Here is a 576716-nt window from a genome sequence, read left to right on the forward strand (position 1 = left end):
TTTTGATCTTTTTACCCTGGAGGAATTCTTGAAATAATTTTCAAGTCTCAGGGTACCCCTACATAAATATTCTTATACCTGCAAATCATAGGATGTTAATGTGATTGGTAAGTTATAGATATAATAATGTATTAACAATTGTCAATAGTTGTGGATAACTTATTATTAGTCTAATCTTTTTGTGATTCTTTCTCCCCACAAAAGACAACAACTCTAACATAAGCTGGTCATGTAGGCAGGGAAAATTTAGCTTTCCTTTTTATCTTTATTTCCTACTTGATTTTTAAAATCATATCCAGGGTGTTAGTCCCAGTCCTCCAAGACACTAAGACAGGGTTAAACATGCAAGGATTTTACTAGGGGAACACCTTTGAGAGAAAAAGATTGGGAAGACTGGGAGGACCGTCAGACCACGAAGCACGGATGACCTTGTGTGAAGGAGAAAGGAAGGAAGGTGACATGCGAGTGTCCTAGATTGCTGTAAAGCGTGAGGAAGGATCAGCGAGGCTGTCATGGAGACTTCGAGCTCAAGTCAGCCATCAGGAGAGTCTAAGGACGTCCAGGAACGGGCCTGCCTCATATTCCTGCCGCACTCAGTCACCGGCTGGGAGTGGTTCTTAGGAGGTGTGGCCTCAGCACCAGCATGGGGATGGAGTTCGGAGCCCAGTATCCTGAGCCAGTTACATCCCCATAGCTGCGTCTGCAAGCCACATTCTCGGGGCCACCACCCCTAAGGCCTAAATGTTTATCATAAAGTTCTACTCTACAAGTAGCTGATAAGGTAAGCTGTAATATTTTCCCTATTGAAAACTAAAATGATTTTTTACCCAATTTCCTGAAAAAAGAAGTTAGGTTTACCTGTTTTGAAATTAATATCTTACTTTCCTTTTTGTAAGTATAAAAACAACCTAAGGCAAACATAATAATTTTCTGTTAAATAGGTGGCTTAAGTCCCCCCCCAAAAAAAAGTAATTTATTTTTACTGAAGACAGGCTTGGCTGATTTAATTTATATAAAAGTTACAAATTGATTTAGTAAATAATTATTTACAACATAAAAACTATTGACATTGCAGTTAGTACAGCTACTAAACCATAATAGAGTACATAATAGTACAGCTACTAAGCCAGTGGAATATGAATAAAAATAAATCTTAAGATATAGTTTTTTTTTTAAGATTTTATTTATTGTTTATTTAGAGAGAGAGCATGAGCAAGGGGAGGAGCAAAGGGAGAGAGAGAGAGAGAGAATCTCAAGCACACTCTGCACTGAGCGTGGAGACCTACTTGGGGCTTGATCTCACAACCCTGAGATCCAAGGAGTTGGATGCTAACCGACTGAGCCTCCTAGGCACACTTATCTTAAGATAGTTTTATACAAAGCTATGAAAAAATAATTTTCTTCCTGAGTAACATATTTAGAATCAAATATAGGCCTAGTATTTATGAAATTATTATATGTTAGCTTTTAAAAATCTCTTTTACATACCCACTTATGCATAAAAACTTATTTTTGAAACTAGAAATAAAGAATAAAATAACATAAAACTTGTGCTTGTTTTGCTATTGCACAATTACCCAGTTCTGGACCAAACTTGAGATAAGCATGCAAGAATTTCATTTTCAGTGAAAATGAGATGGTTTTCATTCTTGCTCATGATTCTTAAACAAGTCAAAGCTTGCTCACATATGTAATGAGTAGAAGAAAACTTTAGTGAAATGTTTGCTGCTTTCCTGTGAATGACAAGGTACTCTTCCTTCACAGAAATCCAGAGCTTGTCCAGAGACAGATCAGTAAACCTCATCTTGACTGCATGATCAGACTGCAGCTCACGAAGTCTTTGCTGTTCTTCCAAGTAAGATGCTCAGGCTAAGCAGAAGTTTCAGAGAAAGGGTCTCTCAACCTTGTATTGAAAGAAAGAGGCACTACTGTTCCATTTCATTCTGTGGTTCTTCTAGGTGGTTTTCAATAAAGCTTCAATCTTGCTACCTTCCTCACTCTTAAATTGGGCAAATATCAGGATTTCTTGCTGCAATATAATTTTTCTAAAGGTCCAGATTGTTGTAAATTGAAGAATCTTGTAACTTGAAGTCAAACTACTTTCTCCAGGGTCTTGTGAATACTTGTTGAACTGGTTCATGTGATGAAAAAATGCCCCAGTAGCTAATTGCTGCAGGCTTCCTCTTCAAAACATACGATAAAATGTGGCTTATACCACTTCTTGAAAATCTTCCTGTTATTCACTTTCTAGCTTAAAACATACTATTGCAACTCTTTGTCAGCTAAGCCACAGGATTTCTATGTGTAACAGGGGGAAAAGTATGTGGTCTTCATCCAGATGATAACACAATTTTAAAACATTCTGGAATGAACTGGTCTTTACTTAATGAAGTTAACGATTTTGTAGCGTCATTCAGAACTTTTGTCATTAGTACCTCTTCTGAATAAAGCAGTATGTTATAGTAGCTTTAGATCAAAGAAGCTGAACGAAGTCAAGCACAAGAGACATGGAGAAGATTATATCAAAGCACATTACAATCAAACTTCTCCAAACCAGTGATAAAGAATTCCTAGCAACCAGAAAAAAAGTTTCATTACATACAGAGGAACAAAGGAAAGGATGACATTGGGTTTTTCATCAGAAACAATGCAAGTGAGAAGAGAGTAGAACAAAATCTTTAAAGTAGTGAAAGGAAAAACTGTCAACCCAGAATACTATGCTCCCGAAATATCTTTCAACAATGAAGACAAAACACTTTTCAGACGTGTAAAAGCCAACCGATTTCAACAGCAACAAGCTCAAGTTATAAGAAATGGTACAGAAAGTTTTTCAGTCATAAGGAAAATGATACTGGATAGAAATACGATCTACAGAAAGAAATCAGCATTAGAAATAGTAACACCATGGTTATCATAAACATATGATTTTTTCTCTTTAAGTTTCTTACTATTAAAATCTATAATTAAACAAAACTAATAATACTGTAGCATGTGGTTTATAACATATAAGAAAGTAAAATGTATTATAACACCAAGTACAAAAATAAGGAGAGGAAAAATGGAAGTAAACTATTGAAATGTTATTGTATACGTCAAGTGGTATGATATCATTTGAAGATAGACTGTGGTAAGTTAAAAATACATACTATGCACTCTAAAGTGACAACTAAACTAAGAAGCAAAGAGTTAGAGCTAATAAGCAAACAATGAGCTAAAACAGAATCAGAAAACATCTAATTAATCAAAACAAATCCAGAAAAGCAAAAAAAGTAAGCAAAATGCAAAAGACAAATAGAAAACAAATAGTAAGATTATATATATAAACCCAACCATATTAATAAATACATTCAATGGAAATTATCTAAGTATACCGATTAAAAAACAGAGATGGTAAAACTGGCTTAAAAAACAGGATCCGATCAGAAAAATCGAAGATGGCAGAGGAGTAGGGGACCCCTTTTTCAGCTGGTTCCCTGTGTCGAGCTGGATAGGTACCAGACCAGGCTGATTCTGTGGATCTGGAATCTCTACAAATGAATATCTCCAGCGCTGAGTATTGAGGTACGAAGCGGGGAGCCGTGAAACTGCGTACAGATATTGGAAGATAAACGGAAGGGGGAGGGAGCCGCCGCGTTCGGGCGCCAGGAAGCGGCAGCCACCTGCACGGGAGAGCGGGCGGACTCACGGGCCGGCACCCGCAAGAGAGCAGACTGAGACCGTGAGCCGGGGCGCGCCACCAGGCATCTCGCGGAACACGGGAATCCCGGTGTGCTCACTGGATCCAGACTGAGACCGGGAGCTCCGGGGCGCGCGCGGGGCGCGGCTGGCGGGCCACCTGCACGGGGGAGCGGGCGGACTTGCGGTCAGCACCCGTGAAACAGCAGACTGAGACCCTGAACCGGGTGCGCGCACCACCAGGCATCTCGCGGAACACCGGAATCCCGGTGCGCTCACTGGATCCAGACTGAGACCGGGAGATCCGGGAGCGCGCGCGGGGCGGCTGGCGGCTGGCGGTGTTAGAAACACAAAGGACAGAGACGCACCGGCCCTGGAAGTGAGGGCTGGGACCCCGGGTGTGGGGCGCACATCCCGGGACGCTGCAGGGTTGAGCAGCACCAACAGAAACAGAGTTAAAGTGGCCAGAACACCAGTGGAGAACGGTCGGCAATCCCTCTGTTCTGAGACAGAGGCTGAAATTCGGCCGCTGCTGCTCTGACTCTCAGAAGAGGCACAGCAAAACACCAGGGAAAGCCGCCAGAGAACAAAAGCCTGGAAATACCAGCTCACAGCGTGCCCATCCCCATCCCCCCTTGCAGGGGACACGGAGACTCTACCCAAACAGGGTTGCCTGAGTATTGGTGCAGCAGGCCCCTCCCCCAGAAGGCAGGCGGAAAAATCAAGAAGCCCACATCCCAGGGCGCCTTGGTGGCGCAGTCATTAAGCGTCTGTCTTCGGCTCAGGGCGTGATCCCGGCGTTCCGGAAAGGAGTCCCTCATTGGGCTCCTCCGCTGGGAGCCTGCTTCTTACTCTCCCACTCACCTGCTTGTGTTCCATCTCTCGCTGGTTGTCTCTCTGCCACATAAATAAATAAAATCTTTAAAGAAGAAGCCCACACCCCCTAAGATCCCTATAAAACAAGGGCGCACGGCCTGGGTCCTGGTCAATAATTTGAGCTCTGGACAACCCAGCAACCTCTCCTCATTAGAATGACGAGAAGAGAAATCCCCCTCAGCAAAGAAAAGACAATGAGTCTGTGGCCTCTGCCACAGAACTAGTGGATATGGATGTAACCAAATTATCAGAAATGGAATTCAGAGTAACAATGGACAAGATGATGTGTAGACTTGAAAAAAGTATTAACGAAAATGTTAATGAGAATATAGAATCTCTAAGGGTGGAAATGAGAGCGAATCAGGCAGAAATTAAAAATTCTATGAGCCAAATGCAGTCAAAACGAGATGCTCTGACGGCCAGGGTCACTGAGGCAGAGGAACATATTAGCAAATTGGAGGATGGGGTAGTAGAAGAAAAAACGAAAATAGAAGCTGGACTTAAAAAAATCCAACCCCATGAATGTAGGTTACGGGAGATTACTGACTCAAATGATCCACTGTCAGAATAATCGGCATCCCCGAGGGGGTGGAGAAAAACAGAGGACTAGAAGAGATATTTGAACAAATTGTAGCTGAAAACTTCCCTAATCTAGCGAGGGAAACAAACATTCGTGTCCAAGAGGCAGAGAGGACCCCTCCCAAGCTCAACCATGACAAACCTACGCCACGTCACGTCATAGTGCATTTAGCAAATATTAGATCCAAGGATACAGTATTGAAAGCGGCCAGGACAAAGAAATTTCTCACGTACCAAGGCAAAGGTATCAGAATTACGTCAGACCTGTCTACACAGACCTGGAATGAGAGAAAGGGTTGGGGGGGGGCATTTTTAAAGCTCTTTCAGAGAAAAACATGCAGCCAAGGATCCTTTATCCAGCAAGGCTGTCATTCAGAATTGATGGAGAAATAAAGACATTCCAGAATCGCCAGTCATTAACCAATTTCGTAACCATGAAACCAGCCCTTCAGGAGATATTAAGGGGGGGTTCTATAAAGGTAAAAAGGCCCCAAGAGTGATACAGAACAGAAAGTCACAACCGATACAAAGACTTTACTGGCAACATGGCATCATTAAAATCATATCTCTCAATAATCACTCTCAATGCAATGGCTTGAATGCTCCCATAAGACGCCACAGGGTTGCAGATTGGATAAAAAGAAATGACCCATCCATTTGCTGTCTACAAAAGACTCATTTTGAACCCAAAGATACATTCAGACTGACAGTAAAGGGATGGAGTACCATCTTTCACGCCAATGGACCTCAAAAGAAAGCTGGGGTAGCAATTCTCATATCAGATAGATTGGATTTTAAACTAAAGACTATAGTTAGAGACACAGAAGGGCACTATATTATTCTTAAAGGATGTATCCAACAAGTGGATATGACAATTATAAATATATATGCCCCCAACAGGGGAGCAGCAAGATACACAAGCCAACTCTTTTTTTTTTTTTTTACACAAGCCAACTCTTAACCAGAATAAAGAGACATATAGATAAAAATACATTAATAGGAGGGGACCTCAACACCCCACTATCAAAAATAGACAGAACACCCTGGCAAAAACTAAGCAAAGAATCAAAGGCTTTAAATGCCATACTCGACGAGTTGGACCTCATAGATATATATAGAACACTACACCTCAGAACCAAAAAATACTCATTCTATTCTAAAACCCACGGAACATTCTTAAGAATAGACCATGTTCTGGGACACAAAACAGGTCTCAACCGATACCAAAAGATTGAAATTATCCCCTACATATTCTCAGACCACAATGCTCTGAAATTGGAACTCAACCACAAGAAAAAATTTGGAAGAAACTCAAACACTTGGAGACTAAGAACCATCCTGCTCAGGAATGACTCGATAAAGCAGGAAATCAAAAATCAATTTAAACAATTTATGGAGACCAACAAGAATGAAAACACAACAGTCCAAAACCTATGGGATACTGCAAAGGCAGTCCAAAGGGGGAAATACATAGCCATCCAAACCTCACTCAAAAGAATAGAAAAATCTAAAATGCAGTTTTTATATTCTCACCTCAAGAAGCTGGAACAGCAACAGAGGGACAGGCCTAATCCACTCACGAGGAAGCAGTTGACCAAGATTAGAGCAGAAATCAATGAATTAGAAACCAGAAGTACAGTAGAGCAGATCAACAGGACTAGAAGCTGGTTCTTTGAGAGTATCAATAAAATTGACAGACCACTGGCAAGACTTACCCAAAAGAAAAGAGAAAGGACCCAAATCAATAAAATTATGAATGAAAAAGGAGAGGTCATGACCAACACCAAGGAAATTGGAAGGATTATTAGAAACTTTTATCAACATCTATATGCCAATAAATTAAGCAATCTGGAAGAGATGGAGGCCTTCCTGGAAACCTATAAACTACCAAGACTGAAACAGGAAGAAATTGATTTCTTAAACAGGCCAATTAATTATGAAGAGATTGAAACAGTGATAAACAACCTTCCAAAAAACAAAACACCAGGACCGGATGGTTTTCCCGGGGAATTCTACCAAACATTCAAAGAAGAAATAATGCCTATTCTCCTAAAGCTATTTCAAAAAATAGAAACAGAAGGAAAGCTACCAAACTCATTCTATGAGGCCAATATTACCTTGATCCCCAAACCAGGCAAAGACCCCATCAAAAAGGAGAATTACAGGCCAATTTCCCTAATGAATATGGATGCTAAAATCCTCACCAAGATCCTGGCTAATAGAATCCAACAGCACATTAAAAGGATTATCCATCATGACCAAGTGGGATTCATACCTGGGATGCAAGCGTGGTTCAACATTCGCAAATCGATCAGCACGATACATCATATCAACAAGAAAAGTCTCAGGAACCATATGATCCTCTCAATTGAATCAGAAAAAGCATTTGACAAAATACAGCATCCTTTCCTGATTAAAACCCTTCAGAGTGTAGGAATAGAGGGTACATTTCTCAATCTCATAAAAGCCATCTATGAAAAGCCTACAGAAAATTTTATTCTCAATGGGGAAAAGCTAGAAGCCTTCCCCTTAAGATCAGGAACACGACAAGGATGCCCACTCTCACCACTATTATTCAACATAGTACTAGAAGTCCTTGCAACAGCAATCAGACAACAAAAAGGGATAAAAGGTATCTAAATCGGCAAGGAAGAAGTCAAAATATCTCTCTTTGCAGATGACATGATACTCTATATGGAAAACCCAAAAGAATCCACTCCCAAACTATTAGAAGTTATAGAGCAGTTCAGTAATGTGGCGGGATACAAAATCAATGCTCAGAAATCAGTTGCATTTCTATACACGAATAATGAGACTGAAGAAAGAGAAATTAGGGAATCCATCCCATTTACAATAGCACCAAAAACCATACGTTACCTTGGAATTAACTTAACCAGAGACGTAAAGGACCTATATTCTAGAAACTATAAATCACTCTTGAAAGACATTGAGGAAGACATAAAAAGATGGAAAAATATTCCATGCTCATGGATCGGAAGAATTAACATAGCTAAAATGTCCATGCTACCCAGAGCAATCTGCACTTTCAATGTTATCCCGATCAAAATACCGAGGACATTTTTCAAAGAACTGGAACAAATAGTCCTTAAATTTGTATGGAACCAGAAAAGGCCCCCAATCGCCAAGGAACTGTTGAAAAGGAAAAACAAAGCTGGGGGCATCACAATGCCAGATTTCGAGCTGTACTACAAAGCTGTGATCACAAAGACAGCATGGTACTGGCATAAAAACAGACACACAGACCAATGGAACAGAATAGAGAACCCAGAAATGGACCCTCGGCTCTTTGGGCAACTAATCTTTGATAAAGCAGGAAAAAATATACAGTGGAAAAAAGACAGTCTCTTCAATAAATGGTGCTGGGAAAATTGGACAGCTACTTGCAAAAGAATGAAACTTGACCACTATCTCACACCATACCCCAAAATAAACTCCAAATGGATGAAAGACCTCGATGTGAGACAGGAATCCATCAAAATCCTAGAGGAGAACATAGGCAGCAACCTCTACGACATCGGCCAAAGCAACCTTTTTCATGACACATCTCCAAAGGCAAGAGAAACAAAAGATAAAATGAACTTATGGGACCTTATCAAGATAAAAAGCTTCTGCACAGACAAAGAAACAGTCAAAAAAACTAAGAGGCAGCCCACGGAATGGGAGAATATATTTGCAAATGACACTACAGATAAAAGACTGGTATCCAAGATCTACAAAGAACTTCTCAAACTCAATACACGAGAAACAAATAAACAAATCAAAAAATGGGCAGAAGATATGAACAGACACTTTTCCAATGAAGACATACAAATGGTTAACAGACACATGAAAAAATGTTCAAAATCATTAGCCATCAGGGAAATTCAAATCAAAACCACACTAAAATACCACCTTACGCCAGTTAGAATGGCAAAAATAGACAAGGCAAGAAACAACAATTGCTGGAGAGGATGTGGAGAAAGGGGATCCCTCCTACATTGTTGGTGGGAATGCAAGTTGGTACAGTCACTCTGGAAAACAGTGTGGAGGTCCCTTAAAAAGTTAAAAATTGAGCTCCCTATGACCCAGCCATTGCACTACTGGGTGTTTACCCCAAAGATACAGACGTAGTGAAGAGAAGGGCCATATGCACCCCAATGTTCATAGCAGCATTGTCCCCAGTAGCTAAATCGTGGAAGGAGCCGAGATGCCCTTCAACAGATGACTGGATTAAGAAGTTGTGGTCCATATATACAATGGAATTTTATTCAGCTATCAGAAAGAACGAATTCTCAACATTTGCTGCAACATGGACAGCACTGGAGGAGATAATGCTAAGTGAAATAAGTCAAGCAGAGAAAGACAAATATCATATGATTTCTCTCATCTATGGAACATAAGAAATAGGATGATCGGTAGGGGAAGAAAGGGATAAAGAAAGGGGGGGTAATCAGAAGGGGGAATGAAACATGAGAGACTATGGACTATGAGAAACAAACTAAGGGCCTCAGAGGGGAGGGAGGTGGGGGAATGGGATAGACCGGTGATGGGAGGTAAGGAGGGCACGTATTGCATGGTGCACTGGGTGTTATACGCAACTAATGAATCATCGAACTTTACATCGGAAACCGGGGATGTGCTGTATGGTGACTAACATAATATAATAAAAAATCATTAAAAAAAAAAAAGAATCAGAAAAATCAAGTCACTTTTTAAGGTGATATATATATATATATATATATCATGTGATATATATATATATATATATATATATATATATATATATATATATATATATAAACAGGATCCAATTATATGCCGTATACAAAAGGCCTACTTCAAATATAAAGATAAAAACAGCTCCAAAGTAAAAGTATGGAAAAAATATACTATGTTAGGGGTGCCTGAGCGGCTCAGTTGGTTAAGCAGTTGACTCTTGATTTTGGTTGGGGTCATGATCTCAGGCTCCTGGGATCAAGCAACGTGTTGAGCTCCACACTCAACCGGTAGTCTGCCTGAGGATTGTCTCTCCCTCTCCCTCTGCCCCTCCCATGACTCACACACATATTCTCTCTCTCTCTAAAATAAATAAATAAATCTTTAAAAAATGTACTATGCTAACAGTAATCAAAAGAAAGTTGGTGTAGCTATATTAATAACGGAGAAAACAAATTTAACAACTGAGAATATTACCAGGGATAGAATAAGGTAATTTCCTATGGATAATGGGGTCAATTTATCAAGATAAGATAATAATCCTAAACACTTATGTACCTAATAACGGACTTTCAATATACACGAAGCAAAGAAAAAATGGGTAGAAGTGAATAACTAAATTGACAAATCCAGAATTATTATTGGAGATTTCAATATGTCTATCTGAATTATTCACAGAATAAGTAGACAGAAAATCAGTAAAGATACAGAAAATGTAAACAGTACTTTCAAACAACTTAATTGACATTTATAAAACACTCACCCAACAGCAGAATATATCTGTCCAAGTACACACTGAACATTTGCCATAGACCATATTCTGGGCCAGAAAACAAGTCTCAATAAGGTTAAGATGATTTGACTAACATAATATAATAAAAAATCATTTAAAAAAAAGATGATTTGATTCATACAAATTAAGTTCTTTGAACAAAATAGAGTTATATTAGAAATCAATAACAGAAAGATCTCTGCAAAATCCCCAACTCTCTGAAAACTAGAACACTTTTAAGTAACTCATGAATCAAAGAAAAGTCAAAATTGAAATAAGGAAGTTTTAAAATGGAATGAAAATTGAAAACACCAAAATTTCTGGAATGCCACTAAAGCAGTGGCTAGGGGGAAATTTGCAGCCTGTATTAGGCAAAAAGTTCTCAAATCAATAACCTCAGCCTCCACATTAAGGAAATAGAAAAAGAAGAGTAAATTAAACCCCAAGTAAGCAGCAGGAAAAAAAATAATAAAGTGGAAATCAGTGATGTAGAAAATAGAAAAACAGTACAAAAAATCAATAAAACTAAAAGCCAGCTCTTTTAAAAGATTGAGAAAATTGACAGACCTCTAGCCAGACTAATAGGGACAAAAAACAAAGCAGGCACAAATTGTCAATATTAGGTACAGGAGGAATACATCTTTAGAGATTTTACAGATATTAAAAGGAAAATATGAGAACATTATTGACTTTATGCCAATAAATTCAACACAGATAAAATTTCTTGCAAGACACTAATTGACAAAGCTCACTCAAAAAGAAATAGATAAGGTGAATAGCCATATATCTATTTTAAAATTAAATTTCTAGTTAAAAACTTTCCTACAAAGAAAACCCCAGACCCACTGGTAGTGGGTAGTGAATTCTACCAAATGTTTAAGGAAGAAATAATACCAAGTCTACAGAAACTGTTCCAGAAAACTAAAAAGTCAAAACTATTTTCCATTTCATTCTATGAGGTCAGCATTAACCTCATATCAAACTGGACAAAGACATTTAAGACAAAAGAAAAGTACAGGTTAAGATCCCTCTTTAAAAGATGAAAAAATTCCAAACAAAATTTTAGCAAATTGAACACAACAGTATATAAAAGGGTAATATACCATGACTAAATGGAATTTATTTCAAGAGTGCAACATTGTTTTAATATTTGAAATCCTTCAATATAAATCGCCATATAAACAAACTAGAAAAGAAAAACCACACAATAATCTCAACAGGCTCAGTAAAACCATTTGACAAAACCTAACCTTCATTCCTGATGAAAAAAAAAATTCTCAGCAAACTAGAAAAGGGGAATTCCTCAGCTTGATAAAGGGCATCTATAAAATCTTACAGCTAATATCATACCTTCATAGTAAAAGAATTCTTTTCAAATAAGCTCAGATGTAAGACAAGAATGTTGGCTCTTACTGCTTCTATTCAACATGGTACTGAAGGTTTAGCCAGTGCCATCAGTCAAGGAAAAGAAATAAAAGGCATCCAGATTGTAAAGGAAGAAGTAAAACTGTCTTTATTCACAAATGACATGATTGTTTATGTGAAAAATCCAATGGAACTTACAAAAAGCTACTAGTACTAATACATGAGTTTAGCAAGGTTGTAGGACACAAGATCAATATACAAAATCAATTGTATTTCTTTTTTTTTTTTAAAGATTTTATTTATTTATTCGATAGAGAGAGAGACAGCCAGCGAGAGAGGGAACACAAGCAGGGGGAGTGGGAGAGGAAGAAGCAGGCTCATAGTGGAGGAGCCTGATGTGGGGCTTGATCCCACAATGCCAGGATCACGCCCTGAGCCGAAGGCAGACGCTTAACTGCTGTGCCACCCAGGCGCCCCCAATTGTATTTCTATATACTAGTAATGAACAATTGGAAATTGAAATTAAAAATCAATACATTTACAACAGCATAAAAATATGAAATACTTAAGGATAAATCTGACAAAAGATGTGAAAGACCTAGACACTGAAAAAGAACAAAACATTGCAGAATGAAATTAAAGAGGACCTAAATTAATGGAGAGATACACCATGCTCGAAGGCCAGAGGACTCAGTATTGTTAAGATGTCAATTCTCCCCCAGGTGGTTTATAGATTTGATGCAATCAGAATGAAAATCTTCCCCTCCTTGTGTTTTTAGAAGTTGGCAAACTGGGGGTGCCTGAGTGGCTCAGTTGTTAAGCGTCTGCCTTCAGCTCAGGGCATGACCCCAGGGTCCTGGGATCAAGCCCCACATCAGGCTCCCTGCTCTGCTGGGAGCCTACTTCTTCCTCTCCCACTCCCCCTGCTTGTGTTCCCTCTCTCGTTGGCTGTCTCTCTCTGTCAAATAAATAAATAAAATATTAAAAAAAAAAAGTTGGCAAACTGATTGTAAAATTCCTATGAAAATACAAAGGACCTACGATAGCCAAATCAACTTTGAAAAATAACAAATTTAGGGAACTAGCACCATCTGATTTCAAGATTGATTACAAAGCTACTATAATGGTGTCAAGATAGACAGATTGATGGAACAGAATAAATAATTAAGCTCCAAAATCTCCAACTGAATGGTTGGGTCTATATCCAGTCCCCCTAAATTTGGGTAGCCATATGACTGCTTCAACCTATAGAATGAGGAGGAATAACACTGTGTGACTTCTGCAGGTTGGTCAGAAAAGATCAAGAAGCAGCCACCTTGTTCTCTTGGGTTGCTTGCCATGGGATCCAGAAGAAGCAAACCACCATGTAAGTTGGACTACATGAAACTGCTGTATTCTGAAGGCCACATGTAAACAATCCAGTTTCTTATCCCTCTGAGCATGCAGCCAACAGCCAGCACTGACTGCCAGCCAAGTGAATGAGCCATCTTAGACGATAGCCCTGGGGAGTCTGGTTATAACAACAATCTCAACTGACATCTGACTGCAAATGTGTGAGACACCCCATTTGAGAACTGCCCAGCCGAACCTCTTGAATTCTTGACCCACAAAAGTATTAAGCAAAATAACAACATGGACAGCACTGGAGGAGATAATGCTAAGTGAAATAAGTCAAGCAGAGAAAGACAACTATCATATGATTTCTCTCATCTATGGAACATAAGAACTAGGAAGATCGGTAGGGGAAGAAAGGGATAAAGAAAGGGGGGGGTAATCAGAAGGGGGAATGAAACATGAGAGACTATGGACTATGAGAAACAAACTGAGGACTTCAGAGGGGAGGGGGGTGGGGGAATGGGATAGACCAGTGATGGGTAGTAAGGAGGGCACGTATTGCATGGTGCACTGGGTGTTATACACAACTAATGAATCATCGAGCCTTACATCGGAAACCGGGGATGTACTGTATGGTGACTAACATAATATAATAAAAAATCATTAAAAAAAAAAGTATTAAGCAAAATAAAATAATTATTTTAAGCCACAAAACTTTAGGGTGACTTATTATGAAGCAACAGGAACAGAAACAGGGAGCTTTCTGTGATATAGCCATCAATTACCCTCTCCATACCGAAGTTCTCCTAGGAATAAATCTGTTCACTTAGACAATGCTTCCTCGCAGCTTTTCAGGGTTTTACTGTTAAATATAAATAGCTATCCAAAGATAATAAAACAATGAAACGAGAAAAACAAACCAGAAAAGAGGATCCCCAAAACTCAGAGAAAATGTACAAGAATAGGAAGAAACCTAATTTATAAAAAATCATACTTTCAGAGAAATGAGAATGTAATCTGCACATTGGGGAAAAAAGTAAGAACAGGGTTCTATGAAAAAGTAGCAGGTTACTATAACAAATTATCACAGACTTAGCAGCTTAAAACAACACAAATATCTTACAGTTATTGTAGAAATCCAAAATCAATTAGACTGGGCAAAAGTCAAGATGACTGCAGGACTGGTTTCTTCTGGAGGCTGTGCAGGGAGACTCCATGTCCTTGTCTTTTTCACCTTCTAGAGGCCACTTGCATTTTTTGGCTCATGGGTGCTGAAGTCAAACGTCACTCAGTTGGCTGGCAGAGGATGTTGGCTGTTTGCTAGGTGCTCAGATGGGCTATAACTGGACTTCCTTGCCTCACTCCAACCTCTAGCTATCATTATACTTCTATCGTTATACTTCTTACTACTGACTCCGATCCTCCTGCCTCCTTTATAGAAAGATCCTTGTGATTACATCTTTGGGCCCACCCAGATAACCCAGGGAAGTTTTCCCATCTCAAGAAGGCTTAACTTGATCACATATGCAAAATACCTTTTATCATGTAAGGTAACATATTCATAAATTCTGGGAATTAGAATGTGGACATCTTTGGATGTGGAGACAATATTGGAATCTGCCTAAAACTGTTGAAAATAATTGTTAAACTTGGGGATAAAGGCTCAGGACTAGGAAAAGGAGGGGATTGCTGTTATAAATCTTATAGTACTATTTGATTTTAAAACTATGCCTACGTTTTACTTTGCATAAATATATGTTAATTAATCTGCATGAATACAATTTAATTTTAAAACATTAATGTATTTAATTAACATGTAATATATCTAATGTAACATTAGATGTATATATACCAAAATGTTAACTATGATTTTCTTTAAGAAGCTGTGATATATATTTTGGGATGCCTGGGTAGCTTAGTCTGTTAAGCTCCGACTCTTAATTTCAGCTCAGGTCATGATCTCAGGCTTGTGAAATTGGGCTTATGATACTCTCTCTCCCTCCCCATCTGCCCCCCACACTCACTGCTCACACATATGCATGCTCTCTCTCTCTCTCTAAAAGAAAAAAGGAAAAAAAAGAGCTGTGATATATATTTTTCTTAATTTTTACCTTCATTATTATCCAATATTCATAATAAGCACACAAGCATTTTTAATGGGAAAAACTATTTTTAAAATCTAGAATTTTTAACTTTTCAAAATTAATCCAGTTCATAACATGAATGAATGACCATGTGTTCATATCTGTCATAAAAAGTGCTTTAAAAGCTGAGGTAGCCACATACTACTAGAATATATTTTTTATGTTTCCTGAGAAAAGATTTAAAAATTATCATTTAGTTTACCCAGCCATGGATATGACTGATATTATCAGTTAGCAATAACTTGATATAAGACATAATTATTTAGAAGTTAGAGTTTTAAAGATTTATAAAGAAGAGACTTATTTCAAATAAAAAGTAATTTATTTTCCTACAAAGTAAACAAAATGAACAAAAAACCCTCCCACGTGTCCTTTTATCTCTTATAATAAGGATATATTTAAACAATAACATGGATAAAAAAGGCTGTTGCAGGGTGAAGAAATGATCTTATTTATTTCAGTTCATTTGCCACAAAAACTTACTTTGTTGTTTTGTCGTTGTTGTTCCAATCAAGAGCTCAAAGATTCAGGGTTTTGTTTTGTTTTGTTTTGTTTAGAAATCTATTTTGGATCTGCAGTTTGCCAGTGTTATTCAGTAATGGCTTTTATGCATTTTATTCTGGGTCACAAAAAGAAACTGCAAAGCTAGTCAGAATGGACTGAATGCCGATGTGCAGAGCACAATTCAATAGCACTTCTCCTGACTCAAAATGGATAAAATATTTTCATGAGGAAGGTGGTCTCCACTGGTCTCAGGCCTATACATCAACTTCATTTTCACACGGGGGCTTGCACAATATTGACAACAAACTGCTTTTCTTAAGAGGAAAAATGTAATGTGGGAAACGCTTTATGCTTGGGTTTGAGCAAAGCAAAAGTGGAGTATATTGTAATGGATTTCTTTGTCAATACTTTAACATCAATATTTACTAGATGTTCACTCTATATAGAGTAAGAGTCTAGTCATAAAATAAAAATAAATATATAATAAAAATGAGAGAACTAAATTTTAGGTGCTACCATGTAAATGTGAAAAATATGCTAAGCATTAGTTAACTCTTTATTAGAAGGTACAATTTTAGTTTTATAATTTTGGGTGAGTTACAGTTTTTATTAGGTTCAAGATACAAACACTAAAATTGATCAACTCTCAATATGGTCAGAGTTTGCTAATAAATTGTTTCTGTAAGGGAGATCTTTAGCTTTATTGATAAAATAGGTCCTTTCTTATCATGTGCATTACTTAATATTTCTGAAAAGAAGAAATATAATATTTATAATTGAATTATAATTGAATTTTTATAATTGAATTTTTATGTACTCTCACTTTTTTAGAGGCAGCTTTCTATAGTGGCCTTGAATAGGAATAAATTGACATATAGTACAGATCTATTAAATTAGAGAATAATAATAATTTCATATTAAAAATTGAATTCAAGTTTGTTCAGTTTTTTTACTCCAGTTAAAACAAATATTTTTCTTAAATATTTAATGGAATATTTGTAGGACAATATTTGTGCACAGTTGTCACTTCAAATGGATTATCACATCAATATGTCACCTGGAGAACATTTTGCTGAAAAGTTACTGTTAAACAAAAAAGCAGAGTAACTATCTTTAGACTTTCAAGTCAGCAAGTAATGATGAAAGGCACTTCTGCCATTATGGTTTTTTTTTTAAGATTTTATTTAAATTCAAGTTAGTTAACATATGGTGTATTATTAGTTTCAGAGGGAGAGTTCAGTTGCATATAACGGTTGTATTTAACACCCAGTGCTCATTACATCATGTGCCCTCCTTAATTCCCCTCACCTTTTTACCCCATTCCCCCACCCACTTCCCCTCCAGCAACCCTCTGTTCCCTATTGTTAACAGTCTCTTATGGTTTGCCTCCCTCTCTGTTTTTATCTTATTTTCTTTTTCCTTCCCTTCCCCTGTTCATCTGTTTTGTTTCTTAAATTCTGCCATTATATTTATGAGTGATCAAACTGAAATCCAGAGTGATTCCAGGAGTCCCTCGAGGTCATATAGCTGGCTGGGGGTTAAAGCAAGTCCACAGCGTAGGTCTCCTACATTCCGGGCCAGCTGTTTGTCTCACAGCATTCTTTGTGATCATCAGTGTGGGAAGACCAGGTGCTATTGGCATTTTGAGCATCCTGATTTTTCATTCTGCAGGACTCTCCCTCTCTTTGCAAGACATTTAGCATTCCTGTTCCAAGCCCATTAAATGCTGGTAACACCTGCACATTCCTTTTCTCCTCCAGATTTATTGAGATATGATTGACAAATAACATTGGGCAAATTTAAGGTATCTGCACATTCTTGAATGCCTTCTAGGAACACAGTACTGCCCTGGTTAAGAAACACCACATATTTCACAAATGATGAAGAACAAGAGTCCCAGATGCCTCATAACATTTTTCCTGCATTCATTCCTGAATTCCCTAAGTATGCATGGCTATTCTCTGAAAACAGGTGGAAAACCTTCCTTCTAGTCTTTATATTCCCTTTGCCAATATGTGTTCAGAAATGAAAAATGTGAAGCTGTCACCAGAAATAAGACCTTTTGTTCCCCTTTATTTTCATGCTACTTGTGAATTTTTATACCTATTGTGGACTTGTTGAGGAACACACACAAATATGACATTATAAAACACCTGTTAATACAAGTACTCATAATACTTCTGATAGACATCTTAAGTCGAAGAGTTAGAAAGTTCATGTGTATGTATACGTGAAAATTTGAAGGATTAGACATAATCATCCTTAGTCAAAGGAGGAGCTAAGTCAAATAATAAAATATTCCTTGATAGTCACACAAGGGAAATATAAAGTCATAATTCCAATTTGACTATACAACATGTGAGAATTTACTGTGTGTGTGTGTGTGTATAGTGTGCATTTAACCAATCACACTATTTACTATGTGCCAGGCATGCTAAGCACGTTACATATATTAAATCACGTAATCCTCATACCAGTCTTATGAGGTAGGTCCTGTTACTATCCTCATCATATAGATGAGGAAACAGAAATGGAGAGAAAGACCACATACCTAGCATATGGCAGAGCAAGAATTCTAACCCAGGCAGTCAGAATCCAGTCAGCCCACCTCACAATTCTGCGTCTCTACAGCACTAGGATTATATGGGGACAGAACGTTGTGAAAACTAATTTTAGGATTCTGGCCAAGCAGGAGAAAACCCAAAGTGGCCACTTGCCAATCAGATGTTGTTTTACTACATCTGAAGCAACAAGGCTTCTAGACATCTTTTTGTAGGAATTTCATTAAAATCTGATTTTCCCAGGCCCTGGTTTTGTAACCTCAAATATCCCAGGGGAAAAAATAGATTAACCAAGAGAACTCTATATTTGCCTTCTCATTTGTATTAATATAAGATAGTTTCACATATGTGAATTTTTATTTTAGTGGGTAAGCTTGAATAATAAATAATAGCAGGGATAGAATTATTTTTTCCTTGAATTACAAACCTGTCCCATATTTTAGGAAACCCTGTTTAGATGTTCCATATCCTCTTTCTACCAACTAATGGTTTGAGCAGTTTCCATTAGGAGTAAAGGATGGTGATGGAGAAAACCTTGAGCACAACTCTATTTCCAAACAGAGAGAGTTTTCTTTCAGATTGAGATTTTATACATCTAACTAAAATTAGTTCTTCCTCCTGGAAGCCAGAATATTATCCTTGCAACACTGCAAATAATAATAACTTTATATTCATTTACATACATATGGTTCCTCTCTAATTATAATCTATCAAAAATATTTTATTGTGAGTGTATGATTGGGTTTCCATTGTGGGTAATATAAAAAAGCATTGATCTTACATTTCCAACTCCTAAAACAGTGCCTGGGATGTAGAAGGTACTTAATAATTGCTAAATAAATAAAAAGAGAGTGGCAAAGGGAAGGGAGAAATTGGCCATTTTGTCTTGATCAAAATACACAAACAAGTAAAATATGCTTGTATACTTTTATCATGGTTATCTTTTAAACTAGTTCATATGAAATTATAATTCTGGTCGGTGACATTAGACTTTAAACACCTATTTTGTATTTTATGGGATAGGAATGAGTATGAAAATATAGTAAAAATCTATAAGAATTGATGAATACTGAAAGCTGTTTCTATTGAGTAACATTTTACTTTCATCAATATTATTATATTTTAACATTAAAGAAATGCTATTTTCTTCTAAAATTTCAGGGTCAATATACACTGACATGTCAAAGTGAGAACCTAATCCTTGATGCTCATTGATTTTAACTGATTGACAATATATAAGCCATTGTAGATTGAAGCCAAATATACATTAACAATGACCCTTACTTTAGAAATCTTATGCTATGCATGAGTAAAATATTAACTGAAAATAGATCTCAAAATGAATGAAAGTACCGAATTTTACCTCTTTCAGTATTTTTTCTAGAGCCAACTTTGGCAGTATTTGCCCAAACCAACTGTTTTTTGTTTTTTTGGGTTTTTTTTTGCCACCGAGCATCCATTCCTCCTACTAAAATATGGGGTAATGGTGCTTCCAGTTTTATTCAAAAACCACTCTTTTCCCATTCTCAGCAATGCTGCTTAGAAGGGAAGATTCCCTGCCCTAACCCTGAGAGCTGTGGACCCTGATTCAGTTAAACTGGGCAGTCAGACCCATCCCACTGTCCACAGCTTTGGCCTAGAGGCAGACATTAGTTATCAGAGCCAAGAAGGGATGAGGAGACATTTGCTGGAGGTGGATCTGATGGTATGAGAAGAACATGGGTCTTGGGGCTCAACAATACTCTTATATGATGAGAGGAGCCAGCCTGGGGTTGAGGTTGCCTAACAGGGAATGCTGACCCCAAAGATGGACCCTAAGAACATAGCTAGGTCCCTAATGAAGCCACACCTAAAGCCAAGTTTCCCTCTGCACTGTGGAGTCTAGTGCCCAATGATCTTTCACATTCCTCCTTTTAAACCAGTATAGGTTGGATTATAATACTTGCATTACAATAAGTCAAAATGAATACAACATCCCAATGTCAGGCTACTTTTCAAACAGAAGCATAATGTGGAGAAAATGCAATGGTTTTTCTAAAGTACTTTGTAAAATAAGATGAGAGAACAATCACTAGAACTGAGAAATACTGCTTCTAATTACATAATTATGCTATTATTTTTTATTTGTAATAAAATATGCTTTGACTTGCCGTTTTTGCAAAGAGCTAAAATGAACATACCTGTTACATTTGCCTGAAAGTCATGTCGTTGCCTTTTTAATATTACCTGACTTTGAACTACATTCAAAGAAGTTGGATAGAATAGATGTTTAATCCTTAGTACTACAAAATCAAGAAGATGAATTATGTTTCTATAGATCTATGAACTCCAATAGTGGGCTCCATGTCCTTCCCCTTGTCCTAGGCCTGGATCTCTGAGAGGATTTAACTATGTAAAAAAAGGAAAAGTAATTCAAGCTGACAACTGAATGTCCTATTTTATACTTTTTATTTTTAAGAGGCAGTGATGTTTCAAGGTTTCCAGAATGGAGCTTGTCAATTTTGGTTAGGTTTAAATCCAGTTCCTCTAGAGGATTAGGTTAGTGCTAAACTTTTAAGTGTAATTAATGATTTACGGTGAAAAGGTTAAATCTTAATATAATGTTAATTTTCAAGTTGGTTGATACAGGATATGCTTCACAGAGTTCCCATTTCTCTCCCCCATTGTGTTTTTCTCCATTGCCACAAAGTCTATCAGAGGGACCAGGGGATCCCTCACTGTAGTCATATGGGTTTTCCCTCCCTCCTTTCCTCCTTTGCTTTGCCTTTGGTTCTTATTCCTATTCTTTTTCCCCTCTCCCTCATCTTCCCACACTCCCTCCCTTTCTGCCATTTCCCATTTTCCATCAGTCAAAGAGAAGGAGGTAGAATTGGTATCTGGGATTAATGACACACACTGATGACAGAAGGGAGTCCTCTTTCTGCATCACCATTGCGGTTTCGTCATCACTGGAAGGTACTAGAAATAGTCTATACTCATTTTTCTTATTTTTTCATCACTCGTTATCTTCTATTTAATGTTTTAAAATTGTAAAATATCACACATATACAGAAAAGCACAGAAAACATAAGCACAGTTTATTTACTGCCATTACCTCTTCAGCCAACTGTTCCTCAATTCTGCCCTCATCCCTCAAATGGCCTTGCTCCGACAAGGGTCACAGACACTCAGTTATAATTACTATATTGATAGCTATAGTTTATTTTCAAACTTCTATTGAATTCCTTTTCGAGTCCGCTTGCCTTTTATTTTTTTAAGTCTCCTATTCCTTGCTCATAGTTAGAAGTCTTGCTATACAAACTAAACTTTGCTATGTTTACCTTTTAGACCTAACCATTCCAGTAGATAGAGTCTAAGTGGGTTTTGGTACCGTTCTCAGTTGTTTCTGCTGACTTGTACACCTGGTGCCTTGTGAGCTCTTGCTCTCTGTGAGCTGTTGGTCTTTGGAAATTTATCCATGGAAATTTTTGGAGGCTTGTGTTGAGGTTGTATTCCCTCACAGAAGATTTGTATTACTCCTACCAATGCCCTGCAAACACGGCCACCTTAAATTAAACCCTCAGTTTGATTGTCTGGGGACCACACAGATGGAGTAAATTCATGTTGCAAACCTATGAAGTCAGGCTTGTGTTTACAAATTCTCAGGAAAAATGTTTCTATTTCTCCTACCCAATGCCAACGTCAAGACAGAAAAGTTTTCTTACTGCCCCTCCTTGTAAGGTTATTTCCAATTCCCTTTAACTGAAGATGTAGTCTTCTGTGGTCCCAAATTTGTGGAAGATTTTCTCCTCTCTGACTTTCATTCAACAATTCTTTACTGTAATTATTTGAATAAATTATGTTCTCCCACTCGTACTGTAAAATGCTTGAGAATCAGAACTGTTATCTTCATCATGTATGCAGTGCTCAATATAATACTGATTCATTTTGTCAACCAATATTTATTGACATTTGTGCCAGGACTATTCAGGGACTGGAAATACAAAAATTGCCAAGATACTTAAGGTCCCTACTGTCCTGGATCTTAAATTTGTTAGGGTACATTGTTCAAAAAAGTATTAGTGAAACAAATGAATGATACAATGATGAGTAGCAAGAGGAAAGAAGAAAAGACAACTGCCAGCCACAAAAGATGGTAAGAGCTTATTTACAGAAATAGCGGCAAAAAGAACCAAAAGACTGAAAATTAGCTGCTTAAGGAGGGCATTTTAGAACCAAATCTAGGTTCAAAGTGTCAAATAGGGCCCAAGATGAGAATAAATTAGCTTAACTGGAGTGTAGAAGTCTAGAAATAGGAAGTTAAACAATCCCCCAACAATACTTGCAATGTTCTGGAATACCTTGCTTTTTATGACAGCTGTGCATACATATGTCATTTAAGAGCATTGGCAAATAAGATGATGACAGGAACTCTGAGGGGTACATTCTCCTTCTCCAACTTTTCCCTCAAAGGATGGGGACCTGCTCATTTCTCTCTGCATTTCAATCCCCTTCTTTTATTCGTTCTTCTTCAAACATTGACACTTTTGCTTTTCCACTTATGTATGCCTTCTCATTCTCCATCTTATTCCTCAAGGTTACCTTAAAATTGGTGGTAATTGTTCTAATGAGATGACTCTTGTTGGGCTGCTAGATAGCTTCAGGATAGGGGCTGGTTGCTTTGATCAGAAGCTTGGAACATTTGGCCCCACCCCAATTTCAGGGGAGGGGAGAAAGGCTAAAGACTGAGTTAATCATCAGTGGCCAATGATTCAGTCGATCATACCTACATGATTAAACCATCATAAGAATTTTTAAAGATGAGGGTTTCGAAAGCTCCCAAATTTGCAAACACATCTGTGGGCCAGGAGTTTGGTGCCAAACTCCATGGGGAAAGAGGTTCCTATGCTCAGGACTCTTCTGGACCTCACCCTATGTATCCCTACATCTGGCTGTGCATCCATATCTTTTCTAATAAACTGTAATAGTAATGGTATGGGTGAGGAAAACCCCAGCTTTGTAACCAAGCCGTACAGAAGTGGGGATCTGATACCTACGACTAGCATCAAAAGTGAGGACAGTCTTGTGGAACGGAGCCCTTAAGCCTGTAGAGTCTAACTCGGATAGTTAGTGTCAGAACTATAAAACACCCAATTAGTGTCAGGAGGGAAAAAAAAATCCTCAGCCTGCTACCAAACTTTACACTGTTAGTTCTAATTACACCTTTGATAAACATGTTGAAATCATATCAGTTTATTACTAGAATATGACCTGCATTGCTCACATTCATTCTCCCTATCCCACCATAAACACTAATTTTTTCAAGGTCAAGTTTATGTTCTACTTGTGATGAGAAGCCTTCCCAGATCCTCAACAAAATTTACCTCTCTCTCTCATACTTTTACTTCTTTTATTTTTTAAGGATTTTTTTTTTATTTGGGAGAGAGCGAGAGAGAGAGAAAGAGAGCATGAGTCGGGGCGGGGGGTGGGCAGAGGGAGAAGCAGGCTCCCCATTGAGCAGGGAGCCCGATGTGGGACTTGATCCCAGGACCCAGATATCAAGACCTGAAGGCAGACACTTAACCAACTGAGCCACCCAGGCACCCCTCATACTTATATTTCTTATAATGTATCTTTAATCATGGCACTTTCATACTCTGCTTTGTGTTACAGTAGGCAAGGAATGCACAATGAACAACAAGAATTATTATAGAGGGACATCCTACAAAATACCTAACCAGTCAGTACTCTTCAAAACTGTCAAGATCATCACACGCAGGTAAATTTTAAGAAACTGTTACAGCCAAGAGGAGCCTAAGGAGATATGAAAATTAAAAGTAATGTGGTTTCCTGGATAGGATCCCGGAACAGAAAAAGGACATTAGGTTAAAACTAAGGAAATCTTGGGGTGCCTGGCTAGCTCAGTCTGTAGAGCATGTGACTGTTGATCCTCACGGCCATGAGTTCAAGCCCCACATTGGGTGTAGAGCTTACTTAAAAAAAAAAAATGCTAAGGAAATCTGAATAAATTATTTTTGAAAAACCTATTATGTATGTTATATGGATAGAACAAGTAAACAAGGAAAACATGCTATTCTTCAACAGTTTAAAAACCTCTTACCAAGATTAATTCACATATGAATCATTAGAATGTATCATTAGTATGGCCAATAAAACCACTACTCAGCTACACTTTGATAGTTCTACAATTTATCCTATATATTTAAATAAAACAAAGCCACATATCTTTTAAAAACATTCTGTAATTGAAAGGAATACCCTTATTCCCTAAATTAGTGAAATGTGTGTGTGTGTGAGAGCAATTGATAGTATTATGAAATAAGATTTCTGAAACTAGATTTTCTTTTTAGTATCTAACTTTTGCATATTCATTTGTAATATATAAGTATGCTTTTATTTTTATTTTTTAAAGATTTTATTTATTGATTGCCAGAGAGAGAGCAAGCAGAAACAGAGGGAGCAGCAGGCAGAGGGAGAAGCAGGCTCTCCAATGAGCAAGGAGCCTGATGTAGGACTCAATCACAGGACTCTAGGATCATGACCTGAGCCGAAGGCAGACATTTAACTGACTGAGCTACCTAGGCGCCCTATAATTATGCTTTTATAAATATAAATTTACTAACTGGAAACTTTTTAGTACACTATTATTTTATTTTCAAAAGGAAGGCAAAATTAACACAAAAAGTTTTTATCATATTTCATGAAATCTAAACAATATTTTATGTATCATTAAAAAAGAAAAAAATGATGTCAACTATAATTGTAAGATGCTATTGATTGTAAGAAGTAACCCAATTTAGGGGGCACCTAGGTGGCAGAGGGGGTTAAACTTCCGACTCTTGGTTTCAGCTCAGGCCATGATCTCAGGGTTGTGAGATCGAGCTCCATGCTGGGCAAGGAGCCTACTTAAGCCTCTCTCTCCCTCTGCCCCTCCCCCCTCAAATAAATAAATAAATCTTTAAAAAAAGGAAGCATCCCAGTTTCATAAATAGTAAAAACGTGTGTCTTAGAATCAATGAAATACAGTTTTTTCTCATGGTAGAAATGAATTATATATGCTTATTTAACTGATATGAGCCTAATTTATAATACTAAATATTTGTACAGTACAGGAAAAATCCTTGCATTCTCTAGTGTTTATAGAAAAAAATAGATATTTTATGTGCTACAGGTGAAATATCTTATTAATCCACTGAGGAGACACAAACTCCCCCAAATGTTAAAGTCAATCAAAAAATGGTCCCAAAAAGCTGATTAACAGAAAACGGAAATACTATCCCTACTTATTGTCCCACAATTACAGTTATTTCAAAAATACAGCCATACTTTGTGAGTCAGCTTTGTGTTTGAGTACTTTGAAACAGCTCAAAGTATATTAGTTCACATTAGATCACATAGATTACTGAAGCTCCTATTGAATTAAACTTTGAAGCTAATTTTTTAAAGCCAAAATGGAATTAAATATAACATCTAGGTTCTCTATCATCTCAAATTAACACACTAAGTTTATGTGCATAACATTAGACATTTCTCATTAAGAAAAAGGTATCTTTAAAACTTCATGACAAAAAAAATTGCTTCGATAAATGAGAAAAACTATTTGCCTTAAGTTTACTTTATCTTTTTTTAGGCTCAAAGGTAATTATGTTTTCTTTGTAAATAAGCTCTGGAAGATCAACATACTCTGAAATGGAGGAAAGAAATAGGTATCATTTTTGTTAGTCTTAGAAGAAATTAGACGTGATTTGGTTAAGAGTTCAGCTGTTAAGATTTCCCATGAGAACAAAAGCACTTTTGTAGAGGTTACTTCATAGGTTAATGAGGCTACTGTACAGTCAGTTTTTCTCTTCTGACTTAAAAATAAAGTTAAGTGTTCCACAATCTCATGGATTTCTTTAATATCTGTGCAGTAACTCTAATATAGACTTCAGTGATTTAATTAGCTATAGTGGTAATAGCTGATAATCTCATTACAGGGTCACTCTGAAAATAAAAATCCCCATGAGATTTTTATTCTGTTCTATGTCCAAAGGTGTAGGGATATTCACATATCACACCTGAAGTTCCATAAAGGAACTATACTAAATATGTTCATATCCAACTTTATGTTGAGTACAAATGTGGAGTATAGCATTTCTTACACACTTCATTATGCATTTATAATACCTTTTATTTCTGGCTTTCCAGATTATAGTAAATAAGTACATTCTTGACATGAGTGTGAAAGCTAGGTTGAGGCTTAGGGCTTGGGATGACGTGAATGAGGAGAAACAGTGAGGAGCTGACAACAGTGATGGGCTCCAGCACCCCCTGAGTGATTTCTATGCAGGAAGTATGGTGGCCACCCTGGCGACATGTAGAGACATGGCAGGATCCACCCTCCATCCCCAGGCCTGAACTTTTGCTCAGAAGGGAATTGAAAAGATGCCCTCATGATGACTGCATCTGTCAGTTGCATGGAGCTTCACTCAAGGATTTTCTGAGCCTGAGGGATTTACAATGATAATCACCTGGGGAATAATACTGGTGGAAGGTTTCTCCGGAATTACACACACCCAACACATTTCTGGGTGCTAAAAGTGGTTTAAGAAAGGCTTTGGCTGAGTACCTCATAGATTCCTGCAGCCCAAGAGGGAACAGAGGACCACAGCTTCCCTCAAGGGCTGAGATTTCTGACCTTGCCTCAGACAGGAATGTTTAGTTGGGTCTCTGCCAGCTCCCTTTGGGGGCTCCCTGTGAAACAGGTGAAGTATTACATTTCACAGGATTGGTGTTGAGGATCACAAAAAGTATGTTGATTTGTAGAACACTCCGCATTGTGCCTGGCACATAGCAGGTATTCAGCCCATGAACTGGGGACACTCTTTGTCCTCCAGGAGAGACAGAACTTCAGTGAGACTTCCCACCTGTGTCAAGGAGGCAGGCACTGTGCTGGGATCCAGATGAAGTAGGACAGAGATTACAATCCAGGTCTTGGAGGCTCGTTGTCTAGAGGGAGCTCTTAGAGTTGGCCACTAGGCCACACTGTCTGGAGCTAAGAGGAGTACCTTCTACTCCCTTCTTGGTCACTGTGTGACTTTGGGCAGATCAACTCCTTTCTCTGGGTCATTGGTGGGGAAACCATCTAATTTCTCTTGCACACTGGGACACTTGAGAGTAAAAGGGGCACCATAACGCTTACCCTGGGAGAACTAGTGTAAAGTGGGACGTTGCAGGGCAAACCAGGCCCAGCGACCCCTGGACTCATCAGTTAGAGGGTGACAGTGCTGTTGGTGCTGGGGCTAGTACTGCTCGCACTGCTTCGTGACTGGGTCCAAATCTACCCTCGCTTCCCCCACTGAATTTGCACAGGCAGTTTGCATTTCTTCTTTTAGCACACAAGCTTATCTCACAAGTATGCCTTCAGCTGCTTGGAAGAACCCATTTCTCTTTGAGCCCTGTTATCTGAGACTGCAGCTGGAGCAGGCCTCACCTGTGTTTTTTGGTTTTTACTAATGGGTTCCTGTGATCGACAGCACACACTGTAGTCCTAGGAGCCTGGGGGGGCTCAGTACTGCCCTCTAAATCGTGCAGACACCCCAGCCAGCATTACCAGTGATGACGCAGTGCCTTAGACCTCACCAGGAGTGCCCAGGTCCCCTAGAGGTCTGTACAGTCACTATGAGAGAAGAGCTGTGACTCATTCTCTGGGCCAAGCCTGGAGACCAGGAGTTCACAATCAACAGCCATAGGGTTGCCTAATAGTTGGTGTTTGTAAAAGCTTGGAGTGTGCCTATATAACCTACCAAACTTACATTTGAAGAAACAGGTTGAGAGAGGTTCAGAAAGCTGCCAAGCTTATCTAAGGAGAAAGTAGAGAAGCTGGTGTTTACATTCCAGTTTGTTCACCTTCAACAACCCTGTTTGGTCAATGTTTCTCAGTGTGCCAGTGACATATGCAAGATGATTTTAGGTTACAGATGGTCAAGTTGTTAAAAATGATTGCTTTATATTCACTTTAATTTGAACTAGAAAAAGACCACAATTGGCACACAAGCCTTGTGACTTTGCAGATACCATTGCTTAGGATGTAGATGAAGTATGTATTTAAATAAGAAAAGGTGAGCTTTGCAAAAATATCAAGGTAAGAAGTGAACATAGCATTCCTGAAGAGCTCCATATCGGGAAGGTAAGTCCTAGCTTTGATTTATGTGGCTCTAGCCACATCACTGGAGGGACAGTGTCTCTGAGCTTGTGACTTAAGTAGCTGTGTACTGCTTCACGTCAGCTGTGCCATTTAGTCCACTATGATCCTCCCTAAATCCAGAAAATTCATGATGAAGTGACTGTACAGCTCAGCCTGAAGCTAGAGTGAGAACAAAAAGAATACCAGAATAAGAGTGCCATTATCATCCTGTAAGTCTGCCTAAATTGACCCTGGCTATTGATCTGGGCCCTGCCAACTCTTCTATATTGATTGAGGACCCAAAGTTTTCCAATCAACCCCTGTATTATTCTTTGAGATTGGATTATGAAACAGTAAATATTCCAAATGCTCCCCCCTCTTTTTTTTAAAGTATACTCTTAATTGACAAATTTTCTATTTGGTCCGAATTTGTAGTCTTTCAAATCCTCTAAAAAATACGCACTTGTATAAATGGTGACGAAGTCAGAATTTGTGATTATTTTCTTTAAAGTGCACAAAGTCAAATGAGAGCACATTAGTTCCATGCTTCTCCAACTAGAATACATTAAGGAGCATGTGGTTAACCAAGATAACACAATATATCTTCCCAGAAGATATAATTAATATATAACCTGAAAGAGGGAAAGGATTTTTGTATTACAATTAATTATGGAATTAGAATGCACACTTTATATTAGCATATATGATAAAACACAGGATTAAACCATTTTAATGTCATAACTGAAGGGAGTTTGAGAAGTTTCTGTTAGCAAAAAGCTCTGTGAAAAATGCAAAGTAATATTCAAATACGTCTTTACCATCATCAAGTTTCAGAATCCCTTAGTTTCCAAGAAGCAAAATAGCCTCAGGACTTAACCATGTACAGTCTTCATTTCCTCAGGTCTATCCAGTAATTGAAATTGTGTAAAATGAGGACGGTGTGCCAGTATACGAATTTTCCCAAAGAAAGTGGATTCTTAGTGGTTTTCTGAAATAGCCTTTCTTGAACCAAAGCCTCAGATCAAAAGGCAGAACCCTGTGCTCTAATGACAGCTTCATGAAGAATTGTAAGGGGCTCTAAAATCTCAAATCAATCACAACAAAACTCCGTATATATGGCAGCACTTAATTACTATAACCAGGGTTTTCTTTCCCATTTCTTTTGCTCTGAATTTTTCCACTGATCCTATGTTACCGTAATTTAATAAAATATTTCAAATGTCCTCCTTACTATCTTATCTACATGAAGGTATTTTATTACTTCAGTGAATTAGGCCAATACTAGTAACATAGATTCTCTTCTATGAACACCACCAACATCTGTTTATTTTTTTTAGCAGTCATGGAGCAAAGAAATTACAATTCCATTCCCATTTCTTTTATAATTCAACCTAAGATGTCTTCAATGTGCCTGCATACCTCACTGCCTAGCAGTAGATAGTCAGGAAATGACTTCTAAATTGGATTAAACTTTCAGTTTTCACTGAAATAAATTATTGTATTTCAACTAAAGCTAGTTACTTGTCTTTTATCTCACTTCCCTTTAAAGGGTTTTCCCAATGCAGCAACATCACAGTTGAGTCACACACCGGATCTGTTCAACATAACTTTTGAAACTCATAGTTTCAGCAACTCAGTAACAGGAGCTAACACTCAAAGAGGACTTATTCTGGGCAGGTCCTGTTCTAAGCCTGTATTACTTAAAACGCATATATTAAATCATTTGCTCCTCACAAAAACTCTCTAAAGCACGTATCCCTATATAATGTATGGGTTAAACAAGTTGCCCACGGACACACAGCAGCCCACACTCTTCTATAGTGCCTTTCTCATGTTAATGTCAGTCCACCATTCATGTGATGAATGGTTCCACAAATTACATGTATGCTTATGTTCTCAGTATCCTCACAAAAAAAATATGCTATAAAAATTAAATGATATACTTTGTAAGGTTTTAAGTGTTACCTAAATATCAAACAGCTTAAAAGAGAGAAAAACTATTGATATATCTATACTAATAAAGGATCTAAGTAAAATATAATAAAATTTAACTCTTACCTCTTCTAATTACAATGGTTTGGGAACTGAAACCTATTTTTCTGGAATAGGGATGACATTCTTTCCACAACTATGAAGGAACTCTCCCTACTGTCAGATGGAATAAAAGTGAAGTGCAAGCCCTTTCCCTGGAGACATTTTATGTTTCTTCTCCCTTCATTATAGTCAGAGATGGCCAAACTGAATTGCTCACTGTCCAAATACTGCTGGTATAGAATGCCATTTTTAGGCTTGAGACTATTTTCCTTCATTTCTCTGCTTTCACAGTGAAATACTTCAAGCATTATTTTGCTTAGTTCTAAAAACTCCAGCAGATGAAAACATCATAGAAAAGGAAACTTACCCCCAATATATTTCATTTGGAAACTGAAGTTCAGAGAAAGTAATAAAAATTCAATTTAAGTAAGATTTATTGATTGCCTAGAGTGTGCATGGTCGTCTATTAGACACAATGAAATTCAGGCACAAAAAAGACACAAGATCCCTGGCCTCAGGTATCTTATGATCTAACTAGTATAATACAGATTAGAAACAGTAAACAAACAAGTTACATGGCAATGCTCACTTACTAGAATCAACATTAAAGAGCAGGAATTTAAGTAATCCAAAATGGTGTCTAATCCTAAAATCATTTATAAAATGCATTTAGCCTTGAAATCCACAGCACTTCAAACAAGATAATGAAGTTCCACTGCAGATAAAGTCACAAAGATACAAATACACTTAAGAATATTATTAATGATTTTTGTTATTTTGGATTTTCTGTTTTCTTCTTATTATTGTTCGAAGCCTCCGTAATACCAGTTTATCAGACAGAAGCATGTCATCTTGTTGTTCTAGATAATCCAATAAATTCTCGGTCCATTCAAGTGCAGCTTTATGGCTAATATGCTTCTCTGGATTCAGATCTGCTTTTCTAGGCTTATTGGAATGCTTTTGTTCTGCAGGCTTGGCCTGGTCCTCAGCACCTTCACTGTCAGTTAGCACCTGACAGCTTGAGTCATTACTCCGAGAGTCAAACCACTGATCAATATTCTCAATGTCAACGTGTTCACAGTCTTCTGTATTCTGTAAAACCGTTGCTAAGTTAGCTGCTAAAATGGCTCCTTCATCAATGTTCATGCCCGCATTCTCTTCATTGCTAGGGAAAAGTTTTTTCCACGCTTTGGTTATGGTACTTGATTTTACCATGTTCCAAGCTCTTGATACTTCATATATTGCATCCAACACTGTCAAGTTCTTCCAAAACATTTTTGGGTCAACTCCCTCACCCATGTATTTCTGGAGAAGTCCTGCTCGGTAGTATCTTTTTACTGTGGCTAGAACTCCCTGACTCATAGGTTGAATTAGACTTGTGACATTTGGTGGCAAATATTTCACAATTATTCTGCCATCATCTGAACTCAATAATTCTTCATTTGGATGTGCTGGGGGAAAATCCAAAAGAAGCACTGCTTTTTCTAGAAGCCCCTGAGACTTCAAATGCTTCTGCACCTGTGGCACAAAGTATTTTTCAAACCACTGTCTGAAAACAGAATGTTCTATCCATGCACTTTTTTGACTGAAATAAGTGACAGGAAGGTTTGAAAGGTCAGCTCCTTTGAATGCACGGGGTTTTTTTGCTTTTCCCACAACACAAAGATTAAGTTTGTGTAAACCAGTGGCATTTGCACAACACATAATAATGATTCTCTCTCTGCTTGACCTATAACCAGAAGTATTTTGCTCAGTTTCAAGAGCTAATGTCCTTGATGGTAGACATTTCCAGAACAATCCAGTTTGATCAGCACCATAAATTTGCTCTGGTTGTAGATTCTCCCTCTCAACAAATTCCTGAAAGTTACCGCAAAATTCACTGGCAGCAGTTTCATCTCCTTTTAACTTTGTTCCTTTACCAGCAGCCTTTGGAATACCGTGACGTTGCTTAAACCGAGTTAGCCAGCCAGATGACGCATTAAAATCACCTTCCATCCCCAGAGCATCAAAAAAGAATTTGGCTTGTTTTGCACAAATTGTTCCAGATACTGGAATCCCATCTGTTTTCTGTTGGTTAAACCACTCTATCATAACCCTATCCAGTTCCTCATATGTTGATGACTTCATTGATTTACGTTTGGATACCCCACTTGTAGGATCTGAACTGTTCGCATAGTTTATTATCCTTTCTTTGTTCTTTTTAATATCACGAACTGTGGATTCACCAATTCCATACACCACAGAAAGCTTTTTGAAAGAGATGCCTTCCTCAAGTTTCTTAATAATGTCAAGCTTGTCCTTAATTGTCAACACCACACGCTTACGTTTCCCCAACATTTTACGTGTCTAATATTTTTAAGCAATTACTGGAACAAGATATTTAACAACTTAGATTTGGATACAATGACATTAGAAAATGGGGTTTTAAGATCCCTTCCCCGGCCCACCTGGACCTAGGTGGATGGTGTGCTGGCCAGTTTCCAAGCCAGGCCTATGTGACTCTCTTCACTTTGCTGTTTTAAAGCCAACAAAGTTCTTTCAACAAGGACTAGCTTTAATTAAACCTATCTTCTTTCTTCCTCCCCACTTAGTTTAAGGTCTTTTCCTGTACTGCACTCTCAAAGGAGATTGCAACTAATCCGGTACCAGCAAGGTCTCTAAAACAGTCCTATTGTGTATTCAATTCTTGCCATCATTACATGTGAGATTCTTTGCTAAAGGAACTAAGACTCCGGTGGGACAATTTTGGGAAATGTGCTAGGGAACAGTTTGAGAGAGGACTTGTAGACATGACATATAGGAAAAAAAATAACGGGAAAACTCATCCCTTGACCTTTGTCTTTGTCAGGCAGTCTATGGAATACTGCCTCTTCTAGGCAGGGCTGCTAGAGATTATTCAAGTGAGTGGATATGAAAATCATAGGCAAGCGAGGTAAAGCAAGCTGGACAGAAGTGAGCAGTGCAAATAAGGTGAAAATGGACAAGCAGAAAACTTTGTACTTTAACATGACACAAACTTATACCTAATGTATTTGGCAACTGGAAAGGCAAAAGGTGGACAAGAGGTGGTGTCACATGATTAAAGAAAGCATTAAAAACTTCACTGGTAGAAATCAGAACTCATGGTAGAGGGTATGAGGTGAAAGGCTCAGTGAAGATGTTAAAATAATCCTGGTGAAAGATGATCCTCGATGGGCCAACAGTAGTTCCTGTGGGGATCTGTATAAGCACTCGGTGCCTCCGAAACCTAAAGGAAAATACCAAAAATATATTTTTTCAATATCAGGGTCTGTGGCATTACTCATATCTATCCTGCAACTATATTGAGAAAATTAATGCCTCCTATCAGTGTGATGACAAAATCCGACAAATAATGCTTTTAGGCATTATCTGGAGTGACAGCGGGACCTGAATTGCCTACCTCCTGAAATTAAGAGGTCAGAGACAAGCCGTGTTAGCGAGGGCCTCTCCCCGCAGGGCGAGCTCCGGAGCGCGGGACGTCTTTGCTCACGCGGAGGGAGCCCGGATTCCTCCGTGGACGCCGGCGACCAGGATGTCACCGCCGCAGCGAGCGAGCAAGCGCTTGGCCCAAGGGACTCCAGTCAGCGGGCCGGGGGCATCGCTCTCCGCCAGACAGCGCGGCGGCCAGACTGCCCTGAAAGCAAATGGAGTCTCTAGAGGGAAGCTGACACCGATGGTGCAGCAGCGGCAGCGGCAGCGACGGCGAGGGGCGAGCGTCGCCGCCGGAGCCGGAAGGCGGGGGATTAGGGTGCACGCGCGCGCCCCCGCAGGAACGCTGTGTCGGCGAGGGGGCGGGGCCTGCGCGGGCGAGTGCGCGCGGCGCGGGGGCGGAGTCTTCAGTGAGAGGGCGGGAGGGGGCGGGGCCGCCGCTGCGGCGTCTCTAGGCGCCGCGTGGGTTTCGCTAATGTCCTGGCTGCTCCGGCCTGCCGACTATTTCGCCGACCAGCAGGGGGCGGTACAACTCCACCCTCTCTTGGCCCTTCTTTCAGTGGCTCGCTTCTGCGGGCGAGGCTTCCTCCACTCTCAGGTGAAATAAAAATCGCACCCTCTGAGGGCTCCGGAGAAACCTGCGCATCCTCAGGTGCCACGAGCGGGATGCGAATGGGGCTGGGCGAGCGCACGTGGAACGTGTTTACAAATAGCGGCCGCTGCACCCGCGCCTCCCAGCGCCCGCCAGCTAGGACTGGACCAGTCGGTGCGAGATCTTGAGCAAAGGTAGGAGCCAGTGGACGCGGCTGCTGGCCGAGGGCAGGAAGGCTGGCTCCCCTTGGGGACCGGGCTCAGGAGAGGAGCTGAGGCTTACACTCTGCACCACCAACCTGAGCAAGCCCGTGGTCCCTGAGGCTCAGCAGGGGTTGGTCAAACTGGGTATCGACTATTTCCACCCTGGTCGCGCTGCTCCAGGGTTTAAGTCACAGTCACTATAGAAGCGGACCCTGTGCGAAACCGACTGCACCTGGGAGACGCGTGAGTCTGTGGGAGGCTCCCTCATGAATTTCCTGCCACCCCTTTACTCCTTCTGCCTCTCGGTAATAATAAGGGAACTGCAGTTTGACAAAGCGTCCCTTGATTTATTTTAAGTGGAGATACCATTCGTTTCTATTTTGGCATTCTAAATGGACCCAACGCCAGCACCTACCTGTGCACTAATAACCTTTGCGACGCACCATGCCTTCTCCCCCTTCCCGGACTCGGTTCCTTGTGGGGCCCCCCCGGAGCCTTCCCAGGGGAAGGGAGTGGCTGCACCTTCCTCCTGCAGCACCTGTTTACCAAGGAAACGCATTTAGCCTTTTCTTTCTGTCCTGTGTGTGTGTGTGCGTGTAATACTTTGAAAAATGGAAAAGGCTGAAGTTTCTCCAATACCTGAGCATAAATGTCTAGCCATTTTCGTTAACATAAAATAGCACACTAATTCGTCATTTATTTGCAAAGGCCATATTGTTGCTAAAAACGTTTCAAAAGGGAGCTGACCTGAGCATTCATACTGCAGCAGAGATGTTCATTCTAAGCCTTCGAACTATCTGACTCCTCCGCCCAGACTGCTCAGTTGCCTTCCTGAAAATCTCAGCTGTGCTGTATCTGGCATGATGGAAAATCATTGATCTCCTAGTTATGCTGTGAAGTGGCTCTTGACAAATACCTGCTTTTCCTAAAGGTACATCTCCCCCTCCCCCAGCCTTCACCCCATCAACCAGGGAGTTTTGGCGTTTTGGGTTGACTATTTTAGGTAAAGTACAATTTTATGCTAGTTTTGTATCACTTTTAAAAGTTTGCCTTTTTCCCCCTCATAGTTGTAAGGAGCGTGAAAACAGTTGTCTGATACGTTATCCATTCCTCATACGGGAAGAGAGCTGACATTTTTTGAGTGCTAACCAACGGAGGTGGCATGTAAGCAGATGTTAGCAGCCTGGCTTTCCCCTTGCCCGGCAGCCTCCTGGCGTCACTGGGTTCTATTATAGATTTAAATAAAGTGAACCCTGACTCTTCTCTCCCACTGCCAATATCTCTGGGGTTTAATTTCCTTCCAGATACCACTTGGATCATGTTCCTGTTTCTGCTGATTCTCCAGCTTGCTTGTGCCTTTATCTCTTAGAGCTGTTCCCTTTTCATCACCTTGTGTAAGTTCAGATCTGGAACATGGCCCACACGCCTTGGTTTCCTCAAAACACCTCACACAAGGCAGTTGTATTTCATAGACTTTAATGAGATTTTACTCTAGACAGCTGTGTCTTTTCAGAAGCCAGTTTGCTCTTCTTCCTTGTTGTTGGGGGAGGGGGGTTGCTAGTTGTGGCAGATTTATATTAAAGTACAAGAGTGGGAAGCCTCGAGGACCTTAAAATAGAACGTGTGCTTTATGAGGAGCCAGGTTGGCCACAGGGAACTTCTTATTGTCTGCTCATGTCTTTGGGCCACAGCCTCATTCCGTCTTGCTATGCCATCCTCTCCTTTCTCCAACATTTTTCTATCTTGGGGCTCCCTCTCGCCTTGCCTCTGAGCTGTGTGTGAAATCTTAAGATTCTTATTCCTTTATTACACAGAGCAATTTTGTGTTCTTTGTTTTTTCTGTCCCTTAATTCACCGCAGTTTATTCTGTAATCAGAAGACCTTTCACTCCTCCACCAGTATTTCTTTCCTTCTAGGTTCATGTGATAGCTCTTAATCCTTATACTTGTACTATGAGTGAGGTCAGTGTTACCCCTGTTTTATGTACAATGGAACAAAACCTAACAAGTAGGTGACAGAATGGCGAGTTGAGCCAGATCTATTTGGTTTTAAAGGCAGCATGCTCTGCCACACCATCACAATTAAGGTATTTAACTCATAGACGCGAAAAGAGGAAGAAGTATATCGTGATTATTTATTTTTGCATAATTAAAGTTGCTATTTCTTAAAATGGAATTTTTTGACATTAACCTACCAAAAAGGCATTCTAGTTGTGAGGGTACCTTAAGTCTGCAACAGTGTTCATCAGCATCTGGCTCATTGGAAGGCGGGTTTTCTAAGCTACTCCAAATCACCTGAAAGTGAAGCTCCAGATTCCCTTTCCTGCTGAGATAATATCAGTGCAAATACATTTTGTGCCCTTATTTTCAGTAGTATGCTTTATGCTTGATGGTGTTATAATAGTAATAGTGTTATAATCTATAGGTAGAGTAAATACTTTTAAAGGAACTGCTTTCTTTTTGGGTTTCATTTACTTTATCAGTGACCCTCATTTATTTGGAGATTTTTAAATTACCCAAATTAGCTACTCCAATCAGCTTAAGGTGAGGACGTGATACTGTTATTCCATTTGCATTAAACTGATTTAATATCAAATAGTATTTCTCTCTTAATAATTGAAAAATACTGCCAATTGAAATAGTTTCACAAAAACCATATGCTATTCACCTACTCTAAGGGACATAAAATATTGAGGGGAATTTTCCGGCTGAAATATAATTTATTTTTCTTTTGGAGAGTGTGCAGGTGCACGTTTGTGTGTGTGTGTGTGTTAGGGCAAACAGGATGTAGAACAGTTTTTATCACTAAAATGAAAACTTGTTCTTTGAAGTCTCTTTTAGCTGTAAAGTTATTTTACTTTGTATTATAGACAAAAGTCTGAAGTATTCATTTTTAATATAAAAGTGCATTTTATATGGTTAAAAGTAGAAATACTTTTCCACTTGAAAATTTCTGGACCCAAGTGAAAGATCAGATTACTCGTTGGAAAATCCCTTATCTTTTTTTAAAAAGTTAACATGATATTGAAAGATAGCGATTTTCTTAATACTCTTGAGTCCTATAGATGGCCTGTAGGAGGCTTTTCTGAAAAACATGTGGATGTAAATTGAAGAAACCAGTGAATTGCTAATTGATGGTAGCAATGTGGGTTGGAAACTTGAGTGAAGTTTATATACCCCCTTTAACTTTCCAAACCTGCTTGGTTTCCAATTGTTCTCTAAAGGAGCCCTCCTCAGTCCCTTTAGATTGGTCAAATCCATTTTACTGAAAGCCGCTGTGGACCAGACCACTCCTGCTTGCTGGCCTCAGCACATGCAGCTTCATACTTGCTATTCTACAAGCCTAAACAGTCCTCTCCTTCCTGTTAATCAGTACATCCTTAAGTTTGTCTAAAAACCCGCTTTTCCCAGCGCACCTGGGTGGCTCAGTTGGTTGAGCATCTGCCTTCGGCTCAGGTCCTGATCTCAGGGTCCTGTGATCGAGCCCCACATCGAGCCCCACATCGAGCCCCAGCTCGGGGGAGTCTGCGTCTCCCCCCCCCCCCCCCCCGCTGTCTCTCTCAAATAAATAAAATCTTCAAAAAAATTTTTAAAAAATAAGCCTGCTTTTCTCAAGGTTGCCCCTCAGACCTGATGGGTCAGAATCACCTGGGGTCCAAAGTGTAGCTTCTGGGGTTTACTCCAAAGGATGAAGCCCAGGAATCTTTAATTTTCAGCAAGCATCCCAAGTGATTCTAACATGCTAAAGTTTGAACACCTTTTTTCTGACAACCATTTTGAATATGAGGTTCTTCCATCATAATATATTCTTTTAGAAGGGAGTTTTTCTTCCTCCCCCCTCCTTTCTTCTTAAACTATAGACCATCTTTGAAGGAAAATAGGAAATAGAGAAAAGCATAAAGGAAAACAAGCATACCAGCATTCAGAGATAATAACTCTAAACATTTTGGGGTGTAGCCATTGTCTTTCTTGTGTCATTGTAATTATCTCATATAGTGTGTGTATATATTTTTTAATGAGAACATGAAGTCTGAATGTACATAAAATTTTATACATACCGTTAATGGCATATTATATTTTATGATATTGCTTCTCATCAGCCAAATGTTACCAGGAATACACCTGTTGCCAAAATTGGGCTTACTGCTGCAGCAAGGGAGACCCATCCAGACCTTGGAAAACCAAGGAGTGTCTCAAAGAGAGGCAGTCAGGGGGAGCTTCTTACAGGATTTAGGTAAGGTGATTTTAGGGAGGTTTGAAGAAAGTAAGGAATCTATTCTGGATTGGGAGCTCTCAGAAAGCAGAAGCAGTTTGACTCTTGGGCATCTCCCATGATCATGCTTCTCAGACAGCTTCAATCAATTTTCGAAGTTTTCATCACCCAGAAATAAATCTCATACCATTAGCAGTCACTTCCCATTCCTCCCAACCCTCTCTGTTGCTCCCCGGCCCTTGACAACCACTTGTCTCTCTAGATTGGCCTATTCTAGACATTTCATATAAATGGAATCATATAATATGTGTACTTTGTGGCTGGATTCTTTCACTTAACATTAAGTTTGCAAGGTTCATGTTATAGCATGTATCAGTATGTCATTTTATGTACATTATCAACATTTTCTTTTATTGCTGAATAATATTTCATTGTATGGATATATGACATTTTTTTAATCTGTTCTTCAGTTGATGAACATTTAAGTTTCCATTGTGAGGCTCCTATGAATAACATTGCTATGAACATCTGTGCACAAGCTTTTGTACATATGGACATTTGGACATATGTTTTCATTTCTCCTAGGTATATATCTCAGATTGGGGTTGCTGGGTCATATGGTAGTTCTATGTTTAAATTTTTTTTTAAGATTTTTAAAAAATTTTTATTAGCATGAACAGAGGGGAGAGGGGGAAACAGGCCCCCCACTGAGCAGGGAGCCTGACATGGGGCTCAATCCCAGGACCCTGAGATCATGACCTGAGTCAAAGGCAGATGCTTGACTGAGCCACCCAGGTGCCCCTATGTTTAAACTCCTGAGGAACTATTTCTAATACAGATTACATCTTTACAGTGTATGAGTACCCTGTCTTCGTTCATTCATACTGCTAGAACAAAATACCACAGACTGGGTACCTTATAAACAACAGAAATTTATTTCTCACGGTTTTGGAGGCTAGGAAGTCCAGGATCAAGGTGCCAGCAGATTCAGTGTGATGGCTGTTTAGGATTCCCTGGTTCGTAGATGGTTCCTTCTTGCTGTGTCCCCACATTGGGGAAGAGGCAAGGGATCTCTGGGTTTCTTTTATAAGAACACTAATTCCATTCATGAGGGTTCCATCCCCATGACCAAAAAGGCCTTGTCTCCAAATGCCATCACATTGGGCATCAGGATTTCAACATATGCATTTTGGAGGGACATGAACATTCAGACCGTAGCAGGCTCCAATTTCTCCACATCCTCACCAACACTTGTTATTACCTGTCTTTTTGATTTATCATCATCCTAGTGTGTGTGAGGTGGTATTGCATTGTGGTTTTGTTTTGCATTTCTGTGATGGCTGACTCAAGCATCATTTTGTGCTTATTTATTATTTATGTATCTTTTTTGGAGAAATATTGATTCAGATCCTTAGCTCAGTTTTTATCTGGGTTATAATAGAGTCACAATGTTGAGTGTTAAATGATCCAATTTACTCTTCCTCCACTGGCTTTCTTAGAGGAGAGACATAATAAATAACCTTCTGAGGAGTATCTCATGTTTTTAGCCCAACTGACGAAAATACTGCTTGCGATGTACTGTCCCTGTACTTAAGGATTCATGTGATAAATTCTGAATATATTTAATGTCGGAAAAAAGGTGACTTCCAGATGAAATTTAGCTTTATCTGACACAAGAACTAGATATGTCCATTTTAGCACAGATTTGCACAAATCTGTGAGCTTAAGTTTGTGCTTCATTGCCATAGCTAATTCATTTTGATTTCCCAGTACTTACCTTTTTTCTTATTATGGGCTGTATTTTTAAAATTTTAATGTTTTAATGGTAACTCTGTTTTTATATTATAGTCATCTCAACCATTGTTGGAAGCATATAAACAATAAATTGAAGAGACCAGACAGGCAGTACATCTTAGTGATAAACTTTATGGGTTCCAGAAACAGTCTCTGGTTTGTACCTTCTGCCACCTACCAGCGATGGAATCTCCAATTGGTTTTATAAAATCTTTCACATTTGGAAAATGGGAATAAAAATCATACTAATTTTGGTCTTGTTAATAAGGATGAACTGAAATAGTATGTATAAATCACTTTGCAGAGTACCTAACACTCTGCACTAAGCACTAATACTAGCTATGATTTTATTATTTCCTATATCTTTTGACTAGAAGGAAATACCTGTCTTCTCTTAAACTAAGAAAGGAGGCTTTGAAAGGAGCTGTAGCTAGCTAAAAGACAGCTATAGTGGGAAAGGCCGGATTAATTCATACGCATATAGGGATATTGTGGAGTATTTATGAGAGTGGATTATATACCTATGGTTGTGCTTATTAAGGAATTCACAAAACTACCTCAGGGTTCTCGTCTCATTAATCCAAAACAGATGCACATTTTTTTTTCTTTGCTTTAATCCTATGTCCTAGCATATTATATATATTGTGGTTTTGGCAGATTTTTAGCCTGAATAACTTGAATATGTATATATACACACACATAAATACACCTATACACCCACACCCACCAACACCCACATATACATAGTTTTTCCCCCGCAACTCTTCTCTCTCTAAACTTAAGCTGGTAGTGTTCACAAATTTCTGTTTTTCCCTCTCCTTTATCTTCTATGTTGTGTTCTTTTCCTTTGGGGAGGTACTAGTGGAACTACCTAACGATTCGGAAAGTCCCTAACAACGTGTACTGAAATTGATGTACAATTACATGATTGCTTGTTGAGAAGAAACTTATGGGATTATTAAGCCAACATTTTGAAGCCGACGGGAATTTTAAAATTTCTCACTTCAATTGGCAGTTTGTTTCCAGTACTGTTAAAAAGAAATAGGCTGATTTATTTAACAATGATATCTGTTAACACAATAAAGGAGTTAATTTCGCACGAACTTCTTTGTTACTAAGTTGTTGGTCTTTTTTTAAACAATACGTGATTTTAGTTTATCATTGCTACGGTCCTAGAAGAGAAAGTTTTTAGGTGAGTTTTTAAAAATTTTTTTAGTATAGTTGACATATCATTTTACATTAGTTTCAGATGCATAGCATAGTGATTCAACATCTTTGTGTTATGCTCACTACAAGAGTAGTGCCCTCTGTCACCATACAACGATATTGTAATACCATTGATTGTATTCCCTGTGGTGTGCCTTTCATTCCAGTGACGTCATCAGTCCATCCTAAGCCCGTATCTCCCACTCCCCTTCATCCATTTTGCCCATTCCTTCATCCCCCTTCCATCTGGCAATCATTAGTTCTCTGTAATTATAGGTCTAATTCTGCTTTTTGTTTATTCATTTGATTCATTTTTGACATTCCACACATGAATTGAATCATTAGGGCATTTGTCTAAGTCTGACTTATGTCATTTAGCATAATACCCTTTAGGTCCATCCATATTATCACAAATGGCAAGATTTCATCCTTTTTATGGCTGCATAATATTCCTCTGTGTGTGTGTGTGTGTGTGTGTGTGTGTGTGTGTGTGTGTATGTGTATCATCTATGTTTATGAGGGATATTGGTCTGTAGTGTGTGTGTGTGTGTGTGTGTGTGATATTTGACTGGTTTTGGTATTGGTATTGCCGATTTCATATGATGTATTTGGAAGCTTTCCCTGCTCTTCTGTTTTTTCTTTATACTCTCTGGCAACATCCATACTGTTGCATATGGCAAGATTTCATTCTTTTTTATGGCTGAATAATAGTTTATTATATATATATATACACACACACACATATATATATATATATACATATATATATATATATATACACACACACACCACATTTTCTTTATCCATCTATCGATGGACACTTGAGATGCTTCCATAGTTTGGCTATTGTAAATAATGCTGCAATAAACATAGGGGTGCGTATGTGCCTTTGAATTGCTGTTTTTGTAAATACCCAGTAGTGTGATTACTGGATTGTAGGGTAGTTCTATTTTTAATTTTTTGAGGAACTTCCATATGGTTTTCAACAGTGTCTACACCGGCTTGCATTCACATCAGCATTGCCCACAATGGTTCCATTTTCTCCACATCCTCACCAACACTTGTTGTTTCCTGGGTTTTTGATTTTAGCCATTCTGAGAGGTGTGAGGTGATATCACATTGTGGTTTTGATTTGCATTTTCCTATGAGTGACGTTGAACATCTTTTCATGTGTCTGTTGGCCATCTGTATGTCTTTGGAGAAATGTCTGCTCATCTGCCCATTTTTTCATTGGATTATTTGGGGCTTTTGTGTGTTGAGTAGTATAAGTTCTTTATATATTTTGGATATTAACCCTTTATTGGATATGTCATTTGCAAATATCTTCTGCCATTCAGTAGGTTGTCTATTAGAATTGTTGGTTGTTTCCTTTGCTGTACAGAAGCTTTTTATTTCAATATAGTCCCAATAGTTATTTTTGCTTTTGTTTTCCTTGCCTCAGGAGACATATCTAGAAAAATGTTGCTATGGCTGACGTCAGAGAAATTACTGCCTTTACTGTCTTCTAGGATTTTTATGGTTTCAGGTCTCATGTTTAGGTCCTCAATTCCTTTTGAATTTATTTTTGTGTATGGTGTAAGAAAATGGTCCATTTCTTTCTTTTGCACATAGCTGTCCAGTTTTCCCAATGCTATTTGTTGAAGAGACTGTCTTTTTCCTATTCCATATTCTTGCTTCCTTTGCTGAAGATTAATTGACCATATAATTGTGGATTTATTTCCCCTTTCCTGTTCTGTTCCATTGATCTGTGTCTGTTTTTGTGCCAGTACCACACTGTTTTGATTATGACAGTTTTGTAATATAACTTGAAGTCTGGATTATGATTCCTTCAGGGTTTTTGTTTTGTTTTTTGTTTGTTTTTGTTTTTGAGATTGCTTTGGCTATTTGGAGTCTTTTGGTTTCATACGAATTTTAGGATTGTTTGTTTTAGGTCTGTGAAAAATATGTTGGCATTTTGATAAGCATTGCATTAAATCTGTAGATTGCTTTGGGTAGTATAGACATTTTAACAATAATTGTTTTTCCAACCCATGAGCGTGGAACATCTTTCCATTTCTTTTCGTTGTCTTGAATTTTTTTTTATCAATGTTTTATAGTTTTCTGACCACAGGTCTTTCATCTCTTTGGTTAAGTTTATTCCTAGATATTTTATTCTTTTTTGGTGTAGTTGTAACTGGGATTGTTTTCTTAATTTCACTTTCTGTTGCTTCATTATTAGTATATGGGAATGCAACAGATTTCTGTACATTAACTTTTATATCCTGCAACTTTACTGAATTTGTGTGTCAGCTAACAGTTTTTTGCTGTAGTCTTTGGGTTTTCTGTATATAGTATCATTTCATCTGCAAATAGTGAAAGTTGTACTTCTTCCTTCCATCCACAATTTGGATGCCTTTTCTTTTTGTTGTCTGATTGTTCTGGCTAGGACTTCCAGTACAATTTGAATAAAAGTGGTAATAATACACATCCTTGTCTTGTTCCTGACATTAGAAGAAAAACTCTCAGGTTTTCCCCATTGAGTATGATGTTAGCTGTGGGTTTTTCATATAAGGTCTTTATTATGTTGAAGTATGTTCCCTTTAAACCTACTTTGTTGAGGGTTTTGATTGGATATTGTACTTTGTCAGATGTTTTTGGGCATCTATTGAAACAATCATATGGTTTTTATCCTTTCTCTTGTGGATGTGGTGTATCATGTTGATTGATTTGTGAATGTTGAACCACCCTTGCATCCCAGGAACACATCACACTTGATAGTGGTGAATGATTTTTTTTTTTTTTTAGTGTATTTTTGGATTCAGTTTGCTAATATTTTGTGGAGGATTTTTGCATCTATTTTCATCAGAGTGGCCTATAATTTTCCTTTTTTTGTGGTGTCTTCATCTGGTTTTGGTATCAGGGCAACACTGACCTCATAGAATGAATTTGGAAGTTTTCCTTCCTCTTCCATTTTTTTGGACTAGTTTGAGAAGAATGGGTATTAACTCTTCTTTAAATGTTTCGTAGAATTTGCCTATGAAGCCATTGTGGTCCTAGGCTTTTGTTTGTTGGGAGTTTGATTACTGACTCAGTTTCTTTGCTAGTAATCAGTTCAAATTTTTATTTTTTCTTGCTTCAGTTTTGGTAGATTGTATGTTTCTAGGAATTTATCCATTTTTTTTCTAGGTTGTCCAATTTGTTGGCATATAATTTTTCATAATCCCTTATAATTGTTTATATTTCTGTGGTGTCCGTTCTTATTTTTCCTCTTTCATTTGTGATTTTATGAGTCCTCTCTCTGTCTTTCTCTCTCTCTGGATGTGTATGGTTAGAGTTTTACCAATTTGGTTGATCTTATCAAAGAACCAGTTCCTTATTTCATTGGTCTGTTCTATTGTTTTGGTTTTTGGGTTTTATTGCTTTGTTTTGTTTTTAGTTTCTCTGTCATTTATTTCTGCTGTAATCTTTATTATTCCTTCCCTCTGCTCTTTTTTGGGTTTTGCTTTTGTTCCTTTTCTAGCTCCTTTAGGTGGAAGGTTTGCTTGTTTACTTGAGACTTTTCTTGCTTGTTGAGGTAGGCCTGTATTGCTATAAACTTCCCTCTTAGGACAGCTTTTGCTGCAACCCAAAATTTTAAATCTTTTTAAATTCCTTGAGACTTGTTTTATGGCCCAATTTGTGATCTAGTCGGGAGAACGTTCTATGTGCACTTGAATGTGTATTCTGCTGTCTTAGGATGGAATATTCTGAATATATCATTGCTAAGTCCATCTGGTCCAGTGTGTCATTCAAAGCCATCGTTTCCTTGTTGATTTTCTGTTTAGATGGTCTGTCCATTGATGTAAGTGGGGTGATAAAGTCCCCTACTATTGTGTTACTATTGAATAGTTCCTTTATGTTTTTATTAACCATTTTATGTATTTGAGTGCTCCCTTGTTAGGTGCATAAATATTTACAATAGTTATCTTCTTGTTGGATTGTCCCCTTTACGATTATATAGTGTCCTTCTTTGTCTCTTGCGACAGTCTTTGTTTTAAAGTCTATTTTGTTTGATATAAGTATTGTTACCTTGCCTTTCTTTTGACATCCATTTGCATGATAAATATTTCTCCATCCCCTCACTTTCTATCTGCAGGTGTCTTTAGGTCTGAAATGAGTGTCTTGTAGGCAGCATATAAATGGGTCTTGCTTTTTTATCCATTCTATCACCCTGTGTCTTTTGATTGGAGCATTTAGTCCACTTACATTCAAGGTAATCATTAATAGATATGTATTTTTGCCATTTGTTACTTGTTTTGTGGTTATTTTTATAGTTTTTCCTCTGATCCTCTCTTCACTTACTCTCTTTCATAGTTTGTTGGCGTTCTTTAGAGACATATTTGATTCCTTTCTCTTTATTCTTTTCATATCTATTGCTGGTTTTTGACTTGTTACAGTTGGGTTTGTATAGAACATCTTCTGCGTATAGCAGTGTGTATTAAGTTAATTTTGAGCCTATTCTTTACTCCTCTCCACCCCACATTTTAGGTACATGGTGTAATATTTTACATCCATTTATTTTGTAAGTCCTTTGATTTTTACAGATATACCTATTTTTACAAAAGCTTTTGGGTTTCCCACTTTTCATACTCATGTCTTTCCACTCAGAGTCCTCCTTTCTTGGAAGGCTGGCTTAGTAGTCATGAGCTCCTTTAGCTTTCATTTGTCTGAGAAACTCTCTTTCTTTCCTTCAATTCTGAATATTAACATTGCTGGATAGCATATTCTTTGCTGCATATTTTTCCCTTTTGGCACTTTGAATGTATCATGCTTCTCTCTTCTGGCTTGCAAAGTTTCTGCTGAAACATCTGCTGATAGGTTCATGGGAGTTCCCTTGTATGTAATTATCTTCTTTCCTCTTGCTGCTTTTAAAATTATCTTTTTATCACTACTTTTTGCCATTTGAATTACTATGTGTCTTCGTGTGGACCTCCTAGGGTTGATTTTGTTGGGGACTGTTTGTGCATCCTGGATCTGTGTATCTGTTTCCTTCCCAGATTAGGAAAGTTTTCAGCTATTATTTCTTAAAATTTTTTGACCCCTTTTCCCTCTCTTATTCTTCTGGGATCCCTATAATGTGAATGTTATAACACTTGATGGAGCCACTGAGTTTTCTAAATCTATTTTCATTTTGTATAATTTTTTTTTTTTCTCTCACTTGCTCAACTTGATTACATTTCATTACTCTGTGCTCTAGGTCACTGATTCATTCTTTTGTTCCTCTAGCCTGCTCTTTATTTCATCTTGTGTATTTTTAATTTCATTTATTGTATTCTTCACCTCTGATTGGTTCTTTTGTATCTCTTTGTTAAGGGTCTCACTGATGTCCTCTACTCTTTTCTCAAGTCCAGTGGATGTCTTTATGATCATTACTTTAAATTCTCTATCTGACATATTATCTCCATTTTGTCTGGCTGTCTTGCTGTGGTTTTGTTCTGTTCTTTCATTTGGGACATATTCCTCTGCCTCCTCATTTTGTCTAATTCCATGTCTGTTTTTGTGTGTTAGGAAAGTCAGCTATGCTTCCTGTTCTTGAAAGTAATGGCTCAATGAAGAAGAGGTCCTATAGTGCCTTGCAGTGCAGTGTTCCCTGTTCCCCAGAACCTGGCATATCAGGGAGTGTCTGCTATGTGTGTCGCATGTACCCTGCTGTTGTGTCCTGGCTGCTTTTGCCTCCTGCAGTCTAGTCTTCTGCAGAGTCTCTCTTTAACTGTTGTGGCAGTGTTTGGTTCCTGGCCTGAGTGCACAGTTTTTAAAATGTGTGTGCCGGTCTGCTTGTGAAATGACACTTGCTGCCACCAGCTCCAGGGCTGGGTGTGGGGTGGGGGTGCAGGTGCAGTTTTAGCAAGGTGTGCCGTGGGCTTCTGTAGGGCCTGCTGCCACACCACCACCCCCTGGACCAGGGCCTCATAAAGCATGCTTATCAGGAGATGTGGTATTCGCAACATTCGCACTGGTCTTCTGCATTGGGGGGACTCATGGCAGTAGGGCTGAGGCAAGTGTGACTGGAAATGGCTGATCTACCAAAGTGTAGCAGGGCTCGATGTAAGTAAGTTAGGTAGTAAATGTCAGCATGCTGGTTCCCGCAGGTGGCTGCGTGTTTATGCTGAGGGGTAGAAGAGAGAATTGGTGCCTGCCAACTTCTTTGTTCTTGGAGGAGTCTTCCTGGGATCTCTGTCCCTTCAGAACACGCTCTGAGATGAGTAAATAGCTCTATCTCCCATATGCCCTGGGTGTTTTTCAAACTGCTGCTTCTATGCTGTATCACCAGAGGGCTCTTTGTGGTGCTGTCTCTTTAAGGGCAGGGACTCGGCTTCCTATTGCCCTCCCAGCTTTCCCAGAACCAAGCAGCTGATTTTTTAAATTCTAGGATTTAAGTCTTTCTCGCTGGTTGTAAGAACTCACGAAATTGGGTCTCTTTTAAAGCCAAATGTCTTGGGGATTCATCTTCCCTGTGCAGGCTCCCAGATCTGATAGCCTGTTTCTTGACCTTCTCCATGCCTGTGTACTCCCCCCACCCCCCCTCCAACAGCCCTGGTCCCTTTCACTTCCCGATGTGTCTCCACTCTTCGGACCCTCTTTGATGTGCCCTCTTCTCTGCCTTTAGTTGTGGAGTTTGTCGTGCCAGTCTTCAGGTCTTTTTCCGAGTTATTTATACTGATGTAAGTGTTATCTTTTTGTATTTGTGGGATGAGTTGAGCTTGGGGTCCTCTAACCCTGTCCTCTTCCCAGCCTCCCTAGTTTGAGGCTCTTTGATGTAAATGACTAGGAAATTGATTTATCTCAGGTTGTAGTAGTTAAGTGCTTGATCAGTAGGAGTTTTGCTATAGGCCAATGAAAAAGACATTGTTATATATAAAATAGAGATGTAGCATCAATTCATGTCTGTAAATAATAAACTATTACAGCTATAGTCATGTGAGATATTACTAAACAGTTAACTGCCACATGAATGCACAGCAATCCTATAGCAGCACCCCATCCATCTTTCCTAATAGTCCATGGCAGCCTAGCATATTATAACTCATATGAGTTTTAAGGCTTCCAGGAATATAAGTTATATCCATTAAAAATAATCCACTGGAGAGAAACATAGCCTGTGATAGTACATGGCGCATGGTATTATCTTAGTAAGTATCTGATTGTTAAATAAGTAAATAAGTGAAGTCTTGAGTTACTATTTTGTTTGTATGTATCTCTTACCAGCTGTGTGATTGGGCAAGTAGTTTGGTTTCTGAGTTTCCAATGTTTTTTTTTGTTGTAAAATGGGAATGTTGGCCTTTATATCCTAGCTTTTTTTTCATGTTGATTGAATGAGATAATATAGGTACATGTGTTTAATATTTTTAAAAAAATTCTCAAGGTACCTCTTTTGTTCAATATTTTTCTCAGTTGGAATATTAGTTTACTATTTATACGTTGTAATGGCAGTGGTGTTCATGTCATTGTGCTTAGCCTAGTCACAATTGGAAACCAGCTGCATTTCAAACAGGGATTTCCCTGTCTTAATTTAGTGCATTTGTGAAAATAGAGTCCTCAGCATAGGTTTGAAACTTAGCTTTTCCCAGTATTGTCTGTGTAAGTCTGAACCTCCTTTGAGCCTCAGTCTCATTTGACAAACATAAATAATATGTATGCTGTAGAATTGTCATAACTAAATGAATACATATGTGAAAGCCTTTGGTGATAAACAATTATTAGTAACTCCTTCCTATACCCCCTTTATGAGGTTAAACATCTTTTAATTTTAGTTCTGGGAATTGTTATTCAGTTAATAGAAATATTTTCTTGTTTTATATATATATATATATATAATGAATTATAATATAAATATGTATTACATATAGCAAAAGAGGTTTTGTTTTTTACTTTCTGGATTTAAAAAATATGTAAACTATATTATTTATTACAGTCTTTCAGTGGGTCAGGATCTATGCCAGCCATAAGTCATACATGATTATTTTAAGAGTGGATTTTTATTTAAAAAAAATCAAAAGTAATTGCCTCAAGAATTTCAGCTTAACCTTTATTCTGAGGCAGGATTTGAAAAATTTAGTGGGATCTTCTTAGTAAAAAAAAAAAATGTTGAAAATGAAGAACTCAAATATTTGGGCTACATACCTATCTTTCCATGAGCACTATACTCCTGCCTATTCCTTCTGTCTTAGAGATTTTATATTAATGTAATCATAGGTTATAATTCAAGCTTCTTATAGGAATAAAAATCTTTATGTCATTTTTCTTCCATTTTATTAAGATAAAATGGACATATAACATAAATTTTAGAGGTACAACATTTGATAATATATATATTGCTAAAGGATCAACCACAGTAAATTTAGTTAGCATCCATCATCTCAAATACAGTTTTTTTTCTTTAGTTGATAACTTTTAAGATCTACTCAGTAGCTTTCAAATATACAGTACTATATTAACTGTAGTCACTACGCTGAACATTACATTTGCAGGACTTATTCATTTTATAAATGGAAGTTTGTACCTTTTGGCTACTTTCACCTGTTTTTCCACACTATTATTTTTTACTCTTTTTCTTTTTCCAGATCTCAGATTTTTTTCTCTAAAATCCCTTACGAATCATGTCTGTGCTCACACATTTCAATTCTTTTACTGATGACACTCAGGGGATCCCCTATTTCTTGTCCTGACGTTTAAGTGAGTCCTAAAGTGCTTCCAGTAACAACCGAAGATTTATCACCACACATCTAATGCATTAATTGTACAAATATTTGTTGTGAGGCTTGGAAGGAAATACAATAAGATATTACTCTGTCCTCAAAAGATTTCAATCTAGAAAGATAGATGTGCAAACTCTAACAATGCCGTGTGTAAATATTTTACTAGTGGTTTAAACCTGGCATATCTGTGTACAGAGGAGCAGTGTTAGTCAGGAATGCTAGTGACATTGGTGCTGGGCATTGACGTGTATATGTATATGAGTCTCCCAAGTAAGAAAAGGGAAGTAAAGACCTTTCTGGCAAATACAAGATCATAAACAAAGGTTCTGAAGTGGGACAGTGTACACCTTATTTGAAGAACAATAATGTATTTGTTTCTTACTGGTGCTGTAACAAATTACCAGAAACTTAGTGACTTACAACAACACAACTTCATTTTCTTACTGTTCTGGAGGTCAGAAGTCTCCAATCAGTTTCACTGGGCTAAAATCAAGGTTCTTCTTGGTACTCTAGATGAGTTCTTATGTTTTCCAGCTTCTGGAGGCCATCTTCATTCCTTGGCTTATGGCCTCTTCCTCCTCTTCAAGCCAGCAGCTTTGGATCTTCAAATCTCTCTGACTACAATTGCCATTTGTATCATGGCAGCTCCTCTACCTCTGACCCTCTAAGGGCCCATATGAATAGATTGAGCCCGATAATCCAGGATAATCTTTCCATCTCAAAATCTGTAACTTAAGTACATCTGCAAAATCCCATTTTCCATGGAAGGTAGGAAGTGGACATCTTTGGAGGGGGCCATTACCCAGCCCACCACAGCAAGAAGGCTAGAATTATATATGGGGATGAAGCTAGTATGGAATTCGATTTTGAAAAACTCTGAAAGCCATGCTGAGGAGTTTGGAACGTAATCTATAAGCCAGCAGTTTTATTCTTTAAAAAAGTTAAAAATATGAAGGTAGATGCTCAATTCCATGTGTATACACTCAAAATTCAAATATAATTACATGGATGATCACAGATCCCTTGAAGCTAATATATGGAGCCTTTAGAACTAAAGAGAAAGAAAATAAGCAGGAAAGTAACACAATCAAATCTGTTTCAGAGTGTAGTTAGTAGTGTAGTTGCACCAAAGGAATGCTGATGAGGCCCAACATTGACAAATTCTTTAATTTTAAAAAAGGGTTGCAAGAACGGAGACGAAATTGAATTGAAAATTTTTTCAGAGATAGAATAAATAGGTTATGATGATTAAAGAAGCCAGGGAAGGCTGAAGCAGCCTTTGAGATGTTTATGAAAAGGCTCCTAATGTATACTTCCTACTGAAATTTCCTCCTACTGTGTGACTGATTTCTGGAGTCTGCCTGAAATCAAATGCAACTTTCTATTCAAACATGTTCTGTTGCCCTATTCTAATCAATTCCTTCTATTAGTAGGGTAACCATATAATACATAGTCTACACTGGGACAGTGATTTTTTTTTTAATAACCATTTTTTAAGATCTTCAAATAAAACTTATAAAACTTATTTATAAAATCCAAAATTTATATTTCTATAAATCTTACCTTATATAAGGTGGTCGTGGTCCAGAATATCTCCTGGTGGAGTATTTTGAGATGGTCATCATAGGCCTTCTCAGGTCCTCATCTCATAAACTGGCCCATAGGACTTTGCATTGGAGTTAGAGGTAGAGGAATGAAGCCTGGTTGCCAAGGTGAAAATGCACAGGATTGGCAGTGAAAAGATCCTTCCAATGAAGAGAGAGACTTTTTAGTGAAGGACTACAACCAAATGCCATCTTTTGGGAGCGATATTTGGAAAAGTCCCTAGTGATATCATGGACTTTGATTCGTGTTTTAGTGGCATTGTTCTTTTTTATAAAGTTAAAGATCAATTCATCTAGGTCTAAATATTTAAAATTTTCTTCTGCTAGTTCTTTTTCTTTAAAATGTATTTTACCCTCAAGTACAGAATTGGACCCATTTAGCTTTTTATCCATTCCCTCCCTTCTTGCCATTCTTGATCACTCTTCATGAAGACCGTTATCTCTTAAGGATGATTCTAGGCTATCTATCCTACTTTTCTCTAAGGTAGTTGAGATGTAAAATTCTTAAAATTTAAATAGTTTGGTAAATTGTACGCTTAGTGTTTTCTCCTTTATAGAGTTGATATTGAGTAAAAACTTCAGCCCCAGATGAGACAGCAGCACAAAATCTAAGGATCATTGACCATGCCTTCATCCCCCAAGGAAATCTGAAGTGATAAGGACTGTAATTTCATGTTTTCAGCTCCCACAATCTTGTATAGCTTTTTTAGGAGATGCTGAAGCTTGATGACGAGGCTGCCCAACATCTCTTCATGGCACCAGAGACCATCATTGAGCTGTCTCTGGTTGCCAGTGTCCCGCAGAATCACAGCAAATCATGTAAGACACCCACAGCTTCTCAAATTCAAACCTGCCTCCGCATATTTACCACTTACAACATTCCTCATTCCTTTTAGTAGATCCAGTTTTTCCATCTGGTATCACTTCCTTACACCCAAAGAGTGCCTTTTAGCATTTCTTATAGTGTGACTTTACTGATGACAAATTCACTCAGCTTTCATCTATCTGAAAATGTTTTTATTTCACCTTCATTTTTTGGAAGAATATTTTCTCTGGATATGTAATTTTAGTTTTGTAAGAGTTTCTCTGCCTCCCCACACCCCCTTCAAAACACTTTATACATATCAGTCCATTCTTTCCTGGTCTCCAGTATTTCCTAGAAGAAACAAGTTGTTACTCCTATTGTTCCATTAAAGGTAAGTATCTTTCTCTGGCTTACTTTTAAGGTTTTTTCCTTAACTCATTGTTAACACTGTTGAAAATATGTGTGATTTTCTTTATCCTTCTAGAGATTTGTAGAGCTGAAGGTTAATGTTTGTTATCAATTTTTAAAATTTCAGCTCTTAGTTTAAAAAAATTTTTAGTCCAATTCTTGCTCTAGTCTCCTTCTAGGACTCTAGTTAGACTATATGATATTACTCTCCACATGACTGACATTCTTTTCTTCTTTCTGTATTTTTTTAAGATTCCACATATAAAGATGGAAGTCTTCATTTCTCTCTTCTTAGGATCCTGGTAGAGAGGGTCCTTCTGATGCCCTGGTTGTACCCTTTGCTGTCACCTCCCTTAGCCTCAGCTTTTCCAAAAACACTTTCAAGAGTGAAAGGGGATGCTATTAATAATTGCATTGAATCAACAAGCATAAATTGGAACTTTGCCAGGCAGACTAAAGTTTAAGATACTCTACTTATTAGGCACTATTTCATTGTCCTGGAAAACAAACATTAAAATCATCCTTCATGCTTTTCTTGACTACATGACACCTCTTTTGCCTCTTCTATAAAGTCAGTTATCTGTCTTAAAAGTTCTTTCTACAAAGTTTGTGATTTATCTTTCAGCATCTAGATTCAAGATATTGTCCTTGCAGCTGGACAATTGTTAACAGGGTCCATTTATGTAAGAAGTTTCCTTTTTATTCTAGCACATTTTAGTCACACTTCAGATTAATCTGGCACTACTTTTGTCAAGCTATTTTCTATTTAAGAACCTACAGAAGTTCCTGATTGTTTGAGGTCTTGCATAGATTTCTTATTCTTCTGTTGAAAGTCCATTACTTTTCATGCTGATGTCTTTTTGCGTATCACACAGACCCACATTAGAATGCCCCCTCCTTCACCTGCCATCCTAATCAATGACTTCTGTAGAAGTCAGCTCAACACCTGCCTTCTTGCAGCTCCAGCTCCATTTACTTCCTTCCATCACATTTTTCCTGTCTTCAAATTCTCAAGTACTAAGGGCACACATTTCAAATTTGTTTCTACAATTTAGTGTGTTGTATTTACTAATTGAAGGATTAAGACCCAAGTGCCTTCAGGGGCCATGAGGTAATCATAAACTGTAAGCAGGCAGAGTGAGGAACAATGGGTATTAAAGTGTTTGTGTTGATTCCTAGTAATAGTAATTCCCACCTAGTACATGGTCGTTCAAATCACTAGGAAGGTGAAACAAAAGGGCCAAACAGAATACCTTCTCAAGATTTGCAAATTGTGTCCTAAAATTATCCCCCCCCCCCACTTCATAGCTCAGGTACTACACCATTCTTCATACCTTCTCTTAGCCATAATTAGTGGAATAGTAACAGGTGCACTTTGTACGTTAAATGCTTGTGAAATTTAGAAGTTAAATTATGGTTTAGCAAACTTAATGGGAAAATAAATTGTTTTCAAAAGAAAATGCTGCTCTTGTCTTGTTTCCCAGGACTCAGGAATGGACCTTTCCATTCCCATCAGCACTCTTGCCCACTTCTTACAGAACTGGATCTGATTCTCTCCTTTTGTGGACAAAGGCAAGGTGGACCTTCTTTGGCTTCCAGGAAAGGATAGGGAATGGTATGCAGAAGTCTAGCCTTAGCCAAGAGGCATGCCAAGAGTTAATTTAGGGCCAGAAGTAGGACTGGAAAAAGGAACATTAGGCAATCTAGTGAGGAAGTAATAGATGCAGGTCAAACAATGGGGCTTAAGTAATGACCCACGGAATTGGGATGTCTAAACTAGAGGCATGTCAAAGAATGACAAGACCTATGCTATGTACCTGACAAAAAGACAAAACTGAATTTATTGACTATCATCGTGGGGGAAAGCCCTCCTGGTCAGGCATGGTCTGAGCAGACTGATGATAATTATGTAGGGTTTTTGGAAAGTGGGGAATTAGGATTGATGGGTTTTCAGGAGCGTGAGTTTTCAGGAGTGATCATTGGAAGAAGATTTGTTAATCAAATGAAACAGTTATTGATTGGTTGACACTCAAAGTCATGCTTACTAGAGTAAGCCCTTTCTTGATTGGGCTGTTACTGATTGGTTGGCTTGCAAAACCCCTTGGTTTACTGAGGCAAGTTGCTGATTGATCAGGTTTAAAATAAATTATGTTGGCTATTTGTTTCCATGGCTACAGAACAATTGATCTTTTCCTGGGAGGATGGTAATTTTTTTTCCCCTCAAATAGGATGAGAATGCATCTAGATATCAGAAAAGAAATATAAGCATCAGATTATGAACTGGACCTCTTTCTGGAAAATCCTTCACAAAATAATTAGGAGAAGGTAAGAATAGGCCCAAGGCCAGGTAATGGGGCACTCGTAACAAAGTAGACTAATAAACCCAAGAAGGACCTACTTCCTGCTATTTTTCAAGGAACCAAGGCCCATAGAATAGTCTTTCTATGGATATATGAGGATTCTCATGCCCAATAATGTAACAGACTAGCCCAGAGCAAGGGTCAACAAATTTTTTCTGTAAAGGGTCAGATGGTAAATGTTTTAGGCCTTGTGGGGCATAGGTTCAGTCTGTGTTGTAGTTACTAACCTTGGCCACTGTAGTACCAAAGCAGCTATACCTATGTAAACAGATGGGTGCAACCAGAGTTGGTCTAGAGTAGCTGGATTGAACCTGTGGTGGCCACATGCGGCTCGCAGGCTACAGTTTGCTGACTCCTGACCCAGAACTAGTAATCTTGTTCTACACTGCTAGGGAATCAAAAACCACAATATCTGAACCTCTCTGGTCAAGAGAGAGTACATAAATAATAAATAGTTGATGACTAACTGACTTCCGATTCCCTGTCGGGGTGCCATTCTCGTCCAGGCTAGGATACTCCTTGAGAAATACCTGAGATAGAAGTAGAGCTGGAATATAGACAGATGGCGTTTAGAGGAAAACGCCTCAGATGTCCCATTTCCAGTGGGCATCAGGTAGTTGATGCTGTCAATGCCACCACACCCCATGATACTTGCTGGTCTCTGTTACGTGGCCAGCAGTACTGTTTCTGCTGACTACTGCTGTTCTTCTGACAACTGTTATTGTAACTCCAGCCGAAGAGATTTTTGTCTTTTGAAAACTGATAACTCTGCCAGTTAACGTCAGAGACCGTGACTTTGAAGCATTTTTAGATTTTTGGAGACTACAGAATAACCTGGCCTTTTTTAGCTTCCTTCATCCACCTTCCCCAGGTTAGAGGGTCATTTGAGTGACAGCATCCTAGGAGCCTGACCATCAGTTGTGAAGTCCCCTTGACTTCTTCCTCCAGGGAGCCCACGGATCTTGAAAATAGGACAACTTTTGTCCTGACCTGGTATTTCAGCATTTCTAGGAGTAGTCATGGAATTAGCTCACCAGAGCGAACTATTCTGAAAAGTACTTTTTACAATTCCTTTATTCTTTCTGGGGGGAAAAAAAGCACAGCTCATATTTTAGATCAGGAAATCTTTTGGCTGTGGCTTATGTATCTTAAGATTCTTTGTAAATCAATACTTAGGAATATATATATTTGCCAGCTCAGAGACTTTCTGGAGTTGGACTCTACTATCACTTGTATCTGTTGGGGGGGATATTCAAGACTCTAATTTCAGATACATTCCTTGGAGAAACATTGTTTGATGTGAAGAGTGTCTTTTAGTGCTCTTTGTTAAATGGCTTATTTCAGGTTTTTTGTTTTTGTTTTTTTCTTTTTTCTGTTTTTGCTGTGAAATGTAGTCATTAAATAAGGATAAAATTTTTTTGCCATGGTACTGATTTCACCTTATAATAGTATGTAAGTACTTGTGAAAATTAGGGTTAGATTTTTCGTCATTCTTACGTAGTATTATCTAAAATAGAAATAAGATGTTTATGTGTTAGAAATAACACAAGGTATAATATTTTGATATTCTAACTTGTTCTAACATTACTGACTGTTTTTGAAATCCATTATGAAAAATTGGGAAGGAGCAATAAAATTTTGAAAAAGATAATGAGAGAAGGCTATCTTTATGAGCTATATAAGTAAATTATAAAGATATAGTTATTCAAATATGGAAGTGGAATAAAACTAGATAGACTATGAAAGAAAGAAAAAAAAAACTAGATAGAGTATATTAGCCTGAAAAAGACTCTGGTTGTGCATGTGTGTGTATGTATATCTGAACTTAATATGTAGTATGGTTAGTATCATACATGGGAAATGAAATACTTGCCCAATAAATGGGGGCAGAGTCATTTGGTTAGTATATTAAAGACAACTTGTTTTATACACACACAGGACTTTCAAATACAATAGCATATTTGAGAGTTTTATTTCTTTCTCATGTAAGTTTAATTGATACAGTCTTGTTAATGTAGCCATACTCCACAAGATCATTCAGAGGTCTAGGTTCCTTCCATCTACTCACCCTTTCCTCCCCTGGGATTCTTTCTTCTCCATGGTGGAAGTGAGGTGCACCCGCATTCCAGCATGTGATGAAAAGGAAGGAGAGTAAATGTGGAGTAAGAGATTTCTTATGAAGCATGTGACACAGGAGTCGTACATATCCTATCTACTCACACTCTGTTAATGAGTACATGGTCATATGGCCCTATCTACTGGTATGAAAGGTTGGGAAAGGTAGTCTCTGAGTGGACAACTATGGGCTCAACCCCAACTAAGAGGGAGAAGAAGCTCGAATAGTATCAGAGAGATTGCATACTGGAGAGTTTACAGTGTGGGCCACAGTAGTTAAATGCCAGATAAAATTTGAATCAATTTAGATCCTTATTTTTCACTATATTTCAAAAAAATTTCCAAATAGATCTATAATCCAACCATATGATGAACACCCAAAATTATTACTTTATTACCATTTGCCACGTACTACTCTAAGTGCTTTTTATAGATCGTATCATTTAATCCATAAAATGAACTTATAAAAGAGACTTGGTGAGCTTCCATTTGATAAATGGACAAAGCAACAGATGGAACAAAATAGAAATAACTTATGAGGAATTTTCATATCTTTAATAATAAAAAGTAATACAAGTTTTAGAATGAGAAATCCTTTTCATTTATTAAATTAATAAATATTTTACGAAATAGTCAAACTTGGGTAGCATGAATTGTAGAATGTAAACTGTCAGCGTCCATGTACGTCAGGAGCCTTTAGCACGTGTTCGTATTCTCTGTGACTCAAACTTCACTTTCTGGACTAGAAAATCAGAATGAGGATAGAGCATTACTTATCACATACACACATAAAATCAGAGACCTTGTAAACGTCTAAAAATGGGAGAATGACTCTCGTACAGAATGTAATACTGTAAGTGATGAAAATTGTTTATAGTGCTTACAGTATGGGAGTATGCTTGTGATAGTGTTTCTGTGATACAATGTTAAGTGAAAAAGATCAGGACATAAAACTATCAGGAACTAGATTTAAATCATGTTTTTAAAAAAACATAAAACAGTGGAAATATGCTGAATGTTTCTAGGTGTTCTCTATTATTCTCGTTCACTACCTCATCCCGGTTTCTTTATTTGCACCTCTGCAATTACTAATTAAAAAGCCTTATTTATTTTCATTCCTCCCTCCTCCCATTGGATGATCTTTGAGAGAAGGTGCTAGGTCTTATCGTATTTTGTATAGCATAGTGCCTGACCCAGTGCAGGTAATATATGTTGATTGGATAATGTTGGGTGATGAGCCTCGAGGTGACCTAATCTTCAGGCTTTTATTTTTCACCAAGGACTGGCAATACTTATATAATCAGAAAAAGAAGACACATTTTTAATGTATTCAAAAAAGTTTGTTTTATAATTTTCTTTAGCAGTTAGCCTAGTTTTCTAATGGGTGAATGGAAAGCAGAAGTGATCAAATCTAAATTAGGTGGAAGTAGAAAAAATTTTATTTTTCAGCGGAGAGGATGTCCATTCCCCCACTACCATTCCATTGTATGGGATTGTGTTATTCTGCCTTGTAGAGGTAGTTCTTACAATGTTCTATACGCATGCATAGAAATAAAATGTACTTTGTCATGTTCTGTGGCTTGCTTATCACTATTTTCTATCCTGGCTTTGCAGCGGGTATTGTTGGTTGCCTAGAAATATATGAAGTACGCTAGATTTGAAGAAGTATTAAATGTAGACCTGATTTCAGCTTTCCCTTGGGAAAGCCACTCCATGCCCTTAAGATGTAACTTTATTATGTTTTGTTATTGAGGGCAATTTAAGTCTTTTAAAATTGGGAAAAGTGAAACTTCTGATGTAGTATTAGCCAGCATTCTCTTAAATGTGCCACTAAAAAAGATTTGAGAAAAAAGTGGTAATAAAAAAAATAGGACCCTTTCCTTCTGGCTTATTATTTTAGTTATCAGTTCAAATATTTGGAAATTGTCTGTCACATTTTCTAATGACACAGCGTATGAAGTAGGACATTATTGAAAGGCCAACTAGAGGCTAATTTTTCAGACTATAAATCACACATGTTGAATTGTGGAAGTCTAGAAACCTGTTGTTTTATGTTTATCACCGTTATATGTGAATAAGATAATTCAGAAGTAAATAGAAGTGGTAACAGCTACATAAAATAAGAGTATTTTCATTTAGAATAATTCTGATAGAATAAAAGTGGACGGAAGAAAATTTTGATAGAATTTCACTAGTGTCTAAGGGGCAATGGAAGTGAAAAGTGCCTCAGAAAAGTGAGGAATGTGCCTGCAGATTGAAACCTGAGGGGTAATACGTGAGGCTTTCTTAGGAGTAGCAACAAGGAAGCAAGTTTGCATTGTCGCGTTTTGCACTTAGTCCTTTCAATGAATGGCCAGGTGACCGGCGTTTTCTGAACAGAAAGCCTGTGTGTGGTATCTGGCAAGTCGGGTTTAAGAAAAGATGTCAGCAACTTAAGGCCATGTCACGTGACCGCCGCTACTTGCCAATGCTGGGCGCTCTGGATCAGATTTCAACTCCAGGCAGTCCTGCCAGCCATGTGGGTTCGGCCGAGGGAGAAGCAAAACCACACTTGCGAAAAATGTTAGGAGCTGCTCTTCGCTTGCTGGGAGGCCTCTGGATCAGGAGCTGTTTTTCAAATGAGAGCCTATCTGCTGAATGGAATTGTAGTATTTCGCTGTCATTCTGATGTTTTCATCTGGTCTTCCTCACTTCTGCCAGGCACTTCCTGCGAGAATGGGGGCAGGCGCGCTCGCCGTCTGTGTGAGTACAGGCCGCCCCGGCTTCGGCGGACACCGCGGGGCTGAGGAGAGGCCTGCGCCCTCCTGGGGCTGAGGAGATGTCTCCTTGATCCTGCCTTTACTTGCTGGGAGGTGGGGGAAGGTTCCTTACTCAAATTCCTGTCTATTCAGATGGACATGAAGCAGTGATTGGGGCAGCTTTCAGCATTTTTGTCTACTTGCCTTTCCAAAAAAGGTGAAGGTAGATGCCTGCCTGTGGGAGTGGATTCGTTTCAGTCAACGTGATTTAAAGTAGAGCATTCTCAAGCGTTTCAGACTTTGTTGTTCTGAATGAGTTAAACATGAATGCTTAATTGCAGTTCCTGGAAAAATCTAGTGGCTAGATTGAGAGAGAATTAAAATAACCATTAATTTGTTACTTCTGAGTATGTGTATGACCTTTTTCTATTCACATTTTTGTTTTCAGTTAGTAATGCTAGAATTTCTGTTTCAGCATGGTTGCTGAAAGTGACGGGGAAGGAGCTTGTTCGATAAATGTTTGTGAATCCTTAATGGACTGTAGAAATTTCTGGTTGTTCTAATGCAGTAGCATCAGTAAATAACACTGATGTAAAATCCATGGGAAAATGTGTATATTTCTAGGGCTGGATTAATGGATTTCGAAAGCAGGTCTGTTGGTGCTTATATATAACCTTTTGCAATAGCCAGGTATTGTCAATCACAGAATGCTGTGATTTAAATTTTTATTTCAATATATAGAAAATGAATATATATTTAGCATACTTATATTTCAAGCTGGTATTGTGTTCCAACGGAGCATTTTATTTTTCTCTAAATGGGCTAAGGGAGAAATATTTTATTCTTTATTATCAACTGAACTGCTCACTTTTGTATCATCACATTAGGTCAGATTCCGCCCCCCCCCACCTCGCCTTTTTCTTTTAAAGTTTCAGAAATGGCTGCAATTTGTTGTAGGTTTTGATGGCATCCTAAAATATATAGAAATATCTGGGCAGTTTTTTACACATATGACTCAAATGGTCACCAGATGGTATATCAGCCCCACAGATTGAATTTTCTTAGTAAAACTCGCTCATTTCTGTGCTTGGAACTGTTCGATATCTTGTGTGCCTGTCTCAGTGTCTCTTGTCCTTTTAGTCCTGAGGCTTGTAGCATCCAGGTATCCCGCTGGTTATTTTTCCAGCTTTATAAAATACTTCAGGACTGGAAGTGTGTAGTGTGTGAGGTAGCAGATCGACCTATTTGTTATGGGATTTGTAGTCCTCTCTGTCCGACTGGATTCTTTACTCTTTGCCCTTGGCCTGCATGCATTGACATCTACCTTGACTGAAATGCAGACTGACCCATGTGGGAAACTGTATTTTTCCTTAGTTTAATCCAAAGTGTACACAAAATTTCCTGCAAGGTTGACATAAAAATCATACCATTTAAAAGATTATTCACTGTAGTAGAAGAGCAGTTCTTGGTCATTCCTATTCTTTTTTTTTTAATAATATTTTATTATTATATTATGTTAGTCACCATACAGTACATCCCTGGTTTTTGATGTAAAGTTCGATGATTCATTACTTGTGTATAACACCCAGTGCACCGTGCAATATGTGCCCTCCTTACTACCCATCACCAGCCTATCCCATTCTCATTCCTATTCTTAAACTTCAGGTTAGCCTTTGTTCTCTACCCCAGTTCTACTTAGGAAATGTTTATGTTTTTAGGAGTTTTAGCGTAGTATTTCTGAAAAAACGTAGTTATTGGTAAACCAAATACTTTTTTAAATGTTTGTGGCAGAAAAGTGAGAGCTAATCACACATAAATATAAGCATACGGACTGGCATACTTGTTTTCAGTTGGGGACTTTTTTACTTAGACATGTTAGGAGCTTCTCAGGTATTCTGCTACTGAAGATAGTTGTTCTTTTTTTAAAATTTATTTAAATTCAATTAATTAACATATAGTATAGTATTCTTTTCAGAGGTAGAATTCAGTGATTCATCAGTTGCATATAACACCCAGCGTTCATTACATCGCATGCTCTCCTTAATGCCCATCACCCAGTTTCCTCATCTCCCCACCCACCTCCCCTCTAGCAACCCTCAGTTTGTTTCCTATAGTTACGAGTCTCTTATGTTTGTCTCCCTCTCTGATTTCGTCTTATTTTTCCTTCCCTTCCTCTATGATCCTCTGTGCTGTTCCTTATATTCCACGTATGAGTGAAATTATATAATTTTCTTTCTCTGCTGACTTATTTCGCTTAGCATAATATCCTCTAATTCTATCCACGTCATTGCAAATGGCAAGATTTATTTTTTTGATGGCTGAGTAATATTCCTCTGTGTGTGTGTGTGTGTGTGTGTGTATGTGTATATATATATGGATGTGGGACAGACTATTGCAAAGACAAATCCATTTCAGCGTCTATTGACTAACCACCTTTTTTTCCCTCATTCCTTTTATCTCTTCCATATTACTAGTGCTGCTGGAAAAACCATAATGGGCTCAAAATTTTATTTACGTTACTACTTATATTTACTAAGAAGTTGTGGCTTCTTCACTATTAACATCTATTTTTTCCTTGATAAACCACACCCAGGCAAATGAGAACCGTGCCTGCCAGTTAGTATTGTCTTAGGCTGTTCTAGTTTTAAATGTTCCTTTGGTGAGATGACTCAAGCTCTCTCAGGGGAAACCTGAGTCTTTCAGACCTCTTGCGCCTCCTGCTGTTCTGTCCAAAGTGGCATCTGGGTATTTCGAGGCAGGTGGGTTGAGAGTGGGAGCTGGCACATTCTAATGGCTGAAGAAAGAGGGGCCTAGAATACATGTCTGTTGATTCTTACACTCTGGATATTCTGTCTATGGTGCGTTCAGGTATCAAATCTTTGGTGAATTAGTGGACAAGTTCTACTGGTATCATCAGGGCCTTGCGGTCCACTGCTCCTGACAGCCCCAACTTTTGTTGGTGCAAGGAACAATTCCAAGGATATCCTGAGCCTTGTAGCCTTTGTCCCTAACTTGAGCCCCCTCCACTGCTGTAGCCTTGACACCCGGTACCCTCAGCTGCCTTACATCTGTCCCATCGTGCAGGCAGGAGCTGTGGGCTTGGTACAGAAAGGCTCACAAATCATATTAAGATACTCTGGTCACAGATTTATTGAATCAGTTTAAAACACAGCACAAAGCAAGCAGGGAAAGATCTGGTAGGTTTGCCTATGTAGAAGGGGTTTCAGGGTGATGAAAGGCCCACATTCTGAGTCCTGTGTTACATAATATTCATCTGTCCTGTCTTTCATCTTCTCTACCACATCAGCCTTTCCTGATCACGGTGGGTTTTACGAGGACCAGTGTTGAATGGGAGCAGGGGGCCTCAGCAGATGGAACGTGTCCAGAGCCAACACAGCTTGCTTTATCATCAGAGGCAAGTGTGCCTAGGTGTAGTTGTAACTTGCTAATACACTCTTGAGCAACTGTGGATGTTTATCTACATATCCCAGCCAGACAACACATGGGGCCAGTGGGGGTATAGTCAGTGGGTGACTCATTTAAGACATGAATATTTGGTGTCTCATCAGCATTGGGTGCCTAACTTGGTTCTTCCATCTCTGTTTAGTTATCTATGTCGACTATGTCTATCATGCTACCTCCTTACATATTGTTAATACTTAGACTTCTTCTCCTCGTTGTTAGTTTCTCTTTGTTCTCTATTTAGCCAAACTGAGTTTTCTTGCCTAATATTTATTTGTTGTGTTATTTAAGTTCAAGTTCCAAACCCATCATGGTTATCTTTGTTGTTTCTAGTTCGATGTTTGGTACCAAATTCATCCCACACAGACTACATTTAGGTTTCTTAAATGCCATGATGAGTTTCTTCATTTTTTTTTTTTTCACCTCCTGTGTTTTCTTATCTTTGTTTTGTTTTGTTTGTTTGTTTGGAGTTTTAGAAAGAATATGGGCTTTGTTTGGAGCCAGGCCGAGCTGAGCTTAAATCTTGATTATATTAATCCCGTTACTCTGACCTTAGACATTATCAAGCAGTATGCTTTCTCAATTTATTTTAAAGAGCTTTCACCATTTGTTCAGCCTCCCTGACATGTATTGATTTGTCTCACTAGTAGACAGCAAAGTTCGGACATAAGGTGTCATATCTTATTTGTATCTCTTACCTATTGTTCAGGCTGGTTAGTAGTTCAATAAATGGTAGATTTTGCTGTTTCACCTCTTTTCTGTGCTAATGCATGACTTCAGTGTGTTTTGTTTTGTTTTTTTAAAGATTTTATTTATTTGGCAGAGAGAGAGACTGTGCTTGTGAGCACAAGCAGGGAGAGGGGCAGAGCGAGGAGAGGCAGACTCCCCACTGAGCAAGGAGCCCAACAAGGGGTTCGATCCTAGGACCCTGGGATCATGACCTGAGCCGAAGGCAGACGCTTAACTGAGCCACCCAGGCGCCGCAAACATATTTTATTTTTAAATGGGTGTTTTGAAGACCCTCCAAAAGCTAAAGTCATGCCTGCAAAGGCATTCTGTCTTCGATGGTGCTTTTTGTGATAACGGCGCAATCTTCCATTTATAGGAATGAGCAGTATGATTGTAAGCATTTTGTCCTTTCGAGTCTCCAAATGAACAGCACATGAATTCTCTTACTATAAAGCTGCATGCAGTCAGTGCAAGTAACTCTGCACATCATTCCATCTCGGATGATGTGTAGGCTGGTCAGGGCATAGCTTTCCCTCAGGTGGGCATGTAATCTGCTTTAATCAGGGTAATGAACACCGAGTGTCCCAACAGGAAAATCCTGAATGATACCTCAGTAATTCAGGGAAACAGATCAGTTTGTAGATTACTCAAAGTCTGAGGCAGGTTGACAGAATCTCTCCTTTATCCGGTGACTCTAGTATCCAGACTGCCTCCATTCTGTGAGATATTTGCTATTTCCGAATGTGACCACATATCCCCTAGTTTCTGTCAGGGGAGAAAGGTGATGGAGGAGGCACCCATGCTTTTATCTGCCTCATTTTGGAAGTGATTCATTTCTATTCTCAAAGTTCATTGCTTTGAACTAGTCATATATGCCCGTGTAAGCAAAGGTGGCGTGGAAATGTAGAGAAGTATGTCATGCAATATTTATATACACTGTCTCTGGCCCATAACCTAAATTGCTTAAATCAAAGAGAAAGATGTATGCTCCATGATTGGTATAAAGCAGTCTGTCTCTGATTCTCCTACTGAATGTAAACAAGAAATGATACACCCCAGGTACTGCTGACAGATATCTAATCTATGGATCAAGAGGGAAGGCAGCCTTAGGATAACTTAATACATCCGTGAACGGCAGAACTGTGGTGACATTCATGAGGCATTGAATCTACCAGCTCAGAATCTTTCCTTCCCCCGAACTCCTTTGTATTAGTATAATGGGATCATAAATGTCCTTATTATTTTAGCCAGTTTGAACTAGAATTTCAATTACTTGCAGTCAAAACATCTTAACTGATACACTTCATGCAGTGGCTTGCTGTGTGGTGGTTTTAGGAAGCTTGTCATGAACTGGAATGAAGCAGGATTTGAAGGCAGGACCCATGGCTTTGAACCTTGGCTCAGCCACTTACTGGTTGTGTGACCCTGGGCAAGATCCTTAACCTCTCTCTTTCCTTACCTATTAAAGAGGGATAATAGCCTAAGGTGGATTGTTGTGAGAATCAAATAAAACAATAATATAAAAATACATTGAAAATTTCATAAAAACATTACCTTTGTTATGTGGCAGTCTATTTTATGTGTTGTCTTAATGTGGTTTCTGTAATACTGTCATTAAGGGTGGATTTTACTTCCTTTTTTTTTTTTTTTTTTTTTTATTATTTATTTGACAGAAAGAGAGAGAGCCCAAGCAGGCGGAGCAGGAGAAGGAGAAGCAGAGTCTCCGCTGAGCAGGGAGCCTGATGTGGGGCTTGATCCCAGGACCCTGGGATCATGACTTGAGCCAAAGGCATATGCTTAACCACCTGAGCCACCCAGGCACCCCTGGATTTTACTTCTTTAAAACAAAATGAAAGAATTCTGTGACCTGAAGGGACTGTTGATATTGGATTTAGACCACATTTTAAACAGGACTAAACTTTTAGTTTTGCTTTTTTTCTACAATAAACCAATGCGGTATTATAGGAAGACAAGATTAAGAATAAGCAAACAAAGGCATGTAAATGTTCTTTTGCAAACCCGAATTGTATTGTGAGAAGAATTCTCATCTCTGCCATACAGAGTTCAAAAATCAGACAAAAATTTGGGCAAGATTAGCGTCTGGTTATGGGTGAAGTCCTGGTATCTAGGTTGCTTATTTCAGGGTCAGTTTCTTTGAAGCACAATTGGCTGTGTGTATTGGTTTAATGTCCCTCTGCAGAAGACTGTAAGTAAGCTTTGGTGACAGTGGTGAAAAGTGCAAAGGAGCATGAAGTAGCATATAAATATAGTGAAAGAATGGGGTAATTGGATAAAGGAGACTTTGCTAAGATAATAAATTAGATTAATTCTGATCTAAATCTTGAAGTCGATTTGGGCAAATGAAATTCCAAAGATAAGAAGCTTGTGTCCAGTAGTTTCTGAAATAACAACTGTAAGAAAGCCTGCTTGAGTTTTTACCTGTAACTGTGGATTTCCACTGGTTTATAAAGAGGTACTATAGTAATAGCATAATTGAGTTTATTTAAGTTATATAACTAAATATTTATGAGTTTGTGTAACTAGCAGGTAGATTGGAGATTTTAAAAACCTTTATCATTCAAAATGCTTGGTTTGAGACACCTGGGTGGCTCAGTCGTTAAGTGTCTGCCCTCGTCTCAGGTCATGATCCCAGGGGCCCAGGATTGAGCCGAGCCCCATGTAGGGCTCTCTGCTCAGCGGGAAGCCTGCTTCTCCTTCTCCCACTCCCCCTGCTTGTGTTCCCTCTCTCGCTGTGTCTCTCTGTCAAATAATAAAATCTTTAAAAAACAAAAAAACCAAGAAAACAAAATTCTTGGTTTTTGGGGAAAGACTGTACAACTTCAAATTATTAACAGCTACTTTTTTTATTATTTTTTTAATAATAATTTTTTATTATGTTATGTTAGTCACCATACAGTACCTCCTTAGTTTTTGATGTAGTGTTCCATGATTCATTATTTGCGTATTAACAGCTACTTCTTTAAGACTGTTAAGGTTGGAGGGCCTATCATATCGGATATTAACAGAAATTAAAACCATTTACTAATAATGGCTAGCCACATGGAGAAAAATGATTGCTGAATTTCTTCTTTACTCTTTAAACTATAGATGGAACAACACTATAAATACCAAAGTGAAACCATAAAACAATAATTTGGGATCAAAGAATGTCTGTAAAGGAGAACCACGCAAGAAACCCTAATGAAAAAGATTGGTGAATTTTTCTGACAAATAACTAAAATGTCTGTACAATCCCAAATCACATAAACAAAATTCCAAGAGAAAACTAGTAAAGATATTTACAACACACATGACTGAAAAAATTACTCTTTTTGATATAGAAAAATTCATACAAATCAGTAAGAAAAAGAAAACTAGCCATTAGAAAATGAACCAAAGCTTACAAGCAGGAGGTTCACAAATAATGCAAGTACTAATAAACATAAGAAAATTGCTCAGTCTAATTCATAGTTAAATATGGGCAAACTTTAAAAGTTTTATATTATCCAGGGATGTCAGAAGAGATGGAAGCCGGTACTCTCACATGCTGTTGATGAAGCTGTGAACCAGTGGAGCTTCTTTGCAGGGCAACGTGGCAGTATGTGTCCGAATGTATAATTTGTATGCCTACTGATCTAGCGGTCTCACCTCTAGCAATTTATCTTGTAGGTACTTGCACAATTATGTAAAAATGCTGACAGCAATGTTCATTGCTGAAATACTTGTAATAGCAAGAACTTTAATAACTTAAACATTAGTAAATAAGATTGGTTAAATCAATTATAGAATCTCTAGATAATGTAATATTAAATAGCTGTATCTGCCAATATGGAAGGACCTCCAAAATTGATCAAGTAGCAAAATGTGCATGAATACGCAATAGTATAGTTGTATTTGCCTTTTTAAAAACATTATACATATATAGATATGCTTAGTTATGCACAGAAAATTTCAGCAAGGAAGCACAGTAATTGGAGCTGGGATAGGGAGACTTTTCAGTTTAAACTGTCATGTTTGAGCTTTGATGAAGTGCACATATTAAATTTAAATTACTAAAAATAAGGAATACTCAAAGAATGGACTGGTAGCTCTGTCTAGAAGAAGTAATGATTAGTTTATAATAATGAAGGCACTGATTATATTTGAGTGTCTATAATACTTTTACAAATACATTTTGAAATGTATAAATTACTTGAAATTGTCTAATATATAAAAGGAGATAGACTTTTCCTGCACATTTCCTAAGGCAGATTTAGAGCTGGGTAGAATGTAATGTGACAGTCTTACCAAGAAGAAAGAAGTGTCTAAAGATTCTAGTATCTAAAAATTGAGCTGGTTGTCTCATGAGGTGGTTGGCACTCCATCACGACAAGTAAGAAAGAGGCGGCTGAGTAATGGTGGGTGGACTTATCATAGGCAAGTCATGGAATTAGAGTTATAGGTGAGATGTCCTTGCAGTGTCCTAGATTCTCTGAATCGGTGTGTACTTCCCAAAATTTGTAGCTCTCAGTTGATTTGTTAGACTGTTGGAAATTTAGCAAACATAGGTCTTTTTACCCCCATACTTCCTTCAGTTATGGCTTCCTTTATGTGGAGGATTGGATGATTGTTCATCATCTAGTTTTAGAACATTCTGTCACCTCAGTAAGATCTCATGTGCCCATTTACGATTAGTTCCATTCCTACAATTTGTCTTTCTCCCACCCCCCAACCCTAAGACAACCACTAATTTACTATTTTCTAATGTTAACTGAATGTTTCTGTACATTTACTTTTCCTGGACATTTGATATCAATGGAATCGTACCGTATATGTTCTTCTGTAACTGGCTTATTTCACTTAGCCTAATATTCTTGAGGCATATCCATGTTGTAGCATGCATCAGTATTTCATTCCTTTTTAATTGCTAGTATTGCTTTTATTGCTGTATTCTATTATATATCACATTTTGTTTACTCATTTGTTGATAGATATTTGGGCTATTTCCTTTTTTTCTTTTTTTAAAATTTAAATTCAATTAGCAAACATGTCATTAGTTACATCATTAGTTTCAGATGTAGTGTTCAATAATTTATCAGTTGCATACAACACCCAGTGCTCATCACATCACGTGCCCTCCTTAATGCCCATCACCCAGTTACCCGATCCCCACACCCACCTCCCCTCCAGCAACCCTCAGTTTGTTTCCTACAGTTAAGAGTCTCTCATGGTTTTTCTCCCTCTCTGATGACATCCCATTCAGTTTTCCCTCCCTTCCCCTATGATCCTCTGTGCTGTTTCTTACATTCCACATATGAATGAAACCATATGATAATTGTCTTTGATTGACTTATTTTGCTCAGCATAATACCCTCCAGTTCCATCCACATCATTGTGAATGATAAGTATTCAGCCTTTCTGATGGCTGAGTAATGTTCCATTGTGTACGTATACCACATCTTCTTTATCCATTTATCTGTTGATGGACATCTTTCCATCAAACTCTTTCCACAGTTTGGCTATTGTGGACATTGCTGCTATGAACATTGGGGTGCAGGTGCCTCTTCGGATCACTACATTTGTATCTTTGGGGTTAGTAGTACGATTGCTGGGTCATAGGGTAGCTCTATTTTTAACTTCATACTGTTTTCCAGAGTGGCTGTCCCAGCTTGCATTCCCACCCACAGTGTAAGAGGGTTCCCCTTTCTCCACATCCTCACCAACACTTGTTGTTTCCTGTCTTGTTAATTTTGGCCATTCTGACTCGTGTGAGGTGATAGCTCATTGTGGTTTTGATTTGTATATCCCTGATGCCAAGTGATGTGGAGCATTTTTTCATGTGTCTGTTGGCCATTTGTATGTCTTCTTTGGAGAGATGTCTGTTCATGTCTTCTGCCCATTTCGTGACTGGATTATTTGTTCTGGGGGTATTGAGTTTGATAAATTCTTTATAGATCTTGGATACTAGCCCTTTATGTGATATGTCACATTTGGGCTATTTCCTACTATTATGAATAATGCTGCATTTGGATAGGTATGTATGAGTGGAATTGCTGGATCATATGCTAAATTTATGTTTAATGTTTTAAAAACTGCCAAATATTTGCCAAAATGAACCATTTTACATGCCCATCATCAATATGAGAATTCCGGTTTCTACACATCCTTGTTAGCATATGGTATTGTTACTCTTTTATTATTATAACCATTCTAGTGTATTTGTAGTGCTGTTACTTAATGACTTATAATGTTAGGCATTTTTCATAGACATGTTACCCATTTGTATATCTTCTTTGGTTAAATGTCCATGTCTTTTGCCTGTTTTGTTTTTTTTTTATTATTGGGTTGTTTTGGTTCTTATTGTGTTGTAAGAGTTCTTTTTATATATTATGGATACAGGTCCTTTCTCTGATGCTCAACCCACGGGGAGTGGGAGTTTTGTCCTGTCTTTCAGATCAGTTCAGCCAGAACCAAAGCTGCTGGTTTCTTTACTGTTGTGTCAACCCCACCAGGGGGGTAGGAGGGGTTCGGAGTAGGCCCAGGCAAGCGTGCCACAAGCTCCCATTACTCTTCACTAAACTTAGTCATTTTTTCATGAACAAGTGTCTCTCAATTTGTTTTTTGCCTTTGGTCAGTTTCTAGATCCCTGAAATGATTGTTTTTGCCTTTAGTCAGTTTCTAGATCCCTGAAATGATTGTTTTGGCAATTTTGTCTGGCTTTGTACTGTTTTGTTTGGGAGAGGATTTGTAGAACCCTGTACTCTGGAAGTCACTGGAAGTCAACAGTAGGTCTTGACTTCATTTTATATAGAAAATTTAACTTTTTATAATCTTTCATTTTTATTGCTATAATAGCGATACATGTTTGGGGTATAATTTTTAGGAAATAAGTATAAAGGAGAAAATAATAAGATTCCGTAACACAGAAATATGTACTATGTTTGCTTACATCCTGTAGTTTTTCTATGAGCTTATAAACTTATAAAAACTTACAAAAACAGATTGGACTTGACATTAGTTTTATAGTAGTCTTTCCCCCCCACATAGCAGTATATTGTGAATATCTAGAGGTCTCATTTGTATAAGATAGGAGTCTTGCTCACTGTTACTTGCCCCTCCCCTCTGTTTGGAGACCAGACTAATTGAGGACAGCCTGGGAAGAAGCCCCAGCTTTCCTAGGCATTGCCAAATTGCCCTCCAAGAAATTTTAATCCGTTTACATCCACTGCTTCTTACCAATATTTTCTCTTTTCAAAAAATTTTCCGTGAGTAGAAAGGATGACAAATGGCTTTACATTGTTTTTGCCTACCTTTGATTACTATGATCTTCACCACCTCCTGAGAAAATCTATTCTATCTTTAGAAGTGATTACCATTTCTTCTTCGTATGTCTTAAAATCTGTTTCCAGATAACTACCATTCACTCTCTGGTTTTGTCCTCTGAACCACATGGCTGCTCTTTTAAAATCTGGAAGTGTTTCAACCCCAAATCTTCCCATTTGAGTGTAATTATAGCAGGTTCTTCATTCCTTCCTCACATAACACAGTTTATTTTTTAAATTATTAATTTTTGAGTTGTTTTAATTTTTCAATTTTTCAATTTTAAAAATTTCTTTGCTTGGCAGTTCATCAGAGTCTGCCAGCCGTTTATTAATTGGTTAAAGTTTGTTCTCTGGTAGTTTTCTCAAGGAGGGTTCAAGTGTACAGTATTTTCTTAGCCTTTGTATATTCAAACTATAGCTTTTATAGATGAAGGACAGCTTGGCTGGCTATTAAACTTGGCTCATGAAGTCTTTCCTTAAATATTTTTTAAGTCTTATTCTGTTGTCTTCTGACATTAATTACTGCAATCTGTTAAGTTTAATGCTACTCATTTTCTTTCCTTATTATGACATGATTTTTGCCTGGCTGCCCAAAGGGCTCTTCTTTATTTTTGGTCTAGTAATTTCCCTAGAATAGATCTTCATGTGGGCTATTCTAAGGTGTGTCTTTTCAGTTTGTAGATTCAGGGCTTCTGTTGAAACCAAGTATTTGTGAATTACATCTTTAAAAATTCAACTCCGGGGGCGCCTGAGTGATTCAGTCATTAAGCGTCTGCCTTTGGCTCAGGGCGTGATCCCAGCGTTCTGGGATTGAACCCTGCATCAGGCTCCTCTGCTGGGAGTCTGCTTCTTCCTCTCCCACTCCCCCTGCTTGTGTTCACTCTCTCGCTGGCTGTCTCTCTCTCTGTCAGATAAATAAAATCTTAAAAAAAAAAAAAATTCAACTCCATTATTTGGTTTTCTTCTTCAGAGACTCTAATAACACATATACTGGAGCTCATTAAACTGATTTCTGTAGTTATCTCTTAAATCCTTGTCATTCTTTTTTTAATGTTTCATTATGTCTACTTTTCTCATTTATGTCCTCTATATCCCTTGCTGGGCTGTTAATGGCTTCTGTTCTCCATTGTGCTCTTGATAATTTAGTCTTCATTTCTGAAATGTTTTTGTCTTTTCCTTTTCTTCCCTTCATGATTTTGCCAGTGTCCATTCCACATTGTCTATGGACTGATTATCTCTTCCCTAAATTTTTGCATTTCAGCTTTGTGGTATCTTTTCATCGTAATCAATTCATTAACTTTTAATTGTGGTAAAATATACATAACATAAAACTTACCATTTTAACCATTTTTTGATATATGATTCAGTGGCATTGGTACATTCACAATGTTGTGTAACATTATCCACTATGTGTAATGATTATCCACTTCCAGAACTTTGCATCATCTCCACCATAAACTTTGTACCCATTAAATAACTACCCATTCCCTCCTCCGACCCCCGGCCCCTGGTAACCATTGTTCTATTTCCAGTCTCTAGGAATCTGCCTATCCTAGATATCTCCTAAGTAGAAACATGTAATTTTTGTCTTTTTGTGTCTGGTTTATTTCACTGTGATAGTGTTTTCAAGCTTCATCAATGTTATAGCGTGTGTCAGAATTTCATTCCTTTATAAAGCTGAATAATATTCCACTGTGTATATACATACCACATTTTGTTCATCTGTTGATCGACATTTGGGTTGTTTTTCCTTTTTGGCTGTTATGAATAATGCTGCTATGAACATAGGTTTCCAAGTATCTGTGTCTTTGGCTTTAAGGAATATACCCAGAAGTGAAATTGCTGGATCACATGGAAGTTTTATATTTAACTTTTTGAGGAACCACCTGTTTTTCATAGTGTACAATTGTTACATTGCCACCAACGATGAATGAAAGCTCCAGGTTTTCCACATCCTAGTCGGCACTTGTTTTCTGTTTGTTTTGTTTTTTGTTTTTGTTTTGTTTGTTTTTTAATAGCCATCTTAATGGATGTAAAGCAGTATCTCACTGTTTTGGTTTTGTTTTCGTTAAACTGCAGAATGATCCTGATGTAGTTTTATCTTTTTCTTTAATGTTGCATCCTTTTAAAAAGTTTTTATTTAAATTCCAGTTAACATAGTGTTATATTAGTTTCAGGTGTACAGTATAGCGATTCATCACTTCCATACAATACTCTGTACTCCTCACAAGTGCCCTCCTTAATCCCCATCACCTATTTAACCCCCACCCTGCACCCACCTCCCCTCCAGTAACAATCAGTTTGTTCTCTATAGTTAAGAATTTGTGTTTTGGTTTGCCTTTCTCTCTTTTTTTCCCTTTGCTCATTTGTTTTGTTTTTTTAAATTCCACGTATGAGTAAAATCATATGGTATTTGTCTTTCTCCATATGGCTTATTTCACTTAGCATAATACATTCTAGTTCTATCCATGTCATTGCAAATGTCAAGATTTCTTTCTTTTCTATGGTTGAATAATATTCCATTGTGTGTGTGTGTGTGTATACACACACACACAACCCATTTCTTTATCATTCATTAGTCGATGGACACTTGGAGAGTTTTCATAATTTGGCTATTGTGGATAAATGCTGCTATAAACATTGGGGTGCTTGTATCCCTTTGAATTAGTATTTTTGTATTTGAGTAAATACCTAGAGTGCAATTGCTGGATCATAGGATAATTCTATTTTCAACTTTTGTGAGGAACCTCCATACTGTTTTCCAGAGTGGCTGCCCCAGTTTGCATTCCCACCAAGAGTACTAGAGGGTTCCCCTTCTTCCATATCCTCACCAAAACCTGTTTCTCGTGTTGTTGATTTTAGCCATTCTGACAAGAGTGAGGGTGATATCTCATTGTAGTTTTGGTTTGTATTTCCCTGCTGATCAGTGATGTTGAGCATCTTTTCGTGTGTCTGTTGGCCATCGTATGTTTTCGTTGGAAAAATGCCTGTTCATGTCTTCTGCCCATTTTCAATTGAATTATTCATTTTTTTGGGTGTTGAGTTTGATAAGTTCTTTATAGACGTTGATACTAATTCTTTATCAGATATATCATTTGCAAATATCTTCTCCCATTCTGTAGGTTGCCTTTAAATTTTGTTGATCATTTCCTTCATGGTGTAAAAGCTTTTTATTTTGATGAAATCCCAATAGTTTATTTTTGCTTTTGTTTCTCTTGCCTCAGGAGACAGATCTAGAAAGACGTTGCTATGGCTGATGTCAAAGAGGTTACTGCTTGTGATCACTATGGTTTTGATTGACATTTCCTTAATAACTAGTGATATTGAGCATCTTTTCATGTGCTTATTGAACATTTGTATGTTGTCTTAAGAGAAATATCTATTAAACTTCTTTACCCATTTTTGAAGTGGGTTGTTTGTTTTTTTTGGTTGTTGAGTGGCAGAAATTATTCACATATTCTGGGTATTAATTCCTTATCACATAAAAGATTTGCAAATATTTTCTCCTATTGTGTGGGTTGTCTTTTCGCTCTGTTCATAGTGTCTTCTGATGCATAAAAGTTGTTAATTTTGATAAAATCAAATTTATTTTGTTATTGCCTGTCTTTTGGTGTCATTTCCTTATTCAGTTTTGTTAGTTCTGTTTGTTAGGTTACAGTTTCCATCTGCTTCTTGGTAAGGGTTTTGTGATGAGTTATTTTAGGAGAGTCATAATGCTTTTTTTAATTCTTTTTTAAAGAACTGTCTCCATATAGTTGCCGGTAATGTTCCTTTTTTCTTACTCATATTTCAGTGAGATGGATTTTTTGTGATATCAGTAGCAAGAGGTGCCAGTGGGGTATAGCGATGGGGGGCCAAAGGAGCTTTTCAAGTTACACAGTCCTGGGATTTGATTTATTGCTACCGAAAGGACTATTTTCTTAGGCATGGCCCCTGTTGGCCCATCTCTCCTTTGCCTCTCATAAGTGAACCTGAGTCAGAAGGGTTCTACGGTCTTTTCTTCATAAACTTGCTCTCCAAGGGAATGAAACCTATGGTGATATAAGTGGTGTATTTTTCTGGTGCTTCCTGATATCTGCCCCTTGTCCCTACTTTCTGCCCCTTCTTTCTTCTCTTCCTTTAAGCTATTAAGCCCCATTCAGCTCCCTCTCAAAGTGTACTCTATCTTTAAAGCAAAAATTGTAAGAGTTTAAAGACCTTTCACTGCTGCATCCCTACTGGCTCTCTCTAGACTCCTCACAGTGCTGTTGTGATGTCTGCTGTATGCTTCCTGTCCCATCTTCACCTGTAGCATCACTTACATACAAATTCGAGTTTACCTTTTTCTGTCTTGTTACTTTTCTTCATCCTCTTCTTAATCTGTGTGGTTTCAGGTGAAGTAATAAAATTCACAAGATTTTTCTGGGTTTATTTTTACTACTTTCTTGAACATTTCAATAATACTAGATAACGTAGGACTTGTCTACAATTTAGACTAAAAAGATTAAAAAGATATTAGTTGAACTTCCTTGTGAGATACAAGATGATCTAAGATGTTTTTAAGTATGTTTATTTGCATAGAGAAATCAGGTTTTTTAAAAAAAATTTTCTCTTGATTAAACGTAGCTTTTCTATAAATGTCTAAAGATTCTTAAATCTTAATTTTTCCCATCATAGACCTCCTTGGAGATTGATTTTTTTAATTGAGGTATAATTGAATTATAGGACATTATATCAGTTTCAGGTATACAGTGGAATGATTCAGTATTTGCATACTTTGCAAAGTGATCGCTGCAGTTAAGTCTACTTTACATTTGTCACCATACGTAAAAATCCTCTTCACAAAACAATTTTTATAATTTAGATACAGTCTCTTAGCAACTTTCAAATGTGCAGTGCAGTATTAATGGTAGCCACCATGCTGTACTTCACATCCCTGTGACTTAATTATTTTATAGCTGGATTTGTACTGTTTGATCTCTCTCCACCCATTTGGCCCACCTCTCCACCCCATATCTCTACCCCGCCTCTAGCAACCACCAGTCTGTTCTCTCTATGGGCTCAGTTGCTTGTTTGTTTAGATTCCATGTAAAAGTGAGATCACATGGTATTTGTCTTTTTCCTTCTGACTTATTTACCATAATGCCCTCAGGGTCCATCCCTGTTGTCAAAGATGGAAAGGTTTTGTTCATTCTTATGGCTAAATAATATTCCATTGTGTGTATGTGTGTGTGTAAATATATGTGTATACCTATATATCTATGTAGATACACATACATATGCATACACATACCACTTTTTTTTAATCCATTCATTCTTTGATGGACACTTAGATGGTCTCCATGTCTTGGCTATTGCAAATAATGCTTCAGTGAACATGGGGTGCACCTATCTTTTTGAATTAGTGTTTTTGTCTTCTTTAGATAAATACCCAGAAATGGAATTGCTGCATTATACGGTAGTTCTATTTTTAGTTTTGAGGAACCTCTGTACTGTTTTCCACAGTAGCTGCCGCCAATTTAAATCCCCCCTAAAAGCGTACAAGGCTTACCTTTTCACATCTTGCCAGTACTTGTTATCTCTATTTTATAATAGCCACTCTAACGGCTGTGAGGTGATATCTCGTTGTGGTTTTGATTTTTATTTCTCTCATTAGTGCTGTTGAGCATCTTTTCATATACCTGTTGGCTATTGGTTTGTCTTCTTTGGAAAAATGGCTATTCACATCTTCTGCCCATTTTTTTTAATCAGATATTTTTTTGGTTTTTTGTTTTTTGCTATTGAGTTATATGAACTCTTTATACATTTTGGATATTAACCTCTTTTCAAATATGATTTGCTAATATTTTCTCTCATTAATTAGGTTGCCTTTTTATTTTGTAAATGGTTTCCTTTGCTGTGCAGAAGCTTTTTTAGTTTGGTGTAGTCTCATTTATTTTTGCTTTTGTTGCCTTTGCTTTTGGTATCAAATTCAAAGAAATTATTTCTAAGAGTGACGTCGGGGAGTTTAGTGCCTATGTTTTCTCCTATGAGTTTTATGGTTTCAGGTTTTAATGTTCAAGCCTTTAATCCATTTTGAGTTAATTTTTATGCATTGTATAAAATAGTAGTCTAGTTTGATTCTTTTGCACGTGGCTGCCTAGTTTTTCCAACATCACTTATTGAAGAGACTGTCCATTCCCCTTGTATATTCCTGGCTCCTTTGTTGTAAATTAATTCACCAAATATGTGTGGATTTATTTCTGGGCTCTCTCTCTTCTGTTAGGTTAATCTATGTGTTTTTAATGTCAATACCACACTATTTTGATTACTATAGCTTTGGAAAATAGTTTGGAATTAGGGAGTGTGCTGCCTCCAGCTTTTTGTTCTTCCTCAAGATTGCTTTGGCTATTTGAGCCTTTTGTAGTTGCATACAGATTTTAGAATTATTTGTTCTCTTTCCATGAAAAATGTTACTGGAATTTTGATAGGGATTGCATTGAATCTGTAGATTGCTTTGGTAGTATGGATACTTTAACAATATTCTTCTGATACATGAGCATGGGATATCTTTCCATTCATTTGTGTCAACTTTATGCTTTCTAAAAATAGAATGTTTCGGGGGCGCCTGGGTGGCACAGCGGTTAAGCGTCTGCCTTCGGCTCAGGGCGTGATCCCAGCGTTATGGGATCGAGCCCCACATCAGGCTCCTCTGCTGTGAGCCTGCTTCTTCCTCTCCCACTCCCCCTGCTTGTGTTCCCTCTCTCACTGGCTGTCTCTATCTCTGTCAAATAAATAAAATCTTTAAAAAAAAAAATAAAAATAAAAATAAAAATAGAATGTTTCATGTACTTTGTTGGATTGATTACCCATGGATTCTAGCTTAAGAACCATTGTTCATATCTACAAAGCATGTAGATATTGATAGATGCTACAACATGTTTGCCTAAGGATAACTAATAAGATACTACTAAATTGCTTTGATTTTTTAAATTAATGCACTAGATTTGGAAAAAAATTGATTTATAGAGTGCTTATTTCCTTAACAATAAATGTTCAATAAATGTAAAAATTCTGACAGTGTTATTTGAAACTGGATTTTACCCCTTTCATGTAAAAGAAAAAAAAAAAGTCTATAGAAAAGTATTCTGAGTGAACTCTATGATGTCATCAGGGTACAAGTTTCCCACCCCCCACCTTTTTTTTTTTTTTTTCTGTTTTACCGTCCTAGAGTTTAGCTTCTAGTTTCTGGATTGCTACATAGTCGCAAGGTGATTACCAGACCTTATATCTGTGATCTCAGCAGGGAACATGGATATGGGGATCAAAATGGGTTATCCTCCTGTTTAATAAAAGGAGTTTTTTTCTGGTGGTCCTAACAATTTCCATTTATATCTCATTAGCCAAACTTAGGTATGTGGCCATCCATATCTACAAGGAAGGTGGTATATTTTAGCTGGGTAATGCTGCAAGGAAGGTGGTATATTTTAACTGGGCACTTTGTTCCTCATCCTGTCAAACAAAATCAGAGGTCTGTTAATGGGGAAGAAGAAAAAAGTGACCCATTAGTAAACAACTACAAACTCTGCCACAGTGTCTTTTCAAAGAATTGGTTACCCCAAAGAAATTCTTAACATTTTTCATCATTGACTCTCTTCTGGCTGTGTGATAGCTACTTCAACATGCATTACCTTATTGAACTTTCAGAACACTTTAAAGTAGGTGGTGTTACTGCATTTAATAGATGAGGACCCAATCTTGGTGTAGATGGAAAATTTTTATAAGATGAAGACCCAGTCTTGGTGTAGATGAATAATTTTGTAAGCTTAACAGGCTGAAAGTGATGATGATTCATTTGGCTGCAGTACTTGTCCTCCCTGTGACCCCTAAGTTGACTCAGCTGTTATGGCTGGACAGAGACCATGGGTTATTCTTATTGTTGCCTTTGCCCCTCTCCAGAGCTGCACATTTGACCAGAGGCTGGCATTCCTGTTGAGAATACACAAGTCAGTGACATACAGGTTTTCAAACCCAGGTACCCTAATTTCAGATGGAGTGCTTTTCCAATGATCCAACCCTATCCAAGTTAATATGATTGTCTAAGTCTCTGTGTAAGAATAATCCTAAATTGTTATCATTAATTTTTTAATTGGAATTTGAAGAGAATATGTTCCTTTCCCTCCTAATTGTGCTGTCAAAATGGTGTTACTTTTTGTTAGTAAGGAGTCTCTTTGAGAGGTCCCTAGTTTTTCCCAGTTTTTATTAATTAAAAAAATACCAAGCATTCATAAAAGTAAAACGGATAGTAAAATGAACATTTCATATATTTTCCCCTTAAATTCTAAAATTTACATTCTACCCTATTTGTGCCTATTCTGCCTTTCTCTGTGTGTATATACATAACATATACATATATACATATACATGAATACACTTTGTATTTGATTTTAAAGTATTTGAAGACTTGACACTATACCCCTACTTCAGCATGCACCTCATAAGAATAAGGAACACTCTACAGGTGAAATAAATTAGATCTTACACAATGTTGTTATACTTAAAAACATTTATAGAGAGTCTATCTAATATACAACACATACTTAGATTTCCCTAATTGCCTCAAAGAGACAAGGTTTTTTTTTAAACCAAGGACCAATCAAGATTCATATATTACATTTAAAGTTTGTGTATTTTAATTCCTTTTAAATCTAGAATCAGTCTTTCCTTCATGATTATTGATATTTTGAAGAGTTAAGGCCAGTTGTCTTCTTAGAATGTCCCTCATTTTGGATTTGTCTTGATTGACTGTTTTCTCATTGTCTCTTCCACTTATTCTTTTAGCTGTGTATTTCCTGTAGACTATAAGTGAGATTTAGAGGCTAGATTTGCATCAGTTTAAACATATGTGGGAAGAATACTTTGTAAATGAGGTATTCTGCATATTACATTGCATCAGGACCACATAATGTCAAGTCTTCTCATGATAAATGCTGATAAATTTGATTTTTCGAGTTAAGGTGAATATACCCAGATATCAATTGAAAGGGCAATTTTTTTTTCCCTTGCAAAAACTATGTGATTTTTTTAAAGATTTTATTTATTTATTTATTTGACAGAGAGGGAGACAGCCAGCGAGAGAGGGAACACAAGCAGGGGGAGTGGGAGAGGAAGAAGCAGGCTCCCAGTGGAGGAGCCCAATGCAGGGCTCGATTCCAGGACCCTGGGATCACGCCCTGAGTTGAGGGCAGAGGCTTAACGACTGAGCTACCCAGGCACCCCAAAACTATGTGATCTTTGATGCTGTGAAAATTCTGTTCTCCATCAACTTTTCACTTGACATTTTAGTGTCCATTGATAATCCTTGATTGGGTCATTTGTTAAATGATTTGCAGAAGTTGAAGATTTTTTGATTCTCCTGTTTTTCCTACATTTGGCTGCAGGATTTTCTGCATGGAGGACCTTTACTAAAAAACCCTTCTCTTCTAAATCTCATTTTTATTTACGCAGTATATTATAATTACTTACAGTTGTTGTTACTCCTGGTGCTCCACCTCGTCCAGATTTGGCCAGGAGGAGCCCGTTTAATCTGGCCCACAGGTCTTTTTGACACATCCTATTAGTCCTTGACCATTTCCTTGCTTTCTGGAACAAGAAGTCTCAGGTTTGTCTTGCGCTTTCCTTGCACTCCTTTCATTTGGTAGTGGAGTGTCGTTCTACTGTCCACATTCCTGGTTAGATATAGTCCGAGTCCCAATTCCAGAGAGTTTTAAGGCCCACAGTTCTGAATTTAACCAGCAATGTAATCTGATTGTTCTTCAGAGTACCTTAAAATCCTGGTACTTAAATTCTTGGAGGCTGGCCTTAAGGAAATACAAGCTATTGATTTCAGTAGTCTCAAATTGATTTTTGTATTAAACTCTGCAAACAAAGAGCTGCATGTAGTGTTGTCCTCCTTGGGCCCATATAGAACCACCAATATTAAAGTTCTGGTCCTGTGTCATGGTTAAGAGCTCAAGTGCTAGAGCCAGAGCCCCTGGGGGTTACATTCTCTAAAACTTACTAGTTGTGTAAACTTAGGCAAGTTCCTTTTTCTTTGTGCCCTAGTTTACTTGTGGGGTGGGAATAGTAAACATGCCTACTGATAAGGTTGTTTTAAAGTTTAGAGATGTTAATTTTAAAGTACATCCAACAGAGCTGGCACAAAATCAGCACCCAATAAATGTTGGCTATTAAAAAACTGAAGGCTTGTGAAACTCATCCTGTTTACAAGATTGATGAAAGTATTCTCTTTTCAGGTTTTAATATCAGAAATATTGATGTTTCTGAGCTTTTCTGACTTTATTTTAAGGTGACCAAGAAACTTGTAAATAATCCTATTTTCCTGTTTCACAAGAATAGGACTTTTCTCATTTCTAACAAGGGCAGTGGACTCCTAGCGTGTGCTTTTTATTCTCATCACGTCATTTGTGGAGGCGGAATGAAGCGTCGGCCCTCTGGACTCAGACAGCCTTAGTGTGACTCTTGGCTATAGTAAATCCTTGATGCGACCTAGAGCGCATTGCTTAGATCTTCTGTGCCTCTGTAAAATGGGGATCACAGAGGGCTCTTCCTTCCTAGAATTTATTTACTGGGGTTTAACAAGTGAAGCTGTCTAAAGTATCTGAAACCATGACAGACACAGTCAGCAAACTTCATGTAAGTTAGCGGTCATTATCCTTCTGATTTTCTCTAAAATCCTGGTTTTCTATATGTTCTGATGATTCTTTTATTTTTTCAAAGTACTTTTATCAGTTGGGTTTTTCTGTATGTGTGTCTGTCTGTCTCAGAACAGAAATGGATTCTAGCTACCGTAAGCCCAAAGAAACTTCAATAGCAAGTTACAGAGCGGATCACCACATGAGAAAAACAGCTGAAGCCCCAGTATCAGGGCAGCTCAAGGACCATAGTAGCTCCAGCAATGCAGATGGCAAGAGTTAATCTAGCGGTTAATTAACAGCTTTGAGAACACTGCAGCTGGAACCAATTAGCGCCAGCCTTTTTCTGTGCCTGTGACAATCCACTCATGTGTCAGTGGCCTGCAAGAGAGAAAGGTCTGATGGACCTGGTAGGGAGCCTGAGGCCAGTTCTTGCTAAAGACAGGGTAGTCCTTTTCAGTGGCAGTCCCTACAGAGTTATTCAGAAGGGTATAATCATTCCCCAAAAGACAGTTAGGATATGTTACTAGAAAAAAAAAGGGGGAGTGGAGACTAGGTGACCCCAAACCAGCAAATACTTGCTGTAGTCCCAGTGCATGCATTTTGTTGGCTATCTAAGCTACTTTTTGGTAAAAATAAATAAAGTCGTTAAGAAAAAACAAAGTCACCAGCTCTTAATTATAAAAATTAATATTGGTATAAAATCCAAGAAATATGGACTCTAGTTTCAGCCCTTTTTCACTGAGTGCACCATAAGTTTTGGGGGTCTGGTTTCTTTATTCCTAAGGTGATAGTATAAGCACTTAATTGACCCCTATTATTATAGCGGTAAAATCCCAAGGTTTTTGTCTTTTTAAATGTAGGAACCTATTTACTTTTACACATGTACACAAACACGTCACATATACTCCAGTTCTCAAACTCAAGTGATGAATGGGAATACACACAAAGCAAAGTTTAAACAGTTAAGTTTGACTCAGAATACCTCAATTAGTCTTTATTTGTAATTTATTTTAAATTAAGAAAGGTAGATACGTGTTTGAAAAGGTAAAATTCCATAGATATTGACATTTATAAAGAAGTAATGTGTATCATTGTCTTAAGAGTAGAAGATAATTTCAGTTTAAGTAGAATTAATCATCAATGGCTTTATTTCTACAGTTATTTTATTTTTTCCATGACTAGAAGACTATTGAATATTTATTACTTACCCGGAAGGAACATTATATTTGTAAGCTGGTATATAAATTTTTTTAAAAATTTAGGTATAAACCACTGAGTGGTAGAGTAATTTAGGTATAAACTACTGAAGTGGTATAGTAGTTTAGGCATAAACTACTGGTAATAATATCTCATTGCTTCCTGCTAGCTGATTTCTTCACCAACCAGTCTAGACTTTATTATAGTACGTATTTGTGGTCACTGGTGAATTGATTGCGATGACTTGGGAAATACAGTTGTTTTGTTTCGTTGTGTTTTTTTAAACATTTATTTTTAAAATGTTAACCTGAATTATATTACTAATTAAAAACAATAATCAGAGGTTCTTTTATTATGATTACATATAAAGTTTCTGTGTAGTGTGGCTCTATATTGAGTAAACAGGTAGTTTAATGTACAGTCACTTCAGCGTCTGCAAGATCCACTGTCTGGCTCTTCCTTGAAAACTTTCTAATCCATAGCACCAAGATCGCTTATCTACACTGTCTACTAACAGGAGACACAGCCTGCTGTCTGCAATTCTGACTAAAGGACAGAGTGAAGGACAGGGATGTTAGCAGAAAGAGCACTGACTCAAGGTGTTAAACTCAAGCACTTACAAGGAGACCTTAACTTTCTAATAAAAATTTAGGGAATTCTGATACATATATATATATAATTATTTTATCTTTATCATTCAGAAGTCTTTCTTACATATTTTAGGAGACTAGAGTTATATAGAGAATAATTAGATCATCAGACCACCAACCAAATGCCTTCTTAAACAGCAAACTTTAGACACACATTGAGTATAGAAATAATTGAGTGTATCTCCATTTTTTAAAGAAGAAATCAGAATAGTTTTCTGGAATAATAAGGTTGATGATGATGGTTGTAATGATTTGTAACAGTCCATAATTACTGAGTGTACCAAGGTCTCTTCTCATTCCTTTAGGTATATGAATTCATTTCAGTCTCCATATCTGCATGAGATAGGAACTCTTAGCATCACTATTTCACAGATGGGGAAATAGGCACACAGAAGTCAAGTGACTTGTCCAAGGTTCACAGCTATTTAGAGCAGAATGAAACTTGAAACAGGAAGCCTGGTTCCATGCTCCAAAACACTATACTGTATTGTCTCAGTAAGAAGATAAAAGAAAAGTAAGATAAAGTGTGTAGGATTTACCTTATATTGCCAGCTGTTTTTAATGCTACATTTTGAGAGTATTTTCAAAGTTTCATAAATACTGGTTCCTTTTTGGCTTCTTGTTGACCAGATATACCTGATTGACTAAAATTTCTCATATGTTCAGTTGAAGGAGATTGATCGGTTTTTAAGTCCCCACAAAAAAATTATTAGGTATCATAAATTTGGTTTAATTAATAAGTTCATAATTTCCTTAGTAACAGGTCATAGTTACTGCCCATACTACTACTTTGTAGTAGCTAACACTATCATAAAATAATATTAATAGATACTAAATCTATAGTATTATCTATAATATTAATAGATACTAAATCTCTATTGTAACTTTACATTTGCTGAATTTTCACTAGAAAAATCTGGCTTTCAAATATGACCTACCAAAATATGTAAACATTTCAATGGAAGTTGTTCTGATTCTGTAGATTATAAGATTCAAAGTCAAATTGAGAATACAGGGGCCATACTCAAAATCAAGATTGTAGAATTAACTTGTCATTATCTTGGGTCATATATAGAGTTGATTGTAGTATGATTCTATAGTTATATACAAACTGCACTAGGACATTAATATAAACTTAACTTTAAGGAGAGGAACATGGACCTAGAGGAGGATGAAACTCTTACCAGTTCTGTGACTTCTGCCAAATTACTTAAATCTGATCTTTGTTTCCTCAACACCAAACTGGAGGTAAGGTTCCTACTTTTAGATAGTAATAGCTACATTAGTTTGCACTTACAGTATCTACACTTTAATTGGTTGCTACATTCACGCTCAAAGAGTTAAACTTTCCCCCAATCCACTGCCTCTGTCCCCAGATAAAATGGCTTGCATTTTTCCAGCTTTTCCATGTTTAGACTCATAAATACATAACATTTATATAGCACACATGCTTTAAAAAGAAAATCCCTCATTTAGTCATAAAAGATGAATTTTAATATGGTTTAGTGTAATACTCCCTTGGGGTACAAATTTCTGTTAAAAGGAAGAAACATTTATTTTTCATTGTGGTGATAATTTGAATTATTTAAATGTAAACTGCACTTTTTACTTATAGTATGTTCAGTCTTGTGAATATGTTTAAATTATAACTACCTGAAATGTTGCTGTTTGAGAGAGAGAATATTTTGAACTTCAGTGAGAATTGAGCTGATTTTATGTGCCAAAATACTAATGAGCTATTCACAGATGTAATTAAATCAGAAAAAAAAATGTTCACTCTACTTAAATATATTTTTTCCAAGACTCCATTTCATCTTCAGAAACCCTTTGTTGTTCTAGGATCCGCATGGAGTTTCAGTGATCTTATAAATGTTTTCTCTTCCTGTTAGCCAGGTACTTCGGAGTCACACCCCTTGGTTACTGTAATAATCTGTCTTAGCTACTGCAGTGTATTCCTCCCTCCCTTAGCTACAGTTAAGTTGTGGCTTCAGGTTTCTGATTTTCATTCCTTTTAACTATTCTACCAGTATGGGCCATTCATAACGCTGAGAAACCTAATGAGAGAGGTTACTAGTGCTGACTTGAGTGGAAGTAAAAATTAGTAAAGACCACTCCTATGGGTCTCCAGACGCTTACATTTCAATTCAGGTAACCATGCAGCCTCCTGTGGTAAATATGACTGACTGCTCTCTTTTCTTATGTTTTTTTAAGCAAAGTAAAGCAGCGGTTCGGCTGAAAGAAGACATGAAAAAGATAGTGGCAGTGCCACTGAATGAGCAGAGGAGTTCGACCTATAAGAAGTTATTTGGAGTCAGCCTCCAAGACCTCCAGCAGCAGGGGCTCACGGAGAACGGCGTTCCAGCTGTAGTGGGGACCATAGTGGAGTACTTGGTGAAGCATGGTAAGTCGTGGTTCCACTCTATATGTTTACCGTTCCCGCATACGAGAAGAAGGTTTCTGTGTGAACTACCACACGATGTGCGAGAAACTCCCTCAAGCACCTTAATTAGAATATCAAGTTATGTAATATACCTTTTCCTTTAAAAAGGACATTAAGAGTATTACTACTGCATAATATTATTTTGACACTACTGTTCAATTTACCATGGACCAATCAATTTAATCATTGAGGTTTCTAGTTTGGAAATGATTCCTAGTTTTGAGTTCTAAAATACACTGTTCTGGGACACCTGAGTGGCTCAGTGGTTAAGCGTCTGCCTTTGGCTCAGGTCATGATCCCGGGGTCCTGGAATCAAACTTGCGTCGGGCTCCCTGCTCGGCAGGGAGCCTGCTTCTCCCTCTCTTTCTCTGCTGCTCTCTCTCTCTCTCTTTCTGTCAAATAAATAAAATCTTTTTTAAAAAGTAAAATTAAAAAAATACACTGTTCTAACAATAGTGACTTCTCTTGATTCATTAAATTCCAACTGAGAGTAATTTTCAGTGTAACAGAACACTTTCAGGGTATCTTTTTCAGCTGAGTTCAGTCCTGAACTTACTGGATACCTTGATTGCTTTCATAAGCTTGGTAGGGATACTAAAAAAAAAAAAAATAGTATGGTGTATAACCTATTATGGGAGGTCATTTACTTCTGAAGTGATACAAGTAGGCATGTAAAACAATTGGAGAACAACATAGTTCATTGAATGATAAAAAAGATGAATCTCCCTGTTATGGAGAGCTACCTTATAGCTTTTTTAAATGATTTTACTTAAAATGGGACTTAAAAACCTGGATAAGTAGAGAGCAAATTCTTCCATACCCCCTACATTCATGCTATTCAAACTAAGGCAATATGATAGGAAAACCCCACACACTACATAATAAATGTCAGTAGGCTTTAGCAGGTTTGGAAAGGAAATCTTGTGAGGGAAAAGCTTGGAATTTTCATTGTTTTCTATAGTGAAACAACATTTCTACCCAAAAGACTCACTGCAGAATAGAGTTTAAAATTAGTAGGAATTTTTAAAGGTAAAACTTGAGACTTCAGAGGCATTCTGTACTTTGTGCGGTGTGTTTCCTTATCTTCCCATGATTACGAGTCCATTCTCCCCCATTGAGAACAATCCTTCGTTGGAAATACGTGAGAAGCACAGTGCATCTGTTCCTCTGTAGGAATGTGAGTCAGCTTGTGACAGGAAGGGTATGGCACGTAGGTCAGCCCTCAGAAGGTCAGGTGTTTTGTGTTAACTGAAAAAGCAACTGTTTGCTCAGGTTACTAGGTATGCAGATGACAAAATGATATTTTGTTCTGAAACTGAAGAGCCAGGCTTACACTCTCACATCCTAGGAGCTATCCGCATATTTTTAGAGGATGATAAGCTGCAGACAGGTAAGATTCTTAGAGAATAGCTCTGGGTTTATTCAAATACTTTAAACAGGTTAAACAAAAAAGGTGTTGTATACAGCATGTAGGAAGATGGGACCTTGACCTACAGGATTTTGAAGGCACATTAAATTGTTAGAGCTTTGAAGGACTCAAAAACACTCAATATTGAGTAAAACTGTATCCTGCTGATTTAGATATAAATGGATCTCTAGGTAATTCATTTAATCTCTTAAATAGGGTTGTTCAGTATTATTCATTTGGATACCAGAGTGTGACTACCTAAATTTTGTTTTGGTATAGTCAGTGTTCTGATCTTTTACCAAATAATTACTGAGTAATAGCCTCTTGGGGTTACTCTTAGAGTAAAATCATTTTCGCTTTCAAGTTTAAAAAAAAATATTGAATAGTTAATATCCTTATGTGGTGCAAAATACTGGATATGCACTGAAAAATCTCTCCCTCCAAAACCTGTCCCTTGATTATTCATTTCCCCTCCCAGAAACAACATTCCTTCACCAGTGTCTGATATAGTCTTACAAAGATATTTTATGAATATATAATCATATATGCATATGTTCTTTTTTCCCTTTGAACATAAATATAGTATACCATTCACACTGCTGTGAATCCTTTTAAAAGTCATTGAGCAGTATATTGTGGAGATCTTTCCATATTGCATAAAAAGCTTTACTCATGTAATTCTTCTTTTCCTTACTCACTGACTATATACACATATCCTTTCTTTAAGCAGTCACGTGCTGACGAATATTGAATTGCATGCAGTCTTTTGCTGTCCGTAAGCAGTGATTCAGTGACCAACCTTTCCCACGTGTCATTTCAAGCACCATGCGTGTATCTGTAGACCTGGGTCAAGGATATGCGCATTTATAATCAACTCTGTAAGAGTTGAACCAAATTCACAACATCACTCTATGAACATTTTGGCAAAATTTAAATTAGGTATTAGTTGTCTTTCTGTCTCCTCTTACCTATAGTTATAGTTTAGTCGGGTATATTCAGGTAATGCAAACGAAATATTTTAATGGGCTAAATCAGTCCTTCTAAACTGGAGATGAAAAATAGAAAATCAGTTATTCTTAATGTGAAAGAAATAGAATCACTAGTGGAATATTTTCAGAATATTTTAATGGGCTAAAATCAGTCCTTCTCAACTAGGGATGTAAAATAGAAAATCAGTTATTCTTAACTAGAAATGTGAAAGAAATAGAATCACTAGTGGAATATTTTCAGAATACCCATCCATTGGTGATACTTCAGATGCACGGAATTAGAATCTTGGCTTGGCAAGCTAAGGTGGGTAGGGCACCTATCCTATATTTTGAAAAGCTGTATAGTGAATTGCTGTGTAGACAACCACCAGTTCTTTACTGTGTCTGAAACTATCATGTTAATAAACCAAAAACTTTGTGTAAGTCTGTGGAATGAAGTTTGTGGGCAAGATACTTCAATTAGTTTCATTAATTATTTTGTATTTTTTTTAAGTCAACAAATACTGTGCATCTCCTTCTTGTGCATCTGCTGTGCATGATATAGGCCCTCTGTCAGGTATCAGAGTTAGAATGATCAGTCATGTTCTTTAACCCTAGGTAGATACATTAAACATCAGAATATGACCACAGGAAATATAGACATTTAACAACTGGAGGGAAACCTCTTTATTATGAAAGTAGTTTAGGACAGAAAGGGTTTGTTAAGGTCTATTTGATGACCACAGGAAATATAGACATTTAACAACTGGAGGGAAACCTCTTTATTATGAAAGTAGTTTAGGACAGAAAGGGTTTGTTAAGGTCTATTTGAAGGTCTTTTAAAAAGACTTTGAACTATTTTTCCTAAAAAAAAAAAGGGGGGGGGAATATGTAATTTTTCCCATTTGAAGGAAAATCTTACAAGTTGTGAGCTAGATTATCTTTATTTTGTTTAAAAATCTTGCTGACAGTGTTACTGGATTCCTTCTCTCTAGCCTGAATATCCTGTGGGATATACCATTTTAAATAGTGCAGGACTCTCCATTTACCACCAGGTGTCAGAATATGTTCATATATTGTCCTACTACTTTCTGGGCCGAAGTGTGCCAGTTAAGCAAATTCTCAGTTCCGGTATTTTCAGTTTCCAACGATGTATTCACGCTGTTTTGAAATAAATATCTCAGTTGTACAGGAAAGTGACTGTCAGTGGTGTAGATGTTATTTCATTTATATATATATATATTTTTAACTTTTAAACCCATTATTAAGTTTTGTGTTGATTAATCTGTACCTCCTGAAATCAAATATAAGAGAATCTGGGAAATATATGAGATTAACCACAAAACCTTCTAAGCATCTCCTTCCTCTGAACACTTCTTTTATAATCATCATTTCCTAAGAATTTAGAATAGGAAAATTGAGAGATGATATAGTCTGTTAAGCCTCATATGGGTATTAGATATATTATAAATTTGTAAGGGGCTTTAAAAAACTGTACGGATTTTTTTTTTCCACCAAAATATAATAGAGCCAGGGGTAAATTGCCCCTAGTTGAAAATCACTGGGTATCATAAGAATTGTTTGGGTGAGAGATGTTTTTAAGGGAAGAGAGTTAAATAAATGGAATTTGGGACAGAAAAAATAGTGTGAGGCATGAACCTCAGTGACTTCCATTTATACCTTATCTCTCCAGTAGTAAAGGGCAGTGGGATCAGGGAGCTTGAAGGACCAGAGCCAGTTCTTAGAGCTGGGTAGTTATTTTGGAATAACTGGAAATATTTATTTGAGGGAAGGGTCAAAAAGCCTAGTCAGAAAAGAAAACCTAAGGTCAAAACTAGAAAAACACTGTGAAATCAGGTCCAAGAGGCATTTGCTGGCCAAAAACAGGCTCAGGAGCTGGGTAGATATAGGATTGGGGTGCAGAATTCTAGATTTTCATGATTTGGGCCTTGACCAGAGGTGGGTGCTATTTTTTGGGTGCTGTCTGTTGAAGGCAGTACACATTTCTGAAGTTACAGATAAAGCTTGTAGAATGGAGGAAATAGACCTCAAAAGCTCTAAAAATGAGTTAAATGGAAAGTCTCTCAATAACTGAGATTCTGCAGTGTTAAAGGGAATGGCATCATATTTATCTGTTGCTGTGTAACAGATTACCCCAAAATGTAGTAGTTTGAAACAGCAGTGTTTATTATCTCACAGTTTCTGTGGGTCAGGAATCTGGGCACAGTCTAGTTGTATCTTCTGTCTCAGGGTCTCGTATAAGGCTATAGTCAGGGTGTTGACTGAGGCTTGAGTCATAACAGTACTTGACTGGGGGAAGGTTCACTTCTGAGCTCATTCACATGGTTGTTACCAGGATTCAGTTCCTTGTGGGCTGTTGACCTGAGGGTCTCCCTTACTCACTGGCTATTGTCCAGAAACCACCCCCATTCCTTGCCACGTGGACCTCTTCATAAGATAGCTAACCAAATAAAAAGCGGCTGATTCATCAGAGTGAGCAAGCCAGCAAAGCCAGAGAGAAACAAACAAGGAAGATGACCATCAGTCTTGTATAACCTAATCTCAGAAGCAAGATTAGAACCTAATCATATCATTTTGTTATATTCTCTTGGTTCCAAGCAAGGCACTAGATCCAGATCACACACAGGAAGAAGGGATTACACACGGGTGTGGTTACCAGGAGATGGGCATCATTAGGTCCATTTGAGAAGCTGCCTACCACACATGCTGACTGGTATCACCTCTGATTACATGGTGCCCTGGTCACACTGGTTGGCGAAGTACTTTTAATATCCTTCCTGGTTTCACAAACTTTTGTCAAAATTGGAGCTAAAATTCATGTCAACTTTTGATATTCGTGTTCTTCACATCCAAAGTTTATATGCAAACATCTTACCAGTCTATAAACTCCATAAGGATAATGGTAGTGTTTGAATTTTTTTTTCATTTTTTTTTAAGTTCCTTAACACAGTGCCAGGTACTTATTAAGTATTTATTGAATTGAAGAGTTCATAAAATATTTTATCAAATTACAAATCAAAATGAAATTAGCTTTCTTTTTTTTCTTTAGAAAGAGCAATACAATTAGCAGGTAAGAGAAAGAAGCAAAGGCTGATACAAACACACACCCTCCCCCGCCCACCTAAATAATTCTAATGGGCTTCAGTGCCTGTGTCATTGCTGAATTTCACCATTAGGCTCTCAAAAGAAGGGTGGCCAGTCTGGATTGTTCTTTACTAGAAAGATTTTTCCTTGTACCTTCAGCATATCTCCACAGGCCGGCTGGCTTTCTTACATGGTGTTCTGTCTCCTTGAACCCAGTACACTGAGGTGGAAATCCTTACCTTTCCCCTGAAGGAACTACCATTCCTCACCCCCACTTCACCTTATCCTTTACGGTACTTTTCCCTGGATTCCTAGTTTTTAAACCTTAAAATTACCTTTCAACTCTTCCTCTTCCTTACTTCCCGTTTGTACTATTACCCAGTCAACTTTTTCCCTTCCTTTTCACCCTTCCCACTGGAATCTCTGTCTTACTGCCTTAGGGTAGAATGTGTTTCCCTAAGGCAAGCTTTCTGCCCTCTCCATTTTCCTCTTACTCAGCGAGATATTCCTTAACCCTTGATTATATTGTGTTCCCCCTACCCCTAATGCTCCCATGATAAAGTCTTCCCCTTTTGTTTCTAAGTAAGCTCTATGCCCAATGCGGGGCTCAAACTCACGACCCAGAGATCAAGAGTTGCATGCTCTACAGACTGAGCCAGCCAGGCACCCCAGGTCTTCACTGTTGAACTTGACATTCATGGTCCTATCCCATTTCTTCCATTTTATTACCTATCGCTTTTTGACCTAAACACTCCACCCACATTTTCATGTGTTTATCTTTCTTTATGCTGTCCTGTCTCTGCCTCTTCATATATTCGTTCCTCTTTGTTGGGGATAAATCAAGGTTTTATGTGTCCTGCTGCTTAACCCTTTGGGGACCCTTTTTTAGAAAAAGAGTACAAAATTAAGAATAAGAATTAGGGACAGAACATTGGAAAGGGCCTAAATAAATGATGGAATTACCACCATTTTTAAAGGTAGTAATTAAACTGCATTAGCTTCACAGTTCATAAGCCCCAATCTTCCCGTCTTCCCTATGCTTTAGCCAAAGACAGTGCAAAGCACCCGAAGGCTCATTTATGGAGCCTTTTGAGCTGACCCCAGCCAACAATAATATCCCGTCAACTGGTTGAAGGCAAGGAACTTGTCTTATACTACTTTATCATCTCATAGAGTCTTATCCTTGGATTTCACTGATTCCTAAAGAAGTATTTCTTCTTAATTATTACAAAGTAATCACATGCAGTTAAGAAGTTTCTTACATACCTATTAGTTTTATTTTTTTTTTAAATAGTTTTCAAAATGATAAGCTGCTGTTGGAGCCCAGGGTCAGTTTCTGTAATGTACTGCAGATTATATGAATGCAATTTCTTTGTAGAAGAATCTGTTCTATGTTTATATGTGTGCTAACGTTATTTTTAGAGGTCAGCTTTTAGAACAATCCTATATGATCTTTTTAGCTGCTACATACTAGGTGTGAAAATCTGTTATTGTAGGAAAGCATTTTTGCAAAATGTGCATTGGGTAATCCTTTAGAAAATTCTTTAGTGAGATTTATTTATTTTGTGGTTACTGTTCTCTAGAGTTAGTGTCTGTCTGTGAGAGACCTCAGTTTATTTTCTGCGTGTCTGTGCTCCCCTGCTCCAGGACTCACCCAGGAAGGCCTTTTTAGGGTGAACGGCAATGTGAAGGTGGTGGAACAGCTCCGATGGAAGTTCGAGAGTGGAGCCCCTGTGGAGCTTGGGAAAGACGGGGACGTCTGCTCAGCAGCCAGTCTGTTGAAGCTTTTCCTGAGGGAGCTGCCGGAGAGCGTGGTCACCTCAGCGCTGCGCCCTCGATTCGTTCAGCTCTTTCAGGGTTAGTGCGGTTAAATCCTTTTCACACTTGGACCAGTTCTGTTTTTCAGCTAAAACTAAGCCTTTATATATTAAACACCTAAATTTTAAATATTAAGCTAAGCTTTTAAATATCAGTGGTCTCTCCATCACCACCATCTCTCTATTTTAGTTACTCTAGGGCCCCATTTTCTACCCTAAAATAACGCTAAACTGATTATGAAATACCGCTATGAAGTGTAATTTCTGTAATGTTGGCAGATGAACACTTAATATTGAAAAGCCCAAATGTTTGTGGGCCAAAGAAATTATTTTCTGACTAGTGCCTGTCCTAGAAGGAGTGAGAATAAGGCATTAAATTCTATGTAGGAAATATTAGTTAATTAAATTGTGTTTGGTTAGTGACTTTGAAGCTGAAAGGTCAGTGGTGTGCTGTCTTTCTCTCATGAGCAAGACTGAGTCCTAAAATAATTGTGTTCATTTTACACAACTGGAGGAAAATTGGTTTTTGATTGCGTTATGAAGTAATTTTGAATGAAGAAACGTCATTTTTAAACGTAGTAATTATAGGCATAATCATAGTTCTCCCTCTTAAATATAGTGAGAAAAGTGATTTAGTCTTGAAAAGCCATTTCTTTCCTGATTTGTGTCAAGTTCGAGTGAAAAAGAGAAAATATATTGTTAGGAGTGCAAATTGCCAGATTAAAAAGGATGTTACTTAAAACCACATTCCTTTAAAGTAGTGGTGTAATTATTCACATGTAGTATACTAAAGAATGGGTAAGTGAGAAGGCCATGTTGTATGTTGTATTATATTGAAAAATGGTGATCAAATATGAAAGCAAAAATCACAAAACCATTTGTTCCGGTGATCAAAGTGCTTTTAATAAAGCTTTCCATATCAGTAAGTGATAGTAAGTGACCTGTTTGAGCCTTGCTCATTAGAAACTGAACTTTTTCATGTTTATATGTATGAGGATCTGAAGGAAGTAGCCATTGCTCCTTAACTGATTCTTATAAGAATAGTATTTTTTTTTAATTTTTTTTTAAAGATTTTATTTATTTATTAGACAGAGATAGAGACAGCCAGCGAGAGAGGGAACATAAGCAGGGGGAGTGGGAGAGGAAGAAGCAGGCTCATAGCGGAGGACCCTGACGTGGGGCTCGATCCCACAACGCCGGGATCACGCCCTGAGCCGAAGGCAGACGCTTAACCACTGTGCCACCCAGGTGCCCCTATAAGAATAGTATTTTATCCTTGTCATGGAGAGATTAAATTTTAAGATAAATTTCTGAAAATCATTTAAAAATAATTGCTACAAAAGCTAGTTGAAGATTTAAATATGTCCTTCAAACAAAATATTTAGTAATCAAATATTTAGTATTAATAAGAATCTTTATTAAGATTATATCTTGCTTTTAAGATACCAATATTAATGATACTATATTAATATTTGCGAATACTTGTGAATTTTAAAAGGTTTTATCACATTTCTTAGAATAGCTTTCATTTGATAAAGAGAATGCACTGTTTTACTATTTTTGTTACATTATAGTAATATTTTGTTTAGCTGTTCTTTGTAAATTATCTTCTCATTCATGACCTGTCTCCCTGGTGGCCACAAAATTTGATTTGCATCATAAAAAGCAAGTAGTATTCTAAAAGTAAGGCTGGTTATATACCCAGCCTAAGGGGTTGTGTGATTATGCACAGATAACAAATTCTAAATGGGGCAGAGACATTGACTTTTGCCATAGTAGTAGTAGTAGTCGTCGTCGTCGTCGTCGTCTCTCACTTCCTAAAAACCTTTAGAGCTAGATCTGATATGTTCAATAAAGGAGATATTAATGGAAGTACCTACTAGTTGTAAGCTGCTAAGTGACGGGAGCATTCGGTACTTTAGCTATCAGATAGTATAGCCTCTTGAAAATAAATTTTAATAATTCAGGTAGAAAAGAGCTATGGTGCTTCTCTTGGTTTATGCTTGTATGTGGTACTCTTAGAGTAGAGGGTACACGCTACAGCTGGTCACTCGAAAACTGGAAGTGGCAAAGCTCTTTACAGACTCACCAAAGGCAGATGTTATACTAGGCTGTTAAAATGTAATGAATATGTAATAAAAGTGTGTTGATAAAACTTCTTAGTAAAGTTTGCTCTACTTTTATATTTCAGTCCCCCTAATAACAGATTCAGTAGCTTTTCTATTCTGTCACAACCCCATGCCCGATTTCTTTTTTTAAAAAAATATTAAGGGCCTTCAGATGCTATCCTGTGTAAAGAGCAAGGTATTTCATAATTTTTCACATCAAAATCCTCTCTTCCATGCTTTATGGGGTAGAATTGTAGAGCCTCAACTAAGTATTTTTTCAGACATTTAAGCTAAACTGAAACTCCCCCTGAGGACAGTCTGAATGCTGCTTATAAGCACTCTGGGTGCCCTAGATCGCCCTTTCATCATGCAGATCAACAAGGGCCCTCTGTGTGAAAGAGCACCACGTAGATTCTTTTATAGAACATACTATCAACTCTAGACTTGACTGGTGTCCAGAGTTCTGAGATCGTATCTTTAGATAAATACCTGGTATGCAGAAATATTGGTATGCTATCAAAAACTTACATCTAAAGTTGATGTCTGCCAGAACCTTCTGCTTGAGGCACAGCTCTGGTTTAGTTCACATTTTTAAGAGAGGCTCGAAAGGACTTGAGTGATCGTCCTTTCCTGTGGTCTTGTTAAACTTATCTCTGACTACAACAACTCGCCTTTCTTGATGGAGTTTTCCAGTATAATTGTCTCAGCTTGGCAATATTTCATGATTTTTGATCTCTTATCCTTACCTAGGTGGGCCAATATTTTTTTATTTTAACAATCTCAGTTGTGTTTTGGGAATAGATGTGGATTGCAAGCAATAAAAAGATTTTAGGATACCATTCATTTCATTTAGGATTAACTAGAAATTCCTTTATATGAATGTTCCCCATTGAAAATCTTCTGTAATACAAATGCAAGTATGTCCAAAACAACGAATGTTTTTTGTTGTTACTTGATGAGTTGGAATTGGATCAGTCCATCAGTACTTATTTAGCCCCTCCTACTTAGACACAGGATGATACCAAGAAATAAAAGATTAAACATTCTAACTTTAAGGAGTGTGTGATTTAATTGAGGAGGTAGAATGTGTGTGGTAAATATTCTATGGTACTTCAAATGAGTGGTAACAAGGAGAGAGGGAAATCAGTCCGGATTATGATGGTCAGAGAACACTTTGTGGAAAAAGTAAAATGGGGCACACGACTTTGGATGGAGAGGAAAATCATTAGGCAAGGAAAAGGGCATGAGCAAAAACACTGTGAGACAGAAATGTCTAACAGCTGTGCATGGCTACAGGAAATGAGCAAATGGAATAATTTTAAAAATAGGCTGAGGGGCACCTGGGTGGCTCAGTGGGATAAGCATCCAACTCTTGATTTTGGCTCAGGTCATGATCTCAGAGTGGAAATCATGGGGCTTAGGGCTCTCAAGATGGTGCCCCAAGCCCTGAGTCAGGCTTTGTGCTGGGCGAGGAGCCCACATAAGATTCTCTCTCTCCCTCTCCCTTTGCCCTTCCCCTCTTACATGCTTGTACTCTCTCCAAAACAAACAAACAATAAATAAATGTAAGCTGAGACTAGATGATAGAGCACTTTGAATGTTAGGTGAAGGAATTAATATTGACCTACAAACAGTCAGATTTTGAAGAAAGAAATCCTAGGATGGAAGCAGTATTTTTAGCAGTGCTGTGTAAGATGGATGGATGGGAGGGTGCAGGGAAAACCTCTAGGAGACCCACAGAAACCTAGGTCTTGATCCAAAGGACCTGTATTTGACAAGTAATTGGCGGTGGAATTTTTTTTCAATTGACGTAAAATATATGTAACATAAAATGACTATTTTAACCATTTTTAAGTACACACCTAAGTGGCATTAATTACATTCATACTTTTGTACAGCCATTACCACTGTCCATCTCCAAAACTTTCTCAGCATCCCAACAGAAACTGGTAATGGAATTTTAAAGAAAACTTAAACAGAAGAGGACATCCAGCAGTTAACGAGAGTAAGAAAGGAGTCAAAGATAACCCTAGAGTTTTGAGTTTAGGTGGCTTAAAGAAGAGTGGGTTAGGAAGGGATAGTGCGGTGGCCCAACCCTGATGCCCATATGTTCGGGAGGACCATGCTGCCAGAAGGCCACTTTGTCACACTGTTGTGAATAGAAACTAATAAATCAGGAAGAAAGTTTTAAGATAAGGTTGAAGTAGCACCAGGGAGAGCTCCCTGCTAACTCAGTGCTTTGAGGAGACCTGAGGTAACTTATTATTTTTTTTTTTTGTCTACAGTAATTCAGATCTTTTCTGTCTGTACCTAGGGTGGGGCCTTTATTTATTAAAATGCTTTAGCCTGTCAGACATGATCTTTTGTCAGGAAAGGAAGAAGCAGAGTCATGAACTTTCTAGGAAACTTTTGCCGCTGACTAATGCTTCTTTCCTTGTCTCCAGGTGAATCTGGGCTTTAAGCCAAAGGCTCAAATGCTATTAGCTTGGTAGGGTCTGATGACCTCTTTGTGGGGCTTTATTAATTATCTTTCTCAGATCCTGCTATCGCTATTGAAGAAGGAAGAGAGATCCTGATGTGGCATCTTGACAGTTGGCCCATTAATATAAATAATGGAAATCACGAGGGGGGAGTAATTATGAGGCCATGAAGAGGAGCTCATTTTAAATAGATGACTAAGACGACTGTCAGTGCTTGGGAGAAAGGGATGAAAGCTAAAGATGTGAATTTCATAGTCTTCTATGTAGACTCATCTGAACAACAGAAATTTGTTTTCTCATAGTTCTGGAAGCTGGAAGTCCAAGACCAAAGTGCTGACAGGGGTGGTTTCTGATTAGACCTCTCTCCTTGGCTTGCAGGTGGTACCTTCTCACTGTGTTCTCACATGGCCTTTTCTGTGTGTGAGCTCTCCTGGTGTCTTTTTCCTTTCTTATGAGAACACCAGTGCATTGGACTAGGGTCCTGCCTTTATGGACTCCTCTAACCTTGATTACCTTCCATTAAGGCCCTATCTCCAAATATAGTCACATTGGGGGTTAAGGCTTCAACCTGTGAATTTTATGTGGACAAAATTTAGTCCGTAACTTTTTTTTTTTAAATGTATCGCAATTTAATAAATGTATGGGTAAGAAATAGCAAAAGCCTATGGTGGGTGCTAATTAGGTCAGAAATTTTTATAGAATTGATGTTTTGTCTTAGAAATCTTAAATGACTGACATAGCTAGGAGTAACAAAATGAGTTTAAAATAAATGATTTTCTGTGGGAAAAATTTTTTACTAGGGGGTGTTTTCTTGATTTGTATAGATAATTTCTTAGGTTTTTTGTTTCTATTTTACTATTCTCTTTAAGAACCTATGCTTTTTTTTTTTTTTAAAGATTTTATCCATTTATTTAACAGAGAGAGACAGCCAGAGAGAGAGGGAACACAGGCAGAGGGAGTGGGAGAGAAAGAAGCAGGCTCCCAGCGGGAGAGCCTGATGTGGGGCTCGATCCCAGAACTTTAGGATCAAGCCCTGAGCCAAAGGCAGACGCTTAACGACTGAGCCACTCAGGCGCCCCAGGAACTTATGCTTTTTAGTGTTAATGATAGATGCTAAATAACTACTGACTCTTCAGTTTAATAGCTGGCAGATATTGATATAATTTCTTTTCATCCCGGCACGAGCTCTAATAAGGTATAGGCAGGATAATCTCTATTTTGAAGAAAGAAATTCTACCACGTGGCTTAGAGCAGAGGATCTGGATCCATTCTGACTAGTTTCAAATCTCCATTTGCCGTTTGTTAGCTGCATTAATAGGATCAAATTACTTAACCTTTTTGTGCCTTGGTGTATTAGCTATCTATTGCTACTTAACAGTTATTCCAAAATGTGGCTTAGGGACGCCTGGGTGGCTCAGTCGGTTAAGTGTCAGCTCAGGTCATGGTCCCAGGGTCCTGGGATCGAGTCCCACGTCAGGCTCCTTGCTCAGCAGGGAGCCTGCTTCTCCCTCAGCCTACTGCTCCCCCTGCTTGTGCTCTCTCTTTCCCTCTGAGAAATAAATAAATAAAATCTTTTTTTAAAAAATGTAGTGGCTTAAAACTATAGTAAACATTTATTTTCTTTCACAGTTTCTGTGGGTTGGGAATTTAGGTGTAGTTTAGCTGGGCAGTACTGGTTCAGAGTCTGTCAAGCTGTTGTCAAGAGGAGTCAAGTGCTGCAATTATCTGAAGGCTTAACTGGAGCTAGAAGTTGTGCTTGCAAGGTGGTTCACTTACACGGCTCCAATGTAGTGCTGGTTCTTGGCAAGAGGCCTCAGGTCCCTTCTATCCAGGTCTCTCCAGTTGGCTGCTGGCTGGCTTCCCTCAGCATGCGCAACTCAAGAGGGACGAAAGCTACCCTTTTAATGACTGAGCCTGAGAAGACAAACAGCATCTTTTGTAGCACATTCTATTCATGAAGGTCAAGTCAATAATTTGGCTGGTAAACGAAGGTGAATGGAATTGGGTGCCCTCTGCTGAAGGGAGAAGTGTCAGGCTTTGTGTACATTTTAAAACCACCATTCTTAGTTTCCCTAATTGTTAAATGGAGATCATAGTAGTGTGTACTTGCTGAGCTCATTGTGGAAACTGAGTTTATCAGTGCAAATGCTTAGAACAAAAATAAATATTTGATAAAGGTTAAGCCAGTGTTTCTCAACTGTGGCAGGCCAGAGATCAAGTCCTATCATACACCAATTAAATTATCCTCTGTAGAGATGGGATGTAGGAATCCGCATTATTTATTTATTTGGGGGTGGGTAGAGGGGGAGAGAGTCTGAAGCAGACTCCACCCTGAGCATGGAGCCCAACGTGGGGCTCGATCTCCTGACCCTAAGATCACGACGTGACTTGAAACCAAGAGTTGGATGCTTAACCGACTGTGCCATCCAGACACCCCAGAATTCACATTTTTAATTCATCCTTCCTTCCCCGTGCTTATGTCCCAGCTCCTCAGCCCACTCCTCTACCCTTTGTTTTCTTGTTTATAAGAAGAGAAGCCACTGAGTGCAATTCCCTCCACTTTACTTTCAGGCCTAAAGTCTGTATCCTAACTTTGCCATCTCTTAAAAAAATTACAAAAGAGTTACAGAAGAATAAGTACACTTTCTGCCTAATGATTAAGAGGAAAAAAGAGAAATAAAATTTGGCCTCAGTTTCAAGCTAAGAGAGAGATTTCAAAATTCTTGCCCCAATTAATTGAGACTACTTGAATTTTTTATTATTGGTTGAGTTGGCAAATGACACAAGATGGACTTGGGAATATTTTTGTACTGGCTGCAAGTTATTAACTTTTATTTTGTTTAATATTTTATATGACTTTAATGAAAATTGAAGCCTGCAAATAAACATTGCCTGTTATGTGTATGAAATTGGTGATTAAAAAATTCCTTTCCAATTATTAAATTGAGGTGAAGGCGTTAGCTTTAGTATTTTATTGCTTACATAAAAAATTAGGATATTGCTCTGCCAGCAGTGAGCTTGCAGTTTTCTTTGGGAATAGAATGTATACATAGCGAGCCAGGATCCACAGAATAGAGTAGGGTTGAGAGGGAGAAATCCTTTATAAGACAGATGATCAGAACTTTGTGGAGACGGAAGGCAGTACTTCAGCCGGGCTTTGGAGGACTGCTAGAATTCCCACGCATAGTGTGCACTCTAGGAAGAGAGGATTATAGGAACAAAGGTGTGTGGAAAACACAGGCACATGATTTCAACAGTAAGCACAGTGTATGTATTGGGTGGGCTGTAAATATAGTTGGATTTGGTCATCTTTCAGTAAAATTAATCAAACATTGAAATGGCCAATAAGTAATCTTATTAGTCTCAATTAAATACGTCTTCTTTGCCTTGGACATATTTTTCTTTTATTTAAAGAAAGTATTTTATGTAATGCATATAATCTTTAAAAAATCAAATAAATTAAAAGACTCAAAACCAGCTGACCCCTATACACCCTTGTGGCAACCCTCAATTCTTTCCTAGAGGAAATCAGATTTCATTTATTTAGCTGTTCCTTGGTATTTGCTTCCATCTGATAATATTCTTATAATGTTGTATCTGAATTTCTTGTAGACATTATCTCATCACTTCTGCTTATGAAATGTGTAGAATTAGCTCTACTAAGTGACAGTGTGAATTATTCCAGTTTCTTCCAGTAGTGTTATATGACAAGTTTAGCTGATATCTTAATTAATGTTTGACTTGTTATGACTACATAAGAGTGTGTATGTGCGGGGGGGTGGTGTGTACTACTTGATGTTAATATGTGTCTTAGGTTTATAGAAAATTGTGTGAGTGAAAACATATCTGTAGATTTTTTCAAACTGCGAAATTTTTCCAGTAAATCTACTAACCTTTCAAAAATTTCAAATAATTTATCAATTCTTTATTTCTGGGGAGATTTTTCTTTGGCACTTTTTCTTCTGCTCTCACCTAATTTGGTAGCAGTGCTGATTCTGAGATTCTCTCACCAGTCTTTCTTCCTGGACCTGCTCTATCCTGGAGCCTTTTTTTCATCTATTGTGTCAGGTACTCAGTAAGCCCATTCAATCTGGAAAATACTATATTTTGGTCTTGGAAATTTTCCTGTATTATCTTTCTTATTTTCCTTTAAATCTCTTTCATTGCCCTTTTTCCCCCTTTTTTTGAGATAAAATTGGTATACAACATTGTATTAGCTTTAGGTGTACAACATAATAATTTAATCTTTGTATACACTACAAAGTGATCATCACAATTAGTCTAGTTACCATCTATTACCGTACAATCAACCCCCTTCATTCATTTCTCACACCTCTGAACCCTTTTACTTCTGATAACCACCAGTCTAACTATGTATCTATGAGTTTGGTTTGTTTTACTTTTTATATTCCACATATAAGTGAAATCATATACATTCATCTTTGTATGTTCGACTTATTTCACTTAGCATAATATCTTCAAGATCCATCCACGTTGTTGTAAACCATTAGATTTCTCTCTTTTTTATGGATGAGTAATACTTTCCATTGTATATAGTGTCTGTATCTTTATCCATGCATCCATCAACAGACCTTTCAGTTGTTTCCATACCTTGGTACTGTAAATAATACTATAGGGATGCACGTATCTTTTCAAATTCATGCTTTTATCATCTTCAGAGAAATACCTAGAAGTGATATGGGTGGATCATATGGTAATTCTATTTTTAATTTTTTGAGGAACCTCCATACTGTTTTTCAGTGGCTCCACCAATTTACATTCCCACCAGCAATGTATGAAGTTTCCCTTTCCTCCACATCCTCTCCAACACTTATTTTTTGTCTTTTTGATAATAGCCATTCTAACAGATATGAGATGATCTCTCATTATGCTTTTGATTTACATTTCCCTGATAATGATGATATTGAACATATTACGTGTATGTTGATCATCTGTCTGTCGTCTTTGGAAAAATATCTGTTTAGATCCTCTGCCCATTTTCAAATCAGATTGTTTTGGTCTTTGTTTTGTTTTGCTATTGAGATGCTTGAGTTCTTTGTATATTTTGGATATTAACTCCTTATCGAATATACAGTTTGTAAATACTTTCTCCCATTCAGTAGGTTGCCTTTTTATTTCTTTCTATGCAGGAGCTTTTTAGTTTGATATAGTCCCACTTATTTTTGCTTTTGTTGTCTTAAAGAGTCAGATCCAAAAATTCAATTCCAAGATCAATGTCAAGAAGCTTATCACCTGTTTTCTTCTAGATGTTTTATGGTTTCAGGTCTTACATTCAAGTCTTTAACCTACTTTGAGTTAATTCTCGTGTATGTTGTAAGATAGTGGTCTAGTCCCAGTCTCTGACATGTGTCTGTCCAGTTTTCCCAACATCATTTATTAAAAAGACTGTCCTTGAATTTTCTTTTTCTTTTTGGAAGTATTTCACATTTGTGATTGTTGTTAGCACTTAAAACTATGCAAAAATAATTTTTTAAAGTATCTATAAGACAGAATTGGCAGTTAAAGTGGATATTGCTTATTTATGCACTACGGAATGCAGTATATTGTGTTACTGTTCAGGCTGCTTATTAACAAGTTTATGGACGTGAAAAGCAGATTTTTTAAAAATTTAAATTCAATTAACATATAGTGTATTAGTTTCAGAGGTAGAGTTCAGTGGTTCATCAGTCTTATATAACACCCAGTGCTCATTACATCACGTGCCTTCCTTAATGCCCATCACGCAGTTACCCCATCCTCCCCTCCAGCAACCCTCAGTCTGTTTCCTATGATTAAGAGTCTCTGATGGTTTGTCTCCCTCTCTGATGTCATCTTGTTTTATTTTTTCCTCTCTTCCCCTGTTTCCTAAATTCCACACGAGTGAGATCATGATACTTGCCTTTCTCTGATTGACTTATTTTGCCTAGCATAATACCATCTAGTTCCATCCATGTCATTGCAGATGGCAAGATTTCATTCTTTTTGATGGCTGAGTAGTATTCCACTGTGTGTGTGTGTGTGTGTGTGTGTGTGTGTGTGTGTGTGTGTATACACATCACATCTTTTTTTCTTAAGATTTTTATTTATTTATTTGACAGAGAGCGAGAGAGAACACACACATGCACACAAGCAAGGGGAGCTGCAGGCAGAGGGAGAAGGAGAGGGAGAGCCAGACTCCCCACTGAACAGGGAACCCAATGCAGGGCTTGATTCTAGGACCCTGGAATCATGACCTGAGCCGAAAGTAGCTACTCAACCAACTGAGCCACCCAGGTGCCCTGATACCACATCTTTATCCATTCGTCTGTCGATGGACATCTGGGCTCTTTCCATTCTTTGGCTATTGTGGACATTGCTGCTATAAACAGTGGGCTGCAGGTACCCCTTTGGATCACTGCATTTGTTTCTTTGAGGTAAATACCCAGTAGTGCAATTGCTGGGTCATAGAGTAGCTCTATTTTCAACTGTGAAAAGCAGATCTTGGCTATAAGTATCTGCCTGATTTGAGCTTTTAAAACTCTGCAGTAGGGGTATGGTAATAACAGTACTTGTAACAACACTGGAAATAAAGCATTGTTGTTATTACTTTAAAGATTTAAGATAGATTCAGGCAGGGAAGGGTTGGAGCCAAGTATGCTTTGTTGTACATAGATGGAAACAATGGATATGAAAAAGAAATCTGTCTACAGTTAACTTTATTTCATAGACTTTTACAAAATGATGTTGTATTAATCACTTTTTCTGGTTCAAGAAATTTCAATTCCAGGGTATAAACCATTGATTTTAAAAATTTGCATTTCCATTCCTTTAGTACCAGTTTATCACTGGGGAAGAAGGCAACTTGAAGGATTTACTGATAAATAGCTGATTTTCCCTAAATGTTTCTTTTCTGCAGTGTCTAACATATAATGTCACATATTCTGTTTGCACTGTTGCAATATGGATCAAAACTCTTCTGGCAAAGGGATAGGGGAAGGTTGGTATCTGTCTTGTCCCGTTTCTTCTGTTACTGTTTTATTGGACTGATCTACCCTCATAAACTGATCATCACCTAAATATAAGTTGTGAATGTATCATCTTTTGCTTGGTTATTTCAGTCATGCTGCTATATATAATCAGGTGTGGCAGTGAGCGGATACAATTCATTGGCCTATGCTGTTAAACTAACTTTGTGTGCTTGCTGTTACTTTTTACAGTCATCCTAATAAAAACTAGACTGTTTCTTTAGGGGAAAAAGACTTATTTAATGTAATCTTTACCAAGAAAAAGTGAAATACTATTGAAAATAATATCTATTTTTTAGCTTTCAGCAATTGATGGTACTTTGTTGTGATGTCTGTGGGAAGTCTACTGCCATTATAGGGATTCTAAATAACCTCACTGAGAAGGACCCTTGCTTATTGGTTTCTCTAGGTCTCTATTCTAAGCAATCTGTTAGTGTTGAAAAATTCTGTAGGGGGGTCTGTTCTGAGCCAATAACTTTCTGTAAGGGGAAAATGGTGGGTTACCAGAAACACCATTGAAGCAGGGGGTGCCATGGGCGGAGGGTTATTTGTTTTGAGAATTAAAAGCTTGAAACATTTTGTTTTTTTTTGTTTTGTTTTTTTGTTTTTTTGTTTTTTTTAATAATGATTTTTTATTATATTATGTTAGTCACCATACAGTACATCCCCGGTTTTCGATGTAAGGCTCGATGATTCATTAGTTGTGTATAACACCCAGTGCACCATGCAATATGTGCCCTCCTTACTACCCATCACCGGTCTATCCCATTCCCCCAACCCCCTCCCCTCTGTAGCCCTCAGTTTGTTTCTCATAGTCCATAGTCTGTCATGTTTCATTCCCCCTTCTGATTACCCCCCCTTTCTTTATCCCTTTCTTCCCCTACTGATCATTCTAGTTCTTATGTTCCATAGATGAGAGAAATCATATGATAGTTGTCTTTCTCTGCTTGACTTATTTCACTAAGCATTATCTCCTCCAGTGCCGTCCATGTTGTAGCAAATGTTGAGAACTCATTCTTTCTGATTGCTGAGTAATATTCCATTGTATATATGGACCACAACTTCTTAATCCAGTCATCTGTTGCAGGGCATCTCGGCTCCTTCCACGATTTAGCTATTGTGGACATTGCTGCTATGAACATTGGGGTGCATATGGCCCTTCTCTTCACTACGTCTGTATCTTTGGGGTAAACACCCAGTAGTGCAATGGCTGGATCATAGGGTAGCTCAATTTTTAACTTTTTAAGGGACCTCCACACTGTTTTCCAGAGTGGCTGTACCAACTTGCATTCCCACCAACAATGTAGGAGGGATCCCCTTTCTCCACATCCTCTCCAACAATTGTTGTTTCTTGCCTTGTCTATTTTTGCCATTCTAACTGGCGTAAGGTGGTATCTCAGTGTGGTTTTGATTTGAATTTCCTTGATGGCTAATGATTTTGAACATTTTTTCATGTGTCTGTTAGCCATTTGTATGTCTTCATTGGAAAAGTGTCTGTTCATATCTTCTGCCCATTTTTTGATTTGTTTATTTGTTTCTCGTGTATTGAGTTTGAGAAGTTCTTTGTAGATCTTGGATACCAGTCCTTTATCTGTAGTGTCATTTGCAAATATCTTCTCCCATTCCGTGGGCTGCCTCTTAGTTTTTCTGACTGTTTCCTTGGCTGTGCAGAAACTTTTAATCTTGATGAAGTCCCATAAATTCATTTTGTCTTTTGTTTCTCTTGCCTTTGGGGATGTATCATGAAAAAGGTTGCTTTGGCCGATGTCGTAGAGGTTGCTGCCTATGTTCTCCTCTAGAATTTTGATGGATTCCTGTCTCACATCGAGGTCTTTCATCCATTTGGAGTTTATTTTTGTGTATGGTGTGAGATAGTGGTCAAGTTTCATTCTTTTGCAAGTAGCTGTCCAATTTTCCCAGCACCATTTATTGAAGAGACTGTCTTTTTCCCACCGGATGTTTTTTCCTGCTTTATCAAAGATTAGTTGCCCAAAGAGCTGAGGGTCCATTTCTGGGCTCTCTATTCTGTTCCATTGGTCTATGTGTCTGTTTTTGTGCCAGTACCATGCTGTCTTTGTGATCACAGCTTTGTAGTACAGCTCGAAATCCGGCATTGTGATGCCCCCAGCTTTGTTTTTCCTTTTCAACAGTTCCTTGGAGATTCGGGGTCTTTTCTGGTTCCATACAAATTTAAGGACTATTTGTTCCAGTTCTTTGAAAAACGTTCTCGGTATTTTGATCGGGATAGCATTGAAAGTGTAGATTGCTCTGGGTAGCATGGACATTTTAACTATGTTAATTCTTCCAATCCATGAGCATGGAATATCTTTCCATCTTTTTATGTCTTCTTCAATGTCTTTTAAGAGTGATTTATAGTTTCTAGAATATAGGTCCTTTACGTCTCTGGTTAAGTTAATTCCAAGGTAACGTATGGTTTTTGGTGCTATTGTAAATGGGATGGATTCCCTAATTTCTCTTTCTTCGGTCTCGTTATTCGTGTATAGAAATGCAACTGATTTCTGAGCATTTATTTTGTATCCTGCCACGTTACTGAATTGCTCTATAACTTCTAATAGTTTGGGAGTGGCTTCTTTTGGGTTTTCCATATAGAGTATCATGTCATCTGCAAAGAGAGACATTTTGACTTCTTCTTTGCCAATTTGAATACCTTTGATCCCTTTTTGTCGACTGATTGCTGTTGCAAGGACTTCTAGTACTATGTTGAATAATAGTGGCGAGAGTGGGCATCCTTGTCGAGTTCCTGATCTTAAGGGAAAGGCTTCCAGCTTTTCCCCATTGAGAATAATATTTGCAGTAGGCTTTTCATAGATGGCTTTTATGAGATTGAGAAATGTACCTTCTATTCCTACACTCTGAAGGGTTTTAATCAGGAAAGGATGCTGTATTTTGTCAAATGCTTTTTCGGCATCGATTGAGAGGATCATATGGTTCTTGAAAAAGCTTGAAACATTTTGTATACAATTAATCTTTTTTTAAAAAATAAACATATTTTTAAAGATGTTGAAAAAAAAATAGACTGTCCTTTCCCATTGTATATTCTTGCCTCCTTTATTGAAAATTCGTTGGCTATATATGCATAGGTTTATTTCTGGGCTTTCTGTTATGTTCCATTGATGTATGTGTCTGTATTTATGCTAATACTATATTGTTTTGATTATTATAGCTTTGCAGTATAATTTGAAATCCGGAAGCATGATACCACCATCATTGTTCTTAAGATTGCTTTGCCTATTCAAGGCTTTTGTGGTTCCATACACATTTTAGGATTATTTGTTCTATTTCTGTGAAAAATACCAATGGAATTTTGATAAGGATTGCATTGAACCTATAGATTGCCTTGGGTAGTGTGGACATTTTAATGTTAATTCTTCTGATCCGTGAGCATGGAATACCTTTCCATTTATTTATGCCTTCTTCAATTTCTTTAAATAGTGTCTTATAGTAGTCAGTGTACAGGTCTTTCACTTCTTTGTTTTAATTTATTCCTAGGCATTTTTTAAATATAATTGTAAATTGGATTATTTTCTTAATTTCTCTTTCCTATAATTTGTTATTTGTGTATAGACACCTAACAGATACATTGATATATTGTATCTTGGAACTTTATTGAATTCATTTATTCTAACAGTTAATTGGTGGTGTCTTTAAGGTTTTTGAGATATGGTATTATGTCATCTGTGAATAGTGACAGTTTTCCTTTTCCTTTTCCAATTTGAATGCTTTTATTTCTTTTTCTTGCCTAATTGCTGTGGTTAGGATTTCTAATGCTGTGTTGCATAAAAGTAGTGAGAGTGGCCATCCTTGTCTTGTTCCTGATCTTAGAAAAAAAGCTTTCAACTTTTTTACCCTTGAGTATGATGCTAACTATAGATTTTTCATATATGGCATTTATTATATTGAGATACATTCCCTTTATACCCACTTGGTTGAAAGTTTTTATTATAAATGGATGTTTAATTTTGTCAAATGTTTTTACTGCACCTATTGAGATGATCGTATGGTTTTTATCCTGCATTTTGTTAGTGTGGTATATCATGTTGCAGTATATCATTTGCAGATGTTGAACCATTCTTGCATTCCTGGAATGAGTCCAACTTGATCAGGGTATCTGATCCTTTTAATGTATTGTTGAATACATTGTTGAATAATGTATTGTTGAATTGCTAGTATTTTGCTGAGAGTTTTTATGTGTATGTTTATCAGGGATATTGGCTTATAATTTTCTTTCTGTAGTGTCCTTGTCTGATTTTGGTATCAGGGTAATTCTGGCCTTATAAAATCAGTTTGGAAGGATTCCTTGCACTTCAGTTTTTGGAAGAATTGTGAAGGAGAGGTATTAAATCTTTAAATGGTTGGTAGAATTCACCTGTGAAGTTGTCTGGTCCTGGACTTTTGTTTGTTGGGATTTTTTTTTTTTTTTTTTAGTCACTATTGATTCAATCTCCTCACTAGTAATCAGTCTATTCAGATACTTTATTTTTCATGATTCAGTCTTAGAATATTGCATGTTTCTAGGAATTGATCAATTTTTTCTATGTTATGGTATTGGTTGGCATATAGTTGTTCATAGTGGTCTCTTATGATCTTTAAATTTCTATAATATCACTTGTAACTTTTCCCCCTTTCATTTCTGATTTTCAGTGCTTTCTTTTTTGTTCTTGGTGAGTCTAACTAAAGGTTTGTCAGTTTGGTTTATATTTTCAAAGATCAGATCTTAGTTTTATTGTTCTATTGTCCTTTTATTTTCTGTTTCATTTATTTCTGCTCTGATTTTTGTTTCCTTCCTTCTAATTTGGGCTTCATTTATTCTTTTTTTTTTTTATTTTAGTTCCTTAGGTTTAAAGTTAGATCATGTATTTCAGATTTTTTTTTTCTTGTGGTAAGCCTGTATTGATATAACTTTTCCTATTAGTACTACTTTTGCTGCATCCCATAGATTTTTGAACTGTTGTATTACCTTTTTCATTTGTCTCCAGGTATTTTTTGTTTTCTTCATTGACTAATTGGTTGTTCAGTAGCATGTTGTTTAGTCTACACATATTTGATTTTTTTCCTCCAGTTTTCTTCTTGTAGTTGATTTCTAGTTTCATACCATTATTATTGGAAAAGATGCTTGATATGGTTTTTTTTTCAATTCAAGTATAATTAATATAGTGTTATATTAGTTTCAGGTATAATATAATTCAGCAACTCTGTACATTTCTCAGTGCCCATCAAGATAAATAAACTCTCAATCCCCTCTGTTTCACCCATCCTCCCACTTACCTCTGCTGGCAACCACCAGTTTATTCTATGTTTAAGAGTCTTTTTGTTGGTTGGTTTTTTTGTTTCTTAAATTCCTCATGTCCATGAAATCATAGGTATTTGTCTATGTCTGACATATTTCATTCAGTATTATGTCTTCTAGGTCCATCCATGTTCTTGCAAATGGCAAGATTTCATTTTTTTTATGCCTGAATAATATTTCATAGTCTATCTTCTTTGTCCATTCATCTATTAGTGGATCCTTGGGTTGCTTCCATATCTTGGCTATTGTAAATAATGCTGCCATAAACATAGGGATGCATATATCTTTTCAAATAAGTGTTTTCATTTTCTTTGGTAAATACCAGTAGTGGAATTACTGGATCATATGGTATTTCTATTTTTAAATTTTAGAGGAATCTCCATACTATTTTCCACAGTAGGTACACCAATATGCATTTCCACCAGTACTGCACGTGGGTTCCTTTTTCTCCTCATCCTCAACAACACTTGTTATTTCTTGTGTTTTTAATTTAGTTATTCTGACAGATGTAAAGTGATATCTTATTGTGGTTTTAATTCACATTTTTGTGGTGATTAGTGATATTGAGCATCTTTTTCATGTGTTTGACCATCTGTGTCTTCTTTGGAAAAATTCAAGGCTTCCCATTTTAGTTGGATTATTTTGGGGAGGGTTGTTTGTTTTGTTATTGTTGGGGTTTTTTTTGGTGTTGAGTTGTAAAAGTTCCTTATGTATTAACTCCTTATTTGATATATCATTTGCAAATATCTTCTCCTATTCAGTAGGTTGCATTTTTGTTTTGTTCATGGTTTCCTTTGCTATATATAAGCCTTTTTATTTTGATGTATCCCAGTAGTTTATTTTTGCTTTTGTTACCCTTGCCAGACGACACCTATCAAGAAAGAATGTTGCTAAGGCCAGTGTCAAAGAAATTACTGCCTATGTTTTCTTCTAGGAGCTTTATAGTTTCAGATCTCACTTTTAGGTCCTTAATCTACTTTGAGGGTTTTGTTTTGTTTGTTTTGTTTTGTTTTACTCTTTGTGTGGTATAAGAAGGTGATCCAGTTTCATTCTTTTGCATGTTGCTGTCCAGTATTCCCAAGGGCGTTTGTTGAAGAGCTGGTCTTTTTCCCATTGTATATTCTTGTCTCCTTTGTTGCCGATTAATTGACTGTAAAAATATGGGTTTATTTCTGGACTCACTACTCTGTTCCATTGTTTATTTCTGGACTCACTACTGTGTCTCTATTTTGTGATCCTTGATATGATTTCATTCTTCTTAAATTTATTGAGACTTGTTTGGTGACCCAATATGTGTTCTATCCTGGAGAATCTTCACTTGAGAAGTATGTGTATTCTGCTTCTGGATGAAATATTCTGTCCATCTGGTCTAATGTGTTATTTAAGGCCAGTGTTTCCTTGATTTTCTGTCTGGATGATCTATCCGTTAATATAAATTGGGTATTAAGGTTACCTATTATTATTGCTGTTCATATTTCCCTTTAGGTCTGTTAATATTTGCTTTATATATTTAGGTTCTTCTATGGTGAGTACAGAAATATTTACAAATATTTACAAATGTTATATCCTCTTGATTCTGTTATAATTATTAGAGTCCTTTGTCTTTATTAGTCTTTTTTTATTAGTCTTTTTTTAAAAAGTCTATTTTCTCTGATACAACTATAGCTACACCAGCTTTCCATTTGTTTCCACTTGCATGGAACATCTTTTTCCATCCCTTCACTTTCAGTCTGTATGTGTCCTTAAATATGAAGTGAGTCTCTTGTGTGCTACTTACAGATGAGTGATGTGGTTTTTGTTTTTTTAATCCATTTAGCCATTCTATATCTTTGTATTGGAGAATCTAGTTGGTTTATATTTAAAATAGTTACTGATAGGTATGTGCTTATTGCCATTTTGCTTTCTTGTTACTAGTTAGCACCTTTTTAATGTCAAGAAGTCCTTGTAATATGTCTTGTAAGGCTATAATAGTGATGATGAGCTCCTTTAGGTCTTACTTGTCTAGAAAACTCTTAATCTCTTTCAGTTCTGAATGATAGTTTTCCGGTAGAGTATTTTTGGTTAGAAGTTTTGTTTTTGTTTTTGTTTTTTTCCTTTCAGCACTTTGTATATATCATGCCACTTTCTCCTGACCTGCAAAGTTTCTGCTGAAAAATCAGCTGATAGTTTTAGGAAGGTTCCCTTGTATATGATAAGTTGTTTTACCTTTGCTACTTTTAAGATTCTCCTTAACATTTGATATTTTAATTATAGTGTGTCTTGGTGTAGATCTCTTTGAGTTTATTTTATTTGGAACTCCTGTGCGTCTTGAACCTGAATTTCTGTTTTGTTCCCCAAGTTAGGGAAGCTTTCAACCATTCTTCAAAGAAGTTTTCTGCCCCCTTTCTTTTTCTTCTCCTGAGTCTTCTATAATGCAGATGTTGTTCTGCTTGATGTACTATAGGTCTTTTAAGCTATCCTTTTAAAAAATTCTTTTCCCTTTTTGCTGCTCTATTTGGGTGATTTTTGGTGCCCTGTCATTCAGGTCAATGATCCACTCCTCTACTTAATCTAGTCTGCTGTTGAACCCCTTTATTGTCTTTTTCAGTTCAGCTATTGTATTCTTCTGCTCTGTGACTTCTGTTTCATATTTTTGCCATGTTTTCTGTCTCTTTGTTGAAGTTCTATGTTCTTCCATTCTTCTTCCAAGTTTTATAAGTATCTTTATGACTATTGCTCTGAGCTCTTTATCAGGTAGATGTATTTTTTTAAATCTCCATTTCATTAAGGTCTTTTTCTGAGGGTTTATCCTGTTCTTTTAGAACATAGTCCTCTGCCTCCTCACTCTGTTTGACTCTGTATGTTAATTTCTATATATTAGGCAAATGGCTACCTCTCCTGGTCTTGAAGGACTTGCCATGTGTAGGATTTGACCCATGGGGCCCAGATGTGCTATCACCCCTGGCTTCTAGAGCCAGGTACTCAAGGGACATCCCATATGTGGGCTGCATACACCTGCAGCTGTGGCGGGGTCACTGCTGTGGCATGGGGAGCTGTGGTGTTTGCCCAGCCAGCTGTGGTGGGGCTGCAGTTGTGGCACAAGGGGCAGGGCATTCACTTAGTTGGCTGTGATGGTACTGTGGCAGCAGCGTACCTACCAGTGGTAGCGGGTTAGAGAGAGATTACCAAGATGACACCCACTAGCACGGGCACAACTAAGGTAGAATAACACAAAAATGGCACCTGCCAGTGCCTCCATCCCCAGAGAGCTGCAGTAGCTTCCTGTCTCCCCAGCAGATGCTTTAAGATTAGCAGTGGATCTAGGCACTATTGAAACTGCTATTTGTACACTGGATCTTGGGGCAAGTGGGTCTGCATACACACCCTTTAAGAGTGGGCTGTCCATTCCCTTTAGCTATGTGGTTCTTCTGAATGTAAGCCCTCTTGGTTTTCAAAGCCGGATGTTTTGGCAGCCTATCTCTCCATTGTAGATCGCAAGAGTTGGGATGCCTGATGTGGGACACAAACTCCTTTGTTCTCAGGAAAGAGCTACATATTTTTGAGATACCTCTTCATTGTGGTCGCTGTGCCTGAGGTGGGTTTTCTGTGTGTGTGTGAGAGACCACGTCTCTGCCTCTCCTGCCCATCTCAGTGTGCTGCTTTTATGCTTTGTTATGCAGGTGCTGTTCCACTGTTTTTCAGGTCTTTTTCAGAAGAAATTGTTCCATATGTAGCTGTAGATTGGTTGCATCTGTGGGAGGAGATATGTTTAGGATCTTCTATGTCACCATCTTGAATGCTTATTCTGTCATCACTGTCTTAATTCTGTTTTCTGTGAAATTTTCTCAGCTTTACTTTCCAACCTCATTTTTAAAATTTTAGTTTTATATTGTTAATATCCAAAATATTAGTGCTATTTCTTTTTCAAAGCACTCTATTTTTTTTTATAGCATCCTATTCTTTTTTTTAATAATTTTTATTGTGTCATGTTAGTCACCATACGGTATATAGCATCCTATTCTTAATCCTGTCTCTCTGAGCATACTTAACAAGGGTTTGTTTTTAAGTTTTCTTTTCCCTATATTTGTTTTGTCTGTAAGATTTCGTGTATCTCTTCATGTAAACATAGGTGATCTTGGCTGTTGTGATTTAAGAAAAACATTTGTATATGGGGACAAGGTGTGCTTTGCTTTAGGAGGATTAGATTGTGGGTATAGATGGAGGGAAATGTAACCTCTTTGATTTGGGGACCCACAAATGACCGTATGTGGACATATTTTTTTCTTCAGCCATTGTGTTCCTCAAGTGCAGGGAAGTAGAAAGTGTGCTAATGGGCCCATTCTTTCTTAGCAGATTTCGTTAGTTCTCACATTTTCAGCTGTTCTCCTTGCTCTAGCCCTTCACTATCTCTGGAGTGCAAGAATTCTTTAACAGCATCCAGAGACTAAGCCTCAGCCCTCCTGCCTCCTGGAGGTGGTGGTGGTGGTGGAGGGTGGTGGTGGGGGGCTCCTCTGAGCCTTGAAAGGCTTCAGACCAGACAGGGTTTTTCAGTCATTTGGATTCACTTCCAAATGTCTTTGAAATATCATCTGCCTCTCTCTTCTCTGCTGTTCTTTTTTGTCCTTCGGTGCTTATACTTTTTAAAAATCTTACTGTCATTTTAGTGGATTCTGGGGAAGAAGATTTAATTAGATAAACACAAGTGATCAATCCTTCTCTTAAAATGGATGTTCTCCCTTTCCTTTCTCTTCCCCCATACTTGATTTTAAATGGAACATAGTTTTATAGTAGCAGCTGTGCAAACAATATGTGAGAGTTAAGAGCCTGTGAATTTTAGCTTATGAGAATTTGATAATTTAGACAGCAACTGTTTGGTTTTTTTTGTTTTTGTTTTTGTTTTTTTTTAAGAAAACCACCCTAATAATAGGGTCATTTTAATGAGTACAATGCCTAATTGTAAAGAAATCTAATTTAATAAACTGAGTTGTGCTTAAGATTGGGTTGTATTTTTTTTTTCATTACATGAGAAATTCACCAGAGTAAGTTTGAGTTAAGCCTGTCTTTTATCCACACTATGTATCATAATGCCATTTGTATTGTTGGAGTTTAGCTGAGGGATTTTGCCTTACAAATTTTAAAGTGCCATGCAAATGTTGGCTAGTTACAATACTAGTTATTAAGTAAGCACTCCCTGGATAGTATGAGCTCCTTAGGAAGCATATGACATATTTCCTTCCCCAGGTTAATTCCTTCTTACTGAGAAATTCCTTTTCTTTTGAACTTATTCAACGCTCAAATTTGTTTCTATGAAAAACAGAATCGTTATACTAAACTCCATATTTAAGCCCTTTCCATTTTCAGAATGTGCCTCGTAGGTTTTCTATAAGCAATGCCAAATATATAAACTATTCTGTGTTTCTGGGTAGTCCTAAACCCGGAGAAGATTTCAAGGTTGCCATCTGCATATTTGCCCAGGGAGCCAGTCAGTCAGATGTGCAAAAGTTCCACTGGAATAAATAGGAAACATGGTGCCAGGAAAATGAGGTTTCCATACCTGACTCTGTACATTTGATGACATTCCAGTTGGCTCTACTTCCCCACAGAGCCCTGTGACAGGAAAATATTATTTGTCTTTATAACCCCCAGGATCTCTAAGATTGTAGATTCTGATAACTAGATCTTTTGTTTCCTGAGCCCATGTATAAATCTGTATATTCTTTTTTGACCCTAGGAGATAGCATTGAGTAGTGAGTGGGATTATGCAAATTTGAATAGAGAGTCCATGGGTGAGCAGTTAATCTGCATTAGAACAACTAGTCTTAAAGTGTGTGTGTGTGTGTGTGTGTGTGTGTGTGTGTGTGTGTGTATGGCTTATATCTTTAAAAAAGTCTCATTGTCCTTTTAGTGAGGTATTGGGGGTGGGGGAGTAGATAAGCTTATCTTTAAAAGGTTTCCTCTGACTTTATTTTTCTTATATTTGATTTTAAAGCCAACAGAATTTCCTTAGAACAAATTTATTGAGATACAACTTATACACCATAAAATTGCCTCTTTTAAAGTATATAATTCCGTGGTTTTTAGTATTTTCAGAATACAGCCATCACCACTATTTAGTTTTAGAACATTTTTATCACTCCAAAAGAAAAAGAAACCCTGCACTCATTAGCAGATACTCCCATTCCTTCCTCTCCATCTCTCCCATACACTAATCTTTCCGGCTACATAGATTTGCCTGGACTTACAACCATTTCATGTAAATGGAGTCACGCAATATGTGGTCTTTTGTGACTGACCTTTTGCACTTAGCATGTGTTTCAAGGTTCATCCATGTTGGAACATCAGTACTTTGTTCCTTTTTATGGCTGGTTAATACTCTGTTGTATGAATGTATCACATTTATCGATTTACCCTTTGATAGCCATTAGGTTGTTTTTACCTTTTGGCTCTTATGAACACTGTTATGAACACTTATGTACAAGTTTTTGTAGGGACATATGTATTCATTTCTCTTGGGTATCTATATAGGAGTGGAATTGCTGGGTCGTAGGGTGACATTGTTTAACATTTTAAGGAACGGTTTTCCAAAATAGCTGTATATACTATTTTCCATTACCATCAGCAATGAATGGTTTAATTTTTCTACATCCTTGCCAACACCTATTATTGTCTGTGTTTTTAGTTATTCTTGTACTTCAGGGAATAGAATTTTAATAGTAGAAAGATTATGGGCTTGAGGAAAAACAGAGAGGAGACCAGCTGCTTAAAGGCCAAGATGATAATGTCTGTTAGGGATTTTTAGAATGAATTGTGAACTGAATGAAATCCTAGTAAATTCTGTATTTTTCACTAGTGATTTTATGTGAAGAGTATCTTAATTGAGCCGGAAGAGGAATAGAAGAGCTAATAAATAAATGTTTAATATATAAGTATATATTTACATGTGTTAATATTTATATAATATGCATTAGTAGAAAATCAACTCATGTAAAATAAAGTTTAAAGAATGTCAGTTTGAAGGGACGTTCAAACCTATAGCTCGTCACCTATAGTCACCTCTGCCCTAACGCTGTAAAGCTGTGTTCTCAATACCAGTATTTTGCTAAACCCATGGAAATAATCAGCCTTTACGCTGAGTTCATAAACAATTTGAGAACTTAGGGGAGAAAGAGGCAACATCCAAAAGAGGCTTAAAAACTCTGGGTTTGATGGTTTATCTCATATGACACCAAGTAAGTCCCGTTACAGCTGAGCATTTAATCACTAGCCTTTTAGAGGGTGGGAAACTGGTGGTGAAGTGATTCCCATTGAAATTACACACTTACTGTACTTTGCCTGTTTAATATAGCTCTAGATTTATGGAAAGAGCCAAGTTTGTTAGCTGGGATATTGCCAATATTGTTCAAGATTAGCATATTATATTGTGGGAGGCTCCCCTTCCGAAGTGCTATGACTGTTTTTTCTATTCTGTGTACTGACATTCCCACATAAATAGGTTCTTTAGCTGTTAAATGCTTGCGTCTGATATCTAGCCTAGATATGAGCTCCCAGTTTTGACTTACATAGGCTATTTCATGTGTTTCTTACATTTTTATCTATGCCAGTCTGCCCCCATTAGCAAGTATTCAGCAGTCAGTAAATGCCCACAGAATAGACTTGCTGACATACTATATAGGTGTCATTGAGAGTATTATGGGACTGAAATGTAAAGTATCATCTAATTCTTTTTTCATCCCGCAGGCCTTGCCTTTACGTGCAGGCTCATACTGGGAGCCAAGAGTATCAGTGTAGATATTGGCTAATTTGGTAATAAACACACCTCTGCATTTGTAGAATCTAATCAGAATAAGAATTTGTAGTTTCATTAGTGTCTAAGAATAGACTGTAATTTATTAAATTTTATTACTTTATCATCCTGTCCTTTCAGAAATTTGTATGAGGCCTTGAGAACTTTGTCATGGGCAAGGGTTGCAAGACAGCTGTAAAAATATAACCTTTCCTTTTATATAGAAATATACCAATTCCATTAACCAGAAAATATAATAATGTTGTTTAGATAAGCTTCTCGTCACTAAAGAAGTGATTCCATTCCTGGGGTATGAAATGCAGAGGTAAAACCCAGTCCAATCCAGTGTAGCTGGAATTTTATGATTATTTTTCCCATTCTTTATGACTGCATATTTAGAAAGAAATATAATTCATATTTTGTTCTCATGTATTCTATAAAACATTTTGTGCCCAGACATTCATGGAGGTTTTTATAAAAATGTTCTCCCACATACACCTCAGGACTTAAGAAGCTATAATTTATCATAAATGAATTAAGATTCCCATCCCTACTACTTACTAATTTTGCTTATTCATTTGTTGATTCAGGAAACATCTGTTAAACATTTACATGTATGAGACAGTGTGGTAGTTGCTCTGTGATAACGATAGTAACACTGTCTAGCTTTGTTAGAGTGCACTGATCCGATCACATGCTCTGAGGTCAGATTGCCACATGTGAATTGCAGCTCGGCTACTTGGTAACTGTGTGAACGTGGACAAGTTAATTAATCCCTTTCAGTCTAGTCCTCTCTAACTGGGGATGTATTAGGCTCCTATTGCTCCTGTGACAGATTTCCACAAATTCAGTGGTTTAAAAACCATACAAATTATCTCAGCATTCTATGGGTGAGAAATTGGTCGGCTCAGCTGGTGTCTCTACTCCAGGTTCACAAGGTCGAAGTCAAGGTGTTGGTCAGCCTGGGTTCCTACCTGAAGGTTCCAGGGGAGAAGCTGCTTCCATGCTCACTTGGATCCTTGGCGCTTTTCCATTCCATATAGTCGTAAGGCCAAGATCCCTGTTTTCTTGTGGCTTCTTCTTGGCTGTAAGAGGCTGTCCACATGCCCAGGCTTGTGACCTTTCTTCATCTTCAGAGTCAGCAACAGCGCGTATTGTTCTATCTAACAGATTAGCAAGTTTTCATAAATCCTTTGTGAGGCTTAATGAGGAAATAAAAAGCTACTTGGATAAATCTGGCGCCATGAGGCTAAATATTTTGGTTCTTTTAATGGCTGACCTCTTCATGGCTCTGAGATATATCACGGTAGAGATTAGCATTTTGCCTGTTTTTTGTTTTTGTTTTGTTTTTTCTTCTGAGGCTAAGGTTGTAAATAGTGTATAACTTCATGGCCATTGAAAAATCAAAGCACCGTGACAAGCACCAAGATAAATGTCCAGATTAGAGTTAAGTGCCATCCCGTGATATAAGTTCAGCATTGCCGATTATGATCATAATCTTTTTTTAATGAGAACAAGTACTTGTCTCATGGTTCAATGTTTGCTACTTAACCTGGAATGCAAAAGTTTTTATGGCACAGTCTTTAAGTGCTGAGTAGTTTTCTCTGTATACCACGTATACTGTGCTTGTTGTATGTTTGTGTTTTAGCTTGAGAAATGGGTGAAATGTAGTCAACAATGAATGAAAGCTTTCAAGAAAACTTGTATAATATGAAGTGGCTCTTTTCACTAATGGAGAAAGTTCTTGTCCTAGGAAAAGATTAATGTTAAGGAAAATGATGACTGTTTCAATTATTAACCATTATTCCATCTGCAGAGTTTTCTTAAACCTTTTGGCTCATAAATTATATTGTAATTTTTATTCAGTTTAATTCTAGAAATAACTATAAGTTTAAGCAGTTAAAATATTTTTTTAAAGATTTTATTTGAGAGAGAGAGAGCAAGAGAGAGCACAAGTGCGAGAGGGAGAAGCAGGCTCCCCGCTGAGCAGGGAGTGGGATGAGGGGCTTGATCCCAGGACCCTGGGATCATGACTTAGCTGAAGGCAGACGCTTAACCAGCAGAGCTACTACCCATGCGCCCAAGGGTTAAAATATTTTAATACAACTGCAGAGGCGCATTTCCTTGTTTCAGAGACCCTTCTGCGGCATTTCATTGCTGAATATCCTTACCCTCTGACCATCAAATGACACTTTTGTTATCATATGAATGCTCCGTGATCCCCTTCCTCCTTAACGCTTCAGCTCAGCTAGTTGTGTAAATGGACTAAAGTATTCGTTATTTCTTCAAGATATATTTGGAGTGTAGATGTCTCTTTATTCGTATACTAGTTTGTGTTACTATCTGTGTGTCTTAAAAGTGTGTATCAGTCTGTTAAAACTATTTATCACTTTTATATATACAAGGCATTGAAGGAATTTAAACGATGTTTAAACCTCAGCCTCCAGCCAGCTCTGAATAAGCTTACATTTGCTGGTTTGTGGATTTTTTTTTAACTGCCAGTAAATATCAAATATTTTCTCAGTGAGGCCTTGCTGACAATCTTATTTATATTGTAATCACCACCCTCACCCCGGACCAGTACTCTGAATTCCCTCTAGCCCTATTACTGTATTTATTGCTTAAGGTTGCACCTACTAGAATATAAGTTCCCCCAAGGGCAGGGATTTCTGTTTGTGCTCTCTGGTGTATCCCAAATGCTTAGAACTGTACCAGGCACAGAATAGCCACTCAGTAAGTATTTGTTGAATGACTGTGTATGTCCATGCATGCATTTTTCATATATATATATAATATATATATATAACTTCCATATGTAAAATATAACTTCCATATGTAAAACAAACAAGATACAAGCTATATCCAGAATCGGCCCCTGCCTTACACCTCACTGCTATCAACCTGCTCCAGGCCAACCAGCCTCTCTGGGACTGTCCTGTCCCAGCTCACAGCCTACTTTTTACCGTGCCCCTATAATCCAGACTCAACACAGCAACCAGAGTGGTCCTTTTAAGTCCGATCTCACAGCTCAAAACCCTCACTCAGGGTTGAGGGGGTGGGAACATGGTTTATAATAAGACGGTCATGATCTTCCCGGGCTCTTTCTTCCACAGCCTCCTGATTTCATTTCCTGACACCCTCCCAACACTTGGCCTTTGCCCTTGACGTTTCTACTGCTCAGCCTGCGCTTCCCCCTTCCTTCAGCTCTCTGCTTATCGTCACCATGTCAGAGTAGCTTTCCCAGGTTACCCTGAATGAAATAACGTTCTCACCCCTGTATCACTCTGCTTTATTCCTCCTTATCCTGCCTTATATTTCTTCAGAGCACTTACGTTACCACTCACACATATATTATTAGACTACTGTCTGTGTCTCCCATTATATTATAACTTTTATAAAAGCATGAAGTTTGTTTTCGGTGCTGTATTCCTAGAGAATGCCAGACACACAGAAAGCATGTAATAAATATCACACATAGCATGAGTAAGTATAATGAATAAATGTTCACAAAAATAGAAGCATTGCTTGCTTTTTTTATAATGTGATACCTTGAAGCCATTGTAATTACCAATATCAATGCAAGAACAGGAATGACAAGGCAATGTATATTATATTTAGGTATCAGTAAATCAAAAAATAATATAAGCAATAATAATTATTATAAGCTTTTGCTCTCAGGCATCATAAGGCACATTTACACTAATTCTTCTCCCCTTTCGACCACCCCCCTCAACTTGCTGTGTTAGGCATACCTCTAGAAACTTCCTTTATTTTTTTTAAACATTTTAAAAAAGATTTTGTTTATTGAGAGAGCAAGAGGAAGAGAGACAGAAAGAAAGACAACAGAGGGAGAAGGAGAAGCAGACTCTCCCCACCAAGCAGAGAGCCAGATGAGTGACTCGATCCCAGGAGCCTGAGATCATGACCTGAGATGAAGGCAGATGCTTAACCGACTGAGCCACCCAGCCACCCCTAGAAGCCTCTTTTAAAGGTGTTGAGCAATTATTCTCATGTATAGGAAATCTTTTCTATAAAATTGCTGCAGGCTGTGTATAGTAGTGATATTTACCACATTTCTAGAAACAGCACAAATTATAGATTCTCAGTATGTTAACACATAATTAGTAGGAAAAGAGGTGACAAGAAATGTTATGCTAATAAATCCAGGTCTTTACTGCAGTGTCAGTATATTTGAACAGAGTTGGGAGGTAAATTATGAATATTCAGGGTTCCAAGTCAGTGTGTTGCCATTAAAGCCTCTAAAGTAGAGGACACTCGCATACTCCCCTAGTGAGTGAGTCAGTGAATCTATCTTCCATCGTAGGAAACAGAAGATATTTTCTCCTCAACTACTTTTTGAGAACATATTTGGTGATTCTTCCATTCATGCTCTAAAGGAGTTATGTTGTTTCGTTAAGTTTGAGATACTCTGTGTCTGTCTCCCTATTGCTTTCCCTGGGGAAATTATTTATCATATTTCAAAAATTGGAAGTAAATGATGAAAGTGTTCCCTCTCTTTCAAAGATGTATTGTCATAAAGTCATAACTGTTTTCAATATTTGTTTTATTCGATCTGGTGTCTTCACACATTGCCTGCCTTAGGATTTGAGGTTTCATTTCAGAGCCAGAAGACTAATGGCCCATTATCAAGGCTGTTGCAGTGCTGTTGCCTGTATCCTTAAATGCTGGAATTAAACCACAGTTTTAAGCAGACAGTACACACCCATGAAAACATCTAGATTCACTTTGGATTAGTCACTGTAAGAAAATTAGAAAGGCAAAGTAGAATTCATTTTCTTGTAGTTCATATTTATTTCTAACCATAAAGGGATGAGAAATGGGTAGTTTTCAATTTTTAATCACTCCAAACTTAATTATTTCCATTTCTTACATAGTCAAGATCATAAAACAGTGGAAAATAATGCCATCATAAGCAACACACCACATGTTTTTATGGATTATCAAAGTATTTGTATATGATTTCTTTCTTTTTTAAAAGTAATGTGAAAATTTTCTAATATGAAGAAAACTGTTTTTCCCTAAACCTTGTATAGATTATTGGATCACATTGTTGGTGATCAGTGAGAAATAATTACTCCAGTCATAAATAGAATGTTCTCCAAAATGATTTTTAACAAAGATTGAAGTCTACACATTTTTGGCATTGCTATTTTTGGCAGCATCCCTTATTCTAACATTCATAAAGGTGAAATGGGCTCATATTAAAAGACATTTCATTAAAACCTCAGTGCTCTCATAAAACCAAATTAATGAAGGTAAAGTAAAAGAAGTTACTCTGTTTAACAAGTAGTTACATAGCACTTACCATGTGTCAACCTCTCTGTTTTAAGTACTTTGCAAATAGAAACTCTTACACCTCATCACAATCCTATGAGGTAGTTAATATTCCCATTTATAAATGAGGAAATACAGTTTACTATAGAGTCTGTCACACAGCTAGCAGGGGGCAGAACCAGGATCCTAAACCAGAAAGTGACTCCTGAGCTTATCTTCCTAATCCTTGCTCTGCAGCCACTCAGCAGCACTTTTTGTGACTTTTTGCATGTTTTCTGGATTTTCACTTCCTTCGATGGCCTCATGTTATGCATAAATTTTGTAACACTGACTAATGCACTTCCTTTGTGTCAAATTTGCCTCACTTTGCTGTTTCTTATTCACTTGACTGGCTAAGGCAGCTGACCTATCTAAATTAAGGAATCCAGTGTATATTAGTAGTAACTGGATTAAGTTTTCATTGTCTTAGACATGTGCCTAAAAGGATGGATCATGATTATTCTTCTAAAGTATTTGCTATAAAGGATTTATGTTTGCCTCTGATAGAAAGTCGTATACAAGTTTTTTTTTAAATAACAACTTTTCTGTATTTAGATATTGACAAAACACATAAATCTTTGAGAATTGAAGGAAACTTCTCATATGTCTGCCTGAATTTTGGCTCACTGTAAAATATTTTTGGTGTTTGTATGAGAAGTACATATCAAATTCTAAACTCTGATATGGGAGAGATAAAAAGCTATATAGAAATTAAAAGTTTCCTTCAGTTTTCTCTAGCTATAGATTTCCTGACGACTTAAGTTTAGTCTTGTTCATGGTGACCCAGGAACGTCTCTTATATTAAATTTTATTCAATTAAGAGATTCTTGTTTTTAACCAACTTGAAAACCGTAATCAAATGGGAGGTTCCACTATGGATAAAAGGCCAACCTTTATCTTAATTTTGGGTAAGGAACACACAGCAGTGAAATATGAACCCATTTTATGCACTGAGTAGGCTCAGGATTTTTAGGATGTCTTGAATAAGTTAGTAAATCTTCAACATTAAAAAAAGTTAAATGCTCAAAAATCAAAGAAAAGGCAAAACTGCCCCCCCCCTTTTTTCAATGGCTTGTTTAAGTCTTTAGGAATCTTTTCCTGAATAAAATGTTAGACCTTATTATGCCTCTGTGCTTTTGTTGTTGTTACTGTGAAATATGCCTGAGAGCATTTTTTATTCTTTTTCTTTCCAGATGACAGAAATGATGCTCAGGAGAGTAGCTTAAGAGACTTAATAAAAGAGCTGCCAGACACCCACTACTGCCTCCTCAAGTACCTATGCCAGTTCTTGACAAAAGTAGCCAAGCACCATGTGCAGAACCGCATGAATGTTCACAATCTCGCCACTGTATTTGGGCCAAATTGCTTTCAGTAAGTTAGTGGAGTTTTGCTCCTAATATTACATACCACGTTTCCTTTATTACTGCTGAAATTACTTGGGTTGTAGAATCATATTTCAGACTGAGAAGTCAACCAATTTATGTTGGAGGAGTTCTGTCTTGCTGTTGGGCATTTTAGCCTTGTTTTTCATCCCAATTTTAAAGAAGGCAGATATGCCTTTCATGAAAACCATAATTTATAATATTTCCAACAGTTTTATTTAAAATTCTGGAAATAAGTTTTACTTTCACTAAAAGGCATTTAAAAATTTTAAATCTGAAACATTGATTAGCAGAAAGGGAAGGAGCATAATATATTGCATAATTTTTTAAAGTGATAAAATGATTGCTACTAGATGGAAAAATACAAGCTCAATATGTCAGTGACAGAAAAATGTAACATTTACTACATTTGTTTTCTAGGGATAAATTAGACAAGAAATAAACTTGTCTCCTTGGTGGATGCTATAGCACTGGCCATAAGAATTTTTGTAAAACTTCATATTTTCTCTTCCTTATTATTCCTTAAAGTTCTTTAATTGTTGGTATGTGAAACATGATTTTGCAATCCAGGGACTTTTCTTTTAACTCTCCTATTAACCTATTAATCCCCACTGATATCAAACACATTTCTTCTAGTTATAAGGACAGAGAAAGAATATACTCACACCTTAAAAGCTCTCATAAATTGTCAGCAATTTTTTAAATAGTGTATCTGCTTATACACTCAGTTAATTTATAGACTCATTCATCAGTCCAGAACTAGTAATATTACAGTCCTCAGAATAACTGTCCAAATATAAACTCTGGCTTAGATCATAGGAGGTCCAGGGTTCCAGGACATTCACAGCCTACTATTGCAGGAAGTTCTACCCTTAATTTTTTTTTTTTTTTTTTTTTGAGAGAGAAGAGTGCACACAAGTGCATGTGCACGCAAGGTGGGAGGGGTGGAGGGAGAGAATCTTCAAGTCTCCCTGCTCAGCGCGGAGCCCTCCGCAGGGCTCCATCTCAGGATCCATGAGATCATGACCTGAGCTGAAACCAAGAGTCAGATGCTTAACCACCTGAGCCACCAAAGTGCCCCAAGAAGTTCTACCTAAATAACTATTCCCATTGTAACCTTAGAGATTTAAATTTTAAATAGTAACATTTCGTAGGATTCATTAGGGTCTTGTGAATAAATATCTCAAACATAGGCTCCACTAACTTCTTACGAACTTTGTGTTAGTGAAATAAGCTGTATTTAATTTATTCCTTTTACTCCTGTGTTCAGAGTAAACCTTTGGTGATCTACATGTAAGAAATTAAGATAGGTGGAAAACTGTTCAGTAATTTTGAAATGCTAGATTCTAAGAGAGGTGAAAATGAACTTTTAAATAGAGTGTTATGGTTTTTTTAAAGATTTTATTTACTTATTTGAGAGCGAGTGAGCATGCAAGCATGCAGAAGAGTGGGGAGGAGCAGAGGGAGAGGGAGAAGCAGACTCCCCACTAAGAGCAGAACCCAGCTTGGGGCTCTATCCCAGGATCCTGAGACCATGACCTGAGCCGGAGTCAGACGCTTAACCAATTGAGCCCCAGGCGCCCCTAGCACTTATTTTATAACACACAGATCCATACCTCATTGCTGAGTTACTGGATTGGGCTTGATCTGGAATTTCTGGTAAACTGCTTCAATTAATTAAATATCAAATAAATAATGAGTGTTTATTATAGGCTCTACTTATCAGTAGAGCTTTTAAGCTTTTTGTATTGTGGTAAAATACATTAAAAATTTACCATTTTACCATTTTTAAGCATAGAGTTCAATGGCATTAAGTACATGTACAATGTGATCGACTTACAAATATAGCAGTTGCCACTAGGTACTTTTCACATTGAAATAGATTATAATTTTTAAAACTGTTGTCCATTGAGCTCTTACCAGGTACTGTACTGTCTCATTTATCTGATTGATTCTAAAGAGGCAGAAGTGGTTTGTTTATGTTGTCCTTGAAGTTCCTCTGTCTTGGAATTTATCATGTGTCATGTAAAGATCCAGTTCAATTTTTCTTCAAGTAGATAGCTAATTGTTGCCAAATAATACACCGAGCAGTGTTATCTCTTTGCTAATTTACAATGCCAGCTCTATCACATATTAACTTTGCACACATACATGAGCTTGTTTCTGGCTTTAATATGGCTCATTCTTGTGCTCCTCTATTTTTCTATCAAATTTTCTCTTTCAGAGGAATTTTGGAATTTCCCTGGTAAGTGGTATCTCATTGTGGTTTTTTGGTTTCTTTTTAAAGATTTTATTTATTTGAGAGAGCAGGAACAGGGGTGGGGAGAGACAAAGGGAGAGGGAGAAGCTGGCTCCCTGCTGAGGGGGAGCCCGACATGGGGCTCGATCCCAGGACCCTAAGATCATGACCTGAGCTGAAGGCAGATGCTTAACCGACTGAGCCATCCAGGCGCCCCGGTATCTCATTATTTTGACTTGCATTTCCCAGTGTTGAATATCTTTTCATGTACTTATTGGCCATTCATATATTTTTGGAGAAATGTCTGTTCAGACTCTACCCATATTTTAATCAGATTTTCTTTATTGAGTTCTAAGAGTCTTTCATAATTTTGGATGTAAGTCCCTTATTAAATATAGGATATGCTGATGTTTCTGTCGTTCTGTATTGCCTTTTCATTTCCTTTTTTTAAGATTTTAATTCCAGTATAGTCAACATACAGAGTTATATTAGTTTCAGGTGTACAGTGTGGTGATTCAGCAACTCTTATTACTTCAGGGTAATAGTACTTCAGGGTAAGTGTACTCTCAATCCCCTTCACTTATTTCACCCATACCCCCACCTACCTCCCAGCTGGTGACCGTTAATTTGTTCTCTATAGTTAAAAGTCTGGTTTTTTGTTTTCTTTTTTTTCCTTTGTTCATTTCTTTTGTCTCTTAAATTCCACATTTGAGTGAAATTATGTGATGTTTATTTTTCTCTGATTGATCTCACTTAGCATTATACTCTAGATCTATCCATGTTGTTGCAAATGGCAAGATTTCATTCTTTATGGCTAAATAATATTCCATTGTGTGTGTATGTACACACACACACACACACACACACCCCACATCTCTATCCATTCATCCCTGATGAACACAGTATACTTTCCTAATTTGGCTATTGTAAATAATGCTGCGATAATTATAGGGGTACATATATCCCTTTGAATTAGTGGTTCGTTCATTTGTTTGTTTGATGGTTTCAGGTCTCATATTTAGGTCCTCAATTCATTTTGAATGTATTTTTGTATATAGTGTAAGAAAGAGATCCAGTTTCATTCCTTTGCACGTAGCTGTGAGTTTACCCAACACTATTTGTGGAGACTATTATTTTCGCATTGCATGTTCTTTCCTGCTTTGTTGAAGATTAATTGACCATGTAACTGTGGGTTTATTTCTGGATTTTCTATTCTGTTCTATTGATCTGTGTGTCTGTTTTTGTACCAGTACCATACCGTTTTGATTACTACAGCTTTGTAGTATAACTTGAAGTCTGGAATTGTGATACCTCCAGCTTTCTTTTTCAAGATCACTTTGGCTATTTGGCTACTTTTGTGGTTCCATACAAACTTTAGGATTGTTTGTTCTACTTCTGTGAACAGTGCTGTTGATATTTTGATAAGGATTGCATTAAATCTATAGATTGCTTTGAGATGTATGGACATTTTAGCAATGTTCTTCTAATCCATGAGCATGGAATATCTTTCCATTTGTTTGTGTCATTTTCAATTCCTTCTAACAGTGTTTTATAGTTTTCAGAGTACAGGTCTTTTCCTTCTTTGGTTAAGTTTATTCCTAGATATATTATTATTTTTGGTGCAATTGTAAATGGGTTTTTTTTCTCCATTTCTTTCTGAAATTCATTATTCATTATTAGTGTACAGAAAAGCAATAGATTTCTGTACACTGATTTTTGTATCCTGCAACCTTACTGAATTCATTTATCATTCTAGTAGTTTTTTGTTGAAGTCTTTAGGGTTTTCTATATATAGTATCATGTCAACTACAAATAGTGAAAGTTTAACTTCTTCCTTACCAACTTGGATGCCTTTTATTCCTTTTTCTTGTTTGATTGTTCTGGTTAGGACTTCCAGTACTATGTTGAATAAAAATGGCAAAAGTGGACTTTCTTGTCTTATTCCTGACCTTAGGAGAAAATCTGTTTTTCCCTATTGAGTATGATGTTAACTGTGGGTTTTTCATATATGGCCTTAAATATGTTGAGGTATGTTCCCTCAGAACCTACTTTGTTGAGGGTTTTTATCATGAATGGTTGTACTTTGTCAAGTGCTTTTTTCCATATCAATTGAAATGACCATAGGGGTTTTATCCTTTCTCTTATTACTGTGATGTATCACATTGATTGATTTGTGAATATTGCCCCCCAAAAATAAATTCCACTTGATCATGGTGAATGATTTTTTGAATGTATTGTTGGATTGGTTTGCTTTTATTTTGTGGAAGATTTTTGCATCTATGTACATGAAAGATACCAACCTATAGTTTTCTTTTTTTGCAGTGTCTTTATCTGATTTTGATATTAGGGTAATGCTGGCATCTTAGAATGAATTTGGAAGTTTTCCTTCCTCTTCTGTTTTTTATAGTATTTTATGAAGAAGAGGTATTAAGTCTTTAAATGTTTGGTAGAATTTGCCTGTGAAGCCATGTGGTCCTGGGCTTTTGTTTGTTGGGAGTTTTTCGATTACTGATTCAATTTCATTGCTAGTAATCCATCTGTTCAAATCTTCCATTTTCCCTGATTCAGTTTGGGAGGTTATATTTTTCTAGGGATTTAACTGTTTCTTCTAGGCCATCCAATTTGTTGGCATATGATTTTTCATAATACTCTCTTTCAGTCTTTTACAATTCTGTGGTATTGGCTGTTTCTACTCTTTGATTTGTGATGTTGTTTGAGTCCTTTTTTTATTTTTATTTTTTTGATGAGTCTGGTAAAGGCTTATCAATTTGGTGTTCTTTTCAAAGAACCACCTCCTGGGCACCTGGGTGGCTCAGTCAAATAAGCATCTGCCTTCGGCTCAGGTCATGATCCCAGAGTCCTGGGATCAAGTCCCCCATTGGACTCCTTGCTCAGCAGGGAGTCTGCTGCTCCCTCTGTCCCTCCCCCCACTCGTTCTCTCAGTCTCTCTCTCTTTCAAATAAATAAAATCTTTAAAAAAAAAAAACAAAACAGCTCCTGGTTTCATGGATCTCTTCTATTGTTTGGGGGTTTCATTTTTGGGTTTTGGGTTTTTTTTTTTAGTTTCTATTTCATTTATTTCTGCTCTAATCCTTATTATTTCCTTCCCTCTGCTGGATTAGGAGTATTGTTTGTTGTTCTTTTTTTTTTTTTTTTTTTTTTTTTTTTAGCTCCTTTAGGTATAAAGTTAAGTTGTTTGAGATTTTTCTTGCTTCTTGAGGTAGCCCTGTATTGCTATAAACTTCCCTCTTAGAACAGCTTTTGCTGTATCCCAAAGATTTCAGACTGTTGTGTTTTCATTTTCATTTATCTCCATATGTTTTTTTAAATTTCTTTGATTTCCTGGTTTGCCCATTCATTGCTTAGTAGCATGTTATTTATTCTCCATGTATTTGTGCTCTTTCCAGATTTTGTCTTGTGGTTGATTTCTAGTATCATATAGTATTGTGGTCAGAAAAGATGCATGATATGTCTTCAGTCTTTTTGAATGTGTTCAGATTTGTTTTGTGGCCTAATATGTGATCTATTCTGGAGAATGTTCAATGTGCACTTGAAAATAATGTGTATTCTGTTTCAGGAGGGATTTTTTAGGAGGGGGAGGGAATGTTTTAAATATATCTGTTACATCCATCTTGTTCATTCAAAGTCACAGCTTCCTTGTTGATTTTCTATTTAGACAATCTGCATTGATGTAAGTGGGGTGTTAGAGTCCCCTACTGTTATTGTATTACTATCAAGTAGTTCCTTTATATTTGTTATTAACTGCTTTATGTGTTTGGGTGCTCCCATGTTTAGTGCATAAATATTTACAGTAGTTATATCTTCTTGTTGGATTGTTCCCTTTATGGTTATACAGTGACATGTCTTGTGACAGTCTCTGTTTTAAAGTCTATTTTGTCTGATACAAGTATTGCTACTCTGGCTTTTTTTGACATCCTTTTGCATGATACATGCTTCTCCGTCCCCTCACTTTCAATCTGCAGTGTCTTTAGGTCTCAAATGAGTCTTTTGTAGGCAGCATGTAAATGGGTCTTGTTTTTAATCCATTTCGATCACCCTATGTTTTTTGATTGAAGCATTTAGTCCATTTACATTCAAAGTAATTATTGATAATATGTTTTTATTGCCATTTTGTTACTTGTTTTATGGTTGATTTTGTAGTTTTTCTTTGTTCCTTTCTTTCTTGCTCTCTCATTATTTGGCTTTTTAGTGATATACTTGATTTCTTAATTTTATTTATTTTCTTTTTATTATTTTTTTCTTAATTTTATTCTTTGCATATCTATTACTGGCTTTTGATTTGTGGTTACCATTGGTTTGTATATAACAACTTTTGCATATAGCAGTCTGTTTTAAGTTGATGGTATTTAAGTTTGAACCTGTTCTTTACTCTTCTCCCCCCACCATGTTTTAGATATGTAGTGTCATACTTTACCTCCTTTCATTTTGTGAGTCCCTTGACTGATTTTTGTAGATATAAGCACTCCTTCTGTGCTTCCTACTTTTCTTGCTAATATGTATGGTCTTTCCTTTCCATTCAAAGAGTCCCATTTAATATTTCTTGTATGGCTGGTTTAGTGGTAATGAATGTCTTTAACTATTTTCTGGGAAACTCTTTATCTCTGCTTTTATTCTGAATGATAGCCTTGCTGAATAGAGTATTTTTTGCCTGCAGGTTTTTTCCTTTCGGCACTTTGAATATATCACCCCACTCCCTTCTGGCCTGCAAAGTTTCCGCTCAAAAATCAGCTGATAGCCTTATGAGGTTTCCTTCATATGTAACTGTTTTCTCTTGCTGCTTTTAAAATTCTCTCTTCATCATTACTTTTTGCCATTTTAATTGCTGTGTTTCTTGGTATGGACCTCCTTGGGTTGTTTTTGTTGGGGGATTTCTATGCCTTCTGGATCTGGATTTCTGTTTCCTTCCTCAGATTTGAGAAGTTTTCAACTATTATTTCTTAAAATAAATTTTCTGCCCCATATTCTCTTCTAAGATCCTTGTAATGTGCATGTTATTATACTTGATCGTGTTGCTGAGTTCCCTAAGTCTGTTCTCATTTTGCATAATTTTTTTCTCTCATCTGCTCAGCTTAATTACTTTCCATTCCTCTGTCCTCCAGATTGCTGATTCATTCTTCTGCTTCCTCTAATCTACTATTTATTCCATCTAGTTTATTTTTAATTTTATTTATTGTGTTCTTCATCTCTGATTGATTCTTTCTTATCTCTTTGTTAAGGGTCTCACTGATGTCCTCCAGTCCTTTCTCAAGTCCAGTGAGTATCTTTATGATCATTACTTTAAATTCTCTTATCAGGCAAATTACTTATCTCCATTTTGTCTGGCTGTCTTGCTGTGATCTTGTTCTGTTCTTTCATTTGGAACATATTCCCGTCTCCTCATTTTGTCTAACTCTCTGGGTCTGTTTCTGTGTGTTAGGAAAGTCAGCTACATCTCTTGCTCTTGAAAGTAGTAGCCTTATGAAGAAGAGGTCCTGCTCTGCCATGCCATATCCCCCCATTCGCTAGAACCTGGCACTTGAGGGGCATTGTCTATGTATGTTTATTGTGCCCTGCTGTTGGGGCTGAGCTGCTTTTTCGTTTGTCAGAGATGCAGTAACGTCAAAATGCAGGGTGCTTTCCCTGAATTTTCCCCTGGGAAGCTTTTATTGGTAGGCAGGGCTGCAGTCAGATCAGATGTCTGTCTCCAGCCTACTGCTGAAGCCAGTCTCACTGGTGTATATGGTTATCTTTCCCTCTCCCTGGGGCAGGAGACCCTTTGCAGTAGTGCTGGCTCCTGTACGGGCTGCTTGTACAGTGCCTGGCTTGTGGCACCACTTTGAATGAATTCTGGCCAAGAGCATATTGGAGGGGGCATATCCGCAACATGAGCTGGGGCAGGACTCACAGTGTTAACAAGGTTTGCATCTGGTCCTCTTCAAGAGGGGCCTGCCACTGCCAGAAGCAAAGGTCAGTCAAGTTGGTGTGCATGGGTCCACAAAGTGATATGGGGAGAGGCATGGTATTAACAAGGTTTGCACTGATTTTCTGTGGGAGGGGACCCGCTGTGCAAGGACTTAGGCAAGCCTCAGAGGCTTGGAGGGGGCGGGGGAGGCATGGTATTAGCAAGTTAGGTAGCTAGTATAGGTGTCGTGTGGTTTCTGCAGGTAGCTGTGTGTTTATGCTGGGGATCAGGGGAGGGAAATGGCACCTGCCAACTCCTTTGCTCCGGGAGGAGCCTCCCATTGATCTCTGTCCCTCCAGGACTCCCTCTGAGATTAGTAAACAACTCTCCCATATGTCCCAGGTGTTTTTCAACTGCTGCTTCTATGCTGTATCTCTGCAGGGTGTTGTCATGCTGCCTTATTGAGGATAGAGATTCAGTTTCCTCTTGCCCTCCCGGCTCTTACAGAGGGATCCTGCTGATTTTTAAAATTCCAGGTTTTAAGTCCCACTGGTTGTAAGAACTCATGAAATTTGGCCCCAGGCGTGTTCTCTGGTGTGAGGGTCTGTTTCTCTCCCTTCTTCACATTAGTGGTGTCCCTGACTCCAAAGGACAGTCCTTTGGGTCCATTTAGCTCTGGACCCTATCTCTGCCCTTCCTACCCTCTTTAATATGGCCTCTTCTCTACATTTAGTTATGGAGTTTGTTCTGCCAGTCATCAGGTCATTTTCTGGGTTACTTACACTGATATAAGTATTATCTAGTTGTAACTGAGGTGAGGTAAGTGTCCTCCTACTCAGTCACCTGCCAACAATCCCCTGGTATTTTCTTTTCTTGATTGTGTGTTTTTAAGGATGATTTTTAAAGTTTTGATGATGTTCAGTATGTCGATTTTTTTTTTTTTCTGTTGCTTATGCTTTAGTGCTGCATCTAAGGTTTGCCTAACTTATGAAGGTATTTTCTCCAAGAGGTTTATAGTTTTAACTCTTCTCATTATGAAGTTCATTTCAAGTTCATTTTTGTGCTGTGTAAGGAAGGAATCCAATTTCATTCCTTTGCATGTGACGTGCAGTTATCCTAGTACCATTTCTTGAAAGTACTATTTTTCCCATTGAATTCTCTTAGTCTTTTTGAAAATTAATGGACTATGATTGCCAGGGTTTATTTCTAGACATTCAATTTTATTCCATTGATCTCTATACATCTACACTTAGTCCACTACCACATTGTCTTGATTACTGTAGCTTTTTAGTAAGTTTTGAAATCAAGAAATGTCAGTTTCCAGCTGTGTTTTTCTTTTTAAGGTTGTTTTAGCTATTCTAGTCCCTTGCTTTTCCAAGTGAATATAGATTCATCTTATAAATTTCTGTAAAAAAGCCAGGGAGTATTTTTATAAGAATTTTGTTGAATCTGTAGATCAATTTAGGGAGTTTTGTCATCTTGACAATATTATATTTGCCAATCCGTGAATATGGATATCTTTCTACTTACTTATATCTTATTTAATTTATTTCAGCAATGTTTTGTCATTTTCAGGGTAAAAATTTTATACTTCTTTTGTTGAATCTTAGTATTTCTTTTGTGTGCTATTCTAAATACAGTTTTAATTTTTTTGTTTTTCATTGGTGGTGCTAACAAAGTTTTAATTCACATTCATTTTATTATGAATGTAGTTAGACATCTTTACTAGATAGCTGTTTAAGGGCCCTTTGCCTTTCTTTCTCGTGATGTGTTTATTCCTGTCTTTTGCCTGTTTTCCTATGAGGTCTTTAGGTTTTGGGTTTTTTTTTCCCCTTGTTGAACATATATTTATTTTTAGCCTTGACATCCTCTAATAAACACATTTAAAATGAATTTTCCTCTCAGTATCATTCTAGTAGATTACTTTCAATATTACTGTGTCACTTTTTGTTATGGGTTGAATTGTCCAGGATATAAAGCCTGAGACTGAGGTTTCAAACTGCAGTTGTACTGAGTTATGCTCTTCAGAGCTACCCCTGTAAACCATAGAGAAATATAGGGTTAGGGAGAAGTTGAACTTCCATGTAGTTGTAACAAAAGCCTCAGTCAGTCACCAGTTTACTTAGAAGCTTAGATGGCCTTTCAGAGATCTCTCAAATTGAGTCAAGGAGGCTGGTCCAATAACCCATTTTCATCAGTCACTGGAGATGAACTGTGCCTAGGGAGGTGGTATAATCTTGGGGTAGCCATGAGCCATAAGCAGGCAACACTCTCAGCAGCATGTTTCATGAATGAAACATGAAGAGGGAATGTGATATCATTCCACAGAAACCACTATATTTTTATAATGTGATAATAATGTTTTTATAGTATACTATGGCACAGTAATATTTTTCTATGAAGCGAACATTGGACTGTAAGCTGTGTATGTTTTATATGACTATTCTAAGGAAATTTCTAATATCCTCATTTCTAGGACCAGTAAAAGCCCTCCTAGGGAATATTAGAGATTAGCAGGAATTGCTTTCCCTAAGTTTTAATAGTTATTAAAATGGGTGCTGGATTTTCATTGGTTTGGATGGTATGACTTAATAAAAGAAAGTTAATCTAGTCTTCTGCCATTTGGTAGGTTTGATATTCTGCGTTATTAATTTTTCTGTTACTTTTGCTGTAAAATAGGACTTACAAGGTTTTCTTTGAAACTTAAGCAAGACCATAAGAGAAAGTTCATGGTACTCAATTAGTAGAGTAGTGTTGTAAAACACATGCATTTAACTGAACACATTTAAAATTAAGGGAAAGATCCGGTTTTATAGCTTCTGTCCATCATACCAGTTAGTGAACTGGGCTCCTTAGAAGCCTGAGATCAGGGACATGACTTTCTTCTTACCTCAGTTATCTTAGTTTTCACTTTATTCTTACATTGGGTACAAGCTTCTAACAGTATTGAGTATACTTTTTAACATTAAAAAAAATTTCTTGTCCAATGAAACTTCTAAATACAGACCAACTTTTTCAACTTTAGTATTTGTAGCAGACACAAGTCTTATGTTGTCCTCAGATTGCCTTGGCGTTACCCCCCTCCCAGACCAGTCTGCCATCAGTGTTTGACCTTTACTTGCCTTGGGAATGCTGGATCCTTCTCCTTGGCTGCTGCCTTGAAGCTGGGTCAACCAGCTACTTGCACTGAGTTTCTGGCTTCCCCCACCATTGGACCCTATACTGGGCTCTGAATTCCTGATGGGTTGCCAGAGGAGCTGGATAAGGCAAGCTGAAAGTGTAGAACAGTTAAATCCCTCTGAATGAACCTTGGCAATGGGAAATAGAAATCAGGAGGGAACTAGGTAGACCCCATTTTTCTCATTCCCATGGAATACTCTATGCCATGGTTTCTTCTTACAGCCAATCTGGTGAATTCCGGGCTGCCAAACAAAGCATCTGTCAAGCAAACTGTTGTGTGGTTTGGGGTTTCTTTGTGAAATAGCTATTGACATCTTACTTTGTTTCACATCCCTACTTCCCTTCTTTCTTCGCCCATGCTGCCCCATACCCTATCCCAATATAGTACACCAACATCTTCATCCTTGGCTCAGCCTCAGTTTTTTGGGGTGGTTTTTTTTTTGTTTGTTTTTTGTTTTTTGTTGTTGTTGTTGTTGTTGTTGTTGTTGAGAATTTTTAAGTCACTGTGCACTTACAGGGAGCAGACTATTCCAATACAGGAGAAAAATTTGTTAAGATGTGATGAATGAAAGATGTTACACTTTAAGTGTTTTAAAGGATAATGTTAGCTATGCATGATTTTTTTTTTTTTTTCACATGCTGACTTTGGAAAATAAATTCCTGGGGCGCCTGGGTGGCTCAGTTGTTAAGCATCTGCCTTTGGCTCAGGGCCTGATCCCGGCATTCTGGGATCGAGCCCATGTCAGGCTCCTCCACTGGGAGCCTGCTTCTTCCTCTCCCACTCCCCCTGCTTGTGTTCCCTCTCTCACTGGCTGTCTCTCTCTCTCTGTCAAATAAATAAATAAAATCTTTAAAAAAAGAAAAGAAAAGGAATTCCCCATATATAACAACTCCACTGTAAATGTTATACTTCCCCAATACTATTATATAACTCCTTTGAATTTAAATTTTCCTTTGACAAAAAAAGTGTTCGAAAGCTGAGAATGTTAGGAAAAACTACATATTTGTTTCATATGTTATTTAGTTAATTGAAAAATGTATTTGTTAAATGACATTAACGAAGAGACTGAAGATCCCTAATGACCTTTAGCTGAGATATTTTTGTCAATATTCTTGACACTTTGCATTAAACGTACTGTGCATACTTAGTTTCCATCATTTAATAATATCAGTAACATCCAAATGTACTCTCCAGTAATTAAAATTGCTAATTGCTGCTGGTGATGATCCATTTGGATCAAATTCCACCTCATTTCTTTGTTTCCTTTGCCTTTTGTCTATAGATCTGTAAATTAATCCTATTGTTTGAGACAAGTGCATCAATGTAATCAATAAGGTAATCAGTAATATTATAGCTGTTTCTGATGCTTAAGAGGTAAAGGAATTTTAGAGTTTGAATAAAGCCTACCATGTGTGCCTTAATCCAAGATGCCACATTTTTGCTTAGTGGCAGTATAAAAAAAATTTTAAAGCTGTTTGGGGGCTCCCTCAAATCTTGCAGAAAAATAACACAGTAAGTTAATGGTACCAAATCACTAACTTGTAACTTGTAGTTCATGATCTTTGTTTGTATATGTGTATGTAATTAAGTATTTGGACAACATCAGTAAATATTAGATGAGATCAGCTAAATTCGTAGACACAAACAGGATGTGTAACCAGATAAGCCTACAATGTTGCCATCATATTATCTGCTAATAGCTACTAAGCAGCTTTGTTTGGTTTGCAGCCCAAATGTTACTTTTAGAAAATTGGTAATTTGGATTAAAAAATGTAGATAGTTGAAATTTTAAAAAATGAAGCCCAACCCTGGTTTTACATAGTCATATATTTATAACCTCATTAGCATACTATTTATAGAATTCAAGTTGTTCATTTAATTTTTAGCACAATTGTACTTACTACTGCTATCCTCCATAAACATGTTTTTGGCATTTTAAAGAGTGAGTGATTGGAAAGTTCCTCCTGTGTCTGCTGAAACCTGTACCTGCACTTTCCAGTGGTTACCTCATTGCCTTAATTCTGTCTTATCCCACTCTCACTTGTAACTGTGATAATTGACTTTGCAGTTCCCTTCCCCCCCAAAAAAATGGATATAAGTTTATTTTTTATTTCAAAAGTAACATATGTTCATTGTAAAAAAAAACCCAGGAATAAGGATGAAGATGAAAATCATCCATAATTCTATTACCCAGACCCAGTCACTATGCACACTTAGGCTTACATGCTTCCATATTCTTTGCATGCTCACATATATATTTATATTGATGTCTGATTAAAGATAGCATAATAAAATAATAACAACTTGTAACCTTTATTTTAAAACTTAATGTCATCTATCATGGCATTTTTCCATACTTAAAATTCTACATCATCATTTCTAGTGACAGGATTGCATTTCTCATCCTTTGATCAATAGCCTTTATTTAAAATGTCCCTATAAAGGGCATTTCACGGCTGTTATTGTTGTTTTTTTCTCAGCAATAATAACAGGTAGTATTTATTGAGTGCTTACTCAATTCCTGGTAGTGTTCTAATTGTTTATCATTTATTTGCTTATTTATCCTCAAAACCTTATGAGGCAGGTACTGTTCTTATCTCTACTTTTCACATGAAGAAGCTGAAGCACAGAAATTCTAACTTGCTCAAGGTCACATGGCTAAGAAGTTTGAGTCAGGGTTTTGAATCCAGACAGGCCGGCTCCTGAGCTCCAAGCTCTAATCACTGCTCTGTGTTTCCCCTATAAACAGCATCCCAGTGATTATTCCTGAGCATACGTTTTTCACACTTCACTAATTATTTTCTTTGGCTGTACTTTTGGAAGTAGACTTGCCTGGTCAAGGAATATTCGTATTAGCAAATTTTTTCTGCATTGAAAGAGAGTGCCAGTTCATGCTGTGGGCAGCAGTCTAGGACTGTGTCTCCTTTCCCACACCTTCTCCAACACCAGTGTTATCCTACCTTAACGTGTTTGCCAGCATAATAAGTGAACATTATTTCTTTTTAAAATTCTGGCTTATTCGATTCTTGTGAGGTTTAACATATTTAAAAGACTATTTTCCCAAATACTTTTACTTTTGTCAATTGCCTTTTCACTCTTTTTTCAGTTTTTCTATGCTGGCACTCGTTGTTGTTGTTGTTACGGATTTGTAGGAGCTCCTTTTGAGTACCACTATTAATTTATTGTTATACACTGAAAATATTTCTCACAGCTTGTAATTCATATAATTATAATTCCCGTTATGTGGATTCATATAATTCATGTTAGAACCTCGTAATTCTTTTGCCATAAAGAAGTTGAGAGATTTTATTAATCCTATCTATATCAATTTGTGTTGTTTGGGTTTGATGTTATTTTTAAAAGGCCTTCAACCTCAAGGTTATAAGAATATTTAATACTGTGTGTTCGAGGTTTTTGTATTTTAATATTTATGCTTAGAATATATGTGAATATTATTTTACAACAGGTATGCTGTGGGAATCTAACAGCTACTAAATATTCTCTCAGATTTTATCTTAGGATATATACCATTTTTTAACATTTAAGCACTGACTTTTAGTGAAATTTATTTTGGAATAAGGTATGATTTAAGGATATAGTTTTTCACTGAATAGTTAACCTGTTAACCACACAGTATCTAGAGGGTAATTCATGCTTTGCCAAGTACTTTGGAATGTCACTTTTATCATTATATCAAGTTCTTAAATATATTTTGGCTTTCTCTGGGCTCTGTTCTGCTACCCCGTTCTGTCTGCTTCTCTGGTGCTAGTATTTATAGCTTTATATTTTATAGCTTTATATTTATAGCTTTATATTTTAATGACATGTATAGTATTCTCCCATTTAATTCTTCTTTTTTCTGGATTGTCCTGGATAATTATGGACATATTTTCTCCCAAAAGAACTTCAGCATATTTTTCTAGATCTAAAAATTCCCAATGAGCTTTTAGGTTTTTTCCGGTATAGTTGAAATATTTAATATTGAGTCAGTCATTGAATAAAAGGATGTATCCCTTCATTTGGTCCAGTTTTTACTTACGTATTTTTGTTTTATAAAATTGGAGAAGCTTGAAAAAATATGTAAAGTTGCAAGGTATACAGTGAAAAATCTAATTGTAATCCACTAATTGTATTACTTAAAAATAATGACTTTAAGTTTTTTATCTATTTTCTTCCAGCTTTTCTCCCAGGTATATACACTTTTTAAAAAATTAATCAGTTTTCTATTTCATGTACATCTTTAATCCTGCATTGTTACAAAACATTAATTTATAAATCTCTCCCATATCACCGAAATCCATTGGTTTACATCATTTTTTAATTGCTCATAGCCAGGCCTTTTTATATAGAAGATGACAGACTTGCATTTATTAAATTCTGTGTGTGTACAACAAGTACAATCATCTATTTCTCATGGTGAATCCAAAAGCATGGTTCATAGTGTCATACTTTTATGGATAAAGAACTGAAGTATATGAAATATCAGTTTTTAGGATTACAGAACTAAAATAGAACTGATAGAATTTATTTTGGTCCATTGCAATTGAAACTTAGAAGTAGGCAAGAGAATAATTAATTGCTTTTTAAGGAGAGTAAAAACCAAATTGGTGCCTAAAGATTTCGACATTATCGTTGTTCCTTGGATTTGTTATCAGATGGATTGAAGTATTAAGTTGACCATATAAAACCACTATTTTTCTTCTTCACAATGGCCAAATACTGAAATTCATGTAATTCAATGTAATAGTAAGCTCAAGTCTGTTTCTAATATTATTAGCTAAGACCATGAATTTAGATCATAAGAAGTTAAAATATTCATACTGAAAACAGTACTATAAATTTTCCATTAGATGTCTAATTTTTTTTTCAGAAATCATGATTTATAAGTATTTATATAAACCATACAAACTGTTGCTTCCGATATTCTGTGTGAAGTGTAAACTGTATTTAGTGGTAATAATACTTCAAACCTTGGTTTTTCAAACAGAAGTAATCAGAAAAGACGTTTTTTGACTTGGTCTCCCTTGAGAGGTGGCAGTAGACCTGTAAGTAAATAAATGAAATAAGCAACCCATAGTATTGAAAAATATACAGTGTAATTTACATTTTTTTCTTATGTGAAACAATTTACTTTGTCATATTGCAAGGAGCAGGGATTTGTTTTTCCTACAACTTTTAGGTTAGTATATTAAAAGTCAGTGCTGATATGAGAAAAGATGTAATAGAGGGTTTGTAGGTCTTTTACCACATCATTGTGATGCAATGTTTTTAAAATGTGTGAACTCTTCCCTGGAATATACCTCTCTAGAGAAATAACCAGGCTTAGTGGTTGAACATTGCTGATTGGGGCCAGAGTCAAAGATTTCTTATCCTTTTAAAAATAATCCCTGGAGCCCTTCAGTCTCTGTGGGAATGCAGTGATTAAGCAATAACATCTGTCTGGCAGTTAATGATCATCTGGAGAAATATATGGTCCAGCGTAAATTCAAGGTCCTTTAAGTCAGTTGGTTATTTATTAAAGAGAAATGCCCAGCCAGAAGACATCAACACTGCTCTGCTAAGCACTACTTTAAAAAATAAAATTGCATGTTTCTTTTCTAACATACTTTCAAAAGACTTCTACATTCATGATTTATTTCTTATATCAATCTTAGCAAGCCAGATGATTTCATTTATAAAAGATGACATGAGTCTCCATGGGGTGTCTGGTAGGGGGGTGGGTGTCAGTGATTAGCCACAAGTTATATAACTAAGCAGGAAGACTGAGAATAGGATGTCTACAAACTCCTAGTCTGCTTTGTTTTCTATTAGATAACATATTTTCTTAAGATAATACTATAGATGTTGTTTACTGCACCATACTTTTTCTTGCCAGTCATGGGTTGTGGGGTTAATGACCTGTGTCGTAGCAGTTGCCTTGATGTGGCCCATGTGTGTATAAAGCACAGGCTTGAAAAAAATGAAAGAATTTAAAGCAAATAGTCTTTTCTTTGGGAGAAACAAGCAAATGCAGATTCTAATAATTCTGTTTTTCTTATTTTAAATGTCTCTAAAAGAAAAAGTGAAAGCAAAATCATTTTACTAATGGAGTGTGGTTGCTGTCTGTAAGACTTCAAAATTAAAACCAGTGCCATATGTCTTGTTCAAGTGTAATCTTGAAAGTAGCTCTGACCTTTTAAACTCCCTGAATCGTCATCCAGTGTTGACAAGTGGCAAATTGAAGCATACATGCAAAAATATATAAATATATATATGGAGAGAGAAAAAAAGAAAGGGAGATAAGGAGGAGAGAGAGGCATGTTTCTTAGCTGTTGACAAAATCCAGTGGCAAATTTATACTCTCAACATTGTATGTGGGAGTGTGTATGTACACTTACATAATAGTCTCCAGAAATTATTATCTAACACCTTCATGTCTGCCTTCTGCAGATACACTTGTCTTTTATTTTCTCCTATGAGGATTAGTGTAGAGACTCAGTCTTGGAGGAACAGAATTCTTTCTCTGTTATTAACTAGCTTTATGACTTTAAGCAAGTCACTTAATTTTTCTAACCCGCTTTTTGCTACTAGATATGTAAATTTCTTTTCAGCAGTAAGATTTTTATTATATGGTTTTAGTTTTCTGTAATTGTTATTTACTAATTTGGTGAATTTATTAATTTGCCAAATATTTTTAAAGCATATACTGTGTGCCAGCAGGCAGTGTACCAGATTTTTGGCCAAACATCCTGGTTCTGCCCTCAGGGAACTATACAATATGGGGAAAAGAGTAGATTCCTTAAATAATTACTGAATTACGGTTGTGACATGTGTTGCAGTGGAATAATGGAGACCCTGATCATATGAATATATGAGTGTGTATGCCAGAGAAGTGGCTTGCTTGTGCTTCATTCAAACTTAGTTGGCTTAGATGTCTCCTTTTTAAGTACTCCACATCCCCCTGCCCGATCACTTCATCTCTTCTTTGGCTGGTTTTGACCACTTCTGGTTTTCTTTTTCCCACTTCAATCCCAATACATGCTATTGCTAGAATTATCAATTTAAAAAATACGATCGTACCCCTCTCTTGCTTCCAAAACCTCCATTCAAGACTGTCTCTTTTCTCTCCTAGGGCATTCAAAGCCTTTAATGATTTGGTTCATAATTTCTTGTGGAGCCTCAACTTGTTGCTACTACTTCCCAAGAGCTCTCCATCAGGGATTTGGAGATAGGCCACCATAATTAAAGTAGAGGAAAATCTAGGGGCTGAGCTAGAGTTTAGAAGTCATTCTAATTTATTTCTTGAAAACAAAATGGACAAACTCTCCAAGAACAGTGGCATCCTGGAGAATGTCCATAGTTAAGGAATTGGAAAAAACCATTGGCGAGATCATAGGAATATAAGCTAGTGTAGCAGCAGCAAAGCCAAAGAAAATAGAACTTCAAAGGAAGGGTGAACTATAGCAAGGGATCAAGAAGAAAGAGAACTGAGGAACGTGTCCTGGATTTGGAGATGTAGAAGTCATTCAAACCAATAATTGCAGACGCATAATGACACTTTATATGGTTTCCAAAAGAGCAATCTTCTGAGTAACACTCATTGAGAAAATATTATGACAAGCATAATGTTACATGGGGAAAAAGTTAACTCTTTGGGATCAGAAAAGAAACCTCTATTTCTAGAATTAGTACTCATTTAAGATGTATTAATATAATTGTGACTGACTCAATTTTTCAGCCTAAAGTTCTCAACTTTTTACCATCTCATGCAGTCTTTGTTAAATTTGTCATGGCACCTCTAAGTTTTCCATGAGAGAGCAAAAGGGGGAAATGTGAAGGTAGGTTTGTTTTCTGGTTTAGATTCCAAAAGCAGAATGTAAATGAATGATGACCTAATTTTATGTAAGTTTTGTAGAACCTGACTGAATAGCATGTTTGCTGTATGTATACATAGTTGATTGGAGTATTTTTGTATTGGATTGGGCTCAGGTAGGTTAAATCACTTTAGTTTTTAAAGAAACAGCTATTACAACTAGAAATGAAGAGATCCAGTCATGATTAAAGACTAATAGAATATTTAAAAGCAGATTGGTCTCTTATTCTCCTTGATGTTGCTAATAAGCAAAAAAATTTCCCTCCTAAGGAGCCAAGAGAATTACTTTGTTGGATCATGAGAACAATTTTGTGATAAATCAAGATGTAACAGGACTTAACAGTTCAGGTTTTATATAATTTTATAAAGAAAGGCAATATCGCCAGACTGTCTTGGTTTTACACTTTGCTCCATTGCTTTCTAAGAGTGGGACTTGAGGCAAGTTATTTAACCTCTCATTTCTTTATCTTTAGGGATAAAAATACTAGCTATCTTATGTAGTGGTCGTTGATATTATGAACATATATGTGTGTAACTGTATATATGAATACATAATATATGTGAAACTTGGGGAACAGTTCCTGGAATGTACTAATATTATTATTGCTTAGTGATTTTCTAAAAATGCAATATCTCTTCAGTTTGCAAGTTTACCCATTGTGGTGTTTCAGATCAGTGACAGCATTAAAGTGGCAAATTTGTCCTTAAAATAGGACATCTCTCAGTGTCTTAGAGAAGCCCAGGGATGTATATAAAATTAGACCATTATTTCCTAGATTGTTATTACAATATTCATTTCTATTGTAAAATGTAATTTCCATGAGCATCGATTAATCTAGGGGGTTAATCTTTCCTATAGACATACTTTTAAATATAGATGGCAGATATTTATTTCATTTATTTCAATGTGTCGCTTTTCTAGACCTTTTTAATTTTCATCTTTTCAAAGACTCTCCCAGGTCTTAAACTCTCTTGCTTTTGGCAGCTCCACACCACATCATCTCAAATGTGTTCAAATGCACCCACAATCCATATTAATCATAATGTATTTTTAAAAATTGATTTCTATTGAGCTGTGATTAAATAACTGATACAATATTTTAAGACATTTAAGTATTTACCAATTTTAATTTTGTAGTCTTCAGGGATTTTTTTTGTTTGTTTTTTTGTTTTTGTTTGAGTTTTTGTTGTTACATTTTGGAATCCTGAGATCTCAAACATTTTTATTGTCTCATAAAAACTCTTAAGCCCTAGGCTCTCTATCTAATGGATAAAATGGTCCTATTCCAAATCTAATTATCTTAGAGAAACCAAAGTGACTCAGGGAAATAGTAGTTTATCTTCAGCTATGCCCTGAATTCACCCCTTCCTCATTCAGGTACACATCTTTATTCTCTCTGCATAAAATCAGGTTTGCATGAAGAAATGAAAGTGCTTACCTTACTGGAGAGTTCATGTTTACCCTGAGAAATGGCAGAATTAGATTAAGTTAGACTGGTACTAAAAATCTAGGATGGGTGCCTGGGTAGTTCAATCAATTAAGCATCCACCTCTTAATTTCTGCTTAGATCGTGACCTCGGGGTTGTGAGATCAAACCCCTCTTGGGCTCTGGGCTCAGTGCAGAGTCTGCTTGTCCCTCTCCCTGCCCCCACTTTCTCTCCCTCTCTCTCTCTCTCTCTCAAATAAATAAATAAAATCTTTAAAAATTTTTTTAAAAACTCTCAGATGTACGAAGCCTGGTAAACAGCTTATAGGTTGGGTTTTGCTTACCTATATCAAACAATCTGGGTGATGGGAAAATGGGGTGGTCTGTGAGTTTAAAGACTGGAATATTTTAAGCTTAACTAATATTAAAATAGAGCAACACCAGGTTATTAGTTTTACAACTTGGTTTTTCTTTTTTGAAAATAGCTTCAAAGAGGAACAAAATATTAGAGAATCTCTTAGCCCTTTTCCTTTTTAGTCCTTATGTTATCAATTCCACTCACTCAAAATGTAAACCTACACATAAACTAAACCTATGCACTTGTTTTAGTAGATGGTGTTGGAAAACTGGCTTCTTTAACGTGGAGAAAAAAGGAAATGGGATACCTAACTAGCATCATGTCCAAAGGTAGACTCTGGAAAGACTCAAGATCTAAATAGGAAAGGAAAAATTATAAAATGAATAGAAATAGAGGAGGATACTGTTGTGATTTGGGGAAGGGAAGAATTTCTTAAATAAAATCTCCAAAGCACAAACCATATGAAGAAAACAAAAAATGAATTTTATTATATCAAAATTAAAGATTTTTGTCAATAAAGGATGACAAATGATAGGCTCAGAGAAGACACTTGAAATGTTTAAAACTACCAAAAGATTTATATCTAGAATATACAAAAAAAAAAAAAAATCCAAACTCCTGAATGGTAAAGAAAAGTGAACAAAGGATAATGAATATAGATAGTTCATAGAAGAATAAGCATATAAAGAGATGTTCAGATTCTTCAGTCATCAGAGGATTGTTTTTAAGAGCTATCATTTTACATCCTTAGGACTGGTCAAAATTAGAAAAAAGTAAAATGCCGAGTGTTGGTAGTGATGTAGGAATATTAAAAACAAAACAAAGCGTAAACCTACACATAAAATGAACGGATTGTGCGTAGACATAAATATAGGTATATAGATAGAGATAGATCAGTCGATCTGTATAAATATCCATGACCTTTTAGTTTCTTAATGGTTTTTTTCTTAATTAAGCATAAAATAAATCTTTAATCATCAAAAACTGATTGAAAATATATTATCAAAGGCCCTTCCAAGTTGGAAGCAAAATAATAAGAGTAACGAAGAACTGGTTGGAAGGAGCATTGTATTCAAGTCCTTGCTTTATGGCTGCTTGGCTAAGTACTTCAGGGAATTCACGATATCTCTTCATCAACTCTCCTCAGATATGAAAGAGAAGGTGGGAATATATTATTTTGAAACTACCTCACAGCTCTAAAATTCTAGTAATTGTAACACTTCTTAATCCTCATTCATTCAGCAAGTATTTGACAGCACTGTTCGATGGCTGGGGATGGGATGATATAACAGCACAGGCCTCAGTGACCACTTTTGATTAAACGTTGGAGATGGCCTTTCTGTAGAGCTGACATTTACATTGAGATCTGAAGGACAAGAAGTCAGCGAAGCAAAGAACAGGAGTGTGAGAATCTCAGGTTAGAAAATACGTCAGAACATAGTCTCTGGCGGCACACTGACTGGATTCACTTCCAAGCCCTGCTATTCACTAACTGTATACTCTAGGGATAGTTTCCTTAATCTTTCTGAAACTCCGTTTCCTCCTCTGTAAATGGACATATTATTAGCATTTACATTATAGAGATGGGAAGGTAAGTGGGTTAAGACACGTACAGTACTTGTGTATAGTAAGCACTCAGTAAGTTTTACCTTTTATTTTATTTTTTTCCAGGTAGAGGAAATACATAGTACAAAGGCTCAAAGATGAGGATAAGCTTGTTATGTTCCAGAAACAGAGTCTAGGTCTGTTTCTGGAAAATGGTAGGAAATGATGATGTAAAAGAAAGCTGGGGCAGATTGTGTAGAGCTTCCTCAGCTAGAGAAGAGGTTAGACTTAGACCAGGAAAAGCAGTCACAAGGTTTTAAGCAGGGGAGTGACATGGTCTGAGTCGCATTTTTAAAGGATCATAATTGGCTGCCGTGGGAAATGTGTAGAGGGCAGTGGACCGGCTGTCGGGGTGGTCCTGGTGAAGGGCAGTGATGGTATGGCCAAGGGGGTTAGGAGTGGGGGTGGAATGCTGAGCAGACGTGAAAGGGTTTTAGGCACTTGAAATCATGTGAAAGAGGTGCCTGAGGGAGAGTGAAATGGGATAGAGAAGAAGGTCCAGACCCCAAATCCCTACTGAGCCCTGTCCCCTCTCTCTTGTTCCACTATGAGCCTGGTGGTCATTTTTACTTGTCCAAAGATCTAACTTATCCCCTTTACCTTCCCACCCAGCCTCTGACCAACTCTATGTCTGCTGTTCTGTTCAGGCAGTTTAGCACCCTCCTCTCTCTCTGATCCTCGTGATAAATGGTCAGTGCCTGCCTACTATTCCTTTATAATGTCTTTCAAATCCTGAATCTTCTTTTAAGTTTATCCTATCATCACCCTATTCTATACTCTCATCCTCTTCTCTGAGTTATTACAATAATTTACCAACTGAAGTCGCTCCCATAAGAATCTCCCTCTGTAGTTCAAATTAATATGTGAAATAGTACTTTGCATTTGTGTACCATGTTCTAATTTTAAAAGTGCTTTCATATCTGCTATTTGATTCTCATAAAAAAAACAAAAACAAAACAACAACAAAAAAAACCCTGTCTTCTGATGAGGAAACTGGCAGTGAAGGGCTCGGACAGGCCCAGATCCTACAACTAATCATTGATTGAGCGAGCATGGCTCAGGCCCAGGGATTTTGATTTCGTCTTTCCATCATGGTACAACCACTTCTATCTTTTCTAACACCAATATTACCCCACCTAAAATGCAGTCTTTGTCCTGTCACTTCTCTATTCAAAGACTGGTGTCGCCTAGGAAGAGAATTCAACTCTGGCAGGCAAGGCTCTCCCCAGACGGCCTTGGCTTCCACCCCACTCTATGTCCCTCTGTTCCTGCCTTGAATCCTTGCCTCAGTGTAAACTGTCTCATTACGTTCCCTCTTACGTGCATTGTTCACAACTTTCTTCCAGTCAAGGATGCCCGTATTTTCCCTTCCTAACTCCTACCAGAACCTTCTTATCAGTCTGTACGCTAGCCAGATTTCTTCCCAGCATCTTCCACGAGGCCTGTCCCAGCCACTCCCACCAACGAGCTTCCCGTCCTATTTCAGAATTCAGTCTAGGGCCTGGAATTAAGGCCTGGGTAGACTCCCATCTCTGCCACTTAACAATTATCCCACCTGTATAAGTCATTTTAACTTTTCTGATTTTATAATTTCCTATATTTAACATAGAAATTATGAAAATTACTGCAGAGATTTGTCTTCAGGATAAAATCTAATGAGTTAATGTAGAAATGATATGTCTTTAAATGTTAGTTATTACCGTCACTAATAACTTAAGGCGTTCAATTATATGACCTCCTTGGAACATCTCTATACTGATGACATTATTTCCTCACAAATATTTTATAACCCCTTAGTTAAAATGTATGTTCCTTTGATGGAAGAGGCTGATTGTACATTGTGATGTGACCCCAAAGTCCAGAACAGTGTTACAGGGATATTTGCTAGTTAAAAAAAAAAAAATAGTTTGAGAATACAGAAGGAAAATAAATGCCGCTTGATTTAAAAAAAAAAAAAAATTAAGACAGTTATTTAGCTCTTACATCCTGGAGTTTAAATTCCCATTATGCTGGTAAGGTTAAAAGGGCAGGAACACAAAGTAAGAAGTGTGTGTTTGGGGGAGGGAGTTGTGAAGGGAGAGAGAAGGGGTGACAGGATAAAAACTTCCAAAATACTTTTGGAAACTAAGTCAACAATTCCCTTTCCACTAAGAAAGAGCAGTGTATATCCTCTCATGCACATGGTGCAGAAAAAAGGATTGAGAATTGAGAACAACGGCCAAGTGTTCTAAACTCAAAACAAAGTTTCATTGTGGAGTCAGTAAGTACTGTATCCGCACTTCATCAAAGCTTAATTCTAGGTCAAGGCCAAGAGAAAATTCGAAGGCTGAAAAAAAAAAATCAATTTACCTCGCTACTGATCCTACTATTATTATACGTGCTATGTTGGGAAACAATGATTGTCTGGCCCATAACCCCCTTAATTGTTCAGAACACAAATGGTGCAAAGTTGACACTTTAGAAAGGTGTGTTCTATATGTGCGCTATATCAGAAATAATGTAAATAGTTCTTATTATCTGCCCATCTTAGCCATTGGACCCAGACAGCCTCCCACCTTGAGTCAACAAACCTTGAGTCAATAAGCACTGGCATTATGGCAGGTCCTTTGTGGAAAGGAAAAAACAGGAAAAGTAAGTATACAGAGGACTGTAATCATGGAGAGGAAACTCACACACACACCACCATGGCTTCTGTCACTCCGCCGGTCCCCTCCATGGGGCAGCACTAGGAACTGCTTTAGGGCCTGACAGCCAGAAAAAAAACATGCATAAAACTCCTGCTAACAGCTGAGTATCAACTGTTTTACAGCCCCAAAAGAGTTTCCTTTCCCTTCCTCTCCTATTACCCACCCCTGCCCACAGTGGGAATCTCTGGCTGTTGATCAGAATTTGGGTTTTTTTCCCTACAATTTTGATGGTACAGTGCTTGTCCCATTGACTTTTCTTCCCATTGTCCTTTGTCATGTTGTAAGTCAGGTAGAAATGTCTCTCATCTCTATGATGAGTGGAGATAAGGCTTACCACGTAGGCATCATCCCCCAGGGCTTTTATTACAAATTAAGAAAAATATGAAGACTCAGACAATATTCATAGCTGACCCTCTAGGGTAGTTAAGATGTTGAACATGGAACTTACTAGTAAAAGCTCTGATAGAGGAATTTGGTATATTCTGTCTAAACTGGAAATGACCAGGAGCACCTGGCTGGCTCATTGGTAGAGCATGCAGTTCTTGATCGCAGAGTTGTGAGTTCAAGCCCCACATTGAGTATGGAGCGTACTTTAAAAATAAAAGAAAAGATAATTTTAAAACTTCAAAAAGAAACTGGAAATGATCACATATGAAATACTGGTGGTATTGGGGAAAGATCCCACTAAAAAAAAAAAAAAACCTGAAGATTTTGGAAGGAGATGAGGTTATTCGTTCACTGACTTTATTGAGCACATCCCTTGTCACAAGCACCATACTATGCACCAGATACACAGTAGGTGAACAACAGAGATACGCACCTTGCTTTCCACAAATGTGTTTTTGTGGAAGGAGACAGACGAAAACACTATATTAATAAAAAAATAATTATTATAACAATCACAGGTAACACATTAATTCATCTAATCCTAACAATAACCCTGTAAGTTAACTAACATTCCAAATTTACAAATGAAGAAACAGACACACGTAGATTAAGTGACTTACAGGCTGTCATACTAATAATATAAAGAGCCAAGATTTGAATCTGGGTAGAAGGCTCAGTATGCATCTCGACTACCAAATATAACAAGGGCTGTGGAGTAAAAAACAAGGTGCTGAGTTACAGAATACTAAAGAGAAAGCATCATTTTCTAGCAGGTCAAATGTTTAGATTCTACTTTAGTGACTGGAATATTTCACATTGCATATGTCTGAGGTAGGCCAGTGGTGCTTAATATGATATAACGTTTCTGTTTTTAAGACTTTTTTCCTTGTGGTTCATTGGAAGAAGCACTAATATGATTCCTTTTAACATAGAATACCATAAGCCAGTATGGACTAAAAGTAATGAATATGATAACAGAATGTTAGGGATTCAACTATAGTTGAACCTACATACTAGAATTGATAATAAAGTAGATAATGAGATGAAAAAATAAACAGCTTTGTGTTGGGCATAGTTAGGTATAGCCCAGCCTCTAGGCACAACCATCAACTGTTGTCTCCCTAATGTTGTAATTCCTTAATGTTAGCAGGAAGAAGGTCAGAGGTGACAAGGGATAGGTGAAAACTTCAGGTTTTTTTGTTCCCGTGCCAATGCCTCGCACATAATAGTCTTCAATGTGTATTTGTTCAGTGAGTGAATATGAAGGATAAATTTTGTTTCTAATACTCTAGGAGATGGAAGAATGTAGCCCACAAGTATCTAATGTTTAATTATTTTAGAAAAAGCAATTATCCAGAGTTAATCTGTACTGTACTATTAATCTATTCAATTAGAATTGAAGACGTAAGAATCCAGTTTGGAAACCACATTACTAATCAAAAAAGCACAGAAAAGGTCTTCAAACTGTTGCTTAAAAATTGAAGTAGAACTATGTGATCCAGCAATCCCAGTTCTGGGTATCTATCCAAAAGAATTGAAAGCACAGTCCCAGACTGATATTTGCACACTCGTGTTCATAGTGTTATTCCCAATAGGCAAGAGGAGGCAACAACCCATATGTCCATCTGTGGATGAATGGATAAACCAAATATGGTATATCCATACAAGGGAATGTTATTCGGCCTCAAAGAAAGAAATCCTATCATAAGCTACAACATGAATGAACCTGGAGGACATTATGCTAGGTGACATAAGCTAGTCACAAAAAGATAAATACTTTGCTTCTACTTACGTGGTGTATCTATTCAAATTCATAGAAACAAAAGGTAGGGTGGCGATTGCCAGGGCCTGGGTAGTGAGGGAAAAGGACAGCTCTATAATGGCTAAGGAATTCAGGTTTTATAAGATGAACATGTGCTTAAGAGCTGCTTCACAACAGTGGGAGTACACTTCACGCTACCGAACACTACGTAGTTTGCTGAATACCACTGAACATAAGATAGTTTTGCCTGTATTCAGCTTCCTTTTCAACATTTTAGGTAGCCACAGAATTTGAACATTTTTCCTTCCTTCACGATGTTCTATTAATTTCCTGTTCTGCCTCATTATCTGACCTTTATACTGTAGAAGGGCCATTTTTTAAATTCCATTAATATATAATGTATTACTAGTTTCAGAGGTAGAGGTCAGTGATTCATCAGTCTTATATAATACACAGTGCTCATTACATCATGTGATTAATGCCCCTCCTTAATGCCCATCACCCAGTTACCCCATCCCCCCACTTAACTCCCCTCCAGCAACCCTCCATTTGTTTCCTAAGATTAAGAGTCTCTTATGGTTTGTCTTCCTCTCTGGTTTCATCTTGTTTTACTTTTTCTTCTCTTCTATGATTCTTTTTTGTTTCCTAAATTTGACATATGAGTGAGATCATATGAGAATTGCCTTTCCCTGATTGACTTATTTCTCTTAGCATAATACCCTCTAGTCCATCCACATCATTGCAAATGGCAAGATTTCATTGTTTTGTGGGCTGAGTAGTATTCCATTGTGTGTGTGTGTGTGTGTGTGTATCTACATATACATATCACATCTTCTTTATCCATTCATCTGTCGATGGACATCTGGGCTCTTTCCATAGTTTGGCTATTGTGAACATTGCTGCTATAAACATTGGGGTGCAGATACCCCTTCGTATCACTACCTTTGTATTATGGGGTAAATCTCTAGTAGTGCAGTTGCTGGGTCCATAGGGTAGCTCTATTTTCAACTTTTGGAGGAACCTCCATACTGTTTTCCGGAGTGGTTGTACCAGCTTGCATTCCCACCAGTAGCATAAGAGCGTTACACTTTCTCTTCTTCCTTGCCAACATCTGTCGTTTCCTGAGTAGTTAATTTTAGCCATTCTGACCTCTGTGAGGGGGTATCTCATTGTGGTTTTGATTTCTGTTTCTCTGATGGCAAGTGATGTGGAGCATTTTTTCACGTGTCTGTTGGCCATTTTTATGTCTTCTTGGGAGAAATGTTTGTTTGTGTCTTCTGCAGATTTCTTGATTGGATTATTTATTCTTTGGCTGTTGACTTTGGTAAGTTCTTTATAGATTTTGGATACTAGCCCTTTATCTGATATGTCATTTGCAAATATCCTCTCCCATTCTATCCATTGTCTTTTGGTTTTGTCAGCTGTTGCCTTCGCTGTGCAAAAGATTTTTATCTTGTTGAAGTCCCAGTGCCTCATTTTAGCCCTTCTTTCTCATGCCTTTGAAGATGCGTCTAGCCAGAAGATGCTGTGGCCGAGATCACAGAGGTTGCTGCCCGTGTTCTCTTTTAGGATTTTGATGGTTTCCTGTCTCACCTTTAGGTCATTCATCCATTTTGAACTTACTTTTGTGTATGGTGTAAGGAAATGGTCCAGTTTCATTCTTCTGCACGTGGCTGTCCAATTTTACCAACCATTTATTGAAGAGACTGTCTTTTTTCCATTGAATATTCCTTCTTACTTTGTCAAAGATTAGTTGACCATAGTGTTGAGGGTCCATTTCTTGGTTCTCTATTCTGTTCCATTGATCTATGTGTCTGTTTTTGTGCCAGTACCATACTGTCTTGATGATTATGGCCTTGTAATAGAGCTTGAAGTCCAGAATTGTGATGCCACCAGCTTTGTTTTTTTTGTTTTTTTGTTTTTTTGTTTTTTCAATTTTCCTTTGCCTATTCAGGGTCTTTTCTGATTTCATACAAAATTTAGAATTATTTGTTCCAGCTCTACAAAAAATGTTAGTGGCATTTTAATGGGGATTGCGTTGAATGTACAGATTGCTCTGGGAAGCATAGACCTTTTAATATTTGTTCTTCCAATCCATGAGCATGGATGTTTTTCCATTTCTTTGTGTCTTTCTCAATTTCTTTCATGAGTGTTCTATAGTTTTCAGAGTATAGATCCTTTGCTTCTAGGATTAGTTTAATCCTAGGTATCTTATGGTTTTTGGTACAATTATAAATGGGATCAACTCCTTAATTTCCCTTTCTTCTGTCTCATTGTTAGTGTACAGAAATGCAACTGATTTCTGTGCATTGATTTTATATCATGCCACTTTGCTGAATTCCTGTATGAGCTCTTTCAATTTTGGGGTGGAGTCTTTTGGGTTTTCCACATGGAGTATCATGTCATCTGTGAAGAGTGTGAGTTTGACTTCTTCTTTGCCAATTCGGATGCCTTTTATTTCTTATTGTTGTCTGATTGCTGAGGCTAGGAGTTCTATTACTATGCTGAACAGCAGTGTTGATAGTGGACATCCCTGCTCTGTTCTTGACTTTAGGGGAAAGACTCTCAGTTTTTTACCCATTGAGAACTATATTTGCTGTAGGTTTTTCATAGATGGCATTTATGATATTGAGGTATATATACTTTCCATCCCTACACTGTGAAGAGTTTTAATTAAGAAAGGATGCTGTACTTTGTCAAATACTTTTTCTTCACCTACTGAGAGAATCATATGGTTCTTGTGCCTTTTTTTATTAATGTAGTGTATCATACTGATTGATTTTCAGATGTTGAACCACCCTCATCATGGTGAATAATCCTTTTAATGTGCTGTTGGATCCTATTGGCTAGTATCTTGGTGAGAATTTTTGCATCCATGTTCATCAGGGATATTGGTCTGTAATTCTCCTTTTTGGGGGTCTTTGTCTGGTTTTGGGATCAAGGTAACGTTGGCCTCATAGAGTTTGAAAGTTTTCCTGCCATTCTATTTTTTGAAACAGCTTCAGAAGATTAAGTATTAATACTTCTTTAAATGTTTGGTAGAATTTTCCTGGGAAGCCATTCGTCCCTGTGCTCATTTGTTGGAAGATTTTTGATTACTGCATCAATTTCCTTGCTGGTTATGTGTTAGTTCAGGTTTTCTATTTCTGCCTGTTTCAGTTTTGGTAGTTTATATGTCTCTAGGAATGCATCCATTTCTTCCAGATTGCCTAAATTGTTGGCATGTAGTTACTCATAATATGTTCTTATAATTTTTGTATTTCTTTGGTGTTGGTTGTGATATCTCCTCTTTCATTCATGATTTTATTAATTTGGGTCCTTTCTCTTTTGGATAAGTCTAGCCAGGGGTTTATTGATCTTATTAGTTCTTTAAAAAAACTGGCTCCTACTTTCATTAATTTGTTCTGTTCTTTTGGTTTCTAGTTCATTGATTTCTGCTCTCTTCTTTATTAATTCTCTTCTGTTGGGCTTAGGCTTTATTTGCTGTTCTTTCTCCAGCTCCTTTAGGTGTAGGGTTAGGTTTTGTATTTGAGACCTTTCTTGTTTCTTGAGAAAGGCTTGTATTGCTATATACTTCCCTCTTAGGACCACTTTTGCTGCATCCCAAAGGTTTTGAACTGTTACTTTCGTTTTCATTTGTTTCCATGAATTTTTTTTTTTTTGATTCTTCAATTTTCTGGTTGACCCATTCATTCTTTAGTAGGATGCTCTTTAGCCTCTTTGTATTTGAGTTCTTTCCAAATTTCCTCTTGTGATTGAGTTCAAGTCAAAGCATTGTGGTCTGAAAATATACAGGGAATGATCCCAGTCTTTTGGTGCTGGTTGAGACCTGATTTGTAACCCATATGGGATCTGTTGTGGAGAATGTTCCATGTGCACTTGAGAAGAATGTGTATTCTGTTGCTTTACGATGGAATGCTCTGTGTATATCTGTGAAGTCCATCTGGTCCAATGTTTCATTCAAAGCCCTTATTTCTTTGTTGATCTTCTGCATAGAAGATCTGTCCATTGCAGTCTTAAAATCCCCTACTATTATTGTATTATTATCGATGTGTTTCTTTAGTTTTGTCATTAATTGGTTTATATAATTGGTTGCTCCCATATTAGGGGCATATTTACAATTGTTACATCTTCTTGTTGGATAGACCTTTTAATTATGATATAGTGTCCTTCCTCATCTCTTCTTACAGTCTTTGGTTTGAAATCTAATTTGTCTGATATAAGGATTGCCACCCCAGCGTTCTTTTGAAGTCCATTGGCATGATAAAGTATTTTCCACCCCCTCTCTTGAAATCTGGAGGAGTCTTTTGGTCTAAAATGAGCCTCTTGCAGACAGTATATTGATGAGTTGCTTTTTTATCCTGTCTGATGCCCTGTGTCTTTTGATTGGGGCATTTAGCACATTTATATTCAGAGTAACTATTGAAAGATATGAATTTAGTGCCATTATATTACCTGTAAAGTCACTGTTTCTGTCTGTTGTCTCTGTTTCTTTCTGGTCTGTGTTACTTTTGGGTTCTCTCTTTGCTTAGAGCATCCCCTTTAATATTTCTTTCAGGGCTGGTTTAGTGATCACTATTTCTTTTGGTTTTGTTTCTCCTGGAAGCTTTTCATTTCTCCTGTTTTGAATGACATCCTAGCTGGATAAAGTATTCTTGGCTGCATATTTTTCTCATTTAGCGCCCTGAATATATCATGCTAGTCCTTTCTGGCCTGCCAGGTCTCTGTGGATAGGACTGCTGCCAGTCTAATGTTTCTACCCTTATAGGTTACAGATTTTCTCTTTATCTCTGAGATTTGCAAGTTTCACTATTATATGTTGAAGTGTTGAACTATTTTTATTGATGTTGAGGGGGGTTCTCTCTGCCTTTTGGACTTGAATTTCTGTTTCCTTTTCCAGATAGCGAAGTTCTCCACTGTAATTTGTTCCAGAATGCCTTCTTCCCCGCCCCCCACCACCCTTTCCTTTTCTTTTGGGATCTCAATTATTCTAATATTGTTTCACTTGATGGTATCACTTATCTCTCAAATTCTTCCCTCGTGATCCAGTAGTTGTTTACCTCTCTTTTTTTCTTAGCTTCTTTATTCTCCATCGTTTGGTCTTCTATATCACTAATTCTCTCTTCTGCCTCATTTATCCTAGCAGTTAGAGCCTCCATTTTTTATTGCATGTCATTAATAGCCTTTTTTATTTCAACTTGGTTAGATTTTAGTTCCTTTATTTCTTCAGAAAGGGATTCTCTAGTGTCATCTATGTTCTTTTCAAGCTTAGCTAGTATCTTTATAATAGTTATTCTGAGCTCTAGTTCTAACATCTTACTAATGTCCATATTGATTAGGTTCCTGGCAGTCAGTACTGCCTCTTGTTCTCTTTTTTGAGGTGAGTTTTTTCATCTTGTCATTCTGTCCAGAGAAGAATAGATGAGCAAGAGAACAAAATAGTAAAATGGCAAGAACAACCCCAGAGGACTATACACTAAACAAATCAGAAGAGAACCGAAACTGGAATAAATTTTTAAAAAGAGATTATAATCTGACATCTGAACAGAACAGAGCAATACACTGGATCCTGTGTGTATTTTGGTCTGTTTGTTAGAAAACTAGATCCCAAAATTGTAATGAAAGAAAAACTTATGTGTGCACAAAATAAATACATTGAAAGGATAGAATGTACCTATAAAAAAGCAAAAAATTAAAAGACAAAAAAAAAAAAAGGAATATAAACAGACATGTGAACAGAACAGAGCAATGCACTATATCCTGAGTGTATTTTGGTCTGTTAAAAGAAACTATATCCCAAAATTCTAAAGAAAGAAAAACTTGTGTGTATATATATATATATATACACACACACACACACACACAATAATTTAAATACATTGAAAGGATAGAATGTAACTGTAAAAATGAAAATTAAGAAAGACTTTAAAAAAAAAAGATCATGATCAGACAGGTGAAGAGAACAGAGCACACTAGATTCTGGGTGTATTTTGGTCTGTTTGTTAGAAGAAACTGCATCTCAAAATTGTAACGAAAGAAAAACTTATAAATAAAATTAAATACAATGAAAGGATAGAATGTAAGTATAAAAATTGAAAATTAAAAACGACTTTTAAAATTGATAAAATAAGAAATTGGTTGAAAAAGGAAAGAGGAAAAAAAGTAAAATTGAAAGACTAAATCATGGGGGGAAAAGCCACAGATTCTATATACTCTTTTCCCATATTGCTGGAGTTTTGCAGTTCTTTATGATTGATAAACTTGGTCTTGGCTGGATGTTCTTGCTGATCTTCTGGGGGAGGGGCCTGTTGCACTGTTTCTCAAGTATCTTTGCCCCAGGTGGACTTGTACCACCCTTGCCAGGGGGCCAGGCTAAGTAAGGGGCTCCAGATTGCTCTTTGTGGCTTTTGATCCCTGAAGGCTTTCCCTGCAGCTTTAGAGGTTGAGAATGAAAACGACAGCCTCGCAGTTACCAGCCCCAGAGCCGAACGCTCAGGGCTCCACTCTTAAGTGCTCCCTCAGAGAAAAGCATTCAGTCCCTCCTATCCCCCTGGTCTCTGTCCACACTCCGTGCTCACCTCGCTGGTGACCAAGTGTTTCTACCTCAGGCACGTGACCCCATTTTAAGACTTCAAACCCTGTAAACTCCTGGGGTGCACCCCTGTGCTGCTCCTCCCAGAGGAGGAGGGAGGGGGGTTCTCTGCACAGTTCTGCCATTCACTGGGCCCCTGCTTGGAGAGCGGTAGCCCAACGGAGCTGCAGTTCTGGTGTATGACAACCCCTAGCTGAAAGCCCACTCCTGGGGTGCCTGGGAACCCTGCTGCACTCAGGCAGCCCCGGTTTTCCTGTGATCCCGAGGATCCTGAGACCACACTCTCCCACCTAGGATTCTACCCCACTTCACCACCTGAGCACCTTTCAGGTAGGGACATCCCTCACTGGAGCAGACTTCTTCAAGTTCTGCTTTTGTGCCCTGGGGCTATATAACTTTCTGGTAGCCAGCTTATGGAGGCCCCCTGCCCCCGCCATTATCTTTCCGTGTATCACTTCGGATTCATTTCTTCGCACCTCCTACCTTGCAGAAAGTGGTCGCTTTTCTTTTCTTTTTTTAAAGATTTTATTTATTTGAGAGCGAACAAGAGAGATAACAAGCATGAGGGAGAGGGAGAGAAGCAGGGGGAAGAGGGAGAAACGGGCTCCCCGCCAAGGAGGAAGCTTGACTTGGGGCTTAATCCCAGGACCCCGGGATCATGACCTGAGCTGAAGGCAGATGCTTAACCAACTGAGCCACCCAGGCACTCCAGTGGTCACTTTTCTATTTGTAGAGTTGCAGCTATTCTTTTCTCAGATATCTGGTTGAGTTTGGGGTGTTGAGAATGATTTGATAGTTATGTAGCTGAATTCCTGGGCCCAGATGAAACTAAAATCTCCTTCTCCGCCATCTGGACTATCTCTGGCATATTTTGTTTGAAAGAGAAATTTATTGTATATTTTTGATAGAGGAACATTCTGAGGTTAGAGGTGCTAACCTCTATAGTGTGCACATGGAGCAAACTCAGAGTCTACTTTGGATCACCTTGTAGTCCATGAATAATCCATAAATGTCTCTGTTTCTCTCTCCATGGAAGTCACCGTCCCACTGAAGACCAGGGTGCTCATCACATAGGAGAACAGGAATGCTAGAATTCCTCAAATTGTAGCATTTATTATATATGGCAAGGTGTAAAGTACCCTGAGTATTGCCTGTTCAATTAGAAAAGAAGATTAAAGACGTTGTACTGTGATTGTTTTCCCATTACGTCAGAAGAGGCAGTAAGAAAACATATACTAATATGCAAATACATCTTTGTGGATATTCTGTTAAATATTTTGTTGAACGAACAGAATGTAAGTTTCCTGATTGATTGTGCCTACTAGTTGGTGCTCTCTGTAAAAGAACAGAAAAACGTACTTGAATTAGCTATGTTACCCAGTCTTCAAATCCTCTATCAAATAATCACCTCCCCCTGGAGACCTTCCCTAATAATAATACTTTTAACACCTAAACAGACAAACCACCCCCCAAATACACAATTCTTAACTCTGTGACCTATCTTACACTAGTTTGTACCTTTCTTATGGAAATACTCTATCATGATATTTATATAATTTTCTTACCCTTCACATCATTATGGATGCTTCTTTATATCAGGGGCTGTCTTTCCCTTAGTCTTGGTGTTGTCTGAAGCACTTCCCACCAGCAAAGCAAACAGTAAGTGCTTAGTAAATATTGGTTGGATCAAAATGAGCTGTTTACATATTCATTAAATTAACTGTCCTGGTTGTGCTCAGGCATATGAAAGATATGCAAATCTACTCTTTGGTTCTACCCTGTTGCCTAACCTATGTAGGCAGATTGCAACTCCTTTAATTTCTTGTCGACTGTTCAGGAAGTTTTTGTTTGTATTGAATAGAAGTCAAACCTATTGAGTTTTTTGGCACACGGGAAGTTGTTTACAGCTTTTCTTTTTCATTGGTGCTATTGTTCAATGGGACCTGCCTGAGGAGTGTACTGTACGCCAGTTTACATGAAGCACTCATTTACTCATTGGCTCGCCCATCAGATGACTCACTGACTGCTTGTGCCTTTTAAATAAATATGGATGTGTGCAAGCTTGAAATACCTAATGTCAGTCCGGCATGTTTCAAATTATATAAGTATCTTACCATATTATTTGTAAGTTTTAGCACCACCTAGCAGACCATCCGATTGCTCAAACATAAACAAGGAGCTATGATTGTAATTTTTTTTAAAGGTTTTGAAAGGAGACTCTGATCTTATTATTATAGGGAAATTTGCAACCATTATATAGAGATAGAAAAAATACACTCACCTATCAGCAATACTTAGAGACCTGTTTATTGGGTTTGTTGTTTTTTTTTTTTTTAAGGTTAAACATACTATGTAACAAAATAGGGCATAAAATTAATTTTCAGTACTATCAGGGAACTAATTTTAATTAATTCATCTAAGAGTATATAAGTTAAATATCTTCCAAAAGAGTCACAAATAGGAATGCCGCTTACCACTCACAGATAGAAGAGGCTTTCTCCTACATGTTTTTATTGACTTTTTCATAAAAACTATTTATGTAAAGCTTATAGTTTGATGTTTAGTAATGCCTTTTTACTAATGAAGGTTGTTTTGCTAGAGGTAACACTGAGGTGAAGTTATCTCATCCTTACTAAAAAGGTTTCAAATGAAACTGTTAAGAGTATTAGTAATTTCTCTCTGGGTGGCCAACCTTTTGCTGTACAACAAGGGAACATCTCATTAGAAATTGTTTGTTTGGTCTGGGTGAGGTAATGATACTGTTATCAGATTGTTTTGCTTCATGGAAGCATATACTCTCATCACTTAAAAAAATTTTTAAATAACATTATTAGTTTCATTAAAAAGGCAATTACTTCTTGGAAGGAATTAAAATAATACCAAAAAGTTAAACTAAAAATTACCCAATGGCCCATTGCTATTCACAGTTTTCTGAAGATTCTTTTAGAAATCTCTACACAAATTTAAATGCATTTTACGTAAAAGAAATATTAATACTTGCCGTTGTTACTTTGCCATGAATATCTATGTTAGCAAACATTAATCTGTACACACTGTTGTAATAATTTTAGTATTCCTTTATTTCATCATCATTACCCTCTTAATGAAGACTTAGCTTGTTTTCAACTTGAGAATATTATCCACTCACATTTCAGTGGCCAGAAAGGTCCAGAAGAGTTGATGGTTACTCTGAATGGATGGTGCCCATCCCCAACATTTCCCTTACTTCTAGTTATGTGATAAAATTAAAATTTACACAGTTTATTAGATGACTGTTTCATGATTGACGCATATAGACATCTGTATACACAGGCACAAATGGCAGCACCTTCTTGATGACACACCCAGTACCCCTCCGTCCCCTCCACTCTGGAGCCCCCCTGCACAGCCCACTCCTTACTCGAATTGCACTTAAACTCTCTGATCTTGGAACTCCCTGATTCCCAGTGTTTACCCCCCCTCCTTTCTCTCCCCTCAAAAAGTCTGCACACGCTGCATTCTTGCTCTTAGGCTCCTGTTTTCACAGGCCAGAAATTCGTTTATTCTCTTGTAGAAAATCCTTTGTCGTACAAATGCTTGTTCAGAATCATCCTTAATCTCTTTCATTCATTCATTCTTTTCTCTTATCCAGTTATCTCCTACCCTGCCTTTCCTCTTTCACTTGCTCTCTTCCCCACCCTTCCTCTAACCTGTTCTTTTCTCCTTCTACTTTCCAAAGCTTGATAAAACATCTATGTGTAAGAGAAAAAGATTCCATAAATTCTGGAGTGGAATTAAACAGCCTTAAAATAAAAAGTTATGTTTAGAACCCTTCAAATGGAATGAATCCAAAGTGTTTCCATTGAATGAGTTTTCAAGTATTCATTTGAGATCCATTCAATATTTGATACATTCTGTATTAACCCATTCCCCTCACCCTCCTCTCCACACCACTGAAGGCAAGTTCTACAGAGGCAGAAATTTGATTTGATGTATTCTGGTTCTTGACAGATGTAGGTATTAGTTGTTACGTGAATAAGTGAATTGTAGGTAAAACAAAATTTATTGCTTTCTTTTATTTTTCAAATAGGTATTTTGTTTTAAAGCTTTCATTGCAACTATATTTTCTAGTTTTTTTTTTCCATTTCAATGTAAGGTATTTTAAAATTTAATGGATTTTGTTGACTGCTCTCGGGTAATTTGGAATTAAATCACCATTTAAACATTGTGTTGACAGAAAGTATATTCTGAAACTGATTTAACATGAACTTTGGAATACAGGGTGCAAGAGGAAGGCCTCCTTAACGAAGTGTAAAGAATTAGTGCAAAGAGGTGTTTGTGCCTTTTAAGAGTCTTAGTTTATCAGTGTCCATAAGACATAATTTTGTTTACTCATGAATTTTCTTCTCACTAGCATTTGTGTTTTTTAGTAACTTTTCTTTGTGTTGTAACTTACACAGAACTTCTTTACAAATGTAAATCATTGCATACATGTTCAATAATCTGTAAATTTTTTCAAGAAGCAGTTTTGCAAGAGACAATGGCTACACGTAGAAAGAAACCCTACATTTGGGTTGTAGTTTAAACAGGGTATTGGGAAAGCCATGGAGGGGGAGGGGAGCCCAGAAAATAAACAGTGACAGTATTCCAGATAAGTCTGGCTAGGTAACTGATCAAAGAATGTGATGTTATAGCAAGGTGAATATTCTACTTATGTTAAAAATTAACGTTCTAATGATCATGATAAAGAAGCTATTGTTAAAGAAAAAGATGTTTTTAAATAAAAAGGGTTTGGGGTATACCTCTATACACTTCTTCCTACCTCCTGTCTCCATTCTTTTCTCTTCCCTCCCTGAGACTGCCCAAGTGCTCATCTTAATATTTCAACTGAGGTTTTAATATACAAAAAAAAAAAAAAAAAAACACATTGTTTTACTCTTTCCTGTATTTTCTTTCTTTAAAGCAAATGATATTGAGGGAGTAGAAGCAAAGGATTATTTCTAATCATTCGGACAGGTTGCTTTTTATCCCTGTTTTTCTTTCTATTGTTTTATAGTTGAACTTAATCATAAATTATTCTTATATCTTCAGTTATACTTCCTCTCAAAATTAGGATAAAATTATTAAACTGTCTTTCTCACTCAAAAATCAAATAAGCCTTAGGATGTTGAAAATTGTGCTACTTATTTTTAAAAGAAAACAAACAATAAGAATGAGGCAGAAAGACAATAACTGGCAGTTTATTTTCCTGAAGGATTTCCTACAGCTTTGTCATTTATGTCTTGTAGAGAGGTGGGATTGTCTTAGTACAGATGTTTCCATACATGTGAACTGCCAACCACTTTAAATTTGAGATGGCTGCCCCTAGAACTCTGGAGAATGAAAGTTGCTTTTAAGACCCTAGCATCCATGTGATGTGATGAGCACTGGGTGTTATATGCAACTGATGAATTATTGAACTCTATATCCGAAACTAATGATGTACTCTATGTTGGCTAAGTGAATTAAAAAAAACAAAAAAAGACCCTAGAATCGTTTCTTTCTGAGTGTCCAGTTTATTTTGAGAAGACATTTTCAGAACTGTCCCAATGCTTTCTTACTGTGGACCAGGAGTGGGGAGCAGAGTAGTGCTTATGCAAGCAGGTGCTCAGACTGCCTGGCTTTAGATTGGGTTTTAAGTCTGCCTAGAGAAGTGACTGCAGTGGGATACAGTAACCCCCAAACATGTCCATATCCTATTCCCTGGAACCTGTGAATATGTTACTTTCTATGGTAGAAGAGATGTTGCAGACATGATTAAGAGAAAGATTTTGAGATGAGATCATCCATTTAGACCCAGTGTAGCCACAAAGGACCTTAGAAGAGGGAGGAAGGAAGGTGAGAAAAGGAGATGCGATGATGGAAGGAGAGGTCGGAATGATTCAAGAAGAAGCCTCTAGAAGCTAGAAAGGCGAAGAATCATTCTCCCCCCAGGAAGCAGTGCAGCCCTGCCAACACCTTGACTTTAACCCTGCAAGACCCATTTTAGACTTCTGGCCTCTAGAACTGTAAGATAATTTATATTGTTTTAAACCACCAAGTTTCTTAACCTGTTTTAGCAACAATAGGAAAGTAACATAGTGACCTTGGGTAAATTCCTTAAACTCTAGGCCTGTGTTTCTCCATCTTTTTTCTTTCTTTTTTTTTTTTTTTGGTAACAGCTTCATTGGGGTATATTTTTACATATTATAAGATTCTCCCATTTCAAGTATACAATGCAATGATTTTTTAATAAATTTGCTGAATGATATAAACATCACAAATCAGTTTTGGAACATTTTTACTCCAATGAGACCCCTCAAGCTCCCTTTACAGTTGTCTCAGTCTCCAGGCAGCCTCTAATCTACTGTCTCTCTAAATTTTCCTTTTCTTGACATGCCATATAGACAGAATCACACAGTATATGGTCTACAGCATATTGTTTTTTCACTTTGCATAATGTTGGTTTATCTCTAACGGAACAGTAGTTATACCAGCATCTTCCTCCTAGGACTGTTTTAAGGATTAAATCAGATTATGGATTAAAAATGTTTAGCATAGTGTCCAATACATAGTAAGTACTCAATAAATATTCCTTTCCTACTTCTTCCATGTATCATTCTCTTTGTTACTTTTTTCCAGTTTCTGAACAAATACACAAAAATATATTTTAACATAATACGATATGTTCCGCTTGCTCTCCTAAGTCTCATTTATGTTAGGAATGTAAGTCTTCTAATTTATATGTTAAACTGATTTTTTGGAGTGTGACATAAGAACCTGAACACCATGCTTGCTTCTTTTTTTTCAATGAGAGATTATGTTCTATAGTTTAGTTGGCTAACCTACAATGTGAATTTTTTAAGAAATCTTTAAGTATAGTTGACACACAATGTTACATTAGTTTCAGGAGTACAGCATAGTGATTCAACAAGTTTATAAGTTATGCTATGCTCACCGTAAGTGTGTAGCTACCATCTGTTACCATATAATGCTATTATAAATGTCATTGACCATATTCCCCATGCTGTACCTTTTATTCCCCTGATTTATTTATTCTAAAACTGGAAGCCTGAATCCCCCACTTCCCTTCACCCATTTTGCCCATCCTTCTCTCTTGCAGCCATCAGTTTGTTCTCTATACTTATGTGTCTGATTCTGGTTTTTGTTTGTTTACTCATTTGTTTTTTTTTTTTGTTTTGTTTTGTTTTGTTTTGTTTTAAGATTCCACATAAGAATGGAATCATATGGTATTTGTCTTTCTCAGTTTGGATTATTTCACTTAGCATTATACCCTCTAGGTCCATTCCTGTTGTCTCATATGGCAAGATTTCATCCTTTTGTGGCTGTGTAATCTTCCATTTACATACATACACACACATATCACATCACATCTTTATCCATTCATCTTTTGAAGGACACTTAGGTTGTTTCCATTTTTTAGCTATTATAAATAATGCAGTAAACATAAGGGTGCATATATCTCTTCAAATTAGGGTTGTTGTTTTCTTTGGGTAAATACCCAGTAGTGGAATTACTGGATCATAAGTAGTTCTATTTTTAATTTTTTGAGGAACCTCCATACTGTTTTCCAGAGTGGCTGCACCTGTTTGCATTCCCATCAATAGTGCACAAGGGTTCCTTTTTTCCCCACATCCTTGCCAACACCTGTTGTTTCTTGTGTTGTTGATTTTTGTCATTCTGGCAGGTGTGAGGTGATATCGCGTTGTAGTTTTGATTTGCATTTCCTTGATGAGAAGTGATGATGAGTATCTTTTCATTTGTCTGTTGGCCATCTATAGGTCTTCTTTGGAAATACGTCATTCATGTCTTCTGCCCATTTTAATTGGATTGTTTGTTGCTTTGGTGTTGAGCTGTACAAATTCTTCACATATTTAGGATCTTAACCCCTCATCAGATATATCATTTGCAAATGTCTTCTCCCATTTAGTAGGTTGCCTTTTTGTTTTGGCGATGGTTTCCTTTGCTGTGCAAAAGCTTTTTATTTTGATGTAGTCCCAGTAGTTTATTTTTGCTTTTTTTTTTCCTTTGCCTCAGGAGACATATCTAGAAAAATGTTGCTATCGCCGATGTCTGAGAAATTACTACTTGTGTGCTCTTCTGAGATTTCTATGGTTTCAGGTCTCACATTTAGCTCTTTAATCCATTTTGAGTTTATTTTTGTGTATGGTGTTAGTAGTTTAGTTTCATGCTTTTGCATGTTGTCCAGTTTTCCGAACACCATTTGTTAAAGAGACTGTCTTTTTCCCCAATTGTATATTCTTGCCTCCTTTGTCATAGATTGATTGACCACATAAACGTGGATTTATTTCTGGGTTCTCTAGTCTATTCCATTTATCTATTGTGTGTGTTTTTGTGCCGGTACCATACTACGCTGCTTTGTAGTATATCTTGAAATCTGGGATTGTGATAAGTCTAGCTTTGTTCTTTCTCAGGATTGTTTGGGCTATTTGAGGTCTTTAATGGTTCCATACAAATTTTACTATTGTTTATTGTAGTTCTGTGAAAAATGCTATTGCTATTTGGATAGGGATTGCATTGAATCTATAGATTGCTTTGGGTAGTATGGATATTGTATCAATACTAATTCTTCCAGTTCATGAGCATGGACTGTCTTACCATTTGTTTATATCACCTTTAATTTCTTTTATCAGTGTTTATGGTTGTCAGAGTTACAATGTGAATTTTTAAGGCACAACTGTTTATTACTTGGGGACTGCCTGTTTTCAGAAAGATTATATAAATGTTCTGATTTTACTTTAAAATTATGAGGGGTCTTTTATCTGGTGCTTTGCTGCAGCTGAAAGTGAGAGGAAATATAAAGAGTAGGTAGCATCCAATCTTTAGAAAATCTTTGTGAAAGTTACAAATCTGTGAGGGGTGTTAAAGGAACACTGTGGAATTTCTTGAACTTGTACTGATTTGACCTGACAAAGTGATATCCTAATGGGATTATAATCAAGAAAGTAAGAGCTAGAAAAGTGGAAAACGGTGGTGGTGGGAATAACAAGTAATAATTACTTTTCTTGGCGTTATCATAGCATTTTGAACAGATATATATTTTGTATCCCTGTCATCTTTTGTATAGTTGTTTAAGCCTATTAACATTTGTCTTCCTTCGTCTACTCCCCCAATGCCACTTGTAAACTTCTTTTGGGAAAGAATCTGATTTAACCATCTAGAAATTTCAGTGTTTGCTTAGGCTCTGGTACTTTGATTAATTGGTGGACAGATGAATAGTTGGATTTATGGATGGATACGTGACAGTTTAGTGCTTAGAAAAGTATTCTAATTCTGCTTGGACAGTAACATTCTCCTGCATTGCCCTGGGCTGCCATAAAGGAACAGATAAAAGAAATAAGGCCATGAATCCATTTTCATTTTTGCCACTGATAAAGTATTTACCTTTTTGGAAAATTGGCAAAATGTCTTTCCGCTGAAGAATACAGAAATATGTAGTACCTTATAAGGTATTAGTGTTGTCCAAATTAAGTTGTCTTATTTTGGACTTTTTCAAGACCCACTTGGCTTAGCTATTGGCAGACCAACTAAATTCAGGAAGTCTAACATCTTATTCTTTTACTTTTCTGGAAGTAAACAGAAAATGTTTGTTATTCCGAACACTTTGGCTCACTTTAGTTGGGTAAAGGCTTATTACAGAATTTGTTCATTGTTCTTATTCCATTCTTTCTTGTCTGCCGTTTAAACACACTGTTGCAAAAAATTTTAAAAATTAAAAAAATATGTACATTTTGTTGCTGTTTAACACTTCCATATAAAAAGAGGCAAGGCACATTAGCCATGGTGGAACCAACAAAATATCAATTGATTGGATGTATGGGTGAACAAAATGTGATACATATATAGGAGGGAATATTATTCAGCCTTAAAGAAGAGGCGAGTTCTGTCATTTGCATCAACATGAATGAACCTAGAGGACATTATGCTAAGTGAAGAAGACCATAATAAGACAAATACAGTATGATTACACTCACGTGAAGTATCAAAAGTAGTCAAATTCATAGAAACAGAAAGTAGAATGTTGGTTGCCAGGGCCTGGGGGGAGCAGGAAAAAGGAAGTTGTTGTTTAATGGCTATAGAGTTTCAGTTTGCAAGATGAAAAATTTTTGGATATCTGTTTTATAGCAATGTGAATATACTTAACATTACTGAATTGTACACTTAATGGTTAAGATGATAAATTTTACATTACCTGTTTTTGTTTTGTTTTTTGTGTTTTTGGTTTTTTTGTTACCGCAGTTAAAAAAGAAGAGGCAGAGAGCTGAAATTTGTGTTAGTCAAGTTTGCTACTCTTCTGTAGCATTCACTGGGCTAAGATTTAAAATAAAATTCATGTATCTATTAAGAGTACAGGGGAAAAATAACAAGAGTAACATGTTTTTTTGTGTTTTTGTTTTGTTTTTTTACATTTTCATCATGTTTTAACTAAGATTCATGAGACTCTTTTTTTTTTTTTTTTTTTAAGATTTATTTATTCAACAGAGATAGAGACAGCCAGCGAGAGAGGAAACACAAGCAGGGGAAGTGGGAGAGGAAGAAGCAGGCTCATAGCGGAGGAGCCTGATGTGGGGCTCGATCCCGTAACACCGGGATCACGCCCTGAGTCGAAGGCAGACGCTTAACTGCTGTGCCACCCAGGCGCCCCAAGATTCATGAGACTCTTGACAGTTATAGCTAGACTGCTGTCAGATACCATGAAGCTGAACATGGTATCAAAAAATTTCTTTTAAAATTATTGTAAAGATGATTTTAGACTCTGAGCTGGTTTTTTGTTTGTTTGTTTTTTTGTTTTTTTACTGTTTTGATAACTGTTGTTATGCATCTTTACTGAGACCTGGAAATGGATTGATGCTATAGCAATGAACGATCCAAGTTTTCCTTTATTTTCAGGAACATTGCAAGATGAACTCTTGGTGAAGACCATGTGTTTCTTGATATTGATTTTGTCAAAAGCCTTGCCAATGTTTTTTTTTTAGCTCATTTGGAAACATTTCCATTGTTCTTCTCAAAGGTTATTTTAAAGATCAGATGGTGGTTTTGCCTATAACTTGCTAATTTGGGGAATATTTCTTCCCATCGGAGATGAAATGTGTCATATATACTATTTATTTTGATACAAACAGTAAGAACATTGAGTATATTCTTTGCTATATTTTATATTATACAGTACAAACATATGGTCTGTTTATGTACAAAGGGGAAATTCACGTTTTTTGGTGCCATTAAGAACTTATTTTTTCCCAGCTTCATTGAGATATACTTAGCACATAACATTGTAAATTTAAGGTGTACTGTGTATTGATTTAACATATATTGCAAAAGATTACCACCATAGCATTAGCTAACACCTCCATCATGTCACATAATTATCATTTCTTTTTTGTGTTGAGAGCACTTAAGATCTATTCTCTTAGCAACTTTCAAATATATAATGTAGTGTTTTTATCTATAATCACCATGCTATACTTTAGATCCCTAGAACTAACTCATCTTATAACTGAAAGTGGCAAGTAACTTTTTGGTTCAGTTGAAAAGGAACTAGAAAGGCAACTTGTGCTTCTAAGAATATGCAATTTCTTTAGTTTCTGTAAGTCACATACAGTATTAGGCTCTGTTGGAGATTTAAGATGAGTTAGACTCCCTGCCCTTAAGATACTCACAGTGTAATGAGAAATATCTTCACAGCAAATTATGACACAAAACAGAATCTAATAAATGCTATGCTATAAAATTAAATGAATTCTGTGAGAATAAAGAAGCAGCAGTGAATTCTGATGGGATGGGGGAATACCTTCGTTGAACCTTGGAAGGTAATTAGACTTAACTAAGTGAAGAAGGAGAAGACTTTACATGGAAAAAAGAACATCATGAGTAAAAGCTGAAAATGTATTGTTATATCATCAGATGCTAAAGCCAGGAGAAAATGATGAAAAATAACACTAGAAATAACTTGAGGTATTCAGACTGCTAACAGTCTGGTCTTAGTCGCTTTTGGTCTGGATAAAATTCATAAGCAACCCCAGGACTAAGACTGACATTCCCTGTGAACAATGACTTTGAAAAGTTTCTTATAGGTAAGGCCCTGAAATTAAGTCTTTAAATTGAAAGTGGGATTTTTTTCACCTCCAGGCTTTAAAATGAGAGGCTGTGCTAAAGCTGAGTTTGTACAAAATCCTTACATTTTGTTAAAGTTGGTGGAACTTGTGCATATGCGGTCACTTTCTGTGCTCTTCAGTCACTAGTCATCAGTAGTCCACACTCTCCCAAGTGCATCATCGTACTTCTTGACAAAAGTAGAATTACAGAAATGGAGGGGATCCAAGGTGTCATTCCGGTGCTGATGTTGAAGATAAGGGGCCTCAATGACACGTGTGATAACCGGCAGAAGCACCGCAGGAGCCCAGCCACTCTGGCCCGGAGCCCTGGCTCTTCCTGGTCTACAGTATAGCAGAGTGACCAGCAAAGGGCTCACGCCTCTGTACATGAGCCCCACTCCGTGTGTCCTTTCTTGTCATGGTTTGGCTTTTCTAGTATAGGTTATCTGAAATTCCACAGATACCCTGGCTGCTTCGAGGGTGCTACAGTTTAACAAGATTTTTTTTTTAAAAAGATTGTATTTATTTATTCGACAGAGATAGAGACAGCCAGCGAGAGAGGGAACACAAGCAGGGGGAGTGGGAGAGGAAGAAGCAGGCTCATAGCGGAAGAGCCTGATGTGGGGCTCGATCCCATAACGCCGGGGCCACGCCCTGAGCCAAAGGCAGACGCTTAACCGCTGTGCCACCCAGGAGCCCCAGTTTAACAAGATTTTAATAGAGTCATTAACCCATCACTGTTAATATGCTTCAACATCAGCCACATCCTTGTATAAAAATGGACGTCATGGAAAATTGGAGGCCAGTTTTAAGCGGGGCACTCCTCTTCACCCAGAGTCTGTTAGACCCTTTCTAATTGTGACCCTTTCAGATAAATGGTTATTTATCTTTGAGACACTGATACTCTTCTAGTTCTGGTAGTGGTTTAGAAAAACCCCATTCACCCCTTTACCTTTACCTCCGTGTTCTCCTTATGTCTATACTATTGAAAGTTTTTCTAGAAGACACTTAAAGAGATACTTAGTTATAATATATAACATGGCAAGTCTTTGGAGAACTATCAAAAATGACAATAACAATACCCTAGTCTTCATGTGCTTAAGTGTATCAACTTCTATCTAATTTTTATTATTGTAGGTTTAATATCAACAATCCTTAAGAAGAATAATCAGTTATTATTTTTTCTCTATTGTGGTTGAAACCATATATCTATATATCTAAAATAAATTGAAACATATCTAGTTATCCAGTATGAAGTTTTCAAAAGTTATATATCCCCCCAAATGATTGGTAACTTGATGTCAAACATCTGGATATTCAAAAGTATCTAAGCCATTCATATAAGGTTTTCCATTTTATCCAAAATATTGATTTGTAGAAACACATGGTTGGATAATTGTTGTCCTATAATAGTCTAGAACTTTCATTTAGGAAATTTTATGTTCTATTAGTGCTTTTGAATAGAAGTGACTAACTCATTGACTGGATTATAAGTGGCACTCTTAATAAACTCTGCAATGAGAGGGGAAAAACATGGAAGCCGACATACATAATATAAATTGAATACCTGGAAACGCCAACATCAGTAGTTCTTAAGACGGAAACATTGCCAAGGGTGGGGCCAGGTACAAAAACAATTCTGGAAATTTTTGTTTCCACTGCCTCACCTCAATTCTAAGAAACATTAGGAGCCTTATTATTGAATGTTATCTTTAAAAAACATCTTCCAGCTTTTCATTTCCATTAAATTTTCATTCAGACATATCAATGTATAAGTCAATGGCAGTAGATTAATAGATAGGACAGTACACATTGGGAAACTTTTACACCTTTTAAAATGGTTATTAAATTTGGCCTCCGGTGTTTGCTTTCAGTAATAGTTTTTTTTTTTTCTTTTGCAAAGAACCACATAAGGGGGAATGTCCCAGCATGTCAGCATTTTTAATTGCAAAATAATAAGGACATAATATTTGCATAGAATTTGTGTAGACAAGATTGGGCAATGTGATCTAGTGATAATGCAATTAGGAACGTTCAGTCCTGGGTGAACAGTCAGATTCTACAGGTATGGATGAAACAAATGATGACAGCCCAAAGAGAGATTACAAATGAAGTATTTCATCACTCTTTATCTACTTAGGCCTTTTATTAATGACAGAGATTAGGACAGAAGACTTTATGCATATAAAAGTCATCAATGAAACAGGTGAGGAGAATAGTATGTTGAACAGCGAGGTTAGAAATAAAATATTGAAGAAGACTACACAAATGTTTCTTTATATTCTATCATAAGTGAAAAGATGGAGAATTAGCAGATATTTATAGTGAGGAATCAGGAACAGAAAGACCTGGTTTAATAGCCATTCCTACAAAAAAAAGACTGGAGAATTTTTTTTTTAAGACTAGAGAATTTTAGCCAATTGCAAGTTCAGTATAAACCAACAGTGTTAAAGTGAAAACTAAAATTTTACTCTGCATAATAAAAAACACTGGTATGATTATTTATAGTTTACAAGGTACTTTTTTAAAAAGTTGGATTTCTTGAGGCACAATTTACATAGTGGAGAATGCATCCATTTGAGTGTAGTGTTACGGGTTTTGACAGAATTCATCACCACCACCACAGTGAAGATACAGACCGTTTCCATCATTCCAAACAGTTGCTTGTGTCCCTTTTAATCAACCCTTACCCTCACCCTAGTCCCTGGTAACCACTATTTTATGACCCCATATTTTTGCAAAGTATTTTTCACATAATTTTTTAAAAATGTAATTCTCAGAAGATCCCTACAACATTAATATTACCAACATGTCTGTTTTATAAAGGAAGAAATGAGGGTTCAGTCAAGCAACTTTAAGTGGTGGAGCCAGACACCGAACCCTCATTTTCTAACTCAGAATCTGGAATGCTTCCCTGACCCTTCCCTTTGCTCTAGGAGTCCCACTTTTCTCTGCATTGTTCACTCACCTTCAAGTGGATCCTCCAAGAGGAGAGTTTCTCAATCTTTTTTTTTTTTTCATTATTGTTTCCCTAAGGAGCGTTCCTAGATTTCTTTCTTTCCCTAATCACACCTCCCTCCTCCCCCAATTAAATTTTAACATCATGAATATGCTATATATCTCTGTTACTGTATGCATCTGTACTTTATATATTAAAATGAGTAAGTTTTTCCACCTACTCTAAGAACCATTTTGCCCCCATTGGGGACAGTATCACTCCCACTGAGAATGCTTAGACTGAGCAGTAGTCTTCAGCCATTGTCCCACCCGATGTGTATAACACATGACCCTTGAGTATGAGACACATTCACAGCGCTGAAAACTTTATAGTAAATATCACATCAGACCTTTGGCAAGATGTTCTTAAAAGTGTCTTCAGAACATGTAGGTCAGTAAAATCAGTTCTTTAGGGTAAACTTCAAATTTATTTAACAGGAGAAGTTAAAATACGGCTTATTTTTAAAATAATTCTTTCTAAGTTTGCTTTTAATCTAGATGTAGACTCATATAATAAAGGGAATAAGGTAATTCTAGGGGTGCCTGGGTGGCTCAGTCAGTAAAGTGTCTGCCTTCAGCTCAGGTCATGATCCCAGAGTCCTGGGATGGAGCCTGCTTCTCCCTCCCCTACCACCCCACTCATGCTTGCTCTGTCTCTCTAGTGCTCTCTCTCCCAAATAAATAAAAATCTCCAAAAAACAAAACAAAACAACAAAAAAAACGGGGAATAAGGTAGTTCTATTGAAGAATAAACAATCTTATTTTTGTTAAATCCTGTGATGCCTATAATGCATAGCTTTAACATGTTGTTTATGTGAATGTGATTGTTGCAAATCTATCTTGCCTCATCACTATCTGCCTTTCATCAAGCAGTCCTAACTCGGGAGTCATGATAACCAGATGTCTGTGTTCGCAGTTGTCTTATGTGCAATGTAGAGGTAGTTGCATTCTTTTTTGGTAAATGTTTTTTATTGTGATTAAAATACAAGTAACATAAAATTTACCATCATAATCATTTTTAAGTGAACAATTCAGTGATATTAAATACATTAACACTATTGTGCAACCCTCACCAACGTCCATCCCCAGAACTTTTTTTCATCTTGTAAGACTGGAACACTGTATCATTAAATAGTAACTCCTCACCCCGACCCTAGCCCCTGCCAACTGCCATTATACTTTGTCTTTATGATTTTGACTACTCCAAGTACTTCACGTAAGTGGAATTATACTGTGTTTGTCTTTTTATGGCTGGCTTATTTTATATAAAGTAATGCCCTTAATGTTTATTCATGTCGTAGCATATTGCAGAATTTTCTTCCATTTTTAAGGCTGAATAATTGTCCATTGTATGTATATACCACATTTTGCTTATCTATTTATCCACTGATAGTTGGATTGCTTCCATGTTTTAGCTGTTGTGAATAATGCTATTATGAACATGGGTGTACAAATATCTCTTCCAGACCTTGCTTTCAGTTTTTTTTTGGTATATGTCCAGAAGAGGAATTTGTGGATGATATGGTAATTCTATTTTTGATTTGTTGAGGAACTGCCATACTTTTTTTCCATAGTGCCTATACCATTTTACATTCCACCAACAGTGCACAAGGGTTATAATTTCACTACATCCTCACCAACACTGGTTGTTCTCTGGTTTTTTGATAGTAGCCATTCTGATGGGTGTGAAGTAATATCTCATTGTCATTTCTGTTTGCATTTCCCTAATGATTAGTGATGCCGAGCGTCTTTTCATATGCTTATTGGCTATTTGTATATCTTCTTTGGAGAAATGTCTATTTAACTCTTTTGCCAATTTTTAAATCAAATTTTTTTTATTAAAATTTAGGAGTTCTCTATATAAATTTGGATATTAGCTCCTTGTCAAACATATGATTTACAGGTATTTTCTCCCATTCTGTAGGTTACATATTTACTCTGTAGATAGTGTCATGATGCACAAAATTTTTAAATTTTCATGAAGTCTAATTTACCTATTTTTCTTTTGTTGCCTGTGCCTTATGTGTCATAGCCAAGAAATCATTGCCAAATTCAATGTCATGAAGTTTTCGCTTTATGTGTTTTTACAAGAGTTTTATCGTTTTAGATTCTTGGTCCATTTTGAATTAATTTTTGTATATGGTGTTAGGTAATTGCATGTGAAAATCCAGTTTTTGCAGTACTATTTGTTGAAAGATAGTCCGTTTTGAATTCAGTGGTGTTAACGCCCTTGTCAAAACTCATTTGATCATATAAGCAAAAGTTCATTTCTGGGTCCTCTTATTGTATTCCATTAGTCTGTATGTCTGGCTTTATGCCAAAACCTCACTGTTTTGATTACTGTAGCTTTGTGGTAAATGTTGAAATCAGTAACTGTGAATCTTCTATTGTTTGTTCTTCTTTATTGAGTTTGTTTTGGCTATTAGGGATCTCTTGAGATTCCATATGAGTTCTAGGATGGGCTTTTCTATTTCTGCAAGAAAATACTGTTGAAATTTTGATAGGAGTTGCATAGAATCTGTGGATTGCTTTGGGTAATATTTGCATTTTAACAATAATAAGTCTTCTAATCCATGAATGTGAGATATATTTCCATTTATTTGTTTTTTAATTTCTTTCACCAGCATTTTGTAGTTCTCATTGTACAAGTATTTCACCTCCTTGGATAGATATATTCCTAAGTATTTTATTCCTTTTGATGCTATTGCAAATGGAGTAGTATCGTGATTTCCTTTTCAGATAGTTCATTGTTTATAGAAATGCAATTGCTTTTTGTCTGTTGACTTTGTATCCTGGTACCCTTCTTAATTTGTTTTTTAGTTCTAATAGGTTTTTGTGTAACCTTTGGGAATCTTAAGATCATATTATCTGCAAACAGAAATAATTTTACTTGTTGCTTTCCAGTTTGGATGCCTTTAATTTCTTCTTGCCTAATGGCTCTGGCTAGAACTTCGAATACTATGTTGAATAAAAATGGCGAAAGCAGGCATCCTTGCCTCGTTCCTGCTCTTAACTGAAAAGCTTTCATTTTTTCACCATTGAATATGATGTTTGTTATGGGTTTTTCAAAAAGGCTTTTATTGTGTTAAGATTTTTTTCCTAGTTTGTTGAGTGTTTTTATGATGAAAGTGTGTTGAATTTTGTCAGATGCTTTTTCTGCATCAATCAAGATGACCATGTGGGATTTTTTTCCTTCTTTTTGTTGATGTGTCATATTACAATGATGGGTTTTTGTATGTTGAACCATCCATACATTCCAGGAATAAATCCTATGTGGTCATGCTATATAACCCTTTCAGCATGCTGCTGAATTCTGTATGATAGTATCTTGTTGAGAATTTTTGCACATTGTTCATAAGGAGTTTTGGTCTACAGTTTTCTTGTAGTAGTCTTTGTTTGGCTTTGATATAAGGTCATGTTGGTCTCACAGAATGAGTTAAGAAGTGTTTTCTCCTTCTCAGTTTTTGGAAATGTTTGAGAAATATTGGTATGAGTTTAAGTGTTCAGTAGAATTTGCCAGTGAAGCCATCAGGTCCAGGGCATTTCTTTTTGGGAAATTTTTGATTCCTGATTCAGTCTTCTTACTAGCTATTTGTCTATTCACATTTTCTATATCTTCATGATTCTGTGTTGGTAGGCTTAGTGTTTCTAGGAATTTGTCCATTTCATTCAGGTTATCCAGTTCATTGGTGTACAAATATCATAGTATACTCCTATAATTCTTTTTATTTCTATAGAATCAGTAGCAATGTCCCCACTTTAATTTCAGATTTGAGCACCCCTTTCTCTTTTTACAATTCATCTAGTTAAAGGTTTGTCAATTTTGTTGATCTTCTCAAAGAACCAGCTTTTGGTTTTGTTGATTTTTCTCTATTGTGCCTCCATTTCATTTATCTCTGATCTAATCGTTATTATTTCTCTCCTCCTCCTAGCTTTGTGTTTATTTTTTTTTCTTTTCCTTGTTCTTTTAAGTTGTAAAGTTAGGTTTTTATTTGAGATCTTTCTTGCTTTTTGGTGTGCTAACAGCTATAAATTTCCTCCTTAGGCTCTGTTTTGCTGCATCCCATAAATTTTGGTTTTGCTGTGTTTTCATTTTCATTCATCCTCTAAAATTTTATAATTTTCCTTGAAATTCATTTTTTGTTCCATTGATTGCTTAAACATAATTCCACAATTTTGGGGATTTTCCAGTTTTCTTGATGTTATTATTTCTATCCCATTGTGGTCCAAGAAGTTACTTTGTAAAATGAATATCTTTTTAAATATTTTGAGATTAATTTGTGGCCTAACATATGGTATATCCTGGAAAATGTCCCATGTACACTTGAGGAAAGTGGTTATTCTGGTTGTTGTTGTTAGGTAAAATATTCTCTGTGTGTCTGATATAGTTGGTTTGTTGTTTTTTTAAGTCCTCCATTTCTTATCTTCTGTCTGGTTGTTCTGTCCATTGTTCGGAGTGGGGTATTGAACTCATGAACCATTGTAGACCGTTTATTTCTTCCTTAAATTTTGTCTACTTTGTTCTTCATATATTTTGATAGTCTGTCATTAACTGTGTAAATGTTTGAAATTGTTATATCTTCTTGCTGTATTGAAACTTTTATTTTATATAATGACTTTGTCTCTTTAAACCTTTTTTTGTATTTTAAGTTTATTATGTATAATATTACTATAGCCACCTCTCTTCTCTTTCACTTACCATATGTATGGTGTTTGTGACTCTGGATCTCAAGTGAGTCTGTTGTAGACAGAACATAGTTAGACTGTATGTTTTTATTCATTCTGCCAGTCTCTATCTTTTGGAGAGTTTAATCCGTTTACATTTAAAGTAATTACTGATAAGGAAGGATTTGCGTCATTGTACTATATGTTTTCTATGACCTTACAGCATTTTTGTCCTTCATTTCCTGAATTACTATTTTGTGTTTAGTTAAAAATTTTTTGCAGTATAATGTTTAAATTCCTTTCTCATTATCTTTCGTATACACTCTATAGGTATTTTCTTTGTGGTTACCATGGGGATTACATCTAACATCGTAAACTTATAACACTAATAATTTGAATAAGTACCAGCTTTACTTCAATAACATACAAAAACTCTGCTCCAGGGTGCCTGACTAGCTCAGTCGGTAGAGCATGTAACTCTTGATCTCAGGGTCATGAGCTTGAGCCACATGTTGGGCATAGAGATTACTTAAAAATCAAAACAAAACGGGCGCCTGGGTGGCACAGTGGTTGAGCGTCTGCCTTTGGCTTAGGGCATGATCCCGGCATTATGGGATCGAGCCCCACATCAGGCTCTTCTGCTATGAGCCTGCTTCTTCCTCTCCCACTCCCCCTGCTTGTGTTCCCTCTCTCGCTGGCTGTCTCTATCTCTGTCAAATAAGTAAATAAAATCTTTAATAAAAAAAAAATCAAAACAAAACAAAAACTCTGCTCTTCTGTAGCTCCATCCCCACCTCTTTCGGTTATTGATGTCACAAAATTATATATTTCTTTTGTACCCAAAAACATAAAGTAATATTTCTGGAAGTTTTCATATTTTTCTTTAAGTTTGGTACTTTTTGTACATTATCTAAGAAGTCCTTCAATAAAGATTGTGTTGCTATTATATCTGTGGCTGTTTCTGTCATGATAAAACATTCATTCTTTTTGTTATAACACTTGTTTCTAATCACTTTTGCTCTTATAGAAATGTTACTTTATGTGTAGCAATTTCTAATATATACAAAGCATTATGGCACCCATGTTAACCTGTACCTCCTTCCTGAACAACATGTACTTTTCTTATTCAGCACAACTTATTGATGCAGACCTTGCCCCAGCAATATCATTCATGTCACCATAGAGCTTGTTGGAAATTGCATGTGTCCTTGTAAGAAGGCTGGTCAGTCATACAGGAGATGTCAAAATATATGCCTGAGTCAGCTGAGAGGCATGTTTTGTTTTTACAAATTCCTCTCTTTTTTTCCCCCTTATTTCTAGTGTGCCACCTGGGCTTGAAGGCATGAAAGAACAAGACATCTGCAACAAGATAATGGCTAAATTACTAGAAAATTATAATACTCTGTTTGAAGTAGAGTATACAGAAAATGAAAACCAGAGATTTGAAAACCTGGCTAGGCTTATCATAGTAAAAGTAAGTAACTTTGGCATATAATCTTCAGTATTGCTTATATTTTGAATAGAAAATATTTTATTTAAATTATTCTTTGTCATAAAAATATCATGGATATAATTTATTTTCCCTGTGCTTGTTGAATTCTGTTTATGAAACATGTTCTCTGTGTCACGTATTTAACTGATCTATATTCTTCTAAAATTGGAGGATACTTGTGAATTGATGTTTCCTTGCTGCAGTAAAATCATCTCAAAATCACTTACGTGAGCCCACCGCTCTGGTCGATTTTTATAGAAGCCTGGTGTTCCAGAAAGGATATGTGTTTATGGCTGTGTTCAGGAGTGCTAGCTTACTGAGTAGATTGCAAATTCCTGAAGATAATAGTGCAAATACCCTGAAGATAATATCCTGTGTCTTTTTGTTTCTCTTGTGCGTGACACACTTTCAAGTTCAACCTCAGATTTTAAGTCCTACACATGTAGTCCCTGGCAACTATCATCGGTAAAAGAGAGTATTTTTATAAGCTGTAAAGGAATCCTTAACAATACTATCTCTATCTTTTTATACATTGGCTGATAATTTATAACCTAACCTTTACACATTAGGGAAATACATGTAGGTCTCCAAAGAGAGCCTGAGGATAAACCAAATCAAATCCTCCAAGGAAGGCATCTTATTTCTCATTTATATTGAGGCAAATCATGATGGAATGGATATGGGAGGTTCCCTTAGGAGGTTTCCTGAAACTTATCCCATTTATAGACTGCATTATACCTGTTGATTCATATGGCAATGAATGATAAAACCCAAGCACTTGTTTTGGTCATTTTCATCTCTTCTTCCAGTTGAGACTATGACTTTGAAGGAGAAATAAAAGGTAAAGAGTATCAAGTAGCATCCTTCCAAAAAAGCAAAAGAAGACCAAAAACTAGGCTTTCTTAACCAGGGCTTATGCTGTTAATACAACAGACTCCCCATAAGGAATATAGTACATCTGAAAGGAAAGCGTTTATTTGGAATCTTGCCAAACTGATAAAGAGAACTCTAAACTAAAATTTGAGGGAAGGGAAGAATAATGCACAGATAAAATGATAAAACAAGATAAAAGTATAACCTAAATTGGAGGCAACACAGTAGCTGAGAAAATGTCAGTGATTCATATGAGAAAATATGGTAAAAAAGATACACCAGTTTTGCTACCAAAAAATTAAGTAATTTTTTTAAATAGAAAAAAATCTTCCTTAAATTTGTTCTTCTGGTGCCTATACTACTTTGCAAAGGTCTCTTTTTAAAATATTAGAAAGTAATTGACTTTGTTTCAGTTGTATCTCTAATCAACACTTTTTAACATCTGTACTTTTTAACTAGAGCTGATAATAAGCCTAAAATATAATGAAAACAGGAAAATATGATCTAGGCAAGACATACTTGCTGAGATGCAGGTATTAACTGGAATGTGCCAAGAGGAGGTTATATGCTGTGCAAGTAAAATAACACCTGTTGAAATATGTGGAAGGGAGTCCCTGCTTGGAAATCATTGAGCTACTAGGTTTGAGTCTGGTGGAGAACTGAGCATGAGAGTACAAGATAAGACATACAGAGTCAAATACAGATATGTTAGATAGATGAAGAATATGACTGCGGCTCTCCTAATGCAAGTTTCAGATCTGGCCTAGAGGCAGATAAAGGTCATGGTGGGAAACTACACTGTAGAAGCATCATTCTGCTAAAGCAAAATAGTTGGTCCATTCTTTACTGATCTTGCTGATAGTCTCATCTCAGATGGTAGATTATGCTACAAGGGAGTATGATGTTCTGGACCTAGTTACAGCCAGTAAGGAGAAATAGAGGTTAGGAAAATTATTTTAATGGAATGTGCCAGTGCCATTTTAGGGTCTATAAAAATAAAGAACATGCTAGCCCAGTTAGGTATGGCAACTTGGATATTGCTTAGAAGGCAGATTTTTTTTTTAATTCCTAAAATCATAGAAATATTAGATACAAACCAAAAGGAAGCTGGGTTAAAAAGGAAATGGGAGGCTCACAATGAAATCATTAACATACTGAAAAATTGGAAAAATGGAAGGAAACTGAAAAAAAACAAGGTCTTGTTCTGATCATTCTCATGAGCTCAGCTTTTGGAAGGATGTGTACGAGAAGAGACTGGCACAAAGCAAGGGATAAATATGCATGACTGACAGCCACATAAAAACAGCTGAGAATAACCTTAGGCTCATGGAAACTACTATATCTCTAACTACTTTCTATATCTCAGTATGGAAAAGGGCTTTTAAGGGGAAGAAGTACAAAATGTATCCACTGACATAACTCTGTGCACACCAATGTGGGGAACAGAGTCATAAAGGATTGAAGGAAGCTCTTCACAATATCCTTGTGGGCTGTATGGAGATTTGGGGCTCAGACAATGTACGTTTAGTTGCATTTGGACCAGGATGAAGGACTTTGAATGTAGATTGGTGTTAACTTTGGGGCAGGTCTCTACATTTGTTTGTGTTATTTTCAGTATTTTAATCATTGACTTAAATGAGTATATACTTAGTGCATTTGCAAGTGAAATAAAGTTAGAAGAATAGATCAGATATTGGATGGCTGGATATACAGACCAATAAGATGGGGTGTGTGTGTGTGTGTGTGTGTGTGTGTGTGTGTGTGTGTACGTACAGCCATTTCTCTCTCTTTTCTTCAAACAAACAAAAACATTTTATTTGGGCTTGCAGCAAAGTGCTGAGGTCAGATGGGTCCCTCCCACAGCTGCAAGGGATGGATGAGTCACAATGGTCTAGCCTACCATCCTTTTTAAGTAGTAATTGACTTAAAAGAAGATTGAGACCGTTCTGACCAAGGATGTAAGGCCAAGTACACCAAGTACACTGGGAGAAGGGGGGCCTCTGGGAAAGATTATCATCCCTGATTTAAAAGAATGATTTAAGAGATCAGAGCTGTGGTTTGCCTCAGGGTATAGTTGACTCTGATGCTTGTGATTGACTAAGAAAACGCCCAAGGGAACTCTCTGGAGGTAATGAAAATGTTCTTTATCTCAATAAGATGTGGGTTATCTGGGTGTATGCATTTGTCAAAACTCATGCAACTTTACACTTAAGATTTATCCATTTAACTTACTGTAAATTATTTTTTAATTTTTAATTACAAAATGAGAAAGGTAGCAGGCCTTTGAGAAAGATGCCCATCTCTTCCATCCTGTTTTCAAATGCTATCATCTGAAAGTATGATGCTTGGAGCTGTTGCCACCATCTTTGCCCTTGATGAATGTATCACTGACACATTGAAGTTGGCTGCTAATGGAGGAGAAAGGCTAGGTTCCCCATCATTGCTGATGTGCTGAACCAACCTAGAACACGCAAACCTCTGGACTCTTGAGTTACACAAGGGAAATAAACGTCCTCAGAGTATAAACTACTTTTAGCGGAGTATTCTGTTTCTTGCACCAAAAGCATTATATCTGATACAATCAGTATAATCAGTATAATTGGAAAGTGCTATACTTAGGTTTATAAAATGATTTGTACAAAGATAGCCCAGAGGAGACCAAAATTAATAACAGTTAAATTGAAAATTATCCACAGATTTCTCTCTTCTTTTTTTCACCCACAGATTTTAGTCAATTTCCAGCACATTACAAGATGTCAGCGTGATGTAATTGCCCCAAAATACTAAAGATCCATTCAAAGAGTACACCAATAGTATGCAGAATAAAGAAAGTAGGTCTCACTGCTTTTGGTGTAGGTCAGGCAATATCTGCACTATTATCTCTGGTTCTGAGTACTACATTCTGACTCTCCTGGCAATCACCACTGTTATTCATTTATTCTCACTAAATATATATTTGCCTGGGTGACTGTCCTTTACTTCAGTTACCATACATACTGCTGATGACTTTGAAATCATAACTTGAGCCCCGGCTTGTCAGAAGAACATTAGAACTGTGTTTCCCACTATCTATAAAATGCCAGAGTTGTGCCTCAAACTTCTTACACCGAAAACATCATCCCCAAAACTTAGTGTTCTGTCCTCTCTAACCCTAATTTGCCAGTCCCCAGCCTGCCAGACTAGAATCCTTACTTTACCCTTGACTCCTCCCCCCTTTACCATTCCCACAGGGACTCAGGTTCTGTCTTCTGTCTCTTGGAATGAGTGTCTTTTGTCTCCCCGTTACCACTGCTTTAGATTAGGACCTTATCACAGCCGCACAGTTTCAGACTGTTCTCCCACTTCTAGACACACTCCCCTCCCATCTCCTTTCTACCAGTGTGATAGAGTTCTATGCCTAAAAAACAAGCCTGATCATACCCTGTTCCTACCTTAAGTAAATAAACCTTTTGCTGTCATTGTTCTGTCTTCTGCTCTTTTGCTGACAGTATGTTTAGGGTGCCTTTTCTTGAAATTCAGGCCTTCACACATCCCCAAATCAAACTTTCTCTGTTAAATATTTGAATGAATATTGAATGGTTCTTGTCATCTTCTATTTCTCTGGCCTTTCTTCAGTGTCCTTTGAGGACTCTCCATTCTCAGTCAGAATTAAACACTGTTATTTCCTAGGTTTATTCTTAGGTCTTCAGTGCAGAGCTCTGCCTGGCAAACCATACACAGATCTCTCACTGCCTAGTGGTCACTTGCACCTGCATGTCCCCTGGATTATCTCATCATCTTTTCTTGTCCTTGAAGATCTAATGCTCCTCTTGTCTTAATGAATGGCCCGTCCATCTACACAACTGCTCTAGGTCGATGTCCAACAATCACTAAAACCTGTTAATTCTGCTACCTAAGTATCTCTTAAGTCTCTCCCCACCCCTCACTACTACTTCCTCAAAGCCTCTCATCCAGGCAAGAGAATTCTGCGCTTGGCTCATTACAACAATCACCTGGTGACCCAGACCTAGAGTCAGAAACTTCTCGTAGGGCCCCCAAACCTGCATTTTTATAGGCTTCCTTGGTAATATTAATAATCAGCCAGATTTGTGGACTGAGTAATCCTTGGGGGATTGTTACAATAACTTTCTTACTTGTTTCCCCGACTTTAGTCTGTCCCTTGACTCCATCTTCCCTCTTCTGCCTGAGTTATTCTTTATTATGCAGTCACAAACATGTCACTTCCCATTATCAGAATTCTTCAGTGGGTTTTCTTCATCTATCCCTACATTATAAAGTGTAAGTCTTAGCAAGACAAACAAGAGTTTTCATAATTAGAACCCACCCTACTTATTCACACTTCCTTACCACCACTCCTTCCCATACATTTGATGTACTAAGCAATCTTTGATGTGATCATGGAAGCAAAGTCATTTCAGGTCTCATGTTTGTCAAGCTGTGGCTCAATGCCTGGCATTGAAAATTCCTTGAATTCAGAAGATGGACTGTATTCATTTTACTGAAAATAATGTCCCTGACCACAATTTGTACATAATATGAAATCAGTGTGAGTATTTTCAAAATAATTGAATAAAATTTAAAGCATGATATTTCATCAAGTACTTTATGACTGCCTTATTTTAAGAAAAGATACTAGATACTTTTTAAAGATTTTAACAGTTCTGAAAAGAGCACTGAAAATAGAATAAGAAGGCCTATATTTGTAACCTGGCTACAATATGACTGGGTAATTTATAGTATCTGTTTCCCTTCCCTGTTATGTAAAATGGCAAATATTCTACAGATTTATTGTGGAATTCAAACCATTAATGCTTATGAAAGTATTTTCAAAGCCAGTTAAATAGTATAGAAATCTAAAGTATTGGGGGGAGGGTGAAAATATAGGATGAAGAGCAATTGATGAAGCCCTTGGCTTACTTTGAAATGATTGGTCCAGGATACTTCAGTAGATATATTTATCAATAAGCTTAGGGCACAAAGTTTGAAACTCTAATCTAGAATAAGACAGAATGGATTAGAACTTCCAGTCTGTGTGCCTCTGGGCAAATTATTCAGTCTCTCCTTCAACCTTAGTTTCCTCATCTATAAAATAGGAAAACTATCACTAACTAATTTGGCTGTTTTTTTGTTATGATTAAATGAAATAAAAATAGCAAGTTTTCAATAAATTTTAGCTTGAAAAGAAATCATTGGGTTCACATCAACTTTATGATATTATCTTACTTCTCTTTACCTGAAAGGAAATCAGGCTTAATAATGGAAGGAAAACAGTCAAAGGCAGAAAAATAAATTTGACAATCAGGTGTGTTACTCCTGTCAGAGGAGTTAATGCTTCTAGACATTTCTTACTATTCACTATTATAGACTTTTTTATTATGACTATATTAAGTATCCTCTTGTCTTTGGAAAGGCAAGAATTGAATATGATTGTGCCTTCAATGGGTGGAAAAGAGTGATTTTAGTATTCAAGCATCTATTCAGATATTTTTTTTGAAAATGAGTTTTTTTTAAAGTGGAATTTTTATGGAAGAATGGAGTATTTAAGTAGCTCTGTGAAAAATGGGATTTCAACAAGTTGAGAGGAAGTGAACAGGGAATCAGAAAATCTTCCAGGAGAAGGTTATGCTTTATGTCCTGTGTTCTTTGTGTGGTGGTAACCAGACATTTCTGGCCAGACCATAGGAAGTAGCACAAGAGCTGCATATCAGTATGCAGCTTAACCACGGAGTTAACAATTATAAGAATAGGAGAATGATGAGAGGTTTTAAGAACAAGATGAATTTAATTTAAGCTATAGTTTGGATTTTTACTTTTTTTTTTTTTTTTAATGCAAGCAGGAAGTTGTGTGGCTCTTCAGTGAAGCCTTTTTGTAATAAGCTCTCAGGGGAGTAGCCTAATGTCTGTTTCTACTCAGTTGACTCTGGTCAGTGCTGCAAAATTGATCATGGCTTGTACAATGCATTCATCAGCCTCATTTCCAGACAGTCCTCTACCAGGGACCAAGGCAAAAAATAAGGAAAAAGGTTGATCTATAGGACTCTTCCTTCAAGTCCACTTTCTCTCGCATTCTCTGTGAGTGAACTAATGTCCCTTTAAGGCTTTTCCAGATTCTGTAGTGATTTGGGCATATCCACGAGATCTCGTTACTTTAATCAAAGGAATTTTGGATAGACGTCTTCAGACTGTGACATTTGGAGAAATCTGTAGTCTGCTGGAGGTCTGAGAATGTACATGTTTACTCTTGGCATTTTAATCCACATTTTGCTGAATTTGGCAAGTAGTCTTCATAGCTGGTTCTTTATATTTATGGCCATTTCTTGCTTAAGGTGCAGCTTTCTTTTCTCTTTTTCATTTTTGGTTTTTGTAGGTTACAAGAAAGGAGCATAATAGAAGCACCTTTATTTTGCCAAATTGAAAGGTCAAATCTGCATTTCTAAATAACTAGGTTACGAGAAACTTATCTTTCAAGTAGACCTCTAACAACTGTAGTTTAATTTCTCTAGCTTCAGAATAATTCTAGAGTCTCTTTTCATAAGAGGATCTAACTCCAAGACTTAGTTAAGTTTTTCCCTCATATTCATCCAAGAATTTCCTTAATCATCCAGATTTTTACATACACTAAATTTCGTGGCTTAAATATGGTTTAAATAATGCACCATGTAATTTAAGCTGCATCTATTAAATCTAAATAATTATTGAGTGCCTGCTATGTGCAAAACGTTGTTCTAGGCACAAAGAATACATCAGTAAGCAATAGACAAAAGTTTCTGCCTTTATGAAGCTTATATTCTAATGAATATACAATAAACAATAGCCAATAAATAATTAAGAAACTAGTATGTCACATGGTGATAGGTTCTGTGGAGAAAAGCAGAGAAAGGGAGAATACTGGTAAGATAGGAGAATGGCATTCCATCATTTAAATAGATTGGTCAAATGCTTCATTGGCATGGGGACATTTGAGCAGAGACTTGAAGGAAGCAGCAAGCCACAGAGACACTTGAGAGAAGAACGTTCCATACAGGGGGAGAAGAGGAGTACAAAGCCTTGAGGTGGGAGTATACCTGTTTTGTCTGTTCAAGCAGAGTTGAGAAGGCTAGTATGGTTGAATTACATTGAGCAAGGGAAAAAGGTAAAGAAATGAGGTCGAAGAGGCAGTAAGACATCAGCTCATGGATGCTCTTAAAGGTCATGGTGAACACTTTGACTTTAATTCTGACAGTATTTTATTAGACAGTATTGAACGAAAGAGTGCCATGACGTGACTTACATATTAAAAGGATTACTGTAACTGCTAGGCAGAGAATAGACTGTTGAGAGGAATAGACAGTAGCAGAGAGACCCATTGGGAGTTTATCACAATAACCTGGTTAAGAAATGTTGGTGGCTTGGGCCCAAGGTAATGGTAGTGATGATGGTGAGAAGAGCTGACAAGTGAGTTAGGAAATGAAAGAACAACACAGTAGGAGGTACTAGAGACCCCAGTTAGGCTAGAGAATATTTGAGATGGGAGCAAGCAGGCTAGAAGACTGGTGGGCTGTGAACAGAGTAGATATTTACATTAGTAATTTTGGAGGTGGAGTAGTCTGGAGTGATGAAGAGATTTGGGTTGTGTTCATGAGAATAAGTGACTGAAGTAGAGAAGAGAAAGTCATTCAAAGGAGATGGTTAAAGGGAATGAATAAAGATACTGATGGTTTGTTCATATTGGCCCTGAATGTATCCAGAAGGATGGCAAATATTGAGGTAGATGGGAAGGATGTGAGCCCGGTCTGCCTAGCATATACGTATCGTTTACATACTTTGTGTATAAATATGCTTTGTGTATAAATTACATCTATCTATATTTAATAAGGCTAATGAGCCCTATATATAATACACAGAATAATGTGATTAATAAGTTGCTCAGTATTGAGCTAGAGGTACTTAACTGAGTATCACTGTATTCCAAATAAAGATCTTGTGAGACAGTCTTTATTAGACAGTGTCACTTCTGCCCATTATATCCTTAGGAATTTCTTTGAAATTGACTTCAGAACATATGTCATTCATGTGTTCTATTGGACATTGCCATTATTGGACTGGGAGATCCTTGTCTTTTAATGCTACATTCGATAATGAGAAATAATTAGAGTCATTTTGAGCTGCAGCAGATCACGAAGTTGGGGAGTAGTGATTAAATATTAACTTTTGTGTTTAAAATTGAAACTGGCTATAAAATAATTATGTTGATTTTCCTGTGTGACTCATAAGCAAACTCAAAATAGTTAAAAAATGTTCTGAGCAAAAGCAAAATGTTAGAATAACCTTTCATAGTGACTAGTTTGAGGGAAGTGCTCAAGCATTGGTATGTGGTATGGCAAGTTTGATTACAAAGTTCAGTCTTATTCCTGTAGAGTAAAAGTCACATAAACTGATAGATCACATAAACTTTCTAAATTATTTCCCATATGCTTTTCATGCTCAAGAACACTGCATGTGTCTTTACTTTTCATTTAGGGCTACAGTCTAAACAAATTAAGTTCAACAAATGTTCATTCACTTTTTTTTTTATATTTAATATCTACGCTGTGCAAAGCTCTGGGCTAAGGGCTAAGCCTCTTTAGAAAAATAAAAAGACCTGTCCCTGCCCCAAAAGGAACTTACAGTCTATAATAAACACACAAAATCAGTGCAGGAGCAGAGGGGCAAATGGGGGGAGGCTTTATGCCAGGTATTACACTAACTTCTTCCGTACATATTATCTCATTTACTTCTTACAGTAGTCCTGTGAAGTAGATGAACTTAATTCTACTTTGAACTTGAGCAAGTTGAAAGAGTAAATTATTCAGGGTCAAGAGCAGTAAATGACAGAGCTGGGTTTTTAAACTCAAAGTACTAATTACAGGCCAAGTATAGAAATAACCAAAATCTTAGTTTAAGTTGGAATATCAGTGCCATGAACATTTATACATTTATTCAATATGTACTGTAGTAATTTAGTGTCAGGGAAGATTTCTGTTCCGATTCTAGTCCTTTATGCATTTACTACTCCTAACCTCTTCTGTAGCCCCTCAGTACTCCAAACTGGGTAGCAGTGGAGTCATAATAGAAAATAAAAAAATGTTTTGGTTTTTATGTTGTTTGATGCTTTGTGATTTGGCTGCGTTATCTTTCTGTGTGGGTGAACTTACATGGTAAAAGTGCCTAACTTGTATTCCCCAAAATGTTATTTTGAGCACCTAGGAACTCAGAGGTAGCAATAAATTAAAATTCACTTGCTCATGTCTTCAGATCAAACCTTTTTTGGATAGTGAGCTGTACATTTTAGATTGGTTCCGAGTTTTAAGGCTAAAAATTAGTAAATGATGTTTAAGAAACATAAAATTGCATAATAGATTGCATGCGTGACTCAAATAGGCACTTTCTAATAGTGGCGACTGATTAGATTATCAATGAATGTAAAGCATTAAGTAATAAAATAATACTAGAAGTTACTGCTTAGCTTGGGATAGTTCTGTGACTCCAGTCTTTAGAACACAGTCACATACTTACAATTCAGATTGCTGTTAATTTCTTTTCCCCAGACATTTTGTGTTGTAGAGTGTTTACAGATAAACACTAGAAAGTCATGTCTGCTCAGGAATCATTGGACTAGATTAGATATATCTGCCAGGTGTTAATTTCCTTCTTTCTTATTATGAAGAATACTTAACAGAAGACAGACTAAATTGCTTTGCTTATGAAAACATCATTATGCTCTGCAACCTTTAAACTACTTACAGTGAGATGGCAATAATTTGGAACCGATGCCTCAGAAGTTGCCTATTTTATTTTTATTTATTTATTTATTTATTTATTTATTTATTTATTTATTTATTTATTTATTTTTAAAGAGTGGGGGAGAGAGAGAGAAAGAATGAGAAGGGGCAGAAGGAGAAGGAGAATCGTAAGGAGGCTCCATGCTGGGCATGACACAGGGCTGGATCTCATGACTCTGAGATCATGACCTGAGCTGAAATCAAGAGTCAGATGCTTAACCGACTGAGCCACCCAGGCGCCCGGAAATTGGCAGCCAATGACTAAGGAGCATGGGGGTATAAATTCCCAGCTCACTTACTCCTTGCTTGAAATGATTCTGTTGTATGTGTTGCAGAGTGTTTCCCAGAGCTTTCCCCTAAGTCTGAGCCTCAAAACTACTGTAAAAGCTCAATTAGCTTCATAATGATACCCTTACTAGCTACCGTCTTCCCTCTATTATCACCCATTTCCCTGCCGAACCACAGAAATAAACTACTTGCCCTCAATCCTTGTTGCAAGGTCTAATCTGGGTTGAGTGGGTGGGAGTCCAACCTAGGACATCTCAAATTCTCCTTCAATGAATCCCTTGCTCATCCTCCAGGTGCAGTTAATCCCCATCTCCTCTAACGTCTTAGGGTTCTTTCTTCTTCTCTTAAAACAAGCCTCACATTTTGCCTTGGGTGAGTTGCTTTTTTTTCTTGTGTTGCATTATAAGTTCTTCAGGGATCCGAATGATATCTCCTATTTACTTATCCTTTTGCTTTTCTAAAAGTGATAGAGTAACTCTTGCATTCTTGTGTCTTCCAAAACACTTATTCTAATTACTTATATTTATTCAAAAATCTTTTGAATTACATCATGTACATCTAAGTAAAGGCTAATTCAAATGTATTCAGGGAAGTCATGTAACCATTCTGGGAATTAGTACTGGTTGACATTTCTAGAGTATACAATAAAAGTTTGCTTAACAGAACTCCATCTAACTAATTTGCCAGATTAAGTAATTCTCTGCATTTGCTTTTAAAGCATACTGACTGCATGGCAACTCTGTGACTAATAAACTATACTCTTATATACTTGTTCATTACCAGTTTTACTTTATGCTAACCAAGAGTCGTTTGTCTTTTTCTAAAACTATTCGTGCCAGTTTGTTTGTGGTACCTGTATAACTTACTTAAACAAATGCAATGTTAATGCAATACTATAGCTATTTGTAGGAAAATGGTGCCAGAGTAGTTAATACAAGCTTTTGTAACAGATTCTGAAATCTTAAGGGTTTAACACAATCCAAAGTTATTTCTCACTCCACGGTGTAGTGAGTTGAGCAACTCTCCTCCATTTTGTCCAAACCATCCTCCAAAGTCGCTTCAGCAAAAGAGAGGGGTTGAGAATAATATGGAATGGTGTTATGACTACACCTGGAAGTGGCTTAACATACTTCTTACATTCCATTGAGCAGATTTAGTGTTATGGCTCCCAACCTAACTGTAAGGGAGGCTAGAAATGTAGTCTTCCTGGTGCATAAGGAGAGGACACAGAGGACGCAAAGAGACAGTGTTGTGTACACAAAGAATTATTTCTGTTGTAAAAGATAAGTTGAATACATTGGAGAGACTTGATAAAGATTTAAAGGCTTTATATTTTTACTCCACAAACATTATGATTATGGTTTACACAAGGAAGAAGGTGTGGAATTCCAAGCTACTGGGCATTCCCAAACAAATGCCCACATCAAAAGACTGGAAAATAAATGAACATTGAAGACTTATAAAGTAAAAAAAAAAATAATGTATTATTTATATGTGTCATTTTTATGTATTCCTGTTTTAGTTTACTTTTGGGGTTACCTAACCTGCAACTTTTCCTTATCTAATTAGATAGGAAGGATTCTTCTAGAGAACCATTATTTTATACACTTAATAGCAGGCCTCTGGAGATGGACTGCTTAGTTTCAAATTCCACCTCTGCCACTTACTAGGTGTGTGACCTTGGACACACTACTTTTACTTTCTGTACCTTAGTTTCTGTATATAAGAAATTTAGATAGCAAAAGTGTATATTTCATAGGGTTATTGTGAGGGTCAAATGAATAAATGTATAATAAGTACTTAGAAAAATGCCATGCATGTAGTAAGCACTATATAAGTGGTATCCAGTATTATATTTTGATTGTCATCATCATCATTATTATAAGATTTAATTCTACTGAGTGACCACACTATAAGTGACACTGTAATAAATACTTTAATGACTTAAAGTACTTTGGTAGAAAACAACAAAAAAGCAACTTCAGCTAAAGTTAGACCTAAAAAAAAAGAAAAAGAATTGTTTGGAAATAGGGGGGTATTTCACAGAATAGAAAGCAAAGCTGAGCACATGAGTAAGATGGCAGTGTGTAGGAGGCCCCAACCGTGGTTCGCCCACAAAAAGAATGATTTTGACAACTACTAATGGATGAAAATAGTTCTGGGAAAGCTTCAGGGTACAGTGAAGAAGCTCCAGCAACCAAGTGGAACACAAAAACCAAGAACGGCCACATAGATAAGTGTAGGAAGCAGTTTACCTGTATCAGCTTATTCCATGGGCCACAACACAGCTTGGTACCAAGATGGATCCTCTTGGCTTTGATTTCCCTCTGTGGAGGTAAAGGAGAGCAAAAGGACCCCCAGCAGCCCTCATTGCCACCATGGACAATCATACCCTGTAGTCTCTGCTATTGCTTACAACACCTGCAGACACCAATGCAAGGTAATAGATGACATGGAAAATCAAGAAAATATGACAGCAGGAAAGGAACACAGAAATTCCCAGGAATTGACCCTCAAAGAAATGGAGATCTATGAAATGCAAATAATTAAATATAATATTTATATTATAATTAAAAATAATTAAATATAATTAAATAATTAAAAATAATTATTTCAAAGAAGCTCAGCAAACTACAGGAAAATGCAGATAGATAACTCAGTGAAATCAGGAAAACAATACATGAACAAAATACATGAACCATAAAAAGGACCAGTCACATTCTGGAGCAAAAGAATATAATGAATGAAATGAAAAAAAAAAAAAATGCAGTAGGGAGCTTTAACAGCAGACTCAGTCAAGCAGAATAAAGAATTGGCACACTCAAATATAAGTCAATTGAAATTAGTCACAGGATTAAAAAGAATGAAAAAGAATGAAGAGAGCCTACAGGAGTTATGAGACATCAAGTAAATCAATATATGCATTATAGTTGTCCATCCCAGAGGAGAAGACAGAGAGAAAGGGGTAGAAAGCTTATTAAAAAAAAAAAAAATGCTGGAAACTTTCCAAATTTGAGAAAGGAAATGTACATGCAGATTTATGAAGTTCAAAGGACTTCAGATAGGATCAACTCAACACTATAATGAGACACATTATAATCAAATTGTCAAAAATCAAGGGTGAAGAATTTTGGAAGTAGAAAGAGAAAAATGACTCTTCACATATAGGGGACCCCCCCACCTACTAAGATTATCAGTGGATTTCTCAGAAGAAACCTTGTAGGCAAGGAGAGGGTAGAAGGATGTATTCAAAGTACTAAAAGAAAACAAAAGCAAAAATAGGATACCTGGGAAAATTATCCTTTAAAGAATGAAGGAGAGATAAATAAACCAAGGGACAAACAAAACAAAAACTGAGGGAAATTTGTCAACCCTAACGGCCTTAAAAGAACTGCTTAACAGAGATCTTCAAATTGAAATGAAAACATGAACAGGGGCACCTGGGTGGCTCAGTCAATTAAGTGTCCAACTCTTGGTTTCAGCTCAAGTCATGATTTTAGGCTTGTGATAACTAAGCCCTTCATGGGGCTCTGTGCCCTGTGTCCGGCTCTATGCTCAGCATGGATTCCCTCTTCCTCTCCCTCTGTCCCTACCCCCACTTGCCCATACGTTCTCTCTCTAGAATGAATAAAATCTGTAAAAACAAACAAACAAAAAGTGGTAAACAGGCAGAAGCATAAATCTCACTGTGAATATAGACAAATGCAGAATAATGTTACATTATAATAGTGATGTATAAATTCTAATCCTAAAATAAAAGCTAAAAGATAAATTTATTAATGGATACACAATTTAAAAAGAAGCAAACTCTGACTACAGGAAATCAAAGTGTGCCAGGGATGGTAAAAGTGTAGAATTACATGTGACTGAAGTTAAATGGTTATCAATTTAAAATAGATTATTATAACTACAGAAGTATTTTATGCAGCCTCAAGATAAAAACCTTAAGATGCAACCTCAATGAAAAAAACCTATATTTGTTACACAGAAGATGAGCAAAGAACCAGAGCAAATCTCTTCAAAAAAATTAAATAACAAAGAAGAGGAACAGAACAAATGCGAAACAGAAAACAATGAACAAAATGACAATAAGTCCTTACCTATCAACAATTAAGTATAAAAGGATTAAACTCTCCAAAAGGCATAGAGTAGCTGAATGGATTTTAAAAAACCAATATCCCTTTATCAGTCAATAAAGAAGATGTAACACACACACACACACACACACACACACGCACACACACACACATGGTGGAATATTACTCAGCTATAAAAAGAATGAAATCTTGCTGTTTGCAATGACATGGATGGAGCTAGAAAGTATTATGCTATGCAAAGTAAGTCAGAGAAAGACAAATACCGTATGATTTCACTTATATGTGGAATTTAAGAACTAAAACAAATTAATAAACAGCTGATATGAAGAACATTATAGACCAAATAGACCTAACAGATGTGTTCAGGAGTTTCAACCCAACAACAGAAAAATATACATTCTTCTCAAGCGCACACAGAGCATTCTCCTGGATCAATCGTATCTTAGATGACACTAAAAATCTTAACAAATTTAAGAAGATCGAAATCATCCCAGGTATCTTTTCAACTTCAGTTGAATGAAGCTAGGTATCAATAACAGTAAGAAAATGGGAGAATTCACAAATAGTTGGAAACTAAACAGTACACTCTTGGACAATATTGGGTCACGGAGGAAATTGAAAAATAATTTAAAAAGCATCTTAAGACAAATAAAAACAAAACCACAACTTACCAAAACTTATAAAACGCTACAAAAAGGACAGGGGAATATTTAAGATGCTTAGGGAGGAAATTCATTGTGATAAAGGCATACATTAAAAAACAAATTTCTCAAACATCCTAATTGTACAATCAAGGAACTGGGAAAAGAAGACAACAAAATTAGCAGAATAAAGGAAATAATAAGGATTAGAGCACAAGTAAAAAACAGAAAAATGATAGAAGAATCAACAAAACTAAGTTTTGTGTGGAAAAGTGAAAAAAAAAATCAAACCTTTAACTAGACTTACTAAGAAAAAAGAAAGAAGACTCAAAATCAGAAGGAAAGAGGAGATATTACAATGGCTATCTCAAAAATAAAAAGAATCATATGGGACTACTATGACCAACTATGTGCCAACAAATTGGAACCCTAGAAGAAATGAATACATTTCTAGGAACATAAAGCTTGTCAAAACTGAATCAAGAAGAAATAGAAAACATGGGAGGTTGGATCAGTAATAAAATAATTTTCAACAACAACAACAAAAAGTTCAATACCAGGTTCATCAGAAAATAAAAATAGAAATTCCGTATGACCAGCAATCCCTCTTCTGGGTGCATATCCAAGAAAATGAAATTAGTGTCTCAAAGGGATATCTGCACTCCTATGTTCCTTGCAGCATTATTCACAATAGCCAAGGTATGGAAATAATGTGAATGTCCATTGAGAGATGAATGGATAAATAAAATATGTTTATATCTACAATGGAATATTATTCAGTCATAGAAATAAGGAAATGCTCCCATTTGTGACAATATGGATGAACCTGGAGGACATTATGCTACATGAAGTAAGCCAGTCATACAAAGACAAATACTGTATGATCTCACTTGTATGTGGAAGTCTTAAAAAGTTGAACTCCTGGAAGCTGAGATTAAAGTGGTGGTTGACAGGGGCTGGTAGAGGGGACATGCAGAAGTGTGGTTAAAGGGTACAGAGTTTCAGTTTTGCAAGATAAGTTCTGGAGATCTAATATACAGCAATGTGAGGTTGGTCACAGACATGCTCTGATTGAAACACTGTATCCAGTATGAGAAGGGTAGTTTCTTCTGTCTTCCCACAAAGAAGGGAAAATAAATGCCAGACATGCAAAAACATTAGTGATCCACTTTGGTGCTATAAGAGGCAAAAAAAGATTGAAATGCCCTTTACATATTAAGGTCAGGGATGGGGAATGGGACAAGCATATAAGTAACTGCCACAAGCAACAAGTGATCCAGGTTATCATGTACGTGCAGAGTAGATAAGAAGAGTGGACTGAAGGCCTTTGGAAAGCAGAAATAATTTAAATTTGTTCTGGTAGGTGGAAGGAACTAAAACTTGTCAGGAAAGGAGTGACTTGCATGGGAGTTTTAAATTAGAAAATTCCACATCCGTGAGTTGGATAAACTGAAGGAGAGAAGAATCAGAAGAGGTTGTTTTGGTTTCATCAGTCTGTTCATTCAACAAGCATTTATTGAATGCCTGCTATGCCCCCAGGCAGTGTTCTATGAGCTGAAGAAATAGCAGTGAATTAAAAAAAAAAAAAAATCCCTGCTCTTACGAGTTTGCCTTTAGGCCAGGGGACACAGCAAAACATTAAGGAAACTAATATGCTATTTGATGATAGATTCTGCGAGAAAATGAAACCATGATAAGGACTTGACATTAAGGGTATATGAAAGAAGAGAGGGAAGTTCAGGGCACTGTTTCAATATAGAAAAGTAAAGGAAGGTTTCCCTGAGCTAGCCTTTGAGCTGAGATCAAATGCTGTGGTGGAGCAAGCCATGGAAACTTCTGGGGCAAGAGAGCATTCCAGGCAGAGGGAACAGCAAGTGAAAAGGTCCTTAGTCTGGCACTTGCTAGCTTGCCTGTGGTGGTAGATCACTATTCAAACCCCTCCACATAGCAATAAAAAGTAGAGCTTCTCCAAGTCAAGACTATGAGCAAAGAAAGCGTGGTCGGTTAGATTATCAAAGAAAAGCACAGATACTAACATTAGATCTAAAATCACCACAATAACATACAGACCCCTAAACCAACCTTAAAGCAATAAATACTGTGGCAAAAATAAAGCAGATGGATAGTAACTGGGCAAGTTGTTTTTGATGAGAGCCTCTCCAAAGAGGTGACAGAGGAGCTGCAGGAAACCCTATATTGGATTGTAACGTTAGGATCTAGTGTCCAAACATTAATGCTTAATGATGTATAAAATGATCTTTGATTTAACCAGTTTTTGTGACAATTCCATGCTCATTCCTGTTTTAAGTTGAAATGACTTGCCATTTTTTGTAAAGCAATTTTTAATATGCTTAAAAGACAATTAAGGTTGTATTTGGGAATATTGTAGTTGCAGTTCACAAAGTAGATGTAATAAGTTCAAAATATATCCAGAGTTTGACTCCTTCTCGCTTCCTTCAGTTGTTTCCCTGATCCAAGCCAAAAAATCACAGGTTTCTTCCCAAAAGTATACATAGTGAAGGTGTAGAAAGTGCTATTTTCCTATTCAATTTGTTCTGTTTATTTATGTAAAGATAACATCCTATTGCTTTTGAGTCTTAAGAAAATATCTTTTTTTTTTTTTTTTTACAGTCAAATTAAGATTCATTTTGCAGATAGAGATAAGTCACAGCGGAGAGTTTTACGGCATTGTCAAGAGTGGTCTGTAATCTGCCGGTCACATTAGTCAGGTTCTGGCTATGTGCAAAGTAGCACTGTTCTGTACGCTTTTTCCTAGAGGAGGCCTCAGGCACAGGCTATTACCTCAACTTGTGATCATATCAACATTGCTGTCTCAACTTATGATCATATCAGTATTGTTCTCTGTCATCTGCTCTCCTTGTCACTAAATCTAACCAAATCACCTGTTGTGGGTTGGACCCCAGCACACCAAATACAGCTCTCTGACAGCTACCTTTTTATCATAATAGCTTCTTTTCAACCTACCCTCATCCACTGTTATGCTACTCAGGTTATAAGAAAATGTGTTAATATATGATTCCTAATATCCTAGAAATCCACAACATTTCTTTAATGGCTGGAAATTAATACTAGTGGGATAGGAGATGTAGGAGTTGACATTGTTATGTTTATTCATTTAACAAATACATATTAAATACCCACCAGATGCCGAGGATACATTGATCAAATCCTTGCCCTCATGAACCTCATAGTCTGCTGGGAGTGATAGACTAAGAAATATAAATAAAATTGTTAATGACAAATTTGAATAAGTAGTGCAATTTTTGAAAAGCAGGTTAATAAGAGAAGAGCATAGTCAGGGTAGCCACGTGCGATGGGATTATTAGAGAAGGTCTCTCTGAGGAGGTGACACAGGAGCTGAAGGATAAGAATGCAGCAGCACTTTGCTATGGCATTGTAGTCACAGTAGTGAGCAAGGGAAACCAATTATTTGCTTTCATAGAACTTCTATTTAGTTAATGATACAGAAAATAAACCAATAAGGAATAGATATGTAACTTTACTGTATAGAGAAGCAGTGATGAAGGAGACTATATGGAATTGGTCAGTGAGATAGGAATTTTTTTTTCCTACCAGTGATGTCCTGGCAGCTGATGGAAGACAGTAGTTCAAGAATAACTAGTTACCTGGATCAGATGTTGCTAAGAACCTGAGTAAGATGGAGACTAAGCTGGGACTGTTTCATCACTTTCTGCAGAGTGGTGACAAGAAACAAAACAAAACAGATAGGAGGGCTTTGAAAATAAAGAAGTAGAGATAGTGATGACAGCTGTTTTGAAGGAGTTAGCTATCAAGGAAAGCCAAGAAAGGGACCACAACTAGTGGGAGAAATGAGATTAAGGACATATTGTTTTAAAAACAAACCAAAAAGATACAATTCCAGAGCATGTGATTAATGGGAATGATCTAGTAGACAGGGAATGTGGGGATAACTGAGGGAGTGAAATCCTTGAGAATATAAGAGGAGATAAGGCCCTGAGCTGAGATCAAATGATGTGGTGGAGCAAGCCATGGAAACTTCTGGGGCAAGAGAGCAAGAGTACTGGAGGGAATAGCTGATAGGATCAGCATCTTATCTTTCACTGTAACTGGAGGGAAGGCAGAAAGGATGGAATGTTTGCAGACAGGTTTGTAAATTTGATGGTGGGGCAGTGAGTAGCATCTATGCCAGTGCTTCTGTTTTCCCAATGAGCTATAAGTGAGAATGGAAGGAAAGGGGTTTGAGAAAAGAGAAGACATGCAATGTCATGTTGGAGGGTGGAAAGTCAAGTTACTAAAGAAGTATAACAGAATTGCTATGCATTAAAGAAGACTCACTCAAGATTTATGATAATAAATTTAACATGAAACAGTCAACTAATTCTGTACCTTTTCCCAACCACTTTCATTTGCTTAATTCCCAGCACAGAGAAGGGATATAGCAGGATCCGTCCAAGGTTGTACTTTTTCCAGATGAATACAATGATTAAAAACAGGATGAAGAAAATTAAGTCTATTAGCAAAGGAATGAAGAACCATGAAATTTAAGCTGATTAAGGAGAGAACTGGAAACAGGAAGAATGCCCAGGCGATTGTGAAAGGTTAGAAAAGGAATATTACTCCTTCATTTGGTTTACCCATTCACTTCAACAGTTGAGCCCCTACTAGGCGCCAAGCATGGCTCCAGGCCCTGTGGATCTGTCCATGAGCAAGACTGACCCAGTCCTCTCACAGAATAGGGTGAGAGGGACAAGGAATTAGAACCAGTATTTTCTTTTAATTTTTTTCTTAGTATGGTTGACCCACAGTGTTCATTTGTTTCAAGTGTCCAACATAGTGATTCGACAAGTTCATACACTGTGCTATGCTCAGCACAAGTGTAGCTACCATGTGTCCCCATGCAACACTCTTACAGTATCATTGACTATATTCCTCGTGCTGAGCCCTTTATTCCCATTCATTCCATAACCAGAAACCTGTATCTCCCACACCCCTTCCCCTATTTTGCCCAGTCACACACTCCCTCCCCTCTGGCAACAATGGGTTTTAGAATCAGTAAGTATTAAAGTCAGATTTTGCTGAAGGCTATGAAGAAATAAAGAGTAGGGAGAGAAAGAGCATTAAGTGGGAGGGGAGAGCAGTGGCAATTTAGATAAGGTGTTCCAGGAAGGGAATCCTCTTTAGTGAAGTTGAACAAAGACCTGGATGAAAGGAGGAAACAAGCCTGTGAGTAACTGGGGAAGTAGTGTGCTCCGCTGAAGAAACAGTGAGTGCTTTTTCATCTTTTCATGTCATTAGTAGTTGAGTAGTAAGGCCAACAAACTGTGATAAAGTATTTTTTTCCATCCCTATTGTATTTTTAAATGGTGTTTTCAGGATACCAAGGTGACACAGCTGGGTTAAGCAATTGGTTGTTGCACAAAAGTCATTAGAGTGAGCAATCAATTCAGTTAAGTCACACTGAAGCAGATGAAATGTTTAAATATAAATATACCCTGTAATCGGGTCCGATGTGTTTATCATTGCCTTCTCCAATGACTAGCATTGGAATGCCACACAGGATAGGGTTCAGTTAATATTTGTTGAGTGAATTTTTATGCCCATATACACCTTAAAACTTAGAAATCATTCCCCCTTCAAACCTTTTCAAAGAGGTTCTAAGGGAGGAATTGAAACAAATCCAGGGTCTCTTCCTTTGCTCTGGGAGTGTGGGCGTTTAAATGACTTACTAAAAAGAATTAGATACTATGCACATACCATAAGATACACCTGTTTAAAATATACAATTTATTGTTTTTTAGAACGTTCACAAAGTGTGTAGCCATTACCTAATTCCAGAACATTTTTATCATCCTAAAAAGAAACCCATATAGACTGGATCCGTTAGGAATCCCTTCCCTCCTAGCCACCACTAATCTCCACTCTGTCACTATTTGCCTTATTCCAGACTTTTAATATATACGTAGAATCAGACAATGTGTGTCTCCTTATGTTTGGCTTTTTTCACTTAGCGTGATATTTTGAAGGTTAATCTATGTTTAGCAGGTATCCATACTTCAGTCTTCTTTATAGCTGAGTAATAATCCATTGTATTATACCATATTTTCTTTATCCATTCATCATTTGATAGACATTTTGGTTGTTTCCACTTTTTGGCTCTTAGAAATAATGCAGCTATGACTACTTGTCTACAGGTTTTTGTGTGGACCTTTGGTTTTAGTTCTCTTAGGCATATACCCACCAGTGTAAATGGCTTTTTAAAGGTGTAACTGTAAAAAAAAGTTTTACCTAAAAAATGTTTCTCACTTAACTCCATAATATATCTGTCTTAAAAGAATACATGAAGTTATTTCCAGTTACTTATTTAAGCTACTAGTGGAATGTATTAATTTTTCTCCAGAAATTTGAGTAACATTAGCCCTGCAGGCAATGTTCCCTCTGTGGCTCTGGAGCCCCCGGGCTCACTGTCCACTGCATGGGTGGGTGTCAGCGCTTCGCAGCAGTCTCGCAGGGCGTTGGGAATACAACTCTGAACAGGTCGTGGGTTACCTTTCTGTCAACAAATATTGCTGCTTCTTGAAAGAATACCAAAATCTTGAAATTTAAGACCTGGAAAGGTTTCTTAGAGCTCATCTTACAATACCTTTGTTTTAGAACTCTTTGAACCTAGGGGTGTCCAAAGGTTAAAATAGTTGCCTGAGTCCCTATCGCTGGCTGGTTAGAGAACCAGGATGAGAAGTCGGATCTCTTGACTGCCACCTCAGTGCTCTACTAAATTTTACTTTGTCTCTGTTGTCCTAAAACAAAAAATAAACATAATTCATGTAAGTGGCATTTTCAGATAAAAGTTTACAGAAAATGTTTTCAGAGTTTTATAGGGAAAAGCTAACTATCAGCCTCGTACTCATTAATTCACAGGGACAGGGTGGGGGAGATAAGAGTAATAAAGAAACACTATCCTTTTTAGTCTATGCATAAGGAAGAAAGAATTGCAGGCATTTGTAAACACTCAGACAATCATAAACAAAGGTCCATAATTCCTATTAGCTTTTCTTAAGAGTCAGTCTTTTTTCTTCTCAACACATTCTAACATTTACATCCCAGTAGTTTTAAAAGGGGGTATAAAGATTAAGCATAATTATATTATCCGAGTGTAGTCAAATTACGTAATAGCTTATACAGTTAATCACTTGGATCTCCTAAATGTCATGCTGGATAGAGTTTATCCCTCTCACAGTGAGTCAGAAGTGGGAATGGGTTCATTCACTATTTCCAGTAAGCAGCTTACCGCCAGCAGGTGTTGTGACTTGTGGGAAAGGGTAGGACTGGAATGCATGCTTATTTGGAGAGCTCAGAAATGTACCCTTGGGTCCTTCCATAGAGCTGTACGTGAGGCCACAGGCAGCTGAGAGTGTTGGCAGTACCACAGCTACCCCCAGCTTAGAGGAGGCTCTTGATCCCCTCTGAGTCTGGTAGTATTGCTCACCAGCACAAAGCTGGGAACAGGTGCCACATACAGCCTTCTGGTCCGGGCACGGGTCTCAGCTCTGCCACTCTCTGTGTGATCTTGGGCACATCACCTCAGATGTCCTCAAGTACCCTGTCTGTAAAATTAGCTGATTTTTTAAAAACTCTTTTGGCTTTAAAATGTTATGGCTCTACAACATAGTGGTTTAAGATGTCAAGTATATTAGATATTGGAGATATCATATAAAAGTGATATGAGTTCATAAAGTTATACAGAGCCATCTTTGAGCCTGTGTGACGTTGGGCAAATTACTTCTGTAAGATTTTGTGTTATCCTTAAAAGGGGAGTGATGATAATAGTACCTAACCCTGATAAGGCTGTGGGGGGCAAAAATGGCATTAATGCAAAGACTTTAGCATAGTGCCTCATATATCCTAAGATTCAGTAAGTATTTTTTAGTAGCAAGTAGTAGTAGTATTTTCTTTAGGGACATTTTATCCTAATGATATACTGTTCTCTTTAGAAATAAATAAAATTTCAGCAAAATTTAGTAATATTGTAAAGTATTTGACTAAAATATTGTTTAAAAGATTATAATTAATTAACCCTTAAGTAAACTGGGGGGAAAAATCATGATTTAGATAATGAAGTGGTGGACGGTGGGCAACTTCACTGTTGTAGGTTAAAAAAAATAAGGGAAGAAATGTGATATTGAGGTCAAGGTTATAGAGCAAGTGAAAGAAATTGAACTTACTTTCTCCTTAGTTGTATTGTTGTCTGTAATCTTCCTTATATATATTTATCTCTCTTAATTTGGTGATGAAATCACTTATAGAAATTTTATGCAAATTTGTGGCAATTGATAAGAGGCCCTACACTGTATTTTTAAAAATGAGATTCTTGTTTTTATTTATCATGTAGAAATTAATAGTAAATCCAATTCCATGTGAACTGCCTTCTTGTAATTTCTGCTAGCTTTGCAAGTACTATTTTGATGTGAACCAAGGGCTTAGAAGCTTAATAATTTTGGAAACAAATAGGCAGATAATTTTCCTCAGTTAGGATGTCGGTATAAAACTACCACTATTCATTCGTGGTTTGCTAACCTTTTTGAAGGAATTTAAGAAAAAGTATTTACATAATCAGAACCCATTTGTAAAAAATGGTAGGGAAAGGAAACTCTAAGTTTGGTGGTTCGTATCTTGGAGAATTAACTACCTAATTCTCCAAAGAAGAGGCGAGCTGTCTGTGGAAATGTAAGTGACATGATAGTGTAGATGAAAATCTCAATGCTCGTCTCTGAATATATACGTTCTGTGTGTCCCACACCTACTCCATCACCATCTTATCATGCTTCAGTATTGTAGGTGAAAAATAAGAAAGGAAACATTTTGACTCCTCATGACAAATCTCAGTGGCTTCTGGTCTAAGTTCAATCCAGAAATGCCTTGTCTCCCATAAAAATTGCTTTTCACTACAGTGTAATTTCCAGTTAGGGTAATGTTCTTTGGTTTCTAATATTTCTTTTATACTTCTTTTATAGGAGGCCAGTTGTAAGAACCCCTTACCTAACATCCTTCTGACAAAAGACTTAGAAAGAGACATGCAAAAGCCATCTCTAAAAACCAGGGTAAGTTGTCTACTCCTTTGGGTTACCGTGAGAAACGTTTAGCAGGACTCTTGATGTTCTCATGTTTCCATGCTCTGTTTGTTGCATTTCCCTCAGCCTTTATCTTTGTTTTTGGACCTGGTTGCCTAAAAAGCACTTTTTAATTAGTACATTTAATCGAAGGTGATATTCATCCCCAAATTATCAAGACACTCTTATTTGACAGTGATATTTCTTAGTCCATGGTTTTGCTTCTACTAAATCAGAATTGTTTGCAGCCTACATCATAGGAAGTAGTCGAATACAGTAGCTCTTTCCTTGGTTGCTTTGAGGGGTAAAACACAATGTCCACCTGTAATTCCTCTTTCAAAATAGAAATCACTTTATTGATTTTTCATAATTATAAAAATAACACATAATCAAGTAAGTAAATTTTAACCAGAAAGAAATAAGATCATACATATGACAGAATAGAGAGTCTAATGTGTAAATTTTTTTTCCTTATTAAGAAAAATCCAAAATGCACATAATTATTTTGCCAGTGAAAAGAAAAACCCCTTTAACCCAAAATATGTAATGGAAATTTCTTTGATCATTTGTCCAACCAGAAAAGTGATTGCTTTAATTTTAGAGTTCCTTTTCTAATCTTTAATCTTTTAAGTAGACCTTCTCCTGTTTACTTTGGTATATAGAATATTCCTCACTGGCCACCAGGACATTTATAGAGCTGTTGTTTTACCCCATTCTGAGGGAAAAAAAAATGTTCACCAAATTTTCCTGAATCCATTGTAGACAAAATTTAAAAGAATTCTAATCTCTGATTTTAATTGCAAGTTACCATAAAAATAATTCTGTAAAAGGTAAATTAAATGAAGTATTGAGTCATTACTTAGTGTCTTGATTATAGTAATTCTAGTTTATTTTAAAAGAAATTAAAAAACCTTTTCTTATAAAACCTATTCCACCTTGATTTTTTTTTTCTGGAAAATTATCCGAACTACCCAGCATGCTTTCCTTTTCAGATACAAACTACTTTTTGAATCTTTTTCTCTGAAATATTTATGTCTGCAAACTTATGTATAATTAGCTCAAATGTATAATAGAAATTTTGTTTATTGTGAATTAATAAAAATTCAGTGTAAAAAGTATACTCATAAATAAATACCTTGAAAAGGGTAGGATCAGAGGGAAATCATTAGGTAGCATTTACTTATTAATTCAGTATATTAATGTAGCTGCCTTTATGTGGAGAGACCCTAGATGAATCACTTCCTAAATAAAGATAATCTCAAAACCTATCACAAAAGTTGTTTGATGGGATTGTATTACTCTTCTGAAATTAATCCTATTTGGAATTTTTCAGGTATGTACAGAATCAGTAATGTGCATTTATTATCCCCTGTCAGTCTCAGTGTATGGTTCATGAACAAACTAATCCAGTAGAGAAATTACCATTAGTTAAGCTTTGGTTTTTAATTTAAGCTTCTCTGTGGCCTCACATAAGCAAGTTTACATTTACATGAGCAAACTAAGCTCTGCTTAGTTTATGGGTGATTAAAATCCTTGTAATTTCAAATCCCAGATATGAGGCAGAACATGTGAGCTATAAGAGATTATAAAGCACTAACTCTTTCACCAGGATTTTATCTTAAGATCTTTCTTCCTCCAATTGATCTTGGAAAGCTAAAGCTGAGAACATCTTCAAAATATGGTTGATGTGTCCTTTCTAGAGTGACTTAGTAAGCTGTGAGAATGATGTGTATCCTCGGTATTAATGTTACTCCATTTGGCCTCCATAGCTGTCTTTCTCAGATATCTCTAGTTACAGCTGTATTTGCCTTGGACAGCTAAGTATTTGTGATCCCTATATGGCTAGAGATGTAAAATGGTAATCCAGAAATGGCATATGTCCATTGACTCTGGAGATGTCTCTCTAGTCTAAGCCATCTGTCCCCATCTGTGTTCCCTCTGCCCCGCCAGTTGTTGTCACTGTTCTTAGGCAATAGGAAGGATTATATTTCTCTTCCTTGGGTAGGAAAGCCACTTCTTGATTTGAGTCCAAGCTAAAAAAACAAAAAACAAAAAACCTCCATTTCACAGTACATGATACTTCCTGGATGAGCAAGTATCACCAGCAGCCCTGGCAGCTCAAGGACATACTCGTATAACCACATCATGCCCAGTACCAATACTGTGTAGAGTACATATGCAAACAAATAACTGGAATAGATGATAAAGAAGAGAACATCAAATAGATTTATAAGGAGGTATAGAACATAGAGAGGCACAGCTCCTTATGACCTAATACACTTAAGACTAGAGAAGACAGTCTTTTTTCTACCAAACATAGGTGCTCTAAATAAGCCTCACAACCCATATTCATTGGTCACAGTATAAACCTGGAATAGGATTCAGTGAACTGAGGGTAGAAAATTGTTTTCCTTCTCTCTTCTGTTGGGGTATGCTCTGGACTTCCAGCGTAGTTGCTGTGTTCTTGACCTCAGCAAAAATTCAAGGTCAGGTCATTGTATGGGAATGAATATCAGATTCATTCAGTGCTAGGATGGAGGTATAAAATAAAAGATTATGTGTTTTTCTTCCTGACTTTCATCAGTGGATAAAACTGTGCCGATAAAAATTAAATTACAAGCACATAATAGTTTTAGTCATTGGATTCTCTTAGTACTTTTATAGACGTTTCCTTTAGTATACAAAGTCATATTAACTATAAAATATGTGATAATAATTATCAGTTATCAAATATACTGTTTTGTAATAGAAGCAACTGTTAAATTATTTTTCTTTCAAAGGTTAATGGTTTCATGGATCATGAATTATTTATGAAGATTTTCCTCCATAATGAGAATAGTCCCAGTTCTATTTTCTTTAAATGTTTTTAAAAATGCCTATGTCTATTAGCAAAGTAAATTAGGAATTTTAAATAATGTAGGGTTTTGAGAAAATTTAGTGGCAGTATAATTTTCAGTGAGCAAATTAATAGAGTAATTTAATAAGCATTAAGTTTTACCAAGCTTCTAAGTTATTTTTAAAATATTGTTAGTGGACATGTATATATTTTACATTGTTTTAATTAATGTGTACATTCTAATTCGTTCTATTTTTTCCAGTAACATTATTTCTACTATACATTTCCATGCATCAAGCTAGTTTGCATCCTTATTTTTCTAATAAAAGTAAGAGAGAGAATAGTGATAATTATAGCTAGCACTGATCAAGTGCCAGACACCTGTTAATTACTTAATGTAGATCTTTTTTTTCTGTTCAATATGCTCTATCAATATTCACTTTCAGTAAGAATATGCGACAGTTTATTTAGGTAACATTCCACATTTTTCCAATATTTAGTTTATCTTCAATATTTAGATCATTTCTAATATTTTGTTATAAACATTTTTAAGTGAATAATTTTCACATGACACCTTTTATGCACATGTGGGAAGTATGGTCATAAATATGTACATCTTTAATTTGTCCCAACTTTGCAAATACCTTAAGATGTTGTACCAATTTACATGCTTAACAGCTGCAGATGATTGTTTCCATTTTTCACATCCTCACCAACCCTTGCTAATATCGGAGTTGTTTCCCCAGTCTAATGAATGTGAGATGCGTCTTGCTATTGCCTTAATATAGATTTCTCTACTTTCTAGTTGTGACAGAGACATTAATTATTCACTGAATACCCATGTGTTTCTCCAATGTTTCCCAGCCCCATTACAGTTAGCTGGGGCCAGCCAACTGCTTCTGGCCAGTAGGCTGTGAGCAGAAGTGACAAGTGTGGCTTCAAGGGCAGAGAATTCAAAAATTGTGCATAATTCTCTAGCTCTTTCTTATAGTACAGCAACAAGACAGTGGAGCATGGGTTCTTTAGTGGCTTTTATGGTGTGGAGACCCCCTGTCAAATTGCATTGGATTTGTGTAATGACTGAGAAATAAACCTGTTTTATTAAGCCACTCAGATTTCTGGGTTAATTTGTACCTTCACTATAATGTAGTCTATCCTGATTAATTTTATGGGGGCAGCTTTTCATGTGTTCATTAAGCTTTGGTCATATCTGTAATCATTAATCAGTGTACTACTTTCTCCTGTCGTTGCCAATTTTATTATTGGGTGGTTTGCTTTTTTCTGAGTAATCTGTGTGAGATTGTTAGCTGTTGTCAGTTATGTGTGTTCAAATACTTCTCCCAATTTTTTAGTTTTTGTATTGAATATGGTGCCTTTTGATGTATAAAAGCTTTTTATTTTAATGTCAAATTAATTAGTCTTTAGTTTTTGTGGTTTTTACATCTTGCTTGAGAAATGCTTACATATCTTGAGATCATTAAGAAAAGTCTTTTATTGTTTTCCAAAGGTTTTTAATTTTGCTTGCTTGGTCTCAATCCATCTGAACTTGAATTCTGTGTAAAGCATAAAGTAGGAATCTGATTTTATATATAAAAATCAATTAACTTAGCATATTTGTTCAATAGTTCATCTTTTCCCCACTTTTTGAAATGCCCTTTTTATTATATGTCACATGTTTTATGTGTGTTTTGGGGCTGTGTTATTGGTTGCTCTGTTTGTTTATCTCATGTCATTACCACAATATTCTAATTAGGGATATCTGGTAGAACAAGTTTCTTCAATTTTGTTTCCCTTCTTGAAAATTTTTTTGGGTCTATTGCTTTTGCAGTTGAATATTGTCAGGTTTCATGAGAAAATTTTAGTTAGAAATTAAGCTGAACTGATAGAGCCATTTCATGAGAATTTGTATTCCATTCATGACCGTCCTAGAACTCTCCACTTGCTCACGACCACTTTAATGTCTTTTGAATTTTTTAAAATGTAATTTTCTTCTTTAATGTCCTAGATAGCCCACATTTTGTAGATATTGTAAGTGAAATACTTAATGATGTCTTCAAACTTTGTTGCTGATATTTAATGATGTAACTAATTTTTATTGTTGACTTTTGTATTTAGAAGCCTTGCCAAATTCTCATTAGTTCTGATATTTTGTTGATCACTTCTCTCTGATTTCCTTTGTAGACAGTCAGTCATATCATCTGGAAATAATGAGCCTGTTTACTTTTCTTTCATGCCTTTAATCATTTAATTTCTTTTTTTCTTGTACTATGTTCTAAAGATTAAATAGAAGTGGCAATACCATGCCTTATTGAATTCCTTCCTGATTTTAAAGGAAAGTTTCTACATTTGACTTTTAAGTATTATCATGGCATATTTCTTTTTCTTACTTTTTTTGTGAAATTTTTTCACAATGCCAGGCACATAAAGACCGTCAATAAAGACCTGGAAATGAACAAATTATTTAATTGCTTTTGTTTCATCTGAGAGTAGTTTTCATTTCATTTCATTCAGTAACAGGTTTCCATTATATGTTTTTCTTCACACATACGCTTACTAGGTTTATGATATTTGCTGTGTTTGTTAGATAGGCTCTGTGAGCTTAAGGAGGTTCCCTTCTATTTATAGTTTGTTTAGAATTTTTATCTTGTGTGAAAGTTAAATTTTAGCAAATGTTTTCTTTTGTGTCTGTGAAGATAATTGCATGGTTTTTCTCATTTATTCTTTTCTTGTGGGGGGAGATATACTGAAAATGTTTCTAAACTTAAACTAATAATGCATCACTGGAACAAATCAGTTCTGAAGCTGATCTTGGTACATATTTTTTTAAACATTTTTTTTTAAGATTTTATTTATCTGTTTGAGAGAGTATGTGTGAGAGAGAGAAGGAGAGAGAGAGATCACGAGCAAGGGGGAGGGGTAGAGGGAGAAGCAGATTCCCGGCTGAGCAGGAAGCCCAATGGGGGGTTCCATCCCAGGACCCTGAGATCATGACCTGAGCAGAAGGCAGATGCTTAACCGACAGCCAGCCAGGTGCCCTTGGTACATATTTTTAAATACCCGCAAGCTTTGGATAGCTGCTATTGTGTTTAGTATTTTTGCATCTATGTTTTATCTGCTTTTGGTGTAAAGGTTATACTGTTCTAACAAAATGAGGTGAGGAGAATCTCTGAAATACTGTAAGATCAGGATTATCAGTTCCTTCAGTATTTGTCAGAATGTACCTATAAAACTGTCTGGGGCCTGGTTAGATTTATTGGTCTATTTAAATTTTATTTTTTTTATTTATTAATTTAATTTTTAATTTAAATATTGATTTTTAAATTTGTTTTGGTAAGTTGATTTTTAACTACTGATTCAGTATCTTTAACGCTTATAGTCTTATTCATGTTTTCTGTTTTTTTCTGAGTTCGTTTTGATATTATATTTTCTGGAATATTACCTATTTTACCTATATTTACCAGCATAAAGTATTTCAATGTTTCCTCTTACTTTTAAAGTCTTTATTTTATCTGTAGTTATAAACTTTTTTTCATTTCTAATATTATCTTTTGGAACCCTTTTTCTTGTTTGCTTTTGATAGGCTTGCCAGAGACTTCATTAGTCTTTGCAAAGAACCAGATTTTAGTTTTGTTGATTCTCTGTTGTATCATCGTTTTCCATTTCATTGATCTCTAATTATTTCTTCCTTTCTTCTTTGTATCTGTTATTCATAAGGTAGATCTTTTTTTCTAATGTCTGTCAACTTTTCCTCCATAACCATATATTATAAATATGTTTTCTCGTGTGGTTTGACACTGAAGCTTAATGATCTGTTCTCAACGTGTATTTGCTCTGTTTACTAAAAGCCTTCTTTGATGTGTTGAGTGTCCTTTATTATATTCAAGAACTCTCTTCTAGGATCATGTCATTTCCTTCCTTCCTTCCTTTTTCTGTGTTTTGTTTTGTTTTGTTTTGTTTTGTTTTTGGGCAATACGTTCCCAATGCCAGACACGTAGTGAACCATTGATAAATACTTGAAAATGAGCAAATGAATTAATCAGTTTTTTCTCTTACTCTGTATGAAAGCAATGAGTGTCTGTGTGTGTGGTTATGGGAAATTTGCTTTTGTAAGAATCTAGTCAAATTTAGTACATTTTTTCCTTTGGAAGGGGTTCAATAACCATTAAATACATAATTATATCTGGTATTTAAGACTGGGTTTTTTACGTATCTTTTCCTGATTTAATCTCTGTTGAGCTTTTCTTAAAATAATTTTCCATCTGCTTTTTCTGCCCCCATATCTTTGTATACATGAATATATGTTTATTTTACAAGATAGAAAATGCTTTGTATCTTGCCATCTCCCTGATAGGTGCTGGATGATAACATTCTCTGTTTATTTTTTGCCTCTTCCATTATCTTAGGAAATCACCTTTCAGTGCTTAGCAGCATGAGATTTAAAAAAATAAATAATTTTGCTCATTTATCATTAGAGTTATAGCTGTGATTAAATCTTTTATTATAAGCATATTCTTTATTTGATTTCGTAAGTCACCACTGAACTATTTAAAGAATTCTTGGAATTTGAAGAATTCTTCAAATCTTTTTATAATTAATGACCAGTAGATTCAATTATTTGGATAATATTTTTTTGTGTTTTGTGGTATTTTATAACATATAATATATAGATTATATATATTTTTCTTGTGCTATTAAATACTTATATACTAATACACACACACACACACACACACACACACCTGGGTGTACCTACCTTATCTCTCAATCCAGTAATTTAGTTCACTTAACTCCTGTCTGTCTTTCCAGATACTATAAGCAATTGTAATTATAGGCCAAGGAATAGAAGGACCTTATGAGAGTATCTGTAGATTAGCGCTCCCAAGGAATCTAGGATATAGCCAGCCTGGTCTCATAGTCCTGAGTAACCAACTTGCTAAGACTGGGTTTACATACCTGATCCCTGACCTTCTCCAGCCTGAAACATCTCCTCTTGCATATCTGCCCTGCTTTGAGAAACACCCTGAAGGGTTGGCTATTTCATCATTGTATCCTGTTCCAGGTAATAGGGATGCAAATTTGAAAAGCCACTGTCTCCTACTTCAAGGAACTAGGTTGGAGACTAGACATGTATACAAAACATCACATGTGCTAGACTGACTTTCTGATCTCAGATCAGCCTTTGGGTTCACCATCCTATTTTGCAAACAATCAAGTTTTAGCCTGGTTTCTTTGATTTTTCATTGACCCTAAAGATCTCACTGGCCTTTTTGTTCCAATTTTCCCTGGTTTGCCTTGTTCTACAATTATGACCAAAGTCTAATCAAAGTTATTAATGCTAATGCTATAACAAAAATACCTGTAACCACTGGATTTATTTTAAAAAGTTTATTTCCCACTCCAGTCATTGTCTGTTGGGATTTGTAAGCGCAAGCTTCGAAGCAGTGATTCACATCACAGGCTGCTTCCATTCTTCAACTATGTCATCTAAAACGTGTTTGGTTCTAGTATCGGCAGCAAACAAAGAAAAGAAGAAGCATGTGCAAAGTTCACAGGCACTTAACCGCTTCAGCACAGAAACAACACCTGTCCCTTCTACTCATATTTCAGAACTCAGTAACATCCATGGGAATCTGTGAAATGTAATTTTCCAATGTGCCTAGGAAGAGAAAAGTGAAATAGGAGTTGGGGAATACATAACATTGTTGCCCCAGCCTAGCCTTCTGTTTGCCAAATATATTTTTCCATTTCTCTTACTGTACAGAAAACACAGTCAATCCTTATGCAAGGACGAAACTCCAAAGAACCAACCGGTCATTACAACCAGCTCAAGCTCTAAAATTTCTGGGTGATGTATCAGTACTCTGTCAGGGCTAGACATGGTTCCTCTTGATTTGAGAATCTATGAAGTAAAAAGACAGACTGTCCCTCTCTCCCCACACACATCCATATACAAATGGGACACTAAACAGTCCCGTTCCCACACCAGTACATACACGTGCATAGGAAGCTGTGGAGATGCTTCGATTAGACCTAGATTATGTTTTCTGCAAGGAACCCCATTGTCTGTTTTCTCTCTGACCACTGCCTTCTCCTTTTAGAATCCCCTCCTTTACATTATTGCCCTTGAAGTGGGTATAGGGAGTGTGTGTTTCTTAAACTACAGCTTGCTGCCTGTTTGAGGAAGTTTGGTGACTCGAGGATTTTTTTAACTCTTGAACAGCAAAGACTTTCCTTAAGTCCTTGCTGATGTTTTTTTATGGGAGTGGTGATGGTTTGTTGGTTTGTTAAATGTGGTTTGAAGGGGTTGACAGTAAATTCCTTCAAAAATGTGACAGTGTAATTGATTCTGATCTAATTGCTTTTGGGCAGTTCTGTGAGCTAGTTATTATACCCAAAGTAGGTCATCCTTGCCTCTGCCTTCCAGAACTCAGGAGAATTCCTCATTGGAAGAAATTAACCAGAACCCTAGTGGCAAGGGATTCCGGGAATACAGTTTCCAGGGTTTATGCTCCTGCAGTACACGGCTATCTTATAAAATCTTATGAAATTATGTTTCAAATAAGTAAAATAGACCATATGTGCTATGAAGTTGATTAGAGCTGGCTTGGTAGAAAAAAGAGAATTTAAGTCAATTTTTTAAAAAGAAGAATTGGACAACTGGGCAGAGGAAGGATTTCAGCTGGAGTGGCATAAACAAAGACCAGAAGGAGAAAAGGAGCATCCTGTGTTCTGTAAGATTTATAGACCATGGGCAGAAGGTTTATGAAGGGAAGCAGCAGAAGATAAATTCTGAAAGACAGGTTGCAGCCAAACTGTAGGGGTGCTTGATTATTAAATCTGGCCTAATGATTGCCATGCTATGTGATAAAATTTATTAAATGAAGTAAACAGCAAAGTAACAGAAAACAAATTTAGAGAATAAAAAAAAATCAGTTCTCTTCTAACAGAGAGAAGGTTTTAAAACAACAACAAAAAAAGGCATGTGTATGAACAAAAAGATAATTACCAGAGGGCTTTTATTTTTTTTTGCTAGGTCACATGACAAGAAAAAGGTGATTTTAATGAAAAGATTTGTGGCTTTATAATCTTACAGAAGCAATCCTGTCATTAAATGTAGTGTATCCTTGGTACATTGCAGAATACTTAATATCTCAATATTCTAATTTATAAAAGACATAATCACTTAATCATGATATAGCTGCCATTTACTATTTACTCTATGCTGGACACTGTGGAAAACACTTCTAATATTGCTTCATTAAATCATCCAAACGCTATAGGATAGAAGTGACCTTTATCAGTCCATATAGCCTTCGTTACACCTCAATAATAAGCAATCCCAGAAGCCTAGTGGCTTAAAACATTCATTTCTTGCTTATGCTGCCTGCCCAATTTAGATTGACGAGGGGGCTCTGCTTTGGCTTGTCACCCAGCAACCTGTACTGACAGAGCAGCCCACCTCAAATGTGGCCAGTTACTGTGCCCAAGGAGAAAGAAGAGTCCTGCAGAATCTTGCACTGACAAATAAAAGCTCTGGCCCAGAAGTAATTCTATCACTTTTGCTCATAATTCATTGCCCAGAACTAATCATATTACCCCATGGGGTAATGGGGACAGGAAATACAACTCTAGGATGCGTCTGGAGGGGACTTTAACAATATTTGGTAAACAGCAGTCTACTGCATTTTCCTTCCTTCTTTATACATGAGAAAATAGAGGCTTAGGCTAGTTCACTTTCCCAAGGATGTATAGGTAAGTGCCAAATGATACTTGATCCTGAAGCTCAAACTCTTTACCCTCATATTGCCTCGCATCGCTGTAGTCCTATATGCTACATTGTATTATACTACCTCCTTTGCAGAGTAGTGAGAATGAATGATAATATATGTAAGTAATTGGTATATAGCCTAGGTCATGGAGTAAGCATGTAGGGCTTTGTGAAATTTATCTTTTTTTTCTTCTTATTTTACTTCTTAACCAATAACTCAGTCTTTCTTAAGTGTGAAAGCTCTGAACTGGTTTTATAGTGACCGTATTTTTCTCCATGTTGACAGCTATTATTCTGATACCAATATTAGACATATTTTGTATGTAAAGAAATCCAGTTGCACACAACTTACTCTCATCAGCCATCCTGAAACCATCTGATATGTCAACTAAGCATATGAAATACAGCACTCTATCAGGCTAGCCTACCAAACTCTCAATATAAGTAGCTAAATAGGCTTGAGTGGAGTATCCTAGGAATCTAACACCTTACCTACAATGTGGCTGTTGCTATGGAAAATTACATGCAAGTTTCATATCATGAGGCCTGGAGAGTTTGGACTTTTTGCTCATTGTGATAACAGATGTTTATTCGTTGCCCCATGCTGCCATGTGCAGATATAAAATCTACTTGTTTATTTGCAACTTTTGTACCCAGAATTTATAGGCATTAAATAGCTGTATAAATGCTAGAAAAGATTCTTAAAGCAATCTTTTCCTACGTGTATGTGGATGTAGTTGAGACAGTTACATTCATATTTTAAAAGCAATTTTCTTTTACTGTCCCTTAATGTATTGTTATAAGCATTTTCTGTGTTGGTAAGTCTTCATTACTACAGAGATGATCATTGTCATATTTTGTATTCCAGATGTCTTCAGTGCTATAATAATATTATTCAGTAGTATAAGTACTGTTTGGTCAAATACCTTTCGGCATGAGCTTTATTTCTTAGGATTATATCCACAGGATAGAGTGCTAAAAGTGGATTCATTAGTTCAAAAGTTATATGTTTATGGCCCCTAAAACCTATTGCTAAGTTAAATTTTTACTTAAGAGTTATAAAAATTTACACAACCACTAGAAAATATCAGGGTGCCAATTGCACATATCCTTACCAGCATTAGGGTGTTGTCTTTGTGAGCAAGGAGGACAGAAAAATAAGACCCAGTTTTAAATCCCCTACTTGATTTATTACTAATGGAATTCCATATATTTCTGTATGATTTACATTTTCTCTTCCATGAAGTATCTTTCAATGTAATGTACTTTTACCTCTCAGTTGCAATCTTAGTATTTTTCTTAAGTAGCTATGTGAATTAATTCTTTATTAAAAATATTGGTAATGGAGGTTTGTGACTAAAAGAAGTAACATGACCAGAGGTTAGGATTTATTAAGATTGATCTGCCTATGGTCTATTGAATAGATTTTAGAACAGAATAATCAATAAGAAAAATTCTGCATAATCTTACTCTGTATTATGATATTGGTCTGACATTGTTTCCCTGTTTCATTCATACTACAGAATGATGATACTCTATTTTTCAAACTATTTACTCCTTAGGTTTATTTTGTTGTTGGTTTTTGGGTTTTTTCATTTTAAGTTTTTATTTTTTATTTTTTGTATATTTTTTTTAAGTTTTTACTTAAATTCTAATTAGTTAACATACAATATTTTATTAGTTTCAGGTGTACAATATAGTGATTCAGCACTTCCATACAGCACCCGGTGCTCATCACAGCAACTGCACTTCTTAATCCCCATCACCTATTTTGCGCATCACCCCCCGCCTCCCCAACCTTCCTTAGGTTTGTCCTCTATAGTTAGAGTCTGTTTCTTGGGGCATCTGGGTGGCTCGGTCGTTAAGCATCTGCCTTCTGCTCAGGGCTTGATCCTGGCGTTCTGAGATCGAGCCCCACATCGGGCTCCTCCGCTGGGAGCCTGCTTCTTCCTCTCCCACTCCCCCTGCTTGTGTTCCCTCTCTCACTGGCTGTCTCTCTTTCTGTCAAATAAATAAAATCTTAAAAAAAAAAAAAAAGAGTCTGTTTCTTGGTTTGCCTCTCTCTCTCTCTTTTATTTCCCCTTTGCTTGTTTTGTTTCTTAAATTCCCCCATATGATTGAAATCATACGGTATTTGTTTTTCTCTTATTTCACTAAGCATAATACTCTAGCTCCATCTGTGCCATTGCAAATGGCAGTATTTCCTTCTTTTTATGGCTGAATAATATTCCATTGTATGTGTACATACCACCTCTTCTTTATCCATTCATCAGTTGATGGACACTTGGTCTGTTTCCATATCTTGACTATTGTAAATAATGCTGCTATAATAGGGGTGCATGTATCTCTTTGAATTAGTGTTCTTGTACTCTTTGGGTAAATACCCAGTAGGGCGATTCCTGGATGGTAAGGTAATTCTGTTTTTAGCTTTTTGAGGAAGCTCCGTAATGTTTTCCAGAGTGGCTGCACCAGTTTGCATTTCCACCAATAGTGCATGAGTGTTCCATTTACTCCACATCCTTGTCAACATCTGTTGTTTCTTGTATTGTTGATTTTAGCCAGTCTGACAGGTGTGAGGTGATAATCTCATTGTAGTTTTGATTTGCATTTCCCTGATGGTAAGTGGTGATGAACATCTCTTCATATGTCTGTTGGCCACCTGTATATCTTTGGAAAAATATCTGTTCATATCATCTGCCCACTTTTTAATTGGATTATTTGTTGTTTGGGTATTGAGTTGTATAAAGTTCTTTATATATTTTGGATACTGATTCTTTATCAGATATGTCATTTGTAAATATCTTCTCCCATTCCACAGGTTGCCTTTTAGTTTTGTTGATTGTTTTCTTTGTTGTGCAGAAGCTTTTTATTTTGATACAGTCCTAATAGTTTATTTTTGCTTTTGTTTCCTTTGCCTCCGGAGACATATCTAGAAAGAAGTTGCTAAGACCGGTGTCAAAAAGCTACTGCCTGTATTCCCTTCTAGGATTTTTACGGTTTCATGTCTCACATTTAGGTCTTTAATCCACTTTGAGTTTATTTTTATGTCTGGTGTAAGAAAGGGGCCCAGTCTCTCTCTTCTGCATGTTGCTCTCCAGTTTTCCCAACACCATTTGTTGAAGAGGCTGTCTTTTTGCCATTGGATGTTCTTTCCAGCTTTGTTGAAGATTAATTAACCATGTAATTGTTAGTTTATTTCTGGATTTTCTAGTCCGTTCCATTAATCAATGTGTCTGTTTTTGTGCCAGTACCATACTGTTTTGATTACTACAGCTTTGTAATATAACTTGAAATCTTGGAATTGTGATGCCTCCAGCTTTGCTTTTCTTTTTCAAGATTGCTTTTGCTACTCAAGTTTAAATTTTAATCATTACTGTTCATTTTCAGAACAGAAATGTTGTGTCCTTAGGGAAGAAGAAAGCAAAGAGAAATTATGTTAGATCATAAGCTCAGGATAGAAACATAAGTTTGATACCAAAGTCTCAGTTTAGAGTTAATCTTGGGTTTTGAAAATTGGCATAATTGGAGAGAATGTCAGTACATAAATTATACATATTACTCCAATTGGTTCTTTTGCATCTTAGCCCGTAGTGATTTTGCTTACATGTTCTAAATTTTGTCCACCTTTTGATGTTAGTCCTTTTGGTCATTTCATGCTGAGTTATGTCTGTTTTGATTATTCTTCTCTTTGTCTTAGCAGGCATTCAGCCTGTGTTATTTTAGCTCGCATTATTAATTTATTTTTTCAAAATGTTTGTCTATCTTACAGCAGGCACTGAGCTAGAAGCTGAGCATTTAGACGCTGAACTTGATACATGGAGTTTTTAACTTAGTGAGGAACATAGAATAACATTCAGGTATTTGGTTGCAAATTGTATAAACTGCTAGGAAGGAAAATAGAGTGCCCTGACAGCATGTAACAAGGACACCTGACTTAAGCTGGTTCATCAGGGAACACCTCTTGAGGGAAGTAAACATTTCTTATGGGACCAAAGAGGAATAAGAGTAGGTGTTAGGGGAGAGAATTTCAAACTTCATAAGATGAAGTGGCCACTGGAAAGAGTCTGAAGCCCTGTGAGAGATGTAGAGAATATCTCCACATAAAGCTAAAGAAAGGCCCTTACAGGCTATTAAGACATCGGAAATTTCACCCAAATGAAATGGTAAACCATTGATATCCTTTAAATAAGGAAAACTAGAACCAAATTTATATTTAGAAAATATAAATCTGGTTCCTATGTGTTGAATACGGTCAGGAGAGAGCAACAGTGGACATGGGAAAACCAGTTAGGAAGCAATTGCAGTCTTCCAGGCACTAATTTATGGAAGCCTACTGAGGGTTTGAGAGGGGAGGGGGTGGGGGATGGGTTAGCCCAGTGATAGGTAGTAAGGAGGGCACGTATTGCATGGAGCACTGGGTGTTATATGCAAACAGTGAATCATGGAACACTACATCAAAAACTAATGGTGTACTTACATATGGTGACTAACATAACATAATAAAAAATAAAAATAATAATTTATGGAAGCCTAGAGTGAGTAGAGATGAAGAAAAGTAGACTTATTTGAGATCTTTATTAATGACAGAATTAGAACTCGGTGATACATTTGATGTGAGAGATGAAGGGAAAAGGAAGTGTCAAAGATGACTCTCAGGTTCCTGGTCTGGGAAATGAGCTGGTTGGAGACCATATACCTACGGGTTTGAACCCTGGCCCCACTGTGTGCTCCATAAGCTCTCTGCTTTAGTTTCACTGCCTTCCAAATGGAGATGTTAATTGAAAATGATGGTTGGAAATAGGTTTGGAGCTTAGAAGAGAAGACTGGACAGAGGTCCAGATTTAAGAGTCATTAGCATATAGATCACTTTGGTGCATTAATGAGGAGACATGATCTTCTCTGTATGCAAACTAAGAAGAAAACAGGTGACTACTACTTTGACTGTGTTGAAGTCATGGAGAAATTATATTTGTATTGAGTAGCCAAGATAGAACTTAAGTGTTTTAAGAAGGCGTGTTTATAAATGGATAAGAGTGTACGAAGGGAGGTATAGGACAGAATGTTCATGTTTATAGACTTGAAAAATCTTGGTCTTAATGTGTATAGTGTGTCTAGGGAAGTGGCAGGAAATGACATGCAGAAGTAGTCTGGTGCAGTTATGCAACGCTGAAGAGTCTGAAGAGTTTTCTATAGCCTACAGGAAGTAGAAAACCATCGAACAATTTTAATCTGGGAATAAGCTCAGAGCACCCCTGTCAACAGACATAGTGGATTAAAAAGTAGGAAGCTTGGGGCACCTGGGTGGCTCTGTGGGCTGAGCGTCTGGCTCCTGGTTTCAGCACAGGTAATGATCTCAGGGTCATGGGATCGAGCCCTGTTTTGGGCTCCGTTGCACGGAGTCGGCTTGGGATTCTCTCTCTCCCTTTCCCTCTGCACGTGCTCCCAAATGCTCACTCTCGTTCTCTCTCTTTCTCTTTCTCTTTCTCTCCCTCTTCCTCTCTCTCTCAAACAAATAAATAAAATCTTTAAAAAAAATAGGAAGCTATCGTCCAAATGAGACATAAGAAAGGCCTAAACTAAAGTGATAGGAAGGAAAAGAAGGTAAATAGGTAAAAGCCTCGGAGGAATGCCTTCCAGATCAGAGTGGGTGGGTTTCTTGCTGGCATCAACAGGAGCACCGAAGGAAGAAAAGCTTATTTGAGGGCTAAGAGGAGGATGAGTTTAGTTTGGGGTATTTTGAGAAAATGTAGGGAACTTCTCTCATAAAGTGCTAAGACTAACATAAAAATGTTTGGACTGAAGATTCATTATAGACTTGACAGGGCAAATACAAGCATAGTATCATGTTTATCAATTAGACCTTAGCAAAAATTAAAGGCTGCCTGGGAGTCATTCTTTTTTCAAGATTTGAAAATGGAGACAAGACCAGGTATTGGTATTTTAATATCCTTGGCAAAATTGATCTTATACGTTTGAAAACTTTAAAAGTAGTTCTTGGTAAAATAAAATGTGGTTATATTCCTTGAAGTTTCAAAAAGTAGTTACGGTTTTCAAGAAAATTTCCATTGTGTGTTGCCCTTTGAGCTACTTGTTTTCTTTTCAGTGAACTGCTGTGGTTTTTCTCTTACATACCCATTTTATTGATGAACACAGATGGCTTATTTTACTTTTAACATACTGCCTATATTTGCTTTATCACTCCTTTTTGAAAATAATTTTCAGACATATCTTCAGCATATGTCTTTTAAAAACAAGGACATTATCTTAATCCCATTATTGTACTGAAGAAATTAACATTGATACAATAAATAAATGTAATTTTAAGTCCTTATTCAAATTTCCCTATTTGTCCCCAAAATGTCTTTAAAGTCCAGTCAGATCAAGGATCAAACATTGAGTTTTATTGCCATGTAGCTTTCTTTTTTTTTCTTTCCTGATATTGACCTTTTTTTTTTTTTAAGTCTTACAGACAATTATCATGTGACAGAACAGAGATGGGCAAACTACAGCCAGTTGGTCAAAACCCACCATCTATTTTTGTAAATAAAGTTTATTGGAACACAGCCACACCCATTCATGCCACAACACAAAGTTGAATAGTTACAACAGAGACCTTACAGCATACAAAGCCTAAAATGTTTACTTTCTGGGCCTGTACAATAATAATTTGCCAGCTCCTGTTGTGAAATGCTCCACAGTTTAGAGTTATCTGTTTCTTCATTAGTAGGTTGAAGTTAATCTTTTTTTTTTTTTAACTTTAATTTTTATTTTTTTTCAAATTTTTATTTAAAGTCTAGTTCTCGTATGGTGCAATATTGGTTTCAGGAGTCGAATTCAACGATTCATCACTTACATACAATAGAAGTTAATCTTTTTATTTTGTGCTTCCCATTGTACTACTATAAGAAACGTGCAGTGTTTGATCAGTTGGTTGAGGTAGTGTCTGCCAGATCTCTCTATTGTAAAGTGCCTCTTCTCCACGTGTGATAAGTGTTCTTAGACACCGAGTGAATATCCTATTGTCCAGCACCACTTACATAATAATGTCGTAGGCATATATTGATGATCCTTGTTTAAATCATTAATTTTGCTGGGGATGCAAATTTTCTAATTCTAGTATTTCTTCTGTATTTATTACCAGGCATTTTTCTGTAAAGAATAGTGTTCATCCACCCCACCCCTGTTGTCTTTTTACTGTTATCATGGACTCATGGATTCTTTTATAATTCAATGAATTAAAAGCCCTTTGCTTATTGGTTGTTAAAATGTCCCACATTTTCCTGTGGGAGTCTTTTCAAACTGGCTTCTGTGTACTTCTAATATGTACTCATTAATCTTGAGCTTACCTTGTACTTTTCCTGTCACAGACCTGTAATTAGCCATTTCTCCAAGGAAGCCTGGTTCCTTTTAGCAGAGAATATGTTTTCAGAAAACCAGATTTGGTGTATTAGAAATCAATATAAATAAAACTACATTGATTTCTTATTTATAGATTTCTCCCAATATTTTATTATGAAAATCTTAAGATAGAAAGTAAAATTTTATAGTGAGCATACATATACTAATTCACACAGATTATATAATTAACAGTTTACTCTGTGTATTTACTACATGTGGATCTATCTCTTCATCCTTCATCCATCTATTAATCCATTTTATGTTTGATGTATTTCTTTTTTTTTTTTTTAAGATTTTATTTATTTGACAGAGAGAGAGACACAGCGAGAGAGGGAACACTAGCAGGGGGAGTGGGAGAGGGAGAAGCAGGCTTCCCACTGCACAGGGAGCCCGATGTGGGGCTCCATCCCAGGACCCTGGGATCATGACCTGAGCCAAAGGCAGCCGCTTAATGACTGAGCCACCCAGGTGCCCCTGTTTGATGTATTTCAATTTAAATTGCATATATCCATACTTCGCCTCTAAATACTTGAGTATAAAATTCATTAGAGTTCAGTATTGTTTACTTTTTGATATAAAATTCCATATAGTGATATATACAATCTTAAGTATGTCATTTGATGGGTATTAAAAATTTACACACCTCCCTTCATTTGGATAATTAAACATCCAAACAGTTATCAAGTTGTAGAACATTGACAACACCTCACAAAGTTCCCTGGTGCCCCTCCCCAGTTGATCCCCGTCCCTACCACTGAGAAGGAAAAACTGTTCTGAAATTTTTTTTTCTTTAATTTGGTTTTTCTGTTCCAGGACTTCTTCTTTCTTTTCAATTTTAGCTATTCTGGAGAATGTGTAGTGGTATCTTACTTGGCTTTAATCTGTATTTCCCTGATGTCTAATGATTTGAAGCACTTTTTCATATGCTTATTGGCCATTCATGTATGTTTCTTTTTGAAGTGTCTATTCAGATCATTTGTCCAATTTGTCTACTGAGTTCTCTTCTTTTTAATTGAGTTGTAGGAGTGCTTTATATTCTGGATTCCAATGATTTATCAGATACATGTTTTGTGAGTATTTTTTCCACATTGAAGCCTTATTCATTTTCTTTAATGGTGTCTTCTTGTAATCAAAAGATTTTAATTTTGATGGTCCAATTTATTGGTTATTTTCTGTTATGGTTATTGCTTTCTGAGTCCTAAGAAATCTTTGCCTACTTTCAAGTCACAAAGATATTCTGTTTTCTTCTAGAAGCTTTGTAGTTCCAACTTCTATGTGTAAGTTTACTCAGCTCTTTTTATAGTTTCTTAAGGTAGAACACTAGGATGTAATTTTTTTTCTTTTCTAATATAAACATTTCCTTAGCTGCATCACAAAAATTTTAGCATATTTTCATTATTATTCTGTTTTGAATGACCTGTGGATTATTTAGAAGTGTGATGTTTAATTTTCAAATATTTGAACATTTCCTAGATACCTCAGTGTTACTAATTTTTAATTAATTCTGTTGCGATCAGAGAACACATTCTACTTTGATCGTTTTTTTTTTAAGTTTTTGACCATTATTTTTTTTTTATGATTTTATTTATTTATTTTTGAGAGAAAGTGTGAGCACACACGTGTGGGGGGTGAGGGACAGAGGGAGAAGCAGACTCCCCGCTGAGTGGGGAGCCCAATGGAGGACATGATCCCAGGACCTTGGGATCATGACCTGAGCCAAAGTCAGGTGCTTAACCGACTGAACCACCCAGGCACCCTGAGTTTTAATTTTTTTTTACTTTACTGAGACTTCTTTTATGACTTGGTGTTAGATCGGTGTTGGTGAATATTGCATGTACAGTTGAAAAAAGTGTGTATCTTACAATTTTTTAATTATAAGGTTCTGCAAATATCAGTGAAGTCAAGGTGGTTGGTTATGTTTTAAAGGTTATTTTAGGAATTGTATACATCTTTGGAGATATTTTTGTCTTGTTTTATGACATGCTTAGTGGGTATTAAAATCTCCGACTGAAAATACATAAAACCTTTGACTAGAGAATTATCTATTTCTTCTGTTAATTCTGTCAATTTTTACTTTATTATGAAATTCTGTTTTAAGGCATATACATGTTTGTGATTGTTATGTGTTTCTGACAAACTGACTTTTTATCATAAATATACTCACCTTTATCTTTGGTAATTCTCTGTCTCGAAGTCTGCCTCATCTTTTATTAATAAAATCACTCAACCCTTCTTATGCATACTTTTAATGATACATCTTTTTCTGTCATTTACTTTCAAATCTACATTTTTATATTTCAAGAGCGTATCTTATAGACAGCATGTGAGTCTTTATTTTTTATCCACTTTGACAGAGTTCCACCCTTTTTTTTTCTTTTTGATTTATTTATTTGACAGAGAGAGAGACAGCCAGCGAGAGAGGGAACACCAGCAGGGGGAGTGGGAGAGGAAGAAGCAGGCTCCCAGCAGAGCAGGGAGCCCGATGGAGGGCTCGATCCCAGGACCCGGATCACACCCTGAGCCGAAGGCAGACGCTTAACAACTGAGCCACCCAGGCGCCCCAGAGTTCCACCTTTTAGTCGTGCAGTTATTAATATGGTTAGATTAAGGTCTATCATTTTATTGTTTTCTGTATGTTCTTTCTGTTTTTGTTTTGCTTCCTTAGCAGTATGGCTTACAGTCTGACCTGTATGCCCATAGCTCAGAGAACAGCCAGAGATGGGCAGAATTTATATACACGATGTGGGGCTCTCCTTATCTGGCTTTTTCCTTCCCAGGATTTCCTCCCTTACTTGCAGGTTGCTTTGCTCTCCTCAAACTCAGCTTATGGGCAATAAGATAGGAGTTTTCTGTTTTATCCATACCATATGGTGTCATTTGGAGCCAACCCTAGGTCTAAAAGTTGTAATGAGCAATAAACTCATCCAGTAACTCTTTTCCTAATGACAGTTCCCTTCCAATTTGTATCATTTATGTAAAACATTGAGTCAAATTAAATAATTTAAGATAATATAAAATTTTATGCACAGAGTTGTGGTGATTGAACAGTCATACAAATAGAGACAAAAGAAACTGAAAGAAATGAATGATGTAGAACAAGGGCCAGCAAAATATGGTTCATAGGCTAAATCCAGCCCACCACCTGTTTTGTAAGTAAAGTTCTGTTGAAAAACATAATGATAAAGTTTGTTGGAACACAGCCATGCCCATTTCCTTGCATACAATTTCTTTACTTACAATTAGTTTCACACTATAATGGCAGAGTTGAGTCATTGCAACAAAGACCTTATAACTCATAAAGCCTAAAATATTGACTATATGGCCTTTTGCAAAAACAGTTTCAACTCCCAATGTGAAATCATAATTGTGATAGATCAATGTAAACACCTAATTATTACCATTACTAATCACTTTCATCAGTTGCTATTACCATTATCAGATACTAAAGCTCAGAATTTATATGATTGAGTTTTTTTATTCTATTTGGCCTATTTTACAACTATATTGTCATTTTAAAACTTATGTAATGATTAGAAGGCATAGACTATTTATTAACTATAAGCAGATGAATTTACTATTTTACTTCAAAATCACATTCCCCTTTGTTTAATGTTTTTCTTTCTTATAATTGTGCCCACTAGAACAGCACTCCTCTTTGAATTCCTGTAATTGAGAAATCACATTGCTTTCTCAACTAAACCTTTTCATCTAATGAGTCAGTTTTCAACTAAATCATTTCTCTGGCTTCTACTTCAATACAGGCTAAGACAAAAATAATAGGAGACAATGTGGACAGGGAAAGTAAATTTTCAAAGATTTACTATAATCTTGATCAGTGTTTCTTCTGCTCTTACTTTGTTTCTGACTTACATTTGCTGAAGACAGAGTAAGCATCCAATTAGAGTTTTAACGTGAAGCAGAAAACAAGTTCAAGTACAGTTTTTCAGATCAATTCAAAAAGTTGAAAAGAAATTAGGTTCTTGGTAAACATAAACCTTTGTCAGAAGCTCACAGTATTTCTAGGGTTTTTGATATATGAGCCAATAAATTCCCTTTGTTGCTTAAATAAATTAGGGCTGTGTTTGCTATTTTAATCTAAAGGTATTCTTATATATTCCATGTCAACTCTATTTCATACTCTATTTGAAAATATGTCTGATTACAACACAAGCCATATTAACTCTAGAATCATCTTGTGATACTTTGTTGCTGAAAGCTCTAGTTTATCGATTTAAAGGTCATTCATTAATCAGAGTGTTTGGCAGAACTGGTATTGACAAGAGAGCACCTTTTGTCCCAACATTCCCAGGAGAATTCCTGAGATTCACCCTCCTGATTACATTACCATGGCTAGGAGATAGGAGTGCACTAATTGTCTTGGTCTAGATCGCATTATTCGCTCTTAGAGCTACCAGAGAGGTCAGCTGGTTGGGAACCCAGTGGGATACCAGTGGAAATTGGGGACATTGACATAGGAAAAGAAGAGGTATGAGCACTGAGAAGGCAACCAGTAATTGTCCATTCAACATGCTTTAGTTCATGAATATCAAAGTTAAAAGATGAAAACAGTATGAATATAATCTGGAGTATTTTATCAATAAAGGTTAGTGCTTGTGGGAGTTTCAGTCAAAAAAATATATCAATATCACCCTAGTCTTCCCTTCCTTCCACACCATGGCCAGAATAGCTATTATAAAATGCCTTTTTCCCCACTGAATAATGAATAAAAGTCAAACCCATCGACACAATACACAGGCCTTTAACAGGCTCACTCCAGCCCCAACCTGTAGCCTCAGCTCATGCCACCACCTCCCTTCCTCTTTCGGTTTCTTATTTTGTTTCAGTTTCTTATTTTGTATATTTTCTCCTGTTCTCTGAAAGGCCTTCCTTTCAGTCATTTCAGTTTCTTATTTTGTATATTTTCTCCTGTTCTCTGAAAGGCCTTCCTTCCTCACCCGCTTCAGGCAGAATTGTGTGCCTTGTATATATTCTCCCATAACGTTGCATACATTATGCATTCCTTAACACTTCCAGTTTTTTCCTAACACTTGTCATAGCTCATATGTATATATTCATGCAATTATGTGAGTAATATCTGTCTTCCCTACTAGACTGCAAGCTCCAGAGAACAGAATTCAGGTCTGACTTACGGTACTGTAGCCTTAGTGCCCCACAGGTGGTAAGCGCTCCATAACTATCTGTTGATATTGAATGTTTTAAAAATACAAGAGGTAGGGTGGCATGATAGTTAAGATTGCTGGCTCCTTTGTCAGATTGCCATAAATTCAAGTCCCAGATTCATCACTTACTTCCTGGGTTACCTTAGGCAATTTCCTTAAATTCTATCTCCACTCTCTCATCTATAAAATGGACATAATAGTACTTATTTTGTAGGATTGTTTTTAATTGGAAATGAGAAAATATATATACCATGCTGAAATATTATGCTTACCTTTTGGTAAGCACCCAACAGTTAGCTATTATTTTAATTGTGCTTATTACTGTAGGTAGGAGTCTATGTGTCTGTCTCCTTGCTAAAGCCTCCGCTTCTTTAAGACTACATCCAACATCATTAATGATGCCAGGACCTAGCCTGAGGCCCAGAATGTCATAATTGTTCGATAAATGCTTATTGAACTCCATTGTTGTCAAATTTGAGGAATGCTATCTAAAATTAAACCACTAGGATAGCTTGGTAATAGTGACATGTCTTCCAAAGTTTTGAAGTCTTTTATTACATTTATAATTATTTAAATTATAATTTATTTTATAATTGTCTCAATTAATAGCTCTTAATTCTGTCATTTATTATGTGCTTACTCTATTCCAGGCACTAATGGAACATGAATTATCTTACTTATTTTCCATAATATCATATGAGGTGTTGGTTTTTAATTACACAGACGAGGCGACTAAGCCACAGAGAAGTTAAGGGATTTGCCCAAAATCACGTAGCTGGCAACAGTGAGAGAGAGAGTTCAAAGCCAGTCTCTTCTCTGTAAATGAATATGTTATAAAACAAAGTATTTGCTTATACTTAAGATAATGGAAATGGCTTTTAACCCATTGAGGATGTGCATTTTACTAAACCCAAATAGTAATACCTCATAGCTTTGTCACACTTCGTCACATTGAGCAGCGCCCTAACAAAGGCGATTTCCTGCAAAATGGAAGAGACCTCACTGACTCCAAGTCTTAGAGTTTCCAGGCGGCTCGGCAGACAAGGGTTCATTCGTTTGAGTTTGGCAAAAAGAGTGCAAAACATTCCATAGCTTTTCTTGTTTATAGAAAGGACAACATTTTTTTAAAAGCCTGGGTTATAAATAGCATTTGCTTTATCCCTTTCATCATTTTTTGGCAGTCATGCACACAACACAGAATGATAAGTTGTGTTCTGTCCTGCTCACCAAAACAGCACCTTCAGAAAGAGCTTTAAATGCAGTATTCTTTCACTGGTGTTGATGTGGGAGGTGCCTTTACCCTCTGTGGAAAATGTATCTTCACTTATGGATTTATCATAGAAATGCAAACAGATCCCCAGATAATAGTGGTAGTTACTGTTCACAATCATAGAAGAAAGGATGACCTTTAGAAGTTTTGCAGGGGAAGCAACCCAGCTATTGTGAAACAGCATGAGAAGTCCTAGAGCATGGATTCCTGCACATACCTATCTTTCACACACACTTCCATTTTTTGGAGAAACCTAGGCGGCATCCCCTCCCCTATAATTATGTTTAGAAGATAATATAAATAAATAATTTTCATGGGGCGCCTGGGTGACGCACTCGTTAGGCGTCTGCCTTTGGCTCAGGGCGTGATCCTGGTGTTCTGGGATCGAGCCCCACATCAGGCTCCTCTGCTGGGAGCCTGCTTCTTCCTCTCCCACTCCCCCTGCTTGTGTTCCCTCTCTCGCTGGCTGTCTCTCTCTGTCAAATAAATGAATAAAATCTTTAATTAATAAATAAATAAATAAATAAATAAATTTATTTATTTATTTATTTCAAGAACTTATGAATGACATTGATTCTTCCAGTCCATGAGCATAGAATATCTTTCCATTTATTTGTATCATCTTCAGTGTCTTTCATCGGTGTCTTAGTTTTCAGTGTACAGGTCTTTCGGTTCCCCTAGGTATTTTAATCTTTTTGATACATTTGTGAATATGATTAGTTTCTCTTTCTGATGGTTCATTATTAGTATATAGAAATGCAACTGATTTTTGTATATTGATTTTGTATCCTACAGTTTAACTGAACTAGTTTATTCTAGCACTTTTTTGGTGTAGTCTTAGGATTTTCTGTATGTAAGATCATGTCCTCTGCAGAGACAGTTTTTCTTCTTCCTTTCTGACTTAGATGCTTTTTATTTCTTGCCTAGATGCTCTAGATAGGACTTCCAGCACTACATTGAATAAAAGTGGCAAGAGTGGGCATCCTTTTCTTGTTATTGATCTTGAAAAGCTTTTAGCTTTTCACTGTTGAGTGTGATGTTTAGTTATGGGCTTATCATGTGTAGCTTTTATTATGTTCAGGTATGTTCTCTATATATACCCATTTTTTAAAGAGTTTTTGTTATGAATCTATGTTGAATTTTCTCAAATGCTTTTTCTTTTGTCTATTGAGGTGATCATATGATTTTTACCTTCCATTTTGTTAATATGATATATCACATTGATTTGCTGATGTTGAACTGTAAAGCATTCCTGGAATAAATCCCACCTAATCGTGGGGTATGATCTTTTTAATTAAATATTGAATTCAGGTGGCTAATATTTTGTTAAGAACTTTTTGCATCTATGTTCATCAGGAATATTGACTCGTAATTTACTTTTCTTGTAATATCTGTGTCTTGTTTTGGTATCAGGGCTTTCTGGACTTGTAAAATGAGTTTGTAAATGTTTCCTCCTCCTGTTTTGGGGGGGAAGGATTCTTTAAACATTTGGTAGAATTTTCCAGTGAAGCTGTCTGCTCCTGGACTTTAGTTAATTGGGAGGATTTTGATTACTGATTTAATCTTTACTCCTTATTAGCAATTGGTCTGTTCAGATTTTCTATTTCTTCATGACTCTTAGTAGGTTGTATGTTTTTAGGAATCTATTTCTTCTAGGTTGTCTAATTTGTTTAGCAGATAACTGTTCTTTGTAGACTCTTATGATCCTTTCTATTTCAGTTGTAATGTCTCCTCTCATTTCTAATTTTGAGTCCTCTTTTTTCCATTGTGAGTTTAGCTAAAAGTTGTCTATTTTGGGTGTGTGTGTGTTTGTGTGTTTTACTATTTATTAACCGTCTTAATTATTCAAATCATGCAGGCAGAACTCCTATGTATAATAATCCTGTTTTTTCCAAAATTTCTAACTTATATTTTATCCTTATTGTTGGTTTATACAAACCTTACCCATGCAAATAACTATGGTTCATTTATCCCATATGATTTATAGGTGAAATAAAAAGTTGTCTATTTTGTTTATCTTTTCAAAAAGCTAGCTCTTAGTTTCATTGACCTTTTCTGTTATTTTCTTAGTCTCTGTTTCATTTATTTCTGCCCTGATCTTTGTCATTTTCTTTTCTCTACTAACTTTAGATTTGAGGTCTCACTTTAAGTACATGAGTACCAACTTCAGGTCAGCCCTCATGTTGCTGGCAGTACTGCCACTCTCCAGTCTTCTACTCTTCCTCTCTTTTAAACAACTGTTTCATACTTCCCCCTTGGTCTTTAACCTACAGCATTCCCCTTTTCACCTTTCACTTTCAGATAACGACCTTCCTTTTATTTCGTGGAGAACATGAAGAGAGAATATCCACCTAGTCCCACCCTCACATCCATTCTGTACCTGCCCTCGTGCCATGTTCTCTCCTTTCTTCCAGTCACAGGAGGTGTGCCAAGCTTGCTCCTGTCCAAGATCAGCCCTCTACTGTGAACCAGATCCCATACCCTCACACCCTCCCCAGCACTCTGCTCTGTGAATCCTCACCTCCCTCCTTCCTCTGCTGGGTTATCAGTTTTTCATCTGTCTACTGAATCATTCCCATTAGCATAGAAATACACTATAATATTTCCCATCTTATTAAAAAAAAAAAAACAAAACCTTCTCCCTTGACTCCACAGCCCCCTTTAGCAATCATCCATTTCCTTCCAACAAAACTCCTCAAAAGAACTGTATAAGCTTGCTGTTTTCACTTCCTCTTCTCTATTTTCCCTGGACCCCTTCTAATCAATCCCACTACGGAATGAGCAGCTCTTGTCAAGTGTAGCCACATCGCCAAATTCACGGGTCGGTTCTCAATTTTTATCCTCTTCATGCTGTCAGCATTATTGATACACTTGATCACGCCTTCCTTTTTTTAAATAACAGTGTTACTGAGATGTAATTTATATACCATAAAATTAACTTTTAAAATTAGAGTTCAGTAATTTTTAGTATATTTACGAAGTTTACAACTGTCTATATCATTTAATTCCAGATTTCATCTCTCCCCAAAACAAACCCCATGTGCAGTCACTTCCCATTGCACAGTTCCTGGCAGCCACTGAGCTACTCTCAGTCTCTGTAGATTTGTGTGTTCTGGACATTTCATATAAGTGGAATAATGTGTCCTTTTGTGTCTGCCTTCTTTTACTTGGCATAACATTTTTGAGATTCGTCTATGTTATAGCATGCATCAGTATTTCATTCCTTTTTATACCTGAATAGTATTCCATTGTACAGATACACACGTTTTGCTTATCCATACATCAGTTGATGGATGTATGAATTGTTTCCGCTTTTTGACTGTAATGAATAATGGTGCTGTGTGAACATTCATGTACAGGTCTTTATGTAGATACATGTTTTAGAATTGCTGGATCACATGGCAGCTGTCTTTATCTCTTCCTTGGTGAGACTCTTTCCCCTTGCCTTTCAGGACATTCTCTTGGTTTTTCCTTCTACCTCACTGTCCACTCCTCAGTCTCTCTGTGTCTTCTCTCTCTAACCTCAACATACTCTGGATAGCAGTTCTAGTCTGATCTCTTCCCTTCTCTATTTAGATTCTCTATTTAGATTCACTAAATCGGTGACCTCTTCTAATTACTTAGTTTTAAAATACCAATTACTGATAGATGACTCCCAAACTTATATTTTCAGTTAAAGCTTCTCATCTCCAACCACTATAGTCAACTCCCTATATGACATTCCCACCTCTCTATGTTACGTGCATCTCAAAGTCTGCGTGTCCAAAGTTACTAGCATGTTCAAAGCTATAAACTCCTGATTTACCCACAAAATCTGTACTTCCTGCTGTCTTTTCTAACTTCATGATGGCAGTTTCACCCTTTCAGTGCTCAGACCAAAAACTTTGGCATCATTCTTGACTCCGGCCTGCCCCATGTCCAGTGCATCAGCTAATCTGGAGCCTCCACATTCAGGACAGATGCAGAAACTAAAGTCTTCTCCCAAGCTCCTGGGTTCAAGCCACGAGCATCTCCATGACTTCCTAGTTGGTCTGCGTGCATCACTCTGCCCCTCCTACAGCATGCAGCAGTAAGGACCCTTTTAAAATGAAAGTCAGACTTGTTACTTCTCTCTTCAACATCTTCCAAAAATTTTCTATTTGCTCAGGGTAAAAACCAAAGTCTTTAAAATGCCTACAAGTACACATGATGTAGGCCCTCTGCTACATCACTGACCATCTCTTGCCAATGTTTGTATTCATTCAACTCCAGCCACAGTGACCTCCTTGCTGTTCTTCAGACTTGAGAATCATGCTTCTTCCTCAGGACTTTGGTCTGCTTTTTTCTCTATCTGGAATGCTCCTTCCCAGACATCCTTTTCAGACACTTTTTTTTTTTTTTTTTAGGTCTGTGGTCAAGACTGCTAGTGGCCTCCCAAGAGCTATTCTCCCTCCCTTCCTTGCGGGGTACACTCCTGTACAGCTGAGAGACTATTTTCCCTAACTGCCCAGGCAGTGGTGTGTCACCACGTGACTAAATTTTGACCCAGTAAAAGTAAGCAGTTGGGTTTTCCTTTAAGGTGGGCCATGCCCTTCCTTAGCCCTCCCCTGCCATCCCTCCATTCCACTATGTTTGTAAACAAGCTCGTGAGGGTTCCTGCCCTCATAGAACTTATATCTGGTTAGGGGGAAAAGACAACAAATAAACATAAATAAATGTACAATATGTCCCATGGCATTATGTGCCGTGGAGATAAAGAAAGCAAGGTCAAGGAAATAGGGAGTAGAGCATAAGGGAGAGTTCTGCCCTTTATTATATAGTGTCAGAGAAGGCTTTACTGATAAAGTAGTATTTGAGCAAAATCTTGCATCAGTTTGGATTAGGTTTCCTTGCATATAAATAAACCCCCAACAACATCGACTTAAACAATACAGAAATGTATTTTTCTGAAATAAACAAAACCTTCACGTCAGGCTGGGGCTGGTAATGAGACTCTATGAGGTAGCTTCCAACTCCACACCCCATTGTAGTGTGTTCCTGGCCCAAGGTGTTGCCATCTGCTTTCCTTCTGGGCCACAGCAGGCATGTGGCCTCCCTGAACTACCACTAATCATTCCATTTGCTCTGGACTTTACACGTTATTACTTTACTTCTCACTGTCACTTTGGCCAGGAGAAAGGTTTTGATAGCTGACTTTCCCACTGTCTGTACAATCTTGGGCAGCTCATTTCAGTTCTCTGAGCCCCTGGACTTCATTTTTGAAATAAAGGAGTTGGAATAGACCCCTCTGTAGCTCAAAAACTGAATGGTTCTTTTTTTTTTTTTTTTAAGATTTTATTTATTTATCTGTCAGATCGAGAGAGAGAACACAAGCAGGGGGAGCAGCAGGCAGAGGGAGGGGGAGAGGCAGGCTCCTGGCTGAGCAAGGAGCCTGACGAGGGGCTCTATCCCAGGACCCTGGGATCATGTCCTGAGCCAAAGGCAGATGCTTAACCAACTGAGCCACCTAGGCGTCCCAAAACCTGAGTGGTTCTAAAATAAACATCTAATTTCTTGATTTTCCACCTAATTTTTCTTATATAAACATGAAGTTTAATATGACCAGCTATAATCAGACATTCGGTTAATGTTCATTTAATTTATTCTTTTTTGCCTTAACGTTTATTTTCAAAACCCTCAAAAAGAAACTCTCTACTTATTAGCAAATTTAAAAACTTCAAATCAGCAGCACATATTAATCTAAGGTGTTTTGTTGTTGTTTTTAGTACACCTGCCCAGCATCCATCTCAGACGTATTCCTTAAGACTGAGAAGTGGGGTGCTAGGATGAATTTAGGTAGGTGTACTTTTTAAAATCCAAAGACATTCCAGTGCGCACCCTTGGGTAAGAACTGCTGCTTCACGGCATTCCTTCTAGTGTCCGTAAGCCTCCAGAACATCCTGCGTAATCCTGTCCCTTAAATTTGCAAGAATGTGAAGCCAAAAGATTGCATTTGGGATGGGATGATAAATGTTCTCACTGACTGATCATTGATTTTTATAATTAAGTTTTTAAGCAAAATTATATATTGCTAATAGAAGGAATATTTATGAAAATCTTCTATATGAATTCTTAAACTGTTCAGTTTGCAGTTACTTTCTGCCTGAATTTTTTCCTGATAAAAGACCTAAAGTCAGAAATGTGAATGTGTAACTTTGTAAAACAGCAGTTGGAACTGTGTTCATGCGAAGAGACCTTGGCTTACTGCCATGTGCAGTCTTCTCTGCGAGCCTCTTCTCTAAGGTGAAACTTCCTTGAGCCCGTGTCCCAGGACACATGGCTCTATCTGGGGCCATGCAGTCCAAGAAAAAGCCTCCTGCCCCTTCTTCCCATTTCCGTACCACAGCTATTCTTAAAATTAACTTACAAGTTTTGAAAAATGAATATAAGTGAAACTTCTAAAACAAGAGTAATGCTTACACAGGGGAATTAATGTGCTATGGTATCAGCTGATAATCTGTCAACATTTCAGTGTTTCTGGAGGGAAGGTAGATGATATCATTTAGTTTGGTCATTTATTTGCTCATTTATTATGCAGATATTCAGTGGTTGCCTACTATTTGCCAAGTGCTGTTCTAGGAGTCAGAGCTACAGCAATTGACAAAACAGACAAAAATCTCTGCTGTGATGGCACTTATTTTTGCAGGGGAGGTGAGGAGAGAACAGTTGGGGAAAGCCAGGTGGTAAGGTTCTTGCATGGGCCATACTGCAAACCTGTAACTGATCTGATCTATTTCACGGCAGACTTTTTTTAAATTGTGAAGTTTTTTTCTTTCTACACAATTTTGCTAACAAAGTTAAACTGATTTTATTCTAAAGTACAGGCTCAATCTAGAACTTAGATCGAGTTGATATTTTAATTATTATAACTTTAACACTGACCCATTTTTATAAAAAAAAAAAAGAGGGAAAGTTATGTATAAGAAACTGACCCCCCAAAATTCTCTAAAGCATATTAATAACTTTCTCAGAAAACAGCCTGGAACATCAGTTAGCACTGTAGATAGCACATGATAGATTGATCAAATTATCAGGAGAATTGCAGCCACTTAGTATACAAACTTCGCTTTTGAAAAGCAAACTTGGACATTTTTATTAAAAACAAAGGCTTTTCCCAGAGGATTTTTTTAAAGTTTTTTTTTAAACTAGAAATGCCTTTTTAAAAACATCGGAGCTGAACATCTCTTTGCTGATACTCCGTTATGTCACTGTTTCTTGTTAGGAAGATCGTGAGTTGGAAGAGCCTGAGAGGGAGGCAAGGGGCTCTGCTCTCTTCCAAACAAAAGACCAGTGGAGGAAGGAAGTGATCAAGGAAATGAGGCCGTCTAATAACCTTTCTTTAGGAAGTCTAAAAGTTAAAAATTAACTTTTCGGATTCCTTCTATCCCCGTGTCCTTCATCATTTGAGCCTTGATTGTGATTTTTCTCCCTGGTTCCAAATATCTCTCAAAGTACCCGATGATGAAAAGAACAGACTTACAGTTTTTGTAATTTTGAAATGCAAGCACAGCAACTGACCAGTACTTAGGGTGACTCCTAAGACCAAAATAGTGGTTTTTTTATGCTTGAACTTTGAAAAATGTATTAATAATGCTATTTTTAAAGCATTCTAAATTGTTATTCTAAATTGTCCTGCGGGGGTTGCCTGGGTGGCTCAGTCAGTGAAGCATCTGCCTTTGGCTCAGCTCAAGATCTCAGGGTCCTGGGATCGAGTCCCTCATAGGGCTCCCTTCTCCCCCTGCCTGCTGCTTGCCCTGCTTGTGCGCGCGCTCTCTCTCTCTCTTTCACTCTCATGCTCTCTCTCTCTCTCTGACAAATAATAAATAAAGTCTTTTAAAAAATAAATAAAAATAAATTGTCCTACAGTTGAGGAGGGGAGCTAAAACGGCAGCGTAGTTCTCATCCCTCAGACACCACTTAGATAACTATGAGATCATTCTGAATACCCATAAATTGTCCTACAGTTGATTCACAGGCACGTTACTTTTCTGGGAAGAAACTTAAAATAAGCAGGGAACCCACTCCACCTCCACAAAGGAAAGGGAGTTTCAGGTTTCAGAGACCGGTCCCTGTCCAGTCAATGGAGCTCTTCCTCCTTCTAATTCACCTGCTAATCCTTCGTTTCCGGCCTGTAGGGCAGACACCTCCTGCCCTGCGCTTGCGGGGACATAGAGGGCCCTCCCAAGGACTGACTGTTGTGCCCTCACACTGACAGATTCATATGGATAAATATTAAGTTGAGGCACATTATTTTTTAATGTTGTTCGTCACGTCAGTGTATCAGGGTGAATCAGAGCCTTGCTTCACAGACGTGTTTTTCCGGTGCTGGATTTCTTGTTCAATTTTTAAAGATGAGACCATGTTAAAACATTTGTAGTGTTGACTATGACAGAATTTGGTTTTTGGCCTTTGAAATTTATTCATGTATGTTTTAAGTGTGGTGATGACCTGAATTGTATTGGAGGCATTTAACTATGCATTTTTATTTGCTAAATGGGCTCACACTATATTGTAGCACAATTATTTCAGTCTTATTAAAAACTTTAGAGACATTTTAATGATTAAATGATCCTTCATCATATTAGATGTGCTATAATTACCTATGATAGTAATTTGACTAAAATGCTAGATTTTTTTGGCCTATTATAAATAAAAAATATGATGAATACATTTTCCATATAGTTTTGTCCTCATATCTGATTTTCTCCCCTATGATTATACTGCTAGAATGGTTCAGTAGATGCCAGAGAGATCCATTTAAGGAGAGTTTTAACTACCAATGCCAAAAAAAAAGGGGGGGGGGGCGGAGAAAATGGTTTGCATTATGGGATGTAATGTGACTTTCATCCCAAAGTGCCTTTTCTTCTTGCAGTTCTAATGTTTCACATGTAACCAAATCAGCAAGTAGTGGTGAGCCCAAGTACTGAGGCCTGACTCTCTGGGTTGTAACTGTAGCTCTGCCACTTACTCAGTGGACAAATAACTCACATTCTTGGTGCCTCAGTTTCCTCATTGGTGAGATGGCAATAATAATCGTCCCTGCTTCTTTGGGTTGTTGTGACAGTTAAATGGATTAATTGACGTAAATCTCTTAGAACCATGCCAAACACAGAGAAATGTTCATTAAATCTTTATAGTAACAACAACATCTAAGAGAATATTTCCTAATTTTACATTGTCAAAAGTTACTGTTGTGTTTCTATTCCCAGGGTGTCTCAAAATCTAAAGCAGCTCAAATTCCTTGTGTTAGTCTGTTCCGTGCCTGCAAATACATGCATGGAATGTGCTCTTTTTACCATCCCTGGAATTCTTAGTATTTCAGTGGTACACATAGATCACACAGCATGTTCCTAGATGCTTAACTCAGTCAGTGGCAGATTCTTCCGAGCAAAATGTTTTCCATAGATGGTTTGGGGGCGTTCATAGTTTTCACCTTCAAGAACAAAAGTTTTCGTGAAAGAATCACTAAAACAGAGCCGCGAAGTGTGGTGTGAAAAATGGGTATCTCCAGTGGAAAGAGAAAGCTGGCCACCACAGTCAGCATCCCAGACCACTGGCTGTTTGCCTGCTGCAGCCACACGTAGTGAGCGAGGCTGCAGGTGGGTCTCTGCAAGCACATTAGTCCATTTATCTGGGTAAGGCTTTTAGTCCTATTTGGAGTCCCTGCCCCACAGAGCTTGTCTGAATCTCATGGAATCAGAAACAGCCCTTGATTAGACAGAGCAGGCCTAGGTGACCTCCTGGGCCCATTTCCACTCAACCTATAGCTGATCTGGGCCCATTACATCCTAACATGCCAATGGCAAAAAGGGGAAGGTGGGACCAGAAGAAAAATATATAAAGAGAGGAGTTGCATTAATACAGGTTTCTTCTTAACACTCCTTGAGGCAAGGTTTCTCAGCTTCAGCTCGGCTGACATTTTGGGCCAGATAACTCTTCTTCATGGCAGGTTGTCCTGTGCATTGTAAGATGTTTAGTCACAATCTTGGCTTCTACGCACTAGACTACAGTAGCACATAGCCTCACCCCCAGCATGACAACCAGAAATGTCTCCAGACAAAACTGGCTCCCGGTGAGAACCATTGCTTTAAGTTATATTGTAATAACATGTCTCCTTGTATCCTTAACCTTGGATGACTGAGGTCCTACTCCTCCTCAGAGAGTTATGATGAAAGGAGCCTTGAGTACCATCTCAAAGTCAACCACTCAACTTTACACAATCTGAGATGGATACTCAGAGCATAAAAATAAAACTATCCCTTTTACCTACCCAATAAGGCCGAGGCTCAAATCATGTGTTTCTAAAAAGCTCAATTCCAGCTAGGCAAAGAAAGTGCTATCTCTTTCCTTTTCTCAAAGTTCATACATATGTACTAAAATTAATAACAATAATTTTAAAATTTTATCACTCTAGTTTTCCTACAGTCATTTCTTTAATGAAAATGTATAGTTTTCAAGGTACGTCTTCAAGACTGTATCATTAATCCCCTTTAAAAACATGCATTCCTTTTAAAAGATGTGTGTATATATATACTCTATAGTGCTGATCGGCTGTAGTTCCTGAGGTACTTTTTACTAACAATTTTGTTCTCTCATAAACTTCACGTGGTATTTTCATGGTCTGTGCACAAGTTCAGTTTTTTGTACTGCTTTGGTATATGTTAATAATGAGTTCATATTTTGAAGTTCATAGTTAATGACAGTCATGTTTATTTCATTTCTACAGAGATTAAATCATTACAGAAATATACTTTGATAATGTAGCTGATGTAGTTTCTGGTATCTGAATTTTAAGTGATTTGCATTACGTAGTCTGTTTTAATATAAACTGACAAAATGGAATCAGCTGCATATTACTTTTTTACCTTAGAATATTTCTTCTTTGCATAAACTGTTGAATCGAATTTAGAACCCCCAAATTATCCCTGAACCTAAAATGCCGTGTCCTTATTTTAACACCATGAAATGTTGCCAAACAACTGCTCTTGTTTTCGTTTTAATATTAAGAGAGAAGTAAGTCTGGGCATGAGATATTTTAGCTAACTAGGTTGAAATCTTACTGCTTTTTCGGTGTGTTTTTTTTTTCCTGTCTACGCTTGTGAAAAATAACCACATGCAAAAGGAGCCCTTTTATGAAATATATAATAGCATGTATTTGTACTTTTCAGATGCTCTCTTGCTGTTTATCTAAATATTTCTTTTTAAAAAAGACTTATCCTGGGGCGCCTGGGTGGCTCAGTCCTTAAGCATCTGCCTTCAGCTCAGGGCATGATCCTGGCGTTATGGGATCGAGCCCCACGTCAGGCTCCTCTGCTGGGAGCCTGCTTCTTCCTCTCCCACTCCCCCTGCTTGTGTTCCCTCTCTCGCTGGCTGTCTCTCTCTGTCAAATAAATAAATAAAATCTTTAAAAAAAAAAAAAAGACTTATCCTAGAGAGAGAAAGAGTAAGCACAAGTGGGGGGATGGGCAGAGAGAGAGGGAGAGAGAGAATCTCCAGCAGACCCCCGCTGAGCATGGAGCCCAATGCAGGGCTCAATCCTGAACCCTGTGATCATGATGTCAGCCAGAATCAAGAGTCAGATGCTCAACTGAGTGAGCCACCCAGGTGCCCCTAATATTTCTTTCATAGTGATCTTGGCAAATATCTCCATGAACTGTAGTTCATAATTTAAAATTTTTTTTGCCTTGCTTTCCTTGATCCATGAACTTATGGAAGTTCTACAGAGAAATGAAATAGAACTTCATTAGTAATGGAAATTCATTAGTAATCATCAGGTTTGGATAAATTTCACATAACAACAATGTTAATAAAAGCTAGTTTTTACTGAGTGTTTACTTTGTTCTGTGCTAAATGTAACTATTTGCTAAATTATTTTCAAATGTTATTTTTATGTAATCCTCATAGGACTATGAATTTATTAAATATTTATGTTTATAATTGTCCCTATATTACTTTTTTAATTGCCTGTTATCCTAGTGTCTTGGTCAGTCAGTGTCTTGGGAATATCTTGTAGTTGAAAACTGTGTTGTCTGACAATAAGTATAAATGGGTTCAAAACTTTGCTAGACTTGATGGCTCAATCATCAAAAATAATAATATACATAAGAGCAGGAGAGGCAGAGGGGAGAAAGAGGAAGAGCATGAGACTATAATCTCTGTCTCCAGGCATCTGGTTGAGCCCATATAACCCAAAAATATAAAACAACGAAGGTGACGGTATCAGATGACATGAAACCAAGCGTAGATTTTGTGGTGGTGTATTACAGGAATTCAAAGTTGGGAAAGGTCATTAAGACCTGAGGTTAATAAGAGAAGCTCTGTGGGCAGTGGATTCTTATCTCAACCTCAAAGGAAGTTAAGATTTGGTTTGGTCTTAGGAAGTTGGTGAGTGGCCAGTGATGAATGGATGACATTCCAGTTGAAGGACAAGCATAAGAAAGCTTAGAGATGAGAAAAAGCTTCCAGTACAATAAATACAATTGATCCAAGGGTTTGAATCTTTCCCGAAACTCTCACATGATTTTTACACAATTTTAGGAGAAGGACATAAGTTGTATTCATATTCTTTCTGTTTTAATATAAAAACATGAGGGTATTTCTGGGGTTGGAGGTTGCACATAACTTCAGATAAGAGAAGTCAATACACCAGTGTTCATTTGGCACTGTGTGGCCCATGCTTCCAGAGATACATGAGAATTAAAAAGGTGGGGTTTTTTTCTGGTTATTTCCTTAGTTAAAAATGTATTAGACCATACTTTGCCCTATAAAAGAAGATTACAACACAACAGAAACTATTAGCAAACTTGTGTATTTTGCTTGTTGGTAGTAAATATTTTTGGACACCTTTCTGACATTGGCATCCTTCATTTCAGTGGTTCTCGGCCCTTTTTTCCCTGCCTTTTTCTACTACTTTCCATCACTCCAGGTTGTCAGTCAGATATACTCTCATAATCTCTTATTACACAGAATGTTATTCTGGGGGTTTGGGGGTGCAGATGCCCGGGGAAGATTTGTATCAGAATCCAGGAGAGAGGTGTGGGCTGTGTATGGTTTGAAAGTTCCCCTTGGAAGTATTGATTTCTCCCCTTCCCTGTGCCCTTTACCATATGACAGTTCTTTTAAGTATTTTAAATTCTATACCTAGGTTGATATTTCTCTGGAATATTATTAATAGATTACTAATAAATTAGAATAAATTATCTTCATGGCTTAATTAGAAAGGTGTTTTAAATCTCTCTTCCTCTCTCTTTTAAATTTTATTTTCTAGATCCCCAAATCCAGGAGTGAGGGATGTATTCAGGCCCACAGAGTTCCACAGCCAGAGCTATGCGATGGCGTTCCTCAGGTCAGCCTGCGGCTAAGCCGTAGAAAACCCTGCTGGGATGACGTGAATTCGGCAGAGGATGCTAGCGTTGCAAAGTTGGTGTCCAGGTTGGCATGTTTCTTTTGTTTACATGTTATATGTTGCATTGTCTGCTCTGATGTTTAGGCCCACGTGTTTTTGACTAATAGTTCTTATCACTAGAAGTGTTCATGATTTGTTATATTTTATTTATATTTATTTTTGTTTTTATTTTAAGACAAATTATTAAGTCAATTGGACTATGCCGGGCTCAGAGTTAAAAGTTGAAAGAGTTACTTTTTGGTTGCCTTTCATAGTATGTTCAGTGGCCAATATCATTTGCAATTAAAACGGGCATCAGAGTTGTCACCAGGATCAACTGTCACTAACAGATTTTGAATGTAGCCTTTTAGCTATTACGTTGCAAATTATACCTGAAAGCAAACCTCTTTGGTTTACTTGAGGAAGGCATGCAGTTTTCTTAAAATAGATGAGATGAGGTCTGAATCTTATTAACTCCCAGCATACAGAATTTTTCCTTTTAAGAATTTTTAATCTTTTGTTATAACTTAAAACCTATTTCTTAAAAAAAATCCATTACAAGACAGCTCTAGAAAATTGAATGATATTTACAATATTAAACAGATAAATACTATAGCTAAGGAACTTACCACTTTGGATTGCATTATGAAAGAGAAAATTTCTGTAAAAGATGAAGAGAATTTAAATAGGAAGAAAAAGAAGGCCCTGTCAGGAAGCATAATAGAGGTATTTGGGAAATAACAAACAGGTGTCATGTGGGGAATTGGTTGGAGGTAAAGCTGGGAAAATGGGGTGGGGCCAAGTCAGTGAGGACCTTGAATGCCAGCCTGAAGTATTTTTGCCTTTAGTCTTTCCTTCACTGAACAATTGTTCAACACTAACCTCTGGTTCCAGGAACTGCTCTAGGACGGGATGCAGCATTGAACAAAGCCAACCAGGGCCCTGTGTTTATGGACCTTGTATTTTAGTGAGAGGAGCAATAGGAAAACACGTAGAGGGGAGAAAAAAAAAACCTGTGAAGATCATTTCAGCTCTAAGAAGTGGGCATATTAAGAAACTAAACCAGGTTAATGTCACAGACTCACTCAGAGACAATTTTAGTTTGAGTAGGCAGGGAAAGCCTAAGCTGTGATGTGAAGGAGGAGGAGAGAGTGTGTGAAGGTCAAGGAAAGTGCATTTCTATGCAAAAGAACTGAGGAAGGGTACTGGGCTTCATCCTGCTGGTAACAGCAAGTCAGTGAAAGTTTCAGCTAGGTGGGGTAGGTGATGGGAATCATGGTAAGTTGGTATATTAGGAAAAGTAATCTTTCATCACCTGCAGGATCAATGAGACAGGGAGAGTTTGGAGAAAGTTATAGTATTGGTTCTTTCGACAGACATTAATCTTTACGGAGATCTAGTTATGTGGCATATTCGGACAATGAGAGACATAAGTCCTGCACTTGGGGAGACAAAGGAAAAGTGAATAAAAATTGAATATGATCGTGAAGCACACATACACTAGGTACCCGTCATGGTCTGAGCAGTCGGAAATGGGCTGGTGATAAAGGCATAAGATTCCAGTGCTCTCAAAGAGCTTCCAGTACAGGGCACAGGGAGCTGTGTGAGGCCAGAGGAGGGGCACAGACCACACTGGGAGAGGAGGGTCAGAGAGGTTTCAGAAAGAGGACGGCTTGTGAACTAGTGCGAGTAGGTAAATAGAAATTTACTGGGCAGGGGAATCGAGATAAGGGTGCTCCTGGGAGAAAAAAGGCAAGTGCCAGGGCACGCGGGGTGAGGAGGACGGCTCGGGGGAGAGCAGCAGCCATGGATTTGAGGCGGCTGGAGAGGAGAGAGGTGGGCTAAGGACTGAGCTGAATAGGTCAGATCGTGAAAAGCTGTCCCCCATACTGAAGAGTTCGTATTTTCTCTTGAAAATGACAGAACGTGATTGCAGGAAGATAAGGCAGCAGATGATCTAAGCAGACTTGGTTTGTCACAGCTCCTGTGGCACCAGTGCAGAAGGAGAGGTTAAGGGTGCTGGTGGGAGACCAACGAGAAGGCCACGCGGCCGATGGGGCGGACAGGCGTGTGCCTTGAGGGAGGGCAGACAACAGGATATTGCTTCCAGGAGTGGGCTCAGCCCAGAGAGGGTTGGGGTTGTTTTGTTTGTTCGACTCCATTTGGGGTATTACAATAATGACTGAAATGTAGGCAGGTTTGTGTGCGTAACAGGCAGAGTCCATGGGGACAAAGAAGTTGGTTTATAAGCTGGGAGGTCATAGAACAAGGCGTCGGGAGAGAATTCAGGAACCAGGGTGTGACACCCCGAGGAAGGCAGGCTGTGCGCCTGGTGGGCAGCTGTGTCTGAGCAGGGGGGGGGGTACTGTGCAGCCCTCACTGCTGAGGGGCAAGGGAGTCATTGGTGGAGGAACTGGCCTCGGGCACTGAGGAAAGTTCCTAAAAGAATAAGGGACACAGATAGAAACATTGGGCCTTTTTGAAGTTCTCTTCTCTAGTTTAAATATCAGAATCAGGTGGCTGGGTGACAAGAACTATCTTCCCAAATTGGCAGGGAATTATGCCAGGAATGCCATATGCAAAATAATGAGAAGAAAAATTCAAATTTTAGTTGTTTATATCATTATTTTTATCCAGTCAGAAAATGAAAGGGGGAAAAAAAGTTTCTTGCTCCTAAAGGTAACAAGAAAAGAGTTTCCTGTTTGGAGAATGAATTTGTATTTCTGAGATACAATTCAAGAAGTGAGGTGATGGGGAGAAGGCGCAGCTAACATTGCTCTGGCGACTCTTGGTTCCACTGGTCAGTGTTATCTCCAGCTGAAACCAATGTGCATTAGTATTTGTGAATTTTTTATATATTTTCTAAGTTCATAAAGTACGGCCTTGAGGACTGACTCCTTCACACTTGGCAACCTTAATGATTTAGATAGAAACTTTGTTACTCACTGTCCTGCAGTAGTAACTCATCCAATTCTCTTCTCCATCCAGATCTATAGTGTCCATGCAGAGATGTTACTTTTTACATACCTCTTCATAGATTGTGAGACAGATTGTCAAAAGACAGGTGGAGATGATTAAAATAAATTTAACTGAAAATAAACTTTAAATCCTTTATATATCTTTGAAGTATCAGAATGAATATCATGCCAATTTTCATTTCAAAAATAAACTTATGAGGTAGTTTCCATTTGCAGTTACTTTCCAGAACAAGTTATTGGTTAGGTCATAAATTTTAAATAAATTAAAAGTGTGTGTTTCCACTTTTTTCCTTAATAGTTCATTAACTGCACCAGTCTTAAAACAGAAAGATTGGCAATGTGTATTAAATATATTGTTGTAGGGGCACCTGGGTGGCACAGCAGTTAAGCGTCTGCCTTCGGCTCAGGGAGTGATCCTGGCGTTATGGGATCGAGCCCCACATCAGGCTCCTCCGCTATGAGCCTGCTTCTTCCTCTCCCACTCCCCCTGCTTGTGTTCCCTCTCTCGCTGGCTGTCTCTATCTCTGTCGAATAAATAAATAAAATCTTTAAAAAAAATATATTGTTGTATGCCCGTTATCCAATACAAGTTGTTTTTAAAAGATTTTATTTATTTGAGAATGAGAGAGAGAGAGAGAGAACGCACAGAGGGAGAGTGAGAGGGAGAAGCAGGCTTCCTGCTAAGCAGAGAGCTTAACATGCGGCTCGATCCCAGGACCCTGAGATCATGGCCTGAGCTGAAGGCAGACGCTTAACCGACTGAGCCACCTGCGTGCCCCTAATATAAGATTTACTTTGGTTTACCAACTTTTTTTCAAGGAATTGTCAAGAAGCACTTAGCTGGGCTTTTCCTTGTTATTGATCTTTTATTTTTTAGTTCCTCTTTGTAAAAGAAAAAAAAACAATTCAGCAAAATCTGTTCTTGTTTGACCTATGACCTGGTGAGTTTGGTTTACTTTACAAAACAAAACAAAACAAAAAAATCGTACTGTTTGCACTTTAAAATCAGTGCATCACATTTATACTTCACGGTTTGGTTTTCAGCACAGTTAACATACCAATTAACCACCAAGAAAGAACCTTTGGTACTGAGATTTCCGCAGTGGTGAAGTGTCCTGTGATTTTTTTTTTAAAGATTTTATTTATTTATTTATTTGACAGAGAGAGAGACAGCCAGCGAGAGAGGGAACACAAGCAGGGGGAGTGGGAGAGGAAGAAGCAGGCTCATAGCGGAGCAGGGAACCCGATGCGGGGCTCTATCCCTGGACCCTGGGATCGCTCCCTGAGCCGAAGGCAGACGCTTAATGACTGAGCCACCCAGGTGCCCTGTCCTGTGATTTTTTAAACAACAGGTTAAAGGCTGATTTCTCGGACTTTTAAGGAGTGATTTTTGGCTAACATTATGCTTTGATAACAATGTTTAGGGTTGAGGCCTTGTTCAGTATTTTTCCCAGGTTGTCTCACTTTGGTCTTTTTCTTCTTTGTTTCAATTCTTCTGTATAGTCTCATTTCTTCTTAAGATGTAGTAGAAATATGACTTGTTCCCAGCATGTGTTCATTATTTTCTAGTCTTCAGATAGTGGCAGCAAAAATAAAAGCAAAGAGAGTAACATGCTTAAAATGTGATGCTTTGCGAATCGAGAGAAGAGCTGGTTATCACTTACTGCATATTGGCTGATTTCTATCTTGGAACATTATGTATTCAGATGAATATCATTTTTTTCTCTATTTCTATAATTGTCAAAAATTGACGTTGAGGATATAATCACATAAACAGCAATCATTTTTCTAATCCTCATAGAATCTCTCACAATTAGAGTGATTAAATGATAAAAAGCTTAAGGATAAGTATCTCAGTGGAATGCTCTATTTTATACTAAATTCTAAGCCAAAGACAGAAGTGAAAACATTAGCTTTCTAAAACTCACACCAGCAGTTACTAAAATACTGTTAAGAATTCTTTTTTGTGGGGGCGCCTGAGTGGTTCAGTTGGTTAAGCATCTGACTCTTGATTTCGGCTCAGGTCATGCTCTCAGGGTTGTGAGATCCAGCCCCACGTCAGGTTCTGTGCTGGGTGTGGAGCCTGCTTGGGATTCTCTCTCTCCCCCCTCCCCCCACCCTCTCTTTCCCTCTCTAAAAAAAAAAAAAAAAAAAAAAAAAAAAAAAAAAAAACTTTTTTTTGTAATTAAGATGTGTGCATTACTAAAATTCACAGTAGACTGAAAAGCATGATTTCTGATCTGGCATGCCTGCTTCAAAGGAGTCAGTGCCTGTCCTTCTCCACAGTGCAAGTACAGTGTACAAGTTTGATGGATTAGAGGCACTCTCAGAAATCAGAAGGTTATTGGACAAGGGCATCCCTTAAGCAAGGCTGGAACATTCCAGTTCCTTTCAGTGCACCTGATATTCTTACTCCTTTTAAAGATACTGAGGAAGAAAAACTGTAAACATTAACTAGTATGTTAAGAAATAGGCCAGTTAAAAATTTTCCTGGAAAGGAAAGTTACATATCCATGCTCAAAAAGAAGGAAAGGTTCTATTACAGGTAGCATTTGAGATGTTAAAAAAATTTGAAGCTTCAGGGATAGCCATCTTACTTTGTTTCAACATGTAAAATAGATAAGTGATCCTTTCATGTTTCTAGCACTACATTTATTACTTTCAGAATTTTTTTAATTTTAGAATTTAAGTAGAGAACAGAATTAGCATTTTTTCAGTTTTTAGTTGTTAAATAGTATTTACTGTAATGGTCTTTTTGAAAGGTAATGTATTGCTTTAAATGTGTGATTTTCTTAAAGGCCAAAGGAAAATCTCTAGTTTTGTTCTATAAAGGCAGAGTGAAGACTCAAGAAACCATGTATCGTATGATTCCATTTATATGAAAAGTCCAGAAAAGACAAGTTTAAAGAAACAGCAAGTTGAGTTGTGATTGTCTGGGCCTGGGGCTGGGGGACCAGGGAGGAACAGAGATTAATGTAAATGCCCTGAGGGACCTTATTTGGTAGAATGAAAATGTTCTGAAACTGACTTATGGTAATAGCTAGACCACTTTGTAAAGTTACTAAAAATCACTGAACTGTAGACTTGAAAATGTAGTTTATGATAAGTAAAATATATCTCGATAACATTGCTTTAAAAATACAGGTACCTGGGGCGCCTGGGTAGCGCAGTCGTTAAGCGTCTGCCTTCGGCTCAGGGCGTGATTCCGGCGTTGTGGGATCGAGTCCCACATCAGGCTCCTCCGCTGGGAGCCTGCTTCTTCCTCTCCCACTCCTCTGCTGTGTTCCCTCTCTCGCTGGCTGGCTCTCTGTCAAATAAATAAATAAAATCTTTAAAAAAAAATACAGGTACCAAATAAATAAACAATTGCTGGAATAAGGAGAAATAGGTATACTCTAACAAGAAAGTCATTTGTTTGCAAATTGCTAAAATGCTGCAACTGTTACTGTAAGTAAATGCTATCTGCAGAGAAGGTTATGCTCGTTACATCTTAAGATAATTTGTCCCTTCATACTTTTCATTGACTATAACAGAGTATGGTGGCAGGAATAAAGGTCAGTTCTTCTTGAAAGTTGATTCATAAGGAGGGAGAAGATGGAGAGAAAGCTCTTTGAATGGATGGAATCTGGAAGAATTCTAGGTTGTGGTTTGCTATAATCAAAAGTTATTGAAATGATCAGTATTTCAGGGAAACATAGAAGCAGAAAGAAAAAAGCTCCCATCTTGGGAGTTTCACCAAAAAAGGTCATAGGTCGATTTTCATAAGCAGAAAAGTTACCCAATGTGCTTCTATGTCAACAGAAGCTGATGGTCTCCTTCCCCATAGTGGGTGTCCCGCAGACAATATCAACAATGAAGGTTGTGTACCTGGCTCTTGCATGAAGAGAGAAAGCAATTACGAGTGATTAAAATGCTTTCATTTTCTGCAATAAGAAAAAATAGTTACCACTTTCCTAATTATTTACCTGAAATTATATGATGAAGCGTATAAAGCTAAAGAAAATACCTTTGTTGCAGAGTTATTTTTAACTTAATAAATAAGGTAGACTACAATAAGTCACTTTTCAGTGTGTGTTAAAGACTTATCTTTCTTGAGAAAGCATTCCTGCCTGAGAGAGTTGTTCTATTCTAAAAGTGCTTTCTTGTCCATTTATCCCATTTTTTAATACTTATGAATTATGGGGGGAGTACATTCTTCTTTGAAAAATTTAAAACCTCATCAGTAAGGCTTAAGCTCCCATTGAATCACTTGCTCCTTAATTCTAACTCTTTCCTCTCTCCTCCTTGGGTAACTGCTGTTATAGGTTTGGTTGTATATTCTTCCAGACTTCTTTCAATGTATTTACGCAGGAATATATTTTTGCATACTTTCCACTTTTTAAAAAACAATCTTCATCATACTGAATGTAATGTGGTGCTTCACATATCCTTAAAAATTCCCCATTTCCTGCATGGCTACTCCCTGTGATTTTCTTTCCTTTCCTTCCCACCTTCAAATTCAGTGACCTTCAGGTCTCCTTCCTTGACCACCTGCTCCCCCTCTGTCTCCTGTCCCTTCCACAGCGAATCTAGTCACAGCATGACAGTTTTCAAATCCCGTATCTCAGACCTGAACTCAGTTCTAGGATTCTGGTTCCTGTCAGCTACCCCTACCTCAGCCTTTACAATAAACTCACCATACCAAACACAACTCCTGTCTTCTTCCGTCTCCGCTTCGCTGTGGGTTTCATTCTCTCAAACACTAGACTCAAAACCTTTTCGATAATCAGTCACCAAATCTCGTCAGTATTTCTTTATCAGTATCTCCAACATCCTTTTCTCCATTTTCCCCCATGAGCTGAATTCTGAATTAGGCTTCCATCACCTTGTGGTTACATAATTACTACATTTTTCTGCATTCCACTAACTTGCTGGATTCATTTTCTTCACACAAGTTAGTCCTGTGCCTCCATCTTCAACTTCTAACTTCTACACCTGTCTCTCCCATTCAGAAGACTCTACTGAGCCATACTCATACATCACTCTTAACTAGCAGACTGGTCAGCGTAGTCCCTCTGGTACCTCAGACCCTTCCCTTGCCACCTCCCCCATCATCCGCCCACAGCCAGCCAATTCCCAAATACTCTTGACAATCTCACTGTCTTCATTTTGCTTCATTACTACCCCATTCCTAACCACCTCTGCAGACCCAGAAACTTTTAAACAGGTTATACTCCTGCTCAGAACTATTTAGTGATTCACATGTGCCCAGCCTACAGGAGGCTCCTTGCTCTGTCCTCTATACTTGTCTTTCCAGTTTCTTCTCCCTCAGCTCTATGGTTACCTTTTTCTCATACCTACAGCCACCACATAACCCACACTTTGCAGGACTAGTGTGGCAAACTTCAGATACTTTGCAGGTTTGGTTTCCAGATGACCACAGTAAAGCACATATCTCAATAAAGTGAGTCAAATGAACTTTTTGATTTCCCAGTGCATATAAAATTTATACTATACTGTAATCTATTAAGTGTGCAATAGCATTATGTTTAAAACAACAATGTACATAATTTAAAAATTTAGCGCTTTAGTGCTAAAAAAATGCTAACTTATTATCTGAGCTCTCAGTGAGTCATAATCACTGATCACCATAACAAATATAATAATAATAATTAATAATAATAATAATAATAATAATGTAAAGTTTGAAATATTGTGAAATTACCACGATGTGACCCGGAGCAAATGCTGGTGGAAAGTGAGCAAATGCTGGTGGAAAAAGGCACCAATAGACTTACTTAATGCAGGGTTGCCACAGACCTTTAATTTATAAAAAATTCAGTATCTGCAAAGTGCAATAAAGTAAAGCTCAAAAAAACAAGGTATGCCTATATTCTCGTAAGATTAGACGATGTGTCATATTTTGTCTTGATGTTTGCTTTAAAAATAGAGCAAAATGACAAAATATGAAGCCCCCATCTCATTTTCCCCCACAGCAACAGTAAACTGGTAGCTATCCATGGACAAAAGTGCCTTTGTGGGAGCTTCAGGATCTAGGTAAAAGGTTGCAAAACCCATATAGAGCCCAAGACTGAAGAAGGCCAATTTGAAAAGACATGACTGCACCCAGGGGGCAAGTTCACAAACTGTGGTTTCATAGTTGTAGCTACAGACCCAGAAAAGAGCCCAGTCTACCGGCAGATCTGGCTACAGCCCCGTTTGGCCCTGCTGCTGTTGCTAACACCATCTTTCAAGGGACCAAGGAGGAGGCACACCCACCCATACCTTGAGTAATAGGTGCAATGGCCTCAGTTTCAGCTACAGACCCTGAAGTGGCCTGTGACCTGGCTCCAGCCCCTCTCAGCCTTAGTCCAGAAATAATCCTTCCTTCCCAGAGACCTGGTGAGAGAGACACTCGTCCATGTCCCCAGAGACAGACCCTCCAACCTTAGTCTGACCAAGGATCCTAAAGCTGTTCTGGCTTCTGCTCTCCTCACCTGTGGTCTACGAGTAGTCCTGCCCTCCCAGGTATGTGATGGGAGACATACTGCCCAGAGGCAGGCCTGTTGAATGTGGTCTGACCGTCACATATCCCGAAGTGGCCTTGTGACCTAGCTCCAACCCCATTGGGAATGGTCTAAGGGAAGTCCTACCCACCTAGGAACCTGGTAGGAGGCACACCCATCCATACTGCTAAAGGAAAGACTGCACACCTCAGTCCTCGCTGTTAACCTCAAAGCATCCCAGTGATTTAGTTCCAGCCCCTGTCTATTGCCCACCCAGGGAACCTCCCAGGGAGCTCACAGGAATTCTCCCAGGAACCTGGCAGGAGCCACACTCATCTGCACACCTGAAAGCCCACTATTTGCAGACCTGAAAGCCAACCCTTGTCCCAGTGCCACCCTACTGACCAAGGTCAGTTCCAGCCCCTGTCAGTCAGTCAGGCCAGTTTTGCCCACCCAGGCAATCCCAGGGAGCTCGCAGGAATTCTCCCAGGAACCTGGCAAGAGCCACACTCATCTGCACACCTGAAAGCCCACTATTTGCAGACCTGAAAGCCAACCCTTGTCCCAGTGCCAGCTCTACTGACCAAGGTCTTGAAGCCAGTTCCATCACCCCAGGGATCAGTCCTGCCAACTACAAAGTCCTACTGTAGACCCAGCAGCAGCCACATGACCTGGCTCTAGCCCTGCTCTACTGAAATCCCAGAGGCAGTAGCATCAGCCCAGGGACCCAACACAAAAAGGTCTTTATGTGCCAAAGACAGTCTGTAAAGACTAGAAGAGGTGCTTTCTCCTTCAGATGCAAGATGCCAACACAAAGCTTCACAGATCACAAAGAATAAGCAAACATGACACCACAAAAAGGAAACTAATAATAAGCTCCGGTAACCAAACCCAAATAGAGATCTACAAATTGCCTGAACATTTTTCAAAATAATCATCTTTAAAAAGCTCAGTAAGATGCAAGATAACACATACAACTAAATGAAATCGGGATATTAATACTGAAAAAATCAACCAATTTAATAAGAAGTAAAAACCATAAAAAAGAACCCAGCAGAAATCCTGAAGTTGAAGGAACTGAAAGAACTGAAAATTCAATAGAGTTCTTCATCAGCAGATTTGATCATGAGGAATCAGCAAATAAAGATAGGTTATTTAGAATAATTAGAGAAACAAAAACAAAGAAGAAAAATGAGTGATAAAAGCGTGTAGGATCTATAGGTTACCATCAAGTGAATGATGGAGAGGAGAGACAGAAAGGGGAAGAAAGCCTATTTAAAGAAATAATGGCTGGAAACTGCCTGAATCTTAGAAAGGACATGGTCATCCATATTCATGAAGTTTGAGGGACTGCAATCAGGATTACTCTGAGACAGATTATACAGATCATCAAAGTTAAAGACAGAGTTGGGCACCTAGGTCACTCAGTTGGTTAAGCGTCTGACTCTTGATTTTGGCTCATGTCGTGATCTCAGGGTCAAGAGATCGAACCCTGCATCAGGCTCTGTGCTGGGTATGGAGCCTGCTTGGAATTCTCTCTCGTCCTCTGTCCCTCCCCCAATCCCACTCACTCTCTTAAAAAAAAAAAAAAAGTTGAAAAAAGTTAAAGACGAGAATTTTTAAAGCAGCAAGAGAAAAACAACTCATCACATGCAAGAAAACTCCCACAAGTCTACGAGCAGATTTTGTAGCAGAAACCTTGTATGTAGGCCAGGAAGAAGTAGGGTGATATATTCAAAGTGTGAAAGAAAAAAAACCTGCCAATCAAGAATACTATACCCAACAAAGCTGTATATGTATTTTGAAGCAGTACCTTTCAAAATTGAAGGGGAGATAAAGGCATTCCCAGATAAACAAAAGCTTAGGGAATTCATTACCACTAGATCTGCCTTACAAGAAATGCAAAGGGGAGTTATTCAAGTTAAAACAAAAGGAAGCTAAGTAACATTATGAAAATATAAAACTTACTAGTAAAGGTAAATATATAGTCAAATTCAGAATACTCTTAACACTATATTGTATTTAGAAATCACTTAATTCTAGTATAAAATTCAAAAGACAAAAGTATAAAAATATAGCTACAATAATTTGTTAATGGATATACAATATTAAAAAAAATAAAGTGTGGGGCACCTGGGTGCTCAGCTGGTTAAGCAGCTGCCTTCAGCTCAGGTCATGATCTCAGGGTCCTGGGATCAAGCCCCACATTAGGCTCCCTGCTTAGAGGGTGTCTGCCTTTCCCTCTCCCCACCCCCCACCCCTGCTGGCTCATGCTTACTCACCCTTTCTCTCTTAAATAAATCTTAAAAAAAAAAAAAAAAGTAAAGTGTAACATCAGTAGCATAAAATGTTGGAGAGAGGGAGAAAATTGTAAAGTTTTATATGCAATTAAAGTTATCAGCTTAAAATGACTGCTGTAACTATTTAGATGTTTTAGTTAAATCTCATGGTAGCCACAAAGAAAAAACTTCTAGTAGCTACACAAAAGATAGAGAAAGGAATCAAAGTATACCACTACAAAAAATCAATAAATTACAAAGGAAGACAGCAAGGCAAGAGGAAATAAAACCACCACAAAACAGAAAACAATAAAATGGCAACAGTACATCATTACCTATCAATAATCACTTAAAATGTAAATGGATTAAATTCTTCAATTAACAGATACATATCTAAATGGATAAAAATACAATTACAATATGTTACCTACAAGACACGCACTTTAAGGACACATAGGCTGAAAGTGAAAAGATGGGAAAAGATACTCCATGCAAATTGTGAACAAAAGAGAGTGGGGTGGCTATACTTACATCAGACAAAATAGAATTTCAATCAAAATCTGTCACAAGACAAAAAGAAGGTCACTATATGATGGTAAAGAGGTTAATTCATTAAGAGGATATAGTAATTGTAAATATATGCACCCAACATCGGAGCACCTAAATTTTTCAGAACTAAAGGGAGAAATAGCAATACAATAGTAGTAGGAGATTTCAGTACCCCACTTTCAACAATGAATAAATCATCCAGCCAATAAGATCAAAGGAAGACAAAACTTGAATGACACTCTAGGCCAAATGGACCTAATAGGACTATCTAGAACATTCCATTCAGTGGACACAGAGAACACATTCTTTTCAAATGCACATGGAACATTCTCCAGAATAGAACATATATTAGGCCACAAAACAAGTCTTATCAAATTTAAGGGTATTGAAATCATATGTGTCCTCACTACAGTGGCATGAAACTATGAATTAATAATTGGAGGAAAATTGGGAAATTCACAAATATATGGAAATTAATACAGTCCTAAAAACAGTGGACCAAAGAAGAAATCAGAAAGGATATCAAAGTATTTTGAGACAAATGAAAGTGGAAACACAACATACCAAAACTAATGGGATATGGCAGAAGCATTTCTTAACGGGAAGTTTATAGTGATAAATGCCTATATTAAAAAAAAAAAAAAAAAAAAGAAAGCCCTCAAACAACTAACCTAACTTTGCACCTCAAGGAGCCAGAAAAAGAAAAAAAGCTAAGCTCAAAGTTAACAGAAAGAAAAAAATAATGATTAGAGCAAAGATAATACAGTAGAGACTAGAAAGAAAATAGAAAAGATCAACAAAACTAAAAGTTGGCTTTTTGAAAAGATAAACAAAATGACAAACCTTTACATATACCAACCAAGAACAAAGAACACTCAAATAGATAGAATTATTTAAAAAAAAGAGGAGACATTACAACTGATTCTACAAAAATACAAGGGATCATGAGAGACGGCAATGAACAATTATACATCAGCAAATTGGATATCCTAGAAGAAATGGATAAATTCTAAAAACATACAGTGTCCCAAGACTGAATCATGAAGAAATTGAAAATATGAACAGACCAATCATAAGTAAGGGCATTAAAGCGGTAATTAAAAACTTCCTAATAAATTCCAAGGACTGGATGATGTCATGGATAAATTCTACCGAACATTTCAAGAGGAATTAACACCAGTCCTTTGCAGATTCTTCCAAAAAATTGAGGAGAAAGGATATTTCTATCCTCATTTTATGAGGCCAGAACTACCCTGATACCAAAGCTAGATAAGGACACTACAGGAAAAGGAAATTGCAGGCCAATATCTATGATGAATATAGACATAAAAATCCTCAACAAATTACTAGCAAGCCAAATTTACCAAGATATTAAAAGGATCATATACCATAATCAAGTGGGATTTTTCCCTGGGATGCAAAGATGGCTCAACATATGCAGATCAATATGATGCACCATATTAACAAAAGGAAGGATAAAATGGTCATATGAATGACCATCTCAGTAGGTGCAGAAAAAGGATTTGACAGCACTTAATATTCTTTCATGATTAAAAGTTGTCAACAAATTACGTAAAAGGAATGTATCTCAACATAATAAAGATCACATATAACAAGCGATAGCTAACATCATAATCACTGATGAAAAGCTGAAAGCTATTCCTCTACATCAGAAGTAAAAACAAGAGTGCCCATTTTACCACCTCTGTTAAATGCAGTAATGGAAATTCTAACCAGAGTCAATTAGGCAAGGAAAAAAATTAAAGACATCTAAGAAAGGAAAAGGTAAAATGGTCTCTGCAGATGACATGATCTTTATTATAGAAAATTTTAAACTCTACCAAAATACTGTTAGAACTAATAAGCAAATTCAGTGAAGTTGCAGGATACAAAACCAATATGCAAAATTCAGTTGTTTTTCTGTATGCTGACAATGAACTATATGAGAAAGAAATCAAGGGAACAATCTCATTTATAATAGCATCCAAAAGAATAAAATATTTAGTAATTAACTTTGCCAAGGAGGTGGAAAAATCTGTATACTGAAAACTGTAACTGATAAAAAGAAATTGATAAAAGGCAAACAAATGGAAAGATAGCCTATGTTCATGGATTGGAAAATTAATGTTGTTAAAATATCTATACTACCCAAAGAGATCTACAGATTCAATTCAACCCCTATCAAAATTCCAATGGCATTTTTCATAGAAAAATCCTAAAATTGATGTGGAAACACAAAAGACCCCTAAGAGCCAAAGCAATCTTATGAAGAGTGAAGCTGAAGGCATCACATTTCCTGATTTCAAACTGTATTACAAAGCTATGAGTAATCAAACTGTATGGTATTGGCATAAAAACAAACATATACTAACAGAACAGAAGAGAGAGCCCAGAAATAAGCTCACAGAAATACAGTTTGACAAGAACACCAAGGCTATGCGGTGGGGAAAGGATAGTCTCTTCAATAAATTGTTGGGAAAACCGAATATCTGCATGCAAAAGAATGAAACTTGGCCCCTCTTTTACACCATATTCAAATATTAGCTCAAAATGGACTAAAGATCTAAATGTAAGACCTGAAACCATAAAACTACTAGAAGAAAATATTGGAAAAAAGCTCCTTGACATTGGTCTTGGTAGTGATTTTTTTGATATGACACTAAAAGTGCAGGAAACAAAAACATCAGTAAGTGGGCTGCATCAAACTGCTTCTACATAGCAAAGAAATCAAGATGAAAAGGCAGTCTTTTCTGGAATGAGAGAAAATATTTGCAGTCTATTACCTGATAATGGATTAATATTCAGATGCATTAGAAACTCCTACAATTCCAAAGCAAAAATAATAAATAAACAAACTGGACAAAGACTGAGCTGGAACAAACAATCCTAAAATTTGTGTGAAACCACAAAGACCTCAGATAGCCAAAGCATCCTTGAAAAAGAAAAGCAAAGCTGGAGGCATCACAATTCCAGACTTCAAGTTATATTACAAAGCTGTAGTAATCAAAACAGTATGGTACTGGCGCAAAAACAGATATATTGATCAGTGGAATGGAATAGAAAACCCAGAAATGAACCCACAGCTATACAGTCAACTAATCTTTGACAAAGAAGAAGAGAATATCCAATGGGGAAAAAAATCTCTTCAACAAAAAGTATTGGGAAAACTGGACAATGACATGCAGAAGAATGAAACTGGGCCACTTTCTTTCACCATACACAAAAATAAATTCAAAGTGGCTGAAAGACTTAAATGTAAGACAGGAAACTATAAAAATCCTAGAGAACGCAGGCAGCAACCTGTTTGACTTGGCCATAGCAACTTCTTACTAGACATGTCTCCAAAGGCAAGGGAAACAGAAGCAAAAATGAACTATTGCGACTTCATCAAGATGAAAACCTTCACAGCGAAGGAAACAATCAGCAAAACTAAAAGGCAACCTTTGGAATGGGAGAAGATATTTGCAAATGACATATCTGATAAACAGTTAGTATCCAAAATATATAAAGAACTTATGAACCTCAACACCCAAAAACCAATAAATCCAGTTAAGAAATGGGCAGAAGACATAAATAGACATTTTTCCAAAGAAGACATACAGATGGCCAGCAGACACATGAAAAAATGCTCAACATTACTCATGATCTGGGAAATACCAATCCAGACTACAATGAAATATCACCACACACCTGTCAGAATGGCTAAAATTAACAACACAAACAACAGGTATTGGTGAGGATGGGGAGAAAAAGGGGAACCCTCTTACACTGTTGGTGGGAATGCAAGCTGGTGCACCCTCTCTGGAGAACAGTATGGAAGTTCCTCAAAATGTTAAAAATAGAACTACCCTACGACCCACTAACTACTAGGTTAGTGCAATTGGATATAAAGGATTCAAAGGATACAAAAATATAGATTTGAAGGGGTACATGTACCCCACTGTTTATAGCAGCATTATCAACAATAGCCAAGTTATGGAAAAATCCAAGTGTCCATTGACTGATGAATGGATAAAAATAGATGTGTGTGTGTGTGTGTGTGTGTGTGTGTGTGTGTGTGTATAATGAAATATTACTCAGCCATAAAAATGAATGAAATCTTGCCATCTGCAACAATATGTATGGAGCTAGAGAGCATTATGCTAGGCGAAATAAATCAGAGAAAGACAAATATCATATGATTCCACTTATATGTGGAATTTAAGAAACAAAACAGATGAACATGGTGGGGGGGGGGTAAAACCAGAAAATAGACTCTTAACTATAGAGAACAAACTGATGGTTACTGGAGGGGTGGTGGGGGGGTGGATTCAATGTATAATGGGCAAAGAGGTTGAATAGACTTTTTTCAAAGAAGATACAGGAATGACAAGCAGATATATGAAAATGATGTCACTAGTCATCAGTGAAATGCAAAATAAAACTACAATGAGCTATCACCTCATACCTGTTAGAATGGCTTTTATCAAAAAGATGAGATAACAAGTACTGGTGAGGATGTAGAAAAAAGGAAACCTTTGTACACTAGGTTGGTAAGAATGTAAATTGGTACAGTCATTATGGAAAATAGTGTGGCAGTCCCTCAAAAACTTAAAAATTGAACTACTATGTGATCTAGCTATCCCACTTCTGGGTGTATGGCCAAAGAAATGAAATCAGTATCTCAAAGAAATATTTACACTCTCATGTTTAATGCAGCATTATTTATAATAGCCGAGATTTGGAACCAACTAAGTATCTGTCGGTAGATAAAGGGATAAAGAAAATGTGGTAGAAGTAATATTCCATTGTGTATATATACAGTATATGTGTATCTGTATGTATATTTCTTGTCTGTATACCATGTAATGTATACACACACATATTACAAGAGAGAAACCCTGCTACTTCCAACAACATTCATGAAGCCGGAGGACATTATGCTGACTGAAATAAGCCAGATACAGAAAGACAAATACTGTGCGATCTCACTTAAATATGGAATCTAAAAAAGTTGAGCTCAAAAACAGTAGAACAGTGGTTGCCAGGGGCTACAGGCAGGGGGAAATGAACAGATACTGGTCAGAGGCTACAGACTTTCAGTTTATAAGGTGACTAAGTTCTGGGGATATAATGTATAATATGATGAATGTAGTTAATAATACTATATAATATGCTTGAAATTCTCTGGGAAGGTTGATCTTAACTGTTCCCACCACAAAAACAAAATCATAACTGTGTGAGGTGATGGAAGTGTTAATTTGCCTAATTGTGGTAATCAGTTCGTCACATTTTATACCTTAAGTATATACAATTTGGTATTTGTCAGTGATACCTCAATAATGCTGGAAAAATTACAATAACCCTACTTGTGACAATTTTCTGTGTATCACGGTTTTGTCGGGTAGCTCTGTAAAAAGATTTTTTTTGTCTGAAAAGTAACTTTGGATGAAGAAACCATGATTCTGAAAAGATTATTCATTTCACAACTATTTTTCGAGTTAGGCAAATTATCCAAGATTACATATTTTGTTGATAGGCTGAGATTAATATATGTCTTGATTATTTTACAATTACTTCCTGCCTGTCTTCTATCTTGAGTTTCTTTACCCTTTCATGTGTTTATACTTTCCTCCTCAACCTGATTGGGACCGCCTGGTGGAGAGGGAATGTGTCCTGGGTATTTTTTGCGTCCACGACAGGACCTACCTAACAGTCACTTACTTTGCTGCCGCTGCCTTAGCTCCTGTTGTGGTGATACTATTGTTACATGTGCTCAGTTTGAGTTTTAACTTCCACGCTCTTCATCTCGCTGACCTACGCCTCGCAGAGGTTGAGGTCTGATTCTGAGAGAGGAGAATTTTATGTGTGAGTTTTCTCTCTTTGGGTCTTTGGAAAGCACTCCCCTCACCCCAGGGAACCTTGTACTGCCTACCCTTAGAGATACCACAGAAGTCAAAACTCTGCTCTCTTATCTTCCCCACTTAATCTCTGGGCCATCTCCCCACCGGGGCCCTGACCCCGATATTGCCCCTATATTAGTAACATGTTGCTTATTTATACAGGAGAAATCCATTGTTTTATGAGGCTCGTAACCAGTCCCTGCAGCTCTCTGCCCAGTGGCAGAAAGTGTGTGCCCCGTGATGTTTGCCAAACAGCACTTCGTATTTTAGTCTCATATAACAGTAGTACGCTTCATGACATTGAGACTTTGTGATATTAATAATGAATCGATGTTCAACAATGTTAACCATACCCATCGTCCTTCAAGTATCCTCATCTATTAAGTCCTGAGATTGAATATGACTGTCTTCATTCCTAAAGTCCAGCCAGCCACAGAGAGCAGTCATAACCACCCCGTTTGTACTTCATAAGGGCACTCCAGTGATTTCCTGAACATGTGTGTTCCTTATAGTGTCTCAAGCTCTGACGCTTGGAGCCACGTTTCAGAATCTTCAACGGACTAGTGAACATCAAAATGAAATTAGGATTCTTAGCTACAAGATTCCTAATCATCCTGTTTGAAAAACTACCAAACATTTTAACTATGTTGCCGACCTTGCAGGCTTTTACTGCAGTAGCTCGCATGTGAGACAAGGAGAGTTTGACGCCGCCTTGTGAAAAGCACAGTGGTAAGCCTCCCCACACACTTCCCCGACTGAGCGTTGCCACTCTCTGGCCTTCCTATCAAAGGTTTCTAGAAAAGTAGGTTTGTAAAAGGCCCCAAGGTCCCAGAGCGGGTTAGAAAAAAATACCTAATTCTATCTCTACAGATAGTTTTCTAATCTGTTCTTAACCACTGCTGGCTCCCACAATAAATATTCCAAGGTCTTCTCAGATGAACTATTTCATGTAAGCTGACTATTAAAAATATTTTCCAGTGTTTAACTCCAATCTCCTTTTATTCTTGTGGTTTAAAATGAAAGTCTCTGATATTTCTCTAAGTATTTTGATTTTTTTTAAAGATTTTATTTATTTATTCGACAGAGATAGAGACAGCCAGTGAGAGAGGGAACACAAGCAGAGGGAGTGGGAGAGGAAGAAGCAGGCTCATAGCAGAGGAGCCTGATGTGGGGCTCGATCCCATAACGCCGGGATCACGCCCTGAGCCGAAGGCAGACGCTTAACCACTGTGCCACCCAGGCGCCCCTCTAAGTATTTTGATTATTAAAGAACAAATAGTTTTCTACCCATTTACCAAAATCTGCCACTCAGTACAATTGCTCTGACTATTCAAATTTTGACATTTCACTGTGATCCAAACTTCAATTTAAAAAGTTTTTTTTTTCCAGGGTTCCTGGGTGGCTCAGTCGTTAAGCGTCTGCCTTCGGCTTAGGGTGTGATCCCGGCATTATGGGATCGAGCCCCACATCAGGCTCCTCTGCTGGGAGCCTGCTTCTTCCTCTCCCACTCCCTCTGCTTGTGTTCCCTCTCTCACTGGCTGTCTCTATCTCTGTCAAATAAATAAATAAAATATTTTTTAAAAAAAGGTTTTTTTTCCAAAGTTTTTTAAAAAATTTCTCTTATGCTTTTCTTAACATTTTCTTTAGCTTACTTTATTGTAAGAATACAGTATACAATACATAAAACATACAAAATATGTTAATTGTGTTCCTGGTAAGCTTTCTTTTTGTTTGTTTGTTTTGTTTATTTATTTTTTATTATGTTCAACTAGCCAAAATATAGTTTGTTAATAGTATGACTGGTTGATGAAAGAGAAGGTAGGTAACAGTGAGGAAATTTATTGTCATATATGCAGATAATTTTTGGTAGCCTATAAATCACCAAAGTATATGTGGACTGCTGTGGCCTTAACTGAATTTATTTTAGTAATTCAAAGTCAACAAACTCCTAGTGGGCACATTTTGCACTGGGCCCTGCAAAGCCAAGGAGAACTAAGACATGCTCTCTAATCTTTAGGGGCCGCCCAGTCTATTAAGTGAGACAAATTTGTATGTAGTTAACAAAAATAAATAATGCAAGAGGTTTGGAAGTGGCATGAGAGAGGTGCTATAAAAGCCAAGAGGACTTCTCATTGAATAAAGTTCAAGGTATTCAAGTTCTTTAAAAATCTGGCTCTATCTACTTACTTTACTCTACCACGGTTCTTTATCCTACGCTCAGGCTGTATTGCAAGCACGTTATTTCAAAGATGCCATACACCTCTGCATCTTTGCTAACATTGTTCCATTTTGTCTGGAGTCCCCTTGTTCTTCTTTGTCAGTGGTCAGTGACATTTCATCTCTATGAAGCTCTGGCTCTTGCCATTGCATATAAATGCAGTCATACAATACGCATCCTCCTGCCTCTCCTTTCACTTAGGACATGCTTTGAAGGTTCATCCATATTATAATGTGTCAGTATTTCATGACTTTTTGAGGCTGAATAAAATTCTGTTGTATGTAGACCCCACATTTTGCTTATTCGTCAGTTGAGGGACATTTGGGTTGCATGGACTTTGGGGCTATTGTGAATGCTAGTATGAACATTAGGGTGCATGTGTTTCTATGAACACATGTTTCAGTTCTCTTGTGTATATGCCTGGGGTGGAGTTGGTGGTTCATATAGTAACCTATGTTTAACTTTTTCAGGAACCCATAAACTATTCCTCAAGGTGGCTGCTTCATTTTGCATTCCCACTGACAATGTGTGATATTTCCAGTTTCTCTACATCTTTGTCAACACTTGTTAGTGTTTATTTTATTACAACCATTCTGCTGAGTGTGGAATGGTGTCTTATTGTGGTTTTGGTTTGCATTTCCCTAAGAGCTAATGATGACGATCTTTTCATGTGTTTTATTAGCCATTTGTATATCTTCTTTGGAGAAATGGCAAGTCAAATACTTTGCCCATTTTTAAATTGGGTTGTCTTTTTACTAGTTGGAACAGTTATATATTCTGGATACTATCTGTTATCAAATATATAATTTTTCAGATATTTTCTCATAGGCTGAGGGTTGTCTTTTCACTTTTTTGATAATGCTCCCTGAAGTACAGAAGCTTTTAATTTTGATCAAGTTGAATTAATCTATTTTTTCTTTAACTGTTTATGATTTTGATGGCTTATCTAAGAAACCATTTCTTAATTCAAAGTCATGAAAATTTATGTTTATGTTTTCTTGTAAGAGTTTTATAGTTTTGCTCTTACAATTAGGTATAGGGTACATTTTGAGTTAATTTTTATATGTGGTGTGAGGCATTGGTCCAGCTCCATTCTTTTGCATATCTTTTGTGGATATCCAGTTGTCCCAGCACCATTTGCTAAAAAGACTATTCTTTTCCCATGGTTTGTCTTTTTGGTCCTCTTATCAAAAATCTGAACCTGATTTTAGCAAAACAAAAATAAAATTAAGTTAGCATCCTAGCTCTTCTTTTCTTTCACCACTGCCTTTGTTTTCTGAAAACATGAACCTCAGTTCAAAAGAGAAATGGACACGGCTTAGATCTATAAAATATTATAGCACAACCCAAAGGTTTTATCTTATTTCACACAACAATCACAAAAGACTGATGTTACCCACCTACCTCCCAAATCTACAAAGGTATTCATACCTGTACCCTTACACTATGCCTTCCCTCCTATTACAATGGATGAAAAAATTTTCACCTCTCTGGGGTCAACCCTTGTGCTTGTACTCTGAATCCCATTCCCTTTCATTGACCCAAACACTGTGTTCCAATAATCACCTCCCTCCTCTATGACATCAGAGTCTTTCTTCTAGGTTTTTCCCATTAGATAGAAACATAGCTCTCAACACTTTTTTAATCCTTCCCCAGAAACAGTATCTTTCTTCTCCTTTAGAGCAAATCTGCGATAAAGGAGTATACATACTTGCAGTCTTCATATCCATTCCTCCTGTTCTTTAACCCACACAACACTGAAATTGTTCCTATTAAGGACACCAACAATTTCCATCTTGCCACATCCAAAGATCAGTCTACTGTTCTCACCTTACTCTAGCTCAGCTGCATTTGACCCAACAAGTTACTCCCTTGTGAAGAACTTTCTTCACATTGCTTCTGCAATACTACACTCACCTCTTTTCCCTCTAGTCTTATTGGATACCCTTTTTTAGTCTGATTTGCAAAATCTGTCTTCTTTTCCAGACTGTTTCCAGACCTTCCAGAGGTTGGTTTTCCTCCAACCTCTCCATCATACTCCCAATTGATATATCCAATTGGTGCTACCACCTACTAAATTTGGGGGTGCCCCCCCAAAGTGAAAAAGCAGAGTCCCTTGTTAAAAATTATTAAAAATTTCAAGACAGCAACACCAGAGCCTTAAGCCCAGCATGGGTCCCTGGGAGACTGTGCATTTCATGTGCCCATGAGGCTTGTCCTGCCTATTGGCTTCCTGGTATGTCCACTCAGATATTTGATAAATATCTCACACTCAGTCTGTATAAAACACACCTCCCAATTCACACTTCTGTCTAAGAAAAGGCAGTCCCATTTCTACCCAAGTTTTTCCACATCTGAATAAATTGTGCCACTATTCACCCAGTTACTCAAGCCAAAAATCTGAGTTTTCTCTACTCTTTCTCAACCAGTCCATCAACGATTCCTATTGTCTCTGCCTTCAAAGTAGATGCTCACAATACATCTGGAGTCTAAACTTTCACAGTCTCAAATGATCATCTCACAGGTAATGTTTCTCCTTTTACAGTGGAGAAATCTGGCAGTCACTCCTTGAGCCAAATAATTAAAAGTATCATCATCATGGATAAAAAAAATCTGATAAGACAAGCATAGAAAATTTTTTTGAGGACTAGAAATATCATAGAAATATATAACTGGTTATTATATAAAATGTGTTATTAAGTAGTACATAGTACATTATCCAATATTTTATACTGTGGTAAAATGTACATAAAATTTACCATTTTGGCCATTTTAAGTATACGGTTTAGTGACACTAAGTACCTTCACAATGTCCCATCTTTATATATAATTGTATATGTTGTGTATTATATATAAATAGGAAAAAGTGGAATATATACAATCACATTGAACACTGGTTAGGTAAGTGATGGATTATGTGTGACTTTTACTTTCTTGTCTGCATTTTGTAAATTTGTTATGTGAACATAAACTATATAATTTGTAATAAGAAAAATGTTTTTGTTTTTTAAATCAAGGATGACAAATGCTTCAAGGAGGAAGTAGTAATTGTCAGATTTTAGAGAAATTGGGGCGCCTGGGTGGCTCAGTCGTTAAGCGTCTGCCTTAGGCTCAGGGCGTCCCAGGTTTCTGCGATCGAGCCCCGCATCGGGCTCCCTGCTCTGCTGGGAGCCTGCTTCTTCCTCTCCCACTTCCCCTGCTTGTGTTCCCTCTCTTGCTGGCTGTCTCTCTCTCTGTCAATAAATAAATAAAATCTATTAAAAAAATTTTTTTAGAGAAATTGTGATGAGTGACAACCTCTTTTGGACTTGGCAATTATGGCTTTACTCATTCAGGATAAAATCCCCGGGATGGAGGAATCAGAAGTGGTAGCATATAAGAAACCCGAAGCAGGCTGAGCTTTGGTTCAGTGGGTATGTGGCCAGGAGGGGATTCCAAGCTAGGAGAAATGCCTGAAATAGAAACTGCAGGAAAGCAGACAGGACAGTAGGCCAGGAATGTTCAGTTTGCCTGGACCCCCAGTTCCAGTGAAGGAGAGAAATGTAATGTGTATGAAAACAGAGGAGTAGGGTAGAAGGGCCCTGTGTGTATGTAATTTGGATTTTACTTTGTAAGCTGTGAAAAACTTTCAGAGCTTTCTGACATTTTTAAAGTGGTGTTTTGGGAATATCAAATCTGTACAATCTGGATTTAGGGTAGAAAAGACTAAACTCAGCAAAACTTCTTAAGAAAAACCTATAACTCAGAGGTTAAGTAATAAAAAATTAAATGGGAGGGATGGGGAGCATGAAAAAGAACAGGCATTGGTCATGGTCTAATGGACAGAAAAGGAAGAGATAATATTATCTCATTTACACTTAGTGATAAAGAATCCCTTCAGTTATTACTTGGTTTGGCCAAATCTATACTATTCATCTGTTTTTTATGGAGTTATTTAAAATCTAGGATTATATTATTTCCAGAAGTACTCATATTTGTTCAAAAGTATCTTACTAGGCTGTTTCTAGACTTTTAAAATTGGACTGATTTAAGTTTTCGAGTTGTCTTCCTGAAGTAATATTTTAGAAAGTCATTGTGGAATTATAATTTATTTTTCAAGGCATTTTCTTTATATCCTTAAATAGTGAATCAATTGCACTGGCTATGGAGGGCATCACTGGTTTTATTAGCTTTATTTAGTAATTTACTTATACCTCCAGTTTATTTCGTAATTTATTTGAAATTTCTTTTTTCAATTTATGTATCTCCTCACTAGAATTCAATGAGGAAAAGTGCTTTTGGTTTCATTGTGAATTCTAATAATGCTCTATACATGAACAGCACTAGATAGAGAAGATATGACGCATACACAAAGCAATGGGTCCAATTCTCTGAGACATTGAATTTAAAAGCACTTTTTAAAAAATCAGATCATTTAAAGTGCAGGAGGGATGTTGACACTTTAAGGCACCATGAGTGTGATCTTTTTTTTTTTTTATGTGACCTATTCTTGGCAACACAAATAATCGCTACTTCCTCTTACTTTGTTTTTAAATATATTTTCACTTATTTATTTATTTGGTTGCTTCAAAGCAAAGCACAGTGCTTTGTGTTGAAGTAAATAAATACGACCAGCCAGTGTATTGACCTTGAGAGATTTGGTGTGGTGCTCAGTGTTTCAAGTCTCGGAAGGATGAGGTTTATTTTATGATGTGTGGACACAGAATTCGACCGTCGGTTACCATATCACCCTGACCAACTTTGACATTTCTCTGAGGAAGCTCGGCTGAAACCTGCTTCTCCTCTGCCAGGAAATATCATTTAACAGGGTGAAAGTTCACTGGGACAATTTAAGGCGGCTGATCTCAGGTGTGGTCGCAGCTGTTGTGTGGGACACGACTTGTTTTATAAGAACAGAAACACTATTATCTGGACTCCCAAGGGGCATTTGGAGCAAGTCATGCCCGCGGAGTCCCATTCCAGGAAAATGTGCTCGAGCACTTATTTATTGGCAGTGATCACTAACTGCGATTCCATCTGGCAAAAATGTGGATTTTTCTCTGTCCCAGAAAGTTGGGGAACAATTATGTAAGTTGTCTCAAAGAATTTATTTTTAGCCACTTTTTATGGAGAAATTCAGTCCCTGAGTTTTGTTACAAGAAATTTACTATTTTTAAGGAAAAAATAGAGAAACCTTCTGTATGCATTTCTATAGAACTGTGTATTCATGTACCATGAAATATAAACACTTGTCTTTTGATTTCAAATCATTACTCAGTCTTCCTGCTGAATGTTCTAAATCGTATTTTCTATATTAGGAATGTTGGAACCACTTAGTAAAATCAAAGCTGCCAGGGAGGTGAAGAAGGGCAGCGTGAGTGTAGTGTATCTCCAGGTGTCGAGGCCTGGAAACCCTGCCTCATGGTTGAAGCTGTGTTCTCCTTGCCATTACCTCCCTGCCACTCTGAAGGATTTTTAGCACCTGAATAAATGAACCCTGTGAGCCATCTGAGGTCCAGCAAAGCTGGTCAGATATATTTTGGTGAAGGAAGCCAGCACACAGTATTAAAAGTAAGATCCACCATTAGAATAAAAGAGGTGTCTTTGGAAAACCACGTATACAATTTCTATCCCCACAGGATTTTTTTCAGCAGTTTTCTACTATAGATAAGTCTAATAAATGAGAAAAAAATTATGTCAGTTTTCTTTTTCTTTTTTTTATTTTGGCCTTAAGCAATGCAAGCAGGTTGATTTCTGTTAACAAAGGAAATAGTTTACCTAACTAGAAATTCTGTTTCACTTAGTTTGAGCCTATTCTGAGTATCACTGTTTTGATTTCTAAAAATAAATCTTTTATAAGGTTTTAATAATTATTCTTAAACACTAGTTTTTTAGTATAAAAACAACTGACAGCCCATCTGTCATTTCCCTATATTAATTTCTCAGTAAGAGGAATACACTTAAGAATGCCACTTACAGCTTCATTTTTCCATCTTTTTTCTATCTTCCTCTTTCCCTCAACAGCCCACCCCAACCACTTCCTTCCCCCGTTGCAGCTACAACTGGCTGCTGCCACTACACATACACACACGCACTCGCACAATGTTGACTCTATAATAGCACAAGACGTTTGTTCTGGTCCCATGTATGTCTTTGGTTCAAACAGCATTATAAGATATTATAATACACACACACAGACACTTCTCTAAATATAAGCCTCAGACCAAAAGAAAAGAAAGGATTCTTTGTTTCCTGTAGCTTATTGATAATATGTAATATCAACAGGTAATATTATAATACTTTATTATCTTTAAGAGCTATTATAGAGTGGAAATGCTATGGTGTTCAGATGCTGGCTTCATGTCAGCCAACTCTTAGCTGAGTGTTCAAGTTAATTAACTTCTTCCTTTCCGCATCTGCTAAAATGAGCACAGCATAGATTCGTAAGAAATGATAGTTGCCTTACATGTATACCACCTCTGTAGTTCCTCCCCACCCCCATTTTTTTTTTTTTTTTGACATTTGTTCTTGTTGGGAGGATGACATTCTCTGATGAGCCCTGAAATTCACTAGTGTTCTAACACAGATTGCCAGAGAGCAAATTTAATCCGGATCCCGTGCAGCAGTATCAGAGTATCAAAACTATGTGTACCCTAAAAATACTGGCTTCGTGATTATGAAAAACTCCTATCAGATTTAGTCATCACCATTTATGAGTCCTGTGTGTGCCTGTCTTGTGAAAGCCGTTGCTCGTTACTGCATTTTACAAAGATTGATAAAAATATGAGGAAGAAACTTTGTCTAAGAAGCACCTTGTTACCAAACTTGTAAGAAAGAAATTGTCTTAATATGTCCTTTTGTCTTAGGAAATAAATCAGTCTGATTTTAAAACAATATATGAAAGCAAACTAATGTGGCCAAGAAATGTTGTTGGTTCTCTGATTGCTTCAAATTGATGTTGAAATTGAAACAAATGAAACCACATCATTTTTGGAGCAGTGGCTGCTCTTAATGACACAAGGGCAAACACACATATTACCAAACACTTGGAATCTGCTGAAGAAATTATGTAAGAAAATTAGAAGTCTGCAAGCGTGCTGAAGTGTAGAAAAGGAAATAGACAATCCAGGAGAAATTGGATAATGTAAAATGCTTAAAAGCTTTCAAAAGTTTTGGATAGAATCTTACAGTCTTACTTGGTATGTCTCTAATTGTACATCAATGTGCAAATTCAGTGATTTATTTCTTTCATCAGTTACTGGTTATTATTATCTGAACCTACATGAAGCATCTACTTTATCTTAAGTGTAGGCCTACAATGGGATATGTTAAAAAGTGGATGAAAATGTTGCTTGATAAATTAAAATCTAATCAAAAGAGCTATGCTTCTGTTTCTGGAAGAATGTTTGACTTATCAATGAATTCATTCAACACTTCCTGAGTGTCTGTTCTGTGTAATTGCTACAGGAAAGATGGAGTTCTTATCCTGGAGACCTTATATTACAATAGGGAAGTAACATATAGATTCAAATAATAATAAAACTGTGGGGGGGGGAGAGAAAAGATAAATATCATTAGAGATGCAAAGGGCTATAGGACTTAAAAGGGGAAAGAGATTTCTTCTAAATGTCCTAAGCCTGGCTGACAGAGAGTTTTGCCAGGAGAAAGTGGAATGGGAAAATAGTCCAGACAGAGGAAACAGTACGAACAAATGTTTGGGGTAGAAAAGTTTAGAGCAGATTCAGAAATAGTGTCCAGGTTTGTCTGGAGTGATTTCTTTAGGAAATATATGCAGCTGAGCTGGAGGAGTCAATTGGGGTTAATTGGTGGAGAGTCTTAACCATCATATTAATGAATCGGGGTTTATTGAAGAGGTGGTGGGAGCTAATGAAGGTTTTGAGCAGAAGGGTGAGTAATGAGCGAGCAGATGACAGTCACTGTAGGAAACCCACTCTGATGGTGAAATGTGTGGGTTGGAGATAGGTTGAATGGAGGCCGAAGGATCATCGTCCTACTGCAGATGACCAAGGCCAGCTGATTAAGGAGACAGGACAGTCGATAGCTTTGCTTAAGGGGAGGCGAGGGAGGAGAAGGAAAGGTGACTCACGCTTTGAATCTGATTCAGAAAGAGAATAACAATATCATTAACAAAAGGGGCCAGGAGGAGGAGAAATGTGGGGATCAGATAATATGAGGCTTTGAAAGTGTTGATTAGGATAATAATACTAATAATGATTTAGCACTTACTATTTGCCAGGCACTATTCTTTCTGTTTTTCAAGCATGATCTCATTTATTCCTCAGAGGAACTTCAGAGCTTTATATACAGCCCACCCAAGTTTACACTGCTCGTCTGCCGTAGAGTCAGGCTACGCTCCCCTGGAGCCTAATTCCAGAGCACAATTTATTAAGCTCTAATAAAATGTCTGTACTGAATGGTGCTGGGCTAGAAGGCAAGGCAGGGAGGGTTGGTAAGAGAGGAGGAAAGACAAATGAAATAAAAGGATGGAGTCATCAGGGACATTTGGGGAATTCCCAGGCAAGATTACAGGCAGCCAAAGACTCAGAAAACCATAGCTGGGTGTTTCTGAAAGGGTAAGAGAAGAAAGGGGGGCTCCTGGGTGGTTTAGTCGGTTAAGTGTCTGCCTTTGACTCAGGTCATGATCCCAGAGTCCCGGGGTCAAGTGTCACATTGGGCTCCCTGCTCAGCGGGGAGCCTGCTTCTGCCTCTGCCTGCTTCTCTCTCTGCCCTTCACCCTGCTTATGCTAGCCTTCGCCCGCTCTCTCTCTCTTTCAAATAAATAAGTAAAATCTTAAAAAAAAAAAAAAAAAAAAGAGTAAAAAGGACTCCAAGAAAAGGCATTGAGATTTCATAGTCAAAACAGCACTGGTGGCCTTAAAGCATTTTAAGAAAAGTGATGAAGTCTCAACTCAGTTGGCATGGGGCGGGAGTTAGTAATTTATGCGGAAGTGGGAATGGCCAAGGCTTTGGGGAAGTCTGTCAGTGGGAAGGAGGGGGAAACAGTACTGCTGCACCAGGGGGCAGGTCCACTAAGGAAAACTTTTTAAGGCTGGGGGACACTTACTTGGGTGCCTATGGGAAGGGGGGCAGATTTAAGATCTAGGAGAGATGAGGCTTCTTCAGAGAAAGGAGGAAATGATGAGATCTAAAAAGTAGACAAGAAATTGGAGTCCTGTGAGTGAAACCTTTCCTCCTAGACTAGAAAGAAGTCAAATAGAAGAAGGCAAGATGTCTGTGTGATGCGTATATATGGGGAGCAGGGGTGCACTTAAACCCTTAAGTGTTATGAAGAAGACCAAAGGCACTCACTCACTCACTCACTCATATTTGATGATCTTGGCTTTCTCAATAAATTTTGGAGGCGAGGTGATTAGTGACTGAGAGAGGTTCAGATTTGTGGCACTGAAGATCTGCAGCAGTTTCTATGGGAATGCAGGGGAAAATCATTTAAAGATAACTAAAAAGGTTGCCCCATGGTATCAAGGTTCATGACGAGGTTATTAGTATGAATTTTTAGTACCACTCGTTGCCAGGGTTCTGTGACTTTCTTTTGCAATGTTTAGCAGTCTGGCAGTAGAGAACCCAGCTGGCAGGATTTAGAAAGGGTGAAGACGAGGAGGAAGCTAGTGAACCCGTTTTAGAAATAACTAAATGCTGAGGAGAGCCAGGAATGTGCCTTTTTTTAAGCTGCATGCCAGTTGGTTTGGGTGCAGGTTATCCTCTGCAGGCAGAAGAACAGTTGTTACTAAAGAGAGGGCTAAGGAAGTGGAGGAGGAATGGGGGAGGCAGAAGCATGGGGATTAGGTGATGCCTGGGAAGGAGCTAAGTGCGGAGCAAATGCAGTCAGGATATCGGTGTTTGAGGCGTTAGAACCAGCAGAGTTCAGGGAATGGTGCTCCTGCTGGCTGACTGAGGAACTGACCGGAGGTGCTAGCAACAGAAGTAGCAAAGGAGAGAAGTGATCCGAAGAGTCCTTGGCGGTGGGCGTGGTAGAGAGAAAGAGCTGTAGTCCCGGTACTAACTCCTAAATGATCATCAGGTAACACCCAGAAAAGAAACGGAGAGTCCCAAAGAGGAGGAATTGTTATAAATAAATGATGAAACTTGGGAAGGCATGTGATTACTGAGTTAGAGCATTTGGTAATTTTTAAAAATAACCATTGACATCTTACTAGTAATATGGCACATTAGAGGAGTGCTGATAGGTAGACTTAATTTATCAGGAAACATAAGTGGAATCAGATGTTAAAATTTGAATGCCCCTATTCATCAATATTTCACCTTTAGTATATGTCGAATGTAAATTGTAGTTTAATTTAGCATATTTTTATGATGCTGGGTCCTTTATTGTTGAACTCATTTTAGCCATCTAGCATTGGTGTGTTCATAAAATTCAGAGAAGACAAAACAGCACTTCTGTCATTTGAACTTTACGGTTGGCCCTTAAACAACGAGGGTTAGGGACACCAACCCCTATGCAGTCAAAAAACCATGTACAACTTTTGACTCCCCCAAAACTTAACTACTAATGGCATACTGTGGACTGGAAGCCTTACCGATAACACGAATAGTCAACTAACGTATTTTGTATGTTAGATGTATTATACACTGTATTCTTACAATAAAGTGAGCTAGAGAAAAGAAAATGTTAGTAAAATCAGTAGGAAGAAAAAATACACTTACAGCACTGTACTATATCGGAAAAAAAAATCTGTGTTGTTCAAGGGCCAACTGTATTTCCAAACCTATCTGTATCTGACAAAATATTTAAATACTTATATACATATAAGTATACTCATACACAGAATAGAGTAAGCACTGTGATGTGGCAGAATTCTGGAGCGGACCTGACAAACTCTGAATCCAGTTTCTGTTCTGCCACTGACTTCCTATGTAAATTCGAACAAATTACTCGATTTTCTAGTACCTAGTATACTCATCAATGAAGTAGATGTTATGACATAGGATTGTGATTTTCTATCTCAAGCAGTTTCTTGAAGTGTTCAGCAAGATGTTAAAGGCATTCTGAAAAATAAACTTCAGCAAATATACAGAACTAACTTGTAGAATCAAATTAGAATTTCCAAATCTAATATCAAAAAAAGAACATATTAATTTCAATTAAAATAAGTTTTGGACTTAAGTCAACGTCTGTTTTAAAAAGCTGATTTTAGTTACTAATATTCTATTTTAATATCTGAACACAGGTTTCAGGATGACTAATCCATTTTCATAAATATGGTAAAGGATTTCATCAGACAGTGAAATGTTTTTATTAGCAGGTATAATAAAGAAAAGGACACACACACGAGGACTTTGTGTCCTAAATTCAGAATTACGAGTGGTCTGTGAAAAAAAAACTGGGAAAGCTACAGGGGAGGAGGCTACCTTTAGGACTGTTAAGCCCCCACTGTTTCTCAACACCATGGACTCTGGCCCTCTGCCCTTTCTTCTATGAAAAGTGATGCTCTGGGCTTTCTTATAATTCCTTGCAGCCCTCATGATGTGAAAGAAATCTTTTTAAAATGTACTTATATTCTTGCGATGTATGAAAGCTATGGATTAGCAATTCTGATCCTCAGAATAACACTTTAGTATTCTACACTGAAGCAGAAACTGCAAGGGAGGGTCAGCTAATTAACAGGCACTTAGCAGACCTTATGGAAAAATTGATTTGGTGTTACTTGTAAAAAATAAATAGCCAGATAGGTAAATAGTTCACTAGATAAATACATAAATAAGCAACCAACCAAAACATGCTGTTGATGTTCTTAGAGGGAAATGATTATGCAAATAAACACATTCAATTTTTGTAAAGATAAAATGCAGCGATAATAAGTTGAAATAACTTCCATGGGAGTAAACGCTTTGATCCCTTGAGAAGCTAGACAATCTTCGGACATGGATTCTCCCCGAAGTGTGAGCTACGTGCCTTGGGTGATGTCACCAGTGACTAGTAACCACTGCCGTGTAAACAAACAGCGGCAGGAAATAAATGTGGGTAGGGCAAGGGTCTAGGAGCATGCCTTCCCTCTAGAAAAGTATGGTGGCTTCCAATGCCAGTGGTTTGTTTGGATTTTTTTTTTTTTTTAAGGAAGAGAGGGGATGGAGCTTCGCTCTTGCCTTCTGTCACAGAAACCTTTAGTTTCCTAGGCAGCGTCTTTCCTTGACAAATAGATTTCCTCCTTGGCAGTCTCTGCAACATGGAGAAGTCAGGGGCTCCTCGCTCTTGCCGCAGTTATTGGTCGCTCTCCCCGGACTGACAAGCTTGTCTGTGGATTCGCTGAGAGGAAAGTTTCGAGTTACCAGAATTAGGCAAGCCCACTGAGAAGCAGGAGGAGCAGCCGCGGCGGCAGGAGCGAAAGCAGCCGCTCCTTTAAGCACTACCGCAGCTGCCCCGCTGATTGGCTGGGTCTTTCAGCTGCTTCCCTGGAACAAAAGGTCAAAGTGGACTGCAGTGTAAATGGAGAGAGGCAGCCGATAAAAGAGCATTGCTTGAAGAAGTTTGGCGGCTGGGAGCGGCAGTAGTCGGGCTGAGTGCAGCGCAAGCCGCCGCTCCAGCTGTGAGGTGCAGCCTCGCGCCCCGAGCCCCGCTCAGCCACCGAGAGGAGACGTTTCCTGGACAGACCACCCAGTTGGCGTGGAAGGGGCAGTTGGGAGGGTCCCTGGCAAGTTTATCTGCAAGGATGGCCTGTGAAATCATGCCTCTGCAAAGGTAGTATTCTTTCCTGTTTGTTTTGTTTTATTCTCTTCTGTATTTTCCGAGTAGTATGAAGGCACGTAACTTTGCCAGCACTTGGCGTCTGTAGTCGTGTGCTGCAAACGTGTGGAGCCCGCCGTCCGTGATGTCCTTCCCCAAGACCAGAGGCTCGGAGTATCATGCTGCCGCTTGTACTGACATTTAGGTCCGATTTCTTGTGCTGCTCACTTGATGATGTTGTGTTCAGTTATCTCCTTCCTTGAACGAAAATACATGTAAGAGGATATCTCTGACATCTGAAGGAAAACAGAAACTAAAGAATGTATAGAACAGGCTTACAAAAAAACTGAACCCGCTTCTTAGCAGTGCTGTGAAGCTGTGGCAAGCTCTCCGCTCGTTTGATAGGATGCTGATAGGCTAGAGACCTTTTAAAAAGGCAGGTTAGAGTCCCTCCCTTCTGGAGTCCAGATCTAAGCAAGGATTTTCTGTCAGTAGGTACATTACAATATATAGACATGAATGTGAAGGTCTGAATTTCCCCATAAACAATTCTAGATAGATTTATTATGCAAATGACACCTTTTAAAAAACTGCTATGTAAGAATGACTGAGCACACGGTTCTGTTTTGTTCGTTAATGATTGTAGTGTGGACTGCGGAGGGCGGGCGGGGTGGAGGACTTATACCCAAGCAGAGAAAGGTAAATTTAAACAAAGGGGCTTGTTTAAAAACAAAAACAGAAACAAAAAAAAAACACTGCTGGTGAATGAGTAAGTGAATAATGTTTCCTGGAGTGGTCAAGCTAGAAGTCACCTCTGTGAGGACTGGAGTCTAGTCCTCCAGTTTCACAATAGGAAAACTGAGGCACAGAGGAAATCTCAGAGTGGCCCAAGGTCACGTTTTATGATTTTTAAAATGACTTTTCCCAATTATGTTATTATACTTCAATTTTAACCGCTTTACATGCAGTGCCATTTGATTCCATATAAATGCTTCCTTTAAGAAAACTATAAAGGGTTTTATTAGTGAAAATGATCTTAAAAATCAAGTAGTAATTACAGTTTACACGACTGAAAAAAATTTAGACAACACTGAATTTCAATTTTAAAAACCATGCCACCAATATTTTACTGAATGTTCATGTTTCAACAATGAAAATGAGGGTAACAAAAATTGAGTGTTTATTTGCAGGGTGTTTCCTGCAGATGGATACTGACAGAGACCAGTGTGGTGGTTTTTCTTTCACTGTAATGTTAGGAGCACTGCGACGGGAACTTGACGGGGTATCCCAGGAATCCTTTTTAAAAAATTAATAACCCAAGGGAACAGACAGTGGTTAATGGACAGATATGAAATTTCTCTATATTAACCCAGTGGAAAGGGCCACATTCTTGAAGTGTCCAACAGATGAAAACTAATGTACGCTTTTTGGAGACTTGATTTGGTTTCCAACTTTAAAGTTGGGAACTTGTTTTTCTTATAATGACGTCAGTCTTAAGGGTCCTAAGCAATCATATTCTAGAGAAGAATATTGGCTATTACTGAACTCTGTGACAAGCTTCTTGATAATATAACTGTTAAGAAAATCTTTATACGCTAAAACGTTGCTCAGGGATTAAGTTAATGAAAGCTGAAATCGAATTAGCACGATTTCCTCCAGAATTATTTTGCATTGTTAGTCCTTATCAGTAAGCCTATGTAAGGAATAATTTGAATTTGCATTCAAGAGTACTGATTGGTGCATTCAGTGCTCTCTGGCTCTGAGAATTTAATTTGAATGATTACCCTGCAGTCTTCACTTCCAGCCTGTCCTGACTTTGATTATAAACCTCCTGAAGGCAAGGAGCTGGTTTGTGTAGCTCTCCTTCTTAAGGATCTCTGGTGAATTTAAGCGCTTATGCAGAAAACTTCTCTGTTCCCACGCCTAATTGCTTCTTCCAGACCCAGTTCAGTACCTTAGGCTAAGGATTTCTGTGAGTCTCTAGGAATGGGGACTGTTGCCAACCGCCCCCACTGTGAATGCTGCCTGAAGCATAAAGTTTCCAGAGCCTTGTGGTATGCGTGCTGATGGCGTGAGTGCTTTGCTCCGTTCTGTTTTAGAGCAGGAAGGGGCTAGAAACGGAATTAAAAGTGGGTGAGTAAAAGAATAGCTCGAAATATCAGTTAAATTCATGTTCCCTATTTGTACTGAGCAGAGTGGTCAATGCTTCTCATACTTTAGGTGCATGAGAGTTACCTGGGGAACTAATTTTTTAAATCAGTTTGTACGAATAAGCTGCCCTCTTTCCCTAGACTTACTGAATCTGATCTGGGTGTGACAGGGAAAGTAAATACATTCTCACAAGCTTCCTGAAAGCAAATCTGACACAAATGGTCCACACACTCAGGGAAACACGTACCTAAACTCTAGTTAATGATTATAGCTTGTGTAAAGCCACTGACAGCAGGTATATATAAGAATCTAACTCTATACTTCTGCACGTCCCCAAATAACATCTTTAATACCATGACCTTATAAGTGTTTTTTTAACAATCCATGCTTTCATTTACCTGTTAGAACAGAGCATACTTAGGGCACCCGAGTGGCGCAGTTGGTTAAGCGTCAGGCTCTTGGTTTCCGCTCAGGTCATGATCTCAGGGTCGTGGAGTCTTACATGGAGCTCACGCTCAGTGCAGAGTAGGCTTGAATTCTCTCTTCCTCTCCCTCTGCCCCTCTGCCTCACTCTCTGTCTCTCTCTCACTCTCTCAAATAAATTAATTAAAAACAACAACAGGGGCACCTGGGTGGCTCAGTCGTTAAGCGTCTGCCTTTGGCTCAGGGCGTGATCCCGGCATTGTGGGATCGAGCCCCACATCAGGCTCCTCTGCTGGGAGCCTGCTTCTTCCTCTGCCACTCCCCCTGCTTGTGTTCCCTCTCTCGCTGGCTGTCTCTATCTCTGCCGAATAAATAAATAAAAATCTGTAAAAAACAACAACAACAAAGCATGCTTACGATAGAGTTGAATGTATCAAGCACTTTGTACTACCAGGGATACTGAGGTAATTGAGACACAAGCTCTGCTTCAAAGAGGTCACATGCTAGTGAGAACGCAGTCACACTACCAGACAATTACAATGCATGTGGGGAGTTCAGTAATGGACAGTATGAGTAGCATAATAATAGAGATGTGCCTACATGGATAACATTACCCTGTGTTTTATTTAACCTCATATGTGTATAATCTTATTAGAGGGGATGTTTTTACCCTAATGTCTGCTTAGCTTACAATTTCCATGAGTGACTCTTTAGCCTTTCCTAGCATATTGTGAAAGTATGTAGCAGATAAATTTGTTACTGTTGATCTGTGACTTGAGATGACAATAACAGATGTGGTTGAAAGCTAAGAATAATATAAATATTTTGGTTCCCTTTAATGTATTTTGCTATCTGTTTATTACCTAATGTAATTTGTAGACCTTCAAGGATGGAGTTGACTGTTTAGAAACTCATGATCTTTAGAAAAAACTGCAGAGGTTGAATGTTTAGACTGTGACTCTCTGTAAAGTGAGGAACTCAGTTCTTACAATTCACTTTAAATGGCTTAAAGAAGGGATCTTTTTTTTTTTTTAAAGATTTTATTTATTTATTTGACAGAGATAGAGACAGCCAGCGAGAGAGGGAACACAAGCAGGGGGAGTGGGAGAGGAAGAAGCAAGCTCATAGCGGAGGAGCCTGATGTGGGGCTCGATCCCATAACACCGGGATCACACCCTGAGCTGAAGGCAGATGCTTAACCGCTGTGCCACCCAGGCGCCCCAAAGAAGGGATCTTATTACATATCTATTGAGTTGTTTAGACTATCTCCATTATTTTTAAAAATACAGAAATATCTATATGTACTTCTTATACTGAAGGATAAAATTCAATACGCTGTAGCACTACATAGATATTCGTGCCATCTGAAAAAGTTCCCCCAAAGAAATAAAATAATATCAGAGGTAAATGGGGAAATCATATTAAATTAAGAATTGAGATAAGTTTTCTTGGGGCGCCTGGCTGGCTCAGTCAGTAGAGCATGTGACTCTTAATCTCAGGGTCATGAGTTCAAGTTCCACATTGGGCATAGCGATTACTTTAAAAAAAAAAGTTTTCTCAGGTGACTAAGTTTACCTTCTGTCACTAAAGAGATAGTGTATTTTATCAGATTCTGGGCTTTACTTATGCCTCAGGCTCTTCGCATGATTTATATTGAGGAGACTTTTTTCCTTATATTTTGTGGGTCAGTAGGCAGGATCTCTACTTTATGTATAGAAAGACTTTCATAGGCTAAGAAGCAAATCTTAACCCTGAGTCTTACGTCTATGACAGAACTCAACTTCCACAACCATATTTTGATTTGCTAGATTAACTTTCCATTAGCCACTAACTCAGTTTATATCCACAAAGAATGATGATGGAAGATTAAGTTAGGAACCCACCCCGGTGATTAATTTAGATTCCTTTGGTCTTGATGCATTGGCATCTGCTTTCATGTGTTACCATCCTATTCTTTCCTTGGTTTACTTATCAAAGTGGGAAACTAAGAATAAGAACATTTATGTAATTTTCTTGTTCATTACTCCATCTATCAGATTTTGATATTCAATATATGTTACTGATTACTTCTTTTATGATGGTAAAATACATCTTAATTCCAAACTGCAGTGGCTCTTTTGAGAAGACACAGAGCACAGGGTTAATTAACATGTATTAGGGACCCAGCAGGGGAAAACTTCACTGAACCCTCTTATCAGCAGAATTCATCTGGTCTTACTAAGTACTGGTTATTAGAATAACCTTTTGCAAACAAGAACACTGGTAACACAGGGACGATGTGGGAGTTAACCAGGAAATACCCCCAGGTAATGATGGTCCTGCTTGTGTATCTTCTGTGCAGTGTTAGGGAGCCCTCTACTGCCTGTGGTGGTGACACCACCAGTTAATTTATCTATAAACCTGTATTATTCCTAACTTGTTGACTCTTGGATAGCACTCCCTGCTTGCCCCTCCCCCAACCCCTCCACAGAGACTGTCTAAGAGGGAGTTAAACGCTTCCTCACTTCAAATCTGGCTTAACCCTTATGGGGTTGTGTATCTAAACTTAGACTTCATCACTAATCTAGTCTGTATTTGAACAAATAAGATCTCTGCGGGCTCTACTCTCATAAGAAAGTTACGATTTCTCTGGAGTCTACATATTTGCTAATTACTCCAAATAAAGAAGATATTATGAACTAAGATGAGGACATTTTTAAATTTTACCAAGATCACTGTGTCTAAACCATGGAAAAAGTAGAGGTGTTGGGTACTCAGCACAGTGGGGGAAGGGTAGTAAATTTGCTATCAGAAAAACATATCCAGATACTGACAGCAAGCTAGCCCATATGAATTTGGTCAGGACATTTTCCTTATCTATAAAATGGGATGATAATGCTCGACATACTTATGGGGGCAATTTTAGAGTTAAAGAATATGATAGTTCTTTGTAAATGATAAAACTACTCAGGCATAAAGAGTAGTATATTGCTTTTCTCTTGTGTTTTTTTTTTTTTATTTTATACTTGCAGTGCCTTTCAATTCCTTGAATGCAAGACTGTTTAACACAGTGAAGGTGATGCTGTAGCATTGCATTCCATTTCATTGGATGAATATTGGAAAGTGACCTGAAGAATGGCTTGCAGGAAGAATCATTAAAAACACTGTGGAATTGGGGCACCTGGGTGACTGAGTAGGTTAAGTGTCCAACTCTTGATTTTAGCTCAGGTCATGATCTCAGGGTCATGAGATGGAGCCCCAAGTCAGGCTCCATGCTCAGCAGAGAGTCTGCTGGAGATTTTCTCTGTCTCTCTCTCTCTCTTTTTCTCTGTCACTGTCTCTCTAAAATAAATAAATCTTAAAAAAAAAATACTATGGAATCAAATTTCTTGAAAATCTCAAAACCTTCTACCTTGCTTTTTTCCTATGATAATTATATATTTATGTGATGATCAGAATGAATGGCCAAGAAATAGTTTATACTGTATAAAACCTTTTAAAAGGATTATTTATTCTTTAAGAAGAACTGGAAATTACTTTTTTTATAATAGCATTATTGAGACATAATTCACATAACTGTGTAATCTACATAAAGTATACAATTCAATGATTTTTAGTGTACTCACAAGGTTATACAACCATCACTACAAGCAATCGTAGAGTATCTTCATTACCCAAAAGAAACCCTGTATTCTTTAGCTGTCAACCCCTATTGTGGGCTGAATGTGTTCCCCCAAAATTTATATGTTGAAGTTCTAATCCCCAGTGTGATGGTATTTGGAGGTGGGACCTTTGGGGGCTAATTAGGTTTGGATGAGGTTGTGGAGGTGGCACTCGCATAATAGGGTTGGTGTCCTTATAAGGAGAAAAGGGGGCCAGAGTACTCACTCCTTCCCATCCTCCCTCCCCCGCTATAAGGGGATGGAGCAAGGACTTGGCAGCCAGCAAGCTATTATCAAAAAGAGTAATTTCCAGTTCTTAAACTTCCCTTCTATAGAACTGTGAGAAGTAAATGTCTCTATTGTTCAAGCCACTCAATCTGTGGTATCTTGTTAGAACAGCCCAAACTGACCAAAACAACCGTCAATCTCCCTATAATCCCCCATCCCAACTCTAGGCAACCACTAATCTACTTTCTGTCTCTAAAGATTTGCCTCCTCTGGACACTACATTATAACCCTTGGGCAGCTTATCACAAAGCCAGATGTGGAAACTGCTTTTAATTCTCACATAAGAATGGCATGTTAATGGAAAATAGTTGGGGAGGGGTGTTAAACAAAAAAATAGTAGGAAGCCCAAGAAGCTGATTTTCAAAATTAAGACTTAAGTAAAGAAATAAAAATACTGAGCAGTGTGGAAGAACAGAGACACAGGATACATTTGATAAAACCTTTAAGGTTTGGGGTCAAGAAATCATGTACCTTTTCATCAACTGTAAGAACAAAACAGAAAGTTTGAACTTAATAGAAATAAAAACAGGAGCGCCTGGGTGGCTAAGTCGTTAAGTGTCTGCGTTCGGCTCAGGGGGTGATCCCAGGGTCCTGGGATCGAGCCCCCACATCGGGCTCCCTGCTCTGCTGGGAAGCCTGCTTCTTCCTCTCCCTCTGCCCCTGCTTGTGTTCCCTCTCTCGCTGGCTGGCGGTCTCTCTGTCAAATAAGTAAATAAAATCTTAAAAAAAGAAAAAAGAAAAAGAACTGAACTGCCTTACTGAGATCATATTGGATAGAATTAAAACACTAGGAAAAGTTAAGGGTTTAGAAAGAGCTTAAGTATTTTGCTGTCAGCAAAATGATCATGGAAAGAAATATAACTTCGCCGTCTAGATTAAAATAGCCCCTGAAACCAAGATTAGGAACCAGCCGCCAGCCAGGGTAGACCATTGATACACTGTGCAGTATTTTTATAAGTGACTCTCCTTCATTTTCAGTTCCTTGACTTGGCAGAAACTCCAGTGCCTGCCTGGCCCTGGAGCCTCTGCCTGGCACACACCTGCCGCGTCCGCAGTGCTGAACTCCCTGCGTGCCACCTCCTGAAGAGTGCCCTGTCTGTTCTCTTCCTCCTAATAATGCCTCCGCGACCCTCAAAACTCATCCCCAGTATCGCTCACGTCACCTAACCTGCGAAACTGCTTGGTACTTGAGTGTGAGGTCTGGAGCTCTGGCTTCTGCAGACTTGGATTGGAATCTCAGCCCTCTCTGGCTCTGTGGCCAGCAGCTGGTGAATTACCCTTTCTAAGACCTGTTTTTCTTATCTGAAAAAATCCGGTTACTGATACCTCTCTCCAAGGGTGTCTTTGAGGATCAACTGAGAAAATGTCTATGAGGCGCTTAACCCAAAGCCTTGACTTACTATGGTGAGCCCTCAACACATGGTAGATGTGTATCCTTTTTTCATAATCATTATCAAATTTCAAGTTTCTGTTTCTGCCTGGCCTATAAATTCTGTAAGGATTTAGACCATATCTTATTAGCCTGTGTATCTGCAGCACCTCTCGTTGGCTCAGATGCATAGCAGCCACTCAAAAATGCTGAATGAGCCCTTGTATCTGGCAGAGGAAGGGTTTGTTAGGGGAAAGATGGATAATAAAGTTAGAGGATAATTTGCATTGCTTTCTGCATGTTTTTGTCTCCTGCGAAAAATCTACATTCAGACTTAACAGTTTGGGAAATTAATATCTCTTAAATAAAATCTGTATTAACAAACCATCAATAATGTTATAATGGTAATTTTTTAAGCTTTTATATTTTGAGAGAGAGAGAGAGAGAGAGAGAACAAGCAGGGAGAAAGGGGAGGGGCAGAGGCAGAAGGAGAAGCACACACCCTGCTGAGCAAGGAGCCACATGTGGGACTGGATCCCAGGATCCTGGCATCATGACCTGAGCCGAAGGTGGATGCTTAACCGGCTGAGCCACCCAGGTGCCCTGATAGTAATTACTTTTAAAAGTTAGTAAAAATAACTTACTCTTTCTCTTCCCTCCTGCAGGTATCCTTATATTCTTTTGAGTTTGTTTAACTAAAGATTAGAAAATATTTTAACTTATTTATTAATGTTCTAAAAATATTTTTTCATCAACTAATAGCAACTCCCCCATAAAGAAAATGACTGTATGTAGCATTCTAAATCATTGCCTCCCTAAGGCAATCAGTGATAAACATACTTTTCTGAACAAGAATCTCAAAGACAAATGAAAGCTTCCAGCTGCCTTGAAAATAGTTTTGAGACTAAACCAAAAATTTCTTTAAGCCCCAAACAACCTTTGGGTTTGCAGTGAAGTGAAATAATTTTCTTTTCCTGCTCTCAAGCCAGAACAAACAGATAGACTATGTGGCAAGACCATATTACCTTGCCTGAACACATCCTTTCCTGGGTTCGCTGTACACCACAGAAAGTACAGTGTCTACATTACTGGCATCGTGGCAGAACTCCCACCTCAGTTGTGCCTCTGAAGAAAAGAAATTAATTTATTGTCTTTAAGGATGGGAGAAAACCCACAGCACAGTTGCGATTTCATTAAGTTTTAAATAGAAGGGAACAGGATAATTTAAAATAATCAACACGCACATATCTGAAAATGCTTCTAACTGGCCCAATTATAATGATAAACAGTGTATGTTTTCAAAATATTATATCAAACAGTAGCATTAGCACTCAGCAAAGTCTTGATGATACTAATTTTACTCAGCCATTTACTGAGCACCTGGAATGTTCTAGTACCCTGCTAGGTGCTAGGGGTGGTACAAACGTAAAGACATGTCCAGGAACTGAGGCAAGCGTCTGAACTCGCGAATTCTGTCGTTGCGCTGCTCATTTATAGCTGTGAACAGTGCATCAGAGCTTGGAGGAGAAAGCATCTCCCTCTCCAGGGTGCTGGAAATGGCTTTCCAGATTAGATGACACTTGAGCTGAAAGATGAAATGTTTTCCAGGCAGAGACTGGTGAAGGAAGCATTTAAGACAGAGGGAACAGCACGTACAAACAGGAGGACTTAAAAAAGTATAGTGAGTGGTCTACAGAGGTATGTTAGACTCAGATTGGGAGGGACCTTGTGTGCCAGATTTAGACATTTGGGTTTTATCCCGAAGCAATGGGGAAGTGGGAGAGGCTTTTAAGTTAGAAGTATGAACCTGGTGGAGTATTAAGGATAAAATGGTATGGGTGGCAGGGAAACAGTCCTGACTCTGGGAAAGACGAAGGAAGTGGAAATGGAGAAATCAAGTTCAAGAGACGTGTTTTGGGGGGTTTGTTTTTGGTTTTGTTTTTTAAGGTAGAACCAGTACAATTTGGTGACTGACCAAATGTGGGGATAAGGGATAAAGTTCTTTGAGGTTGACTTAGTCACGTGACTTCAGTGTTATAAAAGGAATTCCGTTCTGTGACTTCAGCACGTGTCTCCAGCCACGATCCCCTGTGAGGTGCAGCGTGAGCCCCCTGGCTGTTTCAGTCAGGCAGCAGGTAGCTATGCTTCACTTCTGACTTTCTGACTGTAGGGAGAGACGCAATAGAAAATGAAGGAACCTACCCCTCCCTGAAGAGAAGCTCTTCCCTGACTGTGCACACCCTCCCTCCCCCAGATCTCTGAATGATGTTCATCAGAAGGGCATCCAGAGATGGAAGTAGTTAGATGGATAGGACTGAAATAGAATGAGATGTTCCTTAGTTCCCTTCAAGTATGTTTTTTGAATCTAAAAGACGGGACGCAGGTGGATAAAGAATGCCATAGTCATAAAATCGGGAGGAATCCAAAGAGACCATATGTCCCTGAGTATCATTCTTGACACCATTCTGCGGTTCAACCAGGAAAAGAACATTTAAAGGAGACTTGGAAGTACTCTGTCAGCTTCCCCAAGGCTTTCTAGAACTCTGTTGTCCTGCCCACTACTGAATTTATCTGAGACTGCTTCCTCTCTATGCTTATCTGCCATCCAGACTGGACAAAATCTGTACTTCTTTGGCCCAGACCTGATTCTGGCGATGGGGAAGCAAAAGAAAGAGTGTTTTCTTTCTGTCCTGTGGGAACATAGATCTTAATTCAACAACATTCATTGAATGTGCATTATACATATATCAAGCAAGAGGGAAGTGTAATTGCCATAGTGTTTTAGAACAGTGTTTTTCAGCTGTGGGTCATGACCTATTAGTGGTCATAAAATCAATGTAGCAGGTTGTGACCAGTATTTTAAATAATTTTACGTGAGTAAAATGTAACACAATAGAAAATATCCAAACAAGGTCGCCTGGATGGTTCAGTTGGTTAAGCGTCCAACTCTTGATCTTGGCTCAGCTCTTGATCTCACGGTCATGAGTTCGAGCCCTCCACCCCCCCCCCCGCCCCGCCAACCATGTTGGGCTCCACACTGGGTGTGGAGCTCACTTAAAAAAAAAAAAGAAAGAAAATATCCAAACAAAGAATAATTTCATAAATTTTGTGTCTATTTTATGCGTACGCATGAAGATGTAGAATGTGTTTCTAACTGGAACATAGCCAAAAGTTTTTCTTTAAAAACTTTTTTTTTAAATATTGTATCTGGACTACTTATTGAAAACAGTTCATTTGAATGAGAGTTTATTACAGGCCTGGGAATCAAATCCCCATGTGAGTGCTGGAAATCAGTTCTAGTCATAGCAGGTCTATAAAGGAATTTTCAGAGACAACCTGTTTGTAAGATTGAGGCAGGTTCTTACTTCTGTATTTAGGGGGAAGAAATTTAGTAGATGTATTCATTTCCTAGGGCTGCTGTTACAAACAGAGTGGCTTAAAACAACAGAAATTTATTGTCTCCCTGTTCTAGAGGCCAGAAATCCCAAATCAATGTGTTGGCAGGGCCATGTAAGCTCTGAAAGCTCTGGAGAAGGATCTGTTCCAAGCCTCCCTCCTGGCTTCTAGGAGTTCCTTGGCCTGTCGCAGACACAGCTCTGTCTTCACACTGTGTTCTCCCTGAGTGCGTGTCTATCTTTGTGTCCAAACTTCCCCTTTTTGTAAGGATGCCAGTTATACTGAATTCGGGCCCACTCTAATGATTTCATTTTAACTTGATCACCTCTGTAAAGACCCTGTTTCCAAATCAAGTCACATGCTGAGGTACTGGAGGTTGGGGTTTCCACATATCTTTCTGAAAAGACACAATTCAACCCATAACGAATATATTTCAGATTTCCACTAGGTGATCAAGAAAGTGGTAAAAACATTTTCCTGTCTTATTGAGAAAAAAGTTACCAATTTTTGGAACTCTTTTTGTTTTGTCTGTTTATTTTGCCTTGAAAATAATAGGTCTTAATGTTGGTTAAAAATTCATGTCCTGTGAATATTAACGGCTTCAGCTCTTTGCATTAACCCTTTGGTCAGGAAAACGGATTTACTCTTAAACTTCAATAATTTGTTTTTATTTCTACTGGAAAGGCGTTGTGTTCTTAGTCACAACATGCAAATAATACAACTAAACAAACAAAACTTATGATAAAGTATATAAACACATCTACAGAAATATCCCCCCAGAATTGTAGCTGCAAACACTTAGCTATGAACCAACCTGAAAACACTTACATTTGTTTCCCAAGAAGAACAGGGAGATTGTTTTTCTTTTCCATATCCCTGAATGGGGCTCTGAGCACACCAGCTGCTCCCTCCCTCCCCCGCTGGAGTGCCCATGGTTCATGCCCGGGACTGGGTTTAAATTGAAAATGCTCAAGGAAGTGTGGCACTTGGGGTTTTGCAGAGGAGGGAAGGAAAGAAAACGTGCTAACTTTACTCACCTCATCATTCTCTAAGAAAATTCTCCTCAATGTGAAGAAAAACCTTGAATTCCAGAAAGAAAAAAAGTTTACTTAATACTTTTAATTGTATCCTTTTGCTCCTTCACTTTAGTCTCTCCTTTTTGCTCTTTGTTTTGCGTTAAGCCCCCACAGATGGGTTTCCTAGTTTCTCCCATGAATGGAACTTAATCCTTAGGATTTACCTGGCTTTTTTTTTTTTTTTAACTCCTCAGTACTCAAGGAACACTTGCAAACTATTTCTTCTAGCTCAAATCACTTGAGAATCACTTGAGTTGAAGTGTGTACTAAATATGCAGATGATGTTCTTTTTTTTTTTTTTTTTTGTAGCTAGCCACAATAACCAATTAGAACGTTGGACTCATTGGAACATTTATCAGAACAGTTCAAAAGGGAAATGAATGGAATGGTGATTTGATCCAGCTGTGGAAGGTCCCTTCTGAATACCACACTGAGAATTCTCCCCACAGTATTTGGTTTTCCTCGGATATAGAAAGTGCCCTACATTTTGTGATATCCGTTAGCTTCCTGTGTAATTAAATTGATAGACGTTGTATCCTGTGGCTTCAGGTTTGAAATTAGTGCTGCTCGTGAAGAAACTGTTAAGTCTAGGTGTCATTCATTTCTGTGCGTTTACCAATATTGAGCCCTATAAATACATTTGATTAAGACCCCACTAAAAATATAGTATCTGTTATTGCCCTTCTCAATTGTAGCTTCCTAGATTTGGACTGTTACTTGGGTCTGTTAGATAAATGTTCTTCCCAGAGGCAGTTGTTTTGAGAGAACATAACACCACATGTCTGAGGACATGAAGCATCCGATAGCCTGGCATGCATGAGGTAGCTGCCCACATCTCTCAATGTATGTTCAAATTGTAAAAAGAGGAAAAAACGATAAACTAATTGGCTGCTTAAGCTAGGAATTCAGAGTTAGGAAACAGGAAATAATTAAAACCTGGGGTTTATACTAGTAACAAGGAGGAAATTGAATGAATTCCAAGTTATTAGAGTTTGTCATTGACTTAATTTCATGACACTTCCATTTTCATTCACAGTATTTGTGCTTATTTTTAAAAATTAAAAATCAGTCAGAATTTTCAATTTAAAATTTAGGCCAAAAATTATGACTCATTTAATATCACTGGACATGCCATAAAATTAACATAAATCCAGGAACAGGCATTAATAACCTCTATAAATAGATGCTTGGGGGCCTGTAACAATAGTAAAATATCCGTTTTGTGCAAACATAGAAATGGTGACTTATTTTCCAAATGGTTTGTACTCTGATATGTAAATTTCGTGGAAAAGTTTATCTTCTCAGTTCTATTTGGAAGAATTGTCCTTAGCCATTTTTTCTTAGAATTGCCTTTAAAATCAGTGCATTACATTGACTTTTAAAATTAACGGACTTAATTTGAAGTCAGTGTTTCAGTTTTGTTTCAAACTTTATACACTTGTCAACTTACAAAAACCCAAGGAAAAGGTACTTTCATGAAAAGGAAAAGAGAAATATGCTAATTAACTATCAAAATTGATTTATTTTCATTCCCTTTATGAATTGTTGTTTTGAGTACTGTGCATGGATTGCTGCCTTGTTGACTGCTGCTGATTGAGTAACTCTAGTACTGAGTCTGTTTGATTTTGTTTAAATTGCACTATTTATACTTTCTTTTTTGGGACATGTAAAACTAGTCAAACTTCAGGGACATATCCAAATTAAGATTTTTTTTTTAAGATTTTATTTATTTGACAGAGAGAGAGACAGCGAGAGAGGGAACACAAGCAGGGGCAGAAGGAGAGGGAGAAGCAGGCTTTCCGCTGAGCAGGGAGCCGGATGTGGGACTTGATCCCAGGCCTCTGGGATGATGACCCGAGCCAAAGGCAGATGCTTAACGACTGAGCCACCCAGGCGCCCCCAAATTAAGAATTTCTCATTTTCTCTTCCATTGACAACCTTGTTTTCAGGCAGATACAGCCTGAAAAATACTTGCTTATGATTAAAAACTTGTGTTTCTATCAGGAGTTATTCTTATATTGCCAGTACATTTTAATAAAATATTCACTTTACACATGCTGTCAGTCATCATGCATTGTGAATGGACTAAAGCTGGTGTAGAGTCGTTATAATCAGAAGCATGACATGGGGAATATAAAGTCCTCGAGATCTTGTTGAGGGCTGCTGCCGTGCAGACTGGCCATCACATCAATTTTCTTCACCTATTCATCCCACCATATTCTGATAGCTTACGACTCAAGGGAAGGTGGTAAATGACAGAAGTGGACTAACATGTAATATAGTAACTCACACATCACTAGCTGTGTGACCTGCCTATGTTATGTGCCCTCTCTGAGCCCACTTACCTCAAGTTGAGGAGCAAGTACCAGAAAGGTTTTGATGAGGATTTACATGAGTTAATTAATGTTGGAGCACCCCGTAAGTAGCACCTGGCTAGTGAGTAAATGTGTGAGGGAGAAGAGATGTAAAGGGAGAAAGGATGTATTTCGATTGCCTCTGTTTGCTACAAAGAAATTTAGCATGCAGGCAAAATAAACATTAGCCAAAACATGAACAGCTGTGTTTAGAACTCTGCACCATCTAAGTCTCCCAAAAGCACTTCTAAGTTCTGAGGAAACCAACCATATTGCTAATTAAATCTTCACTAAAGTACCCTTGTTAATTTTCATTAAACTTTGTTACATGTTAGAGTCAAGGATCTGTTCTGGGCATAAAAGTTTTTAGTACAGTGTCCCTTTTATAACACAGGGAGGCAATGTTCCTATAATAATAAAACCGTTAGAGGTTTTTAGTTGCAGCCTTTTTGCATTGTATTGGTCATAATTGTACTTTTTGACAGTGAATCCTTGATTAGGAAACCCAATTCCAAAGTTTTTTTATAATTTGTTCAGTTTTTGCAAGGAATTTTTTGAAACCACTCTGTAAGCTCCTTGTGCCAGTTTCGCTTAAAGTAGTCCCCTCCTGTAACAGCCCTGCTCCAGGTGGACATTTCCCACATGTCACTTCTAACTCTTCAGCTCTGCAACCTGACTCTCTAAGCTGTGCCCTCGGTCCACCCACATTAGAATCGATAACAAAGCTGACCCATCACTTACCCATCACTTAGAAAGAATTGGCAAACTGGTTACAAACGTTAGTCTTTGGCAACATAAACATTAGAACAGCTAAGCTATAATGAAATTGGAAACCAAAATCATGCAACAATGAAAAATAGTATGTCATAGTTTATGTGCCATCTTCCAATTCAAATGCTAAGACCTTTTCAACTTCTAGGACGGGTATGTTTGTGTTGGTGTGTTTACAATATAACTGCAATAAGATTTTGCCAGGATAATATTACCAACTGAAGCAAGCTTTTCTCTTTTCATCAATGATCCTTTAGAAAATAAAAAATAAGCTGAGACAGAAGGAAAGTTGAATTACCTAGTTGTTTCCCCAGAGGTGGTGGACACCCCAGGTGGTGTACAAGATTCACCATCGGGCTGCAGGAAGAAAGTATTAGAGCTGCTTCTTACTTTTATCTAATAGTTTATATTTCTACCTTTATCTGTTTAATGATGCACGTAATTAGTAGAGGTAGATACTTAGTCATATATTGAGGGGAGTGCTGTTTAAAAGCAAATTTTATGAATGTATAATCAAAAAAGTTCAAAGACCACTCCAGACACTAAGGGAGAGAGACTCATTCATAGTTTTGAACTCATTTATCAGAAGAAAGCACATGTTAAAGGAAAAATATTGTATATATCTTTTTTTTTTAAGATTTTTATTTATTTATTGGAAAGAGAGAGACAGCCAGCGAGAGAGGGAATACAAGCAGGGGGAGAGGGAGAGGAAGAAGCAGGCTCATAGCAGAAGAGCCTGATGTGGGGCTCGATCCCGTAACGCCAGGATCACGCCCTGAGCCGAAGGCAAACGCTTAACCGCTGTGCCACCCAGGCGCCCCTGTATATATCTTATATTTAAAAAAAAATACTTTTAAGCTTCATATGATTGTGTTTGAAGAATGTAAACTATTGTGTTGATTGAAGACTGTAAACTATTTCTGTAATTTTATTTATGTCCTTACATGTTATCCATACTCGTTAATACTCAGAGTAACTACAGGGGACAAAGAGCAAGAGTAGTGTTCACTGATGTGTCTCTCATTGCTAGGGCATCATTCCTGAAGTGGTTCACACTTAACAGGAATATTTTGTTGGCTGTTTCTTACTTTCATCATTGTGGTAATGAGCTATAATTAACTTTATTGAGATAATTGAGTATGCAATCATTTTAAGGGTTTATGCATAATATATGGAACTTGGATGGGGCTTGTAGAAATAAGGTAGTAAAAAGCTTCCTCTTGAAAGTGTGATGTGACTTATTTTTGCCTGAGGCTAATCTTGAGAGAAACTTCTCTTGATGGTCTCCCATGAATAAGTAATTGACCTTGGCTAGGTCCAAGGTAGAGTATGTTTTACTAACTTTACTCTATCATGAGATTAGCTCTAATATGTCAAAATAAAATTCCTGACAGGAAGAACGGAGTTTTAGGAAAATTGATATGTTACAATATTAACAGAAATTAATACAAAATTTATTTTCCTTTTAGTTCACAAGAAGATGAAAGACCTATGTCACCTTTCTATTTGAGGTATTTATTTGATTTTTGTTGTTCTATTACAGGGAATGGAAGAGGGGTAGGGCTTCTTTGAGTTTATTTGCCTATTCTAATTCTTTTCAATAGAATATTCTACACTGTGGCAAAACTAAGCTTATTGGAACCCTTCACCTTATTGTTTCTGCTGTGTTTTTCTTCTCTTTGGTTTAAGAAACCTTAAATTTAATAGAGCTAAAAGATTAAATAAGATATTTTGTTTTAAATTCAGAAATGTCAAGGTAGCCATTTTAATTTCAGAAACCGCCTAATGATTACACTGTTACCTACGTTTTAAAAATTTCTATTCCGTGCATATATGCAGATGGGGGAGGGGTGCAAGCACAAAGCTTCAGCTATGTTAGATCATTTTCTGTATAGTAGCGGAGTGTGAAACTGAGTATTCAGCAAGTTTGTGAAGTTTAGGGTGGTTTTCTAACGCTTATGAAGCCAGAAGAACAACTATTAAAACAGGTGAGTTTACAGAATTCAAAGTAGATTATTAACTCTTTCCTCAATTTTGAAATCTACTTTTTTAAAAAGAAATGTCAGGATATGTGATACATAGTTTGTTTATTTCTGAATCAGATTTGTTGTAATAGTCCCAGAGTTAGATTTAGGCTTTAATTCAACCAACAATAGTTCAGAAATGTGTCATAGGACTTCAGTCTTAGCCAAGTAACTGCTTTTCAGTACTGTTCCGCCCTTCAGCGACTCAAAGCATATTGCATAATCACATTGTGGCAAAGGAGAGAACATTTGAGGTTTTAGTTTGAGACAACATGGTGGTCCATTTGATTCACTTTGGTTTCCTGCCAACCAGATCAGCACACTCTGGTTTGTAGGCTACCTCAACTATACAATTACTATAAACACAAGAGAATGCTGTTGCCGAGTACATGGTGACTCTGGTATTCATTATGTAAATACACACAGTAATATCAAATGATTATCCTATATTAACAGAAATTAAGTTTTACAGTACAGAAGACTGCAGCACCAGATCATGCCAACAAATGAGAACTGTCCTCTGTCTTATTTTTATTCCTCTGGGTAACATCAGTCTATGTTTTTGAATTTTATTTTTTTAACAATTTTTAAAAGCAGATGGGAAAAATGGGTTTATAAGCCTAAAGACCTTAAGAGACACATAATTGTGTTTTCTAATGTGATGATTTTTGTAATTGTTTAGACTAATAATGTGTCTTGAAAAAGAAATTCTGTACTTGCAAAATGAAAGTTAAAGAATGTAAAGAAAATGTATTTACCATAACTCTTGGTAGAAGCTATTTGACCTTTCAATGTTAAGAGTCATAAAAACTAAAATATTATAAAAGTAAGAAAAAAATGAATATGCATACTAGCCGACATGTACAGGAGAGGTGAAGTTGCAGAAAAAGGAAGTTACCAGCAGGCATGCTTTTGTGGCTCTTTTAAGTGGCTCTATTTCATAAATGAAAAAATTATTATTATTTGTCCTGAAATTAAAATCTCAAACGTAGTTTCTTTTTCTGAGTAACATTATATGATAGTCTTAGAAATTACATAAGAAGTAAGTTGGTACAAGTTAATTTAACTTTTCTTTATTATCTACTTGACACGAAGTAGGGAGAATCTATTAGTAAAATATAAATCTGTTTGGAGGGAGTTTTTTTTGTTTTGTTTTCAAATTATTTGCATGGCTGCTTTAAGATTAACTCTTCTTGGGTTGTTCTAATATACAGAATTTAAGTGGAAGAAAGAATACATGATTGTTAACTATGATTAAAGTTCTTCCAGATTTTTGAACTAGAAACATAACATGTCCACTAATAATTTAATTTATAAATTAGCACACTTTTTTTGCACTATGTCTAGTAAGAGCAAATGACTGCTGAAATGTTTTAAATATACTTACATTTCTGTAGCCTCTTTGTCTTCCACTCCTTTCTCTCCTCCTTTATTAAGATTCCCTTCCTACAATTCTCAGAAAGGGCAGTTACTGCAAGACTCATGAATTTCATAAAAATTTGTCAACATGATAAAAAACTAAATTGGCTCGTTTAAAATCCAAAAATAATATTTTTTGTGGCTTTGAAAAGTAAAAAGTTATTGGTAGTTGCAAAATGATAACTTTCCTGACTAGGAATATTGAATATTGAGTGCTATGTATTATATTTTGTTAGTGTTGACTTGTCAAGGTCTTTTGGGGTTTTGGTTTTGGGCTTTTTTGGGGGAGGGGGGTGGAGACAGAGAGGAAAGGTCCAAACAAGAGATGAGACCCATCAGCTGAGGTAGGGACTCACCAGCAGTAGATCCAGCCACAGGCAGCCAGCACAGGGGACAGGGATGGGACAGGCGGTCAGTGGTGGGATATTCAGTTGGTGGTTTATTCTGAAAGGTCCAGCATGAGGTAGAATGGCAAAACTCAGTGTCTGCAGGTCTGGGAGTGGGCAGTCGTCAGGAAGACCGGATCAAAACAGAAGATTAAGAGCAAAGCAGGGCTCCAGTGTCAGGAGAGAAGAAGAGATGATCCATAAAGGAGTTCAGATAGGGATCGGACAAGCATCCAGCTCTTGGAGCGGGGACAAGGTGCATGATTTATAACGAGAACAGAGTCCGTACCTGCAGTGGAGGATGGCGATGGGGAGCATGCAGAGGAACTGCAGTGCACGGGTGGAGGTTCCAGGCCCCGTCTGTGGCTAGGGGGATGCAGGAACCGGGAACCAGAGAGGCCATTTCCATCCTTACCTTACTCCACTCTTCACCTTGTGGAATTTCAGTTTCTGTGATTACGATTCTCTGTTATAAACACTCATGGCTGAACCACATGGTAGTCCACTCTACATTTTAGTTGCCTTCAGTTTTTTCTTTGGTAAGGTAGGACTGTTATAAATAGACGTGCACTCATATATTCTCATTCTAGATTAAATATCTTCTGTGATAAGAACTCTCTCTTCTGTAATTTCAGCACTTCTCCACCCTAGCCTAACTCTCCAGAACCATCCGTCCTTTTGTTTTCCCCCAAAGGAAAGAAACAGTAGCTACAATTCTGCACTTGCTGCCGTCTCATGTGGCAGGATGACTGCAGCTACAGTAGTTCAAACAGTAGGTGTCATTGTTCCCCAGATGCTCATTAGAGATTACCCACCTGTTGAAGTGATGTAAGGAAATGAAAGGGAAGAACAAGTTATGCCAAACCCTTAGCAAGATTGCTACAAAATAGACAAGAACCTGCAAACTGCAGGTGAAGAACATTCTTGGCAAGGCTGCCCATACCCTGGGCTCTCACAGTCTCGGCTGGACTCCCAGAAAGGCGCCCCTACATCAATTGCTCAGATTAGCAGTTTGCCATAGGCATTCTTTGCCACGTCCAGCCTGTTACTGTCTGAATTCTTTGGCCTGTTGTTTAGTCCGATCTGGCTAGGATCTTTTGCTAGTTCTCCTTTTATTTGCCAGGGTCTTCAGCATCTGCAAACTCGGATTTTGATTTCTGTGTATATTTCCACTGGGATTGAGGCTCTTAATCTCTACTCTCTATTCTTCTACATCTCTATCCCCTCCCGTCTCACCTGTACTACCTTCACATTCCTTATGGCCAGGTTCAGATCCTGCCCTCATCCCATCCCATCCTATCCCGTCACGTCCAACTTCTACTCTTCAATTCCTTCTTTAAAAATTCCTGGATTATACATATAGCTTCTATACATGGATGAGACATGTAGCCTGTATACGAGGCCCATCTCTGCCTGTGCTTTATCAAAATCCTAACTGCTTCGGGGACTACATACCTGTCACCAGCCCTACTCACTGGGCTCTAAACAGCTCGCTGGCCTCTGAATGGGGGCTCCTTGCTCACCTAACACCTACCGTTTAGCAACTGCACTAATCTTCCCGTGCGTTTTCTTTCTCATTTTGTGCTCCACCGAAAGTCTAAAATTGATGGTCTTTATCAATTTCAGCGCAAGCTTTACTCAAGGTGCAAATTGAAGCTAAATTACTCTTTCAGCAGATTTGGAATTGCTTAGGGTCAATATCAGTATTTATATGTTTTCTAATTTTCCTGAATCAGGAACATCAGATAGATTTATATCTAAATAAGCTGTTTGGAATACAAATTCATTCTTTAATGTTTTAATATTTTTATTCCTTGAAACCAGGGATCATTAATTTATGAAAGTCTTTTAACTGTAGATTTACATTGAAGAAAAATTTAACTTTGAATAAATTGAGATTAAAACATTACCTGACATTAGATGGGATCTGAAAACTATCATACCACTCCTATCCCGGTATGTAGAAAAGTGTTTATAGAGCATTTTTCGATCGCTCAAACAACTTGTGCTAGAATTTGGAGGTTTATGATTTTTTTTGGTCATACTTGATTAAATTGTAATAGTTTCTTTTTCTTCTTAACTCTATTGTATGTTTTCTCAATTATCATTTTGAGGTAAAAATCTCTCGTCAGTTGGGATAGTTTAGAAAAGTGTAATATATCAGGCATTACATTTGTTGTTGACTAACAAGTGCAACGAACAAGCTGGCTATTTACTTGATTATCTACTTTTTTTCCCCCCAGATAATAAAGTCAACTAGATATTTGGGTGTCTTTAGACACAAATAGCTATATATTAAGATTATTTGTTTCCCTTGTCCTTTTTAACTAGAACAGTATTTTTTTTAATGTTTTTTTATTATATTATGTTAGTCACCATACAGTACATCCCCGGTTTCCCATGTAAAGTTCGATGATTCATTAGTTGCGTATAACACCCAGTGCACCATGCAATACGTGCCCTCCTTACTACCCATCACCGGTCTACGCCATCCCCCACCCCCCTCCCTCTGAAGCCCTCAGTTTGTTTCTCAGAGTCCATAGTCTCTCATGCTTCATTCCCCCTTCTGTTTACCCCCCCTTTCTTTATCCCTTTCTTCCCCTACCGATCATCCTAGTTCTTATGTTCCATAGATGAGAGAAATCATATGATAATTGTCTTTCTCTGCCTGACTTATTTCACTTAGCATTATCTCCTCCAGTGCCGTCCATGTTGCAGCAAATGTTGAGAACTCGTAGAACAGTATTTCTAAACCGAGGAAGTATATCATCTCTGCCTATGGAGCTCTTTTTTGGGGAGGTGGGAAAGTAAATATAAATAACAAAATATAAATAACATAAAAGTTATCATTTTAACCATTTTTAATTATTTTTAAATTGTGACAAAATACACATAGCATACAATTTGCCATCTTAACCATTTCTAAGTGGACTTCCACTAATGCATGAATCCAATATTTTTCTTAACACTTGTTATTTTCTTTTTTGCTAACACCATCATTATGATACATGCTTTGTACACTTTGAAGATGCCAGGGTCTCACTGGCCAAGATTCTGAGCCTTGAGTGGTGTTAGGTGTCCATATTTTCAATAAGTGTCATGAGATAGTCTTTTCAACAATAAGTGCTGGGAAAACAGGATATTCACATGCAAAAGCATGGAGTTGGCCCCTCACCTAATATCATACACAAGAATTAACTCAAAATGGATCAAAGGCCTAAATGAAAGAGCTAAATCTTTAAGAACTCTTAAAGGAAAACATCAGACAAAAGCTACACAGCCCTGAATTTGGCAGCAGTTTCCTAGATATGACACCAAAGGCACAGGAAACGAAAGAAAAAGTAGACAAATTGGACTTCATGAAATTTTTAAAAATTTTACAGATCAAAAAAAAAAAAAGACTATCAACAGAAAAGGGAGAATGGGGGAAATATTTGCAAATCATTTATCTGATAAGGGATTAATATCCAGAATACATAGAGAACTTCAAAAAAAATCAACTAACAACAATAAAAGGAATTTTAAAATGGGCAAAGTACTTCAACAGACATTTCTCCGAAGAAGTTGTATAATTGATCAATGAGCACATGAAAAGATGCTGAACATCAATAATCATCAGGGAAATGCAAATTAAAACTGTAATGAGATATCACCTCACACCCATTAGGATGGCTGCTTTGAAAAATAAACAAGCATTGGCAAAGATGAAGAGAAATTGAAAACAGGATCGCAGGGTCCCAAAGAGATGTTTGTACATCCACATTCATAGCGGCATTATTTGTAATAGTCAAAAGGTGGTACCAACCCAAGTGTCCATCAGTATATATACACAGTGGAGTCTTATTCAGCCTTAAAAAAAGGAGGGAACTTCTGATAGATACGACATGGATGAACCTTGAGGACATTTATGCCAAGTGAAATCAGCTAGTCACAAAAAGACATCCGTATGATTCCCCTTGTGTGAAATACTGTAGTCAAATTCATAAAGACACAAGGTAGAATGATGGTTGCCAGGGGTTGGGGAGGAAGGGGAGAATCGGGAGTTACTGTTTAATAGGTATAGGGTTTCAGTTCTACAAAATGAAAAGAGTTCTGGAGATGAATGAATTCACAATATGAATATATTCAATGCCACGGAACCGTACACTAAGACATAGTTTAAATAGTAAATTCTTTGTGTGTTTTGCCACAAGAAATTTGAGGGGGGGAAAGTCACATAAGAGATTTTAATGCATGTGCCTAGCTGAAAACCACTAAGCCAGACCACTAGTATAAGTATTTTATACTGAAGAATGGTTATAAACTTAACTAATGTTCACCATATAATTCTTTAAGGATTCAATACTGTGTTCTTGATATCTAAGCTAGTCATATTTTTTACTTAGAGACAAGCATAGATTCTGAGTTTAATTCTGTCAATGTTAATTAAAATATTAAGCATATTGTTTAGGCTATACTGATAAATTATATAAATTTTTATATTTTTTATGCTTCTCTTCATGTCTTTCCTCAGCATGATAAAGCAAAGGAAAAACTGACTCACAGGAGATGACACCTTTACGGCCATTCTTTCTAGAGCTCTTGTTGTTCATTCTTCAGTCTCCCTGCCTTCCTATAGACTTCTGTTTATAAGAACTTCAGATCTGAATAAAATGTAAACCTTTAATTTAAACAAGTAAGAGACCAGCTCTACCTAATGTAACTGCTCCCAGCTTCCCATTTAAATTCTAATGATGACATCAAAGACAAAAACTTAGAGACAGCTTTGTAACAGTGATAAAACCATGTATCAAAGGTCACATCAGTGGTATGGGCTGAGAAACATATTATCACCTTATAGACTTAATGTTCCACCATCTAAACAATACAAATGGCCCCAAAGAGAGAACAAAGGAAAAAAAAATAAGTTGGATTCCTTCCTTTGTCTGATGCACTGACCAGAAAAATGAGTGACATTCCCCCTACTGAACAGAAAGTTACTTTCTGAACCATTCAGAGCTAAGCCGCATATTCTTTTTCACCTCTCTGCCCCCATTAGCTTCTTTATGTCAACATCTATTCAAAGACTAGAACATTTAGTATACAAAACTATCCCCCTGGGATGCTCAGTCACTTAAAACATTTGAGAAGAGGATAAAAAGGAAGGAAGATTACTGGACATAATGCATGCTTTCAAGAGTACACTGTACAAGAACAAAGTACAAATTTATTCCTGATTTCTAGCTTAGTCAGAAAATTGGACCAAATAGCAAATGCACCTATCTATGCATTATAGACTGTTCTAGGGCAGACTCACATATTGGCTCTTAAAATCTAAATTCATGAGCAGACATCTGCCCACAGCCAAAGGACGATGAAATAAAGAGCAATCTACCCACCGAAGTTGTTGGTAATGACCCTGCCTGGTTTGATGGATTCCCCTTAAGAGCCGCAGAACACAAAGAACTATTTGGGACCTATAAAGAGAAATTACAAACTAAGAGAAAGGATGACTTACACTGAGGATTCAGTGTAAAAACAGAATTCAGAGAATTGCTTTTTATATGATTCAGAAGAAAACGTGAAAAGTAGTATTACTAATCTTCTCCAAAAAATGCTCAAGGACATAACCAACCCTCTTCGAAACATAACTAGGAACCTGAAAGGGCAAAATAGGTTTACAATTACAAGGCAAGAGACATAGAAGAATAGCTGAAATAAGGAGGGAAAGGGAGCCTAGAAATGTATTAGCAGAGATTTCAAAAACTATGTGGGAAACAGTAAAGAGCAGAAATTATTAAATATAAATCAAGTACATGATGAGAAAGAAACTTGAGAAGCTCCTCCAAAATGAAGAGCAAAGGATAAGAGAAAACTGATAGAAATAATGCTAGTTATGAAGGTCGTAGATTAAAAAGTCAACCTAGAAATTATGATTCTAAAGGAAAAAAACATACTAATAGAAATCAGAATAAAAGTTTATGCCCAGCTGAGAGGCGAATTTTAAAAGAAATTTTTTTTTAATTAAGTGGTAGAAACCGATTAGAATCATTGGTGGAGGGACAAAGAAAGTAATAAAATTCTGAATTTCCTGTCTTGCATGGAAGGTAGGAGAATAGAAGCAGGAGTCAAGAATTTTGAGGGTTTTTTTGTTTTAGTTTTAATAATTAGAGATATATGCATATGAGAAGCAGCTACTAGTAGGAATTTGTATAAGATTTGTGTAATGTAAATCTCCTCAGAAGATAAGAGCAAAGACAGAAACCATAGGAAAAGGAAGCTCCCAAATTAGAAAACATAAAGCAAAACCACAAAACTAGAACAAATACATCAACTATGACAATAAATATAAATGGTCAAATTCTTTGATAAAAACCAGAATTACAAAACAAAACAAAAGACTGCTCAGGGTGCCTGGGTGGCTCAGTCGGTTGAGAGTCTGACTCTTGACCTCGGCTCAGGTCCTGATTTCAGGGTCATAAGATTGAACCCCACATGGGGCTCTGCACTCAACAGGGAGTCTGCCTGAGATTCTTTCTTCCTCCCCTCTCTTTCCTCTCCCCTCCCTCACTCCCTCTTTCTTTCTCTCTCTCTCTCAAATAAATAAATCTAAAAAAAAATAAAAAAGACTGCTTGATGTAATTTTATACTAATAAACATGAAAATCTAGAAATAAACTTTTTCTAGAATGTATAAATTTTGAAAAGAAGAATATTCCATTTGAATCCAAACAAGTACTTTGATTAATCTGTTCCACAAAAATAACCAGATGTATAGCCAAAGATTTATATGAATAGCAGCATTATTTGAGAATAAGGATTATGTCTTTATTAAGGACATACTCTGAAGCCAGATTACATGAGATAGAATCAGAGCTGTGTAAACTTGAATGAGATATTAAACCTCTCTGAACCTCAATTTCTTCATCTGTAAATGAGTGTACATAGTGAACTATTAATTTCATTCATGATTTTGCTTTACAAAGACCTTAGTCTAAAAAACTAAAACTGAATTTCTTTTTATGTAACAACATGCTAAATATGTAAAACTGAAAACTCCAATAATTAGGGCCTGAACAAAAAGCTATATAAAAGGTGAGTATTTTGATATTTTGATGGGCTCTAATTTGTTCAATAATATTTAATAAATCATTAAATGTAGGAATAAAGAATAGGTTTTTTTTCTTCAAAATAGTCCTAATACTTTAAGGAATATGAAGTGTGAGGTTTGATAAAGTATGACGATAAATATTTTCCTCCTACTAACTAATATCCATGTGGTATGTTTTCAATTTATGTTCTAGTATTATATGCATAGTATATGCTTTAAAAGAAAAATGTGAGGTTTTTTAGATACAAACTGTCTGTAATGCCACCACAATAGGGTAATGCAATTTTTGCCAAAGTTTGAATACCTGTAAATGCTCCATCAAATTTCCATATATCATAATCATAACTAAAAGTTAAAGCAAAGTAAATATTGAAGATCAAATGTATTTCTTTTAATGTACGACATTGTCCATAGAAGACATGGTTTTAATGAAAAAGTTTTAATTAGAAATCTGTTATACGATTGTAAGAAATAACATTAGATTCATCTTATAAATCTTGATGCTGCATATCAACTTTTAGTATTTTAAACTAATACTAAAAATATTGTATTCTGTTAAATAGGCAAATTAGGAGTTTCATGCTATTTTGATGATTAGTTACATGATCTTCATCTTTAGGCTGAATTAAACATCGCATAATTGTCTTTTAAATCCTTTCTCATAAAAAAAAAAAAAAACCTGACTAAATGTAAATATTCTACAGGAAGAAAAGGATAATTCTGTTCGACCTAACAGTTCCTATTGAAACAATAATACTTCACCACAATAATATTTATATACCACAGAAGAGAACATACTGAAGTACAAGAATGTATAAAAAAAAGAGAACACATGCTTTTTTCAACATGTCAGATTTTAGTAGATTTGCAACTTCTTTCTTTTTATGTGTAGATTTCTTTATTTCAAATCAAGAGATCTAATTAAAGAACCACTTGTCAACAGGCATTCTGTGCATCTTATCACATGCAAATTTATAGACTAATATTGTTGAGCATATTCAGCTTCCAGAAATGTAGTTTGGGTTTTGTTAATAGAGAAACAGACTAAATATATTTAAGGATGTCATAGAATATATTGCAGAGTAGGCTTAGAATCTGTTTTAAATGACTGTACCAATAGTGAATGTGGTTGCATCATTACTCACAGTAGGCTCAGGTAATGAAATTGACCGTAGTGCTGGAGTCTGCATAGAGGCTTATTTTTTCAGTTTTGAATACTTGCTTTATCAACATTAGGAAATAATCTCTTCCATATTCAAGTGTTATACTGCATAAGTAAGAAACTTTGTTAGCAAATCAGTCAAGGGCTCTGAAAAGCAAGTTCCATGTAGACGAAGGAAGTCTTTATCTTTCACTTTAGCTTATTTACTGATGCCCTTCTGTCATTTTCTTAGAATTATCTTCATGAGTGAATTATAGCTATGGAAATAACCCCTATTTCTGTCATTAAATATTCTTAGAAATCTTGTTATTGGTGAATTATTAAGCACATCCCACAGGAACTATACTGGTGGCTAGACACCTGACCAGAGCCATGTTGGTATTTAATAAACCATACCTATGACCAAAACTGACATAATATATTATGTAGCTATAACCTTTTGTAATGATTTAAACTTTAGGGCAGTAAACTTTTTAGAGCTAAAGAAAACCACAGGGATCACCAGCCAAGCCTTTCATTTTCTGTATGAAGAGACCTGTCCAAAGCAGCCAGGCTAACCAGCAATCTATGATTTCACTGCAGAGCCAAGACCAGAACTTCTCTTTTCTGATTCCCAATGGAACATGTTGTTTTCTCAGAATACTTTCTTTAGAGAAATTCTACTTAAAAAAACATGAAAATATGGACACGTTAAATATACCAAAAATTCTAAAGGACTATTAAAGAAACATAAAAGTATAAATTATCATAAATTTGACCTAAGATCAATATATTAGCAAAATTGAATATGATTTAATTCCTTGCTTTTGTCATTGATACATTCATTTATTTTGCATTCTGAAAATGGCTCAGTTAAGCCTCTGCCTTTAGCTCAGGTCATGATCCCAGGATTCTGAGGGGGTAATGATCCCAGGGTCCTAGGATCGAGCACCATGTTGGGCTCCCTGCTCAGCAGGGAGTCTGCTTCTCCCTCTCTCTCTGTCCCTCCTTCCCACTTGTGCTCTCTCTCTCTTCCTGAAAATAAATAAAACATATTTTTTTAAAAAGACTGCTTTAGGGGCGCCTGGGTGGCACAGCGGTTAAGCATCTGCCTTCGGCTCAGGGCGTGATCCCGGCGTTACGGGATCGAGCCCCACATCAGGCTCTTCCGCTATGGGCCTGCTTCTTCCTCTCCCACTCCCCCTGCTTGTGTTCCCTCTCTCGCTGGCTGTCTCTCTCTGTTGAATAAATAAATAAAATCTTTAAAAAAAAAAAAAAGACTGCTTTAGATGGATTAGGTCATTTTTCTTTAAGCTATGCGGGAAATTCTTGTGTTGCCTTTTATTCACTTATGCTAGCGTAAGTTTTCTAATGCACACCCTCATTACTTAGATTAGACTGTTTAAAAATAGCTATTGTGATATCTAAGTAATTAAAGTCTTGAAGAATTTTAGTTGCAGGGAATTACAGCTTCGCTAATCAGTGTCTTCCACAAATCAACAGCATCAGAATCACTGTAGAATTTGTTAAAAAGGCAGAATCTCAGCTTCCCCCTCCTGAGACCTAGACCTACTGAATCCGAGTCTGTGTGCGAACAAGATCCTGGATGATTCACGTACACCTTAGGATTTGAGAAGCACCAACGTAGAGAGTAATCCCAGAACCTGTTCCTACTTGATGTTATTTTCTTGTCTCTTTCTTGCTCACCTTTCTTTTTGTGTCCTGCCGCCCAACCCCGCAAAAAGAAATAAAAATATCAGTGTGTGCTTTAATAAGCAAACAGAAGTTTGGGTCAAAAGTGTGTAGAAGGGAGGAAAGGTTGTACATCTGCTCATTCTGAGATGGTATGGGGGAGTAGTTTACTAATTATACTTCTGTCTTTGAAATATCTTCAGCATCTAGCAGATCAACGTTTTCCCCCTCTTCTGTGTCCCCCCAGAGCCATCATTCACATTGGGCCCGGCTCCCAAAACTGAGGCTGTGTAACTGCATTGAGAAGTGAAATACAGGAGTTAATTACACAGTGTTGACATTACAGAGGGTGAGCCACAAAGCATCAAAACCAGGGACTGCCTGTTCCAGTTAAGGACAGAGAACAGCAAAGGATATATTATTGGTTAGGTACTCTGGGAACCACTGTGAATACCAGGCATTGTGAGGCAGATGAGAAAAATTGTTGTGATTAAAAGCAAAGTAAAATACCTAAGTCCAAGCCTCCATCTACAAAGACAATTCCAGTGAGTTTTTCTTCCAGTTTAAGTGATGGATTGAATGTCTAGTGTAGTGATTAAGAGCTTAGACTCTGAGCTAAAACTTTCTTGGTTCAAATTCCAGCTCATCTACTTTTTGGCTCTGTCACTGTGGGCAAGTTACTTAACCTGTAACCTCTTCGTCTGAAAATTGAGACGACAATAGTACCTACCTCACGGGTTATTGTAAACAGCAAACAAGATAATCTATGTACAAAATACTTGACACAGTGTCGGAAACTATAGTAAGTACTCAGTAGGCATTAGAGTGTTTATTTATTTGCTTATTTACTCATTTATTAAGGTTTATCTCATCAGTTTCCCTTGTGAACAACAGCATTATTTTCTTTGTCTCTTCTGGGATTTGGCTGTGGTTTGTGGCCATGACAAACAGCTGTAGCTCTTTTTAAGGAAATTCTCTGGGCTGAAGAGTGAGTGTCTGTTGATCACCTCTGGGGTAATGAGTGCGAGGCTGAGTCTGATGGTGGTGATAGTGGTACAGAGTATAATGAAAGAAAAAGAGAAATATCATACAATCCCGCGAGGCACTTAGATTCTCAATGGAAAAAGATGAGATACCCACTTACATGGAAGAAAACCCAACAGATGATTTTTTTCAAAAATCATGTTACTATGTTGAAAATTTCAGAATATATATGAGGATGTTTGGGATGACTGAAAGGCAGCCATCAGGATTGGTCATTAACACCTGTCATTTTCTTCAGATGTTTTCTACAAAGAAGGAGGAGAAAGGGGAACTGTTATATTATTAGGTAAAACTGTAGTGTGACAAGCAGGGAAGATTTTCGTTTAAACAGACTTGACTCCTGATTTAGAAGCTGACTAAGCCCTGGAAGGCGGACTGTGAGAAAGTCTTGATATCGGTGCTGCTGAAATTGCTGCCGGCCTCAACCTCATAGTGGTTTTACGAACATAGGGGGCAGGCAAGAGGGGCGAAGTCCCAAGGGTGTTCATCAGATGGTGTTCTATAATTTCACCATTCCACTTTAGGTTGACTCCTTTGTTATGCTTTCAAAGGAATTCAGGCTTTGGAGGAAATAGAAAACGAGAGGAAGTGTATAAATACTTAATAAAGGGGCCATAAATTAGGTGTTGAGATGAAACATAGAACTCGAAGCATTCTCCATCTTGAGGAAGTTGGGAAGAAAGGCGGCTTAGAAATAGTTGTGTAGGAGCACCTGGATGGCTCAGTCAGTTAAGCACCTGCCTTCAGCTCATGTCACGATCTCAGGGTCTGGAATCGAGCCCTGCGTAGGGCTCCCTGCTCATTGGGGAGCCTGCTTCTCCTTCTACCCTTCCCCCTGCTTAGGCTCTCTCTCTCTCTCAAATAAATAAAATCTTTTTTTTTTAAACACATTTAAAAAAAGAAAGAAATAGTTGTGTAGAAACCAGTGTTGCTTCCTTGTTCTCTGTCCCCTCTGGTTCCTGCTGCTTTCTGCCTATTCTGAGCAGTTTTAGAAAGTCACTTCTGTCTGCAGGTCTGGAGGGAGTGGATGAGGAGGGAACAGATTTGGGCTGGGGAAAGCAGGGAATGGGTAGAATTGGTAGCAGGAAGGCAGTCAGTGGCATTGTACTAATATTTTGGGTAAATGAAAAGACGCTGAAGGAGGGCGAGGGCCAGGGTAGTAGGGGGAGTAGAGATGGTTTTTAAAGGTCACTTTGAAAAGGTCTATCATGGACAGCTTTAAAATGGAGGAGGGAGGAAAAACACTGTTCAAGAGTAAACACCCAGGGCCTCTGGAATCCCCTTCAGGTGTTTGGTTCTCGGTCTCTGATGCTGTGTCTACTCTGACTTTCTTTCTTTGTGTTTCTTTTCCACAGCACGCATGTATCCCAAGTCAGCAATGTTTCGACAACTGGAGAGTAAGTTATTTGGGTTTCCCTTTCCCATTTATCGAACAGAAAAAAGCTACTGTAATGGTGTATTGCATTGGAAGATTAATACAGTAAGCAACCTATGATGATTTTTAAAACCACTGAGAGAAGAGGGCTAAATAAGAAGTGTTCCTGTTTGAGCTTCTGTGTGGGCGTGTGACTAGAGACAGCTCAACCGTTTGAACACGCGAGATTTTTGTTTCAGTCAAAATAATGTCAGAGTCTATTAATGTTTGTAAAATATGTGTTTTGGGAGGGATCTTGCAGTGGGGGATGCCATTAAAGGTTAAAGTAGTAACAGTGTCTTTACTTCTTCCTTCCTTATTTTTAATCAGCCTACATTTATTGAGAACCGGCAATATGCCAAGCGTAGTGTTAGGTGTGTCATGTCAAATAAGCCTCGGGCTCTGCCTTCAGGGACTTTACAGTCTGAGAGGGACGCAGAACCAAAAGCAAATTAGTGATGGCAACAAGTCCTTTTTCCACAGGGCAGCGACAGTGCTGTTGATGAGGCCCGTCATGTCTCTTTCCTCCTAAGGCTGCCAACTGCACGAGGACTAAGATCTAAGCTCCAGCTACCTGCCCTTGCCTCCCTCTCTGACCACATTGCTCATGATGTTTCAACCACATGACATTCTGTTTCTGGAATAGGCCAAGCTTGTATTTGCCCCAGAGCCCTTGCACTGTCCGTTTTTCAGCCTGGCCATTCATTTTCTTATCATTCACTTTTTTGTTCAAATGTCCTCTCCTCCAAGAAGCCATCCCTGACTATCCACAACCCTTCCGCAATCCTGTATTCCATTTTGGAGAGTGTTTATCATTGTCTGAAATTTCATGACTTGTTTATTAACTGTCTTTCCTCATAGCAATGTAAGCTCCATAAACACGGACCTTGTTTGTCATTTCATGGCTGTATCCCTAACACCTAGGAAAGTGCCTGGTGTATATTAGGCCCTAAATAAATATTTGTGAATAGTTTCTTGGTCAAAGATTTTCCGTCACACGCACCTCTCTTCTTTCCTTGCTGAGATATGAATGGGCCTTTTTGCACATCTTCCGTCAACAACGATCAGGAGGAAGAGGAGAAAAGATGTGATAGGGAAGAAGAAAGAATAATTTAAAGAAGCGCTAATTAGGATGAATTTGGATCTAATAGGATGAATTGGGGTGTTTTTTCTTCTTTGTTAGGTGAGGAAGCAGTGAGAGAGCAGGACTGACCTCTCTTAGCTTTATGAATTTTAAAGAGATTCCAGAATTATACCGAGACTGATATGTTCCTGCTTGTGTGTTTCCTGATAACGTTTACCTCTTATATGTCTTGTATAGTTTGGAAAAGGTGTGGGTTTAGTTTGTATGTATATGTTAATTCACTCACATTCCTACAGACCGCTGATAGGTAATCTTGAGTCATTGGGATGTGGGGTTCTAAATATAAAAACTCCTTTTTTTGAAAGATTCATTCATTCATTCATTCATTCATTCATTCATGGGGGCGGCAGAGGGATAGGGAGAGAGAGTCTTAAGCAGACCCTGTGCTGAGCACAGAGCCTGAGTTAGACCTCGATCTCATGACCCCAAGATCACAACGTGAGCCAGAACCAAGAGTTGGACGCTCAACCGACCTCACCCCCCAGGCTCCTCGAAATGTAAAGGTTCTAATGCCCAAGTTAGACTATACCTGTTCATTGTCTTCAGATAGTTTTAATGAGATTACCATGTGTCTCTTATAAAACTACATTTGGAAAATCTAAAGTTCTTAAATTTTTCAAAACCCATCTTAGTGTATTTCTTTTCTGAACAGTTTAAAAATAAATGTGTGATTCTTTTTAAAATTTTTGATACCTTTTTGAAGTATAATTAATATACAAAGATCTATACATACTTAATGTGTACAGTTTGATGAGTTTGGGTGTGATTCTTTTTTCAAGTGCAGGAAAACATGGTTCGAGACGTTTATGTTTAGAATTTTCCATGCCATCTTATTCAGAATTAAATAATGTGGTGACCAAAGAAGGCTTAGACACATTAAAAGATTATATGGCTTTAAAAAGGATACCTTATCTATCTTATCATGCACTCTTTTCAGCCCCTGTGCTTAAGTATTTCCTCAGGCTGAATGAAGTAAATCTGTCCCTCCATCTTCAGTAACACACATTGGGATGTTTGCATGAATGCAGCTCCAATGATATATTTCACAGTTTCATTGCAGACAGGATCAGAAAGATTTTGCTGTTCTCAGTAGTAATTGTTCTGGTGAGGCATTCCTTTTTAATAGCATTATTCCCTGCATAATTTTATCTTAAAGGGATTCTAAATAGATAGTAGGCGTCATAAAATCATTTGTGCCAGTTTGCTTTGTAAACCATACCGTCTTCCTCTGCAGAGCTGGTATGAAATCTGAAGGAACTCGCCTTTGTAAGAATAGGTCTATTATTATTCTATGAGGAAAAAAATATTTCCTCATTCTGCCTTATATTAAATGACCCTTATTTCCTGAATGCCTCTGATAATTGTTGCTGGGCTTGCTGTGACATTTCAGTCATCCAGGACCTACAGAGATGAGAAACACAGTGATCAAATTGGTAGAATTTGTCAGGTTTGGTTTTATTTTTAACACACGATGCAGATATTTCGAGATGTCTCATATGCTGTCTTTGCTCATGAAGCTGTGGTAGATCTACCATTGGAAATGCTGATATTTCCAAAATGATGGATATAAATTTTTAAAGGCAATCATTGAAAAATTTGATTGCCTGATGGACTCTGTGTTCTGCTTTTATTAGACTCTTAGAAAGAACCATCCGGTCAGCAGTAGAACAGCATCTTTTTGATGTTAACGGCTCTGGAGGCCAAAGTTCAGAGGACTCTGAATCTGGAACATCATCAGCATCTTCGGCCACATCTGCCAGACAGCGCCGCCGCCAGTCCAAAGAGCAGGACGAAGCTCGACGTGGCAGAGACGTGTGAGTTGGCGTTGCTCTTACTTGCGTGTTCTCCTCTCCTTTTAAAAACATACAGCTGAATTAGTCACTGTGTTGTAGCCATTCCCATTTCAGTATTCAGTTTAAAACGTCAAAAATTTCTTTTTTATTTATTACGTTTATTCTAAACGTAGCTAACATTTGGAAATTTGTAGGTGACTAAATGAATAGGTCAGTTTTGTCTGGATGTTTTATGTTGTCTAGATGTATATCGTAGGAAGCCACCTCTGATTTAATGCCTTTCCTCATGAGTATCTTCTTTAGAGGGATGCTGAACCACTGGAGGAGAAAATTGCCATATGTCTGTCCAGAGGTGTTCTGTTTTTTGTTTTTAAGATTTATTTATTTATTTGAGAGAGGGAGAGCATGCGTGTGCGTGCGTTGGGGGTAGGGTGGGCGGTAGAGGGAGAGAGAATCCCAAGCAGACTCTATGCTGAGCAGAGATCCCGACCTGAGCAGAAACCAAGAGTCGGGCACCCAACCAGCTCTCCACCCAGGCACCGCAGATGTGGTTTTTTTCTTATTAGACAACATTCATTTGGTTGTTAGACTAACTTATGAAACCAACAGATTTCCCTACTACATTGGCCTGATGGAATGCTAGAATATCACCGTAATACTTTAACAGTTGACTGCATTTTAGTTTCAGAAGGGTTGAGTTTAAGTCTCATCAGAAGAGGAAATGCTTAAGTTCTTTATTATCATAATGACTAATTTTAAGCTCTCCCACAGCATGAATTTCAAGACTAGTATCGTAAGGAACTTTATTCTCCATTAGAGGATTTGATAAAATACAGATAAACAATTATCATCTATATTTTTCAGTAATGATCATTTAAATGTCAAGGAAAATAAAGTTATATTCATATATTTTTCCTGAAAGTTTTATTTTTATCTACTATAGCATTTGGTCTCTATAAAGTTATTGTTTTGAACTCCTTATTAAATGTCAAAGACTCGGGGCACCTGGGTGGCTCAGTCGTTAAGCATCTGCCTTTGGCTCAGGGCGTGGTCCCGGCGTTCTGGGATCGAGCCCCACATCGGGCTCCTCCACTGGGAGCCTGCTTCTTCCTCTCCCACTCCCCCTGCTTGTGTGCTCTCTCTCTGTCAAATAGATAAATAAAATCTTTAAAAATAAATAAATAAAAATAAATAAATGTCAAAGACTAAATCAGACCTTAGTCCCCCTCATTCCTTTTCACCTGGATTCATAACGCACATCAAAATTTTAGGGGAAAAAAAGGAAACTTCTTTTTGCTTACACAAAAGGTAAATAGTATAAATAAATACCATGCTGCATATCATGATGATGTTTAAGAGCCATACTAGCAAATGTGATTTTAGAAATAAAACAGTGGTATAGACTATTGACTTTTTAAGTGATATAAGCAGAACTTAAAAAAAAAAATTGTCTTGGGGCTGGTGGATAAGAGGGAGTGCTGTAATATTACCTTTAGAAAACAGAAAAATTATAATATAGGAGGTATTTACATTTAAAATTAGCTCCTGACTAAGCTTTACAGAAAATGTTCAGGAGTATAATCAGCTTGGGTACTGTGTATATTGTGTTACACAGCAAGTACAAATTATTTAATACTGTTCTTATCCTCTGCCTCATTTTTTGCCAAATAGTATGTAGCAACACATTGCATTTTTAAAATATCCTTGGTGTGTCACGACATTATGCTTTCCACCCTCCTTGTTTGGGCAGAGGGATAGCAAGCAGAGGTTGGAAGTGGTAGTAAGCACAAGGGAAATAACAGAGCGGACGGTGATAGTGTTGATGGTGGGTGCATGGCGTCAGGCAGGGGACAGCGCAGTGGGATAAGGTCCAAAGGAACAGGCGATAGAAAAGTATGAAACATGCCAACTAATGTACAACCTGTGAAACTCTAGCCTTCCCCTTAATTTTTCTTCTCTGGTATTTCCTTCACTGCTTATGCTGGTCACTCATTGTGGTCGGACTAGAGTTGGACACTGAGTGAGTAAATCTCAGGCTACAAACTGTGTGTCCATGGTAACTCAGAGACAGTCTCATGTTACTCTTTCTCCTTGGTGTGTGGTCTGGGCACGAGGTCCCCTTCCTGTGCCCGCTGTTGGCCTCAGCCTCCTAGGCATATGGCCTCTTCCTAACCTGACATGCTGGGTAATTAACATGTCTTGATAGTCCTTTGTCTTCAACTCCCAGTCCATGCTGCACTGCCTCTCTGAGCTTACCTGGTGTGTGGAGGAGCAAGGCCTTTCTCCCTCAGGGCCCCAGACCTACTAGTTTTGTCCCCATGAAGGTCCTCTCCAGTATGTCCCCAGGAGATAGCTGACAAATCACGGAGTGTGCAGAGGTTGAGAATCATTTTCATAACCTGCAGTGAGTATGTTTTTCTTAGTATATACCTATGCATAATTGATTTATCAAAGATTTTCATCAGGCTTTGCTTAAAAAATAAAGGTTAAGCTAGACTTTATTCTGTAGAGTTTAAAAATTAGAAATTCATTGTATTTTTGTCTATTATTTTGCCTCCTAACAACTGAAAGCTGCAACCAAGTAAAAAATTATATCCTTGAAGCCAATGGTAGCCATATTTCAGGATGAGATTAGTGTCAGTAAAGTCTGTACTAAAGTCATTATGGCAGATTTTTGAAATAAATACAGAAGATAGACTAAGACTATAAATATTTCATTTTAGCGTAAATGATTTCTTATTTTGTCTAAATTTATAAGGAAACTTTATCAGGCTTATGTTATTATTTGCTACCATAAAAATATCAAAGTTTAAGGAATATATTCGTTATGTGAAGGGGTTCAGTTTAATTCATTTATTAAAAAAACCTGCCAGGTGCACGGAAATGATGACTCTTGGTGATGGGTATATGGAAGTTCATTGTGATAGTGTCTCCTTTATATGTGTGAAAATTTTATAATAAATATTTTCTTAAAAGCAAAGGGTAATTTAGGTGAAAGTGATTTCAGCTGTCCAAAACACAATAAACTGGAAATGTGTACATATTTGTTATATAAATACTATATTAAATTCCTACTGCAAAGTAAACAAAAAAAAGACAAACAAAAAAACCAATGCTGTATTAGGAGAATGATAAATAATTGAGTATTGCCAGAACATTAAGGTGTCTGTAGGGGTGAGGAAGAAACTCTAGATAAAGTGAGAGGCCCCAGAGATCTGAGTTCATGTCAGATTTCAGTGATGTCAAGTCTGTTTGAAACCTGTCGGAATGTTGCGGGCAGAAATTATATACCAGTGCTCCTCACAGTCACATATGTACCATGGCTGAAAGGTGTTGACTCGTGCAAAAGCAGAGAATTTTTTTTTTTTTTAAGAGAACAGGATTGCCACATGAGCACGCTGAACAGATTTCCATTATTTATTTTGACAGCATTTATTCCAGTCATTCATTCACTATTCAAAAAGATTATAAAATAAACTTTGTCTTTTAATTTCTAAAACTTTTTAGCTTTTGTATTAGTCTACTAGGGCTGCCATAAAAAATACCACAGTCTGGGCGGCTTAAACAACAGGAATTTATTTCCTCATAGCTCTGGAGGCTGGAAGTCCAAGATCAAGGTACGGACAGGATTGGTGTCTGCTGAGACCTCTTTCTTGGACTTGCAGATGGTACCTTCTCACCATGTCCTCCCATGGCTTTTCCTCTTGAGTGCTTGCTCTCCTGGTGTCTCCTCCTCTTCTTCTTCTTTTTTTTTTTAAGATATTTATTTATTTATTTGTCAGAGAGAGAAAGAGGGGGAGCTGCAGGCAGAAAGAGAGGGAGACCCCCCTTCACAAGGAGCCCAGTGCAGAACTTGAACCCAGGACCCTGGGATCATGACCTGAGCCAAAGGCAGCCAACTGACTAAGCTACTGAGGCATCCCTCCTCCCCTTCTTATTAGAACACCAGTTCTGTTGGATTAGAGTGCCCACCCTTAGGGCCTCATTGAGCCTTAATTACCCTGTCTCCAAAAACAGTCACATTAACAGATGGTGAGGCCTTCAACATAGGAATTTGGGGGGAAACACAATTCTGTCATAACAGCTTTCAAACATAAAACCCCTCCACGAAAGAGATTATAATAGGATGTATACCCCAGGAGTTAAGGAAGTATGAAGAGTGATAGACAGAATTTATATAGTAAAGCAATTAATTTTGAAGTCGAGACCAGACTCATCCAACCATCCATAGAAAGGCACCACCCTCAGTGTGTGGAGGGGAGATTGAAGAGCGTCTGCACGAGGACATGTGCCGGCATGTGAGTCCCTGTCCGCTCCTCCTCTGCGTTCTGTGATTTTAGATGTAGGATATTTCTAGTATTTGTTGCATAAATCTTTTCTGTAATTTTGCTAAGTATATATTTTTACATTAAAAGTTGTATAAAATAAGATTAAATTAAATATGGAGTGCTAAAAATCACCAAAGATAGTATAACTTTGAAAATATTAGGATAATATTTAGTTCATAATTTTTTTTAAGATTTTATTTATTTATTTGACAGAGAAAGACAGCAAGAGAGGGAACACAAGCAGGGGGAGTGGGAGAGGAAGAAGCAGGCTCCCAGTGGAGAAGCCTGATGCGGGGCTCGATCCCAGAGCACCGGGATCACACCCTGAGCCGAAGGCAGACACTTAACAACTGCGCCACCCAGGCGCCCCTAGTTCATAATTTTGCCTCTATGTTAAGCCCGTCTAAGACAGGATGTGAATTTAGAAGGCAGAATAAATATTTAACATTATCTTTCATTTTTGGGTATGATTGAACTGATGGTAAAATGTGATCATCTGCTTTGCTCTTTAGAGCTCATTTATTTCAAAATATAGTCGTAAGTGCTTAGGGACTTACCTTAACTCAGTCATACCATAAGGGAGAGATCTCATTCATTTGTACCTTGGCATGCCCTGACACTACCCTGATGGCTTAATTTGTCCTGTGATGTAGTAAAAAAACAAACGCTAAGTAATTTAATTTTATGAAAACTCCTTAAGGAAATGTTTAAAATATTCAGAACAATTTCAAGAATATTAAATGAATTAAATTCTGTAGTTAAAACATTCATACCTACTTCTAAAACTAAGCCATGAACAGGGCGCCTGGGTGGCTCTGTCGGTGAAGCGTCTGCCTTCAGCTCAGGTCGTGATCCCAGGGTCCTTGGGGTCGAGTCCCACATTGGGCTCCCTGCTCAGCAGAGAGCCTGCTTCTCCCTCTGCCTGCTGCTCCCTGTGCTTGCTCGCTCTACCCCAACCCCCTCTCTCTGTGTCAAATAAATAAATAAAATCTTAAAAAAAAAAAAAAAAAAAGACTAAGTCATGAAGGACCTCCAGTTATAAGTTTACATCCTGAAACTCCTTGTACTGGGAAGTAACAAATCCATACTTCAGTTAAAATGCTTTGTATTCCACAGTTCTTATCAACTTACACTATTTCTACCAAGATTATCAAATGCAGTCAGAGTTTGTTATTAATGCTTTTCTACTGTGCTAAAATGTCTTTATCACTTGGGAAAATCAGTTTGTCCCATTCTAGAGAAAAAGATTTCATATTTCCTTTTCAGATTTTCCTCCACACATTTTATTATAAAATGTGTTTGTAGCAGGGGCACCTGGGTGGCTCAGTCAGTTAAGCGTCCAACTCTTGATTTCGGCCCAGGTCATGATCTGGTTGAGATCGCAGGGAGTCCGCTTGAGATTCTCTCTCTTCCTCTGCCCCCTGCCCCCAGGCACGTGCGCACGCACACGCGCGCGCGCACACACACACACACACACTCTCTCTCTCTGTCTCAAATAAATTTTTATTTATTTATTTATTTTTAAAGATTTTATTTATTTATTCGGCAGAGATAGAGACAGCCAGCGAGAGAGGGAACACAAGCAGGGGCAGTGGGAGAGGAAGAAGCAGGCTCATAGCGGAAGAGCCTGATGTGGGGCTCGATCCCAGAACGCCGGGATCATGCCCTGAGCCGAAGGCAGACGCTTAACCGCTGTGCCACCCAGGCGCCCCTCAAATAAATAAATTTTTAAAATAAAGTGTGTGTGTGTGTAATCTGTTAATAATGGGAAATTGTTTTGTAAGATTGCACTGTTTTCCCTATTTGAATACAAATTACTTTCAGTACAACCTCAAAAGTTGTTCATTGGTAGAAACACAGTCCTTGCCAGTTTGCCTCTAGGAATAATTTCTCTTGTAATGTGATTTATTTGGCACCAAGTGGTCTCAGGAGTAGCACTGTGCTCAGATTTTGATCAAAGAGGCAAACTGGAATTTCTGGGCACTCTCCTGATTTCCCATGTGATGCAGTGACAGTGTCATTAAAATGTTGCTTTTACCTTTTAAAATTAAGCTTTTTTTTTAATTCAAGGGGACTTATCAACAAAGAAAATATTCCTTCTGGGTTCAACAGCCTTGAAGATTGTATTTTGAATGCTCAGGAAGTGGAAAAATTATATGAAAATTCTTCTGGTTATATTGGAGAAAGGGGCAAACCTAAACGTCAGAAATCCAATTCCAAACTTTCTGAACTCAGTGAAAATCAAGATGGTCTTGTGGTAAGTGAAAATTCTATAAAATTTTTACTTGTAGCCAATTAAGAAATATCACATTTCTCTTCCTTGCTTTGTAAAAAATAATAATTTCAATCATGAGCTTCATAGAACTATAGGATATGAGTTGTGAAGATCTCAGAGCTACTAGGTATACACACTCGTATTTCTTTTTAATATAAAAATCAAAGCTGAGAAAGATTATATTCTGCCAAAAGAAACAGAGACAGCTCGCTTTGATTTCCATGTTATTCAAATGATTTTTATCTCATTCTTTTGAGTATTTTTAAATTTTATTTTTGGAATATTGCCATTAAAGCATTTTTTATTTTCCCCCATTCTGTTCATCTCGTATATATATGATTATGTAAAAAAAAAAATTAATGAACTTAAAGCCAGGTGAAAGAAAACTACATAGGGAAAGAGGATCAGCTATCTTAGTATACAGAAATCTCTGTGTTAAGAAATTTAGTTCAAATCTATACTCTATAAAGTATTTTCTTCCTAATTAATCAGAAACAAAAACAAAAAAGATCAACCTCTTACAGAGTTTCCTTTGTATTTGATCATTGATTTGATATATAAATTATTGGATCATTGATTTAATATATAAATTATTATAACTGGTTTCCATTGATAACTATGTTTATTCAGTTTAACTATTAGTATACATCATCCTTTTCTGTGTATGCTTCACTTTCTCTGAGAAGTGAGAACGAAAGTCTGTCTTCTTAGTCCCTTTAGTTTTAAAAAATTTAACAACAGCAAAAACTAAAGATAAAATTTATTACATAACATGAGCTGGAGTCCCCATAATAAAAATAGGTAATGTCTGTTCTTACTGTTCAGTGTGTAAATACTCTGATTTGTTTTATCTCTGACCAGCTTTTAGCTCCATGCTGGGTTTTCTATACATTTAATAAACTTATAGGCCACCTATTTTCCATTATCAATTTCTGCATGTGCTCAGAGAAGATCCCCAGTTTTGCCCTAAATAAAACATATGTAAATGCAAATCCAGGGAAACATGTTAATTTCTTTTTTTCCCTCCAGATGTCTTTTTTTTTTTTTAAGATTTTTAAGTATTATTTATTTGAAAGAGAGAGAGCAAGCAGGGTGAGCAGCAGGCAGAGGGAGAGGAAGAAGCAGACTCCCCGCTGAGCAAGGAGCCTGACGTGGGGCTTGATCCCAGGACTTTGGGATCATGACCTGAGCCGAAGGCAGACGCTTAACCAAGTCACCAAGGAGCCCCTTTCCCTCCAAATATCTTGATACTCTCTTTCTAAAAGTAAAGTAACCAGCTAGAAGGGACAGAAGCAATCACCCACCTCAGGCCCATGTCTGATACACTCCAAATAAAGAATTTAAGCTTTGCAACCATTACACACATTTATGTTTTTAACATTAACTTAATTCTTATTTGGGGGAAGTAAATTTTTAAATGAAATAAATGGTGCTAATTTCAATAGCACTTTATTTGGCTCACAGTTTGCTTATCTGCCAAAGAGATTATAATGACTAAAAGTCCAACAATTGACTTCTTTGGAAAGATATTTTTCTCTATTTCAATCCCTTTTTGTATGAACTTAACCCATTAATATTTTTTTTCCACCGGGAACAGTGTCTTAAATTAGCTAGGTGGTAATAGCTAATAAAAACGAAAAAGTACATTTATTCCTTAGAATATGTATTTGATAAAACTGTGGACATATTCTTTGTTTAAAAGTGTTTGGATGGCAGAGCCTAATGCTATCCAGTCTTTTTTATATGAAAGGATTTGCCCCCACCTTAGTTGCCAGTTTCCTCATTCCAGGATTGTGAATGTCACCTATAAACATAAATGAGCCAAGTGGACCATGTCTTTGTCGCAGTGAATAATTGAAAAACCTGCCAGCACAACTCAGAAGAAAAACTTCCTCATCTAAAGTGAGAGTGTTTTCTAAGAGCTTTTCTAACTGTCATATTCCATAAATGTTTTAATCTAATCTTCACAGGTAACCACAAAGCAAAGAGCCAGGGAACATAGCAAGTATTTAGACTCTATCTTAAAAGTTAAATTGTGCATCTTTACTTGTCCCTTATTTTTAGCCTCCTAATTTTACCATTCCCAACTCCCCCCCAATACCTTTTCCTACTCCATTTCAAGTTCTTTACACCCTGACTAAACATATTTGTATAGCTGGGTCAGGGCGGTGGACGGAGGGGCAATGGGAATTATACGGAATTATATGCTTTATGTGCCAGGAAATATTTCAGATCCTGGGGATAAAGCAGTGAGAAAAACGGGCAAAGGTAGCTGTCCTCATGGAGCTTATATCCTAGTAGGGGAAACAGACAATAATCAAGTAAGTAAAACACAAAATAAATTAGATAGTGATAACTCCTGGGAAGAAACATAAAGCAGGAAATGGGAATAGGAATTGTGAGGGGGCAAGGGATGCGATTTTAAATAGAGTGGTCTGGGAAGACCTTCCAAGAATTTGACATTTGAGTGTAAAGACTTAGAGAAAGTAAGGAAGCAAGCCATACTATGATAGTAGGTGCAAGGGCCCTGAGACAGTCATTTATCTGGAATTTTCAAAAAACAAAGACACTATGTGATTGGAAGAGAGTGAGCCAAGTTAAAGAGGTAGTAGGAGAGGTTGGGCAGATGAAAGAGGGCCTCATAGATCATTGTGAGGACTCTGCCTTCATTCTGGGTAAGATGAGAATCCATTTGAGGGTTCTAGGTAGAACAGTGATCTGGTTTACTGAAATTTGTTTGACAACTATGTTGAGAATAGACAGTAAGCAGGCAGGGGCAGAAACAAGGAGCCCAGTTAAGAAGCTATTGCAATAATCTAGACTTGAGATGATGATGGTTTGAACTAAGGTGATGCCAGAGCCAGCATGTATTTCCTTGCAGGCTGCACAATGCACTACTCTAGGGGGCACTGTTCACATTGACTAAACTCCTTCTGGAGTGGTACATTGCAATAGTCGTGACACAGTGAACAGATTCTGCATGTGTTTTGAAAGTAGAATTGACAGGTTTTCCTGACATCACCTGTGTGGTGTGAAAATAATTAAGAAGTCAAAGATGACTCCAAGGATTTTGCCCTGAGCAACTAGATTTGTGTTGCCAGTTTAACTGAGAGAAGACAGACAGAAGTTTGGGTTCAGTTTTGGATATAAGATTGAGCTGCCCATTAGATATCTAAGAGGGCATATCAAGGAAGCAAGTGGATTTCTGGGCCAAGAGTTTAGGGAAGAAATCCTGGCTGCAGATACAATGTGGGAGTCATCAACAGATAGAGGATATTTAAAGCAGTATACTGGGCAAGATGACTGAGGCAGTGAATGTGGACAGGAAAGAGAAGCCGCCTCAGGGACTATGAGCCCTGAGACACACCAACATTTAGAGGATGGGGAAATGAGACGTTACCAGGGGAGGAGATTTACGAGACTAGCGAAGTAGAAGACAGACAAGGTGAGTTTAGTGCCTTGGCAGCCAAGTGAACAGAATGTCTCAAGGAGGAGAGAAGGTCAGATGATGGATCAAGCAGAAGACTGAGAGTTTGACCATTGGGATTAGCAAGCTAGAGATCACTTAGTAAAAGCAGTTGGGGAGAAGAGATGAGAACAAAAGCCATTTTCCAGAGAAAGTGAGAAGAGAGTAACTGAACACAGTGACTAATAATTTCACACTGATTACACCAGCTCACAATATAACTGAGGAGAATATGCCGTAGACCCAAAAAAGCATCTTGGAGGTTTGGAATCTCTGAAGTGGGAACTGTCTGGGCATGTTCCCCGTTGCGCTTTCACCTCTCGAGACTGTCATGACCAGCAGAGACCAAGAGACTACAGACAATTCAGAGCTTAAAAATTAGGGGTAATAAGTGACATTAGAGTGTTCTGCCTTATCTCTAATTATTGCCACAATCACAAACTTTTCTTCCCTCTTTAAACTCCTAGCTCATGCCCGTGCCCCTCAGTCGCCCTCAGAGGAGAACCTCGTCTCCTGGTTTACTTTGAAGAACTGACGCACAGCCTGTGTTTCAACAACTTCCCTCACTCCTGCTTCAAAACGTCTCTAGAACCCTACTCACTTTCTTTTCTCACCTGCTCAAATGATAGCATGGTTTTTCTAATCTCTAAGGTTAACCTCTAAAATCAAGAAGTATCTTTATAAATTCTGTCTTCTACATCCATCTCCCCACCCCACACCCATGTACATGTACAAACACATACATACACTCACACACTTTTCATGGCTTCCTCTTCATTGGCTCATTTCTGTTGGCCTAGAAAAAGTCTCCATCTCTAAAAGCTTTCTCTCCTGGGCACAGTTTAACAGCTTGAACCAAAAGTCCTAAGTCAGTCATGGATTTTATCCAGTACTCGTACTTCTGCCACTCAGTTCTACTTTAAAAAAAAAGACCATGGTATTAATTTGCTCACCACGAGGCTTTCTAGAATCATAGAAAATTAGGAGCAATTTAAATGTTCAAAATTGCAAGATCAGATAAGCAACATTTGTATGTCAATTCAACAATATTAGGATTGTGAAGACCGTGTAATAAAAACCATTGACAGGTTATATTTTAAGTGCTCTGTATAAAATTATCAAGTTTAATCCTCCCAGTAATCCTGAAAGTAGATTTATTATTATTATAATTCTCATTCTAAACATGAGGAGAACGAAGCAGAGGAGAGTAAACAACTTGTCTAAGGTCACACATTAGTGGTGGAGCTGGGACTCCCCTATATCCTCCCTCAAAATTAAAAGTAGGTTATGAAGCAATATACACAGCTTGTGCATTCATACATGTATACATATATGTGTATATATATTATATATGTGTATAAATTGTATATGAAATTGTTCATTCCCAGGACAACAGACTGCAAGGCAATGTGCCTAAAGTGACTGTAGGATGGTAGTAGTAGTGGTATTGGGAGCAACTGTTGCTCCGTCCTCTGTTCTTCAAATGCTCTCCATATGACACCAATTCTATAATAAGCATTACATGCATTATTTAAAAAACAAAAATGTAGTCTAGTAGCTCTCTTATTTATAAACATCCTCTATTTAGGAGCACCTGGCTGGCTCAGTCAGTTAAGTGTTCAACTCTTGATTTCAGCTCAGGTCATGATTTCAGGGTCCTGAGATTGAGCCCCACATTGGACTCCACACTCAGCAAAGAGTCTGCCTGAGATTCTTTCCCTCCCTCTGCTCCTCCCCACCCCACTACATGCTCTCACTCTCTCTCTCTCTCAAATAAATAAATCTTTTAAAAATAATAATAAACAAAATCTATTTAATGTCTTGTACACCCTCTGAAATCACAGGCAGGGTTCAAGGCTTAAGAGCATAGGCCTTGCAGTCAGACCTCAGTTTCCGTGTCAACCTTATCACTTAATATCTATGGTAAGTAGGCATATTTTGTATCCTCAGTTACTTCATCCATAAAGTGGGAATATTAATACCTCATTGTGGTTTTTTGTGAGATTTAAAAGCAACTCGTATGCTAAAGAATAGAGAAAACTGAGCACAGTTCATGCATAAGTCCCTTTCTGCCCCCTCTGTTCTGATGACCAGCCTGTTTCCTTCACTTGCCGTCAGACATTCTGAACAGTCTGCACTTACTCATCAACCCCAGTAGCCCGGGGTTGCTCACTTCTTTGCGGAAACTGCTTTCTACATGTCACTGTTTGGACATGGAGTTGGAAATGTCCTCAATTTGAAGACACCTGTGGTCTGATGTCTGCTTGGTCCTTGACTCCCCAAGTCCTCATGGGGCTTGATGCTTCATCCCTTTTTCTCAGAACTGTCTCCCTCGGCCTCTGTGATGCTGACCTCTCCATGTCCTTTTATCACCATGACTTTCTTCCGTGTCATCTCTTTCATTGGCTCATCTTCCAAAAAGCATACATGGATGGAGATGTTCCCCAAGTTTTGTCTCATTTCTCGTTGCATCAGCACTTTACTTGAGAGCTTTTCCACTTGCATGGTGTCAGACATCACCTCTCTATAAATGACTCGCAAGTCAACATTTGAATGAAGCTCTCCCCAGTTCACCTTAGAAAGTCAGTGTGTTGGGGGTGCCTGGGTGGCTCAGTTGGTGAAGCGTCTGACTCTCGGTTTTAACTCAGGTTATGATCTCGGGGTCACGAGATCAAGCCCTGTGTCAGATTCTGTTTTCAGTGGGGAGTCTGCTGGAGATTTTCTCTCTCTCCCTCTCCCTCTGCCCCTCCCCCCGAAGGAAGGAAAGAAGGAAGGAAGGAAGGAAGGAAGGAAGGAAGGAAGGAAAGAAAAGAAAAGAAAAGAAAAGAAAAGAAAAGAAAAGAAAAGAAAAGAAAAGAAAAGAAAAGAAAAGAAAAAGAAAGTGAGTAAGTCAGCTTGCTAAAACCCAACTCATTGTCTTTCCTTGATCTCGTTTTCACCAGGAGAGCCATCTGATCTTATCACACCGTCATCTTCTCAGCCCTTTTCTAAGTTATTTCCTGGACTTGCCCCCAGTCCCTCCTCCAGCTTTTCAATCAGTTGTCAAATTTAGTTGACTGTTCTTTAAAAATGTTATGAAGATTCTCCTTGTCCCTTTGTATTGTCATCACATCACTGAGGCCCTTGTTATAACTCCCCTGGAACATCAAAACAGCCACCCAGCATGCCTGCACACCTGCACCCGCTCCCAGCCCCACACTGCCTTACCTCTGCAAAACAGTCTTCTACCTAATGCAGCACTTTTCAGCCTTTGTTTTCAGTGCACTACAACTCAGCAAGAACTGCTGTCACAAACTGCATGACAGTGACTGGGTACTATCCATATAATGTAAAAAAGCCCAACATTGTGAGCCACTGATTTAAAATGATTCATTCTTTCAATTATACCACTAACTATATGACAACCCTCTTTTAGGAACTAAAGACACAATGGTTATCAAAACGGACACACTCTCAGCCATCATGAAGTTTACATTATTTATAGGATCAAGTAAGAAACAAGAAAATAGAAGGTGATCCATGCTGTGGAGAGAAATGAAGTGGGCGGAGAAGACAAAGTGGTGGGAGGTGTAGGACTGACGTTGTACAGAGGATACTCGGGTCAGGCCTCACTGAGAAGATCTGGGCAGGGACCTGAAAGAGGTGAGGGAGTGAGCCATCAGGAACTTCAGGGAGAAGCTGTCTAGCCAGACGGGGCAGCAGGCGTAGCCCGCTAAGGATAAGCAAGAGGCTGCTGTGCTTGGAGCAGAGTTGAGGAGGATTATAAGAGATGAGGTCAGAGATGTGGCAAAGGTACTGATCACTTAAGCCTTTGTAGCCATTTTTAGGTCTTTGGGATTTACCTTAAGTGAGATGAGGAGCCATTAGAGGATCAAAGAGAAGAAAATCATTTTCTGATGTACCTTTTGAAAGACTCACTCTAGCAACTGTGTTAAGAATAGCCCAGGAGGAGAGGGGAGAAGAGCCCAGAGATGGTAAGGGATGAGCAAACACTAAAGCAAAATAATTCACATAATCTAAGCAAGGGATGATATCGATTTAGGCCAGGATGATAGCCATAGAGGTGGTCGGGTCAGACTATGAATGTATTTTAAGTTAGAAGCAAGAGAATTTTCTAATAGATTGGATGTGTGTGTGAAGAAAGAAGGGGTGTAGGATGACTCTGAGACCTTTGGAATAGCTAGCTGGAAGGATGGAGAAAACTGGAGGGGCAGATTCAGGGGAAAAGTCAAAAGTTCCATTTGGTTATGTTGAGCTTAAGATGTTTATTAGTAAAGAATCAAGTAGGCAGTTAGAGATGTGAATCTGGAGTTCATGGGAGAGATGAAATAGGTTTGCAAGTCTTTGGCACCAGTTGGCATGTAAAGCCTTGGGATGGTCTGAGCTGACATCTAGCGAATAAGCAAAAAGAAGGGATCCAATGATAGTGTGTTGGGACATACCACATTTAGTGGGTAGGCAGGTGGGAAGGTATAAGCAAAAAAGATGGAGGAGGAGCAACTAGCCATTTTCAGTGCAAAATGGGGGCAAGAGCCTTATTAGATTTTAGTTAAGAGCAAATCAGAAGAGAAAAATTGGAACAGTGAGTGAATAGTAATTTCACATGTATATAGCTCACCCACCTCTACCTTGATGGTAGATTTGGGGGGAAAGAGGGGAAAACATCTAGTTAGATGGGTTCAAGAAAGAATCAGAGGAAATGAATGGGGTACTGCAGGTACAGAAAGTCTTTGAACAGGTTTGGCTCTTTAGGGGTGAAGAAAAATGAAGCAGCAGCTGAAGACAATGCAAGATCAAGAGAGGGGTTTTATTTATTTTCTTTTAATAATAATTTTTTTATTAAATTATGTTAGTCACCATACAGTACATCCCTGGTTTTTGATGTAAAGTTCCATGATTCATTAGTTGCGTATAACACCCAGTGCACCATGCAATACGTGCCCTCCTTACTATCCATCACCAGCCGATCCCATTCCCCCCACCCCCCTCCCCTCTGAAGCCCTCAGTTTGTTTCCCAGAGTCCATAGTCTCTCATGGTTCATTCCCCCTTCTGTTTCCCCCCCCTTTCTTCTTCCCTTTCTTCTCCTACTGATCTTCCTACTTCTTATGTTCCATAAATGAGTGAAACCATATGATAATTGTCTTTCTCTGCTTGACTTATTTCACTTAGCATTATCTCCTCCAGTGCCATTTTAAAAGACAGTGACATGGGGGCGCCTGGGTAGCTCAGTGGCTAAGCATCTGCCTTTAGCTCAGGTCATGATCTCAGTTCCTGGGATCGAGCCCGGTGTCAGGCTCCCTGCTCAGCAGGAGTCTGCTTCTCCCTCTCTCTCTGCTCCCCACCCCCCCCCATTCATGTTCTGTCTCTCAAATAAATAATTTTTTTTTAAAAGACAGTGATATGGTAGAGTATTTGTATAAGATAGACCAAAAGAGGGAGGGAGTGATGTGCAAGAGAAGGGGATCCATTGCAGGATCAGTGTTCTTGAGTAATGGATAGGGGATGGAGCCTGGAGGGTGGGTGAAGGGGTTAGATTATAACTCCCTTTGATCTAAAAACTGTTCCATCAGAAACTTGAATGGTTTGCCCCACTACCTCCTTCACCTTAGGCCAAAGGTCTGTCCCTACTTTCTAACCACAACCTACCCTTCATCTAAGAAAAATAAATACTCTTCTAACTTTTTAAGCTCACCACATTTATACATACATCTAGAGTTTCTTTCCTTTGCATGCTATTGAATAGGGAAAGAATGTGCTGGCCACTTTGAATTTTATGTTTTGCCAATTAATGTTTAGCATTATCATTCAGAAAGAATCTATCTTAGAAATAAAGATAATATTAACAGTGTAGCAAACCACAGTTGGAGCAGTAACCAAAATGCAGAAGTCATGATGACAAGGACCAGTGTCTGTCTGGTTCACCTTTCACCCTCGTACTCCAATACCCAGCAAAGTTCAGCACTCATCAAAAAAATGTGTTGAAAAAGAGTGCATGAACGGTTGCCGTATTTTTTAGGGTAACTTGTGTAACAAGAAGACCCAAAACACAATGTCTTGAACACAATAAATGTTCCTTCTCCCATAACAACCTAAAATAGGAGTTGAGGACCAGGGAGAGGAGTAGAGGACTTGCTCTGTGCAGCTTTTCAGGGACCCAGGCCAAGTTCCTCTCTGTCGTCTTCCAGTAGCTTCCAGAGAACTATGGTGGTTTGCACCTCCTGTCCAGCTCGCAGAGGGAGAGCAGGAGCGTTGAGGAATGTTACTGCTGGCATAGTTTATTGGCCAGGCCTAGAAGCCGCACACACTGCATTTTGCCAGGAGGGAGGGGAGTTGGAGGGGAGTTAGTCACATGGCCGTATCTCATTGCCAGAGAGACTGGGGACTGCGTTGTTGCTGGGCATGTGGCTACTTCATTTCCGTGGAAGGAAGGTGGCGTGGACTGGAGTGGACAGCTAGCAAGCCCTGCTATCAGCATCCTTGTATCATATCAGTAGTTCTATTTAATTTTGAATTAAGTTATACAGGTGTTTTAAGCAGCGAAACATAAAATGTACGAAAGGGTACAAAAAGAAACTCAAATGTGCATTGAACCTTTGTTAATGAGAATGTATCAAATATTCTCCTTCTCTGAGAGCTCAAGGTTAGAATAATGAACCTGTTTTGACTAGCAGTGTTCTCGGCAGCCTTCAGACTGAGCTGTTTGTATATGGAGGGAAAACATTTTTTTTTCCTGTGTCCTCTATAAAGGGTTTGTCAGCATTTTACAGTTTTAGAAGACAAATTTGTTTTTGCTCCAAGTGTTTTCAAGTGCTTCAGTGGTCAAACAGGTTTTGAGCCCAGCTTTCAATGCCACAACAGCAAGGGGGCCAAGGGGAAGAATTGAAAATAAATTCCAGTCTAAAGCTAAGTTTTTCAAGGATTTTGCTCTTTTTAGATTTGAGGTTATTTTTATAATTGAGGAGGGTGGTTCTTAATATTAAGTTCCTTCTGACACCCAAAAACTGTCCAAAGAAATTCTGTCACAGCACATCTGTGTGTTTTGAAAGTCACTGGTAAGACTTAAATGAAGCAGAATTTTATGGATTATAAACTAAGCTTCATCTGTTTTTTTTCATGCAATTCAAGAAGTAGTTTCATTATTCTTTTTTTTTCTCAAAGATTTTATTTATCTGAAAGAGAGAGAGATAGCAAGAGATAGAGCACGAGCAGGGGAGAGAGAGAGAAGCAGGCTCCCCAAAGAGCAGGGAGCCTGACAAGGGGCTCAATCCCAGAACCCCGAGCCAAAGTCAGATACTTAACTGACTGAGCCACGCAGGCGCCCCTCATTATATTACTCTTAAAGTCATAATCTGTACTTTGCTATTTCTTAAAATTACCTATTTAAAAGATCCTAAGTTTAGAAGACCAATTAAAGTAAAAATTAATGCAATAACACATTTTTATAAGATTTTTATTACTTCAGGCTTTCATAAATGCAAACATTAATGAACTACTCTTTTACCACACCTAGAGAAGTGTTTGGGACGTAAAACAGTTCAAAACCTTTGGGCATCGAGTCTGTATTTTCCCCTAAGACAAGTACTATTACAGCTGCAGAACATTTGAGAGTCTGGTAGCGTATTTCCTATACAGTGGAAGCCCTCTACGTTCGAGCTCTTCTTTTGGCCTGTGCATTCCATTTCCTCCTTCTCCCATCTCAGTGAATTGAGGCGAATTGCTGATCTCTTTCTTTATCTTAATCTTCCCTCCCTAAAACTTAGGCAAAGAATGGAAGTTAGAATTTATCACTTGTTTTGCATCCGTGGGAAAAGGTACTTCTGTTACTGTATTCAAAGACCTTTACTACCCTTGTTTGTTCCATTCTGAAAAAAATTGAGATAGGTTGCCAGTTGTAGCACATTCTTCACATGTTCCTGTGTCCAAAAGGTATAGGGGCAACCGCCTTAGCAAAGGAACACTGTGTGCTTGCCTGCTGCGTTAGTGAAAGCAGCTCATGAATATTCAACAGTCTCCAATGTGTGGACAACATGAAAGTTGGAATTATTATAAAGCCTTAGAGACGAATATGGAACAATATTGAAAGTCACCCTTTGTCGATTACATCCGTAAAAAAACAGATCCTTGGGGAGTTCTTAAACATAGGAATCAAACATTTTTTTAAAAGCGGCTGGGGGAGGGAGTCCAAGTTACTGCTTACTAGTTTTAACCCTGGAGATCAGCCAGACTTTCTCACATTTTACAACTGCTTTTTGCAAAGTTTTCCATTGTATAACATAGCTATCTTTTTTCTATAATTCTCAAAACCTATAAGCAATTGTATCTTGGTTCTTTTCGTATAGGGGGAAAAAATCTTATTGAAATATGTAAATTTATATAATATTTATAGTATTTATAGTATTTATTAATATAATATATATATATATATAATATGTAGTATCTATATAATAGTATGGTTTACTTTCTCTTCTCTCTTTCTGAATATTTCCTAGCCTTAATGTGAAGATTTTTATTTATTCTGAAACAGTCATTTGCATATAATTAAAAACATATTTCGTTGACACTGTTTTAAAATGATCTGAGGGTAGAAGATTGTGTTTTCCCTAGGAATTCAGGTTTCAGAGCTTTAGAAAACCTAATGCTATTGCACTAGATCTTACACTAAAGATTTTGATAATCTATTGAAGATTACCAATGAGAACAAAGATTCTTTGTCACAGATACAACCCCCTTTATCAGGAAGATCACATCCAGGTAATAAGAGCAATTATGCTTTGGTTTAAGGAGTGCCGTTTTAGAGAGGCCTCTTCTAACTCAAACTTTAGAGTTATAAAAATGTATATATAATTGAATGTTGTCATGCTTTTTATTTCTCAGATTCATTCTAAAATGAACTGTGTAGATTATCTAAGCATGTAAATTGATGTTTACCTGGAATATCACCTTAACTGGAGAAATAGTAGTAAAATATTTGGGGAGAGGTGGATTTCATCGTTTTAGAAATAATAATAACAACGTCAACAACAATAGCTAGTATCTTTTAAATGTACCAGGTATTATTCACATTCTTTATGTGCATTATTTCCTTTAATCTTCAAGGTCACCTATGTTAATATGTTAATATTGTCATCTCCATTTTCCAGATGTGGGCATTGAAGGGCACGTAGGGTCATACAGTTGGTAAATGATAGAGCTAGGATTCAAACCCAAACATTCCGACTCCAGAGTCACCATTCTGTTAGGTTATGCTGTGTCTCCCTTTGTCTCTATTGTTTGATGGAGCCCAGGGTTTTATACTTTCAGAATTCCAGGTAAGTTGGCCAAACCAACATAAATGGAAAACAATTCACTCACCTACCAAGCCAAAGATTAGTTTTCTACTCTAATTATGTTTGTTTTGTGAGGATTTCTATATATGTCAATTTCGTGGGATTATTGGGAACCTTAATCAGATTTCCTTTGTAAAGGGTTTTTCACGATGGGAGGTTACACATACGTGAATGAACACATGTTGCTTCAGTACATGTTATTCTGATGACGTAGAATAGGTGGATTGTGCTTAATGTCCTTTTAAGGCAAATATGAATCTTTGAGCTCAGTGACATTCAGGTTCAGATCTCTAAGGCAGCTATTTTTTTTTTTTTCAGTTTACTGAATATAAATGTGCTCTCGTTTGCTTTTTTGTAATCTTTCTTCATGGGGATGGCTTACTTACGATGTGCTCAGTCACCTGAACTGTATTTAGAAAACATTGGCCATGTCACAAAAACCTTACAGGTATGCCTCCTGATAAGTATTAAGCCCTCTTGGTCAGCCTGAAATACATGCTGTTCAGAGTAAGTTTCCTGTTTATATTTTTTCCATCTTAACTAGTATAAGGACAAATATTAAATATCACAGAAAGAAAGGTTCTTAAGTTAACACCATTTCTATTCATGGATAGTTTACAGTTTGGGTACAAGCTATTTGTTATCCCACATAATATTGGCAATTTATCCTGAAAATATGTTAAATGAGCAATGAATGTTCCATTGGTTTCTGGTAAGATTCAAAGTCAGATTCCTTGGTTCTAGTTCTGATTTTACTATAATGTTCTGACAGTCTGGGTTTTGCTATGTTAAGCTGTAAGATGTGGATGATACCTAACAAGGATGTTATAGGATACAGTGATCATTTCTATGATGGTGTCAGATATCCTCACTAAAGGGATGATAAAATTCAGTATCCAATTTTATGCAAGCAGCATATACTAAACTTTCCTAATTTTACTAGTTTTATTGAAGATAAAAATATGAGGACTAGAATTTGTTTGTATCTGTGTATTATCTGATTTTTCTATTTTAAATAAAGAAGGATCTGCTGTTAACATATTTCTCACCATTCCTACTGGGCAACCACGATTTGTTTTGTTACAGAATATGGAAAGCCTCAGTTCTACACCATCTCATGAGAGGGCTGGACCTGATGATATTGAACTGATGTCTGATGAAAGGTAATTTTAGCATTTTTTCCTCACCTTGCTTACTAAGATCATGAATAGCTTGCTTTTTTTTTTTTTTTTTTTTTTTTTTTTTTTTTTTTTTTACTTAATATAATGTGCATTACAAGAACTAGAAAGAATAGAATTAAAGGTCTGTATGTTTTCCGGTAGTATTTTGTAGCAAGGAAAACGCTTAGAATAGAAAATCTGCTGTGGTGCTTTTAAAGACAAATAACCCTATTCATGGTTGTGTTTCTAGTTTTGTTTTATTTTGATTTTTTGTTCTGGTTTGTTTTTGAATTTCACAAGAATTTAATTTAGAGCCACTCAACCTACTTTTAAAATAAAGGAAATCATAATTTCACTGGATGAAGAGCATTGTTCTAAAACTGACATTTTATATTTTGTTGTTGCTGCTGTTTTTTATAGCAAAGAAAATGAAAAAGACAGCAGACGTACCCAGCATTTTGAGGTGAGTAGCTAACAAAATTGTGATTGTAACGGGGCTATCCATACATTCCTGAGAACACACGTGAAGCACCGCTAGCCTGTCAGTGAGGGGTAATGAGATTGACAGGACTGTGCTTGGTCAGAAAGGCAAATACTGAAACAAAGAGTCCTTGAGAAATCATATTCCTTTGCTTTTAAATTCTTTTATTTTGCTTGCAAAGAGAAACTTCAGCAACATGGAGATTTCCCTTTAGATTTTCCGTAAAAGAAAACAAAAAGCCAAAGCCACTGGTTTGATTTTCCATGTTCTTATGCATTTTTAAGTGATGGAAATAGATAGGTAATGAATTTAGTGGATCTGTCACCAAGATTTATCTCATTAATGTTCACATTAAGCCAAACTCAGTGTGAGTTGTTAAATGCAGTTTGTTTTCTGAGTTTTGTCTCATTTTAAGTAAACCATGGAGAAAAACTATCTAATTCCCTTACATTGTCTGTATCTTAAAGTTCCAGTTATTTCCTGTCTTCCTCATTCTCCGAGGGCATCGCCGTGCTGAGCCCCGTGATTTCCCTTGCTCGCAACTCTGGCTTCCATTCAGCGTGCTCAACCCCATTTTGCACTCACCTGTGTGTATGTAATCTACTCCCAAATGCTTCCAACTCCACTTTCAATATTTTTATCAGTTTTTCCCTTGGGCAAGATTTAAAGCTTTTTTTCAGCCTGTTCTTGAATTCTGACCCTTAAAATATTAATTATATCTAGAACTCTCGGGCGCCTGGGTGGCTCAGTCAGTTAAGCATCTGCCTTCGGCTCAGGTCTTGATCCCGGGGTCCTGGGATTGAGCCCCGCATCAGGCTCCCTGCTCAGCGGGGTGCCTGCTTCTCCCTCTATCCCTCCCCTCTGCTGGTGATCTCTCTCTCTCTCTCTCTCTCTCAGATAAATAAAATCTTTAAAAAAAAAAAAGAAGAAGAAGAACTTTCCAGTGATTCCTAATCTTTGTTGGACATTGTCCTGATTTCCTGACGGGGTCACTCCGTAGCATCTGTTGAGTCCTGCCGCGTACGTGTAGTGTGCTAGGAGCTACGAGTCAGGAACAGCTGCAGTCCCTACCCACCTTGGAATTCTACAATCTAGGAGGTTAGGAACCTAACAGCTGTGAACCCCCTTCTTAGAAAAACACACACTCATGTACCATTTGGCATGAAATTGGTAGAAATGAGCCGCCACCTCCCTGCCAATCCCCGCCAGTGCTGTGATCTCCTCCTGTTCCCTCTCTTCAGTTCTTGTCATGTCTGCTTCCTCAGCGCAGCCAGGTAATGGGAGGGGAATGCTTCCTCTTTCTGACTTTGCAGCTGCGAAGCCTCTTCTTCCATCTCTTTTTCCCCCCTTCCTTTAAGCTTCCTTCTTTGGGACCCAGGCAACCAGCGGACATTTTTCCCTGACACCAGGTACCTTTTTTCCAAAGCACAATTTCCCCATGATAGCGTCTCTTTATTTTCCTTCTTGTTTCACCCTCTGTCTGCTTTTTTCCTCTGCTCACAGCAAGCCCTTCCTCATCACGCCATTGAATGTGACTTTAAAGAAGATTGCTTTGCCAGCCTCCTAGAGAGGTCTTCTCAATTCCTCCCTTTTATGTCTGTTCTCCTTTACACGATAAAAGGGTATAGAGCAACCTTTGTGGATGGACTTCATAACATTAACTCATAAATTCCAGGTGGCACCCAAACTAAATCCGTGCTGAACTCAGCTTGCCTTGGTATGTTTGTGGACAGCTCCCATGGCAGTGGATGAATCACAGGGAAAAAATCTCAAATCCTGCTTCCATGTGCCAGGTCCTATTCTTACATGTGTCAGCCATGTGCAGGTGCCAGTCAGCACCCACCCCACCACTGGCATCCCTTAAGCATTTGCTATTAATAATCATGGTCATCATCATACGTTCAGCTAGGAGATAAAATTAGGCAGTGAGTTAACAGGCAGCCTAAGCTCTCCGTGTCACCTTTCTTTTAGAACTGCCCCAAAGGAGAAAAACAAGACATCACTCCACAAGATTGGGATGATACTCTACTCGGGAAGGCATGTGCTTCTTTCACTGAAGGATATATATATTTAATTATTAGTGACGGACCATGAAAAGATCTATTTTCCCTTTTTAAAGCCCTTTCCCTTGTTTACAGTGTGGTATCACTGTACTGTTTAATGTGTGTAGCACTTTCTAGAGCTTACTAAACAACCTAAATAGTTAATCTGGTGTTCTGGTAATATCACAATAATTCCTAAATTTCAGAGATGAAAAATAAGTCTCGACTTTGGTTACCCCTCCTAGAATTCTGCCTAAGCGGTGTTTTATGTCACGTCTCCCGTCCCGTCAGATTGAGGAGCCAGCATTTATGTGCCCACTGTGGATGGCTCCGATGAGGTTTCCAGTTTCATTTTCCATGTAGACAGTTGGTCCTCACTAATACCGTCCTTAAAATTTTCCTTGTGGGGCGCCTAGGTGGCTCACTCGTTAAGCGTCTGCCCTCAGCTCAGGTCATGATCCCAGGGTCCTGGGATCGAGTCCCACATCAGGCTCCATGCTCAGCTGGGAGTCTCCTTCTCCTTCTCCCACTCCCCCTGCTTGTGTTCCCTCTTTCGCTGTTTCTCTCTCTCTCTCTCTCTCTGTCAAATAAATAAATAAAACCTTAAAAAATAAAATAAAATTTTCCTTATAAGTTCTTTGATTCATGTAAGATTAAGACAACAGATGCCAGCCATTGAGGAAGCATGGTCTTTCCTGTTTTGACTAGCATTTCCATGAGAACATGGGACATTAAGCCCAGTCTCAGAGATGCTCCGGAAAGGGGCACATAAGCAGAGAGAGGCTCTCCTTAAAGTCTGTGGTTCAAACGCAAATGCAGGCACAACTGTGACTTTATTTTTAAAGTAAGCATTTTGCAGCCCTAAATGTGTTTCCGTGTGAATGCATGTGCTGAAAAGTGAACATGGGTCCCCTTCGTTGTACGTCTTTTTAATTTTTTTAATCAACTAATCTTACCCACAAAGAGACTCTGCTCGAGATCTCAGATGGTCAGTAAAAAAAAAAGTTAAGAGTCCATTCGAAATGCCAAAAATTAAAGTATGATTTCTATGGGTAGGTTTTCGAAAGGTTGGCATCTTAATAAAATATCCCTTTCGGGCTCTATGAAATGAGCTAATGTAAGGAAGAGCCTAGCGTACTATCCTTGAATATGTTGGAGTCCAGAGTCTTTGTCCTTTTGTTTCTTTTTAAACTCAGTGAACGTCTGGAAGTACCCAGAAGAAAGGTCATCCCTAAAACTAGCAACTTCTAGATTCCAAAAGATATCACTGAAAGTACAGATTGTCAACGTTCTGTTTACAATAGAGCTTAACACTTATGCTCCAGTTTGATTCCTTCTGATAAGTTATTTTCTGTTGTGGAAATATTTCATGCTTCTGTATGAAATCCATAATATTAAAACTGTAGCCTTATATTAATCTGTTTATCAAGAAAGCAAAACCTTTAAGAATTATTGAGTGCATAGAAGGGTATTACCTTATCTGGGAGAGGTCATTTTATGTCAGAAGTACAAGGTTAATGAAGTGTTAAATTCTTTCACAAAATTTTTACATTCTTTATGCTTTCTAAGCCTACCGCTTAGAAGAGCTTAGAAGCATACCTTTGTAACAAATAAGACATTCATAATAAACAAAAGGCCATTTCCCTTTTTTATCCAGCATTAAAACAAAAGTAAAAAGAAGGGAGAGAGAGAAAGAAGACAAGGCTTTCCAATCAAGACTGAGCATTAATATTAATTATCAAACATCTTAAGTGTAGGCTTTTATTTGCCCTGAGCAGGTTTGAGCTAAATTCTGAAATATCCTGTCAACAAGTATTTATGAAATGAATCACTGTGTTATTTCAACTTCGCTGTATTCCACGGAAGCGTTAGGATTTTGTTACTGGTTTTAATGTTAAAACCAGAATAATTTAAAAGCTCTGTTTATTTAGATTCACTTCCCATTTCATCCAGTCTCTAAAAGCTACTGAAGCTTTGCAAATTCACATGAATTTGGGAACTGTGTTATGTCCATTTTCCCTTATTGTCAGGCCAAACAGTAAATGTTTATGGTCCCATGTGGTTCTTGTGTTAACGCTGTGTGGTTCCTTCCTGTGCAAACTGCATTACACAGTGCACCCTCTGATAGCATCACTCCTGGCTCTGGGAAGCTCTTAGGCTACTTATTTATATCCTGTCGCAGGGAGGGAGAAGGGATGAACAAAAATTCACCAACTATTTGAAGTCAGGGTAGGAGCAAGATCGGTGAAGTCTGAGGACTGAAAAAGCCAGGTCCAGTTAGACAGGGGCACGTCTTGACAAAGATCGGGTGAATAGACTAATAGTCAATGGTTCCTTAATGGTTCCTGAATATGGACTGTTACCCGAGGCCACAGGCAAGGTGAGCTCTCTGAGTATTTGCTCCCTAGCAGCCTGTTTTTTTCTGTTATAACATGTGTGACATAGGCACTTATACGTTCAATGTCTTTCTTCCACACTAAATTCCATACCTTGTTAATTCCTGTAATCCCAGTGCCTAGGACACTGTATGTGTTCAGTAAACACTTGCAGATGAATGAATATGAAAGGGAGGTAATAAATAATTGGAAATAGCATTTTTTTTCTCAGCTGCTATGGGCTAACCATTTTGATACATGTTTTTCATTTAATCTTCATAACAACTCTATGAAGTCTTAGAAGGTCTTCATTGAAGATCTTGCAGCTGAGCAGCTAGTATTGAAACTCAGATCTCTGACTTGAAAACCCATCCCCTATCTGCCCTACCATGTTGTCTCTCCTAAGAGCCATGAATATGTAATGTGTTTTCATATGCTACAACATTTTTGACGTGGGTTTCATGTGTGACCCTGTAGCACAAGGATCTATCTCTGAGTTGAAAATTGTGAAATGGCGGTAGTCCCCCATTATCTGTGGTTTCACTTTCTGTGGTCTCAGCTACCCATGGTCAGCCCTGGTCTAGGAGTAGATTTTTGTCCTTCTGAAGTATCATCCAAAAGTCAATAGTAGCCCAACGCTGCGTCACAATGTCTATGTCACTGCCCTCACTTCATCTCACCACGTAAGCATTTTGTCATCTCACATCATCACAAGAGGAAGAAAGGCGAGTAAAGATGTTTTGAGAGACCACATTCACATAACTTCTATTAGAGTATATTAGAATTGTTCTATTTATTAGTTACTATTAATCCTACTGTGCCTAATTTATCAATTAAACTTTATCATAATTGTGTATGTATAGGAAAAGGTGGGGTGTCTATAGGGCTCAGCACTATTCCCAGTTTCAGGCATCTACTGGGAGTCTTGGAATGCATCCCCCCAGATAAGGGGGGCTGCTGTAATTCATTTACTCTGTGATTTAACTGAAGACATAAGACAGGTAAACAACAAAAGTTGAAACCAGAAATATTTTGGTTCTTGAGAATGTCCTTGACATTTGAACGTGAATGATCTGGGAGAGGCAGCGGACAAGCAAGTAGACCAGTGCAGTGCCACAGGATGAGCATGGGAGAGAGTGTGGAACAATCTGGAGAGGTGCCTCGCCCAGCCCAGGCTAACGAGTCATTGAAGGATGAGTGGTTTTGATGCTGGCGTGTTGCTGCAGAGCCCGAACAGCTTCCCCGTGGGTGGCCACGGAGCAGCAGCCCCAGCTCCCATATGCACATAAGCCCTGGGCCCACACCAGCAGCCCACTCTGCATCCCCAGGCACCGCAGCCGAGGCAGGTTCTGGTGAGACGGATGAGGCCAGAAACTGGGAAGCAGGCCTCCAGGAGCAGCAGACAGGTGAAGAGCGACCTCAGGGGCTGGTCACAGCAGGACAGAGCCCAGTGCGCGGCTGCGCTGGCTAACGCTGTGCCAAGTGTGTCTCTGCTCTGCAAGCTGGTATGGTTTATGTAGGAGAGACCCTGCCCCTGCTGTGTAGGAAATCAGCTAGAAAGTCCAGAAGCTTGTGTAACACAGGTCTGTAGTGTGAGTGATCCCCTGTTGTATGTGGCACATTCTAAACACCCTTACATGGTGACTCCAGATGCAGTGATCTCCTTGCTGTTCCTTAAACACAATGACCGTGCCTCAGGGCCTTTGCATTTGCTTTCCTTCTTTCTGGAATGCTCTTTCCATAGGCTCACTCCCGCATTTCCTTCATATCTCTGCTTATATGTCACCTCTTAAGAAAGGCCTTTCCTGACCACCAAATAGAAAATAGCAGACTGTGGCCCCTACCTCCATCATCTCTCTTACCCTGCTTTATTTTTCTCCGTAGTCCGTGTCACTACCTGACATTTTTTTCTTTGTTTACTGTTACTTCCTGTAAGATTCATTAGGACAAACTTAATTTTGTCCTCTGAAGTATCCCCAGTGTTTAGAAAACTGTCTAGCAGGTAGTAGGTACACAAAAATTATTAGTTGAATAAATGAGTAAATATTATCTTTGTATCTCTAGCACACAGTGGCCATTTTAAGAATATATCATGTGATATATATTATTATTGAAAAAACTAATAAAGTCTTGGACTGTTCTCTTCGTTAGAATAATAGGATCTTAAGGGTTGTCCATTCCAGCCTCCTACCCAGGGCGGTAATCTCTGCTTCTCCCACATGCCCGACTCCCAGACTTCATCTGAACACTGTGAAGGGCAGCTCCCTAATTCACAAGGTGGTCCATTGTTGTGTTGCAGCCAGATCAACTGTCCTCAGAACCCCACTGAGCATTCTTGAGCCTCTTCCACAAAATGTCAGCGCTCTCAGCATAGGGAGCTTCATGGCTCACATAGCCCAGCACAGAGGGGATGTGCCAAACCCTGCCGTCGAAGGAATGAAGAAATCTGTGCATTTTGGAAAGAAAAAATTAATTTTCTAATTTTAGTTTTCTTTAAAATGGATACTAATTCAGATGCAGAAAAAAAAAGTAAGCTCAATTTCCTTTGAAACAGGTGCTAATACAGATTGAGCAATCGTGAAAATATGCATTTTTACATTTTTGTGTGTGTGTGTTTCAGCATTTTACTTGTGTCGTGTCAAGCACTGCAGGACTCTGAGTGCCCTGAGGGGACACAGGCATGGCAGGAAGCAAAGCCAGTATCTGGCGTTGGGAAGGGACACAGGCTGCCTACAGAACCCAGTGCTTAGGCCTGTAGGTCTTCCCACCAGCATTCACTCCCATCCGCAAGACCTCAGCCTGGGAAACACATTTCACCATTGTTACTCTGTTTCTAAAATCCTTCCATGGCTTTCCATTATCAACTACAGGCTAAAATCCAAATTTAGCTGAGCATACACAGCCTTTCTCAATCCGGCGTCCGCTCACCCAACACCCTCATCACCTGCTGTCCCTCTGTCTTGTCCTCCCCTGCTGTGACCAGCGAACCCCCAGGGTGCCTGCCTCTGTACCTATTCCTCTTCCTCAACCTCTCTCACTCACACTGCCCCCAAAACAAAATTGCTGTTGCTGACTCATGATGGGACCCCGAGTGGCTCTTTCCCCTGTTTGTTCATCATGCATCTAGAACCCCCCTCTTCAAGGTTGCACGGTTTGCCTTGAATTGCTGTTGAACACGGCTCATCTCCAACACCTCTCTCTGGCATTCTGAGGTGTGGCAGCGTTTTCTTCTTCTTCCCATGGTGCCTTGAAATGAGGAGAAGACTGATGGCCTCATCTGTGTGTATCTTATGCTCCAGGCGCTATGCTAATGGCCTTTCAGACCTTTTCCCAGATCATCAAAGGAACCTTGCTAGATTGGAATTGTTCATGCCATTTCACAGATTAAGAAATGGAGGTTCAGAGAAGTGAAGCAGCTCAGCCAGAGCACCAGGCACAGTAAATATCAGGCACCCGGCTCTGCTTGTCAGCAGAAGCCACATCTGTCCCAGTGTAGTACAGCGCCAGGGGCTGGCACGGGCTCCTCATGGACCGGATGCCGTGCTTACAATATGGACTCACGTTTCTTATATTCTTCCTTTTTGTATGTCTCTAAGTGGAACAAGTGTTAAAAATCTTTATTGAGAAAATGTTTATTTGCTGTATGCAGATTCTTACACGCACACACACATGCATACACACGTGCACACACACACACGGCTGGTGACTGACCCTGTAGCTCTCAATAAGCAGAGGGCCAGACTTGGTCCTTCAGCCCTGGTCCACTTAGTATTCAGCTCAAGGAACAAATAACTTTTGGGGCGCCTGGGTGGCACAGCGGTTGAGCGTCTGCCTTCGGCTCAGGGCGTGATCCCGGCGTTGTGGGATCGAGCCCCACATCAGGCTCCTCCGCTATGAGCCTGCTTCTTCCTCTCCCACTCCCCCTGCTTGTGTTCCCTCTCTCACTGGCTGTCTCTATCTCTGTCGAATAAATAAATAAAATCTTTAAAAAAAAAAAAAAAGGAACAAATAACTTTTATGGCATAAATGCATAAGCTGGTTTTTTCTCCAGTAGACAAGCAGCATTTTGAAAGTGTCAGCCCCAGATTTACCTGGCGTTTCCATCTGACTTTAGTAGCTCATCGTGAATTGACTGATGATATTTCATTTTATTCCCAGTGTGGTGAAGAAAATAGCGGTCCTTGGGCATCATTTCGTGGAAATACAATAGTAAAAGCCCCGTCTATTCCCTGGTGATATCAAAGTGGGTTGAATAGCTATTAAAAATAGCTGGAAGTCTTAATAGTGCTTATTTTAAGCAAGAGAACATTTCTCATGCATTAATGGAATCATTTATGATTTCCAGATGTTTGGGGGTTTTTTCTTTTATTATATTTGCTAAAATAAATTTCCAGTTATTCTCCAAGAAAATCTTTTGTACAGATCTATGCTACTTGAGAAGAATATTTGTGATTAAACACTTGCATTTATAATCTTAGGAGAGAAGGGAAAGTGACAGTGGTTGGGTTTACAAGATGCCAAAAGAGCAAGGAAAAAAAGAATGAATTTCAATGCGAATTTTGTTAACATAAAATCACTTAGCTGAAATAGCAGCCTTTGGGAGAGGGTTTTCTCATCCCCCAGATATCCCAGCCTAGGTGTAGGTGCCCCCAACGAGCAAAACCAAGTGTAGCTGAGTTTTTAATATTCAGAGTAGATGAATAATAGGAAAACAAGTGACAGTTGGATATTTGTAAGATATAAATTATGCATTGCTGACTTGCCAGTTCTTGGCTTTTTACTTACCAAAAAAAAAAAAAAAAGTCCTGCTCCCTGTGTGATTTTGGCTCATTTCCAGAGTCCGTATTCCTTACTGCTAGCCCAGATGAGCCGCCAAACCCCTGTGCTGTTTGAATTTGCGCAACAATGCTTTAATACCCAGAGCTCCTCCATAAATAGTCTGTCCTCCCCACACTTGGGGCGAAAACAACCACAGGAAATCTGGGAATGTGCAGCTCGCCCCGCTGAATTGATCTAAGCCTCTGACGGGGCCAGCAGGAGAGCATTTGTGTACGCAGCCTCTGCTCCTGGCCTTGCAGGACTGTTTACCTAAGGGGCAAAGAAGTCTGCACGCAGGGGACACCATGTTGCTTCGCCAGCCTTAGCAACAGCAGTGGCAGGATTTTTGCTGTTGTTTTCAGTCTGTAGAGCCCTACTCCTTTAAGGAAACACAAACTCCTTTCCCTCCTTCCCGGCCCCAATCAGTAACCATCAAGACTGTCAGCTGCCTGCAGTTATCAGGAGCAGCAGCTCTTGGAAATCCTCTTGTCTTTCTCACAGAAGAAAAGTTCTAGGAGCACAGATGGACGATTGCTTTTGGCATGCAAGCGGCCAGCGAGTATCCAGGGGGCATCAAGCTATGATTTTGATTTCTGTGCTGGGTGCGTCTGCCGCTAGGGCTTGCGAGGCTTCATCCAGAAGGAGTGGTACTGCTGCAGACATTTGTGGGTTTTGGTGAGCAGGAGCTATTTGGAGACGTTGTGCTATTATTACAGAGCCCCGCAATGAAGATTCAGGAGCATCCCAGCATACCTGACACCAAACTGCAGAGGACTCAAGATGCCGAGGACCAGCAGGAGAGCTTTGTCTCCGAAGTGCCTGAGCTCGACCTGACTGCATTGTGTGACGAGAAGAGCTGGGAAGGTAGGATCGGCTGCTATTTGGATGATTTATTATTGGAAAAGCATATATAAAGTAGCCCAAATGAGAGGCGCGTCACCACATGGATGTATGAAAGCGATGGGTGTAGGAGTAACTGCATTTCCGAAATGACTGCAAATCCTCTCCCTGGCATAGGAATGTGTCACGTTACGTGTTGCCAGGAGGAATTGCAATCTAAGAAAGAAAACGTGCTTGCCTTCTATCGTAGCGTCACCTTGCAGCCTTCTTTATTTCTTAACTCACCGGGAGTGCCAGTCCGCGTATGTGTTCCCCGTCTAGTAGTCCCCAGCAGAGTACTGAGGAAGCCTCCCAGGTTTAGGACTTCATCTGGGCGCAGCTGCTCTTCGGCTGCTGCACGCCAGCCGGCCACCTCCTTCACTAAATCTCCGTCCCATGTTTTCTAGAAAACAGAAGCTTTGCTTCTGTGATTGTTTTTATGGATAGAATTTTTTTAAAAGCCAGGTCAGCCAGCATAAGGGATTTGCTTATCAAAGAGAACACTGAATAAAAAGTGCTTCCGATGGAAAGCCTGCAGTGATCCAGTGTGGAAGGTTGGTTTTTCTAGAGATTTTTGGCAAAACAGTAGAAATGTACTTGTGAGGAAGAAGAGGGTGTCCTCGTCTTGTCAAAACTGCGTTTCAGGAAGGTGCTGGCAACAGTGCCCTCAAGCGGCTCTGCTGTCCTCATCCATGTGTCTGCGTCCAGACCTGTATCAGTGTGTGTCCAAAATGCGTGCCGAGCTGCCTCTGTACGCTGCATGTGTTTGGAGGCTGCAAAGGGGGAGAAATTGTGTGCCTGGTTTCAGAACAGCAGCACGACCTAACACAGTGACCGAGGGAATCACAGCTACAAGGAATCCGTCCTTTTCTGAAGCACCTGGATTTCCTTGTCTTCTCCCCACCCCTTTTTAAACCAAAAAGTACTCGTTTCGATAATGAGTTTAGATGATGGGGCAAAATGCGATCTAAACAGACCACAGGGTGAAAAATAGCAATCCCTTTATGCTCCTTGCATCCAGGGCTTGGTGAAGCAAAAACGAACTGTTTTTTTATTCTCGTTCTCCCAGTTTGCAATCCAAGAAACATGTCTTAGCCTTTTACCATGTAATGAGGCAGTTGGGTCGGAGATTTTCTCAGACCTTCCCAGCTCATGATACGGTCACTAGAAAAAATTGCAGGGTGTTTTGTTTTGTTTTCCTTTTAATTTCAGTGATACATTCCTGGATAGTGTTTTATTGTTCTTTCGTTTTGTGTACTTTGGAATATTCAGGTGTGTTTTAAATTCATTAAAAACAAATCTCCCCCCCCCCCCGCCGCCAAAAAAAGTCTCATAGTAGCCACTGTTGCCCAAATAAAAGAAAAAAGCAATAGCCAAAACAACTGCTGTATTTAGGTTTCAGAAATACGGTCTCCTCACATCAGTAACACAGAATTCTAGACAAAAACGAGGATTTTTGGACAGAATTCAGATTAGCTACATTATCTTGGTGTATTCAGTAAAAGGGCAGGGAGATTCTTCTAATCCCCCCTGAAATGGACTCAGTTTGGTGATTTTTATCTTGGTCAGTCATAAATTTGTGATCTCTTCAAGCAAATGTTAAGAGGCCAGTATGAAAATTCCGTCCAGCGGGGTTGGAAGCTAACTTTCCTTAAAACTGTTTTATTACTTAATGTAAAGAACTCTCTTCTAGATATTATTAATAATAATAATAATAATAATAATAATATGAAGGAACAAACATTTTGTTATATTGGAAACTAGATGGAATTTTTAAAATCTTATCGGGGGAAAAATAGAGTAGGCTTGGAAATGCTTGTTGTGTTATCTATGTAATTTATGAAAGGACTTGTGTTAACTTCTGCCAGTTAACTGCGTTAGTTACTGAACTTGCATATCTTAAAAATCTACACGGATTCATTTCAAGGCCATTTTGATCATTTGGTTACTGCTTTCAGAGGCCATTTTTTATCATATATTTATTTTAAATTTTCGTGTTATATTTTAACAGTAAGTATAGTCAAAATAAAGGAATTTTTGCATAAGGGATAGTTCAGATGCGCGCCATCAGTCTCCAAGCACTAAAATATTACCTTTCCTTTATAGCCTCAACAAGAGATCCAACAAAATGATAGTTCTGCAGTAAGGAATCCACTTTGCACTAATTTAAAGTGTGAAAGTGAAACCAGGGCAACAAAATATATACATGGAAGTAATAGTTACTCAAACCTTCTGAGCCAGAATGTGTCTGTAAGTCTCCCTTGCCAGTCTCCAAGCCACGATGTAGTGTAACCTGCTGTTTTTGGTTTGCTGGTCTGTTCCCCATCCCCACACCGTAGTTCACACTCTCTTATTCATACAGATCGTAGAATGCTGGGTGAGACGATACTCAGTGAGCAGACTGTTGGCGCTAGCCTCAGCGGTGGGTGCTCCCATATGGCAGTGACGTTCTCTGGCTTCTGGGGCGTACTTATCAGGGCAACAAAAAAGGAAATGAACCTAGTAATTAGATTCCATAGCCTACATAGAGTAGAACCCTCTCAGAGTGAACGTAGGATCAGAGTCTCATCGTGCTTGTTGGCAGTTATATAACACATGCTTTTTTCTTTTTTTCTCTCTCTCTGTATGTAGCTATGTATTCAGGCCCATTTTTTACCTATCCACATCGTATTATTATTTTATTACTTCCACTCTCCAAAATTAAATGAGTACACAAATCAAATGTATTATTATTTGTTATGTAAAGCCCTTCAGAACTGCATAATTAGAATGTTCCTAATCAGCCAGTTCATGTTGATTTGGGGGTACCATTTGTGGAAGTATTAAGGTTTAAATACTCAGCTTTCTCTATTAATGTTGTCCTGGTGAAGGTAAGCTTAAAAGAACATTTTTAAAGGGCATAAAATACTTTATATTTCTTATTTATTGCTTACTACTTGTCAAAAATAACTGTGGAAATTCTGAAAGAATGATGAAGAAGCAGTGGATCTTAAAGCTTTTTTGACTGGACTCTGCCATTATACAGCTAGGAAAGTTGAGGCCAAAAGAAGCAAAATGATTCAAAATAACGAAGTCTCTTGACTTCCTCTCTGATGCCTCTTTCTCAGCAATGCCAGTTATGTGTCCTGGCAAGCAGTGGGCCATAATGGCTAAGACCAGGCACGTCCTGGGTTCAAACCCTGGCCCTGCAGCTTTGTGGACAAGTTAGTAAATGTGTTACAGTTTCGGCCTCGTTTTCTCCATCTTTAAATAGGTGTAACAGGGGCACCCGGGAGGCTCAGTCGGTGAAGCATCTGCCTTTGGCTCAGGTCATGGTCTCAGGGTCCTGGGATCGAGCCCCACGTTGGTCTCCCTGCTCAGTGGGGAGTCTGCTTCTCCCTCTCCTGTTCCACCTGCTTGTGCTATGTCTCTCTCTCCCACAAATAAATATTTTTTAAAAATATATAAATAAATAAGCATAACAACAGATTAATAATGAGCAAACAGATATTGTAGTATTCACTTAGTAAGTTTTTTGCAAGGATTAAGTGAGCTAATATTTGCAAAGTGCTTGACACAGTACAAGTACCTAACAGGCACTATGTGTTAGTTGATGTTGTTACTGTCTTCCACAAATGTTTCCAAGTATAGTTTCAGGAAAAACCAGCCTAAGTTGGACATCTCTGAAACCAGAGCCCAATTCTGCCTAATGACAGTGGGTGACTCTTAAACACAGAGAAGGAGTCCATAATTACTGGGTCCTGCACTGTTGACCAAGGACAGATTTTACCAAACCAACCTCGTGTATGTGTGTGTGACTCTGGATTAGGAAATGTCGCATTTGAAAAGACCTCAGCTGGGCCGTTAATGGGGACTCCAGTGCCCTGTCAGATGTGGAAGGAATAGCAGACAGTCAGGTAGCAGAGTGAATTAGTAACTGATTAAGCAACAGTACTTAAATGTGCAGATACACTGATCAAAGTTGACACAAATGGGGGTATTCTCATTAGGAAAGTCCCCAGCTCTAGCCTGTTCCACACATTTTATTAATGACTTGAATGGAGCAATTAAGGGCCTACTTATTAAATTTGCAAATAGAGACAAGGCAGATATATGAGATGCAAGGATTAAATTGGGATTGACAAAGCTGACTACTAAGGTTCCTTCTAACTGATAGTTTGCAAGATTTTTTGAACAATTTAATAGGACTGCCATTGTTCCAAGGTTAAGTTGTGGAACACTAAGGAAATTTTTATGATAGTATTTCCCTCCCCGGTGGGGTTTACATCTTCTGGTGTCTGGGATGTGCACATACCTCGTCACACCACCGAGGAGCCACCTTGAAAGACGGTATGACATCGTGCCAGGGAGTAATGACTCTAAATAGCATGTAGTTGGAAGTGAGAAGTGGAAAACATCAGCTCCCTTAATTCTGGCAGATTTCTGCAATAAATCATCTTAGTAGCTAATTTTCTTTTGTCTAGCAAACGGATCCAGCTGGCTAAGCAGAGAGTAGCTATATCCCAGTGACCACATTAATATTACTCAGAACCGTGTTTCTTCTTCCTGCAGTGAATCTCCTTTATTTCCATGTGTACTGTAGTGTCTGAATTGGAACTCCCCCAGGACCTATTCTCTTCTGTTACTTAGGTAGCATGAATACAGCTTTTATCTCTGTTACTTTGACCTGCTGGGATGTCAGCTGTCCTGGTGGATTAATTTTTCATAGAGAGACATGCCATATTTATGTCCAGAGTTCGTTGTGACAAGACACATGGCTAAAATCACGGAACTTAAGGAATTCTGGTCTGGATATAAAAACGCATTTCTTTCATGTGGTGCTTTAAGATGAAAATCTAATTCGAAGCCTCAAATCTTTTCTGTTTTCCCTTTGAATATTTTTCTTGCAATTTCTTTGTCCATTTCATTGCTCTAGAATTACTGATTAAAGTATAAACTATGTCTCAGACTAGGCACTGGGAATGGTCAATGAATATACCCTCAAAACTGAATCTCTAGGCAGGCAATGCAACTGGGCATCCTGTCCTCTATGCACTGTTCTTACTCGGTTCTTTCTTCTTCATCTAGTTGGGTGTCAACTATGAAAACACGAGTAGGCCTTATATTTTTAGATCATCACAAACTAAAACAGAAGAAGAGTTGGTTTTCTTGATTTAGTTCTATTGAACTATATATTATATGTAATTTTATAAATTTATAAGAGCCTTAAATTCTATAGAAAAAAGGAAAGAGTGAGATCTTGCCCTTTGCAATGACACAGATGGGTCTAGAGAATATTATGCTAAGTGAAATAAGTCAGACTGAAAAAGACACGTATCATATGATTTTACTCATGTGGAATTTAAGAAACAAAACAAATGAACAAGGAAAAAAAAAAAGAGACAAAAACCAGACTCGGTAGTTGCCAGGGGGAAGGGGGGGGGGGAGGGGAGGGGAGGGATGGGTGAAATAGATAAAAGGGAGTGAGAGTGTTCTTATCTTGATGAGCACTGAGTAATGCAGGGAATTGTTGAATATTATATACCTGAAACTAATATAACACTGTTCATGATATTCCATTAAAAATGTAAATGAATATATCCATGGAAACAAAAAGAGAGAGAAAGGAGAGAGAAATGCAAGCATTTCATGTTGCATGGGTGAGAAACTTCACTTCTGTTCTACATGCATACTGATGATGCAACATAACTTTTTTATTTTGTTAATTGAATTTCATAATGGTTTTACATTTGTCATTTTTTAGTGAATTCATTTATGCTAACTATATCCTCTAAGAGAAAATGTCACCCATAAGCTAGAATTGCTTCGGCTGTGTGTTTCATATATACCAATGGTGACGCTAAGAAAAGGGCACATTGGGTCTTAGCAGTCAAGTGAGCCGTCAGGAATGGGTCTGCGTTAACACAGAGGAAATCTGACGAATGGCTCCACAAAGCATCAAACAAGCATAACTCAGTTCCATGATTAGTGGTATATTGTTAATTCAGGATCACAATACATTTTTTACTGGAGACCTGCTTGGATAACGGTCACAGACACTCTTGTTTCGTACACAGAGGCCACATCATTGAAAACTGACAGATGAGTTGTGATATTTCTCAAGAGATAGTCTGCTAGGTTCAAACAAATTAAAGGAGTTCAGGATCTAAGGGAACACCTTTTCCAACTAAACTGTGATGAGTAGAAATGTCAAACTGGCCAGCACACCCACAGGCCAATATCAACATCAGACTTTGCTTTGCCTGTGCCCTCTGTCCCCCTGCACACCACCTTGGCCTTTCCCTCCCCCCCTTGTTTTGCTGCTTTGCCACTCTGCCAGTGAGGTTATTACCGGCTCATCTTAACCCTTTCCCTGCCTGACTCTGTTGATATTCGTCCTTACAGAACACCACTGCTGTCTTAAGAATTATCTTGAAATAGGCAAGAAACAACAATTGTTGGAGAGGATGTGGAGAAAGGGGATCCCTCCTACATTGTTGGTCGGAATGCAAGTTGGTACAGCCACTCTGGAAAACAGTGTGGAGGTCCCTTAAAAAGTTAAAAATTGAGCTACCCTATGATCCAGCCATTGCACTACTGGGTGTTTACCCCAAAGATACAGACGTAGTAAAGAGAAGGGCCATATGCACCCCAATGTTCATAGCAGCAATGTCCACAATAGCTAAATCATGGAAGGAGCCGAGGTGCCCTTCAACAGATGACTGGATTAAGAAGATGTGGTCCATATATACAATGGAATATTACTCAGCTATCAGAAAGAACGAGTTCTCAACATTTGCTGCAACATGGACGGCACTGGAGGAGATAATGCTAAGTGAAATAAGTCAAGCAGAGAAAGACAACTATCATATGATTTCTCTCATCTATGGAACATAAGAACTAGGATGATCGGTAGGGGAAGAAAGGGATAAGGAAAGGGGGGTAATCAGAAGGGGTAATGAAGCATGAGAGACTGTGGACTCTGAGAAACAAACTGAGGGCCTCAGAGGGGAGGGGGTTGGGGGAATGGGATAGACCGGTGATGGGTAGTAAGGAGGGCACGTATTGCATGGTGCACTGGGTGTTATACACAACTAATGAATCATCGAGCCTTACATCGGAAACCAGGGATGTACTGTATGGTGACTAACATAATATAATTAAAAAATCATTAAAAAAAAAAAAAGAATTATCTTGAAATAAAATATACAGTCTGGCCAGTTTCATAGTTCCATTTTCTATAACTTAACACTAGACTCTTCTTATTTCTCTAAGGATTACTTTCCTCTTACCCTCGCCTTCCCTCACTTCTCATCAATATTTTGCTTTTATGCAGCAGTTTGGAGCTGCTCATATCTGAGCCTAGACGCTTAGGAGGAGCCTCCCGTAAGCTTCAGTGCAAATGGGACGGGGGCGGGAATCCTGGTCACCTCCGGCTTGGGCCACATTATCTCCCAGAGTGTTCCCTGCCACTTTCTGAGACTAGCAGATAAAAACCTGTCTTTAACCCTGCTTTCGTTTTTTTTTTTTAAATAATGTATATTACCATCTAAGTTCCCAGATAACTTCATTCTCTTTAAATTTTGAGAACCTATGGACCTCATTCCACATGAGGTTATTTTTTCTTACATTAATGTGTTTATCTCTCCTACTTTGGGGTCTTCAAAAATTTTAGGTGGTCATCCTTGTGTTTAGAGTGTCTGGCACGTACTAAATTGAAGCACTGTCCTTCAAGTCAGGAGATTTCGTTTTAGTCCCAACTCTTGTCGTTGATTAGGTATTTGCTCTTAAATTCTTTGGGTTCAGTTTCCTTGTCTGTAATGTGTTGGATTGAATCCGTGGTTCTCAAACCTGAATGCATTTAGGTTCACTGGGGCAGCTTTTAAAGTTCGCGTGTCGGGGGGAGCCGGGTATCTGGGCCCTCACCTAAATATTCTGTTTAGTTGGGTGGTGTGAGAACCTGTGCGTTAAAAGTTATGCGTCTCTCCCTTCGTGATGCTAACGTGCAGCTGGGATTGAGAAATCACTAAGTTAGATGATGTGTGAAGTTTCAACCAGCTCTAATGTTCTATGATTATGATATAATCTTTCTAAATGAAATACTGAACAAGCACTTGTTTAAGATAATTTTTTAGATTTGATAAACACTTTGATAGCCGAAGGAACAAATGTTGCTCTAGGAATCCCAGAATTTCAGAGCATGGCCAGATCCCAGCCTTGCGTAAGTCACAGTAATTCATTACTATACTTAAAACGTACCGTTTTTTTTAAATGCAGGGACTGCTACAGATGAAATACCCTACATATCTGAGATCTACCTTTAAAATCTGATAGGATTTTTTTTAATGCAGAAAGGAATATATTGATATGGGTCTCAAAGGAAAGAGAAATATATATCCCCCTATTCCCTCCAACAATGACAAATCAGGATGTTGTGTGGAGTGTGTTTTTTTCTTAAAAGACTATCAAATAATTTGTACAGATTTACCCTTTGTAAAGCATCCTTCTTTTTCTTCTTGTTTTTGACTAGTTTATGTAAGCATCTTATGTTAACTGTAGTCTTGAGCAGCTTCTGAAATTTCAAGTGTAAAACATGCATCTTACACATGCTAATCCCAGCACTAAGCAGAAGCACGTGAACAGCTTACTGAAGGCCCCAGACGGAAGGTGCAAACTCGTAGGTCAATGGGATCTCACAAGATGAATATGACTCCCTGGCTGTTTCAGTGAAGGACGTGTAGCCACGAAGCCAAATAGCTCTCTCCCTGGCGCACGTGCTTTTCTTCTCCATGGTGTCCTCACCTGGCAAAGTTCTTGTCCCTGACCTGCAGGGGAGGTTGGAAGCATACACTATTTGCTCTCCGTCTTTAAGGCCATTCCTCCAGGCAGCCCGAGTAAATTCTCTTGTGAAAGCAAGTGAGGACAGAGCTAGGAGGTAGGTGATGGCTGGCAGATATATGGATGATTCCAGTGGGGGCATTGTGTCCTGCATCAGAACCTTAAATCTGAAATGTGAGGTCGTTCAATGCCTCCTAAATTCAGTGCCTCCTAAAGCATTCAGAAAACTTAGGAAACAGTTATGCTTTCATGAGCCATTTTGACTTCTTCCCCTCCTTATCTTCCAGAGCCCATCCCTACCTTCTCATGGCAGCAGGAGAACGTGGGCTCTGGTGAAGCGCGCCTCTCCCCGCAGGCCGGGCGCCTGATTCGCCAGCTTCTGGATGAGGACAGTGACCCCATGCTCTCTCCTCGGTTCTATGCTTACGGGCAGAGTAGGCAATACCTGGATGACACAGAAGTGCCTCCTTCTCCCCCAAATTCCCATTCTTTCATGAGGTATGTTTGTGTTGCTGATAAGCAAATATATCATCGCCATAACATTAGAAAGAATAGGAATGGGGTTGATGGCCGGTAATTTTTTTTTTTTTTTTTTTTTTTTTTTTTTACGTTGTAAGTCTGTGGAAGAACTTATTGGGAATACTCCATCCTGGTATGCAGGCTCTGTTGTAATGTTTCAGTTGGCCCAATTGCATCACCACCTACTGAATTTCCATTAGCACATCCTTTCCAGAGCTATCTAAAATTTAACTTTCAGGTCTGCAGCACATATTTCAGTCCTGCCTTTGCTAATTGTTAATGTGAGCGAGAGAAAGTTAGACCTATCTGATAGGTGGGACACAGAGAGCTCAGGGTCACAAAATGAATTGGTAGTCCACTTTCTTTTATTCGAGAGGATGGAGACTGTCTGGACCCTCTGCCTCCGTGCCGCATCCCCATCCCCGAGCCCCTCAGCAGGCAGTGAGTGCCCCACCCTGTGCCCCTCGCAGGCGCCGGAGCTCCTCTCTCGGGTCCTGCGACGACGAGCGGGAGGACCTGACACCTGCCCAGCTCACTCGAAGGATTCAGAGCCTTAAAAAGAAGATCCGAAAGTTCGAAGATAGATTTGAAGAGGAGAGGAAGTACAGAGTAAGTGTCTCCTCACATGGTTGTCCCTGTCCCCTGGTGTCCCCAGACATGCTGACACGATGGCACATCAGCATGATGTGATCAGAAGTTAAGGGAGATTTCTGTGGAGACTCAAAACAGACAATAACAACTGGATAGTAAACCCCGAGAAGCCCCCGACATCATGTATCAGCATTTTCCTTGCACAGGGTATTCTTACAAATAATTGAAAGTTTTCGTTGACCTCTTATAAACTTATCCATGTGAAGGAATGGGGAAAACCATTAAATGACTCTTTATTTTGGCTAAAACTTAATTCAAGATTATCTTCTAAAATTTCATTAGTATTGACCTCATTCTACTCTCAGCTCTATCTTAGCATTGCCCACAAGAGTGGCAGAAAGGCATTTTGCATGGTGTTTCCAGTGTAAAATATACCCCCCTCTGCTTTCCATTCTGTTAGCCTGATAGCTTAAACCCTACAACTCATGAAATGGGGCCATGAACTTCACAGAAGTCCAGCATTTTGCCTGTGAGGAATTCTTTGAAAGCATCAAAAATAACCAGTTGTAAAGAAGGATAATGGAATTACACCTATGACGTTTGCTCTAATTGTTTATGATGAATTTCTTTTTCCAGTGGGATTCAACTTTCTCTTCCTCTTTAAAACGAACTGATCATGGGGCGCCTGGGTGGCTCAGTTGGTTAAGCATCTGCCTTCGACTCAGGTCATGATCTCGGGGTTCTGGGATCAAGCCCCACAGGAGTCTGCTTCTCCCTCTGCCCTTGTGTGTTTTCTTTCTCTCTCAAATAAATAAAATCTTTAAAAAGAAAAAATAAGGTGATCATCAAACTCTTCTTTTTCCTGCCCCAGTTTGAAAATACTTACATTAGATTCTGCTTTTCTCAGCCTTCCCACAGTGACAAAGCAGCCAATCCAGAGGTTCTAAAATGGACAAATGACCTTGCCAAATTCCGGAAACAGCTTAAAGGTAGGTAAAGTTTTAGACCTATGCTATGGTTTCTGTAAGACAAGCCACCTGCAGAATTCACCATCTCACCACACCTGAGTGCCACTGCTGAAATAGTTGAGAAAACACAAGTTCCTTGACGCTGCCCCCCAGCGCTCCCGCTGTTCAGAGGACACCTTCCCCATGTCTCACCATGGTCTCCATCACAGGACAACCCCGATCAGCTAAGATGCAAATTCTGCAGCATTTCCCCATTTCCCTAAATCATGAATTTAAGGGTGATGGTTTCAGTTCAATACTTACTAAGTACCAAGATTTTATTTGCGGTGGTATTAGGAGAAGACCTATAAGCACGGAGGAGTATAAAAAGGATTGGGTCCTTGTCCCTCAAAAAGCATGCAGTCTTTTAGGAGATAGTCATATAAACGACCAAATGGAATACAAAGGGAAAATAATTCCAAAGTGAGGTACGTAGGTTATCTGGAAAAAGTTGGCCAGCAGTTGGGTGCTGGATCAGTCGATGCCGGTAAACAGTAAGGGAGTGAGTGTAGGAAGCATCTGCCACCTTCTGAGAACAGCAAACCTGTTGGTGTGACTAAAGCATGGATGTTACATAGCTAAAGCTTTCTCGGGAATTTGCGTTAGGGGAACATTCCAAATAATCCAAGAAGATGTTAGCATTTTCTTTGGTTTTACATAATAACCCAGGGATTTCAACTGCTGTTATAATTAGATACTTTCTGAAAAAAGATGGGGCTAAACAGTTATTAACACCACGGAAAAACAACTGGGGTTCAACAGACATCAATTCTCATGCGTCACCTCCCCAAATGTTTTCACACCAGAGTCCAAACTAAAGATATCTGAAGAGGACCTAGCCCCCAGGATGCGGCAGCGAAGCAACACGCTTCCCAAGAGTTTTGGTTCCCAGCTTGAGAAAGAAGACGAGAAGAAGCAAGAGCTCGTCGATAAAGCCGTAAAGCCTAGTGTCGAAGCCACCCTGGAATCCATCCAGAGGAAGCTCCTGGAGAAGCGGGCAGAGAGCAGCCGTCCTGAGGACATTAAGGTGTGGGGATTCGGTGGAGGCCCTAAGCCAGCTGCTAGTCCTAAACCACTTCAGTCAACGTGGTGGAAACATAGGGCCCGACGCATGGGTCTGTGTGGGAAGAGGGATGCAGTGACGCCTTCTCAGACCTCCCACGCCCTCTCTCCCATACTCTTAGATGTCTAGAGAAGCAGGTGGAGTGTTTTCAGTGCTAGCCTTTTACTTTATGACGACCCATTGAGAGCAGAACACTCTCATGTAGAGATCACAGAAAGAACTCGTTCAGGTTAACAGACGGTTTGATGACTCTAGAGTAGAGGGATTGTAGACGAACCTTTGGGACTGTGTAACTTGTGACTGTAGTCATCGCTTGGGCCATTAAGCTAAGCCCCATGTGCCTCGCAGGCTCGCTTCCCTCCACATGCCTTCGCTGCCACGTGGGAGATACACGGAGTTGATGACGACTCTGCTGTGCTCTCTCTATCACCAGCAAAAAGTGCGGACAAGCCGGTTCCTAAGTGAGCTTTGAACAGAGCTCGGAGCAACAGTTGTGGGAGGAAACTTTTTAACCTCGCTTGAGGAAATTTGTTTACAGAAAGAAGTAGGAGTATTCATAAATGCTCCCCCCTCTCATTTCTCTCTCCTTGTGTTTATTCAGGATATGACCAAGGACCAGATTGCCAACGAGAAAGTGGCTCTGCAGAAGGCTCTGCTCTATTACGAGAGCATTCATGGACGGCCGGTACGTGACTGAACGGAGTTCTCCGATTGCAATCGACTGTTGGGCTTTAGAAACGAATGTTCAGTATTTGATGCATGAGTTTTCCTGATGTTTAGGAGATGACTCCATATTTTCAGCAGACCTAAGCTCTCTGAAGGCTAAACTGAGCAGAGACTTCCGCTGTGGAGCGGATGCTGAATTGGAATTCCAAAGAAACATGAGTTTGCAGCTCACATTTAGTCGCTAGTGTCCCGCTTCAGGGGGACAGTGCGGGGGGGGGGGGGGCATAGATTATACATGAGTGCACAGAGCCCTAGAGACTTCCCTGTCTAAGTCTGCCCCCATAAGCTGTCACTGGCTCCAGGCATTCTTTTCCTTAAAATGAAGGTGTTAAGCTAGTATGATACGCCCTAAAGTTCGATCTCTCTTCAATGTAGCCACGGCCAGGGTTCATCTGTAGAGAAGTCCCAGCCACCATCCTGAACCAAAAGTGCGAGGAATCCAGAATACACCTTTGCCTTTCCGTAGCAACAGGAAGCGTTGAAAGAGATTTGTTACTCAGCAGAGCGCGGTTATTGCGTGTTTGTCGTTAGTCCTGGCAGAGACAGTGGCACCGTAGACTTCTGCTCGATTCCTTAAGAGACTCGTCATCAGATACCCTTGTCAGTTACTCTCAGTGACCTTCTGTGGGGAGTGTTGTCAAGAACCCAACAAAAGAAGTTCTTAAGAGCAGCTGTGAAGGAGCGTGAAGTTAGTATTCACAGAAGGGTCTCTATACAGCCAAAGTGCAGGGGTCTCTTCCAATCACAGCCATGGCTGTATAATGGAGATAGTACTTCATGTAAAATATACTCTTTTGAATAAAGAAGCTTCCAGAATAATGCACTAGACTCTGAGATCTGTGAGGGCAGGAGCTCTGGGTTTTGTTCGCCTGTGGGGGGTCCTGACCTTCAGCATCCAGCACAAAGACCCGACACGTACCATGTGCCCAGTAAACTGTCCGTAGAATGTATCCTCCATGGTATTTTTGGTTCTGAATTTATCAGGTTTAAATTTAAAAAAAAAAAAAAAAAAAAAAAACTTGGAGCTGCTGATGATTGATTTTACTGGCCTGTCCCTACAGCGGAAAAATACTGGCGCTCTGGGATAATGGTCATGTTTCAGGCCAAGTTTTGTTTTGGATTTTTTAAAGGCATTGAACCAAAGAGTAAATGCACTGGAGTGCAAATATATTCTGAAACTTGTCCTTTTCTCCTGGAGGATTCAGAACTTGGAGAAGTAGAGCTGAACTCCTTCTAGCAGAGAGAAGCCCCTTCTCCACAGTTGGCTGAGAGCCTTTTAAGTAAAGATCTCCTCATGGCCGCCAGTTAGGTGGGGAAGGAGGGGGACTTGTGTGCTTTCCTTCTCCGGCATTTCTTGTTTTCCTCATGTGGGTATCCACACTGATAGACCCCTTTACGGACTTCTTTGCTTGAGGCCAAGTGATTTCTCACCTGCTTTTTAGTCCCAACCTTTACAGCCAGTTCGGGGGCTTGTGTGCCGGGTATGTGTTGCTCAGAGTTGGACACAGATCCTCTCATCCTGTCTGGCCTGAAGTGATGTGTGGGGACTGGGATCCACAGACCCAGATTCAGATCCCAGCCCTACTGAGACCAGCCCTGGAGCTTTGGGCTCCTGAGGTAGGAGTCGAATGCTTTATCTATACCGTAGCTGTCCGTTATCAGTTGTCATGGAGACCAACGGACAGTTCAGACCTGTGCACACCCATTTACCTGTAGGCTGTCCGGCACTGAGGAAGTGGGCTGGGTGGCTTGGCAGGTGGCTGGGGGGGGTGCCCAGTCAATGATGTTGTCACTTTTTTTTTTTTTTAATGTTGTTTTCACTTCTGCTACAAGTAAATGTTCTGCTCTCTGCAGCTTGCTTCTTATTAAGTGATGGACTCAGGAGAGAGAACGCACATTGTCTTAGCTCTCTTATCATAGGAATATGAAATCTTAGTTCTCGGCCCTGCTGTATTATTCCCTTTCCTCTCATCATTCTTTTAGATGTTGGAAGAACACCGTTTTGGGTCTGGATTCTAGCACCTCATCGGGCAGGGAACAAGTGCTCCAGAACTTTGAATGGCATTTGTTGCTGGTTCCTGGTCAGACTCTCTGCCTCTCTCTGGAACATGATGCTCCAACCTCCTCAGGAAAAGCAGAGTTCATTTGATATCTGGCCAGTGTGAAAATCAAAGAGTAAACTTTTCATTCTTAGGTCTGTGGTGTTGCCATGGACCCTGAACTGTAAATACCATTTGGGCAACACTCTTCTTAAAAGTACATGTGTTTTCAGAGCTAACCTATCATTCCAAACCCCAGAGGGTTTTTTGGTTTTTGTTTGTTTGTTTGTTTGTTTTTAGAAAAGCAGGTGCTCAGAGCTCCTGGGTTTTTGCTGAGTCTACAGATTCTGATTTGAAAGGACAGTGAGTGACGGTCAGAATCACAGGCCAAAACAGCTGTGTGCTGCTCTCGTACATCTTATAAACAAGGCTGTTTGCTTCAACAGTGCACTCCACAGGTTGGCACGTGAGTGCAAAACGAAAACACACCCATTTACACAGGGGCACAGAAACCCCTACAGATTATTAGGATAGCATCTAAGGATCTCATCAAAGGACCATGTCACAGAAAGTACAACCCATGACTGCAGGTCACCGTATTACAGACCCCTCCTTGATGAGAACGTGGAAGGAATGGGTTGCTTATTGAGAGCTGCTGCTTTCTTCTCGAGTCTCTTCCTCATCAGTATGTTTTCATACGATGTTTTACTATCTCGGGAACTAACGGGACACTGAGCACACTCTGTTCAAATTTAAATGCAAACTCGGCAGCTTATATAAATACTGCCCTTGGGCTCTCTGCTCTTCGGGATGATCTGCTCTGCCCAGTCTACTATTTTTACCTGATAATAAAGAGGAGAGAATTGCCTCTTTCTAAGTCGATGGGCCAAGATGCAGTAGTTAAAAGAATCGTCTCATTTGTCTTCTCCTGCTAGGAGTTTTATGACTCAGCGGTACCCATCCACACACAAACTCAAACCACTTGTTATACTAAGATTTGGACGCTGCATAGTGTCTGTCTGTGGCATAATTTCTCACAAGGTGGGGCTTCCATGCTACTATTTATTGCTAGAGGTCTTGTGAACTCAACCTAGGCAGAGCTCTGAGCTTGGAAGGCAGAATTCTTTATATTAAGGAGACAACTTGGTCAAACTGTATTAGAGTAAAATGCTTCATTGTGACATTTTTAGTATGTCTTCACTGTGTTAAGATCCTACTTTTCTTCATGTCTTATTCGTGAATGGAAAGAAAACTGAACTGGGAGTCCGTGAACCTGGGTTCTTGACCCAAATCTATTGCCTTGGGCAAATCATTGCTGTCTCCAGGGCTTAGTTTCATTATATGAAAAAATAAGGCTCTTCTAGCTCTGGTATTCCAGGGTTCTAATTCTATCTTTTTCTTCACATTAAAAGCATCAGTCATCACCTGTGTGGCACTATCTGGGTAACAGAGCCCAAATGGGTGTTTCTGTAAAGAAGTTTTATTTGAGGCTAAGACAAAAACCATCACAAAAGGTAAAGAAAGGCAAATGTGGTTGTCTAATCGGGCCTTTGTAATTTGTGTCCAAGATTTTCCTCCATTTAAATGTGGATTAATTATTGGCTGGTGTTCCCTTGGTACCTGGAAATATTATCTGAGACTGTATAGAGCAACCAAATAGAGTGGTAAGAGATCAGTCATGGAAAATTTCTTTAATCAAAAACAAAGACCAGGACACTTGGGTGGCTCAGTCAGTTAAGTGTGCAACTCTTGATTTCGGGTCAGGTCGTGATCCTAGGGTCCTGGCTTTGAGCCCCACGTTGGGCTCCATGCTCAGCATGGAGTCTACTTGAGAGTCTGTCTCTCCCTCTCCCCCTCCCCGCCCCACTCCTGTGTACTCGATAGATAGGTAGGTAGGTAGGTAGATAGATAGATAGATAGATAGATAGATAGATAGATAGATAGATAAAATCTTTTAAAAAAAAAAAGCACAAAATGGGAGGTGCTGCCTTCACCCACTAGACGTTTGCGTCTAGGTTGTTCCGATTTGTGTGCAAAAATACATCTTAGTAATAACCCAATTCCCACACACTGGAAAGCCATTCAGAACTACCACCTAAATGAAAATTTAATAAAGGTTTGAGGCAAGAGGAGTGAAAGTGTAATAGAAAATACGATGTATTACATGCTTGGCCTAAAGTCATTTCCAAGCAGCTATAGATCATAAAGATTTTCTAATCTGAATTCTGCGGTTTACCAATCAGGAGATCAAGGCTCAGAGAATTTTACTGGCTCCTTCAAAGGCCTGTTTTCCATCAATAACAGAATCTCCGAGCAGCTGATGACTCAAGAATAAGAGACATCGACTTCCAAACAGTTTTCCCATGGTCCGTTTAATATCAGCTGACCCTTTTTTTTAACAGTTCAGCCAAGGCCCTGCTTTGTTTATGGAACTATTGGCTAGATTTTGGCTCAGCTAACAAGTCCAGTTCTGATAATTGCGTGTGATGTGGTTTTATGATGAGTGAAAGTTGTATTAACTTTTAGTATCACCAAGACTTTGGCTTCAGGTATATATCATGAAAATAATTCTGGTGTAAACCAAGTAGTGTTAATTCTTTCTACCCCTCAGACAAAGATCTTTAGTATTTCCAGTGTTTAGACACTTCTGTCAAATGCCAACGTTAACTTTGGTGGAAATATAATGGGTTTAACTCTCCAGAGTCAGAAACTGGACTTTATCAAATCACTCACAGGTGATTAGTTCCTGAGGATCATCAATTTCAAACATGAGCAATTCATAGAAAACCTAAATATCATGGGGCACCTGGGTGGCAGAGCGGTTGGGCGTCTGCCTTCGGCTCAGGGCGTGATCCCAGCGATCTCGGATCGAGCCCCACATCAGGCTCTTCCGCTATGAGCCTGCTTCTTCCTTTCCCACTCCCCCTGCCTGTGTTCCCTCTCTCGCTGGCTGTCTCTATCTCTGTCGAATAAATAAATAAAATCTTTAAAAAAAAAAAAAAAGAAAACCTAAATATCAGTGTCATAAGACGAAGAGTTAAGCCAGTGATTCTCTTCATCTGCTCCAACTAGAAAATTTGAACAAAGAATTAGAGAGGAAACTGGTTTCTATCAAACTTGCCACAGCTGGTTGGTTTTACTAGCAAAGTCTCCTTCTAAAATCCAGACTCTCCCTCAATCCAAAAATGTTTCTGCCAAGCAACAAGTAAATAGGATGAGAGTCCACAATGGGGAAATGCTAGCTAGCTCCTTATTATTTTTATTTTCATACGTCTTTTGGTCCCTAAACTGTTGAGTGTTTATCTTGCCCAGTATTTCAGCGCGTGGCGTGTGTTGGCACTTAGAACGTGCCGTAACCTCATCTGCAGCACGTTTAATGGATTCGTCTTGTATTAAAGTTAGTCCGTGTGTTCCAGGCCTAAATTTTGTCGTTTCACATGCGAGAAGGTTGTACAAGTCACTCCCACTTCCACTCCTCAGACTTATCTGTGGCTGTTGTCGAACTCTCGTTGAAGTATAACATAAATACAGAAAGAAGCCCAAATTATAAATATGTGTCTTGATGCATTTTCACAAAGTAAACAAGTCCAGGTAAGCAGCATGCAGACCAAGAAACAGATGTTTCCAGTCCTCCAGAAACCCCACTCCTTGTCCCCTTCCAGTCAATACCATGACCTCCACTCCATGAAGGAAAACCATTATCTTGACTTCTAAAGCTGTAAATTCCGTTTGCTCATTTCTGAACGTACGTAAGTAGAATCTTACAGTACGTATTCTTTCGTATCTGGCTTATTTTACCTGGCTGTCTTTGTGAGATTAACTTATGATGTTGCCTACAGCTGTGGCCCATTCGTCCTCATTGCTGTGCAGTATTCAGTTTGGGGAACATATCCATTCTGTTGCTGGGCGTATGGATGGTTTCCAGTTTGCGATTATTATAAGTAGTGCTGCTGTGAACATTATTCTGTGTGTCTTTTGGTGAGCTTAAGGCCACACTTGGTTTTTGTTTTTGGGGTTTTTTTAATACTTAAGAGCAGAACTGAGGAGTCACATGTTCAGCTTTAGTAGACACTGCCAAATAGTCGTCCAGAGTGTTCCACTCTAAGCAGCAGTGAAAGAGAGTTCCAGTTCTTCAGCATTCTTGCTGGGACACTTGACATGATCTGTTTTCTCATGTTAGCCATTGCAGTCGGCGTGTCCAGTAGTAACACCTGTGGTTTGATCCTCAGTCTTTCTTGTGTAAAATAATTTCTGTGTTCCCTTTCATTTTGGGCGGTCATCTTCTATGAAATACCAGTTTTAAAACTCCTTTTGATACGGTAACTAGCAATAGGAAAATGCCATCTGCCTTTCAGTATTGTGATATTAGGAAGAAATAGAAAAGATTATTGTTACTGCTGTTCATAGCAAATAAGTCCACAAGATATTTCTGCATAATGGCAGTATCCTCTCCTGGCACGTGAAGTTGGTCCAAAGATCACTCATTGTTGACCACTTTGAGAAAGGCAAACATAAAAGGTTACAAAGGAATAATCCATTCATGCATACCCACAGTTGTCTTCAGAGGTGAAGGCCCAACAGGCCCATAATACCGTCTGCCCTTCCTTGAAATAAAGTGCAGAAGACAAACCGCAAACTTGAAACAAAGATACTTCATCTCTTTTGACATTCAAGAAGGGAAATGCGTGCATACCTATAAACTTCGCGTACATATTTATGTTTGAACAATTCTCTCACTTCGCAGATTCTTATGGAATATTTCCATTATGTCAGGCACTGAAATAGTTTCCAGGGATACAAAAACACACACTCCTGCTCTCAGGGGGCTTATAGTCTTAAAGAGGAGACAGATGTGCCAACAAACAGTTACTATGGAGTATAAAATGTGTCATCTACTGGGGCAGCTATTACAAAATAGCATACACAAGAGCCTTATAAACAACAGAAATTTATTTGTCACAGCTCTGGAGGCTGGGAAGTCCAAGATCAAAGCACTGATAGATTCGGTGTTTGGTGAGAGCCCTTTCCTGGTTCACAGCCATTTTCTTACTGTCCTCACATGGCAGAAGGGGCCAGGGAGCTCCGTGGGGTCTCTTTTATAAGGGCATGACTCTTGTTCATGAGTGCTCCACCTTCATGACCTAATCACCTCCCAAAGCCCGGACCGCCTGATACCATCACATGGGGGACTAGGGTGGAGGGGACACACGCATTCAGTGGCTAGCAAAGCGTGTGCGAAATGACACAGCATACGCAGGTTGCCGTAGGCAACACAGAGATGTGTGAGCAGGTCCCTCAGTCGGGGATGTTGGAAGAAGGTTGCATGGGGGAGGTGGCTCGTGATCTGGAATCTGCCAAACCAAGGAGCAGAGAGGAGGCCGTTCCAGGGCATATGGAACTAGGCAAAGAGGCATGAGACAACCTGGATGACCTCTGGAGCTTGAGGTGTGACAGGAAGGAGAAGAGGCGGTAGATGACGAAGGGCTTCTAGTGCAGTACCGGGGAGCTGGGCCTGATTCCTCCCTGCTGTGGTAGAGGCAGTCCTTATACACGTCCATGAGCACTCTGCCGGATTTCAGGGCACTAGCGATGAGTCCGGCCATGCAGTCTATCAGCAGATGTTTCTTGAAGATGTTTGCCAGAATCTTGTCCTTCAAAACAAAACAATTTCATGGCGGGGAAAGACCTCTTTAAAAAAAAAAAACAAAAACAAACTGATTACAGCAATGCACAGTAAGTATTATCATAAAAATGCATGCTTTCTTCTTCCCTGGATCTGGAAAATAGTAAGTCACTTCGAATAGTTCCAAACAGGGAACCAGTAATGATCATAGCTTTGATTTGGGAAAAGCAATACTGCTGATGGAATGGTTTCCTAAGATCTGCCGCTGAAGTAGATATTTTAAACGTTCACTGACTAAATACTATTATCAGCTTACATAAGTTTTGCAAGAATGGCAAGAGTGGAGTTGAGTCATCTGTGTTTCCTCCAGGCCCAGAGCATGCTTGAGCAGCTGACAGCCTGACGTCCAGAGGCCGCTTCTTCACTCTGATGCTCTTGTTTTCAGGTAACCAAGAATGAACGTCAGGTAATGAAGCCACTGTATGACAGATACCGGCTGGTCAAGCAGATCCTGTCCCGAGCCAACACCATACCCATCATTGTGAGTACAGCACCTTTCTGTGGTCGATTACCTGCGGGATGGGCGCTGGCTGTGTTAAGAGAGCCCCACCCTGCCTTCTCATTACAGAGTAGTCTTTAATAGTTGAACCTGTCATGAATATTTATGACTCCTTAGCTGGGGGAATGGAGATTGTATCAAAGACTTCTGAGACTACATTTGCCCAAAATGAGCAAATCTGAAGCTGCTAGAATTTTGTTTTCTTTTGGGCAACGTGCTTTGACATATAGGTCCATCTGACTTGTGCTGGGCTGACTGCCCCAGCCTTTCCTCAGAGACAGAGCACCAGCAGGACAGGGCCCTGCTTTCTCCAGGCCCCTCCGGTCCAGAGGCCTCTCTGGTCCCCAGGGCCTGCTGTTAACAGTCTTCTCTCTCCCTCCAAGAGAGGGATAACCCCGGTGGGAGTCATATCCAGGGAGAAATCCTCTAAGGAACTCCGGAGAGCTGCCTCTTTATGGTGGCTATAGAAAGCTGAGGTGGAAGAAAAGGGTGCAAGGCTAGTAACTGTGCGGCCCCCCCTCAGTGGCCACCGTCCTCTGACTGACACGGAGCTGCTTCTGGCCTCTGAAGTTTGACTGTGTCCCGAGGAGGGACCAGCAATTTGCCTTCAGGCAGTGGCCAGCTTGCCCTCCTCCCAGATTCTGGTATTTCCTCCTAGATTTCCACCTGCCTGGGAGTGAGCCTTACTGCCCTGTTCATCTCCTGGGGGAGCCTTTGCCTCTGGTCCAGTGCTCTCCTCTCCAGGAATGCTGACGTTTAAACTTTCTAATAAGCAGACACAGCCTTGCTTTTATGTTTTATTAAAATACGTGTCATCTACGTGCTGCTCTTCGGTTCCCTCTTTAAATCTCCTTCCTTCCTTCCTTCCTTCCTTCCTTCCTTCCTTCCTTCCTTCCTTCCTTCCCTCCTTCCCTCCCTTCCTTCCTTCCCTCCCTCCTTCCTTCCTTCCCTCCTTCCTTCCCTCCCTCCTTCCTTCCTTCCTTCCTTCCCTCCTTCCTTCCCTCCCTCCTTCCTTCCTTCCCTCCTTCCTTCCTTCCTTCCTTCCCTCCCTCCTTCCTTCCTTCCCTCCTTCCTTCCCTCCCTCCTTCCTTCCTTCCCTCCTTCCTTCCTTCCTTCCTTCCCTCCTTCCTTCCTTCCTTCCTTCCCTCCTTCCTTCCTTCCTTCCTTCCTTCCTTCCCTCCCTCCTTCCTTCCTTCCCTCCTTCCTTCCTTCCTTCCTTCCCTCCTTCCTTCCTTCCTTCCTTCCTTCCTTCCTTCCCTCCCTCCTTCCTTCCTTCCTTCCTTTTTTTTTTTTTTTAAGATTTTCTTTTTGGGGTGCCTGGGTGGCTCAGTCCATTAAGCATCTGCCTTCAGCTCAGGTCATGATCTCAGGGTCCTGGGATCGAGCCCCACATTGGACTCCCTGCTCAGTGGGGAGTCTGCTTCTCCCTCTGCTGCTCCCCCTGCTTATGCACTCTCTCTCTCTGTCAAATAAATAAATAAAATCTTTAAAAATATATATATATATTTTTTCTTTTTAAGCAATCTCTACACATAACGTGGGGCTCACAGTCACAACCCCGACATCAGGAGCCACTTGCTCCACCGACCGGGCCCTCCAGGCGCCCCTCCTTATTTATTTCTAAGATACGATCTTTGTATTTCTTTTAACAGTGTACCTGTCCCTAAGAATGAGGGAGGTTCCAGGCTTCAGGCCGGTGTGTTAGAAGAAAGTGACTTCTCTAGAAATTTCTCACAGAATAAATTAGTAAACTGACCAATGAAAAGATTCAATCTAAGGAATCCTTTCCTTCTCCAGTTAGGAGCCCTGAGTGCCCCTCAGCAAGTGTTCCTGAAAAAGGAGATGGTACAGCAGGGAAGCCACATAACCTTTGAATCGCCTGAGGAGCCGATGCTGTTATGCTTGAAGCCTGTAACGGTTCCCGGGTTCTCGTTCTTGCCGTCATTGGGGAGGAGAGAGGAGGAGAAGCAGGCCGGCGTCTCTCCTCGGCCTAGGCCTGCGATCGGTTAGCCTGCTCGTGGGCTATTCTTGCTCTCCTGTGGCCTCCTTGGTTTGGGCCTGTGGGCTCTGAAATGAAGCACCACCTCGGACGAGAGCTTTGTTTGTCTCTGGTTTTCCTGGAACTGTTTGCGGGGACAGGTTAGGGTGTATCGTTCAAAGTCAGTGATGAATCCTAGTGAATCAGAGGAGGCAGAGGCCTGGAGGGCAAGGGAGAGGGGTTCGCAATGTAACCACCTTGTCCACACCTGTCGCAGGGATCCCCCTCCAGCAAGCGGAGAAGCCCTTTGCTGCAGCCAATTATCGAGGGCGAAACGGCTTCCTTCTTCAAGGAGATAAAGGTGAAGACCTCCCGCCACTAACCTCTCCCAAATTGGCTTCCGTCCTCTCCCCGCCTCCCCTCCTCCTGTGGATGCAGGGGGTGGGGGGCGCTGGGGCCCGCAGTGCTGGTTTCTGGTGCTGAGCCCTTAAAATCACCAGCTGCATGTAACCAACTGCCAGCCGTCCCCTCTTACTGATATGAGGGCCGAGCCCATCTCCTTAGTTTTATCTCATTCCCCTGCTTCTTTGTGGCTTGTTGTCGTTTGTTTTGTTTTCATTTTGCTTTCAGGGATTTAGGGGTTTTTTTTTCGCAATACTTTCTGTTTTGTTTTCCTCTATTTGGGATGGATTTTCTGTATTCCAAAATCTTTTTCAATGAACTCATTGGGTAACTTTCCCAAAAATCTTATTTATTGAATTTCTAGAAAACCCAAAATTAACAAAGGCAACGTAGATAGCATACAACAAAAAAACTATCCTCTCGCAGACCGGTATTGTCCTTGTCTTTGCCCAGTCTGCTGGTGCAGTCTCACCCACTCCTCCTGTCTTTGCCTTTCCCCTGGCACATTTAGTCCTCAGGACGAAGTTAATAATCTGCTCCTGATCCGTGAGTGTAGTGCCCTCACCAGCAGCCATGGGAATCTGTGCTCTGGTTTTCACCCCAGGGTAATTGTGGGTTTTTTACAGGTAATCCTTGTCCTCGGTGGCCACTTTTGCTAGAATGGGAAGTAGACTCTGTGCCCCCAGGTCAGTGTGTCTCCGTAGGGACCTACCTGGCCTGGACCATGATCAGCCCCTTTCACAGTTCTGTTTCTAGATGACTGAACAAACTGGACTGCGTTCTACAAGGTTCTAGAGATGAAAAGGCAGATTTTGGGTTTTTTTTTTAAATCAGTGATTGTTAGCAATTGGAGTTTCACTTGTCATATTTCCGGGAAAGCCCTAAGCCTGGGGCGGTCGTTTATCTCCTGTAGTTAGGAATGGTAAATCGCAGAACACGAGGGCCCCATTCCCACCAGGGACACCAGTTGAGAACCACTCCATTGCCCTGCCTGGTCCTCATTATGACTGAGGTAAGGTGCCAGAAGCCACACGGTCTCCAATCTTATTTATTCTTTTCCTTTTCTTAGTTCTTAGGGGCCTTCAATTTTTCACATACCTAATTTTAAGGTATTAGGCAATGATTACGCTCACTGTTCATATTGTTTTACTTAGAACTTGTTTAATGAAAATGCTCCAAACATAACATTTAGGCAAATGTGCTATATTGTATTTTAAAAACTGGAGCTATTTTCTTACAGTAAGACTTGATGTTGATGAAAGAAGACAACTTTTGTCTGGCTGGTAATTTCACACAAGAATGAAGTCACCATAATTGAAGAAATTTGGGCAATTGTGTGTATCGAAAATTAGCACTCCTCTTAGAAGCGTGCAATAGAACTGTTAACTAGATAAAAATGTGTTCTTTAACACATCCAGAATATGACACTTAATAAATAATTGCCTCATTAAACAAATGGAAGATATGTTAATGATGCACCTTTTAAAAGAGGGCCTTCTTCCAAATCTCGTTCGGCTCAGTTTATTTTTTTCACGAGTATATTTTGGCCACGGCTCTTCTTCTGACCCACGTGGTCAGAATTTCGGATAATTTTGCAATGCTTGCATTGCTTTTGTAAATAGTGTTGTCTTTAGTTCATTTTGTTCCAACCGGCCGGGCTTATTAGCATGTGTTTGGACTGTACTAATTCTTGGCAATTCTGATACAATTTAGAATTTGATGTGGGTGTAGATCAGAAGATTGTATCGAGGTGGTTTCCTTAAAAACCAGCCCTGGTTTTAAATGCTTAGGGTAGGAAGGCAGCCGTGTGTGAAGTAGAGCCGGCCCCACAGCCGAGAGACAGTCTAGTCAGTTCTCCATCCAGCATAAGAATTTCCTTTAAAACTCGCCTGACCGAGTAGAGACACTATCCCAAGAAGTAATTCTGTTCTCAAGCTTGAAAAGTTTACGGCAATGGAGAAGGTCACTCATTCCATGGGCTAGGCATTAATAGTAACTAAAAAGTTATTTTATTGGTATTATCATTATTAGAATACTAAGAGACAATAATTATGTAATATGCAATTTCAGAATGTGTAAGTTTGATAAGTATAAAAATAAAATTACAGTATTCATAGTTATTATTAATATATTGCTTTCTATGTAATAGGCTTAATGTTGCATTCTGGAACAACATGGAATGAGCGTAACTGCTGCTTCCTTGAGAGCCTTTCACACCTTTACAGTCACCTGACCTGTCCACTCTTACCCACAGCCTGTGGAAGTTTTTTTCTCCATGTTCTTCATACTATTCCTCATGCGATATTGGTCCCAGACCTTCCAGCAACCTCGTGGTTCTGCTCTAATCACACCAGTTTATCTGTATCCCTTTGATACACTGATACCCAGAACTGAACACTGTTTTAGAGAGGACTTCACCAGCAAGATGGATAGTGGACCAAGGACCAGTCCTGATCTTTATCTGGACGGCCAGGGCCCTTTGTTCGACAAGTCTGTGCCTACGTGACTGTCTGAGTGTTGTGAGTTCATTGTTCTCTTTCTGGGGCAGCCTGCGTTCAGCGTACAGTCTACACTGTAGACATTTGGGGCCAGATGGCTTGCTGTCGTTGGGGGCTGGCTTCTGGCCACTAGATGCCAGCAGTGCCCAGCAACCACCCCCTTCCCAGTTGTGGTGACCAAAACTGTCTGCAGACCTTGCCAAAGGTCCGTTAGGGTCAAAGTCACCCCCAGGTGAGAACCACTGCCCGGGGCCCCGTCTCACTGCTCATTAATGTGCTCCGTTACATCCCTTTCTGTGGAGGGCTTGTCATCCAAGTCCAACTTGTGTTTCTAGCCTAAATTGTAGGACCTGGAATTTTTTGTCAACTTCTGTTCCAACCTCATGAAATTGATGCATCTAGATTTTGTATTCCAATATACCAGATATCCCTACCTACTGTTATCTGTGCGTTTTGTGAATATGCCTGTTCTGTCTTTTGTCCAAATGATGGATAAATATTGAGTAAGGCTGGGTCAGGTGAAGAACCTGCTGTAGACTTCCCTTCAGGTTCCCATCACCATTGCACCATCACTCTGCACAAATTTTACAGTCAGCTTTCTTTTTTGGTTTGTCTGTTTAAAGATTTTATTTTTTAAGTAATCTCTGCATGGAACGTGGAGCTTGAACTCACAACTCCGAGACCAAGAGTCACATGTTCCACCAACCAAGCCAGCCAGGCACCCCGTCAGCTCCCTTTCATAGATCAGCTCACCGCATTCATTATTGAAATCCAGATATTATGCCAATCCTATCAAAAAAGGAAAAATGATTAGTTTTCATCATTTGTTTTAAGGGAGCTATTGCTAGTCAGTGTCGATCGCAGACTCTTTTTCAATTGTTCATATATTATGTGTTCATTCCTTCTAGAGTCTACCCAATGTCTACAACAACTTCATGGTCGTATAATTTGAAGATATAGTTTGTCACTTCTTTTATTTCCTATGATTTTTTAGAGCTTGCTGAGAATAGTTTTGTTTAGCCTCATCTTTAAATACATTGATCTCTCACTGTGGGCAAGACACATTCTCACATTTTTAAGTTCTCTTAAGACCTTGGGATATAACTGATTAGGCCTAGACACCTGACTTTATTTCTTATCTGTCTTGGGCTGTCATACTCTCATCTAGTAATTCGTATTTTTCTCTTAAAACTGGATTACTGGCCTGTTTGACAGACATTAATTAAGCACCTGCTATATGCAGGCATTGGCTAAGCTCTGGGAACAGCGGTGAACAACAGGTCCAAATCCCTGTCTCCACAGAGTTTATGGTCCAGTGATTCCACCTGGTCTTCCTCATCCGGGGGGTGGGAGTGGAACCAGAGTTGGGGGGGGGAGAGGTGAAGGCTGATCTGGAGCCTCTGTGCCCAGGTGTCCCTTGTCAGGTACATACCTTACTTCAAGCAATCCTAGAAACTACAGGCGGTGGGACTTGTTACTTCCTTTTACAAAAAAAAAAAGAGAGAAACTTATAAATTACTAATTTAAAAGTCACTTTTCCTCTATAAATTTAAAAATGTCTTTAATAATTTCAATTTTTAAAAATTAACAATGAGGTATTTACTCCAAGCAAAGAGACGGAAGATCTGAAGTCACAGCAGAGAGAATCTGGAAAAGCCACGTAGTTTTTGCCAATTTTATCTTCGTGCCTTCAGAGCAGTCCTTTCATCATAGTTTTGTAATGCTGCTTGTTTTGTTTTGTTTTGCCTGCTTGTTCACTAGTTTATTCACATCGTTTCTCGTCAGAGGCACCGTTACACACACAGCGAACTTATGGTAGGAAACCCGCCCCCCGCAGGCCGTTTGCGTCCGTGCGCCTTGGCTGCCGGTGACAACTGCTCGGCCTCCTGCCACGAAGCCACTGCGCTGGCTCTGGAGCCGCCTGGTTTCACCGAACAACTGACATTATTCTTGCTGGTGTGCCTGTAGCTGTGCTCCGAACCACTTTTGAAATTTTTCGGGTATTAGGATATTCTCGTCTGGTCTGACTGTACATCTTGGCAGTAAATGACTTCTTTTAAAATCTTCCATTCAGGCTGATACGATTTCATCCTTAGACTTAAATAGGCACGAAGAAACTGCCATTTGACTTCATTGTTTTTCTAATTGCACTGCCAAGACAGAGAATATCCTGCTTTTTTTAAGAATCCTGGATACTGAAAACTACAGCCATGGCCCTTGGAAGTTCCTTGAAAAAAACGTTGAATGTTAGGATTCCAATCATGGGAACATAAATGTTTTGATCTTCCCAAAACTTTCCTAAAATTCTGTGCATCGGGCAACCACAAAATATTTTATAATCTCAACTCTTTTTTTAAATAATATTTTTTATCATGTTAGTCACCATACAGTACATCCCTAGTTTTTGATGTAGTGTTCCATGATTCATTACTTGCGTGTAACACCCAGTGCGCCACGCAATACATGCCCTCCTTAATAATCTCAACTCTTAAATAGAAAGGCTGTATTGTTCAATTTCTGAAGAGGTTGGTAGCTTAATAATAAGTATTTTCCAAGGTCCGCAACTAAGGGAATCCCTAAAGCTCTGACGGCTGGTGGATTTTGTTATGTGTTATCCCAGAGCTGGGAACTCTGAGATTCTTTTGCTTCAGTTGATTTAGAGTATAAATTATACTGGTGGTTCCTTCATACCCTGTCTCGACAACTGTTCATTGTGCTGTACACTAATTTTTTTTATAGTTTCATAGTTTTTTCCCCTACTGAGTGGTCGTGTTTAGTGTTTGTGTTATTTACTGTGTCCATATAGATAGATATTCAATTATATATCGACATAATGTACTATGTGTTGCTAAATGTAGATGCAGAAGAAACCATATGGTGTCTGGATAATTAAGTGACTGTTACATGATATTTACAATGCAAGAGCGCCAGGAAAAGTAACCGGGTTTTTATCGGGTTTGCTGTGCGCCTCCAGGAAGAAGACGAGGGTTCGGAGGACGATAGCAGCACAAAGCCGGACTTCACAGTCACTCTGAAGACCGATTTCAGTGCACGCTGCTTCCTGGACCAATTTGAAGATGATGCCGATGGGTTTATTTCCCCAATGGATGATAAAATACCGTCAAAATGCAGCCAGGACACCGGGCTCTCCAACCTCCATGCTGCTTCAATGTAGGTCATTTCAACTGTGGTGTCGAAATGTTTGGGTGAAAATGCCGTTCTTAAATATTTTAGCCTTCCTATTTAAATAAGTTGTCTGGCAGAACACAAGTGACTTACCTGGGGGACATCTGTGTGGATAGAACAGTGAATGTGGTTCAGCTTCTGGCCCAGTGTTCTATCTTGTTCTATCCCGTGGTGCTGGAGGGAGCACGTGAGATCTCGCTGGATGGCCAGCTATCTACAACGGCACTGTGTGGTTCTGGACCCCACAGCTCATCATTTAACACGTCCAAACGCTCATGTCTTCTTTCTTTCAAAGCAAACTACAATAAAGCGCCATGGGATTACACAAGCCCTAAGGGTTCATAAGTAGCAGGGGCTTTGCAGGAGCCCCCAGAGCTGTGCCTGTCGTCAGGACATTTGGCATTCGGAGGATGGAAAACCTCCATTTCTGCTGTCCCTCAGCCCCCCCAACAGTCTTGCACGTACACGCTTCTCCCTGTCTCCACAACCCTGTTGAGTTGCACATTCATCGTATTTATAACAATTCAGATTTAACCCAATTTTCTTAAAATTTTTCTGCCCTTCTTAGACCGGAACTCTTGGAACACCTTCAGGAAATGAGAGAAGAAAAGAAAAGGATTCGAAAGAAACTTCGTGATTTTGAAGACAATTTTTTCAGACAAAATGGAAGGTAGAGCCTGTTTTCTCTCCCCTAACTCCTTCCTGCCCGTCCGCACACACACCCCTCTTTTTTTCCTGTCAGATCTCTGCAGTGCCTCGCAAATGGCAAGCCCTCCGCATCCTGCCTGTGGCCTGGTCTCTTGGAGGGTCACTGTGGGATGGGGAGGTTTCTGTGGTCCTTCAGCAAGAAATGCTCCTGGGACAGTCTCCAAAACGGATGTAAATTCAGCTAACACTTATACAACAAACCTGTCCCATCAAACTCTAATCTCAAATGAGCAGCTTGAAGCTACGTTTCCAGTTGATAGCACTGCTTTTTGGTTTTGGTGTGTGGGGGGGGTGGGAGTGGAGGGGGGGTTGTCTTAATAGGCTAGACGGAGAAATAAGGAAAGGACAACTCTAAATCGTGGTATTTTGAGGCTTATTTTAAAAGCAAAGGTGATCGTTGTCAGGTTTGAATGAAAAATATGCAAGAAGCAATAAGTCCACAAGATTGACAGGGTGCCTTTCTCGAGTGAGTTTCAAGGCATAGACAATCAACCTCGTAGAACGTTGTGCTAAGGAATAGCATCCCCGGTTTACAGGTGACCGCCCAGCTCTTACCAGTTCACAGCGCAAGACGAGGGCAGGACAGGGAAGAGATTGGCATCTCTGACGTTGGAGTGAAGTTTTAACACTTGAAAATGATTTTATCTTAATCCATATTATTTTAACTGTATAAATATAGTTTGTCTTTAAAAGGTCCCCTTTCATACTTCTCCAAAGTATTGGGATATAAAAGCACCATAAACATTAACTTTGGCATTTAAAATGTGTTGTATTCCAGTTTATTTCATTATTATATAAATTAATTTTTTAGCATCCCTGATTTGGATCTATCTTACAGTGACTTTCTTGAGATTTATGAATTTTTATACCTGCATATTTGCTTTTCTTTCTCCATGCATTGTAGGCTATTTAGAAAATATCAATAGGCAGACAAATAATATGCAAAATAAGAATAATAACCAAAGACGAATCAGGATTAATGTTTGTTCCATTCCACTCTTTCTAAACATATTCTTGGTTTATTTTTTTCCATATAATTATAGTCACTTTATTCACAGATATCTTGTACATGAGGAACTATATAAAATGGTGTCAACTTCACAAGTTTTAAGAAAGGATAGCTGACGGGAATTTACAATCATCATGAAAGGTTGGGTTTTTTTTTTTTTTAAGTTTTTATTTATTTAAGTAATCTCTACACCCAACATGGGGCTCAAACTCATGACCCTGAGATCAAGAGTCACATGCTCTTCCGACTGAGCCAGCCAAGTGCGTCATCATACGAGTTTAAAAAACTCTAGCTTCAGACATCATTTAATCTGGTCCCATAATTTCATATCTGAGGAGAGTGAAGTCTCTCAAAGAGCAGGGTGAGGATAACTGTCAGAGTGCTGTTCCCTTCACTGCCCACTGCTGAGAAGCCATCTAGAATCCTTTACTTGAACAAGGCAGGGCATGAATAAAACCAGTTTGTTTTTTAGTTCATTGAACAGAATTAAATAAGCCCCATGCAATCTCCTCTCCTATATTTTCTCTTTAATAAGAAGGAAAGGAAGCCTGGTATTTGCACGTTCGACATGTGTGTTTCAAAGAGAAATGAGAAGCAGGACTGCAGTGTGCGGTGGCTGAGAATGTAGACAGTAGCACCATTTCATCACGTTCTCGTGAGGGTTAAACCAGACCATGGGGACAGAGCACTTAGCACAGGGCTTGACCTGTAATAAGCCCTCAATTAATACTTGCTCATATAAAAAGTATGCATTTAAAATTACTCAGTAAACTATAAAGGCTTATTAGTATTATGTGATCCAATTGCTGAATTCCAAGACTAATTTTATAATAAGTAGGATATTAACTCTGTTTTTTTAAACCTATAAATTATGGGTATGCCGATTGCTAATGAGAAATTTAATGGTTCATTAGATGAGATATATAAAAGTAAAAGGCATCAAGTATAAATAAAGGATTTCTATGGAGACTCTTAATATGCGTTCATACATACCAGCAGCAGAGAAAAAATTTCTACAGTTTTTAGTCCTTCGTACCATTCTACAGGATGCCAAATTAACTCTAAAAATTCAGTTGCATGGTGCCTTCTGGGGGAAGCTATCTTTCACTGCTTGTCTAAACCCAGCTTCGGTCTTGATACCAGGGGACACTTGGGAACACCGACTCTACAGGTTGATACCCTGCAAAGTGTCTACATGATGATAATTCACCTGATGAACGGTATCATCTAGGAGAGGCAGCAAATGATCCTCAGCCCCCTTTCCCTTTGTTTCCATTAGAAATGTCCAGAAAGAAGACCGCACTCCCATGGCTGAAGAATACAACGAATATAAGCACATAAAGGCGAAACTCAGGCTCTTGGAGGTGCTTATCAGCAAGAGAGACACTGATTCCAAGTCCATGTGAGGGGCCCAGCCCCAGCCCGAGCACAGGGGGCCGAAGGTGCAGGCTGAGCTTGCCACCCGCCTCCCCTAGTAAATAGCAGCTCTGCAAAAACTGGAAGGCAGCCCTGGAGCTGGACCTGCAAAGCATGTAGCCCTTCCACCTCCGGGCCTTTGGGATCAGCTCCAGTGTCCAGTGCCGGCCTCAGAACCTGCCTAGAGGGAGGAGGGCAACCTGCCTTGATTTAAGGATTTTGTAAGGAAAAGTCAAGATCCCTCAGGTGCACGTAGACACTAGGGGAAGCTTTACTAACGCTGGCAGTGCTGAGTCACTACATGGAGACACACTCGTCTACGGAGAGTATACACTGTCCTTCCCCGGATAACTGAGAAACATGTCTAACTGTGATTAAAACCGAGCTCAGGACTTCAGTCTGGAGAGCGAACTTGCTATGCAGGTCCATGTCCTCTTTGCACCCAGTAAAGTGGGAATGTGCGTCGGAGCCCTGTTTGCTGCCTCGGCCACGCTCGTGAACCGGGCCACAGAGCTGCACCCTCGGTTCTCAGGTAGGCGGCAGCCGCACCTGCCCAGCACGGCGGCCCAGTCAGCTGTTTGACGGTGTGTTGCTTCAAGATTTCCTCCGCTGACGAAGAATTGTGATTCCTGACTAGGACGGGATCATCTGCAGAGGACAGAGGGACTACAGCTGTATTCATGCTGATTTTTCCATCCGGCAACAGGGTGAAGAGCCTGCAAAATCCTTTCCTGAACGTGGTTTGCACTTAATCAGTCTCAGATTTTCACATCGAACACTAAGCAAGGCCAGTGTGCTATGGGAAACTGTTTGGGGTTGGTTTCATTTTGGCTCCAGCCAAACATAAAGGATCTTGCTTAAATCTTAGCTTAAGCGTTGAGGATCATGAGAGAGAGAGAGAGAGAGAGCCTGCGTTCTAAGCCTTCTGAGTACTTAGCAGAGTTTAAAGGTTTTTTTAGAAGTCACCTCCACTAAAATACCCCCCGCCGAGGGGTAAATGTAGCCCTCAGAACTCAGCCCAAGGCAGAATCGAAATCACACTTTTCAAGATCGTGTATAAAGAGAAAAATAATGGTGTGTGGTCACTTATTATAATTTTCTCAGAGACTGTGTCACAGAGCTGTCTATATTAGACATTTTGGGAAAACCAGGGAATTTAAAACACCAAATCATTCATCTCTTCACTGTGCTGATGTCACCTTGTGATATATTGTTACTTTTCACCTTCTGTGTCCGCACCGAGGAAAGTGAATTCTGTCTCTGCCCGTCCGTCCGAGGCCTAGGTTCGCGCTTTGTGAGGTAGGGCTCAAGTGTCCGCACACCAGCCACCGGTGGCCAAGAGCAGGCATTTCGGCGGGATGGCCTCTCGAAGACAACGTTGCTGGATGAGCAGGAGAGCAAGGCTGCCCTCCTCTCGGGTTTGAGAGTTGCCTTCTTAAAGGGAACCATTTCGTTTGGTTTGATAAGAAGAAGAAAATGAAGAGAATGTAAAACTCTGCTGACCAATTGTCAGTTTCGAGATGGGCTCTTGAGAAGCTGGTCAGATGGGGTTGATGGCTGTGTTTTCCACTGCTGAAGTGAGGTGGCCGCTGTCGGCCAAAGGCTGTTCGAAGTCGGGAGTAGGGGGAAAGAATCCCTTTACGTTTGTTCTTACAAATAATCATATAGAAGCATGAGCTGTGTGTTGGAAGTGCCCTGCGTTAATCCACGCATTTAAAGACGGTACATAATCCTACGAATTTAAGTGTACATGAATATATAGTTTGGTATTCTTTGCTCTACTGTTTACATTGCAGATCACTATAATTTCAAGGAGTTATATTATGAATAAAATTAAGCACTTTAGGACATTTTCTATTTTTGAAATCTGAACATGAATCATTCACATGACCAAAAATTGTATTTTTTAAAAGAAATACATGTCTAGTCTGTTCTTTTTGAGTAATTATTCTCTCAAATAAGCTATAATATAAATCAAATCATTACCAGCTAACCTTTAAAGCACATCTGTTTAAGAGTATTGTTTTGAAAATACTAATATGCTACAGAATTTTTAAAAAAATGCTATATAAATGAGGAGCTCTTAAATGTTTGAAATCTATTGTTTCTGCCAAAGGTAAATTAAGTAAAAGGTTTATCCAGGACTCCCCATTCAAATTTGTATGATTGAATAAAACAAAACACCAAGTTACAGTCAAATAAATTGTGTATGGAATGTCATGTTCTCCTTTGTAATTTCTAATCTATATTAACTTCATAGAATGGCGCCCAGATTAAGGGCGGAAGAGCCCTGTTTACGCTAGGTCCTATCTGAAGACATGGCAGGAGGTTTTGGGTCTGCCACAAATGCCGAGGCAAACTTGTTTCCACAGCAACCATTTCTGCAGCCCAGGGTCTCGAGGCCCTAGAGGCAGCGTCTTAATTGGTTTCACACAGAATACTCTGGACTGGGGTTTTTCCTTTGCTCTCTTGGGAATGTGTGTGTGTTTATTAGCTCACGCCAACAAAATAAATGTCAGGGGTTATTTAATAACAATGATAAGTGAAGGTAAAGCATGAATAAACTTGATTGTATGATTGTAAGAATTAGAAATAGCGAGGCTTATAATTTTCACAAGCATTTGCTTTCTGTGTGTTCAGTCTGGAGTAAACATTGAAATAGATGTTTATGTTCGGTCGGTATGGTATCATTACTGCATTTCATCTCTGAATCGCTCAGTTTGAATTTCACTTTTCAGACATGTATGTGCAAGGTTTAGGAAAAGGGCCTGCTTAGAAGTTTTTTGGATGGCTGCTTTATCTTGTACTGGTAGAAGTAAGCTCACACCACCTCCGTGATCTCCCTGAATTCAGGGGAAATTTCCATGGAAGACCAAACCAGATTTCAAACTGGGGAACTAATTTTTTTTTTAATTACTAGCTATAATGCATTGGGGGCTAAAAATTAGATTTCTTCCCTCTAGTTGTCAGTTTGAAGTCAAAAGCTTATGATTTATTGCCTAGGCGGGGCTCAGCCACGTCTCTATTTGTAACGTTAGTGTAATTTTTGCTTCGTCTCATTCTGATGCAATGCTTGCATGGTGGCAGGAGAGGCTGTTTCAGGGTGCGTCTGCTCCCAGGTGTGGCATTTCTAGCCCTGGACAAATGTCACAAGGCTGTGCGTAAATCATAAGTACTGCACTGAGCTGTCCTGAGGCGTGCAGTCTTGGAGCCCCTGAGGGCTGAGCATTTGTGAATGTGGTTAGGCTCGGAATTCCTAATAAGGTGACTATCTAGGCTGATAAAAGGGCCCCGCCGTGGTACCAATTACGTTGGTTCTTTCTGGAACTTCCTACTTCTCAGCAGACCAAATTGGGCCCAGTATACAGAACTGGTCAGATTTACAAGGAAAATCAGATTTCAGTTTGTTGATTAACCTCTTCAAAGAGATTCTTAATCTGATCATGAAGATGCCACTTTTCTGAACCTTACTACTTTCGATGGTCTATTTACAGTCGAATGCCATGAACTATCAACTGCTTTATAAAACGTTCGCTGTAGTCTAAATTCTCTCCTGCACTCAAGAAGGATCGTCCTGACACACTCCTCCCTGGATGGTGTTTTTCACCGCTAGGTGGGGGGAGGTGGTTTCTGCACCCAGACCAGCACCTCCTATGGTCTTTTTCAGTATCCACTTGGTTACATCAATAGGGAGAGACAAAACCGTACTAAAGTGTGAAGCCCGTATGTGCGGCAGAACTCACAATGTGCTTTCTTTCCTTTTATTCCCTGCTTTATTTTTTCTCCACTTGACCCTCAAAATGTACTGAAGAGTACATTTTGTCATAAGACTAGCTACACATATTTCCAAATGTCTATTCAGATCGTGCATCCTAACACTTCACGTGGTCAACGCAGCAAGCTCCCGACAAGAGCGATGTGCGTGGCAGGCACGGCCCGGTGTCGCTGGCCACTTGGCAGAGTAGAGATTGTGCCCCTGTGGGCACCTGCATTCTTCTGCTATGATCCTTCGTAATAGAAGTGCGGACATCGGCTGAGATCAGTTACAGATCTACACGCGTGTGTACGTAAGACGAAATATGTCCATCTCCAAGCTCCTGTGGCTATGACATTGCCGTTACGTCTCCAGAGACTCGCTCTGCCTGGCGTCCGCCCCGTTGTGCTCATGCGTGTGGCTCCAGAAGTCAGTTTGGCAGATCTGATTCCCAGTCTGAAACACCTATACATACGGTCCTGAAAATCTCCAAAAGTAAATACAATTTTAGTTAATAATATGGGCCCAGAACAATGTTTACACGACATGTAAGCAGAACGTATTTGAAATTACAGTTGTCCTTTTTTAAAATGTAAACTGAATGGAAAATGTTGTGTACATTTTTGTACATGACTGTATTTTGTATAAACTTAAATAAAATATTTTTAACTGTGGATGTTCTGACATTTTTGACAGAGTCAAAACGTGTGGCTGGGCCACCTGTGGGGTCTGATCTCTGCTTTAGGTAAAGAGTCCCTGCTGTTCCCTGAGCTCCCAGCAGCCTCACGAGGATTTTTTTGTTGTTCTGTCTCCAGAGAGGTCACTGGAAGGTAAAGCAAACTCATTACAAACTAGGAATGCCTGTGGTTCCAGGTAGAAAAATGGACTTGTGCTCTAGGCTCAGCTGCCTTTAAAAAAAAAAAAAAAAAAGTAATCCATGTGACAGAAAGTAGATTGATGGCTTCGGAATACAAGGATTGGAAAAAGGCACAAGGAGAGCAGATGCATACATTGACTATTTTAATGGGGTGATGGGTTCATGGATGTATACATGTGTGAAAACTAATTAAAAACTTAAAAAAGTAAAAATAAAGGGATTCATAGAAGGGACTGAAGGGGTGCAGAAACAAAGGCATATAGCCCCCCCCCGAAAACCTTGTTTATTTCCAAAGTCTCTGAGGCCATTATAGTAAGTACATTAGCCATTTACGACTCTGAAGCTAGGCAGGCCGGCAGAAACCTGACTCGGCAGAAAAGGCCCATTTCAGTTTGAAGGGAGCATCTCGCCGTCTGCGCCCCCTGCCGCAGGCCGGGCCCTGGCGCGCACAGCCTCCAGGGCGAGGGGGCCCCTGGCCCAGCTCGCAGCTGAGAACACACCCCGGGATGGTCGGGCAGGCAGGTACTCTTTAAACTGCACGTGTTGTATAGGCTCTAAGTGACAAAAGCGAACATTAGAAATATAAAACCTGAAATTTAAAAAAAAAAGCGCTTTAAGTAATCCTAGTGCTGACACCAGGATTCAAACGGAGATCTGTCTTCTGGGGAACAAAGACCCAGACTGCCAATGATGGTGCAGCGTAATGCCATCCTGCTAAGACAGGCTCACCTTGACCATTTAACTTCCGGAGCTCTGGGGCCAGAGTAGTAAAATGGAGGCACAAGTGGCAGGCAGCGTTTAGTGACCCTCCGTGTTCTTAAATCATATTCTGACCGTGTCCGTGTGAAGGACCAGAAAGCGATGCGAGCCGCGAGCACGCCGGGGTCTACAGCCTGTTGGCAAAGCGCGTGGTCCTCCGGAGCCCTCCCCGACCCCAGCCCCAGAGTGAATGTTGTCACTCCATTCCTGGAACTGTTTGCTGTACTGGGACTACCTGACTGGGAATTTCAGAATGCGGACCTACATGTGGGGGAGAGAGGCTGTCGCTTTCAGTTCTTTCAATGGCCTCATTATTACCTCTTCCAGAAATCGATTCTGAATCGTGTAAGACTATGATATAGTTATCCCTCAGCTGGGTCAGCTTATCAAGGTTCTCTCTATATACACAGTAGAATTTCACATTCAGTAAGAGCCAAAAGTCAAGATTCCCAAATGCATTTTCAGAATCCTGGCTGGCAGGCAGGCAAATGAGGTTTGGCAGGAATGGGGTTGTTGACAGCTTGGTTCTCACTTTTCCTCTCCATCAACAAGGCTTCTCCCACAGGGCGGCTCCCTGTTGTGCGGCGTCTGCTCAGGGAACGGGGCCCAGTGCACACCCCACCAAGAACGGCGTCTGAGATCCCCCGGACCTCCGGGTCTCCGTTGGGCCCACGTGTGTATAAAGTGTGTGTTACTGTGCGTTTTGAAACTCGTCGTCTTTTAGATGTTCGGATTTTTCTTGAAGGTCTCAAAAGCAATTCAGAGAGGCTCGGAAATCCTCATCATGTTTCCAGTTATACAGCTTTGAGTACTTCTTGGTAAGATATTTTGAGACATTGTGATTTTTCTGTAATTGTTATTCTTAAAGAACTTAAAATTACTTGACCAGATTAGATGGAGGGGAGGGGAGGGAAGGGCAGGGAGGGAGAGTATGAAGGACATACTGCCCTCTGGTGGCAGAGAACCGTGCTTCTCAAACTCCACGTGCATGGGAATGTGTAGGGGTCTTGGGGTAGAGTAGCCCCGGGCGCAGGGAGAGGAAGGTGCACTGACATTCTGCATTTCTGACAGGCTTCCGGAGGCTGCTGTGCTGCTGGTCCAGGGGCCCCACTCTGAGTAGAGGGTGCTGCCTGCATCCTGAGCATTTGTGGAAATGAGCGACTCCAAAATTCTTAGGTAAACAGAGGCTGGCACACTGGACAATAGCAGCAGAGGCCAATACTGCTTGATGCTTAAGGCCCAGACCGCAGACAGACAGCTTAACTTTACAATCTGGATACATGACTCACTCTGTCTTTGTTTCTTTATCTGAAAAATGGGAATAACCATAGTAGTTTACAGAGTTATTACGGGAATTTACTCGGATGAACATATAAAGTAGGCCCACAGTAAATCTTCATTGAGAAATGGCGGCGGGTTACTGACACAGATTCTTTCTATGCTGAAGTCCAACAAGACATTTTGAACCACTGCAGAAATATTTCCCCCACATCACCCTCCTCACCTTCCAATTCCTTGTTTGTACTGAGTCATAAACAGAGTACACCTCCAGCACGTTAAGCACAAATTCACGCTAACGTGGGAAGCAAGGTTTTACGGGAACACGGACCCATTCTCTTGAAGGGAAAATGAAAGTGTGACTTAATAATTTTCTCAAGCAAGTTGCATCAAAACCTCTGTGCAGCTTTCTCAGATCTATGCTTGCTAAATTCCTTCCCTCACAGAGCAGGGCAAATTCCTCTAATTCTGTTCCCCAAACATTTTGGGAGGTCCAAACGTGCTCAGACACATAAAGGGAAGTAACTGTCTGAGATGGGAGTTGAGACCGATGTGGGAATGCCTGAGTGCTGGGAAGGAACAGAATAACCTTTGAGCTGATTCTGGGTCACTTAGTGTCCTGAAATTTCCATCTCACAGTGTATTTTTAAACAACTAAAACTGAAGCATACCCTAGGGAGGGGGCTGCTCCGAATCGGGCCTGCTCTCAACCAGCATAGTAAATGTCGTCAAGCTTGGGGTCCCCCACTCTCATCACCCCGCACAGGGGCAAACGGAAGGGGCCACTGCTCGGCCGTCTGGCAGGGTTCAAATGATTTTACTGTCTCATTGAGTGAAGCCCCGCCTCCCCATTACCTCAGAAATTCAGAAACTCCAAACAATCTGCCAGGGATTTGAACTTGACAGCCCTTGAGCCTGCTGCACGAACATCTGAGCTCCTGAGAATGCCCAGGCACGAAAGGTCAGGAGACCCGTTTTTAAAAACCAGAAGCCTGTGGCAGGGGTAGGCTGGTCCTGCTGGGACCGTGAGCCAGCACCTAGTTGGCACTTACTGTTCACCTTCACCCTCAATAGCTCTGGCCTTTTACAACACCATGGGGAATGGGGTTATTTCCGAATCTGCTCTTGGGCTTGCTTTCTCTCCTAATCCTAGAGAAGAGGTGACCGTGACAGACCAATCTGATTTCATGTTTGTCGTCATCTGAGGGTGTGTGTGTGTGTGTGTGTGTGTGTGTGTGTGTAATTCTTATTTAAATTTCTCAGTTCAACACCAATGGGAGCTGAATCAGTAATTACCAGAGTGTATCTAACTCCCCTGGGATTAGGCCCAGCAAAATCAGCTTTTAAAAGATCTGAAGACCATGTGATTGTGTGGCCTGCCAACCATCCAGCCACCCTTGGAAGAAAAAAAAAAAAAAGCTGACATCTGAACTAATTTTCTCCGTGCTACACATAACTCGGGAGGTACACACTCCATTACTTTTGGAAGGACACAAAGCACCAAAGCCTAGATTAGTTCATCGGTGGGAGAGGCTGCCCACAATCGGGTAGACACCACCTCCAGCACCTGTCCTGTTGCATATGCTGGTTTCTCACTGCACAAGTAAAGAGCATTCCAGAAACCCAAACCCACACCTGATGCAGGGTGAGCAAGCAGCCCCACCTGCATTTGAGCCAGGCTGAGTTAGCAACCTAACACAGAGAGTCATGGTTAGAGACCAACATTTCCACACTCTTCACAGGGCTCTGCTCTATGAGGTTAACTAATCCTTTTTCACCAAAAGGGTTTTGATTAGAGAAAGGCATGGTGGTAGCTTCTATGCCACTTCTAACTGGAAAGTTCCCTTGATCTGATCCACAAGAGAATTTTCACCTTTTCTGAAGACGCGAGCACCCATTCTCTTCCTGTTCTGCCTTAGCACAAGCTCCTCCTCTGTGTTGTGAGATGCTGATCCCGCAGATAAGGCTCTATGCAGAGCCCACCGATGGCTCCTACCACTGCTCCTCAAAGGCATTACTTAAAAATGGAGATATTCACAAACCAGAAGACTCCTAACTCAAGCAACCTTGTGTACCCACAAAGCTAAGGTTATCGAAGGCAACACGGTCATCATCTTCTCGGATACTTTAGAGACTTAACAACTGGCTTCAAATCTGCTTGGTTCCATTTTAAGAGCCAAAGAAAACTGGAGACAGCCAACACTTACATTTCTTTTCAAGAGGAAATGATAAAATTATGCAGGTTAGCTTTGATTTTACTTTACTTTTTCTCCTATGCTTGATTCTAAAATAAAATATTCTATTCATTGAGTTTCACCTCAAATCTATTTTGGTATTCAGTCATATGCCCTCTCTATATTCCACCTTTACCCCCATAATCTGGTTAATTATGATTTGACTGTTTTTTTCTCTTATTTACCTATTTCCAGTTTTATTGAGATATGATTGACGTATAAGTTTAAGGTGTACAGCATATTGATTTATTTGTAAAATAATTACCACCATAGCTTTAACTAATGCCTCCATCATGCCACATAATTATTTCTTATTTGTAGTTTAAATATTCAAGATCTATACGCTTAGCAACTTTCAGGTATATAATACAGTATTATTAACTGTAATCACCATGCTGTTCATTATAACTGGAACTTTGTATCCTTTGAGCAACATTTCCCCATTTCCCCTGCCCCCCAGTCCTTGGTAACCACAATTCTTCTCTGTTTCTATGGGTTTGGCTTTTTTTTAATCATTAATTAATTTATATTTAGAGCACGCGCATGAATGGGAAGGGTCAGAGGGAGAGAGAGAAGGCCCAGCAAGCTCCACACCCAACATGGAGCCCATTGTGGGGCTCAATCCCATGACCCTGAGATCATGACCTGAGCAGAAATCAAGAGTCAGATGCTCAACTGACTAAGCTTCCCAGGTGCCCCAAGTTTGGCTTTTTAGATTAGACATATAAGTGATACCATGTAGCATTTGTCTTTATCTGATTTATTTCACTTAGTATAATACTGTCGAGGTCCTTCCATGTTGTTGAAGTGGCTGGATTTTCTTCTTTTTCATGGCTGAATAATCCATTGCATCTACATACCACATCTTCTTTATCCATTTGTCCATTGACAGATACTTATGTTGTTTCCATATCTTGGCTATTATAAGTAATGCCAGAATGAACATGGGAGCTCAGATATCTCTTCCTGTTTTTATTTTCTTTGGATATATACCCTGAAGTGGGATTGCTGATTTGTGTCATAGGTCTATTTTTAATTCTTTGAGGAACCACCATATTGTTTTCCATAATGGCTATACTAATTTACATTCCCACCAACAGTGCACAATGTTTCCCTTTTCTCCACATTCTCACCAACACTTATCTCTTGTCTTTTTGATGATAGCCATTCTAACAGATCTGAGATGTTATCTCCTTGTGGTTTTTATTTGCATTTCCCTGATATTTAGTGATGTCAGGTATGTTTTTATGTATCTGTTGGCCTTTTGTATGTCTTATTTGAAAGTGTCTATTCAATTCCTCTGCCCATTTTTTAATCAGGTTGTTTGAAGTTTTTGTGCCTGAGTTGTATGAGTTCTTTCTGTATTTTGGATATTAATCCCTTCTCAGACAAATGATTTGCAAATATTTTCTCTGATTCTGTAGGTTTCCTTTCTATTTTGTTGATGGTTTCCTTTGCTGTGCAGAAGCTTTTTAATTTCATATAATCACTTACTAATTTTTGCTTTTGTTGTCAGACTTTTGGTGTCATATCCAAAAAATAAGGCCAACGTCAAGGAGCTTTTTTCCTATGTTTTCTTCTGGGGGTCTTACAGTTTCAGGTTTTAGGATTAAGTCTTTAAGCTATATATAATTAATTCTCATGAGTGGTGTAAGATAGGAGTCCAATTTCATTCTGCATGTGGTCATCCAGTTTTCCCAACATCATTTATTAAACAGACTGTCCTTGCCCTCACTGAGTATTCTTGGCTCCCTGTCAAACAGTAGTAGACTATATATGCAAAGGCTTACTTATGGGCTCTTGATTATATTCCATTGGTCTGTGTGTGTGTTCTTTATGCCAGTACCATACTGTGTTAATTACAATAGCTTTTTAATATAGTTTAAAACAGGAAATGTGATGCCTCCAATTTATTCTTCTTTGTCAAGATTGCTTTGGCTATTCTGGGTCTTTTGTGGTTCCACTCAAATTTTAGGATTGTTTTTTCTATGTCTGGGGAAAATGTCATTGAAATTTTGGTAGGAATTGCATTGAATCTATAGATGGCTTGGGTACTATGGACATTTTAACAATATTAACTCTCCTGATCCATGAACATAGAATCTCTTTCCATTTATTTGTGTCTTCTTCAATTTTTCTCATCACAGTTTTGTGGTTTCAGTGTACAATGTACAGATCTTTCACCTCCTTTATTCCTAAGTATTGTTTTTCATGCCATTATGAATGGCATTGTTTTATTTCTTTTTCAGATATTTCATTGTTAGTGTATGAAACAACTGATTTATGTTTATTGATTTTGTATCCTGTAACTTAATCTATTGATTCTAACTTTTTTTGGTAGGATCATTAGAATTTTCTATCTGTAAGATCATATCATCTGCAAAGAAAGATAATTTTATTTCCTTTCAATTTAGATGCATTTTATTCCTTTTTCCTGCCTGACTGCTGTGGCCAGCACTATGTTGAATAAGACAGGTGAGAGTGGACACCCTTGACCTGTTCCTGATCTTAGAAGAAAAGCTTTCAATCTTAAACCTTTCAACATTGAGTGTAATGATACCTGCGGGCTTATCATATATGACCTTTATTATGTTGAGGTATGTTCCTTCTATTCCCAATTTGTTGACAGTTCTTATCATGAATGATGTTGTATTTTGTCATATTCTTTTCCTCTATCTATTGAGATGATCCTATTATTTTTATCTTTCAGTCTATTATTTTGATGTATCACATTTATTGGTGTGCATACATTAAACCATCCTTGCATTCCAGGGATACATCCTGCTTGATCATGGTGTATGATCATTTTAATGTGCTATTAAATTTGGTTTGCTAATATTTTGGGGGGGAATTTTTATATTGATATTCACCATAGATATTGGTCTATAGTTTACTTCCCCTATAGTGTCCTTTTTTGGCTTTGGGTAGAGGGTAATCCTAGCCTCAAAAAGTGAGTTTGGGAGTGTTCCCTTCTCTTCCATTTTTTGGAAGAATTTGAGAAGTATTGGCAATAATTTTTCTTTAAATGTTTGGCAGAATTCACCAGTGAAACCATCTGGTCTTGGGCTTTTCTTATTGGGAGGTTTTTGACTACTGTTTCAATCTCCTTCCTTGTTACTGGTCTGTTCAAATTTTCTATTTCTTCATGATTCATTCTTGGTAGGTTGTATGTTTCTAAGAATTTATGAATTTCTTCTAGGTTATCCAATTTGTTGTATAATTGTTCATAATAGTCTCATATGATCCTTTGTACTTTTGTGGTATCAGTTGTAATGTCTCCTCTGTCATTTACATAGTTATTTGAGTCTTCTTTTTTCCTTAGTCTAGCTAGAGGTTTGTCAATTTTATCTTTCAAAAAACCAGCTTTCAATTTCATTGATCTTTTCTATAGTTTTCCTGGTCTGTATTGCATTTATTTCTACTCTAATCTTTGTTATTTCCTTCCTTCTGCTAACTTTGGGCTTAGTTTCTTCTTTTTCTAGTTTCTGAGGTATAAAATTAGGTTGAGATCCTTCCTTTATCTTTTTTCTTAAGATTTATTTTTTTTCATTTTATTATTTTTTTAAGATTTTATTTATTTACTTGAGAGAGAGCACAAGCTGAGTGGAGAGGCAGAGGGAGAAGCAGGCTCCCTGCTGAACAGGGAGCCCAACACAGGGCTCAATCCCAGGACCCTGAGATCATGACTTGAGCTAAAGGCAGGCACTTAACTGACTGAGCCACCCAGGCGCCCCAAGATTGATTTATTTATTATAGAGAGAATGAGAGTGAGAGAGAGGGAGAGTGCATGGGGAGAGGAGCACATGGAGAGGGAGGGAGAGAATCTCAAGCAGGCTCCACATGCCTAGCATGGAGCCCAAAGCAGGGCTTGATCTCAGGACCCTGAAATAATGATCTAAGCCAAAATCAAGAGTCTAATGCTTAACTGACAGAGCCACCCAGACACTCCTTCCTTTTTCTTAATGTAGATATTTATTGCTGTAACCTTCTCTTAAAACCATTTTTGCTGCATTCCATAGATTTTGGTATGTTGTGTTCCCATTGTTCTCCGATTCAAAGTTGTTGTTGTTGTTGTTGTTGTTCCCTCTTGATGTCTTTAACCTATTGTTCAGGAGTATGTTGTTTAATTTCCACATGTTTTAAAATTTTTCCAGCTTCCTACCTGTTACTGATCTCTAGTTTCAAACCATTGTGATTGGAAAAGATACTTGGTGCGATGTCAGTCTTTTTAAGCTTACTAAGACTTCTTTTGTGATCTGTCATATGATCTATCTTGGAGAATGTTTTGTATGCATTTGAGAAGAATGTATATTTTGTTGTTGGAAAGAATGCTCTGTATATGTTGGCCCATTTAATCTAAAGTCTAGTTCAAGTCCAAATTTTCTTGATTTTCTGTCTGAATGATCAATTGTTAAAAGTGGAATATTGAAGTCCCCTACCATTATTATACTGTGTTCTATTTCTCCCTTCAGATCTATTACTATCTTTTCAATATATTTAGGTGCTCTGATGTTGGGTGCATATATAATTATGATTGTTAGATTTTCTTGGTGAATTGACCTCTTTGTCCTTGTACAGTGACCTTCTTTGATTCTTGTTAATATTTTGGGCCTAAAATCTATTTTGACTGATATAAGTATAACTACTACTACTCCTGCTCTTTTGGTTTTCACTTGTGTTACTTTTTCCATCCCTTCACTCTGAGCCTATGTATGTCCTTAAAGCTGAAGTGGGTCTCTTGTAAGTAGCATGTAGTTGGGTCTTGTTTTTGTTTGTTTGCTTGTGTGCTTGTTTTTTCATCCATCTAGCCACTGTATGTCTTTTGAGAATTCAGTCCATTTACATTTAGAGTAATTATTGACAGGTAAGAATTTACTAATGCCATCTTACTGTTTTCTGGCTGGTTTGAAGTTCTTCCTTTCTTCTCTCTTGCTACCTTCCTTTGTAAATTGATGACTTTTTCATAGTGGTATGCGTTGGTCCCCTTTATCTTTTGTGGATCTACTGTAGGTTTTTACTCTATGGTTACTGTGAGAAATTTTAGAATTTATGTTAGAATAAATAAATAAATCTGGCCCAATCTCTTCCTTTGTGAATGGGGACCCCAAGGCCCAGGCATTTAAAATAATTCAACTATTTCCATTCAAAATTAAATGTGGCAGGCTTTTTTTTTGTCCCTCAAACTTAGCATTTATATAAGCTATTGAATATTTGTTGAACTTATTAATGGAAATTTACTGTTCCCCTTACCACCTTTAAGCCATTTATTAAGTCTGGTAAAACAATACAATGTAATTGTTTTTAAAAATTTATTGAAAATACTTTTTGTCGCATTCCACATGCTTTTGATGTATGTAAGTGGGCTACATAGCATCATTCATTAGCTTAATAAGTCTCATATTTTTAAAAGATTTTATTTTGACTTACTTTCTAAGATTGTATTTATTTTGACTTATTTATTATGACTTTATTGTTGGAAATTTGAACCTCTTGGTCCCCTTCATCAATTTCCCAACCATCACCCCAACCCCTTCCCCTCAGGCAGGAACCAGTTTTTTCTCTGTATTTATGATTCTATTTGTTTTTGTTTGTTCATTTGTTTTTTTAGATTTAATATATAACTGAAATCATATGGTGTTTATCTTATTTCACTTAGCATAATACCCTCTAGAGAGGGATGGGGAGGGGCACAGGGAGAGAGAAAATCTCAAACAGACTCCACGCTTAGAGCAGAGCCTGACATGGGGCTCAATCTCATGACCAGAGACCACAACCTGAGTAGAAATTAAGAGTCACTCAACCGACCGAGCCACCTAGGCACCCCTAACAAGTCTCAGATTTATCTTTAATTTCTCCTTTTCCCTTCAAGCTCCCATGCCTCTCCTTCCTCTTGTTTCTCTTATTTTCTTTCTCTTTTTTTATTGAAGGATAGTTGATATACAATGTTGTATTAGTTGCACATTATATTAATTTATTAGTTTTACTGAGTGCAGTTACCATCTCTCACCCTACAATTTATCACAATATTATTGACTGTATTCCCTATGCAGTACTTATAATTAGAAATTTGAACCTCTTGATCCCTTCATCAATTTCACCCATCACCCCAAACCCCTCCCCTCTAGCAAGCACCAGTTTTTTCTCTGTATTTATGATTCTGTTTTTGTTTATTCATTTGTTTTGATTTTTAGATTTCAGATATAACTAAAATCATATGGTGTTTATCTTATTTCACTTAGCATAATACCCTCTAGATCCATCCATGTTGTTGCAAATGGCAAGATCTTATTTTTTTTATATCTGATTAATATTCCATACACATACAAACACACCCCACATCTTCTTTATCCATCCGTCCATTGATGGACACTTAGATTGCTTCTCTAACTTAACTATTGTGGATAACGCTTCAGTAAACATGGGGGGGGGCATATATCTTTTTGAATTGGCATTTTCATTTTCTTTGGGTAAATACCCAGTAGTGGAATTACTGGATGATATGGTATTTCTATTTATTATTTTTTGAGGAACCTCCATACTGTTTCCCACAGTGGTTATACCACCTTATATTCCCACCAACAGTGCACAAGGGTTCCCTTTTCTCCACATCCTTACCAAGATTTATTTTTTGTCTTTTTGATACTCACCATTCTGACAGGTGTAAAGTCATATTTCTTTGTGGTTTTGGTTTGTATTCCCTGATGATTAGTGATAATGAGTGTCTTTTCATGTGTCCGTTAGCCATATATGTCTTCTTATAAAAAATGCCTATTCAGGTCATCTGCCCATTTTTCAATTGTATCAGTCTTTTTTTTTTCTTTTATTTTTTGTGTTGAGTTATATTAGCTCTTTATATATTTTGGAAATTAACCCCTTATCAGATATATCATTTGCAAATATCTTCTTTTATTCAGTATGCTGCTCTTTCATTTTCTTCATGGTTCCTTCCCTATGTAAAAGCTTTTTATTTGGGTATAGTCCTGATAGTTTATTTTTGCTTCTCTCTCCCTTGCCTGAAGAGTCATATCTAGAAAAATGTTGCTAAGGCTGATGTGCAAGAGATTATTGCCTGTGTTTTCTTTTAGGAGTTTTCTGATTTCATGTCTCACATTTAGGTCTTTAATTCATTTTATGTTTGTATATGATATAAGAAAGTAGTCCAGTTTCATTCTGTTGTATGTAGCAGTCCAGTTTTCCCAACACCATTTATTAAAGAGACGGTCTTTTCCCCATTATATATTCTTGCATCCTTTGTTGTAGGTTGACCATGTAAGTATGGGTTTGTTTTTTTTAACTGTCAGAACCAACTCATTGGAACTCTAGAAAATAGCTAAGGATTTACAACAACCCAGTAAATGCTGAATCAAGAAAATAGCAACTTAAAAAAAGTAGGAGAGCTTTGTGGTATTTTACTTGTCCTGGATTCACCCACTTTCCCTGATCATGATGGTCTTGAAGATGACAGCCTAGATTTCCAGTGTAGAACCTGATCCTTGGCTTCAGAGGGACCACAGCTAGCTGATCTTGTTCTCAAAGAATTGTGTTTGGTTTGTTTTTGAGTATAGTTGACACACAGGGTTACATTAGTTTCAGGTGGACAACATAGTGATTCCGTTTCTCTACATCATGCTATATAAGCGTGGGTTTATTTCTGGGCTCTTTATTCTGTTCCATTATTTATGTGTCTATTCTTGTAACAGTGCCATGCTGTTTTGATTATAATAGCTTTGTAGTATATCTTAAAATCTGGGATTGTGATACCTCCAACTTTGTCCTTTCTCAAGATTGCTTTGGCTATTTGGGGTCTTTTGTGGTTTCATATTTTTTTTTTTTAAAGATTTTATTTATTTATTCGACAGAGATAGAGACAGCCAGCGAGAGAGGGAACACAAGCAGGGGGAGTGGGAGAGGAAGAAGCAGGCTCATAGCAGAAGAGCCTGATGTGGGGCTCGATCCCAGAATGCCGGGATCACGCCCTGAGCCGAAGGCAGACGCTTAACCGCTATGCCACCCAGGCGCCCCCTTTTGTGGTTTCATATTAATTTGTTCTAGCAATTCATTTGTTTTACTTCTAGGAAAAGTACTACTGGTATTTTGATAGGGATTGCATAGAGTCTGTAGATCGCTTTAGGATAATATGGACATTTTAATAATATTATTCCAACCCACGAGCATGGTATATCTTTCCATTTGTTTGTGTCATCTTTAATTTCAGTGTTTTGTAGTTTTCGGTGTACAAGTCTTTCATCTTTTTGGTTCAATTTATTCCTAGGTATTTTCTTTTTTCTCAAAGAATTGTGTTTGTTTTGTTTTGAGTATAGTTGACACACAGGGTTACATTAGTTTCAGGTGGAAACAGCAAAATATTTCAGTATATTAATTTGGTATGCAAGTTTACTGAATTCACTTATTCTAATAGTTTTTTGATAGAGTATTTAGGGTTTTCTATATATAGTATCATGTCATCTGCTGATAGTTTTACGTCTTCCTTACCAATTTGGATGCTGTTTATTTCTTCTTCTTGTCTGATTGCTGTGGCTAGAACATCTAGTACTATACTGAATAAAAGTGGTAAGAGTGGATATCCATCCTTGTCTTGTCCCTGATCTTAGAGGAAAAACTTCATTTTTCACCATTGAGTATGATGTTAACTGTGGGCTTGTCATATGTGGCTTTATTATGTTCCCTTCAAACACACTTTGTAGAGAGTTTTTATCATAAACAGATGTTGAATTTTGTCAACTGCTTTTTCTGCATCTGAGATATGATTTTTATCCTTCATTTTGTTAACGTGATTATCATGTTGACTGACTTGCAGATATTGAACCATCCTTGCATCCCTGGAATAAATCCCATTTGTTCATGGTGAATGATCCTTTAATATATTGTTGAATGTGGTTTGCTAACATTTTTATTTTTTTGCACTTATGTTCACCAAGTAGGTTTTTTTGTTTGTTTTGTAGTGTCTTTGTTTTGTTTTGGTATCAGGGTAATGCTGGCATCTTAGAATAAATTTGGAAGCTTTCCTTCCTCTTTTATTTTTTGGACTAGTTTGAGAAGAATAGGTATTAGCTCTTCTCCAAATGTTTGGTAGAATTCACATGTGAAGAAATCTGGTCCTGGACTTGCTGTTGTTTTTTATTTCTAATTCAATTTCATTACTAGTAGTTAATCTGTTCAGATTTGCTATTTCTGATTCAGTTTTGGAAAATTGTATGTTTCTAGGAATTCATCTGTTTCTTCTTGGTTGTCCAATTTTTGGTGTATATACTTTTTCATAGTAATCTCTTATAATCCTTTGTATTTCTATGGTGTCAGTTGTAACTTCTCTTTCATTTCTGGTTTTATTCAAGTCCTCTTTTTCTTGATGGGTCTGGCTAAAGGTTTATCAATTTTTCTAAAGAACTAGCTCTTGGTTTCACTGATCTTTCTCCTTTTTCTTTTTTTTTTCTCCTATTTCTTTTATTTCTCCTGTCATCTTTATTATTTCCTTCTTTTTTTAAATTTTTTTTATTATGTTAGTCACCGTAGAGTACATCCCTGGTTTTTGATGTAAAGTTCCATGATTCATTAGTTGCGTATAACACTCAATGCACCATGCAATACATGCCCTCCCCACCACCCATCACCAGCCTATCCCATTCCCCTGCCCCCCTCCCCTCTGAAGCCCTCAGTTTGTTTCTCAGACTCCATAGTCTCTCATGCTTCATTCCCCCTTTTGATTACCCCCCCTCTTTATCCCTTTCTTTTCCTACCGATCTTCCTAGTTCTTATGTTCCATAGATGAGAGAAACCATATGATAATTGTCTTTCTCTGCTTGGCTTATTTCACTTAGCATTATCTCCTCCAGTGCCGTCCATGTTGCAGCAAATGTTGAGAAATTGTTCTTTTTGATAGCTGAGTAATATTCCATTGTATATATGGACCACATCTTCTTAATCCAGTCATCTGTTGAAGGGCATCTCGGCTCCTTCCACGATTTAGCTATTGTGGACAATGCTGCTATGAACATTGGGGTGTGTATGGCCCTTCTCTTCACTACGTCTGTATCTCTGGGGTAAATAGTAGTGCAATGGCTGGATCATAGGGTAGCTCAATTTTTAACTTTTTAAGGGACCTCCACACTGTTTTCCAGAGTGGCTGTACCAACTTGCATTCCCACCAACAATGTAGGAGGGATCCCCTTTCTCCACATCCTCTCCAGCAATTGTTGTTTCTTGCCTTGTCAATTTTTGCCATTCTAACCGGCGTAAGGTGGTATCTTAGTGTGGTTTTGATTTGAATTTCCCTGATGGCTAATGATTTTGAACATTTTTTCATGTGTCTGTTAGCCATTTGTATGTCTTCATTGGAAAAGTGTTCATATCTTCTGCCCATTTTATGTTTTGTTTATTTGTTTCTCGTGTATTGAGTTTGAGAAGTTCTTTGTAGATCTTGGATACCAGTCTTTTATCTGTAGTATCATTTTCAAATATATTCTCCCATTCTGTGGGCTGCCTCTTAGTTTTTTTGACTGTTTCTTTGGCTGTGCAGAAGCTTTTTATCTTGATGAAGTCCCACAAGTTCATTTTATCTTTTGTTTCTCTTGCCTTTGGAGATGTGTCATGAAAAAGGTTGCTTTGGCTGATGCCATAGAGGTTGCTGCCTATGCTCTCCTCTAGGATTTTGATGGATTCCTGTCTCACATCGAGGTCTTTCATCCATTTGGAGTTTATCTTTGCGTATGGTGTGAGAGAGTGGTCAAGTTTCATTCTTTTGCATGTAGCTGTCCAATTTTCCCAGCACCATTTATTGAAGAGACTGTCTTTTTTCCACTGGATGTTTTTTCCTGCTTTGTCAAAAATTAGTTGCCCAAAGAGCTGAGGGTCCATTTCTGGGTTCTCTATTCTGTTCCATTGGTCTATGTGTCTGTTTTTGTGCCAGTACCATGCTGTCTCTGTGATCACAGCTTTGTAGTACAGCTCGAAATCCAGCATTGTGATGCCCCCAGCTTTGTTTTTCCTTTTCAACAATTCCTCGGCGATTGGGGGCCTTTTCTGGTTCCACACAAATTTGAGGGCTGTTTGCTCCAGTTCTTTGAAAAATGTCATCGGTATTTTGATCGGGATAGCACTGAAAGTGTCGATTGCTCTGGGTAGCATGGACATTTTAACTATGTGAATTCTTCCAATCCATGAGCATGGAATATTTTTCCATCTTTTTGTGTCTTCTTCAATGTCTTTCAAGTGTGATTTGTAGTTTCTAGAATATAGATCCTTTACGTCTCTGGTTAATTCCAAGGTAACGTATGATTTTGGTGCTATTGTAAATGGGATGGATTCCCTAATTTCTCTTTCTTCAGTCTCATTATTTGTGTATAGAAATGCAACTGATTTCTGAGTATTGATTTTGTATCCCGCCACATTACTGAATTGCTCTATAACTTCTAATAGTTTGGGAGTGGATTCTTTTGGGTTTTCTATATAGAGTATTATGTCATCTGGGAAGAGAGAGAGTTTGACTTTTTTGCCGATTTGGATACCTTTTATCCCCTTTTGTTGTCTGATTGCTGTTGCAAGGACTTCTAGTACTATGTTGAATAATAATGGCTAGAATGGGCATCCTTGTCATGTTCCTGATCTTAAGGGAAAGGCTTCCAGCTTTTCCCCATTGAGAATGATATTTACTGTAGTCTTTTCATAGATTGTTTTTTAGGACATTGAGGAATGTACCCTCTATTCCTACACTCTGAAGGGTTTTAATCAGGAAAGGATGCTGTATTTTGTCAAATGCTTTTTCGGCATCAATTGAGAGGATCATATGATTTTTGGCTTTTTCCTTCCAGATAAAATCTATGACACTGATAGATTTGTGAATGTTGAACCACCCTTGCATCCCAGGGATGAATCCCACTTGGTCATGATGGATAATCCTTTTAATGTACTGTTGGATTCTATTAGCAGGGATCTTGTTGAGAATTTTGGCATCCATATTCATTAGGGAAATCGGTCTGTAATTCTCCTTTTTGATGGGGTCTTTGCCTGGTTTGGGGATCAAGGTAATATTGGCCTCATAGAATCACTTTGGTAGCTTTCCTCTGTTTCTATTTTTTGAAATAGCTTTAGGAGAATAGGTATTATTTCTTCTTTGAATGTTTGGTAGAATTCCCCGGGAAAACCATCCGGTCCTGGTGTTTTGTTTTTTGGAAGGTTGCTTATCACTGTTTCAATCTCTTCATAATTAATTGGCCTGTTTAAAAAATCAATTTCTTCCTGTTTCAGTCTTGGTAGTTTATAGGTTTCCAGGAAGGCCTCCATCTCTTCCAGATTGCTTAATTTATTGGCATAAAGCTGTTGATAAAAGTTTCTAATAATCCTTCCAATTTCATTGGTGTTGGTTGTGACCTCTCCCTTTTCATTCATAATTTTATTAATTTGGGTCCTTTCTCTATTCTTTTGGATAAGTCTTGCCAGTGGTTTGTCAATTTTATTTACTCTTTCAAAGAACCAGCTTCTGTTTCTGTTGATCTGCTCTACTGTACTCCTGGTTTCTAATTCATTGATATCTGCTCTAATCTTGATCAACTGCTTTATCGTGCGTGGATTAGGCCTGTTCTTCTGTTGCTGTTCCAGCTTCTTGAGGTGAGAATATAAAAACTGCATTTTAGATTTTTCTCTTCTTTTGAGTGAGGCTTGGATGGCTATGTATTTCCCCCTTAGGACTGCCTTTGCAGTATCCCATAGGTTTTGGACCGTTGTGTTATCATTCTCGTTGGTCTCCATAAATTGTTTAAATTTATTTTTGATTTCCTGGTTTATCGAATCATTCCTGAGCAGGATGGTTCTTAGTCTCCAAGTGTTTGAGTTTCTTCCAAATTTTTCCTTGTGGTTGAATTCCAATTTCAAAGTGTACTGGTCTGAGAATATGCAGGAAATAACTTCAGTCTTTTGGTATCGGTTGAGACCTGTTTTGTGACCCAGAACATGGTCTATTCTTGAGAATGTTCCATGGGCATTAGAATAGAATGAGTATTCTTTGGTTCTGGGGTGTAGTGTTCTATATATATCTATGAGGTCCAACTCGTCGAGTATGGCATTCAAAGCTCTTGTTTCTATGTTGATTTTCTGGTCCGGTGCTCTGTCTATTGCTCATAGTAGAGTGTTGAGGTCCCCTACTATTAACGTATTTTTATCTATATGTCTCTTTATTCTGGTTAAGAGTTGGCTTGTGTATCTTGCTGCTCCCCTGGTGGGGGCATATATATTTATAATTGTCATATCCACTTGTTGAATACATCCTTTAAGAATAATATAGTGCCCTTCTGTGTCTCTAACTGTAGTCTTTAAAATCCAATCTGTCTGATATGAGAATTGCTACCCCAGCTTTCTTTTGAGGTCCATTCGTGTGAAAGATAGTATTCCATCCCTTTACTTTCAGTCTGAATGTATCTTTAGGTTCAAAATGAGTCTCTTGTAGACAGCAAATGGATGGGTCATGTCTTTTTATCCAATCTGCAACCCTGTGGCGTCTTATGGGAGCATTTAGCCATTTACATTGAGACTGATTATTGAGAGATATGATTTTAATGATGCCATGTTGCCAGTAAAGTCTTTGTTTCTATCCATTGTGACTTTCTGTTCTGTATCACTCTTGGGGCCTTTTTACTTTTATAGAACCCCCTTAATATCTCCTGTAGGGCTGGTTTCATGGTTACGAAATTGGTCAATGACTGGCGATTCCGGAAGGTCTTTATCTCTCCATCAATTCTGAATGACAGCCTCGCTGGATAAAGGATCCTTGGCTGCATGTTTTTCTCTGAAAGAGCTTTATAAATGCCCCCCCCAACCCTTTCTCTTATTCCAGGTCTGTGTAGACAGGTCTGACGTAATTCTGATGCCTTTGCCTTGGTACATGAGAAATGTCTTTGCCCTGGCCGCTTTCAATACTGTATTCTTGGATCTAATATTTGCGAATTGCACTATGACGTGACGTGGCGTAGGTTTGTCGTGGTTGAGCTTGGGAGGGGTCCTCTCTGCCTCTTGGACATGAATGCTTGTTTCCTTTGCTAGATTAGGGAAGTTTTCAGCTACAAATTGCTCAAATATCTCTTCTAGACCTGTTTTTCTCCACCCCCTCGGGGATGCCGAGGATTCTGACATTGGAACGTTTCATTGAGTCAGTGATATCCCGTAACCTACATTCTTGAGATTGGATTTTTTTGAATCAAGTTTCTAGTTTAGCTTTCTCTTCTACTAACCCATCCTCCAATTCGCCGATGCGTTCTTCTGCCTCATTCACCCTGGCCATCAGAGCATCTAGTTTTGACTGCATTTGGTTCATAGAATTTTTAATTTCTGCCAGATTTGCTCTCATTTCCGCCCTTAGAGATTCTATATTCTCATTAACATTTTCGTTAATACTTTTTTCAAGTCTACCCATCATCTTGACCATTGTTACTCTGAATTCCGTTTCTGATAATTTGGTTATATCCATATCCATTAGTTCTGTGGCAGAGGCCACAGACTCATTGTCTTTTCTTTGCTGGGGGGGGACTTCTCCTTCTCGTCATTCTGATGAGGAGAGGTTGCAGGGTTGTCCAGAGCCCAAATTATTGACCGGGACCCAGGCTGTGCGCCCTTGTTTTATAGGGATCTTAGGGATGTGGGCTTCTTGATTTTTCAGCCTGCCTTCTGTGTTCTGGGGGAGGGGCCTGCCGCGCCGATACTCAGGCAACCCTGTTTGGTTAAAGTCTCCGTGTCCCCTGCAAGGGGGATGGGGATGGGCGCTCTGTGAGCCGGTATTTCCAGGCTTTTGTTCTCTGGCGGCTTTCCCTGGCGGTTTGCTGTGCCTCTTCTGAGCGTCAGAGCAGCAGTGGCCGAATCTCAGCCTCTCTCAGAACAGAGGGATCGCGGACCGTTCTCCACTGATGTTCTGGCCACTTTAACTCTGTTACTGTTGGTGCTGCTCAACCCTGCAGCGTCCCGGGATGTGTGCCCCACGCCCGGGGTCCCAGCCTTCACTTCCAGGGCCGGCGCATCTCTGTCCTTTGTGTTTCTAACACCGCCAGCCGCCTCCACGTGCTCCCGGAGCTCCCGGTCACAGTCTGGTTCCAGTGAGTGCACTGGAGTTCTGTTTCAGTATGGTAGCGCGCGCTCCCGGCTCCCGGTCTCAGTCCGCTCTCTCTCGGTGCCATCCGTGAGTCCACCCGCTCCCCCGTGCAGGTGGCTACCGCTTCCCTGCACCCGAATGCCACGGCTCCCTCTCCCTTTCGTTTATTTTCCAATATCTGTGCGCGGTTTCACGTCTCCACGCTTCGTACCTCAATACTCAGCGCTGGAGATGTTCATTTGTAGAGATCCAGATGTATCTTCCTGCGTCTCAGGCTGGTTCCGTGGATGTTCAGGCTGGTCTGGTACCTATCCAGCTCAACTCAGGGGACCGGATGAAAAAGGGGTCCCCTACTCCTCCGCCATCTTAACTCCCTCAATCACTATTATTTCCTTCTTCCTACTACCTCTGGGTTTTATTATTTTGTTTCTTTTAGTGTAAAGTTGGATTGAGATTTTCCTTGTTTTTTGAAATTTGAGATAGGCCTGTACAACTGTAAACTCCCCTCTTAGAACTGTTTTCCCTGTGTCCCAAAGATTTTGGACTGTTGTGTTTTCATTTTCATTTATTTCCATGTATTTTTTTAACTTCCTCTTTCTCTCTTGACCCTTTGGTTGCTTAGTAGCCTGTTGTTCAGCTTCCACATATTTGTGGGGTTTTTTCCTAGGTATTTTTTTTTTCCTTGTAACTGATTTCTAGTTTAATACTGTTGCAGTCAGAAAAGATGCTTGATATGATTTCAGTATTCTTAAATTTATTGAGACTTGTTTTGTAGCCTAACATGTGATCTTTCCTGGAGAATGTTCCATGTGCACTTGAAAAGAATGTGTATTCTGCCGCATTGGGATGGAATAGTCTGTATTTCTATTAACTGCATCTGGTCTGTCATTCAAAGCCACTACTTCATTGATTTTCTGTCTGGACGATCTATCTATTGATGTAAATCAGGTGTGAAAGTCCCCTATTACTATTGTATTACTGACAATTTCTCCCTTTATGTCTGTTAATATTTGCTTTATGCACTTAGGGGCTCCAATGTTGAGTGCATAGATATTCATAACTGTTATATATTCTCATGTAACGCCCTTCTTTGTCTCTTGTTAGTCTTTGTTTTAAGGTCTCTTTTGTCTGATACAAATATTGCTTATCCCAGCTTTTCTTCACCTTCCTTTGCCTGGAATATCTTTTTCCATCCCTTTACTTTTAGTCTGTATGTGTCATTAAGTCTGAAACAAGTCTTTTGTAGTCAGCATATAGATGGGTCTTTTTTTAATTTTAATCCATTCAGTTACCCTATGTCTTTTGATCAGAGCATCTAAGCCACTTAATTATTGATAGGTATGTACTTATTGCCATTTTAATTGTTTTCTCATTATTTTTGTAGTTTTTCTCTGTTCCTTCTTCCCTTGTAATTGAGGACTTTAATATTATGCTTGGATTCCTTTCTCTTCATTTTTTGGTGTATCTATTAGAGTTTGCTGGTATGTCGTTACCATGAGGTTATATATAACATCCTAAGTATACAGCAGTCTATATTAAGTTGATGGTCACTTAAACAAATTCTCAACTAGATTTTTACTCCTCATGTCCACATTTTATTTATATGTAATATTTTACATCTTTTTGTGAATCCCTAATTTTTAAGTATCATCGATTTCACTACTTTTGTTTTTTAACCTTCACACTAGTTTTATAAGTGATTGATATACACCGTCACTGTAGGTTTGCTTTTACAATTTTTTCCATAGTTTTCTTCTAATTATGACCTTTTCTTTTTCACTTAATCCCTTAGAACATTTCTAGAAGACGGGTTTAGTGGTGATGAACTCCTTTATATGATGTATGCCTGAGAAACTCCTTATCCCTCCTTCAATTCTGAATGATCATCTTACCAGATAGAATATTCTTGGTTGTAGTTTTTTTTTTTTTTTCCTTTCAGCACTTTGAATGTATCATGGCACTTCCTTCTAGCTTGCAGTTTCCACTGAGAACCAGCTGATAGCCTTATGGGGTTTCCCTTGTACATAACTAGTTGTTTCTCTCTTGCTGCTTTTAAGAGTGTGTCTTTAATCTTTGACATTTTAATTATTGTGTGCCTTGGTGTGGATTTCCTTGGGTTCATCTTGTTTGGGGTTCTCTGTGTTTCCTGGACCTAGATGTCTATTTCCTTCCCAAGATGAGAGAAGTTTTCAGCTATTACTCAAGTAAGTTTTCTGCCTTTTTCTTCCCCCTGTCCTTCTCTAACGTGCAGGGTAGTACACTTCACACTATCATAGAGATCCCTTAACCTATCCACTTTCCTTTTGTTTTCTTTTTGATGTTCAGCTTGCATGCTTTCCATTACCCTTTCAGATTGCTGATCCATTCTTTGCATCCTCCAGTCTACTGTTGATTCCCTCTAGTGTATTTTTCACTTCAGTTATTGTATTCTTCAATTATGATTGGTTCTCGTATAATTTCCATCTCTTTGTTGAAAGCCCACTCATTCATTCTTCTCTGAAGTCCAAGGACCATTGTTATGACCATCACTTTGAACACTGTATGAGGTAGGTTGCTTATCTCCATTTTTTTTTTTCCTGAGGGTTGTCTTGTTCTTTCATTTGGAGCATATTCCTGTCTCATTTTGTTTGACCTTCTGTATTTCTATGAATTAGGCAGAATAGCAGCTTCTCCAAGACTTGAAGGACCGGCCTTGTGTAAGGTCATCCCATGCCTGTTGACTTTGGTTAGCTGGCTAGAGCTGTAGCAGGTGCGGGCTGGGGCCCCTAAGGCACTCAGCACTGGGACAGCCCTGGTGGGATGGCTAGAGCCGAAATGGGCACAGGGCACAACCAGAGCCAGAGTTGGTGAAGGCTTGTGCAAAGGGCTCCCAGGGTACTTCACACTAGGAGTAGCTAGGTGTAATAACTGGAGCAGAGGTGTGCCAGGCTGGGAGGTTTTGGGGCACTCCTTCCCGGGGTTTTGGCAAGACAACTTGAGCCAAAGCAGATTCAGGCCTGGAATGTTCTGGGATGCTTTGCACCTTGGTGAGACAGCTGTAGCTGTAGTGGGTGATGTTCAGGGGTGTCCCAGCATATGCCATACTGGGGCCATCTTGTGCAGTCACCTTTAAGGGATGGCCTAGATCCTGCTTCCATCGGCACTATCGAGGTGGAGGGGAGATGTAAACTGTGGTACTCACCTGCCTCTCAGCTCCCCCACTGTTTGGTAGAGCTCTAGGGCTGGTTCCTTTATACTCTAATTTTAAACCATGCTTTGTTTTGTTTCCTGTGGTCTAGGTGCCCAGGGCTTGCTGAGGGTAGTGGGCTGGCTAGCTCCCAGACTCTTTCTGTGCTATCAAGGTGGAGGGGGAACATAAACAGTGGCACTTGCCAGCTTCTCCAACATCCCACTGTTTGTTTGGTGGAGGGTTAGTTCCTTTATATTCTAGTTACCCATTTAAGCCACAACTTTTTTCTGTGCCCCAGGTCAGACAAATCTGCTCACAATCCCTTAGTAGTCTCCCTCCCCACTGCAGTGCACAGCATTGGGATTGGGGTTCTTGTTACCGTGTCTCCTGCCATTGTCTGTGTGGCCCCTCCAACCCTTGTGCAGGATTTGTTCAGTCACCCCTCAGTTGTTTTTCAGGAGGAACTGCTCTACAGATCAGTATAGACTTGGTGTGTCCATGGAGGGGGTGAGTTGAGTTGAGGGTCTTCCTATGCCACCATTTTGGATCCTCCTTCCATGCACTCCTCTTCTACTGCTGCTGCCACTCTCACTGCTCTCAGAATGGGAAGGACTAATTCCTTCAAATGTAGGACTTTGACAAGTCCTGCCTGGCTACCCACTCAAGTTCCATTGCTTAGCCTGGCTCCTCAGCCCCAAAGCTACCTTCTTTACCCCCAAGTCTTATTTATCATTATTCTGTTTTCTCTTCAAATTGCCCCTGGCCCTTCCCTAACATGCTCCCATGTCCTTTCCCTCCATGTGAAATGCCTTTTCTCCCATCACAACCTTCAGAAATCTCATCCATCTGTCAGGCTACCTGCTCCCCCTACCTTGGGTCCTGCCCTTGCTCTCTCCTCCATATCCCTAGTGCTTTGTCTTACTTTCTTATGACTGGAACCAAATTTGACGTTATATTACTTGAGTAGATCATTCTTCTGAAAGCAAGCTATCTATTCTGCAAATACAATAAGAAATAGTTTTAAGTTAAAACACCAAATTTATTGCATAATATTGAACTATATGCACACACATAGAAAATAAACATTTCATATAACTGTATATCTTTTTAAATCTTGTATTATAAAGACTGAAAAAACTACCAATTTAGCAATTAAGTTTTAAAAACAAAAAAAAAAAGCAAAAATCTACATCCTTCATTGAGATCTGATGCTATATCACGGTTCATAAATACTTCATTTTATATAAATAAGTCTTTCCTCTAGTGACTAGGAATTTAAAATTAGGCTGACATGGATTCTTTGATCATGTAGAATTTTCTTATCCCATGATGAAGAAGGTTGAGCATGTCATTATTTTTGATACATATATTTGCTCTAAACACAATCCCCCCTGAAATCCCACTGTAAACAAACATTTCAAATGCAATAAACAAAAGTCCCATAGTAAAGAATGTCCTTACGTGTTAGCAATTAGGGAAAAGGAAAAAAAAATAGAAATTTTGCAATTTAAATAGAAATTAAAAAAATAGACTGCATGCATCCACTAGAAGGAGAGGAAGGGAGCATTAAGTCAGGTAACAACGGGGTGAAGTAAAAGAGAAAGGGAAGGAGAGGAAGGAAAGAGAAAGAGGGCATAAACTGACAGGGAAAGAGGACAAGAAATTTATTATTTCTACTTTCCTTGGAGAAGATACTCTTAAAAAAATTAATGCAACTTGCTCCAAAAGCGAGATAACCGAAGGAGGGGTGGTCTATCACCTCACCTTATTGTCAAAGGGAGCAACGCTAAGCTGCCCTGCACATCTTTAAGTAGGTCCAGGAAGAGGCAGAGCCGGGGGGAGATTGCTAGTCCCTCATAACTTCTTTTTAAAGCAAGATGTGTTCATAAAGGCTCCCATTAATTCTCAAGAGTTCAGCCAAAAAGTGGACCCAGATTCAGCTTGCTGGACTTGGGGCTTTCTGAAGTAGTGCTTGCCTCCTTAGTCCTTAGAGTAGGGCTGCAACAAGCCAGGAGCATGTCCAAGTCTGCAGAGAGAGGAGCCGTTCCGCACGTGCAGGTGAGAAAGGACATATCAGTCAAATCAGTCTTGCAGAGGAACGAGGACAGGAAGCACTGTGAGGAAACAGCAGGGCTGAGACATTTGGGAAATGAGAGGTTAAAAACCCACTGCCATTTTCTCCAGCAGAGTGCAACATATTCACAAGTGCAAGGAACACTACTAGGTAATTTGGTTTAAAAACAAAAATGCCAAATTTTCACCCCATCCCCAACCCCTGATTTTTCAAAAAGGTTGTTTACTGCTACTCACAAGCCCAGAAACACATCAACCAGGTTCAGGATTCAAAAGTCCCAACCCACAAAGACAATAAAAAAATAGAACTCCCTTCCCCATGGTTTTCTGTATGGGCCTCCATGTGGACACTGAGGGAGGGAGGGAAATCTGGGGCACACTGGGGAGCCTCAAGCCAAACTAAACCCTTCATAGTTGTCAAGGGCCTGGGTCAGCCGTGCACTCAGGATCTCTTTGCTGCTGTATTTGGGGAGATCAAGAAGGTTGTAGCAAGTGTGGGCCACGGGCAGGTACTCCTCCCCGCTGGCTGTGGACTGGATGACGATCTGCAGGCTCGCCATGCCATAGATGGGAATCCGATCGCTGCCCGTCAGGAACACTGAGGAGAAAGGGAAAGGGCATTACCAGCTCCGCAGCCGCTCTCCGCAGCCCTCTGCACAAAGGAGAGGAAGGCATGACACCCTGTGGCTCGCCTGAGAAGTACACTGTGATGTGCCAATACGTATGGCACGAATATTCATCTGCGCGTGTTCTTATAAAGCAAAAGAGACTGCATTGCAAATCCTGGTGTGGTTTTTTTGGTTTTATATGGATAAAAATTCTGTTTTTCACTGGTTCATTTCAGATCGGCTTATACACAGACACAAATCATCCGTCCAAATGAAAGATGCCCTAAAATGCCCTCAAATAAAAATGGCCTCAATCAAATGTATGTCCTCATAAATATTATGAGCTCTCACAAAATCAGAGAGGAAAGGAATTCCTGATATAGGAAAAGAAGAGTCGACCTCAGGGGGAAGCCAGGAGAAAGACCATCATCTATGGGACGTCAAAGTCTCCTCTGGCCCAGGGTTTAGTGTGTATTCCCCTCCTGAGCTCATGAATATCCATTTGGGATCTGTTTGCTCCTTTCCCTAATTTTCTTAAACCAAAAGAGCGGACCATGTTATGTTAGACCTTTCACTCTTGTAACACATTGTGACTTGGCAAAAAAAAGAGAGAGCCCAATGCAGCTGTCTTTCCATGCTTTCTAGCAATATATAACCTCAGAGTTAAATTGCTGGAAATTACTACAAACAAATCATTGGTTCAGGGGCACTTTCAAAAAGCCTATTACCTGAGGCTGTGGTATATAAACATTCTTGCCAATATCTGTAGAGTTACTAAAAATTTTCACAAGTCTAATGATTTCTGAACAGAAAAATTTCTTTTAAGGAAATCTCCATGACTACGTTCCTCTTGGTTGTTACAGCCCTACGAGCTCCCTTGACAAACCTTAACCTGTCATTTGACTTACATGCCACTGATTCTCAAGAGCCAACTTAACGAGGCAGAGGAGAAGCAGGGCTTTTTTTTTTTTTTTTTTTTAAGCATTCTTGTATGAGCCCGCCCCTCCCTCCACTTCCTCTCATCCTACTCCGTGGGAGCAGAATCCGGGGGTACGTCTTCCATTGATATTAATATATGCTCATGCTTACAAAGCAAAAAGGACTGCCTTTCAATCCTGTTGTTTCATTTTATACAGATAAAAATGTTATGCTATTCACTGGCAAATTTCTGACCCTGATTATAAACAGACACAAAGATTAAAACTCTTTTTGAAAGGCTAAATTTGTTCACGTAAACTAGGCTTCATTCTTCTTTCCAGATGTATTACCCTTCTCAAGTGTCACCTAGCCAGTCACAAAGGACCAAATAGTGTATGATTCCATTCATGTGAAATGTCTAAAATAGTTGCATCCACGGAGCCAGAAAGCAGACTGGTGAGGGTGGTCGGGTGAGCTGAGAGGTTGGGAGGAAATGGGGAATGACTGCTAATGAGTTCAAGGTGTCTTCTTGAGCTAATGAACATGTTCTAAAAATTATTGATAGTTTCACATCTCTGTGAATATACTAAAAACCACTGTATTATATACACTTTAATTGGGCGAATTGTATGCTTTGTGGATCATATCTCAATAAAGCTATTCTAAATCCTATCTCCCCAGTTATACCTGTAGCAGACACTGTAAAATTTTCAAAACCCTAGGGAGATAAGGGAAGTTAATCCAATTAGATTTTATCAATGTACTATTTCATCATACTCACATAGAAAATAATATTTCTAAAGCAACTGAAAAACATGCTTCTTTTCTTTCTTTCATGCAACACATCCTGTTAGGCAGCAAATACAGAAGAACCACTTATGTTGGCCTGAGATCTCATTAAGACAAGAAGTGGAAGTATATTTCCCTCACTCTTTTTCATTTAAAAGAGCTGACCTTAGCCTACGGGGTGTATCCTCCCACACCATCTGCAACACTACAGTGTGGACAAACATCACATGAACACGACTGATACTTACGGAGAAACTTCTTCTTCTTTTCCAATGGAAACTCATGAAATGTTTCCCAAAATAGTTTCACAGTGGGATGTGTGGCTGAATAATCACCCTTGTAGATGGCAGTCTGCCCAAAAAAGACAAAAAGAAAAAAAACCCTATCTTAAAGAAGAGTAGTATTATGGAGGACATATACTTGTGTACCATTTGCAGTTTCTGAGATAAGGAGGCCTCCCATTCCTCCTCAACCGCAGACCGCTTGGAAAGAGACCAGGCTCTGGGCCCACCTGGCCAGGCCACGGCTGCTTCCTCAGAAGTAAAGACAGCGCCGTCTTTACTCACCTCTTCTAGCTCCTGCCAGTTGTAGTTGCTGTTCCCCACCATCATAGCCCGCAGCTCGGAAGGCTGGAAGAGCTCAAGCACCTTGCCACCACACACCTTTAGGAAGCCACTGGAGAAGGCTGTGTACCATTCGTGAACTGAGATTTGGAAGACATAATTCACGTAAGCATCCACAAACTCGTGCCTGCCAGAAGACCAAAGAAATAGAATACAGTTAGCCCAAGTCTTGTGGAGGCCCTGAGGTGGAGAGAGATGAAAAATGGGGTCTCGTCGAATTCTCACTCCAGGAGGCACCCCGGAGATGACCAGCCAGCCCGAGGACTCCACCGGCATTTCAGGTGATCTAGGGGCAGGGGAGACAGGGAGGAAGGGGAGGAGGCCACGTAGGTGGAACCATACGACTGACTTCATTTCACCCAAGGGGCTCCAGTTTTCATCCTTACTCTCCTCCTTAAAATTTAGTTTGGAAAAAAATATACTTTTTCTGCTCAAAGAAAAAGTCTAAGATCATGATTCTAGGCTTCGTCCCTTCTCTTCAGAAATGAGTGAAGTTAAAACCATCTGCTATTGGAATCCTCGCCTATTCTAAAAGGTAATTTCATAACTTCTTTCTGGAAAGGACTGTCTTATATGATGGGCTCCATCTCATCAATAATCAGTCAGATGCAAACTAGGACAGTGACTTCCTGCAAGTGGGGCTCACAGCGAGCTGGCTTCCCGGGCTGCTTAGTGTATAAGGGGCTGCTTTCCTGGGCAGGTGTCCGCACGTTGCAGGTCAGAGTTCTATTTTTATATATGGTCTGGCCATCATCGTCTGTATGCACCCAGTCTCTCCCTAGTGGGAATGTCAACTGTGAACTGAGACACAAGCATCTGGGAGAATAAGTTGCCAATATCTAGAAAAGCTGACAATGTAAATACCCTTTAACTGAGCTACTCCACTACCAGGGGGGTGGCCGAGAGATGCTCGCATGAGTGCACAAGACCCGTACACAGATGGTCACCGCAGCATTTTCTTGTAATATAGAGAACTGGAAGACACAAAACTAAACATCCATTAATATGAGAATGGACCAAAAAAAGATGGTACGGTCATAAGACAGAAACCATAAAGCACAGCTTTTTAATGGAATTAAGTAGGCCCATATTTATCGAAATGAACAGAATCTCGAGAACAATGTTTGAGTGAAACCCAAGTTTTTGATTAAGTACTATGACAGCATTTATATAAGTTTGGTTTTTTTTTTTTTAACATTTTTCTTTCCTTGCCATCAGTCCCATCTTGAATCAATTAACTGCATCATATGCAAGAAAGGCCCAACTACTGACTGCTCAGTTAGTGGGCCATCATCATTCAGTTTTTTGTTTTGTTTTTGTTTTTGTGTTTTAACATTTATAACAACACTATAAGGGGCAGTGGCTCTGCTACTTACATCTTGTGACCCTTGGATAAGTTATTTAATCTCTCTGTGCCTCAATCCCTTCATCTGTAAAATGGGAAAATAAGAGTATATAACCCATGGGACTGTCACAAAAATTAAATGAGTTAATACATGCACAAGTTCTTAGAGCCAAGGCTACTTTGTAAATACTAGCACTTCTTATTATACGGCTTATGGCTGTAAGATTTTGTTTATTATGAGTGTGAAACTGTATATATGGCGTAGGTAAGAAATGTGGGGTAATTTTTAAAAATAATAGCATGAATTAATTGGTCTTAATATACATATTATAAAACTATAAAAACATGAAAGAACAGGCATCGACTTCATCAGTGTTTTACCTGAGTGAGAAAGGAGGGTGGAAGAGAGGAAGGGAGTAAGGGGATACACAGGAATCTCGGTCACTGTTTTATTACAAAATCTGAAGCAAATACTGTTTACTCTGGTTCATAGATACAAAGATGTCTGTCATTTTAGTCTACTTTTCTGTATTTAAATTTTTTTCTAAGAATTAAAAAAATCTGACATTATGAAGACAGATCCTTTCTACTTTTCCTTCACTGTAATATACTACTTCATAAAACTACCCTTATCTGGGTTTCCTTCAAGCAAACACTTCTTCCATGGCCACCATCCCCACCCCAAACTAACCAACAGGCAGTGTCCTACAGCCGAGAAGTAAAGCAGACAGGGGTTCACATCCAGGCCCTGCCATGTCCGCTGTGCTAATACTAAGCCTCTCTTTTCTCATCTTTAAAATGGGGTAAATGGGGGCGCCTGGGTGGCACAGTCGTTAAGCGTCTGCCTTCGGCTCAGGGCGTGATCCCAGAGTCCTGGGATTGAGCCCCACATCGGGCTCCTCCGCTGGGAGCCTGCTTCTTCCTCTCCCACTCCCCCTGGCTGTGTTCCCTCTCTCGCTGGCTGTTTCTCTCTCTGTCAAATACAAAAAAATAAAAATAAATAAAAATAAAAAAAAAATAAAATGGGGTAAATGTTCCATTTTTAAAATAAAATCCACTAATACGGAAAGATTATCATACACCTTAACCACAGATGCTAAAAGTTTCTTACACTGCACCCAAAGTACTACCTTCCTAAAGCCCGTTAGATAAAATGAAGAGGATTTTCCTGGTACAACTGCCTCAGAGAATCACCATCAGCGTGATTCCTTATTCTAGACGGTGATGGCTAATTTCATGTGTCCACTTGGCTGAGTTACAGTAGCCAGTTACTTAGTCACACACCAGTCAAGATGCTGCCGGGAAGGTATTTTTTAGATAGAATTAACACCTGAATCAGTAGCCTCTGAGTAAAGCTGATTATTCTTCATAATGTGGGTGGCCCTCATCCAATCAGCTGAAAGCCTTAAAAGACTGAGGTCCTCCACATCCTCCAAAGAGGAAGGAATTTGGCCTCCACGCTGCCATATCCATTCCTGCCAGAATTTTCAGCCTGCCAGCCTGCTCTGAAGATTCCCAACTTGCCAGCCTCACCGTCATGTAAGCAGACCCCCGGGGATCGGTAGCTCGTCTTTCTTTCTCTGTACATGTGCGCACTTGCACACGTGTAGGCTGCCTTTGAGCTGGGACCTCAGTGTCTTCCTGCCCACAGACTAACAGAAGCATCAGCCCTCCTGAGTCTCCAGCCTGCCTGCCTTCGGACAAGTACAGCTACACCACTGCTCTCCTGGGCCTGCAGCTTGCTGACGGCCGATCCTGGGGCTCGTCTGCTTGCCTGTATGTACGTGAACACGTGTGTGCACACGCACACCCCCACTCCCTGTTGGTTCTGTTTCTCTGGAGAACCCTGACTACTATATCATGTAAATATCATCTAAGTTAGATTCGGGTGAGACTCGGAGTCTGATTCATCCTGAGGTAAATTTCTTCAACAGCTGGGAACTTGCATAGATAGGGGTGTGTGTGTGTGTGGGTGTGTGTGTACACGTGTATAAGTATATGTGTAGGTATATACATCTCCTACTGGCTCTGTTTCTCCGGAGAAGCCTAGTACAGATTTCGGTACCGGGAAGTGAGGTACTAGAAGACCAACTGCCTATAAACGTAGAATGACTGTGGGTAACAGGTAGAGGCTGTCCGAGTTTTGAGGCAGCTGATAAAAAAGCCTATACTGCTCTGAAAAGACAGTTGATAGAAACAGCAAAGGAGATCCTGGGGAAGCTCAGAAAGAAAAGAGGAGAACTGTAGAGAAAGCTTTTGTTCTCAGAAAATAAACATACATCATTAACAGAATTTGGCAAGAAGTATGAATATTAAAATGCTTCTGGTGAAGTCGCAGACAGAAATGGGGAACATGTTATTTACCGGAAATTAGAGGAAAGGCAATCTTGTTATAAAGTGGCAAAGAACTTGGCCAAATTGTGTTCTACTGTTTTGGAGAACTTGTCAGTGATAAACTCGGATATTCAACTTAGGAGATTTCCTAGCAAAGTACTGAAGGTGTGGTCTGGTTTCTTTGTACTGCTCATAGTAAAATGAAAGAAGAAAGGGATAAACTGAAGGAGGAACTGTTAAGCAGAATGGAACTAGAACTTCAACATTTGGAAAATTCTTAGCCTATCCAGAAAACACCTTCTGGAAACAGGGCCAACAGTACGGCTGAAAAATGGTTTGCTGAAGAGATCAAGCACGTGGATTCATGAATCCTATCAATCATCTCAGCAGAAGCTAGGAATAGAAATGTGGTTATCCAGGAAAGATCTGTCAGATGACTTGGACCCCCATGAATTGCCTGGGAAGCCAACAAAGTTTTTTTGTTTTTGTTTTGTTTTTTTAAAGATTTTAAAGATTTTGTCTATTTATTTAACAGAGAGAGAGACAGCCAGCGAGAGAGGGAACACAAGCAGGGGGAGTGGGAGAGGAAGAAGCAGGCTCCCAGCGGAGGAGCCTGATGTGGGGCTCGATCCCAGAACACCAGGATCACGCCCTGAGCCAAAGGCAGACGCTTAACGACTGAGTCACCCAGGCACCCCTTTTTGTTTTTGTTTTTAACTTAAGAATAGAAACACTGCAAGTTTACACCAAAGAGGCAGAGCTGGACAAAATGAAGGACGGCTGTTGGGCTTCTGGGATTCTACTGGTATGAAATGAGCCTACAGAACCAATTGGCTGCAAACAGGTGTTATCTTTTAAGAAAAGGGAAAAATGGCTCCAAAGGCAAATCAGAGTCCAGTGAGCCTATCACTGCCACCATGGGTATAGGTTGAGGAACCAGGGCCAGTAACTCAGAGTAGGAACACCACCCCTGAGGGCCAGAGGACACAGCCTAGACCCAAAGAGGATTATTTTCCAAGCCTCAAAATCTAGTGAAATTTTCCCTGCTAGGTTCAAGACTTGCTTGGGACCTGTGACCTCCTTCCTCCTGATGTCTCTCTTTTATAATGGGAATGTCCATCCTACACCCATGCCCACGATCATATCTGGAAACAGATAACTTGTCTGGCTTCACAGCTGTGGAAGAAATTCACCTCAGGATTAATCAAACTTATTCAGATGATATTTACATGATATATTAGCCAAGGTTCTCCAGAGACACAGAACCAGTACGGGGGTGTGTGCACACACATATATACATGTAGATCAGTGTAGGCAGACGAGCCCCAGGATCGGCCGTCAGCAAGCTGCAGGCCCAGGAGAGCAGTGGTGTAGCTGTACTAGTCCAAAGGCAGGGAGGCTTGAGACTCAGGAGGGGCTGATGCTTCTGTTACAGTCTGTGGGCAGGAAGACACTGAGGTCCCAGCTCAAAGGCAGTCAGGCAGGAGCACCTCTTAGTCTTTCTGTTCTGTTCAGGCCTTCAACTGATGAGACCCATGCACATCAGGGACAGCAATCTGTTTTACTCGATTTCCCATTCAGATGTTAACCTCACCCAGAGACACCCCAACAGACATACCCAGAGTGATATCTGACCAATTATCTGGGTACCCCATAACCCAGCCAAGTTGACACCTAAAATAAACGATCATGAATGAGACTTTGGACTTAGAGTTGATGCTGGAATGGGTTAAGACTTTGGGGGATGTTAGAATACGGTGAATGTATTTTACAGCTGAGAAGGACATGACTTTTGGGGACTGGAGGATGTGGTGTTATGAGTTGGATTGTGTCCCCCTAAAATTCATATTTTGAAGTTCTAACCCTCAGTACCTCAGAAGGTAGCCTTAGTTAGATATAGGATCTCTACAGAGGTAATCAAGTTAAAATCAGGTCATCAGGCTGAGCCCTAATCCAACAGGACCGGTGTCCTTATAAGAAGGGAAAATTTGGACACAGAAACACGCACAGAGGGAAGACAATGGGAAGAAACAAAAGGAGAAGATGGCCATCTGCAAGCCAAGGAGAGAAGCCTCAGAAGGAATCAACCTTGCCAACACGTTGTTCTTGAAATGAGACAGTAAGTCGTTAAACCACTTAGTGGTTACAGCAGCCCTAGCAAACTCATAGAGACTCTAATCTCTATATGTCTATATGTCAATTAGTATTGCTGTCAACACAGTCTTTTCTTTTATAATGATCATTAACAGTTATAGAGTGTATTAGGTGCTAGTCACAGCAATAGATTCTTCGATACACACCATCTTGGTGAATATTCAAACCTATCCTTTGAGTGATAGTATGAGAATTATGTCCCAATAAAAATAAATATACACAAATTTTAGAACAACAGCTTTTTGAGATTGCAGAGATAAATTTTCGATTATTTTCCATTTTCAAAAATTTTCAAGTAAATTCTCATTATTCCAATTTCAGAACTGAATCCAAGACAAATAGGTAGTACATGGACAGGGACAGAACCTGAAGCCAGATGTCTGAATACAGACCTGTGCTCCCAACCATCTCACCTACGCGTCCTCCCTTTGCCCTGCCTTGATTCTTTCATTTCCAGTGTGACAGCTGCATGAGGAATTACAATATGTTGAGATCAGGGTTTCACAACATGATAGCTCACCTACATCACTCACAGTTCTGTGTCACTGCGGCCCCGATTATATACTAGAGTCCCTGAAGCCCACAAAATGAGATGACGTTTTAAATGAGGTGACATTTTAAAACACTTAAATTTAAAAGAGCAAGTACTATATCCATTGCCAATGGTTTTTAAAAGTCTGAATTCAAACTATAGTAAGGGTCTCTGAAAATGTTTGCTGATTCTGAAATTAATATAGAAAGGTAAAGTAACTAGAAGAGCCAAAACAATTTTGAAAAAGAACAAAGTTAGAGAACTGAACATTACCTAAATTCATGACTTACTATAAAGTTACAGCTGTCAAGTGTAGTGTTGGTGAAAGGACAGGCCTATAAGTCAATGCAACAGAATCAGAAAGCCCAGAAATAAACCCACACAAATATGGTCAATTAATTCTCAAAAACGTTGCAGAAGCAACTCAGCAGACAGTGTTTTCAATAAACGGTGTTGGATCAACATGATACCATATGCAAAAGGTATATATCCATATACCTCACACCATTATAAAAGCTAACTCAGTAAGGATCACAGTCTAAATGTAAAACTTAAAGTTATAAAACTTCTAAAAGAAAACATAGGGTGCTCACTTCGGCAGTACATATACTACAACTGGAATGATACAGAGAAGACTAGTATGGCCCCGTCACTAAGGATGACACGCTAATTCGTGAAACGTTCCATATTTTTCTTTCAATAGTTACTCTGATTGTAAATGTGCTAAATGCCCCAATCAAAAGACACAGGGTATCAGACTGGATAAAAAGCAAGACCCATTGATATTCTGTCTACAAGAGACTCCGTTTAGACCCTAAGACACCTCCAGATTGAAAGTGAGGGGGTGGAGAACAATTTATCATGCGAATGGACATCAAAATAAAGCTGGAGTAGTAATCCTTATATCAGACAAATTAGATTTTAAACCAAAGACTGTAATAAGAGATGAGGAAGGACACTATGTCATAATTAAAGGGTCTATCCAACAAGAAGTTCTAAGAATTATAAATATTTATGCCTCTAACATGGGAGCAGCCAATTATATAAACCAACTAATAACAAAATTAAAGAAACACATTGATAATAATACAGTAATAGTAGGGGACTTTAACACCCCACTCACTGCAATGCACAGATCATCTAAGCAGAAGATCAACGAGGAAACAAGGGCTTTGAATGACACACTGGACCAGATGGACTTTACAGATATATTCAGAGCATTCCATCCTAAAGCAACAGAATACACACTCTTCTCGAGTACGCATGGACTTTCTCCAGAAGAGATCACATACTGGGTCACAAATCAGGTCTCAACCAGTACCAAGAGACTGGGATCATTCCCTGCATATCTTCAGACCACAGTGCTTTGAAATTTGAACTCAATCACAAGAGGAAACTTGGAAGGAACTCAAATACTTGGAGGTTAAAGAGCATCCTACTAAAGAATGAATGGGTCAACCAGAAAATTAAAGAAGAATAAAAAAAAATTCATGGAAACAAATGAAAATGAAAACACAACTGTTCAAAACCTTTGGGATGCAGCAAAGGCAGTCCTAAGAGGGAAATCCAAGCCTTTCTCAAGAAACAAGAAAAGTCTCAAATACACAACCCATCCCTACACCAAAAGGAGCTGGAGAAAGAACAGCAAATAAAGCCTAAACCATGCAGGAGACAGGAATTAATAAAGATTAGAGCAGAAATCAATGAAACAGAAACTAAAAGAACAGCAGAACAGATCAATGAAACTAGGCGCTGGTTCTTTGAAAGAACTAATAAGATCAATAAACCCCTGGCCAGACTTATCCAAAAGAAAAGAGAAAGGACCCAAATTAATAAAACCATGAATGAAAGAGATCAAAACCAACACCAAAGAAATACAAACAATTATAAGAACATATGAGCAACTATATGCCAACAAATTAGGCTATCTGGAAGAAATGGATGTACTCCTAGAGACATATAAACTACCCAAACTGGAACAGGCAGAAATAGAAAACCTGAACAAACACATAACCAGCAAAGAAATTTAAACAGTAATCAAAAATCTCCCAAGAAACTAACCAGCAAAGAAATTTAAACAGTAATCAAAAATCTCCCAAGAAACAAGAGTCCAGAATATCAAGATGGCTTCCCAGGGGAATTCTACCAAACATTTAAAGAAGAATTAATACCTATTCTCTGAAGCTGTTTCAAAAAACAGAAATGGAAGGAGAACTTCCAAACTCTTTCTGTAAGGCCAGCTTTACCTTCATCCCAAAACCAGACAAAGACGTCACCAAAAAGGAGAATTACAGACCAATACCCCTGATGAACATGGATGCAAAAATTCTCACCAAGATACTAGCCGATAGGATCTAACAGTACATTAAAAAGGATTATTCACCACGACCAAGTGGGATTTATTCCTGGGCTGCAAGGGTGGTTCAACACCCAAAAATCAATCAACATGACACAATATATTAATAAGAAAAAGGACAAGAACCACATGATCCTCTCAATAGATACAGAAAAGGCATTTGACAAAGTACAGCACCCTTTCTTGATTAAAACTCTGCACAGTGTAGGGATAGAAAAAACATACCTCAATATCATAAAAGCCATATATGAAAAGCCCACAGCAAACATCGTTCTCAATAGGGAAAAACTGAGAGCTTTTCGCCTAAGGTCAGGAACACGGCAGGGATGCCCACTCTTAAAACTGTTGTTCAGCATAGCACTACAAGTCCTAGCCTCAGCAATCAGACAACAAAAAGAAATAAAAAGCATTCAAATTGGCAAGGAAAAAGTCAAACTCTCACTCTTCACAGATGACATGATACTCTACGTGGAAAACCCAAAAGACTCCACCCCAAAATTGCTAGAACTCATACAGGAATTCAGCAAAGTGGCAGGATACAAAATCAATGCACAGAAGTCAGTTGCATTTCTGTACACTAACAATGAGACAGAAGAAAGAAATTAAGGAATTGATCCCATTTACAATTGCACCAAAAACCATAAGATACCTAGAAATAAACCTAACCAAAGAAGCAAAGGATCTGGACTCTGAAAACTATAAAACACTCATGAAAGAAATTGAGAAAGGCACAAAGAAATGGAAAAATGTTCCATGCTCATGGATTGAAAGATCAAATATCGTTAAAATGTCTATGCTTCCCAGAGCAATCTATATATACATTCAATGCAATCTCTATCAAAATACCATCAACATTTTTCTTAGAGCTGAAACAAATAATCTTAAAAGTTGTATGGAACCAGAAAAGACCCCAAATAGCCAAAGGAATGTCGAAAAAAGAAAAAAAAAAAGAAAAAAGAAAAAAAAAAAAAAAACCAAAGCTGGTGGCATCACAATGCCTGACTTCAAACTCTATTACAAAGCTGTAATTATCAAGATGGTATGGTACTGGCAAAAAAACAGACACACAGATCAATGGAACAGAAAAGAAAACCCAGAAATGGACCCTCAACTCTGTGGTCCACTTATCTTCAACAAATGGTGAATATCCAATGGAAAAAAAGACAGTCTCTTCAACAAATGATGTTGGGAAAATTGGACAGCCACATGCAGAAGAATGAAATTGGACTATTTTCTTACACCATACACAAAATTAAATTCAAAGTGGATGAAAGACCTAAATGTGAGACAGGACAGCAACAAAATCCTAGAAGAGAACACAGACAACAACCTCTTTGACCTCAGCCACAGCAACTTCTGGCTAGACATGTCTCCAAAGGCAAGGGAAACAAAGGCAAAAATGAGCTATTGGGACTTCATCAAGATAAAAAGCTTTTGCATAGCAAAGGAAACAGTTGACAAAACCAAAAGACAATAGACAGAATGGGAGAAGACTTTTGCAAATGTTTTATCAGATAAAGGGTTAATATCTAAAATCTATAAAGAATTTATCAAACTCAACACCCAAAGAACAAATAATCCAATCAAGAAATGGGCAGAAGACATGAACAGACATTTCTCCAAAGAAGACATACAAATAGCCAACATGAAAAATGACACATGAAAAAATGCTCTACGCCACTCAGCATCACGGAAATACAAATCAAAATCACAATGAGATACCACCTCACACCAGTGAGAATGGCTAAAATTAAAAGTCAGGAAACAACAAATGTTGGTGAGGATGGGAGAAAGCGGAACCCTCTTACCCTGTTGGTGGGAATGCAAGCTGGTACAGCAACTCTGGAAAACAGTATGGAGGTTCCTCAAAAAGTTGAAAATAGAGCTACCCGATGACCCCGTAATTGCAGTACAAGTTATATACCCCAAAGATACAAATGTAGTTATCAGAAAGGACACCTACACCCCAATGTTTATAGCAGCAATGTCCACAATAGCCAAACTATGGGAAGAGGGCATCTGTCCATCGACAGATGGATGGATAAAGAAGATGTGGTAGACCTATAGAAGATGGAATATTACTCTGCTATCAGAAATGAAATCTTGCTATTTGCAATGACGTGGATGGAACTGGAGGGTGAAATAAGTCAATCAGAGAAAGCCAATTATCATATGATTTCATTCATATGTGGAATTTAGGAAACAAAACAGAGGAGCATAGGTAAGAGAGGGAAAAATAAAACAAGATGTAATCAGAGAGGGAGACAAACCATACGAGACTCTTAATCATAGGAAACAAACTGAGGGTTGCTGGAGGGGAGGGGGGAGATGGGGTAACTGGGTGATGGGCATTAAGGAGGGCATGTGATGTAATGAGCACTGGGTGTTATATGCAACTGCTGAATCACTGAACTCTACCTCTGAAACTAATAATATATGTTAATTAATTGAATTTAAATTAAAAAAGAAAATAAAGAAAAAAAGAAAACACAGGAACAAATTTTTATGGCCTTGGATTTGGCAAAGTTCTCTTCAACATGACACCAAAAGCCCAATCCATAAAAGAAAAAAAAAATATCAAAATTTTAGATTTCTGTTTTTTGAAGAAAAAGACAAGCCATGGACTGGAAGAAAGTATTTCACAAGGACTTGTATCTAGAATATATAAAATCATTTAAAAATAAGAAAATAAAAACTCAGAAAATGAGCAAAAGATATAAACTGACATTTCATCAAAGAAGATCTATGAATGGCACATACATACAATGGAAGATACTCTACATCATTAGCCATTAAGGATACCACACACAGCTATCAGACTGGGGGGAAAGCACAAGGATACCAAATGCTGTTGAAGTGCAGAGTAACTGTAACTCATACATTGCTGGTGTGAAAGCAAAATGGTATAGTCACTTTGGAAAACTGTGGAACTTTCTTAAAAAGTTAAATATACATCTACCATATGACCAAACGGTTCTACTTCAGGTATGTATCCAAGAGAAATAAAAACTTAGGTTCACTGCAGCATTTTTTGTAATCACAAAAAATTAGAAACAACCCAAGTGGGAATATTACTCAGCAACAAAAAGGAACAAACTACTCATGTACACAACATCATGGATGAATATGCTGAGTGAAAAAGGCCAGACTCACAAGTCCACACACATACGCTTCCATTTATAGGACATTCTGGAAAAGAACAATTTTAGGGATGATCAGTGATCACCAGGGCTGACAGTTAGGGAAGGACTGTGAAGGGGTTTTTTTCGGGATGATGTTACGGTTCTTCATCTCAATGTAGTATTTATATGACGGTATTTGCCAAAGCAAAGAGTGAATTTTATTACGCATCAATCAATTAAATTATATTTTATTATATATAAAATATATCTACTTATTATATGTGAATTACATCTCAATAGAACAGACCTTTTTGAAAAAAGTAACCTAGCTTAACACTAAATTTTAAGATTTTTTAAGACAGCAACATAAAAATCCTGAAAGATGAACACATCCTATTTGTCTCAAGCAAGTCAAGTAGGTCAAATAGATTTTATTAAAATTTGGGCTGTCACAACTTCTACAATATAGGCGTTAGAAGGCCGTTTCTGCCTCTGATTCTGCCAATCAAGTAATATATACAGTAACAAAATATTTATTTCACTTTATTTTTCCGCTTCTAAGTTCCTCATCTTTAAAATGTGAAAAAGCATTCCTAACCTCCAGGTACCTGTAACCACCAAGAGATAATAAATGGAATATATGGGCTAGGAGTGCTAACAACATGGACTCCATCTTTGGTCCTCCATCTTATTCATGTTTGCTCAGTGACCACTTTTGGGGCTACGCGTTTCAGGTCCCTTGGAAATTAAATATACATACCCTAGAAGTTCCCACCAAGGCCAGGATAGGGGAGGCCCGTTTTGGCCTCCCATGAATCTGTCAGAGATAACATGGTTTTTCCCCCATCCTGATGCACAGGTGGTATCACAAGATCGAATTAAAGGTTAGCTATCACTTAGGTGCATGCAAGCCCTTTGAGGTGTATGCGAACCCTTCCATCTCACCACAGTGCCCTTCTGTGTGTCTCCTCACTCTACAAAATCTGGGCACTAAGGTCTGGATTTTGCAGAGAGTAACTATGCAACCACCACGGCTTGTCCTCTGCCTGAACTCCCCATCAGTAAGTTACCCTGAATAAAACTCTGTGTCAACTGTTTGGAGTAGCCTGCTTCATATTCTGATCTCAAAGTGCCTTCTCAGTTTGGGGAATACTCTACTGTCTCTCCACTTTCTAACAATGGGTGATATATAGAATACGTATAGTGTCAGCCAACTAAATACAGATGTATTATCACATTAAATTCCATCAAAGCTAAAACTGAAATATCAGCCTTAATAATAAAACCCAGTCACTACAAATGGTAACAGAAAAAAGGAGAGTAAATTATCTGAAGAATTAAGAAAGTAAAATAGACAACAAGAATCACAAATACATAAAAAAACCTAGAACGTTTGTTAATGGGAATATATTGGGCTTTTCATAAGTGGTTCCTTTCTTTGGGTAAGGGCTCAAAAATGTCCTTTTAAAGGGGAATATTATTGCAGGTTATCTTTGCATATTAATGATGCAATTATTTTGTAAAAAAAAAAAAAGACCACTAAGACACATCAAGTGCTTGCCAAGTGTCAGCACTAAGTGCCTTACATATTATTAACTTAATATTCATAAAAACCATAAGATAACACCAAATGTACAATTTCATATTGATAGAAGAGCTTCAGCAAGTCCCAATATAGTGAAAGAAAAACATTTAAGTCAATAACGCTAAATTTGAAAACATTCGTAAGGAATCCCTGGAAGGATCATTTGAATTCTTCCATATCTAAAATACGTGCCCTCATCCTTATTCAGAAAGCTATCATTTGGTCTTATAAGCAAGGTAAGGAAGTAAAATAAAATGACTACTCACTTTGCTATTAGAGGAGATTTCTCTTTTTTAAGATTTTTTTTTTAAAACGTTCTCAGATACAAATCACCAGCAAAACCACAAAGCAGATGCTGAACTGTGGAGTGCCTTGGGAGACAATGTCTGTGAGCACACAGGCGTGTCTGTGAGACCCCAGTGAACAGTGGTACTTAACACATGCTTTAACATGAATAAGACACGGTCCCTGCCCTGGGCCCCAGGCGTTAGAAGGCCTTGCTTTTCTTTGGCCGTTCTCCAGCTTTATTCCTGCCCGCAGGGTAAGATTCTGCGGGAACTTCTAGAACACACTCCGGAATACCAAGGGTCCTGAGATTCCCTATCTAAATGGTTCCAAAACCGCTCCCAAGGCCCTTCTTGCTAAGAGACCTTGCCACCAATATATATGCCGCTAAGCTGAGGAATGACCAAGTAGGGCTGTCGCGTGGGCATACGGACGTACCAGCTGCCCTCTCCACACACATGCACCCAGGTCCCCAAAAGCGTAGAAGAGAGTCAGCTCTCCCGTCCCTTTGCTTTCTGGAAAGGAATTCGCAGGAATCCCAGAGGTAATCAAAGCCGACTCCACAAGAGTAAGCCAGTGACACCAGACCAACGCCAGCTGTGGGCCATGCAGACAAAGGCCAAGACAGACATACTGACAGTTGTGTAGAAGGACCTGAGTGGGACAGAGGAGCAAACTGCACAAGGCTGAAGCCATCCAAGCAGTTCCTAAAAAGGGGCCTTGGGCACCTGCTGCCATTCCCAGCCCAGCGTTAGAGGGGGGCAGGTATGTGGGCAGATGGGGCGCAGGGTATTTAAGAAACGGGTTTTGACGTCAGCTGCAGTGCCAGTGGGGAGATGGCAGGTAGCAACAGGGGGAAGCTGGCGCAGTACGGGGGGCAAGACCGTCAGCTGATTGTAGGGAGCCAGTCAAGGGCTGGCGGATAAGAGGGCGGGGCCGCGGCCGACGTCACTGCCGCGGCCGACGTCACTGCCACTTGCCGCATCCGCAAGATCTCTCTGGTGCAGCTCGGGTGCAGGTCTCTGCGGGAGCCACCCTAGACCTCTGCAGCTCCTTCTGTAACATGGCTGACTCGGAAAACCAGGGGCCTGCGGAGCCAAGCCAGGCGGCGGCGGCAGCGGCAGCGGCGGCGGCAGAGGCGGCCGCGGCGGCGGAGGAGGTAATGGCGGAAGGCGGCGCGCAGGGGGGAGACTCTGACAGCGCGGCTGGTGACTCCGACAGCGCGGCTGGTCAGACGGCTGAGGAGCCCCAGACCCCCGCGGAGAATGCACCAAAGCCTAAAAATGACTTTATCGAGAGCCTGCCTAATTCGGTGAAATGCCGAGTCCTGGCCCTCAAAAAGCTGCAGAAGCGATGCGATAAGATAGAAGCCAAATTTGATAAGGAATTTCAGGCTCTGGAAAAAAAGTATAACGACATCTATAAACCCCTACTTGCCAAGATCCAAGAGCTCACCGGTGAGATGGAGGGGTGTGCATGGACCTTAGAGGGGGAGGAGGAGGAGGACGACGAGGAAGAGTACGAGGATGAGGAGGAGGGGGAAGAGGAGGAGGAGGAGGAGGAGGAAGCTGCAGCAGAGGCTGCTGCGGAGGCGGCGGCTGCCAAAGATGAGGGTCCCCACTCTGCAGTGTCTGATGACGCCAAGAAATAAGCGGGGGCAGAGATTGAAGAGGAGAATGACGACGAAAACAAAATCCCTATTTTTTTTTCCAATATTGGTGGACTTAAAAATAAGGCTCAGGTTTGGGACCAAAATACAATGTGAATCAATTCTGACATTCCTACCTAAAAGTATATTAAATTGAAGCAATCGGATCCTGGCCAGCCCGTTTCAAATTTTTCATTTTGAACACAATAAATATATCAAAAGGTGTTGAAGAAAACAAATTTGAAATGATTTTTTCATGATCTCTTCTGCACGGACTGCAATTGAGGCTTGTTAAGGGTGTCAAGTAGATGTGAAGTAAAGAATGTCACTTTGAAACCTATTCATTCCACTGTCATCACACTACACACGGAACACCCAGACCAAGACTGAACATGTTCTCAATGCTTAATTCTTCAGTTTCTTTAGTCCGGACATTTTCCAGGGCAGAAAAAGCAGAACCCAGAAGAATCTCATCTTTAAGACTGCTTTTGTAACACATACATCAGCTTTACACTTCAGAGAAGAGTGATGGAATCGTGGAAAGCCTGTGATGAAGATCATGACAGTACTGTTTAATGAGGCCTGGAAAACTGCCATTTCAAATTCTAAAGAATGTTCTGAATATCTGAATTTAGACAAGCAACATGGTTCTGAGAAGGAGGGTGTATAACCTGTAAAATATTGTCAACATATGTGTTTGTTATTTACTGTCTCATGTTTATGTGTTTTCTTGGTAGTGTCTATTTACAAAGGTGTAAAAAAACCACAAAAACCCCAAATGTTTAAGTATTAAATCCCTTTAACTAGCATTCTAGAAATATTAATTTACTTGAAAAGAAGTAGAATGTAGCAAATCCTGTAAAGCATGTGTATTCAGTGTTATGTAGTTTGATCCTCGTGAAGTCTTTTTTGTCATGTAGCTTTTAGAATGTAGCTGTGAAAATTATCAGAACTCTTCAATGAAGCTAATGTTTGGAAAAAATAAATACTTGAAGAACCAATCCAAGTGTGTGTCCCCACCCCCAGCTCAGAAGTAGAAGGGTTTAAGTTTGCTTGCATTAGCTGTGCCTTCATTATTTTGCTATGTAAATGTGACACATTAAATAAAAAATGGTGCATATTCAAATTTTACTGCTTGAGGACAGACTGGTATACAGTTAAGGATTTTCAGGAAGGACACATTAAATGTAAAGACTCTTAGCTTCTTTGTGGGTTTTGAATTTTGTGTGACTCAGTGATCTATAAAGAAACCTAAGCATAAAGTTGTTTACCACTGTAGTGTTAATAAAACAGTATTTTCAAAAAACAAAAGGACTCGAATACTCTGCCTGCCTGCAGTCAAATCCCAGCTCTGCCTCCTTTAAGCAATGAACCTTAGGCAATTCCATTGGTCTGTTTCAGTTTCTCCCTCTATAAAAGGGGTAGTAACAGCCCCTTCCTCATAATTATGGAGAACAAGTCAGTTAATACACAAAGTCTGTAGGATGGTGTCTGACACACACTCAGTGCTCAATAAATTGCAGCTATTATTATTTTATTATTTTTTTTATTATTACATGAAAGATAAAGACACTGATTGGAAATTTACTCCTCCTTCCCTCCCCAGGTACAAAAGAGGGAAAAAACAGACATCCTTATATTCTTAAGCTTATGACTCCTCATCAGAGAAGAATGTGGCCTTTAATTTAGAAACAAGAAATTCAATAACTATCTTGTTTTGGTTTCCTCAATATAAAATCAGGTTTTGATTTCCTCCCGGAAGAGATAAAAGACTTTTAATGTGATATTATGCATATGCAAAAAAGGCTACTTCAACTTTGCAACTGGGCATCCTGAATGAAGCAAAATAATTTAAAAATTAAAGAACCCCCCCCCTTAAAAATTAAAAACTCAGATGCATTTTCTTTCATTTCTCTTAAGGGTTAAAATTACACAGAAGTGAAATTATGCTGCTTTACCTTAGGACTTAAGGCAGCTCTAACCTGTTGCTAATGGCAATAGTAGAGTTAAACCTTAATGTAATATTAATCATCCTTAGTGCCAGGCAACAGAAAGAAAATCAAAATAGCATATTATGTAAGAAGTCCGTGATTATCTTAATCATATGATTATCTTAATAGAAGCAAAAACTGATAAAATTCAATATTTATTTCTTATCTCTAGGAATAAAAGATTCCTTTAACATTCTGCTAGGTCCACCTAGTAAAAAAGCAAAAATGAATAAAACAAATAAGGAGTATAATTATTGGGAGAAAATTTTTTTGCAGGCATATAATTATATATAGAAAACCCAAGAGAATCAACTGAAAATTATTAACACTGAATATATTCGAGCAATTGACCAGTTGCCAGATAAATATACAAAAACCATTAACTATTTCTAGGGACCAATAATTATCAAAACATATGGAAAGACTTTCACAATAGAAATAAGAAATCAAAACATTTATAAAAACCTCTAATAAAAAATGTGTAAACCTACATGAAAAGGAAAAACAAAACCAGAAAGAAATGTAAAACAGGCCTTTAGAGGTAAGACTGAATACCATAAAAGTGTCAATTCTTCCCAAATTAACTTCTAATTTATCACACTTCAAATCAAAACTCAAACTGGATATAATTAATCTAATGTTCACCTGTAAGAATAGCTAAGGAAACTAGAATATGGGAATAATTCAGATATTTACCTTAGACTACAGACCCTCCCACTCGAAATTTTTTTAAGTGAAGAGAATACATTATGTATTTATCAATTACTGGAGAGGGGAGGGGTGAGATTGGTGACATAAGACCAAAAGAAATAATCAACAGACATGACAACACAGAAATTAATACATTATAGGGATTTAAATATGAGCACGCCACATTTTCAAAAGCAAACCACCAGGAATACAACTTACAATAAATATGAATGGCAAAGGGTTTAAGTAGTCTTAATAAAGAGTTCCCACAAATCATATGAAAATCATTTAGTCCCAATACAGAAATACATAAAGGACATCAGCAGACTACTTGAAAAAGAAGAAATACTACAGCCCTATCTGGGGCAGAAAGACATGTCCTGAGAGGGCTGCACTAAGTTGACCAGGGCCCCAGCGAGTTCTGGAACACACGCGTTCCCAGCTGAGTGCTCTGACCAGTGGTCTTCCTTCCACTTAGGGCAAGACTTTAGCTGTAGGGTTTTCTAGCTACCAGTCATACCACTGCTGGCCACATTTCCCAGGACACAGGGATGCTTACGATTCCCTTCACAATGTCAGGCAGCTTCCAATGTTCCCTAACCGGGTTGATCTTTATCCTCTGTTTCCTGCACTGCCTATATGATTGTTCCTCAGGCAGCCCGCAGAACTTGCATGTTAGCATCTAGCAGGATACCCTGCCTTTCAGGTGGGTCAAACACTATCACTCAGTGTTAATCCATTATACGCTCAAATTTGCCAGCAACGCACAAAATAACCGGCAGGAAGAAAAGCAGCACGCAGTACACATTCGATTCAGTCTCTCAGAGCATTACGCAGGAAAGTGTCGCATCCCGAAGCCTACTGACAAAGCATGACACAGCAGTTCTCCCTGCCTGAGAGTTTACACTGAAGGCAGACACAGAGACACATTTGCACGTGCATACACATGTACACAAACACTTTTTATTGAGGAGAAATTCACATAACATAAAAATTAACCATTTAAATGAACAATTCAGTGGCATTTAGTACATTCACAATATTGTCCATTCCTAATCTAATTCACAGGAAAATGCAGCAAAGCTGTGCAGAATATGAAAAGTAACCTAGGTATGCAAGATATGCAAAATTTTACAAATGCAATAGAATTTATTACTTGTTTTCTTTTTAAGAGAATACTCAAGTGTTTATATGGATTAGGTAAAATGAGTACTCTCATACACTGATGACAATATGCAAGTTGATATATAATTCATTAGTGAAATCAATTTAGCAAAAACATCTATCAACCAATTCAAAATGATATACACTAATTCAATTTCACCCTTGGGATCTTATTAAAAAGCAATTTTAAAGGCAAACAAAGCTTTAGACACAAAAGATGCTTGATAGGTACTATTAAAAATGAAGGAAGAGGGGAGAGAAATAAAAAAGAACTTAGAAACCAAATATCCCAAAGCGAGAGAGTAAAAGAACATACACATTCACGTGGCAGACCATGCGGTCATTATTAAGGGTGCGCGTGAGGGCTTTGTAATAACATGGTAAATATAAGCACTGTCTCAAGTGAAGTTTAAAATTTCAGACGTATAATTTTATACATATATAGTATATTTTTAACTATGCCAACTTTGTTTTTTTAAAACTCCATAGCGTGCCTGAAAGGAAAACAGCAAACTTCTAAGTCATTTTTCTTGCTGGGTTGGGGAAGCGGGGGGTGGACAGAAACTCAAGTCCTGGTCTTGGCCTTGAAGGGGCAATGTGTGGACGTTCACGGAGCACACGCTCTCATCTCACTCACAATGCCTGGCTTTCAATCCTAGATTTCTAGCTGTGTCACCCTGAACAAGTACCTTATGCCTCTGTGTGCCCCAGTTTCTGCATCTGTAAAGTGGGGAGGATTACATGTGAAGTACTTGGACAAATGTAAGCATTCAAGAAATGTTACTGGTATTTTAATCATCTGCTATTCCCACAACAGCCCACTGCAAATACAAGGTAGATCTTAAAGATTATACCTATAGATTATCTCAAGAGATTGACTCAAGTCGGTCAGCAGCCCTAACTTCAGTAGGTCTTCAGGGGCTAGAAGTGTCTGTCACATAGGATTTTCCCCTCAGGTTCTCGCTATGGACTCTGGGTGCCTTTTGGAGCACCTACTGTAAGCTCACATTCCTCACAGGGTGGTCTTTTTTACTATTTTCCCCATCCTTTTCTTAATATGGTAGAAATGGGAGAAGACATCAATTGTATTTGACTATATTAAATAAGACCAATTTGGGGGAATCTAGAATGACGTGTGGATTTTTCATTAATGGTAATAACACCATGTTACAGAGTATGAGAAATACTTCACCACGAATAGTCATTATCCAGATGTGATTATCAGCTGCGGCAAGATTTGGCTATGATGTAGCCACCAGCAATCACCCACGGATATTCCTTTACTTGGATGCTTGTAACTCACTCGACTATCTGCAGCTCTTGTCCAAGGATAGAATGCAATCTTACGACCAAATGAAATATAATAAATTACGGATAAAGAATTGGTATCTTTCTGGCGTTTTCTTCCAGGGCAGCGGTGACAGCAAATACCTTACTGTTAACTCAGCAAATACCTTACTGTTAAGATACTGCTTACTGTGAAGCAGTCTCTGTGTATTCGACTGCCTACAAGTTAAAACCCAGCAAGCATTATTCTTATCATTCTTTCATCTAGTTTTCTTAGACCCATCTAAGAAATACCCAAAAAGGACCCCAACCCCCAGTGATGAGATTATGACATATACTAGACAAAAGGGGAAAGGAGCTGCAATGATTAATCTTTCACAGTGGTATCCAACATTTCTTACCAGGATCTCAGTATGCTTGCTGATAAGATTTCTGCTTTTGCAGCATAAAATAAAAGGAGACATTCACGCATGTCCTTCTAACTGTCCTTCACTGTGACAGTGATCCTAAGCAATGTGCAGTAGCCACACTAGTCTCAGAAGCTTCTACAATAGGTAACTGCGTGACAGAAATAAGGTCTGCCTCCTGTCACAAGCACAAAGGTACGTACAACAGTGCCTAAGACAGCATGGATGAGTTTACTGCGTGCTCAACGAGTGCTAGTGACCCAGAAAAGTCAAAACATAAACCTCCCCGAAAACAGAAGCTTCTTCACACATTAGTCTCAAACACAGTGTGCTGGCAATTAAAACAGGAGTCCACCACGCTCTGCCTGGCAATCTTTAAACTACAGCACTCTCTAGTGTACAAAGACTTGAAAACTTTGAAGCTACTTTTTAGAAGTCATGGTAATAGAATAATGGAGCTTCGTAATACAAGTGAAAGAATGACGCGGGCTCCCTTCTCTTTACTCTCTTGAATTTAAACATTGTCTTTCTTTTAAGGAAACTATGTGTCATCAAAACATCCTTCTTGGCAATGTGCTGTAGAAGCAGCCCTGAAGTCAATTACTGGCAAACAACTGCAAAGTAAGAGAAAAGGAACCCACAGGTTTTTTAAAGATTTATTTATTTATTGGAGAAAGAGAGAAAGAAAGCACACACATGAACAGGGGAGAGGGGGAGGAGGAGAGAGAAACTTGAGCAGACTCCATGCTGAGTGCAAAGCCCAACGCAGGGCTCGATCTCGTGACTCTGAGATCACAACCTGAGCCGAAACCAAGAGTCAGTCCCACGCTCAACTGACTCTGCCACCCAAGCACCGCCGCCCCACCCCCCACGCCCTTTAAACATCGGCACGCTCTCCCACACTGATTCTGAGCACCACTCTTGGGGTTAAGCACTGTCCATGAGTGTGAATGTGTCAGCAGCAGATATAAACAGTGGAGAAGGAAAAAGTTTGCCAGGAACCTACTTCTGTCATGTAACTCCTTTGCTCACAAACCAACAGTGTCTTCTTACTACCTGCTGAATGAAGTCTAAAATTCTCTAATTTCCAAAGACTTCTACAGTCTAACCCCCAAAGCTAAACTAGTGTGGGTCCTCCAAATGAAGCTTCCCCCCAGCAAGGCCCGCCAACCAGTACCCATACCCCACACATACCCGCTCACTGTTCTCTCCCTGAAGTAACAACTAAGATCCAGCCATCACTTTTTACTGTGGTCTTTGTCTCTACTTTCTGTTACCCAATAGGTAGGTAGGTTTTGCAACCTAGCTCTACGCCGTATCGGACCTCCCAGGTGTCTGTACCCAAGCCGGTATCTCCGAACTCTTCAGATTCAACCACCCAATCTCGTCTATTTCACCTCTGAAATACGGTTGTACCTGAGAACAGCTTACATCCTCAAGAGACTGTTATATTTCAGTATTCCTGAACACCTTCTCTCTCAACTATTCCGTCAATTCAATTGTTGAGCCAGAGAAATATCTACTGAATCAGGAGAAACCGTGAGCGTGATAGGGAAGGAGACACAGAGACAGAAAGAGAGAAAAACTCAGATCCAGAAAGAGAGAGGAAAAAAAACAGAGACCAAAAGTGCTCTAAGAGAAATACTTTTATAAAGATCTGAAAGAGTTGTAAGTCCCCACAACTGCCTCAAGTGCAGACGACACCACAAATGGCCGAGGCCTACACTGGACCACTGTTCAACCCAGTGCACCAAACACACAGAGCTCACCACAGTATAAAGACATTCTCAAAGTTCCCTTCCTTGGGCCACAGGCCTAGCCCCTTGTTAGCTCCTACAAAACAATGCACACGTTATCCTGTCTGAAACGTGAGGCAAAAGCTCAGACATCCTTTGAAAACTAAAGGCAGATACGTATACATGATAAAGCCATCTTCAAAACTAAAAAAGAAATCTTCTGGGCCAAAAGATCCACTCTATGATCTGCCATAAACTTCCCAATTCTAAAAACATTATCAGGCTACAGGGACTTTATAAGCCTGTCCTTATGTGAAAAAATAAATAGATCATTTGCTGTGAACAAAGTACCAATATTATGCAGATAAAGAAAGGACAGTACATTTAGCTCCAAGGATTCTTTTTTTTTTTTTTCCTCTCCAAGATTTTCTTGTTGAGTCTTGATTGAAACACCTACTTGACACAAGACTAACCTCTATATTAGGTTCCTAGAATCAAGGTAATTTCATCATCTGAGGCCATTTTTGTTGGCGCTAACTCCCCAAAGCTGAGCCTCCCCAGATAGTCTGGAAGGTTTACATAACAAAGAAGGTTACTGAATGTTCCATTAGACCTCACAGTCTTCTAGTTGCCTTTAAAAATGTGCAAGGATGCAAGAAGAGGTCTGTCCGTTTTTCTAGATCTACAACAGTTACCTCCTGAATCTAGGCCTGGTGCTTCCTCTAATACTAAAAATTAATTAAAAACTGCAAATTCTTGCTCTGTCACCCTTGCCTCCTCTGCAGAAGGGATTAAGATTTAACTTCAATCTTGGTCTTAAAAGTAAAAGTGCAGAGAAATAAAGTAGCAACATCCGCAAGGGTCTGAGGTCGGGACTAACCTGTTATCCTTGCGCACAGTTACTTTGTCTCCCCCGGGTATCAGCTTCTTCTGTTCAATCACTCCGTAGCTTTCTCGACAAATCTACATTTAAGGAGGAAAAAAGAGATGCTTCAATTCTGTCTACCACTTCTCTTTCTAGAATCCAAATGACTGAGAGAAGCTTCAGGAACTTATTACACAGAAAATTCTTGAGAAAAGAAAACCTGATTCAGAAAACATCAGCACCTTAAAAGATATCCTGTGTTTTAAGACATGCAATTGTCAATAAATGCAATCAAAGAGAAAACACTGAACTCTAGAAATCTATGTATCAAGGGTAAAGAGGCCTCATGTTTCGGTAATTTTAAGTTCAGATAAATCAGATAAATCATTCACTCATTTATTCAACATATTTACTTAACTCCTTTAACAACCAAGACACTATAACTAAAATTTGTTCAGAGAAGACCCTAAATTTATTCTTTGATTTGGAAAACAACTATCCGCTCATCACGACTTGTGAGCATGATGAAAGGGAGTGCCACAATCAGAAGCAAACTGTGGAAATCCTTACCGTGAAATTGAGGCAGAAAGTCTCCTCGATATCTTCCCCAGGGTAATCTAACAGCTCTTGAAGACTCCTAATCATAGAACAGAGAAAGGAAAAGAGGCAAGTTAGACATTGTAACAGTGTTTCTACCTCAGTCATGTAGCCAGAATCCTTGCAAGGAAAAACTAAAAGAAGATTCTAGGATAAACATAAATTCAGACTGACAGAAAATTGTGTTTATACCTTAAAAAGAAATATGGTAGGGGCACCTGGGTGGCTCAGTCAGTTAAGCATCCAACTGTTGGTTTCGGCTCAGGTCCTGATCTGAGGGTCATGAGATCAAGCCCATACTAGGCTCCACACTCAGCACAGTCTGCTTGTCCCTCTCCTTCTGCTCCTCCCCCTACTCTCTCCACCCCCACTCTAAAATAAATACATAAAATCTTCAAAAAAAAAGAAAAGAAAAGAAATATGGCAGTAGACCTGTAAGACATTCATTAATTATTCTCTTTTCCCATTAACAAGTCTTACTAGATTTATTGAGAATTTCAGATAGATTTATATCTGACACACTTGTGTTCCTTTAACTGTGGTATTGCTTGGAATTCAAAATATAAGGACACGGTACTACAGTGGCCCAAAAGAATGTCTTCACCCACATGTTTAATCCTTCCATCATAAGAAAGCCACCAAGTGGGGCGCCTGGGTAGCTCAGTTATTGGGCGTCTGCCTTCGGCTCAGGGCGTGATCCCAGAGTCCTGGGATCGGGCCCCACATCAGGCTCCTCTGCTGGGAGCCTGCTTCTTCCTCTCCCACTCCCCCTGCTTGTGTTCCCTCTCTCGCTGGCTGTCTCTCTCTCTGTCAAATAAATAAAACCTTTAAAAAAAAAAAAAAGAAAGAAAGAAAGCCACAAAGTCACCTCATCCACTTAGGAATCTTACTTGGCTTACTTGTTAATGCGAGGGGTTCTGTATGGTAAAGACACTCTATTAACTGCCATACTAAGAATACAAACACGTACTCTTAAAACAAGAATATGTTTATACCAACAATAGTCATATCCTAGCTCTCAAGACAATACATTCTGAGAACCAGACCTCATTCACACTTTCTTCTTTAGTGAATTCCGAGTCCAGTTCCATCAAGAGTTGCCCAGAAAGAAAATTCTTAGTGTGGAATTTAAATCCACTACCAGTTAATCACCCAAAATCATTACTTCAAATATATCCTCAGCCAGGCTGACAAAGTAAATTGCACACACTTCGACCACTCTCTAGCCTTCTTCAGTTACCCAAAAATTACCCTGCTAGGGTCTCCTCTGTTTTTCAATACTCCTTCTAAATGTTCCCTCCTCTGTGTCCCCACCCCTCCCACCCTTTATGGTTTTCTCAGTATTGGTGTCCTACACAGGTGGTGTGGCAGTCTCACTTCCAGAGGGGACATTAGAAATGAACCTTTCTCTATCTCCATCTTGAAATTGGTACTTTCTCCATAAAAAGGGCTGTTCCTTCCTGTTGAAGCCAAAAGGATCATACTGTTTACAGAAATCCAAGGATATGGTGTTTTTTTATATATCTGATCTCATGGCAAAAAAACTCAGAATTAAAGGGGTTTTAAGAGCCAGAAACAGAATAACATAAAATATGGCTCCACTACTCTGGAAAACAGTCTGGCAGTTCCTCAAAAGACTAAACACAGAGCTACCATATGGCCCCAGCAATCCCACTCCTAGGTATACACCAAAGAGGAATGAAAACTTACATCCACACAAAAACTTGTACAAGAACGTCCAGGGTAGCATTATCCATGACAGCCAAAAAGTGGGCACAACACCAGTTTCCATCAACTCTCAACTAATGAATGGATGAACAGGATGTCATACATATCCATTCAATGGACTATTATTCGGCGACAAAAAGAAATTCAATACCGACACGTGTTTCAACACGATGAACCCTGAAAACACGCTGTGTCAAAGCAGCCGGTCACGAAGGACTGCGTAGTGTATGATTCCATTGATATGAACTATTCAGACTAGGCAAGTCTACACAGACAGAAAGTAGCTTCGTTATCGTCTAGGGCTTGGGGGATGAGGAGACAGGATGACAACTAAGGAGTACCAGGTTTCTTTACCGGGCAATAAAAATATGCTAAAATTGTGGTGACGGCTACACAACTCTGAATATACTGAAGTCACCGAATCGTGTACTTCAAGTAGGTGGACTATACGGCATGTGAATCATATCTCAATCAAAAATTTTTTAAACGCTCCCTTTTTAGTACTTTCTCCCTCTACATTTCTGGACAAGTCTCCACTCTTTATTTTTGTTCAGGATAAGGAAGGGTGAGGTTATTTGGCACCCTGGGCAACCATGACCTCCCTTCTCCGTTGCCCCCGCGGCCCTAGGCAATGCCTCGAGAGAGGAGCGGTGTACCTGCATCTTGACAGCCTAGCCATATGGTCTGACACACTCAAGCTTGTCCATGCGGTACTTTCAACCTTTAATCCCCGTGCCACGGGCAGCCAGAGCAGCTCCCCACCCCGGGCTGCCCGTCTTTCAGCTTTGTACCTTCCTTCAGTGGGAGACAGCTCCTTCAGGTCCTCCAAGCCAGGCTTCACGTTCAGTAACTTCTTGTAGAGAGCCAGCGGGAAGTGCAGATCCACCACAGTGGAGTTGTAGATGGCTAGTCCACAGGTTATGCCAATCAAGTGAAACCAGTTGTGCTCTACAAAACACTTTTCAGTATGTATGCAAATGTGTTAAAAAAAAAAAAAAAGGAATGCACTGCTTGCAGCTCTCAAAACACTGCCATTTACCTCAGAATGTGTTCAGTATAAAAGAATAAAGACCTCATTAATACTGAGTTACCTTCTGAAGCAGAGAAACACCCTGCAACATCACCAAAACCTGCAACCTAGACGAAGTTAAGCATTTACAGCTCATCTAGCAACACGGAGAAGAGCATATCATCTCCTAGAGCGACGCTGCCCCACAGGACTTTCTGCAACGATGGGAAGTTCTATTCTATGCTGTGCCATCCCCCAGCCACGAGCTACACCTGCTGAGCACCTGAAATGTGGCTAGCACAACTTCGGAAAATAAATCTTGAATATTATTTAATTTTAACTGACTAAAATTTAAATTTAGTCATGTGGCTAATGGCTACTTTTTTAGAACAGTGCAGATCTAGGGAGAAAACTCCAATAGAAAAAAGAACTAAATTATAGTCTGGTTAAAATTAGATGCCATTTAAAGCTTAGCTCTCCTACTGAATTTTCAAAAATAACGTGTGTGCCTGTATCTGTGTAAGTATTCAGACACATACCACCCTTAGTATTAAAGTAAGACGTACTTGACTATCGCTTTCCACGTGTCATAAAGCTCATTTATCACACTGTGTTTTTTTCTCTCTTCAAAGAAAAACAAAATCTGGACCTTACCTACTAGAAAGGGAAATGGGCCTGATGGGTGACAAAATGCATGAGATCTGGACAACAAGTGAAAAATGAAGACTAGATACACTATTTAGACTGTTTAAATTATCTCTGTCATGCTCCCCTTTGTAAAGTCAGAAGTCAGGGGAGTGGTCCGACCACAAAAAGAAAGTCTAATGCAATCCGTCTGTTTAACTGCAATATCACTAACTTACCGTATCTGAAAACCACAAGAGATTTGAATCCTGATAGTAGGTGAACATTCCGTAGATAGGATTCAAAAGTTCTTTTAACAGTAAAAGAAAGAACTCCTTTGTGACACCACCAGCATCCACTGCTTCTTCGCCATCAAAGATTACCTTAAAATCATGAAAGTAAAATTAATACTTCAGGGAAATCTTTGATGTTTCATCTTTTTTTAGCAAACTCTTTCCAAAGTCAGGACAAGGGAAGAAATACATAACAGAGAAAATACACTGATGCAATGAAAACTGCAAGGTGTATGTGCTATTAACAAGGCACTTACAGACACACAAGATTTCTACTAGGTACTCCAAGGGATACAAAAAAGTCAGAAGTTTACCATATGTCCATGAAAAGTTTACCATCTATCTGGGGCAGTAAGGCAAACATAAAATAATCAACTGGAGAATCTATTTTTTCTTTTTTTTTTTTTTTAAGATTTTATTTATTTATTTGAGAGAAAGAGAGGGCATGAGCAAGGGGAAGGGCATGAGCAGGGGAAAAGCAGAAGGAGAGGGAGAGGCAGACTCCTCACTGAGCAGGGAACCTGATGAGGGGCTCGATCCCAGGACCCCAGGATCATGACCTGAGCCAAAGGCAGATGCTTAACTAACTGAGCCACCCAGGCGCCCCTGTATTTTATTTTCAAAGAGTCAAATATATTGAGAGGTAAATGTTCTGGCACATAGAGAAAAGCAAAGATTAAACTGAGTAAAGGAACACTTTGTGGAAGAAATCTCTCTCAGCAGGGCTCTTGAAGGAGATGATGCATATCAAAGGAAGGAGGGCATTCTAAGGAGGCACAGACTTGGGTTCTGTGAGGGGCTATAACCAGATCTATATAGGGCATCCTGGATCCATAAGGGTCATCACAATAACAGCTACAGCAAACCAACAAATGAGATTTATTGCGAGTTTGTTACATGCCAGCATCTAAACTCTATTAACCTAATCAGAACAGCCTCATGCGTAGGGATTGCTATTATCATCCCCATTTTACAGGCCAGTGCTCAGACACAGAGCTAAAAGTAGCATTTGAAAAAGTGTATCCTTGTGGGTGAGTTCCAGGTTGCTGACAGCAGGACAGAGGCAACGGTGGGGACAGACACTAGAACTTTGATTGCACAGATGCCACAGAAGACTTAACTCAGATGTGCTATGAGGCAACAAGTGTCTCATCTGAATTACTGATTGAAAACAGGGGGCAAAGGGAGGCCCCCCTCTCTTTGCAATTTCAAAAATCTAACCCAGAAGTTCCAGGGAGAACTCCCAGGCCGACTGAGGAGACTGATGCCACTCATGGGATGTTCTGGAAAGAGTGACAATAGCATGGAGACCATCAGGTCCTTGCCTACACTACCTTTTGGAAATTAGAGTTTACAACAGGAATGGCAACAGAGATCTGGAAATCATCTGAAGGGAAAGATAAAGGGTTTAAAAAACAACTTCAGATAATTCATTAAACATTAATTGAATACCTACTAGGTACCAACCATTGTGCTAAACCCTGGGAATACAATAAGTAGTAACACAAACATGCATAGTCTATGAGGAGAGAAAAAATTTTAATTCAGTAATTTCAGGGTACCAAGAGTGCCTATCACGACAGGTCAACAGCTTCCCAGACAATTTCACTACCTTTCCACTCTACTTTTTTCCTTCTTTCTCTTCAATATTGGACAACCAAAGGCTTCCTAGACGCTGACTGGATAGTCTCATCTAGCTGAAGCTTCAGTTTTGCTCTTGCTTGCTTGTTTCTGGGACAGCTGGAGCAGGTGCACCCAAGACAGTGGACAAAGAAAGCCCTATAATCCCTCGAGTAATCCACTGGCATTCTTATCTGATGTTATGCTGAGATGTTCTGTTTGACGATTTGACAGAAGGAGGTGATTAAATTCTTGTGAAATGAATGAAAGAAATCATGAATGGCTGCACTCCACAATTTTAATAATAAGACCTCTGCTGTTTCATCAACACCGTTTAAAGAAAACCCTGGAAGATATTTAGAGGAATAAAATGAAGGGCTCACTTTGAGAGGCTTTTTCAAATCAATATCAGAATGAATGCTCAGCTCTCTTAGGGCATCTCCAACAAGATTGTTCCTGCGAACGTGAAGGACCAAGAAGGGGCTTCTGGCCAGCAGAGGCTCCAAGGTGAGAAGCATGAAGACATTCTGCAGGTTAGCTCCATTGACCGCCACCTGGAACAGCACACCCAAGAACACAATTACACACAGTGCATCTGGGAGTGGGGATGGGACAGCGGCCAGCTGTGCCTGTGGACCTGCGACGAGTGGGAGCAGGCTGACTGCATCTCCGTTTTGTTCTTTCCGATTTTTCCCTTTAACTTTTCCAGAATTTTCTAAGTTACTCATAAAACACACAAATCTTTCTCATCTGAACCAAAAGAAATTAAATGAAACAGTTTATGAACCACAGGACCCAAAACCAGTTCCATGAAAATGACTGAGACCAGCTAATGAAAACTGAAGTAATCATCAGAGTAGAAGAAACATGATGGAGAATTAAACAGCTTTCATTCTTTCTCTGGAATGCCTTTAAACTGACAATATCACGGATAGGTCACTATGAAAGCAGACACATGTGTACAGATACATGCAGAGAGCAAGAGACGGACAGACGGAGAGAGAGGGATGAACGAAGGAACAGACCTACCGACAATAAGAACTGGCAGATTTGGATTATTAACTCACAAATGTCTTTGTAAGCTTATCAAAACCAATTATATTTTATAATAAAAGTGTGTATTTAAAATAAATTTAAACAAATCTCTGTAACTTCAGTTTTTATTCAATAAAGAGTTACCAAGCTCCATTTAATTATTGCCCTATCTCTACCAGGGCAGCAAACAATGGCCCGCAGACCAAAGCCAGCCTGTTGCCTGTTTTGGTACAGCTCTTGAAATAACGTGTTTATTTCATTTTTAAATGACTGGGGAAAAAATGGGAAAAAAAAAGAATATTTCACATGTGAAAATTATATAAAATTCAAATTTCAGTGTACAGAAAATTGTACTGGAAAAATGCCATGCTCATTCATCTGCTTATCGTCTATCACTGCTTTCCATGTTACAACACAAAATAGTTGAATAGTGGAGACAGAGCATGGCCCACAAAGACTCAAGTATTTACTATATGGCCCTTTATGAAAATGCTTGCCAACCCCAGATCCAGGTAAACATACATTCGTGTTTATGTGTTATAGTCAACATAAAATTGCTGAAAAAACTTATAATAGTTCTAAAAAGTTATGATGGCCTCACCTGCATCTGTAGTTCAGCATCAGTCTGTAACATTTTGGTCTTGGCTTGGGCATCAAAGATGAAAGGGTAGGAACAAAGTGTGACGGTATCCTAGAATAAAACATATTATTGGCAATATTACAGTGTTCCACGGAGAATACTGCTGGAAAAATATATAAGTAAATGAAAAATGGATCATCATTTACCTGTATTATAGATGGTCTAGCCTTCTGTATAAAGAAAATAAAAAGTCTCTTACTTGGATTGCAAAACCTGAACTTTCTACCCCCTGCAAATATAAAATATACATAACAGAACATATAACCGATCTGACTATTTGCCCATGCAGAGAGTGAACACCATCTGAATGGCTGACTGGATTTTTGATGGAACAGACCAGATGTTCTGATGGGTACAGACTGAGAAAAAAATATAAAAACAATTATAAAAAAATTTAAAGGACCTTTAAAGACCATCTCACTGGCTCCATAATTTACAGCATTAATACAATGCTCTTTTATAAGAAATCTAATTGCAAAACAGGAGCTTTACAACCTTGACTTCAGATATTAATTTTGTTGGGTAAAATGGATGATGCAGACTGCATATTATTTATTGTCATGTTACATCTCCTTACACACACCACACACACACACACACACAAATTGTTATGATTAGGAGAAAACAAATATTTAGAAAGCTGTCCCTGACTCAGCACTTAGACTAGTGTTTGGCCTATAGAAGATATTCCATCAATATGTGAATAAATCTAAATAAAATCTTGAGGATGGGAATAACAATAAATAACAACAATCACAAATGAAACATATCTACAAGGTTTGTTACCATTTCATTTACCAAGAAAAAAATTTTCTTTTTCATTTATAATGATTTTTTATTATAAAATTTTTTTTCTGAAAGTTGTTCGGTTATGTAACAAACATTATTTACTGATTTAACAGAAACAAAAACATCAACAATACACATTCTGTTGATCTGCAGCAGTATTTCTCAAACAGAAAACTGCAGAACTTATTCTCAGAGATCTAAGAGTGCCCTATGAATTTTTAAACATTCTGTGGGTTCTTTAAAATGATATCTTAAACAAAATTAATGAAAATGCAATCTGAACAATCTCCTTATGATGATTTTCATTTTTTTAATGATTGCACTGGTCACGTTATATATGCTTAATTGTCCAAGGGTAATGAAAAAGAAGAAAAACAATCTTCCTCTGTAAGTGAGGCATTTGCGCCCAGGAAAAGGCCGGAATAGTCTCGGCCGGCCCGCTGCCTGAAGGAAGGTTTAATAGCTTCTGAAAAGAGAACAGAGCTGAGTCATCCCAGGGCCAACAGGCCGGGGGAACTCAGGCACCCCACGCCCGACAGCAGGCAGTTCCTCTCCCCAGTGCAATGGGTTTCAGAAAGATGTTTTTGCTGTCACATTTAATCATAAGGCTAATCTATATTTTATTGATTTTAAAGTTTTGTCTGCATTTAATTTGTAGGTTTGGTTTGGTTCTATAATTGTTTAAGGCTACTGAATAAGAAGTGTATCGCTACCTCCTTTTGTGTTTGTGTATATTTCGATGAAATCATTTAATAGCAATTTTCATTAAAATCCATCCTGTTAATCCTTTGGAATTAGGTTCCTTTAGAGATTCTGGAACATTTCCCTAGACTAAGAAACCCTAACTGGAGAGATGATTCCAGTCCAGTGAGACAAGGTATGGAATCATGCATATATAATCCAGGCTCATTTGGCTCATTCTCATACCTACATATCTAATTATTTGGAATTTAGGAATTGAAATCACTAAGGAAAAAAAAAAAAAAAGCCCACATTACCATAAAACAGCACTTCACAAAGTGATCTTCTAGTACCTGAAAAAGTTAGGAGCGTCCTAGGGAAGTGGGTTTACAAGCGTTTACAAGTGATGGCAATATTCAGAACTAAGCATTATTTGCTTATTCTCAAGGAACAAGGAAGATCTTTAATGCGTGCTGGTCTATAAAGCAAGATAAAGTTTCGAACACTTCAAATGTAAAAGTGACTGGGAGAGAAGTGACAGAGTGACCACAAGAACAGTTGCGGGCATTATAGCATTACAGCGTACCGAGTATTCTTAAATACTGGTATTTCTGTTAGGACAGTATAGTTATTTCAGACATCAGTCAGCAGGTCTGTCTGGAGGTCCCGGCTCTCTCCAGGCTCACTGCAGTTCTGGGACCATCCTGCTGCCCTCTTGCTGCCAGCCCCACCACAAGCCGGCCCAGGCCTCCTCCAACTTCTACCTCCTCAGTCCTACTCCCTCCCATTGCCCCTCACCTGACCCCTTCACCCCTGCAAGAGCCTAGCTTTGGAAGTAGGCTGATGTCTCTTCTGCAGAAGGAGAGGAGTTAAATGGGGGGCAAGGTCACCATGCTCTCAGGTCGGGGGGGGGGTTTGGCTGCCAAGAAATCTAGAACTGCCTCAGTTATGAACCAGAGTCAAGGCCAGAGAGTTGATGGTCCATAAGACCCTCCTCCCTCCAGGGGAGGACCACAGTGCCAGCTCTAAAGAAGGCAAAGGAAGGAAGGTTATTCAGTCAAAAGAAGGAACAGACCCATATGAAGGTCTAATTTAAAAAAAATTTTTTTTAAAGATTTACCCATTTATTCTAGAGAGACAGAGAGAGAGCATGTGCCAGAGGGGGGGAAAAGGAGAGAGAATCCCAAGCAGACTCCCTGCTGAGCGCGGAGCCAGCCACAGGGCTTGAACTCATGACCCCAAGATCATGACCTGAGCCAAAATCAATAGCCAGCCACCTAACTGCCTGAGCCACCCCGGCATCCCTATGAAGGTTTATTTATACATAGAAAGTCTATAATTTTTTATAAGTCAATGGGTTTTTGTATTTGAAATATAATCATCTAATTTCACTGATTTTTATTCTGCAAATGCTAAATATTTTACAAATATTATTAGCACTGGCATTTCTGTATTACACGAAATAAATGCTCAAACAGCAGTGTTATGATTTTGCGCTCTGGCTGCTCTCCCTAATGTAGGAGGACGAGCGTGAACTGGTAAGATATGCAATCCTCTCAGGGAGGAGGCTGCTTGTCCTGGGCCGTCCACTCCCCCAAAATCAGTCTAACAAACATAAAACTATCAAAGTACTGGTGATGGATCATATTTCAAGTGTTCTTGCTTGAAATGGGGTTAGACTGTGACCTTATTTCATTTCTGAAAGTGTATTAAACAGAAACACAGAATAAGTACATGGTACAGTAGTGGGCAATTGGGAACATCCTTTTCTTCTTTTTTTAATTCCAAGTCCGCATTTCCTAAGCATCGCTGTGTCTGGGGACAGGAGGTACTGTACAAACCTGCAGCATGAGGAGAAGAGACAGCTAACTGTGCCTCAGGGGCTGCCACCCGGTGTTCCTGCACCCACCACAGACTACCCACCACAGACAAGTCTGGCTTCCCAGCATCACTGCATGCTGAGGCAAAACAGTGGCCTTGTCTCACCCGTGCACAACACGGCACCTGGAGTCGAACCACTGTCCCCACGTGACACATACAGCAAGATGTCAAGTCGCTTCGAGTGTTTACTTCAGACGCATTTACTTTGTCACTGACTTTCTCCCTTGCGCTGCCCTCTATGGGAATCCACGTAGGCACTCATTCTATGTGCTCTTTGGTTTCCAAGTATAGAAGATGGCAGTTTATTAACTGAAAGAAACAAAGCACTACCACCTCTTCTTTAAAATGAGCGAAAATCAGGGCGCCTGGACGGCTCAGTCGGTTAAGTCTCAGGGTCCTGAAATGGAGCCCCACATCAGGCTCCGCACTCAGCACGGAGTCCGCTTGTCCCTCTCCCTCTGCTCCTTCCTCTGCTCTCTCTCTCTCCCCAGAATTAATAAATTAAAACAAATCTTTAAAATGAGCAAAAATCAGCCACTCTAGAAATGTTCCTTCTGTGCTCCACAGCCCTTTACATACAAGGGTTACACAAGCTTTGTCATGCTTTTTCACTGCTGCCTCTGCACTGAACACCCCACAGAGGCAGCCACCATGTCACAGGTCTCCATCCCCAGTGACCAGCAGGCTCATGACACACATTATGTGCCCCAGAGCTGCCTACTGAAAACTAGTTAGTGAAGGCTTATTATATGCCACACACTGAGTAGTCTGCCAAGTAAAGACTTTCCGTACTTTCTCCCATCTACTTCTCATAATACTGTCATAATACTCATTTACAAATAAGGACACCAGGACTATAGATATTAAGTAACTTGCCTAAGGCCACATAGGTAGTAGGCCACCACTGAGATCTGAACCCAGTTCTTTTTGACTAGAGTGTGTGCTCTGAACTATATGCTAGACTGCCTTGGCTACTACCACGCTAAAACATTTGACGTGCAAAGCCACACGCACACACGCACACACATGCACACGCATGCACACACACAGGAATATTATTCAGCCATAAAAAAAAAAAAGGCGGCAATCCTTCCATTTGCAACAACATGAACCTGAAGGGCACTATGCCAAGTGAAATGAGCCAAAAAGAGAAAGACAAACACTCTATGGTGTCACTTCCATGTGAAATCTAAAAGAAAGCCGAAGCTGCTCACTTGAGTACCGCCATTCACAGACCGCAATCATGATAAACTACATCTCTAACACCAGCAACTTCTTTCTCAGTGGCAAAAAGACTTAGGATTCATTAAAGAAGTATTTTATTCAGCATCTAGTCACAGAAAGGGTAGATTCAAAGTCAGAAGAATTGCTTTTATGAAGCTAACTAAATTGCTTAAATAATTGGAAAAATTATTTAACTTCTGTGGGCCTCCAATTCCTCACCTAGAAACAAAACAGCCTAAACAATTCATAAAGCTAACTTCAGCTCTTAACATTTTATTATCCCAGGACTAGTTACTCATGCGCTGATAAAACAGAAAAGCTTCTTTTTCCAATTTCTAAATTAGCAGGTGAAAGCAGAGTTCATTGCTAGCTTGCATGTTAAATTTTCCATGTAAACCCATTTAGAAGACTTGAACCCATTTTTATTGAAGAGTATTTTGTTTTTTCGAGATTACCATAAAGCTTATTAAAAACACGTAACTGGGTGATGGACACCGGGGAAGGTATGTGTTGTAATGAGCACTGGGTATTATATAAGACTGATGAATCACAGACCTCTAACTCTGAGACAAATAACACATTATCTGTTAATTAATTGAATTTAAATTTTAAAAAAACCATTATTACATCTAGCACTGATCATCTACTATTTGACAAAGCAAATAACCTTCTAAGTTAAATAAACCTATCTACACCCCTTGCTATTAGAGACTGCTACTGACCTCCAAGAACGTTACAGGGAAAATACTGCCTCAATGTTGGTGATAAATCTGTTACACTGGCAAGGACTCACATCGAATGTACGTGCCGCACGTGACTTCACTAAATACACAAACCAAATCAGCATTCTGTTTTCTGACATAACTCGAATTGACACATACTCCACAGAGGGGAGGTCCTAAAAACTCCTGCAGAGATAGCACTTCTTGCCAAGTCATGGTGGCAGGCAGGAGTCCGAATCCCCTTGGATGGGCTATCTAACATACCGTGACAGCTAGGTCAGGGAGAGGTGACATCGTCACACCCATAATCCCAAATCAGAGGTGGCCTATAGGGTTCAGGTGCCAACATAAGAAACTGAAGTAAGCTAGCTATTAGAAGATGGTAATTAGCCAATGATCCTTTCCTTGATGTCAAAATCAAGTGGCAGTGGGGACTGTGGCACACAGAAGCCTCGTCTAAAGAGACACTATTGAACTCCAGCCAATCGGCACCATCTGGGAGGACAGGTTATGTTGCCAGATATTCCAAGTTTCAAGAAAAGCTAAAAATTCATTTTATGTATCTTGCCCTTTTTTGTGGTAAAAGACACGTAACATAAAGTTTGCCATCTTTACCATTTTTAGGTGTACAATTCAGTAGTGTTAACTGTATTTACATTATTATACGGCAGATCTCCAGAACTTTTTCATCTTGCAAAACTGAAGTTCTGTAACTACTAAACAACTCCCCCTTTCCCTTCCCTCAGGCCCCAGCAACCACTACTCTACTTTCTGCTTCTGCAACTGTGACTACTTTAGATACCTTGATTTTTAAAATGTTGGCAACTAATTAAGATTTGCACCATTCTGGCTGACTACCCATTTATGACTCCTTACTGACCATTATGATTTCTCAGAGCACTTCCAAGTTCCAAGAATGCAAAGCCAGCCAAAACATTGTGACATTAACACCGAAGTCAAGGATAAATGTGGGGCTCAGATGTGCTCTTCTTGTCCTTATTTGTACTCTGAGAAAAGAATAAATCTTTAAGATCTGCTTTACGTGAATTCTTACCATGCCTGCTTGATGCAAGAACCACATGAGGTAGTCTTCCTGAATGTCCACAAGATTGGAAATCTCAGGAATGTAAAATGTATCATATTCCACATGCTTCACTTTGAGATTTACCTGATGAAGAACAAAATAAGGAAAATTAAAACCAAGACAAGTGAAAAAGGGCTTCCGATGGACAACCTCAGTAGGACATTTGAGCCTACCATCTATTCACCCTCTCCCCACTGGCTCCTCTCTGCTCACCTTATATAACTTCTCCAGGAGCTTGAGAGCTGCTGTCACATAATTGTTAAACAGTACAGGAATTAAGAATGTCTTTCTTCCTCTCAGTAGATAAACGACTGCACCTTTATAGAGGTTTACGAGCTTCATGAAATATTTTGGGCATACCTGAGACCACCAGTTATCTTTAGAAAGAAAGAAAAGATATATTTCAACATGTATCCCTGATCAAGTATTTATGTCTTCTGCCTACCAGCTAAAAACTGCTCCGGCTAGAAAATGAACATTAGTCTAAAATACAGTTTCCCAAAACTGACTTGAAAAAGAATCCATTAAAGCATTTCTGGAGAGAGCGGGAGCTGCACAAGAACCCCTAGAGCTTTTTTTGTAATGCTCGATCTGATTTTTTTTCCTCCAAGACTCATTCAGAAAGCTAAGCTAAAAAGTCAATTCCAAAGGTCCGTAAGGACAAGACGCCAAGGCACCTGCTGTGGGCAGGAGCATTCAGACATCCTCATCCTCACTGCCCCTGCCTCAGTCCCCACCTACTTCCTGAACCAGGGATGCAAAGGACCACAGGCCCCTGAAAACAGCACCAGTATGGCAACCAGGCCTTCCCTTCAAGAGGCAGCATTAGTTGAAAACTACTATTTCTGTTTCTCCCCAAACTATGCTTTCTCATAACCAGACAAGAAGGCTATAGCATTGGTTTCTACATTGTCAGAAGTAAATTCAGCCATACTGAAATAAAGTACGAAATGATATGATGTCTATGATTTTTAAAAAATATTTCAGCAAAAAATAAAAAGGTGCTGGTAGGGGGAACGTAGAAAACTGAAAGGGCAAAATATCGATAATCATGAATCTCTGTGTGAATGGGTACCTGGAGTGTTTTCTGTACTTTGGGATATTCTTTTAAATTTAAATTTCTTTAATTAGAAGTTAAAAACAAAGTGTAAAACTGAACAACTCTGATCTCGTTGTGAAGTCCTACCTGGAAAAAATAAAAATAAAAACGCAAAACTTTAATGTGAGGTAATACTCCTTCGGAGACTGCCATCTCTCTACCTCATAGTCTACTAGAACACCTGAAAAAATATGCCCCAAAGGGCTTTGATCTTAAAAAAGCAAAATGAAGGACTAACATATTTCTAGTGCGTTCATTATTATTTCGGTTTTTATATCTTCTGCAAAGGTGGAAGCAATATGGAAAAGCCCGGATTCCATCCTCAGGAACACAGGTCTCTCTACTCATGGGGAGACACACTCCAGTAACATCCCAGTCCCAATGGAACGCAGAAGTTACTGAGTTGCAATGAACACCTAAAAAACAATTTACCAGGAAAAAAAAAAGGGAAAAGCCAGGTGACAGACTTTCTGCACTTGATTAATAAAAACATCTCAGGCGCTACTCCCATGAGAGACACTCTCCAATTCACTGAGGAACGGAAGGTTCTTATCTCAGCAAAGTGTCCGTGGCCTGCAAAAATCAGTGTGGACTCAATTGTCCTAAAAAAGAAAAACAGAACAAACATTTGGTAAGTCTCCACTGGGTCATTTTCTTCCTCTCCTCTTTTGGAGACCTGTGCATCACACCAAACTGTTCATATCACTCCCACCCCCTAAAATTAGGTATAGGAGAAAGAGCAACAGATGGACACTAATTTTTGAGGCGCTATTAACTACTAGCAAATGTAGGAGGTGAAAAAAGTAAAGTTGGATAATCTAACCTTGTGAATATTTAAAAATCAAGATTAGTCCGGCATGAATCATTTCAAATAACCTAAATAATGGTTTGATTTGCTCATCATGCAAATATGGCCAGTTAGACGACAGCAGCAAAGAAAGGTAAGATTTGAATGTTAAGCATATTAAATGGCATCAAACAGATTCTCGGACTATCAGCCCACTGAGAGCCAGTGGTCACACCAGTAAAAACTACAAAACCACTGGTACTGAGTTTCGCAAATTCACCTAATACTTTGCTGGGGTTTGTATCCAGCCGCAGAATGGCCATGGCCAGGGGAATAGTCAACGTTATGTAATACTTGGAATCCTGGAGCAGGGGGAACTCGGGTAGTATTAAATAGATTCTCATGGCTTCAACATCTGGTGGTGAACTCGACAACTGAGGAATCAGGCAACTTTCAAAGCTGTTCAAGATCTGTATGAGAGAAAACAATACTGTGAAATTCTAACATGTGTGAGATCTAATTCATAAGCTATGCGATAGACTCTCAACTCCCATTCACACAGTATGCACTGAGAGCCAACCGTGAGCCAGGCCCAGGGGGCGCTCAGGAAATACATCAGTGGAATGAAAAGCCAAAGATCCCCACCCATGCAGACCTTACCCTGGAAGGGCATTTCCTTAGAAAGACTTAATCTAAGAAGAAAGTTAAAGGTAGGTCAAATTCCCAAAGTGAATATTTTAGAGTTAAGATTAATACAAGATTTTTTGCCTTCTTATCTTACTCTCTTGTTTCTCTTGAAAGATGAATTAGTCCAGTGCAAAAATGCATTTTTAAAAATATACTCTGTAAATGTAAAGAACTTACCTGTTCTAGAATCATGGAGTGCTGAGAGCTCATCAACTTCTCAAATAACACTCTCGTTGAGTTCAGGTCAATCCCAGGGATTTTGGGACTTGTTTTAAAATGTTCATCGATTCTAAACAAAAATGTTAAAAATGTATAATAAAAGAAAAACAAAGCAAACACTACTCTGATAGGAATTAGAAAAGGGAAACGAAATAGTCTGTCCTACTGATCAGGTTTAAAGTTGACCTAGCAGACAAGCCGCATAAAAACACTTCACTTCAAGAAAGCCCAACAGAATCCAGCTCTAGAACCCCTTCTTCAAGATGATCTTAAAATTTTCAAGAGTTTTTTACCTTCAATTCAAAGTACAAGCAAGGATCATCATTTCAGTTTGAGGCTATCCTGAAACTTATAAGCAGAGCATCCTTTCCCTGATTTACTCTCGTACTTTTGCCTTCTTCCGTAACTGCAGTACGCTGACCTAGATGCAGAGCCGTGCCAAGGGGCAGAACACATGCTCTGTGTAAACTGGCCGGCTCATCAACAAACGGCAGGGAGCACAAACTCATTTCAAGCTTTCCTAATAACTTTTTTTTTAAAAAATCAGATCTACAACAAAGTTAATGTCTAAGTTTACACAAGGGATACAATTACATACACCCAAGGACTAATTTCACTGCTACTGTTTTTAACTTCCTAGCAACTAATCATTTTTCCTACCCTTAAATAAAATATTAGCCTTTTAGGGACTTAGAGAATATCTCTTTTAAATTCCTACTCTTGAATGTTACCACATCTATTAATTACAAAAGAACGCTCTATTTGCAAAACAGGCTACCACTTATGAGTAATGGACACATTCAGATAGCTTTAACACCATCTGACAGCAATGTTGTAATTTATAAAAACATAAGTAGAGTTTCTAACATTAAAAAAAAATCATAATTATATGTATTGAAACCTAAATGGTCAAATAAAGAGATGCTTGGGCTTTGTTTGTTGGGTCTTTTGTTGTTATTACTCTAAAAATAAATCTACCCCAAACACAGAAATTAATTCTGGTGTCCTTTATGTAACCTTCCGTATGCTTAGAGGTATTTTCTGCCATGCTGTTAAGAAAAAACAAAATATTTTATCTAAATGTATCTATGCTTTGTAACAGTGGTCTTCACTTTAACTGTTTCCTGTGAGGCATTCTGCATTAGCTACATATAAGCAGGAGTCCTGAAATAGCAGTTGTCAGTTTAAAAAAAAAAAAAAAGGCTTTACCCACATCTCTATGGAATTTATGAAACTAAAGATGAATAACCTAACAAATCTGGCCCTTCAAACCTTCATAAAAACCTATCCTTCTAGAACAAGGCTTCTCAGCCTTGGTGCTATTGACTTTGGGGCCAAATAATTCTTTGTTGGGTAGATAGGATTGAGAGGTGCTTCACAGCATCCTTGGTCTTTACCCACTAGATGCCAGTGGTACCTGCCCCCCATTGGAACAACCAAAAAATGTCATTGCTAAATGTCCCCTCGGAAGATAAATCAGCTTGGCTGAAAACCACTGTCCTAAAAGACCACAATCCAGAATACTTTTTCCTGGAGGAAAAAGGCTAAATATTAAATCTGGAATAAACTGGATGAGCTCATTTCAGCTACCCTAATGATACAAGTAAATGACTTGGCAATCTCTAGCTGTAACTGAAGAGCGTTTCTGAAGTGACCTCTTGCAATCCAGTTAGGGACATAAATTTTTGGTGGGGGAGGGAGTGGGATTCACACACAGAACTGAATTCTAAATCTTCTTGGGATTTCATTCACCCGATCACTGGCAAAAAAAGGAATGAGAGATGGATCACCACAGATCAAAACCCATGACAAGAGCCTTCTGCTGCATGAGGTTCCTGGGGGGGGGGCATATTTGCAGAAGGGGTAAGGCCAAGCAAAGAAACACTATTTACTACCTGGAAATTCAGCCCAAATGTAATTTCCTGGTGAGCTGAGCTAGACCTAAGTCCAAGGGTCTCCTGAAGCTTCCTTGGAATGTCCCCCTAAGCTCACTCTTTTTGAGAAAAGAAAAGCCTATGGGAAAACAAACCAATGAAACTGAGGAGACTACTTAAAGAATTAAGAATTTAAAAACAAATACAGTATACATGTTGGGGTAACATTTTAGAATACCCTAAGAAATCTTACTATTGATTACATCAACTCTTTCTGGGATGGTCTCTCTCTTTCCTAATCTGCTCCTTGCCAACCAGGAATGAATCAGCATTGCCCTTCCTGACATCCTCCCATTCATCATTATTAGGCATTCCAATTTTTGCACAAATCATCAGCTTATCCACTGAATTAAGGCCAACCACCATCAAAGAGAACAGAAGTCTTTCACAGCTTCTGCTGACTAAGTACTTGCATCACATGCGGGTATTTTTTTAAGATTCTAAATCACTTACTTTTTTTCAAGAAAACTTCCATTCCAACACGCTGCAGAAGATAAGATCTGCACAACACCACTGCTCAGAAAGAAAAAGGTAGGCAAGCCTTTAATAATTACAAAGAAATGGTTATTCAAGCCTCAACAACAGGTTAGTCATCTATTCCAGGATTTCATTAATAGCAGCTTTCTTACCCAGATGAATTCTTAGAAAATATACATTTGCTGTGGAGAAACATTGTGTCCCAAAATGGATAAGTACTTAAATTTTCCATAAGTCATGTTAAAATCAAAAGTACCAAAGCTACTGAAAGAACAACTCTTGTACCTGATGATGATCTTGAACATTCCTCTACCACCAACCATCTAAAATACTCCCAGCTCATCTCCAAACATATAATCACAAAAGAAAAGCTGAGCTATTATGTCCCAAACACAGAAATTGTCTTTGCAAAATAATAAATGAACAACCATTTTCTTCTATTGTGTTTCCTGTCTGAAAAAGAAACTAAAAATAAGTGAAATGAGTGTTTACTCCTATTACCTGGATAACAGAGGTTCTGGGAAAACAGCTAGTTTCTGAGGACCCAGAAAGAAAGCGTGTGTGAACAGTCCTGGACCCTCTCAGTTAGTATATGGAAAAGGAAAGGAATACAACAAAAACGTGGTTAAGGAGGGGGTCGCAGTAACTTCTGGTAATGCTAGAATCTGGGTCAAGAAAGTTCTCTAGAAGGGTGCCTGGGTGGCTCAGTCGTTAAGTGCCTGCCTTCGGCTCAGGTCATGATCCCAGGGTCCTGGGATCAAGCGCCACATTGGGTTCCCTGCTCAGCGGGAAGCCTGCTTCTTCCTCTCCCACTCCCCCTGCTTGTGTTCCCTTTCTCACTGGGTCTCTCTATGTCAAATAAATAAAATCTTTAAAAAAAAAAAAAAAAAGTTCTCAAGAGATCATTTCTTCCATCCCCTCATTCTATAAATAAGAAAACAGAGAATGGTTAAACTGTCAAGGCCCCACCAAAGGGAAAGCCACCCACCCCTCCCACGATGAGTCTTAGTCCCCTTCTCTCACCCCTACATCCTCCCAGCCCGAATTCTCCATTACAGCCACCTAAGGTTAGAGAAATTCTGAGGACATGAGCTGCTGGAAGGCATTCCCAATGATCCCCTGTTGCACCCCAAAGTTTAGGGCCCTGGCCATTTGCCGTACTATAATCTATGTCATAAAGCAAGATGTATTATAGGCATTTCAGTATATAACAGTGAGGACACAGAGTGTGATTCACTCATTCCCAAATATTAGATTCTGCAGAAAAATGGAAATGCTAAGGAAAGTCAATGAAAATGCATAAAAATGTGCAGGACAAAATTCTCCTTTAAAATAAACTTGATAAAAGGCCTCAAGCCTTTTTACTTTATTTTCTCAACCTGACATTAAATTACCAACTCAGCTTATCATTTTGAATGTGAAACTGCTAGAAATTTTTCAAGATTAGGTAAGATAACAGCCATCTTACTTTTGGGATGCTTTGGGATATGCATATGAAGAAACTCTTGGAGGTAAACCACCGTAATACTGAGTGTTTTTTTTAGCAGAAAGGCCAACTCATTCCTTCATCGGTAGGATTTTTAAAATCTGAACAAGGAAGTTTAAAGGACACACTCTGAGAGAATGGGGGAAACAACCTATTATGTTATCTGTGGCTAAGGACACCAAATCCTCAAGAAATATGTACCAAAAAAAAAAATAATTCCCTAAAATAAAACACTCCGTGTATATTTACAACCTCAATATGGAAGTAAGGAAAATCACTAAGCTAGAACATTCCAATACACTCTGGAAAAAATAAGATGAAAACAAGCAGCCACATACTTGATTGTATTTGCATTGTTGTGTTCTGAGAGTTTTTGTCTCCAAACTGCTATGGTTTCATCATTTATTAAACTGGTGTAATGTGCTTGGTTCATCGTCCTGAAGTCAACAGCAGGGGAAGAATTCTGGAGGATTAAACAGAACAGTAAAAAAGAGAAATTACGTACGATAGAACTTTTCTCTTTCTGCTAACATATTCTCCATTTTGGGTTTCACAGGAGCTGGGGTGCACTGCCCACATCCCCCTCTTCACTCCCTCAGCTGCTAAGTGTCAGCTCCTGAAAGCTCCCAGCTGGGCTGCTCTCTGGAATTTCCGGGGCTATGGGTTCACCCCTTCAACATCCGGTAGCAGGGAGAGGTATGCCCCCTTGCCTCCACCCAGGACTGGTGAAGAGCTGTCCCAACTTCAGAGCTCCCAAGGACATTGGCTGAGGCCTCCGTTACACTGACCCACAGTTTTTCCCCCTGCCCAACCCTGCCTGCTTCATCCCTAAATAGACGCCCTTCTAGAGCATGCTACCCCAAACAGCTTTCTCAACATAAATCTCAGTTGCAGACTGTTCACCAGAGAAACAACCCCAATATGGCTTTTCCACACGTCTTCCCCCTCTGCTTTGAATCACTGTAACATCAAGGCTTTTAAGGTATTAATCGTTTGCCATTAACTATTCACCCAACTCTGACAAAACAGATTTAAAAAAATTCAGTTATAGTGTATATTGCAAACAATCTATGAAAACTTAATGCCTCTTAATTTCTCGTTCCATGTATATAGTTACACATTTTTAAGAAAGGTGGCAGAAAGGACATACCAATAATGGCCTTGAAAATTCCCAAAGCTGCACAACGTTATACATCCTTTCTTTATTCAGAGAGAGCTAAAAAAAATATAAGCACTTTTATCTTCTAAAATGTATCTTATTCAACTGATACTTCCCAAATCCTGTTTTGATCTAGAACTAAGAAAAAGTTGAAAGTGCTTTATACCCCCTATAATTGTCATTAGAAAAGAGAGAAAAAATTATATTAAACCATTCATCCATCAATTCATAAGATGATTGTTTTTTCCTCCTTTGTACTGACACACAAAAACACAACTTCCAAAGTAAATGTTCTTGGTTACTTCCCCATAGTTGCGAGTTAAGATATCATAATAAGCGGAAAGGAAGGGGGCATGTAACAAATAACAAATTGGAGATGCTTGCCAATAGGTCTTGATCATTACTTTACTAAAATGGCCACAGACATTTATGAGAGAACAAAAGTCATCTTGAGTGACACAGGAAAATCACAGGACAAAGCGGACACCTGAGCACATACAAGCAAGCCTGCCTCTTCACCCTGGTCTTAAAACCACTTTACATTTTCATTACTCTCTCCACTCACAGGGGTAGCTGAACAGACTCTAACACATACTTACAACAAAATATAAACATGGAACTGTTTTCTCATTCTTCCTCGTATGTCCAATAAACTACAGGTGACTTGAATGAAGTACAACCTCAGAATCACTTAAAGATCCAAGAAAAGTTACCAATTTTCCATGCCTTCTAATTATATACAGGCCAAAAACATTTTTTTTTTTTTTTGGATCTAGGGTCAGTTGTTTCCCAAATTTGGATCACCAGAGCTTTCAAAATCTTCACCAATTAAATCGGAATCTCTAGAGACATCAGTGGTTTTTTTTTTTTTAAAGCCCCTAGGTGATTTCAATGGGCAACCAAGGTTGAGAATAACTGTTGGGGAAAAAGAGAATTATGTCACCTAGTAGGCTCGCAGGCATGTGCATGCAAACACACACACACACACACACACACACACACACACACACCCCTAACATCACAACCACAGTCCCTCTTCAATCCTATCCAGCAAACAACATGAAAGGAAAAGGGGGGGCTATGCTTTGCACTCACTAAATTGCCAACACGTGGAATCCAGTGTAGCAAAGCCGTATCTGTACACAACTCCCCTCCTCCCTTCTTCTACCTCAGACCTGGCATTAGTTGAATGAGTTGCATTTACAAAAATGGAGCCTGTCACAATACAGATGCTTTCTCTTAGGTCCTTAAGTGATTCTTCAAGTGTTATGCTAACGGGGTAAGCACATGATTTGATCAGTCTCTGTATCTAAACAAATATCTCTGCTTAACGGCATAAATAAACACGTACTGGCTTTAGGTTTAAAGAGAAAGAGCAATACCTTCCTAAGTGAGGGTCTGTTTTTAGTTTCCTTTTTGTTATCTTACATTTTTAATGCATGGCACTCTCACCACGTGTTTAACTGCCCTAGTTCTCTGACATTATTCTATATCCCTTTCATCAATGTTCTGTTTTCCAGTCCCAACAGTGCTAACTACAATAAATTGCGAATCCAACCACCTAGATCAGACACCATATTTATAAAACTAGCAAAACTGAGTTTTACATTGGCTTTCACAGAAAAATTAAAACTGGATAATATTATTCAAGTCAACTTCTTAGGGAAATGAAAACTTCAAACTCTACTTATGGACAAAAAGTTACTATCCTGCGGAGATCCAGCGCTTTTTATATCTCACTTCACTGGCGTTTTGAAGAAAGGAAAAATAATCTTGGTTTTCCTCAAGATTTCTCTGTGAAGCACTGAAGATGGGCCTAAAATAGGTCTCAAGCAGCAGTTCCAAATCTCCCCAGATGGCAGCACTAAACAGAACCTTTTCCAGGCTCCTGACCTGGAAAATATCTAGTTGTCAGTTTCCACTGTCCAGCCTGCAGCCTCCAGCTCCAGCACAACCTCTTCTACCAAATCACGGAATCACACTGACTAGAAGGCAAGTACATTGTGTATTTAAAGATGGCAGAGTATCAGACGAATGGGGAGAATTTCCAGGACCCAGGGGGGCCCCTTGTCCCTATAGCTCCTATTTTCTTCCCAACCAATTCTGATTCCTCTATCACCACGAACAGCCCTTCCCTGCCCTTCCGCAAGAGGGTAAGGACCCATGTGCCATATATGGTTGGTCCTCCCTACCTGCTGGTTGAGTAAAAGTGAGTGGGCGAGGCGGTGGGGAGAGAAAGGGAAGGGAGGGGAAGAAGAGGGAGGGGAGGGGTGGTGTGGGGAAGCACAAAAGCAAGGAAGGGAGTGGAGGGCGGGACTGGAGGAGATTATGCTAAGTGAAATAAGTCAAGCAGAGAAAGACAATTATCATATGGTTTCACTCATTTATGGAACATAAGAAATAGCAGGAAGATTGGTAGGAGAAGGAAGGGAAGAATGAAGGGGGGGTAAACAGAAGGGGGAATGAACCATGAAAGACTATGGACTCTGGGAAACAAACTGAGGGCTTCAGAGGGGAGGGGATTGGGGGACTGGGATAGGCCGGTGATGGGTATTAAGGAGGGCACATATTGCATGGTGCACTGGGTGTTATACGCAAATAATGAATCATGGAACATTACATCAAAAACTAAGGATATACTGTATGGTGAATAACATAACATAATAAAAAATTATTATAAAAAAAAAGAAAAAAAGAAAACAATTCTGTGTCCCAGGTTTCAGAATGATTTCCCTTGTCCAGGAGGAGGGAAGGGATTACAGCTCTGTCACAAACACCTGGACCATATTCTCCTCTACTTTCAACCCTGAAAGATACCAGAACATCATTCTTCCTGACTTAGCCACTACAATGACGCAGGAGACAATGTGAAATTTTAGTGTGGTGCTATGAACAGATGATAAATAATAAAGGATATTTGAATATTGTGTCATCTCTTTTATATTTAGTATATACTCTGTCACATCAAACAAACCCAGTAAGTTCTCAAGTACCCAGCATTTGTTGCTACCTAATGAGGAAGAAAGGGAACGTCAAATTATGCCAAAGTAAGTACAAATTCTCTAGGCCTCCTTAAATATCTTTTGGAACAAATGTAGACATAAACAAATAATTTTAAATTATGAATTAGAATAAATTATAAATTATGAATTAGAAAAATAATTAAATTATGAATTAAATAGAATCATATATTCTATGATGAATATACCAGAAAAATTACTGGCACTTCAAGGAAGTAAAATGGAGAATGTCTTCAAGGCTCAGTAGGCTTACCTTAATAAGATAAAGCTGGTAGAAACAAAGAGTCATATTGCTCTCATGTTATTATTTATTAAAATAAATACTGGTTCATCATTATTCCACCCCCAAAATAATAGTCGAAAGAATTTTTTACCTCATATTTGGAGCAAAGTACAAAAGTTTGGTCTCCTCCAGAGAAGATCTGCTTAACAATATGATATTTAAAGCGATCTGTCAAAAAAAATTTCAACACCATATTTTTCAATAACTAAGCTTTTTCCTTGATCCCCTTTTCTAATATTCCAAAATATGCTTCAGACTGGTTTCCCATCCATTTTATTTATGTCAGAGAAGAAACCTTCTCTCCTGGTTCTGTGCCCAAACTGTTTCTACTTCCATTAAAAATAAAAGTACAAAATGGTATCCTCCCCTCCGACTCTACCCCCGCCCCCTCCCCAACTGCCAGCTAACCCTGAGGTGGTTTCCATTTTTCTTTTTAATCTTTCCAGCCACTGATGTGAAATTTAAAACAGTCACTAATATCACCAGTAACGTGCCTAAGAAATAATTCAACATCCAAGTGTAGTGTGCTTTAGCCCCTTAGGATGCGGCTTGTCATATAAGGACCTCGTTTCCTACTCCCTGCGTTATCTCCCATCATGCTGTATCCACGGTGACCCTCCAATCCCACCACATTGCTTTCATTCCGAATATACCACACGACTCCCTGTCTGTGCAGCTTTTCCTTCCACCACCCCCAGTGCACACTGGACTTTCCACAAGGGCGCCTCCTAGAGCACAGCTGCGACAGTGCTCCTGCAATCGTGTGATTCTGTGGTACTCACCACTGCCCACTCCCTCACAGTCCTCTACCTGGCTAACTCCAAATCAGACACAGCTCAAACTTCCTCTAACCGGAATACTCCTTGATGCCTTCCTCTGTGCTCCCACATTACCATGAAGGGTCCTAAAACCACAGCATGTACATAATGAATTGAAATTTACCTACTTATGTTATAGAATCATGTTGGCAAACATCCAAACACAAATTTATGATCACATAAGTTAGGTTCTAATTAAACTTCAAAAATTTGTGATTTCAAATTAACCTGTACAACACCTGAGTTTATGAAATTGCTGTATTTCTCACATACGTGCATTCCTGGCATGTCTGTAATGCCTTGGCATAAAAGAAATTCACAAATTACAGAGAAGAGGACACCTAGCCATTCTTGAACATCATCAAAACCAAACCTTATTTATTTTATATTTTAAGTTCCACTACATTTTTAGATGCTCAGATATACATTCCATAAATCTTTCTTGACTGAGAAGTCTGTGCCAGGCCTTGTGCTGTATGCCAGATTTACAAAGAAGACTCAGTCCCTGCATTTAAGTTTCTTACAATCCAGCAGGAAATTTATGGTAGTTATTGTTTAAAAAAAAAAATCCTACTCAAGCCATAAGTCACTTTATAGTCTTCAAAATCAAGATTATTATTAAATTACTTCTTTTTAATGACTCTCCAGCTTGTTGTCAGCAGCTGGATTTATTATTTCAAGTCATTTATACTGAGTGACTGACTTCCTTATTCTGATTTCCAATGAAATGGACACGTGTTATTTAACTATTTTTTAAGAGAAGAAAACAATGGCATAAAAAGAAATCATGTCATGTTATGATCAGAATAGCAAAAGTAAAGGGAAAGTAACACAGCACAAGCATTAAGAGCACAGGCTCTAGAATGAGGCAGACCTGGGTTTAATTCCTGCCCCCAGAATCTATGTGATGTTGGGCAAGTTACTTAACCTCCTTAAGACTCAGTTTCCTCATCTTCAACATAGAAATAATAACCACTAATTCTTAAGGTTGTTTTCAGTGCTTAGCATAAGTAATGGAGCTTGGTTAAGCATTCAAAAAACATTAACTTCCATTATCAGCAATAATAATAAATAAAATTTATACACCACTTCCAAGGTCCTTAAGGCCAAAATAACATTTTTTTTTTTTTTTGCTTAATCTCAATTGAGATCTCTAGGATGTCAATTATAGAACCTCATGTGTAGTGACTACTCAAATAATTGTTGATCAATGTTAAAAGAAAAGATCTCATACTCATTTCCTCCAGAAGACTCCAAGGTAAAATATAGATATGTGTTCTATAAACAATTCTTTGTTATCATTTAAAATACCATTACATTCCAATGAAAATCACTCTTACCGGCTCTGGCTGAAAGCTGGCCACTATGAGCAGCCCAGTAACCTTTCACAGGGGATGGGCACTTAACATTACAAGTGTGTCCCGTTCCTAATTGACCTCTTGCTCCACAACCAAATGCATAGATGAGTCCAGAAGAAGGCACGAAGGCTAGGGTGTGTTGTCTGGGGAAAAGTAAATTCCCTTATCAGCATAGTTTCTACTGCTAGGGATATACATTCAGACTGACTTTTAACCCCCACATGTGAGCACAGCAATGCCTACGGGTGCCCCCTAGAAATCCCACCCCACACTGACTTGTGACTGTTTTTGTAGCGCCTGGCTCTCCATAATCTCTGAGACTCTAGGCAATATGGAGGATGGCAAGACTTGGAAAAGGCTGAAGGGCCTGCTGCATTAGGCCTTTGAGATGACAGGGAAGAAGCAGGGTAGACCAGGCAAAATTTCCAAAAAGTTCTTTGAGGCTCTCTCACTTTCCTTTCTTCGTGGTCTTCTTCCCATTCTGCTAGTCTCACGTCCCCATCTTGCTCCACTCATCTAAAACCTGTCCTTGCCACACTCTGCTCAGATCAGACTTTCTCTAAACGTTCCTGTGTATGCAGTTAAGATCTCTTAAATTGCTAGTGGATAGAGGGGCACCTGGGTGACTTAGTGCCTTCAGCTTAGGTCGTGATCCTGGGGTCCTGGGATGGAGCCCCACCTCGGGCTCCCTGCTCAGCGGGGAGCCTGCTTCTCCCTCTGCCCTTCCCCCTGCTCATTCTCTCTCTCTCTCCCTCCTAAATAAAATCTTTTTTTAAAATGCTAGTGATTGGGTCTAACCACACACTCTGTCACTACAAAGACAAGCTTCATTTCTAGGTCTTACAGACACTAGGAAGCTCTCCAGGGCACTCACCTGCCACAAGCAATCTGCGTTACTTCACTGCCCATCAGCTCCAGAACTCTTCTTGGATTAACCTCATCATTCATGGAATCATGTCCGAGTTGCCCACAGGAACCGGCACCAAAGGTAAACACACCTCCACTCTAACAAGGAACAAACATGGCAATGACCGCATTGTATCTCTGAGTTTGAGTACACTCCTCCAAAAGCCCCTATATGCGAGACTTGTATCACACAGTCTGTACAAGAACACGACCTTCACTTGATCCTTCAGCAAAATGCCCTCTCTGGAATGTTCAGTAAGTAGAAAAATAATAAAAAAAAGAAATTAAGACTACATGTTTATGGAACAAAGACAGCACTGCTCAAGGGACCACGTACCATCTGTAAATTCTGAAGGTTGTTTAGAAGCACAGTGATGTGCTGAGAAGCAGAACAGAATGAGGAGAAACAGAGCTAGGCGAAAGGAGATGATTTTGCACAATCGTTCGTACATGAGAAATTCTATGCTCCACAAACTCCTGGGTAAGCTAGCTATGTTTTTAACAGCTGTACTTGAACGAATGCTAAGGCATTTCATTGAAGTGAATCTATAACAGTATTTGTTCAACATAAAAATAAATTTCCATTCTCTCTGCACATGACAGTTTAGAAAAAAGAGGTTGATAATTTTAAGACATTAAGTCATTGCTCTGTATTTTTCACATATTTAAATTGTTTTAAAGGAACACAGAATGTTGCTATATACTATATTTTAAGGTTATAGTGAACTATTTTTAAACACCATCACTACTCTAAAAGACACTGTCAAAACTAATCAAGTAATGACCATCATCTGTGCCATACCTAACACCAACGCATCACAGAACAAACCAAAACACTCTGAGTCCCCTACCTTTGTGAGGACTGCCGTGTGTTCTTCTCCACAACTGATATAGACGACTTTTTGCGTTCGTAAGAGTTTCACGTGGCAAGGAGACTCTCGATCTAAAATAAGAGAAAAATCAGAATTCCACTACTATTTGTCTTTGAGATGAAATATACACAATTATCTTAGCATGAATTTTGGGTCCCCCTGGATTCCTGACCCACACATTCAGCTTCCTGCCTGCACATCCGCTTGGATATCTAACAGACATCTCACTTTTGATACATCTACAACCTAACTCGGGGTTCCCCACACTCCCCAACACTGTCCACTCACCACCCCCAACACACACACAGTTTCCCTCATTCCATAAATGGCAACTTCATCCTTCCACTTTTCCTGTCTTTACTTCAACCACACACCCAACAAAGAGCAAAACCAAGTGGCCCCACCACCACAGTATATTCAAATCCAACTTTATTCCCACTGCCTCCAAACGGTCTTTCAGCCTCCCCGGGGCCTGCGCTAGCCAAAGTTCAATTGGATCGTTCTTCTCCTCAAAACATTCGGTGTCTTCCCCTTTCACTGAAGGAAGCCAAACTCTTCCCTTTGCCTTCCATGGCCCTACATCATTGGGCCTACACTACCTCTCTGACCTCCAGCTCTGCTGCTCTTCCCCTCACTCATTCCACTCTTGAATACACCACCTATCTTCCCATGTTAGATGCTCTACACACCCTGTTTCCTTTGACCGAAACATTCTTTGCCCAGATAGCTACATGTCCCTTTTTTCCAACCTGACGTCCTATGGGGCTCTGCTCAAACATCTTATCAAAAAGGCCCTCTCTGGAAACCTTATATAAAACAGGAAACTCTCCTCTCTGACATACTGACATACACCCAACTGACATACTACACTTCTACCACTAGCATGCAATCTCCATTAAGTCAACAGTATTACCTGTGTTGTTCACTGCTGTACCCTCAGAACCTAACATGGGGCCAGCACACAGCAGATGCTCAAGAAGCATGTCTTAAACAAATGAATGTGCGTTTGAACTAAAGAGGTACATATAAAGAGTTTACTTACCTTCTTCATCACTGAGCCCCAGCTGCCCTGCATTATTCATCCCCCAGCCAAAAACTGCTCCTGAGAGAGACAGGGCAAAGCTGTGAGCTCCTCCTGCAGCCACCTGAGCCAGGGGGATGCCCTCCAGGGACCTCACCCTCTGTGGGCTGGCTTGGGAGGGGAACTCCTTCCCCAGGCCCAGCTGCCCATGGCTGTTCTTTCCCCATGTGAAGAACTGACCATCTAAAATAAAAACAGGATAACTGGTATTACCAGACATGATACAAATTCCATTCACAAAAATAACCTCATTAGAACAATCTAGTTACCCAGTAGAAAAATTTGTTAGTTACTCCCCCTCAACCTACCAAACCCTCCTGAGGGCAAGGGACAGAGACACTTCATGCTATGAAGACTGCCAAAACCAAAACCCCATTTGCCATTACAACAGAGAGGTAAACTGAGTCTTACTGCCCTTCAAAGGTTACTAACATTTATACAAAGAAAAGAAAAAATTAAATTAAATTAAATTAAATTAAATTAAATGTTTAAGTCAATTCAGTGGTAAATAGGCCAATTACCAGGCTTACATCCAGTAAAGGAGCTGAACTAGTTCTAACCACACCAAGATCATGAAACCCAGGGCTCAGGAGTCCAGCTTCGACCTGGACGATCTCAAGGAGCATCGAGCACGACGTGCTGGTCCAGATTTCCCCTCAAATTTATTCCAACATGGAATAAGGTATTATTTGCCAGCTTAAGTTTCCCTAACTCCCTTCTTTTCACTAATTTGGGAGCTTGATAGTGGAATGTCACTTGAGAGCGACTATAGCTAAGAAAAACCAATCTTCCATATGTTCAAGAGCACTGAGGTTCAGTCCTGCCACCTTCTCACCCTCCCCAAGAGAGCAATGATGACCACCTTCTTCACTGTCCACACCCTGAAAAACGTATGAGCTGCACAAAGGCTGAGAAATGCCATTGTCCAACAGGAGTGCATAGACCCTAACCAGTGAGTTAAAGGTGCCCGGGTAGATGACACCCCACACAAATGCGAAGAGAAACGGTTCCCAAATTAACATAACATTAGCATACATTTCAATGTTACATTACCAGCTGCAAGAGCCAAGCAATGCCAGTTGCCACAGGAAACTTGCAATATCGTCTGCTGGTTCAGCTTTTGTATTAACCTAAAACAGAAAAGGCTTTCTTCTTAAGAAGGCATTCACAAACAGTGAGCAGAAATATTCCCAACAGTTGTTATAAATAACATTTTTCCTAAAAGACTTTTTAAAATCAAATACATAATCCTACATGATCTAATTCTATTAGGCCTTTCACTAACTTCCTACCTCTGAGGCAGTTACTGTTAAAAAACAAAGCAAAATAAAACAAAAACCACGTCTGCACCTAAACCCATTACCACACTCTGTTAATCCCCACCTTGTCATCTCCAGTTGAGGGACAAATGGAATAAGCTACAGAAGAGAGATCCCTAGGAATGTGGCTGCTGTCTATATGGTTTTCAAAATGAGGGCAATGCAATGATCCAGCAATCCCACTTCTGGGGATATATCTAAAAGAACTGAAAGTAGGGTCCCAAAGAGATAGCTGTACATGTTCAGAACAGCATTATCCACAATGCCCAAAAGGCAGAAGCAACTCAAGTGCCCATCAACAGATGAATGGAAAAACAAAATGTGGTGTATTCATACAAGGGAATATTAAATCAGCCTTTGAAAGAATGGAAATTCTGACATATGCCACAATATGGGTGAAACTTGAGGATATTATGCTAAGTGAAATAATACTTTATGAATGCATTATGAGAGATACCCAGAGTAGTAAAATTCATACAAATCAAGTCTGATGCTGCTCGCCAGTGGCTGGGAGAGAAGAAATGGGAACTGTTATTTAGTGGGTACAGACTAATTTTTGCAAGATAAATTTTGGTAATTTCTGGAGACTGTTTACACAACTATGTAAATATATTCTACTGAACTATACACTTAAAAATGGTTAAGATGCAAAATGTTATGTGAGGTATATTTTACAATTTTTTGTAATCACAATTTTTAAAAACAAGGACAAAACCCAGATTCCCTAGGATGGTAAAGAGGAAGATCGTAGGAGTACTTTTCAAATCCTGCTCCTCTGCTTGCTCATGTGAAAGACAGGAACAAGAAGACTACTTATTTCACAGGTTGTGGTAAAAAAATAAATAAATAAACGAGAAAAAATCCATGTAATGTGCTTGGTGCTGCCCAACAGAATTGGGCACCTGGGAATATCTCCTGCTCTCTACTGGAACAGCTTCCAAGTTGCCACGATCCTCTTCATTCAGTCTATGCCATGGGAACAGAGGAGTCAGATGGACACACTCTCAGGAGAGGGGCATCTTAGAAGACAGATGCCCCGTGGGGGAGCAGGAGATTATTTAGAGTGACAAGTAGATACTACTTGCGTTAACGTTTTATTTTCTCAGATACGGAAAGCTTACAAAACAGAGTTCACATATGCATTTAGTACCAAATAGAACCCAACCATTTCTTATTGCGATAGCTTGTAGATTCACATGCAGCTGTAAGAAATAATACAGAGCGCCCTTGTATACTTTGCCCAGCTCCCCCCAACGGTGATATTTTGTGAAACTATAGTATAAAGTCATAACCAGGATACTAACATTAATACAATGTACAAAACCTTATTCATACTTCCCCAGTTTTATTTGTACTCAATTCTGGGTATTTATTTTACCACCTGTGCAGGTTCAGGTACCCACCACCACAGTCAAGATACAGAGCAGTTCGAACACCATAAGGATTCCTCATGCCGTATTTTGTATTAGCTGCTCCCCTCCCCTATCCCTAGTCCCTGACAACCACTAACCTACCCTCCATTTCTAAAATTCTGTCATTTCAAGAATGTTATAGAAATAAAATCATATAGTAGGTGACCTTTTGGGATTGGCTTTTTTGCCTCTCAGAATAATTCCCTGGATATTCATCCAAGTTGTACAGGTATCACTAGTTTGTAGAACCCCACTATTTTTTAAAATTGGATAATGCATTACTGCCTGGGGGGAACCAATGTTTCAGAAATTTTATGCAGTAAGAGTCCTTTTTTTCCTGGCCAGTTTCCACTCAAATTCCCCACGATTCTCCCTTTATGGGTCAACTGTTACCCTTGTCACAACCTTCATAACCACAGTTACAGAAAGGAAGCAGGTCAAAAGAACAACGAAACAATAGGGAAATCACAGCCTTGAGGTGGAGAGGAGGGATATATAAAGAGTGCAAGCATATAATGCGTTTTACCTATGCGTCTCATTCTCTCCTCCCAGTAATTTTGTAAAGATACACAATACATAACTCCACTTTTAAGTTAAGAAATCAAGGCTTAGATAAGTTAAACGATTTGCCCAAGGTCACTTACCTAATTAATAATAGTACCAGTATTAGAATGTGAGGGCTGTTTGACTTCAAAGCTATGTTACTTTCCACAATACTAGGGTATGAATTAAGAAATTTATTTCAAGTAAGTTGTAACATAAAATTATACACAAACCAAAGCCTCGGAAGTCATCTATAATTTAGACATGACTAATGAAAATTAAATTGTTACTACAACACAGGTTACTTCATTTTTAGAAATGAAATGTCACTAAAAATTTTTGAGTCTCTGATCATCAACAAGTAAAATATTTTTGTCAGTTATGTTAAAAATCTTCTCCTTAATATTCACATAATTTCATTAATATATATATAGTACCTTTTTTTCGTATTGCCACTCCCTCTCTTACCCAAAATTCAACTAATTTTTGGAAAAATGAATCCAAAATATTACCTGTTCTAAATCAGGAAATGAATCAAATCACTCTTACCTCCATGTTCCTCTTTTTCTTAAAACAGCTTTTGATTAAAGTGACAAAAATCGACGAAGGGCAAAAAAGGAAGAGGAAGAAGAGTATTTTGTCCTTTAAAGGGGACAATAATTGGGCAGGGGAGGAGAGGCCATTTCTTAAACAGCCTTGTAACAGCAATAAATGTGCTGGACACCCTCAACAACAGTGATGCAAAAATGAATAACCCAGGTCTCAGGTCATCCAAAGTTCCCAGCTTTTCATGACAAATAGTCATTAAATAAACAGTTACAGAGAATGTGACGAGGACGACAGGAGTGTGCTCTGTGTTTGTAATATAAAAGAACAAGAATTAAGTGATGGCGATAAACTAGTGGCCTCTTTGATCACCAAGAACCCTCCACAAACGGAGACTCTACCCCCCAAAAAAGAGCACCTGGAAGTAACTTCAGTGTTTTGGATGTTTACATAGTGGTGAAGCATCTGTTAGGTACTTTACTAAATCATCTAAGATTCAGAGATTAAGTAAATATTTAAGAGTCTCAAAACCACTGTATTAGTATTTTTGTGTTAAAAAAAAGTTTGTATATTTGGCATTTTAGCTGTTCATAATGCTTATAATGGCTATTATTAGAAAACAGGTCAACGTTTTGATTCTAGTTTAGAGTCCTTAACTGAGTAATTGATTGAGGCTTACAATTTTAAGTTAAAAGTTAATAAGTCCAGCAAGGGAGGGGCGCCTGGGTGGCACAGCGGTTAAGCGTCTGCCTTCGGCTCGGGGCGTGATCCCGGCATTGTGGGATCGAGCCCCACATCAGGCTCCTCCACTATGAGCCTGCTTCTTCCTCTCCCACTCCCCCTGCTTGTGTTCCCTCTCTCGCTGGCTGTCTCTATCTCTGTCAAATAAATAAAATCTTTAAAAAAAAAAAAAAAGTCCAGCAAGGGAAAAGATGGGGTTTTTTTTTATTCAAACATTTATTGAATTCCAAACACTATGCTAACAACTAGGTTACTAGAATAAATAAAGTACAATTCCTGAACAACTCAACATTTTTTAACTGGAGACAGACGCTTCTATAAATAATTACAACTTTTGTGACAAGTGCTATACAGTATAAGGCACAGCAGTGGCACCAAAAGGAACAGCAATTAAATAAAGAACGCAGAGCCAAAACAAAGAGTCTAACAAAGCAGCAGCAGGAAAAAGTATTTATAAAACTGACATCTGAAAACTCAGACTCCTGTCTGTGACATTCTTACCTGGGCACTGCCACCGAATCCTCAGTAGTCATGAGTCCTAGTTGACCGTCACTCCCTGCACCCCAAGAAAACAGCTGGCCCCGGTCACTGAGGGCCAGACTGTGCGACTCGCCACATGCCACGTGGACAATGTGCTGATCTGCCAAAGCTCCAATTTGCTCTGAAAGAGACCAAACCGAGGAGGAAAATGTACAGCCCGGAAACAGGAATCACACAGCTGCCTCCTAGGCAGTTTTGGTTTTCAAAAAGAACCACTAAATCCGTATATTTACAGAGAATATACGTTTTGCACATTTTTACAATTATCAGTTTAGACCCCAGCTACACTGGGGAGCATATATGCCTGCAGCAGCACATACATCCCAGATGTTCCCCCACGGGACTGGTGCTTCTCTCCAGGGAGAAGCCTGAAGCTTTACTATTTGGAAATATTGAACCAGAGATGCCCGAGTGTGAGTGAGAATGAGGCATATTACTTAAAGCAGCGGGACTGAGTAAAATTCTGCCTGGCAACAATAAGACTCCTTTCCCAGAGCCCTCCCTCCCTAATCCAGAAAATACCTTTCTCCCCGAGGTTCCAAAACACAGCCTCACACATATCTAGCCAAGAAAAAGGAGGATTTCTCTGAGAAAAAGGCCCAAAAGAGAAGATCCACAGATACGGACATCTGTGGGTCCCCCGATGAAATGTCCAGCTTTGTGTGAGTTAACACGCCTTGCCCTCACACAGCCCCACTCACATTTTAGAGCCACACTCTGAAATGTAAAAGGCTGGCCAAGGATTATCACATATGAGGAAAATGCTAACATGAAAGAAAAAGAGCAAAACAAACAGAAAATGAACTCAGAAGATAAGGATCATGCTGGGAGCAGAAAAAAAAATTAAGTTGTTAGAGAAATAGAAGAAGATAAGAACCATTCAAATGTTTGAGGAACAAAATCATCTTAGAAAATGAAAATATGGTTGCAAAAATTTAAAGAAAAAAACCTTTCAAAAGCAGAATGGGAAATTAGAACTGAAGAAATTCCCACAACTATATGGTCAACTAATCTTCAATAAAAACAGGAAAGAATATCCAATGGAAAAACGACAGTCTCTTCAACAAACAGTGTTGGGAAAACTGGACAGCAACATGCAGAAGGATGAAACCGGACCATTCTCCTACACCATACACAAAAATAAATTTAAAATGGACGAAAGACCTAAATGTGAGACAGGAAACCATCAAAATCTTAGAGGAGAATACAGGCAGCAACCTCTTTGACCTTGGCCAGCGCAACTTCTTACTAGACCCGTCTCCGGAGGCAAGGGAAACAAAAGCAAAAATGAACTATTGGGACTTCATCAAAATAAAAAGCTTCTGCACAACAAAGGAAACAGTCAACAAAACTAAAAGGCAACCTACAGAATGGGAGAAGATATTTGCAAATGACATAAAGGGTTAGTATCCAAAATCCATAAAGAACTTATCAAACTCAACACCCAAAACCAAACAATCCAGTTTAGAAATGGGCAGAAGAAATGAATAGACATTTTTCCAAAGAAGACATCCAGATGGCTAAGACACACATGAAAAGATGCTCAGCATCCCTCAGCATCAGGGACATGCAAATCCAAACCACGATGAGATACCACCTCACACCTGTCAGAATGGCTAAAGTTAACAACACAGGAAACAAGTGATGTTGGCAAGGAGGCAGAGAAAGGGGAACCCTCTTCCACTGTTGGTGAGAATGCGAACTGGTGCAGCTACTCTGGAAAACAGTACGGAGGTTCCTCAAAAAGTTAAATATAAGCCCACCCTATGATCCAGCAGTTGTACTACTAGGTATTTACTCAAAGGATACAAAAATACAGATTTGAAGGGTTTACATACTCCCTGATGTTTACAGCAGCAATGTCCACAATAGCCAAACTATGGAGAGAGCCCAAATGTCCAACAACTGATGAATGGATAAAGAAGAAGTGGTATATATACATAATGGAGTTTGTATAATGAAAATCTTGCCATTTGCAATGATGTGGCTAGAACTAAATTGTATAATGCTAAGTGAAGTAAGTCAGTCAGATAAAGACAAATACCATATGATCTCACTCGTATGTAGAATTTAAGAAAGATATGGGAAGGGGGAAAAAAGGAGAAAGGGAAACAAACCTTAAGAGACTCTTAACGATAAAGAACAAACTGAGGGTTGATGGAGGGAGGTGGGTGGGGGATGGATATTAAAGAGGGCACTTGTTGTTATGAGCACTGGATGTTGTATGTAAATGATAAATCACGGAATTCTACTCCAGGAACGAATATTGCACTGTATGTTAACTAAAATTTAAATTTATTTTTTTTAAAAGATTTTATTTATTTATTCGACAGAGATAGAGACAGCCAGCGAGAGAGGGAACACAAGCAGGGGGAGTGGGAGAGGAAGAAGCAGGCTCATAGCGGAAGAGCCTGATGTGGGGCTCGATCCCATAACGCCGGGATCACGCCCTGAGCTGAAGGCAGACGCTCAACCGCTGTGCCACCCAGGCGCCCCTAAAATTTAAATTTAAAAAAAAAGAATTGAAGAAAATTTTCTAGAAATAGAACAAAAAGTCAAAGAGCAAAACAGAGGGGGTAAAAAAGAAAGAAATGGGGTTATTTCAAGAGGTCCAATAATGGAAAAATAAGAACTCCAAAAAGAAAATGGGGAAAATGCAAGGTAAAACATTTCAAAGAAGACACAAGAAAAGTTCTCATAAGGACTTAAATTTCACATTGACAGGACCTATGGAGGACTCAGAATAATGACTGATGAAAGACCTGCTTCAGAACACTTCATCTTGAAATATTAGAACACCAAAAGAGACTCTAGAAATTTCTAGAAAGGAAAACACTTTATATATAATAGAACAAGGATCAGAATGGCATCAGATTTCTCAGAAGCAATACTGAAAACTAGAAGACAATGGAGCAATGCCTTCACAATTCTGAAGGAGAATGGTTTTCCAACTGAGAATTCTATACCTAACTAACCATGAATCAAATATGAGAAGAGAGGGAAAAAGGATTAATTTTCTGACATGTAAGGCTCTCAAAATATTTTATCTCCAATGCTGCTTCTCCTCAGAAAGTTACCATAAGATAACACTTCGTAAACACAGGAAGATTCATGATCCAGGAAACAGAAATCTTACATAACAAGCGGTGAAGAACATTTCCAAAACAGCTATTATGTAGCAGGCCCATGAAACAAAGTTGAAGGAATGTCTCCAAGGTGAAAAGTAAAATACAATCTGATGAGTTTTATATTGTTATGAGTTTTACAGTTCTGTCAGAGAATACAAAGGTTACAATGCAAGAGAAAAAAAAAACAAACAAAAAGATATAATTAACTCCAGAAAACACATAAAATGTTTTATAGGAAATAAAAGCAATCATTGAACACAGAACCATAATAACCAGACAAATATAATTTACATAATCAAAGATTTAATTGTCAATTGATTTAAGGAATCAACTATTTGGGAAAGGATGAGTATCTAGGGGTGAGGAAGAAGAAAGAGTAGATGGAGAATATAAAGGAATACTAGTCTTCCCCAGTGTCTCTACTATGTCCAATGCTAAAAAAAAAAAAGAAGAAAAAAAAAAGAAAATCAAAAATAGCATTATAAGCATGTCATTTAGAAAAGGTAAATATTAAAAGAGCGAGCTAAAACTATTGATAGAAATGGTCTCTGCTAGTGAGACTGCAGCGTGGAGACGGGAGGCAGGAAGCTTCTGTTTGACCTAAAGATAGTTTGTATAAATATATTACTTGGAAACAAAAGCTTTTTTTAAAACTAAGCAACTGAAAATATGCTCATGTCAGAGAAATCTCCTAAAAGATGCTTTAACTCCTGTAGTTCCCATTGCCCAACTTCTTTAACCTCTATTCACTATTAGACCCTATATCCCAACTCAGCTCTGCCTCACGCACTAGGAACAGTCCTGTCTTTATTTTGGAATAAGGTAAGAAACTTCTACTGAAGTACCTCGGGTGATTCAGACTCTACTCCTCTGACCAAATATCTACCTTGTACCAGAGTTCCAGGATTTGGGCAGCTTTTATGTCCTCCTGGGCCTGGGTACCTGGCCTGACACCTCAGCCATGACTTAGGCCTGGCCCCTAATACCTGACTTCTTATGCCAAACATTAGCCTTTCTTGCCTGGACGTTAGCATTCAGCCTAACATGACACTAAAAAGTTTCTCCACTGTCTGACAGGACACTCTCTACCTATCTGCCACTATCTTCTTGCCTCAGAACCTGTCAATAGCATCCCTCTTGATCTTGTTTACCACAGCTGAACAGCCTCAAAAGGGCATGTCCAGATTCCAAGTACCATTTACTCCTGATCTGGTCAAACCTAAGACAAACCAATTCCTGTCCCATCATGTATTAGCCATCAAAACAGACATCAAACCACCACTGCCACTACTACAAAACGTGTAGCCCAAAAGGCAATGTTCGGTAATGCAAAAATTTGTGAAGAATCAAACCAGTGACTGTACCAAGTCCAACTTATTTTATCTCTTCTAGCCAGAAAACTAAGCTCATCTGATTCAGACTGGGGATCTGTTACAGTGAAATTATAATCCCTCTTCTAGAATCCACTCCCTAGGTCAGGCCAACGTGGGAATGAATGCTTCATTCACACCTCTCCCTGAACACTCCCCTGCTCCAGTTGGGACCGTTCAGGCTTGCAGTGCACATTTTCACATGCAGTCTCTCTGGTTCATTCTGTCAAGACTCTATGCTATATTTTGCAGATCACGACAGAACCTCAACCCACACATTAAAATAATTAAACACACTGAAGAAATATTTGGCATTTTTCTGAGGATAAAAGTGTATTTTCTCTCTGATCCTCTCATAGCAACCCTTTAAAGTCTTTAGCAATGTTCTCAACTCTGAATGAGCCAAGGTAATAGGGCAGAACAGTGGCAAATGTGGAGTGCTGCTTACAGCAAGTCAGCAATTCAACTGGACTTACGTTATTACGATTATTTCTACTTGGTTTTTGAGCTCACTGTAATTTTTCATGTATTTTCAGGTTAATAGAAAATTGGGCATTAAATCATCAAAGGGTGACAACAGAGAAGGCTGATACGAGCCTAGAGGGTAGACGCATGATGCCAACACTTACTTAATCCTGCGACAACCCTGTGAAGCAGGGTTATAATAAGCCCCAGCTCAGAAAACATACATAATTTGGCCAAGATTCACAACTAATGAGTGGAGGAACTAGAATTGGATCCCAGGTCCTTCTGACTTCAGAGCCCATTATACCCACTAGGCTGTATTATTCTGTCATAGAAAAAGATTAGACAGATATGAAACTGGTAAAAGCAACACTGAGGTGATTAGCCTAGATATGAAAAATGGGAATTGGACTTTTTCCTCATTGTTCAGATGAGAAATATATTCAATTGTTTGCAGTTGGATGGAAAGCATAGAGAATATACAAAATTAGTGCTCAGTATTTGCTACTAAATTTTCAACTAATAAAACCATAAAAAATTAAATGTCAGCAGTTGGTATGACAAAGGGATTAAACTCTCATTACTTAAGTGTCTCCTTTCTGAGTGTCCCCAAATTGTCTGCTCTAAGATTGCACTTGTCTTTAATAGTAGAAAACAAAAGACAGGGCCATCCTGTGAGAAATTTTGTGCTTTGCCCTGTCATCCTGTGGGTTCTAAGTCCTCACATTCACCCAACCCTCATTCCTGTTTCCCACTGAACTCACCCTAGTGCACATGCTGCCTCTTTCTGCTACATTCTGCTCTCCCCTGACAGTGTTCCCCCGGTACTATCAACCCATTCTGAAGGGTGCAGCTGACTTCTACTGAAGATTTGGGATGAAGGAAATAAACATTATCTCAGCAAACCGTTACTCGAAACAAAATACTATCCAAATTCTCCTGCAGATCCCAAAAAAGAATTTCCTAGTGCCTGACTCTCCTCCTGGAGTCCCCTGTCTTCCCACAACATAACTAGGCTCTCTCTCCATTGTTTGCTTCTGTATCTGTCTTGTCCTAAGCCATATTCCAACTACTTTCTCAATTATTCTCATCTAAACATTTGGGGGAGGGGGAGTCTGGGCTATGCTCACTACAGTCTCAACTCCATAATACAACTCACAGTTTCAAGTGATCCCCCCATAAAAAAGATCTCTCCACAAAAGGAATTATATCTTGTTTCTGAGCCAAGACACTCAAACCAGAGTCAGTTTTTCAAAAACAAAATTTTTATTTATTGTACAGTAAAACTGATCTTATATACAAGTCTATGAATTTAAGCACATGTCACAAAGAAGATATGGAACAGTTCTATCACTCCAAAATAGTCCCTTGGTCACACCCTCTCCTCATCCCTAACTCCTGGCAACCACTAATCTGTTTTCTAGCACTATAGTTTTGTATTTTCAATACTGTCACATAATGGAATCCTATAATTTCTAACCTTTCAAGACTGGATTCTTTCACTCAATATAATGCCTGGAAGACTCATCCAGGTTGTAGCATGTATCATAGTGTGTTCCTTTTTACTAGTGGGTGGTACTCCACTGTATTATGGATGTACCACAAAGCACTGTTCCCAGCTTTTAGCAATTACAGAAATGCAATAAACATTTCTGTACAGGTTACATTGTGAGAATATGTTTTCATTTCTCTGAAATACATGCCCAGAGTAGGTATTTTAAACTTCTTAGATTATTATTTTTGAAGTCAATGTCTTATATACAGCACATGGTTGGGTTATTTTTTAAACCTAATATAAGATCTATATTTTGATTGTTTTGTTTAGACTACATTTAATAAAATCATTGATATATTTGGATTTTTGACCTACCTTTTTATTATTTGTTTTCTGTTCGTTCCCTCTGTTTTTCATTGCTCTTTTTCTTCATTCCTGTCTTCATTTGCATTATTGAAATACTTTCTAGTATTCTATTTTAATTCATTGTGGGTTTTTTTACCATATCTCTTTGTATAATTACCTAAGTGATTGCTCTAGGGATCACAATATAAATAATTATCTTTTCAGAGTCTACTTAGAATCAATACCATTTCAAGTAAAATGCAGAAACTTTACCACTATATAGGTTCCTTTATTCTCCCCACCCAAGCTACAGCAGCCTTCAATAGCACATCTGCAACACTTTGAGAACTCTATCACAAGGTTATAATTTTTGCTGTCAATCAGAATATTTTAAGGAACTCAAGAAGAGAATAGTTTATTATATTTACCCATATATCTACTATTTCTGTTGCTCTTTATTCATTCCTGATGTTCCAACATTCCTTCTGGTATCATTTCCCTTCTGTCAAAATAACTTCCTTTAGCAATTGTTCAGTACAGGTTTGCTGGCTATGAATTTTCTGACTTTTCCTTCATCTAAAAATGCCTTTGTTTCACATTCATTTGTGGAGAGTGTTTTTTGCTGAATACAGAATTCTGTGTTGACTTCTTTTCTTGCAGCACTTTAAAAGTGCTGTGCCACTTAAGGCCTCCATAGTTTCTGGGGTAAAATCTGTAATGATTTCAGTGAATATTCCCCTATAGGTAATATGTGCTTTTCCCCTGGTTGCTTTAAGTATTTTCATTGCCTTTAATTTTCAGAAGTTTGATTATGATCTTCTGGGTGGGGATTTCTTTCAGTAAATCTTATTTGGGTTTACTGCACTTATTAAATCTGTTTATGTCTTTTGCCAAATTTATAAATTTGTCAGCCATTATCATTTTTAGCACCACATCTTTCTCCTCTCCTGCTGGGATTCCCATGACATGAACATCAGACCTTTTGCCCTTGTTCCACAGGTCCTCAGAATCCTGTTTAATTTTTTCCCACAATCTGCTGTTATTCAGACTGGGGAATTTCTACTGGCCTATCTTCAACTTCACCGATTCTTTCCTCTGTCCTCTCCATTCTGCTATTGAGGCCATTCAATGACTTGTTTATTTTGGCTATCTTATTGGTTCTTCTTTATATCATCTATTCCTTTGCAGAGAATTTCATTTTTCCATTTAGTTCACAAGAGTTTGAGCCAGCTGGGTGGAACATTTGTATAATAGCTGCTTTAAAGTCTTCATCAGATAATCCCAATACTGATGTCGTTCCAGCATTGCATCTTCTGATTGTTCCTTATTATACTAGTTGAGTTTTCCTGGGTTTTTTTAAGATTTTATTTTTACTTACTTGAGAGGGAGAGCAAGAGAGAAAGAGGGAGAGAGTGTGCGCCCGTGCACACGCAGGAATGGGAGGAGCGGCAGAGGGAGGAGGAGGAGCAGGCTCTCTGCTGAGCAGGGAGCCTGATGCGGGGCTCAATCCCAAACCCTGGGATCATGAACTGAGCTGAAGGCAGATGCTTAACCGACTGAGCTACCCAGGCGCCCCTTTCCTGGGTTTTCATATGCTGAGTGATTCTGGATAGTACCATAAATGTTTTGAGTATTATAAGACTCTGGGTCTTATTTAAATCTTCTGGAGCATGTTGACAATTGCATTGTAGTTTTCAAAGCTTCTGCAATGCCCTTCAAATTTGTGCCCTGCATGCACCACATAGTGGCCAGTCTGGAACACAGGTGGTGGTCTATGTGTTAGTTTGGTTCTTAGCGTCATTTATATGCTAAGTAGGGTAAGATCCACACACAAACAGCTCAGAGATGAGCCCAGGAGTTCATAGATGACTACATGCAGTTGCTTTCTCAAGCTCCTCCTTCCCTGAAATCTGTGAAATATGCATGACACTTTCAGGTTTCTTGGGGCTCCTTTCCTAATCTCTAGCCTATACACTGTACTTCCACAGCTGTACCTGCCTCTGGGGCCAAATGGCAGGAGGACCAGAGGGGGTAAATGGTGAACTCAATGGCAATCCAGTGGTACTTTCAATTCTGGTCTTCTTTCCCAATCCACCTGCCATCATTTGCTTTTCAGAGCCCTCAAATAGCTACTCCATGCATTCTATCCAGGTTTTAGAGTTGCATTCAGCAGGAGAGATAGAAAAGAATGTGCTTACCCCATCCTGCCTGACACTGGAAACCCAGAGCCAGAATTTTAAAATAATGTTTTTTTCTGTATATGTGGGCTTTTCATTTTGTTTCTGTTTGTTTTATGTTTTGGCTAATCAGAGAAAGACCACAAACTGTCTTTGTTCAACCTGGCTAAATTAAAAAAAAAAAAAAAAAAAAAAGCACAGCTCTCCCACAAATGCTCCAACTAAAATTATATTTAACCTTCCTCTACAGTGAATGGCTGGATTCTTGGAGACAGGCAGCATCTCTGAGCAGCTGATACTTCATTTAAATTATCCAGGAACATCAAACACTTACTTGCTTAATTCTATGTATGACTCCCAAGTTTAAACAATCATTAAACCAAATCTTTTCAACTAAAGAATGAGAAAAAAAGATCAGTTATAATAGAGTTCAAAGTAGTATTTCTCAGTTCAGAGACAGGTAACTTTATCTTGGGCTTTAGAGTTCATATACAACCCTATCCACCAAAACAATAACAATAACGATGACAACAAAACCACTTACAGGCTATAAAGAATGTTTCTGAGAATATTTTCTTCTCAAAGCCATAAATTTCAAATTACCATGTATGCTTTCAGATGCAATAAACCAGATACACTAAGGCAGTTGGAACATATGGAGGCCTGTCACAGGCAATGGGAGCGGAGAAGATGGTGTTTGTGAGTCACTGGCAATACACTAGTCAGAATAAGATCAGCTGCAGTGACTCAGTTATTTTCAGGAACTCAGAATGGTCAATCATGGCATAATCTGATGCTTTAAAAGGATTTGAATAGAGAGGCATAGTTCTGGTCCAAGATGGCAAGGTAGGAAGACCCTGAACTCACTTCCTCCATAGAACACACCAAATCCACACCGATTTATAGAGCAATTCCTCCTGAGGGCTGACCCAACAGCTTCAGCACATCAAAAGATAGACCACAAAGAGAACAGCAAGAAGAGAGGAGAGATGGTAACAAAGGGAACCCCCATCCCAACACTGCGAACTACAGTGGAGAGGGATAGTACTGAGGGACCATGGGCAGATCTGTCTATCATGGGGCACAGGAAAAAAACCACAGTTTGAAAGAGCAACTAGTACATAAAAGATCCAGCTCTAGAACTCCACCAAATGGTGGAGGAACTGCTGGAACTCTCTCCAGGTCTGAGGGACTGGAGAACACCATGGTTTACATTCCCCTTCCACCTTGAAAGCATGGATGAGAATACGGTCCAGGCACCTTAAGTGGCCTAATGCCTCATGAGCCCCAGGCCCCTAGCCCACACCAGCCCCAGCCATCCCACTAAGGTGGCCCCAGCATACAATACCATCACACCCCTGGTCAGTGCTCACTACACCTCCAGCCATCTCACCAAGGTGACACAGGCACAAAGGACCCTAGAACACTCCAGGCCTGCACCACTTTGGCTTCAGATGGCGTGGCTAAGGTTCCCCTGATACAGAGTGCTCCAACGCATGCTAGCTTTGGCTCTGGCCACCCCAACAGCACACCCACCACATTGAACGCCCCAGAACCCCAGTCCATGTCTGCCTCAGTTCCAGCTGCCCTACCAGGGCACCCTCTACATGGAATGACCCAGGAACCCACAGCCCATACCCTGCCTTGTCTCCACCCACCCCACCAGGATGTCCCCTGTATAGAGTGCCCTGGGACATCCTGGCCCAACATTAACCTTGGCTCCACCAGGGCACCCCCTTATGCTGAGCACCCCAGAATCCCCCAGCTTACACCCACTTCAGCTCTAGCAAGTCCTGCCAGGGCAACCTCTATACAGAGAAACCCAGGACAACATAACCACACCCAATTCAGCTCTGACCATCCCACCAGGGTAGCCCCAGCACAGAGCGCCCTTGGACTGCAAGCCCATGCCAGCCACAGTTTCAGCCGGACAGGCAAAGTCACCAGGCATACACAGTCTACACAGGGGATGACCATACACAAGGTCATTCCTTCAAGTTCAGGAGAAGTAGCTGTTCTGCCTAATCCACAGAAACAAACGCAAAAGTCAAGCAAAATGAGGAGATAGAGGAATATGCTCCAAATGAAAGAACAAGACAAAACTTTAGAGAAAGAACAAAATGGAGATAAGCAATATGCCTGATAAAGTGTTTAAAGTAATGGTCATAACGATGCTCACTGGACTGGAGAGGAGAATGTATGAACTCACTGAGAACTTCAACCAAGAGATAAAAAATATAAAAAAGGAACAATGAGAGCTGAAGAATACAATAATTGAAATAGAAAGTACACTAAAGGGAATCAACAGATTAGCAGATGGAGAAGAACAGAGCAATGACCCGGAAGACAAAGAAATGGAAAGCACCCAAGTGGAACAACAACAACAAAAAGAATTTTTAAAAATTGCGGAGGAGTGGGGGGATGTGCCTAGCTGGCTTAGTTGGTAGAGTATACGAATCTTGATAGGGGGGTTGTGAGTTTGAGCCCCACACTGGGTGTAGAATTTACTTTTAAAAAAGTGGCTACTTAATGCAGCTGATGTTCTATTTGTTCATTATAACAACTTCTCTGAGTCTATCATTAGCTGCAGGGGAAAAAAAGTAATGAACACCATCACCATTAACCAAGTTTGGTCTCTCTGTATTCATATACAATAAAACTGTTACTTCAAAAAAATAATAAATGAGGATAGGTTAAAGAAGAATTTAAAAAATACATGGAAACAAATGAAAATGAAAACACAATGGTCCAAAATCTTTGGGATGCTCTGAAAACAACTCTAAGAGGGAAATGTACAGCAATGAAGGACTACTTCAAGAAACAAGAAAAATCTCAAATAAACACTACACCCAAAGCAACTAGAAAAAAAATAAACAAAACCCGAGGGGAGGAGAAAGAAAGAAAATAATAAAGATAAGAGCAGAAATAAATGAAATAGGGGCGCCTGGGTGGCTCAGATGGTTAAGCTTCTGCCTTCAGCTCAGGTCATGATCCCAGGGTCCTGGGATCGATCCCCACATCGGGCTCCCCTGCTCGGCGGGAGCTTGCTTCTCCCTCTCCCTCTGCTGTTTCCCCTGCTTGTGCTCTTTCTGTCTCTCTCTCTGTCAAACAAACAAATAAAATAAATAAAATCTTAAAAAAGAAAGAAAGAAAGAAAGAAAGAAAGAAAGAAAGAAAGAAAGAAAGAAAGAAAGAAAGAAAGAAATGGAGACTAATAAAAAAAATAGAAAAGATCAATGAAATCAAGAGCTGGTTCTTTAAAAAGATAAAGATATATCTTTAGCCAGACTCATCAAGAAAAAATAGAGAGAGGACTCAACTAAATAAAATCAGAAATGAAATACAAGTAAAAAGAGACACTACAGATACACAAAACATTATATGAGACTATTATGAAACATTATATATCAAGAAATTGGACAACCTAAAAGAGATGAATTCCTAGAAATACACAATCTTCCAAAGACAAATCAGGAAGAAATAGAAAATCTGAATACACTAATTACAGGCAAAAAATCTGTTTGGTAATAAAAAAAAAAAAAAAAAACTCCCCAAAATCTGCCAGGGCAAGGCCAAGACTAGCTAGATTCACAGGTGAATTCCACAAAACATTTGAAGAGTTAATACCTATTCTCCTCAATCTATTCCAAAAAACAGAAGGGGAAGGAAAGCTCCCAAACTCATTCTAAGGGGCCAGCATCACCTTGATTCCAAAACCATATGGATACTACAAAAAAGAAGAAAACTACAGGACAATATCCCTGATAAAAAACAGATGCAAAAATCCTCAACAAAACATAAGCAAAGTGCATTCAACAACATATTAAAAGGATCATTCATCTCGATCAAGTGGGATTTATTCTAGGGATGCAAGGAGAGTTCAATATGCACAAATCAATCACTGTGATACACCACAGCAACAAAGTGAGGGATAGGGGTGCCTGGGTGGCTCAGTCGTTAAGCGTTTGCCTTCGGCTCAGGGCGTGATGCCAGCATTCTGGGATCGAGCCCCGCATCAGGCTCCTCCGCTGGGAGCCTGCTTCTTCCTCTCCCACTCCCCCTACTTGTGTTCCCTCTCGCTGGCTGTCTGTCAATTAAATAAATAAAATCTTTAAAACAAACAAACAAACAAAGTGAGGGATAAAAATCCTATGATCATCGGGGCACCTGGGTGGCTCTGTCGGTTAAGCATCTGCCTTTGGCTCAGATCATGATCCCAAGGTCCTAGGATGGAGCTCCTCACTGGGCTCCCTGCTCAGTGGGGAACCTGCTTCTCCCTCTCCCTCTGCCTGCTGCTCCCACTGCCTGCACTCTCTGTCAAATAAATGAATAAAATCTTCAAAAAAAATCATAATGATCATCTCAAAAGATGGAGAAAATGCATTTGATAAAATTCAACATCTGCTCATGATAAAAACTCTCAACAAACTGGGTTTCCACGGCACATACGTCAACATAATAAAGGCCATATATGGCAAAACCACAACTAACATACTCAATGGTGAAAAACTGAGAGCTTTTCCTGTAAGATCAGGAACAAGACAAGGATGCCAACTCTTGCCATTTTTATTCAACATAATACTGGCAGTCTTAGCCACAGTAATCAGACAAGAAAAAGAAATAAAAGACATCCAAATTGGTAAGAAGAAGTTAAGCTGTCACTACTTGTAGATGACATGATACTAATACATAGAAAACCATAAAGACTCCCCTCAAAATAATAAATAAATTCAGTAAAGCTGTGGGATACAAAATTAATATACAGAAACTGGTTGCATTTCTAAACACTAATAACAAAGGTAACAGAAAGAGAAATTAGAACAATTCCATTTAAAATTGCACCAAAAAGAATAAAACATCTAAGAATAAATTTAAACAAGGAGGGGAAAGACCTGTATTCTGAAAACTATAAAACACTGATGAAAGAAACTGAAAATGACACAAACAACTGGGAAGATACTCCAGGTTCGTGAATTGGAACAATATTGTTAAAATGTCCATAACTACACAAAGCAATCTACAGATTCGATGCAATTCCTATCAAAATACCAACAGCATTTTTCACAGAACAAGAATTTTTATGGAACCACGAAAGACCCCAAATAGCCAAAGCAATCTTGAGAAAGAAGAACAAAGTTAAAGGTATCACAACCCCAAATTTCAAGAAAAACTATAAAACTGTAGTAATAATCAAAACAATATGGTACTGGCCCAAAAAACAGACACATGGATCAAGAGAACAGAATAGAGAACCCAGAAATAAACCCATGCTTATATGCAGTCAATTTAATCAAAGGAGGCAAGAATATACAATGGGGAAAACACAGTCTCTTCAATAAATGGTGCTGGGAAAACTGGACAACAACATTCAAAGAATGAAAACAGACCACTTTCTTACACCATACACAAAAAGAAATTCAAAATGGATTAAGAACCTGAACATGAGACCTGAAACCATAAAACTCCTAGTAGAAAACATAATTTCTGTGACACTGGCTTTAGTAGCACTTTTCTACATATGTCTCCTAAAGATAAGGGAAACAAAAGCAAAAATAAACTATTGGGACTACACCAAAATAAAAAGCTTTGCACAGCAAAGGACCATCAATGAAACAACAAGAAGCAATCCACTGACTGAAAGAAGATATTTGCAAGTGATATATCCAGTAAGGGGTTAATATCCAAAATATATAAAGATGGAACACTATATCAAAAACTAATGACGTACTGTATGGTAAAAAAATATATATGTATATATGTATATACATATATATATATATATATAGAGAGAGAGAGAGAGAGAGAGAGAGGGAGAGAGAGAGAGGGAAAGAGAGAACTTATACAACTCAATACCAAAAAAAAAAAAAACCCCATAAATAATCTGATTAAAAATGGTCAGGGGACCTGAATAGACATTTTTCAAAAAAAGACCTACAGATGCAAACAGACAAATGAAAAGATGCTCGACACCACTAAATATCAGGAAAATGCAAACCAAAACCACAATAAGATATCACCTTATACCTCAGAATGGCTAGAATCAAAAAGACAAGAAGAACAAACATTGGTGAGGATGTGGTGAAAAAAGAACCCTTGTGCACTACTGGTGGGAATGTAAACTGGTGCAGCCGTTGTGGTAAACAGTATATGGGTTCCTCAAAAAATTAAAACAGAAATTCTATATGATCTTATCATTCTGCTACTGGGTATCTACCCAAAGAAAACAAAAACACTGATAAGATATATGCATCCTATGTTCATTACGGCATTCTTTACAATATCCAAGACATGGAAGCAATCCAAGCATCCATCAACAGATGAATGGATAAAGAAGATGTGGTATATAGGTACTAGGGAATATTACTCAGCCATCAAAAAGGGTGAGATCCTACCACTTGTGACAACGCTGATGGACCTAGAGGGCACAATGCTAAGTGAAATAAGTCAAACATAAATACTGTATGATTTCCTTTATATGTGGAATCTAAAAAACAAAACTAAACTAAAAACAGAAACCAATCAATAAATACAGAGAACTGGTGGTTGCCAGAGGGGAGGGGTAGAAGGATGGAAAATGGATGAAGGGGAGTGGGAGATAACAGGCCTCCAGTTATAGAATGAATAAGTCATGGGGATAAAAGGTTTTGTGTTTCTACAAATCCTGAAGGAATAGTGTACACTGCATTAACAGAAAAAAATTAGAAATAAATTGGGATTATATGTTACGAACAGAAATATGCAGTCATTAAAAAGGCTGATATAGATCAGTATAAACAATCATCATAAAAATATTTGTGAGGCATTAAGTGGAAAAGAAGGTTACAAAGAAGTAATATGATATGACTACATTTTTTTTTAATTACATTGATGTTTTAAATACTGGAAGGATATATTTCAGAGCAATAACTGTTTTTTGTTCGGGGTGGTAGAATTAAAGAGTCTTTTTTATTTGATTTTTTATAGGCATTTAAATTGTGAGCAATATACATGCACTATTTATGTAACATGAAAAAAGTTTAAAGTTTTTTTTTTAAAGATTTAAAGTTTTTTAAAGACTCCTTACCACTTCCCTGTCCTATTCACATTTTTTTTTCAACAATTCAAATCCTTTTCATTTAATGGGATTTAACAATAAGAGACCATTTCCAAGCTTGCAGGTTATTTTTCCAATTTTAGACTGTGTGCTACGTTATAAACAATAAATGTAAAAATGTACAATCATAATGCAAGATCAAATGCTTCTGGAGGGGCTCCCTAAAGATACTTAATCCCACTGATTTTTACAGACGTGGATAAAATTTTATCACAGCAGGCAAAACATCTCTGTATTGAGATCTGTCTGCTTTATTTTTAGATTGGCAGTCTTCTGTCCATTTTTTTCTTAAAAACATATGTGTGTGTAAAAACTCCAATCAAAGGTAGACTGTATTGATGTCCAAGACCCAACTATATGCTGCCTTCAAAACACCCACTTCAAATATAAAGACACAGAAAAATGAAAAGTAAATGGATGGGAAAAGATATATCATACTAACACCATCAAAAGAAAACTGAAGCAACTATATTCATAGCAGGTAAGGTGGACTTCAAAGCAGTGAATATTATCAGGGATAAAGAATGACATTTCATGACACTGAAAAGAAGAATTCATCAAAAGACCTAATAATCTTAAATGTGTGTATACCTAATAATACAGTTTCAAAATATCTGTAACAAAACTTAGCCAAAAGAAGAAATAAGCAAATCAACAAAGACAAAGATTTAAACACTACACTCTCAGAAATGCATAGACCAAGCAGACACAAAATCAGTAAGTATACAGAATACTGAGTAACACTGTCAGCCAACTTGACCTAATTGGTATTTATAAAACACTCTACGCATCAACAGCAAAATACACATTCTTTCCAACTGCACACAGAACATGCACCAAAATAGACAGTATTTTGGGCTATAATACAAAACTAAATAATTTTAAAAGGCCTGAAACCATACAAAATATGTACTCTGACCACAGACTATTAAACTAGATATCATTAAATGAAAATGTCAGTAAAATCTCCATGTATTTGGATATTAAACTACATACTCTAAATAATCCATAGGTCAAAAGAGAAATCATAAGGGAAATTATTACAAAGTATTTTGAGTACTAAGAACAGATCCAGTGAGAAGTACTAAGTAAGAACAGATCCAGTGAGAATTTGGAGAACATTGCTAAGTAAAGTGAAGCTTAAAAGGAAATTTTTAGCATGAAATGCTTATTAGAAAAGAAAAAAAGTGACAAATCAGTGATTTAAATTCCCACATTAAGAAACTGGAAAAAACAGTACATTAAGCACAAAGTAAGTAGAAGAAAGAAAATAGTAACAGCACAAACCAATAAAATAGAAAACAAAAAGAAAAAAGAAAAACCGCTGAATCCAAAAACTTTTTATTTGAAATTATCAGTAAAATTGATTAACCTCTACCCAGTCTAATCAGGAAACAAAGAGAGAATACACAAATTATCTCTATCAGAAAAACAGACCTTACAGACATGAAAAGGATAACAAGGGGACATTATGAAAAATTTTATGCCCCAAAATGTGACAGCTTAGGTGAAGTAGACAAATTCCTTGAAAGACACAAGCTATGAAAAGTCACCTAAGACAAAATAGGTAATCTAATTACCCCGTATCTTTTTAAAAAATTTAATTGTAACTGAAAATGCCCCCCAAAGAACTCTCTAGGCTCAGATGGCTTCAGTGGTGATTCTACCAACCATTTAAAGAAGAAATAATAACATGTAATAAGCCTATATAAAATATAGACAAACTCTTCCAGAAAACTAAAGGGAACACTTCCCAACTCATTGAATCAGGCTGACATTACCCATAGAACAAAACCAAAGACATTAAAAGAAAAGAAAATCGGGGTGCCTGGGTGGCGCAGTCGTTAAGCGTCTGGCCTTTGGCTCAGGGCGTGATCCCGGCGTTATGGGATCGAGCCCCACATCAGGCTCCAACACTAGGAGCCTGCTTCTTCCTCTCCCACTCCCCCTGCTTGTGTTCCCTCTCTCGCTGGCTGTCTCTGTCAAATAAATAAATAAAATCTTTAAAAAAAAAAAAGAAAATCAATAATCCTCATGAATGCTGATACACAAACCTTGCCAAATTTTTAGAAATCAAAAGAATATGTAAAAATCACCAAGTGATATTTATCCCAGGAATGCAAGTTCAATTCAACATACAAAACAATTCATATAATTTACCACTCAGCAGACTAAAAATGAAAATCCATACAATCACTTCAATAGGCTGAGAAAAGCATTTCACAAAATTCAACACTCATAGTTTAAAAAAAATTAATAAGTACCAGGGATCGTTCACAACTTGATAAAAGGAATCCAAGAAAAACCCACTGCTAACAAAACACTTAATGGTGAAAATGAATGCTTTCCCTCTAAGATCAGGAACAAGGCAAGCATATCAACTTTGATCACTTCCATTCATCACTGTACTAGAGTTCACTCAGTAAAATAAGGAAAAAAGATGAAATAAAACACACAGGAAGGAAGAAATAAAAGGAAGGAAGGATGGAAGGAAGGAATGAAACTGACTGGTAGGGGCACCTGGGTGGCTCAGGTCATGATCCCAGAGTCCTGGGATGGAGCCCCACATCAGGCTCCCTGCTCAGCAGGAAGCTGCTTCTCCCTCTCCCACTTCCCTTGCTGTCTCTCTCTGTCAAATAAATAAATAAAATCTTTAAAAAAAAAAACTGACTTGTAGACAACACTATCATTTATGTAGAAATTTGTAAGGAGTCCACACACACACACACACACACAAAATGCTACTAGAACTATTAAGAGAGTTTAACAAGGTGATTTAAGATCAATATACAAAAAATTAACCATATTTCTACATCATACCAAAGAAATTAAAAATTAAATTGTTTTTAAAACACCATGTATAACCAAATCAAACATATGAAGTACTTAGGAACAAAATATGTGCAAGGCCTGTTCACTGGGAAGCACAAAATATTGCTAAGGAAATAAAAGACGACCCAGAAAATGGAGATATATACTATGTTCATGAATCACAGATTCAATATTGTTAAAATGTCAATCTCTCCAAACTGGTCTAGAGATTCAAAAGTAATCCCAATGAAAATCCCAGCAGGCTTTTTGATAAAAACCGAAATGCTGCTTCCCAAATTTATATGCAAAGCCAAGGACCTAGAACAGCCAAAATATTTTTTTAAATTTATTATTTGAATTCAATTTAAGTAATATATAGTGTATTATTAGTTTCAGAGGTAGAATTCAGTGATTCATCAGTTGCATATACCACCCAGTGCTCATTACATCACGTGCCCTCCTTAATGCCCATCACCAGTTACACCATCCCCCCACCCACCTCCCCTCCAGCAACCCTCAGTTTGTTCCCTATAGTTAAGAGTCCCTTACAGTTTGCCTCCCTCTCTGTTTTTGTCTTATTATTCCTTTCCTTCCTCTCTGTTCATCTGTTTTGTTTCTTAAATTCCACATTCAAGGGATGCCTGGGTAGCTCAGTCGGTTGAGCATCTGCCTTTGGCTCAGGTCATGATCCCAGGCTCCTGGAATCAAGTCCTACATAGGGCTCCTGGCTCAACAGGGAGTCTGCTTCTCCCTCTGCCTGCCACACCCCTTGTTTGTGCTTTCTTTTTCTCTCTCTCTGACAAATAAATAAAATCTTTTAAAAAAAAATTCCACATGAGTGAAATCATAGGATATTAGTCTTTCTGACTGACTTCTTTCTAGAATAGCCAAAATATTCTGAAAAAGAAAAACAAAGAAGATTTAGACTATCTGCACTACATACTTTCAAGATTTACTATAAAGCTACAGTAATCAACACAGTGTAGTACTGATTAAGATATGCAAATTAACAGAATAGAATGTGTAGAGATAGACCAGTACACACATGACCAACTAATTTTCAAAGGTGCCAGGGTAATTCAGTGGGACCTAAGTCTTTTTTTCAACAATGGTGCTGAAAACTGGATATCCACATGCAAAAAAAAAAAAATGAACTTTGACCATTATCTCACAAACATACAAAATGTTAAATTGAAACAGATCATAGACATAAATATAAGTGCTAAACTATAAAATTTGATGAAGAAAATTTAGGAGAAAAATCACTGTAATCTTGGGTTACATAAAATTCTTAAAACACAAAAAACATGAATCCTAAAAATAAAAACTGATCTTTGAATTTCTTCAAAATAAAAATTTGTGTTCTTCGAAAAATTTTTTTTTTTGCTCATCAAAGGCACTGTCAAAAAAATGAAAAGGAAAACCACAGATTGGGATATTTGCCAAATATTTGATAAAAGTCTTACTCCCTGAATATACAGACAACTATTATATCTCAAGAATTAAAAAAAAAACAAAAAAGCAATGGAATGTCTGACTGGCTCAGTCAGAAGAGCAAATGACTCGATGTCAGGATTGTCAGTTTGAGCCCCACATTGGGTGTAGAGATTCTTAAAAATAAAATCTTAAAAAAAAAGATTAAGGCAAGCATTTTGATTTTTTTTTTAAATGGGCAACATACTTGAACATACATTTTGCCAAAAATAAGATATATTATTTCATGTACTAAAATAAGTATATGAAAAGTGGCTCAAGATCATTAGTCATTAGCGAAATGCATATTAAAACCACAATGAGATTCTACTGCACACCAATCTGAATGGCTAAAATTAAAAAGATGGACAATACCAAGTGATGCTGAGGATGGGGAGCAACTAGAACTCTGATGAATTGCTGTTAGAAATTTAAAATAGTACTGTCACTGTGGAAATCTGGCAGTTTCTTATAAAGTTACCATATAAACCAGCTCTTAGGAATTTACTCAAGAAAAATTAAAATATGTCTACCCAAAAAATTGTACTTTTAGCAGTTTTACTCAAACCAGACCAAATTCAGGGGGAAGAAATGTCCATTAACTGATAAATGGGTAAACAATGTGATATATCCATAAAATGGAATAGTATTCAGCAAAACACTACAAACTACTAACATATAACAATATATGAATCTCAAAAGCATTATTCTAAAAAGCCAGACACAAAAGATTATAAATGATTCCATTTATATGGAATCCTAGAAAAGTCAAAACTATAACAACAAAAAGCAGATGCTGGGGAAAAAAACGGAAGCACATAAAGGTTTGGGGATAAAAGAAATGTTCTCTATCATGATTGTGATGTCCACCTTTTTCTCTATGACTGTTAAAATCCATTAAATTACACACTTAGACTTGGTGAATCCTACTGCATGTAAATTATATCTCAAGAAAGCAGATTTTAAAACGCATTTAAAATGCAAAATAAAGTATGAGTTTTATTATATACAAGATTCTATATACATTAGAGATCAAAAAACAAATAAGATATGGGGGTGTTTTTCCTAAATTTTTATTTAAATTCTAGTTAACATACAGTGCAATATTGGCTTCAGGAGTAGAATTCACTGATTCATCACTTACGTACAACACCCAGTGCTCATAATAACAAGTGCCCTCTTTAATACCCATCAACCATCTAGCCCATCCCCCACCCTCCTCCCTCCATCATCCCTCTGTTCGTTCTCTCTCTTTAAGAGTCTTTTATAGTTGGGGCACCTGGGTGGCTCAGTCCTTAAGCGTCTGCCTTCAGCTCAGGGCGTGATCCCAGGGTCCTGGGAGCCCCACATCGAGCCCCACATCGAGCCCTGCATCAGCGAGCCTGCTTCTTCCTCTCCCACTCCCCCTGCTTGTGTTCCCTCTCTTGCTGGCTGTGTCTCTCTCTCTGTCAAATAAATAAATAAAATCTTTTTTTAAAAAATCACATTTTTAAAAAAAAGTCTTTTATGGTTAAGAGACTCTTAATCTTAGGAAACAAACTGATGCTTGCTGGAGGGGAGGCAATGGGGTGGCTGGACATTAGGGAGGGTATGTGTTGCGGTAGGTTGTTGTGTAAGACTGATGAATCACAGACCTGTACCCCTGAAACAAATAATATGTTATGTTTAATTTTTTAAAAAGGGAAAAAAAGAAAAAAGAAAATTATTCAGTTACTTAATGATCTGTTTAAACCTAAAAATTTGTAAATACATATGTATTTGGTTTTGATCAAGCCAAAAAAAAAAAGTCTTTATGGTTTGTTTCCCTCTTTTTTCCCCCCTCCCATATGTTGAACTGTTTCTTAAATCCACATGAGTGAAATCATATGGTATTTGTCTTTCTCTAACTGACCTATTTCACTCAGCATTATACACTAGCTCCACCCAGGTCACTGCAAATGACAAAATTTTATTCTTTTTTATGGCTGAGTAATACCCCATTGTGTATATATACCACTTCTTCTTTATCCATTCATCAGTTGATGGACATTTGGGCTCTCTCCATAGTTTGGCTATTGTTGATAATGCTGCTATAAACATGGGGGTACATGTATCCCTTCAAATCTGTATTTTTGTATCCTTTGGGTAAATACCTAGCAGTGCAATTGCTGGTAGTTCTCTTTTTAACTTTTTGAGGAACCTCCATACTGTTTTACAGAGTGGCTGCACCAGCTGCATTCCCACCAACAGTGTGAGAGGGTTCGCCTTTCTCTGCATCCTCACCAACATCAGTTGTTGCCTGTGTTGTTAATTTTAGCCATTCCGACAGGTGTGAAGTGGTATCTCATCATGGCTTTGATTTGTATTTCCCTGATGCTGAGGGATGCTGAGCATCTTTTCATATGTCTATTGGCCATACAGATGTCTTCTTTGGAAAAATGTCTATTCATGTCTTCTGCCCATTTCTTAACTGGGTTATTTGGTTCTTGGGTGATGAGTGTGATAAGTTCTTTACAGATTTTAGAAACTAACCCCTTATTAGATATGTCATTTGCAAATATCTTCACTCATTCCAAAGGTTGCCTTTTAGTTTTGTTGATTGTTTCCTTCGCTGTGCAGAAGCTTTTTTGCTTTTTTTTTTCTTTAAGATTTTATTTATTTGAGAGAGAGAGAGACAGCACGAGTGGCTGGAGGTGAGGAGGGAGGCAGAGGGAGAAGCAGAGAGAGAAGCAGTCTCCCCGGCTGAGCAGGGAACCTGATGTGGGGCTTGATCCCAGGACCCCAAGATCATGACCTGAACCAAAGGCAGATGCTTAACCATATGAACCACCCAGGCACTCCTGTGCAGAAACTTTTTAACTTGATGAACTCTCAATAACACATTTTTGCTTTGTTTTCCCTTGCCTCCAGTGACGTGTTTAGTAAGAAGTTGCTACAGCCGGGGCACCTGGATGGCTCAGTCGGTCAGGCATCTGCCTTCGGCTCAGGTCATCATCCCAGGGTCCTAGGATCAAGCCCCACGTCAGGCTCCCTGCTCAGTGGGGAGTCTGCTTCTCCCTCTCCCTGTTTATGCTCGCTTGCTCTCTGTCAAATAAACAAAATCTTAAAAAAAAAAAAAAAAAAAAAAAAAAAAGTTGCTATAGCCGAGGTCAGAGAGGCTGCTGTGTTCTCCTCTGGGATTTCGATGGATTCCTGTCTCACATTTAGGTCTTTCATCCATTTTCAATTTATTTTTGTGTATGATGTAAGAAAGTGGTCCAGTTTCGTTCTCCTGCATGTTGCTGTCCAGTTTTCCCAGCACCATTTGAAGAGATGGTCAAGTAAGATAACAGCTCTGCACTCAAATTCCCTCTAACTGAAGAGGCAAGCAAGGCATGGGAACTCCTGTGACAATGTTACAGCACACCATAATGAAAGCGCTGTGTGCAGGCTGCTAAAAGCAACCCATATGACAGGCGTCTAATCCACACTGTGCATGGAGGAGAGAGAGGAGAGACTTTTTTTGTTTTCTTTTAAAGATTTTATTTATTTGACAGAGAGAGAGAGAGAGAGAGAGCAAGAGAGCACAAGCAGGGGGAGAGGCAGAGGGAGAGGGATAAGCAGGCTCCCCGCTGAGCAGGGAGCCTGATGCAGGGCTCGATCCCAAGGTCCTGAGATCATGACCTGAGTCAGGCAGATGTTTAACCAACTGAGCCACCCACGTGCCCCAGAGAGGCTTCTTGGAAGAGGGAACATAGAAGATGTGCTCTGAGTGATAAACAGCTGGTTAGTAATTCACCCGCCCATCCATGCATTCATCCATCATGACCCAAAATCTCCAACAGAAGACAGACTTAAAGATCATATTATAGTGAGGTAAATCCAATGACAAAATTGTGTACAGCATATTATGAGGGCAAAGGATGAGTAATCATACCAGCCTGAGAGGGCCCAGAACAGCTTTCTCTGAGTCAATACTCAGAAGGGAGTCTTTTTTCTGAATACATACACCTGGGTCCATCCTAGTCACTTAAATCAGCAAATTTAGGAAGACCTTATGTTTTGTGTGGTTTTTTTTATTGTTCTAACGATTCTGGAGTTAAGAAATATTGCATTGAAAAGCTTCATGACACTGGATTTGGCATTTGGATTTCTTGGCTATGACACCAAAGACACAGGCAAAAAAAAGAAAACAAAAAGATGAACTGAACTTCATGAAAATTAAAAAAAAAAAATTATGCATCAAAAGACATTTTCAACAGAGTAAAAAGGCAACCCACAGAACGGCAGAAAATCTTTGCAACTTGCATATCTGATAAGAGAATAATAGCCAGAATATAAAGAAAACTCCTAAGTCTTGCCAAAAAAAGACAAACAACCCAATTCAAAAAGCAGAAAGGACTTGAACACACATTTCTCCAAAGAAGATACCTGAAGGGCCCATAAGCACATGAAAAGATGCTCAACATCACTAATCAAGGGAAATGCACATCAAAACTATAATGAGATACCACCTCACACCCATTAGGATGGCTGCTATCAGGAAAAAAAAAAAAAGTGTTGATGAGGATGGGGAGAAATTGGAAGCCCTGTGCGCTGTGGGTGGGAATGTAAAATGGCGCAGCTCCTGCGGAAAACAGGACAGGGGTTCCTTGAAAGATTAAAAATAGAATTACCAGATGATACAGCAATTCCACTCCTGGGTATATGCCCAAAAGAACTGAAAGCAAGGTCTCAAAAAGATATTTGTAGACCCCTGTTCTCAGAAGTATTATCCACAATAGCTTAAACATGGAAGCAACCAAAATGTCCACTGACAGATGAATGGATGACAAAATGCAATATATCATGTATGGAATATTATTCAGCCTTAAAAAGGAAGGAACTTCTGACGCATGCTACAATATGGATAAAACTTGAAGCAAGTTTGCTAAATGAAATAAGACTATCACAAAAAGACAAACACTATGCGGTTCCACTTATATGAAGTAGTTTAGTCAAAATCAGAACACAGAATGGTGGCTGCCAGAGGCCTGAGGGAAGAGGGACATGGAGCGTGACTGTTTCAGTTTTACAAGATGCAAAGAGTTTTAGAAACAGATGGTGGTAATGGTGGCACAACGTTATAAATGTATTTAATACCACTGAACTGTACATTTAAAAATGGTTAGGAAAGTGAATTTTACGTTATATGCATTTTGCCACACAAAACACTGCATTGATTCTGAACTTGTTATACACATGAGCACCCACTGTATCAATAACACTAAAATTTCTAGCACTTATTCCCTGCTTTCTATGTACCAGAGACTCTTGAGGTAGGCACTCTTACGGACAGATTTGATTTTTTAAAAATCTCTCAGACCCTCATACTCTGCTAACAAGAATGTAAAATGGTACAACCACTTTGGAAAGTAGTTGGTAGTTCCTCAAAAAAGTTAAAACTAGTTACCCTATGACCCAACAATTCCATTCCTAGGTATATGCCTAAGAGAAATGAAAACATATATCCACACAAAAACTTGTACACAAATGTCCATAGCATTTTAATTAATAATTATTAATATTATATAGCAATATAACATAGTAATATTATATTAATAATTATTAAGCATTATTAATAATATCCTAAAAGCCATCAATGGACCACGTACAAAAAATGGGGTATATCTATACAATGAAATATTATTTGTCAACAAAAAGAAATTAAATATATGCTATAAATCTTAAAAACATGCCAAATTAAAATCAGCCAGTCACAGAAGACCAACCACATATTGCATGATTTCATTTAGACAAAATGTCCAGAATACGCAAATCTGTGAAGGCGGCTGCCCAATGCCAGAGGTTGAGGAATGGAGAAAAGTTGGATGACTGCTAATGGAATGAGGTCTCTTTTGGGGTGATGAAAATATTCTAAAATTGATCATGGTAATGGTTGCACAACTCTGTGAATATACTAAAAACCACTGAATTGTATACCTTAACTGGGTAAATTGTATGGTATGTGAATTATATCCCAATAAAGCTATTATTAAAAACAAAGATGTCTCCAAGGTGGAGGATGGGTACAAGCCTAAGTCAGCAGTCTCTCATTGCAATGCAAGTGTAATTATCTACCACAGAGGTAACCATATGACTTCTCATTCTGGAATACTTACAGTTTTAAGATACAAAAGAAACTCAATATATATTTGGGTAAGGGAACTAAGACACCGTAGGATGTCAATACTCAATATATTTGGGTCCCCCGCACCAACCATATACAGTTGACCCCTGAATACCATAGGTTTGAACTGCATTTGTCCACGTGGGTTTTTTTGACAAATACAGTATGGTACTATAAATATCATTTCTCTCCCTTATGATTTTTTTTTTAAGATTTTATTTATTTATGTGACAGAGAGACACCCAGCGAGAGAGGGAACACAGCAGGGGAGTGGGAGAGGAAGAAGCAGGCTCCCAGCAGAGGAGCCCGATGTGGGACTCGATCCATAAACGCCGGGATCACGCCCTGAGCCGAAGGCAGACGCTTAACGACTGCGCTACCCAGGCGCCCCTCCCTTATGATTTTCTTAACAACATTTTCCTTTCTCTAGTTTACTTTATTCTAAGAATACAGTACATAATACATGTAACATACAAAACACATGTTAATCGACTGTTTATGTTATCAGCCAGGCTTCCAGTCAATAGTAGGCTATTAGTAGTTAAGTTTTGGGGAACGCAAAAGTTACACACGGATTTTCGACAGCATAGGGATCAGTACCCCCGACCCCTGTGTTGTTCAAGAGTCAAATATACTTCCAACTGATTTTATAAGTACTTCCCCAAAAGCAAATCAGGCAATCTGCTGCAGGAGTGCACGCAGTCTTTCTAAGAGTACCCCTTTCTCAGAGCGTCCCACCTGTACACATGGAGATCACTACAGGCCAACAAGCAAATGCCGAGGGCTGAAGCTGTGTAAGCCTGTCCAGAAATAAATTCCACACTACAGTCACCGGGAGGAAAGACCAAAGGGACATCTTTTTTTTTTTTTCAATGAAGTTTTGGTTTGACTTTTTTTTTTTTCAGGGAGCTGCAATGAACTTTTTTGATTTGAGGAATAACTGACATACGACATTATATTATGTACAACATAATGATTTGATATTTGTTTATACTGTGAGATGCTCACCGCGATAAGTTCAGGTAATATCCACCACCATACCTAATTATAATTTTTTTCTTGTTATGAGAGCTTTTAAGATTTACTCTCTTAGCAACTTTGATATATGCAATATCGTCTGCTTAAGTCACTACAGTATATATCACATCCTCAGGACTTACTTTGTAAGTGGAAGTTCGCACCTTTTGACCACCTTCTCTCATTTCACTCACCCCTCCCCACCCCTGCCTCTGGCAACCACTAATCTGTTCTCTGTACTTAACGAGCCTGTGCTTCTTTTTCTTTTTTTGGCTCCACATATAAGAGCCAATATGGCATTTGTCTTTCTCTGACTTATTTGGCTTGATTTTATTTGTACAAAAAGGGATTCTATATTCCTTAATTAGTAAGTTTGTTTCTTTCTACAATATAATCACTCATTTATTCAAAAAATAATTACTGAAGGCAGCACTTAACACATGTCAGACACTATTCTAGGTGTTGGGAGACACAAAACAGCCCTGATCCTCATGGAGCTTAAACAAATATAAGAGCGAGACGAGACAGAGAGAATGCAGCACATGAGATAGGCCTAAACTATGAAGAAAAACAAAGTGGGGAAGGGAAACAGTAGGTGCTGGGGCCGGGTAGGGAGAGAAATTCACAGGGTATTGAAGTGAGGGAGGTGGGTTCAGGGATGGCTTCAAGGTTTTTGACCCGACAATTGGAACTGCCATTTATACAAATTGGGAAAATAAGGTGGAGAACAGGTTTGAGGGAAAAATCGGGTTTGGCTTGGGATCTGTTAAATTTAAGATGCCAATTACGCATCCGAGTGGAGACTGTAAATGGACACCAAGTCTGGAATTCGGTGAAAGTAGGCTGGAAATAATCTGTGAGTCAACAGTATAAAGATGGTACCTACAGCTTGAACTTCCGACTGTCCGTTGTATTTATTCAACCTCTTCCCTAGAGTAGGAGCAAGCTGCTTCCATTACTTTGCCATTGAAAACACTGCTGCAGTAAGCATCCTTAGAAATAGTTCCTTCTGCTATAGATTAACATTTTTATTTGTGTAAGGAAGCTTAAAAATAGAACTGCTTATTCAAAAGGTATAACCATTTTCAATTTTATCCAATACAGCCAGTTGATTTACAAAAGGACTGCAGCAGCACACACTTCCTCAATTAGCACATGACAGCACCCATTTTCCACTATCAGTCAGCACTGGATATTACTCTCTAAAATTTTTTGCCAATCAAATGGATGAAACAAATGGCATCTCATTTTAACCTTCATTTCCCTAAACATATTTGCATATATCCATTGGCTATTTGTAAGTGCTCCTCTGTAAAATGTCCATTTTATTACAGGGTTGCTAATCTTTTTCTTCTCAAGTTGAAGATGCTCTGCTACATGTGAGATATGAAACCTTTATCTGGTAATTCATGGCACTATTTCTTCCAGCCTATACTCATCTTTTGGTTTTGTTCACATGAATGCCTTATATCACAAAAAAAAATTTAATTTCATGCAAATCTGCCAATTAATCATTTCCTTTATGGCTCCTGGACAACCAGTCTTACTTTAGAACCCCCCAAGATTCTAAACACATTCCCCTAATTTTTTTTCCTATTATTTTTTTTGTTTTACTTTTTACATTTATGTCGTTCACACATCCAGAAGTTACTTTTGAATATGGAGGGAGCTAGGGAGTCTACATCCATTTGCAGATAAATAGCCAACTATATCAATTCCACTTATTAAGTAAACCATCCTTTCCCACTGAAATGTTCTGGTATCATACGTCCGACTCACCGGGACAGCCATGCAATCTCGACCAGAAATAAATTCTGCGAAGGAGTTAAGATGGCGGAGGAGTAGGGGTCCCCTTTTTCAGCCGATCCCCTGAGTTGAGCTGGATAGGTACCAGACCAGCCTGAACATCCACGGCATCAGCCCGAGACACAGGAAGATACATCTGGATCTCTACAAATGAACATCTCCAGCGCTGAGTATTGAGGTACGAAGCGGGGAGCCGTGAAACCGCGCACAGATATCAGAAGATAAACGGAAGGGGGAGGGAGCCGCCGCGTTCGGGCACCGGGAAGCAGTAGCCACCTGCACGGGGGAGCGGGCGGACTCACGGACCGGCACCCGCGAGAGAGCAGACTGGGACCGGGAGCCGGGAGCGCGCGCCACCAGACTTCTCACGGAACTCCGGAATCCCGGTGTGCTCACGGGATCCAGACTGAGACCAGGAGGTCCCGGAGCGCGCGCGGGGCGGCTGGCGGCTGGCGGCGTTAGAAACACAAAGGACAGGAGCGCCTGGGTGGCACAGGGGTTAAGCATCTGCCTTCGGCTCAGGGCGTGATCCCGGCTTTATGGGATCGAGCCCCACATCAGGCTCCTCTGCTATGAGCCTGCTTCTTCCTCTCCCACTCCCCCTGCTTATGTTCCCTCTCTCGCTGGCTGTCTCTGTCGAATAAATAAATAAAATCTTAAAAAAAAAAAAAAAGAAAGAAAGAAAGAAACACAAAGGACAGAGACGCGCCAGCCCTGGAAGTGAGGGCTGGGACCCCGGGTGTGGGGCGCACATCCCGGGACGCTGCAGGGTTGAGCAACACCAAGAGAAACAGAGTTAAAGTGGCCAGAACACCAGTGGAGAACGGTCGGCGATCCCTCTGTTCTGAGACAGAGGCTGAGATTCGGCGGCTGCTGCTCTGACTCTCAGAAGAGGCACAGCAAAACACCAGGGAAAGCCGCCAGAGAACAAAAGCCTGGAAACACCGGCTCACAGTGTGCCCATCCCCATCCCCCCTCGCAGGGGACACGGAGACTCTACCCAAACAGGGCTGCCTGAGTATCAGCGTGGCAGGCCCCTCCCCCAGAAGGCAGGCGGAAAAATCAAGAAGCTCACATCCCTAAGATCCCTATAAAACAAGGGCACACGGCCTGGGTCCCGGTCAATAATTTGGGCTCTGGACAACCCTGCAACCTCTCCTCATCAGAATGACGAGAAGGAGAAGTCCCCCCCAGCAAAGAAAAGACAATGAGTCTGTGGCCTCTGCCACAGAACTAATGGATATGGATATAACCAAATTATCAGAAATGGAATTCAGAGTAACAATGGTCAAGATGATGTGCAGACTTGAGAAAAGTATTAATGAAAATGTTAATGAGAATATAGAATCTCTAAGGGCAGAAATAGAGCGAATTTGGCAGAAATTAATAATTCTATGAGCCGAATGCAGTCAAAACTAGAGGCCCTGACGGCCAGGGTCAATGAGGCAGAAGAACGAATCGGCGAATTGGAGGATGGGTTAATAGAAGAAAAAACTAGAATCTGGGCTCAAAAAGATCCACGCCCACGAATGTAGGTTATGGGAGATTACTGACTCAATGAAACGTTCCACTGTCAGAATAATCGGCATCCCAGAGGGGGTGGAGAAAAACAGAGGTCTAGAAGAGATATTTGAACAAATTGTAGCTGAAAACTTCCCCTAATCTAGCAAGGGAAACAAACATTCATGTCCAAGAGGCAGAGAGGACCCCTCCCAAGCTCAACCACGACAAACCTACACCATGTCACGTCATAGTGCATTTCGCAAACATTAGATCCAAGAATACAGTATTGAAAGCGGCCAGGGCAAAGACATTTCTCACGTACCAAGGCAAAGGTATCAGAATTACGTCAGACCTGTCTACACAGACCTGGAATGAGAGAAAGGGTTGGGGGGGCATTTTTAAAGTTCTTTCGGAGAAAAACATGCAGCCAAGGATCCTTTATCCAGCAAGGCTGTCATTCAGAATTGATGGAGAAATAAAGACATTCCAGAATCACCAGTCATTGACCAATTTCGTAACCATGAAACCAGCCCTACAGGAGATATTAAGGGGGTTCTATAAAAGTAAAAAGGCCCCAAGAGTGATACAGAACAGAAAGTCACAATGGATAGAAACAAAGACTTTACTGGCAACATGGCATCATTAAAATCATATCTCTCAATAATCAGTCTCAATGTAAATGGCCTATATGCTCCCATAAGACGCCACAGGGTTGCAGATTGGATAAAAAGACATGACCCATCCATTTGCTGTCTACAAGAGACTCATTTTGAACCTAAAGATACATTCAGACTGAAAGTAAAGGGATGGAATACCATCTTTCACGCCAATGGGCCTCAAAAGAAAGCTGGGGTAGCAATTCTCATATCAGACAGATTGGATTTTAAACTAAAGACTATAGTTAGAGAGACAGAAGGGCACTATATTATTCTTAAAGGATGTATCCAACAAGTGGAAATGACAATTATAAATATATATGCCCCCAACAGGGGAGCAGCAAGATACACAAGCCAGCTCTTAACCAGAATAAAGAGACATATAGATAAAAATACGTTATATAGTAGGGGACCTCAACACTCCACTATGAGCAATAGACAAAGCACCGGAGCAGAAAACCAACATAGAAACAAGAGCTTTGAATGCCATACTCAACGAGTTGGACCTCATAGATATATATAGAACACTACACCCCAGAACCAAAGAATACTCATTCTATTCTAATGCCCATGGAACATTCTCAAGAATAGACCATGTTCTGGGACACAGAACAGGTCTCAACCGATACTAAAAGACTGAAATTATTCCCTGCATATTCTCAGACCACAACGCTCTGAAATTGGAACTCAACCACAAGGAAAAATTTGGAAGAAATTCAAACACTTGGAGACTAAGAACCACCCTGCTCAGGAATGACTCGATAAAGCAGGAAATCAAATATCAATTTAAACAATTTATGGAGACCAACGAGAATGAAAACACAAAGGTCCAAAACCTACGGGATACTGCAAAGGCAGTCCTAAGGGGAAAATACATAGCCATCCAAGCCTCACTCAAAAGAAGAGAAAAATCTAAAATGCAGTTTTTATATTCTCACCTCAAGAAGCTGGGACAGCAACAGAGGGACAGGCCTAATCCACTCACCAGGAAGCAGTTGACCAAGATTAGAGCAGAAATCAATGAATTAGAAACCAGAAGTACAGTAGAGCAGATCAACAGGACTAGAAGCTGGTTCTTTGAGAGAATCAATAAAGGTGACAAACCACTGGCAAGACTTATCCAAAAGAATAGAGAAAGGACCCAAATCAATAAAATTATGAATGAAAAAGGAGAGGTCATGACCAACACCAAGGAAATTGGAAGGATTAGAAACTTTTATCAGCATCTATATGCCAATAAATTAAGCAATCTGGAAGAAATGGAGGCCTTCCTGGAAACCTATAAACTACCAAGACTGAAACAGGAAGAAATTGATTTTTTAAACAGGCCAATTAATTATGAAGAGATTGAGTCAGTGATAAACAACCTTCCAAATAACAAAACTCCAGGCCCGGATGGTTTTCCTGGGGAATTCTACCAAACATTCAAAGAAGAAATAATACCTATTCTCCTAAAGCTATTTCAAAACATAGAAACAGAAGGAAAGCTACCAAACTCATTCTATGAGGCCAATATTACCTTGATCCCCAAACCAGGCAAAGACCCCATTAAAAAGGAGAATTACAGACCGATTTCCCTAATGAATATGGACACCAAAATCCTCAACAAGATCCTGACTAATAGAATCCAACAGCACATTAAAAGGATTAACCGTCATGACCAAGTGGGATTCATACCTGGGATGCAAGCGTGGTTCAACATTCGCAAATCAATCAGCGTGATACATCATATCAACAAGAAAAGACTCAGGAACCATATGATCCTCTCAATTGATGCCGAAAAAGCATTTGACAAAATACAGCATCCTTTCCTGATTAAAACCCTTCAGAGTGTAGGAATAGAGGGTACATTTCTCAATCTCATGAAAGCCATCTATGAAAAGCCTACAGCAAATATTATTCTCAATGGGGAAAAGCTGGAAGCCTTTCCCTTAAGATCAGGAGCACGAAAAGGATGCCCACTCTCGCCACTATTATTCAACATAGTACTAGAAGTCCTTGCAACAGCAATCAGACACAAAAAGGGATAAAAGGTATCCAAATTGGAAAAGAAGAAGTCAAAATGTCTCTCTTCGCAGATGACATGATACTCTTAATGGAAAACCCAAAAGAATCCACTCCCAAACTATTAGAAGTTATAGAGCAATTCAGTAATATGGCGGGATACAAAAATCAATGCTCAGAAATCAGTTGCATTTCTATACACGAATAATGAGACTGAAGAAAGAGAAATTAGGGAATCCATCCCATTTACAATAGCACCAAAAACCATACGTTACCTTGGAATTAACCAGAGACATAAAGGATCTATATTCTAGAAACTATAAATCACTCTTGAAAGACATTGAAGAAGACACAAAAAGATGGAAAAATACTCCATGCTCATGGATCGGAAGAATTCACATAGTTAAAATGTCCATGCTACCCAGAGCAATCTACACTTTCAGTGCTATCCCGATCAAAATACTGAGGACATTTTTCGAAGAACTGGAACAAATAGTCCTTAAATTTGTATGGAACCAGAAAAGGCCCCGAATCTCCAAGGAACTGTTGAAAAGGAAAAACAAAGCTGGGGGCATCACAATGCCGGATTTCGAGCTGTACTACAAAGCTGTGATCACAAAGACAGCATGGTACTGGCACAAAAACAGACACATAGACCAACGGAAAAGAATAGAGAACCCAGAAATATACCCTCAGCTCTTTGGGCAACTAATCTTTCATAAAGCAGGAAAAAACATCTGGTGGAAAAGACAGTCTCTTCAATAAATGGTGCTGGGAAAATTGGACAGCTACATGCAAAAGAATGAAACTTGACCACTCTCTCACACCATACGCAAAGATAAACTCCAAATGGATGAAGGACCTCGATGTGAGACAGGAATCCATCAAAATCCTAGAGGAGAACATAGGCAACCTATACGACATTGGCCAAAGCAACCTTTTTCATGACACATCTCCAAAGGCAAGAGAAACAAAAGATAATTGAACTTGTGGGACTTCATCAAGATAAAAAGCTTCTGCAAAGCCAAGGAAACAGTCAAAAAAACTAAGAAGCAGCCCACGGAATGGGAGAATATATTTGCAAATGACGCTACAGATAAAAGACTGGTATCCAAGATCTACAAAGAACTTCTCAAACTCAATACACGAGAAACAAATAAACAAATCATAAAATGGGCAGAAAATATGAACAGACACTTTTCCAATGATGACATACAAAGGGCTAACAGACACATGAAAAAATGTTCAAAATCACTAGCCATCAGGGAAATTCAAATCAAAACCACACTAAGATACCACCTTACACCAGTTAGAATGGCAAAAATTGACAAGGCAAGAAACAACAATTGCTGGAGAGGATGTGGAGAAAGGGGATCCCTCCTACATTGTTGGTGGGAATGCAAGTTGGTACAGACGCTCTGGAAAACAGTGTGGAGGTCCCTTAAAAAGTTAAAAATTGAGCTACCGTATGACCCAGCCGTTGCACTACTGGGTATTTACCCCAAAGATACAGACGTAGTGAAGAGAAGGGCCATAGGCACCCCAATGTTCATAGCAGCATTGTCCACAATAGCCAAATCGTGGAAGAAACCGAGATGCCCTTCAACAGATGAATGGATTAAGAAGTTGTGGTCCATATATACAATGGAATATTACTCAGCTATCAGAAAGAACGAGTTCTCAACATTTGCTGCAACATGGACGGCACTGGAGGAGATAATGCTAAGTGAAATAAGTCAAGCAGCGAAAGACAATTATCATATGATTTCTCTCATCTATGGAACATAAGAACTGGGAAGATCGGTAGGGGAAGAAAGGGATAAAGAAAGGGGGGGTGATCAGAAGGGGGAACGAAGCATGAGAGACTATGGACTATGAGAAACAAACTGGGGGCCTCAGAGGGGAGGGGGTGGGGGAATGGGATAGACCGGTGATGGGTAGTAAGGAGGGCACGTACTGCATGGCGCACTGGGTGTTATACGCAACTAATGAATCATCGAACTTTACATCGGAAACCGGGGATGTACTGTATGGTGTCTAACATAATGTAATAAAAAAACATTAAAAAAAAAAAGAAATTCTGCATAAAAGTGTAAAGAAAGTTAAAGTGCCCTAGCCCTTAATATAAACATGGAAATTACACAAAACTGAGACATACAAAATTCAGAGTCAAGAATTCCATAAGGGCGGGGCGCCTGGGTGGCACAGCGGTTAAGCGTCTGCCTTCGGCTCAGGGTGTGATCCCGGCATTACGGGATCGAGCCCCACATCAGGCTCCTCCGCTATGAGCCTGCTTCTTCCTCTCCCACTCCCCCTGCTTGTGTTCCCTCTCTCACTGGCTGTCTTTATCTCTGTCGAATAAATAAATAAAATCTTTAAAAAAAAAAAAAAAAGAATTCCATAAGGGAAGAGGAACAACAGAAATAAAGGACAAACGATGGCTTCTTCTTGATTTGTGGCTCTGGCCTGGTCATGACGACAACCAGTCCAGTGCAAGGGACAGATAGGAGGCACTTAAACTAGAACAGAGAAGAATTGGCTTAAGTCTTAGGCCCCCTCCAGTCTTTCCTGCCACAGAGCTTTCACTGGTTGGTTTCATCCACATGCACTGAAGCCCCCCCCCCCACCCGGCCCCAGACACTTGAGGGATAGTCCTAAGAAGGTCTCTAGACAGCTCTGTTCGTCTGGAACACTGCCAATGTCAATGGTGCATTTAAACTGTGGACAAACTTGAAATAGTGTTTTTCTGACCCAAAGTATCTAAATCAAGGCAGTTAAATGGTAATTCATAAAGTGATTTAACAAAGGGATGGGCAATGAGGATATGGATTAAGAGTCTGGTTTTTTCTTGAGTTCATAAAATGACAAGGGAAAGAAATTCCATGGGTCCAGCGGTCCTGCCCAATCCTGGGTGAAGTGTACTGGCACCCTCCCCCCATTCAACCTAGGCTGCTGATGCACGTGTGCGTGTGTGTGTGTGTGTGAGAGAGAGAAAGAGAAAGAGAGAGAGGGAAGTGAGCAGAGAGAGAAATATCCCTCATTACTCTCTGGGGCCTGGCCCACCCCTTCCCATTCCTAACCACATTGTATCAGTTTAGAAATATAAAAAGTAGAGAGTAGCCAATACTTAATGACAAGCTAGAATGGTAAAGAAAGGAGATAGGCATCCAGATGATCTGAATTATATGCAGTGACCAAAAGGAGAGCATAAAAGAGCCAGAAGATGTATACTCATACACCGTTCGCCACTAACATCTCCACAGTGCAAACACTGAATGCATTCCCCAAAACTTCTGTGCCTCAGAAACTACCTTCAGTGAAGAATGGAGAACAGAAAGCTGGGTAAAGCATGGGCTAAAACTGATAAAGTTTTATCTTTTATCTGAAAAACTGAAAAACTTCCAATTTCTCATGCATGACTAGCTGGTTTGGGGTATCTCTATCATGTGGCACCTTAGAGTAAACAAAAAACATTCCATTATTACCTCCGCCTTCTTTCCTCCATATGAAGGAAAAAGGGGCATTTAGCTTGTGCCTCCTGGTAAGCCCAGCATGACTGGTACCTCCACTTTTCCTATTTTTCCTTTCTCTTCTCCTGGTTGCCAATACTCTTATTTCCAGCTGGGCTGGGCGGAGACCCACCGTGGCCTATCAGCAGCCCTCAGCTCCTTAAAGGAAACCACGGAACTTGCGAACTTGCGTCTAAGGGCATAATGAGCCCCACGTTCCTGCGCTACTTGGATTTTGTGCCCCACAGCCTCTGAGTACAGGCAGGATGGAGAACTCGCTGTCTTCTTCAGCACAATCTATTTCACCATGATCAGCACTATTCATACAGCACTGGGCTGATTCCAAACCAATCAATGAAAAATTCTTTTCACGTGATAAAGTACATTGACCACAAATCTATGGAAAGTGGGAAACAGGTTCTTTAAATTGTTAAGGACTCTCTGCAAGCTCTCATTATTATGACTTTGAAAAGAGGTTTTTAAAAAGCCCTAAATTGGTGCAGCCACTATGGAAAACGATATGGAGGCACCTCAAAAACTTAAAAACAGAAATTTCATACATTTCACTGGTGGGTATTAACCCAAAGAAAGCAAGAACACTAATTAGAAAAGCTATATGCACCCCTATGTGTACTGTAGCATTATTTACAATACCCGAGATATGGAAGCAACCCAAGTGTCCATTGATAGACAACTGGATAAAGAAGATGTGGGTTATATGCATATAGCAAAATATTACTCAGCCATAAGAATGAGATCTTGCCATTTATGACAACATGGATGGACCTAGAGGGTACTACACTAAGTGAAATAAATCAGAGACAGACAAATACCATATGATTTCATTTATATGTGGAATCTAAGAAACAAATGAATAAATAAGCAGAAAAAGCAGAAACAGACCCATAAATACAGAGAACTGATGGTTGCCAGAGGCAAGGGGGATGGGGGTGGTGGGCAAAATGGGTGAAGGGGAGCAGGAGGTATAGGCTTCCAATTACAGAATGAATAAGTCACAGGGATGAAAAATACAGCACAGGAAATACAGTCACTGTTAGTGTAGTCATATTAAGGGGGGGAAAAAGAGCCTTAAAACTCTCTTCCTAGCAACATGAATAACTCCCCATATAGTTGACAGCTGAGATGCTATTGTAACTAGACCTCCTAGAAAGTTCTCACTCTCAAATTTTAATGAAGTAAATCATATTCCTTTGAAAGTCTGAGTCCACTGCAAATGTTTTCAGTAGCTGATACAGTATCAAAGGAGAAAAATATCACAAGAAAGAAAATTAAACTTTCAATGTAACAGGCTAATTATGGCATCCAAAAAAACAGCATACTGGCAAAGCAGACCCTTGCTGGTAAAGCACTTGGGGATAAATGCAGGCTCTAAATCAGGCCCAAAAAATCTTACAACCACATCAGTGAGTTAGAGAATTGGCAAGGAGCATAACTCTGCATCACTACAAAATACCACTCCCATCCATCCACCACTGCCTTATACACAAACTCAAACCCACACATTCTGTTTAAAAAAAAAAAAAAAGAAAAAAAGCCTCCTATCACTGGAAGGTATTTGTATCAATCATATCAACAAATGGATATTCATAGTCACCTGGAAATGGACTTACTGCTGAAAGTAGTATTGGGAAGGGTGTACTTTAGTGTTTGCTTCATTTCGTGATTTTAAATTAGTTTGACAGTTAAATGTGGAAGGATCACTAATAAATGAATGCCTGATTCATGGCCCAGGTGATAATACTTGCTAAACGCACTGTTCTCAGGACGCTCATGATCTTTGCAGTCTTTCTAAAAATGAGTTAAAGTGGGGGCGCCTGGGTGGCTCAGTCGGTTAAGCTTCTGCCTTCGGCTCAGGTCACGACCCCAGGGTCCTGGGATGGAGCCTGGCATCATGACATCAGGCTCCCTACAGGAAGCCTGCTTCTCCCTCTGCCCTTTCCCCTGCTTACGCTTTCTCTCTCAAATAAATATAATCTTAAAAAAAAAAAAAAATGGGTTAAACTAATAAAGCTTAGTGAGCTGAAGTAGCCGAGCTACTGCAGCTCCCTTTAGAGAAGTTCCGCTGTGTGATACTAAATCCAATGTTAGTTCTGTGAAGCCTCATAAATGGAAATATTGACAATTCAAGTCACTCTTTTATCCTCCATCCTTAAAATTCTGTGATCTTCTTTAAACAAAGATCATTCTGATCTTTATTGACCTAACCCCAGAAATCTCTCAGAACCCATACAGAACACGGCAAATTAACAAAATAGTAAAACCTATGAGACATGTATTTATTTAACACATTTCCTACCCTATGTGCCTACCACGCTGTGCTTAGCACTTAAATACAAAGGTAAGATACTAACTCATGAAATATACAATTCCATATCATATATAATAAACATTACGAAGTCATTGCCTCATAATGATAGCTATCAGTTTTGTTCGAGGCCAGTGTTAAGGTGTTGCTGATTTCATAAAAGGAACCACAGATTATAATACGAGCAAAAATAAGATGCCATGATTCCACTTTAAGATGTCAAAGACCCTAGACCGCACACAGCATGAAATCAGCCTTGTGGAAGATGCTGTGTGTTGCTTACCCATTAGGCATCACCCACTTTCTCCTTGCACTAGAACCTTTAGGGTTGCTGGGCCCTCCCCAGTCCTAGGAGATGTGCCTTGACTATGCCAAACCGGTATTTCCTATTTCACTTACTCAGGCACACCAAGGACTGGTCTATGGTAGGCAAGTACCCCAGGCCTGGCCAATGAGACAAAGGAGGATGTTTGCAAGGGGGTTCCTAGGCAAGGTTTTCCCCATTTTTGAAAGGTGACACAAAAGAAAACTCCCCTTCCCATCTGCCTTTGAATGCAGCTGTGTAAGAATGTGATGCCTGGAACCGTGGCAGTCACCTGGTGACCATGAAGGGAGAAGCCCAAGGAAGAAGGACAACAGACTGAAGATGGCAGAACAGAAAGATGGCAAGCACCTGTGTGCCCGATGGTGTCCTTGTGCTGATTTAACCAATCCTAGAACCCTCTATAAACAGATTTTAAGTTTTACTCATTGTTCTTGCAGAACTTTGGCTTAGTATTGTTACCTGCAGCTGAAACCATCCTGACTCACACAGGCCCATTTAAAAAAACAAAAAAACAAAACAGGGATCAGACAGGTTCAGACTCCAAAGTGATTTCTTCTTAGGCAATTCCAGAATGCAGAAAGGAAAACCACTTACTTTCTTTCAGGTCATTTAGATCCCTGCTCAACGATTCACCCCCCATCAAAGCTGACAAGATGCCTCAAGTAATCACACACGGAATTCAGGTGGGCTCAGCATAAATTGATTGCACCCTATTTTCTAGACCTATGGCAAGATCAAATCACCTGGCTAACTGCCGCCAAACCACTTCTAGTCCTCTAGGAGCATCACCCAGTAGCCCTCCGTGTACTATAATCTCCACAGTGGCCTAATTCATTTCACTTCCCTCTGCACTTTGGACCAGAATACTGGAGGCAATGTTAACCATGGCATAAAGAGAACATATATGTATGTGTGTCCATATGTAGATAACCCATTTTTAGAGAGTGCCCAATACATATGCAAGGTATTTTTCTTGGGACCAATAAGGTAAAAGACTCCAAAAAGTTGAAAATAAAGACTATCCTTTAAAACTCAAAATATAAAAATTAGCCTAATGTGTGTAGCTTCTCTTAATAGCATCTTCCTCCTCTGTATGCACAGACCATTCATCAAATCCTATAGTGTTAAGGGAATGTATAAAAATGATCAAAGTACTTATTTTTATGTATATGTGTAATGAATTTATTAATTTAATATGCTAGAATAGTAAGATCAAAAAAATTATAATGGAAGATGTTACCACATATTATTACTACTACTGGGAGCACCTAATTGAGTCCTTACTTTGGGCCAGGCATTATTCCAAACACCTGAGATAAACTTATTAAATCCTCACAAAATCCTAATATGTAATTATTATTATCCACGTTTTACAACTAAGAAAACCAGGATACAGAGACGTTAAGCAACTTGCCCAGAATCACACAACCAGTGAGTGGCAAAGCCAGGATTACAATACAGGAAGTCTGGCTCCAGAGTCCACACTCTTATTCATTATACTGCCTCCATAATTAGCTAACACTCCAAATTAAAATCACTCACAATAACAATTTCAACTGCTATGAGTCATTTAATACTTGTAATAGAAATTGCAATCTATGTCTTAAAATGAGTGAAAAAGTAATCCAAAATCCGCAAGGATAGGAGACAGTGTATCTGCTGGAGAGTTACCAAAGATTTCAACATTACATGCTATGCAAGGGTATTCACTCAGATTCCAGTAGCTTGAAGAACTGTAAAATGCCAGCTGAATAGACATACACCATCCAAACTGATACATTTCCTAAAAACATTCTACCTATTCTAGATCCATCAAGATCACAGATCACCAAGGTGTACCAGAGATCATCAAAATGACAAAACTGTTACTGCAACACAAAAATTCAGAAGTAAAGAGTGGACTTACCCACTAACGTCATGGAAAATCCCTGGAGAATTACACCATTTCCAAAGCTGCCCCTTCTCCGAACTGCTAGATTCCACTCCTCCCACAAGCTCACAAACCTAAGATAAACTTGAACTTTGTATGTGTGTGGTTGTAAAAGACGACATCTGTGAGAAGTGTGAGTATAGCACTGTGGGCAACCTGACTTAGACCCGACTCTTCACTACAACTCTTATTTTGACACACTTAGGACCCTGGTCGCTTGCCAAGCACACAGTGAACTGGATTATGTAATCTTTACAGGAACCACAGGAACACATCTTACATGCCCACCTAGCCTGTAAGCTCCCAAAAGGTAGGATCCGCACTAACTGCATTGTGTTCTGATGGTAACTGCAACAAATGAGGAACCTAGTAGTTTAGTCACTCAGTAAACATCTGCTGAATCAATGACTGAATGATAAGAAGTAAATAATTCAAGGAAATAAAGGAACAAAGAACAAGAGGCAAATTGCAAGGCAAAACAAAATATATCAGCCTGAGATATGAATTATCATGTGTGTTTTTCCCCCCAGAATATCTGGCAGTCAAAAGAGCATAAGAGACCAGGCTGGCAGTCACCTGATGTTCTAAAGATGAAAAGGGAATTAATTGTTTCTCCATACCTTTAATCAAAACACCTTGAGTATATCTGGCATTTAACCAATAAATAAAAGAATACAAGCTTCTTGGTGGCCAAGTTTATATCCTTTTGTTTCTTTTGTAAGGAATAAAGAAAAAAAACAGTTTAAGAATAAAATTCTATTGTGCTTTTCCAAGCAGCCTGAGGTTAAAAAGATGTCCATTGACAAAATTCTAGGATTACTAAAACCAAACTGTCAGCACCCAAGGAAAACTGACACTCAGCTCCCTTTCCTGTTCTCCTTTACATATACCTGGGATGATAACACTGACCTACTTTATAGAACTATCATGAAGATTAATCAGCTTAAAAATGTCAAGCACATCCAGAGTAAGAGAGATTATAACACCTACAGTTAACCACTTCTACAATTAACAAATGAACTGAGTCTCTTGTATCACAGTGCAAACCACTATTAGTTACTTAGAAGGAACACTGCAAATTTTTTTAACGCTGCAAATTTTTAAAAGTCACAAATAACACTTCATGTTAAAGAATATGCACAGGTGCCTGGGTGGCTCAGTCGGTTAAGCATCTGCCTTCGGCTCAGGTCATGATCCCAGGGACCTGGGATCAAGCCCCTCATCGGACTTCCTGCTCAGCGGGGAGCCTGCTTCTCCCTCTGCCTGCTGCTCCCCCTGCTTGTGTGCTCTCTCTCTCTCTGTCGGATAAATAATAAAATTTTTTAAATCTTTAAAAAATTTTAAAAATAAAGAATAGGCTCATTAATAAGTACGTATTTTCTAAAACTTTCAAGTATCTTTAAAGAAAGGAGGCTGAGTACAGACAGGAAAAATAACTTTTGATGACCCACCCCAGAAAATAAAATTATTAAATGACATTGGCTCCGGAGCTCCAGGCCTCTGAACTAGAAAGCTGTCCACTCGGCTAAGAAGAGTCACCACATCCCATAGGGTTTGATGGTCATCATCATCAGAAAGGGTTGTGCAGGGGCGCCTGGGTGGCACGGCGGTTAAGCGTCTGCCTTTGGCTCAGGGCGTGATCCCGGCGTTCTGGGATCGAGCCCCACATCAGGCTCCTCTGCTATGAGCCTGCTTCTTCCTCTCCCGCTCCCCCTGCTTGTGTTCCCTCTCTCGCTGGCTGTCTCTATCTCTGTCAAATAAATAAATAAATTCTTAAAAAAAAAAAAAAAAGAAAAAAAAAAAGAAAGGGTTGTGCAGCCTCCTGGACCACCTGCCACCCCTAATGAGGAAGGGATGGAGCTCCTAACAGTGCAATGTTGAGATCTGAACATTTCCCATGGTACCTTCTGCCTTTTATATCAGAGTAAAGCCATAGAAACATGCACTTCGGTAATAGGAAGTCATTACAGGATGTCTTCCATTTCCTTTTGCTCAGCTAGTTTGCTTTTCGGCCAAAGCTGATTAACATGACAGAGTTACCTCGTCCTTCAGATGCCCGAGAAGAACTTGATAAGCTAGTTGAAAGTGTTACTTCTACCAGGGTTAGCAGCAACCACAGCTCTGGTAATTGATGCTTTTGAGATATTCTGCTTTATAAACCTCATGTATCAAACAGCGGGAGAGCTGTTACATATGGTGACGGGCATTATGGAAACGCTTAGGTTGAATACAAAATGTGAATGTGAATTGGATTAAATTACCTGCAAGAAAGTGAGAAACTAACTCAGGAGGAAGGAAAAGGAACCAATCATAGATATGAATCAAACAGGGTTGCACAGAAATGTTAGAGTCTGCTTATAAATGGTTACCCTTGAGGTTTCCTGTGAAAAGGTTTCCTGGAATGTCAATGCAGAATTTTAAAAATTTAACATAGTGAAGTTAAATAATTGCACCTACCACAGTTCTTGCCTACTCAAAATAGAAAGGTTAGAAGAGGTTAACATAAATTCAGACGTGCCTAATAACACAAGGATTAGCTGATGCTAAAATCCCAATATGAAAAATCAGAGTATGCATGGGGAGAGGAGACCCGTGGGTTTGGCTGAAGAACACAGTGCTGACAATGTGGCTGGGTGGAGTGGGAATAAGGAAGCAGAATAAACTAAGGTAAAATTCTTGAATTTTTTTCTATGGCCAACCAGTTTCTATTTTAGGTGAACAAAACATTTCAAGATGTGCTTAATATTCAGTTATAGTTTAGTCACTTATAAAAAGTCATAATTTGGGGGAAAAACTCATGTTTTGCTTACTTTATTAAAAAAGGAAAAAAACTAAAAATTAAAGTTAAAAAAGGAGGGGAGGCACACAAGTCTTCCTTGTGTGTAACTCTATGTCTTCAGAAATTATGAGATGAATTCATGGGCAAAAACATGAGAAAATTTGTTAGTAATAATCCTACAATGCTCTCATCTCTGAAACTATCCCTGATTTTAGAGGAGAGGTAAGGCTGATAATCACAATGTGATGGGGAGAATGAAGAAGAGAAAAGTCATGTGGGAGAGGAATATACAAAACGGTTATAATCCAACTGGGTTTTTGTTGTTTTTTTATAAGCCGGACATTGAGTTTAGATGTGACTTTGATATTCTGCCCATAAAAAATGCTTCTGGGAATCACAGTGCTCTTTGCCTTTGGCCAAAGCACAAATAAATGAGTCACAGAGACACCTAACCTAGAACCCCAGGCTGCCCAATACGCTGGGAAAATATCGGACCTTTATAACAAGCAGTTTCAGTATTTGATGTGTCCTTGAAATGCCCTCTCCCCATCACACACAGAGACACGCACGAAGTTGGTCACATAAGATCAGTACTAAGAAGAGAAATGAGAGTACAAGAAAAGCACAGTGGCCTCAGGTACAGCAAAAGCAGTAAGTAACTATTAGATGTTCTCAAGGAGAAAAAAAAGCCGCCCTTTAAAATCATCGTGGAATGCTTTATACCACTGCTATGTCACAGGTATAGGATTCCTCCAAAAAAAAAAAATGAGTTTGTGCACCTTGCCAATTAGAGGCAATGTGTATAAACTGATCAACTGGCAGTCAGACTCAAGGCACGTGTCCTGACAGAAGAGTCTCATCCCCATGCATCCCCTACCCCATCTTCTTCCACCTTTCCTTCCCCTCACTCTTTTCAATCCTTCACACTACAAAGTCCTTTGGTCTGGACAATGATGTTGAACTGAAATCACAAACCTGCCCACTGAGAAAGTGGTCTTCTATCAAGTTCCCTCCCTAGACAGCACAGGGGTTACTTGGGAGTGGCATTCCTGCGGGCCAGGACCAGCACAGGCTACCTGAAACAGGGTCTGTCACTGACATCCCCCCTGCCTCCCCGCCTAGCAGTGCTCCAGGTCACAGTTCTCAATAAACACATGGAGAAAACAAGCTCATTCTCTTTTTCCCAGTCATTAAAAATAAACTCAAATGGTCCCCAATTTAGAACACACCTACCAATGAAAAAAAGTTAAAAGAGAGGGAGGTGCCCACCCACATAATCTTTCCATTCAAAGAGGCACTATTTCACAGCTGCTATGGAGTTTATAATTAACAGACAAGCTTAACCAACCACAGAAGTTTCTGGAATCTATGGTAATTTACACGAGAGCCTTGCTTATTACAAATTTAGATTACAAGCATGGAGTCTGTGGTTGAATGCAAGAGCCTTCTTGACGCACCTCTCGCTCAAGTCTCTTGCAATCCCTCAGCCTTGCGTACAGGGAGCAGCTGCAGGCTGAGGTGTTGGCCTGACCCAGTGTGCCTGCGGAAGCAGGGACTGCTCCTGCTCACTCACTCCCAGAGCCCACAAACCACCCACCACTAGCGCCACGGAGCTGTCAGGAGGCTCCGCTGGAACGATGTCACATTGCACTGAGATGCGCTCACCATGGCGCCTCCCACAGGTCTTTGCTATCCATTGGACTGCAAGCTTTCTGTTTCCTTTCTCACCTGCCACCCCAGGTTGAATCCTCTCCGCCCCGGTTCTGAGACAAAGGGCAGTGTCACAGAGCAGACAGACAGGAGGGGAGAGCAGGGCAGCCTTCACAGGCCACAGGTAACTCTGCTGAGTCGTCTTCACCATTTGAAGCTACCGCATCATGAGCTACACTACAAGAGGAAGTCTCCTTTCACAGGAGAGGGGACTGAGCTCAGAAATAGAGACAGGTGGGGCGCCTGGGTGGCACAGCGGTTAAGCGTCTGCCTTCAGCTCAGGGCGTGATCCCGGCGTTATGGGATCGAGCCCCACATCAGGCTCCTCCGCTATGAGCCTGCTTCTTCCTCTCCCACTCCCCCTGCCTGTGTTCCCTCTCTCGCTGGCTGTCTCTCTCTCTCAAATAAATAAATAAAATCTTAAAAAAAAAAAAAAAAGAAATAGAGACAGGTAACACCTACACCAGGTTTGTCCGACTCCAGACCTCACCCTGTGTTCTCTCTGCAGTTCTGGAAAGATCTCCTCCTGGTCCCCAAAATCCTCCCTTCAAAGGCTGGCTAGGGTGAGGACAAATACTTCAAGGATCATTGGTACGAAGTGGGCCTTAAATGTCTCTAAGTCCTGGCTGAACATATGCATTCCCACAGGAAGGAGCAAGCTGTTGGACTGCAACTTGCCATGAATCCCTCTCTAGGCATTAATTGTTAGATACTGGCTTTCACTTGTGGAAACAGAACCAGAGTTTCATGTAAGATACAAGTGAGTTTTAATAGAAGGAAGGGAAAGAAGACCTTGGTTTTTACCCTTTTCCAAAAAAAACGCAAACCATTTTTAGAAATCAAAAGCCTTCCTACATATTATACTTTTATATTAATTGGTAAAACACATAATGGATAGGATTTACTAAATCAATTATGAATTGGTAGCACCACTACCGAATTTTTATTTTAATGAATAACAGAATCTACTAACAGTTGAAAACCTATAGTATCAGATGCATTGTACATATAAAGGTATGCATACATACGGCCCATGCTACAAATGCCTTCCTTGAAATCCCAAGAGTCCAGGGCCCACATGTTAGGAAAGCCCTGGAAGAACATTGGGATTTGCTTTGGGTGAGCAGGCCTGATGGGGTGTCTTAGAGAGGGCTCCAATGAGGGAACCCGGAGGAGAAGAATGGGGAAGGAGCTCACAAATCATACATCACATACTTCATAATTTTGCTTAAGACCAACCCTACGGCCCTTTATCCAATGGTCAAATTAGTTATTTATAAATTCATAGTGACATTTGGGCAGGCGAACTATGAAACACAACCACTTGCTATGGGAGGGAATAAATATGAGAAAGGAGGGAGACAGTGTGTCATGGGAAAATTTTAGCTCATCCTGGTGCCAAACTGACCTTCCTAGATAAACACAAAAGAGTAAAATTATCTAGAAAAAAACTGTGGAAAAAATTTAGCTCATCCTGATGCCAAACTGACCCTCCTAGATAAACACAAAGGAGTAAAATTATCTAGAAAAAAACAGCAAGGCTGTTCTTTAAAGAAGCTTCCATGTCTTTGCTTGATTTGGATTGAATAAAAAAGAACAAGTAACAAACAAAATGACACACATCCATGTTAGTGTGAAAAACACAACATGGTCACAACTGAAGACCCTACCTTATCACGTCTCACCAAAAGGAGACCCATTTAAACATCATCACTACTACTCCAAAATCCAAGACTGAGAAAGTACCTCATAGATTCATACTACATATATACCCAAGGTCAAACTCACACAGAAAAAGTGGGAAGAAAATAAATTGAAATCAATGGACTTTAAATATATATACAGCACCTTTCACCCCCCATCACCAGTCTTGCCCCATATTCAACATTCCCTGTACAAGGATGGCACCTTGACAGTCATGCCTTAAAAAAAAAAAAAAAAATCATAGGGGACACTCAGGTGTGTGCAATAAGCTGAGTGTTCCTGCCCCATGCGTACACACACACACTTGCTGAAGTCCTACTATGCTTCCTCCTTGACCCCCAAAGGCAAAATGGATCCTGCTCCCCGGCTCCCTCCAGCATATTCTTCAACTTACTTCACACATCCTTCCGCAGGGGGTCCCTGGTGCCACATCATCACTACCTCCCGTTCACTTATCTCTTCACACCCACACAGTGCTTAGCCCAAAACACCAAACGAAAGCATGTTGCCAAAACTGGTGAACGAACACGCAATTAGGAGGAAAAATTAGGTGAAAATGGCTCTGATATTGACTATGTGAGGGTTACAAACCCACAAAACAGTCACAGTGTCTTAGCACTCGATTACCGGGGAAAATCTCTCTAGCTCTGAACTGACTCACCAACCTCCCTCCCCTGGCCAATGATACGACACATAGTATCTAGTAAGACGAAAAAGGAAAAGTCTGGTTTTCTGACAAAAAGACTTGAACACAAAAGTTCCAAACAATAAGGGGTCCCTGCACCAGGTCAGAGCCTCTTGAAAGATAAACACTCAGTGAGGTAATCTTCAATTCGCTCTCCCCTTTCCTCAGCCTTTCTCACCAATCACGGAGGAGGACTAGGTGTGCTCACCTGGCTTATTTCCTTCCCTCTCGTGGCCCAGCTGCCCCTTGGTGTTCAAACCGCAGGTGTAAACTTCCCCATCCTCCAGCAGGAACACGGAGTGGTTTCCTCCACAGGCCACTTCCTTGACGCTTCTGTCAGATATGAATCCACACACCTGTGGCTCAGCCACAATCCCTTGCAGGTTGGTGCTGATCCCAGGTTGGCCCAGAGACCAATATCCCCAACATAACATTGTTCTGATCCTTCAGGGAGTCATGTAGCCTAGAAGAGAGTTCTGTAAAAAAGATTAGAAAAAAGAGGTCAGAGAAAGTCACTTTTAAGTAATAAATGTAATCAATTTTAAAAAGAACACTCCCCCTAATATTCTTCAGATACCTTGCATCTCAAAATAATACGTATTAATATCATTTATAGTAATGACGCTATTTTTGTTTCAGCAGGAGTTTAAAAAAAAACATTTCTAAACAAATTTTGTTTGTATAAACGAATAGTGAACATAGACAGAATGTGACCTTTAGATCACTGATAAGGAACTCCGAGTACAGGAGATTCGCTGAAACAATCTTTGCAAACCATTACGGGAATAACAGTCTGGAAATTACCCTCCTAACTTCATCTTGTCCTTTCTTCTTGCTCCTTTTGAGTTTTCTGCTTATTTTATGTTTTAAAATTTTTTGAATTAATTAACTCCTTTAGGTAACCCACTGTTAGCTTGGATAGTAATAATTCACCTCTTGAAACAAAACATAATAATAAAAATTAAAATTAAATTAAAAAAAAAACGAAAATGGGAAAATGTTATCTTCTCTGCCATTTCTTCTTACATATCCTTACATATCAGAGTCAAACTTCACTACCTACCTAAAAGCCTCTAGGGATCATTCCAGCCACAGTTAGCCTGCATCCCTCTGACACATCTGTATTGCCTTGATTGGAGACTTTCTCTGTATCTTATAACTTAACTCCTCAGCCAGATCTTAACACCCTTAAATAGGGACCACAGTATAACACACCTCTTTGATTTAGCACCTATTCAATCAACTTTTGGCTGATCACTGCTGACTCCAACCCAAAGTTTCACCACTTTTTAGAAATTTATGCTTCCCTCTCATACAAACAAAAACAAAATCTCATCACGTTCCACCAGTTCACACTCACTAGGATGGCTATAATCAGAAAGGACAGATAGTGACAAGTGTTGGTGAGGATGTGGAGAAAGTGGAGCCTTCTATGCTGCTGGGGGGAACGTAAAAATGTGCAGGTCCTTTGGGAAACATTCTGGCACTTCGTCAAAAGCCTAAATATATAGCTATCATGTGATCTGGCAATTTCACTCTGAGGTAGATATCCAAGAGATTTGCAAATACATGTCCACACAAAAGGGACATATATTTGCAAGGGGTGCCTGGGTGGCTCAGTCAGTAAAGCGTCTGACTTTGGCTCAGGTCATGACCTCAAGTTCTTGAGATGGAGCCCCCTGTCAGGCTCCCTGCTGAGCAGGGAGTCTGCTTGTCCCTCTGCCCCTCCTCACGCCTCGTGCTTGCGTGCAAGCATGCTGTCTCTCTCTAATAAATCTTTAAAAAAAAAATAAACTTGTACATGAATGTTCATAGCAGCATTACTCGTAATATCAAAAGGCAGAAATAAATCCAAATACCTATCAATTGATGAATGGATAAACAAAATGGGGTACTTCCACACCACAGAATATTATTTCGCTACCTATGGTAATGTTATCTGACTTATTCTTTGAGCTCTTAAGGCTTTTAGGAAGGCATGGAAAACCCAAAATAAAATATAAAACTGAATCTCAAGATGCTTTCTTAACCAAAAAGTTGTTTCTTCCCAAGATTTTTATTCCTTGTCTAGACTCTCCAACTAAAAGGACATTAAGCTTAACTGTTATTCTTTGAGTTAATTACAAAGGGAGGTGAGATAAAACACAAACGGATGCAGGGGGGTAGGATATATATATTTAAAAGACCAGCAAAATCACATAATCTTTTCGTAATTTAATTTTCCCAACCAACTTCCTTTGTCATTTTTAATGTTCCATGAATTTGTCTTTTTTTTTTTAAAGATTTTATTTATTTATTCATTCGACAGAGATAGAGACAGCCAGCGAGAGAGGGAACACAAGCAGGGGGAGTGGGAGAGGAAGAAGCAGGCTCATAGTGGAAGAGCCTGATGTGGGGCTCGATCCCATAACGCTAGGATCACGCCCTGAGCCGAAGGCAGACGCTTAACCGCTGTGCCACCCAAGCGCCCCTCCATGAATTTGTCTTATCCCGCCTACCAATAATTACATAAGCAGCATCATAGAGCTTACTATACAACGTTGCTGTGCTAATAAGCATTTTACATCGTTATTTCATCTTCACAACAACCCTGTGCCATAAGTACTATTTTTAGCTTCATTTTTAGATAAAGCAAGCCTCAGAGACACTGAGAAGCATGCCCAAGGTCACACAGCTAGAAGGCATCAGAACCAGGCTACTAATCTAGGCCTGATGCCAATGTCCACAGTCTTATCCACTGGGCCACACTATCACCCAAGCAGGTCACCTACAGGAGCAAGAACCAAAAATTACTTGCAGAATGACTAACTGTGGTCGGGATACAACACAGGATGCCCTGCGAAGTTGAAAATAAAGTTGCCCTCTGAGAGTGAAACTAGTCAGAATTAAGAGATAATGGCTGAGATTAGGCAGCTGTAGCATTAAGCCATCCCCTTAACCAGCCAAGTACAAACAGTGCGTCTAAAAATATGACACCAAGAAGCTATGATTGTATGTCTGCAAAAAAGATCTAGAAACAATACTCACAGCGGCTTTATTCATGCTAAACAAAAATGGCAACAACCCAAATGTCCATCAACAGGAAGCTGGATAAACAGACTGCAGTATATTCATACAAGGAACACTACTCATCAATAAGACGGGGGGAGGGGGCATGGCTGAAACCCGCTTAACATAAAAGAAAGCTGCACCTCAGTGTGACACAATCTTTCTGAATAATAAAGACTAGTTTTAAAAAATTCCTCAAGGGTGTTATCAACTGCTTTTTTTAATTGATGTCCCGAAGTCCCTCTTCATCTAGTAACAAACATGCCACTCTCTTGCACAAGGGTAAGCGTGACCCTGGCCAAGCCAATCAAAGAACACTCCTCCGTGGGTGCCTGGGTGGCTCAGTCAGTTAAGTGTCTGCCTTCAGCTCAGGTCATGATCTCAGGGTCCTGGGACAGAGCCCAGCATCAGGCTCCCTCCTCAGCGGGGAGTCTGCTTCTCCCACCGCCTCCGCTGCTCCCCCTGTTTGTTCATGTTCTCTCTCTCTCTCTGTAAAATAAATTAATAAATAAAATCTTAAAAAAAAAAAAACAACCCACAAGCCATACACATGACACCCACCATGCCAGAGCCCTAAGCCCACCACCCCTAAGCCACAGACACGAGACAGCAAACCCATCAGAGAACGCCCCCTAAGCCACTGTGATTAGCTCAGGGTTAGGTTCACACTCCCAAGGGAGCCAGAGCCCCTCCCCATGAAGCTCACTGGAGCTCTAAAGGAAGACTGCCTCTTGCATCTGAAGGATAACTGAGGCTGCTGGAAGCTCTGTTCCCCGCCACACGAGGATGCCTGTAAGACATTGTGACTTTCCCAGCCATAAAGTTTCAAAGACAAGAGACAGAACGAGTCCCAGTAATGTTGCTTAGCAGGGGACCCCCTCTTGCCTGGTGCCAGCACCACCACCTTCACTCTTCTAACTGCAGCTGCTCCTCATTCTTTGTGGACTCCATGCATGTGAATTTACCTGCTCAGTCAAATTTATTTGTACCCCAAGAGCAATACTTGGAGCATCTCGGCAGTCATTCTCAGATAGGGGCAGAGAGGTGAAAAATCTGAGTCACCCTACACGCACGTTCCCAGCCAAAGTCGAACAAGAGGACGCTCTGCCTTCTCGTTTCAACGCTCACACTGTAAGTAAGTGGTCTTTCTGCCATCTACTTAGTGCCACACTTTTCGGATCCTGATAGTTTTTGTTGGTGATTTTGCTATTTAAAGTGCCCCCAAACATGAGAGACTATGGACTATGAGAAACAAACTGAGGGCCTCAGAGGGGAGGGGGGTGGGGGGTTAGGATAGACCGGTGATGGGTAGTAAGGAGGGCACGTATTGCATGGTGCACAGGGTGTTATACGCAACTAACGAATCATCGAACTTTACATCGGAATCCGGGATGTACTGTATGGTGACTAACACAATATAATAAAAAATCATTTAAAAATAAATAAATAAATAAAGTGTCCCCAAGCACAGCGCTGGTGCTGCCTCATGTTCCTAAGTACAAGGCGTGCTGTGCCTCACAGAGAAGATACGTTCACTCAGGTTAGCTTCACTCACACGTGAGGTATAGTGCTGCTGGCTGTGTGTTCAATGTTAATGAATCGACGGGACATAGCGAAGAAAAGGAAGAAGAAATTCACTGATCTGTACACGTGGTGGCTGTGGAAGGTGCTGAAGTAACATCTACAGTGCATGATGCAGCCACAGAAAAGACGGAAAAGTAGCTGGATCTGTGGATTCACGAGACGATTATGGTGTGTGGTGGACAGCACTGCTGGCAGGCCGAAAGCCAAAGACACGTACTGTCGCATGACTGAGGATTGGAAAAATGTTAAAAACCCTCTTGGCTAGGGTTTTGTCATAAAGAAATACTGTATACAACTAATCATTTGTAAAAAATATATATTATAACTGGGCGTCTAAACAGAAATACACATAAAACACACACAAAACAAGGCTCCATACGGATTGGCAGAGCCCAGACTCTCAGCGGGAACCTAACTAATCCCGTATTTCTAGAGGGGCCGTAGCTCAGTATTCACTAACTCAGTGTTTGCAGCGGCTCTGGAGGACATTACTATCACAAATAACAAAAATCAACTGCATATAGTCTGAATCTCCCTTTTTTGTTTGTTTAAGATCGTTCAAATTGGATTTGTCACTTGAAATTAAAAAAAAATTCCTGACTGATAATATTAATACTTACATTATTAATAATCACAGCAGGTAAGACTTAATTTGAGCTTATTCTGAGTCTGGCACTTTTTCTATGTGCTTCACAGACAGCAACTCATTTCATCTTCTATGAGGTAGGTGCTGCTATTATCACGTCTAACTCATAAATGAAAAAAAGTGGAACCAAAAAAAAAAAGGATAAAGAAAAAGAGAATACGACAGAGAATGAAGGGACTTGACTAAATCACACAATTAGGCAATGGCAGAGTTAGGATTTAAGCCCAGGGTCTGTGCTCATGACCATTATGCCATCTAAAAGGAACGTAGAAAATGGACAGCCAAAGGGTCAGAACTTCCCAATGTCTCCAGCACCATCCAGAGAGAAAGGGTACCGTTACCAGTCAACCTATGAGAAATGCTAAGTAATCACTGCCCAATAGTGGAGATGGATAGATCAGACTCCATCATATTAGTCATTAAATTCAACCAGCCGCTTGCCTCACTTAGCTTCCATGATTAACAAGCAACCTTAAATAACTTGGTTTCCAAGGCAGCTTCTACTACAGGGAAAGAACACCGTGACCAGCTGACCCAAATGTCCCAGCCTTCTTGGCATTTCTACTTCTCGTTATTAATTTGGCATCCTGGATGTATTAGCTTCTTGTAAGTCTGTCTAGCATGAGTCAGTCCTTGAGAGTCATCCGAACTCTGGGTGCTCTGGCCAACTGCAAGCCTGAGTAAGCAGCCTGATGTGTGGCCTCATCCTGATTTAACTACCATCTACTTCAAAAAAGACAAATAGAACTATTGTTCAAGAAAACTTCAAAAATCCTTCCCACCTGAGTTATAGTCATGGAATTTTCAAGTAGTCAAATAACAACTACTTACTAGGAGAAGTAACGAAAGAGGAATCACAAATAAAATGTATTCCCATGAATGGATTAAAAACCCTAATTAGAAATGTGATCTAGGTCATCACGATGCTCTGCCAAAACCATAGCAGGAGGCGCTGAAATCCTCCAGCTTTCAGGAGAGAAGTCCAGTGCAGTGCAGAGAAGCAGCCGTTAAGGCAGCTTTCACTTAAAAGTACACTCTAGAAGAACCCCCAAATCTAGAAGCGACTGGCATCCATGAACTTAAGGTCTAGCTTCAGCAATGTTCTTCATCACCTGGCATTTTGCTCTCCCAGGTCCTCCCCCCCATTCTTCCTCACTCACCGTCTCTCCCTTGCTCCTAGAGGAGTGGAATCTCTCCCTCCCTTGCAGAGCACAGTCATGAACAGTGCTGCAGAAGAACACGGGACCGCACCCTGGCTCTGCACCTACGCCAGCCACTGCAGTCCCAGCCCCTCCTTTTCCTGCCTTATTTCCCCATCACAAAGCAAAAGGAAGGAAGACATTCTGTTCCCTCCATGTCACACCTGGTACTTTTCCCAGCCCTTCTCCTCATCTGTTTTTGGTCAAAGATTCAGGACAATCTCAGAAGGGTTTAAGGGTCAAAAGGACTAAAGTGCAAGCCTGAATTAACCACATGCTAGCTGTGAACCCGTGGGGAAGATATTTAGCCATTGTTTCCTGCTTCTCTACAATGGGGAGAAGAGTGCTTAGCACGATGCCCAACATACAGTACTAAGTGACCAATAAATGTCAACTGCTGTATCATTGATACTCCCTAGTCCCAGCGCTCTTCCCTGAGACCCTCAGCAAACAGGACAGCCCCCAAAGGAGGCTGGGGGTCTGACTCCTTTCTTCCTCCCCGTGGTTAGCATTAGCTATGTTCCACCCATTTGGTGCCACAGCAAAGCAGCACTACCACCATCTGTCCTAACTTTCATGAAGGGGATTCGAGGTTGCTAGGAGAAAGTTTTTCCGCATGTCTTTTCTTTTAAATTCTGGGTGGGGGCAGATAAAGCTCTTTTGATCAGTCCTAGTAAATTGAATGCCAAACGATAAGCTGTAATTCCTAAACTTTGTCTTATTAATCAGACTATGCACACAGCAGCCTAACAACTGATTCTTACTCCTTGTCTGAAAGTCACTGAAACCTAAATAACACTTGGGCAGGACTTCTAATCTCATTTATACTAGGGATAAGCATCCTTTCAAACAAGCTTAGAAGCCATTACCTGCATGGTGTATGGGGGGAAGGGGGATCTTGTTCAACACTGGGAAAAGACAATGTGCAAGACTTCAGGGCTCTGCAGGCGCTCCCCAAATCCAAGCTTGAAATAAATCTGGAGCCAAAATTCAAATGCAGAATTAACTCCAGTAACAAAGAAGATTCATTCGGATGACATGCTCTATTGTTAAAAATGTTACTACCAGACAGAAATGGCACAGAAAGCAAAGAGAAGTTTTCAATCATAAGAATCCGCTCCTTGCGGCTTTCTCTCTCTCCTTCACTTCCGCGGGACTTTGGTTCTCTGACTCTGTTAGCCAGCACAGGAACCATTTCTATCCCTCCCCAGATGGTCCCATTATGGGTGGTACGTTCTTCACTACCTGGTGCTGGGCCCTGTGAAGCTAGAATGATCTCTCGGCTGTCTGTGTAAACCGTGGGCTGCCTTCAAAAGACACTTGACCAGCCTGGCAAGAACTGAAAAGCCTGATGGTGCCAAGTCAAAAATATGGAGCAACCAGGACTCTTACACACAGCTGGTGGGAGTGTAAACTGACATAACCACTTTGGGAAACAAGCTGGCATTACCCAGTGAAGGTGAAGATGTGACTAGCCCACAGCACGGCAATTTCACTCCTACACAGACAACCGACCAATGCAATCCAAGGTACCAAGCACCTACGGGGCTCCTCCACCATGCCGAGAACTGGAGATACAAAGAGGAATGAAACCTGGAAACTGAACTTTCTGCAAAGATGGAAATGTTACATATCTACACTGTCCAGTATGGTAGCCACTAGCCACACATAGTTATTGAGCACTTGAAATGTGGCTAATGCAACTTAGGGACTGAAATTATTTTTAATTTTAATGCAAGTCATATATGGCTAGTGGCTATCTTATTGTACAATGAAGCAAGAACCCCATGGACATGTACCTTAAGATATATGCACAAGGATGTCCACGTCGGCACTGTTTGAAATCGGTAAAACAAAGACAACCCAAATGTCCATCAATAAGAAAATGGATAAACTCTGGCACAGCAGTCAAAAATAAATGCACTCTACAAGCACCAGTGAAGCTAAATCTTGTTGAGGGGGGAAAATGTTACAGAAGAATTTAGAGAACGACGAATTCTTACAAAGTCCGAACACAAGTATAACAAGTATTTGTAGATAAAAACATTAGTGGTGGCAAAGCTATGAAGAAAAGCAAAAAAAAAAAAAAAAAAGATAAATACAAAATACAAGGTAATGATTATGGAGCCAAGAGAATTGGAGGGTACGATGTGTAAAGAGCACAATGGGAGCTCCGATAGCATGGCTCATGTTCTGCTTCTTTCCTTTTACTGCTGCTTCTTAGCCTACATATTATGTATATCGTCTTATGCCTACAAGTACTTCACAATAAAAGAAACTGAAAAGTACTATTGAGGTAGTGTTGCTGCTTCTTGCATCTCGTCCACCAATTCTCCACCCCTGCACAGACTGGGAGCTTCTCCATGGCGGGGATAGGTTTCGCTCATCTCTGTGTTTCCAGTTCTCAGCAAAGTGCAGGAGCCCAGCAGCTGCTTGGTAAGTGCCCTAGTGACCTGAACCCAAACCAGGGAAATCCAGCACTCCCAGAACTTAAGTTTGTTAACAGTTTTGTTTTCCAGGTACTACAACAGAAACATTCCCTATGCAGTGACAAAAAATAATATCGTATTTCCTCCATTCTAAAACGTGCCCTCCTCGCACCACGTTTTAGCAGATCTGAAAGTAGAATGCCTTCTACAATTGAAGCAGTCATTAAAGGGTGGTGTTTCTCAGTATCACTGGCATGCTAGAGTTCAGGAAAGTAAGCTCTGTGAAGGGGGGACTGAGCCTCTTTTGTTCATTTCCCAATCCTTAGAGAAGAGTCTGCCCCACAGTAGGGGCTCAATAAATACTTGCTAAATAAAGAAAAATAGTTACTATCACTGCAAGCCTCCTACGTGTCTGAGTCTTGTTAAAAACTTTACATGGATTATTTAGTTTGCCCTTTACAATAACTTCAAGGCTTAGCAAGGTTAAGTGCCCAAGACGCTACATGTAAATAAGCAGTTAAAATAGAAACTTAGGGGCGCCTGGGTGGCACAGTGGTTAAGCGTCTGCCTTCGGCTCAGGGCGTGATCCCGGCGTTCTGGGATTGAGCCCCACATCAGGCTCCTCCGCTATGAGCCCGCTTCTTCCTCTCCCACTCCCCCTGCTTGTGTTCCCTCTCTCGCTAGCTGTCTGTATCTCTGTCAAATAAATAAATAAAATCTTTTTAAAAAAATAAATAAATAAAATAAAATAAAATAGAAACTTAGTAAGTGGCAAAGGCAGGATTCAAATCTCGTCTAGACTCCAAAGTTCATGCTCTTAAACATGATGTGCTACCATCTCGCAAACAAAATGAAGCCAAGTTCCACCCCTTCACCAATTTTGCAAACAAATGTTTAAAGAAACTGCCTACAGTTACCGAGCTTATATTAGCTAAATCACCAGCCATATTTATAGGCAAACAGAACCTATGTTAGCCAGAGACGGGGGAGAGATAAATGAAACAATCTCACAGATAGCCAGACTTTCCTCCATATTCACCCTGACTTATAATAACATTATTCCAGTTACTGGTTCACACACAGAAACACATACCCCCGACACCAATAAGTACTATTTCCAAATGTGGTAAATGTCTAAAGAGAACAGAGTTATAGCATCAAAGGGGTCATCTTATTAAAAAGACCGTAAAAGTCCATTTGATTTGATCCAACCTCTAGGCAAGAGACTTACATTCCTAACCTCATTTTAATGGCAGCTGAAGCCTTCCGAGGCCAAGTAACTTTGGTCCTCTGAGAAGTGGTTGAAGCAGAGACCAGAAACTAGGTCTCCTACTTCTTGGGCTCACCTTGTTCTCTTCACTACATCACAGCAGAGGGAAGTCATTAAGGATTTGTTAAGGTCCCTTTCTAGGCAGCTATACTAACGTGAGTCCTTTACAGAGTTTATCTTGTTTAATTGTCAATTCTGTGAGTTAGATATTATCTCCATGTACAAGATGAGGACACTGGATTCAGAGAAATTAGGTAACTCACCACAGGTCACACCCTTGGCATTTGTACTAGAAGCCAGAACTGCTTTCCCTCACCTTGAAGACCTGCAGGTTAAAGAAATCATAATTAACATTAGCCCAGTGCTACAAAGTACTTTCATGTTACTGAAAAGAAAATGAGAAGTAAACTTCTAAAAATAAATACATCTTTATATTATGCAAGCTTAAATGATCCCCAGTAACTGCACCTGAAGACTGGAGTTTGGTTAAATACCAATAAGATAACCTCTAACCAACTACAAAGATGTCACCTCTAAAAGGGAACCTGAGACACAGATGGCACCTTAAAAAATTACTGGCGTCTGCAGTAAATACAAAGGAAAAATAAAATTATTTTTAAATCTCCCATTTAGGTTAAAAAAAGAAAATTTTGAAAAATAATTCAATTTTGTCTATTTTCCTCCATTTTTTCCATGTGCCACATACATTATAATTTTGCCAGAACTGTTTTGAACACTTTCTCTTTCATTCCTGTCATCACCACATCCTCTTTCATGCAAAACAAGATGAGACTATCTGAAAGGCACCTTAAGTCTCTCAAAAGAAAAAGTCCTCCATAATTTTAATGTATTATCGTCATAACTTTATTTCTATCTTTTTATGTAGAAAATCCCATTCAATTTGGAGAATATTACTCTTACTTCTGAAACTGCAGCAAAACTATCTTGTATTTCCAGGACAAGAGCAACTCTCATGTTTTTAAAAATCTTTTTAATCCTTATGCATATCTTAAGAAATTTAAATTTGTTACTCAGAATGAAATGCTATCACCAACGACTCCCCACACCATTTGGAATATTTTAGAATCGCTATTTCTTTTTTCAAAAATAAAAACCCAACTTACAGAATAAGTAAAACTGTATGCTAATCAACCGTTTCTTTTTTACACGCCAAAGGAGTTTTGCCAAAGAGGCTGAGAGCCTTCCTCCTTGATTCCTGCATACTTTCTCCAGAAGGTTCCTAGCCTTAGTGTGGTCAAGCAATAATGTGTAATTCATCTATTTTGTTTTAAAGGAGGTCAAATATATTACTTCCCTTTTCTGATTTATAATGCCATTCCCCTTTCTCCCAGGGCAAAATAAAGTATAAGACGAAAGAGCTTCAGAATAATCTGCCTACTAAAACAAGACATCTCTCTCCAGAGTCACTGCATTTAAAAAGGCTGCCAATCCTCATTTTATTTCACTTTTCTTTCTTCTCAGTCTGGAGTTAAAAATCAGCTCACTTGATGTTATCAAATCATCAAATGAAAGGTTCTAGAAATAGCTTCCTATTTGTGGAAGGAGCCAGAAGACATACAAAAATGGAAGAGAGCTCTCGAATCGTCTTTGCTAAAGCATTCCGTGTGTAACGAATGCAAGCAAAATCCTGAAAGGCTTGCTTAGCTATGAATTCAAGGTACTTCCTAGTGGGGCTGATTTAAAAGCTAAAGAACAATGTAACCAGAACACAGCCCAAAACCATGATAGACCAAAAGCAAAGTTCAAATACACATTCCCCGGGGCCGCGGTGCATACCCCGAATCTGCACAGCTGCTTTAGGTGCTGTTCTACCGCGCTCCCTGGCTCATCTGTTTCAGGTTACACAGGCTCTTCTCTGTCACTTGTCCTGTTTGCCCACTCCACGCGTTTACAAATGACTCAAAGTGCCACCTGCCCCCGAACGTCCCAGCTCCTGACACCCCCGCGCCCGTCCACGCACTTACGTGTCCGCACACACACACACGCACACACACACACGCACACACACGTGTCCACACACACCCTCGCCCCGGCTCCGCCCCGCAGGCGGACTCGGGCTAGGCGAGCCGGGTACGGCCTCCGCGGGGTGGGTGGTGCCGGGCGCCGCGGCCCCGCCGGCGCTGTCAGCCCGGACGCCGAGCCTCGCGTCCTCAGTGCAAACTCCTCGCGGTCGCCGGGGTTCCCGCAAAACGCGGAGGCCTCGCCGGCTCCCATTACGCGGGGAAGCGTCCGCGTTCCTTACCGCGACGGTGTCACCGGAGCCCCGGAATTCAAATAGGGCCAGGCGAGGAGGAAGGGGAGGATCCTCTTTTTGACTTTCTGCGTCGCAATTCCTCCTGGTCTGCACGCAGCCGAGTTGGGGTGGGGGGCGCTCCCATTTTTAAGGCTGCTTCCGGCCTTTCCGGGCGCGGGGGCTCTTTTGGTCAGAGGGCAAGCCCCGAGAACGCCAGGGAGGCGCGCGCGAAGCCGAAGGGCACCTAGCGCTCCCGGCCCCGGCGCAGCCCCGCCGCTTGCCTCCAGCGCCCCGCAAGCGCTGCAGCCGCCGCGCCCCGACCTCCCCGCGCGCCCGGCTTCCAGGTCGTCGCGGGGAGCGCCCTGCAGCCGCAGCAGCCCCTCCGGGAGCCGCGCGCTGTCAGCCGTGCCCCGCGGAACGCGGCGGTCGCGCGGCTGCAGCGCCGCGGTGCCTTCTTCCCTGGAACCCCGGCCCCCGACCCGCGTACCTTGGCGGCTGCCGAGCCGCCGCTCGGGATTCCGACTGTGACAGCCCCGCGGGCCAGGCTCGGGGTTTCTCCGTTTTCGGCGTCACAATAATAAGGAAGTTTCCCCGCAAGCCTGCGGGCGGCGGAATGCGCTGGGCGAATGACTTCCCACCCGGCCAATGGGCGCCCTTCTGGGGCAGACTCGCACCAATGGCGGCCGCGGCGGAGCCGGAGGCGGGGCGGCGAGGTCCGCGGGCGGGAGGCGGGGAGAGGCCCAGGCCCGGGAGGGAGGCGGGGGCAGCCCGAGGTGACAGGACCCGCGGGCCCCGCGAGGGGACCGCGGCGCGGATGTGTGTCGGCCGGGAACCGGCTGCTCGACACACAGCGTTCGCGCCGGAATTGGATTGCTTTTCACTGAGGGGAAGCGAGCGGGACTGATCAGCGGTGGGTTTTTCAGGTTCTGGGTTCTGGGTCTTAATATTCATGCAGAGGTGACCAAAAGCCTTGAGCACGGGAGGAAAATCTAGAGGGTGGCAACTGAGCGTGAGTTATCAAGCGTTTTATTTCGCAGTGGACAGTCTTCTGTTTCCTGCCTCTTGGGAGGACTGGAGGAAGAGCGGAGCCGAGACGCGGGGCTGCGCGGTGGGAGAGGCGGGAAGGAGGTCGGAATGCAGAGGCCCGCACTGCCTGGGCCCTCCTGGAGAGTTGGGGGTCGAAGAGGAGATGCGGTGCTGCAGAAGCAAGGAGAGCTTGGGAGACTGGAGAGTGGGGGCTGCGGGAGCATGAAAAGAAGTCACTGAGTAGATCTTAAATCTTACCATCTGAAAGACACCATGTGGCTTCTTTAATGGATAGAAGTTGGTCCTCCCCTACTTTCCCTGGCACTGAATTTCAGAGCTTTCTTCTCCCCAAGGTCACAGCGCTTTCAGAGTTCCCTTGGTCCTTGTCCTTTTGAAGAAAACATTCTCACAGAGATGAGTTCATGTGTCTGTTGTCCCCCCACTCCCCCCTTAAATTGGAAGCACAGAAGCAGAACACACTGGGAAAGTACCACTCTAACCCAAAAGATTGGCTTTCCTAGTGGATGAATTTCTGTAACCTGTCATTTGAACTGGAAAGGTCCTTCGAGACCAGATTCTTCCCAAGGACGTTCAAATCAGGTCAAGCCTTCAGTTAGCTGTGCTGAAAATCTAATAGATTGACCAAGCCAAAAAAAAAGAAAGTTTTGAGGAGTGGTATATTCTGGAGAGGGGTCATTGTTGGCTAACTTACAAACTCTCAATGAAATAAAGCAAGTTGTCAAATGCTCCTGGGACAAGAGAGATAAGAAAAGCAAAATCTCAAATTATCAGGTAGCTAAGGTCATCTAAGAAAATTGCAGCCTTTGAAGTTTGAATCACACTGGACACCTTTAGAAACACTGGGAATGGGACGCCTGGGTGGCTCAGTCAGTTAAGTGTCTGCCTTCGGCTCAGGTCATGAGCATCTGGCTCCTTCCTCGGTGGGGAGCCTGCTTTTCTCTCTGCCTGCCACTCCCCCTGCTTGTACTCTCTCTCTCTCTCTCTCTCTGACAAGTAAATAAATAAAAATCTTAAAAAAAAAACAAACACTGGGGACAAGAGTAACAAGATTCCCTTATGCAGTATCACAGAAGTCTAGATATCTCACAAAGAAATAATCTCAGTTTAGAAATGGTATCAGAAAAGGAGCTGGGGGAACAACCAGAGAGGAGTCATGGTAGGGTGGGAGGTTCCCCATGGTTGAGAAGGAGAGCACGAGATTCTATTTTCATGTGCCAAATATGAGGTTTGTAATCAATCAGCATTTAAGTCAATATATTTGCCCCATGGCTTAAGTGTTTTCATATGAAATTTCATCTTGAGGAAAAAAGGTTATGAAAGACTCAAGCCTGGAGGTGGGCTGAACCCTAGGAACTTACTTAAATGCAGAACAATCAGTGAAGATACTCAGAGTACTTCATTTTATTTTCTTAATTGAACCAACATAAAATGCCAATTTCCTTAGCGAGCATGTCCTGCTCCATTTACCAAAATGGCTTTAAATGGCCTCAGCACCAACAATAATCTTAACAACAGATATTTAAACTGGTTTGAGAGGCCATGGTTTTCTTTTTCTTTGCTTTTCTATAGCTCCATGTTCCATCCATTTCTTTCTGTCTTCCCCTATGTTCCCTAACAAATATACTGTATATTGAGCATCTACTGTAATACAAGCCCCTGTGAATATCTTGTTGAGCAAAATGGCACAGTCCCTGTTGCCTTCAAGGGGGAGGCAAACATTAACAAATAAATATACCAAGGACTACATAGTTGCTAACCATGATAAACGTTATGAAAAAAAAAATTCATGTTAAAAATAAATGATTTAACCTGAAAAACAACTGTAAACAAAATTGACTTCCAGTTAATGCTATGCACACCGACATATTTAGGAGGAAGTAGTCTGATATCTGCAACTTATTTTGAAAAATTTTAAAAGATGGATTGAAGGATGGATAGAGAGATGGATGTTAATTATAGACTCTACATGGTAGGTAGATGGGTGTTCATGGTATGTTACTTCCAACTTCTCTGGGTGTTTTAAAAATTTACATTAAAAAATATTGGAAAGCAAAAAATAAATAATAAGAGGTGTGATAAATTATAACTATAACCTTTGACAGGCAGAAGGGATCATGTGGTCCAGCTCTAGCATTGGACAGATGAGGAATCCCCAGTGACAAGGGGATGATACCCAGTGCTGCTACACTTCCACCTGAACAGATACACATTTGCCCCATTTTTTACAGCTCACTTTTTGAAATGCATGGCCTATTTTGAATTGAAAGAAATTCCCAGTACAGTAGGAATACTGTTTAATGATTATTGTTTTCTGTGCTTAACTTACTTACCCGGCGGACATATATGAACTTGGTAAACTGAGACAGATCAAACTTGTGGGGAAGAATAGGTTGGCCACAACATTCTGCCTTTCAGGTATACTTTTGAAGAATAAGTGTCTTCACCTCTGGGAAAGGGAAACACTGATTATTTGATAGGCAATATGTGCACACCCTGTAAAGCGACATAATGACAAAGGTGTTTCTTGGTCTCCCCCGCCAAGATACTCATTTTGTCCATGTAGACAATATTCAAAGGAAAAATTGGTTGTAAAATATTTTTTACATGTTTTCACTGTTTTTTGTTGTTTAATACAGTTTACCCAAGAAGCCTATATATGCCCAGGCTAAATTATCTAAGCTTATTGAAAACGGTCCTATAACACCCAGCATTGATTTATTAATGTGAAAAATAACTTGGAAGAAAAATATCATGGTAAATCAATACTGCCATCAATCGAATAATTGTTAAATATTTAGTCAATGTCTTCTATATGTATTACTAGATAAGAAGCATTATTCCTGACTACAAAGAGCTTATAGCCTTTATGACTATTCCTCTGTGTTTCTTGAAACTATTCATAGTTTAATTTTGCATTTTTAAAAAATCAATCCATTTGGGTGAAGTACAACCACCTTACCTTAAATATAAGAAACTCAGTAATATCATATAGGTTAATATGAATTAATATTTTTAAAAGATTGGATGGTTGAGCATTTCCTAAGAAAGCCTTTAGGGTGGGCTTTGGTTTTTCCCTGAAGATGCATGCAATAAAGTCTTTAGGAAGTGACATCTTTCATGAAAATTTCTCCTCTTACAGGTCCCAAAACTTGTACCCTTGGAAGTGGCATCCAACCTACGACTAGGACCGAGCTGATAAAACAAGTCCTTGGGGGAACACAGCAAAGTGCGTGTCTGTTGCTGTGTAGCTGCACAGTGTGCACAGATTTTAACACCCAAAATCAGGCAACTGTTTTACCTTTCTAGATGCAAAAAAAAAAAAAGAAAGAAAGAAAGAAAAAAAAAACCAAACAAACAAAAACAAATTCTCCAGAAGTTCACTTGTGTCAAATCAAAATAAAATCATCGAAATGAAAAACCCTTTTTCTTTCCAGTTAAAGATTAAATCTGGGTCAAATGAAATTTCAGGAATTTTATTATATCCTAGAAAAACTAAAGTGACCCTATGGAATTACAAAGGGGCATGCATAAAACAGTATTAGACAGCTTTAAAACTTGGCCATAAATTCAGGAAATGCAAGTGAATACGCATGATGAATGGTTTCTTGCTTTACCGTCATACATGTTATGTTCCATAGCATTACCTGATACGCTAAGTGTGTTATTCCTTGTGGCGATGCATAGTTCCTGTTGCAATGAATGTGGTGCAGTAACGCATTTTCCTCGATCATAGCAGAAGCATATTCGATGTCCTGTCTCAGTTAACTTCTCTCATTTTTACCAAATAAACCTTGGGGTGCCTGGGTGGCTCAGTCAGTTAAGTGTCTGCCTTCAGCTCAGGTGGTGATCCCAGGGTCCTCAAATTGAGCCCCATGTTGGGCTCCCTGCTCAGCGGGGAGTCTGCTTCCCCTCTCCCTCTGCCTGCCACTACCCCCACTAGTACTAGCTCTCTCTCTCTCAAGTAAATAAGATCTTTAAAAATAAATAAATACGTTCAAAATCATTAGCCATCAGGGAAATTCAAATCAAAACCACATTGGGATAACACCTTATGCCAGTTAGAATGGCAAAAATTGACAAGGCAAGAAACAATAAATGTTGGAGAGGATGTGGAGAAAGGGGATCCCTCTTACACTGTTGGTGGGAATGCAAGTTGGTACAGCCACTTTGGAAAACAGTGTGGAGGTCCCTTAAAAAGTTAAAAATAGAGCTACCCTATGATCCAGCAATTGCACTACTGGGTATTTACCCCAAAGATACAGACATAGTGAAGAGAAGGGCTATATGCACCCCAGTGTTCATAGCAGCATTGTCCACAATAGCTAAATTGTGGAAGGAGCCGAGATGCCCTTCAACAGATGACTGGATTAAGAAGATGTGGTCCATATATACAATGGAATATTACTCAGCCATCAGAAAGAACAATTACCCAACATTTGCAGCAACATGGACGGGACTGGAGGAGATTATGCTAAGTGAAATAAGTCAAGCAGAGAAAGACAATTATCATATGGTTTCACTCATTTATGGACCATAAGAAATAGCAGGAAGATCTGTAGGAGAAGGAAGGGAAGAATGAAGGGGGGGTAAACAGAAGGGGGAATGAACCATGAGAGACTATGGACTCTGGGAAACAAACTGAGGACTTTAGAGGGGAGGAGGGTGGGGGACTGGGATAGGCCAGTGATGGGTATTAAGGAGGACACATATTGCATGGTGCACTGGGTGTTATGTGCAAATAATGAATCATGGAACATTACATCAAAAACTAAGGATATACTGTATGGTGACTAACATAACATAATAAAAAATTATTATAAAAAAACATGAATAAACAAAAAAAAGAAGTTGTTAAAGTGAAAAATGCTAAATTATTGAAAAACTTTTCCTTTTTTTTTTTGGTCTGACAGTTGTACTAATGACTGCTGGTGTAGACCTTGGCTTTACTGGCTTCATAACATCTCTTACGACACTGGGAATTGGATTGTGAAATACTTCATAAATGCAATAATTCTGAGTAATAGAAAAACATGAAAAAATAAATAAAAATAAATAAACATATCTTTAAGGGATGCCTGGGTGGCTCAGTCAGTTAAGAGTCGGCCTTCAGCTCAGGTCATGATCCCAAGGTCCTGAGGTCAGGCCCGCATTGGGCTCCCTGCTCAGCAAGGAGTCTGGTTCTCCCTCTGCCTCCCCCCTGCTTGTGCTTGCTCTCTGTCTCTCAAATAAAGAAAAATCTTAAAACACACACATACACACACACATACACTAAAGCTTTATCTTCAACATACTCCAAAAGAAGCAAGTAATCAGAGGGATTCTGTCTGTAAAATTGATATAAAATATAACACAAAATATCTTAATATGAATCTGTAAAAAAAATAATAAAATGGTATCGTGTTTCCAAACTTTATGGCTACCGTTTATATAAAACGGAACTGATAACTGGTACTTAACTTTCCATTGGTCTCCAGCATTTGTCTTAATCCTACATGTAGGTAAAAGCCCAGTGAAATCAGCCATTATATTCACTTTTAAATTGTTGACTAATAAATTGTTCTTACCTTATAGCTATTTTAGATACTATAGTATCATCTTAAAGATACTATGGCTATTTCTGTTTCCCTCTTTCCATTGGCTTTTGAAAGCCTGGAACAAAATGTATGTCCCATCTGTACAGAATCTTACTGCATACATTTTGAGAAGTAACCTCATTTCAAGGTTCATTTTAACTTTCCTATGACATTTTCCCATTGTATTCATTTTCTCACCTACTTCAGAAAAACAAACCTGCTTTTCTCTTCACAAAGGTAATAAATATTTGCTACATAAGATATGTAAAATATATATACGAAAAAAGAAGAAAATAAAAATGATCGGTCCATTCACTACCCATTTTTAGTTCTTAATATTTTGTACCTTTCCCATGCATGTATATGTGTTTCTAAAAGTGGCTCGTTTTACACATTTCACACAATGCTTTCTGAATTTAACAATGCATTTAACATCTTCAGTAGAATTAAATACTATTCTACAACATCATTTTAAATTGCATGTAAATTATATTTACCTACAAAATGGATATACTGTATTTTAACCAATTTCTTATCGTGTATTCATTTTCCATTCTTTGCCATTATAAACAATAGTGCAACATAGCTACACATAGTGAATATAACTAAATATTTGCCCTCACCTTTGATTATTTCCTTAGGCTAAATTCCTAAGAGAATAATTGCTAGGTCAGACAGAATGCAGAGTCTTAAGGCTTTGTAGTGTGTTGCCAATATTCCCTAACAAAAGATCGCACCAGCTAAATACACACACAATGTCTAAGTAGCCCTTGTCTAACCCCCTTACCAATATTGGGGTTGTTTTGGTTTGGTTTTCATGTTATTGTTTTTACCGTACAAATTTTATAAGTCACCTTATGTCTTGACTAGAATATGTGGGATATAAACAATTAAAAATAAAACAAAAAATACTCTAGTAAAATAAAAAGCCATGCGGCACACATCTGAAAATCAGCTTAGGTAAGATGTTTCAAAACATTCATATCAAAAATTACCTAAATGCATAAAAATGTATGGTAGGTTTGTTGGTCCTTGCTGAAATTGGTGTCATGTGACTCCTCAATCTTCCCACACACCTGCCAAAAATAAAAGGTTCCAGGAAGGAAGTTCTGTACAAACTCAGACTGTTATTAATTATATTCTTATCCACACACATGCACGTACCAATAACAATTAATGGTTCACCAGGTTCCATGGCAAAATAAAAAGCAGACAAAGTGAGGTACATGGGTGGCTCAGTCAGCTAAGCAGCGGATTCTTTATTTCAGATCGGGTCATGATCTTAGGGTCCTGAGATCGAGATTGAGCTCTCTGTCAGTCTCATGCTGGAGCCATGCTGGAGCATGGAGCCTGCTTGAGATTCTCTCTCTCCCTCTCCATCTGCCCCTCCCCCCTAATAAATAAATCTTAAAAAAAAAAAAAAACAGACGAAGTGTCAGAATTTATTTCATCCATCAATAGAATGGCAGCCAGAGAATGCGTTTTATTGCGCACTTCTCAAAAAGAAAATGTAGGGGCGCCTGGGTGACTCAGCCGTTAACCATCTGCCTTCGGCTCAGGTCATGATCCCAGGGTCCTAGGAACGAGGCCCGCATCGCATCAGGGTCCCTGCTCAGCGGGAAGCCTGCTTCTCCCTCTCACACTCCCCTTGCTTGTGTTCCCTCTCCCGCTGTCTCTATCAAATAAATAAATAAAATCTTGAAAGAAAGAAAGAAAGAAAGAAAGAAAGAAAGAAAGAAAGAAAGAAAGAAAGAAAAGAAAAGAAAGAAAATGTAGTGTCACGACTTGTAATAATCCACTGTGGTCCAATCACCTTTGGCATCAATCACCTTATTATGTGTACCAGTGTGTCCCAGGCTTTATAGAAGAAAATGACCTTACTGACCAACCATCAGATAAGCATGTACTTTGAGTTCTTTTGTAGCCTTCAGGAGTGGATTTATACTATTCCATTCAAGTTCTTGCCTGGTTTCCTTTTTGATTAACTGTATAAAATTTCAATGTAGATATATAGCTATCAGCCTAGAACCAGTTAGAACAACCTGCCCAGTACCTGGAATGAAACATGCACCCTGGGCCTTATTAATATTATGTTCTGATGGATTGTACTGATGTACCCTGTACTGAGGGTTAATGGTTTGGAAGGTGTAGTGAATTAAATAGTTTCCCCCAAAATCCATGACCACCTGGAACTTCAGAATGTGAATTATTTGGAATAGGATCTTTACAGATGTAATTAGTTTCATTAAAATGAGGTCATAGGCCATAAAGTGAGGATGAAGAAGGTCCTAAATCCAATAACTGATGTCTTTGTAAGATGACCATGTGAACACACAGAGACACACAGGGAAAATGCCGTGTGAAAATAGAGATTGGGACCGGTGATGGGTAGTAAGGAGGGCACGTATTGCATGGTGCATTGGGTTTTATACGCAATTAATGAATCATCGAACTTTACATCAGAAACCAGGGATGTACTGTATGGTGATTAACATAATATAATAAAAAAACATAAAAAGAAAAAAAAAGAAAATAGAGATTGGAGTGACAGGAGTCTACCAATCGAGGAATGCCAAATAACCACCAAAAGCAAGAAGAGAGGCATAGAGAGTAGATTCTCCCTCAGAGCCTCCTGAAGGCATCAAACTGCCAACACCTTGATTTTGGACTTCAGTCTCCAGAATTGTGAGATAATACATTTCTGTTGTTTTAAGCCCCCCGGTTTGTGGTACAGAGGTAAGTACATTGCTACCAAAAGCATCTACAATAGGATTTTAATGCAGTCTAGCTATGGCATCTGTTACCAGGTTGATTGCCAGGATTGACTTATTGATCTGGCATCTTAGCCCAGAGTTCCCTTTCTCTGAGAGCTCCATGTGTGTTCTTCCAAAAGTGTCAACTTAATCAAAAAGAATGACATTTCCAAACTGACAAAGTCTATTCTTAGTCAAGATATATGGGGAGTTATCCTCCCTGGCTAGATCTTTCCAACAAGCATTGACATCATTTTGCAAGTTAATGTAGGTTAGCCAAATCTGTTTTACAAAGTATCTCTCTCCACATGATATTTTTACAAAGTATCTCTCTCCACATGATATTTTATTATAGTATCAGTAAAACCAGAGTTCCATATTAATTTCATTCAGAAAACATATAAATTATGTAAGATTGCATGTATACAAGACTTGACCTTGAAATTCTAGTCATTTCAAAGACAAATCATATTTTCCTTGATCTTACAACAGAACAGGTAACCTTTATGAGTGAGTATAAGGTAGAAGCTGGAAAATATTTAAATTTATTGTATTTATCCCACAAAGTCAGACTTTGGGTGTTAAAGTGAAACTTAATGTCTGTGGAGAGGACCCAAGAAAATCAATCATATCCATAGGAAACTCCGTCAGGTACAAACCTTGTCCATTCCTTTACAGTACTTTTTTATGATTTTTCATAGTATTTTTAAAGGAAATCTTGACATTAATCATTTTTATTTTTAAAAAGTCAACATTATATTGTTTGGGGTTTTTTAAAGATTTTATTTATTCATCTGACACACAGAGAGGGAGCGCGCACAAGCAGGGTAGCAGCAGAGGGAGAGGGAGAAGCAGGCTCCCCGCTGAGCAGGGAGCCTGATGTGGGGCTCCATCCCAGCACCTTGGGATCATGACCTGAGCCAAAGACAGACACTTAACCAACTGAGCCACCCAGGCCCCAAGTCAACATTACATTGTAAAACAAAATGGAAACTGTTTTGGTCCATCCAGAGGTGGAAAACCAGTTACCTAAACAAATTGTTTAGGGAAGAGATTCTGACCGCCAGTCAGCCTCTAAAGCATTCAGTGGACTTGGCTATGCTGAATCTAAGCTACATTGAGAAGGATCTCTTAGTATCTGGGACAGACGTCAAATTTAACCACAGAAACATTTTACTTAGGAGATCAACTAAGCAACTCAATGATTTATATCACTGAAAAAAAAAAAGAGTTGCTGTTAATTAGCTCCCTAAGCTTTCTATACCTCATCTCTTCTTGAAGAGATTGCCAATGATAATGTTACATTAAGTTATTTTAATATCCACTTTGTGGAGATATTAGTATTTGTGATATTGAGAAAAATATTGAGGAATGTAGATGAAATATTTGGTAAAACACCAAAACAGAATTTTTTAAAGAACACATTGTCAGCAAATAAAAGAACTCTTAACAGAATGAACTCTGCAGCCTCTTTGCAAACTGGGTCTAGAGACACAAAAAGTCCTAATATGTGGGTCTAGTATGGGGCAAGAGGAGCAGGAATTAGTGGCACCAAGCTACAGCAAATGAATAACCGTAGAGTTTCCGTGTGTTGCCCTTTCTGAGTCCTCTTCCCCGTCACCTTTCCTCCTGCACCCTCTGGTACCCCACACCATTAGCACATGATTCTAAACTTCCGTTTTCGATCTTCTACCCTTTTGAGAATCTGATGGCATTACACATTGTCTTCAAAAAGTGGTGCATTTGCTCACGTAATTATGAACACCATTCTAAGAGTCTTTATGGACTCTTTCCATCTAGGGATGGACATATGTACTCCTCTTCCTTTTCATTATGAACCTTTGCCTTAACTGCTTACCAAATCTAAGAATCAAATAAACTGATCTGTCTTAAAATGCAATAAGGCTTAATATTTGGCTATTCTCTCCCAGAAGGGAATTTTAAATGAGGTGGTTTCATCTCTAACTGATATAACTGATCAAAATGATAGAAGCAGTGTCGTGCAATGGGAGAGCTGCATTTTGCCTGCTAAGGGCCCCTTCCTGAAACCCCTACATCAAAGCCTCATATAAGGTAAACTCAATTCTAGGGATGCCTTCCCTAGAACCCAAGCAAAATATATAAAATTGAACTCATCTTTCCCCCAGAAATACATTCTCCTTCTATTGCCTTCATAATCTAGATTCAGAATCTTAGAATTACTTTGATCCTCAATTCTTCTCCCCTTATTCAATCAATCATCAAATACTATCATTTTTCCTGTATAATGTCTTTCATATCCTCGATGTAATCAAATTCCTCTATGTATTAGTTTCCTATTTCTGCTGTAACAAATTAACACAAATTTAGTGGCTTAAAACAAAGCAAATTTATTCTTTCACACTTTTGGAGGCCAGAAGTCCCAAGTGAGTCTTACGGAGATAAAATCAAGTTGTTGGCAAGGCTGATTACTTCTGGAAGCTCCAGAGGAAAATGAGTTCCTTACCTCTCCCAGCTTCTAGAAGCTGCTCACATTACTTAGCTTGTGGCTACATCACTCCAATCTCTACTTCCAAACTAGCATTACCTTCTCCTAGCTTTGACCCTCCTGCCTCCCTCTTATAAAATCCTTATGATTACACTGGGCATACCTGGATAATCCAGGATAATCTCCCCATCTCAAGATCCTTGATCACATCTGCAAAGTCCCTTTTATCATATAAGAGAACATATTTACAGGTTCCAGAGAGTAGGATGCAGACATCTTTGGGGGACCATTATTCAGCTTACCACGTTCTACATCACCTCTTCCTCAACCCTAGTTTTGGTCCTTAACTGTACCCCTGGACTACTTCAACATTTCCCTAAGTGGCTTTCTTGACCTCAGCCTCTCTCCCAATTCCTTGGCCATTCTAGATATGAACTAAGTTTTAATGAGTATTTGTCATGTCTTGAATGGCCAAAACTTGACCCTAGCATACCTTGGCCCAGCATTGTTCACTCCTGTCAAACTGATCATAATGTCCCCCTATCTACACAAACCAAGGATATGCCTATATTTGTTCATATCACACCTCCTCTCACCTCTAAAATTCTCCCATTGTACTGGAGTCTGACATAAGTCCCACCTCTTCCATGAAACCATCTCAACAGGTCCAACTCACAAATCAACTTCCTATAGCACTTTTTGTGAAGACAATGCCCCTTGCACTTATTACATGCTATTTGTGTGTGTGTCCACCACTTTCCCACTATATGATCTTTGAGAAGTCATTTTCCCTTCCTGTCCCTTTGTTTCCCTGTCTATAAAACTGATAATATTTATACTCTCATCATAGGAATGTTCTGATTATTCAATGTATTAACAATGCACTTAAAATGCTCAGCATACAACACTTAATAAATGTTAACTCCTCTTCCTTTTTCTTCTATTTGCCTTCTTTAGCATATGAGCCATATTAAAAATTCCTTCAGGGAAGGGACTATTTTTTATGCATTATATACCATATAAATTGTAAGAAATAGGTACATCTTTTATCACTACTATTGTTGATGACAATAATTATCATATAAGAGATCATTCTAATAATATTTCAGAACTCCAATCTGGTCCTTCCCACTTTCTATTTCTCATTCTGGCTATACAAGTGAACACCTTCTCTTCCATCAAACTATTTACATTTCTATTAAAATATTTAGAGAATACTTGTGCTTGATTCACTGTGGAAACACCTAAGGGCAATGGTTGGCAAATAGGTGATCTTTATCAAGTATTGGCACAGAGAATTACCTGCGTTCAAGAATCTGCCTGTTGCATTGCTTTCTTTACTTCTAAGTTATCATTTGAAAAAGGAAAAGGTTGTAGTTGATCAACTGCAAAGCCCTTTGAATCTCTAAAAGTCACTATTCCTTTAATTCTGTGAATAGAGTAAGAAACTACTTTGACCAAGAAACAACCCTTTCTTCTTATGTTTATTTTTTCTCTCCAGGATTTTATTTAAATTCAAGTTAATCAACCTATAGCATAGTATTAGTTTCAGGAGTAGAATTTAGTGATTCATCACTTACATACAACACCCAGTGCATCACAAGTGCCCTCCTTAATGCCCACCACCCATCTAGCCCATCCCCACCCACTTCCCCTCTGGCAACCCTCAGTTCGTTCTCTATCATTAAGAGTCTCTTATGGTTTGCTTCCCTCTCTGTTTTTATCTTATTTTATTTTTCCTTCCCTTCCCCTATGTTTATCTGTTTTGTTTCTTAAAGTCTGCATATGACTGAAATCATACGGTATTTGTCTTTCTCTGACTGACTTATTTCGCTTGGCATAATACACTGTAGTTCCATCCAAGTCATTGCAAATGCCAAGATTTCATTCTTTTTGATGGCTGAGTAATATTGCATTGTATATATATAAACCACAACTTTTTTTTTTTAAGATTTTATTTATTTATTTGACAGAGAGAGAGACAGACAGCGAGAGACGGAACACAAGCAGGGGGAATGGGAGAAGAAGAAGCAGGCTCCCAGCAGTGCAGGGAGCCCAATGCAGGGCTCGATCCCAGGACCCTGGGATCACACCCTGAGCCAAAGGCAGACGCTTAACGACTGAACCACCCAGACGCTTAACGACTGAACCACATCTTTATCCATTCATCAGTTGATGGACATTCAGGCTCTCTCCATGGTTCAGCTATTGTTGGTAATGCTGCTATAAACATGGGGGTGCATGTGCCCCTTCAAATCAGTATTTTTGTATCCTTTGGATAAATACCTCATAGTGCAATTGCTGGATCATAAGGTAGTTTTCTTTTTAACTTTTTTTTAAAGATTTTATTTATTTTATTTATTTGACAGAGATAGAGACAGCCAGAGAGAGAGGGAACAAAAGCAGGGGGAGTGGGAGAGGAAGAAGCAGGCTCATAGCAAAGGAGCCTGATGTGGGGCTCGATCCCATAACGCCGGGATCATGCCCTGAGCCGAAGGCAGGCGCCCAACCGCTATGCCACCCAGGTGCCCCTTCTTTTTAACTTTTTGAGGAATCTCCATACTGTTCTCCAGAGTGGCTGCACCAGTTTGCCTTCCCACCAACAGTGTGAGAGGGTTCCCCTTTCTCTGCATCCTCACCAACATCAGTTGTTTCCTGACTTGTTAATTTTAGCCATTCTGACAGGTGTGAGGTGGTAGCTCATCGTGGTTTGGATTTGCATGTCCCTGATGCTGAGTGATGTTGAGCATCTTTTCATGTGCCTGTTAGCCATCTGGATGCCTTCTTTGGGAAAATGTCTGTTCCTTTCTTCTGCCCTTTTCTTAACCGGATTATTTGGTTTTGGGGTGTTGAAGTTCATAAGTTCTTTATAGATTTTAGATATTAATTCTTTATCAGATATGTCATTTGCAAATATCTTCTCCCATTCTGTAGGTCGCCTTTTAGTTTTGTTGATTGTTTCCTTCACTGTGCAGAAGTTTTTATCTTGAGGAAGTCCCAATACTTCACTTTTGCTTTTGTTTCCCTTGCTTCTGGAGATGTGTCTAGTAAGAAGTTGCTACGGCCAAGGTCAAAGGGGTTGCTGCCTGTTCTCCTCCAAGATTTGGGTGGATTCCTATCTCACATTCAGGTCTTTCATCCATTTTGAAGTTTTTTGTGAGTGTATGACATGAGAAAGTGGTCCAGTTTTATTCTTCTGCGTGTGGCTGTCCAATTTTTCCAACACTATTTGTTGAAGAGACTGTCTTTTTTCCACTGGATATTCTTTCCTGCTTTGTTGAAGATTGGTTGACCATCATTAAGTTCTGTATTCTGTTCCATTGATTGTTGTGGGTCCATCATTGTTGTGGGTCCATCATTGGGTTTTCTATTCTGTTTCATTGATCTTTGTGTTTGTTTTTGTGTCAGTATCATACTTTCGGATGATTACAGCTTTGTAATACAGTTTGAAGTCCGGAATTGTGATGCTACCAGCCTTGGTTTTCTTTTTCAACATTTCTTTGGCTATTCAGGGTACTTTCCGGTTCCATACAAATTTTAGAATTGTTTGTTCTAGCTCTATAGAAAGTGGATGTTATTTTGATAGGGATTGCATTGAACGTGTAGTTTGTTTTGGGTAGTATAGACGTTTTTACAATATTTGTTCTTCCAAACCACGAGCATGGAATGTTTTTCCATTTTTTTGTGTCGTCTTCAATTTCATAAGTGTTCTATAGTTTTCAGAGTACAGATCTTTTACCTCTTTGGGTAGGTTTATTCCTAAGCATCTTATTGGTTTTGGTGCAACTGTAAATGGGATCGATTCTTTGATTTCTCTTTCTGCTGCTTCATTATTGGTATATAGAAATGCAACATGTTTCTGTACACTGATTTTATATCCTGTGACTTTGCCGAATTCATGTATTGGTTCTAGCAGTTTTTTGATGGACTTTTTTGGGTTTTCTACATAGAGTATCATGTCGTCTGCAAAGAGTGAAAGTTTGTCTTCTTCCTTGATGATCTGGATGCCTTTTATTTCCTTTTGTTGTCTGATTGCTGAGGCTAGGGCCCTTTCTTATCTTTAAATCATTTCCTCAAACACTGCTTTCATTTGGTATCACCATTCTATGGTGCCGATTTATGATAACATGTCTGTTTATGGGGGCGCCTGGGTGGCACAGCGGTTAAGCGTCTGCCTTCAGCTCAGGGCGTGATCCCGGCGTTCTGGGATCAAGTCCCACATCGGGCTCCTCCATTATGAGCCTGCATCTTCCTCTCCCACTCACCCTGCTTGTGTTCCCTCTCTCGCTGGCTGTCTCTATCTCTGTCAAATAAATAAATAAAATCTTTAAAAAAAAACATGTCTGTTTATGGAGACAGAAAAGTCTTTTCCACTTACTGCTAGATATGATTAAGTCAACAGCTATTACTTAAATAGCTATTACTTGAAACTATCTTCAGTATTATAACTCTATTTTATATATGCATAAACATAAAGTATCTTTTGTTACAAGGCAAAAATTTTTAAAGATTTTATTTATTTATTCGACAGAGATAGAGACAGCCAGCGAGAGAGGGAACACAAGCAGGGGGAGTGGGAGAGGAAGAAGTAGGCTCATAGCGGAGGAGCCTGATGTGGGGCTCAAACGCTGGGATCATGCCCTGAGCCGAAGGCAGACGCTTAACCGCTGTGCCACCCAGGCGCCCCACAAGGCAAAAATTTTTAAATCAACATATATATGTAGCACTCACATAAATGTTCATTTGATCAAAGATAATATAATAAAATATACTTTTAGAAACAAATGTATGATTACAGTTGAAAATGGGAAGATGTAATTAATATGATCTTTGGCCAGAAACATCTGAACCCTACTCTAGGTCAACAACCTCTTCCCTTAAGGTCCACAAGGGAAATACATGCACAAAGAAAGATGTAAATAAAAATAAGCACTTTGTTAAAATAAAAAAAAAAGCAACAACAAACACATTTGCTATTAGATAAGGTTTAATGCCAGACTTCAATGCAGAACTTTAGGGAATAATCTGAAACTTGATGAACAAGTGCCTTTGCCTAAGCTCATTATTTCCTATTTCCTCTATTTCTGCCCCACCACTCAAATCCAAGTCTTAGATCTTCCTATTCTAATGCCCACTACAATCTTATTTATATATCTACCATAAGACTCTAGTATGAGAAAGCACGACCCAATTAATGTCCTTTAACTTTACCAATCCAAAACAAACAAGCAAAAACTTTACCAATCTCTAGCAACTCTTCCTCCTAGGAGAGAAGAAAATGCCGTGGCCACAACTCGAGGAATAAAACATCAATTCCTCCTTTACACCATATAGCAAAATAAATTTCAGAAAAGTTTAAGAAATAACAAAAACTTCAGAAAAAAATAATAAGTGATTGCTTACAAAATTTTGTGGAGAAGAAAGACTCTAAGCATGGTATCATGAAACAAAATGGAAAAGATTAATGGGCTTTATTACCTGAAACGTAAGCAGAAAATTAAACCTGAAAAAAAGTTAAAAGGCAACAGTTTACTGGGAAAATATCTGTACTACATATAACAAAGGCTTTTACAATAAATAAGAAAAAAATACTCAAGAAATAGCAGAAGTCTTCATGAGGTAAAGCGCACACACACATTAATGGGGAGACCTATCCAGCATTTTCAGGGAATCCTTCCCTGAAGAGAAAACATTTAAGCTTAAAGCTTAAGGATGTGAGGAGTTGCCAGGCAGGGAAAGAGCATCCCCAGCAGAAGGAACAGCATGTGTCAAAGTTCTGAGGCTGAGAAGAGCTTGTCATTGTTAAAGCACTGAAAGGACTGCCAGCTCGCCAGTGTGGCAAGAGCAGAGTGGGCAGAGCGGACAATGGCAGGAGAGAAGCTTGGAGAGAAAGTCAGGGACATACCATGCAGAGTGTTATAGGGGTTTTGGTTCTATTGGAAGTGCAGTGAGAAGCCCCTGGGAAGGGGAGGAGCAGGTGCTAAACAGATCACTGGTTCCTGGAGAGATGGCAAGGGATGGAAGGGGAACAATAGCAGACCTAGAAAGACCAGTTAGGAAGTTATCATGGCTATTAGAGTAATCCAGGCTATAAATGGTAGTGGCATGTGTTCAGATGATGGCAGTAGAGACGAAAAGAAGTAAATGTTGCCGAAATCTATTTTGGAGGAAGAAGAGAAGGGAGTGGGAGTGGGGGGTTGAGAGAGAGGAAAACAAAGAAAAGTCCTAGATTTCTGGCAAGAGCAGCTGGTTGAACATCAATGCCCTTCACTAAGGTAAGGCAGATTGAAAGAGGTACAGGTTTTAGAATGTAAATCAGGAGGATAAGATCCTTGAGGGGGCATCTGTGTTTCAACTTTGCTTACCAGTATACACCCAGCACACTGGCTGACACAATGAATACCACTCGAATTGGGTTTGATGGCAATCCTGTGACATCCCGACAATTCACCACTTATTATAACAGGGGCTTCGGTAAAGGTAACTGAAATATTAAATGGATATGGGATATACATAGTCAAAAGGTTCACATTTTGGGGCACCTGGGTGGCTCAGTCGGTTGAGCAACCTCCTCTTAGTTTGGGTTCAGGTCATGATCTCAGAGTCCTGAGATGGAACCCCAAGTTGGGCTCCACGCTCAGCAAGAAGTCTCCTTGGGATTCTCTCCCTCTCCCTCTGCCACTCCCCCCACTCGAACTCTCTGTCTCTCTAAAATAAATAAATAAATCTTTAAAAAAAATTAGAAGATTCACATTTCAAATTTATGAATAAAGTGACAGTGATAAGTTAATGCTTTCCACATAAATGAACCTTATGTAAAGCAAGGGACTTTTTAACAGAATATTTTATGTAAAGAATGTCTGATGCTGTGAATTGATACTTTGGGAAGAAAAAGTCACAAGAATTTCAATGTAGATGAGGGCTCTTTATTATTTGAAGTTCTTAAATTCTACTGTTTTAGAGACTTGACTCTTAAGGCACTGCAGTCTCCCACTGCTGGCTTTTAGTAGACAGAGGAGCAAACAGGAGAGCAAGTGACATCACCTTTGTGTCATCTGTTGGCGCTTGTCAGATTAGACAGGCTAAAGAGGGGCCCTCAGATGACATTGAGACCAAATAAGTATTCAGCTTTTAAACTCTGAGGGCAACATGGTGTTTAGCATAATCACATTGACATGCTATTTGCATGTCCCAACTCTCTAGAATACAGATTATGCACTGTGTGAAAAGGAGAAATCCCATACAGAAGAATCTTCATTGGTGTTCTGCCAAAAGGTATCTAGACTTCAAAAATTTCAACAGGTAATTGGCATCTAGTGTCCTTACTATTCCAATAAAGGCTTTTCAAAAATTGGCACCAGCTGTTATTGAAAATCAAATTTGATCAGAGAGACTCCAAACTGAGTCTTATTATCCAGATCTGAAGTTTTGTATCTTCTCTAAGTAAGATGTGAAAAAAAAACAAACAAAAATTCTCTAGGACAGCCAAGCAAAACATTTTTTAAAACATTATGGAAGTTGGGGCACCTAAACGTGGCTCAGTTGTTTTTGCGTCCAACTCTTGATTTCAGCTCAGGTCATGATCTCAGGGTTGTGAGATTTGATTCAATTTGGCTTAAAAGTGGACCCTTGCCTTACCTGTTGGTGTCTCCATCTCTTCAGTTATAAAATGGAGATGGTAATAGTACCTACCTCATAGGGTGGTCCCAGGTTAAATGAGATAATGCGGTGAAGCACTTAGAGTAGTGCTCAGAGGGGAGTCTGCTTGGGATTTTCTCCCTCTCCTTTTCTTTCTCAACCCCTCCCCGTGCTCACCCGCTTTCTCTCTCTCTCTCTCTCAAATAAATAAATGACTTTTAAAAAATTCTGGAAGCATTAAAAACAATTATTAATTCCATATGATCCAGCAATTCCACTTGTGGGGATACACCCAAAAGAGTTGAAATCAAGGTCTCAAAAAGATATTTGTACACCATGTTCATATCAGCACTACTTACAATTAAAAGGTAAGAGTAACCCAAGTGTCCACCAGGGGATGACTGGATAAACAAAATGTGATATATACGTACAATGGAATATGATTCAGCTTTAAAAATGAAGGAAATTCTGACACATGCTATAACATGGATGAACTTTGAACACGTTATGTTAATTGAAATAAGCCAGCCACAAAAAAAAGGTGAATATTTGATGATTCCATTTTATGAGGAACCTATAGTGGTCAAATTCACGGAGGCAGACAGTGGAATGGTCGTTGCCAGGGAGAAATGGGGAGTCAGTTACTATTGAATGGAAATAGAGTTTCAATTTGGGGAGACAAAAACGTTCTAAAGATGAGTAGTGGTGACAGTTGCACACCAACGTGAATATATTTCCTGCTACTGAACTGTATATTTTTAAATGGCTAAAATGGTAAATTTTATTGTATGTGTATGTTATCACAATGAATATAACAATTGAGATGACTACTTTAAGTAGTAAGTGCTCTGTCAAATGAGCAATTTTATCTTGTCTGACAGGATAAGACATTTAAGGGTGGGATCCTACTCATGCTATCTCCCAAATGTCTGACACAGTGGGTTTTAGTTAATAGTAGGATCGCTTTGAGACAATAGTGTGATGAGTATGGTTACCTAGAAGCAAATGTAGTCTTAATGTACCCTATAAGAATTCTCTAGAATGAAAAAAAAGGTAGTCTGCCTCTCTTCTCTTCTGACAAGTCCGTATGGAGTTCCATTCAGTTACTGGGACCTCCTTTCAGAAAAACATGGGAGAAACTGAAATGGGTTCAGGGAGGAGTAATCAGGAGAAAAGGGGGATCTGAAAAACAGTTTATGATAAATAAATTAAGGATGTCACACTAGCTGTAATGAAAAGGAATAATGTGTTTTTTTATGCCTAGGAAGAAGAGCGTTAAGACCAAATTTTGGAAGCCACACAGTGAGACAGGTAGTTTTGGATCAGTAGAAGGAAGAACTGCCTGACAGTTTCCATAGCACTTTATTGGTACCCCTCTTATAGAACTTTCCATCTTCTATCTTTAACTAACGTTACTTCCAGAAATTACCTCAATATCCACATAGCACCTGCTGGTACACATATTAGGCCCTGAATACTTGTTGAGTGAACTAAAGAGTGTGAGAATGAGTAAGCAAATGACTGCCGGAGTAGCCAAAGACGGAGCTGAGCTGCCCTGGGAAGGAGAGATTCAAACACAGACTCACTGACTATCTGGCAGAGATGTTACAGAATATATCTGAGTTTCGTTTACTTCGTTGGATTAGATGACTTTTAAAAGCCTTTCAAACCCTGAAGATCTATGATTTCATGATCTGGGTTTAAGTCCTGGCTTTGCCACTTAGCAAAGGTAAAATCACGTAGATGCTTTGCTCAAATGGCACTATAGCAAATACTTTGCTTGTAGCATAAATTCTGCGGAGGATCAAAATAACATATTAAAACAAAACACCAGAAACAAAACAAGAAGTCTAACTGTGTCCCTACCTTAACTAGCAAGAAGGCGTGCATGAACTTGAAGAGAAAGCCCTCGGGGAGGTGAGTGGAAGTCTGAGCTCTGAGGGATGAGGACCAGAGGAACTGGCTGTATTATAGGGCTTGCCCCTGAGGGTAAGGTTTAACCCCAAACACTGTGTACCAAGGGACATAATAATTTCAGGCTTGATGAGGTTCACAGTTCTGCCTATTGCAAGTCAATCCCACAAAGGAAGCGATGCCTTAAGAGTAATTCTCATAGGGGCGCCTGGCTGGCTCAGTCGGAAGAGCACGCAGCTCTTGATCTCAGGGTCATGAGTTCATCACCACATTGGCTTTAGAGATTACTTAAAAACAAAAGCAAGAGTACATTCTCATATATTGCCGTGGGGGCGTGGGGAATAGAAAACAACCACGGGTTGTTTTTGACCAAGGTCTCAGCCAAGTGAATGGGATTCAGGTTATTCAGAATACTTCAGCGGCAGCAGCGAAATCCAGGGCTGTAGGCCAACGTGGAGGGAAGTAGAGTCAAGTCTGGCTCAACCTAGGTACAACTGACCTTTGAACAATGAGCAGGTTGGGGGCACCGATCCCCCACAGAGCCAAAAATCCACATAAAACTTCTGAGTCCCCCAAAACTTAAATACTAATAGCCTATTGTTGACTGGAAGACTTATCGATAACATATACAGTAGATTAACATATATTTTGCATGATATATATTTATTACATACTTACTCATATTAACATTAGCTAAATAAAAATGTTATTAAGAAAATCATAAAGAAGCAGGGCGCCTGGGTGCTCAGTCATTTGGGTGTCTGTCTTTGACTCAGGTCATGATCTCAGGGTCTTGGGATGGAGCCCCAAGTTGGGCTCCCTGCTGAGCAGGGAGTCTGCTTCTCCTTTTTACCCTCCCTCTGTGTGCGCTCTCTCTCTCAAATAAATAAATAAATCTTAAAAATAATCATAAGGAAGAGAAAATACATTTACAGTACTGTACTGTATTTACCAAAAAAATTCCATGTATAACTGGACCAGCATAGTTCAAACCTGAGTCATTCAAGGTTCAACTGCATTTAAAACTCTAGCCTTAAAGCATTAAGATGAATACCAGGCCGCAGCTGTTAGGTCTGGTGCTGCAACTCTACTGCCTGCCATGATCAAAACAGACTCTTCACCTGCCTGAGGTTCAACCTGCAGGAAGAAACTATCATGCAGACAGATGTATCAGGGGGAGAGACAGGACTAAACTGGAAAACTGCCCTGGGGTACAAAGGGCTATACAGGTGTACATGTTTACAGCTTAGTGATTAGAAAACTGACTCTGGGGGCCAGTTGTGGGGGACTGAATCAGGGTTGATTCAATTCAACTTAAAAGTGGACCCCTGCCTTACCTTTAGGTGTCTCCATTTCTTCAATTGTAAAATGGAGATGGTAATAGTACCTACCTCATAGGGTGGTCCCAGGTTAAATGAGATAATGTGGTGAACCACTTAGAATAGTATAAGCGTCTGCCTTCAGCCCAGGTCATGGTCTCAGGGTCCTGGGATCGAGCCCCACGTTGGGCTCCCTGCTCAGTGGGGAGTCTGCTTCTCCTTCTCTTTCCGCTCCTCCCCCCACTCATGCTCGCTCTCTCTCAAATAAATAAATAAAATCTTTTTAAAAAGACAGTATCAGGCATACAATGAGCTCTCAATAAATACCAGCAATTATAGATTTTGCCTAGAGCTCCGTGATCCATTTTGATCTCTGTACCTGGGTCATGTTTTTCTGCCCAGCATTTTATTCTTCAATTAATTATGTCTTTCATTGTCTTTTTCTGAAGGTTCTCAGTCAGGAGGGATTTTGCCCTAAAGGATATTCACCATTGTCTGGAGACATTGTTAGTTGTCATAACTTGGGGGAAGGAGGCCCACTGGCATCTAATAAAGTAGAAGCGAAAGATCTCAGGGATCCAGAGATGTTGCTAAGCATACCCATGCCAGCACCCCACAACCAAGAAATTGTTGAGAAATCCTGACCGAGACTCATCCCTAGTAACCAGCGGAATTTCATCTACCGCGACTCTGAAGGAGTAAGACGGCATATTCACTTTCCTTCACTTTCCGGAGCCCTAAATACTCTGAAAAGATGGAATGCACATAAAGCTGCAACCCTCAGTGGGCACTGTCACAAGGGCTCTTCTCATCCTTGTCCCTCCAGTGCTCTGGAGTTGGGAGTGTGGTGGGATTTATACACTCCAGAATGCAATAGGCCGCTCTGGTTCCTTCCTAGCCCCTGTTTTCGGGGAGCTACAATTCTCAGATGAATACTGATTGATTCAGGGGGTGGAGGTAGGTGGGGATAGGGAAACCTGAAATCTGGCTGCCTCAGAAGGTAGTGCTTGCACATTCGGCGTGATAGGAAGAGAAGACGAGGGAGCGGTCTCTATATCTGCTTTCAAATAGGAAGGATCATTCCGTTTCTGGCAGTATAAGGCATATGGTCCATCAACTATTTTCATTTTCCTATTTTGTTGTGTTGCTTCAAGGATAGTGGAAATTCTTTTTAGACCCTGGCATTGGACTCTGAAATCCTACCATTTTTGGAAGGGTAGCTTGAAGTTTTCATCTTTTCTGGAACATCACAGGTTTGTTATTGACAGCTAGAGAAGGCTGTAACAGCTGTAGGTCAGGTGGCCTTTAAAATCATTACTTTCTCTTTATTCCTGCTGATTTATTTTGGAAAGGGCAGATTACGGCACAAGAATCTCATTTAGGGCTATCCGTGAATCTGTCGTGAGGATTTTCCCTTTCCCAGATGCTCAGAGTTGTGAGAATTAGATTTCAAATCAAGCAAAGATGTGGGGGTAAAAGGAAGCCCCGAACTCTTTGGGTCACCATCCTGTCATCCTATCCCAGAATTCCAGAAGTCAGGATTCCATGGTTCAAGGGTTGCTGGTGATACTGCCTGGTGGCAGTGAGAATAGATGGTTATATTGTACAAATTTCTAATTTCAGGTTTAAACCATTCAACTAAAAATGGCATCTAATCAAGAGATCAAGCTTTATAAAAACTGGAAGTAGCTGGATTACAAACCTAATGAGCTTTATGCTTCATGTGCACATAAAGAATGTTTTTAATGACTGATGAGTAAGCTACATTTTTATTTTCCTTCTAAAATGGCCACGGATTTTCTTTTTCTAGTGAACACTGATCTTGAATACACACAAATGCGAAAACCCAGCTGCTTCTCTTTGTGACCAAAAAGCAGTCTTAATTAGTTTTTAGAACATATACATATCTTTCATTCTAGTAAATACTCAACGAATAATGTTTTGATTAAAATGCAGTGAATGCTTTTCCTGTTCTTTTCCTCCCTATACAGTCTTGCCCCATACTTTTTGCATCTGATGCCCAAGAGAAAGTATCTCCAGAAAATAATTTTTAGATAACAGTCAAATTACTAACTTTATTTTGAATGTAGAATCTATGATTCAAATTTCCCCATTTATGTAACTTTATAGGCTTCATGAAGGGAAAAAAAAACTGTACTTATATCGATTTTACATACTGATAAATAAATTTTTAGGGGCACCTGCTGTCTCAGTCGGTGGAGCATGAGGCTCTTGATCTCAGGGTGGTGAGTTGGAACCCCACTTTGGGTGTAGAGATTACTTAAAAATAAAATCTTGAAAAAAATTTTAGTTAGATAATGGCTTAAGGCCACATACACTTCATTAACTGCCACCAAATGAACGAGGGCCATCATCCTGAATTTCTGAGTGCTTATTCCTTAGTATAGTATAATTAATATTATCAGGAAAACTACACTGTCAAAGCTGATTATTTTGGAGGATTAATTTTTTTGCTACTGTACTATATTACCTAAATCGAGTGTATCTAATTGAAAATTCACACCACTTTCTGCCAGCGTTTGAAAGCCAGTTTTATTAGTTTGCTAGGGCTTCCATAACAAAGGACTACAGGCTGGGTGGATTAAACAATAGAACTTTGTTTTCTCACAATTCTGGAGCTCAGAAGTCCAAGATCAAGGCATCAGCTAGGTTGGTTTCTTCTGAGGTCTCTCTCCTTGTCTTGTAGATGACTACCTTCTCCCTCTCTTCACATGGTCTTCTCTCCGTATGTCCCTGTCCTAAATTCCTCTTCTTATGAAAACACTAATAATAATTGATTAGGGCCCACTCAACCTCACTTTAACTAATTACCTCAGTAAAGATCCTGTCTTGCAATATAGTCACATTCTGAGGTACTAGGGATTAGGGCCTCAACATAAGAATTTTGGAGGGACAATGTTGAGCACATAACATGGTCAAAAATTCAGAAATAGCAAAATTAAAACCACCAGATCAACAAATAGTATTTAGTAAGAGTTTATTGTGCATATAAGAACAGTTCTAGTACTGGGAGCTTTCAAGTTCAGGTTACAGGATGTTACAGGACGGCTTATAAAGTGAAAATAAGGAAGTGGTTTAACCTTTACCATGACTGGCCTGTATTACAGCGGGGGTTTCCACATGGTAGGGGATTGGTTAAAAGTGATTATCTTACACCATTTTTAGGAAGATGACAAGTTTCTTTTATGACATCAGAGGCCTTTGCAAGAAATTACCTAAGTTAGTTATTACTTGTTAATAATCTCTCTATAAGTTAGATTTTGTTTTCCTTATAGAGCTTACATGGTTTTATCACCCAGAGAATTTGAAAGTCCAGTCTCCATTTCGTATTTAATTTTAACTCACCAATTCAGACTTCTCATATTTTTCATTTGTTTTAGGTGGAATAAAGTAGTTTCACATAACTGTTCCTATCAGAAAACTTACATCTAAATGGTATTCAGACTGGAGTCAGGTTACAGCACACGCATAGTGCGCTTGGAGACTCCGAAATGCTTATCGTTAAAGATGGCAGAATTGTGGACCAACGAATCTCACAAGCTTGAGGATATCAAAGGCCTATTAGGAATAATGGAGTCCCAGGGATAATGGAAATTAAATTCTTACATGTGTAAAGGCTTTCGCTAGATATACTTGAGACTCTGTACCTAAAACCTCCAGTTTGCACACCACTTTGGAAAGGTGTGGTGTAGAGATGGGAGTGTTAAAAAAAATAATGAAGTAGAGAGAAGCAGACAGTATACTGTACATAGACATGTTCCCACCCACTCAGAATTAAATTAGGGGGGCAGCATGATAACTAATAGACAAACCAAAGGAGAACTGAAGTAGAGGTCCTCGACAGACACATGTGCAGTCCTACGTGAGCAGATGCTGTCCAATTCCCAAACGCAAGCAACTGGGATGCTGGGGAATGCCACCAGGTCCATACACTTCAAGATCCTTCTCCTGGCCAAATGCAAAGGCCTGGAAGAACAGATGTGTATGGTCTGGAGAGCAAAGGATCAAGGTTCAGGGCACACACACAATGACTTTCATGGGTCCATTGTATATATGACTGCATCCAATGGGGGCAAATTAATAATAAGTCCAAACAGTATCCTTAAGGAGAAAAGTTAAATGATATAAACTGCATGTAGACATGGTGACAAGTGGCCAAATTCTAGGGTGAAAATTAAATAAGTATGCCACACATCAAATATGTGCCAGGCACTAATGCCACAAATTACCAATCACCGATACAGGGCCAGTTAGAACATAAAGGTAAAATACTGAGTTCAGTTCTCATCTCAATAGTCTTTATCACATAGAATCTCTCAATTAAAATGTTGAAAGAAATAAATGAATGATCAGCAGAGCACAGTAGAAAAATCATGGACACTGGATACTTACAGATGAGAGTTCAAATCCCAGCTCTGCAACTAAGGCAGCTGTGCTGACATTTCCTTACTGATTACGTGGGAATTATAATACTGACCCTACATTAATGCTAAGGATGAAATGAGCTACTGTCTTTTAAAGGGTCTAACATAAAGGGCCTAGCATAGGGGCTCTGAATTATTAGTTCCCTTTCCTCTCTTTTCTTTCCCTGCCATTGACTCCCTCAATGAGACATTTGATTTAAATTGATGCATGAAAGAATGGATTTATCTAAAGGAACAAATGTCCAGATGCTGTACATTTTTAATATTAAAACAGGTAAATCAAGCACTTGGGGCTTAAAGAATCGCTAGTTTTCTTCAGTGGAGGTGAGTTTTTCAGAGGCAGTGACACACATGGGACAATGGAGTGAAGACTCACTGGAATGAGAGGAGAATAGAAAAGAGGAGTCTTGTGACTGAGACTTTCAATTTCAAGAACCTTAACTCATGTGCTTGGAAACCTGGCCTCTCGCAATCCACTGTGTAATTTATAGGTAGTAAAGCAGAATGTAAAGAGAATGGACTAGGGAAGCAGACGGGCAGGAGTTGGCATCTGACCATGTGTGACCTTGGATGTGTTATTTAACTTCTTTGAGATTCAGTATCCCCATTTATAAGTTGGAGATAATAATACTTGCTGGCAAGGTTGTTATTAGAATTATGAGATAACTCATGATAATAGACATAGTTTATTATATTCAAGAAATACATAAAAGTTTCAATAAAATCTGAACTATCACTGAGAAATTTCACTGAGATGATGGAGGGAGAAAGCTATAAAAAGTGAAAAGAGTAGAGGATGACTTCCAATTAAGTTCATTGAAAAGAAAGTTTTCTAGGAGCACCTGGGTGGCTCAGTCAGTTAAGCATCCAACTCTTGATTTCGGCTCACGTCATGATTTCAGGGTCGTGAGATCCAGCCCCTCACCGGGATCTGTGCTAGGCATGAAGTCGGCTTGAGATTCTCTCCCTCTGCACCCCCCCTGCTGGCTCTCTCTCTCTCTCTCAAATAAAAATAAATAAAATCTTCAAAAAAAAAGAAAAGAAAAGAAAGTATTCTGTATCTACATATCTCTGTTCATGACTATTAGCCACACTGTAATTGAATAAGTAAGATAAATAGAATATGGAATAACTTGCTATATTCTTTGCAAGAATATTCAATAACCTGCTCTTTCTGACCTCCAGGCCTTTGTGCACACTGTAAATTTTGTTTGCAACACTTTTCTCCTCTTCCTCTCAATGCTTAACTCTTCATCCTTACAATGTTCCTTCATCATGGAAGCTTTCCTTGCCTTACCCCAGAATAATTTAAAGGTCTTGCTACACTCTTAACTTCCTCATTTGTAACTTTCCACACTTTACTGAAATAAAATGTTCATTCTCTGAGGGGCTGTAAATGCCTAGAAAACCAAGTTGGTGTCTGTCTTGCTTAATGTTGTATCCAAGTACCTGGATACATCTAAGCCTTCAATACTTTTTTTAACAGTGGCATGCATAAACATAAATTCTAGAGTGAAAGTCATTACATTATTGTCATTATACTTAGTATTTACTATTTAATATTATATCATAAAATGTTAATTATAGTTTATTTCTTCATATTTTAAAATAGCACAAAACAACATTTGCAGGATGCTGTGGCAGGTTCTGTGCACTAGGTTGGAACTTTGAACCCACTGATGGGTAAAGTTACTTCTAGTTCAAAGTTCTTGGAGTCTATGATTGTTTGATTATATATACATATATAAAATGAAATATCGCTAGGGCATAAGAAAAGAATGAAATCTTGCCATTTGTAACAACATGGTTGGACCTAGAGGGTATTATGCTAAATGAAATAAGTCAGACAGAAAGACAAATATGATATGATTTCATTTACATGTGGAATCTAAGAAACAAAACAAATGAACAGACAGAAAAACCAGTCTTCCAATACTTAAATCACTCCAAGATAGTAAATTAGGAGCACTGAAGCTATATTATTTCAGAATATTATGATGAGAACATTACAGTAGTTCTTTAAAGGTAAAATGGCATTGGAGAACTAGAGCAAAGACAGAGGTTTGTTCCTTCCAGTGGTAACCAGCTGGTGCTAAACCAGCTGGACTCCTTTTTGCCATTTTCCTTGTCCCTTCCCATGGCCTACATTTCAAGATGGCGAGTTGGTGTAAGCAGACTGTAACCATGAGAAAAGCAAAACCAGCTGGGCTCCACGGAGCATAACTTGCTACCTTACTCTTGAAACTGTACTATCTACCAATAAACTCACTCAACAAACCACATGACATGATGCTACAGTCCCGTAGCAGGGTTGTGAGTTGTACCTTAAACATTAATTGCATCTCCTTAAATGTCAATGTTATTTATTTATTTTTATTTTAATTTTTTAAGTAGCCTCCATACCCAGCATGGACCCCAGCGTGGGGCTTGAGCTCACGACCCTGAGATCAAGACCTCAGGTGAGATTAAGAGTTGGAAGCTTAACTGACTGAGCCACCCAGGTGTTCCTCAATGTTATTATTAAAGAGAGATATGGTACTTAAAAAAAAACCAGGAATATGTTGGTATCCTGAAAGAATTACTGGAGTTTTCCAAACCGTATCACTTGCAATCTAGGAGTGGACATTATATTTTCAGGAAGGTATTCTTCATTCATTCTACAGACCTCAATGTTTAGAACTGTGGAAACAGTCAAAGAGCTAAAATGACTAGGATTCAGAAGTTACCATTCGTAAAACCTAGGAAATGTAAGAGAAGAGCTATCTTCTATGTAATTTTGATTTTTAAAATAATAATCATCATTAAAATGTATTTTAAAATATATGTTGAACTCCTAACCCTTCAGTACCTGCGAATGTGACCTTATTCAGAAATAGGGTCCTTGTAGATGATCAAGTTAAGATGAAGTCATTAGTGGGGGTCCTAATCCAATATGACCGCGTACTTAAAAAAGAGACAATTTGGATACAGAGACATGTCCAAAGGGAAGACGATATGAGGACTCAGGGAGAATGCCATCCATGGGCCAAGGAATGCATAAGACTACTAGAAATTAGGTGAGAGGCATAGAACAGGTACTACTCTACATCCTTCAGAAGGAACAAACCTGCAAACACCTTGATCTCAGACTTCCAGCCTCTGGAACTATGAGACAATAAATTTCTATTGTTTAAGGTACCACTATGTGGTACCTTATTATGGCAGCCCTAGGAAATGAAAACAAGCACTCTAGTCAAAAAACCATTTATTCTATGATGCTACTGAGTCAGTAATAAATAAATACTATATTTATTACAATATAAATACTATATTTATGATATAAATATTTTATAGAACCATGAAGCAATTGGACAATTTAATAAATTGCTTGTAGATCCATGTCCAAAATACAGGTTTCATATATTTTTTACAAGATTTATTTATTTATTTATTTATTTATTTATTTATTTATTTGAGAGACAGAGAGAGGGAGATAGAAAGTGTGAATGTGCAGGGGGGAGAGGCAGAGGGAGAGAGAATCCCAAGCAGAGCTGAAACCAAGAGTTGGTTGCTTAATCGTGCCACCCAGGCGCCCCAATATAGGTCTCATATTAATGAATAAAAAATAACTAGGAACATAAAAATATAGACACTAGGCCATTATATTTAATAAGATGAAAATCAATACTACTTTATTTTAGTTGAACAAGAATTCATATCTTTTTATCCCATTATTACCAAAAAGTCAGCCAAAGTAAATAGCAGTTTACATTTCAAAAGAAAAATACTTACTTTGAAATATTGCTATTAAACTTCTGAACAAGCACCATCTTTTTTTTTTTAAGATTTATCTATTTATCTTAGAGAGAGATAAAGAAAGCGTATGAGCAGGTGGAGGGGGAGAGGGAGAGAGAATCTCAGGCAGACTCCCCACTGAGCATGAGCCTGATGCAGGGCTCAATCCCACAACCCTAATCATGACCCCAGCTGCAATCTGGGGTCAGTTGCTCAACTCACTGAGCCACCTGAGCACCCCCAAGCTTCATCTTCTGATAGAGACTGGCAACTCCTAGCAAAGAAAACTTTCTGCTTGAATTTGGTGAGGAATTCCCGTGATCATTATTGAGAAATTAAAACAAAACCACATTAGCAATATTACTAAGTAGAAACACAGCAGATTAGAAGTTAAAGCACAGTAATTGTCACTGACGTCCTATCACACTGGCAGAGGGATCAAAAGGCAGTAACTGAAAGTCATTGTTTTGCTAATGTCACTTAATATTTTTATGCTTGATCTGAAATAGTGGAATAGCAAGCATGCTTATTTGGTTTGTAGTTAAACACTCAGTTGAAAAGGGTTCCTAATGTTTTGAATAAAGAAAATTCAAACTGACTTTGATAAATAGATAGCCAGAAGAAGTCTAACAGGATTTATTTCAAGACTATACAGCTAAGGAAAACAAAAATCAAGCAGCAACATAGCATATTAGCTGAAACATAGCCAGGACGCAAAACTGTCTCTTGGAATGAATATGAATATGGCACTTGTGCTCTGAGCTGGCTGTTTAACCGAAAGCCATTAGGAGTTCTTATATCGACAAAGCAATTATCATTGAGTAAATAAAATTCCAGTTTAAATATCTAGTTGTATTAAATATGTCTTTCATTTGCATGTTCAAATGTTGGCTGATCAGCAACTGGATAAATGAACAGGACAAAATCCCTGTCCATAGACAGTTGTCAGGAGAAAGAATAGAAAGGAAACCATCACAATACAGTGGGTGTGGGGACAAGAGCACTAGCAGAGAGCCAAACATGCAAAGGAATGGAAGCTGGAGATCAAGTACTTTCGGAGTGCCACACGTGGGCTGCACTGAGTATGAGTCATGGTGGATGATGAGACTAGAAAGGGTGACAAGATCTCTATCCTGAAAGCCTTTGGATGTTTGCTAAAGAGCTGGATTTTATTCTTTTTTCCCCAACTTTACTGAGATATAATTGACATATAACACTGTGTAACTTTAAGGTGTACAATGGATTGATTTGATACATTTATATATTACACAATGGCTACCACCATAGCATTACCTAATACCTCCATCATAATTATCATTTCTTTTTTTGTGGTGAGGACATTTAAGACTTACTCTTAGTAAGCTTTCGAGTGTATAATACAGCATTGTTATCGATAATCGCATTGCTGCATGTTAGGTCCTCAGAACTTGTTCATCATCCAACTGGAAGTTTGTACTCTTTGACCAACATCTCCTTATCGTACACCACCCCCCCACCCCCAACCCCAGGCCTGGTAACCACCATTCTACTGTCTTTTTCTATCCGTTTGGCTTTTTAAGGCTTCGTTCTTAATATAATGAAGAGGCAGAGACGATTTTAAGTCGTTCAGTGAAATGATCAGTCTATGGATTTTAAAAATATATTAAGTAGTGACAGTATGAACAGTGAATCGTCACTGGGAAGGACTAAAAACAGTGGTGACAGAGGTTGTTTTAGGATTCCAAGTGAGCAACAAGGACCTAAGTTAAGACGATGGCAGTGGAGATTGAAGAGAGGACTTGGATGAAAGATATTAAGGAGGCAGGTTTGACTGCACATTTGAGCGCTTAATGAGTCCACGCTATGAGCCAGGCACTGCGCCAACACTAAGTAAATAGAAAAGAAATAAATAACCCTTTTATTTAAGTAACTGCTTGTCCAGTGACAGATGAAAACAGTTTAACAAATTACAGGTCAGTACGGAAAGTGTTATGGTATCGGTATGAGCGGGTGCTCTGGTTGCCCAGCGAAGATGTGATTAACTCAGACTGGGGAAAGAAAGAGATGGAAGCAGAAGGTTAAGGAGGGGAGGGGAAAGAAAGGAACCTGGAAAAGATACATAGAGAGAAAAGAGTGATGTAAGGTCATTCTGCAAAACTGCAAATAGCTTGCTGTGTGCCAACAGAAGGTACACAAGAACATGTGGTGAGAAATAAGGCTAGAGAAACCAAAAGGAGAATAAAAAGGGCTTGTGCCATACAGAGGAGTGGGAAATTAACTCTGAAGGCTGCAGGGCACCATTGAAGACATTTAGGCAGGCATTCAACATGACCTAATTGGTGTTTTACAAAGATAGCTGTGGCAGCAGGATGGACGACGGATTACAGAAGGATGAGCAAGCAAGATCAGTAATGAGGCTGGAACTGAGTGCAAGTGAGGGTCTAAATCAAGGCCAGGATAAAGAAGTGGAATTTACAGGATTTGTGACTGATCCGAGCCAAAGGTTTGCAAAAAGGAAGTGGCTGAAGAATGCCTGTTCTACAGCTCTTACCGCAGTGATTATTCTCACAGAACAGGCGCTCAGAAACATTGATCTCATGTAACCAAATTGCTTGTCTCCTTTGAAAGTGTTTGTCTCAACCAACTAGTTCTTCCAAAACAAGTGTATTTGCAATCAACGCTGCAAAAAAAGTGTGATTTAGAGCTATCAGGGTTTACTATCATTTTATTCATGTTTTAATCCATACTTGCAAATGTTTGCACAAACTTTTGGACAGCTTAGGGTGCTAAATTCAAAATTACTGCTTTCCACAATGACGCTTGTGGTTTAGAAATTTTAGAGCACGTCCTATGTAATACAATTACTGCTACCTAGATTGCTTCATTTTCCAATAAATAATATTGGAGGGGCGCCTGGGTGGCTCAGTTGGTTAAGCGTCCAACTCTTGATTTTGGCTTAGGTCATGATCTCAGGGTCCTGGGATCAAGCCCCACTTGGAGCTCTGTGACCATCGGGAAGTCTGTTTCTCCCTCTGCCCCTCCCCCTGCTCATGCTCTCTCTCTCTAAAATAAAATCTTTGAAAAAAAAAAAAAAAGAATATCAGAGAATGGCAAGATGTTTGGTAAGTCTAGAAAGATATTATGTATCAGGGCACCTCGGTGGCTCAGTCAGTTGAGCATCTGACTCTTGATTTTAGCTTGGTCATGAACTCAGGGTTGTGAGATGGAACTCCACGTGAAGCTCTGTGCCAGGCTCTGAGCTCAGCACAGAGTCTGCTTGTCCCTCTCCTGCTTCTTCTCCTCCCACACCTCACCTTCTCAAATAAATAAATAAATAAATAAATAAAATCTTTTTTTAAAAAAGAAGGATATTATACATCATGCCAAGGACTTGTGTGGAAAGTTAGCATCAACGAAGGAAGAATAACAATGATTCTTTTCCATACTTTTACAACTTCCAATAGCATCAGTTTCAAAGCTCCTAACCCCTACTTGAGTCTGACTCTGAACTCTTGTTCTGACCCAACTCCCCAAATTCGATCCACTTATAAATATAAATTGGAAGCTTCTATTCATATGCACTACATCTAATTTGTCAGGCTACTCTATTTTCCTACCTAGATAAGCTTACCAAACTAAGAAGCTTCTCATTGGACCTTAACAAGCCACTAATTTCTTGTAGAGTAATATTTACTATACTCTTTCTTTCTTCTTTTTCTCATCACATCAAACTTAACTAAGGAATATAATATTCCTCTTCAATCCCTGATAATGATAGGATTTATCTGCATCCTTACTTAAGCAACCACAATCACACCAGGACTATAAGTAAATTTAAATTTATTTTGGGCTATAATTCTTCCTGTCCACTTGAAATGTTTTGCTAGTAGAATATGACAATATCATTCCCAATATACTAAATATCACTCTTTTTTCCAAGAGCATTTTATGTCACACTCTATTACAATTATCAATAAATTAGCATATAAAAACATAACACCATAATTCCATGAATTTAATCAAATCCCCACTTGACACACCCAATGGCCACTTGAAAACAAACTTCCTCCATCTTAAAAAATCATGTGTTTTAACATGTCTCAAACTGCCTCATAATAACTTGCATATGTGTGGTCAGTTTTACATGTGAACTTGATAGGGCTAATCGATGCCCAGATGGCTAAATGTTATTTCTGCTGTGCCTGTAAGGATGTTTCTGGAAGATACTTGCATTTGAATTGGTAGACTGAGTAAAGAGTCACCAACATGAGTAAAAGTTACCCCATTCCCTTTGAGGACCTGAATAGAACACAAAGGCGGAGGAAGGGAAGATTTTCTCTTTGCTTAAACTAGGACATCAATGCTCCTGGTTCTTAGCCTTTAGACTTGGATTGAATTATCCCACAGCTTCCTGGTTCTCCAGCTTGTAGATGGCAGATTGTGGGACTTCTTGCCTCCATATTTGCATGAACCAATTCATATAATAAATATCTTTTATATCTATATCTGTATCTTATTGGTTCTGTTTCTGTGGAGAACACTCATTAATATAATATGCAATCATAAATATGAATGACAAGAGTTACTTTGAAGAAAGAAACTTTAGGACTCACACCTGCAGGAGAATGCAAAACTTCCATGTTCTGACACTCCACTACAATTTAGTGAAGTCAATTAATTAAACGGCTGAATCCATACTCTGAAAATGTTGGTTTATAGCATATTATTCCCATACTAAAGTTCACCTGTGTGGTAATTGTTTTATTTAGCTCAATTCTAGATCCTATGTTCGGCTTTCCATGAATATTAGCTTGAAGAAGCCTGGAAACTAACACTCTAGCCAAAAATCACCACCCAAAAGCATTTTGGATATGCTAAAATATACATTTTAGTATATTTGCTATAATTAACAAGGCATGATTACTGGGCCAATAAATGGAATGTAAGCCCCATACCTCAATCACCATAATTCTGATGCTACCCTTGAAGCTAGGCCTTATCTTTTTCCCAACTACATGCCAGGATATCTCATTAACTTCTCATACACTCCTCTAACATGTCAAAAGTTGCCCCAATCTCAATTACATACAAATTCTTCCCATCATTGGCTCTTCCTATCTTTAATTAGCAAACTCCTTTAACTTTATTTGGCAGCTGAGAATAATCAAATTCAGCTGGGAAAAATTATAGCCTACACGTCAATTGTTCACAAAAACTAAATAGCAGTCATTATTGTTTGAAGCCCAATTGTAATTAATCTCAATTATTTTATTTACCTCATCTTCACATTTACTTTATTCTTCATCTAAAACCATGTGCCAACTGCCAAGACAAAGCCTCTTGCCATTTATATCATCTATAATCCATATTGCCACCATAGCATTTTAAACCCTTAAGGGATGTTTGCCATTAACGAGGTTTCTTCCCAAATGCCTCATCCTTGGAGAATTTATCAAGCACAATATTGTCATTCTAACAATTTCATCATTACCACCTTACCAAATATTTCTCCTAAATACGAATTATTTAGTCAATACTAATCACATTTCTAACAACTAACGGCAACAACATTAGGCAACATGGGTTGCTTATGGGCAAGGACCCTAAGGTTCTTCTGTTTTCCTTCTTCATTATTTTCATGCATTTCATACTATACTATGCCGGGAAAATAATTTCCATTCTCTTTTCCCATGTCTTTCTCTTTAGAGTTCAGTTTACTTGAGAAAAAAAAAATTGTCAAAGGTAATGAGTTTATCCTGAGTCTTTTAGTTATTTCATTTATTTACTAGCAAACAGGACTCTTTCAAGTTAGCTCATGTGGAGGAATAAGAAGACTAGGATTTCATGGAATTCTAAGAACTAGGGCCAGAGAAGACTGGTTTTGAATTTAAGTTCATTCTAGAAACGTGAGATGGAAGAGTTCAAGAATTTTTCCTCTACTATTCAGCTATTTGTGTTACTTAGCTCTAGTCTACGTATCTACTTCTTTCTATCCTGCTTTAATAACTATTTCTGCTTATTTATAATTTCTACTTTTTAAAAAATAATTTTAGCTTATACATGATCCATTATGGCCCGCCAACCTGATTCTGCTCTCACATAAATTTTCAGTTAGAGCTTGCACCAGTAACTGACAAAATTCTTTCCTTTGTTCCTTAAGTCCAGTCACGAGAAAGAGTATTCACTTGATGAAAATAATGTTTTTGAATCTGGCCTCAGACGGTCAAGATAAAGAGCTCACCTAAGGATTAGCTGTTTTTAGGTGCATTGGTTATTCCAGTCCAATAAAGGGGATTGGAAGGTGGGAAAAGAAGGAAGACAGCACAATATCAAATATGGCTGCTGAGACAGTGGGGTCCAGTGGTGGGTCACTTTCCTTGGTGGAGATTATAGACAGGGCAAGAACAAAGATGAATATGCTCAATAGGTACATAGTCGACGACAAGAAGTAAACCTATTCTTTGCTTAATGTTTCTCTCAATTTTACCGATTTCTGTTCTACTCTTGTATTTAGGTAATGCAACTGTGTAAGAGAAGAATGTAATTATTATAAATTCTTTAAAAGATTGTTTATAGGGCGCCTGGGTGGCTCAGTCAATTAAGCATCTGCTTTGGCTTGGGTCGTGATCCCAGGGTCCTGGGATCAAGCCCCACATCAGGCTCCCTGCTTGTAGGGAACCTGCTTCTCCCTCTACTCCCCACTTGTGCTCTCTCTTGCTATCTCTCTCTCTCAAATAAATAAATAAATAAAATCTTTAAAAAATAAAAGATTGTTTACAGCACCTACAAAAAACCCATAGCAAACATAATACTTAATGGTGAAAGACTGAATTTTCCCTCCTAAGATCAGGAACAAGACAAGTACATCTGCTCCTGCCACTTGTATTCAGCATTGTGCTAGAGGTCCTGGAAAGGGCAATTAGGCAATAAAATAAAGTAAAAGGCATCCAGATTAGAAATGAAGTAGTATAAGTATCTCTATTTGCAGATATTATAATCTTATATATAGAAAATCCCAAGGAATCTAGTGAAAAACAAACTACCAAAATTATAAGTAAGTTCTGCAAGGTTGCAGGATACAAGAGTCATATAAAAATCAATTATAAGGGTACCTGGGTGGCTCAGTCAGTTAAGCATCTGCCTTTGGCTCAAGTCATGATCTCAGGGTTCTGGGATCCAGCCCCACAACCATCTCTCTGCTCCACAGGAAGCCTGCTTCTCCCTCTCCCTCTGCCTGCTGCTCCCACTGCTTGTGCTCTCTCTCTCTGTCAAATGAATAAATAAAATCTTTTTAAAAATAAAATAAAATAAAAAAATCAATTATATTTCCATATAGTAGCTTTACGGTTCCATAACAAACTGAAAATTAAGGAAAAATTTCACCTGTAATAGCATCAAAAGAAATAAGATACTTAGGAATAAATTTAACAAAAATGTGAAACTCATACTCTGAGATCCACAAGTCATTTAAAAAGTTTTTTTTAAAAAAACTAGATAAATGGAATGACATCCCATGTTCATGGATCAAAAGACTTTATGTTATAAAGACAGCAATACTCCTTAGCAAAAATCCAACTGGCTTCTTTGTAGAAATTGGCAAGTTAATACTAAAATTGATATGGAATTTCAAGGGATTCAGAGTAGCCAAAATAATGTCTTGAAAATGAAGAACACGATTGGAGGACTCATACTCCCCAATTTTAAAAGTTACCACAAAGCTACAGTAATCAAGACAATGGGGTACTGGCATATGTACATACATATCAATCAATGGAATAAAATTGAGAGTCCAGAAGTAAACCCTCACATTTACAGTCAGTTGATTTTCAACTAGGGTCTAAAGACAATTCAATAAGGGTAAAGAATAGTCTTTTCAAAAAATGGTTCTGGGATAACTATATATTTGCTTCCGAAAGAATAAAAGTAGACTCTACCTCACACCACATAAAAAATTTAACAAAATTGTTCTAAGACTTAAAGGTAAGACCTAAAACTATGAAAGTCATAGAAGAAAACATAGGTATAAATCTCTGTGAATTTGGATTAGCATAGTTTCTTAGAGCAAAACAGAAAAGCACAAGCAAACAAAGCAAAATAGAAAAATTTTGTGCTTCAAAGGACACCGCCAAAAAGTGAAAGACAACCAAAAGACTGAGAGAAAATATTTGCAAACCATATATCTCATAGATTGTATATATCTATATGTACCCAGATTACCTAACTCTTACAACTCAACAATAAAAAGACAAAGAACACAATTGAAAAAAGTCTAAAGGATCTGAATAGGCATTTCTCCAAAGAAGATGCACAAATGGCCAATAAACATACACATAAATGGCCATAAACAAAAAAAGATGCTCAATATCATTAGCTATTAGGGAAATGCAAATCAAAACCATATGGAAATACTACACCACACCCACTAAAATGACTATAATCAGAAAGACATATGATAACAAGTCCTAGCAAGGATGTAGAAAATTGAAACTCTCACACATTACTGCTAGGAATCTAAAATAGGGCGGGGCACCCAGATGGCTCAGTCTGTAGAGTGTGCAACTCTTAATCTGTGGGTTGTGAATTCAAGCCCCATATTGTGTTTAGATATTATGTAAAAACATTTTTTAAAAACTTTAAAAAAGGGAATGTAAAATGGTACAGCTGTTTTGAAACAATCTGAAAGTTCCTCTAAAAGTCAAACATAGAGTTATCATATGACCTAACAATTCTACTCCTAGATCTATACATATGCAAAATAAGAACATATGTACAAGTATACAAAATTTTAACACAAATGTTTGTAACAGCATTATTCATAGCCCAAACTGGGAAACAACCCAAATGTCTATCAACCAGTGAATGGATAAATAAATGTGGTATATCCGTACAATTGAATATTTGGCAATAAAAAGTACTGAAGTACTGATATACGCTACCCCATGGATGGACCTAGAAAACATTATGCTAAATTAAAGAAACCAGGCACAAAAACTATCTATTGTATGAATCTATTTATAGGAAATATCCAGAATAGGCAAATCTGTAGAGACAGAAAGTATATTAGTGGTTGCCTAGGGCCAGGGGTAGGATGTGATTGGGGAAATGGAGAATAACTGCTAATAGATACAGGGTTTCTTCTCAGAATGATGAAAATGTTCTAAAATTGATCTTGGTGATGGCTGTGCAACTCTGTGAATATACTAAAAAACTCTGAATTGCACACTTTAAATGTGTAAATTGTATATACATGATTGTATTTCAATAAAGCTGCTAGTCTTGCACCTGTCAAAATGGCTAAAATTAACAACACAAGAAACAAGTGTTGACAAGGATGTGGAGAAAGGAGAACCCTCTTGCACAGTTGGTGGGACTGCAAATTTGGAATGCAACCACTCTGGAGAACAGCACAGAGGCTCCTCGAAAAGTTAAAAAAAGGAAGTACCCTGATCCAGCAATTGCACTACTAGGTATTTACCCAAAGGATACAAAAATACAGATTTGAAGGGGTCCATGCACCCTGATTTTTATAGCAGCATTATCAACAGTAGTCAAACTATGGAGAGAGCCCACATGTCCATCGATTGATAAATGGATAAAGAAGAAGTGGTGGGGCGCCTGGGTGGCTCAGTCAGTTAAGCGTCTGCCTTTGGCTCAGGTCATGATCCCAGGATCCTGGGATCAAGCCCCACGTCAGGTTCCCTGCTCAGCGGAGAGCTTGCTTCTCCCTCTCTTCCCAATTTGTGCTCTCTCTAGCTATCTTTGTCTCTCTCTCTCAAATAAATAAATAAAAATCTTAAAAATAAATAAATAAGTAAAATAAAGAAGAAGTGGTGTACACACACACACACACACACACACACACACACACAATTATTACATGGCCATCAAAAAGAATGAACTATTGGGGCACCGGGCTGACTCAGTCAGTTAAGCATCTAACTTCAGCTCAGGTCATGATCTCAGGGCCCTGGGATCGAGTCCCATGTGCGGCTCTGTGCTCAGTGGGGAGTCTGCTTGTTCCTTTCCCTCTCTCTCTGTCCCTCACCCCACTCATGCTCTGTCTCTCTCTCAGATAAATAAATAAAATATTTAAAAAAAGAAGAATGAAATCTTGCCGTGTGCAATGATGTGGACAGAGCTAGAGTGTATTATGCTAAGTGAAATAAGTCAGTCAGAGAAAGACAAATACCAAATGATCTTACTCACATGTGGAATTTAAGAAAGAACACAGACGAACATATGGGAAGAGAGGAAAAAAGGAGAGAGGGAAACGAACCATACGACACTCTTAAGGATAGAAAACAAACAGAGGGTTGATGTAGGGAAGTGGTGGGGGATGGGCTAGATGTGTGATGGGTATTAAAGACGGCACTTTTGTGATGAGCACTGGGTGTTGTATGTAAGTGACGAATCACTGAATTCTACCCCAGAAACCAATATTGCACTGTATGTTAACTAACTAAAATTTAATAAAAATAAAGAAAGCCATTACTGAAAGTTACAAGTATACATTCCTTTGATATTGGTTCATACAATACAATAACTAGATACTTGTTATACTTTTCAACCAAAAAATTATAACGCAATTCTTATACCACTATTCTAACCAAGAATGCAAAATTAGAACTAGAATTTTCACTAGACTGGCAACTTCTTTCTGATGAATAAGACCAGCCAGTTTAATAAAGATGTCATCTATTTCATTATTAAATATAGACATCATCTGAAATATTATATTTTATATTATTTATATTACATCATATTATATGACAAGTTTAGAATAAGAAAGACAAAAAAGTAAAGAAACTATTGAAACATTGTTTCTTCAATGTCTGTTGTGGAATTCCAATTCTAGACCAACAAAAAGCTTGAAAAAATATCCCTAGCATAGGAATTACATTACATATTATGAAGGAACATGACACATTATTGAAGAATTACTATTTCAACAACAGCAAGGTCCAAAAACTATTTGTGAAACCCTGTGACAAAGTCTATGTAAATAACGTCAAACTCATCCGGGATTAACAATGTCAAGGGTGTTTCCATTTTTACAACACTCAAAGCCAACAATTATCTGAATAATCAAGTCTCGTGATTTTTCAAAGGATTTTTTTTTTAAGATTTTATTTATTTATTTGACACAGAGAGAGACAGCCAGCGAGAGAGGGAACACAGGGGGAGTGGGAGAGGAAGAAGCAGGCTCCCAGAGTAGGAGCCTGATGTGGGGCTCGATCCCATAACGCCGGGATCACGCCCTGAGCCGAAGGCAGATGCTTAACAACTGCGCCACCCAGGCGCCCCAAGTCTTGTGATTTTTCAAAACCAGGTTCTATGATGCATGGGAGGACTAGAAAACTTATAAAAGAATCATTATTACTGACTGACATTGACATAAATATTACCAGATCTGGTGGTCACAATATTTCCAGTTCTCTTTCTTCCTAACATTTACATAGCACTCCCCGACCCCACTGAAGTTAGACATAGCCTTGTGACTTTTTTTGGCCAATAATATTTGAATATAAGTGGAATATGTGTATTTTCTTAGGTTCCTTTCGTTGTCTCAGAGTAACCAGCAACATCTTAGCTGGAGAAAAGAGAGCAGTAAGGACAACAAGGAGTAGAGACTCCAATCAATCTATGACTGATATGGATTAGGTTTATCTACACAAACTTGCAGTATCCCTAGTTTAAAAGTGATTAAAATACTGCTACTCTCATGTGATTTAACCTAACAGCATGAACACAAAATAAACTCATTATTTCAAGCCACTGATATTTGAGAGTTGTTTTCACTCTACTATAATTAAGCATATCCTAACTGATTGTTTCCCAAAGGGCAAGAAAGTCCCTTCTAAAATATTTGGTCATTATTCAGATTTATACCACTATTAGGGAGAAATGAGGTATGGAAAGTACTTGAAATACTACATCTTTACATGAGGAGAACTCTACATTAGGCTTTAGTTTAGAATTTTTCCTGAAAAAAATTTTTTTTTAGTTCAGACTATAAAAATTCTTTATGGTCAAGTTATCTTCAAGTATATAAAAAGAGAAAACAGATATTTTCCTTGGAGCCATCATTACTTTAAAAATGAATGTTTCTCATACATAATTCCCTCATAATTGAGAATTCTGCAAATGGCTTCCTTTTAAAAATTAAACATATTTAAATATGTATTATAAAGTCTATTAAGGGACTTTAAGATGTTTGATCACCTTCTTTTAAATCCTATAGAGTTGAAGTTTTTGTACCAAGCCAGTGGAACTGGAAGAGAGGAAGAGCAGTGTTAGGGCTTGAATTGTGTCCCTCCAAATTAATATGTTGAGATCCTAGCCCCTAGGACCTTGGAAAATGACTATGTATTTGGAGAGGGAGCCTTTAAAGAGGTAACCAAAGTAACATGAGGTCATATAGGTGGGCCCTGATCCAATATGACTGAGGTTATTATAAGAAGCAGAAATTAGGAAATAGGTACACACACAGGGAAGACCATGTGAAGAGATGGAGGAAGATGGCTATCAAACAAAATCGTCAAAAACTGTCACAAGAGACAAAGGTCATCATAAAATAATAAAGGGGTCAATTCATCAAGGGGATGCATCTAACATTGGAGCACCAATATATATAAAGCAAATATAACCAGAATTGAAGGAAGAAATAGTAATAGTAGGGGACTTCAGTATCCCATTTTCATCAGTGGATAGATCATCAAGACAGATGATTAATAAGGAAACAGCAAACTTGAACAACACTATAGAACAAAAGGACCTAACAGCTATATGCGGAACATTCCATCTAACAGTAGCAGAATGCACATTCTTTTCAAACATACATAGATCACTATCCAAAACTGACCAAATATTAGGTTATGATACAAATCTTTACAAATTTAAGTATCAAAAAATACCATATGAGGTATCTTTTCTGAACACAACAGTATTAAACTAGAAGTCTGTAACAAAAGGAAAATTGTAAATTCATAAATATGTAGAAATTAAACAACACACTCCTGAATAACCAATGGGTCAAAGAAGAAATCAAAAGGGTAATCAAAAGTATCTTGAGACAAACAAAAACAAGCACAAAACATACCAAAACTTACAGTCTGCCACAAAAGTATGTCTAAAGGGGACATTTATAGTGCTAAACGCCTACATCTAAAAAAAAGAAGGGCTCTGGGTGGCTCAGTCAGTTAAGTGTCTGACTCTTGATCTCAGCTCAGGTCTCAATCTCAGGGTCTTGAGTTCAAGCCCCACGCTGGGCTCCATGCCAAAGCATGGAGCCTACTTTAAAAAAAGTACAAATAATAAAAAATAAAATAAATTTAAAAAATAAAAATCTCAAATAAACAACCTAACTTTACATCTCAAGGAACTAGAAAAAGTACAAACTAAGCCCAAAGTTAAGAGAAGGAAGAAAGTAATAAAGATCAAAGCAGAAATAATGAAATAGGGACACAATAGAAAAGATCAGTGAGGGGCACTTGGGTGGCTCAGTCAGTTGGCCACTGGCTCTTGGTTTTGACTCAGGTCGTGACCCCAGGGTGGTGGGGATTGATCCCTGCATCGGGCTCCGTGTTCAGCCCAGAGTCTGCTTCTCCCTTTCTCTCTGTTCCTCCTCATGCTCGCTCACTTGAGCGCTCTCTCAAATAAATAAATAATAAAAATCTTTTTAAAAAAAGATCAATGAAACTAGGAGTTAGTTTTTGAAAAGATAAACAAAATTAACAAAGCTTTAGCTAGATTAACTAATAAAAAAAGAGAGAAGACATATAAATAAAACTGTAAATGAAAGAAGAGCCATTACAATTAATACCACAGAAATACAAAAGATCATGAGACTACTATGAACAATTATATGACAACAAATTAGATAATCTACAAGAAAAAGATAAATTCCTAGAAATGCTGCCTACCAACATTAAATCATAAAGAAAAATTTAAAAATATGAATAGACTACTACTGAGTAAAGAGATTTAATCAGTAATCAACACCCCCCCCCAATAAAAAGTACAGAACCTAATGGCTTCACTGGTGAATTCTACAAGTATTTAGAGAAATTTAATGCCAATCCTTCTCAAACTCTTCGAAAAAACTGAAGAGAACACTTCAAAATTCATGTAATAAGGCCACCATTACCCTAAGATCAAAGCCAGACAAGAACACTACAAAAAGGAAAATTATAGGCCAATATCCCTGACGAAGATAGATGCAAAAATCTTTAACAAAATACTACCAAACCGAATTCAAGAGCACATTAAGATGATCATACACCATGATCAAGTGCGATTTATCCCTTGGATACAAGGATGATTCAACATACGCAAAGCAATAAATGTGAGACATGATATTAACAGAATGAAGGATAAAAATCATATGATTATTTCAACAGATGCAAGAAAAGCATTTGACAAAGTACAACATCCATTCAATAAAAACCCTAAACAAAATAGGTTTAGAGGGAATATACCTCAACATAACAAAGGCCATATATGAAAAACCCACAGCTAACATCATACTCAATGGTGAAAAGCTGAAATCTTTTCCTCTAAGATGAGAAACAAGACAAGGATGTCCACTCTCACCACTTCTATTCAACATGGTAGTGGAAGTCCTAGCCAGAGCAGTTAGGTAAGAAAAATAAATAAAAGGCATTCAAATCTGAAAGGAAGAAGTGAAATGGTCTCTGTCAATGACATGACCTTATGTATAGAAAACCCTAAAGACTCCAGCAAAAAACTATCAGCACAGATAAACAAACAAATGTAGTAAAGTTGCAGGATACAAAATCAATATATAAAAATCAATTGCATTTTAATGCACTAATAACAACCTATTCAAAAAAGAAATTAAGAAAACAATCCCATTTACAATAGCATCCAAAAAATTAAATACTTGGGAATAAATTTAACCAAAAAGATGAAAGATCAGTACACTGAAAACTATGAGACACTGGTGAAAGAAATCAAAGAAGACAGAAATAAATGGAAAGACATCCCATGTTCATAGACTGGAAGAATTAATATTGTTAAATATCCATTACTATTCAAAGAGATCTACAGATTCAATGCAATTCCTATTAAAATTCCAGGGCTATTTTTCACAAATAAAAAAAAAAATCCTAAAATTCATATGGGACAAAAGACCTCAAGTAGCCTAAGTATTCTTTTTTTTTTTTATAATGATTTTTTATTATATTATGTTAGTCACCATACAGTACATCCCCGGTTTTCGATGTAAGTAGCCTAAGTATTCTTGAGCGACAAGAACAAACCTGAAGGTATCACATCCTGATATGTGATATTCAAACTATATTACAAAGCTAGAGTAATCAATACAGTATGGTACCAGCATAAAAACAGACATATAGGCCAATGAAACAGAATAGAGAGCCCAGAATAAATATAATTTATTTAATAAACCACATTTATGGTCAATTGATCTTCCATAAAGATCTCAAGAACACTCAAAGAGGAAAGGTAGCCTCTTCAATAAATGGTGTTGGGAAAACTGGTTATCCACATGCAGAAGAATGAAATTGGACCCTATCTCACAACATCTACAAAAACTGACTCAAGATGGATTAAAGACTTAAATGTTTACCTGAAAGTATAAAACTACTAGAAGAAAACAGGGAAAATATTTCTTGACTTAGTCTGGACAATGATTCTTTGAATATGACCCCAAAGGCATTGGCAACAAAAACAAAAATACACAAAGAGTTTTCATCAAACTAAAAACCTTTCTCACAGCAAAGAAAACAATCAACAAGCGAAAAAAAACCTATGAAATGAGAGAAAATACTTGCAAACTATGCATCTGGTAAGGGGTTAGTACCCAAAATAAAAAGGAACTCAAACAACTCAAAAGCAAGAAAATAAAGAACCCCATTTTAAAATGGGCAAAGGACTTGAATAGACAGTACTCAAAAGAAGGCATACAAATGGCTAATAAGCATTTTTTAAAAAATGTTCAACATCACTAATTATCAGGGAAATGGAAATCAAAACCAGGTTTACAACTTCACATACGTTGAAATGGTTATTATGGCTAAAAGAGAAGAAGCATTGGTGAGGATGTGCAAAAAAGGGAACCCTCATAAACTTTCAGTGGGAATGTAAATTGGTACAACCATTTTGGAAAACAGTATGGAAGTTCCTCAAAAAAATAAAACTAGAATTACCATAGGATCCAGAATCCCACTTCTAGGTATGTATCCAAAGGGAATAAAATCAGAATCTCAAGAAGATATCAGCATTCCCATGTTCATTGCAGCATAATTCACAACAGCCAAGATATGGAGTCAATCTAAGCGTTCATCAACAGGTGAATGAATAAAGAGAATGTGAGATATATATATACATATATATATACATATATATATATATGTATATATATATAATGAAATATTATTTGGCCTTTAAAAAATAAGGAAATCCCATCATTTGTGACATGAATGAACCTGAAGGACATTAAGCTAAGTGAATAAGCTAGACACAGAAAACCAAATACAGCATGATCTCACTTATATGTGGAATCTAAAACCATCTCACTGATGGAAACAGAGAGTAGAGTGGTGGTTGCCAGGGCTCAGGGGTGGGGGAAACAGAGATGTTGGTCAAAGGGTACAAAGTTTCAGTTATACAAGATGAATAAGTTTTATAGATCTAATATATAGCCTGGTGACTGTAGTTAATAATATTGTATACTTGAAATTTGGTAAGAGAGTACATCTTAAATATTTTCACTATACACACACAAAAAAATGAGGTGATGGATACTTTAATTAGCTTGATAGTAGTAATTATTTCACAATGTATATGTATCAAAACATCACATTAGATACCTTAAATATATTCAATTTTTATTTGTAAAAATCATAACTCAGTAAAGCAAAAAAAAAATTAACTAATTAGGGATTTAAAAGAACTCCATGATTCCTTTACAGTGACATAGATGCATTTGAAAGAATAGTTTGAGACATTCTATTTATTGTGCTAGATATATAACTCCAGCAAACAAGTAAACATGCATCCAGTCACCTGTACAATTTCAGCATAGTTCTCTTTTTAAGAATATGTGGGTGAACAAACAGACCAGAACTCAGAATTCATCAACACCAACATAAGCCTGTTCTTTTGATTATAAGGTATGACTAATAACATAGGACATTATCTTCCTGTCAGAGGGTTTTGGAAGAGCCAAATGCATAGACATCATAGAAATAAGAGTTCTGCTGCTATTTCTATTCATGTGTAATTCCCCCAGGAACTGCTGAATGCAAAACTTCCATTTGCTTAAGGCTTTAAAATTCAGTTCGATGGAATACAAAGCCACACCTTGTTTTTGTAAATAATTTTGAGGTTACACCCTCCAAAATATCAGAAGATTTGCACTTTAAGCAGTCTTCTAATCTTTTAAAAAGAATGTACTTATTTTTATTTTCGAGAAGGAGGGAGAGAGAGCAAGTGAGCAAAGGAAGGGACCAAGGTAGAGGGAGAGAGAGAGTCTCCAGCCGACTCTGAGACACTGAAGGCAGAGCACTGAAGGCAGAGCCCAAGGCAGGGTTCGATCCTGAGACCACCACCTGAGCCAAAATTGAGAATCGGTCACTCAATCAACTGAGTCACCCAGGTGCCCCCAGTCTTCTAATTTTTATATGTAATCTCTAGGAAGGTCAAATAACATAGCTAAACAATTTCCTATCAGGTGGCTTAGGAAACTTGATGTTTTGTTTAGCCTTAAATATAACCTCATTTCCATAAGATACTTAAGTAATTTCCATATAATGCTTAATTACATAGAGAAAAACAGCAATCTACAGCAGAGACAACTTGCAGGCACCACCCTAGTAAAATATGCAGAATTAGCATCAGGAGTAATGCTTCTTAGTATGAGGAACTGGAAAGGACACAGCGTCAATCTTTGGTATTCCTGGCAAAAATGTGTAACCTGAATCTAATCATGAGGAAATGTCATACAACCCAAACCAAGGAATGGATTTGCTGAGAAGTAACTGGCCTGTATGCTTCAACATGTCAAGATCACGAAAGACAAACAAACAAACAAAAAAAACTTTTTTTTTAACTATTTCATGTTAAAAGAGACAAATAAGACACAGGAACTAAATACAATGTTTGATCGTGGATTGGATCCTGGACCAGAAATATTTTTTTCCTTTTGCTATAAAAGTACATTAATGGGACAACTGGTAAAATTTTAATCTGTAGATTTTATAATAACAATGTATCAATATTAACTTCCTGATTTACATCACTGTACCATGGTAATGAAAACGCTTTCTGTTTTGTTTTGAAATAGTTAAGCCTCATGTCTGCAAGTTACTCTCAAACAACTTTTTAAAAACTAGCTGTAGAGTTGTTAACTTAGGAAATCTCAACGAGAGTATGTAAGAATTCTTTATCTTCGTAACTTGTATGTAAATTTTTAAAATACATAACCTCAAACAAAAAAAAATTTAGAAGACAGATCTAATATAGTACTCCTTCTAATACCTCCACCCTAACTTTTTTTTTTCAAGATTTTATTTATTTATTTATTTGAGGGAGGGAGGCAGGGGGAGAGGGGGGGAGAGAGAGAGAGAGAGAGAGAGAATGAGTGGGGGAAGGGCAGAGGGAGAGGCAGACTCCCCACTGAGCAGGGAGCCCAACACAGACTCCATCCTCAGACTCCAGGATCATGACCTGAGCCGAAATGATAAACCGACTGAGCACCCCTCCACCCTAACTTATGTTGCTCAAAATTATAACCAGGCTGGAAAAGAGTTTATGTTGAAATTTCTCTAACTTGAAAAAGAACGTTTGTTGAGCTATTCTTTTCACTGGTATGTTCCTGGCACGTTGTATAACTGCGTAGTAATATTTTTCTGCTGACAAGAGGAACAACTGAACATTTGGTACTGACCTTTTATATTCATTCTATAGGCATTTTTTAAAAACATACTATGGGGGCCTGGGTGGCTCAGTCGGTTAAGCGTCTGTCTTTGGCTCAGGTCATGATCTTGGGGTCCTGGGATCGAGCCCCACATGAGGTTCCCTGCTCAGTGGGGAGT

General features: G+C 38.7%; 4 protein-coding genes and 2 non-coding genes across 24 annotated transcripts; 3 read left to right on the forward strand and 3 right to left on the reverse strand.

Annotated features, from left to right (window-relative positions):
• Positions 1-25587: 25587 nt before the first annotated feature.
• On the reverse strand, positions 25588-34509 carry TIGD2 (tigger transposable element derived 2). The gene is made up of 2 exons (XM_045791905.2): positions 34148-34509; positions 25588-33973 (listed from the first exon to the last, which is right to left on the reverse strand). Exon 2 carries the CDS (start codon positions 33061-33063, stop codon positions 31486-31488), a length of 1578 nt encoding a protein of 525 aa, XP_045647861.1. The 5' UTR covers positions 33064-33973; positions 34148-34509; the 3' UTR covers positions 25588-31485.
• Positions 34510-34943: 434 nt separating this feature from the next.
• FAM13A (family with sequence similarity 13 member A) lies at positions 34944-379403 on the forward strand. 12 transcript variants are annotated; one of them, XM_087863995.1, is made up of 24 exons: positions 34944-34962; positions 87133-87322; positions 94490-94699; positions 125849-126026; positions 181146-181299; positions 206028-206114; positions 243861-244024; positions 294007-294048; positions 308688-308729; positions 311525-311704; positions 318082-318268; positions 332166-332242; positions 332660-332702; positions 342672-342819; positions 351939-352149; positions 352641-352779; positions 353669-353750; positions 354575-354795; positions 355433-355516; positions 363665-363760; positions 366034-366117; positions 371631-371827; positions 372411-372512; positions 374839-379403. In XM_087863995.1, exons 2-24 carry the CDS (start codon positions 87166-87168, stop codon positions 374963-374965), a joined length of 3012 nt encoding a protein of 1003 aa, XP_087720121.1. In that variant the 5' UTR covers positions 34944-34962; positions 87133-87165; the 3' UTR covers positions 374966-379403. The 12 variants fall into 12 exon arrangements, with proteins under 12 accessions (XP_087720121.1, XP_045647788.2, XP_045647804.2 ...); XM_045791832.2 differs by lacking the exon at positions 34944-34962 and adding an exon at positions 60697-60931; XM_045791848.2 differs by lacking the exon at positions 34944-34962 and adding an exon at positions 60697-60931 and having other exon boundaries at positions 318124-318268.
• An 18981-nt stretch (positions 379404-398384) lies between these two features.
• Positions 398385-527370, reverse strand: HERC3 (HECT and RLD domain containing E3 ubiquitin protein ligase 3). 8 transcript variants are annotated; one of them, XM_087863992.1, is made up of 27 exons: positions 527216-527370; positions 524738-524799; positions 521645-521752; positions 514507-514774; positions 465822-465981; positions 461813-461889; positions 460721-460942; positions 459658-459749; positions 458775-458905; positions 457883-458043; positions 455816-455892; positions 451601-451725; positions 449753-449812; positions 447324-447435; positions 446740-446929; positions 444787-444950; positions 444544-444657; positions 438339-438362; positions 438154-438243; positions 436901-437071; positions 434844-434987; positions 433763-433929; positions 431217-431283; positions 430662-430744; positions 407089-407272; positions 406771-406873; positions 398385-404805 (listed from the first exon to the last, which is right to left on the reverse strand). In XM_087863992.1, the coding sequence occupies exons 4-27, from the start codon at positions 514730-514732 to the stop codon at positions 404597-404599; spliced, it is 3153 nt and encodes a 1050-aa protein (XP_087720118.1). In that variant the 5' UTR covers positions 514733-514774; positions 521645-521752; positions 524738-524799; positions 527216-527370; the 3' UTR covers positions 398385-404596. The 8 variants fall into 8 exon arrangements, with proteins under 8 accessions (XP_087720118.1, XP_087720119.1, XP_045647713.1 ...); XM_087863993.1 differs by lacking the exon at positions 527216-527370 and adding an exon at positions 526272-526418; XM_045791757.2 differs by lacking the exon at positions 521645-521752.
• LOC123789842 (small nucleolar RNA SNORD21) lies at positions 408353-408447 on the reverse strand. Its single transcript, XR_006778923.1, has one exon. It is a non-coding gene; the product is annotated as a small nucleolar RNA SNORD21 (small nucleolar RNA).
• Positions 414096-414203, forward strand: LOC123789804 (U6 spliceosomal RNA). The gene has a single exon (XR_006778914.1). It is a non-coding gene; the product is annotated as a U6 spliceosomal RNA (small nuclear RNA).
• Positions 421922-423706, forward strand: NAP1L5 (nucleosome assembly protein 1 like 5). Its single transcript, XM_045791822.2, has one exon. It carries the CDS (start codon positions 421922-421924, stop codon positions 422507-422509), a length of 588 nt encoding a protein of 195 aa, XP_045647778.1. The 3' UTR covers positions 422510-423706.
• Positions 527371-576716: the final 49346 nt, after the last annotated feature.

This window comes from Ursus americanus, chromosome 8, assembly GCF_024610735.1.
Source record: "Ursus americanus isolate L20-20 chromosome 8, mUrsAme1.1.p, whole genome shotgun sequence".
NCBI lineage: Eukaryota > Metazoa > Chordata > Mammalia > Carnivora > Ursidae > Ursus > Ursus americanus.

Coding starts and splice junctions, on each gene's coding strand:
- FAM13A (XM_045791832.2), top strand. CDS start 60,857: ATGTTTTCATCTGGTCTTCCTCACTTCTGCCAGGCACTTCCTGCGAGA. Junction 87,323..94,489: donor GGAGTACTTGGTGAAGCATG/GTAAGTCGTGGT, acceptor CCCCTGCTCCAG/GACTCACCCAGGAAGGCCTT. Junction 354,796..355,432: donor GCCGTCCTGAGGACATTAAG/GTGTGGGGATTC, acceptor GTGTTTATTCAG/GATATGACCAAGGACCAGAT.
- NAP1L5 (XM_045791822.2), top strand. CDS start 421,922: ATGGCTGACTCGGAAAACCAGGGGCCTGCGGAGCCAAGCCAGGCGGCG.
- TIGD2 (XM_045791905.2), bottom strand. CDS start 33,063: ATGTTGGGGAAACGTAAGCGTGTGGTGTTGACAATTAAGGACAAGCTT.
- HERC3 (XM_045791757.2), bottom strand. CDS start 514,732: ATGTTATGTTGGGGATATTGGTCTCTGGGCCAACCTGGGATCAGCACC. Junction 461,890..465,821: donor GATTCGGTGGCAGTGCCCAG/GTAAGAATGTCA, acceptor TTTCTGTTTTAG/GTTAATACAAAAGCTGAACC. Junction 444,951..446,739: donor AAACCCCAGCAAAGTATTAG/GTGAATTTGCGA, acceptor TTCTTTCTAAAG/ATAACTGGTGGTCTCAGGTA.